Here is a 576716-nt window from a genome sequence, read left to right on the forward strand (position 1 = left end):
CCCGTGAGCATTTAATTCCTACAATCCGAGATTTGGTAGTATTGTTGAGCAGAGTAAAGGGTAATTTACACTCCTTCTATTGGGAGGAATGGATGTATTTCTTCATCCAAGTCACTCTAGACAAAAATCAGTTCATCGACTAGGGAACTATTATCATGGAAAGGTTACACGAGGGTTTGAGTAATTACCCTAGGATGTCAAACTTCTATAGTCTTCATACCTGTTATATATGCTTACTTGGGTAAGGGAATGGTCTATATTGCCTCATGTGAAATAGGTTCAAGGCATAAAAATTTATGAGTATCACCCCAATATGACTTTAAAAGGACATGTTAATGATTATCTCCACTGGAATGATATTTTTGCTAGGAGGTTGACCTTTGAATTACAAGGTAACTTGCATAGGAGGATGTCTACAGAGGCCATTGAACTAGTAAACATCTATGGCAGTTTCTTTACACAGTTTAATCACTTCACTTACCTAAGGGTTGGAGGTTTTAAAGGCGAACCCTTTAGGCTACCTAGGTATACTTCAGACTCCTGTATTTTGATTAAAGTTTCCAAGTAGCTGGCCTATGTCACAAAGGATTATGGCAAGGATTCTGACACAAGTGGAATTTTTCCCATTGATTTAGGCCATTACAGTTGTAGTTCTGTCTCTGATGCACTGAATCTTGAGCTAGAATTTAAGAGATTTCATTCGAAAACCTTTGTGAAAAGGGATAACTTTGATAGTAAAGGGTTTATCGCTCAATATGTGAAGAAGATGGTGCCTGACCAACATGTGCCCTAGTTGGAGGATTATTGGGAGGGGTGCCCAGATGAATTTGAAGTAAGGAGAAGGAGTTGGTTCAAGCTAACCTTGAAACATATTCATGACATGAAATTGCTAATGGATACTTCAGGTGTCACCACTAATAATGAAGATGTACTGGATTCAACGTTTATGAATCGGGTACATAACGAACCTCTCCCAGAGGTGGATTGGAGTAAAAAGATGGAAGATAGCATTTAGACATGCTTTTTCAGCATAATTGATAGGATAGAAAATTGGCTCAGGAGTTGCCGATTTCATCTGACGAGGGCAACCAGCTCAAGAAACAAAAGTGGGAAGAGGAAGATCGCAACAAAAACTTCTATTTTAACTAACATCCCTATTTTTGTTGTAGGAAAAAGACAGGCAAAGATTAAAGAAGAGAAACTTGACACCGAGGCTGAACTTTCTATTGGTGGTTGGGTTATCAAGTCTAGGTCCAAGAAGAGTTTTCAGCTATCGGCTTCCCATTTCATTCTTGATTTGGATGCAGAGGAAGTACTATGCGATATGACATCCCTTGTTTATGATACAGAAAAGGTTTCAACTAGCGCAGATGCTACTTTCCAGAACTTAGGGATGCTTGATATCCGACCTCATGTAGGTAGTGCCACACTGCCGTCTTCAGAAGGATCTCCCCACATGCCATCTAAGGAACTGACTTTGGCACCTAAGTGGTTAAGTGACTCAATTACCAGAAAAAGAAATGTGGTTCCTATTTCAATGTCAATGGAGGATGCTATGAGTAAATGTCTAAGAAAATCCATGAAGCCCAAAAGGCTAAAAATGGAGGCTATGATTGGTTTTGACAAAAACACAAAGCATTGGACTGCAGACATTGCCAAACCCGCATCTGATAAAGACATTGTTACTGCTTTAGAAGAAGATTATTCCATTGAATGAGTTGATTTGGGGATCGGAACTAGAGCCGTAGATGTGAAGCATTTGGAGACTTCAACCAAACGGATTATCTCTCATACTTGGAAGGATGAAAGAGACAAGGCTGACTTGAAGCAAAATTTAATGCAAATGGCTCAGTATATTCATGCTCTGCAGAACAACCCATTACCATTGTCTTAAAGCTCAGTGCCATTTAGTTCAAAATCACCAGGTAATCAGAAATTCTTTGATGAGGTTCAATGAAACAAAATGATCGCAGAGATTTTCTCTGAATGGCTCACCTCAATTATGCATCAAGGGACCAATTACATTTTAGATTTGGTTCAGATTTTGAAGGAAGCTAATGAAGTCACCAAATAATTGGATGCCGACTTAATCTTGTGGTAGAAAGAGAATACTAAATGGGTAGTGATTTCAAAGAAAATGAGCAATATTCAGCATTATGGCCTGATGAATTTTCTTGTCGAAAGGCAAGTGCTAGGGTTAAATGAAGACGCAATGTTTATTTGCAAAGAAAGCATTGAGTGGCACAACTAGATCATTGAACAAGGCCATAGTGAATCACCAGTCTATGTGGTGAATTAATAACCTTAAGGACAACCATGCAGAAGGATTTGCACTGCATGGATGTCCAATTACTTAAAGAAGATAGCCAAACTCTGGAAGATACTGCAAAAATGATTAATCACTTTAGCAACCACATTAAAAAAATCAAAGTGGAGAAATCCTTGGTAGTGGAGGTTTTTACAAGGATTTCCAAAGTGGAATCAATGCTCACAGTTTATCTGGATCACCTGGTCTCACATAGGGACAAAGTGCAGATGGTGAAGAGAAAGAAAGAGCTCTGAAAGCAAAGAGTAATACATATCAACCTGCCGCATGTAGCTGTAATTCAAGAATTTTTGAAGGTGCATCAAGAGTGGAGTGCGGTGAAGGTGGTGATGGTGTCTCTCCAAAACACCAATCTGGGCAATCCAACCAAGACTGAATCAACGCATGACTAGAACTATTGGCAGTTGTTTGCCAGTGAGTCTAGTCATTTTTAATTTTGGTTATGCAGTTAGGGTAGTTTTCTATTAACTCTTACGAGTTAATCTTACTTATGGTTAAAGAGAAACTATTGGTTTGACAACCTATTTATATGTTTTGTAATGACTTTAACTGGGTTCACTAAGTTTTTGAAAAACTACTTCTTGAATTTTTTCTGAAAGACTCTGTGCATGGAAAGTTGATAATCATCTATGAATGAAAATCATATAACAGTTATCTTTGACTTCAAATCTGTGTATTTGATGCTTGAAATTTGATTTCTATGTGGATCTATTTCAAGTAAAGATTTGTTATAGCTTTCATGTGCGCAAAAGATTACTAGCGGGATTCACACCTTATGAGCTTTTCATTTTGTTTTAGTGTACATGTGAAGTCTGATGGCTTTATACAAATTATATATAAATCAATTCTTGCATTCATTTGGTGTTGACTTGTGAATGCAATAACCTTTTCTATGCTTTTCGGTGAAAAGTATAATATTGGTTGTCTGTAATTTGAAGTTGATTGAATATTTGCTAGAGGGAGTTGTACCTTAATTTAGAGGTAAATCAATATAATGATTTTCCAACTGTTTGGTGAAATTTGTCTTTCATTCATTGGTCATAAGGATATCCAAACTAAATAAAGTACGAAAGACAAATCTGTTTACCAACATGATGATAAAAAGAAAATCAAAATCTAGTGACTCGGTCCTAGTTTGCATTCATACTATGTTTTGCATTTAAAGTGATTTCAACATGATAGCAATGTTTCTGGTTAAGTTGAATCTGAATCAATCATCATTTCTCTGTCAAGTGGTCAACTATATCATCATCATCGACATAATTGAGTACCTGTGTATGGACATCACAAATCCTACATGAGATGTTAGTTGCATACATGAGCATATCATATAGATTCATAAGTCTATTGCATATTCATTTGAATTCATACTATTGCATAAAAAATAAAAAAATAAACATTTGCATTCATCAAATCATTTATTTGCATATGAAAAAGAAATAAAAACATCAATATTCATCTGCATTACATACATACATACATATTGAAAAGAAATGCATTCATATAGAACAATGCATCTCATATCAATAAAACAAGTACAAAAAGATCAAATCATGGACTCATATATATATCTCATAAAAAATCTCAATGTCAAAAGGGTACAAATGATCTCAAAATGTCATATATAATGTCTATCAGAGCAAGAAGTACAAAAATGGGGTACAAAATCTGGGAGATATACAAAAATCTAACTCTTTGCCTCTCCCTCATTGTCTAGAGGAGGAGGTGGTGGCTGTTGAACAGGGGTATCATCTTGTCTGGGTGCCCTAGCTCCCTCTGACTAAGCCATATATTATGAATAAGGCACCACCTATTTGTCTGTCAGCACTGCTGTGCTATAAGCTGCTACATAGTATGCTGCTCGGCTAGACTAGTGAAGAACCTCAAGCTGGGAGGTAGCTAAGTCTTCTCTCAATATTAGAACCTCTTGGTCACGCTCTGATCTCAATCTCTGGATCTCCTGGTCACACTTTGTAACCTATTTCTGCATGACTACCAGTTGTGTCTGTAGACCACACACTCTACCCCTCAACATGCAGATGATATCTACATGAGTCTGACCTCCTGCTCCAACCTCCTCACCTCTGCCACCTTGCTCCTCTTGCCTTTGTCATACCTACGTAGGAGCATCTTCACTGCCAGGGCCCATTGCCTCACCCATCTCTACATCTACTGCGGCCTCTCCTCCCCTATCACCACCTGCCTCTCCACCAACTACTCCCAATGACCCTCCCTCTCCCCTCTAGTGTTGTCATCCTGCGACAAGTGCTCTGCTACTGCTAGCACCCAGATCTCCTCCTCCCCTCCTAGGTGCTACCTCTCTTTGACCTCACGTAGGCACATCATCACCCTCATCTATCTGAGGGGCATTCTCTCCAGGATCTGTGAATCGAGGGAATGGATGTCTCTAGAACCAATCCCTAAACTGGGGAATTACCCTCGCATCTGCAACATCCTCTAAATACTCCCACCTTTGTGGCTGTAAACCTGCTAACTCCTACATGGATGGGGCATATGATAGTCTAGGCTCCTATCCTCTCCTCTCCTCATCAGCAAAGTGGGCGTATACTATAAACTCCTGGGAAATATTTTGTGGCCTCTCGTACTGCCTCAAAACCCTACTAACTACAAAACACTCAATAATTATGGGAGATCTACCAATAAGTGGTCACGTCATAAACATATCTCTCCGCTGCCTCCTCCAATCATCCCACAACTCCAGACCCCTATATTCTCTCCACACTACTACAATTATATCATCCAACTGTCTCCTCGAGTAGTCAGTCTTCTCCAAGTGGGGTTGTGTGATATAACATGCATATCTATATACAATAGGCTGGCCCTCCTATTGTGCATCATCTATAATCGGCCTACAATCTAGGATGTGCTCCTAGGCCCAAACTTGCAAAATCAAAACACCTGCCGCCATACTGTTCGCCCCTCTATAGGCGATCTCATCTATCTCATGGTACATGTGTGTGAGTAAACATGATCCCTAACCTAATCTGACAGGATGAGTAAGCAATCTCTCTAGCATCCTACCACATCCACACAAAAATCCCTGATGTCCCCTATCTGGCATCACAAAACAACCTACAATACCAGCCAAAACATAAGAAAAGGGGAACTGTGCTCCATATCTGATCGTCCCATGTGATAGCATGATCCAAGATAGTGTCATCATGAAATATATTTCTGAGTGCCTCAATCCCCTATCGTGGTGCAACATCCACCTTATCTCCAATAAAAGGTATCCTCAAAATCATGTACATATCCTCAGGCATGATAGTCATCTCCCACATTGATAGGTGGAATTTGTTATGCTCACTATGGAATCACCCAACTAAAGCAGTCAACAATCCGTGATTCACACTGATATCATGCATCTCATGCAAGTATCCAAATCCACACATTCCAATGTGTCCCCTCTATGTGTCTGACAAATCTCGAACTAATTTCATAGTCGACAGATATGTGCACCGAAACTGAATGTCTAGCAACTAAACCTGCAAAATTGAACAAAAAAATCATCACTACGCAATCAAATTTGAGCTAAGAATTTGTCAAAAATGCTAAAGAATCCAAATTTACAATAATGAAAATCACAATTTAACGTTTGGACCTTCAAAAATACCCATTGTTTTCCATACAAGTTAACACAAAAAAGCAAAAACTCATACGAGTAAACTTTATGGGTAGTACAAGTAAACTATCCCATACTAGCTACCATGCCATATCAAATGAAAAAATGGTCTATGATGAACAAACTCATACGATTTATGGGTATATACCATATGACAATACATACATGATGATATGAGAAAATAAAAATTTACCAGTTACTCGTACGACAAACCCTAGCTGAGCATACGATAAAATGACTAGGGACGAACTAAAACGAAACTTAGAACAAACAAAAATTCACAAAATGAGAAATTAAAAAGGCTTAAGATTGATCACTTACTATTGTTGGGTAGTTTTGAGGTCGATTATCTCATCCCTGGCACTCAAATAAGTGATCTTGAATGGGAATTGTCATTTTGCTCCAGAGAAGGTTTTTGAAATTTTGAACTTTAAGAGGTAAAAATGAAATGAAAATGACACTTTCAACCTCTTATATAGGCGAAACCCTAATTTTCAAAATTGCTCCGTTTGACACAAAATTTGTACTCTTAGCTACATCAATCGCCTCGAGTCCATTTTTGGGTTCGAAATCGAAATCTGACGTCAATTTTCTAGTCAGATTCTCACAATGTTTACCAGTTGGCACTTTCATCTTCATGTCAATCTTTACATCATTTTGTGCCTAATTATGATCTCAAATTCATTCTCAAATTAATCTTCGTGCTCAACTTATCATCGATAAAACATTTTATTAAACAAAATTGCCTAAAATCACTGCGATCACACTATCTTTTGATTTCGCTTCCGAGGGGGCATACTTATTACATCATCATTATCAGTGATTACATCATCAAAAGTCAAGAATTTTTTTTCAAATCTTCATCAAAAGCTGATCAGAAAATCTTTTCAAATCAAAGCTTAATCGAACTTCAATCAATCTCTAGGGGCATATCAGTTTTATTGCACCAAATCAAGCTGATAATGTCTTCATCTGAATCGGTCTCTTAACGGTAATCAATTTCATCGCATCTCATCAAGATGGTTGTTCATTTAAACCTAATCAAAGGTTTAAAGAGTTTTTTTGACAGTGATCACACACTCAATCCAAATAGGTGTTCAGTTTCATCACATCAAATCAAGGTGGACATTCTGTTTCGCTATTCGGTTCTTGTTCAATCAAGTTAGGAATCGGTTTTATTTTTTTCACTCAACCAATTCTAGTTCAATAAATTTTTAGATCATTACATATTTCTTGATCCATCAAGTTCAAGATCAGTATCTCGCTCTTCATCGGTCCTAGTTCAATCAAGTTCAGGATCGATATCGCTTTAATCAATTTGTTCAGTTTCATTGCTTCAAATCAAGCTGAACATCTAGCTCTTTGTTCGTTTGTGATCCATCAAGTTCAAAATTGATATCTATTTGACATCAACTATTCTTTGAACCAATGCGTTGCTCGCACATCAATTTAAAGAGGGGCAAATGTAATACTCTAAAAATGGTCACCTAAACCATGGGCCCCAAATCTCAACTACATCACTAAAGTCCTAACCAAAGGCAACTAAATCAATCTCGAGCACTTAATTAATTAATTTCTCAATCATCAAATGTCACATGGCAAATAAATCATTCTATATTAATTATTTATTTATTTAAATAATTAATCATTTCAAGTAAATCATTTTAATCAATTATCCTATTTATTTAATTAAATATCCTAGCATATTTAATTAATAAATCAATTTGTCATTAAATCATTAAAAAGGAATTAATTTGCAAAAAGAGATTAATTTGAAAAAAAGGAATTAAATTTGGAAAAATGAATAAAATTGAGATATCTTAAAAAATCTAATAAATGAAAAATCGAGCAAGAAAAGCAATTAAATCAATTAAATCTCAAAATTGAATAAAAATATGGAATAAATTAGTTTTTCTGATTTTATCTTAATTTTAGCTCAATTTCCTTTAAAACTGAGAAATCAGCCAATCACATCAATTCACCTAGATTGTGCTTCCTCTTGGAGAATCTTGACCACTCATCATTAATCGATCTTGAGCGTTGGTCTCTCTCTGGATTTTCTATAAATTCAGGCTCTCATCTCTCAATAAAAGGACCCTGAAGATTTATTGTTATTGTGTTGTTTTTCTCTAGGTTCATTGAGAATATTGTGTATTGAGATTATTGCATCTTAGTTTTTTTTCATATTTAGATTAATCATTCATATCTTAATCTTGCATATCTAGCTTAATCTTGCATCCATTTAGCTCAATTTTGCTCTCATATAGATTAAATCCTTTGTCTTGGTGTAGTCTAGTCACTGGTATTGCTTAGACAAATCTGAGAGCAAGTCTATACTCACATCTTTTAGAAGGCATTACGTCGATTTGTTATGGTTTTTATATTCATAGATTATATTTCTCTAACCATGCATGCAATGACTTATTGAAGTGTTTGTGCCTTACAACTTGCAAATTACCACTTTTTCACACACACAATTAGCTGGGTAAACTATAAATAGTTTCCCTCTAAATTGAGTTACAACTCCCTTTATGATATTCAATAAATGGTTTTAACAAAAAATAAACTTACTAGCATACTTTTTATCAGAAAGTACTAAAGGCAAACTACCATTCATACATAGCCATGATATGAATGTGATTTTTCTTGAAATTAATCTCAATAAATAAAGTACACAGACTCTGTCTAATTTTTTGATAAAATTAATTAAAATGAGCTTATAAACCAACCAACTCCACTAGGATATATGATGAATTTCCAAAGCAATGAACAACTATCACACTAAAAGATAAATCCACACAAAATTTTATTTCCATCAACTCAAACACACAGATAGAAGCCTACAGTGATCATTATTCATTCTACTCATAGATAAAAAGTCTTTCTCAAAATAGCATATATCAAATATAACTAAGTCTATAAGCCCCAAAAATTCTTGGACCTTTTCCAAGTCATTTTAAAACATATATATAGCCAACATAGGCTAATTGTTTTTTAAATGTAGGGTTACCTAACCTTGCCCTAAAGTAAAAATCAGATTTTGCATAACTAAAACTATTCAAAAACATATTCAAAGAAACTAAAATGGAGGTCAAAATCTGCTAGAACGATCAAGGCTAGTGTAGTGATGTGGAACTTCCAGGTTGGTTCTGTGTTGTGGTAGTGACACATTTCCACTCCAGGTGAGTTGCAGAGAAATTTTGAATGACCACAAAGTTATGAAGCCCAATGTGAGCAATCCATTGTTTCCATACTTCCTTATGTCGCCTAACTTACGTCACCTTGTTCGTATGATTATCTAGGTAATTGATGCACAGGATTAACCGAGACTCTATTTTTGCCACCCTGGAGAAATCACCTATTGTCAATATTTTTGCCTCTGTAACATAATAAATCTTTTCTTTGAAAGAATGGATTATGGTATCTCACTAGTACATTTGGGGTTGAATTCTGACGATAATTCATTGGATTTTTTATTACATTTCATCGGACAACCAACCAAAATCATCGTCAAAAACTTGTCATCAGATGTTTTGACATTACTCAAGACTGTTGAAATTCTGACAAAAACTAGGATACATCTGATAGTGAACATGACCGTCATTCCGACAAGCCAATTCTGTCGAGCATATAACACGCCCGTCAGACGTGTTACTCTTTGCCATCGGAATTCTGACAACATCTCTGCCACCCATCCGACGAGCCAATGTTGTTGCACATATAACAGACCCGTCAAACATGTTACTCTTTGACATTGAAATTCTGACGACATCTCTGCCACCCATCCGACAAGCCAATGTCATCATGCATATAGCACACTCGTCAGATATGTCAGTCTTTGCCGTCGGAATTCCGACGACGTTCAAATTATTTAAAAAAAAAAGAAGACTACTAGATTGGCTCCCATTTTTTCATGGATTATCCTAGTGCATATGGGTTTAGTGAGGAGTAGAGCATCAATATCAAGGAGAATCTAGTAGAGGAGAGGCCTAGATTATAACCTAGATTAATAGCACTATCTATATTGGCAAACATGCTAAGCTAGATGGAGAGAGGGGGTGTCGAGCGGTGAAACCATTGTGAGATCCTCTACTCTATCATCTATGACTACCAATGTAGATCTTTTGAGGCCACCTTTTACTCAAGATCCAAACTCTTAGATCAAGGAACTATGTGATATACCATTTATGATGTTTTTGTTTATATACATGGAATGTTTTGAATATAATTTTTTGCATGCATTGTTCTTGTGATACATGATAATATACTGATACAAATATTTATTTACATTTTGTAATGAGGACATGAGAGTGACTCATGTTTATCAATTGACTCATCGCTAATATGGCCACCATTATATAGTTGAAGAGAGCAGTGCAACTTTAATATACATCACAACAAATTGCTAGTCAACACCTACTGATTTTTGAGCCCATCTCACATATTTGAGTGACGTATGTGGAGTCTAGGGTGTGATAGAGTCAAAGGACTATAAAGCTATCTACACTCATTTCTTAAAAAGTTCAAAGAGTATCAAATGTGTAGGCAATGACTACATACAAATATCATCTCATGGTGAAAGTTATTGCACTCAAGGGAGAGTGAGACCAAGTCATGATGAGAGTAGAGATTGTTGAGATGACACATGAAATTCTATAGAGCTAGTTTTGATTATTACTAAGAGGGGGGGTGAATTAGTATACCAAAAAATACTGAACTTAAACTCTTAAACAATTTAGCAGTTAACTGGTATAATAGATTTACTAACAAACCGGTTAAGACAAATGCAAACCAAACAACAAATAAAGCATTCACCCACAAGAGCAAAATCACCATAACACAAGAGGTTCTGACATGGAAACCCAAATGGTAAAAACTATGGTGACCACAAACTCACAAGTAACTATCTATAGAATAGAAACCAGACCGGTTAAGGTCATACAATGTTCTTCACTAGAATAGATCCTATTAGGAATCTAGATCTCAGTTAGGAGATGAGTCCTGTTAAAGACTACCTTTTGAGAGGATTTCAGATTCACAGATGTGAACCACCTTGTTAGAGGATTTACAAAGGCTTTGCTAGGCCTACCCGATTAAGGGTTTCAGACTTGTCGAAGATATGAGTAATCAACAAGTAGATGATCTAGATACTAGCACATTATGCTTGGTTAGATCCTTGATAGCTCATTGTTAATGCACATTTAGCATTACTTCAGTCTTCAATATCTTCACACTCTGTTTCTTCACATAGACCTAATCTTCTCTTCTATTATCACACATGCAAAAACCCTCATGCACTAAAACCCTATCATCATCTAAAACCCTAGACATGATGTCCTTAAAAAGGAATTTGATTTCATGTTGGTCCAATAGGATTACATTACAAGTTCCTAGGTTCAGTGCATCTAGACACATTTGGTAACACAACACAAAATCACCGCCAAAGTATCGGTGGATGATAACTCATCACAGAAATACCGGTTGGTAACTCATCATAGAGTAATACCGGTTCATTACCGATTACCGGTTGTCACAATGAAGACTAGAAAAATGTTAATTACCGCTTTGTTCCTTGGTACCGCTTTGGGATCCTTGAACCGCTTGAGGTCTTCATACTGCTTTGGGTCTTCAGTCAGTTTGTGACTGGTAAACACCTTCTGCAAAACACCGATAGTCTAAAGACTATAATACATAATACCGGTTGGAACAATTGTCGATTGAGCATAACCCATACATAGGGAAGTGATCATAAAACAAGTGTGTGTCCATCAATGACAATCACAACATCATCAAAATGCCAAGAATCTCCCCCTTTGGCATTGATGGCAACACTTAGGAAAATTTTTGACATCTAAGTGTTTTACAAAAAAAATATGCCATAATCAAAATTACTCCCCCTAAGCATATACACTATCCCTTTTTGTATAAAATACAATGTATACTACTCCCTTAAAGTAATAACATGAAAGTATACATGAAATTCACCAAAATTTTGATACTACTCCCCCTTTGCCAACAATGACAAAGTACTACAGAATAACCCATGTTTCTCATTATCATTAAAATAAATAAGTGTTTATGACAATAATGAGTGAAACTTATCAAAAATTGATTTAAAATCTTGCATAAAAGTCTTCATGGACAATGACCATGACTCAAGTAATGAGGTAGCCACATCACTTTCCATCTGCATCTGTGATACCCGTTCTTCCATTGCATCAATTGTACTCATCCCTTGAGTTACCCTTAAAGCGTCGAGATTGAGAAAACACTTCTGAAGAATTTGCAGTCTAGGTAATAAAACCAGTTGAAGTACCTGCAAATCTCTTGTCCTGTTGCTAATCTCCAACTCTATCTTGGAAGACTGAATTTGATATTGGTGAATAGTTTGCCCATATGTGGTGAAAGAATCATACGAGGTATTAAAGTTGCTTATGTATGCTTGCAAATTAGATTGCAGTTTATCCTTTTGTGCAAGCACATCATCACAAAATAGATGGGGTTGTCTTATTTTGCTCAGCAGTAGTTTTCCCTCATCCATAGCATCTCTAATATCCTTCTACTCTTTCTAAAGTTGAAACCTGAGCTCATTTAGTTTCTTTACTAAGGCAGTGTTAAGTGCCTTTTGATGCTTCTTCTGTGAAATAGCTTCAACAACTTCCTCCAGGCATTGTACATGGTCCTCTACTACTGTACATAGAAGTTTCAGTTTGTCCAGAGAGGAATCGGTACCGGGGAGGTTGGTACTTGGGATCAAACTCGTAAGGGTGTCAATCACAGTGTGAATGACATCCTGCTCCTTTTTCCTTCTCAATGCTTCCAGTCTTTCCTATGCTACCTTTATGCCTTGCAGCAGCTCTGATTCATTTGCAGATTGAAGGTCAAGAGGACTGATTATGTCGGTCGGTTTGGCTGGACCACCAGTTGCCTTTGGAGTCTCCGATTGTTTGCTCTTTTTTGCTTCCTTCTTCTCTTTCGCTCTTTTCTTTTCCTCTTCTTTCTCCCTTTGTTCCACTTCAATCTTTTTCTTCTCTTCCTCCTTCTTTCTTTCTTCTTCTTTTCGCTTCTTCTCTTCTTTCTTTTCCTCCTCTGCTTTCCTCCTCTCCTCTTCTTTCTTCTTCTCCTCTTCTTTCCTCTTCTCCTCTTCTTTTCTCTTCTCCTCTTCTTTCCTCTTCTCTTCCTATTGTTTCTTCTTCTCCTCTTATTTCCTCTTCTCCTCTTATTTCCTCTTCTCCTCTTCTTTCCTCTTCTCTTCCTCTTGTTTCTTCGCTTTCTCTTTGTTTGCCTTTTCCTTTTCCAGCTTCTGCTTGTTTGCTTTTTCTTTGTCAACCTTTTCCTTTTCAGTGTCTGGAGTGACATCTTCAACATCCAAAGCATCAACATCAATGGTGTCCACCTATTCTATAGCTGGTTCTCCTTCATCATCAAATACCTCATCCAGTTTTTCGGTTTCCAGTTCCTGTTTGGGCATCTTGTTGGCCTCAGACACTTGATGCAATTGGACAACAACTTTGGCATGCAGATGAGTGTCCTTCTCTACTTCAGAGGTTTTGCCTTCTAGCAGCCCAAGTCTTCTTCTTCTCATGAAGAAGAGACCTTTATGGATCTCCATAACCTGAAATAATTTGGAATTGGAGGCTTCAAGAAAGTACTAAGCAAATAATTTCTCCCTTATTTCCTGTTCTTTTTCTATGGAATGCGCCATTTGTTGTCCAAAGAATTATATAAAGAATTAGGTGCCTTAGATCTAATTTCTGATGGCGACCGATCATTTTTGCACAAATAATCAATGACTTCCCACTCTATTTCCTCTTTCTCACTATCGGTAAAATCATCAAAATACTCCTTCATATCACTAAGCAGTTTCCTTCTTATATTCTTGATAGTCCTTTGACAATGTGTCATTGGCTTATAAGAAGAGACGTCAATATTTACCAGCGCTGATGATGTAGGTGTCTTGCTAGTAGCTTTTTTCTTTTTCCTTGCTTACCTTGTCTTCTTAGGTTGCACATCTAATTTTGTGTCTTCAGACTCCGGTGAGTTACTCTTGGCCTTCCACTTCCTTTCAAATACTTTAGCGGGTGCAACTTCTGGTTTCTTCTTGGCAGGTGATCACTTGGTCACTTTTGGGCTGGTTGAGGTAACCGGTGCCGATGCTGCTGGCACTGCCTTTCCCTTTTTCATAGAAGACTCTTCAATCGGTGTTACCCTTTCCAAGTAGGTGTCGTTTCTCTTTTTCTTTGCATTTAAAGGAGAGGCAATCAAGGTAGAGGCATACCCATCTAACATGTCGTGCATTACCTCATAACCCATAGGTTCTACTTCTTCCTGTATGGGCTCTACCCCTTCCATTACACACTCATCTACTCTAATGGTAAAGCAAATGTCCTCTTCATACTTCTTAACAATATCACCAGATATCCTCATCCTCTGGCTCATCTTCCACTTGAATTCATCAAAGTATTTATTCAAGACTTCAGGATATCCGGTTCCCACTTCTTGGAGACTTTCCCTAATTTGTTTGGTGACTGGTTGGTCAGCAGACCATTAAGTATCACTAACTCCCAGGAAATAGCCTTGAAAATAGAAAAACAGACCCACCAAAAGTTGTCCAAATTTGAATCTAAGGGCACTGTCCTGTTTGATAGACTTCAAGTCCAGTAGAAGTTGCTTCTACAAATAGGTGCATAGATCAAATGAGGAGTCCTCCATGATCATTTTGTAAGCAGCATTAACCGCAGCAGTAGAGATAAATTTTAATCTGCTGGCATAAAATGTCTGGTATCCAATCACCATGCAAGCATACTTGAACAACTCATCTTTGATGGTGTTGATAGTCATTCCTCATTGATCGCTCACAGAACCAGTGAGCTTAGTCATTTTTGTCTTGATGGCCTTCCTTAGGGTTGGTACCTCACCAATGTTGCAGAAACCGGTGATGACATGAATTGCTTTAGGTGTAATGTCATGTGTCCTCTCAAGATACATCTTGTCACCATGCACTCTGCTTAGGATGATGCAGATGTGGTCTTCCATGAACTCTTCAAAGAAGTAAACTATTGAAATGTGGCGACTAATCAGGAAAGTACTGTACACTCAGCACATATCCTTGGTGGGGTCCAGGGCCGAGCCGGGCCCCAGGTAGGGGTTTGAGGCGGCAGCCCCTGAGAAAAGTGGGGGTTCAGGGGTGGGAGCCCACGATAATTTTTTTTTTGGTATTTTTTTGATGAAAATCGACATTGTAATAAAACCCTAAAAAAGATGACTTTGTTTTTGCCCTAAAAACACATGTTATAAGCGGCTAGGACGCTTAAGGCATTGTAAGGTTGATGTACTGGTTTTTGCTGGATAATAAGAAAGATTGGACAACTGTGTATGGTGGACGTAACCCATTCTAGGTGAACCACGTTAAATCTCTATGTTATCTGTGTCTTGTTTTATTTCTTTATCTTTTGTATTTAAATCTGCATATAATTGTTAGTTCATATTTGCTTCGGATCTGCTTGAAACCCTAACATAAACTGTGTTGTGAAGTTTCTTCCTCTCTAGAATGTTGTATTCCAGTTTGATCTTCTTGTCATCCCCACAAAATAGACTTAGCTGGGAATGAATTGCTAAAGATCCTAGGTCTTCTAGTTTGTAGTCAATGTACCCTAAAATATCTCCTTCGACAATGACTCCGACAAGTATTTGGGATAGGGCATTGTATTTCATTTTTCTTTGAATGAATTCAGCTGATTCCATAGGTGCACTAGAACTGGAGTGCGATGCAAAAGCCATGATTTAACTGATAAATAAAATTTCAAAAAATACCTTCACAATTTCAAAATTTAGGGTTTGATAAATGCAGCTCACACCATACCACTTTGATTGCTTGATTACCGCTTGGTGTTCTTCACTTGATTGATTGTAAATATCTCTAGATACTTTTGCAAGATTTCAAATCTCTCTAAATCGCAAGTTGAATCGCCTTTTGTCGCTCTGCTCTTGAAAAATTCTTCGCTCGAAAACTGATAAGTGAAAATGACTTAAAAATTATTTTTAAATGAATTCTTCACCTACCATAATAAATGCTCCACCACTAGGGTACAAACCCTAATTTTACCATCTACCTCTTCACAATCTTCTGCCGATTGACAAGTAATGTATACCGATATAAACTGGGGGCTCAAAACATTTCACCGATTTGTTCCTCCTAAGCTTTTCTGAAGCTCAATTTGCCAGTTTAAAGACTTCCACACTAGGTGCAGAAACCGGTTCATCTTGTGACACTTCTTCAGGTTTCTTTTTCCTTGTTTTATTCATTCCTTCTTGAACAGTTTCAACATCAATCTTCCCTTCTGGAATGACCGGTATGTCATCTCATAGGTTCTTTCTCATTCTATAGGTTCTAGCAGGGTGTCCCGGTTTGTTGCAATGATAGCATACCATTCCAGGTGTTCTCCATGGTCCATTGTTCATTCTACCATTCTTCCTCTTGCATGTTGTAGCAGTGTGACTGCTACCATGGCAAATCAAACAGGTTTCTCTCCAACCAATTTTTTCTTGATAGCCACCACCACCTGACTGATGGTCATAGACATTATACCAGTTTGGATTCCGGTTCACAAATGATTCAGGAAAAACTCCTTGAGTCCTTTGAGGATATCTCCCAGTGTTGTGCATAATAGACCTACATTCAAATACTCTATGCCCAAACTTGTTGCATGCATAACATTTACCATTGAATCTATTGGATCTAGGCTTATTGTTTAGAAAATAAGGAAAATTATTGTAGGCCTTATTTGTACACACATTAGCAGTATGTCCTTCCTTGAGACAATTAAAGCAAACAGGTTTAAAATTTTGCTTACCTTTATCCTTTGATGTCAGTTGCTTCTTTGATGCTCCATCTTTTATTCTAGAGGTCTCACCTTCCTCATAACCGAAAAAACCAAGTCCAGTGGTATTCTTTATCGGTTTTACTGATTCAAGCTTTTGTTCTAGCTTAACAGTACTCTTATTGAATTTGGCAAGTATTTCCTTTGACTCAGTGAGTTCCTTGGAAATAGCAGCATTGGATTCCTTCAAGGTTGCATTCTCAGAAATAGCCATGTTTAGTTCACCTTGCATTTCTTCTTTTTCCACTTTACTCTCTTGGAGATGAGCTGTAAGGGTACTGATTTCTTGCTTCAGCTTTGAGATCTCATGATCCTTGTATTTTACCAGGTCTTCAGCTTTCCTTCGGTTCTCCAGCTCTTGACACATTTTCATAGTCAGTCCTTCCAGTTCCCTTCTTAGGTTGGCATTAGATTCATTCAGTTTTTCAAATTCTTCAACTAGGGCTTCCATGTCTGCTTCATCAAAAGAACTATTTTCAATAAGCTCCATCAGTTTCTCAGCATGCTCTCTTCTTTGTGCCAGTGAGTCCATATATTTGACTTTGAGTTCATCAAAGGCTTTCTTAGTCTGAGTGAGATGATGAGTAAGTTCCCTCACAGTGTATTCCCCCATATCTCCTTCCAAGTAACTAAACTTATAGAAAGGTTGGCTTTGATACCAATTGATGAATACTAAGAGGGGGGGTGAATTAGTATACCAAAAAATACTGAACTTAAACTCTTAAACAGTTTAGCAGTTAACCGGTATAACAGATTTAATAACAACCTGGTTAAGACAAATGTAAACCAAACAACAAATAAAGCATTCACCCATAAGAGCACAATCACCATAACACAAGAGGTTTTAACGTGGAAACCCAAATGGGAAAAACCATGGTGAGCAGAAACTCACAAGTAACTATCTGTAGAATAGAAACCAAAATGGTTAAGGTCATACAATGTTCTTCACCAGAACAGATCCTATTAGGAATCTAGATCTCTGTTAGGAGATGAGTCATGTTAAAAACTACCTTGTGAGAGGATTTCAGATTGACAGATATGAACCACCTTGTTAGAGGATTTATAAAGGCTTTGCTAGGCCTACCCGGTTAAGGGTTTCAGACTTGTCAAAGATATGAGTAATCAACAAGTAGATGATCTAGATACTAGCACAATATGCTTGGTTAGATCCTTGATAGCTCATTATTAATGCACATTTAGCATTACTTCTATCTTCAATATCTTCACACTCTATTTCTTCACACAGACCTAATCTTCTCTTCTATTATCACACATGCAAAAACCATCATGCACTAAAACCCTATCATCATCTAAAACCCTAGACATGATGTCCTTAAAAAGGAATCTGATTTCATGTCGGTCCAATAGGATTACATTACAAGTTCCTAGGTTCAGTGCATCTAGACACATTTGGTAACATGACACAAAATTACCACCAAAGTGTCAGTGGATGATAACTCATCACAGAAATACTAGTTGGTAACTCATCACAGAGTAATACCAGTTCATTACCAATTACTGGTTGTCACAATGAAGATTGGAAAAATGTTAATTACCGCTTTGTTCCTTTGTACTGCTTTGGGATCCTTGAACCACTTGAGGTCTTGATACCGCTTTGGGTCTTCAGTTAGTTTGTGATCGGTAAACACCTTCTGCACATCGATAGTCTAAAGACTATAATACATAATACTGGTTGGAACAATTGCCAGTTGAGCATATCTCATACATAGGGAAGTGATCATAAAAAAAAGTGTGTGTCCATCAATGACAATCACAACATCATCAAAATGCCAATAAGTTTTATTAGATGTGTGGATATTTTTAGAGAGAATAGATTTCTATCCCCACTTACCTCGATCTTCCTAAAGTATAGGAGTTGATAGATCATGTTGCAACTTTTAGAGAGTAGGAGCTAGGCCTTAAATAAAATATCAGATTGCTATCCCCACTTACCTCAATTTTTAGAGATTGCAACCTCTCTACTAATAACTTATAGATTTGTTTGAAGAATAAAGAGTATTTGTTCTTTTAATGAAGTTAGAGCATCTATGTCTTTACAGTAGAGGCAAGACGAAAGTCCTCTAGAGCATTTCCTTCAAGCTCTTATGCTTCCACTCCAATCTCCATGGGGTCCTTTTATTCTTTGTTGCTTCAAAGGACTTGGACTAGGACGCAAGTCCTCTAGAGCCTTTCCTTCAAGCTCCTATGCTTCCGCTCCAACCTCCATGGGGTCCTTTTATTCTTTGTTGCTCCAAAGGACTTGTACTAGGCTACTTGCTTGATAGTTCCCTACATGCATTGCCTCAAAAAGTAATCTCCTATGCACTCTTAAACTTGTTGTCTTCAAGCCTTCGCAACCAATTTGGTCATGCTCTTCAGTGCATCACCTCCTCCAATAGTTTTGTGACCATCTACTTCCACTTTTGCACTCATTCCTTACCTCTACACGATCTCCCCTCCTAGAGATCTCTCTATCCTTTTGCTACACCACCACACAACATCCTCTTCATGAAATTTTACCTTCTTTGTGTTTGTGACCCCTTCTTCAACAAAGCTATGCCCCATTACCAATACCAACTTCATCAAATCCTCAAGTCCTCCCCCTAAGGATGTTAGTGCCTTCACACCATCCTTCTATCCTCTTGTTGTACTGAACCTCTCTTTTTGCATTGGCCTCTTCCATTATCACATCCAACCTATCCACCATCTTTGTGTTCTTGGCCATCAATTGTGTCTCATGATTGCTCTTTTCCCTTTCTCTCCATTGAGCCATATTCTTTGTGTCTTGTCCTCTACCCATCTACTCATGATGGAAATCAAGCCCTTCTTTTCACCTAACCAACAACCATTGTGCTAGAAGATACACCATCAATTGACTTACACTTGACTATCTCAAATCAATTGTTTTACCTAACTATCCCAAATCAGGAATTTTGCCAATCCATCTCAATTCAACAATTCTACCAATCTTCCTCGATTTAGCAATTCTACCAGACTACCTCAACTCAACAATTATGCCAATGCCTTCTCTGCAACCTATCACACATGCCAAATTGCCTCCCATTGATATTTTTGTCAGTGCCTCCTACTCGAGAAAAATAGCATATAAGAGCATTTTTGCGCATACAAATGCACCATGACATAACTATAGACCCATTAGTTCAAGAGATGAATGATAATGGATCAAACAATTTCTTATATAAGCAAGCTAGGAACAATCTTGCATATTTAATTGCTAACTTCCCATGACTATGAATACAAATCAATCATAAACAGTCCTAAAAGATATACACACCATCAAAGTTACTATGAGTTGGTAATAAGAACCGAGTTAGTGAATTTTGTACTCCCAATATGATTTTTAAGGCATCATTTATTTCATAAAGTCAATCTTAAACATTAATATCACCAATTTATTAATGCATATGAGATATTGTTATTATATTTAAAGATGCTAATAAACAAACTGGATTCAATAAAAAGTATAGGACTTCCCACCTATAATCCAAGATATGCTGCTTATTAGGTTCAACGATTAGTGAAATAGATCCCATCCCTAGATAAGCTCTAGAGAACTCAATCAATAACCATTGCAAAACATAGGTACTGTCATATAAATGCAAGCTTATACACCAATGTGTACCGATAAGAATACTATACAATCTCGTAGGCAACACAATCTAACAACTATGCAAGAGGATTTTATAATAACATCATATTAACAAACCACATAGTAACAATCATTTAAGTCCCCTTTTGATGGCTAACATACCATATGATATCTAACCTAATGCTTATTCAATTTATAATCAACCACAAGAATCATTACCTACCAAAGACTTTTCATATTCATAACAATTATCGATCCTTTAAAGATCTCATATCTAATATGAGTCAATCAATATTCAAATCTTTGATTCTTTATTTATGTAATGCACAAATTTACTTAATTTTTCTTAAATCTAATGATCATAATTGCATGCGATTTGCACCAAGGGTTGTCATGAAACATTAAAATAAGTATAGTTTATGGATATTTGGATAATATAAGCATTATCAACAATATGCACCCAAGATTACGCTAATTTGTCTATACAGAAAGTATACTACTGTATTCAACATACTATATGTATCTATAGTTTTTCTTTATGACTATAATTTCATATATAAAAATAACAATTATATAATATACTTTGAATCGCCTCAATACTATGAGAATAAAGCATCGTACTCCATTATTCTTTCCAATATTGATCTTAAAACTCTCTATATATGTATTTATAAAATAATTGCTTTAGTCAATCGATATGTATTAAAAAAATGAAAGTAGATAAGATAGTATCATCTGATAAATAGTGAACTCTATAATAAAGGTTGCAAAAGGATGCCCTTGGTGGTCATACATCTACTTCACCATTATAAGCTATTTATAACTGACATTCATAAGCAATGTGCCAAGGCCAATAAATTCAACTAGGGGATGGAGGAAAAGGTACAAATCCAAATAGTAATTGCAAATGAAATGGTTTCCTAAATAACTAGATTGCATCTAATTTCCCTCTAAGAAATTATGAGAAACAATATGAATATCATTAACACTCATAAAGGGATCCACACACTAGTATGTTGATAACTCAATGATGAACGATTAGTACCAAACCGGTACTAAGAGGGGGGGGGGGTGAATCAGTACAGGCAAAATACTATCCAAAACCAGTTTGTCAGCAAATACTCCAAGTGACTGGCAAGCAGTGACACTGGTTGAAATAGAGTGCAACTAGTAAGACCCAGAACAACTAAAACAATCATAAACTAGTTACTCACTAAGCTTTCCTCTTAGCTCAATACTATAGTACCATTACACCCTCATGCATGAATAGGTAAACTATCATCAGATCTTCACAATAGTTAGTTCAATATGTTTTATAGAAAGACATAAAACACAGAACCATCATATGCTCAATAGGTAATAACAAAGCATCACAAGATAAAAGCATCACACATGACACACATATTTTTCACGTGGAAACCCAACTAGGAAAAACCATGGTGGGGATGAATACCCACAAGTTGCTTTTTGAACTCTTTTCCTTTGATTCTGTAGACTCCATTCTTGAATTCTAGAGTGAGGCCACTATCATTCAGCTAGGCAACACTTAGAAGGTTGTGTCTGAGACCATCAACCCAGTACACATTGTCAGCACTACTCTTTCCATTCAGAGAGATGGACCCTCTTCCTTTGACCATGCATGGTGCATCATTGCCAAAGCAAACCACACCACCACCATACTCCTCCAAGGATAGAAACTTGCTCTAGTCACTTGTCATATGGTGAGAACAACCACTGTTAATGATCCACTCATTGGAATTATCAAACCGGGAGACAAGAGCCTTCTTGTTTGCCACATCTTCCTTTATAGCAACAAACAGAATGTCTTCATTCTCTTCATCTTTTGATTCCTCATCCGTGACACCTTCATCAACTTCCACAAAATAGTTTCTCTGGTTTCCTCCTTTGAATTTCCTGAACCTTTCTGGTTTGTACCTATTATCGCCATTAGGACAGTTTATAGCAATATGTCCTATCCGGTTGCAAGAAAAGCATTTCAAAGGTAGCTTACCTTTGTATTTACTGGTTCCTTTAGGAAGCTTCCTGGCAAGGAGAGCTTCAAATGCTATTAGAATCTCCTCATCATTCATTTCTCTGCTCTGGCTAGGTTCACCACTAGTGCTAGCTTCTTTTCCTTTTTTGGATGGTAAAGCAGAGGCTTTAAATGCTGATTCTATCTTTTGAACACTGCCATCAAAACTATTTAGCTCATAGGTTGTTAGCTTGGCTATGATGGAGTCCAAGGATACCTTATTCTTGTCTATTGATCTCAGCTCTTGAATAGAAGAAACCCTTATTGCATAGACTAGCAACAGGGATCTTAGGACTTTTCTTACCATAGTGGAATCTTCTATTTTACCACCTGCACTCTTGATTTCTCCAACCACTATTTTGATTCTTATTCCATACTGTTGAATGGTCTCACCTTCAACCATCTGCATATCTTCAAACTTCCCTCTTAGGCTTTCTTCCTTAGCCTGTTTTACATGTTCATCACCACCATAGATATTTTCAAGAGCATCCCATACCTCTTTGGGATTTACCTTGTCTTGAACATCAATAAATTCAATGCTAGATAGACTACTAATAAGGGCTTCCATGACTTGCCCATTTTCTTGTATCTCTCTCTTTTGGTCATCAGTGAGAGAACCGGTAGGGAAAACATAGACATTATTAACATAACTCCAGTGTTGAGCACCCATGCTTCTGATGAATATCTTCATCCTATCTTTTCATATACCAAAATTTTCCCTGTTAAACTTTGGACCTTCCCTCTCCATCATTTGACTGGGATCTTTACCTCAAGTGGTTAAGCTTACAACACAGAGGACCTAAAGTGCTTTGATACCAATTGATAACTCAATGATGAATGATTAGTACCAAATTGGTACTGAGAGGGGGGGGTGAATCAGTACAGGCAAAATACTATCCAAAACCGGTTTGTCAGCAAATACTCCAAGTGACTGGCAAGCAGTGACACTAGTTGAAACATAGTGCAACCAGTAAGACCCAGAACAACTAAAACAATCATAAACTAGTTACTCACTAAGCTTTCCTCTTATCTCAATACTATAGTACCATTACACCCTCATGCATGAATAGGTAAACTATCATCAAATATTCACAATAGTTAGTTCAATATGTTTTATAGATAGGCATAAAACATAGAACCATCATATGCTCAACAGGTAATAACAAAGCATCACAAGATAAAAGCATCACACATGACACATATTTTTCATGTGGAAACCCAACTGGGAAAAACCACGGTGGGGATGAATACCCACAAGCTGCTTTTTGAACTCTTTAGAAGTCCACTCTATTAGGAGCCTTGTCCGGTTAAAGACATTACAATAGGTTCTGCTAGGAATCGATCCTGTTAGGGATCACCCAGTTAAGGGATGGCTATAATACCTGGTTAAGGGTTAAACCTGGTTAGGGTTACCTTGTTAGAGGATTTAAAGAACTCAATAGCTAAAGGATCTCCAGAGCTCTATAGCTTCTCAGAACTCAATAACTTCGAGTTACCCTGTTAAGGGATTTGTATCAAGCTAGTTAAGGCTATCCTGTTAAGGGATTTCACAACTGTTGAAGTGGTTAAAGATCAACAGGAATTACAATGATCTAGTAACAACACTCAATGCTAATGAAAATCCGTTTTGGCTCCTCTTCTCTCTTCTCACATATCACATATGCCGGTTCACTTCATATGACATATTGACATCAATGACAACATACAATATCATTATGTCCATATATCGGTTCACATAATGCCAACATATGCATGCAAAATATGATAACAAGGACAACAAGTGTGAACTGTTTGACAATATTCCTCAAGCTAATGTGATCGTTGATCATGCATAAAATGAATTTGTTGAAAAGGCTTTAGAACTTTCAAGAAAATAGATTTTCCAATAACCATAATATAGAACAAAGCATGAGGATTCATAGAAAAGGCATAGATCTAAGTTATAGACTCTTATTAGTTCTAAGAATTATAGTTTAAGATGGGTAATGACCTGTATGAAAGACATGGAAAATAACTAAATTCATGTAGTAGTTTTAACATCATCAAGGATGGCCATACTTATCTCATTCGAACTGAGACCACTCTTTATCTTACTCTGAATCTCTTCTCTCTCCACTCACGTCCTTGCATTCTTATTTACTTCCTTTCTTCCCATGTTAAAGGATCAACTCCACTGATTTGTAGTGTATTCTTCCCATATTGCTGCTAAAACAATAATGAACCCCAAGCCTTCTCCCAAAATCATTGTTGAGGCCTCCTACAATCCTCCCCCCTATTCACATGATATCGTTGCCCTTTTATTTCCTCCCTTCGCTGCTAATATTGGCTTCTTATCTCTCTTATTGTCTTAGAGGGTTCTAAGAGACTCAGCTAGAAAACACCAACACAATGCACCCATACAAACATATTAAAGTTTTTTGAAGTCCATTCAACCATCACTATGTGTTGACTCAATGCATAAGCTCATCCTTTCTACATGAGTCTAAATGCCTTGAAATGAAATATCACAAATATGGTAATTAGATTTGTATCTTTCTTGAATTGGTTAATTCTCAATTCCAATAACTTAATGCTTAAGATCATTCCATTTGACAAATATATTATTTCTATGTCACATCTAGTAGTAAGATTATCAAAGAGACACAAACAACAAAAGTTTGTAGATATAAATAATATGCCTCTTGGCAATTTGAACAAAGGTTTCCTTTATGAAAATATCAACGACTTAAATAATTATGACCATCCTACTTTAAAAATATGTTAATTCAATGTTAAATGTATTTGGTTTTTTATCAATATTACAATCCAATGCATCCATATATGCACATGTAGAACATAAAATAAGAGATTATTTTAAGGTCCACACCCAACCATTGCTATGTATTAACTTAATGCATAAGCTCACCATTTCTACATGAGCCCAAATGCCTTGGAATAGAACATCACAAATATAATAGCTAGATGCTCTTTGTTTGAATTGGTCAATTCTCCTTGCAAAGTGTTCAACTTAGATGCCATGACTAAGGGACCAATGGTATCTCTTATGATCTAAATTACTCAAAACTTGCAATTGGCCTTGTCCTTTAGATTATGTTGCACCCTCATTCAACGTTTTAACATTTGTAGATTCAAATATGTAGCATGCCTTTATGTTTGTTGGAAAAAAATATTTATACGAGCATTGAGTTTCTCTAATTAAAACAAAGCTACACACTATAACCATTTTAGGCTAAAACCAATGGACAATCTTTCTATAATCAGATTTTACAAGAGTTAATCTAATTTACTAGAATTTTGGGTACAAGGAAGGCCTTTATCAATTGTTTAGAATATTTTCACTAAGGTTGTCTTGTTATTTCTAGCACATATTAGTGTCTAATTTTATCTTAAGCTTTTGCACTAAACCATTCAATTTATTTGCCTGAATGTTCTTTCATTCCTTGTGGCCAAAGTAATTTTAGTTTCTCAAGAAATTAACAAAATCCCAGCTTTATTTAAGGGATATAGAACAACTGTTCCATTTGCAGTCATTGAGGAAGACTTGTTTTGGGTCAAAGATAGTAAAGACACAATCACATAATCGTTGCATCAACTTTTTATCTTACCAAAAAATAAACACCGCAAGAAGATCCTTTTAAAAAATAGGACTAATTCACAAATGATGCCTTGCTTGTCTTGGGGGATTGAGTAAAATGGCCTGGTTGATTTACCCTTAATTGCACAAGCCATAGATGATAAGGCTTAAGAGAATTCCAATCTTGGAAAGGATCATAGAGCATGTCAACTTCAAAAGATGAGAAACACGCTCAGATGTATTTATCAATTGTGATATACTTTATAATTCATCAAATATATTAATATGTTGTGTTCTCTAGCATTGTAGATAGATGAGGTTTGCACAAAATGTCTTGGACAATTTACCTCTAACTGCACAATCCATAGATTATATAAATCTTGAGATAACTTCTTGGAAAGGATTGTGGAGCATGTGAGCTTCAAGTACAAGGAACTTTAATGGCACCCATCGTGTTATTACATCTTTCAATGTTAACTTCACCAACAACTTTTTTCATTTATCATTTCATAATTTATTATTATTAATGTTCATTCATCTTTTGAATATTTTAAAAGGGACATGCAATTAGTATTCTAACTTCTAGTTCATACTAATCCCTTTTTTGTAAAAAAATTTATCCTTGCAAACACTATCCATATTAGTATTCATCAAGACATATCATAGTCATGTCTTAAGTCCAATTGGGTGATGTTCCACCAAGCCATTGGAGTTGAGTATTTATGAAATTCATTGGTTCAAGTCAGTCAAGGAGAGTTAGAGGCCTAATCTCACCCTTATTCCTACCTATTTATGTCATGAAAGACACTTGGGGTCATCCCTTACCAAAATTGTCTTATCTTCTTATTATTGAATACTGCCTTGTCATGAAGAGTTGAGTATTACCCCTATCTCTGCATCACTAAGGCATCAAGTTTGGGACCAACCCATCTGGGAACTACATCATGATACCTCAAAAACACAATATGCATACCAAGCCATAGTGGTTAAGGACAAATATAATAAATCTTTGAGCAACTAAGAATTTGTTTGGCCTTCAAAGCTAGAGCAGTCTTCAAGGGAGATAATAAGGTTCATATAATTTGATCACTGTCTTTCACAGTCCCAAATAATGAATAAGAGTACTATTGTATTCAATAAATCATTAGCAAGAAAAGATAAAATGGTGCCATGAGAAGATTTTGATAATGTAAGAAGAAATATTCTGAAACCTTCACAATGACAAGTACAATCACAAGCCTTTCACTAGTGAAGAGCAATCCCACACAAAAACTAAGCCCCTTCACAAGGTATGATTAGGAAATATTGATAGGAACACTTCACATAAAGAGTGGCCAAAGAGAAGACTTGATGATAGCAATAGTGATAGCATAATCCATTCTCCATTTTGAGTACAATGATACAAATATACACAGTGAGAAACATCGAACATAGTAAGCCATAGGAAGATAAAGGTTCATATTCCTAGGTCTAGACATGTTTTACTAGAGGCGGATTTGAAATTATTTGCCAGTATTAGAGTAGAGGTTACAATAATTTAAGGGCATAAACAACTCAAAATGAAATAGTATTAGAGAAACATCAAATGCAAATCTTCAAGGCTTCAAATATAGTGACAAGATCAAAGAAATAAGAGATTGTTATCGACCATCAAAAGACTAGTGATCGACCATCAAAAGATTAGTGATCGGCCATCAAAAGACTATTTTGTGGCTCTAGTACCAAGGAATTTTCTAGTAAAACAATCTTGACAGTGGTTCCTACTATGAAAGTATGGTTTCTTTTAACAACACCAAGCTTGGTGATTGGTGTACAAGCAAAGGAAGGTTAGTGGCTTTTACTAGCAATGATTGATATCATATAGGACAACATCAAGCATTAGATTCAATAGGTAGCAATCAAGCATCACTATTATATACAAGAAAGAAACTTATCAACAAGATCTAGATTCAATAGGTAGTAATCATAAATGGTCATCAACAACGCAATGATGTTTGTCATTGAAGAGAATCATTATAAGGATCATTTATAGAGCTAGAGATCAACAATAACATTGGATGGAAATGAAATGAACCATCAAACACAAGAAATAACTAATGAACACCATTTGTAGACAAACATAAGAGAGTGATTGAGGTTATTTCAACATAAGAGAAAATATAGTTTGCTACAAGCTATTTAGAATAGTAATGAGGTGCCAAAGCCATTTGGAACAATCAATTGAGAGTAGTCCCTCATTGGTATCATTGAAGATTATATTCAAAAGGACAATTAAGGTCATGTGAGTATAGAGAACAAATCAAATACAATGCCATAGAATGCAGTGGTAGAGAAAATGATAAGGAAAATTAAAAAATGCTAAAGAAAATGTCAACTAATAAAAACCCTTACAAGGATGAGGCATATTCACAACTTTTTCACTCACGCCATGGCCGATATCAGCACTAGAAGTAACTTATAGTGTTAGTATACATACAAGACAATATGGGAGTTCATTTTACCCAACAACTTGTGGTGTTGTTGTTTGTATTGGCTCTGTTGGACCCTACAATTAAGATTCAATATACATTTTTCAATAAGATTAACTGTGCAACATAGTGAAATATTAAAAATTGTGTTATCTTATTGAGTTTCACTTTGTTTCGAGAATATTTTAATATTCTGTACTTAACAGGGCCAACCACATGAAGGTGGAAGCTCATTTAGGCCCTGCCCCCCCCCCCCCTAACATCACTCTACATTCCCCATTAACATCTAACATTCATTCATTAATATCACATAATGTTCATTAACACATAACATTGATTAACATTGATTAACACACAACATTCATCAATATTCATTAGCACACATCATTCATAACCATTCATTAGCACATAATTACATTTATTAACACATATAAATTAGTCATTATCAAATAAGGTAGATTACAATCATTTTTTTTTTTTGAAGCTATGTAAAGAATAAGTGGAGCATCGTTTTCTTCATCATTTCCCCCCTCTTTAGTTGTTCCACCCTCTGCTTGTGATCTTGATGTATGCCTAGTCCTATACTGACGACGAGGACACTGAAGCGAAGGGGGGTCCTCTACAATAACAAAGAAATTGGTTAAATTCAAAACATTTTTTATTATTGTTACAAGTATTTCATTAATTTAAAGAACATAATCGTGGTGCTATTTACCTGATGGGGCCACATCATCTTCCACATGGTTTTGTCTACCCTCAACCTCAACATGTTGAACACCTTCTAGATCCTCTGGAGTTGAAATACTAAAGGTTACATTAATGCTGAACACCAATTGCAATTAAATTTGTTTAAAGGAATAATAGTGGCCCTCTTTACCTAATTGGGGAACATTACATTCCTGATGTTGTGTACCCGGATCATGCTCCACTTGGTCACCACCGACTACATGCTCTAAAATATTAACAAAAAAGGTTACATTAATTACTACACTAATTACAATTTGAGATGTTTAATTGTATTAATAATTACATAAATAAATTTGAATAGCAAATGAATACCTCCACTACTGGGATGCACATCCAGACCTTCATGTGTAGGTCGTGTTTCATGATTAATAGGCTGCATTCCAATGTCATGCACATTGTTATCATTGCTTGCTTATTTAAAACAAATATAGTCACTTTATGTTGGAACTCAACATCAATTAGATTATTGGTAAAGTATTCAATTTGAAACAATTTTCATTTAGCTTATTTACCTATGTGACGGATGCACTAGAATCTTGTGTTTGCCCACTCAATTCTCGTAGCCATTCAACCACGACTGTATAGCCTTGCTAGTAAGCAATTCTCTTGTCATCTTCTGTGGGCATTGTATTGAATTTAGAGCCCTACATTTTTTATTGGTATCATGAATTTTGCTTGCATTGTTTGATTAAAAAAAATTGTTTGCAATTTATAAATATTTTGATGCGATATTCCATTTACTAATACTTACAATTCATGTGGCAAGTTTCATATAACCACCAAAGCCAAGTTTGTGTTGCCTGTGTTTTTCTTGTCTTGCCTTGGTTTCCTTTGATGTGTCACTCAGTTTATGAAAAGTTTGAAATATGTTAGATTATATAAATATAAAGAGTAATTAGTACATAATTACATTCTTAATAGCATCCCATACATTCTTTTGGAGTCTGCTGGTGTATTTCCTTTTTTCCTTTGAATTCTCTCCTTGGCATCCAAAATCAGGTCCTTCCACTCCCTCTTTGGAATCATGGGGGGACGCTTGTACTTTATGTTCTTCTCTAAATGTGTCCTGTATTGGTCCCTCACATACTTTATATATGTGCTAGCTTTTTCAAGGAGCTTGGTTTTGTCAAATGTGTCATTTCCAAACAACTCAACCATACGGTTTGTCAATTCATCTTTTAACCTTTTTTCTTGGTCATTCTACCTTTTAAAGAAAAAACAAACCTATTAGATTCAGAAATGAATTGAAGCTGCCTTTATTATAGTTCAAGAAATGGATCAAAGGAAAACTATTCTAGCAATGATATGAAATCAAAATAGTGGATTAGGGTTAGTTCACATATGATTTTCCACCTTTTACGTATGGTGGGCCCAAATATTTGCAATGCAATGTCATTAAGATTTTTATAAAAAATATCATTTCCTACAAAAAATTCATGGGATCGTTAGTCCAAAATGAGTGATTAGTAAGTAAATTACAATTAGACTATATATAATAATAATTTTAAAGTACCTGGAACCTTCTGTATCTTTAAGGGAATCAATTCTTCGTCGCTCACCACCAATGTGGCCTACAATGTTCTCGTACTAGCAATATAGGAAGATCCAAGAAATGATGGTATGTTATCAGCAGTAGTCACATCTAGCGCATCCTTATGTGCATCTCCTACTATAGAAAATGAATCCATTATGAAATGCCCCTAAGAAAGAATGCTTCAAGGGAAATAGACACATAACAAAAGATAGAGCAAAAGATGGATCTACCAATAGTGGGCTGACCAACATGACGTGTAGTAGAGGATGTCTGCATGCTACGTGTTGCCGACATTGTAGTCAGCAATACAGGTGGGGCTAACCTCTGATGAGATGACATTTGCACAAGAACATTGACATCACCTGAAGAATAATACATTAAATATATGAAAACCGCAAGAATTGTAAACAAGGATGAGCCTTTATTATGAACATTGACAATATTAAGTATAATGTGTTTTGGGTACTGAAAGTGATAATCCAAGCAAGTTTCAATCTACTTGTTCGATCATGACAGTCACAATGAATGGTAGTTTGGGTTCCTTTTTTTGCAGTTTTGGAATTTGGGTTCCTTATTGTATGAGTAAGTGCAGATTATGAGTACTTGAGCAATTGGAGCAGACATTAATGAGATGAGGACAGTGAAAGAACACTCTTGGAGGACATGGGTAAGTATATTTTAAGGTATGATGGTTGAAATAATTGGTATTTTCACAATGTTAAGGCTAACATGGAGTTGCTTGAACATGTAACTTGTCTTGTTGGAAGTTGACATTATGAAGAAGGTTGTATATTATTAATGGAGTTTGCATGTGTGAACATGTAAAAGAAGACTGAATTTGTGTCTTAGACTATAAAAATAGTGGAAGGAAGAGTTTGTTGAATTTGTGAGTGATTTTCACAAAAAGGACAATAGACTGAAACCTTTTCATTTTATAGGATCAACCTGATTATTAGGAATGGTGTTGGAGTTGAATGTTAGGGGAATGTTTGGGTGAGTTTATGTCTTTTCCAAGAACAATTGAAGGGTTATAAAATAGTGAATGGATCAATGAAATAAGACTATCACATTGGTGTTTTTTTATCTTTGTGAACAGTGTGAAGACAAAAGAGGGTCAAGATGTTTCTTAGGGTGGATGGGAGGGTTGAGAATTGTGTTTTTTTTTCATGGGAAAGAAGTCCATTTATGTGTCCTTGGGAACCACTAGTTTGGTGTGTGACAAATGAGCATTGGGAGATGCATCTTTAAACTATTAGTGGTCCTAATTAGAATTAGTACCATATCAAATTAAAATTGTGAGAGTTGGAGTGATTCAAAGAGTGAAAGTCCATAAGATGGATTTGGTAAAGATGAGTATGCTAGTATGATCATAGTAGGATAGTTACATTAGGGGCATATAGTGATCTCATTGTTATTGTTGTCTTGGCACATAGTGGAGTCAAATGTCAGAGCAAGTGCAAGTGGCAATTTCCTTTGAGTTAGATAAGTAGCCAGGGTTCTATGATTAAGGGGTTGATCCAAGTCAAGGATATAGAAAAAGGATGTGTTGGAGGTTTGTTGAGAACAAGTGAATGGATGTGTAAAGGGTTTTTTTTCCCTAAGGTATGAATGATCAGTCATGAAGAGCATTAACTAGATCCCTCTGCTTCAACTACATAATAAATATATGAGCAATAACACTAGAATTAAAAAAGAAAGTTCAAAAGTCCAAAGAAGGAGTAGTTTTAATGTATAGAAAATCGTCATCACTTGAACTACCTGCAATATCTTGATCATGGCCACTAGGTTGATAAGGACGCATAAATTTCTGTAAAAACAACACCTACATATTTTAGTTAATGACATAAAAGAGTATAAAATATAAACCATTATTGAACTTTTGTTACAATTAAAGCTTTCATTACTACTTACTTGCAAGTTTTCTATTGTCCGCATCAATTATTTAACCCTCTCTTGTATCTCATCATTCTGAGGCTCCACTGATGCCAAAGCAACAATCTCTCTACTAATTTTTCTAATAGACTTTTTTAATCAATTCTATAGGGTTTGTGGAATTTGTGATGTCATCATTGCTTAATCTTGTTGAGTCCACATCCCTAGAGAGGTGCTCAGGTACTACAGCTCCCTTTCCCCTTCCCCAAACATCCATTCATGACAAGAATATCATTAACACTATCAAAATTACTCCAAAACACTCAAGAAAAGAACATAATAATGTAACAGTTTGCTTCTATCTAATTTGTATAATTACAATGAGGTTTACCTTCTCACTAGAAGTGTCATGACCTACATTCCTGTCTATGCTATGTGATAGTGTAGCGTCCTAAAATTGCAACACTTGCAATTTCGACTGCATTTCGGTCTTCACGATGGCGACGCAACACGCAACCTGAATGGAGACCCCAAAACTTGCTCACGACACTGAAAACTGCATTTTTCAAGCACCATTGGCCTGAACCTCCTTGCACCCCGCTGTCCCGGAGGTGGGACCAGAGCGCCCAGCGCCCTGGTCCCTGGGTCCTATTTTGGGCCCGGTTTCCTAAGTGATATCGGGTCTTTTTTATTGCAATTTGGAAATATACTTCCCTGGTCGGCCTAAGGTCGGGAAAATCAGTCTATCAGCCCTAATTGACAAGTATATAAACTACATTTTTCTCTCTCATTTAAAAAGAAGACATACATGACGGAAAAAGCGTGGAAACTATACTCAAGCATTCAAGCATTCAAGCAATTGATCATTCCAAGTCTCCATTCAAGGCTAAGTGTTGCATTCAAGTCAAGGATTCAACCATTGAAGAGGAGATCACTTATTACATGCTACATACTACAACATACAACATCTAAACCTTTGCACATAAGGATACAAACATCCTTAGAACAAGGTATTAGTACTTGTTTTACATTACAGTCATTGACATTTACAGCACTTGCTCATTTCTTGGTTAATTCCAAAACCGGGGTTTGACCTAAAGGCAAACCCCTAATCCCTAACCCCCCAATCGTCTTTGCTTTTCTGTGTGTAGGTTGCAGGTACGCGGCTGAGATTGAAGATTTGGAATCCTTGTGCAGAGACGAACCGATCCCACTTCGTTTCGCGGATTTTTCGGAGGACCGTGGCGCCGGGCGCCATCGTCCCGACAACTTTTTCTCAAATTCGCAGGACAACGCCGTATCGACATTCTACTGCTAATTCCAGGTCCGCAGCTTCATCCTATAACCTAAACTCAGTTTATAAGCGAATCTTTATGACTTTCTATGCATCCTTAGCTTAATTTCCTTAATCAACATTCTTTACAAAAGAGGGTAGCTTTGCTTTCCAAACCCTTGAAATTCATTTAGCATCCAATCTTGCATTGCGTGGGATTGGATCTTATGAGTTTCAACCCCTCTTTTGAATGTAAAGTCTTCCCCCTAAGTGAAAACCCATCGAATCCTAGCGAACCTCCCTTCTCTCTCCTCGGAGTTAGAAGAGAGGAGACCAACTAGGGTTCGACCGCGATTTTCCGCTTTACAGATAGATCCATGTCGCCCCGTGACAAAGACAAAATATAAAAATGTTAGCGAAATGAAACCAATAGACTTAAAAAAAAAACTTAATAATAAAATGGTATATTGGAGTCATTAATTGGAGGTTGGTTAATTTAAATGGTATATAGTACGTACCACCCCCATGATAGTAACTTTTTTTTGTATCTATACAATTCAAATTGTAATCGATTAGCATCTCTTCCCCTGCACTTATTGATTTTATCGCATATACAAATACATGATTTCCCTCCCGTGCCTTAAATATGCAATTGGGTTGCTTATTAGTTGACCCAGGCTGGGTACTATTTATTAAACCTGCAATATTCCTTGTTGCTTTTGGTCATCTATGAATGTATACAACCAATCATTTAGTTTGATCATTATCTTTCTATTGTATATAATTTGCTGACAGTGCATACCTACGCATACTTTTTTTATATCAAACAATCTGCATCCAATTTTTGTAATTGTAATAAGGTCCGACAAACTCCATCAATTCAGAAACTTTTTTGTAATAGACCTTGATGTCATCCATGGAAAATAGGCCCAAACCATGTAACGACGATGGTGCTATGCGAAATATCCTATCGTTAACACAAAATTCAGTGTTTATTGGAGGAAGTTCCTTGGGTACCCATTGTTTCTGTAGATGTTTGTACCTCAAGGGCACCTTGATGTCACCTTTGGTCTCATCATCATAAGAACATGACCCCCCTTGAGCAAGGAAAAATTCCATGCGTTCATTGAATTTTCTTCTAATCTTTTGACCTCTAGTTGATCTCCCTATTGTAGACCTACTACATGTCTCACTTTCCTTTTCTATTCCTGCATTTCCCTTACTCGAGGAAGACACATCTAACAAATGCCTATTTGGTGATACTTGCAGTCCATCAAATGAGAGAGTTAGTTGGTAATGAGAGAGATATTTTGCAAATGAGGGTAATGTTGATGAAGAAGTCGGCCCTAAATTTGATGTTGAGATTAAAATTTGAATAAGTCTAACTGGAGCCTCTAGTGATGATAACTATATTATATTTGTTGCTAATGTCAAGGTTTGAAAAACTGAGGAAGTTTGTTTTCCAAGTAATTTTTTAAAAATAAACTGTTTCTAAAGGGTGTATTGACTTATACCTATCAATCCATGAGACTATGCAGGATCCTTGTCACAGGGGTTCAGGTTCCTGCACATGTAATTCAATTATCTTATGTTAGCTAAAAATTACATGATACGTATACTAAAAATTACATAGTACACAACATGAACACCATGAACTTTGTAGACAAGAAGAGTATTAAAAAAAATATTGTCATCATAATCATTGTAAATTTTTTAATTCCTTACCTTTACTTTATGTAGACTATGTAGGATCCTCAACTAAAGGGTTGACGATGTCTGTAGTCAATTACCTGTTTCTACCAAGGGTGACAACACCACACAAAATATATACATGAAATTAACACCATCAATTGAGCATCTTAAGCATTACATTTGTAAATTGATAATCAATAAATACATATTTATCATAAGCATCACATATGTATCATCATATATGTAATTGAGCATCATAAGCATCACATATGTGTCATCATATAAATCACCATCCATCACATAGGTAATAAACAATCCACATTCTATAAATAAACACAAAGTTCAAAAAATGTCACATGTATCATCATAAACATGTAATCCATCACATATGTATTTTAAATCAACATCCATCACATAGCTAATAAACAGTCCAAATTCCATAAATAAACACAAAGTTTAAAAAATGTCACATAAATAGTCACTCTCCCTATCTCCATCTCCTTGGGGTGCCATGGTTCTACTATTAGGACCTGCTAGAGGTGGAACATGAATTAAAAACATTAAAAGGTGCATCATGAATTAATTATGTAATGGCATTAGAATTCAAAACATAATGAATTAATTATGTAGCCATACAAGTCAAATAAATTTATATCAAGAAATCAATATTAAATAGATAATATACTAATCACATACCTCATACATTTCATTCATGTCATTGATCTTCTTCTTCATCCAACTCATCATCATCATCATCATCATCATCATCATCATCATCATCATCATCATCATCATCATCATCATCATCATCATCATCATCATCATCATCATCATCATCATCACTGCCACCACTGCCACCATCATCGTCTTCGTCATCATCATCACCATCATCACCATCACCACCATCACTATCACCACCACCATCATCACCATCACCATCACCATCACCATCACCATCACCAACACCACCACCACCACCACCATCACCATCACCATCACCATCATCATCATCAACTTCTTCTTCATCATCATCAAGTAATTGTCAATTGTGATCATCATCTACATCATCTTCTACTTCTTCGGTGTCTTCTTCTTCCATCACATTATACTTTATCGGCCTTTCTCTTGGATCATGTCTAACAACAAATGACCAACCCAGTTTATGTGGAACCTCTGAGTAAAATACCTACTCACATTGGCTTGGAAGAACATAGGGCTCATCCCCAACTGGTTCAAACGACCTTGTATTAACCATTGTAAATCCATTATCATGTTCAATAAAAGTTCTATCAGGATCATTTTTTATTCAGTCGTAGCCTATACCATTTGACGACAAACAAAACTAATTTGAAGGAACTAAAGTCACACTCAAGTATATCATCCAAAATGCCATAGTATTGATTTTGAGACTCTTGAGGATGTATGTCGTTTATCAATGAAATATTTGTCACCTCAAAGACTGTAGTTATTCTTGAATCACAAGTTTTCTTCGTGTCATCCAACTTTTTGATGTGAAATTTATGACCATTGTAGCACATAGTGTTGTGGTGTTTGACCTGCAATATGTCAAACATGTAAAAATTATTGCATCGTGAGTTGATAAAATATGGGTGATTAATAAATTTATATGTACCTGTTTATCTCTTAAACCATATGCTAAATCAATTTCCCTTTGTGTAACATTGGAATCTCCATTACGATGAGCTTCTTTAACCAATGAAGCCACATCTTCCCATGTTAATGTGCGACCAAAATGTTGACAACGTTCAATCCATACCGTCATCCAATCAATATTGTTTGCAATATACAAATGTAGTGCATCCCACTCTCGACCAACTGTACAAAAAATAAATAGATGACTTACAACTGATTTATTTTGAAGATTAAGAATTAATTAACTACAATAACATCTTATAATTACCTCTCACTACCTTTCCCCATCAAGTACTCGCCTTCAAATTTGTTAATAGGGTTGGGACCCCAAATGCGATCCACGTGGATCTTTGCTGCAAACTTAGGAAGATATTCAGAAATGTACACCATAGTTTGGTATACCATATATCCCTCCACCATAAAACCCTCAGGATGTTCTCTTTCTCGAACCAAAGCCTTCAAAAGTTTCAAGTGCCTCTCAACCATCCACATTGACCTAGTGTGTATAGGTCCACACAATTCAATCTCCTCAACTTGGTGTATGAGGTAGTGTTCTTGTGCATTGAAAAAAGCTGAAAGTAGACACTTATGCATTTCACACATTAGATGAGGAATTTTTCTCTTCCAATATATTTATATCTTCTTTATGGATTTCTTTACACAACAACCACCTACAAGATATTCAAGATGCAAAAATATATATTACATAACAAGTAAAACAAATCATAAATATAATATCTATACAATGAATTGAACAAATATCACTACTTGCCTTTGTTGGCATATGTGCAGAGCTTGATGACATGATGATATTGTATGTTGTCATTGATGTCAATATGCTGAAGTATGAATCGGTACTTTGAAGTAAGAAAAATGGCAAGAGAACCGATATATGTGACAAAGTGAAGCAGTATGTTGGAATGAGAACCAGTATATGGGAAGCTTTGTATCGGGGTTTCATTTGGCATGACTATCGGTTGGTAGTATCAACTTCAGGGTTTCCAGTTGATGCATTCCAAGCCTGTGTGATTCAACTGGTGACATCTAGTGATGAGTTATCATTGTAATGAAGATCAGATAGTGTTGCCACATCAGCCTTGTGTGCGTGAAGGATTTCCTTGAGGATCTTGCAAGGAGATTGATCTTATCTACCTCAGGAATGCATGAAGTCTCTGTAAATGGTGGAGAACACGTGATGGGTTATCAACCTCCTGAAGCAACAAAGAATGAATGTTGGAGAACATCTTGAGATCTGTTAAAGACTGTTGTATTCAATGTAGTATGATTAATAGTCATGACTGAATTGATTGAATTGTAAAACCTAAATGTTTAGGGTTTAGGGTTTATGCTATCAACCTATCTGTTTTATATAAGGTCGATGATGTTTTTCATTTTGAAGGTATTGGCAAATGTTATGTGTGTATCCAAGTGAAGAGATACTTGATTCTTGCTAGATCGAAGAAGTGTGTTGATACCTGCAGAGTGTGATTGCAGAAGAAAAGGAGATAAAGAGGATTTTCCTTAGCATTGTGTGCTATTATCAGATCAATGTATTACCTATTGACTTTTAACCATTTCAGCAGTTGGAAAATCCCTTAATCGGGTAGCTTTAACAGGCTTTTGTGTAAATCCTTTAACAAGGTGACTCAATTCAATGAGTTCTTCAAATCCTCTTGCGAGGTAGCCTCTAACAAGGTTCTAACCTTTAACCGGGTATTTAGCCATCCCTTAGCCAGGTGATCGCTAGCAGGATTGGTTCCTAGCAGAACCTATTGTAAAAGTCTTTAACCAGACTAGACTCCTAACAGAGAAAACTTCAGAATAGTTCAAAGAATAGCTTTTGGGTATTCATCCCCACCGTAGTTTTTCCTAGTTGGGTTTCCACATGAAATATCAGTGTGTCATGTGTGATGCTTTAATATTCTTTGTCAAGTGGTAAAGCATGTTGAACTGGCAGTCATTATATTTCTAATGATATATTACTTGTTTATGCATATGGGTGAAGTGGAAATGAGATATTAAATTGTGTAGACATCTAAGTGTTTATCAGTTTATGTCTTTCATACTCTCACTATCTTTTACTGGTAGTGCCCTATTTTAAATTGGTGTTACTATTTACCTATTAAGTATAGTCTTTGTAGTCAAACTGGTTCAGGGAAAGTTTTTGTCTGTATTGATTCACCCCCCCTCTCAGTACCGGTTTGGTACTAACTGATTCATCATTATTCATCAATTGGTATCAGAGCATCTTCCAGGTCCTTTGTATGGTAAGCTTAACTGCTTGAGGAAAAGATCCTACTCTAATGATGAAGAGGGAAGGTCCAAAGTTCAACAGAGATAACTTTAAGATATTGAAGGATAGAATGAAGATCTACACCAGAAGCATGGGTGCTCAACACTGGAGCTATGTTGAGAATTCTTATGTTATTCCTATCGGTACTCTCACCGATGATAAAAAAAGAGAGATTTAGAAGAATGGGCAAGTCATGAAATCCCTAATCAGTAGTCTATCTGACATTGAGTTTATTGATGTTGAGGATAAAGATAATCCCAAAGAAGTATGGGATGCTCTGGAGAATATCTATGGTGGTGATGAGCATGTGAAATAAGCTAAGGAAGGGAGCCTTAGGGGGAAGTTTGAAGACATGCAGATGGTTGAAGGAGAGACCATTCAATAATATGGAATAAGAATCAAAACTATTGTTGGAGACATCAAGAGTGCAAGAGGTAAAATGGATGATTCCACTGTTGTTAGCAAAGTCTTGAGATCCTTATTATTGGTCTATGCAATAAGGGTTGCTGCTATTTAGGAGTTGAGGTCTATAGACAAGACAAAGGTATCCTTAGACTCCATTGCTAAGTTGATTGCATATGAGCTAGATAATTATGATGGAAGTATTCAAAAAACTGAATCAACCTTTAGATCATCTTCTGCACCATCTAGAAAGGGAAAAGAAGCTAGTACTAGTTGTGAACCAAGACAAAGCAGAGAAATGGATGATGAGGAGATCCTGATGAAAGAGAACTGGTAAATACAAAGGTAAGCTCCCTTTGAAATGCTTTTGTTGCAATAGGATAAGACACATTGATGTAAACTGTCCTAATGGTGATAATAAGGATAAACTAGAGAAGTTCAATAAGTTCAAAGGAGGTAACAGGAGAAACTATTTTGTAGTAGTTGATGAAGGTGTCACTAATGAGGAATCAGAAGATGAAGAAATTGAAGATATTATGTTTGTAGCAGTTAAGGGAGATGTGTTAGCCAAGAAGGCTCTTGTCTCCTGCTTTGATAATTCCAATGAGTGGATTATTGACAATGGTTGTTCTCACCACATGACTGGTGACCGAGGTAAGTTTTTGTCTCTGGAAGAGTATGATGGTGGTGTGGTCCGATTTGGTAATGATGCACCATGTATGGTAAAAGGCAGAGGGTCCATCTCTCTAAATAGAAAAAGTAGTGTTGATAATGTGTATTGGGTAGAAGGTCTTAGGCACAACCTTTTGAGTGTTGCCCAGCTGAATGATAATGGACTCACTTTGGAATTTAAAGATGGAGTGTGCAAAATAAAAGGAAAGAGTGGTGAATTGATGGCCATCGGTATGCAGACCAGAGGTAACTTATTTCAGCTGAATGCAAATATAAGCACATGTCTAATGGCTAAGGTTGATGATAGCTGGATATGTCATAGGAGACTCTGCCATGTAAACTTTGATAATATTGTGAAGGCCACTAAGATTAAGGCAGTTAGAGGATTACCTATGCTGAGAAAACTGGAGAATCCTTTGTGCAGAGAGTGTCAACTAGGGAAAATGTCTTCCTCAACCTTCAAAGGTAAATCTTTCACTGCAGATAATTTACTTGATCTTGTGCACACTGATTTGTGTGGTCCTATGAAAACTAGGAGTGTGCAGGGAGATAGGTACTTTATGATTCTCATTGATGACTTCTCAAGAATGATGTGCGTCACATTCTTGAAAGATAAGTCTAAAGCTTTTGGAAAGTTTAAAGCTTTCAGAGCACTAGTCGAAAAGGAAAGTGGAAAGAGGATTAAGTGCCTAAGAACTGATCAAGGAGGAGAATTCACTTCAGGTGAATTCAACAAGTACTGTGATGAGTATGACATCAAGAGGAAACTTTCTGCCCCCCAGACTGCACAACAAAATGGCCTAGTAGAAAGGAACAAGTAGACTGTAGTTGAAGCAGCCAGAATGATGCTGATTCAAGGGAAGGTTGCTCACACCTTCTGGAGAGAAGTGGCGAGCATTGCAGTCTACACTATGAACCGAGTACTCATCAAGAAAGGTAAGGATAAAACACCTTATGAGTATTGGACCGGTAAGACTCCTATAGTAAGCTACTTTAGAGTGTTTGGTAGCAAATGTTATATCAAGAGGAGTGAACATCAGAGAAAGTTTGATACAAAATGTGATGAGGGAATATTCTTAGGATATTCCACAAAATTAAAGCTCTCAAGTGTTTTAACAATAGGACTTAGAGAATTGTTGAAAATATTAATGTCAGATTTGATGAAACCTCAATGAGCACATGGTAGATGAACCGGTTGCAAAAAAACTAGTACCAGTAATAGTGCTCCTACACTGGTAGATGCTAATGCTGATGAAGATGAGGATGAAGAAGAAAAGCAAGAGGAAACAACTAAGATCATTCCTAGGTATGTAAAGTTGAATCATGATCCAAAGCAGATCATAGGAGACAAGGATGCAAGAATTCTTATAAGAAGAAAGGTCAGAGAAAATTCTTGCATGATCTCAGAATTTGAGCCTAAAACATTTAAAGAGGCACATAATGATGAAAACTGGATCAAGGCAATGGAAGAGGAACTTGACTAGATAGAAAAGAATGGTACATGGTCTTTGGTACCCAGACCTGAGCATAAAAATGTCATTGGCACCAAATGGGTTTTCAGAAATAAGTTGAATGAAGATGGCACATTGGTAAGAAACAAAGCCAGATTGGTGTGTAAGGGATATGCTCAAGAAGAAGGAGAAGACTATGGAGAAACCTTTTCACCAGTAGCTAGATTAGAAGGAGTTTGTATGCTTCTTGCATATGCAGCCTTCAAGGGATTCAAAGTATATCAAATGGATATAAAATCTGCATTTCTGAATGGAATAATTGAAGAGGAGGTGTATATAGAGCAACCAGATGGGTTTTCCCTATCAAAAGACAATGACATGGTGTGTAGGCTACATAAAGTCCTGTATGGATTAAAGAAAGCACCTAGAGCATGGTATGAATGCTTACACTCCCATCTTGTGAAGATTGGATTTGAAAGAACAAGTGAAGATAGCAATATCTATCTGAAGTCAGAAGGAGACTAGATTCTGATCTGTGAGGTATTTATTGATTACATAATTTTTGGTGGAGATGACAAGATGAGTCATGATTTTGCAGATGAGATGAAGAAGGAATTTGAGATGTCACTTATAGGGGAGATTAAGTTCTTCATTGGACTACAGATTCAACAAATGAAAGATGGTATCTTTATCACTTAGTCCAAGTATGTCAAAGATGTGTTGAAGACCTTTGGCATGGATCACATCAAACTGGTTGGTACACCAATGGTAACTGATTGTAAATTATCAAAAGAGGATGACTCAGTGTTGGTGAATGAGAAGGAATATTGATCAATGATTGGTAAGTTACACTACATGGCACATAGTAGACCGGACATTGCACATGCAGTAGGCATTACTACATGGTTCCAAAAAATTCCAAGAGAATCCCACTTGGTAGCAGTCAAGTAGATTCTTAGATATCTGAGGGAACTATTGACTATGGATTATGGTATCCATACAATAATGATTTCAACCTGAAAGTGTTTATAGATGTTGATTGGGCAAGTAATGTGGACGACCGAAAGAACACAACTGGCGGTGCATTCTTTCTTGGTGGTAGACTAGTCTCATGGATGAGTAAGAAACAAAGTTGTATCTCTTAGTCTACAACAGAAGCGGAATATGTTGTAGCATTTATGAACTGCACCTAAACAATTTGGATGAAGCATGTATTAAGTGGCTTCAAAGTTCCTATATCTGAACTGGTAAGTATATTCTATGACAACACAAGTGCAATTAATATTTCCTAGAATCTAGTTTTGCATGCTAGAACCAAGCACTTTGAGCTCAAGTATCATTTCTTGAGGGAGAAGGTTTAGAACAAAGAAGTTGTATTGGAACATGTTTCTAGTAAGGAGTAGTTAGCAGACATATTTACCAAGCCTCTATCAAAGGCTACATTTACCTATTTAAGAGGTGAATTAGGGGTGCTTCCCCTTCAAGAGGTGAACTAAAAGTGTGTGCTCCACATTAGTTAGGTATTGCATTGATAAATCTCTTTTAGGATTGGTGTGTTGAAGGATGCTACTCCTTAGGGGGAGCAACATAGCGGAACATAGTTGTTTGTACCTCCACTTTGGCATTATTGTCAAAGGGGGAGAAGATGTGAAGTGGAGAAGATATCTACAGTATTGGGGAGAAGATGTGAAGTAGAGAGATATCTGTGTATATTGCCATCAATTCCAAAGGGGGAGATTGTTGGCATATTGTATGTTGTCATTGATGTCAATATGCTGAAGTATGAACCAGTACTTTGAAGTAAGCAAACTGGCAAGAGAACCGGTATATGTGACAAAGTGAAGTGGTATGTTGGAATGAGAACTGATATATGGGAAGATTTGTATCATGGTTTCATTTGGCACAACTACCGGTTGGTAGTCTCAACTTCAAGGTTTCCGGTTGATGCATTCCAAGCCTGTGTGATTCAACTGATGATATCTTGTGATGAGTTAGCATTGTAATGAAGATCAGATAGTGTTGCCATGTCACCCTTGTATGCATGAAGGATTTCCTTGAGGATCTTGCATGGAGATTGATCTTATCTACCTAAGGAATGCATGAAGTCTCTGTAAATAGTGGAGAACACGTGATGGGTTATCAACCTCCTGAAGCGGCAAAGAATGAATGTTGGAGAACGTCTTGAGATCTATTAAAGACTGTTGTATTCAATGCAATATGATTAATAGTCAGGATTGAATCGATTGAATTGTAAAACCTAAATGTTTAGGGTTTAGGGTTTATGCTACCAACCTATCTATTTTCTATAAGGTCGATGATGTTTTTCATTTTGAAGGTGTTGGCAAATGTTATGTGTGTATCCAAGTGAAGAGATACTTGATTCTTTCCAAACTGGAGAAGTGTGTTGATACCTACAGAGTGTGATTACATAAGCAAAGGAGATAAAGAGGATCTGCCTTAGCATTATGTGTTGTTATCAGATCAGTGTATTACCTGTTGACTTCTAACCATTTCAGCAGTTGGAAAATCCATTAACCGGGTAACTTTAATAGGATTTTGTGTAAATCCTTTGATAGGGTGACTCAATTCAATGAGTTCTTCAAATCCTCTTGCGAGGTAACCTCTAACAGGGTTCTAACCTTTAACTAGGTATTTAGCCATCCCTTCACCGGGTGATCCCTAGCAGGATTGGTTCCTAGCAGAACCTATTGTAAAAGTCTTTAACCGGACTAGGCTTCTAATAGAGTAGACTTCAAAAGAGTTCAAAGAACAACTTGTGGGTATTCATCCCCACCATGGCTTTTCCTAGTTGGGTTTCCACGTGAAATATCAGTGTGTCATGTGTGATGCTTTTCATGTGATGCTTTAATATTCTTTGTCAAGTGGTAAAGCATGTTGAACCAACAATCATTATATTTCTGATGATATATTACTTGTTTATGCATACTGGTGAAGTGGAAATGAGATATTAAATTGTTTAGAGATCTAGGTGTTTACCGGTTTATGCCTTTCATACTCTCACTATGTTTTACTGGTAGTGCCCTGTTTTAAACCGGTGTTACTGTTTACCTGTTAAGTATAGTCTTTGTAGTCAAACTGGTTCAGGGAAAGTTTTTGTTTGTATTGATTCACCCCCCCTCTCAGTACTGGTTTGGTACTAACTGATTCATCATTATTCATCAACCTCATGTAATTTCCTAGATCATATATGACTTACTTGACATTATTGTCGAAGAGATCTGGGAGAGATAGAGGTAGAACGTACTGCAACAATTATAAAATTATATTTTCATTTTTTTCTAACATAATACAATGAAAAGTACATGTGCAGTATACAAATATATAGTAAATACACAAGAACATGAATTAACTTAATGAAGGTATGCCAATCATGCATTTTCATCCCTAGCCCAAATTCACTTTTCTTTGATATGAGATTGTTTATGTTCGCAACAAATCCTGTGGGGAATCAATTTTTTTGTATGACTTCTTTTATAGCATTGCTTTGTTGGTCCATTAATAACCAAGGAAGGTCACATATATTAATCTGATCTCCATGGTTATTTGATTGAATGACATTTTTCATTGCATGATTGGATTCTTGAATGTCACTACAAATTTTGATAATTTTTTCTTTGTCACACCTTCCATCCAACATTTTCCAAAATGTCTTTGTTATATTCTTTCCAATATGCATAGTATCAAACACATGCACAATTTGTAATTGCTCGTAGTAGGGCAACCTACTAAATTGTTGGGGATAACTTTTTAATGCCTTGATGACCTTCACTATCATCAATCACATCATCAATAAACAAAACACGATAGAAAATATGTTTTATGACATAAACCATTAGATGGAATGACATTACCTTGACAATTAATTCTATTATATTCCAACTTCCATAGGTGAGGTGTCATTCTTCATGGCTTTGATGTATTCTCTTCTTTCTCATTGAAAAGATGTTTTTCAGTATTTTGATACTTATGATTTTTGTGGAGAAAGTGCCTATACTCATCAAACACTTGCTTTCCTAAACTTTTTGAATGATGAGATTTCATCTTTGGACCACATACTGGACATGCAAATTTTCCCTTTGTTTGAAGACCTACAAGATAGTGTATAATTGGATTAAATATGTTAATTTTTGTAATTATAATTATCATGCGCAACTTGAACACTATAACATACCACAAAAATGTGTTAGCCCTGGGGCATTGTTTATTGTCCATACAAGCATCGCATGGAATTGAAATTGTCTTTGTCCTATTGGTCTAGAGACGTCATACATAGTGACACCATTCCATAACTCCAACAACTCGTCGATAAGAGGCTCAATATATACATTCATATCTTTAACTTGGTACTTACCTAATCGAATGAACAAAAACATTACATAATTACTATGACCATTTTACTGCAATATTTATAATTAAATGTAGATGACTATTAAATGATAAAATACCTGGAACAATTATTGCCAACATTATGTGCTTCCTCTTTATTGACATCCATGGAGGAATGTTTTTGTTGATAACAAAAACAAGCCACACCGAGTAAATAGATCTCAGCTCTCCAAATGGATTTACACAGTTTGCTACCACTGAAAGCCTAAGATTACGAGGTTCTTCTTTAAAGTGTGGCCACTTTTCCTCTATGTCCATAAATGTTGAACCATCCACAGGCATTCAAATAATTTCATCTTGACTTCTATTGCATGCATGGTAATCCATAAATTGTGCCAAGCTAGTGCACTTGAATAATCATTGCATACGTGGAATAATGGGAATATAATGAAGAACCTTGTGAGGCACCTTTTTTGTTATTTGATCTATTCAATATCTACTGATATGACATTTAGGAAATTCAGTTCAAAATTTATGTTGTTTGTGATATATAATATGATCATTGGGACAAGCATATATTACTTGATACTCCATTCCAATATCTTTCATAATGGAAGATAATTCTCGGTATGAGTGAGGTAGAATATTTGATGGTGGTAACAAAAAATCACCTATCAATCTACAACAAAAAAATATAATTTGTTAATATAAAGAATATTAATGGTACATGATTCACCATTTATTAACTATAATGACATAGATGACATACCTTAACATACGTGAGATTGTTATGTTGGATAAACCATTCATAACCTTCAAGTTCACCAACAAAGATACAATGGAGAAAAGAGTTGTCTGGGAGCCTTCGTAAAGGGCCTCATATGCCTTCTCAAGTAGAGGCAAATCATGAATAACATCAAGGTCATCTTGGTCATCATGATCAGCTACGCCAGTACTAAATGTGTCATGGATCAATATATTTGTTCCATCATCTTCAATTGTGTTTTATGGCTCATGATCGTCATCTTCCATGGGATCATTATCTTCAACTTTGATATTCACACCTCCATGTTCCTCCACTTCGAAAACCATAGTCTAGGTAGTGTTGATCCATATCATGTGCTTTAGGGTGCTCAACCTATATAAAAATGATCAACATATATAAACTATGATCATGATCTCATCATCAAGTGATTTCTTATGTATATAAATTGTTAAAATGATATAATGAAAAACTTACCAAATGATGATAATCATGTCCCGCTTCAATGTGACCATGCAACCTACAATGTTTCTTAGTTGTTTTGATTAGAAGTCTTCTAGTCTTTAACCCCTTCCAAATTTTGTAGGGACAGTAACATTTTTCATCACCTTTTCTTTTCAAGTTAGACCACAATCTAGCAATTGTCTCCTTATTTTTTTGTTCGTTGATATTATCTGACATGGTCTTTCTTCACAGGCAAAAAAATCAAGCTATAGAACTAGTTATATATAAGTTGAAATGTTAGTTATGAAATGACGTTTCAGTATAATATACCAAATTAAATTACTTGAACATAAAAATAATGCAAATTAAACCAAAACCATTTAACTCTTCTTTTTCATCTCAAAACATATCTAATGACTTTGTGGTGATTTAGAGCAGGTGATATGGTAATGGCTTTGTGGTATGCAATCCTTGTATCATATCTTAAGTTGACTAATGTCTAATTGGGGTAATCCATGAGTGTCTAATATGAATTCATTATTAATGTTATGAAGTCATCGAGAGTATGGTGATAGTCATCCTTGTAGGATCCTCTCAATACTATCAAAATCAGTGACAAGTAAGACAAAATTCTTAGTCACACCTTGGGTGCAAGTGAATGATATGACATATACTTTTGGGATGAACACCATTGAGAGTCATAGGCCCAAGTTAGTCTAAAAGGAAACTAACTATCCATTCCCATGCTCATGCATACTTACATGACTTATGCTACCCATTGTTAGGCCCAATATGGAAAGCTAATGTACTGAGAGGGGAGGGGTGAATCAGTACTTCAAAAATTTTCTTCAACAATACCCTTACTATTATGCATAAAGAGAATAGTGCAGTAACATAAAATAAAGTTAAAACAAACAGATAACAATCATACATGATTCACTCCATAACACATATAATTTGGTCACGTAGAAACTCTTGGTTAGAGAGAAAAACTGCGGTGGGGATGGCACCCACAACTTCACTACTGCAATAATAAAGATTGCTCGGTTAGAGCTACATTTAGCCATTTCTAATAGCTTACCCTATTAGGAGTAACAAGATCTATTAGATCTACCTTGCTAAAGGATTTTACAACATTAATCTGAATGTTGCACTTGGTTAGAGGAATTACAATTTATAGACTTGGTTAGAGTCTTTTACCCTGTTAAAGGCATCTCTTTCAACTTCACAATATTACAATAAAATCATTACAAATATTTGTAACTTTACATCTGAAATGTTATAGAAGATTCTATGTGCTCAGAATAAGATTATCTAGCTTATAGCATACCTCGGTAACCCATATTGTAACTTGGTAAACCCTTTTGTTTACTCTGTTCTTCGACTGTTCACTGATAACCTTCTCGGTGACCTCTTTGTGTCTCTATAACAGTCTTCCTTCATACATACTTACTTCTCTCTTCCCATGTTGTATAAATAGATCTCTTAAAGCAGTGATCTAATTCATTTCTTTGATCTTACAAACAAGATTCCTTGAATGAATAACTAAACAAAATATTTCATTGGTTAGATTGACCTTGCAATCATAAACAATCTTCTAGTGCAATTTCCAATGTAATAATGGTTAGATGTACCTCGATCTTGTAACATGTTTTCATGTGCATGTCTAGGTTCAATGTATCTGGTAATACATTTCACTCGGTGAATATCAACTCGGTGAGTTAACTTTACTGCTCGGTAGCCATGAAACAATACTCGGTAAACAGCTCAGTGAATATTGCGTTCTGTGACTGCTTTCCTCTGTAACCGACTAGTCTGTTCATACCGACTACATGATTCGGTAATACTAACTGACTAGAATATATAGTATGACTTTGAATATAAAAACTAATGGCAATTTGATAAGTAGTAACAATCTCCCCTTTTGACATTAGTTGAGATGTTTGACAAAAACTACTTTCAAAGTCATAACTCAAAAACTATATACTTGCAAAATGACTACAATTGACAATATATACAATAGTCAATGAAATAGTATATGCAGATATACTCCCCTTATCATTATTCTGTACATAACTCTGAATTTTGCATGTTTGGTTCTATTCTGTGCTTGTGCTCTGAATGGTTTGTATATTCTGTGCAGTATACTCCCCTTGTATACAATACTCAAAACTATGTTACCAAAACTGTATCGCTCTCCAAATATAGTATTACTCCCCCTTTGTCTGGTATTACTTCCTCTATTTAGTATTATAGTATTACTCCCCCTTTTTGACAAACATCAAAAACTTAATTTCCATCCGGAGGCAGTAACTGATCAAAAATAGACATATACTTGGTCTGGGCGTCAGTGAGGGCGACTGAGAGTGAATCCTTTACACTTTCCATTAATGAATTTTGTGCTTGAATATCAACTAAGAGTGATATTAAGCCATCAAGAGTGCTTCCCTCTTGTGTAGTTGATAGGCATGTAGCTCTATTGATCTATTCCTGTACTGATGAGAGATGAGGAAGGAATAATGTCTGAAGGGTCATTATGTCCATCTTGATTTTATGCTCTTCATTCCTGAGTTCTAACTGATGAGCCATGAGCTGTTGAAGCTTTGTATAAAAATTCTAAACTGAATTAGGCTCGGTGGTCAACTTAGTTGAGAGATCGGTGATCTCTTTCTCAATTGCATCAGTTTTATTCTTGATATCTTTAATGAATGAGGAAAATGTACACAGTTTCTGAAATAAATAAAGAATATGCTTGAGTTGAGGGGACAACTCAGCAATGAATTTGACAAGCTTTACTTTTTCTATAGCGAGAGATTTTTGTACCTTTGCAATCATTTTTGCTGTAAGCTCTTTATCCTTTAGCTTGCTTAAGTACTCAGATGCATCAACTCCAGATGTTTCTATTTGAGTAAGGAGTTCATCCAGTTGAATGTGGATGGCTGCATCGATTGACACTGTTGCTAAAGGTAGCATTTCTGTTAGTAGTGTCTTAACCTTCTAAAGTACTTTATTCTTCTTTTGAATAGCCAATTGATTTTCCTGTTCATCCTTTTCTTTGCATAGTTCACCGAAATCAATAAGTGCTTGCCCTTTTAATTTTGAGATATCAACATTGGGCAACACTATTGGTTTAGTCAAATCAAATTTGAAACTATGCTTTCTCACCTTCCTCTCTTTTCCTTTGGTCAGTTGCACTAAGACAAATGCTTGTGAGGCTTGCTGACCCTCAGTAGGTTGCTCAGTAGATGCAACACTTTGGTCAGTTCCTGTAGCCGTTGTAGTGTCTTTGGGTGTCTCAGTGCTAGGGGTCTCAGCTGTAACATTTTTAGTGCTGGACGGTGCTTGAGACGTCTAATCTTTGGTTGTATCTTCTACTGCTTTAGATTTGTAACCTTTAGTGCCTTGCTCTGTGTCCTTAGGAGCTTCGGTTGAGACAAGTGGCTTCACCGGTGGATAAGGTTGAACTTGTTCTAAAACAAATTCACTAGATACAAGTTTTGCATAGGTAGTGCCTTCAATCATTTCCTACTCCAGTGCTGCTTCATCCATAACATCTTCATCAATTTGAATAGTGTCAGTCGGGTCTGGACCTTGCTCGGTGACATCTGGATCTTGCTCGGTGACATCAACAATTTCAATTTGAGATTGTTCACCGACATCCCTTTGTTTGAAGATCTCATGCCACTTGGCTTTTATCTCATTTTCCACATCTATGTATAGCCCATTCATCAATTTTAAGGCTCTCTGTTTGACAAGAAATTTAGAATTGTATGTGGTCAAATGCTCCTTGATTTCTACTACAGACATATCAGGGAATAGATGGACTAGACTTCTTTCTCTTATTTGTTTCTTTGAGTCCATTGCATATTTCCATTTGTTATCAATATGTAAGTAAAATTCACTTGGAAGTGACTTTACTAGTTCTAATGGAGCTAGACAAAACTTTAGAAGTGTGCAGATGACAGCTTCTTCAATTTGTCGCTTCTCATCATTATTCCTAGTCTCATACTTAACATATCTAAATCTTGCAAATCCATCGTATTCTTTAAGATTGGCACAAAAAATTTCAACACTATGACTATTTACCTTTTTGCTTTTTACAATCTGAAATTTGTTCGCATCATCAAATTCTGTATCACTCGACTCTTTTGCCAAAATGAGCCTCCGAGTAGATTTCTTATAGGTCTTGGTTACCTTGGGTGCAGTAACACTCTTTTGTTTCTTACTCGGTGATGCAACCGATGCTCTAGTGTTGGATCTCTTTGTTGGTGGAGTCGGTAGGGCCTTTGAAATGTCTTGTTTCTTTCTTTTCAAAACTTTACCCTTAGTCAACTCTGTACTTAATGTTATTGCTGCCTCTTGAGCTTCTGATTCCTCTTTGGTAATGGCAAGATTGCCTTTGACAGGTGTAGAGGAGGATTCTTCTCCGAATTTCTCAAATAAAACCTTTATCATTTTTGTAGCTTTTCTTGTAGCCTTAGGTACTACAATACTCATTTTTAATTTTTCCTTCACCTCTTCATATGTTCCATATCTTAGTTCAGTTGCATGCCTTGGCAATGATAAATAGGCATCAATTTGCTGTTGTGTTATATCATAATCAATCTCATAACCCATTGGTGGCAAAGATTGAGTCCTTGGTTCAACAACATTCATATAACAATAATCAGTGTCTACCTCAAAACATATATTATCCTTATATTTTTCTACCAGCTGTGGTGGAATCCTATACCTATTGTGCATCTTCTCTTGAAATTTGCAGAAATAGTCATCCATGATATCATTAAAGTTATCTCCTAATTTCTTGATAAAGTCATTGATTTGATGGGTGATAGGTCGGTGTAGCTCCCATACTACTTTACCAACTGAAGGAATGAACTTCTCAAAGTAGAAAAACATGCATACAAGAAGTGAACCAAACTTTAGTGTATTTTCTGAGTTGTTCTTCTTCATCTTCCTTATTGTGTTCAGGTTCTCAAACAAGTTCTTCAGTAGCACTTCACATAAATCTACTTTCATTCCCTTCTTCACTATTTTGTAGGCCAAGTCAACTGCAACACATGGTACACTGTTTTCCCTTGCAGATTGGAAGAAATAGTAGCCAATTACTCTAATTGCAAACTTGAGTTTTGCATCAGTGACATTATTCAATTTCAGTCATCGGTAATCAGATTCTACTCCAGTTAGACTGATTAGCTCTTTTTGTGATATCATTTTTTGTGCTCATGCATGATCATAGATAGGATACTCAATGATCAGATGAATGATTTCCTTAGTGATCTTGAATGGTTGCTCCTATAGCCACATGAAATCATCATGTACTCTACTCAAGACAAACTTAACCCACTGGGGTTTGAATAGACGGGGATAGACTAGGGCTTCAGTTAATCCCTTGATTTTGATATGCTCAAATTTTCTATCCAGTTTGCCATCAGTGCAAAGTTCATCATATGTGTCACTAATCTTGACATGACTGAGTTCCTCAACATGGCATTTGGTGAAGAATCTAACATCTTCAACTAACAAGACTCGATTCAGGATGAGTGAAAATGTAGTTTTGTCATCCGGTTCAGAGGCAACTTTGGGAGTTAAAGAATATTTCAACAAGGGCTTCTCCACATTTTTGACAACTACTGGATCTTGGATCTTGGGCGCCATTGAAGGTTTCGGGTAAAATTTAGCAGATTATCCTTAGGGTTTACAAAGAACTGATGCTTCCCACTCAGTAGATAATAGCAATTTGACTAGATCAGAAACCAGCTTAACAGTGTGAATAGATTGATGTAAATACCTTGAAATTTGCTCTAAATGAAGTTTGATCACCTTGATTCGCTCTGCTTTGCTTCTCGAAAACTTGGTGAATGAAAATGATCGCAAAAATACTTTTAAGTACTCAAAAATACCTTATCGGGCTCCGTGCAAGTTAGGTCAAAACATTAAATGCACTCAGTTCACCTTTTACCAATTGACTCTTTTTTTTTGTTTTAACCGAGTAACCAAATTCCCTTTATTAACTAACTTGACAAGTTTCTTGTATACATCGACTTGACAGGTTTCCTATAAAGTATTTTTAATAGAATTTCAAACTGACTAATTGCATCTTAACTATGTAGATTTTGAATTTTGTACATAATAGAATAGGAACTATTATGATTTAACCTTTAGAGAATGTAGTCCCTTCATACCTTTTCCTGACTAATTTGAAATAAGTGCACCTAACTCGGTAGGTAAGGTGCTTTCTTCATCTGACATAATTTCCTTCTTTTTCCAAATCATCTTGAATTTTTCTTTTATCTCTTCATTGTCTCTTCTAGGTTGATCTCTGCAATCTCCAGCTAAGTGTCCAACTTTGTGACAATGAAAACATGCCATACCAGGATTTCTCCATGATCTTCAGTTGTTCATTCCAAACCTTATAAAACAGTTGGCACTAATATGTCCATATCTTCCACAACATTCACACCATATCCTTGTATTATAATCCCATGGTATTGCTGCATATTGTCGATAAGGATCTGTGTGAGTTCGGTAACCTCTAGTGTTTGCTCGGTGTGGATACAACATGTAGTTCTTTTGCTTAGACCAGCACTTCTTGGTACCATGTCCATATCTATTACAGTTTCTACAAAACCCTTTGAATTTTGCCTTCTGATAGTTGTTAACAGACTTTGTCCTACATTGATTAGATGTGTGACCATATTTATTGCAATTGTAACAATATCCATTGGACTTGGTGATATTCGGTTGCTTACCTTTTCTGATCTGGCATATGTTGGTAGTATGACCTTGATTTCCATAGTAGTAGAAAATAGGGTTCTTCCTTTTGATGTTATTCCTATTTCCAACTTGCTTTGATGATTCTCCTCTCTCGGTAGTATGAATTCCTTTCTCGGTTGATTCTTTTCCTTTGTAACCGAGTCCTCCTTCTTTATAGGGTTGTCTTTTATTTAGTTGCTCATCCAACATCTTTGATGCTTCATAACTTTTCTCCAATGTTTCTTTGGATTTCTTCTTTGTTTCAAGTTCACCAGTCAACCTTGATACTTCAAGTTTCAATGATTGATTTTCATCATTCTTTAGAATTGCTTCATGATGTGCATAACCTAGTTGATCTGTCATATTTTGTTGAATACTAGTTAGCCTTATAATTCATCATTCTTATCAGATACTAGAGCTTCAAGTTGTTTTTTCTCTCTTTGTAGATTTCTTGCTTTATCCTCAGCTATCCTTAATGCATCTAGATTTTCAGTCATCTGTGTACTGAAATGTTCATGTTCCCTTTTCATTGCTTTTAGTTTATCAGCCAATGCTTTGTTCTTTTCTTTCAACATTCCAATCATTTCTTTAGTCTCTTCAGATATATTGTTCTCAGATGATGTCTCGATTTGTTCCACTAACTCTTCAGAATCCTACAAGTCATTAGATAATCTTCTCCTTACTTTCAAAGATTTTTTATTTGCCTTTGCATGTCTGCAATCACTTGATTTGCATTATCCAGCTCTTCTTGTAGATACACAATCCTCCAAGATTGCTTGTAGCCTTCCATTGATAAGATCTTTCTCTTTAGGTAGTTAAACCCTTTTCCAAGATTCAAGCTCTGATACCAATTGTTAGGCCCAATATGGAAAGCTAATGTACTAAGAGGGGAGGGGTGAATCAGTACTTCAAAACTTTTCTTCAACAATATCCTTACTGTTTTGCATAAATAGAATAGTGCAGTAACATAAAATAAAGTTAAAACAAATAGATAACAATCATACATGATTCACTCCATAACACATATAATTTGGTCACGCGGAAACTCTTGGTTAGAGAGAAAAACTGCAGTGGAGATGGCACCCACAACTTCACTACTGCAATAATAAAGATTGCTCGGTTAGAGCTACATTTAGCTATTTCTGATAGCTTACCCTATTAGGAGTAACAAGATCTGTTAGATATACCTTGCTGAAGGATTTTACAACATTAATCTGAATGCTGCACTTGGTTAGAGGATTTACAATTTATAGACTTGGTTAGAGTCTTTTACCTTGTTAAAGGCATCTCTTTCAACTTCACAATATTACAATAAAATCATTACAAATATCTGCAACTTTACATCTGAAATGTTATAGCAGATTCTATGTGCTCAGAATAAGATTACCTAGCTTATAGCATACCTCGGTAACCCATATTGTAACTCAGTAAACCCTTCTGTTTACTCTATTCTTTGACTATTCACTGATAACCTTCTTGGTGACCTCTCTGTGTCTCTGTAACAGTCTTCCTTCATACATACTTACTTCTCTCTTCCCATGCTGTATAAATAGATCTCTTAAAGCAGTGATCTAATTCATTGCTTCGATCTTACAAACAAGATTCCTCGAATGAATAACTAAACAAAATATTTCATTGGTTAGATTGACCTTGCAATCATACACAATCTTCTACTGCAATTTCCAATGTAATAACGGTTAGATGTACCTTGATCTTGTAACATGTTTTCATGTGCATGTCCAGGTTCAATGTATCTAGTAATACGTTTCACTCAGTGAATATCAACTCGGTGAGTTAACTTTACTACTTGGTAGCCATGAAACAATACTCGGTAAACAACTTGGTGAATACTGCGTTCTGTGACTGCTTTCTTCTGTAACCAACTAGTCTATTCATACCAACTTCTCTGTGTGTACTGACTACATGATTCGATAATACTAACCAACTAGAATATATAGTATGACTTTGAATATAAAAACTAATGGCAATTTGATAAGTAGTAACACCCTTGTGTATCCCAAACATTGGAGAGACCTTATTTGACTTGCCTAATCAATGTGGTTGTTGTCCTAATATGAAATATTGAGTTCTACCCTTGCCTCTGCATCAATCTTCTCACATCATTTTTCTTCACCAAAACACACTATTCCCAGTATTCCTCAATACCCTCAATGGAGGGGCATGTATAATGGTTTCAACACACAAAGTCAATGATGATACACTCCATTCTTCTAGACACCCTTGGATACATTACTTGGGTTCTAGGCTTGGGAAAACTAATATGAATTGAGCCAACACCATGAGGATAGGGTCAAGTATCATGGAAATTGATCATAATTTGTAAAGATAGGGTTCACACCTAAGTGTTGGCTCTCAACAATTCCACACTTCCAAAATTGTCAGTCTCAAGACTTCTCCTATTGGGTCAACACTCATTGATGGCCACAAGGCCAAATCAATGTATCTAGGCTTCAAATTCCTTACTCTAGGCTTGGAGGACCCTACACAAGGTCTATGAATTTTACCATTATAATTTTTTTTTAATGGATGAGGATCTATATTATCATTTCCAAAATAATGTTATGCATATTCACAAAAAGAAAGGTAAGTGGAAAGAGTCACATCCCAAAGTCCAAACAAGACAATATCTCAAAACTAAAAACAATTATAACAAGACAACTAAGAGGAGGAGGTTAGCCCTAGTCATTTGTTTTTCTCTTTATCTAAAATTGCTTGTTTTGCATATGTCACTTGAAACTACACTTCTATGACCCTATTGCAGACAATAGAAATAATTTTGTAAAATTAGCAGTAGCACTATCTTTTCACCCAACTATAGTGAAAGTCCCAAATCATATTTGGTGGTTCCTTAGTGGGAATACAAATGTGTCTCATGTAGCATAGGAGCTCATTTTCTGTGTGAAAATCAAGAACCTACCACCTAACTATGATTTTTTGGTATTTGTCAAAGAATTCAAGATCTCTAATGTTAAGTTAAGGTCATTCTAATGTTTCATTCTTGCAATAACCAAGGGTTGTTATCAAAGCATTGTTGTTGTCTCCCTTTGCCTTGGCACCAACAAAAGGGCCTTTCTTACCTTTTGGGTTGAGTTTATCTTCAACCAATATTTTGATGTTTAAAGATGTCATTTTCATCTAGATGTACTCATGACGGATGGTAGACATTACAATTTGTAAAGAACCAATGCTTCTTAGAGTTCTTGATGCCAAGTTTTGAACACAATGTGTGTTAAGTATTGATGTAGTCAAATACAAATTTTCTATCACAGTTGCCACAAAATTTACTTTTCTTCATTTGTATCTTTTGGAAAAATCTTCCTTGATGACCTCCATGAAACCACCCAAACTTAAATTCACCTCCATCACTAAATCAAGTGGAGTTTCTTCAACTCCTCCTTGGATAGAAATATAGAAATCCAACATTGTTGAACTGGAATTCTAATTTAAGTAGGGTAGACATAATTTTCTCTAATCTAAGACATTACAAAGAAATACATCTCCAATTTAGAAATATAATCATCAACAACATCTACATCAATTTTCACATCAAAATTAGGGATAGCACAACTTACCTAGGCTCTGAAGGGAGTCTAATTGGCAAATGATCTTTCCAATGGGGCCCACTACTTATTTTGGTTACTTCAGAGCATCAGCACAAATCGGTCCATCATCCTTGATCTTTATTTTCCTCAACTCACCTAGATCAACAACTTGAAGGAATTTGAGGAGTTAGTAGCTAGTTATTCAATATCACTGAATCTCATCTTTAATTCAAATATCCAATATCTGGCTGCATTTGATGGTACATGCAAGAGCAACTAGGTTGTGGTAGCACTTATTTAATTTAGGCTAGTAATTTGGGGAATAATACACTAGTTGAGAAATTTATTGTACCACAAGTAAAAATTGAAAAAAATAAAACACAAAATTGATAATTACAATATAGCTGAACAAAATGATTCAAATTCAGCCACTATATAGCTTTCAAAAAAAGGAAAACTTACTAAAAGTAGTATAATAGGGATCTTGGTGGAACCAAATAATCTCTCCAATGTGGTTGATGCTCTTGGAAGTTGAAATGAGCATTCAAATAAGGAAAACTGAAAATTTCTTGTTGGAAAATTATTTATTTGGCACCCCCATTTGTCAAGGCCATAAGTCTTGTCTATAACTACCATTAAGATGACTTGAGATGTTTTCTACATTGCAACACCACTTCCCCTTTAAGTTATCTCTAGAATAGTTCTACTAATGATTGTGGATCGTTTTGGCTAGAAAGAATTAAAAGAAAATCCAAATTAGCATGAAACCAATAAATAATGTCTATAGAATGATCAATAGATTTCTGGTTGAGACAAATGCCTTGGTGAATCCTATGATAAGTAGGGACCCTCTCCATAGAAATATGGATATTCTCAGCAATTGATTGAATCTCTTGAGCTTGGTGAATAAGACACTAGTGGTCCAAAAGCGAGAATAGGGTCAAGTGAATTCCTTCTCCAATGGATAATTTAATTTGAACGTTTGATGGCACATCTAAGAGGGTTGTTAATTACATTTTAAGCTCAATGTCTCAAGGGAAGGAGCACATATGTAACCTAGAATTGCTCCTTTGTCCATTTATTTTACGCATTTGTAACCTTGAATGATGCTTTTGCACTATTTTTCTACACTTTTTGTATAATCTAGTTGTGCTGTTGTTCAATATCATTCTTTTTTAGAAAAATTCCAAATTAGACACACAATCATGACTTTACACCTATAAAATAGGAAACTTTTGGACAAACTAGACTTGAAACGACAATTGGAAAAAAACTTCAAACTTACAAACTTGAAATTTATACTTGACCACACAATTAAAACATAAGAAAAACTTGGAGGTAAGTCAAGAGGAATTTAAGTGTGGAATGCCTTCACATTTACTATCTCTAGAGGAATCTCAAAATATTTTATTTTCATCTTCAAAGGTGCTGATAAAAGATCTTCATCAAGTTGCTATATTGGAAGATATATATGAATTTGTATAATATACGAAAGGGATGCAAATAATTAAAATGGTCCTTGATTCAAATCCTAATTATTATCTTCAGTCTCTACTTACCAAGGGTGACAAGTTACCTCTAGTTTTACTCTCTCTATCTACAAGGAACAAGATCTCATATATTTTAGTACATCTAGCCAAACAAATTTAGTTAGTGTGTCCATCCCAAGCATACCATTGTTTGACATATTGACTCTGCAATATAACACCACATTTCAATGACAATCATATAGAGAAACACATGATTAATTTTATGAGCCTATTTTAATGACTCTTTTATTTGGCTTGATAGAATTTTATACTCTAGTTACTGCAAATTTTTACTATAAAACCATGATACTTTCTAACCAATAAGACTATTTTATAAGTACTAAAGTATGCCATCTTATGAATTATAGATAGTATACATTTGCATAGTTATGTGTACAAATGTGTTGTAATTTTATGTTTATCATTATGAAGAGTGTTTTTGTGTACTAATATGTTATTGTAGAAAAAACTGTTGAAACTCCCTTTTTGGGTTGCTTCTTGTTGTTTGAGTAGAGTCAACAACAATTCCTGTAGTCAACCCAATGATCTCTTGACTATATTTCTTTGTGATCTTCTATGGTTTGTATAGGTAAAGGAATTATCATGTAGGCGGCTTAGAAGTAGGTAGACTCACTCATGTTCTTGGGTGAAGTCCAAGAAATACTTAAAGACATCAAGCTTCTTCTCTAAAACCCTTGCATATTTCTCTTCAAGAGCTCTCTTCGAAGTGGCTCAAATATATTGTGGTTGATTTCCTCCAATGGTGCATGTATATATCTCTTGATATTTTTGTGTAGATCACATCTCCTGAGACCTTCGACAAAGATTCACCTAGGTCTGTTTGTAGGGCTTTGTTAGGAAATTTGAAAATATAAGTTGTGACATTCGATGTTATCTACACACTCAAGATCTCAATCTCTTATACTATTTGATGCAAGCACATAAATATTCCTCTACCCAACTTACAAATTAAATAATAGTTAGCACAAATGTATAGATTCTTTGCACACAAATTAAATTGACATAAAGATTAAAACAAAAAATTTATTCAAATATGCAATTAACAATCTCCATGCACATCAATCCTCTCTACAATACCTCTATCTCTCTTGGCCAATCTTGGCCAATGCCCACACACCTCCACATCCTTGGTTGATACTTCTTATATTGTATCTTCTCTAATTTGATACCCTTTCATGTTTTGAATTACAATAATTCCTCTAGTGGTTCATTTCACCTTCGATGCCTTTTCAGTTGCTTTCTGTCTTCACATTTAATGTCTCTCCCTAGCGTTTCAATTTTTGAGATAGTAATTGATTTGATCAAACACATGGCAATTATATTTATGGTAGAGTTTCAAAAGCCTTTACGCTTTGATGGATATCATACCCTACTTTATGGCTCAAACTTGCATATTTTCTATTCTTGCTTCTTGCATAGCCTATCTCTATATATATTGTGCCACGCACCACCTCTGCAACCTTCCAAAGTAGTGTTATGTTTGTTCATTGCCCCTTTTACTAAACTCTATAAACTACAATCTTGTATTTATTTTTAATTGATGCTTTCCTACATTGTTTGATATGTCATCTTGTTAGAAATATCCTCTCTATTATGCTTTGATGGATGTCGCATCTTGTTACAAACCTCACATTTTGGCACTGGTAGAAAGGATATTAGAAAAGGTTGTGGAATATGGCTTTTACATCTACCAATTGTCATTCCATCTTGTGGATATGGCTTTTACACTTAGTTGGGACACTTGTCAACCTCCTTCATCAAGTGTGCCCTCTTCTCCTCTTCCCTCTTATGGACTCATGATCACCACAGCCCAATCTCCTCTAGCAATATCTCTATCCACTCTTCCCCTCTTTCATTGATTTTAATCCACTATATTGGTGGAGGCATCTATTAAGGTGGGTGTATCAGAGGAAGCCATGGCAGGCGGATGTAGCTAGATTGAGAAAATTGGGCACCAAGGTTTGCATATTCAAGATAGAAAGCTTAAGGCATAAGAAGATTTAATTTAAAATAAAAATTCATATGCAAAATTCATATGAAGTAGAGCCTAACCTTTTAGGAGATCGCACGCAGGGTTGCCAGAGATCAACACCAAGGTTGCATGGGATTCATTGAGCAAATGAATTGCGGTGTTTTTTTTTCTTAAGTAATGCTTATGGTCATCGGAATTTCGATGAACACGAGCACTTTTTTTCAAAAAAATCAAATTTCATTAGTAATGCCTTCTCCGTAGAAACCAAATATGAAATTATCATCGGAATTCCAACGAATTTGGGCATTTTTTCAAAAAAAAATCAAATTTGGTCACAATATACCTTCTCTGTCGGAATTTTAGGCCAAATGTATTAGTGTCTATAGCCTTTATGGTTTTACCATCATATTTTAAACACTTGACATCAATACATTTTAAATCATTCTTTATTGACAAAGTGAGTTCTATTAATTCTTTCAACAACTTAACTGATTCCTTATGCCCCTGTTTTACAATTGAGTTCATCCATTCTATGTTCTTCTTGCATACATATAACACATTATCATCTAAAATAGGCATAACTTTCTCTGCCAAAAATTTAATTACACCATACTTTTGAATTTCATTCATCTGAGAAATCACTACCATCCATTTGGCTTCTTCCTTTTTCCATGTGGTCATTTCTGTTTCCAACTCCTTTATTACCACCATGGTATCTTCATATACTTTTCTCAGATCTCTGATGTATCCTATACTTGCTTGAACCGCTCCCTCTAACCAATCAAGAAAGACCTTAGTTACCATTTTGCTTCTTTGAATCTGAACCAACATCTTTTAATTGATTGGGTATTTGGGGTCAAAAGACGTAGGATACTGAGTTATTGGTTGAGGGTTGGAATTACAAATTGCTTCAATGTATTCATCCATTAACCTCAATGCCTGTTTTAACTCTTGTTTATATTTTTCATCCTTCCAAGTCCTAGTGATTATCTTTTTGGTAGAGGCTTCCAAGTGATGTACATCTGTAGCTCTCGAGGCAGTCCCAAGGTTGATCTTTTCAAACAGTAAAATCTTTAGCTGTGGGGTTTTCTACCTCTTCATTTGTTACTGGATGGGCCACCTCTACATTATCCAATTTCCTATGTCTTGATCAAAATCCAGTCTTGAAGTAGTTTTCAACTTATTGGACTTGGGGATTTTCCCTAAATATTTGCTTACCATATCTTTGATCGACAGAGATATTGGTACCACATTCTTTTTATTGCTATTGAAAGAGGTTTTCAACCATTGAGGGGTACTAGCCGCATCAACCTTATCTGAAGGATCCTGGTTAGGTGTCACATCTATTATCACCATAGTGCTTATAGGATCCGACACTTCATCAAGTGGTTTCTCTGCATCAATATTCTCTACAGCAAGCGTTTCTTGGTTTTGATTAGCCATTGTTTCTTCAACCTCTTAAAGTGCCTCTAAATCAACAACCACCTTATTTTTTGAACTTCTCTTGCTTTTACCCTTAATACTGGATCGATTCACGCAAACAAGTAGCTGGATTACAGAGGATTTCTTTTCTTTCATGGTGGTTGTACCTTCAATCTTAACTTTAACAACACCTACACCACAAGATTGAATAGATTCATTAAATGAAATATTCAGGGTCTATGAAGGGGGATTTTTTATCATCACTTTTCCAATTCTTTGGTCCCTTAACCATTTTTTAGTTTTTGTTATCACAGGGAATGTCCTGAGCCAGATTTGATCTTCTTCATATTTATCCCAGTCAATTTTTGGGATAGGATGACCTTGAACCTTTCAGCATACTGAGGGTCTACCGCATCCTCTCCTTCATCTATGGACTTAAAGACATTCATCTCAAATTTGAGAGTAATAATTTGGTTCACAGTGAACCTATACCACATTCTCCTTCTAACTTCAAATTCATCACAAAAATGCTCCCAAAAATCCTCCAGCTAAGGAATGTGAGAAAAACTTGCCCTAAGGCTCAAATGGGCCTGTGTATAACCTTTACTATCAAAATTTGGGTGAGCCGTATAATACTGCAAATTCAACTTTTTGAACTCCGCTTCCAGATTCAAAGCATCAAAAACTGACTTTCAAATATAATACCCTAGTTCAATAGGGAAGGAAACACCTGAATTTTGCTTTGCTATTGATTTTCTATCAATGCAGGCCAGTTGTCTGCAAATTTCAATTAACACAAAATGGTCTAAGTCATACTGCTGCAATTTGAATGGTTATCCTTCAAAACCTTCCACCTAACATATGTAAGCCTAGAAAATTGGATGAAATAGCTAACATAGGTACTTATTAACTACATAGATTCATCTAAAAGTTTTCTGTTGACATTTACCTACAACTCGTGAACCAATTTTTCTATGAAAACATCATTCACCCTTCTAAAATCTTCATGACATCTCTACAACTGCAACTGAGGGTGATACTCATAAATTTTCATTCCTTCGACCAGTGGTTCATGATACAATCCTTGCTATGGTCTTATGCAATCTAAACAATAGAAAACATAAGAAAACTAGAAATTTTTATTTCTAAGACAATTACTTAGGCCTTCATGAAGTCTTTCAGCAATGAGTTCTGCCCAGTCTAAATAACACTCTCCTTATAAAAGCACTTGGATGAAAAAGTACATCTAATCTTCCTACAAAAATGCCTGTTGGCTAACTTTTACTCTGTGCAATAGAATTACAATATCTCTAACCTCTTGAATAATGTGTTCTCTTCTCAATGGATTGGGTAATCTTGAACCACCTTTTTGGAATTTCAGAAGCTAGTTTCTAACAATTACACTCCTATATTGGGCCTTCTTCTCAAAAAAGAAACCATAGGATGAAGTTATGGTGCAGTCTGCATAAGGTTCTTTTGGAATAATCTTCATTACGACCATTATGGTCTCCTCATTCATATTCAACAGTACACCCCCATCTGTAGACCTAATGCACCTATGCTCTGGATCATACCTGTTCATACATTCAAGAACCAATTATGGGCATTGCACGGCCATGGGAAAAGCAATAGTTTCTATAAGACCACTCTTAACAATTTTCTCCATCATAGGGGAACTTGCAGGATTTCTAGCCCTTTCTAAAAAGTTTTCTAGACTAGCTTGCACTAAGGAAGTATCCCCAAATTCAGGTAAAGAGCAAGCGAGACCAAAGCTCGGCCCTAACTTTTGACAAACTGGCCTCATGGTGATGGTTTAAATAGATACAAAATGAATCAATAAACCCAACTAAAACAAATATATGAAATTCAACTAGCTTCTTTCTGTGGCAAAGAAATAACAGAGATGATGGTAAATTTCAGAACTCACCTTTAATGCAAACTAAATCCTTGCTAACCCCGAAGAACAAAACTAATTACCTCCAACACTGAATTCCCTTCTTCTCAATTTTAGCTTTTTAATGATGGAGAAATTTATTTGAAATGTATAAAAAGCTTAAAATCGGGCTTCATAATTGCCATGCTTCAAATATCAAATCCACTCGTGCTGGGTTAATGTTGAAGTGACACAATTCTGACACTTGCATTATTTACAATTCACTCAACTCAAGGTGCTTACTGTGTAATGATCACTTCCTTTTATGAAAACTTTTTTTTTGAAAATCAAGTTCCCGATATTCCCAAAATATTCCTCCTTACCTTAATAATTTCCCTCCATTGATTACTAGCCTTCATGTTTCCTTGCACCCTGAGCTTTGAACTTGCAAACATTTGAACTGAGATGAAAGGGTTCGATAGTTCAAGTTCACTCACCATTGAGATTCCTCTTGCACATTTAAAATTTACTTTAACAAGGACTCCACACATAGACACACAAGTTGAACTTTGAACCAATGAACTATTGAACTTACACATGGGTTCAAGCAGAAGGTTCAAAGGAACACTTTGACATATAAAGGTCAAAACAAGAGGGATTTTTAATGAAACAACATCGAAATGACATTAATGTACTCTATTTTTTGCTTGAAAAGGAAATTATGGAAAAATTCACATGTGCAAAAATAGGGGTAGCAATTGGCTTTGACTGGGGACTGGGACTGTAATGTACTAGGCGATGAACTTAGAATCTCTATTTACACAAAAACTTAAAAACATAGAGAAAAGGATAGAGTCACATGAAAACTGCACAACCAAAACTGACAACGACAAAATGACTAAACAAGGACTATGTACAAGAACAAGGGACTCTTGTTTTACAATTGATAGAGCTTAAGATCCTGCCCATTGTAAGATAGGGGAAGAAATTAATCCATCTTGTTATTCTAATTTAAAGGAGTTAGGTCTCAATACCTGATGGATTTTTAATGGACCTTTCTAGAGAGAATCAAATTTATCATGATCTCCTTTTGGTTCTCTCCTCCTATCCCACAACAACACTTGATCTACTTGCATGAACTTTCTTGGTCTGGATTTTCGATCAAAAATATTTTTAAAATGAGCTTGATGAGTTGTGATGTGATCTGCTATCTCAATTCTCTCTTCACCTATCTTGGTCAGGTACATTATTCTCTTTTCCAAAGAATCTTGAAAATATTGATCTTCAATCACTTTCTGCAACTTGGGTGCAGATAAATCCAAAGGGAGCGACAACTGAGCTCCTATCCCATAAACTAGTTCAAAAGGTTCCATTCCTATTGCCTTCTTAGGTGATGTTCAGTCGGCCCAAAGTGCTTCATAAATATTTTTATGCCAATCCTTAGAATTGTCACTCATCATCTTCCTCATGATAGCTATCAAATTCTTATTGCTAGACTTTTCTTGTCCATTCCCTTGAGGATAATAATATGATGAATGGGAAAGTGAGAGACCATGGTCATAACATAACATAGCCAACTCTATTGAAGAGAAATTTGAGGCATTATCTGTTACAATCTTCTGAGGAACACCAAAATGAACCAATATGTTTTCTTTGAGGAAATTGCAAATGACCTCAGAAATTGTTTTCTTTACTGGGATCTCTTTCACCCACTTAGTAAAATAATTGATGGTTGTTAGAATATGGGTGTGTCCAGCACTAGAAGGTGGTGTGAGAGGTCCAATAAAATATAAACCCCATTGTTTGAAGGGCTCTTTTTGTAACAACAAGCCTTAGTGGTAATGTTGCTAACTATGGCTTTCTAGAGAACAATTTACCCTTCTCACAATTGGCCACCCATTTGTATTCATCTTTGAAAATACTGGACCAATAATAACAATTTATAAGAATTTTAAAATTTGTGACTGTGGATGAGTAGTGATCACCACAAGCCTCATCATGAAACGTCTTCAAGAGCTTTTCTTGTTGTTCTTTGTCTACACACCTCAAAAAGGTTCTGTCCAGGCCTTTTTTGTACAACACATCATCAAAAATTACATATATTTGTTGCCTTCAATCTCAGGTTCCTTTTTTCTCTTTGAGTTAGATAATCTGTGCATTCTCCATATGTTAGGTAATGAACTACATCCATGAACCACAGATTGTGTAAACTAACTAATAGAACTATTGGTAGTTCACCACCTCCATCTTCTCTATTCTCTGCTATTAATAGACACCTTGACCTCGAACCAACTTTGTTGGCTTAATGTCTAGATAAAACTCCTATATTTTAGAAACCCAAGTAGCTCGGTTATTCATTCCCACATCCTGCTAAGTCAAAATACTTTTAACAGATGGGTTAGGTATGAAAATTATAGAGTGAGAATGAAAGATATCTTAACCACAACAAATGCTTGTTTCTCTATCAATTAATATTTGAGTTCATGATTTTTAAGTGGAACACTCATAAAGGCAATGAGACCTTCCATATTTTGGTCATTCTTTTGTAACAAAATACCTGACATTGTGTTCTCAGAGGCATAGCAATAAATGATGAACTCCTTCTGAAATTCTGGATTTACCAAAGTGGGTACTTATGTGATTGCCTCCTTCACTAATTCAAAGGCTTTCTTTGCCTCTTCATTCCACTTAAATATCTTCTTTTCACTCATCATCCCCACTATATGCTTTGTAATCTCAGTGAAGTCTAGCATGAACCTCCTAAGAAAATTTACCTTCCCAAAGGACTTAACACCACTTCTGTTAGATGGGAGACTTAACTGCTAAATGGCCCTTACACTGTTTGGATCGATTTTGATGTCATCTTTATAAACAATATGCCCAGTAACTTCCCCTTTGTCACACAAAAAACAAACTTTTTTGGATTCAAGGATATTCTGTGATCTCTACACCTCTACAAGACAACCTTCAAATCCCTCGGATGATATTTTCTTCTCTTGGAGAAAAAAATCAAATCATCCAAATAAATAACAATTATTTTATCTATCAAATGACCAAAAGATAGATTCATTGCTCTTTGGAAAGTTGCACCGACATTAATCAGGCCAAATGGCATGCAATTATATGCAAAGGTTCCCCATGGGGTTGTAAAGGTAGTTTTGTGCTGATCTTTTTCAGTTACACTTATTTGGTTGTAACTTGAAAACCCGTCTAACATGGACATCATTTATGGCACAACAACTATCTACAAGATATGATCCATAACTGGCAGAGGGTAATTATCTTTTAAACTTGCCTGATTCAAGTTTCTAAAATCCACACAAATATAGATTTCCCCCTTCTTTTTTTGCACAGGGATAATATTTTCTACCTAGGTTGAATAGTGGATTGGGTATATAATCTTGGCTTTTAACATTTTATCCACCTCTTTAAAGATGGCATCCGCAACCTTAGGGTTATAGTTTCTTAACTGTTTCCTAAAAGGGGTCGCTCCAGGTTTCAAAGAAATATGATGCTCAAATTGACCCTCCCTAAAATTCTTTAAGTCATTGTAGGACTAGGAAAAGACATCCTTATATTTTAGCAAAAGTTCCACAAACCTACACTTCTCTTCAAGCATACAACATTTTCCTAGATTAACAAACTTTGGATTAGCCTCATCCCTGATATTCACCTTTTCATAATCCCCTGAACCATCAGTCTTTGGGGTATCTTTATTTCTAACATATCTATCATGGTGATCAAACAACTATTCAAGGGGTACCAAAACTTTTGAAATTTTTTTCCCTTTTAATTGGATGATGTTTTTCTTTGGATCATCTCTTGGGCCAGGGCAAAAATTCACTAGATTCTAATTCTGAACCTTCAAAGAAGGTTGACATGAACATTTTCGCCTTCTGTAGAAAGTTATTAATATGTTTGTCATTTTCAAATACCTTCCAAAACTTTGAATTGTCTGGAACATTAGGACAATAAACCATCTCAATCCTATATGTCCCTTCTTGAAAATCAGGATGGGGAAGCAGAAGGGTGGCCGATATAGCTAAAGAATCAACCTTGGTATTATGATCTTTAGGAATTGCTTCAATTGAAAATGCATCAAAACTTTCTATCTTAATCCCATACCCTATTTCTATAATGCTTTAATATTTCATTCCACACGGTGAAAACATTTCTTACCTTCTTAACAATTAATTCAGCATCCCCCTTCACTTTGAGCATTTTTATCCCTTTTTTCTTAGCTTCATCCAACCCCAATAACATAGCTTCATACTCTACTATGTTATTAGTGTTCTTAAATTCTAATTTAAAGGAATAAGGGAACTTCTCACCCCTAGGGGAAATCATAACTACCCCAACTCCAAAACCTACTGATGAACAACTGCCATCAAACTCCATAACCTAGAGACTTTAAGAAGAACAATCAGAGTCAATTATTGGTTTTTCTTCCTGATCTCTAGAGAAAATCATGTAATTTCTAAAATCACACTCTTGATACAGTATTTGAGACTTAGGGTCATCAAAAGGAAACACGGTAAACTTAGATTTTGCTTCAGGTTGCAACACCACCTTTTGTTTTCCTACTGGGATAGTTGCTTGTGACCAATCCATTTTAATCTCCCCACCCAAATCTTTGCAAAAGGTTCTACTCAATAACATACCATAACTGGTGGGTATGTCAACCACTAGAATAGTTAACTTCACTCTTTTATTAAGATAGGCTACAAGAGCAACTTGTGCACCTTTAACTTGACCAAGAAAAGGAATTTGTTTTGAGTCCATGGAGTAGCATCTACCGAATGTTTTAGTAAGGGATAGGCCCAAGGATTTATCTATTGAGGAGGGAATGTCATTATCTGATGCCCCAGAGTTTATAACACAATTGTTAAGCTTATGACCATTTATAAACAAGGACACATAAAACAGATCAGGCTTTGGGTCAAAAGACTAAGGGGAATCATTAGATTCATTTGCAGTTATTTCAGGAGTAGGCATAGATGACTCCAATGAAGAAACATAAAATTTAACATTGGAAGACTCAATATTAATGGACTATTGATTGCTAAACTCAACTTGAGGCTCATCACCTTTGACGTACTTTACTAATTTATCTAGTTCCTTAGGGTTAAACCTAAGGTATTTAGCAGGGGATATCTGAATCCTTGAAGATTTACAAAATTCAACAGTATCAAATAAGGCATCAGGGTCAGATCTTTTTAATAATTGAACCTCTGGAACCTTTGAACTACCAACTGGGGTTCAGCTAGAAGTTCCTTACTTTTAACTGATACTTCTAGAGAAGCTACATTTCTTATAGATTTGAGATTGCATTGATTTCTAGTCAATATGACACATGAATGATCTTCTAAGGTAACTGATATATCACCTCCTCTTTTTGAATCTAATTCCTACTTTGAGGAGTGAATTACAGAGTTGCCAGGATGTCCAGGAATCCTTTCATCATCTAAAATATCTTCCACCATTTCCCTTGTGGTAGCCATCTACATATAACACACCATCTCCAAACAAGAGCATCCATCATGATCATCAGTCAAATGAAAGACACACGTGTTGTGTTTCCTAGAAGGAGGTTCAATTGCAAGCCTTTGTTGGGTAGGCGGGAGTTGTAATACCTTGTTGCCAGTGTTTATCAGTTGATTAGGGTTTCTCCTAGAGATATTTTGATAAGGTTGTTGAAATGATGCATTAGCCTTTGGCAATTGTCTTTTCAGTGCAATAACATCATTGACTAACCTTTGGAGCATCAGATCAGAAGAAGATGAGGTCTGAGCATTTGGTATTTGAACCTCTTTCTTCCATTTGCCAGTTGTGATTAGATCATCTTCCAACTCAATAGCTAATGTTTGGGCTGCCGCTAGATCTTCTACCCTTTGTCTTCTAAGATGAAAGCCTATATCAAGGGGCATAGAATTAAGAAAGAAACATTTCCGATCGTCATCAAAAGGCCTTTTGTTTGTTGTGATCTTATTATATTTGGCCACAAAATCCCTCATAGGTTCATGTATTTCTTTTTTTAACTGAATTAGTTGAACAAGAAGTGAGTGCTCATCTGCTGAACTTTTGAACCTAGTTTCAAATTTTGTTTTCATATCATTCCAATTTGTAATTGAACCATTGGGTAAATGATAAAACCATTATGCTATAACATCAGTTAAATATTGTACAAAAAGTCTCACTACTATATGATCGTACTAAACACCCAAGGCACCACATGCTAGGTGGAAGGAACTCAAGTGCTCATCTATTGATGTTTTCCCATCACCATTAAATTTGGGTAAATTGTCCTTTTCTCCTTTAGGTAGGGCATTCAGATTAGCTCCAAGATTCAGGGGTCCTACGACAGCTCCCCATGGCTGGGCCATTGGAAAAGTAAAAGGTGTGAGATTAATGACAATAGGTAGGACAATACCATGGAAAATAAGGGCTTGGTAGGTGGGAGATGCAAAAGGTGTGGGGGAGGGAGAAGGTCTACTTCTTTCCCATTTAGGATGAGTAGGGTTAAATAAAAAAATTAGATTTTGTAATGCTTGAAAAAATAGGATCTACCACTCCTTTTCTCCTCATGGATCTGGTGTACCTTCTAGACTCCAGTCTGTTGAAGCATAAAAGATAACTATATCTTCCTATTCAACTTACAATTCGCGACTAAGTTGCACAACATGGAAGATGGTCACATAGGGCAACACAATTTTTCCCCATGCTCAGGCGACTGATCTTAACAATATGCAAGATAATGTCCCCAACATAGTCACCAAAAATTTGTTGGTTAACACATTTTTTCCCAATGATGATATGTGTATTTAACTCTATAACCTTTTTGAAGGATCAAATCAATAACCATTCAGTTGGGTAAACTATAAACAATTTCCCTCTGAATTGAGGTACAACTCCCTTTATGATATTCAATGAATGATTTTAACAAAAAATAAACTTACTAGCATACTTTTTACCAAAAAGTACTAAAGGCAAACTACCATTCATACATAGCCATGATATGAATGTGATTTTTCATGAAATTAATCTCAATAAATAAAGCACATAAACTATCTAATTTTTGATAAAATTAATTAAAATGAGCTTATAAACCAACCAACTCCACTAGGATATATGATGAATTTCCAAAGCAATGAACAACTATCACACTGAAAGATAAATCCACACAAAAATTTATTTCCATCAACTCAAACACATATATTTAAGCCTGCAATGATCATTCATTCATTCTATTCACAGATAAAAAGTCTTTCTCAAAACATCATATATTAAAATATAACTAAGTCTATAAGCCCCAAAAATTATCAGACCTTTTCAAAATAATTTTAAAACATATATATAGCCAACATAGCCTAACTGTTTTTGAAATGCGGGGTTACTTAACCTTGTCCTAAATTAAAAATCAGTTTTTGCATAACTAAAACTATTTAAAAACATATTCAAAGAAACCGAAATGGAGGCCAAAATCTGCTGGCACGATCAAGGCTGGTATTGTGATGTGGAACTTCTAGGATGTTTCTGTGTTGTGGTAGTGACACATTTCCACTCTAGGTGAGCTATAGAGAAATTTTGAATGACCACAAAGTTAGGAAGCCTAATATGAGCAATTTGTTGCTTCCATACTTCCTTATCCCACCTAACTTGCACCATCTTGTTTGCATGATTGTCTAGGTAATTAATGCAGAGGGTTAACAAAGACTCTATTTTTGCCACCCCAGAGAAATCATCTATTGTCAATATTTTTGCCTCTTTAACATAATCAATCTTTTCTTTGAAACACAGAATTATGGTATCTATAGCCTCTATGGTTTTGCCATCATCTTTAAAACACTTGATATCAATACATTTTAAATCATTCTTCATTGACAGAGTGAGTTCTATTAATTCTTTCAATAGCTTAACTGATTCTTCACGCCCCTGTTTCACAATTGAATTCCTGCATTTTATGCTTTTCTTGCATACATATAGCACATTATCATCTAAACTAGGCACAACTTTTTCTGCCAGAAATTTAATTACACAATACTCTTGAATTTCATTCATTTGAGTGATCACTACCATCCATTTGGCTTCTTCCTTTTTCCATGTGACCATTTCTATTTCCAGCTCCTTTATTACCACCACGGTATCTTCATATACTTTTCTCAGATCTCTAATGTATCCTGTATAGGCTTCAACCACTCCCTCTAAACAATCAAGAAGGACCTCAGTTACTATTTTACTTCTTTGAATCTGACTCAACATCTTTTGATTAATTGGGGATTTGGGGTCAAAAGACATAAGTAGCTGAGTTATTGGTTGAGGGTTGGGATTGTGAATTGCTTCAATGTATTCAACCATTAACCTCAATGCTTGTTTCAAATATTGTTTATCATTTCGGTCCTTCCAAGTCCTTGTGATTATCTTTTTGGTAGAGGCTTCCAAGTGATGTACATCTGTAGCTCTCAAGGTGGTCCCAAGGTTGATCTTTTCAACAGTAAAATATTTAGCTGTGGGGTTTTCTATCTCTTCATCTATTATTGGGCGGGCCACCTCTGCAATCCAATTTCCCATGTCTAGTTCCAAATCCACTCTTGAAGTAGTTTTCAACTTATTGGACTTGGGGGTTTCCCCTAAATATTTTCTTACCATATCTTTGATCTGCAAAGATTTTGGTACCACATTCCTTTTCTTGCTATTCAAAGAGGTTTCCAACCATCGAGGTGTACTAGCTGCATCACCCTTATTTGGAGGAGCCTGGTTAGGTGTCACATCTATTACCACCATAGTGCTTATAGGATTCGACACTTCATCAAGTGGTTTCTTTGCATCAATATTCTCTACAACAGACATTTCTTTGTTCTGATTAGCCATTGTTTATTCAACCACTTGAAGTACCTCTAAATCAACAACCACCTTATTGTCCAGACTTCTCCTACTTTTACTCTTACTCCTGGATTGAGTCGAGTAGACGGGTAGTTGGCTTATAGAGGAATTCTTTGCTTTCTTGGTGGTTTTACCTTGAATCTTAACTTTAACAACACTTGCACCACAAGATTGAACAAATTCATTGGATGAAATATTTAGGGCCTATGAAGGGGGGTTTTTTATCATCACTTTTCCAATTCTTTGGTCCCTTAACCATTTTTCAGTTCTTCTTATCACAACCTAGATTTGATCTTCTTCATATTTATCCCAATCAATTTATTGGATAGGATGACCCTGAACCTTTTTAGCATACTAAGGGTCTACCACATCCTCTCCTTCATCTATAGACTCAGAGACATTCATCTCCAATTTGAGAGTAACAATTTGGTTCACAGTGAACCTAGACCACATTCTCCTTCTAACTTTGAATTCATCACAACAATCCTCCCAAAAATCCTCCAGCTGAGGAATGTGAGAAAAATTTGCCCTAAGGCTCAAATGGGCATGTGCATAACCTTTACTATCAAAATTTGGACAAGCTGTATAATACTACAAATTCAACTTTTTGAACTCCATTTCTAGGTTCAAAGCATCAGAAACTGACTTATAAATAAAATACCCTAGTTCAATAGGGAAGGAAACACCTGAATTTTGCTTTGCTATTGATTTTCTATCAATGTGGGTCAATTATCTGCAAATTTCAATTAACACAAAACAGTCTAAGGCATACCATGGCAATTTGAATGGTTCACCTTCAAAACCTCCCACCCTAACATATGTAAACCTCAGAAATTGGCTGAAATAGCTTCTATAGGTACTTATTAACTACATAGCTTCATCTAACAATCTTCTGTTGACATTTCCCTGCAACTCATGAACCAATTTTCCTATGAAAACATCATTCACCCTTCTAAAATCTTCATGACATCTCTGCAACTGCAACTGCAACTGCAACTGCAATTGAGGGTGATACTCATAAATTTTCATTCCTTTGATTAGTGGTTCTTGGTACAATCATTGCCATGGTCTTATGCAAGCTAAACAATAGAAGATATACGAAGACATGTAGAAATTTTTATTTCCAAGACAAATACTTAGGCCTTCATGAAGTCTTTCAGCAATGAGTTCCACCCAGTCTAAATACTGCTCTCCTTCTAAAAGCACTTGGATGAAAAAGTACATCTAATCTTCCCAAAAAAATGATTGTTGGCTACTTTTCACTTTGTGCAACAAAATTACAATATCTATAACCTCCTTAATAAGGTGTTCTCTTGTCAAGGGCTTGGGTAACCTTGAACCACCTTTTTGGAATTTTAGAAGCCAGTTTCTAACAATTACACTCCTATATTGGGCCTTCTTCTCAGAAAAGAAACCATAGGATGAAGTTATGGTCTAGTTTGCATAAGGTTCTTTTGGAGGAATATTCATTATGGACATTATGGTCTCCCCATTTACATTTAAAAATACACCCCCGTCTGTAGACCTAATTCACCTATGATCCAGATCATAGTTGTTCATACATTCAAGAACCAATTCTGGGTATTGCATGACTATGGGAAAAGCAACGACTTCTATAAGAACACTATTAACAATTTTCTCCATCGTAGGGGAACTTGTAGGATTTCTAGACCTTTCTAAAAAGTCTTCTAGACTAGCTTACACTAAGGAAGTATCCCAAAGTCAGGTAAAGAGAAAGCGAGACTAGAGCTCAAACCTAGTTTTGGACAAACTGGCCTCATGGTGATGGTTTAAATAGATACAAAATGAAGCAATAAACCCAACTAAAAAATTTGCAAGAAATTCAACTAGCTTCCTTTTGTGGCAAAGAAATAACAAAGATGATAGGAAATTTCATAACTCACCTTTCATGCAAAATGAATCCATGCTAAAGCTAAAAAATAAAACTAATTACCTCTAGCATTGAATTCCCTTCTTGCCAATTTTAGCTTTTTAATGACAGAGCACTTTATTTGAAATCTATAAAAATCTTAAAATCCGACTTCATAATTGCCATGGTTCAAATATCAAATCCACTCGTGTTGGGTTAATGTCAAAGTGACATTATTCTGACACTTGCATTAATTACAAGTCACTCGACTCAAGGTTCTTACCATGTAATGATCACTTCCTTTTATGGAAACTTAAAAAAAAAATCAAGTTCCCGAGATTCCTAGAATATTCCTCCTTACCTTAACCATTTCCCTCCATTGATTACCCACCTTCATGTTTCCTTGCACCGTGGGCTTTGAACTTGCGAACATTTGAACTAAGATGAAAGGGTTCAACGGTTCAAGTTCACTCACCACTAAGATTCCTCCTGCACACTTAAAATTTACTTTAACAAGGACTCGAGACATAGATACACAGGATGAACTTTGAACCAATGAACTATTGAACTTACACATAGGTTCAAGCAAAAGGTTCAAAGGAACACTTCAGCACATAAAGGTCAAAACAAGAGGGTTTTATAATGAAACAATATTGGAATGACATTAATGTATTCTATTTTTGCTTGAAAAGGAAATTATGGAAAAAATAACTGTGCAAAAATAGGGGTAACAATTCTTCAAGTAATATAACATCCATTTTTGTTGCCAAAAATTGTAAATGTTTTTTAAGCATCGTTGTACATGTTGCTAATTATTGCATAGAAGATATAGCATCTATGAGATAGTCACTCAAGAATGAAGTTGGAGCATAATAGTAGAGATAAGTAGTTTTATTTTGTATTAAAATCATATTGTTGATAGCTATGTTATGTTAAGCTCATCTTGTAGGATCATTGCAGTGTATGTTGTATACATTATTGCCATCTCTCTTTCTTGTTTCGTTCATCTTATTAAGATTGTAGTTGTGTTGATCTGAAATATTGTATGTGTTGTTAAGTCATTTCTTACAAAATTTGAATGACCATTTCAGTTAAGTTCTCTATTTCAATTTCAATTTGGTAATCATTTGAAGAATAACTTTTTTTTGAATTTTATTGTTAATATCTAGTGAATTCAATATGTGTTTTAGAGTAGTTGTCTTTGATTGTGTTTCAACAATTTATATTATCCATTCTCTTAGAGAAGTAGAATTTCTCGATGCTTTTTAGCTAGCATTTCCTTTCAATGTAAGCATTTTTTATTTTAATTTTGAGTAGTTTAGGATATATGGATACCTCTTGCTAATAGCCTTTTGCACAACCCTAGTTGATATAATAATTAATTGAATAAAGTGTGAGATTTAAGGAATTTACTTTTCACTTTTTGGGGACTTTGAAATTAAAAATACTATATTTTTGCATCAGGTGTCATTTGGAATTCAGATGAGCTTTCATTCACACACACACAAGTCTTATTCTTTTTTGCATGGTCAGGAAGAGATGACCCCATGGAATATTAATTTCCAAAATCCCCCAACCATCAAGAAGCTGAAACAGAATTATTAATTGAGAATACTCCAACAATCAATTTCTCAAGACCCACCTAAGACTCCAAACCAAAATATTGAAGAAAATCAAATAGTGGAAGAAGACCTAGTAAACACCTTGAATGGAAGAGTGGTAAATAAAAAAAATGGAGAGGAACCAAGGAGGGTGGTTCAAAGAAAATTTAACTATGCTATTTCCCTCAACACAAATGAGGATGTGCCTATAAAAAATATACCCCTTGCCAGTCTTCCTAAATTCAGAGTTTTTATTATTAGAAGACCCAAATCGATTCATCTTTGTTTGTTAATATAGAAAATTATCTTACCACAACATTTCCTCTAAATTATTTTGCAAGAAAAGAAAGACGTTAGTCGAAGAAAGATAATTTTTTTAAATGGTTTAATGATTTTCTATTTAAATTTTATTCTAACATGGTTTTATGAAGATGCAAATAGATGAAACTTTTAGTATCATGAGAGCCTATTATCATAACCCCTTTGGAGGACATTATTTTGCAAAAAATAACATCATATAAAATATTTGGTGCTAATTATTATTGGCCCTCAATGCACAAAGATGTCAAAATATTTATTCAACAGTGAGATAAAGGTCAAAGAACTAGAAGGACAACAAAAAGTTGGTGAGATGCCTCTCCAACCCCAAGTAGTCCCATAGCATTTAAAAAATAGAGATTATATTTTATAGGTCCTATTTATTGGATATTAGAGTTGTTGGATTATGTTGTTGTCATTGATGTCAACATATTCTTGTGTTCTTGTGCTTCGATGTTGCAAAGAGTTGGTTTAGTTGGTATATTGTTAATAAGCTGATGTAGTTTAATGGGTTACGAGATAAGTATCTCTAGTTGATTTAGCATGAGTTTCAGTGTTCTAAAAGGTGAATCGATCAAGTTATGAGGTCTGGTGTGTTGGTTAGTTTTTCTATTGACTCTATAATAAAGAATTATGATTTTTAGTTTGTGTTGCTCCAAAATTGATTCATTATGTTGTGCGGATTTTGGAGAATGTTTGGAACGTTCATGTGTGTCCTCAGCTCAAGTGGTTCATGATTTGGAACTTCACAAGTGTATCTTTCATTTTGTTAGCAAGTTATGTTGGTGTTCTTGAGCTCCGAAATGGAGTTGGTGATGATTCTTGTAATCTGAGTTGTTGACGAGGAATTCACATTGCTTGTTGATGTTTTTGGATAGCGCTCTATTCTTGTTCCTAGTCCGCATTGATCGTTGTGCATGTTATTGAATATTTTATAGGTCAGGTGGTATTCTTCATATTATACAACATTCTTGGTTGACTTGATGATTGTAGTGTGTTGCAGATGATCTTGGCGAGTTACTAGTGGTGTTGTGTGCTCGAGGTTTTGGTTTAGGTCCATGATATGTCCTTGCCGACATTGTATTGGTCTGGATATTTATTAATGTATCATGTGATGTAATTTTATAATTAGGTCTTATGAGTTGAGCTGACCTTGAGGATAAGGTTGATAATTTGTATAAATAAGTGCAATATTCATGTAAGTTGTATGTCTACATTGTGCCTGCGTTCTTAGAGAATATTATATGTGCGAACAACAGAATTGATCTTTTGGTAGTGTGAAGTGAAGAGCAGAGAAGTGTGCTTAACTGGAACTATGATCAAGCATTTGGAGATGCTATTCTTTCAGTTCATGTAATCCAGATTGGTGTCCAATCTTTGTAAGAAAGTGAGCCTTCCCTGGGTTGTAGCCCTTTTTGTTGTTTTGAGAAGTGAGCTCTAGGCAGTGTGTCTGAATGCATGTACATTTCCCATTGTAATATTTTCGCATACTATAGTAGAGTATCATCATATTGTAGGTAGGTTCGCACTATGGTTTTTCCCTTGACCAGGTTTTCCACATCAAAATATGTGTGTTATGTGTATTGTTGTTGTGGTGTTCATCTTTGTTCTTTTTGTTGATGATCAGATCTGAAGTTGTGCTTAATTTGTTCAAGTTTGGTGAAATATAATTCACTGCCCCCCCCCCCTCTCAGTTTTCCTTCATTTTTGTTGCCAACAATTGGTATCAGAGCTAGATCCTTTGGAATAATCTTGACTGCTTGAGGAGATTCAGGATGACAACTATTATTTTCAGGAAGAAGAGTCTGAGATTTGATGGAACTAATTACACCATATGGAACAACCGGATGGAGTGTCACTTGAAATGTCTTGGAGAAGATTATTGGAAGATCACAAATAATGTTTACAATGTTCTGCAGAATGGTCATGTTACTGCAAATGAGATCAATGATGATGAACATAACATAAGAGCCAAAAAAGCATTACTGAGTGCCCTGACTGATTCAAAGATGGCTAATGTGATGGGATTGCAAATTGTTCATGAGATTTGGGAAATAGTAGAAACCTTGTATGAAGGAGATAAACATGTAAAAGTTGCTAAATTGCAGAGCTTGAAAGGAAAGTATGAGTTGTTGAGAACGGGAGAAGATGAGAATATTTCATCCTTTATGGCTAAATTGAAAGATCTTGTACTAAACATCAGATGTGCTAGTGGAATCATAGAAGAAGATGAGATTGTGGCTAAAGTGTTGATATTCTTGCCTCCTTACAAACACAAAGTTTCTTCTATTGATGAGATACGAACCGTGACCAGTGTGACAAGATACAAGCTGGTTGGTAAGCTTGTTGCTTTTGAATTAAGTGAACTTGGAGAATCACGTGGCAAAATTGAGACTGCATTTAAAGCTACTATATATGGGAAATGAAAGTATGATCTGGGAGAGAGTTCAACTAGGGTTTCCAAATATGAAAGAGAAATGAGAGAGATGGATGAATAGGAATGAGAATTGGATGAGATTGAATCACTCATTGCTAGAAGATTTCCTAAGGGAGCTGGTAAGTATGAAAGGAAGTTACCTTTGAAACATTTTTCATGCAATAAGATAGGACATTTTGCTTCTAAGTGTCCAGATAGAATGTCAAAGTATGATAACCCTCACAAGCCTAATCAAAAGTATAGATATCAGAAGAAGTGTTATTATGATGCTGATGAAGGTGTGACATATGATGAGTCTGAGAAAGGAAATTCAGAAGATGAATTTGTATTCATTGCTATCAAGGAAGATAATTCAGTACCTACTGATTCTACAAGCTGCATTGTTGAAGAGAAAGCTTTGGCTTCTAAGATTGAAGAGAGAGATGAATGGGTTATTGATAGTGGTTGTTCACATCACATGATAGGTGATAAAGGTAAATTTGGGGATATAGAGAAGTGTGATAGAGATATAGTAAGATTGGAGACAACAAAGCTTGTGTAATCCATGGTAGAGGTTCTATTTCTCTTGATGGTAATAATAATACTGATGATGTTTTGTATGTTGGGGGTTTGAAGCATAATATTTTGAGTGTTGGATAGATGGTTGATAAGGGATATGATTTACAATTCAAGAATGGGAAATGTAAAATTCTGAATAGCTCCGGTATAGAAATTGCATCAGGAACTAAAACTAAAGGTAATATCTTTCATCTAAATGTTGGTGAGAAAAGTTATTTTATTTCTCAGATTGATGAGAGTTGGTTATGACATAGGAGGATGTGTCATGTTAATTTTTACTGCATGGTTAAGATAAGTTCTACTCAAGCTGTTAGAGATCTTCCTAAAATAGTGAATCCTACTAATCGGGTATGTAAGGAATGTCAATTTGGAAAACAAACAAGAAATTCTTTCAAGAGAAAATAGTATACATCTAATGGGATATTAGATCTTGTGCATACTGATTTATGTGATCCTTCTAGGGTGGGAAGCTTGCAGGGTGACAGATACTTTATGTTGTTGATTGATGACTATTCTAGAATGGTGTGGGTCTCTTTTCTAAGGGAGAAATATGAAGCACTTGAGAAATTCAAAATATTCAAAGCTAAGGTGGAGACAAAGACATGATTGAAGTTGAAGTGTCTAAGATCTGACAAAGGAGGATAATTCACTTTTGGTGAGTTTAATTCCTTTTGTGAAGAGCATGGAATTAGGAGACAGTTATCTGCTCCATGAACCCCTTAGTAGAATGGAGTTGTTGAAAGGAAAAACAGAACTATTTTGAATGTTGTTAGGACTATGATGATTGAAGGAAATGTTCTGCATATCTATTTGAGAGAAGTTGTTAGCACTGCTATACAAACATTCAACCAGGTGCATATAAAAGGTGAGTCTAGTAAGACCCCTTATGAGTTATGGCTTGGTCATGTTCCTACAGTTAGATATTTTAGAATCTTTGGAAGTAAATTTTATATCAAAAGAGATGAGGATATAGGAAAATTTGATGCAAGATGTGATGAAGGAATCTTCTTGGGATATTCTACTAAGAGCAAGGCCTACCGGTGTTACAAGAAAAGACTGAGAAAAATAACAGAAAGTGCAAATGTGAAGGCTGATTAGTATCATGAGAAACAAATAATAGCATGTAGATATGATCTGATGATCGAGATGTTAGTTCAAAGCAAGTGCAGAATTAGAGCATAAATAAGAATGATGTGGAAGAGTCAGTAAACCCAAATGTTGTTGGTGGTGAAGAAGTTCAAGAAACTGAAAATCAGAACAATCAGAAGACCCCCAAGTATGTAAGACTAAATCATTCAGAGAATAAAATTATTGGTGATAAAAATAAGGGTGTGATGACTAGGAGAAGAATTGTTGTTGAAGAGATATGTCTAATTTCCAAGATCGAGCCTAAAGATGTTGTTGAAGCTTGTAAAGATGAAAATTGGGTAAAAGCTATGGAAGAAGAGTTAAATCATATTGAGAAGAACAATTCATGGGAACTTGTTTCGAGACCTAAGGAAAAGAATGTAATTGGTACTAAATGGGTATTCAGGAATAAATTGAATGAAGATGGAGAAGTTGTTAGAAACAAAGAAAGACTAGTATACAAAGGATATTCATAGATGGAAGGTGTTGATTTTGAGGAGACTTTTGCTCAGGTAGCTAGAATTGAAGTTGTTAGATTATTTCTTGCATATGTTGCTCATAAGAATTTCAAGGTATATTAGATGGATGTTAAGTCAACCTTTTTGATTGGTGAGTTGGAAGAAGAAGTCTACATTGAACAACTAGATGGATTTTCATTGACAGATGAAGGAGACATGATATGCAGATTGAAGAATGCACTATATGGACTTAAACAATCCCCTAGAGCTTGGTATGCCAGATTGGATAGGTATTTGATGAAGTTGGGATTCTGTAAAGGTACCGTTGATAGTAATTTATACTTCAAGATTGATAATGATAACATTTTGATTGTTGAAGTTTTTGTTGATGACATTATTTTTGGAGGAGATGATGATTTGAGTAAGAAGTTTATTGGTGATATGCAAGAATAATTTGAGATGTCTATGATAGGCTTGATGAAATTCTTTTTGGGATTGCAAATTACATAGACAGATAAAGGCATTTTCATATCTCAATCAAAGTATGATAAGGAATTGCTGAAGAAATTTGCATTAGATGACTCCAAACCTGTTGAAACTCCTATGGTAACTAGATGTAAGATGACAAAAGATGATGAATCTCCAAAGGTAATCAGAATTTGTATAGATCTATGATTGGTCAACTGCTATATTTGACTCAGACTAGACCAAACATTATGAATGTTGTATGTCTTGTTGCAAGATTCTAGGCTGATCCTAAGGAAAGTCATGTTACTGCTATAAAAAGGATATTCAAATATTTGAACGGAACAATTGATTATGGTTTGCGGTATCCAAAAAATGATGATTTCATTTTGAATGCTTACACAAATGTTGATAGGGTAGGTGATGTTGATGACTAGAAGATCATTTCAGGTGGTGCATTCTTTTTGGGAAAGAAGTTGGTTTCTTGGGCAAGTAAGAACCAGAATGCTATTTCTTTATCTACTGCAGAAGTTGAATACATTGCTATTGCTAGCAACTGTACTCAGGTAATTTGGATGAGTCAGATGTTGAAGGATATTAGAGTTATTTATAATGAGCCTACTATTATATATTATAAAAATTCAAGTGCTATCAATATTTCTAAAAATCCGGTATTGCATTCCAAGACAAAATATATATCAATCAAGTTTCATTTCTTGAGAGAGAAAGTAAATGAGAAATAAGTTAGATTGGAGTATGTATCTACAAAGGAATAGATTACAGATATCTTTACAAAGTCTTTGCCTGCAGATATATTTGTATATATGAGAGAGAAGTTAGGGGTAATTGCCCCTCCTGATGTGAACTAGATGCATTGAAACACCTCAATTTGGTGGACTTCATAGTCTTATCTTAATATCCATATTGATGAGTGGGTGCTACTACTGAGAGGTAGTAGTCAGTATGTGGTTCAATTTTTTATTGTGTATTCTATGAAGGAGAGTTATTATGTGTTGAGATCCTTTTGCATTGATGTCAAAGGGGGATAGAAGCATGTGAAAAATTGTCTTATCTATCTAAGGTTGAAAGCCTTGTGTGCATGATCTCAGGGGGAGATTGTTGGTGTTGATTTCTTTCTTTACATTGATTGTTTTTCACATTCATATGTTTCCATCAATTCCAAAGGGGGAGATTATTGGATATTAGATTTGTTGGAATGTGTTGTTGTCATTGATGTCAACATATTCTTGGATTCTTATGCTTCGGTGTTGCAAAGAGTTAGTTTAGTTGGTATATTGTTGATATGTTGATGCAGTTTAATAGGTTATAAGATAAGTATCTCTAGTTGATTCAACATGAGTTTTAGTGTTTTGAAAGGTGATCTGATCAAGTTATGAGGTTTGGTGTGTTGGTTGGTTTTTTTGTTAACTCTGTAATACAAAAATGATTTCTATTTTGTGTTGCTTTGGAATTGATTCATTATGTTGTGTGGGAGTGTTTGGGATGATCATGTGTGTTGTCAGTTCAAGTGGTTAATGTTTTGGAAGTTCACAAGCGTATCTTTCAGTTTGTCAGCAAGTTATGTTGGTGTTCTTGAGGTCCAGAAGGGAGTTGGTGATGATTCTTGTAATTCGAGTTGTTGCGGAGGAATTCATGTTGCTTGTTGATGTTTTTGGATCGTGCTCTATTCTTGTTGCTGGTCTGAATTGATCGTTGTGCGTGTTATTGAAGATTTTATTGGTTTGGTGGTATTCTTCATGTTATACGACCTTCTTGGCTGACCTGATGATTGTAGTGTGTTGTGGATGATCTTGGTGAGTTATTTGGTATTGTTGCATGTTTGAGGTTTTGGTTTAGGTCCATGCTATGTCCTTGTCGATATTGTATTGGTCCAGATATTGATTTATGTATCGTATGATGTAATTTTGTAATTAGATCTTATGAGTTGAGCCAACCTTGAGGATAAGGTTGATGATTTGTATAAATAAGTGCAATATTCATGTAAGTTGGATGTCTACATTGTGCCTGCATTCTTAGAGAGTATTATATGTGAGAACAAGCGAATTGATCTTTCAGTAGTGTGAAGTGAAGAGTAGAGAAATGTTGCAGAGCAGACAAGTGTGCTTAACCAGAACTATGATTATGCATTTGGAGATGCTATTCTTTCAGTTCATGTAATCAAAATTGGTGTCCGATCTTTGTAAGGTAGTGAGCCCTGAGTTGTAGCCCTTTTTGTTGTTTTGAGTAGTGATCTCTAGGCAGTATGCCTAAATGCATGTGCATTCCCCTTTGTAATATTTTCACATACTACTGCAAAGTATCATCATATTGTGGGTAGGTTCCCACCGTGGTTTTTTCCTTGACCGGGTTTTCAACGTCAAAATAAGTGTGTCATGTGTATTATTATTGTGGTGTTCATTTTTGTCCTTCCTGTTGATGATCAGATATGAAGTTGTGCTTAATTTGTTTGAGTTTGGTGAAAATTGATTCACCCCCACCCCTCTCAGTTTTCCTTCATTGTTGTTGCCAACACTATTGACACACCATCTGAAGGAAAATAATGCATACTTGTATGTATAGATTATCTTATAAAATAGGCCAAAGTTCATTTAGAATAACATGTGAAGAGAAAGTGGTAGATTTCCTTTATAATAGAATATTCCTTAAGTTTGGAGCATCTAGAGCCATAATGACAGACCAAGGTCCCCAATTCACATCGAAATTTCTTTTCTCTTTCATTAATTAGTTCAAATAAGTCATAAGAGATAAACAACATACCACACTCAATAAAATGGTCAAGTGGAAGTGATTAATCAAGAGTTAGAAAACATCCTTATAAAAATGATTTCATCTAATCAATTGAATTGGGCTAAAAAACTGCATGAAGTTGTGTGGGCATTTAATAGTACCTGAAAAATCAACCACATACTTTATACCTTATGAACTTGTCTTTATTCATTTAATCAAATCTTAATTTAAGACACTAAGAAAAACCAAGAATTTAGTTTTCAATTTAAGTAAATAACTTGAGTTGAATGAATATTACAACTAAATGAACTAGATGAGCAATGAATGGAAGCTATACAACAAATAGAATTAGTCCAACAATAGAGAAAAATGTGCATGATCATGTCACATCAAAGAAATGAAGTTTCACAAAGGTGATTGGGCACTATTATTTTATTCATGGGGATATAAAAGGGAAACTTCAAACACATTGGTTAGGACTATATGAGGTAGATGACATGTTTGATAATGGGTTTTTTCAATTAAATTCAATTGCTAGTGACACAAAAACACTCTTAGTAAATGGATATAGACTTTATTTGTACCAAAAATATAATACAGAAATTTTATCTTTTGTGTGTTAAAGGACTTTTCCCTCTCTCACCAAATCAAATCTAAGTATTTTGCTAAGTTAAAAGACTATATGTATTATTTTTATTATTAGTTACCAATCAAAGTGTTTCTTGCTATTTATATTTTCCACATCTAACCTTCTTCCATAGTACATTGTAACTCTAGAGAAAGTTTTATGTTTATTTAGTGATTCATACAACTTTCATCGTTTATTATTTCTTTGGAATGCATCCTTTCAACAATGTTCAAAAAATATGATTATTTCTCTAGAAGAATCATTTCAAAAATTCTTTTTTTTGTTTTGTTATTGAAGCATCCTTTTAATGATGTTACAAAAAAATGTTCATGGTTTCTCCAGAAGCATCCAAGTTCAATAATGGCCAATAATTTGTTCATTGCTTCTTCAAAACAATCCTTTCAATGATGCTCTAAAATTTTTTTCGTTGCTTCTCTAGAAGCACCCTTTCAACCATGCTCTAGAATCTTGTCCATGTTTCTCTGAAAGAATCCTTTCAATGATGCTCTAAAAAACTATCAATTGTTTCATTGAAAGTGTCCTTTAAATGATGCTCCAAATTTTTTATCAATGTTCATTTGAAAATATCCTTGCGACATTTCCTTGGAAATTTGGCTATATTTATCCAAGGCCACACGCGTGCTACTTAGAAAATTTCTACTCAATATGCTTTAGAAACTATTTAGGCTTCTTCAATAATAATCTGGACTAGTTTGAATCAAGGTACAATTTTTCTCTCCATCATATACATATAAAACATTAAATTGTTTGGTAGGAGCTCAAAGTTGTAGATAATAAATGACTCCCATTCACACCAATGAAGATGATCAAGAGGAGCTAGTTATACGCCAAATTTTTGTTAGGTGTATCTTATATTTTTTTTATGAAAATGCATAGGTATGCACATTTATATTAACTACATTTATAAATTTTATTAATGTTTTTTTACTTAAGTATGATTTTTACAATACCAAAGTAACCATTTGGGACAAATTACATTGCCATTTTTTTCATCTCATGCAACAAAAGATGGTGCCATAAAATCTCATGTCCATTTTCATTATTCCCTTAATTAAACCAAATACTTCTCACCTTACTCAATTCAATCTCACTTTCAATTCAAAATATTTTCTTAACTTCTTTTGCAATCCTCAAAATTGTGCAAAATTTATATTGCATTCAAATTCTACGAAATGTTTTCATCATAGAAAAGTTTAATTGAATTCTCCAACAAAATTACTTCAAGACTAGTAATTGGCATATATTTTTAGAATGACCAATTAACTAGAATTCTTGTAGAAGTATGAAGGTTATGACTTGAAAGTTGTTGAGAAATTTATTTAGAACTTCATGAAAGAATCCACTAGTATCATAGAATGAAGATTTAAGATAAGAATTTAACTCAACATTAATATACAAAAGGACTCAACCTTTATGGGAAGAAGAACTCATCATACAAGAAAATGTTGTCTCAATTTTCTAAAGAAAATGAAAGTGTGTCCCAATTAGTAACTAGTAAGAAATGAGATAATAAGGGAATTAATAGAGCCAGTCTAAAACCTTATAAAATTATCATCACATGGGTGATGAACTACACCACCTACAAAGGATGATTTGGAGTGGTCATCAGACCAAAATTTAGAATGTTGACCTATCTCCACCATGGAATGGAAAACCCTGCATTTAGAGTCAATTCAACCTCTTTATTTTTTATGAATATATTTAAGAAATATGATATAAAGATATAAGAAAGGTGTAGGTACCTTGAAGCATCATGAGATGATAATAATGCTCTATAAGCACTAGATTTTGAGAAATTATATAAAAAAGAATAAATGACTAAATTTTATACAAACCCTAGAAAATGAGGTTGAAAAATTAGAGATTGGGGAATCTTTTGTGGTAGGTCCTTAATAAAGCCCTTATAAAAATGACTAGCAATATACTAAAATATAACATTCTAACCATGAGAACCTTGAATTACTAGATACTGAAAAATCAGGCTCAAAATTAATTAGCCGTAGAAAACTTAAAATGACAACGAAAAATTGATATGCTATCTTTAAGAGAAGAAACAAAAAGAAAGGGTATAGAAATAAAATAAGGGAAAAAAGAAAATTTGACAAGAGTAGAAGAATTGTCAAAATGAATGATTAAGATGGAAATTTTTGAGGCTTTCTTGCAATTTACCACATGATCTAGATGATAAAAAAAAATTGAAGCTTTGAAAAATGTTTCCTTGAGAAAGATTTATTCACTCATAAAAGGAAAATATCTAGACTTCTCCATTAATCAATGTTTTGTAGAACTAGGTTGCATGGAAAAAAGGCCTAGAGGCAACTAGTGATTCATGATGAGACACCATTTCAAGAAACCAAAAGCTTTTAAATAAAAATTTCAATGGATGTTGAAGTACACAACAATGGAAAAAGAAGGAAAAATACCTAGTTTGAAATTATGCTATGAAGCTTTATCAAATTTCATTCCCCAACTACCAAGGTAAAACTTTATAGTTTGTAAGGAGAGATATAAGACCACAAATGTGCAACTATAAAAGAGAAATCCAATATCTCCTAGAAATATCATAGTGTCTTTGAGGAGGGTGGAAGAAATTAAAAAATGATGAACTAACCATAGGTAAAATTAGATTGGGATGAAATATAGATCTCTAATTCCTTAGTTGGTAGTTCCATTTCATGCTATAGGTGCTTAGTTTAATGAAGAATTCAAATATAGAAAAAAAAAAATTAATCGTTATATAATCAATTTGTAGGAAGTAGATCTCGATGCAAATCTTCCATATAACATAAATTAGTTATTTGAAGAACAATCTAATATAATAGAACCAAGTCAAACACAACATGTTCTTAAACATATGTGTGAGGGAGTGAAAGGTAAAAATAAATACCCCTTAATTAGAGCCAATTTACCATTTTCTTTAACCATTTCATCACCACCATATACCCCTATCATACTCAATTTATTTTAAGATTATGCAATAATTTTGTTACACTTTTATTTAAATATTAAAGTATTTGTACTCACTAATTTTCCTCTTATTATGAAGTATGAAAATATAGAACATATTGTAAACAGTAAAGCATTCTAAGAATCTACTTCTATGAAGCTCTAAATTTTTTTGAGCACCTATAGAACTATCAGACACTAGATCCTTCCTCACTTTTTTTTGCATTTAATACACCAAGAGAATTAAATTGGATAAACACTTATGTATATTAGAATTTATTCATCATAAATGTCTAACCTATCATAGACTTAAGTCTTTCAAGTCCCTTTTCAAATAAATGTGTAGTCTATTGCTTACAAGTGTATCAATAGTTTATTTTCTCCTTTTTCTTTTAGTTTATTTCTACTAAAGAGATACTTTGTTTAGGGATATATTCTTCTGGCTAAGTTATATTGCTATATTTTTTTTTAGTTTTCATTTTTTTTTCAATTTCGGAAGACATATAAATAGTTTCATTTGCAATGTCAAAACTAATGATTGTTATTTCTCTGTGCTCACAATTTTAGTTAAAGAATGTACAACATTAATCAAAGTCTCTATTTTAGCCAACTTCACGCTATCATCTTTGACCATATCTCTACCAAATGATAAGTTGCATATCAATGCAATTTGGTCTTGGCTTGAAATGTCTAGTTCTTAGCTAAGTAGATTGCACTTTGACTATCATAATAAATTTTCACTACACCTTGTTTAAACTGAAAGAGGGGTAAAAATTTATTCAATCACAAAAGAGATACAAATAGAGAGATGATAAGAAAGAACTAGAGAGCCTTATCACTATCCAGTAGCTGATCTAGGATAAGAACCATATCAAGAGGCAATTGCCCCCTATCCACTATATTCCATCCATGCATCTGATCCGACGCCCATTTGGCTAAATAGTCAGCAACACTATTCCACTCCCTAGGAATATAGTCTTTTTAAAGCCAAATGGATTCTTTACAAGCATGCGTAGCTACTATATACTCAACTTTAGTAGTGGACAAAGCACCACAACTTGTTGCTTCCTATACTAATCTTGAGAGGAGGGTAATGCAAAAAAAATTCAAATCTTTAAAACAGTTACAAAATCTTAACACATAAACATGAAAAGCATGTGTATCACAACATAAAGATTAATGTGGGAAAAACCATTTCAAGAGAAAATCCCCATGATCCAAAAGTTGCTTAATATTTTTTCAAAAATAAACAATATATACAATATACTTGCAGAGCAAGTTTGTCATAGGAGTATCACCAACTAGATATTTAGAGGTGACTCAACAACTATTAAACTCAAAATACATCACAATACTTATTCATAGTGCAATGCCCTCATAAACTAGGGTTCCCTTCTAGGGAAAACACAACCAACATAATCTCTATTATCAAATATGTGACATAATGATACACATTCAAGATTTACAAATAATAGATTATACATAAAATATGGATTTTGAGGGTATTACCCCCAAACCCCCACTAAGTTATGCAACCCTTGGACCCCACAGAAGGGGTATGACCCCCCACACCCCCCACACTAACCTATCAATAATAATATTTTTCTATTGCAAGGTTGAGACCATTTTCTTAGCACCTACCTTTGCTTTTTTAGAGAGATATAATCAAAGAAGGTGACAATGGGATTTCAATATTTGTAGGTTGTCCTCAATCATTAGGGGAGTGCTCCTTGTACCATTGGAGAAGTTAAGTCTAATGAGTTTGTACCTAGATTCCTAGCCATTGACTTCTCATCCATGAATTGACATAACTTCAAAACTTCTTCTCACCACCTCAATAAATGAAATTTGTGTTGGGTTTTATACCTGTGATCTTGGAGTTGTTGAAATTGTACATGTAAGGCTTCTATATCTACCAAAGATTAGCCATCCATATCTTGAAGAGCATCATATGCAGTTTCTCTTTGAAGTATCTAAACCTCAAGATGGTTCATGTGAGCCTTAATCTGAGTTATCACTATTGGCCACTGTAAGAAAAATTGGTAGAGGTCATTGATGTCCCCCTCTATATTCTTAAGTGTGCTAATATGTTTCTCCAAAGTGGAATGAACAACAACAAAATTCTTCCTTTCTTTGTCCATCCTTGTTTTTTGTAGCTCAGCCTAAATTTGTTGTCTTATAGTCTTTTTTAATAGTTGAATGTCTTTTATGACTATCAATATCTTTAACTGCACTACTAGTGGTTAAGAGGAAGTCTTGTAATTATTGAAAGTTATTTTGGATTTCCTTTACCATATCCTCCAAGAGATTGGAGCTCTCCACATGTTGTTTTAGAATATCCTCTCTTGTGGTTTGATGCAATATATCCCCTAGTTGAAACTTGTGAAGGGATGAGATTCTCCCAATGTCAACTTGTGAGCCTACCAAGGGATGTTAGAGGGGTGGTATTCCTTCCCTATAGAAAAAACTTATGGGCTGGTGTCAAATGGTGTGAAGGCTTCTATTGTTCCTCTACTATCAAGTTGGCAAGTGTTGATGACACATTTTCATTATTATGAGGATGGCTTAGAGATCTTTGATCCTCCTTCCTATAAGCCATCCCATTAGGTGGTTCTAACTCCCCCACCTCTACCCTCACCACCTAGTGTTATAACTAGTACTTAATGAAAATATGAATTTTATCTTTTTGTAATTTTAATTATAACTTCTAATTTTAAACATTTCCCACTTATATTATAATAAGTCATACATATCTATAACGTCATAAAATGTAAAGACATAAGCTGTGCTAACTTCATTAATAGCCAAAATACTCATTATTCTTAAATAAACTCATAAATCAGTTAATAAATTTATTTCATTCCACTTTTTTATCCATAGCTTCATTTGATCATTCCATTTAAATCGTAATAAACATGAAATTTCTATAAAAGATAAAGATTCTTCATTCAATAAATCGATAAAAGTAGTATCTCAATCATACAATACTTAGGCATTTCAAGTTGTCGTAAGTTAAATAATAAAATAATGCAAAGTAAAGGGTGAGATGTGTTTGTTAATTTGCAACCCAAGCTATCTTCAATGAAATCTTTAGCATGAAGACGAGAACAAGATTCAAGCGCTTTTTCTGCCCAACCTTGAAGCTTAGGCTTCCTCGAAATTCTTATTCAATCAAGAATACCCGACCCTACATGAATTGCTTAGCAAAATAATTCAAAAGACAAGATGGAATCTGGTGTGTGCCTAGATTATACATGCAATTCATTTTTCTATTTCCATTAAGAAACATGCAAGATAAATCAAGGATGTGGTAGAGAGTATAAATAAAAGAACTTCATCTATTTCAATGGTTTATTCAATTTGATTACTCGGCCAAGTATAATGCCATGCATAGCAAAAATAGATAGTTTGGAAAAGCGAAATATTATCTCTATAATCCACATTCGACACCTGTCCTGGAAGGTAACTTTCCACAAACACAAGCCTATCTAGCTTTGTTCACATAAATCTTAGAATAAATATATACAGAAGACAATCTTTCGCCTTTCAATTCTAGCTTCCTATTTCTTGCAAGATAAAAGTATAATGCTAAAGAAGACAATCTTTCTTTGAATAGAAATTGAAAGAATCAATCTTTTATTACAACCAATCCTATTTGATAGGAAGCAATCTTTCATGGATAAACAAATATACATCTGAAGGAAAACAATCTTTTCCTTCTATCTTTCAAGCAATTTAAAGACAAGAATTAAATATTAAGAAGGTATAACACATGCATGTATCTTTACATGGAAATTGAAAAAATGAGCACACATTTGTTTATTCAATTATCAAAACATTTAAATAATGTAATCATTAATGTGCATTCGATTTCTTATGGTTTAGAATTCTAAGTTTATATCATCTAAGCTCTCTATCTTCCCATGTGTCTTGGTTCATTTACCTCTTTTCTTAAAGTATCATATTTAGTTTAATACTAATATGTGACTTTTCATAATTTAAATACTCAACTCACTGATTTTACTAATTTACCAAAATAATAATCTAACATGATGAAAATTCATAAAGTGCCTATCTATATGGCATTTTTTAATGAGACAATTGATAACCATCTTTTCTCTTCATACAAGGATCTAATTTGAAAGTGTAAGTCTTTTCTTTATGATATCAAAATAAACTTCACTATTTAATAAGTCATAATCCTAATATTTCATCTTCTTCGTAGTTCAATTTCAAAGTCTCTCTCTATCCTCTTACTCTGTTCCTAGAGGATTTGGTGGTCTAATTTCTATGAATTTCATTTATGTTTATCAACAATATTTAAGAAAATATTTCAATATTACATCTATATTTGCATGATTTTTATTTAAACAATTAACAATGATTTATATCACGACTCTAACTCTTTCATAGAAAATTGCATAAAGCTAAAACTAGATCATTCTTTATCTCTTAAATCTCTATCTAACAAAATATGCTAGATTTGAGCCTACCTCAAGAAACGCGATCCATGTCTATTATGATCCCTAATAACTTCAAATTTCCTGCAATAGGTCCGGATTCCAATGCTTCCCACCTCGGTGCTCTTCTATCTCACGAGCTCTCTATTCCCAGTTCTTATCCTTTCTATATTTTAAAAATTTCTCAAATAATAATAAAACAACTAACACATGTTCAAGAGCCTATCCCTTAAGTTCGACGCTAAATCGGAGATGATAATCATTGATTTTTTACGACTTTGTCATAAACACGTCTAAACCTTTGTAGTACCCCTCCTCGATCAGTCTCTTTTGTATATTTTTGGTTGACTATTCAGTGGAACATTAGTGTATATCGATTCAGATTTTACACAATGTTATTTCAAGCTTTATCTAGATCTATGGTGTATAATTTTATGTAGTATCTCAGTGCTTATGATTAATGTTATTTTATGGATCATTATCATGGATTGACACTCTTACGTTATATTGCAATGAGTTATTTATATGTTGCGTGTTTGCAAGTGTATTGGGATGCAAGGGGATGATTTTCCTTCACTCACTCCGGTGAGAAAGGGAACGTCATGATTCTCCTTCATCGGTGTGCATGGCATGTCTGTATATTTATATATGAATATTTATCTATATGCATGTATGGATTCTTTTGGTGTAGGACATTGCAAGTACTAGTACTAGGTAGGTACAGGGTATCGACTCCACCTAGTTTCATAGGTCTAAGCATGCCTTATATGTCCAATGGGAGTGGAGGAGATAGTTGTTGGACCCCAACTTGACCTGTAGTTACACTCGTGTGAGTGTTGTCAGTCGGTTGTTTTTTCCGTCTGGCCGGTATGCAAGTCATAGTGCTTTGATTTGGTCATTTGAGAGTCATCATTTGATCATCCTTCATTTTGCATGTTTCCGTTTATTTAAATGGTTATTTAATTGAATGGATGATTTTATCTTACGTTGGTGTAATTAGTTAATTTTTATGCTCTGAGATTATTGATTTAATTAATTAATGAGTTTCTTAATTAAATGGTTAAATGCCTTATTTTATTGTGTAAAGTTGCATTGCTATATTTGTGGAAGGAAATAAATAATTGCCTAGTCATTTAAGTGGTAAATGCTTATGTTGAAAGAAAGTATTTTTGGAAATAGAAATTAATAAAAGCTTTTCTTTTTACTTTTCCATTTGACTTTTGCTTTTTAATTTGTTAGAAAAGAATTGTTTTTGGATAAAAGTAAATCTAATTGCCTTTTTAATTTTAAAATATTTAAATCTGATTGGATGGAAAGACTTTCAACCTAGAAAGTTTAAGTTGGAATATATTTTTCCATATATGCCTGGGAATTCATGGGGAGAGGAGGCAGAAATTTTGGAGAGAAATTTGGTAAATCATTCTGGAAGGAAGAGCTGGAATTCGAATTGGTTTGCAAGGATTGGGATTCTTCCTTCATTGTGCTTGCTAGTTTGCTTCAAGGTTGGATAATCTCTTCTTGTTTTAAATTTAAATTTGAATCTTTCAGTTGCTTCCTATGTGTTCAAAATATGCAAAATTTCCTTGTAAATTCTTGTGGAATGATTGGAATGGAATAAGGAATGTCTGTGGACATTGATTTTGTGAATCTTAAATCATATGTTTGCTTATAGGAAAGAAATGGTTCATTTCTCTATTTTTTGTGTGTTCTTGTTCTTGAAAATCAACTTCTTGATTTACCTCTTCTATTTGGAAAAGAATGAATTAGATTTAGTTTGTTGTGTGCATCCTAGTATCTATTTGCCCAAGTTTTGGTTAGCTATTGCTTCTAGTGTGTTTTATTTTACCATTTACCTTGTTGGTAAATATCCCTTTGAATTTTGGATTTGCCACTATGTGTGTCTGCCCGTGAAATAATCTAGAAATGAATCATTTTCTTGTGTTAAACAATTTTGTGGCTTATTGCTTTCTGAATGCTTTGGAAGCATGTGTTTTGAGTATTACCTGTGGACTTTATCGTTCCTATGGTGGGCTTGTCTCACCATGCGGCTTGGTAGTTTCTGCTACCCGTAGGTATCAAAACTATTGATCGATAGTACCACTATGCAGTAGTAGTACTACTGGTCGGTAGAATTGCTACCGGTTAGTAGCAGTGATAAGTTGATACTTTGTCATGTTTTTACCATCAAAACTCTTAGGTTTTTGACATCTTTTGGGTTTCATTGTGGTAGTAAAGTATTATGAATTGACTAGATGTATTCCATGTGTAAACCTAAACTTATGAAATCATGTTTGAACTTTGTCGGTCTATTCCTGTAGCCATGCCAATGTATTCCTACAGCCAAGTGGTTTGTTCCTATTGTTATGTGGATTATTTGGGATAATATTATATGTGAGTTAATGGATGTATTAATTAAGTAGAATACGTATGCATGTTCTTGTATGTTGTTCTTGTTTAGTGCAGATAATAAATGATGTCGCGATGGATGTTCTCCTTTCACACCTAAGGAATGAAGAATTACGTATGAGATAACTAGAGATCAAACTGAAGAGGAGCCAAGCAAGTGCAAGATATGGCATAACCAGAGCAGCCATACATCACTATGGGAGTTTAACTCTAGTGGGCATTGAATTTACAAAATATCACCACGGCGTGCAAAGACTGTGGTTCAGTTTAGATCCACATTTCCTGCAGCCAAGCTCTAGTTATCTTCTTCATCTGTCAATCATCCGCCTCTTCTTCTGGGTGTGATTTGAGTTGTCTATTGTAGTTGACCTTTGCTTTATAATAAGCTCTTCCTTTTTATTAGAGGTTAGATAGAATAGAAAGGAATAGAGCGGAGAATTTTGACAAGCATTCTGGAGTTTTTCTTTTAGAACATGTAATCATTTTCAGGAAGAAATGAATGAAAAATATGTTGTTCTGATCTGTTAAAAGTATTTTGCTGGAAGCTTGATATCACTCATCCAAGGGGGCCCACTTGGTGAGTGATCTTGTGTTTATGTTCATTGAAATTATTTCTCCTTTAGTTGTAGTAGAAGTTCATGCCTAGATTGTTCATGTAGCCACTGGAAATAAATCCACTAACTGTTCCTGTAGCCAAGCCAGAACAAAGTGATTTCTATTATTTACATTAGATCATTCCGGCATAGTTTTTATAAGTTTTCATGTAGCCTTCTATGATTTCCATTCTTTCTTTTCCTTTCTGCATAATGTTAGTTACTGCAGCGATGCAGAATAGCCATTGAAGGAGCTTAGAGCATATATAGTGCAGACCCATTTCAAGTTTTACGTCCCTAGGTTGATAACTAAATGAACACTAGCCATGAAAATAGTAACTTTACCAGATGAATGTCCAAACTTTGGATTGAGATTTCAATTAGAGTTATTATTATTATAGTTGGAGTAGCCATTTTTAGCGCTATTGTCGGGGATGGTGTCAAACTAAGAACCTTTTATGGTTATTATAGTTTTTTAATTGGTTGAAAATTTCATGAATCTACATGCATAGCAGATGAAGAGACCCCAGGGGTAGATTTCTACCCACTCAACCTAATCATGCAAAAGATAATTTCCCAGATATAAATCCTTTTTTTGAACTTTACCAAGCCCCACAAAATTTGAATCACCATGAATCTGAATTTCCAAAAGGTAGTCTTCAATTCCTTTTTGGTCCATAAGAAGAAGAATTTCCTATAGTAACATCCCCCACAAGTCCAATGCAAGGGAACCCTCCTCCTAGTGGAAATAATCTACCACCACCACCAGGTCCAACATTTGAGTTCCCCATCTTTGATCAGCATGATAATGCTAACCTTAAGAACATTCTAGCATCTTCACTCCCTAAATTCTATGGGTTGGTGACAGAGGATCCGGATACATTTCTGTTTGAGTTTGATGTTCTTTGTAGGAGTTTTGACTATACTATAGATGCCCATAGGCTCAAAATTTTTCCTGCCACTTTAAAGGAGTCATCCTTGAGACAGTTTATGAGCTTGGGTAGTAGCACAATCAATACATGGGATGAGATGAAATAGTTGTTTCTTGCAAAATACAAAGATTATTGTAGAGGCACTGATCGTCATGGGGATGATATCTTTAGAATGACACAAACTGAAGATGAGAGTCTTGAAGATTATTTGGAAAGGTTTATGTTTGGTGTCAAGAAGTCCAAGCATAGTACTCTGAATGAAGATTTCCTCAAATTGATATTTTTGAGGGGTATCAGTGATGAATGCACCGATTCCTTAGATCTTATGGGAGGAGGTGACATTACACAATCTACTTTAGCTGAAATATGACAAATTTGCAAAAAGTATTCTAGATCTACATTTAAGAAGAATAGGAGATTTAAGCCAGGGGCACCATTATCAGCATCTGGTACTGGTGTTTCTAGATTGGAACTTAGTCATCTGTTAAAGGACTTCAAGGAGGACATTATAAACAATATGGCTACCCAGTTGGATACATTGGCAGCTAAGAAGAAGCATGAGGAAGCTGATGCATTCCTTGTAGAATTTTGTCCTCATTGCAAACAATGGAAGAAAGATTGCAGATGTAAGATGGTTGCAAACGTGGAAGTACCTGAATTCAAACTAGTTCAAGGTGAGGACGAGAAAGTCTTCTATGTTGCTCAAAGAAGACGAAATTTTCAAAGACAAGGTATGCCACCCGATCTACTTTATTTTTCTGGTGATAGTGGTAATTCTTATGCACCAAATAAACAATGGCAACCACAATATTCTCAAAATTTTGGTAGCTTTCCATATTGGTATGGATCACAAGGCCAAGGGCAGCAATTTTCTAATCAAGTTCCACAGTGGCAACAGCCATAGGGGAATTGGTATCCACCTTAGGGTCAAGGGAACCAATTTCAAGGGAATTGGAAACCTACCTCTCAATGGAGGGGAAACCAATCATGGCCAGCCCAATCTTCTGGATATCAGCCTCCTGTTCAGCAGCCACAACAACCTGCTTTAATGCCTCCTCCTATAGCTACTGCTGCACCACCTAAACCAACACAATTGCCTAATCAATCATTGCCAAATCCAAATATCAAATCTCAACAACAACAACAAGCTTATTTAGCTGATGTTAATCAATATCCAGCCTATTCTTTATCACTAGATGGCATACACCTCTGGTCTGGAACAACTTTATCTAATCCCTCTCATCCAGTTATCACTAAGGTACAGGAGGAGCAAGAAATTTCTAATTCAATAGATACAATACCCCAGAGTCAAATATTGCCACCATTTCCCCATAGATTGCAAGACAAAGAAGTCCGCATTGAACAACAGCAAAGCTTGGATATTATTGATCAACTGAAGCACATCTATGTTAAAATTTCATTGTCGCAAGCAATAAAGGATGTGCCTATATATGGTAAGGCATTGAGAGAGGCATGCCTAAAGAAACCTAGTAGGAAGAAAAAGGATCCACAAACAATGCATGTTATGGGTCAATTGGATGATATCATGTTAGGTAAAATTGCAATTCCAAAGTATTCTGATCCAGGTAGTCTTGTTGTGAGTATAGTCATTAATGGCAGTCAAATAAAGAATGTTTTGATTGATTTAGGAGTAGCCATTAATGTAATGACAAGGGAAGTAATGAAACATCTAGAGATCAATAGTTTAAGGGCTACACTCACAGTTCTCCAACTTGCTGATGGCTCTACAGTGAGACCTGACGGTATCATAGAGGATGTAGTAGTTATTCTAGATTCCTGAGAATATCCTACAGACTTTATGATTCTATCTCCAAAAGCAACATTGGGAGGATATCCGGTCATTTTAGGTAGACCTTGGCTTGCCACAACTAATGCATATATTGGGTGTAGATCAGGAGACATGACTATTTCATATGGGAGTTCTACAAAAACATTAGCCTTGTATTCTCCAACACAACCGCAGCTTGAGCAGCAATAAGCTGTTTGGCCTATCTTGGGGGAGGAATCTGAAGAAATTGACTCTATTAATCACCTTATGATGATTAATCAAGGACCACTCATGCAGTTATATGATGAGGAATCAATTATTTATAAAATACTGATAAATGAATTTATAGAAGAGCAAAAATTGCAAGAATTGGTTCCAAATATTGCAGGTTTGGACTTTCTTGTAGCCACTAATATTTTGCATACTCTCTTGCTGCAGGAATTGTCTTTTTCTCATTTGTCTTATATAAACCAAATTGATCTTACTATTAAGATAGAGGTGGAATTGAATAAATATTTTAATATCAATAGAGATCTATCAGATATTCAAAAAGAGGGCCTTGTAGACTTGCTGAAACTCCATAAAAATGCTTTTGCATGGGATTACAAGGATATGAGTGGGATTGATCTGGCAATTTATACTCACCGTATTTACATAAAGGATGATTGTTGCCCACTTAGACAACCTCAAAGAAGAGTCAATCCTGCCTTGAAGGAGATAGTTAAAGAATAATTATAGAAATTGTTGAAAGTTGGGTTTATCTATCCTATCTCTGACAGTCAATGGGTATCACCTTTAGTGATAGTGCCTAAAAAAGGAGGCAAATGGAGGGTATGTGTTGATTATAGAGCTCTGAATTTAGCAACAAGAAAAGAACATTTTCCATTGCCATTTGTGGATTAGGTATTACATTCTCTTGTTGGTAAGAGATATTTTTCATTCCTTGATGGATTTAGTGGCTACAATCAAATACAGATAGCCCTAGAGGATCAAGAGAAGACAACATTTACTTGCCCATGGGGCACGCATGCATATTTTGTTCTTCCTTTTGGGTTGTGTAATGCTCCAGCCACTTTTCAAAGAGCAGTGATCAGTATTTTTTCTGATATTTCTCAAGATATTATGGAAATTTACATGGATGACTTCACAACTTATGGTTCTGAATTTGATCAAGCATTGGTTAATTTGAAGAAAGTTTTGCAGCGATGTGAAGACTACAATTTGTCTTTAAACAGTGAGAAGTGTTTTATCATGATGGAAGAAGGAATAGTCCTTGGTCATCATATATCTATACAAGGCATACAGGTGGATCCAACAAAGATTGAGGTCATTCAGCATATTAATGACCCTGTGAAGCAAAAAAATGTTAGAAGTTTTCTTGGTCATGCTGGATACTACAGAAGGTTTATCAAAGATTTCAGTAAAATTGTGAGTCCCTTATATTCACTGCTTACCAAAGATGCAGAATTTAAATGGACCCCAACATGCAATGAAGCTTTCTTAAAGTTTAAGTATGCTTTGAGTCAAGCACTAGTTCTTAAGGGGCCAAATTGGTCTTTACCATTCCAAATCCATATAGATGCATCTGATTATGCAATAGGAGTAGTGCTCGGCCAAAGAATTGACAAATTGGAAAATGCAATATATTATATTAGTAAGAATTTGTAGGGACCTGAATTGAATTAAAAAGTTACTGAAAAGAAAATGCTAGTTGTCATATATGCACTTAACAAATTTAGACACTATATCACAGGGTATCCCATATTTGTGCATACAAATCATACTGTAATTAGATAGCTCATGAATAAGCCATCAATCACTGGTAGATTAGCTCACTAGTTATTGTTGATGCAAGAATTTGATATCACAGTTGTTGATAAGCCAGGGAAGTCTAATGTTGTTGTAGATTATATTTCACGTCTTCAATTGTAGGAAGATTCTACAATAATAGATGACACTTTTCCAGATGAACATTTGTTTCTCATACAGAATCACACTCCTTGGTATGCTGATATTGCCAACTATCTAGCTACAACTAAGATGCCAATTTATTTCTCTCCTAGGGAAAAAAGGTTGCTAGTTGAAAAAAGTTTTAACTTTTCATGGATTGTTGATTGTCTATTTTATAGTGGACCTGACCAAGTCATGTGAAGATATGTCAGAGAAGATGAAACATATGACATCCTGCATGCATGTCATGATGAGCCATGTGGAGGTTATTTTGCTGCCAAAAGAACAACACTAAAAATACTTAATACAGGATACTATTGGCCCACATTACACAAGGATGCAACTCAGTACACAAGGAAATGTGACAGATGTCAGCGAATGGGCAAACCTACAAAATTTGATGAGATGCCACCATATCCTTAAATATCAGTTGCACCATTTGACAAGTGGGGATTAGATTTTGTTGGCCCAATTGATCCCCCTTCTAATGGCAAATATTATATCTTGGTATGTACAGACTATGTAACAAAATGGGTAGAAGGTAGAGCCATGACACATCCAAGAGATAATAAGGTGGCTGAGTTTCTCTATGAGGAGATATTTACAAGATATGGAGTACCAAGGGAAATTGTCTCTGACCAAGGACCTCAATTTACCTTAATATTGATAAAGGCTTTGGTCAATGAATACAATATAAGACACAGGAAATCTACTCCATATCATCCACAGTCTAATGGACAGGTAGAAGTTACAAATAGAGAGCTTGAGGCTATTCTTACAAAAATAGTGTCTGTTCACAGGAAAGATTGGTCTCATTGGCTTTCAGAAGCAATTTGGGCATATAGAACAACTTGGAATACACCAATTGGTTTCACACCTTTTGAGATGGTTTATGGCAAAACAACAATTATGGCTATTGAATTTAAGCATAAAACTTTGAGAACAACTTTGCAATTAAATATGACATTGTTTGAAGCATAGAAAAAATGCATTCAGCAACTAAATGCTCTAGATGAATGGAGAAAGATAGTTGTTCAGTAGATAGAATTAATTAAAAATCAAAGAGCAAAATTGCATGATAAATATATCAGGGAAAAGAAATTCAAGTTGGTGACTAGGCACTACTTTATTTTTCTAGATATAAAGATGCTATGGGAAAGCTTCAAACCAGGTGGTTAAGTCCTTATGAGATAGAAGAAGTTTTCCAAAATGGGGCAGTTCGTTTGTCCATAATTGATCCTATTTGATTTAAACTCTTAGTAAATGGGCACCGACTAAGACTATATCATAAGCCAGCTACTAAAGAAGAGTTCCTGCAGCAGTTTGTTCCACAAAGTGACATAAAGGTTCCTGCAGCCACTAAAAAGGTTCTTGCAGCCACTGAAAAGATTCCTGCAGCAACTGACTTTGATTCTGCAGCAACTCATGAGCTTCCTATTGCAATTAAGCAAGCTAATAAAGGTAATGTTCCTATAGTCTCTGCAGTGAACATATTTTCCAGTTCATAATAAAATATTTTCATTTTATATGGGAATATTCTTCTTCGTACATAAAATCCCATCCACGACATTCCATCCCACACTCTTACCTATCATTTCATTTTATTTCACCTTCATTTTCGTGCAATTGCAGGTATGTGTATATTGTATTTTATTTTAATTATGCATTTATTAGTTCATTATGATTATATCCTGTTTAAATCCGCTCCACTACCCAAAATCTTGTCAGCTTGTGTGGACACGTGCTAGGTTAAGTTGGGGGGGGGGGGGTACTTTATGGTTTGTTTTCCAATATGATTAATTATCAGTCCTTTTTGGTAACCCAAATTGATCTACTCCCCATCATTACTTATTATGTTATTGTTTCACGCAAGTGAATAATAAAGTCTACCGCCAAAATTAAGATATGTAAAGAGATATCATTTTTAGCAATACTGTCAAATATTCTGGTTCAGCTGCAGAGAGAAAAATATCAGAGTAAAAGATGGGTGGTGATCTAATTCGCCATGAGCCAATGGTCCATGAAGGGTTTCTGCAGGATGGTCTTTGTGAGCATTATTTCCAAAACCACAGTTGGTTGGATTACTTCTTGAAAATCAGGGATTACAACGAAGAAATTGTTGTAGAATTCATGCATTCCTTTGATGAAGGAGAAGCTACGGTTAAAGGTTTGAGGGTAATTGCTATAGAGCAGTGAATAGTAGAAGTAACAGGGTTGCTGCAGGAAGGAAAACTCTTTCTTGGATCAAAAGACGCAAGGAGTGCCAGGGCAGAGTTCACAACTCCCACTAACGGACCCTTAATGGTGGATAGACAAGGAACTAGAAAGGTTTCTCTACCAGCACATTGGCCTCAAGTAGCTTTGTATGTTATGAAATACATTACATGTGAAGGGCAGTATTCAAACCTGCATTCACCTCATTTTAAGTTACTTAATCATCTACAACATGGCTAACGAGTTAATGTTCCTAATTTCTTATACCATCTCATTTCTACAAGTGCTAAGGAGACACGAAAGAATGGAAATCACTCCGTTAGCCATCATGGACTGGTAAAACTACTTGTACAGCAGTCCGTGAGAGATGTTTCACAAATGGAATGGGGTGTATTTGAGGATATACAACAATTTATGGTTGATGATGCCCATGTTGCAGATAATTTGCTGGTTGAAGAAGAAAATATTGCAGATAATCTGCCTGTTGAAGATGAGGGTTTGTTTGTTGTTGAAGGAGCCGCAATTATTATGGAAGAAAATATTGAATCGAAACCAATTGAAGAACAACCCTTTACTTCTCTTCAAAGAGATTCGCCAGTTTTGCAAAGGAAGGGAAAAGAGTTGGAAATGGGTGAAACTGAGGAAGAATTTATTACCAGCCACAGGTAACTCAGATTCCTCCTGCAGCCAAGAGGCATAGGACAAAAATAAAAGCTCCTACAGCCATTCCAAAAGTGTATGTGAGAAGAACATGAAGGAGGACACAGAAGACTCAACCTGTGGGTAATCCAGTAGAGGTTATTGCAGTAGAAACTTCAGAAGAAGGAAGTCCTGTGGAGGATGAAATTCAAGAAAATGTTGTTGAGGATAAATTAGAAAATCTTGCTTCTATGGCACTACAATTTGAAGAAAATGTTGAAGATGTTCTATAGCAGCCTGAGGAAAATATGGGAGGTATGCTAGCTCAGAATGAGGAGTTTATTGAAGAAATCCCGTGATCTAAGGTAGTACATATAAGACCTCCTTCATCCCTAAGTATTTTATCTATTGCTTTAACATTTTATAGACAATGGAAAATAGAGAAGGATAGGTTGTAAGGGATTATTGATAAACAACAAAAAGAGATTGAAAAGAGAGATAATAGAATTGAGGAATTAGAGGCTAAGGTAGAAATAATTTATGATATGGTTCCTAAGATGATGCAATGTAGGGCACCTCCAAGAATTTATGCAGTACATTTGAAAGAGCGGTATCTGAACTTCAAATTAAACCGCATTGTTAGGGACCTTAATCCTTCCTTAGAAACACTTGAAGAATTCTTTTCTGCTTATCAAACCTCTCCACCTGGTGTGAAAAATTTGCTATGTGAATTATATTTACATAACTATGTTGTACCTTCAGTCAGGGATTGGAATCCTTTATTGTATATAGGGGATATCCATATCAAATCTTTAGTTTCATGGATCCAAAATGAGATTATCATAGGGCCACAAGCTAGGGAGTATGAAAAATTAGAGCTTGATTGTCCATTGCCATTAAGAAGGGAATCACAAGAACCAAGGGTTCTTTATTATGATTGGAAAAAGTTACTAATAAGAGATGATGTTAGTAAAATAGTGCTTCCAATGAGAGAAGAAGTTTATCAAGCATATGAGCATTTGGTTCAAACTAGCAGGACAACTGCAATGGAAGGGTTAACTCAGTGCTGGAATAATCTACCGGAACATTTAAAACAGGAGAACCTTACTCACTACAAAATTTTCATGCAGCCATGCAAAGAGCCCCCAGATACATACAGTTAGGCAGGGACAAAGCCAACAACTAGCTACCATTGATCTTTCAACCTTTGATCCTTATGTGGCCACTCTTGGCATGCCAGCCAATAGAGAAGAATTATGATATATTCACAGAAGAAACAGCTAGATGGTCCAAGCTAGAAAAAATGAAAGGATTTTATTGGAACTTGGCTTCAGGGGGGACAAGTCAGGGCACTGTTGGTGATTTAAGGGTTATAGTGAGAATCAAAATTTTTTCTTTTGCTATAGGATTAGTGAACTCTTAAAGTTGAGGGGCATGATAAGTTGATACTTTGTCATGTTTTTACCATCAAAACTCTTAGGTTTTTGACATCTTTTAGGTTGCATTATGGTAGTAAAGTATTATGAATTGACTATATGTATTCCATGTGTAAACCTGAACTTATGAAATCATGTTTGAACTTTGCCGGTCTATTCCTGCAGCCATGCCAATGTATTCCTACAGCCAAGTGGTTTGTTCCTATTGTTATGCGGATTATTTGGGATAATGTTATATGTGAGTTAATGAATGTATTAATTAAGTAAAATACATATGCATGTCCTTGTATGTTGTTCTTCTTTAGTGCAGATAATAAATGATGTCACGATGGATGTTCTCCTTTCATGCCTAAGGAGTGAAGAATCACGTATGAGATAACTAGAGATCAAACTGGAGAGGAGCCAAGCGAGTAAAAAAAAAAGGCATAACCGGAGCAGACATACATCACTATGGGAGTTTAATTCTAGTGGGCATTGAATTCACAAATTATTGCTATGGCGTGCAAAGACTGTAGTTCGGTTTAGATCCACGTTTCTTGCAGCCAAGCTCTAGTTATCTTCTTCATCTGTCAATCATCTGCCTCTTCTTCTGGGCATAATTTGAGTTGTCCATTGTAGTTGACCTTTTCTTTATAATAAGCTCTTCCTTTTCCTTAGAGGTTAGACATAATAGAAAGGAATAAAGCAGAGAATTTTGACAAGCATTCTGGAGTTTTTCTTTTAGAACATGTAATCATTTTCAGGAAGAAATGAATGAAAAATATGTTGTTCTAATCTATTAAAAGTATTTTGCTGCAATCTTGATATCACTCATCCAAGGGGGCCCACTTGGTGAGTGATCCTGTGTTTATGTTCATTGAAATTATTTCTCCTTTAGTTGTAGTAGAAGTTCATGAGTGGATTTTTCCTGTAGCCAGTGGAAATAGATCCACTGATTGTTCCTGTAGCCGAGCCAAAACAGAGTGATTTCTGTTATTTACATTAGATCATTCCAGCATAGTTTTTATAAGTTTTCATGTAGCCTTCTATGATTTCCATTCTTGCTTTTCCTTTCTGCATAATGTTAGTTACTGTAGCAATGCAAAATAGCCATTGAAGGAGCTTAGTGCATATATAGTGCAAACCCATTTCAAGTTTTACGTCCTTGGGTTGATAACTAAATGAACACTAGCCATGAAAATAGTAACTTTACCAGATGAATGTCCAAACTTCGGATTGAGATTTCAATTAGAGTTATTATTATTATAGTTGGAGTAGACAAGCAGCACTACCAATCGGTAGGAGTGCTACTAGTTGGTAGTAGTGCTACCGGTCGATAGGGGCTGCTATCAGCGGTAGCGGCACTACCAGTTGGTAGGATCGCTACCACTTGGTAGCAGCACTACCAATCAGTAGGACTGCTACTGGTCAGCAATAGTACTACCAACAGGTAGTGTCTGTTTCTTAGGCAGCAACACTACTACAGGTTGGCTTTAGCCTTTGCTTGACCTTGTGCCTTACCGGTGCAAAGCGGTATGTGCTATAAATTTTATTTTATTTTATTAAGTGAACATTTTAACGTGTTTGTTTTATGTGAAGCATAAATGGTAATTTCCTTATGATTTTTATTATGTGGTTTAATAAATTTATCAATGGAAATCAAGGCATGAATTAGAGATTCAAAATTGGTAAATTTGGATATATTCTGGAAATGAATTAAATGCATGTTAGGAATTCATGTTTAATTTGGTTGAATGTTTAATGTGGATTTCATTCTTGATGGAATATTGATTTGGAAATTAATTAGATGTGACTATTGTAAAAGAGTGTTTCATTTAATTGTCAATCAACGATGTTGCAAGTGTTTTGATGTTGGTTTTCTCAAAGATTGTCTAAGTGCGGACTTAGTGAAATTAGCTTTCCTTGCAAAGTGTTATATTGTGTTATTTTTGGTTTGTGGTTTAGTCATCCTGTGATGATGTATTTGGTACCTTTAACCAAGTGATATATGTTGGCTTCGTTGTCTTAACCATGTAGTGTCTTTGCCTTATGATTAACCAAGAGTCAGTATATCCTTGTTTGACTACTTATTTCTGATAGTGGTGTTATGGCTATCTGCTTCGCCATAGGGTCCTCATGGAGTGACCATGTATGTTTAGTGTCCTTTGAGAGAGTGGATTTTGAATGGGGGTTGCACCAAAAGTGGTAGGCAGGATGACCCAACGAAAGTCTGATAATAACTAGTAATCTAATGAATTGATTAGGTGGGTAGTTTCATAACATTACCAAGATAATTGTACCTCGTGCATAGGTGATTTCTTGTACAGGGCTCATAATGTTGTGAGAAGGCCTAGAATGGCAAACCGACCACATTGTCTTCAGGAAAGGCTAGTAGGGTCCGCATGAGACTTAGTTGGGGTCAGATTCAGGAAAGGTTACCAAGATAATCCCAAGAAGGGTGTCGGGACCTATGGAGGCCGACCATGGTAGCCATCAAGCTATGCGATGACACTCTCTCATTAGGTTCACTTGTGTATTTGTGATGTTGAGTCACCTAGATTTTGTGGAGTCTTATTGTGTTGTCACTGAGTCATATTGTTTTGTCGACCATGTCATTCTTATGCTTGTTTGAGGGTCCTCAGCTATGTCCTAGCACAGTGGGGTGATTCCATTTTGGGAATTACATGGTCGGGTGGTAGTGCCACTTCCCATCAGATGCTCTTATTTGTACCTTTATGTGAGGATTGGCTTCGTAGGTGTTTCTGTGGTTCGTGGCTCATGCTTCATCTCATGTTTGGAGACTATTGTTATTTGGATACCCTTGTGGTCATTGTATCATGATCTTACATAACCTTGTATTTGGTTAAGTTGTATCTTTATATGTATATTGAGAAGCTATGGATTGGAAGAGAAATGTAATCCTATGTATGGGATGTTCGTATCAATTTCCTTTATGATATGTGTAGATGCTTATTGAAGTGGAATTATATTGCATCCTTTCAATCTTTCAATGGTGTATCTGTTATTGCTTATGGCTTCTTGTGATCATTGAGTTAATGATGATTATTTGGATTAATGGTAATTGTGGAATTTATCTTTTAGTTTTTAATTCTTCATTAGTAACCCTTAAGGAATTATGGTGTAAGTCTTCCACTTGTGTTATAGTGCATGTTGTGTAAATGCATTTATTATGTTTATACTTTTAAAAAAAACAATTGTTTTACCCTTATTGTGGGTTTTCCTTTGGGGTTCCTGGCGGGGCATTACATTTGGTATCAGAGCTCATGTTTCAACACTGGGTACTCTAGGTTTGTAGTGAGCCCATTCGCCTTGACCTTTTGTGTAGGTCTTGTGGTGTGACTTCCTTGCTTCTTTCCTTGCCTTTGATCTGAACCTTTTTCTCTTGTGTAGTGTTAGGTCATGGCTAGGAAATCCAAGGGATGTGGCCATGTTGGTGGTTGCACTAGAGGTAGAGGAGGAGGATGGGGTTGAAGTTTCGATCACCATAGTCCTTCGCCACCACCCACTCATGCGAGTGTGGATCGAGATTAGTCGGTTCATCAGGAGGAACCACATTCAGGAGAGTAGGTTCCCGAAAGGGAAGAGCTGTGATAGATGTTTCAGGAGGTACTAGCTAGACTAGGCCTTCGACCCCAGGTGGATCAGCTCATCCATGGCTAGGTAGAGGAGTTGCTTCAGCAGATTCTGGAGAGAGAGAGAGGGAGAGATCTCCTAGAAGGAGAGAGGTCCCAATGGACCAGAATCTAGCTATCATGGGGCACATGAGGGACTTGATGAGGTCCAATCCTCCTTTATTTGATGGTAAAGGTATCGCTCTCGAGGAAGAGACCTAGCTTATCAATTTAGATCAGTGTTTTGCCATGTATCCTTATGGTAGAAACACCAAGGCAAGATGCGTGATCATGCGTCTCGAGATTTTTGTATCTATCTGGTGGAGATTAAAGGAGAAGAGGATTAGTGTGAGCATTAACACTGCATCTTGGGAGATCTTCTTAGACATATTCAGGGCATGATTTCTCTCACCCCAGTGGAGGCAGTCACGAGCATACGAGTTCTATGCTTTGTGCTAGTTTGGGTTGTTAGTATACCAGTTTGAGCATAGGTTCTATGAGCTCAAAAAATATGTTAGGATTGGTAGTGATGAGGCTATGATTGTGCAAAACTTCTTGAGGGGTCTTAATGACTACATCAGTGGAGGAGTGAGAGTTTTTTAGCCTACTTCAGTAGAGGTAGTCGTGGCGAAAGCCAAGTTGGTAGAGAAGAACCTTAGGCGTGCTCATGGCAGCTGGTCTAGAGTTAAGTTTTGGAGTGATCCTTTTAGTGGGTCTAGAGGAAGGGGGAATCAGTCCTAGATTGCTACACCACTTAGGAGTTCTCAAGAACCTGCTAAGGGTGGTCAGTAGCAGCAGCAGCCACCGAGACTGAAGCAATCTCAGGGCTAGTTGGGTGGCAACTATTAGTTTTGAAAGAGCGGGAACTGGCAGAGTGGTAGGTAAACCTTTTTAGGATAGTCCTCTCAGGGTGCATCTGGTGTAGGAGAACCCTTCAAAGGGCTCCCACCATTTGATTTTTTTTTGTTCTTGCTTCTTTAAGAAGCCATTGTAAATATAATAAGAGCCATGTGCTCGTTGGTCTTATTTAGGTCCTAGTTTAGGTCCTAGGTTCATAAGTCTAGGTTAAGTTTTCTTGTGGAGTAGAGGGTATGTGTTCCTTTGGTGTGTTTAGGGTCCTTCTTAGCATGGTGGTGTCCATAGGATATCCCAATGTGGGCCTAGGAGTCAAGAAAAGCAACATTGAGAAAGTTGCTCAAAAGTTGCAAAAGTTGCATGACAACTTTTCAAAGTTGTCAAGCAACTTTTCCACCTAGTGGGTCAAAACCCTTAGCTTAGCGTGGAAAACCCTAATGTGGGCAAAAAAAACCAAGGAAAGGGTACTATATGTAGTTTCAAACCCTAAGATGATGGGTTGGATGTTAGTTTTGTACGGCCCAAGGAAAGTGACTTGACTGTGACTATAATTTTGTTGCCAGTTGGCACTAATGGAGCAATGAAGGATTGATAATGGATTGATCTTCAAACAAAACTATGTTGAGAGTCTGATATGATGTATATACCTTAATTTTGAGCATTTAGATTAGGTTTTGTTTTGCAGGTGTTGTGTGTTTCTAAATATTTTGTAAACTTTCTTCTTACTGTCCAGTTTTGGACTGGTTTGTGTCAATGGGTTGATAACTCCTTTCCCCATTATGGAATCACCATGAAACCATGGGGAATAGGAGTAAAAACCCTATACATTACTTCAAAGCAAGTAGGGCCCTTGAAGATTTAGGGAAGCCATCCAAAGACCCACTCCTAGGTGAGACTAGACAATGCCCGACTAGGAAGGGTTAAAGTTGCAAAGGTCCAAGAGAGCAAGGAAGGTCAGAGGAGGATGCACCCTTTGGAGGAGTTGTAGAGGGGTGTGTGGAGAACCATTGGTGAGGAGGAGGAGCTTCCACCAATTCAGACAAGGTGGTAAAAACATCAAACCAACACTATGACCCTGGCAGGCCTAAAAACCCTCTTTAAAACCCTTAAAAACCTCAAAATTCACCTAGGGCAGTGTACGGACACTTGGAGGCCCAAAACTAGAAAAATCCTTGAGCCCTTGCCAAATGAATAGCAGTTCTTTTGGGAAGTTTCACAAGCATATGCATCATCTGCAAGAGGTAGCCCTAAAATTCCTGATAGGAGGCCTAATTGGGCACATTCCTTGTAGCCCTATTTTGTAGGAAAAGGGCAAAATAGTGAAATTGGTAAGGGATTGGAAGGTTAAAACCTCTTGGGGGCACATGAATGGATGAAAAACCATGTCTAAGACTCGTCCTATCCTTTCTAGGACCTAAGAATATGTGGAACAAGCCAAACCCTTATTAGCCTAAGGGTTCTTTGAATCTCATGAGTAGGTGAGACCTTAGGAGAAATAATTCAAGTTGTTGGTGGGTGGATTGGGCAAGGTCAGGAGATTCCACAAGCAGGGGAAGTCCTAGAGACCCTAGGGTGTGGTTAGAACACCTGGTGATCCAAGGAAAGGATCTAAGAGTATAGACTAGGCTAGTCTATCCCATACCCTATCCCATCAGATTGGTATCAGAGCAAGTTAAAGATTTGGTGGACCATGCATGTCTCTATATTCTGGTGAATCAATAGGGGAGAACAAAATGGTCACTAATGTAGAGCTGGCTAGGGAGGTAGAAGAGAAAAAGTAGAAGAATAGACTCCTTGAAGAAGCTATGAGCGAGATAAGGGACAAGCTGCAAGAAGTGGTGGATCAAAGGACACATGGACCTTGGGGTGAGGACACCAAGGATAAAGGCAAGAAAACTATTGATATAGATGACATTATACCTAAACCAGACCCCTTGATTAATGAAGAACCCTTTGTAAAGGCCATTAAGGCTTTGAATACCAAAGCTTTTGAAGGATTGCCATATTTCAGTGGAAGGATGGACATTGACACCGTCATGGAATGGATTGAGGGTATGGAGAGCCACTTTGAGTGTGAGGGAGTGACAGAAGCTCAAAAGGTTAAGGTTGCCAAATCAAGACTAAGGGGAGCATCCTTGACATGGTGGAAGTACCTAGAAGAAGAGAGAGTTAGCATGGGGAAGCTACCTATTGCAAATTGGAAGGCCATGGTGAGTAAGATCAAGGAGAACTACTTACCAGAGGATTATTAAGTCCAAATTCATAAGAAGAGATAGGGATTGAATCAAAAAGACCTTGATGTGACCTCCTACACTGAAGAGTTTCAAAAGCTTTGTCTTAGATCTAATGTCAAAGAAGAGGAATCTATCAAGGTGGCTAGGTATCTAAGTAGCCTAAAGTGGAACATTCAAGAGGAAATAAGCCTTTGGACTCCCACCACTATCCAAAAATGTCATCATCTTGCTGGCAAGGTGGAAGAGAGGAACAAAAGGAAAGGAGACTCTAATAATAGGGGTAGAGGCAGAGGTAGAGATCAAATGAATCACCGAGGTGGTTACCAAAGCAAGGCAAATGAGAAAAGGAACCAAGGAGAATCCAAGTTGACTGAACATAGCAGTGAAACCAATCTTAGAGGAGGCCATTCTAGAGGAAGAGGGGCACAAGGGGGTCCAAGTAGGGGTAGAGGTACTGGCAGGGGTAACTTCTACTTTGCAACTATGAAATGCTACAACTGTGGTCAATTGAGACACTCAGCCTATAGATGCCCTGACAAGCCTACCTCGTCAAATAGTGGAAAGAGGGTTTCTTATGCTCATGAAGACTCATCAAGCAGCAAGACACCTGAGGTGGACCATATTGAATCAAAAATTGGAGAAAATCTGATGTTCAATAGAGTCTTGATAAGACAGTCGGTTAAGAATGAACCTAAGCATAGGAGAGCATTGTTTAGGGTGAGATGCAAGATCCTTGGAAAGGTTTGCAAGGTGATAGTTGATTCAGGGCCAACTGATAACATAATATAAGATGAGGTAGCCAAGAAGTTGAAACTCACAAGGATACCCCACACTAACCCTTACAAGGTGACATGGTTGAATCAAGAGCAGAGTGTGCTTGTCAATGAACAGACTTGGGTAGAGTTCTCTATTGGAGGATACAAGGATAAGATCCTTTATGATGTGTTACCCATGGATGCATGTCACCTATTGCTAAGTAGACCCTGGCAATTTGATAGGAAGGTGATCTATGATGGAGAGGAGAACTCCATTTCCTTCAAGAAGGATAGAAAAACCTTTAAGATTCAGTCTTTGACAGAGAATGATGAGGGAACCTCAAGAACACCTAGTGTCTTATTGGCTACTGGTAAAGAGTTCTTACACTTGCTACATGAGGAGGAGACAATGAGGTGTGCCATCTTTGTGAAGCCAAAGGAGGAGGAAGACAAGTTGCAGGCAGAGGTCCCCAAGGAGGTGAAGCAAATGTTGCAAGAGTATAAGGACATAGTGAGTGATGGAGCACCTACAACAATCCCACCAAGAAGGTCTATAAGCCACCAAATAGACTTTGTTTCTGGTGCATCCCTACCTAATAAAGCTTCATATAAGCTCACACCTAACCAAAACAAGGAGGTGGCAAGGCAAGTGCAAGAGTTGTTGGAACAAGGACTGATCAAGAAGAGCATCAGCCCATGTGCAGTCCCGATAGTGCTAGCATCAAAGAAGGGAGGAAAGTGGAAACTTTGCACTGATTCAAGGGCAATCAACAGGATCACCATAAGGTACAAATTTCCTATTCCTAGAATAGAGGATCTGATGGACTATTTAGGAGGTGCTATGTATTTTACCAAGTTGGACCTTAAAAGTGCTTATCACCAGATTAGAATTAAGGAGGGTGATGAGTGGAAGACCACTTTTAAGACCATAGAAGGATTGTATAAGTGGCTTGTGATGCCATTTGGATTCACCAATGCCCCAAGAACCTTCATGATGTTGATGAATGAGGTGTTAAAGGACTTCACAGGTAGGTTTGTGGTGGTGTACTTAGATGACATACTCATCTATAGCATAACCAAAGAGGAGAACCTTGAGCATTTGAGGTTAGTCCTAGAGAGGTTGCATGAAGAGAATTTGGCAATTAACCTAGAGAAGTGTGACTTCTTGAAGCAAGAGTTGGTCTACTTGGGATTTTTGGTGTTTAAGGGAATCTTGAAGATGGATCCAAGCAAAGTGGAGGCAATCTTAAATTGGCCTACCCCCAGAACAGGGACTGAAGTTAGGAGTTTCCATGGTTTAGCTCAATTCTATAGGAAGTTTGTGAGGAACTTTAGTGGCATATGTGCACTAGTCCTTGACACCATAAAAGGAGGCCTTAAAACTAAGTTCAAATGGACTGAACCAGCTAATGAAGCATTCCAATTGTTGAAGCAAGAAGTAGCCACAAAACCCATCCTACTCTTACCTACTTTTGACAAGCTATTCACATTAGAGTGTGATGCAAGTGGAATTACAGTAGGGGGTGTATTGAGTCAAGAGGGAAGGCCTGTGGCATTCTTCAGTGAGAAGCTTAATGAGGCCAAGAAGAAGTACTCAGCCTATGACCTAGAGTTGTATGCACTAGTTCAGTCTCTCAAAAAGTGGAGGCATTACCTACTCCCAAAGGAATTTGTGGTGTTCACAGATAACCAGGCTTTGAGTTACATTAACACTCAAGAGAAGCTTAGCAATAGACATTTGAAATGGATGGAATACCTCCAATCCTTCACCTTCACCATTAAGCATAAAAAGGGGCAACTCAACAAGGTGGCAGATGCTTTAAGTAGGAAGTTGTTGACAGTTCAAGAGTTACAGTTGCAGAGCATAGGAATAGAAGGTTTCAAGGACCTCTATGAAGGAGATGAAGACTTCTCATCATTCTACAAGGTTTGCAAGGAGTTGAGAATCATTTTCATGGTGAGTATGCAGATTACACTCTCCAAAATGGTCTCTTGTTCAAAGGTAATCAATTATGTGTGCCTAGAGGATCCATAAGGGAAAACCTCATCCAAGAAAAACACAATGGTAGTCTAAGTGGACACTTTGGAGTCAACAAAAATTTGGATCTAGTACAAAGGTACTACTATTGGCCCAAGTTGCCAAGAGATGTGAAAAGGTATGTGGAGCAATGTGGTGTGTGTCAAAGGGAAAAAGGAGGCTCAAGTAATGTAGGCCTCTATCAACCACTACTGGTCCCAAATAGGCCTTGGGAATGTGTAAGCATGAACTTTGTAGTAGGACTCCCCAAGACAAAGACAGGTGTGGATAGCATCTATGTGGTAGTAGATAGGTTTTCCAAGATGAGCCCTTTCATTCCATGTAGAACTACACATGATGCTATCTATATTGCACATCTCTTCTTTAAGGAGATTGTAAGGATTCATGGACTCCCATTAAGCATTGTTTCAGATAGGGACAACAAGTTCATGGGCCATTTTTGGTAAACTTTGTGGAGGAGACTAGGAACTAATTTATCATTTACCTCAGCTTACCATCCACAAACTGATGGTCAAACTGAATTCATTAATGGGGTGTTAGGCAACTTGTTGAGGTGTCTAACCAAGGAGTATGGGCAGACATGGGATCTAGTCATTCCACAAGCAGAGTATGTCTACAATGAAAGTGTAAATAGGACCACTGGAAGGAGTCCTTTTGAGGTTGTCTATGGTAGACACCCAAGGGGAGTGTGTGAACTCAAGGAACTTGGTTCCATGGAGATGAAGAGTGGTCAAGCAGAGGATTTCACAAAAACTATTAAGGAGATCCAAGAGAAGGTCAAGAAAGCCATCCTAGAATCTACTCAAAAACTGAAGGCCAAAGTGGATGAAAGGAGGGAGGTTTAGTTCAAAGTGGGTGACTATGTGATGATCCATCTGAGCAAAGCTAGGATGCAAAGTGGAAAGCCTACTAAACTGCAAATGAAGAGGGTAGGACCTTGTAGAATTTTGTCAAAATATGGTGAGAACGCCTACAAGGTTGATGTTCCTTCAGATTTAGCCATTTCACCAGTCTTCAATGTTGTTGATCTGATAATGTACAAGGGTGAAATAGCAGGGCAGACTGAGAATCAAGCCAAGGTACTACAAGAATTGGATGTGAATGCCTTACCTCAAGTGAAGCAACCCATAGCAGAGGAGATCTTGGAGTCAAGGGTGAAGAATTCTACTAGACACCAGGTCTACATGGAGCACCTGGTGAAGTGGGCAGGTCAACTTGTGTCTGAAGCTACTTGGGTGGAAGAGAGCAGGTTCAAGAAGCTTGGAATTCATCCGACTCTTCTCACTCCCCTAGTTCCTTAGTTTGTTGCAGAGGGGGAGTATGGTGCAAGAGTACCCTTCAAAGGGTTCCCACCATTTGATTTTGTTGTGTTCTTGCTTCTTTAAGAAGCCATTGTAAATATAATAAGAGCCATGTGCTCATTGGTCTTATTTAGGTCCTAGGTTCATAAGTCTAGGTTGAGTTTTCTTATGGAGTAGAGGGTATGTGTGCCTTTGGTGTGTTTAGGGTCCTTCTTAGCATGGTGGTGTCCATAGGATAGCCCAATGTGGGCCTAGGAGTCAAGAAAAGCAACATTGAGAAAGTTGCTCAAAAGTTGCATGACAACTTTTCATAGTTGTCAAGCAACTTTTCCACCTAGTGGGTCAAAACCCTTAGCTTAGTGTGGAAAACCCTAATGTGGGCACATAGACCAAGGAAAGGGTACTATATGTAGTTGCAAACCCTAAGATGATGGGTTGGATGTTATTTTTGTACAGCCCAAGGAAAGTGACTTGACTGTGACTGTAATTTTGTTGCCAGTCGGCACTAATGGAGCAATGAAGGATTGATAATGGATTGATCTTCAAACAAAACTATGTTGAGAGTCTGATATGATGTATATACCTTAATTTTGAGCATTTAGATTAGGTTTTGTTTTGCAGGTGTTGTGTGTTTCTAAATATTTTGTAAACTTTCTTCTTACTGTCCAGTTTTGGACTGGTTTGTGTCAATGGGTTGATAACTCCTTTCCCCATTATGGAATCACCATGAAACCATGGGGAATAGGAGTAAAAACCCTATACATTACTTCAAAGCAAGTAGGGCCCTTGAAGATTTAGGGAAGCCATCCAAAGACCCACTCCTAGGTGAGACTAGACAATGCCCGACTAGGAAGGGTTAAAGTTGCAAAGGTCCAAGAGAGCAAGGAAGGTCAGAGGAGGATGCACCCTTTGGAGGAGTTGTAGAGGGATGTGTGGAGCACCATTGGTGAGGAGGAGGAGATTACACCAATCTAGACAAGGTGGTAAAAACATCAAACCAACACTGTGACCCTGGCAGGCCTAAAAACCCTCTTTAAAACCCTTAAAAACCTCAAAATTCACCTAGGGCAGTGTACGGACACTTGGAGGCCCAAAACCAGAAAAATCCTTGAGCCCTTTCCAAATGAATAACATTTCTTTTGGGAAGTTTCACAAGAATATGCATCATTTACAAGAGGGAACCCTAAAAGTATGGATAGGAGGCCTAATTGGGCACATTCCTTGTAGCCCTATTTTGTAGGAAAAGGGAAAAATAGTGAAATTGGTAAGGGGTTGGAAGGTTAAAACCTCTTGGGGGCACATGAATGGATGGAAAACCATGTCTAAGACTTGTCCTATCCTTTCTAGGACCTAAGAAGATGTGGGACAAGCCAAACCCTTATTAGCCTAAGTAAGGGTTCTTTGAATCTCATGAATAGGTGAGACCTTAGGATAAGTAATTCAAGTTGTTTGTGGGTGGATTGGGTAAGGTTAGGGGATTCCACAAGTAGGGGAAGTCCTAGAGACCCTAGGGTGTGGTTAGAACACCTGGTGATCCAAGGAAAGGATCTAAGAGCATAGACTAGGCTAGTCTATCCCATACCCTATCCCATCAGCATCTCAGGCCCCTAATGGGGAGAGCTTTCAGCAATCCAGTGGGCCATCTAGGAGTATAGGACTGGTTAGAGGAGATTTCTTCACCTGTGGTTAGTTTGGCCATAAGGCTGCTCAGTGCCCTTAGCATCCTCACCAGATAGGTAGTCAGAGGCCAGCCCCATAAGAGCCGACAGTGGGGGATGTAGGTAGATCCCATAGAGTATTTGCAGCGGTGGATGACCACCAGGCTGAGTATCAGAGTACTATGATTGAGACCACATGTGTGTTGTGTGGTATCCCTATCTCTATACTTTTTGATTTTGATGCTTCAAATTCTTTTATTTCTTCATCCATTGTAGAGCAGTGCGGGCTCGTGTCATCTAAGTAGACAGATAGGTGGCAAGTAGAGTTGGCTATCAGTGCGCAAGTGTTTGTAGATGCCTTCATTCCCAGTTGTGAGTTGGACCTAGGACCCTTTGTCACTTCAGTTGACCTTCGAGTCATTCCTTTGGGGTCCTATGGAGTTGTGTTGGGGATGAATTGGTTATCATCTCATAGCACTCGTGTAGATTGTTGTCTGAAGATAGTAGAGTGTTTAGATGACCATGGCAAGAGAGTGGGGATCGTTGGAGTTCAGCGATTGATATCCTTATGTATGATTTTTGCTATGCAACTTAGAAGGTGCATGCATCAAGGGTGTCAGCTTTTTGCAGTTTCTCTTTGGGATGTGGATGAGGGAGAGAGTAGAGAAATCACTCTTGATGGTCACCCTATTATTTGAGAATATGTTGATGTGTTTCCTTTGGATATTCTCGGTATGCCTCTGAAGCGAGACATAGAATTTTGCATTGACTTGGTTCCTAGTGTGGAACCTATTTCGAGAGCACCTTATCAAATGACTACTCAGGAGTTGAGTGAGTTGAAGTTGCAGGTTGAGGAGTTGTTCGCCAAGGGCTTCATTCATCCTAGTGTTTCTCCTTGGGGTGCGTCAGTTATCTTCGTTAAGAAGGATGGTTTTCTTCGATTATGGATTGATTATCGATAGTTGAATAAGGTAACCATTCGAAATTGATATCCATTGCCTCAGATTGATGATCTTTTTTATCAGGTGAAGGGAGCCAAGGTGTTCTCTAAGATAGTTTTGAAATCTGGGTATCATCAGTTGCGCATTCTTGATGTAGACATTCATAAGATGACATTTTGTACTCTTCACAGTGGTGCCATTTGGGTTGACGGATGTGCCTTCAGTGTTCATGAGCCTTATGAATGGGGTTTTTGGCACCTACCTTGACCACTTTCTCCTTGTGTTCTTGGATGACATATTGATTTATTCTAGATCTATGGAAGAGAATGAGGGTCACTTGCATTAGGTATTGCAGTGCTTGAGGGAGAATTAGCTTTTTGTGAACTTGGAAAAGTGTGATTTCTTCCAATCAGAGGTAAGATATCTTGGTCATATAGTTTCGGGAGAAGGTTTATCTGTGGATCCTTCTAAGATCCAAGCCATTTTTGATTGGCCAGTGTCGACCAATATTTCTGAGGTTTGAAGTTTCATAAGTTTGGGTGGATATTACCATCGCTTTGTTCAGAGCTTCTCTCGGATAGGCCATCCGATTACTTCTCTTCAAAGGAAAGGGAAAAAGTTTGTTTGGTCAGAGTAGTGCAAATTATCTTTTTGTACCTTGAAGGAACTCCTTGTTAGTGCTCCGGTTTTGGCATTTCTTGATCTATCTAGAGATTTCATGGTATGCATAGATGCCTCTTTAGAAGGTATAGGTGCAGTGCTTATGTAGGATGGATGTGTGGTTGCCTATGAGTCTTGCAAGCTCAAGGATCACAAGTTGAACTATCCAGTTCATGACTTGGAGTTGGCAACAGTAGTGCATGTGTTGGTTCGTTGGAGACATTTCCTGTTGGGGCATCGGTTTTAGCTGCATAGTGATCACCGTAGTTTGTAGTATATTTTCATGTAGCTGAACTTGAATGCTCGACAAAAAAGATGGATGGAATTTCTCTGCTAGTATTATTTTGAGGTTTGCTACAATAAGGGGAAAGAGAATGTAGTTGCAGATGCCTTGAGCCATAGGCGGCATGAGGTTACAGTGATGTCCCTTGGTGTGGACTTGACTGAGAGAATTCTTGGAGTTCTTCCTCAAGACACTTGATATCAGGATGTTAGAGCCATGGCAGAGTCTGGAAGACCATTGGAGGGTAGATATTCTAGATGTATTCTTGATCAGATGGTCTTATTCAACATCTTGGATGGATCTAAGCACCTCCTTTGGAGGTTCTTCGCGTTTTGATCATGACCGAGGCCCATCGTGCACCATATTCAGCACACCTTGGTGTCAAGAAGATGCACACAGATCTTAGACATATATACTATTGGGCTGGTATGAAATGTGACATTTTTGATTTTGTGTCCAAGTGCTTGGAATGTCAGCGGGTGAAGGCGGAGCATAAGCACCCTATAGGGCTTTTCCAGCCGAATTTGATACCAGATTGGAAATGGGATATCATTTCCATAGATTTTATTATAGGGTTGCATGTTTCTTTGCATCACCATGTTGCCATTATGGTCATTGTTGATAGATTGACCAAAGTTTCTCATTTTGTTCCTATTCGATCGTCTTATACGGTAGCAGTTATGGCTCGAGTCTGATGGGGTTCACCTAGTTTTCTCAACACTTCACCTAGTTGATGTTGCTCAATTCCACCAACTCACTAGACCTAGTTTCTCTCTAGACCTCCAAGTCCTTCTCAGTATCTTCTAGGGATTGAATCTTGCTCACTCTAAGGTGTTTTCTTTAAGTGTCTTGACTAGGAACCCTACCAATTCTTTGTGCTTCCCATGTGCTCAATTATGGCTTCTTGGCTTCAAGTTATCAATTTGACCTCCAATTATCTTGAGATGATGTAGAGGTGTGGAGGTGTCTACTTTCATGTTTTTGGATGCTTTTTAGGTCCAATAGTGGTTTGCATTCAATAAGTTTCTTACCAATTTCAAGTTTTTGCCTAGAAAAGGGCTACAAGGATTGAGCCCTCAATTAGGCCTCCAAAATCCGATTTTCTAGGGCTTGGGTGAAAATGATTCAAAGGACCCCCAAATAAGTTTTGATTTTATTCAAAGATACACCCATCCCTAAAGGATTTTTGTGGTTTTGGCCCCTAGTTTCACTGTACAATGTATGAAATGAGGGTTTCGAAGGGTTTACTAGGCCTTTAACCGATAGTGAATGAACAAATTGGGGTTTTGGTATCAAAAGGATTTGTCAAATCTTCTCCCTGCATATCCAAATCTGCCCCAACTCCATGGACCCCTCCAAACTCTAAAATGGTGATTTGGCACACACTCCTGCACTTAGCACTTCATTTTCACCTTATTTCCTCTAGCCGGGTTGCTCCTAGACTCGCCTAGATTAAGGTGATAGACATACTTAAAATCCTCTCTAGCACTTGAACTTACATATGTACAATGTATAGGTGGTTTCCTACCACTTTCCAACTATCCATGATGGCAACATGTGTGGAACTCATGGGGCAACCATATTTACAAGAAAATTGCTATATACAAGCCAAAACTGGCTGTTTGCAAACTTGAACAAGAAAACACGAAGGAATAATATTTACAAGACTCTAAATTGAACCAAAAACACAATAATACATAGGAGTATCTCAACCCATTTCTGGATCAATGGATTCAATCCATATTCAATTTCAAAATGAGTAAAATCAAGCCAAAATGCTGCCAACAAGACTAAAAATGAGTAGTTTCAGTTGTTGAACTTACATCACACACTTTTTCCAACCTTTGTATCCATGGAAGAGAGGGTGTATATAGGTTTCCCATGTTTGGAGTCATCCTAGGGCATTGAACAATCCCTAACTCCAACGCTAACCATTTCAGGACAACAGTTGTCATGACAACTTTTTGCAACTTTGTGATTTTAGAACTTTTGGTTTCTCCAACCTATAAGACCTATTTCAAGTAATCACATATGACTTTTCAAACATTTTTAAGACCTATTTAACCCTCTATAATTCCTATACCAATTTTTTCCATTTTTGACCATCAAGAAGGTCATCTAGCTACTCAAACCCACTATTTACATAAAAATGCAAACCTAAGAAGATTGAACTCAACCTAGGCCTACATTGACAAAAAATACTAACTCTTGGACCCTCTTGGACTCCTTATTCATTAGTGACTTGGCTAGGGTCAATACAAGCCAAAATTATGAAAGCTAATCTAGTCTAAGTCCTAGGTGCTCCTGCACCATTCTCCCAAACAAAAGATCATGTCACCTTTTTGGGAATTGGGTTCTCATCAATCCCAAGCTTCTTAAACTCTATCTCAAGCACCCATGTAGCTTAAGCATCATCCATACCCTGCCATTTGATGAGGTTCTCCCAATAGGCTTGATGCTTAGTCTTCTTGGCAATTCTTGAACTCAACACCTTCTCGGCCTTTGGATTTGGTCTGGCTGGTAACTGAAGGTTACTCGCATCATCTGAAACCTCTAAGTGACTACAATCTGAACCTTGCATGGGCATCTTGTAGGAAACTAGGTCTACTATGTTGAAAACCGGTGACAAGCCTATGTCACTAGGTAGATCCACCTTGTATGCATTTTCTCCATACTTGGCTATAATGGCACATGAACCTATCCTTCTTATCTGCAACTTGTTTGGCACTCCTTGATGTAGCCTTTCTTCGTTTAGGTGCACCATGACAAAGTCTCCCACTTGGAAGTGTAGATTCTTCCTTCTTCCATCAACTTTTTGCTTGAACTTGCTTGTATTCTCCATCAAAGCTTTCTTAATTGATTCATGGAACTCCTTTATTGATTGAGAAAAGTCCTCTGCATATCCACTTCTTGTTGTTGCACTGCCTAAATCTCTCAACTCCAAAATACCTCTTGGATGCACACCATAGACTACTTCAAAAGGGCTCTTGCTAGTAGCCCTATTTATGGTGTCATTATATGCATATTCAGCTTGTGAGAGTACTTGATCCCATGTCTGACCATATTCTTTAGTAAGGCATCTTAACAAGTTTCTAAATCTTGTATTCACCACTTCAATCTACCCATCTCTTTGAGGATGGTAGGCTGATCCGAAAGAGAGGTTGGTGCCAAGCATTTTCCATAGTGTCTTCCAAAAAAAACTCATAAACTTGGAGTCCCTCTCTGAAAAAATGCTCATGGGTAAACCATGTATCCTCACTACCTCTTTGAAGAACAACTGAGCTATTCGGCATGCAACATGAGTAGTCTTGCAAGGCATAAAGTGAGCCATTTTGCTAAATCTATCCACAATAACATAAATTTTTTCATATCCCTACTTTTTCCTTGGTAAACCTACCACAAATTCCATACCAATGCATTCCCAAGGTCTATTTGGTATGGGAAGAGGTTGGTATAAACCAACATTTGTAGAAGTACCCTTGGCCTTTTGGCAAACTATGCAAGTCTCCACATACTTCTTCACATCTTCATCCTTGGCCAATAGTAATACCTCTGAACCAATTCTTGAGTGTTATTGACTCCAAAATGTCCACTAAGGTTGCCATTATACTTCTCTTGTATGATATTTTCTCTTATTGAGCCTCTAGGCACACAAAGCTACCCACCTTTGAACAATAGTCCATTTTGGAAAGTAAAATCAGAATTCTCACTATGGAAGTGATTTTGATACTTCTTACACACCTTGTAGGCATTTGAGAAGTCTTCATCCTCTAGGTATAAGCCTTTAAAACTATCAACATGTATGCTCCTCAATTGGATTTCTTGGACTACCAAAAGCCTCCTACCTAGTGCATCAACTACCTAGTTTAGCTGCTCTTTCTTGTGCTTAATGGTGAATGTATAGGCCTGCATATACTCCACCCATTTCATATGTTTATGACTGAGTTTGTCTTGTGAGTTTAGGAAACTCAATGCTTGGTTTTCTGTATAGACTATAAATTCTTTAGGGAGGAGAAAGTGTCTCCACTTCCTCAAAACCTGCACTAAAGTATACAACTCAAGATGATAAGAGGAGTATTTCCTCTTGGCATCACTTAGCTTCTCACTATGGAAGGCTACTGGTCTTTCTTCTTGGCTTAGGACAACACCTACTGCAACATTGCTTGCATCACATTCCATAATGAAAAGTTTTTCAAAACTAGGCAACACTAGCACCAGTTGGGTAGCTATCTTCACCTTCAAGGTTTCAAAACCTTTGTTTGCTGCTTCACCCCATTGAAAATTTTCCTTCATACCACCTCTAATGGTGTCTAACATTGGGGCACATATAGCATTGAATTGCCTAATGAACTTCCTGTAGTACTGAGCTAGTCCATGGAAGCTTCTCACCTCTGTTGCTGACTTAGGAGTAGACCAATTTACAATGCCTTCAACCTTGTTGGGATCCATCTTGAGGTTTCCTTGAGACAACACAAACCCAAGGTAAACCAACTCCTGCTTAACAAATTCACACTTCTCCAAATTCATGGTTAGCTTTTCATCATACAAACTTTATAATACATCTTGCAAATGATTAATGTGATCTGCCCTATTCTTACTGAAAATGAGAATATCATCAAGGTATACCACCACACATTTACCTATGAATTCCTTCAACACCTCATTCATGAGTCTCATGAAGGTTCTTGGAGCATTGGATAAGACAAATGGCATGACAAGCCACTCATAAAGACCCTCAGTAGTCTTAAATGCAGTTTTCCACTCATCACCCTCCTTAATCCTAATTTGATGATATCCACTTTTAAGGTCAATCTTGGTAAAGTACTTGGCTTCCCCTAAACAAAACATTGGGTCTTCTATTTTAGGAATAGGGAACCTATATCTGATGGTGATCCTATTTATGGCTCTAGAATCGATACACAATCTCCAAGTATCACCTTTCTTTGGTGCTAACATGGTAGGGACAACACAAGGGCTAATGCTTTTCCTAATTAGGCCTTGGTCTAAGAGCTCTTGGATTTGCTTGGCAATCTCAACGTTTTATTGGGGAGTCATCTTATAGGCTTCCTTGTTGGGTAAGGATGCTCCAGGAATGAAGTCTATTTGATGGCTTATGGTTCTTTTGGGAGGTAAGGTGGCTGGTTGTCCATCACTTACTATTCCTTTGAATTTCTTCAACAAATCGTGCACCTCTAATGGCAAATTTGGCTACTCTTTCTTGTCTTCCTCTTTGTGCTTCATCACAAGTGAAAACCCTATACCTTCACCTTCCTCAAGTGTCTTCAAGAACTATTTTTCAATTACCAAAAGAACATTAGGACCTACTGCCCTCTTTTCACTTTCCTCAAGGATAGACTGAATCTTGAATGTGACTTCATCTTTCTCGAATGAGTATGCATGCTTGGCTCCATCATGGATAGCTTGTCTATCAAATTTCCATGGTCTTCCCAATAGAAGATGGCATGCATCTATGGGTAGGACATCACATAGCACCTTTTCTTTATACCTTCCAATGGTAAAATCCACCCATGCTTGCTCATTAACTAGGACATGTTGGCCTTTGTTCAACCAAGTGACTTTATAAGGGTTTTTTTGAGGTATCCTTTGCATTTTGAGCTTACTCACTACCTCTTCTGACACAATATTGTTTGTATACCCTGAATCAATGATCACTTTTCACACTTTGTCCATAATCTTGCATTTGATCCTAAATAAGGACCTTCTTTGGCTTGGCTCTTCTTTGACCGGTTCTTTGATCAAAGTTCTCCTTATCATCAAGTTGTCACCTACCTCTGATTCTAAGGCAACCTCTGAAGTCTTGCTGCTTGAAGACTCTTCTTGAAGAAAGTTCGCTCTCCTATCACCACCTTGTGATGATGATCCCTTCTCTGGACACCTATATGTTGGATGACCAAGTTGGTTACAATGGTAACACTTCATTGTTGTAAAATATGAGGAACCTCTACCTTGGCCACTAGATCTTCCTCTAAAACCATTGTTGGATCCCCTTCCTCTATTGAATCCCGCTTTACTGCTACCAATATCTTGTTGCTCTATGAGTTTACACTCTCCTTGTTTTCTTTGTTCATAACTTCTTCCTCCAAATCCTCCTCTATGGCCTCTATTATCTTTTCCTCTACCCCTACCTCTATTGTTGCTTGAGTCATACTTTCTTTTCAATTTCTCTTCCACCTTGAGGGCAAGTTGATAGGTTTGATGGATTGTTTTTGGGCTCAACAAACTGATTTCTTCTTGAATGTTCCAATGTAGACCATTTAGGTACCTAGCAACTTTAAGACTCTCTTCTTCCACCACATGAGATCTAAGGCTAAGTTTTCGGAACTCCTCCATATAGCTACTGACATCAAGGTCTTTTTGTCTCAAGTTTTGTCTCTTCCTATGAATTTGCACTTCATAGTCCTCCGGGAGATAGACTTCTTTGATTTTAACTAACATCCCTTTCCAAGAAGAGATGGGTGCTTTGCCCATTTTCGTCCTCTCATCTTGCACAAATTTCCACCATGTGAGAGAAGCTCCTCTCATCCTTGACTTGGATACCTTGACTCTCTGAGCTTCAGTTATGCCTTCACATTCAAAATGGTTTTCCATTCCTTCTATCCATTCTAGGACTACTTATGTCTCCATCTTACCAGTGAACAATGGCAATCCTTCTAGTGATCTACCACTCAAGGCTTTCAATGCCCTCAAGAAAGGTTCTTGATCCATAACAGGATTAGGCTTAGGTACTTTGTCTTCTTCTGACACCTTTGTTTCCTTCCCTTTTGTTCCTTCAACCTTTATCAATACTTCATTTTCCTTGGTTTCTACCTCACCAAGCTTGCCTTCCAACCTTGCCAATCTTTCCCTCGGGAGCCTATTCTCTTCCTCTTGGTCATCCAATTTCCTTTCCAATTCTACATTGGTCACCATATTGTCTCCAACTAACTCTTCCAATTCTAAGGACATTAATTTTACCCAGCCCAAATCTTTTAGGCTCTGATACCAATTTGATGGGGTACACCTAGTTTGCTCAACATTTCACCAAGTTGATGTTGCTCAATTCCACCAACTCACTAAGCCTAATTTCTCTCTAGACCTCCAAGTCATTCTTATTCTCTTCTAGGGCTTTACTCTTTCTCACTCTAAGGTGTTTGCTTCAAGTGTCTTGACTAGGAACCCTACTAATTCTCTATGCTTCCCATATGCTCAATTATGGCTTATTGGCTTGAAGTTATCAATTTGACCTCCAATTGTCTTGAGATGATGCAGAGGTGTGGAGGTGTATAATTTCATGTTTTTGGATGCTTTTTAGGTCCAATAGTGGTTTGCATTCAATAGGTTTCTTACTGATTTCAATTTTTTGCCTAGAAAAGGGCTACAAGGAATGAGCCCCCAATTAAGCCTCCAAAATCTGGTTTTCTAGGGCTTGGGCGAAAACGATTCAAAGGACCCCCAAATAAGTTTTGATTTTCTTCAAAGATACACCCATCCCTAAAGGATTTTTTTGGTTTTGGCCCTTGGTTTCACCACACAACATATGAACCCCAAAATGAGGGTTTTGAAGGGTTTACTAGGCCTTTAGCTGACAGTGAATGAACAAATTGGTGTTTGGGTATCAAAATGATTTGTCAAAGATTCTCCCTACATAGGAAACTCTTCCCCAACTCCATGGACACCTCCAAACTTTGAAATGGTGATTTGGCACACACCCCTATACTTAGCACTTCATTTTCACCATATTTCCTCTAGTCGGGTTGCTCCTAGACTCACCTAGATTAAGGTGATAGTCATACTTAAACTCCTCTCCAGCACTTGAACCTGCATATGTACAATGTATAGGTGGTTTCCTACCATGTTCCAACTAGTCATGATGGCAGTACATGTGGAACTCATGGGGCGACCATATTTACAAGAAAACTGCTATATACAAGCCAAAATTGGTTGTTTGCAAACTTGAACAAGAAAACACCAAGGAACAATATTTACAAGACTCTAAATTGAACCAAAAACACAATAACACATAGGATTATCTCAATCCATTTCTAGATCAATGGACTCAATCTAGATTCAATTGCAAAATGAGTAAAATCAAGCCAAAACGTTGCCAACAAGACTGAAAATGAGTAGTTTTAGTTGTTGAACTTACATCACACACTTTTTCCAACCTTGGTATCCATGAAAGAGAGGGTCTATATAGGTTTCCAATGTGTGGATTCATCCCAGGGTGTTGAACAATCCCTAACTCCAACACTAACCATTTCAGGACAAAAGTTGTCATGATAACTTTTTGCAACTTTGTGATTTTTGCACTTTTGGTTTCTCCAACCTATAAGACCTATTCCAAGTCATCACATATGAATTTTAAAACATGTCTAAGACCTATTTAACCCTCCCTAATTCCTATACCAATTTTTTCCATTTTTGACCATCAAGAAGTTCATCTACCTACTCAAATCCCACTATTTACACAAAAATGCAAACCTAAGAAGAATGAACTCAACCTAAGCCTACATTGACACAAAATACTAACTCTTGGACCCTCCTAGAGTCCTTATTCATTACTGACTTGGCTAGGGTCAGTACAAACCAAAATTATTAAAGCTAATCTATTCTAAGTCCTAGGTGCTCCTGCACCAGAGTCTTCTTGGAAGATGTGGTGAGGTTGCATGGGATTCCAAGGCGGATCATTTCTGATAGAGACCCTGTCTTTACTTTAGCCTTGTGGACCTCATTTCAGCATGCTTTGGGAACCCAGTTGAACTTCAGTTCATCTTATCACCCAGAGACCAACAGGAAGACTAAGCATGTGAATCAGGTCTTGGAGGACATGCTTCGCATGTATGTTATGGATCAACAATCGCGCTAGGAGGAATATCTTTGCCTTGTGGAGTTTTCTTATAAAAATGAATATCACAACTCTATAGGCATGTCTCCCTTCCCAGAATTGTATGGTCATCCTTGTCATACTCCTTTGAGTTGTGATCGGTTAGAGGATAGGGTGCATTTAGGCTCAGATTTGCTTCGTGAGATGGAGCAACAGGTTGAGTAGATTCGTGGGCATTTGGTTGCTGCTCAAGATAGATAGGAGAAGTATGTCAATGCCCATAGACTCAATCGTTAGTTTTTAGTTAGCGACCATGTTTTCTTGAGAGTGCGTCCGCAGAAGAGTCCGATCCTTTATGGGAAGGGTCCTAAGTTGGCGCCTCATTTTGTAGGCCCTTTTGAGATCCTTGAGAGGATAGGACCTATTGCCTACCATCTTGCCTTGCCGCCAAGTCTATCCCACATCCACGATGTCTTTCATGTTTCTGTTCTTCAACCTTATCATCCTGATGTGACCCATGTTCTTGATTGGAACGCTTTGTAGGTCGAGGATAGGCAACTTTCCATGGAGCCCGTGCGCATTCTTTAGCATCGGGATTTGACCCTTAGGGGTCGTACCATTGAGCAGGTAAGGGTCCTATGGGACCTAAGTGATGAGACCTCAATGACTTGGGAAGATGCAGCGAAGATGAGAGAGATTTATTCTTATTTGTTTTAGGCATCTAGGAGTAAGCCTAGGCTTGGGGGGGAGGATGTAGTACCCCTCCTCGACTAGTCTCTTTTGTATGTTTTTGGTTGACTGTTCAGTGGAACATTAGTGTATATTGATTTAGATTTTACGTGATGTTATTTTAGGCTTTATCTGGATTTGTAGTGTATGATTTTATGCAGTATCTCAGTGCTTATGATTAATGTTATTTTACGGATCATTATCATGGACTGACACTCTTACCTTATATTGTGATGTGTTATTTATATGTTGCGTATTTGCAAGTGTATTGGGATGCGAGGGGATGATTTTCCTTCACCCACTCTAATAAGATAGGGAACATCCTTCATTGGTGTGCATGTCATGTTTGCATATATATATATATATATTTGTCTATATGCACGTATGGATTCTTTTGGTGCAGGACATTGCAGGTACTAGTACTGGGTAGGTACGGGGTATTGACTCCACCTGGTTTTATAGGTCTGAGCATGCCTTATATGTCCGATGGGAGTGGAGGAGATAGTTGTTCAACCCCAACTTGACCCACAGTTACACTCGTGTGAGTGTTGTCAGTCGGTTGTCTTTCCCATCTAGCCGGTATGGGTGTCATAGTGCTTTGGTTTGGTCATTTGAGAGTCTTCATTTGATCATCCTTCATTTTGTGTGTTTCTATTTATTTAAATGGTTATTTAATTGAATGGATGATGCTATCTTATGTTGACGTAATTAGTTAATTTTTATGCTTTGAGATTATTGATTTAATTAATTAATGATTTGCTTGATTAAATGGTTAAATGGCTTATTTTATTGTGTAAAGTTGCATTGCTATATTTGTGGAAGGAAATAAATAATTTCCTATTCATTTAAGTGGTAAATGATTATGTTGAAAGAAAGTATTTTTGGAAATAGAAATTAATAAAAGCTTTTCTTTTTACTTTTCCATTTGACTTTTGCTTTTTAATTTGTTGGAAAGGAATTATTTTTGGATAAAAGTAAATTTGATTGCCTTTTTAATTTTAAAATATTTAAATATGATTGGATGGAAAGACTCTCAACCTAGAAATTTTAGGTTGCAATATACTTTTTCCATATATGCCTGGAAATTCATGGGAAGAGGAGGCCAAAATTTTGGAGAGAAATTTGGTAAATTATTCTGGAAGGAGGAGCTGGAATTCGAATTGGTTTGCAAGGATTGGGATTCTTCCTTCATTGTGCTTGCTAGTTTGCTTCAAGGTTGGATAATCTCTTCTTGTTTTAAATCTGAATTTGAATCTTTCAATTGCTTCCTGTGTGTTGAAAATATGCAAAATTTCTTTGTAAATTCTTGTGGAATGATTGGAATGGAAGAAGGAATGCTTGTGGATGTTGATTTTGTGAATCTTAAATCATATGTTTTCTTATAGGAAAGAAATGGTTCATTTGTCTGTTTGCTATGTGTTTTTGTTCTTGAAAATCAACTTCCTAATTTACCTGTTCTATTTGGAAAAGAATGAATTAGATTTAGTTTGTTGTGTGCATCCTAGTATCTATTTGCCCAAGTTTTGGTTAGCTATTCCTTCCAATGTGTTTTATTTCACCATTTACGTTGCTGGTAAATATCCCTTTGAATTTTGGATTTGGCACTATGTGTGTGTGCCCGTGAAATAATCTGGAAATGAATTGTTTTCTTGTGTTAAACGATTTTGTGGCTTATTGGTTCCTGGATGCTTTGGAAGCATGTGTTTTGAGTATTACCTATGGACTTTACCATTCCCATGGTGGGCTTGTCTCACCATGTGGGTGGGTAGTGTCTGCTACCCGCAGGTAGTAGAACTACCGGTCGGCAGTCCTGCTATGCAGTAGTAGTACTACCAGTTGATAGAACTACTACTGGTTGGTAGCAACACTACCAATCAGTAGGAGTGCTACCAATTGGTAGGAGTGCTACTGGTTGGTAGCAGTGCTATTGGTTAGTAGCAACACTACCGGTCAGTAGGACCACTACCGGTTGGTAGCAGTGATACCAGTCGGTAATGGCTGCTACCAGCGGTAGTAACACTACCAGTCGACAACAGTATTACCAACAGGTAGTGTCTGTTGCTTAGGCAGCAGCACTACTGTGGGTTGGCTTTAGCCTCCACTTGACCTTGTGCCTTATCGGTGCAAACCGGTATGTGCTATAAATTTAATTTAATTTTATTAAGTGAACATTTTAAAGCATTTGCTTTATGTAAACCATAAATGGTAATTTCCTTATGATTTTTATTATGTGGTTTAATAAATTTATCGATGGAAATCAAGGCATGAATTTGAGATTCAAATTGGTAAATTTGGATATATTCTGGAAATGAATTAAATGCCTATGAGGAATTCATGTTTAATTCGGTTGAATGTTTAATGTGGATTTCATTCCTGATGGAAAATTGATTTGGAAATTAATTAGATGTGACTGTTGTAAAAGAGTGTTTCATTTAATTTTCAATCAATGATGTTGCAAATGCTTTGATGCTGATTTTCTCAAAGATTATCTGAGTGCAGACTTAGTGAAATTAACTTTCCTTGCAAAGAGTTATATTGTGTTATTTTTGGTTTGTGGTTCAGTCGTCCTATGGTGGCATATTTGGTACCTTTGACCAAGTGACATATGTTGGCTGCATTGTCTTAACCATGTAGTGTCTTTGCCTTATGGTTAGCCAAGAGTCAGTATGTCCTTGTTTGACCACTTGTTTCTGATAGTGGTTTTATCGTTGTCTGCTTCACCATAGGGTCCTTATGGAGTGACCATGTATGTTTAGTGTCCTTTGAGAGAGTGGCTTTTGAATGGGGGTTGTGCCCAAAGTGGTAGGTAGGATGACCCAGCGAAAGTCAAATAATAATTGGTAATCTAGTGAATTGATTAGGTGGGTAGTTTCATAACATTAATAAGATAATTGTACCTCGCGCATAGGTGAGTGCTTGTACAGGGCTCATAATGTTGTGAGAAGGCCTGGAATGGTAAACCAACCACCTTGTCTTCACGAAAGACTGGTAGGGTCCGCATGAGACGTAATTGGGGCTGAAGGTTCGGGAAAGGTTACCAGGATAATCCTAGGAAGGGTGTCGGGGCCTATGGAGGTTGACCATGGTAGCCATCAAGCTATGCGATGACACTCTCTCATTAGGTTCACTTGTGTATTTGTGATGTTGAGTCACCTAGATTTTATGGAGTCTTATTGTGCTGTCATGGAGTCGTATTGTTTTGTCGACCATGTCATGCTTATGCTTGTTTGAGGGTCCTCAGCTATCTCCTAGCACGGTGGGGTGATTCCATTTTGGGAATTACATGGTCGGGTGGTAGTGCCACTTCCCATCAGATGTTTTGATTTGTACCTTCATGTGAGGATTGGCTTCGTAGGTGTTTCTGTGGTTTGTGGCTCATGCTTCATCTCATATTTGGATATTATTGTTATTTGGACCATTGTGGTCATTGTATCATGATCTTATGTAACCTTGTATTTGGTTAAGTTGTATCTTTATATGTATATTGAGAAGCTATGTATTGGAAGAGCAATGTAATCCTATGTATGGGATGTTCTTATCAGTTTCCTTTATGATATGTGTAAATGCTTATTGAAGTAGAATTATATTGCATCCTTTCAATCTTTCAATGGTGTATCTATTATTGCTTATGGCTTCTTGTGATAATTGAGTTAATGATGAATATTTGGATTAATGGTAATTGTGGAATTTATCTTTTGGTTTTTAATTATTCATTGGTAACCCTTAAGGAATTCTGGTGTAAGTCTTCTGCTTGTGTTATCGTGCATGTTGTGTAAATGCACTTATTATGTTTATACTTGTCAAAAAATAAATTGTTTCACCCTTGTTGTGGGTTTTCCTTTGGGGTTCTTGGTGGAGCATTCCAACCTCCACTACTCATCTCTTCTACATTCCATTCTCTAATTGTTTGTTGCATCTCTCCTTCTATCTCTACTCTAAATTTCTCTCTTCTAACTAGCTGTTACTTCCTATCTTCTTTTCTTTCTTAAGCCCTTGCCTCTATTTAAACTATTTTTCCCTACATAATCTGCTATATCTTTTTCTTAGATATTTCTCTGAGTTTGACACCTTCGCTGCATTATTGACAAATCTATCACTTTACTACCCCACGTCTACTCCTTACTAAGAGATTTCCTAGTCTATCTACCTTTGATTAACTAACTTATCGACATGTGTTGGGGTGGTGGAATGCTAACTATTGTTTCTTGCAATTGAGTCGACCTTGGATAGTGGAGGAGATGGTTGGTTTTCTCTGCTATCACCGTGGAGACTGCAGTCTTCCTACTACCACCATGGGTTATGGAGAAGTCTGCGGTTGCTATAATGCTATGGCACTACATGCCAAGTTGCTTCCTCCCCCATCGGTCGCAAGCCACTATGCAATTGTCAATCTGCAGTTCGGTTGCATTAAAGTTGAACTGTAGTTCGTGGAAGTTGACTTGTCAACTTCTACCAGTCGACCCACCAAGCACCACCGCCACCTCTTGCTAATATAAGCATTAATATATATCTTAAACATAATATATTTTGTTTAATTGAATTGTTGATATTATCTCCTATCTACAAGGTGTTTGGCTATGTGGAATAATCCTCATAGTGCTCATGTTTTGTAGCACAAAGTCCTTATCCCAATTGTACTCAATGAGTTTGATAAGGTGATAAGTCGATACTAATATCGATCTCTCTTCATGCAAGTCATTTCTACGTGTCTTAGTTAATTTTCCAAGTGTTAGTTTATGATTAGAACACTTCAAGTTGACTCTAGTCATGTCGACTTCCTCTAGCATGCATTATAAATCAGCCAATATTTCAATCAGGTCGGTATTTATATATCGACAAAAATATATAACATAAACTAGTTAACATGTTCTTTAATAAACCATTTTCCATAATTATATATATATTGGATTTTCATAAAATAATTTAATTTCGCAAATCTATTTACATATTCGATAATCGCATATGTACTTATAAGTCCATGATCGAATTATTATTAGAACTCATATACATATATACAATACGAATATATATTTATTTAATCTCAAATGATTACGTATAGGTATAAACAAAATTCATGACGTAATTAAATTTCACGATAATTGGATATATAATAACTATATAGATATATATGTATATGATTGAACCAATATCTCATATACATATATATGTTATACTATTATCAAATTACTAAAGTAAATTCATAAGTATGATATTTCATGCATTTATACATATCTGAACAAAAAGAACATATAAACCTAGGGTCAATATTCATTTTTAAATCATTTACACATTTCATCTCTTTTGACAATAAAGCATAATATTTCACAATAACTCATACAACTTAGATTTAATTCAATTACCACTCAAATCACACAATCAATGCACATGTATAAATATTTAAATCAATCTACTACTCATTCCAAATTCATCATTTCAATTCGAACAAACACTGAAATAAGGTCATTTAAATCATCCATCTTTTCAAGATGCAAATTATAAATCCTAATATGGTGTGTGAGAGATTCCATCTATTCTAATGAAATACAAGAACTAAAACAACTCTACCTGAACCATGTTCTCGCCTTCATCGGCGTTCACCTTTTCCTGCATTCACTTGCACTCAATTGCTCATTAGCAATGATGATCGCAATTTTACAATAAAAATTATTACTGATCATTCGATTGTATATAAATCATTTCAATGCTTTTGATCTCCTATCTTATTTCATTGAAAATTCCAATTTCATTTCATTTACAAAAAATAAATATTATTTTCTAATTAAATAACTATGGAAAAATAGGGTTCGTGACATAAAATTGCGACCTTGCAATTTTCAACTGCATTTGGGTCTTCACATTGGCAAAGCGAATCTCTAAGCCTGATTGGAGACCTAAGACATGCTCACACCTCCCGAAACATGCATTTCCTTGCATCCTACACTGAGACATGCTCACACCTCCCGAAACATGCATTTCCTTGCATCCTATAGTTTCCTCCTACACTTCTTGTCTTGGATTAGGTCAGGACAGGGGCGCCCTATTTTGGGCCCCCTCCACTTAGGTCCTACATTGGACTTGTCAATGAGAAGTGGGAAAATATTTTCTATGTCAGCCTAAGATGGAAAATCAGTGACAAACCCTAATTCGCAAGTATATAAGACATTTTTTCCCTCTTATTTGCATAAGCGAAATTGGACAAATAAGTAAAAATTGCAATCCTAAGAGAAATAGCATTCCAGCATCCAAGCATCCTTTCAAGCATTGAGCATCTCAAGTTTCCTTTCAAGGCTAGGTGTTGCATTCAAGTCAAGGATTCAACCATTGAAGAGGAGATCCCTATCAAGATTCAAAGCATTCAATTTTACATATCCTTTCAAACAACTCTATCAACATTCCAATTGCATCCTCTCTTGAGGTTAATTCTACTTCAGTCATTTACTTTCATTTAGTTGCAAGTATTTTTCATCATTTCGTTAATTCCAAAACCGGTGCTTGACCTAAAGTTAAAACCTCAATCCCAACAACATTTCCTCTCTTTTATGTGTGTAAGTTGTATTTGTAGGTTTCAACTTCATTTTCAGAGATAGAAAACCCTTTTCGGCATGCGGATTTTTCGGAGGACCGAGTACACTTTAAACATGGTCTCGACAACTTTCACTCAAATTTGCAAGAGAACTTCATCTCAGCATTTTACTGCTAATTCTAGGTGCACAACTTCATCCTGCATTTCTATCTCAAGTTATAATCATTTCTTTGTTGTCTTTACACAATCTCAATTCACTTAATTCATCCTATCCATTCTAAAAGAGGGGTTACTTTTACTTCCTAAATTCATTGTCAATTCACTTACCATTTAGTCTCTCTCCATTGATATTGGATCTAGTGAATTCAACCCCCCTATTTTAAATGTAATATGTGAAAGAGATTGAAGAAGATCCTTTGTGAAATTTTCACTCCTTTCTTGAGGAGGGTAAAGCTTTCCACTCGATCTCACACCTCTTCCATTTTCACCATTACAATATCTACAACCACTTTTTATTGTAAACCTTCTATTATTTTATAATATATTCAACATCCATTAAACTATTTTTTAATATGATTGCATAGCTTCGACTGAACTTGCTCATTATTTGGTTATTCCACATCACAGCCAATCACTTTTATATTTCTATCATTTTTTACTGTAGTTTATTCTAATTGATTTTCCTACTTTCTTTAAATTGTTCCCGAATTCTACAATTAGAAAAAGTTATCCACCGTATTCACTTTAATATATACATTATTTTGATTGTAATAGGGTGATATTCCTTTTTCTTTTTTCCAAGGTGGCTAATATCTCTTTCCTTGTCATTGAAATGAAATATAACAATAGAAAAACAATGTGTTGGGGAATTTTATAATTACTCTTCTGATGGCTATATTTGAAGTCAAAAGATTGTGTTCTGAGTGGACAAAAGGCATATTTGGCTAATCTCTTTTAAAATCTAAACTACCCACATGGATTTTGGATATGCCATGTGAAAGGAACCAGGAAATCTGACAAAAGAAACTTCACCTTGCATTATTTTTGTTAGAATACACTTCAAAGGTTCTCATCTTCAGACATAGCTGCAATTGCCCCCACTTATTTGATAGCTTCTCAATGTTGAAATGTCTCTTCAGTGTCAAACTTACTTTGTTAAGGTGGAAATCTACCTTCATTGTCAAACTTACTTTGTTAAGGTGGAAATCTACGCATGCTACAAAGGTATCTATGTATTTACATATTCTCTATGTTTGGAATATGTACGACAATGCAGATTGCTTGACAAGTAACTAAAATTCATTGTTTCTTTATCAGTCACAAACAGTATATCATATCTACAAATTTCAACAAAGTTTGTGTGCAACTTGTTGAGTGGATGTCTAGAACATTTAAAGCTATAAGCAATACAATGTCCTTCAACAACATTGTGGGCTGAAAAAAATATAGAAGACATCTTTTTTCTTTCTTTAGCTTTGTCTAAGATTAATCACAGATGCTATCCAGATCATCAAGATTAAGATCTATATCCTCATATATATATATATGTGTGTGTGTGTGTGTGTGTGTGTTTCCTATAACCTTTCATCCATATAGACGCATTTGAGCCACCTGGTTAGAGGATTTACAACAAAGCCTATTAAGGCTACCTGGTTAAGGGATTTTCCTTCTATTGAAATGGTTAGAAGACAATAGGTAACACTCCGATCTGATAACAACACTCCTTGCTAAGGCAGATCCTTTTCAGTTCCTCTCTTCTGCAATCACACTTTGTAGGTTCCTCACTCTAGTTTGGCAAGTATCAAATACGAACTCAAACATAACTTTTGCCAACCCTTACAATAACAAAACTCATCGACCTTATAGACAAAAATTAGGTCGATAGCATAAACCCTAAACCCTAAGTATTTTAGGTTTACAATTTCAAGTGGTCCAATCCTGACCGTCCAAACACATTACATAGAATGAAATGATCTAAATAGATCTCAAGTCACTTGGCATCATCCGATCTTCACCGCATCTGGAAAACGGTAACCCATCACGCGCTCTTCACCCACCGCTTAGAAGATCATGCATTCCCAAGGTAGGCATTCAATGCATTCGATCTCCATGCACAAAATCCTCAAGGAAATCCTTCACATGTACACAGCTGACGTGGCATCCTGATCCTTATCCTTAACATTCACAAAACACCATCGGTTGCACCGCACAAGCCACATTGAAAACCCTAGAGATGAACAAAGACTGCCAACCAGTAGTCACACTTAGTGAACCCCGACACCAGTCCACTCCATCCCAGTTGACCATAACCATTTCCAATCTTCATATCGATGTATATTGGTACTTCTACTTGAGCACTTATTGACATCAATGGAAAAATACATTATCACCACTTCATCATATGCCAACAATCTCCCCCTTTGGCATTGATGGCAATACTCAGTGTATCAATGCTTAGTATCTACACCATTTTGAATAACATATACCAGTTAATCATATACTGGTTCAGTGTGCACTCTACCATATATCTTCTCCCCCATATATCTTCATCATCAGATATCTTCTCTCCCTTTGACAACAAAGCCAAGGTGGAGGCACAAGCTTCCACACTCCACTATGTTGCTCCCCCTATGGAGTAGCATCCTTCAACACATCAATCCTGTAAGATCTGACATGGTAGTACCTGACTGATGTGGAGCACACAACTTTAGTTTACTTCATTAAGGAGTAGAACCCCTAATTCACCTCTCAAATAGGTAAATGTAGTCTTCGGTAAGGGCTTAGTGAATATGTATGCTAGCTGCTCCTTACTAGAAACATGTTCTAATACAACCTCCTTATTCTAAACCATTTCTCTCAAGAAGTGATACTTGAGCTCAATGTGCTTGGTCCTAGCATGCAATACAGGATTTTTGGAAATATTTATTGCACTAGTAGTATCACAGAAAATACTCGCCAGTTTAGATATAGTCACTTTGAAGCCATTTAGTACGTGCTTCATCCAGATTGCCTGAATGCAGTTCATGAATGCTGCCACATACTCCGCTTCAGCTGTAGACTGGGAAATACAGCTCTGCTTCTTGCTCATCCATGAGACTAGTCTTCCACCAAGGAAGAATGATCCACTGGTTGTGCTCTTCCGTTCATCCACATTACCGGCCCAATCTGCATCGGTAAACACTTTGAGATCAAAGTCACTGTTGTATGGATACCACAATCCATAATCAACTGTCCCTTTCAAGTATCTAATAATCCTCTTTACCACTACCAAGTGGGATTCTCTTGGACTCTTCTGAAAATGGGCTACTATGCCCACTACATGAGCAATATCCGGTCTATTTTGCACCACATAGTGCAGCTTACCGATCATCGATCGGTACTCCTTCTCATCCACCAACTCTGTATCATCACCCTTTGTTAGTTTGCAGCCGGTCATCATCAGTGTTCCAACCGGTTTTCTCTCCTCCATGCCAAAGGTCTTCAATACCTCTTTGATGTACTTAGACTGGGTAATGAAGATACCTTCCTTCATTTGCTAAATTTGTAGACCAATAAAGAACTTTATCTCTCCAATCAGAGACATCTCAAACTCTTTCTTCATTTCATCTACAAATGCATGACTCATTTCATCATCTCCTTCAAAGATTATGTCATCTACAAATACTTCACATATCAGTATCTGATCACCTTTAGATTTTAGGTAGATGTTGTTGTCCTCACATGTTCTCTAAAATTCTATCTTCACAAGATGAGAGTGTAACCGTTCATACCATGCCCTTGGTGTCTGTTTCAATCCATACATGGGCTTGTGTAATCTACACACCATGTTACTATCTTCTGACAAAGAAAACCCATCTGGTTGCTCAATATATGCTTCTTCTTCTAGGATTCCATTCAAGAAGGTATACTTCACATCCATCTGGTATACCTTGAATCCCTTGAATACTGCAAATGCAAGTAGCATTTAGACACCTTCTAGTCTAGCCACTGGTGCAAAGGTTTCCCCATAGTCTTCTCCTTCTTCCTGAGCATACCCCTTGCAAACAAGTCTTGCCTTGTTCCTTACCACTGTGCCTTCTTCATTCAGCTTATTCCTGAAGACCCATTTGGTACAAATTACATTCTTGTGTTCCGGTCTAGGTACCAAGGACCATGTGGCATTCTTCTCTATCTTGTCCAACTCCTCCTCCATTGCATTTATCCATATCTTCATTGGTAAGTGCCTCTTTAGTGGTCTTAGCTCAAACTTTGAAATCATGCAAGAGTTTTCTCTCACCTTTCTCCTTGTAAGTATTCCTGCATCTTTGTCCCCTATGATTTGCTTTGGATCATGATGTAGTCTTACATACCGAGGAATGACTGTAGTAGGTTTCGCTTGCTTTTCCTCTTCTCTTTCCGCTTCATCTTCTTCATTGTCTACTGAAGCTTCTACCGATACAGAAACATTGAGGTCTTTACAATGTTTGTCACTAGTTTCTTTCTTCACTGGTTCCCAGAAGGCTAAACCCGGTTCATCTTCCATTTCCTTTTTGTAGGTTTCCTTAGCCTTCTCAGGGGGTTCATCAACCCTGACATTGATACTCTCAATAATTTTCTAGGTCCTTCTATTGTAGCACTTGAGAGCTTTGCTTTTGGTGGAATATCCCAGAAATATTCCTTCATCAAACTTAGCATCAAACTTACTCAGATGCTCACCTCTCTTGATATAGAATTTACTCCCAAATAGTTTGAAGTAACTCACATTGGGAGTTCTACCATTCTAGTACTCATAAGGGTTTTTTTCTTTACCTTTCTTAATGAATACCTGGTTCATGGTATAGACTGCAATACTCACCGCTTCTGTCCAAAATGTGTGAGCAACATTTCCTTGGATCAACATAGTTCTAGCCACTTCCACTACACTCTTGTCATTCCTCTCTGCTATACCATTCTTTTGTGGTGTCCTTGGAGTAGATAGCTGCCTCTTGATGCTATTCTCTTCACAGTACTTGTTGAATTCATCAGAAGTGAATTCACCTCCTTGATTGATTCTAAGGCATTTTATTCTTCTACCACTTTCTTTCTCAACCAATGCTCTAAGGGCTTTGAACTTTCCAAATGCCTCAGACTTGTCTTTCAAGAATGTGACCCACATCATTCTTGAGCAGTCATCGGTAAGAACCATGAAATACCAATCTCCCTGAATACTTCTTTTTTTATCGGACCACACAAATCGGTGTGCACAAGATCAAGTAAGTTCTCTGCTGAAAAAGACTTGCCTTTGAATGTTGAGGAAGACATCTTCCCAAGTTGACATTCTTTGCACACAACATTCTCCGGTTTGTTCAGCAAAGGCAATCCTCTTACTGCCTTGATCTTACTTGCCTTTACAATATTGTCAAAATTCATATGACAAAGTCTCCTATGCCATATCCAACTGTCATCAAATTTTTCCATCAGGCACTGACTAATCTTGGCATTCAGCTGAAACACGTTTCCTCTAGTTTGCTTACCGGTGGCAATAAGTTCACCACTCTTTCCAATTATTCTGTAGATTTCACCTTTAAACTCTAGAATGAGTCATTTGTCGTTCATCTAAGAAACACTCAAAACTTTGTGCTTAAGGCCTTCCACCCAGTAGACATCATCCACGCTACTCTTTCAATTCAGTGAAATGGATCCTTTTCCTTTTACCATGCAAGGTGTATCATTGCCAAACTAGACAACAACTCCAACATATTCTTCCAGAGTCAGAATTTTTCTCTGGTCACCAGTCATGTGGTGAGAACACCCGCTATCAATGATCCACTCATTAGAGTTGTCAATGCGAGAGACAAGGGCTTTTTGGTTAGACACCTCTTCCTTGACAGCTACAAAAACTATGTCCTCACTCTCTTCATCCTCATATTATTCATCCGTAACACCTTCATCCACTGCAATAAGACAATTTCTCCTACCTCCTCCTTTATACTTTCTAAACCTTTCCGGTTTATCCTTATTATCATTGTTAGGACAGTTAATGGCTATATGTCCTATCTTATTGTAGGAAAAAAACTTAAGAGGAAGCTTACCTCTGTATTTACCAGTGCCTTTCAGAAGTCTCCTAGCAAGAAGAGCTTCAAATTCCATCAGAATCTCCTCATCGTCCATATCTCTTCTTGGCTTGGATTCATAGCTGATACTGACCTCTTTTCCTTTCCTGGTCAGTACAGTGGATGTAGACGCTCTAAAGGTAGACTCGGTCTTCTGAACACTACCATCATAGCTATTCAATTCATATGCAGTCAGTTTAGCAATGATAGAGTCTGAGGATACCTTTGTTTTGTCGATAGACCTTAGCTCCTGAATAGTAATAACCCTAATTTCATAGACTCGTAAGAGTGATCTCAGAACTTTACTGACAATAGTGGCATCATCAATTGTTCCACCAGTGCTCTTGACTTCTCCAACCACTATCTTGATTCTTATGCCATACTACTGAATGGTCTCTCCTTCATTCATCCTCATGTCTTCAAACTTTCCTCTAAGGCTTTCTTCCTTAGCCTGCTTGACATGTTCATCACCACCATAGATGGATTCCAGTTTGTCCCATATAGCTTTCAGATTGTCCTTGTCTTGAACATCAATGAATTCTATGTCGGACAAGCTGCTAACAAGGGCTTCCATGACTTGCCCATTTTCTTGTATCTCTCTTTTCTGATCATCGGTTAGAGTGCCAACGGGGATTACATAGGCATTCTCTGCATAGCTCCAATGTTGAGCACCCAAACGTCTGATGTATATCTTCATCTTGTCCTTCCATATTGTAAAATTGTCCCTATTGAACTTAGGACCTTCCCTCCTCATCATCACAACATGATCTTTTTCCTCAAGTGGTTAAGCTTATATCACCGAGGACCTGGATGTGCTCTGATACCAAAGGATGAATAATGATGAGCAACTAAGGTCCTAACCAGTACTGAGAGGGTGGGGTGAATCAATACTCACAAAAACTTCTCAACACATTAACATATTAAAACCCTGTTGACTGGTTGTCTTCACCACTGAACTTAACCATAGCTATATCAGTTAAGAATTTAGACAGCTAAACCAGTTAAACAAAAGAACTTAAGACCGCATTCAATAGATCACAAGTCCTGATGACTACTTCACTGATACAATCATGCATGAGTTGTAACAACAATACCACAACCATTTAACACAACATGCATTTCTAACTTAATCTGAAACACACAATCATCACATGAAAAACTCACAACCCATAACATAGAGATTTTTCATGTGGAAACCCAAATGGGAAAAACCACAGTGGGGATGAATACGGGCACAAGCTTGTTTTGAACTCTTTTGAAGTCTGATCTATTAGGAGCCTAGTCTGATTAAAGACTTTACAATAAGGTTTTGTTAGGGATCACCCGGTTAAGGGATATACCTTGTTAAAGGTTGAAACCCTGTTAAAGGTTACCTTGCTAGAGGATTTAAATAACTTGATGAACTTGAGCCACCTGGTTAGACGATTTACAACAAAGCCTGTTAAAGCTACCCAGTTAAGGGATTTTCCTTCTATTGAAATGGTTAGAAGACAACAGGTAACACTCGGATCTGATAACAACACTCCTTGCTAAGGTAGATCCTTTTCAGTTCCTCTCTTCTGCAATCACACTCTGTAGGTTCCTCACTCTAGTCTGGCAAGTATCAAATGCGGACTCAAACACAACTTTTGCCAACCCTTACAATAATGAAACTCATCGACCTTATAGACAAAAATTAGGTCAGTAGCATAAACCCTAAATCCTAAGTATTTTAGGTTTACAATTTCAAGCAGTCCAATCCTGACTGTCCAAACACATTACATAGAATGAAATGATCTAAACAGATCTCAAGTCACTCTGCATCATCCGATCTTCACCGCATCTGGAAAAAGGTAACCCATCATGTGCTCTTCACCCACCGCTCAGAAGATCACGCATTCCCAAGGTAGGCATTCAATGCATTCGATCTCCATGCACAAAATCCTCAAGGAAATCCTTCACGTGCACACAGCTGATGTGGCATCCTGATCCTTATCCTTAACATTCACAAAACACCATCGGTTGCACTGCACAAGCCACACCGGAAACCCTAGAGATGAATAGAGACTACCAACCGGTAATCACACTTAGTGAACCCCAACACCGGTCCACTCCATCCCGGTTGACCATAACTGCTTCCAATCTTCATACCGGTGCATACCAGTACTTCTGCTTGAGCACTTATTGACATCAATGACAACATACATTGTCACCATTTCATCATATGCCAACAATAGGTTGTCCTCAACCATTAGGGGGGTGCTCCTTGTATAATTGGAAAATTTAAGTCTAATGAGTTTGTACCTAGATATCCCAGCCATTGATTTCTCATTCATGAAGCCATTGACATAACTTCAAAATTGCTTCTCACCACCTCAATAAATGAAATTTGTATTGGGTTTATCCCTGTGATCTTGGAGTTGCTAAAATTGTATATGTAAGGCTTCTATATCTACCCAAGATTAGCCATCCATATCTTGAAAAGAATCATATGTAGTTGCTCTTTGAAGTATCTGCACCTCAAGATGATTCATGTGAGCCTTAATCTGAGTTATCATTGTTGGCCACTGTAAGCAAAATAGGTAGTGGTTGTTGATGCCCCCTTTGTATTCTTAAGTTTGCTTCTCCAAAGTGGAATGAGCAGCAACACACTTCTTCCTATCTTCGTCCATCCTAATTTTATGTAGCTCGGCTTAAATTTGTTGTCTCGTTGTCTTTTTTTGTAGTTGAATGTCTTTTATGGCCCCGTCTATCAATATCTTTATCTACACTACTAGTGGTTGAGAGGAATTCATTTGTAATTATTGAAAATTATTTTGAATTTCCTTTACCATATCCTCCAAGTGATTGAAGCTCTCCACATGTTTTAGAATATCCTCTCTTAGGGTTGGATGCAATATATCCCCTAGTTGAAACTTGTGAAGGGGTGAGATGCTCCCAATATTGACTTGTTAGCCTACCAAGGGATGTTCGAGGGGTGATATTCCTTCCCTATAGGGAAAAACTTATGGGCCAGTGTCAAGTGGTGTCAAGGCTTCTATTGTTCCTCTACTATCAAGTCAAGAAGTGTTGGTGACACATGTTGTTCATTACTCTGAGGATGACTTAGAGGTCTTTTATCCTCCTTCCTATAAGCCATCCCATTAGGTGGTTATGACTCCCCCACCTAGTGTTATAACTAATACTTATTGAAAATATGAATTTTACGTTTTTATAATTTTAATTATAACATTTAATTTTAAATATTTCTCACTTATATTATAATAATCCGTACATATCTACCAACCACTTTTTATTGTAAACCTTCTATTATTTTATAATATATTCAAGATCTAACAAACTATTTTTTAAGTGCATTTTTAAATATGATTGCATAATCTTAAGATGGACATCTTCGGCTTAACTTGCTCATTATTTGGTTATTCCACATCAAAGCCAATCACTTTTATATTTCTATCTTTTTTCACTGTAGTTTATTCTAATTGCTTTTCCTACTTTCTTTTCCTTGTTCCCGATTTCTACAATTAGAAAAAGTTATCCACCGTATTCACTTTAATATATCAATTATTTTGACTGTAACAGGGTGATATTCCTTTTCCTTTTTTCCAAGGTGGCTATTATCTCTTTCCTTGTCATTGAAATGGAATATAAGAATAGAAAAACATTGAGTTGGGGAATGTTATAATTACTCTTCTGATGGGCTATATTTAAAGTCAAAAGATTGTGTTCTGAGTGGGCAAAAGGCATATTTGGCTAATCCATTTCAAAATCTAAACTACCCACATGGATTTTGGATATGCAATGTGAAAGGAACCAAGAAATCTGACAAAAGAAACTTCATTTTGTAGACATAGCCGCAATTGCCCCCACATGCCTGGCATTCTTTGATAGCTTCTCAACGTTGAAATGACTCTTCAATGTCTATCTTACTTTGTTAAGGTGGAAATCTGCACATACTGCAGAGACATCTGTGTATTTACATATTCTGTGTTTGGAATATGTCTCCTTGTGATTAGGATAATGCAGATTGCATGACAAGTAACTAAAATTCATTGTTTCTTTATCAGTCACGTATCTATAAATTACAACAAAGTGTGTGCAACTTGTTGAGTGGATGTCTGGAACATTTAAAGCTATAAGCAATACTATGTCCTTCTACAACATTGTGGGCTGAAAAAAATACAGAAGACATCTTTTTCTTTCTTTAGCTTTGTCTGAGATTAATCAAAGATGCTATCCAGCATATCAAGATTAAGATCTATATGCTAACTATAACCTTTAGTCCATATATATCCATTGCTATAACCTTTAGTCTATATATATGCTTGCCATAACCTGTAGTTCATATATGTGCATTGCAGAACTCACTCATTGATTGTGATATTTCTAGATCGTCAATGTCTCCTTGCAACTCACAAGTTAGCACCATGTCGGCTTTGATTCTCCTCCTGTTTGTGACACCTATCTTAGCTACTAGACCCCCAGCAACCATGCTACCAGGCCAGCAAAAGGTTTGATATATGCTGAGAACATTACAAAATTTGAGCAATATATTGAATTACTTTAGCTGGTGACAAGTCTATTTTTGGGTTGTAGTGTTATGTTAAAATAAAAACTAGAGGTGTGTTGAGAATCAAATGTGGGAACTTGTTAGGCATCCCGTGTACTCACTAGGAGCCAAGCTTTAGGGTACACGTTCTTCATCTTATGTGTTTTAAGTATAGTAACTTTGATCCACTTCCTCCTTGTTCCCATCTTATTGTTGGAAATAAGTCATGTTTATATCGACAATAGATTGATCATAGAGATCAGTAGTTCAGTTGGTAGAGTACTCTAATTAATATGAACACTTATTTCATTGTAGTTTTTTGTGGGCTCTGTCCAGTTTGTAGAACTTCCTCCTTGTTCCCATCTTATTGTTAGAAATAAATCACATTCATATCAACAATAGATTGATCATAGAGAGCTCAGTTGATAGAGCACTCACGGGAACACTTATTTCATTGTGGTTTTTGAGAGCTCAATTGGTAGAGCACTCACAGGAACACTTATTTCATTGTGGTTTTTGTGGGCTCTGTCTAGTTTGTAGAACTTCCTTACTGTTGGGAATAAGTCACATTTATATCGATGATGGATTGATCATAGAAGGATTAGCAATTCAATTGGTAGAACACTCTGATTTATATGAACACTAATTTCATTATGGTTTTTTGTGGGCTCTGTTTAACTTGTAGAACTTCACCCTTGTTTTCATCTTATTGTTGAAAATAAGTCACTCATATCAACAATGGATTGATCATAGAGACCAATAGTTCAGTTAGCAGAACACTCTGATTCATATGAACACTTATTTCATGGTGATTTTTTGTGGGTTCTGTCTAGCTTGCTTGATCCGATCTGTAGGACTTGTTAGAAACTGAAGTTTATGCAATCTGTAGAATTGTATGAAAACATTTCTAGATAACAGACTGTATAGAGAAAAAAGTCTTAAGAACAGATGATTGTTTCTATAGATGTTCGATTTTAGCGTTGTAATCTTATTGTTTTTCGATTTAACATTTTAAGTACTTGGTAGTGATTAAATGGGAGCTCAAATATAGTTTTGATGGTAAGCGAGATAAACTTGTTAACAGTTTTAAGATCTGTAAACATCATTTTAAAGATTTGAATACATGGGTCTTGCTCAAACTACAAATCCAAAAACAAATGTGGTTAACACCATTTATTGTGACTAACATGGTTTCAACCTTATATGTGTTGTTTAAATTTGTTTTTATGCAGGGGAATTGTACATATGCAGTAGAGATCGAAACAACTTGTGCACCCTCTGCAGCAACAGCTGATCATGTGGGTGTGAGGTTTGGAGATTCAGAGGGAAACCATGTTGTTGCCAAGAATTTGAAGCATCCAGAACCCATTTGGAATCCTAGAATGGGCAGGGAAAACAAGGATAAGCAGTGGAACAACTATCAGCCTTTTGATAAATGTGCAATTGATAGGTTTGAGGTAGAAGGGCCATGCATGCAAAGGGGCATCTGCTATCTTTACCTCAAGAGGGTTGGGGCTGATGAATGGAGGCCTGGGTGGGCCAAGGTGCTCCATAAGAAGTCTGATGGCGTTGTTTCCCCAGTCTCTGATACATTCTATTTCAGAATGTTTCTGCCTAGCAATGTGTGGTTTGGCTTTGACTACTGTGACGAGAATCCACCCCACCCTCCTATGAACTAGAAGTAAAATAGCTTGGAACTTTTAAGGATTATAACTATCTAAGGATATGTCTGAAGTGGAAATATGTGTATCATTATCAACTAATGTAAAGACTAGAAACGGTCCAGTGCACATGTAATGTGTACTCTAAGTTATGGAATAAGAAATATACTTGAATGTATATATTATAATAAGTTTTGTTTCTGTTGTATTGAATGCTTTCTTTGTATTTCATTTTATTTTAGGGTTTGATCTAATTATTCTCTTAAAAAGTTCAAATGCAGTTTTGATATATCAATTTATTCATAAGTCATCAAACTTACAAGTTGGAATGGAAAATGCTCTCCAATTCAAAAGATGGTTAGTCTCAAAAGTCTTTTTTCAAATAATAATGAGGTTTATTGAAATTGTCAGCTCTTTTTGGTTGACCTTTCAAAGAGTTTCATAAAGTGATTACAAGTTGGTTTATTCAAAAAGTATTCAATTAATGAAATACATCATTGTCTAATCATGCAAATAGTAAGATCAGAAATTGAATTATGTGAATCTTAAGCGGATCAACCACAAACCCTATGATTTACACTATATTCTAATTTCAGTAGTATTCTAATTTTAGTAGTGAAATTTGTAAGATGAATACAAGAAAACAACAATGATAAAAACGATAATACCTTCATGCATTCATGCATTCACCTTGTTAACCTCTATTGTGCTTCAAAGCTTTCTTGAAATGATGGTGCATTGCTCTCAGATTTGATGTAGCACTATTTTTGCAGCACTGTGTTTGTCCAAATTGATGAATGATGATTGATTTTATTGATTTTCAAATATCGATCAATGGTGGAGATTGAATGAGATAGATTTGAAGACCAAGATGAGAATGAATAAGAAGAACATATTGGGATAATTATAGAGTTAATTAATTGTATGATGAAGTTGAACTGAATTAATTAATCAAGAATTTAGAGTCATGGTAGTTAAGAGAAGAAAGTGGTGATATGATTAGCATTAAATAATAATAATAATAAAAAAAATCATGTGCTTGAAAGAAGTAAAATAAATAAAATATTTTTTTTATTAATTTTTACAAGAAATATATTTAGAATAGTGAATAATTAAATAAATTGAAGAATTCATTTAAGTATAGAAGACTTAGTGGTTTATAGCAAAAATATGTCTCTACGAACGAAAAATCGATGCATTGCATCGACACCCTTTATCGAGCATTCTTACCCGCAGCAAGGAATTTACAGAGGCTTTGTAAATCGGTTTGTTGTTTTGGCTAATATCTTTGGGACTGAGGAACCTGGCAAGGTTATATCACGGACCCGCGATCAAGAAGCCTTCTTTGCAAAAACTAAATATTTTCTGGCTAATACGGTTAGGGATCCCCCTTCCTCTTTGCAAGGGCTAGGATCGGGATTGGCATTTGGTGAGCCGCAAAAACAATGGAGCATTAGGGCAACCAAACTACCTCAAGCAGAATCCCAATCATTGTCGAGAGGAGGGTTTTGTAAAACCTAACCAATCAAAGATTTCCTCTGCTCGTCATATTTTTCCTCCTCGAAGGTCCTCAGGTAAATTATCAAAGAAAATGGTATCCCCGGGCCGTCACTCTTTCATGAATAATCACAATTTAAAGGAGGCTAAGCATCCTAAGTTGAATTCACCTTCAAATCCTCCAGCTAATCCTAATGGGTTGATCATTGAAATTGATACCCATACTAAGATCAAGTATCAAATGCATTGCAACAACCGAATGATCTTTGTTTGGTGGAAAGGCTAGGGGATCTCGTCTGATCAAATTGCTAATTGGGTGTTGGCTTCTCTCAATAACCAGGTAAAAATTGATATCCTTCCTGATAATTTCTTAGCTATTGAATGTGGTAATCAGAGTTTAAGAAATTCTTTGCTAAATGGGGACATATTAACATTCAAAGGTCTAGGGTTTGATTGTCGGGAATGGCAACCCCTCTTTCTTCCATCTCAATTTAATTCCTGCATGGTTAACGGAGCAATTTCACTTGATAAATTCCCTGTAGAATTGCGAAATAATGAGTTCTTAAGAATAATAGGTAACAAAATAGGCAAATTTGTAGAAGTTAAAAAATCAGCCCTAAGCTTCTTTAACCAATTTTTGATTGTTAATATGAATATTAACATTAAATTTTTAGAGCCCATAATAATGAAATGTGACAATTTATGCTTAACCTTAGAACTGCCCTTTTATAATGGTTCTTTCGAAGAGTCTACGCCGAGGAAGATCCCCTCTGAGAAACCTTTCTCCAAATCGGTCCTCAAATATAATGGCACCCCATTTAGATTTGTGGAAGGCGGGGGTTTTACTTTCGAAGGCTATAAGTTTAATATCAACTCTAATCATCTTACCACAGACTTATGTCCTCACAACTCCCCTGTTAAGATATCTCACCCACCTCTTCCTCCATTGCCAACTATTAATCCACCTATAGTTGACTCATTACTTTGGGATCAAGACCTGGAAGAAGGCGAAATCAGTGAGGTGCTCCCTCAGAAAGAGCAACCCAAACTGACTAATTTACCATCATCTAGCTCTCTCATCCCACTAGAGAGGCTAAGTCCTTCGAGGTCTTCCCCTTTAATGGAACTCACCTCCTCCTCTGAGCAATCAAAGAGGGATAGGCCTCCCCTGAATCCAGGAATGGCACCCGTGTGAGGTTAACCAATCTCTCAAGTCTCAAGATTGGAGACCTTTGAGGTGTCAGAGGTCCATCCTCCATCTTTGATGATTGTTTCAGATTCAATTGCAGAATTCGAGAGTGATCGAGTTGCTAGGGAAGTTAACATCATTGCCAAATTTGTAGGGGAAGAAGTAGTAAACGACCTTATAGATCAATTGGTTGATGAAATTTGTAATGATGAGGAACTAGAAAGACAAAGGGATCTCTATGTCAAAAATCTAATGGATGTTGCCAGAGTCGACTTAGAAACAGATGAAATTTTTATAGCATTAGACAACTTAGAAAATGATAACCCAAACACTCTTGGCATTCTCAGCTCTGAAAGAAGTAAAGATTCTCCTGACTGTGCTAAAATCAATAAGAAAAGAGGCAGGAGATCCCTTACTGAACTAAGATCAAAGGATGGAGAAGCAAGGGGTTAGTCTAAAATATCTAATCTTTTTAATGTAGGGGAGGGGAAGTTCCTCCCCACAGAGCCATGAAAATCATAACATGGAATGTTAGGGGTCTGAATGCCCCTAACAAATAGCACATCTTAAAGTGTTGCATCTCTGATTCTAAACCAGATATAATGTTAATCTAAGAAACCAAAATGAACTCCTCTGAGATAGCCCTTATTGAGAAAAAAACTAGGCATTAGACAACTAAAGCACTCCCCTGCTACAGGGGCCTTAGGGGGCTTAGCCATCATTTGGGACTCTAGTTTCATCTCGTTTATACCTTTAGAGATTAAGCAAAATTGTATGGGAGGAGAAGTAGTAAGTTATAAAAATAACCTAAGATTCAAATTGATTAACATTTATGGTCCTATCCAAAATAGGGATAAGGCTAGGGTGTGGGTGGAACTGGAGTCTTTCCTCAAAATTTTCCTAAATGATGTATGCATCATTGGGGGAGATTTCAATGCTATCACTAAGGTAGCTGATAAAAGAGGAGGTTACAACAAACTTCCTCCAGCAGCTGTAGATTTCAATCATTGGATCAATAGGAACTCCCTTTTGGAAATCTAGACGACAGATAATGTCTTCACCTGGAATAACAGAAGGCTTGGTTTCTGTAACGTTGTTGAGAAACTAGATAGGTTCTTTATCCATGTAGGCCTCTCGAAGCTTAACTTTACCTTGAATGCAGAACCCCTCCCTTTAGCAGGATTTGACCATTTCCCACTCTAACTAATCTTATTATCTGACCACTCCCCTAAAAAATGTCCCTTCAAATTTGAGAGCATGTGGTTTAGAGATGATAAATTTTTAAACTTAATTGAGAATTGGTGGAGAAGCTTTGTTTTCTCTGGTTCGGAGATGTTTATTATCACAAGCAAGTTAAAGCTTATCAAAAGGAAGCTCTTAGAATGGAACATGACTAATTTTGGAAATGTTTTTGATAAAAAACTCCTAATAGAAAATGATCTTAAGAATGTTAACATTGAGGTTCTTGAGAAGGGGATGGATGAACATCTCTTCCTCAAAGAAAAGGCTCTACTCTCTGAATATGAAAAGACACTCTCAAATGAAGAGATCTTTTGGAAACAAAAATCAAGGGAGACTTGGTTGAGTGATGGGGACTGAAATACTAAGTTTTTCCACAATAGTAATAAGCAGAGGTGATGGGTCAATCTAATTTCTAAAATTAAGAATTGTCAGGGTTCCATCCTGTCTGAACCGAATGATGTTGCCTCCGAGGCAGCAAGGTTTTTTGATAAAATCTTAAACAATATTGAAGGCTCCAACCTTAGGGGCCAACTCAATATTATCAAGAATCTTCCAAAACTCATTAATGATGACCACAACAAAATCTTGTCAAAGAAATTCTCTAAGGAGAAGGTTGAATCTATCCTTATGAAGATGAATCCCGACAAGGCCCCGGGCTCGGATGACTTCCCCACTAGCTTTTTCCAAAAATGTTGTGGTTTTATGGGGATAGAGATCACAGACGCCTTAGAAGGTATTAGGAACTCTGGTAAGATTCTCAAAGAAATCAACAATACCTTCTTAGCTCTCATCCCCAAAAAAGAGAATCCTAAAAGCTTTAATGACTTCAGACCAATAGCGGGTTTTGCAACACTCTATACAAACTCTTAACCAAAACCCTAGTAGCCAGACTCTAGAATCTTCTCCCCATTATCATTAGTGAAGAACAAACTGGCTTTGTAGTAGAGAGATCAATCTATGATGGGGTTATTATAGCCCAAGAGGCCATTCATTCGGTCCAGCTTAATAGGGCCCCAAGTATGCTAGTCAAATTAGACATAAGAAAAGCTTACAACAAATTTGATTGGTGCTTCCTATGCAAATTCTTGGAGGCTTTTGGATTTTCCAAATCCTGGATCAACCTAATCTTTTAATGTATATCCGCCCCCAAATTCTCGGTCTTGGTTAATGGTTCCCCGGAAGGTTTCTTCAACAGCTTAAGAGGGCTTAGGCAAGGAGATCCTATGTCTACCTTACTCTTCATCATCATGGTTGAAGCCCTAGGTAGATCTATCTCTAAGGCCAAAGAGGAAGGTAGGATCCAAGGAATCCCCATTACCAGTGGCCTCCCTCCCTTTACCCACCAGCAATTTGTCAACAACACGATGCTTTTTGGGCAGGGAAGTGTAAGGGAAGCGAGCGCCTTCAAAGGTATCATTAATTCCTATATGCTAGCCTCAGGTCAAGAGGTGAATCTGGCCAAGTCTGCAGTTTTCATGTTCAACATAGATCCCTCCTTACGAAAAGTGATCAGCAATGTCCTGGAGATTAGTGAAGGAACTCTTCCTTGCAAATACCTAGTCATTCCCCTTGACAAGGGTAGAAGATCCTCAAAATTATGGGACAACTTGGTGGATAAAATAAAGTCTAGGTTAACACTTGGAAAGGAAAATGACTCTCATATATAGGTAGAGCAACCTTGGTTAGATCGTCCTTGTCAGCTATGCCCATATACCAGCTCTCCTATCAACATTTATCTTCTTCTAAACTTGCAGAGCTCAACAAGCATAGATCAGGACTTTCTTTTGGCAAGGTGCTAATGACAATCATAAAACATCACTCATATCCTGGGACAAGATATGCAAACCTAAAGAACAAGGAGGAGTTGGCATTAAAAACCTTCGTGATCAGGGCAAAGCCTTGGGTGCCAAGTTATTCTAGAGGATGTTCAAAACCCCCCACCTGAAATGGGCTCGCTTGTTGCACCACAAATACCTTAATGGAGGGAATCCTATCCAAATCTTTATAGAAACCAACTCTCCCAAAGGGTCCTACCTATGGAATTTTATGTTAGACTGTAGGAGGATTATCTCTGACAGACTTACTTGGAACCTAGGGTCCGGGGATAAAGCTCTTTTCTGGTCAGATTCATGGGGTGGATATAAGGCTATTGATAATATCCATGAGTTTGGTGCCACTCGTATCCTTCTTGAATCTCATAGAGGTCCCTTGTTAAACAACTATATCTCCCCCTCAGAGGATGGGGCTAGTTGGCAATGGATCGAGAAGGAAGATGAAGATATCCCGATAAGGGATAAACAAAAAGTTATGGCAATTCTTAAATCAAGGAACATTGCCTTAAGTCAGAATGAGGACAAGCTCATCTGGGATGGCTCCCTAAGAGGAGAATACAACTCCAAGGATGGGTACTCTCTCATCTCCAAATCATTTTTAAGACCTATGACTGAGTTTCCCTTGAAACTTTGCTGGGATAAATATTGTCTACCTAAGGCAGGTATCTTCTCCTGGCTTGTGGTTTAGAACAAGCTCCTAACTATGGATAAATTCAGAAGAATGGGGTATGAGGGCCCTAGTAGATGTCCTCTTTGCGAGGCAGATGAGGAAGACACCAATCATATCCTCCTTAACTTTCCCTTTGCTCACAAATGTTGGATCTGGTTCACCAAGAAACTTGAATGGTCTACGGCCTTCCCCCACAACATCTTTGGAATGCTCAAGGCTTGGCCTCTCCTCAAGTGTGGTTGTCTCTTTGAAGGTTTATGGACAACTCTTCCTTCTTCCATTATGTGGGAACTATGGAAGGAGAGAAATAGACATCTCTTTAAGAATGAAAAACTAGAGGTTCCTAGAATCATTAACAGGATAGAGTCAGCTATCACTGAGCTCATGAACAACTGACTAGCATTAGGCACATTGAAGAATGCCTCTATCACTTATTGGGATGAAAAAATGATAAAACGTTGGGAAGGCTTATCCTTTCCTCCCTTTGTAGGAGATGGTCCTATTGCAAGTCTTCGATCAAGGGATGCATGCAGATGGCAGCCCCCAGGTGAAGGTTGGGGAAGCTAAACTTTGATGGGGCATCCCATGGCAACCTAGGGCAAGTAAGGATAGGTTGTGTTATTCATAATTGGGAAGGAAAGGAACCAGTAACCCTTGCCTCTTTGGGTGGCATCAACACCAACAATTGGGCGGAACTTATGGCCTTGGTGGAGGGTTGACATTTATGTAGGAAACTTGGAGTTAAGAACTTGGAAATTGAAGGAGATTCGGCTATAATTGTCAATGCTATGAGGAAAGGTAGTATGCCTAATTGGAGACTAAATACTTTTCTATCAAAAGCTCTTGACTTATGCAGAGATTTTGATAGGTTCACAGTCAATCATATTTATAGGGAGGGAAATAAAAGAGCGTATGAGTTGGCCAGCTTGGGAGTCAATGGCATCAATCTCCTATCGGTGCCACCTTAAGGCAACCCCCTCTTTTGTTTTCATGTCCTAAGTGGTTGTTAGCATGTTTCTCCTTTCATCCCCTTATGTTTCTCTTGCCCAGACTATGTTTTAACAACCTTATTTATTCCTCTTCCTCCCCCCTATATTTCCGTATAGATACTCAGACAAACATTCAGTTTAAATATGCCCATATATCTGTTCTCCCAAACTTTAACTCAGGTAGTTAGGCTCAATCCATGGTCGGATTGAGCCTAGCTATGGCTGTTTCCTCACCGATACCTATCTGATATCCATTGGGTTTTTATGTCAAAGAAAATTCAAGCCTCAGTGACCTCCTTTATTTTTCTACCGAAACACTTCTTCCATCAAAATCATCATGCCCTGTCGATGAGTGGATCTATTGTCTCACCGAAGCCTTTCTTTATCCTCCCTTATCATCTTCCATCGATTAAGTCACATCGGTGAAACCATGCATATCAGAGGCATGCCTTTTAGCTTCCTCGAAACCTATTTCCTCATCGATATCTTTTATCGATGTAGCTTCATTTTGTCTAATCAACATTATTCTTTCGATGAAAACATTCCTTTCGGTGACTTATGTTGCACTGATGGTATTATCTCCTCGAAGACCTTTTCCCATTGATGAAAACCATCTCCGCTTTCCTCGATATCTTTTGTCGATGGAATTACTATCTTTGATGAGTCTTTTCTGAAGTTCATCAACGCTTCCTTTCTTCGATGGCCCTTCTATATCGATGAGACATCGTTGGGTCTCATCGATATTATTTTAACTCGGATATCTTAATAGGATGCTTGGTTGTTTCCTCACCGATACCTATCTGATATCCATTGGGTTTTTATGTCAAAGAAACCTCGGGCTTCGATGACCTCCTTTATTTTTCCACCAAAACACTTCTTCCATAAAAAATTCCCTATCGGTGAATGGATCTATTGTCTCACCGAAGCCTTTCTTAATCCTCTTTTATCATCTTCCACCAATAAAGTCGCATCAGTGAAACCATGCGTATCGGAGGCATGCCTTTTAGCTTCCTCAAAACCTATTTCCTCATCAATATCTTTTATCGATGTAGCTTCCTTTTGTTTGATCAACATTATTCCTTCGATGAGAACATTCCTTTTGGTGAGTTATGTTGCACCGATGGTATTATCTCCTCGAAGACCTTTTCTCGTCGATGAAAACCATCTCTGCTTTCCTTGATATCTTTTGTCGATGGAATTACTATCTTCGGTCACTATGGTTGTTTCCTCACCGATACCTATCTGATATCCATTGGGTTTTTATGTCGAAGAAACCTCGGGCTTCAATGACCTCCTTTATTTTTCCACTGAAACACTTCTTCCATCGAAATCATCATGTCTTGTCAGTGAATGGATCTATCATCTCACCGAAGCCTTTCTTTATCCTCCCTTATCATCTTCCATCGATAAAGTCGCATCAGTGAAACCATGCATATCGGTGGCATGCCTTTTAGCTTCCCTAAAGCCTATTTCCTCATCAATATCTTTTATCGATGTAGCTTCCTTTTGTCTGGTTGACATTATTCTTTTGATGAGAACATTCCTTTCAGTGAGTTATGTTGCACCGATGGTATTATCTCCTCGAAGACCTTTTCCCGTCGATGAAAACCATCTCCGCTTTCCTTGATATCTTTTGTTGATGGAATTTTTGTATTCGGTCACTATGGCTATTTCCTGACTGATACCTATATGCTATCCATTGGGTTTTTATGTCGAAGAAACCTCAGGCTTCGGTGACCTCCTTTATTTTTCCACCGAAACACTTCTTCCATCGAAATCATCATGCCCTGTTGGTGAATGGATCTATTGTCTCACCTAAGCCTTTCTTTATCCTCCCTTATCATCTTCCACCGATAAAGTCACATCGGTGAAACCATGTGTATCGAAGGCATGCCTTTTAGCTTCCTCGAAACCTATTTCCTCATCGATATCTTTTATCGATGTAGCTTCCTTTTGTCTAATTGACATTATTCTTTCGATGAGAACATTCCTTTCGATGAGTTATGTTGCACCGGTGGTATTATCTCCTCAAAGACCTTTTCCTGTCGATGAAAACCATCTCCACTTACCTCGATGTCTTTTGTCGATGGAATTACTGTCTTCGATGAGTCTTTTTTGAAGTTAATCGACGTTTCCTTTCTTCGATGGCCCTTCTATACCGATGAGACATCGTTGGGTCTCATCAATATTATTTGAACCTGGATATCTTAATAGGATGCTTGGTTGTTTCCTCACCGATACCTATCTAATATCCATTGGGTTTTTATGTTGAAGAAACCTCGGACTTCGGTGACCTCCTTTATTTTTCCACTGAAACACTTCTTCCATCGAAATCATCATGCCCTGTCGGTGAATGGATCTATTGTCTCATCGAAGCCTTTCTTTATCCTCCCTTATCATCTTCCATCGATAAAATCGCATCGGTGAAACCATGTATATCGGAGGCATGCCCTGTAGCTTCCTCAAAACCTATTTCCTCATCGATATCTTTTATCGATGCAGCTTCCTTTTGTCTGATTGACATTATTCTTTCGATGAGATCATTCCTTTCGATGAGCCCTTTTTATGTTGCATCAATGGTATTATCTCCTTGAAGACCTTTTCCCATCGATGAAAACCATCTTCGCTTTCCTCGATATCTTTTGTCGATGGAATTACTGTCTTCGATGAGTCTTTTCTGAAGTTCATCGGTGCTTCCTTTCTTCAATGGCCCTTCTATATCGATGAGACATTTTTGTGTCTCATTGATATTATCTGAACCTGGATATCTTAATAGGATGCTATTACACCCGTTTGTTGACTTGTGGGCTACCATGGAATTAATGAAAATGATTATTTCTTTTAACAATAGGGGGCTTTTATAATTTAACTCTACAAATAATCATTCAAATTTTATGCTTAGCAGGTGGCATCACTTATCTTCCTTTAAACTCCTAAATTTAGCTTTTTAGTCTTGCCGCTCTGCTAGGATAAGCTTTAAGACTAGAAGGAGGCAATACCTTACATTAATGAGCATAGGTATATAAATGTGTTGGTATATCTCACTCCCGGATATATGTGATCATGGATATATAGGTATTATTATTTATGTAGACATTGCCTTCTTTTAGGACTAACACCTACCTAGCTATCCTCATCTCTATTTTACCTTTTTGGTCCCCTATATTCTTGATGTTTTGTCTCTTGTTTTGTTCTTAAGAAGCTTTTAGGCTTTAATGTCTCTAGGTTGCTTTAACTTAGCTTCGTTATTTTGTTAAGTTGTGTATATGTTGTGCGTCATCCTCTTCCCTGTGTATGATTGGCCCCAACCATCTTCAGGCTTTCTAGGCCCCCCATGGTCGCAATATATATATATATATATATATATATATATATATATATATATATATATATATATATATATATATATATATATATATATATCATTCACATTATATATTAGGATTTTGTTCAGACTCACATCTATATATTCATATTCATATATAGTTTCCTATTTTCCTACGTGTTCTCTTAGTTTTAAGTTAAATCAGTCTCAGATGCATATGTCAATTTTCCTCTTTCTTCCCAGTAATCTCCAACATCATATTATTAGATTAAGGGTTGACCTGATAAATTTTTATCTCACTTAAAGCTTTCCCATGACACTCAATTAGGGCCTGGAAGGCTCTCAAACTATATTCTTTAAGATGGTAGCTCCCCACGATCTCTTTGTGGGAATATTTATGGAATTTGCCTCATTAATATTTATTGAGTTTATGCTCTTCGATGGGTAACCACTCTCGCATTATGTTTCTGGAGATTTTTTGAGACTAATATTTTGAGTTGTGTATCCTAACAGGGTGACCATCCAGGTAGGTATGATATATTGTATAAGTTGACCTATTCGGCTTTCCTTTTCCTAACATTCTGGTGAGAGATTTTCTCAAGATTTTGTGTAGCATAAGGAGCAGAGCAAGCTTAACCCTATGTTTCAGGAATAGCAAGAACTGTCGCCCACAAATAGTAGCATCACCCCAAGAGATGGGCAATCTGCTGCTCAACTTTACACAGAGGATTTCTACATACAATCTTCATTATTTTGGACATGTTCCCTTTCTGATTTTGTATCTCTATTTTGTATTGCATTCTTAATTTTTTTTTCTAATCCTTGAGGGATTTGGGCTAGACCGGATGTTTTCTTCCCTTCATTCTTTCCTACCAATGCCCACACCGAATGGAGGTGTAAATGTAAATCTTTCTATTTTTAAATTAATAAAATTCTTTGGCCTCGGCCTTTTATCGATAAAAAAAAAGTATAGAAGACTTAGCTAATTAAATAAAATAATTATTTAATTATATGAGACTAGAAGAAAAATGATTAATAAATAATTAAATTATTTAGTGAGAAGAGAGAAAAAATAATAGAATAATCAAATAATAAATATTATTTAATAATTATGCAATAATATATTAATTAAATAATAAAAATCATTTAACTAATGTTGAAAGAAATTTAGGATTTAATTATAATGATAGAGGAAAAATTAAATTTTAAATTTAAATTTGAATTAGAAGAATAATATATATATATACACACACATGTACACATGGCTAGAAATTGTACACACACGTGTATGTGTTAATATTTTTACATTGCATTAGAAAAAAATTGAAAATTTTAGTTAGTTTAAAGAGATTAAGTCTCTCACACACACATATATGTGTGTATATATATACATACATATACATATTACATATATATACATATAAACATATATATATATACATATATATACATATATATGTATATATACTGTAAAGGGGGGAATTTGATTTGGCAATTTGCAACCTAGAAGGAGAAATCATCAAATCAATTTCACTTGGAAAACCTTTACATTCAAAAGAGGGAAGGGAATCCATTAGATCCAATCCTAAATGAGACAAGGACTGAATACTGAGTGGATTGGATTGTTTTGGGTTTTCCTCTTTTGTATGCTGAATTGTTAAAATAAGTAGAATGCTGAAAAATGAAGATAAAATATGTAGAATCAATGAGCTACAGGTTCAGGGTTCCATCGTGTACCTGGATCTAAGTAATATGAGCTGATTCGGAATTGCCTTACAAAAACTGCAAAAAATAGTAGGGACTAGAACACCTCCCTCTTGGTTCTCAGAAAATTTCAATTGTCAAAAAGGTTTTTTTTTTGTCTCTCTGACTAAAGCTTATTTCTAGAAGTACAACCGCGCAGTTGTTTTTTACTCATAGAAGGAAAGGGGAATTGTTGGGAATAGGGGTTTGCCTAAGTCAAACCCTAGTTGAGGAATCAACCTTGAATGAAATATTGCAAATACTTAAGTAAATAATGGAAAGGTATACCTTAGATCTGCAATGATTGATAATGATGTTTTTCTTCTTGAATGTAATCACATATGTTGTATGAAATGGCATGAACATGAAAAAATCCTAATACACACACATGCTTGCAAATGAATGATGTATTGTTGCTCCACTAAAGAATATGCATCCTTGAAGAATGCTTGAATGTTTGATGTATCCTCCTTGCCTTCTCCACCTTGCTCGCCTATATGCTCCTTATGCTTGTTATGATGCTCTCTCGATATATTAAAATGAGAGGGGGAGACCTCCTTATATACTTTCCTATCGTCAAACACTAATTTTCTGACATGGGCCAACATGAAGAATTGTTTTCCCATTCAAATTTGAGTTAGGGCCTAGGGGCCAAAATGGATCCCAATTAGGGAGGACGCCTTGGTCTTACCCCAAATTGGGTTAGGAACAAGGGGCGATGCTAGGTGCAAGATGGAAAAATGAAGCTTGGTTGCATGGGGGAGGCACAAATAGGTCCTGATGAAGCATAAGGATGAGACCGCTAACTTGAGGGCCCCAAATGCGGTCAAAATTGCAAGGGGTGCAATTTTAGAATGCTACACATACATACATACATACATACATATATACTATTGGTATTTTGGTATGGTTTTGTCATTGATATCAACACCTACTAAAACACTAGCACTTTGGAGATCTAGTAGCATTCACTGGCAAGCAAGTAACTATTGCACAGTTACTGGTATATGGTTCACCGGTAGGATATAATGATCACCGACACTTGAAATGATATGGAAGACACTTGGTAATATCGAAGACATCATGTGGACATCTTATCTTAATGAATTAATCATTGGTATATTCATATTTGTATATTTTCTTTAACTAGCAAATAGGTCAAGGGTTACCTAGGGTTACACTGGCAGGTTTATCTTTTCCAGATCAGCATGGCATGCGATGGAGATGATTAATTATTGTTGTAAATACATTAAGCCAACACGTTCAATTGGTTATTACATCGGATATTATATTGTTTGTAAAAGGTTTTTATTGTAATATCTTGTAGAGCTGACCTACTAAAATTGGTCTTAGGTTATGTTATAAATGTAAGATCTTATTTGTAAGATCAAGTGTGGAATGCGAAAAAGAATTGTGTGAAGGTATATGCGAGATTAAGCAGTGCAATACATGCAGACATCATTTGAAGGTAATGCTAGGTTTTTGTGAAAGAATATCAGCATTACACCGGTACTGAATCCAGCATATGAAGATGCTATTTTGTGCAGTACATTCTTATTGGATTTAACCATCCAACTGTACTCAGTGTGACTCCCATTTTGTGATTGAGCAGTGAGCTCTAGGTTGTTGGCCTTTCTACATGTGCAGACCCCATTTATGTACACTTACTATCTGCAGTAATATCATCTGATTGTGGGTAAGGTTTCCCACAATGGTTTTTCCCCTTACTGGGTTTCCACATACAAATATTGGTATCATGTGTTGTGGATGACTTTGTGTTTATGTTTCATGTATTAATCTTTACTGGTATAACAATTAAGTATTAAAACTGTCTACCGGCATACTTAACTGGTTTACTGGTATTAAGCATTAAGTTGGTTAAGTTGTTTTTGGTTTGAATTTATTTGACAACTGATTCACCCCCCCCCCCCTCTCAGTTGTCTCTGGGACCTGACAATTGGTATCAGAGCTTAGTCCTCTTTTGCAGAAGTTTAATAGCTTGAGGAGATCCAATGTCTACTAATTATTTCAGGAAGGATAGTCCTAAACTTGATGGAGCCAACTATGGCATATGGAAGATCAGAATGGAGACACATCTAAATTGCATTGGTAAAGACATCTGGGAAGTTACAAAGAAAGGTTATATTACTACTATACCTGGTCAGCCCAGTCCAACTAACTTGGCAAAAGATGAGGAAAATGATTGCAAAGCAAGAGAAGCACTTTTGAGTGCATTATCATATCAACAAATCATGGGATTATCAGATAGTTCTACTGCTGAAGCTATTTGGAATCATTTGGAAACACTGAATGAAGGAGATTCCATAGTCAAAATTGCAAAACTTGAAAGCTTCCGGGTCAGGTATGAACATCTGAAAATGGAAGAAGATGAAAGGAATTCGGCTTTTATGGAAAGAGTAAATGAAATTGTTTTGGTTATTAAATATTGTGGAGGAACCTTAAGTGAGGATGAAATTGTTTCAAAATTTTTAAGAGGATTGCCACCAACATATAAAATGAAGGTTACTGCTATAAATGAGTTAAGAACAATGCCTAATACATCAGTAACTAGGGATACATTGATTGGGAAACTTTCAGCTTTTGAAATTGAAGAATTTGGTCCTATTGCTACTATTAAAACAGATTTAGCCTTGAAAGCATCAACATCATCTGCTCCATCATTTGACAAATCTGATTGGAAAGCCTTTTATGCAAGAGAACTTGAAGAAAGCAGGAAAGAAAATGAAGAACTTGAAGAACTTGAAGCACTATTTGCAAGGAAAATGCCTAAAGGTCCAGTTAGAAGTAAGTATGAAGGTAAAGCACCCTTTAAATGTTTTAACTACAATAAGATTGGTCATATGGCTTTGAGATGCCTTGATAGACATGCTAGACTAAGAGAAGAAGCTAGAAGAATATACAAGCCTAATCTTGAATATCAGAGATATAGATTTAAGAAGAACAAAGACAAATCTTGTTACATTGTTGATGAAGGTGTGACTGATGATTCTGATAAGGATCTGACAGACAATGGATGGGTTTTTGTTGCTATAACAGAAGATCAACCGACACTTACTGCTCAATAGGTAGAACAAGCCCTAGCAGCTAAAGTTGAAGTAAAGGATGAATGGATCATTGACTTGGGATGTTCACATCATATGATAGGAGACAAAGGTAAATTCGTGAACTTTCAGGAATACAATGGAGGTTTAGTAAGATTTGGAGATGACAAAGCCTGTTCAATCAAAGGTAAGGGTACAATATCTCTTGATGGTAATCATAACATTGACAATGTTTACTATGTTGAAGGATTAAAGCATAATCTTTTAAGTGTTGGTCAATTAGTTGAGAAAGGATTTCAGTTACAATTTAAAAATGGAAAATGCAAAATCATGAATAGAAATGGTTTGGAAATTGCAACCGGTAATTAGACTAGGGGTAATATCTTTCATTTGAATAACAGTGAAAAGACATGCTTGATTGCACATATAGATGAAAGTTGGTTATGGCATAAGAGATTCTGTCATGTAAACTTTGATTGCATGGTAAATATCAGTACTACTAAGGCAGTTAGAGGTTTACCCAAAATTGTCAAACCTTAGAATACAATATGTAAGGAATGTCAATTTGGAAAACAAGTTAGAGCTAGTTTCAAAAGTATTCCAGAAAAATCCAATAATGCTCTTGATTTGATTCACACTGATTTATGTGGTCCAACTAGAACTAAAAGCTTACAAGGTGATAGATATTTCATGCTAATTATTGATGATTATTCTAGAATGTGTTGGGTTACTTTTCTTAGAGAAAAATTAGAAGCACTTGGAAAGTTCAAACTATTCAAAGCAATGGTTGACAATGAAACCAATAAGACCCCTCATGAACTATGGTTTGGTAATACTTCTACTTTTAAGTATTTTAGAATTTTTGGAAGTAAATGTTATATCAGAAGAGATGAGTATATTGGCAAGTTTGATCCTAGAAGTGTTGAGGGAATATTTATTGGTTATTCATCTAAGAGCAAGGCATATAGATGTTTTAACAAGAGATTGCAGAAAATTGTTGAAAGTAAAAATGTAAAGATTGATGAACAATTCAGAGGAACATCAAGGTATATAGACTCTGAACTGGTAATAGAAATTGTGACAAATGAACCTACACTAAATCCACCAGTATAGAATGAAGATCCAATTACCCCGGTACCATCTAAGGATTCCACAATAATTGAAGAACAACAACAAACAAAGACACCCCGGTATGTAAGATTGAATCATTCTAAAGATCAGATACTTGGAAACAAGTTTAAAGGAGTTATGACAAGAGGAAGATTGGCAAATGAAGAGGTATGTCTTATTTCTCAAATTGAACCATCATCTGTTAATGAGGCATGTGAAGATAAATTTTGGATTAAAGCTATGGAAGAAGAATTAGAACAAATTGAGAAAAATAACACTTGGACATTAGTTCCCCGGCCTAAAGATAAAAATGTAATTGGAACCAAATGGGTATTCAGAAACAAAATTAATGAAGATGGTACAGTTGTCAGAAATAAAGCAAGACTAGTGTGTAAGGGATATTCTCAGAAAGAAGGAGTTGATTACAATGAAACCTTTGCACCAATAGCTAGAATTGAGGCAGTCAGATTATTCTTGGCTTTTGCAGCACACAAGAACTACAAAGTTTATCAAATGGATATTAAATGTGCATTTTTGAATGGAGATCTTGAAGAGGAAGTATACATTGAACAACCCGATGGATTTTCTTTGACAAATGACAATGATATGGTTTGCGGGTTAAGAAAAGATCTGTATGGATTAAAACAAGCTCCAAGAACTTGGTATGCAAGATTGGATAAGTATCTTTTAAAGATTGGTTTTACTAAAGGAAATGCTGACAGCAATTTATATTACAAAATAACTAATGATGAAATGTTGATTATAGAAGTATTCATTGATGATATAATCTTTGGAGGAGAAGATGGATTATGTAAGGAATTTTCTACTAAAATGCAGCAAGAATTTGAAATGTCTATGATTGGAGAAATAAAATTCTTTTTAGGATTGCAGATTTCACAGACTGATAAAGGTATATTCTTTGGTCAATCCAAATACTTGAAAGAGTTACTAAAGAAATTTGGGATAGAGAACTCTAAACCGGTAAGCACACGTATGACTACAAATGACAAATTATCTCAAAGGGATGAATCTACACCTATTAATCCAAATAGATACAAATATATGATAGGAGGTTTACTATATTTGACACAAACTAGACCTGATATTATGAATGTAGTATGTATTGTTTCAATATTTCAAAGTAATCCTAGAGAAAATCATGAATCAGCAGTAAAAAAGATTTTCTGGTACTTACAAGGCACTATAAATCTTGGATTATGGTATCCTAGAAATGAAAACTTTGAATTATGTGCATACACAGATGCAAATTGGGCAAGAGATGTGGATGATAGAAAAAGCACCACCGACGAAGCATTCTTTCTTGGAAATAGACTAGTTTCTTGGTTGAGTAAGAAACAGAGTTGTACATCTTTATCAACAGCAGAATCAGAATATATTGCAGCAACAACTAACTATACATAGGTATTATGGCTCAAGCAAATGTTGAAAGACATTAAGGTAAAATGCAAGGAACCTATTACTATATATTGTGATAACACAACAGCAATTGATATATCTAAGAATCTAGTACTACATTCTAAAACAAAACATGTTTCTATCAAACTAAATTTTCTAAGGGAAAAAGTTGAAGAAAAAGAGATAAAACTGGTTTATGTGAATACTAAAGAATAGCTTGCAGATATCTTTACAAAACCTTTGCCTAAGGAGAATTTTGAATATCTCAGAGATCAGCTTGGAGTCATACCACCACCGGTAGAGACTTAGATAGTTGATGATTATCATCAACAGGCAGAATTATCAAACAAATCTTTAACTCCGGTCTTTGATGAGGAAGCTACTTCTCAGGGGGAGTAGTTGGTATATTGAATTGATTGGTATTTTGTATATGAACTTGGTTTTATTATAAATTTGACATTTGATGTCAAAGGGGGAGAGATATCTATGGAAAAACACATTATCTTTTGAGGAACTTTGGATAACACATATTGCTCCCTATGGGAGAGATTGTTGTTTGGGAGAGACTATTACTCTCTGTATTCTAGTTATGATCTTTTTGGAGATTGTTGGTTTTTGACATTTATGTTTTGGCACTTTGATGGTTTTTCCATCTTGTGTTGCCATCAATACCAAAGGGGGAGATTGTTGGTATTTTGGTATGGTTTTGTTATTGATGTCAACACCTACTAAAACACTAGCACTTTGGAGATCCAGCAGCATTCACCGACAAGCAAGTAGCTATTGCACAGTTACTGGTATATGGTTCACCGACAGGATATAATGATCACCGGCACTTGAAATGATATGGAAGACACTTGGTAATATCAAAGACATCATGTGGACATCTTATCTTAATGAATTAATCATTGGTATATTCATATTTGCATATTTTCTTTTACCGGCAAATAGGTCAAGGGTTACCTAGGGTTACACCTGCAAGTTTATCTTTTCCAGATCAGCATGGCACGCTATGGAGATGATTAATTATTGTTGTAAATGCATTAAGCCGACATGTTCAATCAGTTATTGCACCAGATATTATATTGTTTGTAAAATGTTTTTATTGTAATATCTTGTAGAGCTAACCTACTAAAATTAATCTTAGGTTATGGTATAAATGTAAGATCTTATTTGTAAGATCAAGTGTGGAATGCAAAAAAGAATTATGTGAAGGTATATGTGAGATTAAGTAGTGCAAACACGCAGACATCATTTGAAGGTGAAGCTAGGTTTTTGTGAAAGAATATCAGCATTACACCGGTATTGAATACAGCATATGAAGATGCTATTTTGTGCAATACATTCTTATTGGATTTAACCATCCAACTGTAGTCAGTGTGACTCCCATTTTGTGATTGAGCAGTGAGCTCTAGGCTGTTGGCCTTTCTGTATGTGAAAACCCCATTTATGTACACTTACTATCTGCAGTAGTATCATTTGATTGTGGGTAAGATTTCCCACCATGGTTTTTCCCCTTACAGAGTTTCCACGTACAAATATTGGTGTCATGTTTTGTGGATGTCTTTGTGTTTATGTTTCATGCATTAATCTTTACCGGTATAGCAATTAACTGTTAAAATTGTCTACCAGCATACTTAACTAGTTTACCGGTATTAAGCATTAAGTTGGTTAAGTTGTTTTTGGTTTGAATTTATTTGACAACTGATTCACCCCCCCTCTCAGTTGTCTTTGGGACCTAACATATACATATACATACATACATACATACATACATACAAACATACATACGTACATACATACATACATATATATAATCAAAAAATGAAATATAGAGTTTACCAATGAAAGTATTACTATAATACCAAACACATCCTTGTTTATGTACCAAACTAAGAGACTAATGAGAAACCACTACCTTGAATCAATAACCAAATTTAAATTTGTAGATCCAATGCCCATCACCAAATCACTCGCCATGTTTGGGGAAGGATCATCCATTTGTTGGCATTCTACACTCTTATAAGAATAGTTGGTGTTGTCATTGATAGAAACCATCTGGCAACCTTCTGGAATTCATTTGGTAAAGCCACCAGCAGCGGCAAAAATGCATACCGACACCACAACTGACAGGGAATAAACTTTTGTTTATTGTATTCATTTATAATTATCTTTTGTAAAGCCGACATGGCATATTGTAAGAGACTCATATATATGTATGAGATGTTATAGGTCATTTTATGTATGAAGGTAGTATACATGGAGAGAATATATGGATGATATTTTTGTATAAGGTGATATAGTTGACAGTGAAGGTTTTGGTTATAGAATGAGCTTAAACCGGTACTGAACCTGACATAGTTGATGCTGATTTGAAGCAGTACATTGTATTGGATTTCACAATCCACTTTTGTAGTCAATGAGACTCTTATTTAGCAGTCAACTCTAAGAAGTTGGCCTTCTTGCATATGCAGACCCCTCATTGTAAGTAATATTTATTCATTGGCCAGTGAGTGAATTTTGTGGGTCACAAATCCCACCAAGGTTTTTCCCACACCGGGTTTCCTCATTAAACATCTTGTGTGATGGTGTGTTTTCTATGTTGTCTTTATTGTTCCCGTTTACTGCATTAATTCTTATTTACCGGTACACTATTTTGGAATGCAAAGTTCTTAATAAGGTTAAATATTTTACTAACTGGTTAGATACTGATTCACCCCCCCTCTCAGTGTCTTTGGGACTATCATTAATCCTAACAATTGGTATCAGAGCCTGGTCCTCTATTTTCAAAAGCCTAACAGCTTGAGGAAGATTCTGACACCAGTACAGATGGAGAGCTTAAGAAAGAAATTGGAAGCAACTCTTGTAGACTATGATGCACAAAAGTTGAAGAATATCAAACTTGAAGATGATCTAAGGACTACACATGAATTCATTCAAGGACTTCAAGAGAATCTTACTATAGCTCAAAATAAAAGAAAATAACTTCATGAGAAGATGCAAAGTGATAATGATGAAAAAAAAAACTCTTAATGAACTTGTGAACCAGTTGAGACAAGAAAACAATACCATGAGGAATGAAATGCAAGATATGACTATGAGATTTTTTAAGGACATTGAAGATAGGAAAAAGAATGAAGATGACTTGACTAGGAGACTTAATGATGCTAGAAATGAAAATATAAGACTCGGTCATGAAAATGATATGTTGAAGACGGGTCTGATTCACATGCAACATGATAAAACTGAACTTATGAGACAAATGGGAATTCTGGAAAATGATTTGGCTACTACAAATCAACACAAAGAGAAATTCAAGAAAATTTCAGAGGAATTTGATAACATGCTGAAAAGTCAAAAACCTAATGGAGATACTAATGGACTTGGATTTGAAGTTGGAGAAAGTTCTAGTACTGCAAACAATCATGATCATAGTAAACCGGTAAGACAACCTAAAGCTTACAAATTTAATTGGAAATGCTTTAACTGTAACAAGTAAGGTCATAGAGAAAATCACTGTAGATCTAGAAACAATCAAAACATTAAGGCACCCACCGGTCAGTGTTCCAAATGCAACAAAGTTGGTCATAATTCTGAAAACTATAGAATGAATGTGAGATGTTATGTTTGTGGAAGATTTGGGCACTTATCTAATCAATGCAGAACACAAACCAGCATAGGATATAGAAAGGCTATTCAGAAGAATAATGTGACTTGTTATGCTTGTAACAAAATTGGACATATTGCAAAATTTTGTAGAAGCAAGACTTCACTAGCAAATAATAAAGGACCCATTTTGAAAGGCAAAGAAAAGGTAGATAAGGTAAAGCAAGAATTTTCAAAACAATGGATTAGGAAGACAGACCAAAATGTTGATGAGACTATTTCTTCATCGATAGAATAGAATATTACTTCACCAGCAAGAAATTCTTCATCCAACTTAGAAGCAACCCTTTGGGGGTATTGCAGCAAGTTGAATATTATGCAGATTACCCTCGGTTGATGGTGAGAAGATAGATTTCTTCTTTACCGGCAGATGTGTTAAGTTTTCACTTAACCGGCGAGCATTTAATGCGATTGTTGAAACAAATTTCATTATAAATCATCGATTTTCCCTCAATTTTGATTCATCAAGCATTCAAATTAGCAAAGAGTGCAAAATCTAAGCAAAGACATTCAAGGCGAAGGTGTGAAGCGATGTCTTTCAAGCATTTAGACATTATTAGGTAGCTAAAGGTATTTTTCAAATGGCTTCTTCTGCTCTCGAATTTATTGCAAACCCTACTATCGTGGAAAATGTAAAATGCCCTAGGCCCATTTTCAAAATTATTCTAGAAGTAGCTAAGCAAGATGATTCCATAGGCGCATTTTCAAAGATTCCTAAAGATGTATCTTATGCTGAAGACCCTAGGACTTATATTCATTGCAACATTGAAGAATTAGGATTTGAGGAATTATTAAAAAAGTTTAAAATAGTAATTTGTGATGAAAATGGCACTATCAAACCCGAGCACAAGATTGTGGAGACTAGGTTTTGTTGAAATTTTTAGCATCCCTGAATTTTCGGAAGAAGTAGTGAGAATTGTCCTAAGTAGGGCACATGGAGAATTTCTTTGGTTAGACTCTGTCTACAAATTCACCCGACAAGCAATTAGGGCAATAATAGGTTTACCCTCAACCGATAGAAGACCAAACAAAACTAAGAAGGTTCCTAACAACAAAGTCATGACCTTAACCAGAGTAACATTTGATAGTAGATCTCTAAGAGTGAATGACATCAAGGACATCAATGTGAGATTCATAAGTATGATACTTGGTTACAAAACTACACTTGCAAATAGACTTAATTCAGTTTCTAGTCTTTGCATTAATAGTGCTTATGAAATGGTAAACAATAATGCAATGATTGATGTGTGTGAATGGCTAAAGGATGAACTCATAGATAACTTGAAAAAGATAAAAGGAGACAAGAAAGGGACATTTCATTTTGGTAATCTTTTAGTATGCTTAATGTTGTATTTCACAAAAGAAATCCCTAACATAGGACGGAAAGACTTTGGATATGACATACCAGTAGGAAAACAATTACAGGAAGCTTTCACTGGCATGAGTACTACTAAGGAAAACAACATCACTCAATACTTTAAAGTTTTTCAAGCTAAAATGAAAACAAGAGAAAGACTACCACAGAGTGTAGTGAATAAATATGATAAAGAAATCTGTTTTGTAATCAAGAAGGATGAAACATGGATGGAAGTGGTACTTCCTAGAACTATATGGGTAACATAAATGGGTTATGAGGTAGATCTCAACATTATTGAGACATATGTAAAAGCTTTGTTAGATGCACCTAGAGAACCAATAGAAGAAGTTTTTGATAGTGCAGAAACAATTGAAAGTAATGTAAAAAAAATGAAGCAAAGTAAGAGAAGAGAAAAATATATAAGAGATGCTTCTAAGAAGGTAAAGGAAATCAAAGAAAATGTTATGAACGTTACTGGTATAAAGGCTAGTGAGCTGGAAGGATTGCAACCAAAGGCACACATTTCATCGGTTGGCACATCTTCTGATAGTGAGATACCAGCTAAATTCAAAAGAGTTGAAAGGAAGAGAAAACCTTCACTGGTACCCTCTCCTCCACCCAAAAGGACAAGAACTTTAAGGAAGAAACAACAGGCAGTAAGGCAACCGACTAAGAAACTAACTCCCAAAAATAAACAGAAACCAATTATACCACCATTGGATAATTTGCTAAATGAAATAACTGATGATGATAATTTGACTAATGTGAGAAAATTATATAACACATTCAAGGATTCAGAAAAGGAAAGCATTGAAAACAGTATAATCTTACATCTAGATATATATAAGAAAGTTTTAATTGAAGTTGTTGATGACTTTTCTAATGAACTGTATAGAAGGTTAGATGCAAAGAGAATTGCAGTAATGGAATTGGACAAGAAACTTAAAGTTGATAAACTTCTAGTTGTACATCCGGTTAACTCAAAAGAAGAGATTGATGACCTAATTTGTGAAGCTAACAAATCAATTTTTGCTAGTGGTCACCGACAAGTAAGTTTGATGGCAGGTAGAGTAAATGAGATTGCAAAGGAAACTGGTGATAAATAAGATATCTTTTTTTGTGGAAAAAGAAAAACAAGAAGAATTGAACAGACTGAAGAAAACATTCAAAATTTATCAGAAGGATAAAGACCTTAAGGTAAAGTTGGTGGAATACCAAACATCAAGATAATTGAGAACTTACCACCACCCTTAGATACTACACCGATACATTCTAATGACCCACCAGTTACTGAAAGTGAAGGTGTCACTAATCTTGATTCTAAAATTTTATTCACCGTGAATGTAGATACTCAGGAAGTGAACATTGTTGTGGATAAGGACAGTACATAGGCTAAGTATGATATTGTTGGCAGTGGAAACATTGTTGAGTAGCCTGCTGAGACTATTGAGGTTGATATTTAAACAGAGAAAACATTACAAAATGAGAAACCATTGGACACTAGAATGAATACTGGAGGTACAAATGCTAACACAGAGAAACCTTCTGAGACAAAGATACTGACAATTGAGCACACAGAGAAACTGACAGAGAAATCAACAAAGGCATATGTACACATTGAAGTAGTGAAACCGATAATCACTGAGATAACTAAACAATCAGAAAAACCATTATAGGTTGAAATGCAAACTTAGACTGATCCACCAAAGGATAATACAAGCAAAATGATTACAAATGTTGGAAGCACAGAGGTAATTAAGGTATTTGGTCAGACATTCGGTACTTCATTAAGTGAATTCAGGCCTATTAATGTGACAGAGGTACTCCTGGACTCTATCAAGAAGATAACAGACTGTAATGCATTGGCTTACAAAGCAATTGATGACACAATACCAATACTTAAGTTGATTTCACCGAAATGTAATATAGATCATGTAAAGGATTCTTTAGGTAAGTTGGACACATTGTCCAAATTCATTACCGACAATGTAATAACGGTTGATAAGGTAAACGAGGACACATTCAAAGAGAAATTTGAAAAGGAAAAGGATAGATTCTTTGAGGATACAATAAAGAAGTGCACAAAACACATAAATACACTTTTACTGACACTGAATACTACAATTTTGGAATATAAAGAGCTGTACAGAGAAACATGCAAGCCACACCTTTTGACAAAGGACATAGAAAAGGAAATAAGAAGAGTACAGAAGGAAATAGATGACATAGCTGATAGTATAATTGGTTCATCCAAACCTATATCTGTTATTGAGCAGGAAATAGCAGGTTTTGAGGAAAAGTTGGAGAAATTCAAGAAAGAGAAAGCAAGGATTGAGGCTAATGCCAGAGAACTTAAATACAAACTTGGTCCTAAGCTGGATAACCTTATCTCTCTAAGAAATGAGATCTCTAAGGCATTACTTCAAGGAGAAAGATCACTGGAAGAGAACATGCATCATCTCACCAGCACGATCCAACAGAATAAGGCAACCCTGAATGATAGCAACAAATTCATGCAAAGTTTAAATTTGGTTATGGTAAACATATTTCAGATTGTAACCAACCAGTTACAAACCTTGAGGTGAAATTTTTTGCAGTCATTTGACACTTTTTCACAACCTTTGTCATTGATGTCAAAGGGGGAGTAGTGGACAGAGAAAAATGATTATTCAGAGGAGATCATCTGCTCAGGGGGAGCACATATTTTTGGTAACTTTTTGGACTTCATATTTTGGAAACAGTTTTTGGATTTTTCTCATGAGTGTTGTCATCAATGCCAAAGGGGGAGATTGTTAGCATTCTACACTCTTATGAGAATAGTTAGTGTTGGAATTGATGGCAAACTTCTGGCATTCATCTTGTAAGCCACTGGCACTAGTATATACATCTACATACACCGGTAGACACTTCACCGATAGCAGCAACAAGGCATACCGACACTGTAGCCGACAAGGAATAAAGTTTTGTTTATTGTATTCAATTGTAATTATCTTTTGTAAAGCCGACATGGCATATTGTAAAAGACTTATATATATGTATGAGATCTTATAGGTCATTTTATGTATGAACGTAATATGCATGGAGAGAATATATGGATGATATTTTGTATAAGGAGATATAGTTGACAACAAAGGTTTTGGTTATAGAATGAGCTTAAACTGGTACTGAACTTGGCATAGTTGATGCTGATTTGAAGCAGTATATTGTATTGGATTTCACAATCCACTTTTCTAGTCAATGAGACTCTTATTGAGCAGTGAGCTCTAGGCAGTTGGCCTTCCTGCATATGCAAGCCCCTCATTGTAAGTTATATTTATTCATTGGCTAGTGAATGAATATTGTGGGTCACAAATCCCACCGAGGTTTTTCCCACACCAGGTTTTTTCGTTAAACATCTTGTGTTATGGTGTGTTTTCTATGTTGTCTTTATTTTTCTTGTTTACTGCATTAATTCTTATTTACTGGTACACTGTTTTGGAATGCAAAGTTCTTAATAAGGTTAAATATTCAGCTAACTGGGTAGATACTGATTCACCCCCCCCCCCTCTCAGTATATTTGGGACTATCATTAATCCTAATACTATTAATATCACCCTTAAGGATCTCTCTCTCCACTTAAGATTCTCACACTGTCTCTCTCTCTAGATCCTTGTATTTGAAATTGATTCATGTTTATGATTAAAATTTATGAAACTGATGCATGTTACATGTGTGTTTATATGATTGATGCATACATTTACATATTGATGCAAGTTATGTTCTCATGTGCACAATGTATTCAATTTTTGTAGATCTACTACTCTATGAAATTGATTGCAATGTTTATGATTGTGAAAGATAATTTTATATTTTATTAAGTTCTCTAGATATAAGAGCACATCTAGAATTTATTAAATGGAATTAAGTACATACATTTAAATAGTATATAATTATTTTGAATATATCTAGTAATTGTCAAGTTCAATTTTAGATAATTTAAATAAAGCAATATAAGGCTTGACATTAAATTATCCTTCAGGTGTACCTATCTATTCTAGACATCATGATAGATAAAGGAATTCCCCCTCGGGAATCGTTTGCACAAACAAACATTTAGATTGAAAAAATGAGAGCCTCAATAAATAGTAGTAGTAATGCAAGTGTTTATAAGAACACTTTTCAGAGTATTCTTGATAGTCTTGTGGATATTAGGAATGACATTCAGGGAACTAGTGCCTATTCTATAGATGCTATAGTGGCTATTCTTTCCAAGAAGCGACAAGAGGTTTATAAGGGTTTGTCCCTTCTGAGGTTCAGGGTTTAGTGTCCAAGGGAACCCTGAAAGAGCATTGATTTCCATCATATTTGAGAAAAAATATTGTGAAGGGATATCAGGTTACTAGATGTGAGGATGCGAGGATGGTTGCTTTGATATACCCACGCTTCCTTGCTACACATGGTCATTATCCAAATAATGACCAAATTCCACTCTATTTTGCATTGCAATTGTATGTCGTGTTTCATTTGGGAAAGAACATCAAGTACATTTATTTTCCACCATATTTGGGTAAGTTTTTTGGCAGGATTGTCGATAGGGATGCTTATCATCGAGCAGGTCAATAGGTTCCAGCATATAGGGCCATTATTGGTCAGAGTGCACCAACTATTGCTCCTTTGATAGGTCTTGTGGTAGATGAGTTTGTTCTTAGCAACTACGACCACTTCGATATCCAGTGATCGAGTGGGCCAACATTTAATGAGTCATCAACATTTTAGATCTTCATTTGTGGCACACCCTAGCAGCAACTCAGATGATTCTTATGGTGTAGTGGAAATCCCTTTGCCCACTAATCTAGAGGGTCTTACAAGAGACATGGATCATGTTACTTTGATTAATTTGGTTGAGGATCTTTTAGATGAAAATGCATTCATTACATCAGAGCATCATATCCCTATAGCAGAGGTGAGAGGTCATCTAGGTTCTATCTTTCATGATCCACATTCAAGATCTGATCATTCTCATCACCCAGGTGGGCTTAGCACTAGTGCACATCATGATCCACTTATAGATCATTCTGTTGATGTGGAGGGAGAGGCATAGGATACAGATCCTTCAGCGAGTGCAGAGTATCATATGTCTAATCCTAGCCTAGAGGATGTCAACTTCAACACGATGATAGGTTATATGGATTTGTTGACATGTTCAGATTCATTGTCAATACCATCTCATTTGCACAATCCCCTACATTCATCAATACTGGGACATGTGATGACCACTCATGTTGTAGATGTATATTTGAGCCTAGATGAGACCAATCAACTTGATATTTTAGTGTACACGATCGTTGCTAAAGAGTTCAAGTACTATTATGTGCCACCTTATACACAAGTGTGTGTATATATATATATTTGTGTGTGTGTGTGTGGAGGTGCCTCTTGTTACTCATACCTTGAGGTTTGATTGTTTACGTCAATGAGACTCAATTGATGATGCGACCACTAGTGGAAATGTGAGTTTTAAATTTGTACACAAGTAAATGTACACACATACATTCTTTTAAATGATTACATTTTATATATAATGTATTTTTTTAACATGTGTATCGCTTTATCTACAGAGATCGATACATCCTTCAGAGCAAGATAGTCAATCAAAGGATTGCTCCACTAGGAGTCATCATGATGACCAACGTGGGCCATCTATCTAGAGATTAGCACATGTTTACATTAGCCATCTATTTTTTTTATGATATACATACATTTGATGATCTACTTTATATGTTTGACATGTTGTTTGATGATATACATACATTTGATGATCTACTTTATATGTTTGACATGTTGCTTATGATATACATACATTTGATGATCTACTTTATATGTTTGACATGTTTGATGATCTATATACAATTTATGAGGTGTATTTGATGGTATATATATGCTAGCAACAATGCATAAAAATGACAAGGGGGGTGAATCAATTTTCTCAAAATCTTAACTTAACTCAATCACAATTTTAGATCTAATAATTAATAATGAAAGCATAAATCAACACCACATCAATAACACACATAACACCAAGATTTTTGACGTGGAAAAATCGGTTAAGGGAAAAACCACGGTGGGAACCTACCCACAATATGATGATGCCCTGTTAGGAGTAAGTGAAATATTACAATGGGGAATGCACATTCATTTAGGCACACTGCCTAGAGTTCACTGCTCAAAACACATAACAAGAAGGGATACAACCCTAGGGAAGACTTAATGTCTTATAGAAACATTTAGATTACATCCCAAAGATTATGAACTCGTAGAATAACATCTCTTCATGCCTGGTTACAGTTTTGGTTAAGCACACAATCTGATCTTCTCTCCAACACTTCTTCACACTTCTGAAAGATCAAAACATTTGTTCGCACACTGATCTGATCACACACATTTGGATACACTTATAGATACATGCAGATACATCTCTCACATGATTATCACACTTATTTATACATATCATCGACCTATCTTTCAAGGTCGTCTCAACACTCATCACCAAATTACAAAATATAATCATACACACTACAATATTGCATGCAAACCAAAACAATGTCAGCTAAGATATAGTATGGACCTAAATAAACATCTTGAATATGAAACACCTCCAAGAAATATGCCACGAACATTCACAACATGCTACAATCATCATGTCGGCCAAGAACATGAAGAAAATCATCCATAATACACTCAATGATCAATGTGGACCATCAACACAAATAGGGCATGACCCAAACATATCCACAAACATCATGAATTACCATAACAACATTTGAACCAACTCAAATTACTAGAATAATTGGATCGTCATACTAGATCTCAAGAACACCAACTATACTAATTGTGAACTTAGAAAAATCACTTGCGGACCTTCAAATCATGAACCATTTGAATTAAGGACACATATGAACATTCCAAATACATTCCACACATCTGCAGATAAATATATTACTATTTTGGATCTCTGTAGATCAAAATATAGAGCACTGATCAACATTGAGCAACCGAAAAACCAACCACAATACCAGATCTCATAACTCAATCAAATCTTCATGCGAACCTCTAAAGCTTTAGTTGATTCAGCTAAAGATACTTATCTCAAAATACTTTAATCTACAAAAACTCATATGCAACACACTAGCCAAACCAACTCACTTAATCTAACTACAACACTGGAACACACAGAGGAATATGTCGACATCAATGACAACACATTACTCAGCAAACTTCTCAACAATATCCAACAATATATACATTGGATGATCTCTACATGTTTGTATATGCTTGTTTATAATCACACACATTTTTACTTATTCATGTGGACAGGTAAATATACATGTATGTACATGCACATTTACATAGATTATGTTAGATGTTCTTGTTACCAATTTTTGCTACAACTAAATTCGGTGGCCTATTATAGGCCTTACACATTGCAATTGAAGAAAGGTACACAATTTTTTTTACAAAAGTTTCTTCATTGTGCACATCATGTTTTAAAAGTTGAATTTCATTTCACATATGCAAGTATTTCAAGCAAATAACACCAAAAGATTGCATAGTATATGCTTGGAATGTGGTATCAACCTACAAGAGAAGAAAAAAATCAAACACACACATGAAAAATTGCATTAGAGGTTAGAAATCCAAACAAAACAAAGTTAAATGAATCTAAACTCTTTAAAATCGTTCCATGTTCCTCTATCTCCAAGGATCTTCAAGATTCAAGGTGGCTCTCAAGTTGAAAGAGCACTTGATTCTTTAATATGACAACCTAAAGAATGAGATTTAAATGATTCTAAGATCTAAATAGAATGCAACCAAGATCCTAGTGATGATTTAGATATGAAACTAGATGATGATAGGATGCAAGATATTGATATGAAGCTTAAACTAGTATGGAAATGATACTAAGATGCAGCTAACATGATATGAGATTAACATGATATATCTAAGATTATAATGTTATCAAAATGATCTAAAATGCTATTCTATCAAAGAGAGATAATATGCTTAATGTTATAAGATTATAAGTTTGATACACAAAGACATGATTTTGAAAATGAAGAATGAAAGCTCTATTTATAGGGAAAATAGGGCAATGGATGGTCAAGATTGGATAATCTTATCAAGGGTCAGGATTGAAATTTAATCAATCCATGTTTACAATTCTCACCATTGAAATGGTGATAATTGTCAATAAGAGACTGCTTGAGAGGAGATGTAAGAAACATTAAATGCTTGAGAAGACATGAAGGTTACCTTAGGAGGTAAGGGTTAAGGTTTGCTTAGGATCATCCATTGGATAAAGCTTTTATCCAAGGGATAAACTCTTGTGCAAGGGTTAAAGGGATAACCAAGGTTAAAGCCATGAATGATTGATGAGACCCTTGGGTTAGATGAGGGTTGAGTTAGAGAGAAAGTCTCTAATAATGCAAGAAGGTTGAGATAACCATTAATGATTAAGTAAGAGCCTTAAATGGTTTGGAAGACTTTAAGGGTTAAATTGTTGAGGACATAAAGCCTTTAATGGATTTCAAAGACTTTGGAGGCTTTCAGAAGTGACTTCCCTTTGCTTAGGAATGTGACAATAATTAGGAGATTAATTAGGCTAAATTGGAAGTGATTAGAAGAATCTAGAAGGGGTTTATGAGGCAAGTGGGAGATGTAGGAAAATGCAAGTGGATGGAGGAGGATTTTAATTAAAATAAAATTACTTTATTTCAATTGTGGTTGCAACTTGCATTTGTAGGATTTTGCAAATGGGGGGATTTAATTAAATGTAAATTTAATTAAATGGGCTAGAAGGGGGATTTAATTAAATGACTTAGATAGAAGAAGGGTATATTAATTGAATCTTAATTTAATTAATAGGCAATTAGAAGAATAGGGATATTAATTAAATATTAAATTAATTAATTGGAAGAATTAAGAATAATTAAATGAATAAAATTCACTTAATTCATTGTGCATCATTTAGGTGTCTACATTTTTCCCCTCTTTGAGTCGATATGTGATCACATGTTGATTCAAAGAAAATTTGCTAGATATGCTGTTAGAATTTGTCGATATGATGTTGTATGTTGAAATGTTGATATGATACCCTAGATTTGATGAATGATATTGGTGATGTCCCAAATATGAAGAATTGATTTGATATGAAAAATTGATATGAGACTGATGTTGATATGAAACTGATATGAAATTGATGTCGAGATTTGATATAATAATGCCCCCTTGGGAGATCATTCGTGCTAAAAAGGCATGAATGATCTCTCAAAAGAAGAAGAATTATATTTGAAAGATAGAAGAGTGGATAGTGATGACATGCATGGTTTTGATAAGATTGATTGGATTGAGATTAATATTGAGATCAAGTCTAGTTTCAGGTATGACACCTCCTATATAAGACAAAGATGATCAAAACGTCTGGTTTCAAGAGCAATATCGCCTATATAAGACAAAGATGATTGAAGCGTCTAGTTTCAGGAACAATACTGCTTGTATAAGACAAAGATGATTGAAGTATCTCGTTTTAGGAATGATATATCCTATATAAGACCTGATCAAAACGTTTGGTTTCAGGAACAATATATCTTGTATAAGAGTTGATCAAAATGTTTGGTTTCAGGAATGATATATCCTGTATAAGAGCTGATCAAAACTTTTGGTTTCAGGAAAGATACATCATGTATAAGACATGATAGATGATAGTTGGAAGAATGATGAAGATGTGAAAGTGAAGAAAGATTCCATGATAATGTGATAGATATGCATGCGAGGGTTTCAATGATGAATGTGACTAGATGATGATGATGAGATGTATCTTGAAAATGAGAAGTATGATATGAGATGTTTATTGAAAATGAGATGTAAGAATGACATGATGATGATAATGATGATGATAATGATACTAATGCAAGATTAAAAATGATATGCAACCTAACGCAAGATTAAGATGATAATGATGTGCAGCTAATGCAAAGCTTAATATGCATTCTCGTTCTCAATGTTGCCATCTGTTGTGATCAAAGTGCTAGTGCTTCCTTTGTTTTCATCATTGAGCCTTATTTTGTTGAAAGTTGATACAAGCTTCATGGTATAATTGAACTATAATGACCTGAGTATAACTTACATGGATTTTGATATTGCAAGAGGACACAAGCATCAAGGTATAATTGAACCAAGACAACCTGAGTGTTGCTTGTGTAAAATAGACAAGAGTAAACCTTTGTCTCATACAAATCTAAAATTTCTTCAGTGATATGTTACCTAATCACGTCATAAGACAAATTTGCATAATAGAAGGCCTCACTCCCAAACAACAGACAAAGAAAATATCACATTCCTTCCTTGCTTCTCTAGTCGTTGATACATCCTTGAGTCACTTAGGAGATATGATAAGCAAAAATTAAGAACCATAAGTAAGCATGCATGCTATTGGAAATGTATTCTTGTCAAGTAAAACATCCTACAAATAGATCTTTTGTTCAGTTGAAATCAATTCAAGTCTATGATGTCTAACCTTCTTGCATTGTCGTTTGTCATTTGTTTGTTATTCTGATCCTTTTTGTCTTGCTACATGTTTTGTCTAATGTTGAAAATCCTGAAGGTGAAATGCCCCCAATGAGGTCAAGATTTTGCCTCTTGTTGTTGATACTACTTCAATATGGATATGTACACCGATCACCAAGATATGGTGGGATACAATTTTGATAAATGATTCAGATAAACCAAGGACAGTGACTACGCTAAGTATGTCCAGGATTGATAAGAATTTGTGAATTTTCTGGTGATATATTAGATGGGTAGATATGATATGTACAATATGATTTGTGAAACATGTGCTTCCATCAATTGATAAAGATAAGTCTAACTAGAACAAAATCCAACAGTCATACTGATCTATGTCATTGTTTTGATTTGTTCAATGATTGATAAGAATGTTTGGTTTCAAAGAGTGAGTACCCCATATAAGACCGATCTGTCTTGTTTTGAGTGTACCTATCCCTATATAAGACATGTTGATGTTGATAGATGGATTGATTAACAAGACTTGATGATTGATGAGAATGTCTAGTTTCAAAGAGTGAGTACCCCGTATAAGACCAATCTGTCTGGTTTCGAGTGTACCTATCCTTGTATAAGACATGTTGATGTTGATAGATTTCAAGTGATGAATTGATTAACAAGACATGTTATCAGTTTGATTGCAGACTTTGAGATTTTTCTCATTGATGATTTGATTTGATGGATGGGTCATGTGTTCATGCTTTGATTTTTCATTTTTTATTTGATTTTGTCGATTTTTAGTTTTTGGATATTTTGATATTTTGATTTTTTTGAATTAGAAGAAAGATGTATTTGGTTGCCCCAATGTATAGAAAGACAAGGAACATTATGAATAGATGACTGAACCATTGAGGTGGAAATGGACTTTTTTTTGTCCATAGTTTTGATCAAGATCAAGGATGGAAAAGGGGATATGGATAGAGATAAGATATGGATAGGAGAAACAAGATCATAGATAGTGATAAATGATGGAAGAAATGAATAGATACGATAAGGGATATGGATTAGAGGATATGGATGAGGTGAAGCAAGATCGTAGATAGCACTGGATGATAGAAGCAATGAATAGATAGGATAGATGGTATGGATAAAGTGAAGCAAGATCGTAGATAACACTGGATGATAGAAGTAACAAATAGGTACAATAAGGGATATGGATTAGAGTGAAGCAAGATCATAGATAGCACTGGATGATAAAAGCAATTAATATATAGGATAAGGGATATGGATTAGAGTGAAGAAAGATTGTAGATAGCATTGGATGATAGAAGAAATGAATAGATAGGATAGATGGTATGGATAAAGTAAAGCAAGATCGTAGATAGCATTGGATGATAGAAGCAATGAATAGATAGGATAAGGGATATGGATTAGAGTGAAGCAAGATCGTAGATAACACTAGATGATAGAAGAAATGAATAGATAGGATAGATAGTATGGATAAAGTGAAGCAAGATCATAGATAGCATTGGATGATAGAAGCAATGAATAGATAGGATAAGGGATATGGATTAGAGTGAAGCAAGATCGTAGATAATGATGAATTTAGATAGGGCAATGGATATTGGGGGAAGGATAATGGGAGATATGGTATGAAGAATAGAGTGGATTAACTTTGCCCCCAAGCATAGAGGTTTCCATTTGCAAAGAGGTGATATGTAAGATTGTCATAGTATTTAGCACCATTTGAATAAGTGAACTTGAACTTTTTAAAGATAGAGACCCAACCCACACTTAGAACCTCTGAAAGATTCAACTGAATATTTATAGCAACTGGGAAGTAGACTCAAAAGGGAAGAAGAATCCTAAAATGGATCAAGGTACTTAGTCTTTGATTACCCATGTGTGTGCAAGTGGGTTCATTCTGGCTAACATGATCATTTTAATCTTCGGAATCTAGCATGGATAGCTACATGAGCTACCTTGACTTCAAAAGCATCCTGGATAGAGTCTTGTTGTCAGCGAGCATCCATAGCCCCAATGAGGTTATCATTGTAATCTCACAAATATTTCTCCATTGCCAGCTAGGTGTCCATAGCCCTGATGAAGTTACTTGCATGTTCCCATAGCCAAGCATTTTGATATTGCATTTTCTTGCATTGATTTTCTTGATATTGAGTTTCTTGCTCATGATTTTGATATTTCTTTTTGCTCTTTATTTTTCTTGTATTGGCTTGTAAGTGATGAAACTTACATGGGTCTAATAATTTTAGTGGCATTGAAGCAAGATTTTAGATTTTTCACTAGCCATGTCTTCGACTAAGAGACCACAATGATTTAGAGCAATTGATTAAGTGTATGAGATATAGTAATCAAAAGATGTCGGGACCAAGATACGATAAGTGGTTCTTTTCTGGATTGAGTGTGTATCCCAACCAAAAGAAAATGTTAAAGAGGAACAACCTTATCTTCTGAAGCATTTCATGAATAGATACCTAGGAAAAGGACCAAACATGAGATTCGAGCATGGGCAAGCATGTCACAAAATGACACAAATGCCTATTTCATAGATGATGAATTTATGCAAAGGATTGAATGATGGGGATTGAAGGATAGAAATGAGGTGTTGGATAATAGATAGAATGTTTGAAGATTTTTGTGAGGATAGATGGAAATGTATTCAAGATGAGTGTTGGTACACAACTTGAGAAGTGATGAAGAGATAGAGGAAAATAAAATTTTTGGGACATAAGGACCCAAAATAGATAAAGGAAGAATAGTTTTAGAAAGTGGGAGATGTTTAGATAGATGGTTGAAAGAAGTTCAAATATGTATTCCTTTGTTGATATTTCTTATGGATTATTTGAGGTGATGGATTAGTGGATGGAGGGAGGTAAGGACCTAAGATGGATGGAAGGGATGGAGAGTTTGATTGTGGAATGAAAGGACCTAAGATAGATTTAGAAGAAGAAGAGTTTGACTTTGGAATGAAAGGACCTAAGATAGATTTGGAGGATGAAAAGTTTGATTTTGGAATGAAAGGACCTAAAATGGATTTGGAGGATGAAGAGATTACTTGATTTTGATCTTGACTTGGAGTAGGATCATTTGAGTTTGTGTTTTTCTCTTGATTTTGAATTATATTAGTGAAGGAGATGGATGGGATATCATGCTCTGACTTAGGAGGTGGATATTGAATGGGACTCTACTCTTGAGATAAAAGGGGATCATCGTGGATGGAATACCAAATCTTAGGGGGCCATCATAAGATTCTTGATAGGCAGGATCTTGATAAAAAATGGGATTAGATTGGAGAGGCATGATATCTTGATCCTGATTTAGGTTAGGGCTCATTTCCTTTGACTAAGTGTCTTTTTTCTCAATTTGATGATGAATGGTCATACAAATGATAAAAGTTGATGTTTTTGATAGGTTGATGTCGATAAATTTACACCTTTTGATAAGGTCCCTAGGACTAGGTTGTCTCTTCTTTAACTTAGTCTTTTGATGAAGACTTCTTCTTCTGAAAATGTGCGGAGTGGTCATACACAAATGATCAATGTTGATATTGATGTTGGATTTGTATACTTCATTTGAATAATCAAGTTTACTTTATCAAGTAGAGGTTTAGTTTGATTCACCTCCACAACAAAGTGTGTCAAATTATATGGATAAAGTCTCCCAATATGGAAACTTGATTTGACAACTTAAGGACCAAACCAGGTATTTGTTTTGATAGAATCTGTTGGATGGTGGAACCTTTGATCATTGTTTTGATATACTCTTTAATTTTGTTGGATGAAGTCTGATCTCAAGCTAGTTGATTTGAAAACTCGCTCAAGAGTGCTTTGTTGAATTTGGGAATTTTCTCACTAATGATCTTTTTCAAAGTTTTGTTGTTGGATTTGCTAAAGGAACCGAAAGTGTATTTGAAACTATTGATAAAAATTTCCCAAAGTGACTGATTTGCTCTCTGTTTTTCACTAATATTGATCGTGCACTAAGGAAAAGATTTTATGTGCTAAAGAAAGTTCTTGAAGTGCTATAGAATGTTCACTATGTGCTATGATGCCTCTCCAATGCACTATTTCAGACTGCTTGATAATAAATTTGCTAGATAGGCTATGCGCTAATATGTCCTGGTTACGCGCTAATGTTTGACCTGAAAGCACTATAATATATCTTGAATGCGCTAGGCTGATGGTTACAATGATGCTGACAAGCACTACTTGAAATTTCACCAGTATGATACTGATTGTGCGCTAAGTTGAGTGATGAAAGCGCTATCTTTTGGTGCAAATGCGCTATTGAATTCTTGTGACGCGCTAGGATGTTGCTCCTATGTACTAACTGTCCTGGTTTTTTTGTTTTGATGTTTTTGTTGTGATGTTGAGAGATGACTTTTATGACTTGATGGATACTTTGTTTGGGATACTCAATCTTACTAAGTTGAATAGAGGGTTTGTTCTATAGGCCCCTATGACAAAGCACATCAAATGATATAGATAAAGTCTCTCGATATGGAAACTTCATTTGAATAACTTGAATACCTAGATAGGTATTGTTGTCATTGAGAAAGTTGGATGATAAACCATTGATCACTTGGTTTGATATTTTCCTAATCTTGTTGGATGAAATTCTTTCCTAAAGATAGTTGAAATTTTGATAACCACCTCAAAAGATACTTTGTTGGATTTGGAAATCTTCTCCAATTTATGATTTTTCCTTGTTTGAATTGAGTTTTGATTTTGATTGTTGGATACTTTGCAAGATATTTTAACATTTGTGACAAGAATACATAGCACACATGAAGATAATGGTTATCCTAATGCTAAACATTGAGTGTATGTTCTTTTGAGGATGTGTTCAAATCCTTGATGTTATCATTGGTTTGATTTACAACAAAAGACACATCAGATAGACTCTTTAGTCAAAGGTCATTGATAATATCATAGCCCACTAGTCTCAATACCCCGTCAACTCAAACAACCTTGTCACCCCTAGGGGGCACCTAGTTTTTGCCTTTTGCCAAAAATTAACTCAAAGTGAATTGTTGATAGGGAGCTTGGTAGGAAAGTGCTCACAAGGCTAACTTTCTCAAAATGATCAATGTATTAGCCAAAACCTTGTAGGATCTAATGTGTATGTTTAATCAACCTATCTTGTCATTGTAATGCCAAGGATTCCATGGTCTACTTGCCTAGCAAACTCCCTTTATGGTGATGGCTTACTCCCATGCTCCAAAACTACTTAAATTGCTTGTTCCTCCCATCTTCAACTGCTTGTGCTTGGTTCTTGAGGCTTCCTTCCTTAGGTTTTTAGAGTGATCTAGGAGTCTTTCACAAGGAAATGCAGGGTTTGCAAGGCACTACTTATCTTTGGGTGCTCAACATTTGGTTTGAGCTCTAAACCCTCTACCTACTCAAGTTCATTAGCAATACTCACCTACCCCCAAAGGAGGTTGCACTCTGTCTAGGAGCCCCAAGGGACACTTGTTGGATTTCTTGGATTTCTCTCCACATGTTTCCTAAGTCCCCATGTTTCATTTTCCCATCGGTTTCATGCATTTGTCAAAAACCAGTCTTTTGTGTGTTATGCAGTCCTAGAGGGATACTAGCCCGTGAAGCCCTAATTGGCCTAGTTTTGCTCCCACCGGTCAGAAATGGACTTTCCCTCCACAAATCTTTATTGGAATGAGGTTTTAGGGATGTAAGCTTGAGGATTTTTGAGGTTTAGCCCACTGTTAGAGTGGTTTTAAGTCAGTCCATCTTTTATGGCATAATTTGAGGGTTTTGTAGGGTTTGGAGCAAGTAATGTTTGAAGGACACTCCAACTCCCATCTTCAAGCCTCCAACAAAGTTTGGAACCTTTTCCATGTCTTTAATAATCTTTCCCTACCTTTTCCCTGCAAGAAATATGTCAAACACTTGGCAAGCAAGTGGTAAAACAACAAACTGTCACTGTCACTGCCCCTTTTCTCTGCCTTTTACCAGTCAACAACATTTGCCCTTTGGACCTTGCAAGTATGAAGAGTTTTGGAAATGAAGTAACTCTATGAGGTCTTTAAACATTTTTCACTTCCCCTATTACATTGCCTTCAAGATACAAGGCATGGTTAATGCTTTTAGAAGCATCCCAACAAGCATGTACAAATTGTCTTTTACAAAAATAGTGAGCACATTGTTTGCTTACAAAAATAGAAATGTTTAACAAAAAAAGCTTAAGAAAACCAACCAAGGTGATTATCAACTCTCTTTCCATACTTCCATTTCACTTCCTCATTGATTTGTTCATTCCAAATTGCTTTTGGATGACAATCTTGAATTTTGAAACATGAACTAGCCTAGTTGCTCCAACTTGCCTAGTTCACACCCAAATGCATCTTCAAACCATTCTTCTAACACAAAAAGAAAGCAATGTACATTATATACAAAAAGATAAACTTGATAGAATCCATTGGAGGGATCCTAGACCTAGATAAACCAAGTTGACACATTTTACAACCCCAAACCCTTGGCAGGGCAGCAGATACCTAGTTTCCAATTTTTTTTGTACAAACACCTTGGAAATGAAAAAACAATGAAATAATTGCATAGGAAGTTTTTTTACATCAAAATCCCAACTTCCAAGAAGGTACAATACTGATTGTATAGCTACAGTATAGACTGCCCCTCAAAAAGGAAGAAAAACAGTCATAAAAGCCAAAAAAACACTTGATTTCTATTAAGTTCCACTTGTAAGTACAATCACCAACCCTTTCCAAGGAAAATGGAGGCCTTATATAGTTTCTCAATTAGGTTTCCATTCCCATGTATGGACAAGAGGCTTCATTAATTACATTTTTCAAGAAAATGACCATTTTGACAACTTTCTTAAGCAAAATGACAACTTTTCTTGCTCACAAAGGCATTTTTGACAACCTAGCCTTATGAACTTGCCTAAACAAATTAGACATGCTTATAAACACTAAACAAACATGTTTCAATTCTCTTGAAGCCATTAGGAGACCTTTTTGGCCATTTTTCACATTTTGGCCAAAAATTGTCAACTCAAGGCCTGAAATGCAAGATTTGATCTCTCAAGCCCAAAATGAGATCAAAAACATTTCAAAGGACTCAAAACAACCTAAACACAAAAACCAACCTAACAGAAGACTTTACAAACATAAAAGCATGAGAAACCCAAAAATGGGAGTTTTTACCCAACTAGGTGCTCCTGCACCATACTCCCCCAAAAACAAAGAAGTCATGTGACTCCTTGAGGCAGCAAGGAAGAAGGAATGCCAACTTTCTGAAAGTCATATTTAGGTATCCAAGTGTTCTCTGAGATGGGTTGATCCTTCTACTTGATGATATGCTCCATGTAGGTGTGGTTCCTTGTCTTCTTGAGAACTCTAGAGTCTAGAACTTGTTCAGCATGGGGAAAAGAAAGAGAAGGGAGAGATAGATCAGAAAGGGAATTGGAAACATCTGAAACTCTTTGAACCTCCTTAGGTGGCTACCCTTTGAAATAAATCAAATCTACAACATTAAAAATGGGGGACAAAGAAACATTAGTAGGCAAATCAACTTTATAAGCATTAGACACCTACTTAGCCAAGATCTTGCAAGGGCCTATCCTCCGCATCTGAAGCTTGCTTGGAACTCCCTTTGGTAGCCATGCCTTATTCAAGTGAACAATCACATAATCACCTATGGCAAACTGAACAGCTCTCTTCATAGCATCCATTCTTGCCTTAACTTTGTGAGAGGTGTCTTGGAGAGCTTGTCTCACTTGCTCATGAACCTCCTTCATGGAGTGAGCCATGTCATCTGCTATCCCACTCTTATGCTGCAAGTTAGTGATATCCCTCAACTCCATTATACACCTTGGATGCATACCATAAACAACTTCAAATGGACTTTTACTTGTAGAGCGGTTAACACTATCATTATAGGCATATTCTGCTTGATGAATGAGTTGATCCCAACTCTGCCCATAGTCCTTTGTCAAGCACCTAAGCATGTTTCCAAGAGACTTGGTCACAAATTCAGTTTGGCCATCAGTTTGTGGGTGATAAGTTGAACCAAAAGAGAGATTAGTACCCAATCTCTTCCACAATGTTTTCCAAAAATGACCAAGAAACTTCACATCCCTATCTGAAACAATGCTAGTAGGCAAACCATGAATTCTAACAACTTCTTTGAAAAACAAATAGGCAATATGACTTGCATCATGTGTTGTTTTGCAAGGAATGAAGTGAGCCATCTTACTGAATCTATCAACTACTACAAAGATACTATCAAATCCTGCTTGAGTTCTAGGTAGTTCTACTACAAAATCCAAGCTAATGTAATACCAAGGCCTATGTGGAATGGGAAGAGGCTGATATAAACCAGCATTAGAGGAATTACATTTTGCTTTCTAGCATACCAAGCACTGCTCAACATACCTCCTGATGTCTTGCTGCATTTTAGGCTAGTAATAGAACCTTTGCACTAGTTCTAAGGTCTTGTTGAGACTGAAATGACCACTTAAGCACCGATTGTGCTTCTCTTGAATGAGGTTCTCTCTCATAGAAGCCTATGGAACACACAACTATCCACCCCTGAATAACAAACCATCCTGCAAAGTAAAATCAGCATAGGCACCATGGAAGTTATTCTCAAAATCTTTACAAACTTTATAAGCTTCTGCAAAATCATTATCAGTAGGATACATATCCCTGAAACTATCAATACCAATACACTGAACTTGAATCTCATGAATAGTTAACAATCTTCTACTCAAAGCATCTGCTACTTGATTCAAATGACCCTTCTTATGCTTAAGAGTAAAAGTGTAAGCTTGTGAATATCTACCCATTTAACATGCCTATGATTCAGTTTATCTTGTGAGTCCAAGAAATTGAGTGCCTGATTATCTATATATACAACAAACTCTTAGGAAAAAGATAGTGTCTCCATTTCCTAAGTGCTTGTACCAATGCATAAAGTTCTAAAAAATAGGATGAGTACTTTTTCTTTGCATCATTTAACTTTTCACTAAAGAATGCTACTGGTCTATTTTATTGATTAAAACAGCTCCTACAGCAATATTACTAGCATCACATTCAATAGTAAAAAGCTTATCAAAACTAGGCAAAATGAGCACTGGCTGAGTAGCTACTTTAGTTTTGAGTAATTCAAACCCCTTATTGGCTGCACTTGTCAATTGAAACTTTACCTTTACACCCCCTTTTATGGTGTCCAGCATTGGAGCACGAATCTCACTGAAACCCCTGATGAATTTCCTGTAAAACTGAGCCAAACCATGGAAGCTTCTAACATCACTGGCTATCTTAGGAGTTGGCCAATTGGTTATTGCTGCAACCTTTGAGTGATCCATTTTCAGATTGCCTCCTGATACAACAAAGCCAAGATAGACCAATTCTTTCTTCATAAAATCACATTTCTCAAGATTAATGGTTAGCTGTTCATCAGATAACTGTTTCAAAACATTAGCTAAATGTTGTAAGTGCTCTTCCTTAGTCTTTCTGAAAATAAGAATACCATCTAAATACACTACAACAAATTTGCCAATGAAATCATGCAAAACCTCGTTCATGAGCCTCATGAATGTGTTGGGAGCATTAGAGAGTCAAAAAGGCATGACTAACCACTCATAGAGACCCTCATTTGTTTTGGAAGATATCTTCCACTCATCCCCCTCTTTGATTCTTATCTGATGGTAACCACTCTTCAAGTCTATCTTACTGAAATACTGTGCACCCCCCAAACAATCCATCAAATCCTCTATCCTGGGTATGGGAAATTTGTATCTGATGGCCCTAGAATCTGTACAAAGTCTCCATGTACCACCCTTCTTAGATGCCAACACTGTAGGTACTGCACAAGGACTAATGCTTTTCCTGATCATCCCTTGGTCTAAGAGTTCTTGAATTTGTCTTGCTACCTCTTTGTTTTGCTCAAGGGTCATTTTGTAGGCTGCCTTATTGGGCAAAGAGGCTCTAGGAATAAAGTCAATTTGATGGCTAATGGCTCTAGGAGGTGGTAAGGCTACAAGTGTACCATCACTGATTATTTGTTTGAAGTTATCAAGGATTTGCTACACTTCATATGGTATCTCAACTTTCTTGTCTACCTTTTCTTCTTTAGGCTTCACTATGACTATGAGTGCAAATCCTACTCATTCACCTTCTTCTAGTGTTTTTATGAACTCTTTCTCATTCACTAACAAGATGTTAGGCACTTCATTGCTGCTCTCTCCTTCTTCAATGAGGGATTGAATCTAATAGTTTACTCCATCTTTCTGAAAAGAATAGGAGTTTATTTCCCCATCATGTTGTGCTTTTCGGTCAAATTGCCAAGGTCTATCCAATAGTAGGTGGCAAGCATCCATTGGAAGGATGTCACACAGGATCCTATCAGTATATCCGCCTATGTAGAAATCTACCCAGGCTTGCTCATTTACCAACACATGTTGCCCCTTGTTTAGCCATGTTACTTTGTATGGTTCTTTATGTTGTATTCTAGGTAGTTTCAACTTGCTTACTGCTTCTTCTGATATGATGTTATCTATGGATCCTGAATCTATGATCACCTTACACACCTTTCCCATGATTTTACACTTAATCCTTAACAATGCTCTTCTTTGTGAGGCCTCTGTACTATGTGGCTTCTTCATTAACACTCTCTTGATCATCAAGCTCTCACCACCTTCTGAAGCTAGGTGATTCAATGCCGAAGTTCTGGAATTGCATCCATCTTCCTGAACATAATTTACCCTCTTTTCACCTCCATAGGATGAACTAGGCTTCTCTGGGCATCTATAGGCAGGGTGGCCCAGTTTTTGGTAGTTATAGCATTTCATGGTTGAGCAGTAGGACCCTCTCCCTTGTCTATTAGATCTACCCCTACTCAGGTTGCTTGCTCCCCTACCCCTATAGTTGGGTTTTCTCTTAGAATCCCCACTTTTCTCAATAAGCTTAGACTCTCCCTGGGACAGTTGATCTATGTTTCTTCCCCCAAAACTACCTCTATGGCCTCTAATATCTCTTCCCCTACCTCGACCTCTATTGTTTTGTTCTTGCTTTCTCCTACCTTTCTCTTCCACCTTAAGCGCCAATTGATAGCACTTGTGTATTGTTTGTGGGCATAACAAGCTTATCTCCTCCTGGATGTTCCATCTTAGCCCATTCAAATACCTTGCCACTTTTATGCTCTCCTCTTCCACTGCTTTGGATCTCATGCACAGTTTTTGGAACTCCTTTGTGTAACTACTGACATCTAGGTCTTTCTGTCTCAAATTTTGTCTTTTCCGGTGAAGTTGTACTTCATAGTCTTCAGGAAGGTAGGTCTCTTTGATTTTGGCTACCATTGCCTTCCAGGTGGCTAGTGGTTGCTTGCCTTCTTTCACCCTTTCCTCTTGGATGAACTTCCACCATGTTAAGGTTGCCCCTCTCAGCCTTGATTTTTCCACCTTGACCTTTTGTGCTTCAGTCACTCCATCACACTCAAAATGGTTATCTAACCCTTCAATCCACTCTATTAGAGCATTTGGATCCATCTTCCCACTAAAAAGAGCCACTCCTTCTAAGGTCTTACCACTCATAGCTCTCAAGGCTTTCAAGAATGCTTCTTGCTCTATGACAAGGTTAGGTATGGGAACCTCATCTTCTATGGCTACCATTTTACCCTTATCTCCCACCTTATCATGGACCTCTTTAGTTTTGAATTCTACTTTAGATAGTTTCATTTCTATTTGGTCTTATCTTTCTCTGACTGCCCTATTTTCCTCTTCTTGATCCTCAACTTTCTTAGCCAATTCTGCATTGGTCACCATGTCTACCTAATGTGTCTTTCCTCCTGAATCTTTTGTTGGCTCTGATACCACTATTATAGGGAGCTTGGTAGGGAAGTGCTCACAAGGCTAACTTGCTCAAAAGGATCAATGTATTAGCCAAAACCTTGTAGGAGCTGATGTGTGTGTTTACTCAACCTATCACGTTATTGTAATGCCAAGGATTCCATGGTCTACTTGCCTAGCAAACTCCCTTTATGGTGATGGCTTACTCCCATGCTCCAAAACTACTCAAATTGCTTGTTCCTCCCATCTTCAACTGCTTGTGCTTGGTTCTTGGGGCTTCCTTCCTTAGGTTTTTAGAGTGAGCTAGGAGTATTTCACAATGAAATGTAGGGGCAGCAAGGTACTGCTCATCTTTGGGTGCTCAACATTTGGTTTGAGGTCTAAACCATCTACCTACTCAAGCTCATTAGCAAGACTCACCTACCCCTAATGGAGGATGCACTCTTTCTAGGAGCCCCAAGGAACACTTGTTGGACTACTTGGATTTCTCTCCACATGTTTCCTAAGTCCCCATGTTTCATTTTCCCATCGGCTTCATGCATTTGTCAAAAACCAGTCTTTTGTGTGTTATGCAGTCCCAGAGGGATACTAGCTCGTGAAGGCCTAATTGGCCTAGTTTTTCTCCCACCGATCATCGATGGACTTTCCCTCAACAAAAATTGATTGGAATGAGGTTTTAGGGATGTAAGCTCAAGGATTTTTGAGGTTTAGCCCACTGTTAGAGTGTTTTTAAGTCTATCCATCTTTTATGGCATAATTTGAGGGTTTTGTAGGGTTTGGAGCAAGTAATGTTTGAAGGACACTCCAACTCCCCTCTTCAAGCCTCCACCAAAGTTTGTAACCTCTGCCACATCTTTAAGAATCTTTCCCTCCCTTTTCTCTAGAAGAAATATGTCAAACACTTGGCAAGCAAGTGGTAAAACAACAAACTGTCACTATCACTACCCCTTTTCTCTGCCTTTTACCAGTCAGCAGCATTTGCCCTTTGGACCCTGCAAGTATGAAGAGTTTTAGAAATGGAAGTACCTATTTGAGGTATTTAAACATTTTTCACTTCTCCTATTACATTGCCTTCAAGATACAAGGCATGGTTAATGCTTTTAGAAGCATTCCAACAAGCATGTACAAATTGTCTTTTAAAAAAACAGTGAGCACACTATTTGCTTCCAAAAATAGAAATATTTAACAAAACAAGCTTAAGACAACCAACCAAGGTGATGATCAACTCTCTTTCCATACTTCCATTTCACTTCCTCATTGATTTGTTCATTCCAAATTGCTTTTGGATGACAATCTTGAATTTTGAAACATGAACTAGCCTAGTTGCTCCAACTTGCCTAGTTCACACCCAAATGCATCTTCAAACCATTCTTCTGACACAAAAATAAATAAATGTACATTATATACACAAGGATAAACTTGGTAGAGTCCATTAGAGGGATCCCAGACTTGGATCAACCAAGTTGACACATTTTACAACCCTAAACCCTTGGCAGGGCAGCAAATACCTAGTTTCCAATTATTTTTGTACAAACACCTTGAAAATGAAAAAACAATGAAATAATTACATAGGAAGCTTTGCTACATCAACATCCTAACTTCCAAGAAGGTACAGTATGGATTGTACAGCTACACTACGGACTACCCCTCAAAAAGGAAGAAAAACAGTCATAAAAGCCAAAAAAACACTTGATTTCTATTAAGTTCCACTTGTAAGTACAATCACCAACCATTTCCAAGGAAAAGGGAGGCATTATATATTTTCTCAAGTAGGTTTCCACACCCATTTACAGACAAGAGGCTTCTTTAATTACATTTTTCAAGAAAATGACCATTTTGACAACTTTCTTAAGCAGAATGACAACTTTTCTTGCTCAAAAAGGCATTTTTGACAACCTAGCCTTATCAACTTTCCTAAACAACTTAGACATAATTAGAAACACTTAAAAAACATGTTTCAATGCTCTTGAAGCCATTAGGAGACCTTTTTGGCCATTTTTCACATTTTGGCCAAAAATTGTCAACTCAAGGCCTAAAATGCAAGATTTGATCTCTCAAGCCCAAAATGAGATCAAAAACATTTCAAAGGAATCAAAACAACCTAAAAAACCAAAACCAACCTAACACAAGACTTTACAAATATAAAATCCTGAGAAATCCAAAAATGGGAGTTTTTACCCAACTAGGTGCTCCTGCACCAATTGCTTTATAATTGAGTAGTTATCTTGGGAGATATATGGTGAGTGATCTTGGGGGAAGATTCTTCCCCACCCTTGTACTATGATGTTGAAAATGTTTGGATACTGACTCGGCTCAAATTTTCTAGTGCTAAGGTTCTTAATCAAGATTTCATTCGGTCTTCAATGATAAACACCCTCGGGAGGCTTCCCAACCTTTAGAACAAAGGCTTTACGTATCTTAAATATACTGGGGGAAGGCTAATCAATAAGAAATAAAGTTTAAGGGGACTTTTGTCAGCCTCCAAATTTGATTAAAGTGGGTTGGAACACTTGGCGATAAATCCATTTCCCACTTAGGTCATTCCCCTCTCACCGGCCATTAATAGCGCTTGAAGAGCAACTCTGGACGGAAGGCCTGCAAAAGGATTTAAATGCTTCAAGTAAAGAAATATTTTAAGAGTGGTTTGGATTTTTGGTCACCCAATTAAGGGGAGAGAATATACCTTCCACTTTTGAGACAAGGCAAACAAGGTTCTTTTTAGCCTTCAAGACAATGATTTGCAAACTTCTATTTGCAGATGCTGCTCCAAAAAGCATGGTGTTCTTTTTAACTCTTTGTAAAATGTTTTCTATCTAAGAAAGTGAAATCCTAGTCAAAAAAATAAATTGTGATGTTGGTCAACAAAAGGAAAATCATGAAATGAAAAAAAAACTCCTTTGCTTTGCACAAAATAATAAGTGAGGTTCTTTTTATCCTTTGCAAAATGAAAATGAGTTCGTTTTATGCACCAAAGGAAAATGTGATTCTTTTTACCCTTTGCAAAATGAAAATAAAGTTTGTTGTTCTTTTTAACTGGCCAAAGGAAGTGAGTTTGTAGTTCTTTTTAACCAGCAAAAAGGAAGTGAGTTTGTAGTTCTTTTTAACCAGGAGGAAAATGAACTATTTTTAAACTAACTTAAAAAAAGTTAAAAACAAAATAATTAAATGTCTAAATAAACTCCTTCAACCTGCAAACAGGGATTAGTAACCTACAAGGAAAGAAGTTAGTGAAAAATTAAAACCTTTGGTGGGCTTCCACAAGTCTAATTTTAAATCTTGGTTACAAATTTTACAATCTTGATCCTGAAATGCCTTAAAATCTGACTAAGTCTAAAATTTAGAGGATCTTCCAAAAATTAGATTTTGTATTATAACTCCTAGAGGTCTGAAACCCATCTCAAACTATTCCTTAAAGTATAAGAAACTTATACTTAAATGTTATATTCCATATATATTGTCCTTCCACAAGCCTAATTTTTTGCTATGTTATAAATTTTTGCCTCTAACAGATCTACGTGCTAAAATATCACATAGATGCGCTAAAGTATGGCTCAAAAGCGCTATGAACAAACACCTATGCACTATTATGTGGCTCGAATGCACTAGAAAGGTGCTCCTATGCGTTTGGTAAGCAAAAAAGGGTATGCACCAGAAAGGTTACTGAATGCGCTAAAGAATGGTCTATAAGCGCTAAACAGTGCCATGGATGCAATAAAGTTTAGCATAGATATGGTACAAAAAGCACCAGATGCGCTATTCTAGTATTTTGGCATGATTGGTGTCTTCTACCTGCATGAAAAATGATGTTATTTTTGGAGACGTGCCCCACGATGGATGCTAATTAATGTATGCCTAGAAAGTGGTATCAGCCTGCAAGAGGAGAAAACAATTCAAACACACACATAAAACATTGCATTAGAGATTAGAAATCCAAACAAAACAAAGTTAAACGAATCTAAACTCTTTAAAGTCGTTCCATGTTACTCTATCTCCAAGGATCTTCAAGATTCAAGGTGGCTCTTAGCTTGGAAGAGCACTTGATTCTTTGAGATGATAACCTAAAGAACGTGATTTAAATTATTCTAAGATCTAAATGGAATGCAACCAAGATCCTAGTGATGATTTAGATATGAAACTAGATGACGATAGGATGCAAGATATTGATATGAAGCTTAACCTAGTATGAAAATTATACTAAGATGAAGCTAACATGATATGAGATTAACATATTATATCTAAGATTATAATGCTATCAAAATGATCTGAAATGCTATTCTATCAAAGAGAGATAATATGCTTAATGTTATGAGACTATAAGTTTGATGCACAAAGACTTGATTTTTAAAATGAAGAATGAGAGCTCTATTTATAGGAAAAATAGGGCAATGGATTGTCAAGATTGGATAATCTTATCAAGGGTCGGGATTGAAAGTTAATCAATCCATGTTTACAATTCTCACCAATGAAATGGTGATAATTGTCAACAAGAGACTACTTGAGAGGAGATGTAAGAAACATTAAATGCTTGAGAAGACATGAAGGTTACCATAGGAGGTAAGGGTTAAGGTTAGGTTAGGATCATCCATTGGATAAAGCTTTTATCCAAGGGATAAACTCTTGTACAAGGGTTAAAAGGATAACCAAGGTTAAAGCCAAGAAATGAATGATGAGACCCTTGGGTTAGATGAGAGTTGAGTTAGAGAGAAAGTATCTAATCATGCATGAAGTTTGAGATAACCATTAATGGTTATGTAAGAGCCTTAAATGGTTTGGAAGACTTTGAGGGTTAACTTGTTGAGGACATAAAGCCTTTAATGGTTTTCAAAGACTTTGGAGGCTTTCAGAAGTGACTTCCCTTTGCTTAGGAATGTGACAATAATTAGGAGATGAATTAGGATAAATTGGAAGTGATTAGAAGAATCTAGAAGGGGTTTACGAGGCAAGTGGGAGATGTAGGAAAATGCAAGAGGATGGAGGAGGATTTTAATTAAAATAAAATTACTTTATTTCAATTGTGGTTGCAACTTGTATTTGTAGGATTTTGCAAGTGGGGGGATTTAATTAAATGACTTAGATAGAAGAAGGGTATACTAGTTAAATGTGAATTTAATTAAATGACTTAGATAAAAGAAGGGTATACTAATTAAATCTTAATTTAATTAATAGGTGATTAGAAGAATAGGGATATTAATTAAATCTTAATTTAATTAATTGGAAGAATTAAGAATAATTAAATGGATAAAATTCACTTAATTCATTATGCAACTTTTAGGTGTCTACACATAGAAATATCTTTGTATTTACAAAATGTGTAAGGTTTCCCACACAAGCCATGGGAATAGCTGACTAGCTACAGACATACACTCTCATACAATTATATAACTAAACTATATAAACAAATGAAAGCATGAATGTAACAATAGGGTGACCTGTCATTGCCTGGAATGATGAGCCTGAGCTTGAAGGAGTGGTTGGATCTTCATCTTTTCATCCATCTTCAAATTCTCTTGCTCTCATTCCATGAGTACCTGAAAGATAATTGAAAAAATATGTTAGAGCAATGAGGATAACCATACTTTCACACTCAAAGTCATCAGAATACATAGTCTACATGTATAAGAATATCAAAATATATGTCTACAACTATCAAGATATCAGATTTAGAAGCAAAGGAATCAACACAAAGAAGGTGCCATGAGATAGCAATAATTATCATGTTTTATCTAATATGTTTGTTCAGTGTGCAGGTACATGTTTATGATTATATTTCATGGATATCAAGTATGTGGAGTAAAATGGGCTCCCACAAGGGTCGAGCTTAGTATATTGAGTAGTGATGCTAGAACAATCAGATAAAGGAAATCAATCATTATATAAGCCATCAAAGAACAAGTACCTACAACTATTAGCACACACACCGACACATAATGGGATCAAATAATTAGATGACAATGGGTGTACTAGTAGGTGAAAATAGAATCCTCATTAAGGAAAACTCATATGACAGTGATTAAAAATGCAAGAAATAGTCAATAGATGTTTTTGATAGCATCAAAGAGGTAAGGCAGTCATCCTCCAAGGCCTCAAAGGCATAAATGCAAGAAAGGACTATATCAAAAAGTCTTTATATCAACTAGATCAAAAGTCTTTATATCATTTATTAATGCAGATCTAAAAAGACAGAATAGGTATGATTCTTAAGAGCACCATGCAGAAGTGTCATTCACAACCCATGAGCCCATACAAATAGTGAGCATGTAATGATCACTATCAAAAAGAAATATCACAGTCAGAATATAGAATAAAGAATGGGCAGTCAAAGGATATCACTATCTTTGATATTTAAAAGAGTAGTGATTATATAGTTTGCAGTCACAGTGCAAATAGTGACAAGAGATAATCAAAAGTTGGTCCCAATGTATAAGCTTGTCATAAAGAATTCGAAGAAACAACCCATACTTAGGAATATAGTCCTTATAAAGGTAGAGTGAGCATCCAGCCTATGAAAGACTCCTGATCAAGAAAGACAAGATTTGAAATAGAGAGAATGACTGAGAAAAATAAAGTAATAAACATTGAGGACTGAGACAAAAGAAAGCAACCATGATAAGTATGACAAAAAAGACTCATAGAAAGGTTTCAAGCATCGTGTCAGTGATCTGGAAAATTGCAATATGATACAAAGAAGCCTCCAAAGCCAAAGGACAGTGACATACTTAGATCAGACCTCCATGAAGATAACTTTAGCATAGGTTACAAATTGAAAGTGTTGGTCACATATAATATGTGTTATTGATAGCTCAAGAAAAGGGGTATTTGATTTGGGATAGTCACCTTCAAAGATAATATTCATAACAATCATCATGAAAGGACAATATATACAAAGATGAGTTAATGCAAGTCAATAATAGAAGAAATGTCACTTTGCTAGGGAATAATAGTTTTTTGCTAAAGAGCCATGACATCTTCAAGTTAGGCAACACATAAAGATTACCACTATCCAAACAGTCTTAGAATAATCACCATGACAAGAAATTATTTTGAGTATTAACAACCTTATAGCAACATAAAAAAATGAGGCATATAGCTTACTAAGATAGAACTCCAAAAAGAAGCTAGTTATGACAACGCACAGACTAAAGTAGCATAGATAATGGTTTTTAAGATCATCTTCATAGAGCCTGAGACAACATTTAAATAATGGTATGACACAACCATCTCGGTATGAAAGAACAACAAATTATGAGTAGCATCAAGTTGTTAAGATCACTCAAAGATACAACCAAGGCATGTGTGAACATGGTCCCAAAAGCAAGAAAGATCACTACAAAAACACAAGAAGATGAATCATAAAAGTTATGCACCAAGAAAGTCATCAAGATTAAATATGAGACTAGAGTGATATATGGAGCAATACATTATGTCAATAATGTGATTAATGCGAGGATGTGTAGCCAAAAGCACCACAAAATCATAAATACTGTTATAAGAAGTCTCAAATCCAATAAGGGATCATTAAAAGAAATTATATATTGAATGCAAGAAATAGTGACTATGTTCAGTGTTGAAGGCAGTGTAATAACCTTTGACTGTTAGGATTCCCAAAGATACTGAGGGGGGGAGTGAATCAATATCTAACCGGTTGAAGAATTTACTTGATTTAAAACATGTAAAGCATATCAATATTGTATATCGGTAAACCAAAAATAATGCAGTAAACAAAGATAACAACCACATGAAAAGCACACCATAACACAATAGTTTAACGAGGAAACCTGGTGTGGGAAAAACCTCTATGAGTTTTGTGACCCACAATATTCACTTATTGGCCAATAAGTGAATATTACTCTTACAATAGGAGCCTGCACATGCAGGAAGGCCAAGTGCCTAGAGCTCACTGCTCAAATACAAAATAAGAAGTCACACTGACTTACAAAATGGATTATAAAAATCCAGTGTCTTGTACTACTTCAAAATAGCATTTTCTATACCAGATCTAGTACCAGTTTTAGCTCTGTTGCATACATAAACCCTTAACCCAAAATTCGCATATTAGGTCTGCATAATTTCACCTATTTTCTTCTGACAAAATATTCTACAATGATCTCATAAATATATGAGTCATATTACAACTCACTATGTCGACTTACAATGATTTTACAATTAATTACAAAATATATTATAAACAAAATTCCTATCGGCCAGGGTGCCAAGATCCTTCCTTTGTCTGTTGGTGTCCTGTGTGCCAGTGTAGAGTCTGTCATTACCAATGTTGTTATATTGTCTTGTCAATATCATATATTGCAAGATTGCCATCAATGACAAAACCTTCAATCACCTACAATTTCTCATTGGAGTGTGCATTTGCCAACATTGATAGTACAATTATGATAATCATAATGAAAAATGAGGTCTTTCTTCACCATACACAAAGGTATAGAGGACCCACTTGACAATTTAAAGCCATGAAAGTTCAGGTCTAAGGATACGAGAAGACATTTATTAATCCATAATAGTGATTTAGAAAGTTGGAGCTATGATATAATGGTGACTTCACACAGTCAAGGTAGGGAGATCCAATTAAGGACATCCTCGCCTTGCAACCCATAACATAAAACACCATGCAAGATACTGGAAACCAGTAACACAACACAAGATCTAACCAGTAAATAGATCTAACTGGTAGAAGTAACACAAGATATAACTGATAACCAGATAAATTGATCATTATAACCATTCAATGAATTACATATGCCTTCAATGGCTACACATACTAGACTGCAGCCCAGGATTACAAAACAATCCATGCAACACAAATCTAAGATCCATAGATCTTCTGCTTGACAAAAAGCCTCTAGTAATAGTCTGTACTAATCCAGACCTTTGTCCCTCTGGACTTCAGTCCTTCTAGACCATAATCTCTCTGGAAAGTACATCTTCACTCGCTCTCTTCTTCCTCTGATATATATCCTCTAAAATGAATCTCAAAACTTTCCCTTTATACCATCCACAAGTAGAAAAACTTGATCAGGTCGGCCAAAGACCAACTGGTTCATGATGAAACGTGTAAACGATAACATGACGACCCAAATCACCAAGAACATCTTCAAATTCATAAAACTTCACGCGGTCCTCCAGAAACATTGGACAAGGCCCAAAACAACATCACTCAACGATATGCAAGTTATGAAAACCACCCCCAACCCGATTCATCTTCACTCCATACTACAAGATCAACCAGTAAGAACATACCAATAGCAGACCAATACTAGGATTGATGTCTCACTGGGAACAAATCCAAGTGCCGGTTTGAGCTACTTTGGTGCTCCTGCATTATGACCAAACAACCAATCATTGATAAAGATAATAGAAAATTGTAGAACATATTTTGTGTGGGATAGCGCTATGACAAGAGTTGAAAGTAAGAAAAGTCTATTATAATGATAATATGACAATTAATCAAAGTCTTGATGGAAAATTCAAATCAATCCACAAATGGAGTAATCATATAGAAAAGTATAGCCCCAAAAATCAATGTATGAAGACAACATATGACTGTTTTGGAGTAGTCTATAACAAGGATCAAATATGGTCCATGATAGAATGGAGGTTGCACATTCCAAGAGAGCAAAAGATAGTCATAAGAGGAAATCATCAATGTGACCAAGAAGATAGTAACACTCCTTATAGAAATCAAAATAGAAGATATACAGTATGACAATCATCAATGCACACATTGTCATAGTCACCATTGACAAATATAGTCATAAAAATCATAAGATCATCATGAAAATGTCTCAAAATAGACCAAAGGTAGATAAAGCCATCCATGAATGTTAAAAGAACAATACAGAGAGATAAAGTGTAACCAAATATCAAAAGACCTCACAATCATGGTTATCATAGAGCAATGAGTAAGCATTATCTTAGCTGTTAGAATCATTGACCAATTGATGACCTATAGAAAGATAGAGTCTCTTAATGACTTTAGAGAGCTTTCAATCGTGAAAAAAAATATCAAGAGAAAGAGGTCACAACCATCACTGAGAACTGGACAAGAGATTTTTAGCAAAATATTTACTGCAATGTCATCACAAAAGATGTTAATGGACTTCCAGAACAGTCATTTGTAAAGAATGATAATTTGAAGATTTGAACAAGGTATAATAATAGAATAACAAAGACAACAACCTTAAAGGAATATCAAGCCTATTGTAGAGACTTTCAGCTTGTTGAAATACAAAACCCTAAGTCCCAGCATGAATTAAAAGATTGTACATCTAATTAACAGAAGGTCGCAATCATAAAGGATATAAAGATAACCAATAATGAATAGTATTTTCAAATCAAAGACAGTCAATAAAATTCCTCAATACAGTCTCAAATCCCAATCAATCAAGATATGTGACAGTTATCAAGGACAACTTCAAAACAACCTTATCAGAACATAGTCACTATCAAAATATAACCACATGAAGACAAATCAAAGCACTGGAGTGATAATACCAAAGAAAAAGAAAAGCATGCTAAATAAGCATACACAAGGAATATTATCCAAAAATCCCTAGGTTCTGGGCATGCAGAAAGGCAAAATTTCTAAAGTAATATCTTTTTCCAAAGATAGTGGCAGAAACAACTCATACCTCTCAGCCAGGGTCCGAGTTCAAAGTCTAGTGAAAGTCCTAACTTCAGCAAGAAATTCAAGCAAACAAAGAGTTCATGCTCAAGCTCTGCATACAAGCGGCTAAAGGCAAAGTTTCTCCTTCAGGCAAAGTAAAGAAATGAAATTCTTTTAGGGTTCAAACCCTTCTTCTAGCATGCCCTAGTCCTCTTAGTTGGGCTTTATCTTTTTCTTTTTATTTGTTCTTAACAAAACAAATAGCATGTAAAATGAGTCGAGGTCTTGACTTCTAAGTCATGCACCTATGTTTATTGTAGATGCCCACATATAATAGGAAATTTTTTATTATTATATTTAATATATTAATAATGGTATTAAAAAAGAAATAACATATAAACCATTATTAATGTAATAATGTTTTTTTATTTTATTGTATTTATTTGAATAGAAGTATGAATAAAAGAGAAATATAAAGATTATTTTAATCTTTATTTTAATACTTCTATTTTTATAAATAAAATAATTGCTATGGTAATTGTGCATAGCAAATTGCTTTTCCATCTTTAGCATGCATTCATGATCAACAAAATTGTATAATAAATATTAAGGTAGATGAGATATAAATCTCCTTAATTTTTATTACATAAGTGCATTTAAAGGAGAGTTTCATGCAACTATATAATAAATGTTAAAGGGAAGTATTTTTGGCTAACCTTAATATTTATTCTAAAATATTCCCTACCATGTACACATGCTAAAGATAGAGATCATCAGTGGACAACAGCTTTAGACGACATATTTGAGTTTGAGGTGGAGTTTTGCATGGATTTTTCTCATGATTTTGGGGATTTGGTGCTTCAGTTTAAGTACCACATGGATCAACTATGAGTTGACCAAGAGATAGAGGTGTGATTCACCCTTGTTTGCATGATTTGAAGCCTCTCTTAGTGGCTTTTCATTTATGCTCGTGGATCAGACTTTGGAAGAGATATTTTCAGTTGGAGTTCACTTCAATTCACTTGGAGTTTTATTTCTTTGCCTCTTTTACGGCCTTTTTGTATAAAGTGGAAATTTTTTATATTTTTTCACTAGTTCTTGATTATCTTCTTATGCACATTGCAGAGAATTGGATTTTATTGTAGCTCATTTTTGCAATTTATGACAAATTTTTGAATAAAGCTTTCAAATTATTGCCTTCAATTTCAGGATTCATTTTATTTTGTGCATGATTGAGAATATTTTATTGTGCTATGCTTTATAGCCTTTCAAATTTTGTCTCATACATAAGATCGCAGGTTATGCTTTGTGTTCATTTAATTCAGTTTAGTTGGTTGTGAAAAGCCTCTTTCTTGTCAATTGATTGAATTAAAGATCCTTTGCATGAGATATTTATGTGTAATGAATCAGGAGTTTCATTGTGCAAATTGGTGGTTTGAAGAAGAATTGTTGTTATTTTAGAAATCGACTTGGTGCGTCGCCTCTTAGAGTAGTTTCAATTTTTAGTTTTTCTAGTCATTTCTTACTCTTTTCCATACTCATCATTAATTTTAGGAGGTATTCAAAGGGAGCCAACCCACAACCTAGAGATTTGTTTCTCATTCTAAGTTCACCCACAACTCGAGATTCATTTCCATGTTGCACAAGATCGCTCAAGTATTGGTATTGATTTGCTTGGCGGAAGTAGGTGCATCCTTTATGACAACAGTTTTAGTCATGTCCTAATGTATATATATACATATACAATATATATATCTATACATATATATATACATATATACATATACATACATATACATATACATACATGTATATATATACATGTATATGTATATGTATATGTATATGTATATACATATACATGTATATGTGTATGTATATGTATACATATACATATACATGTATATATATACATGTACATATACATATACATGTATATGTATATACATATACATATACATATACATATACATGTATATGTATATGTATATGTATATGTGTATGTATATGTATATACATATACATATACATATACATATACATATACATGTATATGTATATGTATATGTATATGTGTATGTATATGTATATATATATAGATATATACATATACATACATACATATATACATACATATATATATATATGTATATGTATATGTATACGTATATGTATATATATATATATGTACATACACATATATATGCATGTATATGTATATATGTATATGTATACATATATATGTATATATATATATACATATGTATGTATGTATAAATATGTGTATGTATATATGTATATGTATGTGTATATGTATATATACATATATACATATATATGTATATATAATGTATATGTATATGTATATATACATATACATATATATACATATACATATGTATATATATGTATATGTATATATACATATACATATACATTATATATACATATATACATATATATGTATATATAATGTATATGTATATGTATATATACATATACATATATATACATATGTATATGTATATATATGTATATGTATATATACATATACATATACATTATATATACATATATATGTATATATGTATATATACATATACACATACATATACATATATACATACATATATTTATACATATATACATACATATATATACATATATACATACATATGTATGTATATATGTATGTATATTTATATGTACATGTACATATATCTACATATATGTACATATATGTACATGCACATATACATATATCTACACACACACACACACACACACATTTACATAGATTATGTTAGATGTTCTAGCCATGTCCTAATGTTGGATCTCTCTCTCTCTCTCTCTATATATATATATAAGATGATCTAGATGTTTGTTTATGATCGTGTATATTTGCTTACTTATTCACATGGACAAGTATATACGTGTATACATGCACATTTACGCATCTATTAAATGTTGATGTATACTTGATAATATTACATAAAATTTAAACAATAACACATGAGAATTTAAATCATCCCCTTAAGTCATGTCATAACTACATCCCCTTAAGACATTTTAAAATCATGTCTTATTTACATCCCCTTAAGGTCCATTTAAAAATAATGTTTTAAACATTAAGATACATGATATAATTTTGAAATAGATGAACAACATATTAATTTATTGCACTATGAAAATTTCATAAAACTTAAACAACATCAAACAAGAATTTAAATCATCCCCTTAAGCCATGTCTTAACTACATCCCCATTAGACATTTAAAAATCATGTCCTAATTACATCCCCTTAAGCTCCATTTAAAAATCACATAGATACAATAATTAAAATATATCGCATAAGAAATTGGAATTGAAATGTGTAAGAAATATCCATTGCAGTTACCCTTAAGACAAAATGAACAATATCAATTAAGAAATAAATCATAAAAAATATCACATTGATTAGATAAGAAATGTCAAATTGTTCAACCTTGACACAAGTTGCAAACATATATATTATTTGTAGGCCACGTCAAGTGGTTCAACCCACTCTTGGAGAACATGTAATATGTTGGCAACAATATAACAAACTGAGAGGGGAGGGGTGAATCAGTTTGCCCCCAAAACTCAAAACCTTACAATAACTTAAACCATGACATAGATCTGATAATGAACAGTTAAAGCATAAAACAACACCACATCAATAACACACATAGAACCAATATTTTTGATGTGGAAAACCCGATTAAGGGAAAAACCATGGTGGGAACCTAACCACAATGAGATAATACCCTGTTAAAAGTAAGTGAAATATTACAATGGGAAATGCACATGCATTTAGGCACACTGCCTAGATCTCACTGCTCAAATTACAAAAACTCGGAAGGCTACAACCCTCAGGGAAGGTTCACTACCTTACAAGAGCATTTGAATTACATCAGGAGAATAATGAACTAATAAAATAACATCTCAACATGCCTGAGTACAGTTTCGGTTAAGCACACTAACAAATCTACTCTGCAACTCTTCTTCTCACAAATTTGCACAACTTTCCCTTTTATTGAATGATTGATACAATATTCGCACATAGCATAATACCTCTCACAATGATCACAACATGTATTTATACAAGACATCAACCTTTGTTTGAAGGTTGACTCACCACACGTTACATATTACAAAAATTATTTACACACGCTACAATAATGCATGCAAACCAAAACAATGTTGGCTAAGACATATTTTGGACCTAAACAACCACCACAAATATGAAACACCTCCAATCATTATGCCACGAACATCCATAACATGCTACATCACCACAAATAATGCATAACATGAAGAACATCACTAGATCAAGAAAATCTTCAATAATAGGCATAAAGATCAATGTGGACCACCGATACACATAACACATGATCTAGAAATATCCACAAGCAATGTGAATCACACTACAACAACTACAACAACTTGCATTACAAGAATCATCATCATATCAAAACACAAGAACACTAACATAACATATTGAAGGATTAGCATATGGATCTCCAAATCAAGAACCACTTGAACTAAGGACACACATCAACATCCAAAGCACATCCCACACATCCACAACCAAAGATATTACAATTCCAGAGCACAACATGTTAGGGTTTCAAGAAGATCTGAAGCAAATATGAAATAACAATTATATGCAGATTTAAATACAAAAGATAAAGAAATAAAATAGGACACAGATAACACAGAGATTTAATGTGGTTCACCCAGAATGGGTTACGTCCACCATACACAATCATCCAATCTTTTTTATTATCTAGCAAAAATAATACATCAACCTTACAATGCCTTCAGCATCTAGCCACTTATAACATGTGTTTTTAGGGAAACCAACATAGTCGGTCATTTTAGGGTTTTATTACAATGTTGGTTTTCATCAATGAAAAATAGCAACAAAAAAAAACTCTTGGGGGCTGCCGCCCCCGAACCCCTGCCCGAGGCCCGGCCCCGGACCCCAATGAGGATATGTGCTGAGTGTATAGTACTTTGTTGATCAGTCGCCACATTTCAACAATCTCCCACTTGGAGACTAATCAGGCTCCACACCAAACAATCTCCCACTTGGAGACTGATACTACATGACACCACTGTACATGAAATATCCGCTGGATAAAACACTAGGACTCGATTGGTATAAATTCCACAATTATCAATCAAGAAGACCAACAGAAACTGATGAAGAAATCAGCTACTCCTATGGAACTGCCTTCATCAACATATCAGTAGGATTCTCACTTGTGTGAATCTTCTCAAGCTGTAACTGACCCTCCTCCAAAACAGTCTGGATGAAGTGGTACATGAGCTGAATGTGCTTTGTCCTTGAATGAAAATCAGAGTTCTTCGTAAGATGAATGACACTCTGGCTATCAGTATACAATGGGCTATCCTCTTGTGTTTGACCCAATTCCTTCAAAAAACATTGCAACCAAATCATCTCCTTGCTGGCTTCTGTAGCAGCAACATACTCAGCTTCAGTGGTTGAAAGTGCAACAACCTTTTGTAGCCTAGAAATCCAACTGACTGTAGTTCCCCCTATAGTAAAAACATACCTTGTAGTACTCCTCTGTGAATCAATATCACCCGCCAAATCAGAGTCAACAAATCCACTCAGAGCAACATTAGATCCTTTGAAACATAATGTCTTCGTAGTAGTTCCTTTCAAATACCGAAGAATCCATTTCACAACATTCCAATGTTCCATACTCGGATTACTCATAAACCTGCTCACAACTCCCACTACATGTGCAATATCTGGCCTTATGCATACCATTGCATACATTAGACTACCAACAGCTAATGAATACGGGATGTTAGACATTTTATTAACCTCTTCTTGTGCCTTTGGGCACATCTCCTTAGTCAATTTGAAATGACTAGCCAAAGGTGTACTAATTGCTTTTGCATCCTGCATGTTAAATCTTTTCAACACCTTCTTTATATACTCACTTTGGGACAAATTCAAGGTTCTATTTTTCCTATCCCGTGTAATCCTCATACCGAGAATTTGCTTAGCTGCACCCAAATCCTTCATAGCAAATGAACTAGCTAATTTCTATTTAAGATCATTTATATGTTGCATGTTAGACCCAACAACAAGCATGTCATCAACATAAAGCAATAGGATAATATAACTTCCATTATGAAATCTCTTAAAATATACACAATGATCAGAATGACATCTACAATAACCGTGTTCAGCCATGAAACTATCAAATTTTAAATACCATTGTCAGGGTGCTTTCTTAGGCCATACAAACTTTTCTTCAACCTGCACACCAAGTTCTCCTTACCTTTGACCTCATATCCCTGTGGTTGCAACATGTAAATTTCCTCCTCCAAATCTCCATGGAGAAAAGCTATTTTGACATCTAATTGTTCAAGATGTAAATCATTTGCAACCACAAGACTAAGTACAGTTCTAATTGAAGTCATTTTTACAACTAGAGAAAATATTTCATCATAATCTATACCCTTTTTTTGTGCAAAACCTTTTACCACAAGTCTGGCCTTATATCTTTTCTGACCTCCTTCCTCCTCCTTCAGCCGATAAACCCATTTGTTAGGCAAGGCTCTTTTTTCTACAAGCAAAGGGACTAAGTCCCAAGTCTTATTTTTCATCAAGGAGTCCATCTCCTCTTTCATGCCTATCTCCCACTGTTGTTTGGCATCTACCTACATTGCTTCTTCATATTCTTCTGGTTCACCAAAATCCGTTAATAAAATAGAATACAAAGAAGGAGAAAATATTTCAGGGGGTCTACTTGTCCTTGTAGAACATCTAACACTTGCAAGAGTTTGTGGGACAATCTGTTGTTGCTAAGCATCAAGTACCCGTGGCATTTCATTTTCAGGAATCTCATCTAACACCACATATTCTTGTTTGTCTTGTTCATGCTTCTTTTCTTGCATATATTCTTTATATATAACCTTCTCATTGAATATAACATCTCTACTTCTAATTATTTTCTTATTTTCAAAATCCCATAACTGATAGCCATATTCATCTATTCCATATCCAATGAAGGTACATTTCTGAGATTTAACATCAAGCTTGGTTATGTTTTCTTTATCAACATGGACAAAAGCTTCACAACCAAAAGTTTTTAGAAAAGAATAATTTACCTTTTTACCAGTCCATGCCTTCTTTGGAATACCACCATCTAAAGGGGTTGAAGGTCCTCTATTTATCAAATAGATAGTAGTATGTATAGCATTTGCCCAAAAATGTAAGGGCAATCTAGCATGCAATCTCATGCTCCTCGCGCGTTCTATGATAGTCCTATTCATTCTCTCTGACACACCATTTTTCTGTGGAGTTCCTGGAACTGTCTTCTGCTTTTGAATCCCATTTAAGGAGCAGTAATATTCAAATGCTTTTCTACAATACTCACCTCCATTATCCGATCTGAGACACTTCAACTTTTTTCCTGTCTCATTCTCAACCAAAGCTTTCCATTTCTTAAAAGTTTCAAAAACATCTGATTTTTGTTTTAGGAAATATACCCATGTTTTTCTGGTTGAGTCATCAATAAAAATAACATAATAACAAGAGCCACCAAGAGATGATACCTGAGCCGGTCCCCATACATATGAATGTACAAACTCTAACTTCTCACTCTTCTTCTCTTTCCCAACCTTGAGAAATCTGACTCTTTTCTATTTACCATAAACACAGTTTTCACAAAACTCTAAATCAATCTTCTTTAGTCCTGGCAGTAGATTTTTGGAGTGAGGGGTTTTCATCCCTTTCTCACTCATGTGCCCAAGCCTATGGTGCCACATTATCGAATCTGTTCTTGCAACATTTATTATTGTTGTCCCTGTAGTAACTGTATCTGTAGCAGCTAAGGTAGAGTAAGTGTTACCAGTACACATATATAATGTGCCTACCTTCACACCTTTATCTACTACTAATGATCCTTTAGTGACCTTCCACATACTATCTGAGAAGGTAACTATGCAACCTTCACTACCTAGTTGCCCTACAGAAATTAAATTTGTTCTTAAATTAGGAACATGTCTTACCTCCTACAGAAACCAGTCATTACCATTCTGCAACTTGATCTTTATCTTTCCTTTTCCAACAATTTGATAGGGCTCATCATCACCCAAATATACCTGTCCAAAATCACCTTGAACATAATCTAGAAAATATTTTCTATGGGGTGTAGCATGAAATGAAGCCCCAGAATCTATTACCCATGAATCATTAACATTATCCAAGCATAAGATTAAAGCATCTTGTAAAGTATTACTTGCAATATTAGCTTCCTTACTGTCATTTTCGTTTTTGTCTCCTTTGTTTTTCCAAGACCAACAGTCTTTCTTTAGATGACCAGGCTTTCCACAGTACCAGCAATCTTTCTTTCCTCTAGATTGAGAGCATCCTTTCTTTTACTTCCCTCGTGACTTCTCATTCCCAGGGCCTTTTCCTCTTTCCTTTGATCTTCCTCTAATCTCCACATTCAAAACACTACCCGATGATGTTAGAGTCTCACCTGTGCTTTTCCTTCACATTTCCTTACTTAGGATAACACCAATAATATCATCAAATACCAAAGTATTTTTACCAGAGACAAAGTTACTTACAGCCATAACCAAGCTATTCCAGCTTTCTGGCAAAGAACATAAAATCAAGAGAGCCCTAACCTCTTCTGCAAAGGTAATTTTTACCGAAGACAATTGACTGGTAATTGTATTAAATTCATTTAAGTGCTCCGCTATAGATCCTCCCTCACTCATTTTCAAATTAAACAAACACTTCATAAGAAATACCTTATTCGAAGTCGAGGGTTTCTCATACAACTTAGCCAATGTTGCCATCAAATCTACAGCCATTTTTGCTTCTGTTATATTGAATGCTATAGATGGCGCAAGGCACAATTGAATGGATCCCAGTGCCTTTCTATCTAAATTGTCTCACTCTTCATCTGACATTGTGGTCGGTTTCTTTTGCTTTCCTTCCAATGGCCGCCACAAATCCTTTTGATACAGGTAATCCTCCATCTACATTTTCCATAACTGATAATTCTGGCCGTTAAAATTTTTAAACTTGAATTTGGAATCCTCCATTGCTCCCACTCAAATCTGAAAGTCCTGCCAATTTACATAAAACCTTGCTCTGATACCAATTGTTAGGGTTTCAAGCAGATCCGAAGCAAATATGAACTAACAATTATATGCAAATTTAAATACAAAAGATAAAGAAATAAAATAGGACACAGATAACACAGAGATTTAACGTGGTTCACCTAGAATGGGTTACGTCCACCATACACAGTCATCCAATCTTTCTTATTATCTAGCAAAAATAGTACATCAACCTTACAATGCCTTAAGCATCCAGCTGCTTATAACATGCATTTTTAGGGCAACCAACAAAGTTGACCTTTTTAGGGTTTTATTACAATGTCGGTTTTCATCAACGAAAAATGGCCAAAAAAAAATTTCTCGAGGGCTCCCGCCCCCGAACCCCCACTTTTCTCGGGGGCTGCCACCCCTGAACCCCTGCCCAGGGCCCAACCCAGCCCCGGACCCCGGCAAGGATACGTGCTGAGTGTACAATACTTTGCTAATTAGTCACCACATTTCAACACAACATACATATTCACCCAAACTATCAATATAGAACCATTGAATAACCAACCTCAATACTAGATCTTATAACTCAATCAAATCAACATGCGGACCTCTGAAACTATAATTAAATCAACTAGAGATAACCATCTTGAAACCCATTAAACTGCATCAGCTCATCTACAATATACAAGATCAACCAACTAAAACAATCTGACTGCAATACAAAAGCACATATTGACTTCACATGTTGACATAAATGACAACATATCAACCAATATCTAAAAATCTCCCCCTTTGGAATTGATGACAATATATAAAATGTGAAAAACAATCAATGCAAAGGATCAACTCCCCCTAAGATAAATAACTCAAATCTCTGCTCAACCCCAAAATGCTTCAGAGTTTTTCACATGTATCTCTCCCCCTTTGACATCAATGACAAAGGCACAAAAATCATAACTCTCTCCCCCAAAGGACTACCAAAACACTTGAACCATCCAACACTGACCACTCCTTTTGAGTAGTAGCCCCCACTCATCAATCTAGATCACAAGATATCTTTGCGAGGCTCACCAGATTGATGCAAATCCATGCATCTTAGTTCTCATTAGGAGGGGAAGTCACCCCTAACTTCTCCCAAAGATACTCAAAGGTATCTTTAGGAAATGGCTTCGTGAAAATATCTGCAATATGTCCAAACCATAACTCACAAGGAGTTTTACCAGTATCACCTTTGATATTTACTCAGTTAAGAGTGTATACTACAATACTCACAACTTCTCTCCAATACATATGCGACACATTTCCCTCAATCATCATGGTTCTAGAAGCTTCTTGAAATGTTCTATTATTCCACTCCACAACTCCATTATGTTGTGGTGTCCTAGGAGCAGATAATTGTCTCCTAACTCCATGCTCTTCATAATATGCATTAAACTCAAGAGAAGTGAATTATCCACCTTTGTCATCTCTCATACATTTCAGCTTCAGACTAGTCTCTATCTCAACTATAGCTTTGAAAATTTTGAACTTCTCTAATACTTCAAATTTATCCCTTAGAAAGGTAACCCACATCATTCTTGAATAGTCATCAATCAAAAACATAAAATATCTATCACCTTGCAAGCTTCTTATTCTATAAGGACCACATAGATTAGTATGCACAAGATCCAATAATCCATTATAATTATACTATTTTTCTTTTATATGCAACTCTTGTTTTCTTCCCTAATTGGAATTCCTTACATACCAGATTAGAGTTCTTTATCAGCTTAGGCAAATCTCTTACTGCTTGAGTGGAGCTTATCCTAACCATGCAATCAAAATTTACATGACACATCCTTCTATGCCAGAACCAACTTTCATCAATCTGAGCAATTAGACAACTTTTACTACCAGCATTCAAGTGAAAGATATTACCTTTAGTCTTTGTACCTGATGCAATATTTTTTCTAGAGCTACTCAAGATCTTACACTTCCCATTCTTGAACTGGAAATCATATCACTTATCAACCATCTGACCAACACTGAAAAGATTATGCTTTAAACCTTCAACATATAGAGCATCATCAATGTTATGCTTACCATCAAGAGAAATAAAACCTCTACCATGGATTACACAAGCTTTGTTATCGCCAAATTTTACTACACCATCATCATCATTTTCCATATTCACAAAATTACTCTTATCACCTATCATATAATGAGAGAAACCACTATCAATAACCCATTCATCTTTCTCCTCAACTTTCGCAGCTAGGGCTTTCTCCTTATTTGTACAACTTGTAAAATATGTACTTACCAGATCATCTTCCTTGATAGCAATAAACACAAATTCATCTCTAGAATTTCCTTTATCAGACCCATCATCTGTCACACCTTCATCAACAACATAATAACACTTCTTTTGATATTTATGTTTATAGGGCTTATATGGCTTCTTAAGGTTCCTATCTCTTTCAGACACCTTGATGCAAAATGTCCTATCTTATTACATGAAAAACATTTAAGAGGTAACTTTCCTTCATACTTATCGACACCTTTAGGTAATCTCCTAGCAACAAGTGCTTCAAGCTCCTTCTCTTCATTTTCCATCTCTTTAATCTCTTTCTCATATCTAGACACTCTTGTAGAACTTTCTCCTAGATCATATCTTTTCTTCCCAGATATAGTAACTTTGAATCTAGACTCAGTCTTAGGAAGAGAGTCACCAAAATCACTCAAATCAAAAGCAACAAGTTTATCGATCAACATTTCTTTTGTCACATTTGTCATAGTCTGAATCTCATCTATAGCAGTGGCCTTATGTTTGTAAGTAGGAGGCAAGGATCTCAACACTTTAGCTACAATCTTAGATTCTTCAAGGACTCCACCGGCACATTTGATTTCACACACAAGCTCATCTACAACATACAGGCTTAACCAACTCAACCAATCTGATTGCAATATAGAAATACATACTGACTTAACATATGTTGACATCGAGGAAGATTTACGAGGGCTTACGGGCAATTGCGTGTTGCTCAACCACTTCTGCCATGTTGAAAAGGTAAGTCTGCCCTATTATTTAGCTTCTTCCATGGATCACACCATTAAAGAAATGCAGAAAGACCCTCAGGGGGACCATGCTCTTCATCAAGGTCTTATGGTTTTAGTTTACAAATTGTTGAAAGGGAAATCCATAGAGAAACTAATTAGAGGTAAAAATACTAAGGATGATGACACAAAAAGTGAGTATAGTGGTTTCAACTTTGACTCAGAAACTGAAGGTGAGTCAGAGGATCTTAGCAAAAAGGGGAGGAATAAGGGGAAAAGAAAGAGGATTGTGGTTGATTCTGATCTCTCGGACTCCGAGGATGAGTCCTTTGAGGAAAAATTCATCAAAAGCAAGAAAGGAAAGGGAATGGGAAAACAAACCCAAAGGAATAAGAATACCAACATGGGAGTTAACAATGCTAAAAACTAGATTTGACAGCTTCTGATGAGGATGCAGATGAGGAAAAAAATGACAATGTGAAGGGTAAGGAGGAGGATGAGATTCTGGATGTGGGTCATGGTGAGGATATGAGTACTCAAGGTTTGTAGAATGAGGGCCAAGAGAATAAAAGGGGAAATCCTAGTGACTGTCATGGGGATAATTATAGTATTAAGGGATTTTGTGATACTATTAGCAACCTGAAAAATGATATTAATGTTATAAAAAATTCTACAATAGGCGAGAAGCCTCTTTCTGAAAATGTTAAAAAATTAGTGGTGGCAATCAATAATGTTGAAGTTATTAAAGCCATGGTTGGTAAATTCTAGAAACAGAAAAGAAGGTTAAGGAAATGGAAGGGAATAGAGAGGCAAATGGACTGGAAACTACCATGAATAACCTAGTCAATAGAGTTGACAAGATGGAATTAACTATGAAGAGGATAGCTAAACAGAATTTCCAAATTCTTAAAGCCTCTGTGGACAATATGAATATTCTTATTAACAGATTTGATAACATTAAAGACAAAGAGGGCGACAAGGACCAGATGGAGAAAAAAGGTCATGAGAAGAGAACTAGGGCCAACACCAAGAATCAAGGTGATATCAAGGGACGAGAGATGGATGATTTGAAGACCTCTGTGGACAACATGAAGCAGATTGTGGTTCATGTAGAAGATATTATGAAAAATATTTAGTTGTCTCAGTCTCTATTTTTGTCTTTATGTTGTCCTTTTTCTATCCTTCTATTGTCTTTGTGCAACTCTATGTGTTTTGATTTCTCTTTTCGGTTTGGATGGGAACTATTTTTGTTTGGGTGATCAGGCACGATTTTTTTTCTGCTTTAATGCTTTATCTTTTTCCTGATATGTAAAAGGTTCGGGTTCCTTTCAAAAACCTATTTTTACTTAATCAAAACATATGTTGACATCTCGTCCTAAGACTAGATGAAGATATAGGGTGCTAGCAATTACTAGGTGCCTATACTGATAGACCTTGTTGTCATGCTGATAATCAATAGAGTGAATCCCATGTTTAACTATTTGATTTGCTTCAAATATGTTCCTTGCACCACAACTGAACTTGCATAGCATACAACATTCCAAACTTGTTAAAGAATTTGTATAAAAGTAAAGATGATACTTTCCTGATCTTGGGTTGACCCTTCTCCAACTCTGCAATTTGCGCTTCTACTTGAGCTTGTTCTTCTTGAGCTCTAGCTACAAACCAAATAAAATTTACAAATGAGAACACTTTAGAATTTTATAAATTTGACTACAAATACTTGAGTGAGAGAGAGAGAGAGGCTTACAATAAAAAACCCAAAATTATATTCTTAAAATATAAGCATCCCTCATCAACATGGAGAAAATTCCATCTATTTCTATTGTATTTTATAATTTCATTAATTCTTTTTGAATAAAAGGGGTAAAACATTTATTTGAAAATCAGAGACAAGAATTACATAGAGACCCAGAGCCCCAAAGCTCCAAGAGAGAACCACCAAACCTTCCCCAGATCATCCAACTTCATACCCAACCATGTCCTCAGTAAAAATCTTCTGCAAGTCCTGATAGTAATCTCTGGGGAGATGCTTCCAACCTTCAACTTTCCAATCACTACCATGTTCCAAGGCCCACTTGGCCAAACAGTCAGCAGCTCTATTCCATTCATGGGGGATGTGGATGAAAGAGACCTGTTCCATTAAAGAACTAATTTGGAGAATCTGCTAAACAATCCCTGCCAACTGCCACTAAATTCCACTCACCTTTTTCTCCATCAACAAGTTAACAACAATCTATGAGTCCAATTCACAAATCACCTTCCTTCAACCCAGTTCCCAAGCACGTTCAAGGGCATAGAGAATCACCAATCCCTCCATAAAGTTATTAGACTACCACCCTTTGTGCACCGAAAAGAGGAAAACAACCTCCCCCATGCTATTCCTGCCAACACCACCAACTCCAGCAGGGTCGGGGTTACCCCTAGATGAGCCATCAATGTTAATCTTGATAAACTCATCCTGAGGGGGTATCCACCTTCCCATCCTTTGCACCTTCTTCATGGACCGTCTACCTCTCCTGACACAAGATAAGGCCAGAGACAACTCCTACAGACCAAGCCTACTCACAATATCAGTCTCATCCCTACCCAAAGGAAAATTGACCTCACATTTTTCTTCCACCGTCTCCCAGATCATTGCAATGATTCTATTCTAAACTTGCTGAACTAACAATCTGACCTCACAAAAGATTCTTCTGTTCCTCTTGAGCCATATCTTCCACAGAATGAAGATGGGCCCAATATACCAGACAGTCTGAAGGAAGGAGCACAGGATAGGAGGTCTACCCAAACTGCTCCAAAACTCCACCAAAGAATCTACATGGATACAAGGATGCTTCCACACCCCCAACCAATAATGCCAAATAAGCCAGGAGAAGGGCCATCTGAAGATTAGGTGTGAGGAATCTTCCTCCCCATTACCACACAAAACACATATAGAGGACCCCAAAAATCCCCGCTTGCGGATATTGTCCTAGGTTAGACATCTATTCAAAGCCAAAGTCCAAGCAAAGCAATTACACTTTAGCCACGACACATTACTCCACACCTATTTCCACCAGTTCACCTCTCTTCCCTCAAGTCTTTGGTACAATAATTCCCAGTATCCACTAGCCACTGTAAACATGCCCATAGGATTGGGAGACCAAGCCAGCCCATCCCTACCCTTGAGGGAGCTACAATGTCTACTCGCCAAAATGCCCTATAGCTCCGTACACTCTTCCTCCATCCCAGCAACTGACCACTCATCAGGAGACTTCCACCTCTCCAACTCCAAACATCCACACCTATAAACCACCTTGAAGTCACTCACCCTTAACCATCCAACCTCCAAAAACCTCTGGCACAGAATCCCAAGGTTAGGGAACTAATCAAGAATGGGAGGGTAGCCATCCCAAGAGTCATTCCAGAAAAGGACCTCTTCCCCCCTCCTACAAATCCAAAAGAGACCTGCCTTAATGAGAGAATCCCCCCCTCTTGAGAGTATATCAGATTGAAGAGCCCTTTCCCTCAAGCGAATATCTGGGGATTTCCTCCATCGGGACCCTCTGCATATATTTGTTGGCCAAAATCCTGGCCCAACCCTGATCCTGCTCCACACACCACCTTAAATACAACTTAGCCACCAACGCCTCCCCAAAAGGAATACACTGCCTTAAACCAAGCCCCCCTTCAGGCTACAAACCAAGTCCCAAATGACAAGACTCCATTTTGAAGAGGAAAGATTGCCTGCCCATAAGAATTGCCTAGCCAAAGAATCCAGACCCTTCAAGAACCACTTAGGAGCCACATGAAGCATACATTGATATATCGGAAGAGCCTGAACCACCAATCGAATCATTTGAACCCTCCCACCAAAGGACAACCATCTATGAGTCCAATGTTCAACTTTCGAATGAAATTTATCCAAAATACCCTGCCAAGACTCCTACGAGGGTTACCAGGAGAGATAGGGATACCCAAATAAATCAATGGTAGGGCACCAACTTGGAATCTCAAGATAAGAGAAATCCTCCATTGAATAGCTTCAGGAGTATTGAAAAAGAGGATAGAAGATTTATCCTCATTGATATGTTGGCTTGACGTCGCAAGATAAACATCCAAGACCATACGCAGGTTATTAGCTTCTCTAATCTGAGCAAGCCCCATAAGAGTCGTGTCATCCACAAACTATAGATGAGACTACGACTGCGAGTCATTACCCCATCTCCAACCCTAAATAATCCCTAGCCCCGCATTATGCTTAATCAGCCTCCCTAAACCCTCAGCCAGAAGAAAGAAAAGATAAGGGGATAGGGGGTCCCCCTGACAGAGACCCCTAGATGCACCAAATAGCTCAGTATGATCTCCATTGATGAGCACAGAGAAAGAAGTAGTCGTAACACAACTCATAACCCACTGAATCCACTCATCAGCAAAACTAAACTCCTTGAGGATCTTCTGAAGGAAGGACCATTGAACTCTGTCGTACGCCTTAGCCATGTCCAGCTTGATAAACATAGCTTTTTCCTTGGAGGTTGCTATAGAATGAATTGTCTCCATGGAAATGACCACCCCATCCAAAATTTGACGCCCTTCCACAAACCCACTTTGCTCCTCAGAGATAAGATTCCCCAAGCACTTCTTCAATCTATCCGCTATCAGCTTAGAGATGATCTTATAAATCACATTGCAAAGAGAGATGGGGCGAAACTAGCCTAACTAGGCAGCCCCCTCACACTTGGGGATAAGAGCAATGAAAGTCACATTCAACACCTGAGGCATCTACTTAATCCACTAGGACTCCCGCACCACCTCTAGTAAATCCAGCTTGACAACATCCCAGAATTCTTGAAAGAATTCTACTAGGAACCCATCCGGTCCAGGAGCTTTTCCTTTCCTCATGTGGAAGACAATCCTCTCAAGCTCTTCCAACAAAATAGGACCCAAAAGCTGCTCATTCATCTCCCCTGTGACAAGAGAAGGAATGCAAGCGAGAACCTGGTTCTCCTCCCCTATTTCCCCCTGTGAGTCCTCCCTGAAAAGGGATCAGAAATACTGAGATGCCTCCCTAGATATCTCCTACAAGGATAAGCACTGTTCGCCTCTATCATTAACCAGAGTTAGGATGGAGTTTCCATGCCTTCTAGCTTTCACTGAGTTGAAGAAGAAAGCAGTGTCCTTGTCCCCCTCCTTCAGCCAATCAATACGAGCTCTTTTCTTCCAAAAAATTTCTTCCCTAAGCTCCCATTCCTCAACCACCTTGACAGCCATGTCTTCCTCTTTGAGCAAGTCCTCAGACAAACCTTACTCTTTGATTACGCTGGTGATCCCATTCAGCACAATTAGAGAAGCTTTTTTGGCATGAAAAATGTTTCCAAAGCCCTGCCAGTTCCACTATTTGAGCTGAAACTTAACAAATTGCAGCTGCTTGGCAAAAGAGTACATGGTAGTGCCATAGGCCGGCCTCCCTTTCCTCCACCACTCCGCAACTAGAGCCTGCAAAGAAGGATCCCGAAGCCACATCAGTTGGAATTCAAATGAAGGTGAGCGAGCAACCCGAGCCGAAGAAGAAACCAACCTAGTGGGCTAGTGATCCAACCCTCTCCAGTCAAGAATCTCCGAACTGGTGGACCATTCCTCGCTTATCCAAAAATTAGAAACCAGGAAACGATCCAGCCTCTCTGCAATCCAATACTCTCCCACCCTCCTATTGTTCCAGGTGAACAAGCCATTACCAGGTTTAAAGTCAATGAGTTGCAACAAGGAAATATTATCCTAAAAAAGGAAAGAAGAGGGTTCCAACCACATCACCCCACCTTCTTCTCACTCAAAGCTAGGATGGCATTGAAGTCTCCTACCATAATCCAAGGATGAAAAGGGGCCAACCTTCTCATATAGGAAATATGAGACCATAATATTTTCTTCCCCTGAAGATCAGCAGGGGCATAGATGTTAGAAAACAAAATGAATTCTCCAGTCTCGAGACTAGAGATAACCCCAGATAACGAAGATCAAGAGGCCACCCACCAGACTGGGCGAAACTTTAATGGGTTCCAAAAATAGGCCACCCCTCCATAGGAACTAGCTGCCCCAACACACTAACACTCTCCTTAAGCCCACAACTTCGGCACTAGACCCATCATACCCTCCACTGTAAGTTTATTTTCTTGCAGAAATAAGACATCAAGCGAATGATTCCTAATCAACTCCCAAACAACTTTTTGTCTAGGGCCACTGTTCAAGCCCCTCACATTCCATGAAAGCACAATCATTTTGAAGGATTGGAAAAGTGAGAATCCAAAGTCTTTACCAACCCTGACTCAACCAAATTCTCCCCCATCAATTTGATCTTGTCCAAATCCTTCTTTCTGCCAACCTTTGAGCTCTTCTCTGACGCACTTTTCTTAATGTCTTTCTGATGCAAACCCAGATGAGTGGGGGTCCTATTACTTTTGTCCCTAGCTGGTTCTAGTTTCAAAGCAAGCGAGGATCCCTCCCCCTCAACCAAATTGACCTCAACCGCAGAAGTGAGTCCCAACTGAACCCCTACTAGTTGATCCATCTCCATTTGTTGGCTTCCAACCACTAGCAAAGCCTGGATAGGGTCCTCAAGTGCTCTTTCCGGATCCCCCCTAACACACCTTGATCCAGTGGGGTTAACCCCAAATTAACTTCCTAATGGCAAAGGTCATCCAAGGTCTCAAATCCGTTAAAGGCATCCCCCTCTTGTCTCTCTTGTAAAGGCCTCTTTTTTCTTCGGTTCCTATTCTTCATCTTAACTGGGACAAAACCATCAGATCCCCCAACCTCCACAGACATAGAAGCTTTCCCTTTTTCAACCCTATCTTGGCTCGGTTCCAACTGTTGAGGTTGTCACACCACCGATTTATATCTAGGACACTTGCATTGTAAATGACCATACTCTTGACACAAACAACAGTGAAAAAGGTAAAGTCTCATAATCTAACTTTTGAACCCAAGAATAAGAGCCTACACACATATCTATAGCATCTGGAAAAGGTTTACTAAGATAAATTTCAACACAAATATGCACAAAGTTCATTACCTTTCTCCCTAGGGTTTGTGTAGAGGATCCCACTGGCTTCCCAAGTAGCGCAACTAGCATCCAAAGCACATGTTCCCGATAGCATTCCATAGGAAAAAGTGGTAGGCGGACCCACATAGGAACCCTAAATGGGAGTTCCTCCGAGGGGTTAAACCCCACATGCCAAGATTTGATGAACAACCCTACCTGGTTGTAAAAATACGGACCACCTTCGAAGACCCTATTGCGATCCTCCATCAGTTAAAGGTAACCATGAAGTAGTTATTTGCCAGTAGCATAATCTCCATTTCCCCCTCCAGAGCCCAAGTCTTCAGTGCCCAGTTTTCCAAGAACTGTAAAGAAACCCTCATTCCCAAAAACTTGCAATATAATGAGTGTTTTGAAAAATATTCAACATCTTCTGCTATCATCTTAGGAGGAATAACCAGTTTTGGCCTCTTGCTGCATCTCTCCAAGCAACCATTAATCTTTGCAATACGAGAGCTACCAACACTACTAGACCCCAAGTCCGAGGAAAAAAGGTTATTATTGAAAGTCTTCATGCTCTGTGATGGGGGTTTTGAGCCCACTGCAGCACAGAAATCCATGACTGGATGAGCCTTCAAGGCCTCCCCGCTAAAACTCATCATAAAGCTTGAGGCGGACGACACCCTATACCCCAAAGGGGCCCGAAAGATTTTTAAAAGCCCCAAAAAGCCACCCCTCCCCAACACACTCGGGATGGAGGTCCACCTATAGCCCCCAGTCCTGTTGGAGCCCACTGCCTGCGTGGAAAGGCGGCCAAGCCGCGCAGCCCGAACCCACCTGCAGCCCACCGCTCGTCTTCCCTTCCCCCTCCGCTGCTCCCCGCACTGCCTTGGCACCCTCGCTCTATGAAAACCCTTCCATGCCCCCTAGAGACTCTGCAACCACCCCCAATCACGAGCTAGGGTGATGCCCTAGCTCGACCCTCTGCACCACATGCCCGCACGCCATCGTCATAATTTCATTAATTTAAGTGGGTTGATGAATTATAAATTGTAAAGATGCATATTTATTTTCTTCCTATGATATCTTGCCAATTTTTTTTCATGGCATCTATGTTGGACCATAGCAGGTGAATACTTTTGTGTAGTCTTATTTACCCTTGTCCTTTTATTTCCCATCTCCTTTCTTTGAAAAAATACCCCTTGAAAATTCCACACCAACAAAATTGACTTCGAAATGTCTTCTCTATGAAAAATGAAAATTATCCTTCAATTTTGATTTCTAAAAAATGAAAAAAATGCATCAGTATTTATATGCAAACATTCATAAAAAAAATTTAGCCAATAGGGGGTTGTATTGAACATCAACTGTTAATATTGGTCATGTTTTATTGAAAATGGTTGTTACAAAAAACATTGTGTCAACCATGTTCGATAGAACAAGGATTAGATCGAAACCTATTATGTTCGATTGAACCCCTTTCAATAGAACATATGTTCTAGCGAACCTATTTGCTAGACGTCTTCCCCCTGATCTTCCCATTTTTTTGTAGATTTTTGGCCTTCGAATCTTTGATTGAAGGATCAAATGGAACATTCTTGACAAACCCAAATGCGTGATAGTATTATTCAAAGCAATCTTTCCAATGAATATATTTTTAATATATATTGAGTTTATTATGATTTTTTTAGTTTAATTAAACATAGTTTTTTCATTAAACATCAACGTCTTTGTTCAATGCTTATGAAAAAATAGTAAAATAATGAAAAAAATTTCTAAAACATATCTACATAATAGGTATTGAAGTCCTCTTCCAACAAAAATAAATAAAAAATCGATATATACACAACAAGTTATGAGTTACCAAATGAACCTATGTCAAAATTATAGTTAACTCGACTTCAAACTTAATAAAATATAAAATATTGATCATAATATTTTTTTAGAAAACAAGTTATGCATTATCAACTAAGTATCACTCTTCAAAAATGTTGTTTAATGTCAAAAACTAGTTTTCAAGGGAGATAGAAAAATGGATACAAATTGATTCCAAAAAAATTCAAAAAATATATTTAGAATCTACATACAAAATGATACAAATCACTAGTTTACATCATCTACAAATTCCTTAATGTTTAGCGCTAATAGGTATTTGAATGTGAAGTCTTTTTTCAAAAATGTTTATTTCAGTGTCAAAGTTGCTTAAAAAGTGTAACCCACTATTGTGGGATCACCCAAGTGATAGAATGTTCATTGTACCAATTCACACTAAGCAAGCATGCCCTAATCTCACTTTCAACCACACACTTGTGGAATACGAAAGAGCCTAGAGGTATCACACAATTGGCTACTTCTTCTTGTGGAAGAGAGAGCCACAGGCTACCTATTAGGATTTCTATTCCTTTGTTGTAATTGAAAGATAAAATGATGCAAGTTCAATCCCTAACCCCAAAGTGCAAGTATGAACTAATAACAAGATTACAGAATTGAACTTAAATGATGGAAAGCTATAAACACAAGGATAAGACAAGAATGAAAATGCGTACCCGGAGTTAAAATCTGACTGAAAATGTTCGGGACGGGGGCGCGGGCGCCACTGTCCTGATTCTGCCCTTGAAACTGCTCCGGAAACTGTTGTTTTGCACTTTGGAAAAAAGCTGTCAAAAATGCTGAAAATGCTGTCTGTCAGGAGGACCAGAGCGCCCAGTGCCCCTGTCCCAGGGACCAGGGCACCTAGCACCCCTGTCCTGGCAGGACCAAGGCGCCCCACGCCCCTGTCCTGGTCTTTTGCTTTGAGATTTGGTGTGTTGTTCGGTCTCCGTCTGCTTCTTCCGGATCTGTAACCTGCGGCGTCGTTCGAATTCCGAAACCTGCACTTATATCTAAAAAGGTGTTTGGGCGGCTATATAGGGTTTTGCCTTAGTCAAACCCCCGCTTCGGTGATTTCCACCTCCACGAATAGCCAAGTTGTATTGTAAAATGTATTGTGTGTGCAGACCTAGTGTGTGTGCAAGGTCCTTAAATGCAAGAAAGCAAACTAGAGCAACCTAGAAAGTAAACCCTAATTGCTTGTAAATGATAATGTAAATGGTCTAAATCAAGATGCAAAGTGATCTAAAGCATGAATAAAGGATATATTGAAGCTTATGCAAAGACATGAAAACAACATGAAATCATACCCAACCCTCAAGGGAGGAGTACAAGCCAATCTTCAGTCGGTAATCTCCTATTGTTCTTCAATGTCTTCCAAGCCCTAAATGGATGAATGAAATTGATAAATGCTTGATAGAAGGATGTTGAATCTTGTTGAAGTCTTCAAAGATCTTCTCTTTCGCTGCATATGAGGTTCCTAGAAAACAAAAACCGGATCCCTTCAAATGAAGAAAGAGAGCTCTTATATATGAAACCCTAGGTCTTAATTCCAACTTTAGGCCGACCTAGAGATTGAATATCCCGCCAATTTCTTGGGGTTAAGCTTTATTTTATGATTGGATCGTGCTCCCAAAATTTCGGGAAAAATGTCCGGGACCATGTGCACCGGGCGCCACGGTCCCGGCAACTTTTCACCGAATTTTCAGGGCCGTCGGATATGATGATTTTAGAGCGAATCCCGAAGTTACAGCTGATTTTGAGATGTTTTGACCCCCGAAATCAAGCCCCCAAGTTCAAAATAGGACCTAATTAGGGTTTTTGATTAAATGATGTATTGGAAGAATAAAATGAAAGGGGCACACTTTAATGAAAAGGGCCCAACTTTATGATATAGGAGATGATAAAATAGAACCTTAGACCTAATTAATTTGATTAATTAAGTGCTAAAGGGGAAATGTAATGCAAAATGCAAAATGTGCCAAGGCGGGTGCTAAACTAGGTGTGAAATTGTACCACCCTAGTAAGTGCGTACAATTTACGATGCTACATTTAGCCCCCACTTTAGCGGTCATATGAACACTACGTGCATATGCAAGCTAAAGTACAGAAAAGTAAACATTATTTGAAAAAGGATATATCCATAAGTCTGTCGAACGAAGCCCCCAGCGGTATCTGCAGTACACAGTTAGGAACCGCACCCTACAAAACACACGTTAGATCACAAAATCACCTAATGCTTACTAAGGAAGGTGATGAAAATTCGAGGGTAGCTATATGCCCCCCCCTGTTTCGGCTTGCTAATTTTAGTGAGTTGAAACAGGGTATCATGTTTACCACTTCGAATTGTTAAAGAATATTGATGACAAATGCTCACAAGAAGATTTGATATGAGATCAAAAACTAATGGAGAATCATTTGGTAAGAAAGAGGACTAAACCTCAATTCCAACACAACAAAGAGTGTGAGGATTTGAGAGTTCTCTAACACAAGATGAAGGATGTAAACATGGACTTCTCGCCCCTAGATCTTGTCTAGGTGATCCATGGGAAAAAGGACATGGAAAACTAACCCCTAGAGTCTGTCTAGGTGATCCATGTAAGGGAGGAGAGTGAGAAAGTCTAGCCTTATGCCACTAGTTCCACTCAACCTCGTGCATGTGTGTGTAAGTGAGGTTAGAAGCATCTCATAGGATTCTATGCCCAAGTATGCTACAACCTGTATATGTATAGTACAAAAGCGTGACATCTCGCTCTAAGAGTCTATGCTCTGGTTCCGAGAATAATCACCTTGCATAAAAGAAAAATGGAGACATCTCACTCTAAGAGTCTGTGCTCTGGTTCCGAGAATGACCCATTGCTCAAAAAGTGTAATGTTTATGTCATAAGCAAAGTAGAACAAGGATACCTACCTTCATCACAAAAGAAGATACCCCAAAAATGCAACAATGTCATAGATCCAAGCAAGAGAGTTCTGCACTCCTTAAGCAAGGATAAGATAGTTGAAAAGGGATATCTTGTAGTATGTGTAAAAGAGATCCTTAGAGGAGAAGAGATCTTTGTACAAAAGACACCTATCCGGGCCGAGAGGAATTGTCTTAGACAAATATAACATCTTCTAGAATAAGACAAAGAAGAGAATAAGAATGCAATACTTCCTTCTTTTGCGAGGTGAAAGTGATTCTTAATGAAGGATGACGCTCCTTTGAACCCAATTGGGAGAGTGAATTCATTATGGATGTATTTTACCAAGTGCAAAAGAGGTTGTAGTCAAGGACTTACACCTCTTGTAAGAGAGAATCCTTGAACAAACAACAACAAATGCATACAAGGAATAACATCAAGTAATAAAGTTCACACCATCCACGAAATAGGAAAAAGTGGATCCTTAGATAAAATAAGGAAAGATCATTGCCTCAATGAGAAGGACTTACACAATCTTCTAGGGAGAGATTTGGACATAAGCAAAAGAAGAGATGTATGAAATCACTCTTGTCCCCATAGGAACAAGAAAATTAGGCTATTATGTTGCTTCAAAAATATGATTGCACTTAAAATTGTACCATCATGAATGACAATGAGCCCCCAGTAAATGAGCTACCAATGTCACATAATGATGAGCAACATAACAGCCATTAATGTTATTTAAAGACATGGTAGATTGAATGAGGTATTTGAATATGACATGCTGAATGCTCAACTATAAGTGAGATCAAAAACATGTATAAAATGATAAAAATTGAAAAAGAAAGGTCACAAGAAATCTTAGAAGAGGGATGAGTGTAATTTATTAGAGCCTTATCCCTAGAGGAAAGGACTTTATGATGAATAGGAGATAAAGATTCATAAGTGGATTTAGAAATTTGAGGGGATTCATAAAGAGATTTGTTCATTGCCAAGATTTCCTTATGAGGGGAATGAGAGTTGATAGAAGTAGAAGATGATTTAGTTGAAGTGAGATCATCATCACTACTAAATATAGCATTCACATTGAGAGATGGTCTTTTAGATGCTTTGGTACATTTGCAGGGATTATAGCCGAGTCCAAAGGCATAATTGTGAAAATTAGTCTCTAGAGGAACTTTTATCCCTTGTTCATGAGCACCACAACCATTTCCATGATACCCATGCTTAGCAAAAATGCGAAAACCACGACCATAACGATCAGCCATTTCAGGAAGAGAAGGTGGTTTTTCATAAGAAAAAGAATCGAATTCTTCAGAATTAAAGGTGTGAGGAGAAGAAGTTTGAGAAGCGGCCACAAAATTATTGCTCATAGGTTCAAGTAAGACTGACTGATCTCTAGTTTCTTCCTTCTTTTTACCTTTAAGATCTCTAGGAGGAACCCTATACTCACCTACAAAGGTGGGATTAAAGTCAAGGGATCCCCAATCGTCTTCTGCGAGAACCTTCTCAGGATCAAAAGCCTTTTCATGTGTAAACTCAAGTCCAGAAGGATCTTCTTCAGGAGCATTAGACTCATCCAAAGAATTTTGATTATTAGAGGGTGATGATTCATCCATAGGTATCTTGTTTAATGAGTCATCACTAGAAGAGGAAGGCTTAGAAGAACTCCCTTTGGAAGTAGATGTTTGCAAACAAGCCTGAAGATTAGTATCACCTATCAAGGTATATGTCTTATTGTTATAAATGAATTTAACTCGTCTATGCAATGTAGAGGGGACAGCTTGCATACTGTGAATCCAAGGCCTCCCTAATAACAAGTTGTATGTTAGATTTCCCGACATAACATGGATAGGAGTAGGCAAAGTAACAGGTCCCACTATGATGGGTAAGGTGATAATACCTAATGAAGACTTAGCCACATTATCAAAGCCTCGAATGGGACGAGAGTCAGGCTCAATAAGGGATGTATCCACATTCATCTTATGCAATAGATTAATGCTACACACATTAAGGCTAGAGCCATTATCTACTAGTGTTCGTCTTATAGCAGTGTCATTTATGATAACCACAATCATCAAGGGATCATATTGTTGTTGAATTTCACTAGTAGGCAACTCATCTTGGGTAAACACAATTTGAGCTTTAGGATTCATTACAGAGTTCACCAAAGACACTATATTACTAGATGTATTCGGTGGAGGAACATTCAAATCTTTCAAGGCATCTTGTAACATTCCATGATGAGCGGAAGAAGTTTGAATCAAATCCCAAAGGGATATCTTAGCAGGGGTAGCTTTAAGTTGTTCTATGAGATCATATTCCTTACCAAGAACTTGTGAAATACGTGGAGCTTGTGGAAGAATTGGTTGAGAAGGAGGAAGTGAAGTTGGGCTAACTGGAGGAGGATTAGGTTGCCTATTGTTTCTTGTGTTATAGGTATGAGCAACCGCATGATAACTCTCTCTAGTCAGTTGCTTAGCATACTCATAAGGGCTCTTAGAAGAATAACCTCCTTGCACAGTAATAATAGGTTTCTTAGGAGTGCAAAAAGAATCATTAGCATAACCACCTTGAACCACTAAGATAGGCTTATTTAAAGGTTGAGGATCTTGAGAAGGACAAGCACCTTGGACAGTGAAGAGAGGTTTGTTAGCTGTCTCATTCACATGTATCAAATTGATTGAGGATGGTTTAGAAGAAAGAACAAAAGTGTTGGAAGAATTATTGATAGTCTTCTCTTGCACTAAAATCTTATCATGGATTAAATCAATTTTAGGAGAGAGACAAGGGGTAGGCATTGATGTTCTAGTAAGAAAAGTAATACTAGGAAAGGTCATATCATCCTCTATCATCAAAGGATCTACATAGGGAATAAACTCTCTAGGAGAAGGATCAACATTACTCTCTAAAGTCTCACTTTGGAGAGGGAGATCTTTGAAAGAGATATTAATCATCTTGCTTTGAACTAGGGTATCCTTATGAGTAGAACCAAGTTGAGGAGAGGGAGATGCTTTATTTTTAGAGGGAGAATAATTGAGATTCAAGGAAGGTGAGAAATTATCAAGGGAGAGAGAATAATCTACACCTTCTTCTAATGGTTCATCCCAAATGGTGAAGTTGTTGAAAGGAATGTTTGAAGTATTGTCAATTTCGGGAGAGGAGATAACATTGTTTATTAATTCCTCATCCTTAGAAGGGAGAGCATCAATAGATGTGTTAAACTCATCCTCTTTCCTCCAAATATGTTCAATATGATCTTTAGGGGAGAGAGAATTAAGGAAATTGCTTATTATTTCATCTTCTTTCTCTAAGGGATGCTTATGTGTAAGACAAACTTTAGGAGAAGGGTAAGCATTTATCATTAATTCATCATCTCTAGTGGGAATCTTGTTGGAAAAGGAAATGCCATCACTAGGAAATGTAGGGATAATGTCATCTTCTTGCACAAAAGGATCCTCATGAAGGGAGTGTTTTTTAGGAGGAACATGAACATATTTCTCCAAAGATTCATGCTTAGGAAGGAGATCTTTGAAAGAAGTGTTCATAACCTCTTGTTGCACTAACATGCCCTCATTGGAAGGATCAACTTTAGGAGAAAATAATTCAATGTCCATCAATACCTTTTCACTTAGAGAGGCATCATGGAGGGAAGGTAAAGTAACATTAAGAAAGGTGTTTATGATATTATTCTCTTCCTCTAGGATAGCTAAATAGGAAGGGCACATTTTAGGAGAGTTGTCAAGATCACTCTTAAAATCTTCATCCTTAGAGCATGGGAGAGTCTCAAAGGGATTGGTAGCAACTCTTTTAGACACTAAAATGTTGTTATAGATGGGGGGAGGTTCTTTAGGAGAAGGAAAAATTGAAACAAGGGAAGCTAACCCATTATCACATCTATGAAATGAATGCATCATGACAACAATTTTCCTCTTTCAAATGATAACACATGCAAAATAGAAGGAAATGTTTAATTAATGCAAGCACTTAGAATGTAGATTTAGAAAATGAAATTTATGATTCAAATGAGTTCCTAAATCAGATTTGAAATTATTGATCCCAATTAAGCTATCCACAAGTTCAACTTTGAATTGAAAAATTAGGGTTTTAGCAAAAATTTCCTCTAAATTTTTGAATCTTGCAAGAAATTGAGACTTGTAAATACAATTTTGAATTTGAAATAGCATAAACACTCAAATTTAAAAACATAAATCATAATTAGAGAAGATTGGAGTTCACGTCGGGTTCACCAAAATGTGTGGGAGAAAAAGTGACACTAAGCAAGCATGCCCTAATCTCACTTTCAACCACACACTTGTGGAATACGAAAGAGCCTAGAGGTATCACACAATTGGCTACTTCTTCTTGTGGAAGAGAGAGCCACAGGCTACCTATTAGGATTTCTATTCCTTTGTTGTAATTGAAAGATAAAATGATGCAAGTTCAATCCCTAACCCCAAAGTGCAAGTATGAACTAATAACAAGATTACAGAATTGAACTTAACTGATGGAAAGCTGTAAACACAAGGATAAGACAAGAATGAAAATGTGTACCCGGAGTTAAAATCTGACTGAAAATGTTCGGGACGGGGGTGCGGGTGCCACTGTCCTGATTCTGCCCTTGAAACTGCTCCGAAAACTGCTGTTTTGCACTTTGGAAAAAAGCTGTCAAAAATGCTGAAAATGTTGTCTATCAGGAGGACCAGGGCGCCCAGCGCCCCTGTCCCAGGGACCAGGGTGCCTAGCGCCCCTGTCCTAGCAGGACCAGGGTGCCCCATGCCCCTGTCCTGGTCTTTTGCTTTGAGATTTGGTGTGTTGTTCGGTCTCCGTCTGCTTCTTCCGGATCTGTAACCTGCGGCGTCGTCCGAATTCCGAAACCTGCACTTATATCTGAAAAGGTGTTTGGGCGGCTATATAGGGTTTTGCCTTAGTCAAACCCCCACTTCGGTGATTTCCACCTCCACGAATAGCCAAGTTGTATTGTAAAATGTATTGTGTGTGCAGACCTAGTGTGTGTGCAAGGTCCTTAAATGCAAGAAAGCAAACTAGAGCAACCTAGAAAGTAAACCCTAATTGCTTGTAAATGATAATGTAAATGGTCTAAATCAAGATGCAAAGTGATCTAAAGCATGAATAAAGGATATATTGAAGCTTATGCAAAGACATGAAAACAACATGAAATCATACCCAACCCTCAAGGGAGGAGTACAAGCCAATCTTCAGTCGGTAATCTCCTATTGTTCTTCAATGTCTTCCAAGCCCTAAATGGATGAATGAAATTGATAAATGCTTGATAGAAGGATGTTGAATGTTGTTGAAGTCTTCAAAGATCTTCTCTTTCGCTGCATATGAGGTTCCTGGAAAACAAAAATCGGATCCCTTCAAATGAAGAAAGAGAGCTCTTATATATGAAACCCTAGGTCTTAATTCCAACTTTAGGCCAACCTAGAGATTGAATATCCCGCCAATTTCTTGGGGTTAAGCTTTATTTTATGATTGGATCGTGCTCCCAAAATTTCGAGAAAAATGTCCAGGACCATGTGCACCGGGCGCCACGGTCCCGACAACTTTTCACCGAATTTTCAGGGCCGTCGGATATGATGATTTTAGAGCGAATCCCGAAGTTACAGCTGATTTCGAGATGTTTTGACCCCTGAAATCAAGCCCCCAAGTTCAAAATAGGACCTAATTAGGGTTTTTGATTAAATGATGTATTGGAAGAATAAAATGAAAGGGGCACACTTTAATGAAAAGGGCCCAACTTTATGATATAGGAGATGATAAAATAGAACCTTAGATCTAATTAATTTGATTAATTAAGTGCTAAAGGGGAAATGTAATGCAAAATGCAAAATGCACCAAGGCGGGTGCTAAACTAGGTGTGAAATTGTACCACCCTAGCAAGTGCATACAATTTACGACGCTACACTGACATTCCTAATGAATGCACTAGAGTATTGCACTATGTGTTGGCAGGATGAAGCATATGGTGGTTGTTTCGAACCAGTTGAGTTATTATTAGGTAATGCATAGCATGTTCCCGAACCTGGTGTAACATGTTGGCTTTTGGACCTAGCCTATTACATGTTTGGTTTAAGGTTTATTTATGTAACATATTTTTGGTTTTAATTTATGTAGAGATGAATATATATTTGTAATTAGATTCATTTAAGAGTCAGTGTGGATGTAAGACTAACAACTATGCCAAAAGTTGTGTAGGTTGTCTAATTAATTTGTGTCAAAGTGTGTGACGTGAAATTCAAATCTTATGAGATTATTTTGAAGTCAATTAGATGAAGGAGATGCTAAAGATTTAGGCTTGAAGGTCTACATGACATATCTTTCATATACTTTTTTGTAATTGAGGTTGGTGCTAGTTCTTAGATTATGTGATTGGTGTCTTATGCAGGCTGGTGCCTACAAAATATTGTAAGCTCTTTATTTACTTTACGAGGCTAGATTTGGGCACCATCCTCACTATATCTATGTCTAACAATAAAATCTCAATTGGAATATAAACATAACATAGTGTATATAAGACCTCAAATTGTGTATTGTTCAAAATGGTTTATTGTTTATGTATATCTTTGTTAAATTTCTTAGAAAACACCACCTTAAACATGTCTAGAACTATGGTTTGCCCATATTTTACCTTGAATCAATTAAAAATATTTTTAGTTAACTAATTCACCCAATTAATCCCCCCATCATTAAGAAATCAATAAGTTTTATCGATTTATTTATTCAAGATAACTCATAATTTTAATCAGCCTAGCTAATTATTCATAGTTAATAATTAAATAAATTTTATTTGGTTCATTATTCAAGCTAATTTTCACCACTAGTTAATTAAATAAATATTATTTATTTAATTTGTCTAGCTTAATATTTCTTCTAATTGACTAATTAAATGAGCCTTATTTATTTAATTAATTAGGCTAATCATTTCCTCTAATATCTCCCAATTTTTAACTAATTAAATTATTTTTTAATCTTCTGATTCTCATTTCTCATTATCCCAACAACATATATACACCCTCCTTCTCACATATGTGTGGGATCTTCCACTTGTCATTTTACACAAATCCACATATTCCAACAAATCTCCCAAGTTTGTCTTTATCATGCAAATCCCCACATTCTCTTGCATATGTGAGATATCCCATTTTCCCTTTTCATAGACATTCCTACATCCTCTCATATGTGTAAGTCTAAATCTTCTTACCCTCACACCCTTATTTTCCTATGCAAGTGTGAATCATCACCATCCATCTTAGATCCTTAATGAAGCTCATACAGGTGTCTATAACATAGATTTGCAAAACTAGGAGGTATTTCCTCCACCCTCAAAATGAGATGGCTTATTTTTGTGAAGCCTAAATGGTCTTACATCTCCCTATCCATTTTGTGGTGGTAGCAACCTCATCAAACCCTCAAACCAAACTGAAGCATTGAATGATCTTTATGAGTAAGATCAAGATTTCCCCAACTTGCTAGTTGTATAACTTGATGCCCTCTGATTCGATGGCACAACACTCTCATAGAGGTCCCTCTAGTACCTAGCCTCATATCCATCTTATAGCTATAAACCAATATTAACCATCAACCCCTACATCATTTGAAGAAAACCAATGGTTTCCTTATCCACTCTTTGAGTGCTAACTACAACAATCTCCCTAGCATTAATGTTTGTGTCTCTCACTACTATCATTTGTGTTAGTTCCACCTGCATAGAGGCCAAGTGTTCTTGGTCTATAGCCAGATCTACCTAAAGTTTATCTCTCTCTTGAATTGAAACATCGCACTCATATAAGGTTGTGGCTAGCTAAACTTGGTGTGCTTCCTCCTAGTCACCACCCTAGCATGCCTTATATCATCTTCCCCTACCCCCACATTAGCATGGGCTCCTCCTCCTACTCCTAACCTCTAATAGGTTGATCCTACACTTGTGCCTCTACTTGTAATAGTCTAACTGGCTATATTAGTAGTTGCTCTCTCCCTTAGCCATTGTCACCTCCATCTTCTTCATTCCCTCCATCATATCCTTGGTCATCTCCTCACCAACTTTCATCTCTTTCTCCACCCCTCCTTCATCCCTAACCTATGATCCCCCTCCTCCCTCCCCTAGGCTTCCTATCAGGATAAATTACCATATGTAGATTTGTATAAGAAGAGTTGGTGTATGGGCCTAAACCCATGTAACATACTTAAGTGTAGTATCTGCATCTGCCACATCTACTCCTACCCCCCACTATATTTTCTCTAGCTACTCAAACTCTATAATCAATTTCCATGAGCTAATCATCAATACCCAAATTGGTAAATCATGCACAAAATGACCAAACATAGGCTCACCCCAATTCTCTTTGAACTAATATATTGCACGCTTTGATAGTTGGTGCTAAATGATGTGGATGTTCTATATTGTCTAAGAAATGAGATATTGTGTTTGTTTGTAGTAAGGTAAATGATCAACATCATCCTCCTATGCCTCACAATATATATATGGCCTCTAGGTGAAATGAACAAGTAAATCTAACTCAAGTGTCTAGTACTTGACGTGTCCTAAGTGCTTCTACATCACAACACTACCATAACAATATACACATAGAAATCCATGCTCTTAGGACCTATCACACATGACCTTCATGATATAGCGATGTTCTTTCACACCTAAACATGAATCATAGTGACCATGAAACCAATGGAATAGGCACCTCAATAAGCCACATCATGTAGTTGAAATTATAACATAACCAACACACAAAATCCCCATGCCAAGATAGTGGCATCAATTATCATAGCCTCAAACACAGACCCCCATCTAATAGGAAACACATGTCTATGCCTATTTGAGAGTTCAATACTCCTACTATATAACTGATGCAACCAACTTCTATTTTTCTATCCACTAAAATTTAGAATCCGATATATCATATGTAATTTTGATTTACTTCCAAATCGGAAGCCATAAATCTCAACTACTACAAAATGCGGGACTAAATGCTTAGATAATGTAACTAGGTGCACATATTGTTTATGAGACACATACCTCATAATTCAATTGTAGACATTTCTAGACAATAAAACATGTGCTAGACAATTAGAAAGTAATGATATCAAAGCATAATGTTAACATCAAGAGAGCTATCAAACATACTTGACTCTATCCTTTAGATGTTTTTCATTTCATGATAGAAGTAAACCTACAACAAACTCCTATAAACCTTAACATTAATGAAAACATTAACTCCACCTTTGACATCAATGACAATACTCCAACAATATCCCTCTTTGTCATTGATGGAAAAAATGATCCCCCTATGATAGATACTCTTCTTTGTCGACAAGCTCTATCCAACAAGAATTTTGTCTTTATTTCTCCCCTTTTTACAACCATGGAAAAGGGACACTTGAATCCTTCTTCTAAGACCTTGTCTTCCCCTATTTAAGATAAATTATGCACTAATACATTTTGTACTTCACCCCAATACCATCGAAAACATTAAAAAGGAGAGAGATAACTCCCTCATATTTTTCATTGAAAAGTTTAAATGTATTATCACACTCCTTTTTGTACCATGGCCAATTTTCATCTTTTTGTCCCCAAAGGCATTCTATTTCCTTGATCTCACTAAGGTCATCACTAAGAAGGGGTGTTGGTGTGAATGTGGTTATATCCTAAGTAGTTCTTAGTTAGAACCTATTCACATTGTTAAGTTTACTTAGGATGGATTAGTTGTCACATGGAGCTCTAATTTAATATTGTTCGTTTTAGTTATCTTAGGTGTCATTCTAGATAGAGATGAGTCATAGCTCATCATTTATTATATTTCATCATGAATTCAATTTTGTGATCTTTATCTTTTTATTTGGAAGATGTTGCAATTGTGATCTTGACTTGGGAGCATCACTCCAACACTATAGTGCATTATCTTCACAAAATTAAAGTTAGATAAACCACTTAAAATAAAATTCATTTCTTTTGCATTGGTTTCACATGCTATCCTTCCTGCTAATCTCTTGGAGGTTTTCATGGAATCTCATAACCATCCATAATAGATTAACATATATCAAATCCTAAAACCACAAAATAGGTTTCCATTATTACTCACTAGAAAACATATTTGGATCCATTAAACATAGGTGCTTTGTTTGAATAAAGACCTTGAATTGTTGCATGTGCCATCCCAGATCTACCTCAAGTTGTTAAGCTTCTCCAAGCAACCTTTCTTTGATACCGTTTGTTAGACATATAGATATACTAAGAAGGGGGTGAATTAGTATATGCCAGATTCACTTTATTTCAACATTAATTACCATTAATAACTTCTCAAGCCATCATAGAAACTACTAAGAAAAAATAAGAACATATCAACACAATAGAACACTAGATTTATGATGCAGGAGCATCCCCAATTCATATCAATCTTGCATCAACCAAAAAAAATTTCCTTTCTATTTTTGTTTTTGTTTGCAGTTTCAGTTTTTCTTTCTGTGTGTCTCGGTTTGTCTCACCGGATCCTATGGATTTGGATTCTTCTTGAAGACTTGATCATCTTTCTTTCTTCCTAACTGCATCGATTTTGGATCATTTTTTGGCAAGATATCACTATTGGTTTCCTTGATAGTTTCCTATTACCAATTGCTTGGACTTATTTTGGTGATCTACTGGAACCCCTTCCGAAGCCTGCGAAGCCTTGGGCATTGATTTTAATGTTCCTTGGCATGTGGATGACCTTTTCTTGCAATCTACATTTCATCCTTTTGATTTTTCGGAGGAATATCTTAGCGAAGGCCAACCTTGTTATTCTACGCATTAGGTCTTGTTCTTCGGGTTTTGATCCTTTTGGGCTAACTGGATCCTTTGGATCGATATATATATATATATATATATATATATATATATATATTTGTAATTGCCCATTGGAATGTAATCAATGAGAGAATAAAGTAGCTAGACTGTGCGTAGAAGATAGATCTCAAGATTCAAGGTCCTAGTTGTGACCTATTTTGTATGTTCTACTAGGCCTGTGAGCCGGTATGTTGTAACCCGGTTGTTATTGGTTGGATGTAATCAATTTTAATGAAATAAAACAAATTATTTTGCATTACCTCCATCATATCTTTGTGTTTCCGTTGTGTTTACTCTTGCTAACCAGTCCAGATTGATCTCTTTGGGGTCCCTCCTCACCGGTGATTGCTTCAATTTATGTGGAAACCTAGAAGGGAAAAACGTTGGTGAGAATAACTACTTGGATCTACTGCCAAAATCCAAACTCATAAAGTAAATGAAGAACTTACATATATTTTAACCACCAACCCACAAGAATTATAATCTATGATGAAGACACCAATCCCCAATCAAATTTATAGACATCAACCTACATGATACACCAATCCTCTAATCCAAGAACTAAGAACCAACTCAAATGATGAGACACAAACCTTAATTACAAAAATTATATGAAAGATATGTCATGTGCACCTTCATGCCTTAATCTTCAACATCCCCCTAATCTAATTAGCTAAAAGTCTCACAATGTGCATAATATTTTCATTTCAAGTCATACACATACACAAATTGAGTAGACAACTTGCACAATTTTTTTCATGGTTATTAGTCTTATTTACATTCACACTAAATTTGGAATTAATCCAATTAAAAATATATATGCATCCTACACGAGTTACAACCACAAGTCAACCTAAAACTTATTACAACCTCTCCAAATCGGCCATATGAATAAACCTTAAGCCAAATGTGTAATAGACCCAATCCAAAAGCCAACATGTTACACCAACAATGGGAACATGGTATGCCATACCCAATAATGACTCAATTAGTTTGAAACAACCACCATATGATTCATCCAACTAGCACACAATGCAATACTCTGGTGCATTCATCATGAACATTAGTACAAACTGTGAACTAGCATAGTGAACATTTTATCACTTGTATCTTTCTATTGGATTAACTTATCCTTTGAAACTTTAGAATCTCATACATCATATGCATCTTTAATTTAGTTCCAAACTACAAGCCATAAATCTATATTGCAATAGAATGGGATACTAAATACTGAGACAATATAGCTAGGTGCACATACTATGTTTGGGCCATAGACCTCATAGACCTACCATATAAATTTCTAGAGACCAAAACACATGCTAGATAGTTAGAAACTACTTCAATAATAGAGAATAATGATAACATTGAGAGATCTATAAAACATGATTGGCTATGTCCTTTAGATGTTTTGCACAAGTTGAATGACAAAAGCAATTAAACCTACAACAAACTCCAAGAACCTTGGCATCAATGACAACATTGATTCAACCTTTGACATTACTGACAACACTCCAAAATTTATGTAATTATGTTTATATAAAGAACATATATTTTTCTAGTAAGCAATTGGTGGCTTTGCAAGTATCTTTTATGCTCTATTGGAACCTAGTCAATAGGACAACCAAACAACATACCTACTAATTTATTTTTCTTTCAACCTACCAATGCAAATACAAGTCCTTTGAGGTTAATACCTTCAATAAGGGGGACATTTTTTGTTCCAACTTGTTGGTGTGTGAGAAAACACACCAACACAAGGGAGACCTATGCTATTATATGAGCACTTGAAACATGAGGAGAGTGTAGGTGTAGGTTTTGACCAATGGGGATATAGTTCAAAGCATGTTTCCAAGGGTTTTTTATAAAAGAATTTATATTTACTAATTTTTCCTCACTTAAAATCCAACTTGAAGCGACCTACCTTGGAGATTCTTTTAAAACCACATTGAGATATTCCAAAAGGAACATGAATCTAATTCAAAACTTGTCCATATCCTTTGCCTCATGAATATGTTATTGGAGAAGAGTATTTCTATGAGGAGAACTCTGCCACATAATTTAATGCAAGTATTATTCCCATATTGATTTCAAACCAAATTTAATACTTTCACCCAATTTGTTGGAGTTGGAAATGGACTTTTGTGACCTATTTAATATAAGTACACAATTAAAAACTCTTTGTGAGGGTTGGAGGCTTACATTTCTATATGTAATTGCTAGAATTTTAACTAATTTTCTCTTAATTTTGAAGTTTCCCAAACAAATGAGCTACAATATTATGATTGGAATTCTAATAATTCAACTACGTATGATGAATTTTAGAATCTACTCATTAAAAGATCATCTAAATTGGAGGCTCTAAAGGATTATGTATATTATTCGTATGTGAGTAGAATATTTTTGTTCATTATTTTTCTTGATCTCATATCCTTAGACATCTACATCTCTTTGTGTTAGTAATTGTGTAAAACATTGATGAAGCAAAGTGAGTTTCTTGGAGTCTTATCTTCTCGATAGGGTTAGAATTAACATCTTATTCACTTATTTTCCTCTCAAACATTTAACCTTTTGCAATTTTTTAATTGTGGTTAAGTTAGGATTATATTTAAGATCTTAGTTGTGATATAAATTTATAATATTATGTTGTTCATGTTTTTAAGTGTGTGGTTTTACATTATGAAAGTGATATATGAATGTAAAAAATTGTCAAATTAGCTAGTTAGGAATGCTATTTAAAAAAAATTCTAACTATCTTATGCAATAAGTGACTTTTTTTTTTCTAAATTCGTTTTGTTACACCATAGGCCCCATGAATTGGAACAAAAAATTACAATGACCAGTGAGATATCTTACATGATCATGACTTGGTGATATACATTTTGGGCTTATCAAGTTTCCTTCAAGAAATTGATTTTGTTTTGAAGAGGTGAAACACACATGTTCACCTAAGTTGGCAAGTATGCCAAACCACCCATCAACAACACCTTCAATTGAAGGACCTTTGATTAGAGGCCCTTCACTAGAACACGACTTTCAATCAAATGCCCTTCATTAGTAGGCCATATTTATATTAAATAGTGTTGAAAGACATAGAGACTTTCAATAAAAGGTGGCACAACATTGAATAGCTAGGACCTTCAAATGAATATAAATAATCCCATGATGATGTCCCAAGTTTTTTATATGTTGTAAAACATCTTATATTTAAAAAAAACCACAAACAAGATAGGGCTTTATGCTTCTAGTTTGAATGGAGGATACCACTACTAATACCAACATAACTTAAATTTTGTTTATCTCTCCCACACCATTGTATAAGTTAACTAGATCATAACCATGATTATGTCACAATTCTACTAGGTTAGGGTGCACAATTGTAGTCTAGCTAACTAGGACACACACACGCACTTACCGTTACAAAACTTTGAGTCATCAAAACATGCATATATAGACTAGAATCGATAACACAATAACAAACTACTTATAAAACCACATAATTATAATAATTGTGGCAAATATTGAATGAATTTATACACATGGATATTTTGCTAACTTTCCATTACACACATCATTGTTAACTTAGTGTTGCATTAATATATTCTAACAATGCATATAACATAATGAGAGTTCTAGAATCAGCCAATCCAAGGGGTCCTTAATTCTGAAAACATCCCTATTGGATCTTTTATTTGGAATAGCATTATTAAATCCATAAAAGTGGCCAAAGCTGGAGCTGGTTGGGTCCTAGGAAAAGGCGACATAATAAGGTTTTGGGAGGACCCTTGGATGAAGAATGAAGCTCTTTATGATCAAGACAATAGTCAAGGTATTGAGGAATGTAAAAGGAGGTTTGGGCTTATGGTGTGTGACTACTGGAAGGAAGACAAATGGGTGAGGCTTGATGTTATTCACTCTGGTTTTGCCTTACTCCAAAAGGAGTTGTTGTCCTTTTCCCCTAACAAAGACTATGATGATGTTTATCTATTGAAGAGTAATCCTAGAGGTGAATTTATGGTTGCCTCTGCTACATAAACACTTTTTCTCAGACCAGTAATCCCATTTGGAGTAAAGTTTGGAATAGCATTCTGATCCCTAAAGTCAATATTTTCTTTTGGCTTGCTACTCATAATAGTACCCTTACTCTTGACAACTTGGTCTGAAGAGGTTTCAAATTACCTAACAGATGCAAGCTATGCCAGAAAGAGGAAGAATCAGTTGATCACCTCTTCTTTCACTGTTCCTTTACCTGGGAAATTTGGTGTAAGATGTGGGAGAAATGGAAAGTTAATTGGGTTATGAATAAGAGTATCAAGGATATTATTTGGCAATGGAACTTCCCCAACAAATGCTAGCTTATCAGGAACCTTTGGTCTTTGACCCTCCCCATGATTTGGTGGGGCATATGGAAAGAAAGAAATAATAGAATATTTAGGGAAGCTAAGTGTAACTCTCAGGTGGTTTTTGAAAAAATCTGTAGGGCTATAAAAGAGAACATCAATATTCCTCACAAGAAGAAGAAGCAATGGTTTGTTATTGATGTGAATGAAATGGAAAAAGAAATCCTCACTGAATGGAATCTAATACGTAAAGTCTACAGATCTAACAATAAGAATAGGAGAGATAATATTGTTTGGCGCTTTCCTGATCATGATTGGATAAAGGTGAATTTCGATGGGGCGGCCAAGGGCAACCCTGGGAAGTCTGGTGGTGGAGGAGCTATTAGAAATGCTCAAGGAATATGCATTGCTTTTTTTGCCTCTCCTTTTGGGGTCCAAAATAATCATGTGGCTGAAGCTTTGGCCATGTTAAAAAGCCTCCAGCTTGCTCAGGGATTCAAATTCAAAAAAATCTAGCTCGAAGGGGACTCCTTAAACATCATCCAAGCCCTCAAAGGTACAAGCTCTATCTCATGGAATATTACTAACTTAGTTAAAAGTGCTAAATATTTGTTAAATAACTATGTTAGCATAAGCATAACTCATACTCTAAGAGAAGGCAACAAGGTTGTGGATCTCTTAGCAAATGAAGGGGTCAATTTAGAGAATGATGTTAAATATATTGGAGAAACTCATTGTAAAAGGGAGGTGAAAGAGCAATTATATTTTGATTGTATCAATGGGTCAAGTTAATATCATGATTATATTGTGGGGAACGAAATCCAAAGATAGATTTTGGGGGTGGATTAATTGCCAGTTAATGAGTGCTTTTTGGTATCATTTCCATGATCATATGCGTGAGGAAGATTATAATCATAATTGCTGGGTTTGTGTGGCCATAAACACAAGTTTCAAAACAACAAAAGAGTCTCTATTTTGTAACTCCAGAATTTACAAGCATTTGGGGTTTCATTTGTGGACTGTGAATTATAGTTGTTGGTTCTTCTACCTGGAGTTCAAAATGGGTGGTAATTTAAATAGGAACGAGCCCCCAGGATGCGAAAATTGGAAGAGTGAACGAAAAGTCTGGAGAAGACTTCACAGACATGGCTTTACTGACTATATGGAAAAGCTTCATGAAAGCAAAAATTCTATTTCTCACAATTTTGCCAGAGGTTGGAGTAACAACAGAGTCACCCTGTTCGGGGAGATATGGCAAATTGATGAGAACTTGGTCATCAAGGTCATAGGTCTCCAGAAGGAAGGCACCAAATTCTACAGGGATAGGAAGCATGCAACTGAAGCGTTCAAAAGCTTCCCGAAATCGGAGGATGAGAAAGGCAAGCTTGTGAAGAAAGATAACATTTCCTATTACATTCCCCAGCAGGTAAAGCCCTTTTGGCAAAAAGTTTTAAGGGTTTTAATGGAGTATTTAACTGTTGACAGTAGATTTACAAAAATATATAATTATCACTTTGCTATTTTGAACCACTTCCATCATGGGGTCAAAATATCCCTGCCTTTCTACTTAGCATCCTCTCTGAATGAGAGTCTTGTTGACCACGCTAAAAAGCCTAACTCTTACCCTATAGCCCACCAGGGTCTTATATTGCTCATTTATGAACATTTGAAGGACAAGGCTAGGGCGACCAAAGATGACCCTTTGATAAAAAATGCTCATATCTCTTAGAGTGGCAAAGATTCGGATGAGGATGAGGATTAGCCTAATGCCTCAACCCACAAAAAAAGGAGAGCGGACACAAATAATGTGCAGATGGAGGTGCACTGTGATGTGGAGGAGGAAAAGGGTAAGGACTTTGAAATTGATATGGAGTATGAAAAGGATGAGAACATTGGTGAAGAGGATGAAGGGGGTAACTCTAAAAACCCTCAATCTAACCCTATGGGCTTGGACAGCAGAAATGTTGCTCTGAATTATAAGGAGGATGACAACCCTAACTCTATGGGCACTGAACAGGGTAGGGATTCTGCGAACACCATCTTGAATACCACCCGTAACTATACTCTGGAGTCTTTCAACTTCCAAAAATGGGTTGTCGACAACATTACTAGCATGCAAAGTAAACAGAGGGAGTTGGAAAACAAGATTAATAAGTTGATTAAGGAATCTGGGAAAAAGAATGATGAGACTGAAACCAGTGAAGCTAAAGAGGAAATCGAGATGGAGGATTGGCTAGAAAAAGATTTGATCAAAGGGGATTTGAAACACCTAGAGGATGTTATAAGAACTTTGAAAGAATAGGCTGAAGAGGATAAAGACAACATCAACACCCGAGTTACCCGTACCAAGAAGGCTCTGAAAAACTTTATAAACCATAGTCTCCAGGTCCTTAAAGTCTCATCACAGAAAATGAATGCTTTGGTGGATCATCTGGAAAGGAAAAATTGGGATAAGAATATGGTTATCATTGATGATATTCCAACTTCCAGCACCACCCACCAGACTCCCAGGTGCAGAACAAGGCAGAACACTACTGGGATGGAGATCAATGCGAAAGATAGCCAGCTGAGAGAGGAAAGCAATGACCTAAGGGAAGTGGCCAAGGTGATGATGCTCTTGGTTCAGAATGCTAAGGAATCTATTAAAGTTTTCAATTAATTTGTAATGTTGGGTTCGGAGCCAACTCCTTGTTGGCTTCTTGCTGTCTTTTTCTTAGCTGCTGGGTTTTGTGCTGGTTTTTTGCAGCTGTTTTGTTTCATCTCTTTCATGATCATCTTTCGAAATGTAATCGGGTTTCGGGTCCCCTAAAACCTGTTTTTACTTAATCAAAAACATAATGAGAGTTCTAAACTTTGAAACATGCCTTGGGTGAGAAGGTAGTATGTAGGTTGTCATGCAAGTTACAAAATTATTGACCATAATGTAATGCACATGATAACAAATCATTACTAAGGATTACCAATATAGACATAGTTGACATGTCCTCCCCGTTTCAACTCCAAAAAAGTATGTCAAGGGTTGATAACAACAAGCTTTAGCTATACAAATGCTAATGAACGATTCTATATATATGAATTCATTTCAGTGCATTAATGTAAGTGTCCCTAAGACAATATGCAAACAATATTTTTTTCATATTTGATAGTGATAAATGAATGCAATTGCATGCCTTTAAATAAATAGACAACAATAATTCATTGCAGCACATGTTTAGTTCGCTGATGATGGCTAGCGCAATGGCCAAGAGTTGGCTCAATTTCAATTTGAATTTTGGAACTTTAAGGGTGAGATCCATAAATGCAGGAACAATCCTATGTCTATGAAATGACTTCTAGGACATGTAAAATATCAAAGTAAGGTACATAATGAATATATGAAGATTAGTACATGAGTGGACATAACTAATGTGTTATTTAAGATAATGTATCAAAATGTGTACATACGAACAAAATGAATTATAAAGATACGAGAATGTGTATTAATAGACAAACAATGAATACACAAATATATAAACTTAAATTAAATAGATACACCAATATATGTATGGTTGGAGATTGAATCATACATTTTAATTGTTGACGAGTTTGATAACATAGAAAACTTACTTAGCTGCCCTACTAAGCATAGTAAAAAGTGGTTGGAGATTTAATCATACATTTTAATTGTTGTCGAGTTTGATAACATAGAAAACTTACTTAGCTGACCTACTAAGCATAGCAAAAAGTAATTAAAACATTGGTTTTTTATACACTTTAGCACGCAATAGCTAATCTCCATACAAAACGACATAATAAGACATGTCTTTACCATCATGCCATATACTGATGGGGAACATAATGATATAATGATGGAGACCAAAACAACAGAAGAACTATTTTGTGACAGAAGAACAGACGAAAACAAGAAAGAAACTATTTTGTATGGAGTATAGCCACATCCCTTTAGCAACCGCCCCCTTTTCCCGGTTGTTTAGATTTTAAGCAGCGACGCTTGTTCTTCTTCTCTGCTTCATCGTCTACTTCATCGTCTTCTTCATCATCATACTTGTACTCTTCTGCCATAGTAGATGCCACTTGTTCATTAATGCTGCACAAATTGGGGCCGTGCCAAGCTTTAGCAGGAAGAGTGCTGCCAAAGTAGAAAGTGTAGGGTACGCTCAGATTTTTACCGCTGACTGTTGCATTCCGAGGTTTCCAACCATTTTCGCCATCGACCATAAAATTGAGGAGACAGACATTACCCTTTAGACAGGGACCATCAAAATTGAAACTATCAGTTTTGCCAGGATTAAAGAATTTTTCTGGGTTTTTCTCATTGAGATGCTTTTTTGTTACGTCTCCTCCATTTCTGTCCTGAAGCTTCACATGCACTGGATCTTTCGTCCCTGGATCATCTAAAAATGGCAATTTCCGCTTCGTTCTCACTTCCAATGTATATGAGCACATTTCCTGTATACCCTTACAGGAATAGCATTAGTAACTATAATTTAACATGCGAAAATTTAAATCAACAATCAGTAATCAAATGCTGAAGGAATTTAGTTTTCTTATGTTAAAATCTCTACCAGGGCACATTGATTTGTATATAATTACTATAATTTTTTGTTGAGATTTTTTCTCAGTTTATATTATATTCCTGTTTCTTGAAAAGCAGTATTTTTAAAATAAAACTATCCTTTTTAAAAAATCTAAAAATCATGAGAAACTTAGTTAAGCCCTCCTTAGGACCAGAGCCTCATCAATTATGCTTTCAAGGCCAAATTACATTCTGTCTAAATTGTGAACTTACATGTACAAGCATTTGGCCCATTTACAAACTAATTTCAACCACAGTCAAAATTGTATAATGTATGATTTGTTTAAGCACTGATAGGCTCAAGCCACAGAAAGTAAGTCATAGTGATTCTAGAATGTTAATGTGTTAGAAATGAATTACAATTGGATAAAGGAAGAATATCAGTTATTGTTCATGTTTCAATTTATGTTCATTGGATGGATTTTGTTAAAAGCTTATTAAAAAATATCTAGTGGGTCAATAACAGCCCATTTTCTGAAAAAAATGTTAGTAATTAGATCAATTGTGCAACTTTATTGATACCAAAAGTGCATGGTTATTGGAGCATTTGCATAAGTATTGAATCAATTGTATAGATTTTTCGGTTGGACAATAGAGAATATGTTTCAGATGGCACTTTGAAATGGCCACTTTAGGACCTGCATGCATGTCGGATTCCACAGCATTTGTCTTTACTACCCAGAAGCCAGAACAATAGCTATAAGCAGTTAAGTCACATATAAAGACAAATAAAAAGCTCGAAATCTGATGTACCATTTAGTATCTTATTGTGCACAAAGTTAGCTATAATGGCTACTGGTGCTCTTTCCTAGAAGATGGACTGATCATCAAGAAGGTTCGTAATTCAATAATAGAGCACTATAGCTGCAAAATAGGAAGTCGTAGATTCAACTCTCATATGATCCATGAAAAGTTTAACATGATAATCGAAATCCAGATCAGCTGAGCCAGGTCAAGTTAGGATCCTTGAGCACCTATGGTGTGACTTAAAGAAGAATATTTATGTTAGAAACTCAGTCACTCCTGAACTGAAGATGAACTGGTCACCTAGTTCAAATGAACTGGTCACCAAAAAGATTAGTAGGAAAAGTTCCACAACAAATGAAAGCTCCTAAGTTTGACTTTTAACTGATCCATGAAAAATTTAACATAATGATTGTTTAAATAACAAAAAGAAATTTTTTTTATCTAATGAATAAAATACATATTAAATATAGTAATACGAATAAACAGGGGTTGGTGTCAGAAAGAACGCTTGAATGGAGAAGGATTGCAGGTTGTTAGAAGACAGATTGAGATGATAGAAAATCCCCAGAGCGGGCTGCAATCAGAAATAATTCAAGCAAAAAATATATAGACAACAGAAACATATGGAGAAAGGACTGATGCTACACAGTCTGGCTAGGATGAGCATAATGTTGATAGAAAGTGGGAATCCTTAACTTGCAAACAGAGAAAATGTGCTCTAATATAAAGATGTACAGGCCTTATATGATGAGGGGTTGTTAGTCTTCTTCATTACAAATAGTCTTCGGAGAGACAGTTCAGTAAATCCTTACAAATAATTTCTCTCAAAAGTCTTACAATTAAGTATCATAGAACCTACAGTCTCGTAAACAGTAAATTTCAGAAGCCATAGTTACTTCAAAGCTCAAAAGACTAGTGAGCAACTAACTTCTCTATATAAACACGTAGAAACTATTTTAGCCTAAAGATTGATGCTCGCCTCATTTCATTACCCAAAATTTAATAAAGTGGTCTTGAAGGATAAAAAGTATAGTAATGTCTAATGGAACCCAAAAAAGTCATAATAAAAGCAGAGAGCATAGAAATTAACACAACCTTTTGGGTAGCAGCGATGGGTTGCAGTGGAACAAAATTCAGAAGAAGAAATACCATGAATTCAAACAAGACCAGCTTCCATGCCACAGGTGTCATTGCCATTGTGCAGACCAAGAATCAGAGATGCAGAGATCGGTTTGATAAAAGCTGTTCATAATCCGCCTAAAAAGATTCTCTGCAGGAATAAGAACAAAATAAAGGTAACTTATCAATGATCATGAAAGAAAGGCAAAGGAAAAAACTAGACATGAAAGTGCTTGTTATGACCCACTTCCTCTGTCAGTGATATGACCCAGTCATTTGTGAGCCATGGCATCTGATTACCTTTTTGATAATGTCAAAATATGACATAAATAACTTAATAAAAATCTATCAAGAAGAATACGGAGCACTTACCTGCACATGGGATCCATTAGCTGTAGAGCAAAGTATTGAAAGCATGATGTACGTACTGGTCTTTAGCAAAATAATATGGTTGAGGAAAAGGATTGTTATCTGCTACAGGGGGCTAATAGTAATACCTCCCATGCGAAACATGCAAGGTGTGAATGGGACTGGTGGGGCACATCATTCACCTTTCCCTGCAACTCAGCTACAAATTTTCTATCACTCACAGTAGTACAAGTCATAGCTTATTAGTCCACTTGATCCCTCCTATAATTTGTAAAGAGCTTATAATTAGTAGTAGCAGGAAGCGTCTACCAGCATTCTATTTAGCATGGGTTAGGAAGGAGATATTTTGAATTTTTTTTAAGGGTCTTTTGTAATCTGTGTTAAATCACAGGTGTAGTAGCAACATCACCTCTTGTACCTTGAATAAAAATATAATCATATATAAAAATTTATGCTAAGAAGTATTATGTATAAAATTGTGTGAGAAATAGATTGTTAGATCTTAATTTTTAAGATATACAATCACTTTAAATTCTGATTTAAATTTAATTAAATGATGAATAATGTAAAAATTACATCTCAATTAATAAAAGCTAATAGTGAAACATCGGAAACGATAAGAGGTGTTTGGTTATTTTACATATAATATTAACTTATTTTTTGTTATTGATTTGATATGTTGTGAGACAATAAAAATCTAAAATTTAGCGATGGAATAGTAGTTAGATGATATGAGGGACTTGATTTGGGTTCAAGTTTTAATGATGCAAATTTTGTCATGCCACATGGCTTGGTTCTTCATGTAAAAATGTTGTGTGATCTTGCCCTAATTGTGTAATTGTTTCTTTTATTGTTTTTGGTTTGGTAGAATTATTACCTTCATTCTCACACCTACATTTTGAATTTGTGTTTGCTAAGAAGCATAATAGGGTTTACTTTATGGTGTGAGGTAAACCTTAACTTATTTCATGTGCAAATCATGCTCCTAGGATATGGCGTAAATTTATAGATGTACCATGCACATGGAGATGATCCACTATGAGTATGTGCACCAAAATAGGAGACAAACGAGCAACAAAATGAGTGATTTTGGCTATAATGTGCTATGTTATTAAAAACTACAAATACCACCATCGTATTATAGCTTGGCAAATACCAAGCCATAACACAATCATGCTCTATGATCTACAAAATGTGATTATCATGATTTACAAAATTTGATTGTGTTTTATGGGCTACAAAATGTGATCATGGTTTATAAACCATAAAATGCAATGTGATAGTATTTTGCTAAAATAAAAAGGAGAAAAAGAAAAAAAAACTCTACTACCCACACATATTTTTGACTAGAAAAAAAGGAAGGCTTGTTTTATAAGAAAAACATGAGCACATGTTTTGTAAAATTCAACCCTATTCCAATATTTTTAGTAATGCCATGTTGAAGGAGAGATAAGACAAATTTTTATGTTTTTTAATTAAATCAAAATTTATATTTATAAATTTGACTATTTTGGGATACATTTCGTATATGTCATTTTTTATACTAGCTCCTCTAAATACTAACCCTAACTAGGTAATATAGATGCACAAATCTTAGAAGAGATCCCCACATCACCTCATCTCCTCCTACACTATTGAAATAACCAAGGAAAGGTAAGAGAAATTATTAAGCCATTTGGAACAAAATAAAAATCAACTTACAAAACTAATTTCATCATTGAAGGCAACAATAGGAACTGACACCGTGTATTACATAACTCATCACATAAAGCTCAAGTTGACTTGGTGATTAACCAAACTAATAAATAAATAACTTGGAGATTCATGTCGCCAATTTTATGTGACAAAGTTATCATACAAGAAGTGAAGTAAAAATATATATCAAAAACCCAAATTTTTATTATCTTTTTACTAGTCTTAAAGCCAATGCACTCCTTTTAGTGACTTTGAAGAGATTTTCAAATCATTGATGCAATCATCTTGATCTAATTTTTTTTGGGATAAGTGGTGGATGCTACATGGGTGTGTCATTGGCTGGACAATATCATATCACGTGCATTCATATTGGGGGGTTTAGTATCCCAAAAATGAGGGTACAATATATTGCTTATCGGTGAAAATAGGGGGGTTTTTAATTCAGGCTATGAAAAGATGCAATATTTGGCAAAAATAAGGGGGCTTTTAATTCAGGCTATGAAAAGACGCAATATTTGGCAAAAATAAGGGGGCTTTTAATTCAAGATGTGTATTGGGAGGGGGTGGATAAAAAGAATTCTAGGGAAATATTTTTTGAAAATAGTGGGATTCTTTAGTATTCTCTGAACACATGTGATATAACCCAGGTTCACTAAGTGAAGCCCTAGTGGGATGCTATTTGACTATTCTTTATGTAAAAACCATGAGATATCACTAGATAATTTTCAAACAAAATTATTGAGTTTTTCCTCCATAAAATTCTTAGTTATTTTGATACCAATGAATTTCAAGATAGAGGTGAAGGTTCTATCAAAAATAGACTAGGAGATCATCAAATACCAAACCTTCAATGAAAACCATTAACCCAACAAACTATATATCATGCGATAGTGCCATCAATCATCAAAGAGGCTATGGAGGTGCAAAATCTCCATGCAATTTCTAGTTTCATGGACACTCTTATACAACATAGCATACATATGTCCTATCCTTGTGGTTTAGTAGATGACTAAGTAGAAAGATCATTGATTTCTAATGCTCCTACCTCCACCTATGCCAAAATTGTTATCATTTTTGTTTAGGATGAGACCATGATCCATAGTGTAGAGGGTGTCATGTCCCACAAGTGAACTCACTATCATTATAGATGTATTAAGAGTATTTGTTGAGATCAAGGTGTCTCAACCTTAGAGCCCTAACATGTTGAATTATTCAATTAATTGTTGCTATATTGATATATCCTAAATTTCTAGCTTCCTAATGTCACGTCATCTTTGGTGAGGTGGCATCCTACATTGGAGGTGAGTGTATAACATGGATTCCTACTTTCTAGGAAGTTGGAACCCACTTTTGGATTGTTGGCAAGAGACACTGCACATGTCATCTAATGTTGTCATTGATAGCAATCAAAGTCAGATATCTGATCTGTAGTGATTGATTTTCCTATACCGGAAGTAACTTTAAAGATTTGGCTGTCTGGTGAGTTAAATCAGAGCATCTGACAAAATGTAGTATTTTGGTTGGAATTTTATTTTGGTTGAATATTTTGTGTTGCTGAGCTAGAGAAAGATAGTTAGATGTCTAGAGTACCTTATTCCAGAATCTTAGCCTCCGGTGATAATTGTTGTGTGAGTTATAAGATTCGGTGTACAGGTTTTTGGGTTGAATGGTGCGGTATGACCAACTTGGATAGTTGATCGTTGTGTGGAATTGATAGAGTAATTTTGGTGATTTTTTTTTTCATTGAGGATGTTTAGCTGACCTTTGGGAAGCGTGTGGACAATTCTTTTTGGTCTACATATGCATTGGAGTTTGGATGGAGCCGACCATGTATGCACGTTTCATTATTTGTATAGTGTTCTTGAAGCCGACATGTAGAAGACCTAATTTCATGTTGCGGATAATAAGACCGATGGATATGATCATTTTTTATATTGGCGGATGGGTGAAAAGTGTTTTGTGATCGATTGTGCATAGTTTCATGTGCACAAGTGAAGGATTTATGCTCCGGAATATTACAAAATAGTGGAACAGAGCAGTATAGCAAAGTAGTGTGATATTAAGTGTTTTGTGCTTAACAGAAACTGTACTTTGGCATTTGTAGATGTTTTTTAGTTCATACATTCCAATTATCTTTTGTAAAAGATATTGTAAGATAGCGAGTCTTCCTAGGGTTGTAGCACTTGATATTTTGAGTAGTGAGCTCTAGGCAATGTGCCTAAATGCAAGTGCATTCCCAATGTAATATTTTTTAACTTCTGTAGAGTATATTTATATTGTGGGTCTCATCCCCATCGTGGTTTTTCCCTTAACTGGCTTTCCACTTATAAAATATTAGTGTTATGGTGTTGTTGCTGATTTCTTTGTGTTTCTGTATCTTTCTTTTGTCCATTTGTATTAAGTGGTTGAAAGAACAAGTTAATAGAGTTAAAAATTGCAGAATACTGATTCATCCCCCCTCTCAGTGTTCCTTGATTCCAACATGGAGTTCCTATTTTTTAGGGGACTAGTGTCATAGGATGCTATGTTAGGACTATGACAAGTTTTTGTTATGACATAGGAGTGTCCTAGAAGATCTCAGGCTGAACCCAATTCTAGAAGCATGCAAACCCTTTTCGAGCCTTGTAGAGCGATGAAACTTATCTGGGTGGTGGATATGGGGCCAAACAACACTCAAATAGGTCCGCACCTATTTGCACTTGGATTTAGGTCCTCTTCAAGAATCTGGATCTTGTGCACAAGTTACACCAAGTATGGGACCAAGGGGCCGATGTAGATCACTTCCATTGATGGGATTGGATATTTAAATACACGAAGATGCATAGGAGAACATCAACAATAGCTAGGGAGTAGTTAGGGAGCAATAGATATGGATAAATTCATCCATAAGACTATTTTTTATTTTCTTTGTAATAAGACCACGACGACTTGTTTGTCTCCACATGGAGCCAATGGATTGAATATAAGGATTATGTGAGGGCCTATGAGCATGTAATCATTGTGTTTTCATCAATAAAAGTTTCCATTATTATTCACATTCAATTCTTTGTTGTGGTTTTTTGTACATGTTTGGGCTGCAAGGTTGTATAGTCCATTTTAAAACCCGCTAAGCTTGATTGTGTCAAGTGGTATTGGAAAAAGATTCGAACTTGAGGAGGTGGGATTTCGAGAAGATCCTTGGTGTGGGTAGATCACTGATTAGAGGTAGGTTGTGTGTCTTGTCAATTGATTGATAAATTGAGGTAGTTACAACTTTGAACCAAATCATTGAATTGAGGCATTCACACCTAGTTTGAAAGGAAAGATGCTTCCAAGAATGATGCCAATAATGCCCAGTGTCACCAAAATAGTGGTGGAAATGATGGACATGATGAGGCCATGATGAGGCCATGAAGAACCAATTGGATCTTGTAGAGGAAGACCAAAGGAAGAGCATAAACCCAAGACTAAAATTGGAGAGTGATGATGAGGCACCAAGGGTGCAAGAGCGAGATGAGGAAATCCAGGAGGAAGATTCGGACTAGATCAAGATGATGAAGGTGATCGCTGGGATTGGAAAGAGGCTGAAAATTGAGATGCCTAGTTATGTCGGGAGTCTAAATTTGGAGCTAATTGATTGGATAAATGAGATGGAGGAGTACTTTGAATTCAAGGATATTGAAGATCTGAAGTGAGTGAGGCTCAACAAATCCAGTTGAAGGGACATGTTACCATCTGGTTGAAGGAAGTATAGTTGGATAGAAACTAGAGATGAAATGAGCAGATCATGAAATTGGATAGGATGGTAATGAAACTAAAGGGCCAATTCATACCCATGGACTATGAGCTAGAATTGTTGAAGAAGCTTCAAAACTTGCGACAAAGAGAGAAGACTATGAAGGAATACACCAAGGAGTTTCACAAGATGATCATCAAGATTGGACATAGTGAAGACAAAAGAGAGAAGTTGGTATGATACATTAATGACCTTAGAATCAACATTCAGGAGGAATTAAGTCTAGTATGGATGACCACCACGGAGGAAGCCTATCAATTTGTACTAAGGGTTGATGAAAAGCTGGCCAGGAAGGTAGAATGGATTATGGGTAGCTAAAATAGGAGGCAATTAGAGATATGGGCACATTGTACTAAGAGGAGACCATACAAAGAGTGAACCAAATGAAGAAGCCCTTTTTGGAGGGAAGAGAGGAGGCCCAGGGAAGATTCATAGCATGATTGAAAGGAAAAGGATAACTACTATTGAGATAATGAATACTAGAGGACTAGAAGGAGATTTGATCAGGGATCATTTCAAGAAACATGTTTCAAGTGTGGAAAGATTGGTCATTGTGCCTTTGAGTGGCATTTAGGAAGTGCCAAAAATTTGAGAGACTTTGGAGCCAAAAATTCCTATGTTGAGGAGGAGAGGGATAGATCATCCGGGTCCATAGGTGATGCAGGAGCACCGGTCTAGTTCTTACCGGTTGGGCAGTTTTCAGTGGAATTGCTTGAGAGCGTGAAATTTCTTCAGGTTTGAGTGTTTAGCATTGTGGTTTTGGGTTTATTCTCTTGTGTTCATGATCTTTTTTCGTGTTTGAGTTTCATGGCATTTGGCTTTGTTCTCAGTGAGTTATCAATTCCGGTATGGCTCGGTTGATATGTTCTTACTGGTTAGTCTAGCAGTGTGTTGAGCGAAGTTGAATCAGGTTGTGGTTGACCTCCGTGACTTGTAGATCGTTGGAGATGTTGCGTTGGGCCTTGGCCGGAATTCCTAGAGGTCCGTGCATCATTTTATGTTTTTGTGTTTGTTCTTAGTGATTTGAGTCCACATGTTACTGTTGCACGTTTCATGAACCAGTTGGTCTTTGGGCCGACTTGATTGAGTTGTAATTATTTGTGGATGGTATATATGGAAGATGGTGAATCATTTGAGAAGATAGAAGTCAGAAGATAGAGACAAAGTTATGAGATCAAGAGAAGATGTAGATTCGATGGGATTCTGATGCAGTTGGGCTGAAGTCGGAAGGCTGAGGTCCACATTAGCATAGAACCGACAGACTGTTTCTGGAAGCTGATAAGATGTGTGGATGATCTGCAGATCTTGTAATTGTGTTGTAAGCATTATTTGTATCTTGGACTGTGATCCAGCATGTGGCATGTGCAACTCTTCAGATTGTAATAAGATTTATTCAAGTTATTTACCGGTTATGTGTTCTGTTATGTTACCGGTTGTGCTTTTTGCTGTTTTTGGCATCTAGTTACCGGCTACCGACATGTTTTGCATGATTTATGTGTTAAATTGCAAGGTTGGGCTGTCCTTCATTGGATCTCCCTACCTTGACTGCGTCAAATGGTATCAGAGCTGGTTTGTGAACCTGTTGTTAGAGGAAGACCCGATTATGCTCCAGTTGGTTGGAGAGAAAGTTGAGGCAACTTGTGGACTTGTTCAGACCACCGAACGTGAGGAAGATCAAGGTTAGTAGGTAGACTGCCGATCCTAGAGCTTGAGCTTGAGGTAGTTAGTGGGTGGAGAGCTTGAGGTAGTTAGTGGGTGGAGACTTGAATAGATTGCCAATTGAGGTAGGCCATAGTTTGGACTGGTAGATCATTGTGGAGAGGCAACCTAAAGCTGTAGTCAGATCGCTGAACCCCGCTAAGGCAATTGCAAGTACCTACTAATAGATCGCCGAACCAGATCAAGTGATGGGACTCACTTTTCAATTAACCTCGAGAGTCTGATGCGGGAGCACCGATCTAGTTCTTACCGGTTGGGCAGTTTTCAGTGGAATTGCTTGAGAGCGTGGCATTTCTTCTGGTTTGAGTGTTTAGCGTTGTGGTTTTGGGTTTATTCCCTTGTGTTCATGATCTTTGTCATGTTCATGTTTCATGGCGTTTGGCTTTGTTCCCGGTGAGTTATCGATTCCGGTATTGGCTCGGTTGATATGTTCTTACCGGTTAGTCTAGCAGTGTGTTGAGCGAAGTTGGATTGGGTTGCGGTTGACCTCTGTGACATATGGATCGTTGGAGATGTTGCTTTGGGCCTTGGCCGGTATTCCCAGAGGTCTGCGCATCATTTTATGTTTTTGTGTTTGTTCTTAGTGATTTGAGTCGACAGGTTACCATTGCACATTTCACGAACCGATTGGTCTTTGGGCCGACTTGATTGAGTTGTAATTATTTGTGGATGGTATATATGGAAGCTGGTGAATCATTTCAGAAGATAGAAGTTAGAAGATAGAGATAGAGTTATGAGATTGAGTGAAGATGTAGATCCGGCGGGATTCTGATCTGGTTGGACTGAAGCCAAAAGGCTAAGGTCCGAATTAGGGTTAGAAATGACAGACTATTTCCAGAAGCCGATAAGATGTGTGGATGATCTGCAGATCTTGTAATTATGTTGTAAGCATTATTTGTATCTTGGAGAGCGATCTAGCATGTGACATGTGTAACTCTTCAGATTGTAATAAGATTTATTCAAGTTATTTACCAGTTATGTGTTTTGTTATGTTACCGATTGTTCTTTCTATTGTTTCTGGCATTTGGTTACCAATTACCAGCATGTTTTGCATGATTGATGTGTTAAGCTGCAAGGTTGGGCTGTCCTTCATTGGATCTCCCCACCTTGATTGCGTCAAATGGTATTAGAGCTAGTTTGTGAACCTATTGTTAGAGGAAGACCCAGTTATGCACCGGTTGGTTGGAGAGAAAGTTGAGGCAACTTGTGGACTTGTTCAGATCACCGAACATGAGGCAGAGCAAGGCTCATAGGTAGACCGCCGATCCTAGAGCTTGAGTTTGAGGCAATTAGTGAGTGGAGACTTGAATAGATCGTCGATTGAGGCAGGTTGCAGTTTGGACCTGTAGATTGTCTATTGAGGCAGGCTGCAGTTTGGACTGGTAGATCGTTGTGGAGAGGCAACCAAAAGATGTAGTCAGATCGCCGAACTCCCCTGAGGCAGTTTTAAGTACCTACTGATAGATCGCCGAACCGAATCAAGTGATGGGACTCACTTTTCAATTAACCCCGAGAGTCTGATGTAGGAGCACCAGTCTAGTTCTTACTGGTTGGGCAGTTTTCAGTGGAATTTCTTGAGAGCATGGCATTTCTTCTGGTTTGAGTGTTTAGTGTTGTGGTTTTGGGTTTATTCCCTTGTGTTCATGATCTTTGTCGTGTTCGAGCTTGATGGCATTTGGCTTTGTTCCTAGTGAGTTATCGATTTTGGTATTGGCTCGGTTGACATGTTCTTACCGGTTAGTTTGGCAGTGTGTTTAGCGAAGTTGGATCGGGTTGCGTTTGACCTCTGTGACTTGCGGATCACTGGAGATGTTTCTTTGGGCCTTGTCGGTATTCTCAGAGGTTTGCACATCATTTTATGTTTTTGTGTTTGTTCTTAGTGATTTGAGCTGACAGGTTATTGTTGCACATTTCATGAACCAGTTGATCTTTGGGCCAACTTGATCGAGTTGTAATTATTTGTGGATGGTATATATGGAAGCTAGTGAATCATTTGAGAAGATAGAAGTTAGAAGATAGAGACAGAGTTCTGAGATAGAGCGAAGATGTAGATCCGGCGCGATTTTGATCTGGTTGGACTGAAGCCGAAAGGCTGAGGTCCGGATTAGGGTAGAACTGGCAGGGTGTTTCCGGAAGCCGATAAGATGTGTGGATGATCTGTGGATTTTGTAATTGTGTTGTAAGCATTATTTGTATCTTGGACTGTGATGCAACATGTGGCATGTGTAACTCTTCATATTATAATAAGATTTATTCAAGTTATTTACCAGTTATGTGTTTTGTTATGTTACTAGTTGTTCTTTTTGTTGTTTCTGGCATCTGGTTACCAGTTACCAACATGTTTTGCATGATTTATGTGTTAAGATGCAAGGTTGGGCTGTCCTTCATTGGATCTCCTTGTCTTGACTGCGTCAATAGGACACCTAAAAAGAGGTAAATCATTGGTCATGAGGAGAGCCCTATTGCATAAGAAAGCCAAATATGAACCAACACATAGGAGAATCCTATTTTGGACCAAGATCATGTTGGGAGGAAAGCGTTGTTAGGTTATCATCGACAATGACAACACAAACAATTTGTTCTTCAAGGAGATGGTACAAAAATTGAACCTGAAGAGGATTAAGCACCCAAACCCATACCAAATTGCCTTGATACAAGATGACCATAAAATTTTGGTAAGTGAGGAGTGCCTAGTCAAATTTCACATTTGTTTGTATAAGGATGAAGTATTGTGTGATATCATGTCAATGGATGCTTGTCACCTGTTGTTGGGGAAGCCTTGGTAGTATGATAGAAGTGCCATACATGATCGACAAAAGAATACTTACACCATAACCAAGGATGGAAAGAAGTGCATATCTTGATTCCTTTGGAAGGAGAACAAAAGAAGGTGGTATGTGGTGGTGCAATGATCTATTTGGTGGATGAAATGAAGTTCCTAGATGGATTGAAGCATGAGAACACCTATTTCACACTCATTCCTTGGAAATGTAGTAATAGGGATTCCAAAATTGCCAATCAAGGGGAACAAAGGCACTATAGATGGAGGTTGCATAGTTGCTTGAAGAATTCCAAGATGTTGTATTAAAGATTGTCCCAGAAGGATTACCACCAATCCAGAGTATTAGCCATCACACAGACCTACTACTAGGGTCGAGTTTGCCTAACAAGGTAGCACACCGAATGACATCGACAAAGAATGTAGAGTTAAGCATACAAGTGCATGAGTTGTTAGAGAAAGAATTGAACAAGGAGAGCCTAAGCCCATGTGTAGTACCTATTGTTTTGACACCAAATATGGATGAAGAGTGGAGGATGTGTACTCACTCAAGAGCCCTCAACAAGATCATAATTAAGCACCGATTTCCTTTGCCAAAAATAAATGACATGATGGGTTGTTTGAGTGGTGTAAGATACTTAACTAAGAGATCTCAAGAGCAAATACAACCAGAGAAAAATCTAGGAAGGTGATGAGTGGAAGACTACATTTAAGACCAATGAAGGATTATATGAGTGGTTGGTCATGCATTTTGAACTCGCTAATGCACCAAGCACATTCATGTAGTTGATGAATGGAGTATTGAAGGAGTTCTTGGGAATTTTTATTATTATTTATTTGGATGACATTTTGATTTTTAGCAAGATGAGGGAAGAGCATATTTGACATATTGGGCAAGTATTCTAGTGGTTGAGGGAAGAGACGTTGTTGATCACTCTTAAGAAATGCAATTTCATGAAGAATGAGCTAGTTTATTTGAGGTTTGTCATCTCTATGGAAGAGTTGAAGATGGATTTGGAGAAGGTGAGAGCAATTGTAGAATGGCCTACATTAGTAGACATTGGAGAGGTAATATATTTTCATGGCTTGGGAATTTTTTTCAAGAAATTCATCCAGAATTTTAGTACTATTTGTGCACCTATGAAGAAGACAATGAGGAGAGACTAGAAAGAGTTCAAGTGGACATTCAAAGCATAAAAAAGTTTTCAATTGTTAAAGCATAAAGTGATGCAACTGTTCTAACCTTGCCAGATTTCAACAAAGTCTTTCAAGTGGACTGTGATGCTAGTGGCAATGCTATTGGAGTGGTCCTAAGCAAAGAGGGGAGACCAATTGCTTATATCAATGATAAATTGAATAATGCCCAAAGAAGATACTCAATATATGATTAGGAGTTATATGTTGTAATCCAAGCATTGAAGAAATTGAGGCACTATTTGCTACCAAAAGAGTTTGTATTGTACACATACCACCAAGCACTCCAGTACCTGAATAGTCAAGGCAAGATGAATCAAAGGCACATGTGGTGGTTAGAGTTCATGCATAGTTACGCTTTTGTCGTCAAACATTGGACCAAAATATCAAACTGGGTTGCAGATGCACTAAGAAAAAGAGGAAACCTAATGATGTAGATGAGGGTAACTGTAATGGGATTTGAGGAACTGAGGCACTTCTATAAAGATGATTTAGACTTTGTAGAGGTATGTGAGGCAAGTGGAGAACCAATAGTAATGGGTAAAAGCAAGTGGCTAGACTATTTCATCCAGGATGGCATGTTGTTTAATGAAAATCAGCTATGTAGTCCCAAGAGCTTAATGTGGGAGAACTTGATCAAGGAGAAGCATTCTAGAGGGTTGGTAGGACACTTTGGTGTTGACAAAATAGTGGTCTTGAAGGAAGGTTTCTTCTGGCCTCAACTCTAAAAAGATGTTAAAAAATATGTTCAAGAGTATAGGACTTACCAAGTAGATAAGGGGGTCAACTAGAATAACCCCTTCTGATTTTGTAAATATCTTGGGAGGATATCAATATGGAATTTGTATTTGGATTGTTGAGGAATCAAAGATGACATTACTCCATATTTTTTTGTGGTGGACTGAATCTCTAAGATGGAATTCTTCATTCCTTATAAGAGGACTTATGGCTTGGTTCATATTATTGACCTATTCTTTTGAGAAGTGGCGAGGCTGCATGAAGTACCAAAGAGCATTGTTTTAGACCAGGGTACCAAGTTTACTAGATACTTTTGGAGGACACTATGGAAGAAGATGCAAACAAACCTAAAGTTCAAATCAACATTTCACCCACAAACCAATGGGTAGATTAAGGAATTAAAAAAGAGCTTGTGAAACTTTCTCAGATGCTTGGTAAGAGATAAAATAAGGAATTTGGACTTGGTCTTGCCACAAGAAGAGTTTGCATACACCAATTTAGTCAACCAGAGCATTGAAAGAACACCATTCAAGATTGTTACCAGATTACATCCTAGAGGGGTGATCAAACTTCGAGACAACAACCCACAAGATAAGAAGTGTGGAGGTAGAGGAGTTAAGAAACATATATGAATACTGTCGACAAGGAGGTTAAACAAAACTTGGAGACCATGAACAACCAGTACAAGGAGCAAGCACACATCAATCAAAGACCTAAGGAATTTGAAGATGGAGATGAAGTCATGGCGTATCTTCAGAAGGAGAGATTTTCAGTAGGCACATATAATAAGTTGAAGATGAAGAAGTTTGGGTCTTGTAAGATCATCTTGAAGTTTACTTTTGAAAGTAGAATTATCGGATGGTTGGACATTTCACCGATCTTCAACATTGCGGATCTCTATTAGTTTTAGGGAGCATGTGAGGATAACACAAAAGCATTCCCACAATAGTAGCTACCACAAATATCACTAGAAAAAATCAAATAGACCATAGATAGGCGAACCATATGCAACACCCGAAACAAGGAGTTCAAGGAATATCTGACTAAATGGAAGAACAAACTAGTGGAAGATGCAACTTGGGTCTCTGAGAATAAACTGAAGTAGTTTAGAGCACACGTGGTAGAGTGCGAGGCACACTTTTCAAATAACCTTGAGGGTCAAACAAAGGAGTGTCTTGGAAGATTTTAGACCAAATCCAATTCTAGAAGCATGCGAACCCTTTTCAAGCCTTACAAAGCTAATGAAACTTGCCAGGTGGTGGATCTAGGGCCAAACAACATTCAGATAGGTTCGCACCTCTTTGCACCTAGATTTAGGTCATCTTCAAGCATCCGGAGCTTGTGCACACATTACACCAACTATGGGACTAGGGAGGCCAACACAAATCACTTCCATTGAAGAGATTTTATATTTAAAAATATTAGGGGGCATAGGATCATCAACAATAGCTAGGGAGAAGTTAGGGAGCATTAGATTGGGAGAAATTGATCTAGAAGAATTCAATTTTGTTATTTTATCTGCAATAAGCCAATGATGATCTATATGTCTAAATGTTGGGCCAATGGACTGAATGCAAGGTGTATGTGAGAGCCTAAAAGCATGTAATCATTTGTCTTTATCAATAAATTTTATGTTATTGTCCACATTCAATTATTTGTTATATTTCCGTGTATGTCTAGGTTGCAAGGTTGGACAGTCCATTTCAAACCCTCTAACCTTGACTACGTCATGATGAGTTATTATTTAGTAGCTGGCATTTATAGCGAAGCTCACTTTTGACAAGTGGTGTGATGTAAGGAAGGTGTCTATTCTTGGTCATAATAATTTCTATGTTGTGTTTACATTGTATTTGGCAAGATGATTGTTGTGGATGAAATAGGTTTTGTTGCTTTGGAAGTTGCTATGTGCAACATATCTTGGGATTAGCTTGTGACACAACTTACCTCTTAGGCATTGAAAATGGTTTAGGAAATCATGATTGCCTATCTCTTTGTGTTGATATATATATATATATATATTTACATGCCTTAGTTGATTTCATAAGATGTTCATTATTCTCTAAGGCGTCGTTACGTTGCCAAAATTTCTCTAGATTTTTTTTATTGTTGTAGCTACTCCTAGAAGAGCATAGACTCTACATTGTATTATAATTATTGTTACTAATAATATGATCGAGCTTTGTGTTTTGGAGTGTGGGTTTTTTCTCAAAAGGGTTTTCCCATGTAAATTTGGTCTTATGTGCTTATTTGTTTAAATCTAAAACTTGCATGTGTATCTAATATGTAATTGTTGAAGGATTTGTAAGAGAGTTTTGCATTAAATAGATCTCATGTTAGATATAGCATTTGGAAGTGTAATTTCACACTTTGTTTCCTTTCAACATTGAGAGCAATTGAGCAATACAAGGTGGTGAAGCAAATATTTTGTTGATCAATGATGACTTATTATAGAAATGATATGTGATTACATATACGTATTTTAATAAGAATTTATAGCATATTTAATATTTTATACTTAGTATTTTAACATGTAAATTAATATGTAATTATAGAAGTGAAGAATGTTGTGCATTTATTATATATTTCAAAGTCTTAATATCATAGGGTGTTATATCATTAACCATTTCACCAACACCATCCAACATACCCATTGATAGTTTCAATTGTGACATTTGTTTCATTAACGTACATTGTAGTATGTTTCAAATTTTATGTGTACTTGAATTTCTTACTTAGATCTATTATTGTTTGTTTACCTTATATATATATATATGTATGTATGTATGTATATATCTATATATTTACATACCTATATATATATATATATACATACATATACACACACACACACACACACACACACTCACACACACACACACACACACACACACACACACACACACACACACACACACACACACACACACACACACACACACACACACACACATATACATACATACATACATATATATACATATACATACACATATATAAACACATATATTACATAATGCTGAAGTTATTTGTTCAACCCCACAAGTCCATGAATCAATTGAAAAAAAAACACCTATCACATCTGAAGAGAAGAAGCCATGATTAATGTTATGCAACCTTGATAGAGATTGATCCAAAGAGGAATTTGATATGTAGTTTAACCTGCAATGAAATTGGATAGATTACAATGAATGAATGAATGACTTGCTTTATAGAAAGCAATAGAAACCTAATCTAAAATTAGGAAACTGTAATTAGCTCAACTAAGTGAACTTGATCCATTATTAGCCTAATCTAATAAAAGATAAAAGGTACCTAAGTTTAGCTTAAGTGAATAAAGTAATTAAAGGACCCAATTAATTAAATAATTAGATAATGTTTTAATTATTCCAACACCCCCTCTTATGATTAACTCAAGGATAAGCTAAAGAGCTAATGAGAATGCAAATATGCAATCATGAATGGATCTCAACAACAAAGACCTAATTAGGTACCCATGTACAAACCAATACAATTCTTACAACTAGAGAAAGTGAAATGAAAAAATAGTTCATGTGACTAAGCATGAAGGAGTCTAAATGTCCCCCCAAGTAGTAAATCAGACGCAAAAGTACAATCAATATCCCCCCACAAGAGAGAGAAAATGAGGATAATCCCCAATGAAGAACAAATTCCTATAAAAATGGTGAGTTTTTGAAGATAAAACATAGTCCAATTCCTACAAACAACATTTCTCCCCTTGGGAAGAAGATAAACCAAATACAAATGCATGAATGCTTCCCATTCTAGATAGGAATTGGTAGGAAGTGGAATCCAAATGTATGATGATGTTTCTGAAAACTTCTCATGTGTCACCAAGTCATTGGATGATAAAGATGCCACACACCAATCGGGTACATCCCGAATCACAACAAAAGGTGACAAACAAGGAACCAATGAAAATTTATTTTGAACAAGATCTAAATAAAAACATGATGTGACAATAGCTGTGAAATGGCTGCCAACAAATAGGAGAGATAAACCCTCATATGTGTTCTCCAAATCTAAAATGTGAGACTATACAAACAATGAAACACTGTTTGTCAAATAGGAATCGTAATCAAGAAGACACATAGATACCTGATGAAATTACTCACTTGTAGGACTCAATGAATTAACAATAAAAGATGAATTATCTTGCTTAACAAGAGTAAGAGGAAGGTACAACAACTGTCTCTGGAGGTGGAGAAGGAGAAACTTGAGATTTTGAAGTGGTATCATTTGATGAACCAAATGCACTCTCAAGCAAGAGCTGAAAAGTATTATGTGAGAAATTAGGACATAATTCATGCCTATGTTGATTACTCCAACGATACTACATCTACAACCCTTATACATGATTCACTCCTCTTGATAATCTCCAAAGTGATATATTTCATAAACCCTCAATACAAATAAAAAACTCAATTTGCTTGTTTTGTAAGAAAGGAACCCAAAAGGACTAGAATTGAGATTTGATTGAAATAAGAAATGTTTGATGAAGATTCTAGATAAAAGGGCCTGAGATCTATGTAGAGGATTGAATCAGCTTTTTGATGCTACGAGAATCACAAAAATGGAGTTCATATATGAAAGTTATAGCCCTCCAAGCATAAACAACTAGATCTAACGTGAAACACCTATTGAATTGACCAGGAGCAAAATTCTGCAGAAAAATCTAGTATCATTGAATTAGGATTTGAACCAATTTTTTTAATTTTTTATGATAGAACATTTTTTAAAAATAGACATCATATGAAAAAGTTGTGGCAAAAAGAACATGCTAAATTTAGCTAGGTGATAACTAGCAACACCGCACTTGCGATTTGAATTTTGTAAAGTGGCTCATTTTAAAATCTAATAGATTTCTAGATAGTGATTTGAGGAGAAGAACCAAAACCAAAAACCTTTTTTTAAAAAAAAAATTTATAAGAAAAAATTATGACCAAATCTTGATTTTTTGTTTTTTTGGTGCTATTTTTAGCTTCTTTTTCCTTTTCTATTTTTCTCACAAAATATGACGAATCTTGAAAAATTAAGCGCAACCCACATGGTTTTAGTAGTTGTAAAGATAACCCCAAAAATGGTTTTTCTTCAAGATGTGACAATTTTTCTTCTTAAGGTTGGATCTCTTAAAAATTGGATAGGAAATTAGTAGATTTGGAGCTCTAATACCATGATGGACTTTTTTGTTCATCCCCACAAGCCCACAAATAACTTGCAAAAAAACACCATCACATCTGAAGATAAGAAGTAATGATTAATTCTATGCAACCTTGAGAGAGATTGATTCAAAGAGGAATTTGATATGTAGATTATGTTGGAATCAAGGAACACCGAAAGAGGGGGGTGAATCAGTGTTCTGAAAATTTTAACATTGTTAATCTGTTCCTTCAACCACTTAATACATTGAACCAAAAGAAATATGTAAGAACACAAAGCAATCAACCACAACACCATAACACAAAGATTTTATACGTGGAAAACCCAGTTAAGGGAAAAACCACGGTGGGGATGAGACCCACAAGATGAGTATACTCAAATATAAAGTTTTACAATGGAATGCATATGCACACTGCCTAGAGATCATTTCTCAAATAAAGAAGGGCTACAACCCTAGGAATAATCATTGTCTTACAAATAAATTACAATAGATCACTGAAGTGAACGAAACAAGTAGCATCTACAAATGCCTGATTATAGTTCCGGTTACAATGGAATGCACACTGCCTAGAGCTCATTGCTCAAATAAAGAAGAGCTACAACCCTAGGAAGACTCACTGTCTTACAAATAAATTACAATAGATCACTGAAGTGAATGAACTAACAAGTAGCATCTACAAATGCCTGATTATAGTTCCAGTTAAGGACATTACAAAACATTTTCATATTATGCCTTATACTGCTCTATTCCACTGTTCTGCTCTAATCTAGAGTATAAATATCTAATCTGCGCATGTGCAAGTATGTATAGTTGGTCACCAACACCTTTCACATTTACAACATACACTAAAGATATCAAATACATCACTTATATATATCCGCAACAAGGTATTAGATCATCCACATGTCAGTTTCAAGAACACTTAGCATATTATGAAACATGTACATACTGTCAGCTAAATCCAAAATCAAAATACCAATGCAGACCAAAATAATTATCCATACACTACGACAACCTTCGGAATTAGCACTTGGACCACAAAAATAATCACCAAAATTGATCCACATAATCCACACAAAAATTATCCACACAAGACTGTTGTACTGCACTGATAGTCTGAGAAACGATATACCAGAGCTTCTAACTCACAAACTGAACATCACCGAAGGCTAAAATTATGGAATAAGGATATCCAAACATCCATCAACTTTTCCTAAAATCCGCAACACAAAATATTAATCTGAAGGAAGTAGTGCTCAAAATACTGAACTTTTCCAGATACTCTGTTCAGGCTTGCTTGACTTAACCAAATTACCAATTTGACTTTTGGTAGGATCACATACAACAATGCAGATGGGATAAATGACTTGGGTTGCCATCAATGACAACACCAGATGACCTATGTAGTGTCTCTTGGCAACAATCTCCCCCATTGGCATTGATGGCAACACTTAGTGAAAAATGACTAAGTGTCGGACCAAATATGAACACACATTGCAAAACTCAAAAAATTCAAAATTACAAAATTCCCAAAATATCCTCCTGAGATGATTAACTATTTTTCACTACTCTACACTCCCCCTTTGACATCAATGCCGAAGAAAGGGTTTTACATATCAAAATTTATACAAAATTCCTATGAACAAACTTTATAGATATATATACATACTGACTCTTCAAACTTATACAAACTTAAATATATCTGCCAAAATATTTTTCAATAGGCTCAAATTGCTATCACAACCTTTCTTGAGATTCTCCAAAATTGATATGTGTCTGCTGAAAAGATAAGTCTACATCTTAGCTATCGGAAAAACTGTTGGATCACTGACTACCAAGGCATCTTATGCTTCATTCAAAGCATAGAGAATTGTCTCCATCTTCGGACCAATCAGACCTTTGAGCTCACCAACTCTTCCTACAATTCCATCCTTGTCATGCATTAAATTCTTAGTCTTGTCAAGCAAGGCAATGACTTGACCTCCTGACTACCCACCGAGACAATCAAAGGGTCAAAGGATTGAGATAAATTTGCTAATTTCTTCTCATGCTCCTTAATATGCTTCTCTATATCCTCAGTAAATTTTGACAATGATAAACATGCTTTGTAGACATTTCCACCTTCAGATAATGCATATTGAATGCTCTTCACACAAGTGTCTAACAAAACTATCACAATCAATCATATTCTTTAATTTACTAAATCTATTGACATCAAATTCCTTTTGGACCTTGACCTCTGTGGACTTCTCGAGTGACTCAAAATGAGTACTTATCGAATTGATAACTCTTCAGTTGGCTAGAGGGAGTATCTGATGTGTCTTTGATGTGTGTAGGCATGATCTTTTCCAAGACACCGGATGCAAGAGTAAGCAACTCATTGTCCTCAATGCGATACTTTAGCATCTCCTCTCTTGCTTTCGCCTAAGCAATTGATGCTAGTTGTAATTTCTGTATAGGGGATAGAGAGGCAAAGTTTATAGGACCTTGGACTAATTTTGGATCAAATAGTTCTTGTTAGTCCTTCTCCAAGAACTCCTTCACTGCCCCTACAATGTCTCTTGCTTCTGAAACAAGTACCTTGACCTCAACCTTCTCCTCTTCCATTGCCTTCTCGGCATCTCCACTAGATGGGACTTCATTCTTCACAAATGTGTTAGTTGTTTCTACTAGAGGATTATGAGTATCTTTCACTAATTCCTCACTACTTTTATTCACATCTCCCTCTTTTGGAATAGAAGGAACATTCACCTCAACTTGTTCATCTTTGGATTGTATACCATGAGTTTCTGAAACAAATGACTCACCACCAACAGGAGCCTCTTTTGAGACAACATCAAAATTGTTCTTTAGCAAAATTGATTTCAAAATTTTCTCTGATTCTCTAATTACTGCCTCAATCTCCCCAATCATTAACTTATTTTTCTTGGTCTTTCTTCTATACCCGCTCTTTGTTTCTTTGAGAATTCTGTTCACCTCTTCTATTGAAATCACAGGACAAAGTTTTATCAAGGCACGCTCTCTAAGTCAGACATCTTCTTCCTTAGCACTCAACCTTCTCATTTCTAATACATCATATAAGCTTTTAGGAATCTCAGACATAATCTCAACAAGAGCCCTATTAAATATGTTAATGTACTTAATAGTGGCTTCTTCTAAAGTTCTCTAACTAGCTTCATCAAATTTGTCATAACATTGAGAGAGTGGCTTGAGATTACTTTGAACAGTGAGAGCTTTCTCCACTTCTCTTACTGACATACCAGATTGATCAGGTTCAGTCTTCATCTTCTTGCTTGGTCTCTCTCCACTGAAGGGCTTGTCTTTGGTGACTTTTGATTCTTTGGTGCCCTTGGATTTTATCTCCTTCTTAGATTCATCTAATTTTGTCTCTTCGTCATCCTTAACAATAACATATACCCTTGTGCCCTTATCTTTCTTTCTCTTTTTTTATTTTTCGGATGATTTGGCTTCTGATATCATAGTATTGGCTGGCTTTTGGGAATCAGAGGAGGGTGCATGGTTCCTGGATTACCTTAGTTTTGCAGAGGAGACTTCTGAATTAGCTTTCTTATTCTTTATTGGTTCCTTTGTAGCTAGAATATTCCTTTTCCTTGCTCTAGGACTACTTCAACAGTAATGCCAATGCTTTCTACATATTGCTCCACCTGCTTTCTTACTTTCCTTACCATTTTTGACTTCTTGAATTGGCTATGCAATTGCAAGTCCTTTTAAGAAAATGTACCAAACCTTTCTTCTAAAGCATCAACTGACTTACTCAACAAATGCTGAGCATACACCTCCAATATCTACTCATCAACTTCATACCCCATGGGCATTATCCATACAATCCTAGGCTCAATTACTTCCATAAGACATTGATCAATCTCCACCATGAAGCATATTGTATCTTTATATTTTTTTATAACATATTTAGGGATCCTTTCCCTAGCTTGCATCATACCTTGGAAATTCTTAAAGTATTCCCAAAGTGTTGTTCTTCGAGCCTTGTTGTCTCCAATGCTATACACAATATCTTTGATCTGGATTGCCACCGGTCTATCACTAGTCCATTGAATGTTATCAATACCTGAAACTTAATTCATAAAGTAGAAGAATATGCATAAGATTAAGGTGCCAAATTTGAAAGTATTCTTCTTATCTTTCTTGATGTTGGTCAGATTTTCTATAAGCTAGCTCTAGAGGAGCTCACACAGATCATACTCCTTGTTTGCCTTCAGCATCTGATATGCAACATATATAGCTATACCGGATACTGCATTTTCCTTGTTGGAGTGATAAACCTTGTATCCAACAATCATGGAAGCAAAATTCATATTTGGTTCAACAATGTCATTGATAGTCATGGCTCTCTTATCAAATTTTGAACCGATTGCATTAGTCACCATCTATTTTTTCACAGATCAGAGCGCAGGCAAACCACTAGATGAGCTTAAACCTATCACAATTATGATTGCATCCTTTGTGATCTTGAACAACTGGTTCAACCACATGAATTCATCATGAATCACTCAAAACATACCAGATCCACTCATTTTCACCAAACACTGGAAACCTAACAACCAGTGTAAATTTATTTTCCTTGAATGTATTGTATTCAGGCTTAATCTTGAAATCCTCTCCTAATATATGATTAGTGTGCAGATTCAACAACTAGGAACCTCCTAATTCTTCAATATTCGCATGAATGTATGCATTGATATGTTCCACGTGAAGAACATCATATGAAACCGATGAAAATGTGCCTTGTGGATCAGCTTCCATCGATTTGTAAGGGTGCTTCTTGAACTTGGGTTGAGATCTCTCAGATATATCAAATACCAAAGGTGTATCCATTGCAAATATATCAAATTTAAAAACTTCATAGAGAAATACCTTACTTCACTGAATTAGGGTTTTGACGCCGAATCACCTTTACTCTTCGATTGCTCAAAAATCTTCTCGTAGAGCTCGCTTCTACTCTCTCTTCAGAATGCAAAGTTAAAAATGAAAGGTAAAGGTTTCCTTTTATCATTCACGCTTATAACTTCTTAATGTAATAAATGCACTTTCCCTAACCCTTCTGGACACCCTGTTATCATAGACTTCTCATAAGAATTCTCCTGTGGATCTCCAATTTTGCTCAAACACTTCTATAAATTCTTCGAGATGATTTGCAATACACCAATGCAACTACTGACAATCTATTGGCAGGGGAGGAAACTATTTTCTTGAAAACCCCCTAGGCCAGAGGTCATAAACTAACTCCCAAAGGAATTTCCAGCACCAAATTCAGTTACATATCCATTTCCTGCATCTGAATCACTCTTCTTTACCCATGTCTTCTTCATTTGATTCTTGATCTCATCCACTTTCACTTTTCATTTATCATTTGTTTGCACATCCTTGTTCTTGTCTGTTAGACCCTTCTTGTCCACATTCTTGCTTCTACAAAATTTTGCAATGTGACTGGATTTGTTTCAATTATAACACATGACATTTCTCTATCTAGGCCTATAATTCACTTGATTTCCCCTTGATATGGATTGATTAGGAATGTGACCAAACCTACCACAAGCATAACATCTAACACTCCTTCTATTGAATGAGTTATTTGTCATACTTCTGCATTCACTTGATCTATGACCATACTTATTGTAATTGAAACACTGACTAGAGAAAGATGGACCATTTTGATTCATTCTATTTTCTGCATTGACTAGCCTTATGAGTAAACTTATTGCAAATAAAATAGTTACCATTGAACTCTTGAGCATTAGGTTGCCTTACTGGAGACCTTTTAGCTTTGTTCTTATGATGTTCTGGCTTGGGATTGCTTTGACTAGATCTGGAGCTTTCTCCTTTCTCATATCCAAGACCTCACTTGTCATCTTCAATCTTCTAACTTTGCAACATCACATCAAGTTTAGCTGAGCTAATCTTGAACTTTTTCTTGTACTCATTTGTAGTAGCAAGTTCATCCCTAAGAATGGCAATATGCATTTCAAGCTCTTCCTCATTGTTTTTGGATTGTTACAATTTAAGCTTCATCTGGTCATTTTCACAATTGATTTTGCAACATTCATCAGATCTTTCCTTGAAGGACTGATTAAGGTTCTCTGCATTCTTCTTTCTTCCCTCAATCTCCTTTGTCAACCTCATTACTATAGATTCCATCTCATTTTTTCGGACTACATTATCTTTAGCAAGCTTCTCATATTCTTCTGGTTTCTCCTTCAAGGCTTGATTCAAGGGACCATCATCTATGCTTTGGATTTATTTCTACTTCAGCTGATCAACAAGTTCATTTCTTGTTTCCTTGGATTTATTCAGTTGCTCCTTCAATGACTGAATGAAATTCTCAATATCCTTAAGATTCAAATTCAACTCCCAGACTTCAATGTTGGACTGATCAAGATCATCTAGTGCAACAAGAAGTTGATGTTGAAGACCACCAAAATCCATTGCACCACCTTCTCGGATCCTCCTCAAGCTATTAGAATTCTTCTGAGGAAGTATACTCTGATACCAATTTTTGGAATCAAGGAACACTAAGAGGGGGGGGTGTGAATCAGTGTTCTGCAAATTTTAACATTGTTAATTTGTTCCTTCAACCACTTAAAACATTGAATCAAAAGAAAGATGCAGGAACACATAGTAATCAACCATAATACCATAACACAAATTTTATATGTGGAAACCCTGGTCAAGGGGAAAACCATAGTGGAGATGAGACCCACAAGATGTATATACTCAAACATAGTTTTACAATGGAATGCACATGCATTCAGGCACACTTCCTAGAGCTCACTGCTCAAACAAAGAAGGGCTACAACCCTAGGAAGAATCACTATCTTAAAAATCAATTACAACATATCACTGAAGTGAATGAACTAACAAGTAGCATCTACAAATGCCTAATTATAGTTTTGGTTAAGCACATTACACAAAATTTTCATATTTTGCCTTATACTGCTCTGTTCCACTATTTTGCTCCGATCCGGAGCATAAATCTCTAATTTGTGCACAATCGGTCACCAACACCTTTTGCATTTACAACACACACTGAAAAGATCAAATGCATTGCTTATATATATCTGCAACAAGATATTAGATCATCCACATGTCAGGTTCAAGAACACTTAGCATATTATGAAATGTGTCCACATTGTCAGCTAAATCTGAAATCAAAATACTGATGCGAACCAAAGCAATTGTCCATATGCTACCAAAACCTTCAGAATAAGCATCTAGACCACAAAAATAATCACCAAAATCAATCCACATAATCCGCATAAGGATTATCAACACAAGACTATTGGATTGCATTGATAGACTAAGAAATGATATACCAGAGCTTCTAACTCACAAACGGAACATCACCAGAGGCTAAAACTCTGGAATAAGGCTATCCAGACATCTATCAACCTTTCGTAAAATCTGCAACACAAAATATTAACCTAAAGGAAGTAGTGCTCATAATATTGAACTCTATCGGATACTCTATTCAGGGTTGTCTGACTTGACCAAATTACCAATTTGACTTCTAGTAGGATCACATACAATAATGCGGATGAGATAAATGACTTGGGTTGCCATAAATGACAACACCAGATGACCTGTGCAATGTCTCTTGCCAACAAATTAACTTGTAATGAAATTGGATAGATTATAATCGACAAATGACATGCTTTATAGAAAGCAAGAGAAACCTAACCTAAAATTGGGAAACTAAAATTAGCTCAAAGAACTAAAGATTAACTCAACTAAATAAACTTAATTAGATTATTATCCTAATCTAATAAAAGATATAAAAGACACCTAAGTTTATCTTAAGGCAACTAATCTTTAGTTCTTTGTTGTCTTAAGCTAAACTTAGGTGCCTTTTATCTTTTATTAGATTAGGCTAATAATCTAATTAAGTTCACTTAGTTGAGCTAATCTTTAGTTTTTTGAGCTAATTTTAGTTTCCTAATTTTAGATTAGGTTTCTCTTTCTTTCTATTCATACATATATACTTATATACATTTTAGATTAGGCTTCTCTTGCTTTACATACATACATACACACACACACACAAATATATATGTATATATACATATGTGTGTGTGTGTGTACACACACTTGTATCAATTGACATAATTAGGTATTGAATGTGTGTGTGTGTGTGTGTACACACACACTTGTATCAATTGAAATAATTAGGTATTGAAAAAATTTCACATATACTACTTTTTTTATGCTATGGATTGATGTAGGCACTCATATTTTAGGACAAACCCCTCTTGATGATGCTTAAATGTCATAGGCAAGAACAACTGGACTGAATTTGTAATAAGTTTGTTTATTATTTTTATCTCATTTTAAAATAGTTTTTTAATTTACAAAGTTTGTTATAATATTTAATTTTATAATTTTTATATACATGTTGAGATGCCAAATAGTGAGGGGTGTTTGAGATCAAAATGTAGTATACACCAACCAATTTAGGGAATCAAGGTTTACATTATAGTTGAGGAAAGAGACAAAATATTTCAATAAGTCTTTGCTACACAAATTCAAAGACATTTCAAGTATATATTTATGACACATTCATAGTTTTTTAACTTTATGTATCGGTGATATTTTAGGGTCTAAGAGATAATATTGGTCTCATGACATTGTATATGATATTTTGATGACATTCTATATGCCTTCATGACCTTATCAAGATCAATATATATACATGTAGTACATATTAATAGATTAAATGTTTTTAACGATATTCATATATCTTATCTCCATATTTCCTTTATCTCCCTTCCTCTATCATTATCTCTATCAATATGCATATGGTGTCCATAAGGGTTGAATGAAATATATGGCATAATATCATATGAGTGTCATGCATTTCATTCAACTTCCATGACTGTATGCATTAAACTTCCATGATTGTGTGCATAATATTTTTATTTGTACATCATGGTTATTGATGTCCAATATTGTGCATAATCATAACTTATATATAAATGGTATAATGAAATATATGTCATTTCATTATATGAGTTTTTTTTATGGTTTTAATAGCATATATGTCATTTTATTGTATGGGTTTTGTTTGAAGGTTGATTTAAATTATTATTATTCCTCTAATATTCATTTTCATGCATTATGGCTGAATAATATTGATTCTTATTCATGATGATTGTGTAGATTTTGCATAAGGGTCTAATGATGATTATGTCATTGAGCTATATGGGTTTTATTTGAAGGTTGCATCATGAATCATAGTTGAATGACATTGATTCTTATAAATGATGTTTGCATAAATTTTTCACATAGGGTCTAATGATATATAAGTCATTAAGATCTATGGAATTTGTTTCAAGTTTCTAATGACATATATTTCATTGAGTTATAATGGACTTTGTTGACACATAGTATTTTATTCACCCAGTTTTGGCTTTTTATAGTGCTCTAGTTACCTATATTAATAACTAATCTAAGAGAATTTAATTAGGGCCCTATCTGATGCCATATAACTGATTCGTGCTTGTGTTTTGTTCTTATTTTTTTATTGAGTTTCTTATTACAAATATAATAACCTTAAGCTCATGTAGTTTCCACGGTCCATGAATATCAATAGTAGTTTTCTGGATTGAGCTGTGTATAAAAATTCTTAATCATTTCGCTTTGCCTACACACTTTTCTTGTATTTTTTATTAACTCACTATTTCCCATTTCATAACCTAATTCATGTTTTTGTAGCTATCTAGTGACTAGTTACTAGCCTTTCTATCTTGGCACACTCATTTTATGTGGTTATGTATATTCTTTAGTTCTATGGCTAAATGACAAAAGGCATAAGCTTGTCTTTGTGTTTCACCATTTAGCCATTCAAATTGATATATGTAGTTCTACCAACTATTTGACACTTGGGCTATTAGTGAAAGTGGTGCAACATTGAATATGGATGAAATTACCACTACTCTCCCTTAAGAGGAAATGAGAATAAAATCCATGAATGCTAGCTCCCAAGATGATTTTCATGTATGGGGTAGGTCCAAAGAAAAATGAGGGCCTAAATGGGATAGAAAGGATAAGTCTAAAGGATGTTATGAGACCTAAGAGAAGAGAAAAGTGTTGGAGCTATGATAAAAGGGGACATGTGAATAAATAATGCAAGAACAAAAAATCACTGTAAATTCCTCCATGAAAAATTCCTCGAAAGATGGTAATAATGATGTTTTATTTATTTTTTCTAATAGTATAATTGATAATGTTTGGCTTATTGATTCATGTTGCTCCTATCATATAACTTCTCATATGAAACTTGATTTTTTACATAATCAACTTATTTTTGAAGAAGGTGTTTTCCTTGGTGATAGCATTACTAAGTGGATTATTGGTAGGAGAAAGGTAAATTTGTGTTTTGGCTGGAAGATTTAAAACCCTTGATGATGTTTTGAATATTCCAAGACTTGTGAGAAACTTATTTTCTGTATCCAATTCAAATGATTCTAGAATGCATGTGACATTTGGCAATCTTGATTGCAAGGCCATAGATGGAGGGATTGACTAGTTCAAAATACTGAATCTTTCTTGATACGATAATGCATCATCAAAAGTCATTTTCCTTATTCACCATTATGGAGACTAGCTCACACCTTCTTTTGCATTTTTGATAAATGCGTTGCACCATAGTTTGTTGATAATAGTAGGTAAACTTCTCTTTAGACATATACTATCACCCTCAACTCTACTATTTGTTGGATATAATTGAGAATTGAATTAATTGGATCTAATATTGGAATTATTTTTTCCATTAAAAGACTTCAATAATCTCCAATTAGGAAGGTAGAGGCATTGAAAGTGTTGGCACCTTTGATCAATGCCTCTAATAATTTGTAGGGAAATGCCAAAGATTTATATAGACACATCGAATCTTCTCTTTAGATGCAAATCGAATCTCAATTCTTTGCCTTGATTTATTTTCCACCTATAATATAATGGGAAAGAGAGGCATTGAAAAGAGATAATGACTAGATTGAATGTGAGTCCACCTGGGTGAAGCCTAGAGAGCTTAAAAATGAACCCTCAAATTAGCAAATCACTAGCAAATATCTAATAAAAACAAATTCTACAGTCAAGAAAAGCAACATCACACTACCCTCTAAGAAAATAGTGGTCAAAAGGAACATATGAGGCCACAAGGTTGGAGGTAGATAGAGCATGAGGATATTTCAAATTTGTGGAGATTGGAGAAGGCCTCTAAATTCTCATTGAATGATCATATAGTCAAACAAGAAACATAACACAAGAAGACTGTTACAAAACCCATCATTGTTGGAATATTATACTCCCACAAAGTATGATAAACCACAGTCCCATGCCAAAATACTTAAAAAAATATAATGAAAACCACCACATGTGTTTCCAAGAGTCAACAATGAATCACCAAAGGATCTAGATGCAAATACAAACAAACAAATAATGATTGCAATGGGCAAAAATTTACCACAAAAATCTCGAAAATAGGTCAAAATGACCAATATTTTCTCATGAACATACATTGTTACGCAAAAGATAAAATGGGCAAGGGGTCATGCAACCCTTTTCTATTTTTGTTTTCTTTTTCACCCAAAAATTTGTACAAAACATAGTTCTGTATAATTTACAAGAGCAATTTTTATTTATTTTTTGCAAAAAATAAAGTTTTTTAGTAGAGATAAAATAGGTTTTGAGGGGAACCAAAATCCTATGCTATAGGTTTTGCAAAAAATGAAGTTACCATTTTTCATCAATTCTAGATTCAATAATGATGACAATTTGACTTCATGACACTCTATGATAGAGCTATGTGTGGAGTCACTTGGATGTAAGATGGATATGTGCAAACAATCGACATGCAAGAAGCCAATAGAGTCTAGCAATCTTTATGCAAAACTTGAACCAACACCTTCAACCAAAGCTATCTTCGATACCATGTTGGAATTATCCCAAATCAGAATGCGTAATGTAACCTTCTACAAGTGAAACCAAATTAGCACAAATAACAATATCTATCATATAAAATGAGAGTGAGTAAAGTACATAGAGACCTTGCATATACACACAAGGTAGAGAAGTATGAAGGTAGGAAATAATGAATGTCCACCCCTCCATATATGGACACTTGTGAGTTCTTAAGAAGTTGTGTGTGTGAAAAGTGGGTCATATTTGTATCTGGAATACACAACACTTCAATAAGTCATTAGATGCATGGTTAGTAAACCAATCAACTATGAATAATAAACCATCACAAAGTGACCTATTGCCTCCTAGTAGATGCGAGTTTAGTCTTGCTCTCAGATTTTTATATGCAATACCAATGACTAAAGAAACACCTAAACGAAGAATTTAATCTATATGAGTATGAAATTGAGCTAAATAAATGCAAGATTAAGCTAGATAAATCCAAGATATACAAGATTACTGAATATTATCCTAACATGATTAAGCTATGAATAAATATTAAGCTAAATGATTTAACAAATATGCAATAACTAATATGCAAATATTCTCAATAAAAAATCTTAATGAACCTAGAGCAAAAATAACATAATAACAATACAGTCTCCAGGATCTTTGATTAGGAGATGAGAGCCTGAATTTATAGAAAATTTAGAAAGAAACCAATAGTCGAGATCAAATGATGATGAGTGGTCAAGATTTTCCAAGAGGAAGCACAATCCAGGTGAATTGATGTGATTGGTTGCTTTTCTCAGTTTTAAAGGAAATTGAACTAAAATTAAGATGGGTGAACTCACAATAAAGGTTCCCACTTTTTTGCCACTTTTGACACTGAGATGAACAATTTTAAAATAATCTTCAACTTCCAACAACTATAACTTTTAAACTATTAAGAATTTGAAGATGATATAAATTAGTGATTTGTAGAATTTTGTCTGTAGGTTCTATATATATTTTTTTCAAATTGTTTTGAAGGATTTTTTAAAAAAATTTCTATCTCCCTCAAAAAGTAGTTTTTTACAACAAACTACATTTTTTAAGAGTGATATGCCTCCCGAAACGTGTAATTTTTTTTCTATAAATGATAAAAACTCAATTTTTTTGAATTTTGGTTTGTAACATCAATATCCAAGGCTTGCAGTTGATTTGATAGTGATATGTTCAATATTTTTCATTTTATTAAGTTTTGAAGTCCGACTAGTCATAATTCAGACATAGGTTTACTTTTGAACACATAACTTATTCTATATATATCGAAATTCAATTTTATTTTTTTTGTTAGAAAGAACACATCAATACCCAGGGCTTAGATATTTTTCAGAATTTTTTTGAATTAGTTTCCTATTTTTCCCAATGCGTTGAACAAAGAAGTTCATGTTTGGTGAAAAACCTATATTTGGTAAAATTAAAAAAACAAGTTCATAATAAAATCAATATGTAATAAAATTATATTCATTGGAAAGCTTGCTTCAAGGACTATAATACTACATTTTGGGTTGTCAAGATTATTCCATTTGAGCCTTCAACCAGAGGTTTCAAGGCCAAAAATCTGCAAAAAAATGTAGAAATCTTCAGAGAAGTGTTAAAAAAGGGGTTTGAACGAAGGGGGGTTCGAGCGAACCCCCCTTTTTTAGGGGGGTTCGAATGAAGGTGGGTTTGATCGAACCCCCGTGCTATAATTGAAAAACAACATAAACGGGCATTAAAGGTGCTTCGCTCAAAAGATGGGGTTCGAGTGAAGTGGGGTCTTCGCTCGAACCCCAAATGGTATTCTGTTCGAACACCCCTACTTCGCTCAAACCCCCCGTAAACAAAATTTTCCACTTTCGCCAATTTCCTTCATTGGCAAAAGTGGGAACCAGCTTTGTGAGTTCACCCAGATAAAATTAAAAAAAACCGATTTATTCTCTATTTTATTCAATTTTGGGATTTACTTATTTTAATTGTTTTTCTGAGATTTTTTCAATTTTGAATTTGATTTTCAAGATTATCTCCATTTGATATCTTTTCTCAATTTTAAATTCTTTTTTCCAATTAATTATTTTTTTCCAATTAATTCCTTTTTTGATGATTTAATGGCAAATTGATTTATTTAATTAAATATGCTAGGATATTTAATAAAATAAATAGGACAATTTTTTAAAAATGATTTACTTGAAATAATCAATTAGTTAAATATTTATTTAATTAATTCAGAGTGATTAATTTGCCATGTGACATTGATGTTTTAAGAAATTAATTGTGTGCTCAAGATTAATTTTAATTGCCTTTGGTTAGGACCTTGGTGATGAAATCGAGACTAGGGGGCCTATGGTTTTAGATGACCATTTTTAGGGTATTACATCTGCCCCTATTTGAATTGATGTGCGAGCAGTGCTTTGATTCAAAGAATAGTTGATGTCAAATAGAGAAATCAATTCTGAATTTGATGGATCACAAACCGATGAAGAGAGAGATGTTCAGCTTGATTGGAAGCGATGAAACTGAATAGAGTTGATGATACCGATCCTGAACTTGATTGAACAAGAATCAACAGAGCGAATTACTGTTCTTGAACTTCATTGATCAAGAAGCAAGCATCGATCTAGAACTTGATTGAACTAGATTGAGTGAGAGATGCAACCGATTCTGAACTTGATTGAACAAGAATCAACTGAGCAAAGCGATAAAAATTGATTCCGAACTTGATTGAACAAGAATTGATTAGCAAGAGAAAATGTCCAACTTGATTTGATGTGATTGAAACTGAACATTGATTTTGAAGATTGATCCAGATAAGGACAAAGATTGATATGCCCCTAGAGATTTCTTTATTTGACATCAAAGAATATCAACTTGATATGACATAATTTAGTTAAGATGCCCCTAGTAACGAGGTTTAATTGATTTTCTTTGTTAGAAAAGTTTTTTGCTCGACTTTAGATGAAGATTTGAAATTTTTTCTGGACTTTTGATGATGATGATGATTGAAAAGGTGTAATGAGTATGCCCCCTCGGGAGTGAAATCAAATGATAGCGGGGGTACTACGATTTTAGGCAATTTTGAGCGATGATAATTTATTTGAGCACGAAGATTGATATTGAAGATTAAAATCAGAGTTGATTTGAGAATTGAATTGAGATTTTAGAATTGAGCGCAAAATTATTCAAAAATTGACTTGAGGAGGAAAGTGCTAAGTGGTCAATGTCGTGAAATTTCGACTAGAGAATTGACGTCAAATTTTGATTTCGATCTTGAAAATTAACTCAGGATAGCCGATTTAGCTTAGGGTACAAGTTTTACATCCATCGGAGCAAGTTTGAAAATTAGGGTTTAGTCTATATAAGGGGTTCATGTGTCATTTTCAATTCATTTTCACCTCTCAAAGTTTGAAATTTGAAAAACCCTCTACGAAGAAAAATGGCCATTTTGATCCAGGAGCATCGATTTGAGCACCAGAGACGACATAATCGACTGTGGAACTATGACCTAGCGGTAAGTGATCAATCTTAAGCCTTTGCATTTCTTAAATTTTGAATTTTTCTTGATTTTTTTGCATTTTATTTTCGTTTGAAGTTGTTTTTCCTCATTTTGTCGTGCGGGTTAACACTGTTTCTCATATGACAAACTGTTCAGCTTCTGTTGTGTCATTTGAGCATATAAATTTTTTCATTTGGTTTGGTCCCATGACTTGTATGAGATTGTTCTTGGTTGACCATTGTATCATGCAATAAGTTATGTTTTATCGTATGGGAATGTTTACTCGTGCAAAGTGTAATCTTTACTCGTACGAGTTTCTTCTTGTTTGTGGAAACTCATATAAAAAATAGAAAGCATTTTTGAGGGTCTAAACATCAATTTTTGATTTTGCATTTTGTGTATTTGGCTTCGTGAGCATGTTTAACAAATTTTTAGAGCAATTTGGATCATGTGCTGACAATTTGTATGTTTGATTTGTAGATTTGGTTGCCGGATATCCTATTTCGGTGTGTATATCCACTGATGATGAGGCTATTCCATGGGTTATCAGATGCAGATAGAGCACATATTGATTTGTGTGGATTTGGATATCTTTACAGATGCTTGATATTCATGTGAATCACAGGATGTTGACTGCATTAGTAGAGCATTTTCATTCATAGCATAACACCTTCCATCTACCAGTTGGAGAGATGCCGATTACACAGGAGGATGTATATAGGATTCTGAGGATTCCATTTGCTGGAGACAAGGTTGATTATGATTCTACTCAGCGATCGGGTGTTTTAACATTGAGACTGATATTCCATGATGAGACTATTCTTGAGCTCGCCATTACTTGGGATGATTTGATGAGAAGATATGGTGAGAGGTACCCTCTGGCATGCATTTTAGTAGGTATTATTGGTTGTTTTGTTATGCCCGATAAAGGACAACAAGGTTTTCTTTGTGGTTGGGCTAGAATGCTTGAGAGGCTGTCGACTCATCCTGAGAGATTAGGGTGGGGATCATGTTTGCTTGCCCATATGTATCATGAGATGCATGAGATTGTGTATTGAGAGGGTAAGAGCATGGAAGCAGGTGTTCTAGTGCTACAGATATGGGCATAGGAGCACATCCCAGTATGCAGACCGATAGTAGATGATTCTAGGGAGGTGCACCAACCTATTATTTATTGTTATTCAGGTTATGTTACTTAGCCCTATTTAAGCAAGAAGGACTATTGGAGGAGGCAGTTGGATGATTTGATCGTGGTAGTATGGAGACCATATAGGGGTCTAGAGCCATGGGACAATTGGAGAGCTCAAAGTAAGGACATGTTCATGACTCAACCTCTTATTGGCAGATTAGTGTCCATCATTGAGTGGTTTGTAGTATCTAGAGTAATGAGGCAGTATGGGAGACCGTAGGGTATATCCCAAGAGTTCACAATCTATGCCCGATATAGAGAGGAGGAGAGATGAGGATGGGCACCGAGACTATCATATGCATTGAGCATGTAGGATTTAGTGGGTTTATAGCGATAGAGGTGAGATTATCTAGAGGATGTTGCAGATGCGAGGGTATTGCCCCAATACAGAGATTGGTTTCAAAGACATCCTTTTCCTTGGTTTACAGATCCTAGAGAGCATGCACCTCTTATAGAGGAGGTTGAGGATAAGGCACCAGCACAAGAACAGGCACCAGGTCAGTTACAGGGACAAAGAGCGGATGTACCTAGGTGGGCAGGAGGTGATCCTGGTGCTAGTAGCAGCAGGGTACCATCAAGAGGTAGACAATGACAGAGAGGGGAGGGTGGATCCTTAGGAGTTGTTGGGGTTGAGGCTAGTGGTGCCAAGGTAGAAGAGGGTGGAGGTGAGGAGGAGAGAGTACCTCCTAGGCAGGTTAGGTAGCAGAGAGATGAGAAGGGAGGTGGAGAGGGAGATGCTGGGAGAGAGTAGGGAGTACCAGACATTGTACGGTCTTTGAGATCGAGGTTGATAGGTTTGCAATCATAGTTGACAGTGGCGCAAACGCAACTTGTAGAATGAGACCGACAACTTGTAGAGGTTAGAGTAGAGCATGATTGACAACTTGCTGAGGTCAGAGAAGAGCATGATCGACAACTTGTCAAGGTGAGAGCAGAGCGTGATGCTCTTCTATGAGAGGTGTTACATCAGACGAGTCGGGCAGCCTATTATGTCGTAGCTTATAGTGTAGCGGTCTTAGTAGCACAACAGGTTGTTCTGTATTCTCAGTATATGGCTCGATTTGAGGGAGCTAGGGCACCCAGACAGGACGTAGGTCAGCAGGCACCACCTCCTCCACTCGATGATGAGGGAGAGACAGAGAGTTAGAGTTGTTATATCTCCTAGATTTTGTTATATACCCCATTTTTTTGTATCCTATACAATTCTTGCTCCAATGAGACATTGTATATGACAGTTGATATCATTTGTACTTTGATACATTGAGATTATGATGAGATATATGAGCTCTTGATTTGATTTCATCGTACTTGTGTTGATTGGTTATAAGATGTCTTTCTATATGCTTTATTCTATATGTATGCATATCTTTTCAGTATGGATGTGTGGATGTATGTAATATGGATGTTTGTTTTTGTTTCTTTTTATGCAAATAAATGATGAGAATGAGTAACTAGTAATGCAAATGTTTAGTTTTTTAATGCTATAATATGAATGCAAATAAATATATGAATTGTATGGATCTATATACGATGATCATGTATGCAGCTAACATCTCAATACACAAGTACTCGATTAGAGAAATGATGATGAAAAAGAGACCACTTAGTTGAGACATGACAATTACTTCAGACTCTTATTCAAAAGATAAAGAGATCATTGTTCTCATGCTGAAATCACTTTAAATGCATAAAATTTAGAATGAATGCAACCTAAACCTAGTCACTGGATTTGGTATGCTTAATTTTCATCACTGAGTATTTTACAAACACAACATGCAAAATAGAGTTACTTTCTTTTCATATGCATCATTAAAGAAATTCCCTCAAATAGACAAAGAAATGATTCCAACCTCCCTATAGCATACAATTAAGTGGAGTCAAGGTATGTGTGGCGATTTCACCTTGATGTGAAGGCACTTATCACAGACACCCTGCTGATTAGATGTTTCCATATTATCGGATTCATTCCTACAAGAAGAAAAAAAAGAAAAGTATTATGCCCCCAATCCTTGCTCCTCTTAGTCAAGATAAACTTCCTCGAGTTACTCGGAGGGAATAATAATCGAAAACCAATTTAAAAGACAACATACAAAGAAAATTTTAATCATATCTCAAATAGTTTAGTGATTGTTTTCAAGTAGTCTTGTTTTGCTTGTGTACTCAGTGATAAAAATCTTCAGTAGTTAGGAGATAGGTGACTAACTCAGAGTGGATGACCTGGTACTACTGAAAGAAAGATGATGGTTGATACTACTTAGGACATGTAAATTGATCAGTTGATTACCCTAAGACTAGGACACTGATCGGTTTCAAGCCATGAGGGTTCCAAATTAACCAAGATGTCACAAAAGCCACTAAAAGATAAAGCAAAGATGCAACACTTCAGTACAAGAGGTAAGACTAACCTGGACAAAATCCAGCAGCCATACTGATCGATGTCATTGTTTTGATTTGATTATTGATAGGAATGCTTGGTTTCAAAGAGTAAGTACCCCATATAAGACCGATTTGTCTGGTTTTGAGTGTAGCCTTCCTTTTATAAGACATGTTGATGTTTGATAGAGTTTGATAGATTGATTAAAAAGACACGCGATAAGTGTGATTGCAGACTTTGAGAGTTTGTTTGTGGTTGATTTGGTTTGAAGGATAGTGTATGCTTTCTTGCTTTGATTTTTAGTGTTTTTTAGTTTTTATTTTGTGAGTTTTTTATTTTTAGGATTTTGTTCAGGACATTTTATGATTTTTTTTCAAGGATTTTGTCAACTATGCCCCCAGTATACAAACCTATATGACATTATGATCTATAGAATGCATGTGGAGACAATGAATTTTTGATATGACCTATGTTAATGCAATATGCATGATGAAGATGCATTTCCTATTCGAACAAGGATGACTGTGTTTGTTTAGAACTTCACAATAAACCAATTGGATTGGAGGTATAAAACATTTCATAGATAAGTGGTCAATCAATCCTTAAAGTCCCCTAGAACATCCAAATTAACACACTTAGTGACTAGGATTTACAAATGGAGATGCATAAAACTTCCTCATTGATTTTTGAAACTTTGATCTTGTTTTGCCCATGTGAGTGCAAATGAGTTAATTCCTGCTCTTGTGTTCGCTAAAGATCCTTAGCATCCTATATGAGTAGCTATTTGGATTATTCTAGCTTCAAAAGCATCCCAAATAGAACCTCACCGCCAACAAGATTTTAGAGCTTTGACGAGGTTATAAACTGTAATTTCTCAAATATTGCTCCATTGCCAGTAGGTGTTCATAGCCCTGATGGAGTTACTCACATGTTCCCATAGTCAAGCTTTTTGTCACACTTATATGCATGATATTGTAGTTATATATCATTGCTCTTTTTCCTTGAGATGAATATTTGGCATAACACTTTTTATTTTTTTTATTTTCTTGCCTTGACTTGTAAGTAATGAAACCTACTTGGGTATGACAATTACAGCAACGCTGAAGTAGAATTTTAGGTTTTTCACTAGTCATATGATCAATTAGGTGTCTAGAATGAATTAGAGATTTTATTAATGTGTTTGAGATATAGCAATTGGTAGATTTTGGGTTAACAAGTCTCAAATAGTGAAATCATTACCCAACCATAAGTAAACCGCTGTCCCAAGGTAATTTTCAAAATGAATGACCATATGATCTCAAAGACTTCATGTCCAAATATATAAGGAAGGAGACGACCCTTGTTTGTCTTGAATGCAAACAATTGATAAACTTCGACAGTTGCCTTGTTTTATTAATGCTGCTATATGCAAATGCATAAATTATATGAATGAGATGCATTTAAAAAAGAAACTATATGTGATGCAGTGCTTTTAAGAAAATGATATGTAGTGCAGAAAGAAAATGCTAAACTAACCCAACCCTTAGATATGATATCATTTAAGGTGCATGTTGTTCATAGGGTTAGGGAGTTTTGTGTAGGTAGTTCATTGGTCCAACATAAATATGTCTTTCCAAGAAGGACTCAACTAAGTGTACATGTGCAACATCTCCAATGTTGATTTCCTTAGTTTTTGGATTTTGCGATGAAACTATTAGGATAACCGGTGAACAACTCAGAGGAGGGGGGTGAATCAGTTGTTAATAGATTATATCAATTAATCCACTTAATAACCTTAAATCGAAGCATATAAACATTAAGTACCAAAATAATAGAAACAGATACCGGTATGCAATGAAACTTAACAATAAAACAAATAATCAACACAATGCAACCATACCACATAACACCATGATTTGTACATGGAAAACCCGAAAAGGGAAAAACCATGGCAGAAAGTATTTGATACAATGAGGGGCCTGCACATGTAGGAAGGCACACTGCCTAGAGCATACTTCTCATTACAAAAGAGTCTCACTGACTATAGAGAGGTGATGACCATCTCAAGATAAATGGACAACAATCCAATAGAGTGATCTGCCAGAGATAGCATCTACCATTCCTGATTACAGTCCCAGTTAAGCTCAATACCAGAGGCCTTTGACCTCTTCCTTAATCCCAATTCGATCACCTATGATTGACCAAATCTCCTTCGCATACGATATTGCATTTCAAGACCACGACACATATTTCCCATAATCTACAATGAGATCTTACATCATTTTATACCAACCCTAAGGCCTAAACCAATTAGGTTGGCCACCTAAAAGATATTACAATAAGATCATTACATAAATCCCTATTACAATGATATGTCATGTCGACTTAAGACCAAAACAACAATAACCAATCCATAGAACATCCTGAAACATCCTGGTAACATGTAGAGTACACATTAACATGATATTGGTCCATAATCTAGATAGGTACCGAACCTATTATGGGTCCACCACACTAAAGCAATGTCTTCGAGTAGTTGAAACATGATCAAAGAACATCTTTAGCATCCTACAATCGATTTGGAAGCTACACCAACACCACTTATGCATCCTGTCAATATTCCTCAGTGAAAGCTCTGCCAATTAAACCTTAAACCAATGCCGATATGGGTTTACAAGAGTGTGTGATACCATTCGATTACCAAGTCAATACCAACTGACCAAAACATGCTCCAAGAACATGTAACACATAAAATCAAACATACTCCATAGATCCAAACATGCCGGAAGTGTCCAACAGATAGTCCTTTCTGTCGATAACACTAAATCTTCTACCGGTAACCAAAACCTGTCTGCTAGTAACCAAAACCTATCTGCTGGTAACCAACCATAACAACTAGTGTTGACATCAATGACAAAACATCAATGCAACACATAATCAATTCATCCATAATGCCAACAATCTCCCCCTTTGGCATTGATGGCAACACTAAATGTGAAAAACATCTAAGTACCAAGAAATGCCAAACAAGTCTCCCCCTATGGAAGACAATGAACAATCTCCTGAATATCAATAACTCTCCCCTATGAATGATATCTCTGTAAGGTTCTGAATTTATTTTTCACATTACTATCTCTCCCCCTTTGACATCAATGCCATAAATCTGACACAAATATCAAAGCAAGAATGTAAGCCTCTGAATCTCAGAGCTTACTACTCCCCTTGAGTAGTAGCATCACTCATCAGTGCTAGAATGAATAATATCTGATAATGCATGCTAGATGGATGACAAACTGCATCAATCAAGTGTCTGTCAAAGGGGTAGAAACCCCTAACCTGTCTCTCAAATACTCAAATGATTCCATAGATAGTGGTTTAGTGAATATATCTGCAATCTATTCTTTAGTGTTTACATAAACCAATTTGACTTCCTTTCCTTCTACCTTGTCCTTCAGAAAGTTATACTTTATTGATATATGCTTAGTCTTAGAGTGAAATACTAGATTCTTAGACATGTCAATAGCTGTAGAGTTATCATAGTAGATAACTACCAGTTCACTAAAATTTACCTTGATATCCTTCAACATTTTCTTCATCCACAAGACTTGAGTGCAATTAGTTGATGCTGCAACATACTCAGCTTCTGCAGTAGATAAAGAAATGCATGATTATTTTTTGTTGATCCATGAAACCAATTTCTTTTCAAGAAAGAAAGCTCCACCAGAAGTGCTCTTCCCGTCATCAGTATCTCTTGCCCAATCTGAGTCAGTATATGCACATAAAGTGAAATCATCATTTCTAGAATACCATAAGCCATATTATGTTGCTCCTTGTAAATACCAGAATATCCTCTTTACTGCACATTCATGATTTTCTTTAGGACTACTTTGATATCTTAAAACAATACTCACCGCATTCATAATATCCAGTCTAGTCTGAGTTAAATATAACATACCACCAATCATAGACTTATACCTTGTTGGATTTACTGGTTCTGAAGTATCCTTGACAGATAATTTCTCACTTGTCACCATAGGAGAAATTACTAGTTTGGAATTATCCATACCAAACTTCTTCAACAATTCCCTCATATACTTAGTTTGACAGATAAAAATGCCTTTGTCAGTTTGAGTAATTTGCAAACCTAAGAAAAATCTCATCTCACCAATCATGGAGATTTCAAATTCATTTTTCATATTATTAGAAAATTCCATGCATAATTTATCTTCTCCTCCAAAAATGATATCATCAACAAATACTTCAATAATCAAAATATCATCATTAGCGATCTTATAATATAAATTACTATCAACACTACCTTTAGTAAAACCAAGCTTCAAAAGGTATTTATCCAATCTTGCATACCAAGCTCTAAGAGCTTGTTTTAATCCATATAAAGATTTCTTCAATCTGCAAACCATATCTTTATCATCTGTCAGTGAAAATCCATCAGGTTGCTCAATGTATACTTCTTCCTCAAGTTCGCCATTCAAAAATGCACATTTAACATCTATTTGATAAACCTTATAGTTCTTATAAGCTAGATAGGCAAGAAATAGTCTAACAACTTCAATTCTAGCTACAGGTGCAAATGTTTTCCCATAATCGATTCCTTCCATTTGAGAATATCCTTTACAAACCAATCTAGCCTTGTTTTTTACAACTTGACCATCTTCATTCAGTTTATTTCTAAAATCCCATTTAGTTCCAATAACATTCTTATTTTTAGGCCGGGGAACTAAACTCCAAGTCTCATTCTTCTCTATCTGATCTAATTCATCTTCAATAGCCTTTAACCAATGTTCATCTTTACAAGCTTCAATAACAGATGCCGGTTCAATATGAGAAATAAGACATACCTCTTCATTTGCGAGTCCTCTTCTTGTCATAACTCCCTCGTTCCTATCTTCAATGATTTGATCTTCAAAATGATTTAATCTTATATACCTTGGTGTCTTCTGAACTTTAGGTTCACTGCTCTGATCATCAGTCATAGTTGAATTTTTTGATTGTGCCAGTGTAACTGTCTCAGTTTCCTATACCAGTTGAGGCATTGTCGGTTCAATTATGATCATTTCCGCTACTGGTTCTCTGTCATATGATATAGATTGATTTTTATATTGCTCATCCACTTTCACATTAGCGCTCTCCACAATTTTTTGCAATCTTTTGTTATAACATCTATATGCTTTGCTTTGAATTGAATAACCAAGAAATATCCCTTCATCACATCTAGGATCAAACTTCCCAATTGAATCATCTCTTTTGATAAAACATTTACTTCCAAAAATTTTGAAATATTTAACAGTAGGTGTATGTCCAAACCATAATTCATAAGGGGTCTTACTGGTTTTACTTTTGATGTGAACTCTGTTGAATGTGTAGACTACTGTACTCACTGCTTCTCTCCACTGGATGTGAGACAATTTGGCTTCCATCATCATAAATCTTGTTGCATCCAAAATGGTTATGGTTTTTCTTTCCACTACTCCATTACGCTGAGGAGTCCGAGGTGCAGATAACTGTCTCCTAATTCCATTTATCTCACAATAATTGTTAAATTCATGAGAAGTGAACTCACCGACTTGATCTGATTTTAGACATTTGATTTTCAATCCAGTTTCTACTTCAACCTTTGCTTTAAAGATCTTGAATTTCTCAAAGGCTTCAGACTTCTCCCTAAGAAAAGTCACCCACATCATCCTAGAATAGTCATCAATAATCAACATGAAATACCTATCACCTTGAACGCTTCTAGTCCTTGTAGGACCACGTAAGTTAGTGTGAATCAAATCAAGTACATCATTAGATTTATCATGTATGCTCTTAAAATAAGTTATAACTTGCTTTCCTAATTGACATTCCTTACATACCGGATTATGATGCTTCATAATCTTAGGTATATCTCTAACTGCCTTAGTTAAATTGATTTTAACAATACAATCAAAATTAACATGACACAACCTCTTATGCCATAACAAACTCTCATCAATATGAGCAATCAAACATGTCTTATTACTAGTGTTCAAGTGAAAGATATTACCTCCAATCCGAATACCGGTTGTAATCTCCAAACCAATCTTGTTATTGATTTTTTCATTTTCTATCTTTAAACTGAAGTTGGAAACCCTTTTCCACCAATTGACCAACACTTAAAAGATTATGCTTTAAACCTTCTATATAATAGACATTATCAGTATTATGCTTGCCACCCAAGGAAATAATACCTCTACCTTTGATCATACATGCTTTTTCATCTCCAAATTTGACTTGACCGCCATTGTATTCTTGCAGGGACATAAATTTTCTTTTATCTCCAGTCATATGATGTGAGCATCCACTATCAATTACCCATTCATCCTTATCTTCAACTTTTTCTGCCAAGGCCTTTTCTTCATTCATGATAGTTGGTTCTGGTTCATCTTCCTTTAAAGCATAGAACACCCATTCCTTTCCATTGTCGGATCCACTAGCAAAGTCTTCTGCCGGTTCATCCCCACAGTCATCACTTACTCCTTCCTCATCCGCTATGTAGCATTATTTATTTTTTTGAATCTATATCTGTTTTGGTTAGGCTTAAAAGATTTCTTAACTCTTTCTTCAAATCTTGCATTCCTTTCAAGACATCTAGATGCAAAATGACCAATCTTATTACATGCAAAACATTTTAAAGGTGCTTTTCCTTCATACTTACTTCTTGTCGGTCCTTTAGGTACTCTTCTAGAAAATAAGGGTTCAAGTTGCTCAAATTCTTCATCTTCTTTCCTCACATCTTCCAATTCTTTTTCATATAAGGCTTTCCAATCACTTTTGCCGGTAGATGATGATGCATGAAAAGCAGGTTCAAATTTTGCAGCTCCAGAAGATCCAAATTCTTCAAGCTCGAAAGAAGATAATTTCTCAATCAGAATGTCTCTGTTAACTGAAGTGTTTTCCATTGTTCTCAACTCATTAATTGCAGTTGCCTTCATCTTGTAAGCCAGTGGAAGGGCTCTCAAGAGTTTGGAAACTATTTCATCTTCACTTAGAGATCCTCCACAACATTGAATTCCCATAACAATCTCATTTACTCTTTCCATAACCACAATAATTCTTTCATTATCTTCCATCTTCAAGTTTCCATACCTTATCCGGTAACCATCAAGTTTAGCAATTTTGATAGTAGGATCACCTTCATTCAGAGTTTGCAATTTATCCCACATAACCTTTGCCGATGATTTATCAGTCAATCCCATGATTTGTTGATCAGTAAGTGCACACAAGAGAACTTCTCTAGCTTTGCAATCATTTTCAATATTCTTATCCAGGTCTGTAAGAATATGATTCTTGGATGTCGGATCATAAGGTGTGTATCCTTTCTTAGTGATCTCCCAAATATCCTTGCCAAGACATCTAAGATGAGTCTCCATTCAAATTTTCCATATCCCATAATTTGCTCCATCAATCTTAGGGATTTCTCTTCTAAAAATAGTTGTTGGTGGATTTGAAGTGTTAGTTGCCATAGGATCTACCTCCAGCAGTTAAGCTACTACAAAAGAGGACCAAAGATCTGATACCAATTGTTAGGATAACCGGTGAACAACTGAGAGGGGGGGGGGTGAATTAGTTGTTAACAGATTATATCAATTAATCCACTTAATAACCTTAAATCGGAGCATATAAACATTAAGTACCAGAATAGCAGAAATAGATACTGGCATGCAATAAAACTTAACAATGAAACAAATAATCAACACAATGCAACCATACCAAATAACACCATGATTCATACATGGAAAACTCGGAAAGGGAAAAACCATGGTGGGAAGCCTACCCACAATTAGATGACACTTCTGCAGAAAGTATGTGATACAATGAGGGGCCTGCACATGTAGGAAGGCACACTGCCTAGAGCGTATTGTTCATTACAAAAGAGTCTCACTGACTACAAAGAGGTAATAACCATCTCAAGATAAATGGACAACAATTCAATAGAGTGATCTGCCAGAGATAGCATCTACCATGCCTGATTACAGTCCTGGTTAAGCTCAATACCAGAGGCCTTTGACCTCTTCCTTAATCCCAATTCGATCACCTATGAGCGACCAAATCTCCTTCACATATGATATTGCAATTCAAGACCATGACACATATTTCCCATAATCTATAATGAGATCTTACATAATTTTATACCAACCCTAAGGCCTAAACCAATTAGGTTGGCCACCTAAAAGATATTACAATAAGATCATTACATAAATCCTTATTACAATGATATGCCATGTCGACTTAAAACCAAAACAACAATAACCAATCCATAGAACATCCTGAAACATCCTGGTAACGTGTAGAGTATACATTAACATGATACTGGTCCATAATCTAGATAGGTACTAGACCTATTCTGGGTCCACCACACTAAAGCAATGTCTTTGAGCAGTTGAAGCATGATCAAAGAACATCTTCAGCCTCCTGAAATCCATCTAGAAGCTGCACCAACACCACTTATGCATCCTTTCAAGATTCCTTAGTGAAAGATCTTTTGGTTAAACCTTAAACCAATACCGGTATGGGTTTACAAGAGTGTGTGATAGTATTAGATTACCAAGTCAATACCAACTGACCAAAACATGCTCCAGGAACATGTAACACATAAAATCAAACATACTCCATAGATCCAAACATGCCGGAAGTGTCCAACAGATAGTGCTTTCTGCCAATAACACTAGATCTTCTACTGGTAAGCAAAACCTATCTGCCAGTAACCAAAACTTGTTTGCCGGTAACCAACCATAACAACTATTGTTGACATCAATGACAAAACATCAATGCAACACATAATAGTTTCATCCATAATGCCAACATAAACTAGGGTAAAGTCTTATGCAAAGGATCGGATAAGGGCTATGGGGAGATGAAAAAGAGGTGTTGGATAATGGATCAGATATTGACAGTTTGGTGCATGAGTGAATGAAAATGTTTGTGGGATCACCATTAGCACACATCTTGAGGGATGGTGGATTGAAAGAGGAAAAGTGGATGTCAGATTTTGAGATTTGGATAGAGGAACAATCTGGGATTTTGGGACATAAAGATCCAAAATGGATGAAGGAGGTGATGGAGAAAAAGATTTGGAAGGTTTGGAAGGAGGAACAACCAAGGATTTTGATTTGTATTTTTTATAGACTGTTGTGCTTCAAGGAGATGCTTAGGAATCCATATGATTTTTGATTTTTTATGCTTTTGCACTTTCTTGGAATGGACTGCTTCTACAAGTGCCTTAGGAACCCATATAAAATTTGATTTTGCTTTCTTTTGCTCAGTGAGCCTTTGTGCCCTTCTAGATGGATGGAAGGTATGTGAAGATGTACGCCTTTGTTGATCCCACTCAAGAGATGGAGGAATATAGGGTCCTAAAATGGATGGAAGAGATGAAGGGGAAGGCATGTATTTGGATTTTGGTTTAATAGGGATACCACCATCTTGAGGAATGTAATTGAGGCCATGACCCTTAATATTGTCTTTAACATGGAGGGGTTCTTGCTTGTGAAGGTCTACCCCTTTACGTTTATAAATATTTTGACTTGTAGGATCATGAGAGGGCTTTGTAGGCATGATGGACCCTTGAGGTTAACATGGAGGATTATGACAAGGAGATGAAGGTTGATACAGGAGCATCCCTGGTTCACAACAATCTTGCATCAACCAAAAAAATTTCCTTTTCTGTTTGCAGTTTCAGTTTTCCTTTCTGTGTGTCCCGATTTTGGCTCATCGGTCCCGTGGAGTTGGATTCTACTTGAAGACTTGATCACCCTGCTTGCTTTCTAACCGCATCTCATTTGGATCACTTTCCAACAAGATATCACTACCAGTTTCCTTGATAGTTTCTTGTTATCAATTGTTCCTTTGTTACCAGTTGCCTGAGACCTATTCTAGTGATCTACCGGAACCCGTTCTGAAGCTTGTAGAGCCTTGAACATTGATCTCAATGTTGCTTGGCCTGTGGCTGATCTTCTGCATTTCATCCTTTGGATTTTCTGGAGGAATCTCTTAGTGGAGGCTGACCTTGTTCATTTTGCATTGATCTTCGGGTTTTGATCCTTTTTGGGCCGACAGGATCCTTTGGATCGATATATATATATATATATATATATATTTGTAATCATGCTTTAGAATGTAATCAATCAACGAAGAGAATCAAGAAGTATTAGATAAATAGACTATGCCTAGAAGATAGATCTAGGTCCCGATGTGACCTATTTTACCAGGCTTGTGTGTTGGTATGTTGTAACCCGGTTGTTATCAGTTGGATGTAATTAACTTTCATGTAATAAACTATCTATTATGCATTTCCTCCATCATATCTGTGTACTTCCATTGCGTTTACTCTCGCTGGCCGGTTTGGATTGATCTCCCCAAGGTCCCTCCTCATCAGTGACTGCTTCAAGTGGTATCAGAGTGAAGTTCGTTCCAGAGGTTGCATGTCCTAAATCTTGTTGTAGGGCGGTAGATTGCAGATCTAACCTATAATTGTAGAGGACTAGTGTGGATCAATGATGTGAAGAGGAACTAGGAATGGTGGAGTGCGTGGGAATACAAACCCTGCTGTAATGGAGATGTTGTGAGGAATAGAAGCCCAATTAGAAGTCATGGAGACAACCCAAAGAAGAGGCCGACATGTTGAGGATGTGAGTGAAGATGAAGGAGAAGAAGCCCCAACAAAACAAGTGAACCTACCGACAGTTGATCCAAAGGAGGAAAAGTTTTTAAGGGTTTTGAGAAGGGTGAACACTAAACCTCATTTTACCCCACTGAAATATGATGGGAAGTTAGATTAAGATGAACTGATGGATTGGATCTCAGAGATGGAGAAGTATTTTGACTTTGAAAACACTGAAGAAGAGAGGAAGGTCAAGTATGCCTGTACCCAGTTGAAGGGTCATGCATCTCTTTGGTGGGAGCACTTGCAAGTTAATAGGGGAAGAAGAGGTAAAGAAAAGATTAAGATGTGGAAAATGATGATTGCTAAGTTAAAATCAAAGTTTGTACCGACAGATTATCAAGTAGATTTGTTCTAAAAGTTGCAGAATCTGAGACATAAGGAATCTATTGTGAAGGAGTACACCCAGGAATTCTACAAGTTGAATTTCAGATCCAGACATGTTGATGATGAAATTGAACAAATTACAAAATTTTTGAATGGATTGCGGATTTCTATACAAGATGAACTCAACATGATCAAATTAGAGAGTGTTGAAGAGGCTTACCAGTATGCAATAAAGGCTGAAGAGAAATTAAATAAAAGGCATGAGCAAAGACAAAGAGGTAGAGGTGGAAGGTTTACTAGAGGAAGTTTTCAAGGGGGAAGAGGATACATTGGAGGAAGAGGAACCAATACAGATCAGAACAAGGACAAGGAAGTAAGCAAGGAAGGTAATTTATACTGGAAGGATGATATAAATTTCTATTGGAGGAGAGAACCGAATGGTTACCAAAATGAGAACTTTGGAAGACAAGACAAAAGGATATTTAAAGGAACCTGTTTTAAATGTGGAGGAGAAGGACACCGTGCATTTGAATGTAAGAAGTCAGAGGCTACCGGAAGAGCGGAAATGGTGGAGGAGAACCCCACCAGATCAAACAATAAACTAGAAGATGGAGAACTGTTGATGTTGAGGAGAGATTTGTGTCATACCGGAGGAGATAAAGAACCCTTGCAGAGGAAGAACCTATTCAAGACCAGATGTAAGGTATCTGGTAAGTGTTGCAAAGTTGTCATTGATAGTGGTATTTTGGATAATCTTGTTTCAGAAGAGATGGTGAATAAGTTGAAATTGGAGAGATTGAAACACCCTAAGCCTTACCAGATAGCATGGATTCAAGATGAACATAAATTGTTAGTAAGTAAACAATGTTTAGTAAAATTAAAAATTGGGAATAATCATGATGAAATTTTGTCTGATATTATGCCTATAGACATTTGTCATGTTTTGTTCGGAAGACCTTGGCAGTTTGATAGACAGGCAGTATATGATGGGAGGAAGAATACATACACTATTTTGGCCAATGGGATGAAGCAAACCTTGTTGCCTTTGGAGGAACCTTTGAAGAATGAAGTATGTAAAAATACCAGAATCTGTCTAGTAGATGGAATGAAATTTATGGATGGAATGAGACATGAGAATGTGTGTTTTGCCTTAATTCCTAAGAAGACTAAGAGACAGGAATTGGAAGGAGAACACTTGGCAGAAATAAGAGATTTGCTGATAGAGTATGGGGGCATCATTTTAGATAATGTACCTGATGGATTGCCACTTGTTATAATTATTAGTCATTGCAAGGACTTAGTTCTTGGATCTAGCTTGCCTAATGAAGATGCACACCGGTTAGCATCGACAGAGAATGAAGAACTGAATAGATAAGTGTAGGAGCTATTGAAGAAAGGTTTGATCGGGGAAAGTCTGAGCCCTTGTGCAGTACTAGTAGTATTAGCACCTAAGAAGAATGGAGAAGGGAGGATGTGTACCAATTCAAGAGCAATAAACAAGATCATAGTGAAATACCGATTTCCCTTGCCTAGGATGGATGACATAATGGACTATTTGAGTGGAGCAAAGTACTTTACAAAGATATATTTGAAGAGTGGATATCATCAGATCAAGATCAGAGAAGGTGATGAATGGACGAGAACATTTAAGACAAATGAAGGATTATATGAATGGTTGGTGATGCCTTTTGGATTGACTAATGCACTGAGTACTTTCATTAGGCTGATGAATGAGGTCTTTAAGAAATTATTGGGTAAGTTTGTTATTGTATACTTGGATGACATTCTGATTTTCAGTAAAACAAAAGAGGAGCATTTGTTGCAATTAAGACAAGTTTTTTAGAGGTTGAGAGAAGAAAAGTTACTGATCAATATCAATAAGTGCACTTTCATGAAGGATGTGATAGTCTATTTGGTCTTTGTGATATCTGAGGATGGTTTGAAGATGGACCCTAAGAAAGTGAAAGCCATTATTGAGTGGCCTACACCAGAAAGCATTGGTAAAGTAAGATCATTTCATGGATTGACTAGTTTTTACTAGAAGTTTATCAGAAATTTCAGTTTAGTTTATAATCCTATGACTGAGACAATGAGGGGAGATAGGAAGGAATTCAAGTGGACCGCCGAAGCGAACAAAAGTTTTGAGTTGTTGAAACAGAAAGTGATTGAGCAACCTGTGTTGACTTTACCAGATTTCAATAAGGTATTTCAAGTGGATTGTGATGCAAGTGGAACAACAATAGGAGCGGTTTTGAGTCAAGAAGGGAGACCAATAGAATATTTCAGTGAGAAATTGAATGATGCCCGAAAGAGATATTCAGTATATGATCAGGAATTTTATGCCATAATTCAAGCCTTGAAGAAATAGAGACATTAATTGCTGCCTAAGGAGTTTGTGTTGTATATAGATCATCAAGATTTACAATATTTGAACAGTTAGAGTAAGTTGAATAAAAAACACATGAGATGGGTAGAGTTCTTGCAGAGTTACACCTTTGTGTTGAAACATAGAAGTGGGAAATCTAACAAAGTTGTTGATGCGTTAAGTAGAAGGAATTTGCTGACAGAGATGAGAGTGACGGTATTAGGTTTTGAAGATTTGAAGACCTTGTATGATGAAGACCCGGATTTTGCAGAACCTTGGAAAGCATGTAGAGAACCGGTTATGGTTGATAGGAGAAAATGGTTGGATTACTTCATTTAGGATGGGATGTTATTTAAGGGAGTTCAGTTGTGCATACCTAAAAGTTCCATGAGAGAGAACCTGATAAAAGAGAAGCATAGTGGAGGTTTAGCTAGACATTTTGGTATTGATAAAACAGTTGCATTAGTGAGTGATCAATACTTTTGGCCCTAGATTCATAAGGATGTTAAGAGATATGTGCAGAGTTGCAGAGTTTGTCAAGTTGCAAAAGGTAGTAGTTAGAATGTGGGATTGTATAAACCTTTGAAAGTACCAGTAAGACCTTGGGAGGATATAAGTATGGATTTTGTACTTGGCTTACCTAAGACACCGAGAGGGAATGATTCTATATTTGTGGTAGTGGATAGATTTTCAAAGATGACTCATTTCATACCTTATAAGAAGACATTAGATGCATTACATATAGCAGAACTATTTTTCAAGGAAGTGGTAAGATTGCATGGATTACCTAAGAGCATAGTTTCAGACAGAGACACTAAGTTTGTTGGCTATTTTTGGAGAACACTTTGGAAGAAGATGAAGACAGATTTGAAGTTCAGTTCTACTTTTCATCCACAGACTGATGGATAGACAAAAGTAGTTAATCAAAGTTTGGGAAGCTTATTGAGATGTTTAGTGGGAGATAAAACTAGAAGTTGGGATTTGATCCTTGCACAAGCAAAGTTTGCCTATAACAATTCAGTGAATAGAAGTATCAGAAAAACACCTTTTGAGATTGTTACCGGAGTGCATCCTAAAGGAATAGAAGAATTGACATACATTAGCAGTGAAGACTAAAAGAGTTTGCAGATCACATGGCAACATTGCATATTCAGGTTAAACAACATTTGGAAGACATGAATAGAAAATACAAGGCGAAGGAAGATGAGAAGAAGAGACATAAGAAATTTGAAGTTGGTGATGAAGTGATTGTCTATTTGAGAAAAGAGACATTCCCAGTTGGAACTTATAACAAGTTGTAGATGAAAAGGCTTGGACCTTGTAAGATCTTGAGAAAGTTCAGTTTTGGAAATGCATATGAAGTGGAGCAACCAAATAGTCTAAGTATTTCACCTATATTCAATATTATAGATCTTCATGAGTACCATGAACCAGAATTCAGTGAGGATAGTATTGCAGACTTGGAGAAACAATTGCAGGGTCAACTGAAATGAGAAAGGTGAAACCTATACCCTAGTCCAATCACAACGTACTCATAGCACCAATATTACTGCTTCTGTGATTCATTCTCATACCGCTTCTTCAATGTTCCCCACGACAACTTTTATCGCTCGCTACTTCCCAAGGATGTTTTAAGCCTCGACAAGAAGCGATATCAACCATTTTCAGAGGAGAATAGCTATCGATATATCACTTGTTTCGATTATTGGTTTGTGGCTCCTTGGGCTTCCCACTGGTTTATCCTCCCTAAACACTTCTAAGTCATCCATGACCAATTTGGTTTCTTTTAACCTTTCCGTTACGGATAGATCCAAGAATTGAAGCTCACCTTTATCCATCATTTGGAAATGTCTAGCGGCGCTTACTCATAAGAATCTTACATACCCTCTAATATACTTTCTGCCTATTCTGATGAGTAATTAGAAAGTAAGCCCAAAGCCACTAACCTGTAACGAGAGCTTATGATAGGGGGGCCTTATTCCTACTTACTGAGGTGAGCTAGGAACCAAATAAAATTGAAGAGATTTTGGATAGTAGGATTGGGCGTAGTACCTAAAGTAGTCAGTACAAAGAATATCTTGTGAAGTGGAAGAACAGACCAGTGGAAGATTCATCTTGGATTTCTCATGCAAAGCTAGACTGCCCTGGTTTCCCTTTGACCCCAGAAAAGTGAGAGGCTCACTTTTTTTTTAACCCTAGATGTCTGACGCAGGAGCATCCTCGGTTCACAACAATCTTGCATCAACCAAAAATATTTCCTTTTCTGTTTGTTTTCTGTTTGCAGTTTCAGTTTTCCTTTGTGTGTCCCAGTTTTGGCTCATTGGTTCCTGTGGAGTTGGATTCTACTTGAAGACTTGATCACCTTGCTTTCTTTCTAACCACATCTCATTTGGATCACTTTCCAGCAAGATATCACTACCAGTTTCCTTGATAGTTTCTTGTTACCGGTTGCTTGAGACCTATTCTAGTGATATACCAGAACCCATTCCGAAGCTTGTGGAGCCTTGGACGTTGATCTTGATGTTGCTTAACATGTGGCCAACCTTTTGCATTTCATCCTTTTGATTTTCTAGAGGAATCTCTTGGTGGAGGCTGACCTTGTTCATTTTGCATTGTTCTTCGGGTTTTGATCCTTTTTGGGTCGACATGATCCTTTAGATCAATATATATATTTGTAATCATGCTTTAGAATGTAATCAATCAAAGAAGATAATCAAGAAGTATCAGACAAATAGAATGTGCCTAGAAGATAGATCTTTCGATTCAAGGTCTCGGTGTGACCTATTTTACCAGGCCTGTGTGATGGTATGTTGTAACCCAGTTGTTACCAGTTGGATGTAATTAACTTTCATGCAATAAAATATTTGTTATGCATTGCCTCCATCATATATGTGTACTTTTATTGTGCTTACTCTTGCTGACCGGTTTGGACTGATCTCCCCGAGGTCCCTCCTCACCAGTGATTGCTTCAAAGGTATACTTTTATCTTGACATGGAAGAGGACCATTGGATAGAGTAGGAAGGGTGTTTGATTCTTCATTTTGAATAGGATCATTTGAAAAGGTGGAAGAGGCATCATGATCTTGCTTAGGAATTATGCTTTGCTCTTGAGGTGGAAGGGGATCATCTTGGAAGAAATGGAAAGGTATAATGGGATCCTCATGGGATTATAGGGAGGTAGAATCTTTTTCAACCATTGGATGGGATGACCCTTGAGATAGCCCTTGAGGGTCAACATGAAAAGTTTCATCATTAGGTTCATTATTTGAGGGATATGATATGGACTGATATTGAGAATCCCTAGGAGATGGAGGCATCATGGAAGAGATGGAGGTGACATGTGAGCCATTGCTAGACACAAGTTCATAATTTGGGTCATGCTTGGTAATGACATCTAGTTTCTCCTTAAGTGAATTTTTATGATCTTGAATTTCAATAACACTATCATCAAGGAGGTCCTGAATTTTATGTTTTAATTCTATACACATTGAAGTCTTATGTTTGTTATGTCTATGGTATGCACAATAATTACTCAAAATTTCACATCCCATGTGGTGTTTGTAGGAAATATGATAAGATTGTGCTTAAGAAGCTCTTCCAAAGATGACTCAATAGATTTCCCCAAAGGTGTAAACTGTCTATCTAGGGATAGATGTCTTTTTGTCTTGGTGAAGATGTCTTGTGATCTTGTATGAGATTTGGCTTTTGATTTTCAATTACTTTCTGTTCCACCTTATGTAATTGTTTTAGCATTTCCTGAAGTCCAGTGTTCTTAATATCATGAATTTTTATCTCAAAAGGGTCATTGAATCTTTTTGTTGAGCTTGAATGCCATATATTTCTCTCTTGAGATCTTGAATTTGTTGGGCCAAGGTAGCCACGGGCTTCTTACTCTTGTCAGAATTTTTAGAAGAGCTTCTGGTTTGAATAGGCATTTACAACCGATAAGACTGAGAGCTAGATGTGATGCATAAGTCAAGATCAAATTGAAGCTAGTTGTTCGTTTGACGCAGCGATTCTAGAGAAGTGACTAAGACTCAGTCTAGTTTCAGGAACGATCTATCATGTATACAACATGATATAAGTAACTTAGTTTGATTTGAGAGAAGTGACTAAGACTCAGTCTAGTTTTAGGAACGATCTATCCTGTATAAGACGTGATCTAAGTAACTTAAGTTTGATAAGTAGTTGATTGAACTAGCTAAAAGATGATCAACAAAATTGTGCAACACAATGACATGGGTACACTATCAAGATTGTTTATGCACAAAATTATGATGACCTGTTTTATGATCACTATAGACTAATTAGGTAAGTATGACTATTCTGGAAAAGTGTGTAGACAAACAATTTTATGGACTGACGAAATCAGGAATTCGTGCTACAGAGTATTAAGACCCAGACAACACAGACAGTTTCTTGTATAAGTTTCTGCCTATATTCACATGACAGTTTAGTGTTCTCTAGATGACAATATGATAAGTATGCTAGTTATTCGTATGATAGTATGCTAAGGGCCAGGCGACAATTCTTTAACAACGGAATGACAATTCTGTATACTTGGACGACAATTCTGACAAGGCTAGACGACAAAGTGATAGGACCAATGAAGACTCGTACGACAATAGGTATGTAGGTAGATGACAATTCAGTAGACTCATACGATAGAGGACTGGATAGAGACAAGATTCTGACATAGACAAAGTTTTGATGACTAACAGAGACCAATTTTTGATGACTGACAGAGACCTGTCTTTGGACACAGATAAAGTTTTGATCATTGAGTTGTTGATGTTGTTGATTTGTTTTCTCCAATTTCAGTTTCAGAGGTGAAAAATACATTAAGCATGCAAGATGTATAATGACTTTCAAGCACAACATGCTAACCCTACGGAAGTTGGTTTAGAGAAGAAAACCTTTGCTTGTAGACTTAGGTGCACACCCAATAGCTAATCAGAATATGGCCACTGAGTCTCACACAATGGATTCTCAATGCTATATTAGCCAACTCCAAATGCTAATGGAGGCATGATATGGCAAGTATCTTGGGAGAGTTACTATCTCTCTTGCACAAAGATTATCCCCCTTTCAGAGGTGAATCATGTAGCCTCTATCTTATAGTTCTTAGCTAGGTATTTTGTTCAAAAATTACCCCTTGAAGCCTTGCATGCATGATTGAGACCTATAGCCCAACAAGGTACCAAAACAAGTTGTAGTCATATAAACGTGATTGAGACCGCGAGGCCCTACAAAATGCTCGATATGAGAGATCTCAAAGAGAAAACTCAAATAATACCGTCCTCTAAGACTTTAATCACTAGAGGCCTATTTATTATAGTGAGTTAGAATGCTCAGGTCCAGCTGTACTCACTTGGGTCGTTCTCACAGGGTGATTAATTTTTCCCACTGTGATAGGCCCGCTAAAGGTACACAAATCTCAAATTTAGAAAAAGCCTCAAGGGTCTAGATTTTTGATTGTCTATAAAAGACAAGAGCATACTCTCCTACCTCTCAGATTTTTCTTCAAACACAAAAGATAGATTTGTTCATTAACCAAATAGAAATTTAAGTGCCTAAGAAAATACCAAATGAATACACAATGTTTAGTCGATTTTCCTTAGGCAACCTACAAGAACAACGCATTAGTAGTCATTTTGCTTTTGATTCTTTGACAGGCGTATGTTTGATTGATAAATTATTTGACAAGCGTTCTTCAAGAAACCGGTTAGGCTGTGAAAATCTCAAGCAAACATAAGACAATTCAGGGTTAGTGTCAGTATCATCACAATTTAATTCAAGAAAAACTCTAAAAAGTAATTTGTTTTTCAAAAAATCCTAATCTAACTCCTCCAACCTGCAAGAAATTGTTGGAAACTTGCAAGAAGAAAAAGTTAGTGAAATATCAAATCTCTTGGTGGAATTACACAAGCCTAATTTCAAATCTCGGTTACAAATTTTTCACTCCTAATGCTGAAATGCCCTGAAATTTGGAAGATCCTCCAAAAACTAGATTTTGTATTATAACTCCTGGAGGTCCGAAACCCCTCTCAAACATCCTGACAATATATATGGAATATAACTTAAAGTATAAGAAAATATTATCTCTTTCTTATACTTAAATGTTATATTCCATATATATTGGCCTTCCTCAAGCCTAATTTCAAGCAAACTCCTAAACAAAACTCTCTGTTTTTCATACGACAGAACAGTAACTTGTATGAGTATTCTCACCTGACCATACGAGAATTCTCACCGAACCGAACGAGAAAACCTAGAAGAAAACAACAAAATCAGTTACTCGTACGATTACTCCCATAGAGCCGAATGACAAATCTCAGAACTCGTCTTGTATGTTGTAGAAACTCATACGACCTTTTGCAGAGACTGTACGGAAAAAATCCATAAAAATAAAATAAAGATCTTGCAAGGCCGAAAATAAAATTCTCGAGCCCCATGGTGGGTGCCAAAAATATGTGTCTGAAAAGTGGATTGTATCTGTATCTAGAATACACAACATTTCAATAAGTCATTAGATGCATGGTTAGTAAATCAATCAACAATGAATAATAAAATATCACAAAGTGACCTATTGTCTCCTAGTAGATGCGAGTTTAGTCTTGCTCTCAGATTTTTATATGCAATACTAGTGACTAGACAAACACCTAAACAAAGGATTTAATCTATATGAGTACGAAATTGAGCTAAATAGATGCAAGATTAAGCTAGATAAATGTAAGATATGCAAGATTACCGAATATCAGGATAACATGATTAAGCTATGAATAAATATTAAGCTAAATGATTTAACAAATATGCAATAACTAATATACAAATATTCTCAGTACAAAATCTTAATGAACCTAGAGCAAAAATACATAATAATAATACAGTCTCTAGGATCCTTGATTAGGAGACGAGAGCCTGAATTTATAGAAAATTCAGAAAGAAACCAACGGTCGAGATCAAATGATGATGAGTGGTCAAGTTTTTCCAGGAGGAAGCACAATCCAGGTGAATTGATGTGATTGGCTGCTTTTCTCAGTTTTAAAGGAAATTGAACTAAAATTAAGATAAAATCAGAAAAAACTGAGTTATTCTCTATTTTATTCAATTTTAAGATTTAATTGTTTTAATTGCTTTTCTGAGATTTTTCCAATTTTTAATTTGATTTTCAAGATTATCTCCATTTGATTTCTTTTCTCAAATTTTAATTATTTTTTCCAATTAATTATTTTTTTGATGATTTAATGGCAAATTAATTTATTTAATTAAATATGTTAGGATATTTAATAAAATAAATAGGATAATTGTTTAAAAATGATTTACTTGAAATTAATTGAAATGGCAAATTGATTTATTTAATTAATTCAAAGTGATTAATTTGCCATGTGACATTGATGATTTAAGAAATTAATCGTGTGCTCAAGATTAATTTTAATTACCTTTGGTTAGGACCTTGGTGATGAAATCAAGACTAGGGGGCCTATAGTTTTAGATGACCATTTTTAGGGTATTATAGAAGTGTTGAATGAGAAAGTGGCAATTGTATATGCACTAGGTGTCTCACAATTGAGTACGCATGTCTCAACCACATGAGGTGAGACAATATTCTAAAAGTCCCTAAGTGGAGACTTAAGCAATGTGAATAGGACTCTCTAGGTATGCTATAAGCTAACTACTTTGATAAGGATACTATTTAAAACAATAGAGGTCATTTAGATTGTTCTACATGCATTTCTAGCATTTTATCCTTTTTGGGAATTTTAAGCATTTTTTCAATACACTTTTCTATTTGTAGATGCTCTAAGATAAAGTGCCACTCTTTTTTTGAGATGATTTTTTTCCCATGAGGTTTTCTCTTTTTCTTCATTTGTGAGATATTTTCATATTTGTACATGGGTACCTCACCAAGCCTTAGTTGTTGGGACCCATCCTTTGCATTTCACACATTCATCATTTAGAAGTTTTAGATACTACCTAAGGTGCACTTAAAGGGGGGTGTTAAGAGTAAAAAAGTATTTTACCATAAGTCCATTTTTACTACAGTGCTTAAGATTACTTTGTTCTTGTCCTTTTTGTGTCTCAAGTTATATGATAAGGATAACATGTGTCATGATCTTTCTCTATTCTCACCTAGGGTTACTTTTTTTATCTTTTCCTTTTATAGAGATTCATTTTTATCATACTCATTAAGTGAATTTTGTATATTCAATATGATTTATATTTTTGGATCAATCAACTCTTGACCTCCCATTGTTTGAATTTTCTCTTTTTGTGTGGTAGGTGTTTGATAGTAGGTGATTCTTAGGATCTGTAAGATTGTGGGATCAAGTTAAACATAGTTAGATGTATCCATATGATTGTATGTTTCCATAATACCTATGTGTTGTGAAGGTCACAAAAATAATCAATCTATAAGATTAGGAATATTCCTACTTATATAGGGCCTATGTTGATAGGTTGTATAAAAAATAAAAAAATAAAGTTGTGGTATGATGCATTAGAAAAGCATAGTTGTAGAGATTGTGGGGGTCAATTTTTGGTAATATGGTAAACTAGCCACCAAGGTTTTTCTACTGGTCATATTGGGGTATCCACTATATACACCTAGATATTGGGGGCTATGGCCTTGCCACTAGTAATGTCACTAGGATCAAAGAAAAATATGACCATAGCCTAAAAATTCCCCAACCTCTACATGTGGACCACCAATATTTCCTTAGGTGGTATGAAAAACCCACCAATTTAAATCCACCTTGCCATTGTCACCAATGCTACCTAGTTAGTGTCACCACCAAATAATTGCTCAAAGACCACTAGTCTTGTATTTTGTTTTCCTAATGGAGAGGATTATTTTTAGAGCCATAAATTTCACCAACGGTATCATATTTTCAACATCTTATAGATGTTTATGATCTCTCTTCAAGAACTATTTATTAGTGTAGGTTTGGTCATTAGATTTTATTTTTGTCTTGTAATTTGGTTCATAAAGATGAAATTGCTATGAAAAGATTAACTAACACATGATATCTTGAATATACAATGCCAAATTTGGATATTGAAAAGGATATGGAGAGTGTTTATACCATAATATAGAGTGGATTAGGTGGTGTTCTGACTAAGATGAGTAGGGAGATTTCTATACTTGTTTGAGAACTTGTAGGAGCTTGAAATTTGAGGTTTGAGTATGTGAACATTTAGATAAATTTGTTAGTGAAAAATTGTACCTAAGTACATATTTTTATGAGACCAATACATTGTAGAAATGTTATCAAATTTGGTGCTTCTTGATACAAGTTTACATTTATTTTTGAATTTTTAACTTTAATAGAGATAGTGGCATAGGCTCTCTTTTGGTTTGAGGACATGGTTGAAACAAATGTGAGACTTGGAGTATCATTTAAATGAGAGTTTATGCAAGTGCAATGATGGTAGTGATCATGGTGTCACAAATATTTATGTACATTTAAGTATTGGCATGACATGATTATACATGCATGATTAATAGGTTATTATATTGATTGATTCATTATTATAGGTGGTGATGTGTTTAGAGGTAGTTTCTTACTTTCTAACTTTGCTTGTTTAGTTTCTTAGCTATGATTAATTATTTCTAGATTTTTTTGAAAAATCAAATTTGGAGTTCAATTGGTGTTTAAGTCATGAGAGGTCTACATGTTATCTTATTTGGTACATTATTTTATAGGTTATTGATGTTATGATAAATATGCGGATTTCAATATTAGGTGGCTACAAGTTGTACAATATACATTTATGTTTTACACCTTTTCTTCTTATGGGTATGGATCTTGAGTTATACTTGTTCTATCTAGACATTTTATTTGAGGAGCGTTTGGCATGTTTATCTCCTTGTGCATATGAGTCGATTTATGATGTCATTTATGAGGATTTTATAAAATGCTATTAGGATTACTCCTAGTTATGGAATAAGTTTATGTTTGATCTTCCTTGGTTTTAGAGAGGTATACATCTATGTTGGTTATATAATATACACATTATTTTTTCTTTGGATTTGTAAGATTGAAAAGGATTTTTAGTTGGGGTTGTGAAGGAGGTCTAGCTTGACACAACTTAGCACTTTGAGATGTTGGGAGAAGGACATGTTATGTGATATAATTTATAGGTTTTCTCTCTTTATTGTATTTACATACTTCATAGAGGTTCATGTTCACATGTTTGGTTGTGGTGAACATGTGTGGTGAACATGAAAGAGTTAGCATGATTTGTTGTTAGAAATTATGCAAAAATGGTTTGTTACATGTGCTTAATTTTTTGCCACACCATGGTATGAGGTTTTTTAGAGTTAGTATGCCTTCATCTATTTTTATATATGAAATTACCTATCAAGTGGAAATTCTTGGATGTGTCTGTTCTTCCTTGATAGGTTTTTAATAGGGATCTTATGATTGTATTTTATGGGTTGAATATGTTAGCAACATTTACACTAATGTTTTGGAAACCTAAGAGGTATAGATGATTGGATTAAATAGCATTGATTGTGGTTTCTATATTTACTCAGTTTTTAATTTGGAAACTACCTGAGCCTATTTGTTATCTTTGAATTTAGAGTTTGTGTTTGAATATTAGTTTTAGGTAATATTAATGATTCTATGAAACATGATAGTTAACATGACATATCTTCAAATTATATTTTATCCTTTATATGTAGTGACGTGATGGAGGGTGAGAGACAACTTGAATGAGATAGTGGTCATCCTAGTTATTGTTGTAGGTATCTTGATGGAGCACATGGAGCACTTGGATGTCTTAATGGTACATGTTGTCATTAAGGATTGTTCCCTTGATGTTTTAGTTTACTTTTGACCCATGAAATTTATACAAGTGTGAGAATATTGGTAAAAGGTATCTTGTATACCTTGCATATTGATTATAATATAAAGATAATATTTATTTGTGGTGCATCTAAGGAATCTAGGCATGCATTGATCATATGGCTTAGATATTATTGGAGTCACCTTTTACTTTATATATATAACTTTTAGATAAATATTTACCGTAGATTGCACTTTGGATAATATTTAATATTAGAAAATCTTAATACCAAAAAGTAAATTATGGGAGCATTATTAAAATGTTCATGATATTAGGTGCATGGTTTATATAATACACTTGGTAGTTTTTTGTAAGCTTATTTCTATAAAAGAAAGCACATTAGTATTTGTTGAGGTTGTTTGTCATTTTTATTGAGCTCTCTTGTAGAGTTTTTATGTAAAATATGGCATGGGGAACATGGTGCATGGTTACTCATTATGTGTGGACATGTATGGAGACTACATTGGATAATCTTGATGTTTTAAAATTTAAATAATAATTATAACATAGATTAAATGAATGAATACATGCACAAAACTTTTGGTAAAATTTTCATTAGACATCTGCCATTGTTTTCTTAGCATTTTATTATTATAATCTAATAATGCGTACATCACAATGATAATTCCTAAACTTTGTAAACATGCCTAGCATTAGAGGGTCCAATATAAAGGGTAGTATGGAAACCATAAAGGTGTTAATCATAGTCTAATACACCCAATAATAAATCATTAATAATGATTATTGGTATATCATTGGTGCACATGTTCTCCTAGATGAAGGCACCCAAAATTGTAAACGATTGATGAAAAAGGCTTTAGTTACAAATATTCTATGGAATGATTTGCACATATATGAATTCATTTTTGTGAAGCAATGCAAGTGTTTCTAAGATAATATGCAAATTATTTTTTCTTCTTGTTTGATAATAATAAATAATAGTATTTAGATGCCTTTAAATACCAATAAATAGTAACATTTCATTGCAAATATGTGTTTAGTTGGCTCAAAATGGATAGTGGAATGGACTAGAATCAACTAAATTTAGATTTTAATTTTAAAAATTCAAGGGTCAAATCTAGAGGTGTGAGATTGACCCAATGTCTAGAGAAATGATATAGGACATGTGGAAGGTAAAATTAAGGTAGATACTAAATATACATGCATTTGTGCATGAGTAAGAATAGTTAATATGTGATTTAAGAGAATATCAAAATCTATTTGCACATAGATAAGACAAGATATAAATATATGAAAATGTGTATTCATAAATAAATAATAGTATGAAGAAGAGGTTCTAATTTCATACAAAAGTACAACATTTATTAGTAGATAATTACTTTTAAAACACTTCTAAAATAAATTCTATAATTTTTTTATAATATATAATTATATTAAATAATTTTTAATATAAATATTACAATAAAATATAAATATACAAATTTCAAGATTACAAACAAACTTATATAAATATATACATATAAACTAATTTCAAACCCATAAATCTCTTTAATTTATAAACTTAAATTGAATAGATACAAAAAAATATATGCATGGAGATTTAACCTTATATAATTATTTAATAAGTTTGATAATATAATAGACATTGTGGAGATTTCACAAACTTATTTCAACGCGAGTCCTCTAGACAGTAAATTTCAGAATCCATTTTAATTACTTTAAAACTTAAAAAACAGTGTTTAAACAATCTAGCAAGCAACTATTAACATTAAATTTCTTATTAATTGTGAAATATTGTAATAGTAATGTTCAAATCAAATTATATGATCTAATAACAGGATAAGATAGTTAGAGAAGCATTGGATCATGTAGTTTGATTCTAATGTTGATGTATTCTCTCTTCTCTGGCTACCTTATCTTGATATTAGATCATGCAATTTGATTTGAAATGTTATCTTGATGTTAGATCATGTAATTTGATTTGAAATGTGAATGTAGTTCCTCTCTTTGCTACCTATCTTATCTTGATATTGAATCATGTAATTTGATCTGAAAAGTTGATATAATTTCTCACTTCTCTAACTATCTTATTCTATATTAAATTGGTAAATTGATTCCGAACATTGATGTTGCAAAATATTACAAATTTAATCCCAAAATTCAGTAATTTTTGTTATATTAGACTGAAAATTTTAATAGTAAGCAACTAACTTCTCTATTTTTTACACGAAACTTTTAAAGTGGTCTTAGAATAGGAAAATCTAAATATTAAGGTCTAAATATAAAAGCAGAGAGCATAGAAACTAACAGAACCTTTTGAGAAGCTTAGTTGCCAGAAACGCGACGGTCTCGTTTCGCGTTTCAACGGGAGAAACGCGTTTCTCGTTTCTAACGGCCGTTTCTGCAGCGAAATTTGTTTGTGATATGTTTTCCATTATTTTGATTTGTCAGTCAAATAATTGTTTTCCATTATAAGTGGGGTAAAGTAATTGTTTTTAACAGTAAAATAAATGTTTTAAATGGTAAAGTAATTGTTTTTAACAGGTTTGATAGTAAAGTAAATGTTTTAAACAGATTTGACAGTAAAGTAATTGTTTTTTATTGATTTAACATTGACATACTGATTTTTTTTGGCATGTGAAAATGCATGTTTCATGGCTTAACTTTGGATTAACTAGTAGATGCAGATTATAGTTTTCTATGTCATGTTTTAAACTTGCATGCGTATATATCTATTGTTTTTTATTTTAGAAACTTTAACTTCATATTTTTTATTTATGTGAAATAAAATTTTTTAATGAAAATATATATAAAACTCCATGTTTTTTCATTTATGTAAAATAATTTTTTATAATTTTATATATATATATATATATATACACGTTTCTTATATGCAACCTTTAAATATTCCGTTTCTCCTCACGTTGCCGTTAGGTTGCGTTTCTCGTTTCTCGTTTCTGGTAACTAAGTTGAGAAGCAGCCATAGGTTGAAGCGGACCAGAACTGAGAAGAAGGAATACCATGAATTCAAAGAAGACCAGCTTCCATGCTGCAGGTCTCATGGCCATTGTGCAGATCCGTAATTAGTGATGCAGAGATGTGCTGTTTATATTCTGCCTAAATAGATTCCCTGTGGAAAATATGAACAAAATAAAGGTAATTTGAGCAATGCACATGGAATAAAGGCATAGGAAAAATTACAGACATGACCCACTCCCTATGTCACTGATATGACCCACTCACTCGTCAGCAGTGACACCTGAAAACCATTTTGACTATACAAAATGTGAAATTAATAACTTATGCACTGAAAATCTAGTAAGAGGAATATGAACCACTTCCCTGCACATAGAAGCCTTTGACTGTAAAGCGAAGTATTCAAAGCATGGTGAACGTACTGCTGTTTAGAAAACTAATTTGATTGAGGAAAAGGGTTATTATCTGCTACAGGGGGCTAATAGTAATACCTACCACGCGAAACATGCAAGGTCTGGATCAGAGTGGTGGGGCACTACCATTCACCTTTCCCTGCAAATAATGATCTTCTAAATGTTTTAGATTATTCATGATTTATTTAAAAACTAGTAATTGCACCTTGGTGTGCAATGGGTACGTCGAATAGGTGCAAAAGGACACTTCAAAAACAAATTGGTCTATTTTTTTCATACATTTGTGCAATGCATGAGAAAAATTGGTAGGTCATTTAACAAAAATCTTAATAAAGAAGTGATAGCTTCAAATCAATTATGCATCCGCTTAAATGGATCCAAACACGATTGAAACAACACATTTGAATCATAAACTCCATTACCAATAGGCTCATGTTATGTTTGCAATAAGGAGAGAGGGAGATAGTAGGAGATATAGAGGGTTAACAAGATAGAGATAGAGGGGAACTGATGTAGGAGCATCCCTAGTTCATAGTAATCTTGCATCAACCAAAAACATTTTCCGTCTGTTTTGCTTTTTGTTTGTAGTTTCAACTTTTCTTTCTGTGTGTACTGGTTTTGTCTTATCAAATCCTATGGAGTTGGATTCTACTTGAAGACTTGATCATCTTTCTTATTTCTAGACCGCATCACATTTGGATCATTTTCCGACAAGTTATCGCTATCGGTTTCCTTGACAATTTCCTGTTACCGGTTGACAGTTCTTGTTACCGGTTGCCTAGACCTATTTTGGTGATCTACCAGAACCCCTTCCGAAGCTTGCAGAGCCTTGGGCGTTGATTCTAATGTTCCTTGGTGTGTGGCCGACCTTTTCCCCCGATCTACACTTCATCTTTTGGATTTCCTGGAGGAATCTCTTGGCGGAGGCCGACCTTGTTGATTTTACACGTTAGGTCTTGTTCTTCGGGTTTTGATCCCTTTTTGGGTCGACCGGATCCCTTGGATCGTATATATAATTTTAAATGTGCATTAGAATGTAATCAATGGAAGAATCAAGTAGCTAGACTGAGCGTAAAAGATAGATCTTAAGATTGAAGGCCCCGGTTGTGACCTATTCTATACTTTGAGCATGTTCTAGTAGGCCTGTGAGCTGGTTATGTTGTAACCCAGTTGTTACCGGTTGGTTGTAATCAATTTTCATGAAATAAAACAATCTATTCTGCATTGCCTCCATCATATGTTTGTGTTTTCGTTGTGTTATTCTTGCTAACCGGTCCGGATTGATCTCTTTGAGGTCCCTCCTAACTAGTGACTGCTTCAAGTGGTATCAGAGTGAAATTTGGTTCTAGAGGTTGCGTGTCTTGATATTTTTGTTGTAGGGTGGCAGATTGTGGATCCGACCTGCAGCTGCAAAGGACCAGCGTGAACGATGGCGCGAAGAGGAGATAGAAATGGTGGAGCGCGTGGGAATGCAAACCCTGCTATGATGGAATTGTTGCGAGGTATAGCAGCCCTGTTGGAAACTGTGGAGACAGCCCAGAGAAGAGGCCGTCATATTGAAGATGTAAGTGAAGAGGAAGGAGAAGAAGCCCCGACAGAACAAGTAAACCCACCGGCAGTTGATCTAGATGAAGAAAGGTTTTTGAGGGTTTTGAGTAGGGCGAATACTAAACCTCATTTTACCCCGCTGACATATGATGGGAAGTTGGATTCAGATGAATTGATTGATTGGATCTCGGAGATGGAGAAGTACTTCGATTTTGAAAACACTGCAGAAGTGAGGAAGGTGAAATATGCCTGTACCCGGTTGAAAATTCATGCATCTATTTGGTGGGAGCATTTGCAAGTTGATAGACAGAGAAGAGGTAAAGAGAAGATTAAAATGTGGGACCGGATGATTGCTAAGTTAAAGTCAAAGTCTATGCGAGCGGATTGTGAAGTGAATCTATTCCGAAAGTTGCAAAATATGAGATAGAAGGAGTCTAGTGTGAAGGAGTACACTGAAGCATTTTACAAGTTGAATATCAGATCCAGACATGTTGATGATGAAGTTGAACAATTTGTAAGATATTTGAATGGATTGTGGATGTCTATACAAGATGAACTTAGTTTTATCAAATTAGAGTGTGTTGAAGAGGCTTACCAATATGCCCTAAAGGCAGAAGAGAAGCTAAACAAAAGACATGAACAGAGGCAGAGAGGCAGAGGTGGAAGGTTTACCGGAGGAAGATTTAAAGGAGAAAGAGGATTTACCGGAGGTAAAGGAACTTGTACATATCAGAACAAGGACAAGGAAGTGAAAAAAAAAAGAAGGTAATTCATACTGGAAAGATGATAGAAATTTCTACCAGTGGAGAGATCCCGATGGCTATCGAAATGAGAATTTTGGAAGACAAGACAAGAGAACATTTAGAGGAACTTTCTATAAGTGTGGAGGAGAAGAACAACGTTCTTCTGAGTGTAAGAGGACAGATAATATCAAAAGAGTAGCAGTGGTGGAAGAAAACCCCACCGGATCAGACAATAAACCGGAAGATGGAGAACTGTTGATGATGAGGAGAGATTTGTATCATACCGGAGGAGATGAAGAGCCCTTGCAGAGGAAGAATTTGTTCAAGACTAGATGTAAGGTATCTGGTAAGTGTTGTAAAGTTGTTATTGATAGTGGTAATTCAAATAATATTGTTTCAGAAGAGATGGTGAATAAGTTGAATTTGGAAAGATTGAAACACCCTAAACCTTATCAGATAGCATGGATTCATGATGAACATAAATCATTAGTAAGTGAGAAATGTTTGGTGAAATTAAAAATTGAGAATTATCATGATGAAGTCTTGTGTGATATTATGCCTATGGATATTTGTCATATTTTGTTGGGTAGACCTTGACAATTTGATAGATAGGTAGTACATGATGGGAGGAAGAATACATACACTATTGTGGCCAATGGGATGAAGCAAACCTTGTTGCCTTTGGAGGAACCTTTGTAGAATGAAGTCTGTACGAATGCTAGAATCTGTTTGGTAGATAGAAGGAAATTCATGGATGGATTGAGACATGAGAATGTATGTTTTTCCTTAATTCCTAGGAAGACTGAGAATCTAGAGCATGAAGAGGAACAATCAGAAGATATAAAAGATTTGCTGATAGAATATGGAGACATCATTTTAGATAATGTACCTAATGGATTGGCACCTGTGGGAAGTATTAGTCATTGCGTGGACTTGGTTCCCGAAGCTAATTTGCCTAACAAAGTTGCAATCGGATGAAACTGACATAGAATGAAGAACTAAATAGACAAGTGCAGGAGCTGTTGAAGAGAGGTTTGATCAGGAAAAGTTTGAGCCCTTCTACAATACCAATGGTATTAGCACCTAAGAAGAATGGGGAGTGGAGAATGTGTACTGATTTGAGAGCAATAAACAAGATGATAGTGAAATACTAGTTTCCATTGCCTATGATGGATGACATAATGGACTATTTGAGTGGAGCAAAATACTTTACAAAGATAGATTTGAAGAATGGATATCATTTGTTGGGATTCTACACTCACATGAGAATGGTTGATGTTGTCATTGATGGCAACCAACCGGTAACAAGATTCTACAAGTTCACCAGCAACGTAGACATCATTCATCGACACCGATAGACACAATAAGGTCATTCATCGACATCTAGTTTACACCGGCAATGAAGCATATTGGCATCCAGGATGACATGAGACAAGTTTTGTTTATGTGAATTATATTGTAATGTAATTAATTATTTGTAAGTCGACATAATGAATTATAAAGACTCATATATGTACGAGATCTTATAGGTCATTTTTGATATAGCATAGAGAAGAAATTATGTAATGGGATTATATAGAAGATAGCGAAAAGATTTTGTAATAAGGCAGAAAGGTCATGTGAGTGAATATGATTCACCGGCAGGTTTTCGGTTAAGGTTTCTGACAGAGCTTAAACCGGTACTGAATCAAGCGTTGCAAATGCTATTTTGAGTAGTACATTGTCTTGGATTTAATTATCCATTTTTTAGTCAGTGAGACTCTTTCATTTAGTAGTGAGCTCTAGGCTATTGGCCTTCCTGCATGTGCAGGCCCCTATTGTAAGTAATATTTATTCATATTGGCTAGCGAGTAAATATTGTGGGTCACAAATCCCACCGAGGTTTTTCCCTTACTGGGTTTCCTCACCAAAATATCTCGTGTTATGGTGTGCATTTATGTTGTCTTTGTTATTTCTCTTTGTTGCATTATTACTTGTTTACTGGTACATTAATTTGGGTTGCAAAGTTATAAATAAGTTCAAATATTCCATTCATCGGTTAGACATTGATTCACCCCCCCTCTTAGTGTCTTTGGGACTGTCATTGCATCTAACAATTGGTATCAAAGCCTGGTCCTCTATCTGGAAAAACCTAACAACTTGAGGAAGATCCTGAAACCAGTAATGATGGAGAGTTTGAGAAAACAGTTGGAAGGAGCTCTAGAAGATTTTGATGCAGAAAAATTGAAGAATATAAAACTTGAATATGATCTGAGGACTGCCCAGGAATTCATTAAAGGACTTCAGGAGAACCTGGTTATAGCACAAAACAAGAGGAAGGAACTTCATGAGCAAATGCAGAAACATGATGCAAAGGAAAATCTTAGAGATATTGCAGAGAAGTTGAGGCAAGAGAACACTAACTTGAGGAATGAAATGCAAGATTTAACCATGAGGCTATGCAAGGATATTGAAGATAGGAAGAAGAATAAAGAAGACTTGACTAGGAGACTTAATGATGGAGCAAATGAAAATCTGAGACTTTGTCATGAGAATGATATGCTAAAGACAAATCTGAATCACATGCAACATGATAAAGATGAGCTTAGGAGACAAATTGGCATTCTGGAAAATGCGTTAATCACTGCAAATGAATACAAAGACAAATTCAAGAAAAGTTCAAAAAGGCTTGATGACATGCTGAAAAGACAAAAACCTGATGGAGATACAATCGGACTTGGATTTGAACATGGAGAAAGTTCTGGGACTGCAAATAATCAAGATCACAACAAACCAGAAAGGCAACCTAATGCTTATAAATTTAATGGGAAATGTTTTAATTGCAACAAATTTGGTCATAGAGCAAATTAGTGCAGATTTAGAAATAATCAGAATACAAATTTACCCACCAGTCAATGTTCCAAATGCAATAAAGTTGGTCATAACTCAGAAAATTGTAGAATGAATGTGAAATGCTATGTTTGTGGTAGATTTGGACATTTATCTAATTAATGCAGAACACAAACCGGTCAAGGATATGGAAAGGCTATTCAAAGGAATAATGTAACTTGTTATGCATGTAACAAGATTGGTTATATTGCAAAATTTTGTAGAAGCAAGACTATATCGGAGAACAATAAAAGATCTAATGAGAAAGGAAAAGAAAAAGTAAATGAAATAATGCAAGAATTTTCAAAACAATGGATTAAGAAGAGAGATCAGAGAGTTGACGAATCTATCTCTGCACTGGTAGAATAGAGTAACCCTCCACCAGTAGGAGATTCTTCATCTAACTAAGGAATAATTCTTAGAGGGATGGCAAAAAATTGAAAATCATGCATTCTACCCTCGGTTGATGGTAAGAAGTTATATTTCTTCTTTACCGGCAGATGTGTTAAGACTTCACTTAACCGGCAAGCATTTAATGTGGTTGTTGGAGAAATTTTTGGTTATAAAGCACCAAAAAACCCTCATTTCAAACCACTAAGCATCCAAGCATTCGAAGAGCACAAAGAGAGAGAAAAGGCATCCTAAGGCGAAGCAACAAGGTGTTTTCAGGCATTCAAGGATTACACAAGTCAAAAGGTATTTATCTTTCAAAATGGCATCTTCATCTTCCACACCTAAATTTATTGCAAACCCTACTATGGTAGAAAACATTAAGCGCCCTAGACCCATGTTTAAAATCATCCCTGAGATTTCTAAGCAAGATGATTCCATCAAAGCCTTTTCTAAGATTCCGAAGGGAGTTGCTTTTGCCGAAGACCTGAGGATTTATATTCACTGCAACACAAAGAACTTAGGGTCAGATGAATTGAAGAACATGTACAAAAATGTTATAATTGATGGGCAAGGTTTAGTCAAGCCAGAGCATAAGATTGTTAAGGATTTAGGATTTGTTGAAATTCTGAACATCCCTAGATTTCTGGATAAGATAGTTCATCTTGTTGTATTGAGAAGAGTTCATGGGGAGTTTATGTGGCTAGACTTTGTTTTTAAAATCACCAAGGAAGCAATTAAGGAAGTTATTGGTTTACCCTCAACTGGTACTAGACCCGACAAAAAGAAGAAGATACCAAACAAGGGTGTTATGGACCTAACTGGAGCTACATTTGACAACAGATCTCTTAGGGTTAATGATATCACTGATGCAAATGTGAAATATGTGAGCATGGTATTTGGATATAGAGTTACACATGCAAATAGGTTAAATTATGTTTCTAGTTTGTGTAATCAGCATATGAGATGGTTAAGAAAAATGCTAAAATTGATATCTGTGAGTGGCTTGAGGATGAACTGCTAGATAACTTAAAGAAGATTAAGGGTGACAAGAAGGGGACATTCCGTTTTGGGAATCTACTTGTGTGTTTAATGCTTTACTTCACAAAGGAGATACCTGACATTGGTCACAAGGACTTTGCATATGACATCCCGGTAGGTAGATAGATCATGGAAGCTATTACCGGCATTGGTGCTAATAGTGATGACATGGTAAAAGCCTATTTTGAAAACTTCCAAACCAAAATGAAGGCCATAGAAAGGATACCGCAGAGCATTGTGGATAAGTATGACAAGCAAATTTGTTTTGTAATCAAAAGAGATGAAACATGGACAGAAGTTGTTACTCCTAGAACTATTTGGATAACAAAGATGGGATATGAAGTTGATCTGAATATTCTTGAGGTTTATGCTAAGACACTTCTTGATGCACCTAGGGAACCTTCAGAAGAAATTTTTGGTAGCGTTGAGACTATTGAGAGTGTTGTTTCAATGCAAAAGTAGAGAAAAAGAAGATAAAAATTCATCATAGATGCATCCAAGATGGCTAAAGAAGTTAAGGAAAATGTGATGAACTTGAGTGATATTTCTGCTAGTGAACTGGAAGGACTGGAACTGGTAGCTCATGTTTCAGTAGTTGTCACTTCTTTTGATACAGACAGTGGTAAGGTAGCAGAGTTCAAGAGAGTTGAAAGGAGGAAGAGGAAACCCTCACCGGTACCTTCTCCTTCTCCTAAAAAGGCAAGAACATTAAGGAAGAAGCAACAAGCTATAAGGGAGCCTAAGAAGAAGTTAACTCCAAAGAAACAACAGCCTAAGACACCAGATACCCTTACACCGGAGGAACTGGTAAAACAGATAACTCAAGATGGTAATCTTTGCAATGTAAATAAAATTTATCATTCATTCAAGGCTTCTGATAGGGACACAATAGAGGAGAGTGTCATTTTGCATCTTGACATCTACAAGAAAGCTTTGATTGAGGTTGTAGATGATCTGCCTAATGACTTGTACATAAGATTAGAGGCTAAAAGAATGCCAGTTATGGAACTAGATAAAAAGTTAAAGGTTGAAGCATTCTTGGTTGTTCACCCTGTTAATTCCAAATAAGAGATTGATGAACTGATTTTTGAAGCCAACTGGTCAGTTTTTATGAGTGGTCACTGGCAGGTTAGCCTAATGGTTGGAAGAGTGAAAGAGATAGCTGATGAAACTGCAAACAAATGGGACATATTTTTTGTAGAAAAAGAAAAGAAAGAGGAAAGGGAGAGACAAAAAATGGATAAATCTTTTGCGAAGGTATATCAAAAGGAAAAAGGTAGAAGCAAAATTGGTAGTGTACCTATTATAAAGGTCATAGATAACCTTTCTCCACCAGCACAGGACACCCCACCAATAACTTCAAGAATACCGGTACATACAGACAATCAACCAGATAAGGAGGCTGAAGAAATAACACATGATGATACTAATCTGGATTCTAAAATTATCTTTACTATGAATGTAGATACACAAGATGTTAATATTGTTATAGATAAAGAGAATGCAGAGGTCAAGACTGCTGATGCTACAAACATTGAGATCTATGAGTCACCGGTTAACACTGCTGACTCTCAGAACATTGAAATACTGACAGATGCTAAGAAACCAGACACTGAGAAACCAATAGATGCGGAGGTTCATACTCAAATTGAGAAACCAGTAGAAGTAGAGGTAATAACATAGAGTGAGAAACCAACAACAACTGTAGATAAAGAGAAAACAAATGATGGTAGCAAGGACTAAATTGTTAAGGTAATTGGTCAAGTATCTGTGGAAAAGAAAGTGTAGTCACATAAATCTGTCCACTTAATTAAATGAATATTTAATATTTATTTGATTATTTAACCATCAATTAATAATTAATTAAATTAATATTTAATTAATTCATCTTAACCCTCTTCTCCTATTAATTAAATAAATTATTCAATTTATTTGATTTAATTCACTTAACCAAATTCATACCATTAATTAAATAAATAAATCATATTTGTTTAATTAAATCTTCTCTCACATTTAAATAAATTAATATTTATTTAAATCCCCCAAAATCCCACCTCTCACATTTAAATAAATTAATATTTATTTAAATCCCCCAAAATCCCACCTCTCACATTTAAATAAATAAATCATTTATTTAAATCACCTTTATCCTCCACCCACTTGTATTTTCCTACAAAAGCAAGTTGCACAATTATTTTAAATAAACAATTTATTTAAATCACCTTTATCCTCCACCCACTTGTATTTTCCTACAAAAGCAAGTTGCACAACTATTTTAAATAAATTATTTATTTAAAATCCTATTTATCCTCACCCACTTGAAACCTTTAATGGTTTCCCTTAAAGTATTCAAACTTGATGGCTTTAAAGTCTTCAAACTTGATGGCTTCCTTCTATAATCTTCTTAAGACTTTAATGGTTTTCCTTAAAGTCTTCAAGCCTTTAATGGTTTCCCTCAAAGTCTTCAAGCATTTTAAATGCTTTATCTTCTTTTTCTCATTTAAATAAATTAATATTTATTTAAATATTTATCCAAATTCAACTTACACCATTTAATTGAAATAAATGATTTTATTTTAATTGAAAATACCAAAATTTCTCCCACTTGCATTTTCCTACAAAATCCACTTGTATGCCTAAACCCCTTCTAGATTCTTCTAAACCCTTCCTAATTAGCCTAATCCATCCCCTAAATATTGTCACATTCCTAAGCAAATTGGAGTCACTTCTCAAAGACTCCAAAGTCTTTGAAAAGCAATTAATGCTTTGTGTGTTCAACAAATTAACCCTCAAAGTCTTGGATAACCTTTGAAAGCTTTCAACCTTCAACCACTTAATCCCCAAAGTCTCCAATAACCATTAATGGTTAATTCAACCCTCCCACATGGTTAAAACATTTGTTTTGACTCAACCTCTACCCAACCCAAAGGTCTCATCAGGCCATTAATGCTTTGACCATGATTATCTCTTAAACATTTGCACAAAGGTTTATCCTTGGATTAACTCTTAATCCAATGGGTAATCTTAATTTAGACTTGACCCTTACCTTCTAGATAACCATGAGGTCTTCTCAGGCCTTTAATGCCTCCAACCTCTTCTCTCAACCCAATCCTATGTTGACACTTGTCACCATTTTATTGGTGCCAATTGTGCACATGGATCCCCAACTTTCAAACTTGGCCCTTGATTAAACCATTCAATCTTAACCCTTCATTTCCCCATTTCTTCTATAAATAGAACCCTTCTCCTCAAGCAAAAGAGAAGCATTTTTAGAGTATTGTTGTTATACTGGCATTAGCATAGAGCTTTTTCATAGCATCACTATCTACTCTTGCATAGTATTTGCTTATCATATTCAACCATCTTGAATCTCCATATGGCATCCATGGCTAGTGCTAAAAGCTGAGAGCTACACTCATTTGGGACTTGGAGAGGAGAGGAACAAGGGAGGAGCAACTATGAGCATCTTGATTAGCTATTTCATTTTATGTTTATATGCTTTCTATTTCATGCTTAATATCTCTCTTGATATGCCTGTTTAGGATAATCTTTTGTTGCTAACACTAACATTTGTTTCTTGTGCTCTTGTGTGTGTTGTCATCAAACAGATTTTCTAATCCTCTTTGCAGAGCATCAGAAAGTAATTGCAAAACCGAGCACATCTACTACAAATTTCTGACCTACAAATATAAAAAATGTTCTTTTGGATTCAATTAAGAGGATCAAAAAGTGCAACACCTTAGCATACAAGGCCATTGATGATGCATTGCCTATTTTGAAAATGATTGCACTGACATGTAAGTTAGATCATATTGATGGCTCTTTGAGTAAATTAGACACATTGTCCAAATTTATTGCTTCAAATGTTCTAACTGTAGACAAGGTTAATGAAGAAACCATTAAGGAAAGGGTAAATAAAGAAAAAGGCAAATTCTTTGAGAAGACTATCAAGGACTATACTAAGCATATTGATTCCTTATTACCGATACTTAATTCCACAATTTTGGAATACAAAGAATTGTATAAGGAAGATTGTAAGCCTCACCACCTGACTGAAGACATTGATGAGAACATTAAGGAAACACAAAAGGAGATAGATAACATAGCAGATAATATGATAGGTTCATCAGAACTTACCTCAGTTCTTGATAAAAAAAAATGGCAGTTTTTGAGGAAAAGATAAAGAAACTGGAGCAGGAAAAAGAAAGGATAAGGTTGAAGGCCCGGAAACTGAAAAACAAACTTAGTCCAAAATTGGATAGTCTTATAACTCACCGGTTTGAGCTATCAAAGGCATTAATTCAATGAGAATGATCACTAGAACAACAGATGCATTAACTGACCGACATGATCCAGCAAACAAAAATCATTATCTCTGACAATAATAAATTCATGCAGAGCCTGAATCTAATATTGGCAGATATCTTTCAAATTGTAAACAACCGGTTACAAGATATGAGGTAGAATTTTTGTATTCTTTGATTATTTTTATATCCTTTGCCATTGATGTCAAAGGGGGAGTAGTATGGAGAAAAATGTATGGAATAAAATGCACAGAAGAAATCACTTTCTTAGGGGGAGCACACTCTTTTTGAGATCAGTTTTTGGACTTCATTTTTGGACAACATTTTTTGGATTTTTCTCATGAGTGTTGCCATCAATGCCAAAAGGGGAGATTGTTGGCATTCTACACTCACATGAGAATGGTTGATTTTGTCATTGATGGCAACCAACCGATAACAGGATTCTACAGGTTCATCGACAACACATACACCATTCACCGACACTGACAGGCACAACAAGGTCATTCATCGACATCTAGTTTACATCGGAAATGAAGCATACCGGAATCTAGGCCGACATGAGACAAGTTTTTTTTTATGTGAATTATATTGTAATGTAATTAATTATTTGTAAGCCGACATAATGAATTGTAAAGACTCATATATGTATGAGATCTTATAGGTCATTTTTGATATAGCATAGATAGGAAATTATGTAATGGGATTATATAGAAGATAGCGAAAAGATTTTCTAATAAGGCATATAGGTTATGTGAGTGAATATCATTCACCGATAGGTTTTTGGTTAAGGTTTCTGACAGAGCTTAAACCGGTACTGAATCAAGCATTGTAAATGCTATTTTGAGAAGTACATTGTCTTGGATTTAATTATCCATTTTGTAGTTAGTGAGACTCTTTCATTGAGAAATGAGCTCTAGGTTGTTGGCCTTCTTGCATGTGCAGGCCCCTATTGTAAGTAATATTTATTCATATTGGCCAGTGAGTAAATATTGTGGGTCACAATCCCACCGAGGTTTTTCCCTTACCGGGTTTCCTCACCAAAATATCTTGTGTTATGGTGTGCATTTATGCTGTATCTGTTATTTCTCTTTGCTGGATTATTACTTGTTTACCGATACATTAATTTGGGTTGCAAAGTTATAAATAAGTTCAAATATTCCATCCACCAGTTAGACACTGATTCACCCCCCCTCTTAGTGTCTTTGGGACTGCCATTGCATCTAACATCATCATATCAGGATCAGAGAAGGAGATGAGTGGAAGACAACATTCAAGACAAATGAAGGACTATATGAATGGTTGGTGATGCATTTTGGATCAACTAATGCACCAAGTACTTTCATGAGGCTGATGAATGATGTATTGAAAAAATTCTTGGGTAAGTTTGTTATTGTATATTTGGATGACATTTTGATTTTCAGTAAGACAAAAGAGGAACATTTGTTGCATTTGAGACAAGTTTTGCAGAGGTTGAGAGAAGAAAAGTTGCTGATAAATATCAAGAAGTATACTTTCATGAAGGATGAGTTAGTCTATTTGGGATTTGTGATATCTGAGGATGGTTTGAAGATGAACCCTTAGAAAGTAAAAGAAACTGTTGAGTGGCCTACATCGGAAAGTATTGGAGAGGTAAGATCATTTCATGGAATGGATAGTTTTTACTGGAAGTTCATCAGAAATTTCAGTTCAGTTTGTAACCCTATGAATGAGACCATGAGAGGAGATCAGAAGAAATTCAAGTGGACCACCGAAGCAAACAAAAGTTTTGAACTGTTGAAACAGAAAGTGACTGAGCATCCTGTGTTAGGTTTACTGGATTTTAATAAAGCATTTCAAGTGGATTGTGATGTAAGTGGAACATCAATAAGAGTAGTCTTTAGTCAGGAAAGGAAAGGAGTAGCCTATTTTAGTTAGAAATTGAATGACGCCAGGAGGAGATATTCAGTGTATGATCAAGAGTTTTATGCCATAGTTCAAGCCTTGAAGAAGTGGAGACATTACTTGTTACCTAAGGAGTTTGTGTTGTATGCAGATCATCAAGCTTTGTAGTATTTGAATAGTCAAAGTAAGTTGAATAAGAGACATATAAGATGGGTGGAATTCTTGCAGAGTTACACCTTTGTGTTGAAGCATAGAAGTGGAAAATTTAACAAATTTGTTGATGCATTGAGTAGGAGAAGGAATTTGCTGACAGAGATAAGAGTGACAGAATTAGGATTTAAGGAATTGAAGACCTTGTATGATGATGACCTGGATTTTGTAGAACCTTGGAGAGCATTTAGAGAACCGATTATGGTAGATAGAAGCAAGTGGTTGGATTACTTCATTCATGATGGGATGTTATTCAGAGGAGTTCAGTTGTGCATACCTAAGAGTTCTATGAGGGAGAATCTAATAAAGGAGAAACAAAGTGGATGATTAGCTGGACATTTTGATATTGACAAAACAATAGCATTGGTGAGTAAGCAGTACTTATGGCCCCAAATTCTTAAGGATGTTAAGAAATATGTGCAAAGTTGTAGAGTTTTTCAAGTTGCAAAGGGTAGTAGTCAGAATGTGGGATTGTATAAACCTTTGACAGTACCAGTGAGGCTTCGGGAGGATATAAGCATGGATTTTGCACTTAGATTGCCTAAAACATCGAGAGGGAATGATTTTATATTTGTGGTAGTGGATAGATTCTCGAAAATGGTTCATTTCATACCTCGTAAGAAGACATCAGATGCATTACATGTAGCAAACCTATTTTTCAAGGAAGTAGTGAGATTGCATGGATTACCTAAGAGCATAGTTTTAGACAAAGACACTAAGTTTGATGGATATTTTTGGAGAACACTTTGGAAGAAGATGAAGACATATTTGAAGTTTAGTTCTACTTTTCATCCACAGACTAATGGACATAAATAAGTAGTTAACCAGAGCTTGGGAAACTTGTTGAGATGTTTATCTGGAGATAAAACCGGAAGTCGTGATTTGATCCTTGCACGAGCAGAATTTGCCTACAACAATTTAGTAAATAGGAGTATTGGAAGAACACCTTTTGAGATTGTTACTGGAGTACATCCTAGAGATATATCAGAATTGAGAGATATTAGCAGTGAATATCAGAGAAGTTCAAAAGCATAAGACTTTGTAGATCACATGGCAGCCTTGCATATTCAGGTTAAGAATCATTTGGAGGACATGAACAACAATTATAAGGATTATCTTGTGAAGTGGAAGGACAAACCAGTTGAAGATTCATCTTGGATTTCTTAGGCAGAGGTAGATCGCCTTGGTTTCCCTTTGACCCCAACAATTTGAGAGGCTCACTTTTTTAATAAACTCAGATGTCTGATGTAGGAGCATCCCCGGTTCGTAACAATCTTGCATCAACCAAAAATATTTTCTTTTTGTTTGCAGTTTCAACTTTTCTTTCTGTGTACCTATTTTGGCTCACTAGATCATGTGGAGTTGGATTCTACTTGAAGACTTGATCATCTTTCTTATTTCTAGACCACATCACATTTGGATAATTTTTCGGTTACTGGTTGACAGTTCTTGTTACTGGTTGCCTGAACCTATTTTGGTGATCTACCAGAACCCCTTTCGAAGCTTGCAGAGATTTGGGAGTTGATTTCGATGTTCCTTGGCGCGTGGCCAACCTTTTCCTGCAATCTACACTTCATCTATTGGATTTTGTAGAGGAATCTCTTGGCGAAGGCTGACCTTGTTGATTTTACATGTTAGGTCTTGTTCTTTGGGTTTTGATCCCTCTTTGGGTCGGCCGGATCCCTTGGATCATATATATAATTGGAATTATGCATTAGAATGTAATCAATGGAAGAATCAAGTAGCTAGATTGAGCGTAGAAGATAGATCTTAAGGTTGAAGGTCCCAGTTGTGACCTATTTTGTACTTTGAGCATGTTCTAGTAGGTCTGTGAGGTGGTTATGCTATAACCCGGTTGTTACTGATTGGTTGTAATCAATTTTCATGAAATAAAATAAACCATTATGCATTTCCTCCATCATATCTTTGTGTTTCCGTTGTGTTACTCTTTCTGACCGGTTCGGATTGATCTCTTTGAGATCCCTCCTAATGGGTGGCTGCTTCAGGAACATAGATATGCAGATTGAGATTGAGATGGAGGAGAGGGATATGGAAAGAAGATGGAGAGAGAAAGAGAGAGAGAGAGGAGAGGGATATATATAGATGGAAGAGATAAATATATAGAGGGAGAGAGGGAGAGAATGAGAGAGGGAGATATAGAAAGGTAAATATAGATATAGAAAGTGATATATATAGAGAAAGGGAGAGATATAGGGGCAAAGAGAGATGGAGAGATATTGAGATAGAGATAGAAGGAGAGATGGAAGAAAGAAATGAAGAGATAGAGCTAGAGTGACAAATAGATATAGTGGGATAGGAGAGACAAAAGAGAGATTATGATGTAGAGTGATAAAGAGTTAGAGATAGAGAGATAGATCATATGAGATAGTGAGGGAGATGGCGAGAGATATAAGGAGAGAGATAGGGAGATAGAGATATGACATTCAAATCTTGCAAGTATATGATAACATAATGACAAGATGCATGGACCAATTTCTAACTAACACATCAATAAAGATGTTGACATAGGTGTTAGGCCCAATATGGAAAGCTAATGTACTGAGAGGGGAGGGGTGAATCAGTACTCCAAAACTTTTCTTGAATAATAACTTTACTGTTATGCATAAACATAATAGTGCAGTAACATAAAATAAAGTTAAAACAAATAGATAACAATCATACATGATTCACTCCATAACACATATATTTTGGTTATGCAGAAACTCTTGGTTAGAGAGAAAAACTGCGGTGGGGATGGCACCCACAACTTCACTACTGCAATAATAAAGAATGCTCGGTTAGAGCTACATTTAGCTATTTCTGATAGCATACCCTGTTAGGAGTAACAAGATCTGTTAGATCTACCTTGCTACAGGATTTTACAACATTTATTCTGAATGTTGCACCTGGTTAGAGGCTTTACAATTTATAGACTTGATTAGAGTCTTTTACCCTGTTAAAGGTTTCTCTTTCAACTTCACAATATTACAATAAAATCATTACAAATATCTGCAACTTTACATCTGAAATGTTATAGCAGATTCTATGTGCTCAGAATAGATTACCTTGCTTATAGCCTACCTCGGTAACCCATATAGTAACTCGGTAAACCCTTTTGTTTACTCTGTTCTTCGACTATTCTCTAAAAACCTTCTCGGTGACATCTGTGTCTCTATAACAGTCTTCATTTATGCATACATACACTTCACTCATGCTGTATAAATAGATCTATTAAAACAGTGATCCAATTCATTGCTTCGATCTTACAAACAAGATTCTTGGAATGAATAACTAAACAAAATATTTCATTGGTTAGATTGTCCTTAAAATCATACACAATCATCTGATGCAATTTCCAATGTAATAACAGTGAGATGTGCCTCGATCTTGTAACACGTTTTCTTATGCATGTCCAAGTTCAATATATTTGGTAACACGTTTCACTTAGTGTATATCAACTCGGTGTGTCATCTTTGCTGCTCGGTAGTCTCAAAAATATACTCGGTAGACAGCTCAGTGTATACTGCGTTCTGTGACTGCTTTCCTCTGTAACCGACTAGACTGTGCATATCAACTTCTCTATGTGTACCGACTGCATGATTCGGTAGTGCTAATCGACTAGAATATATAGTATGACTTTGAATATAAAAACTAATGGCAATTTGATAAGTAGTAACAATCTCCCCTTTTGACATTAGTTGAGATGTTTGACAAAAACTACTTTCAAAGTCATAACTCAAAAATCTATATACTTTGCAAAATGACTATACTTAATAGTAAATACAATAGTCAATGAAATAGTATATTCAGATATACTCCCTTTATCATTATATTGTACATAACACTGATTTTGCATGCTCGGTTCTGTGCTTGTGTGCTCTGCTTACTGTCCTTGGATATTCTACATACTCTGCTCGGTATACTCCCCCTGTATACAATACTCCGAATACTGTATCAAAATTGTATCACAAAACTATATTACCAAAACTGTATCTCCCCCTATATAGTATCACTCCCCCTTTTTGACAAACATCAAAAACTTAATTTCCATCCGGGGGTGGTAACTGATCAAAAATAGATTTATACTTCTTCCGGGCGTCGGTGAGTGCGACAGAGAGTGCATCCTTTACACTTTCCATTAAAGAATTTTGTGCTTGAATATCAGCCAATAGTGATATTAAGCCATCAAGAGTGCTTCCCTCTTGTGTAGTAGATAGGCATGTAGCTCGGTTAATCTGTTCTTGAACTGATGAAAGATGAGGAAGGAATAATGTCTGGAGTGTCATTATATCCATCTGGATCTTATGTTCTTTATTTTTGAGTTCCAGTTGTTGAGCCATAAGCTGTTGAAGATTGGTATAAAAACTTTGAACTGAATTGGGCTTTGTGGTCAACTTATTTGAGAGATCGGTGATCTCTTTCTCAATTACATCAGTTTTATTCTTGATATCTTTAATGAATATGGAAAATGTGCAAAGTTTCTGAAATAAATAAAGAATATACTTGAGTTGAGGGGACAACTCAGCAATGAATTTGACAAGCTTGACTTTACAAATAGCTAGAGCTTTTTGTACCTCTTCAATCATTTTTGCAGTAAGCTCCTTGTCTTTTAGCTTGCTCAAGTACTCAGATGCATCAACTCCAGATGTTTCTATTTGATTAAGGAGTTCATCCAGTTGAATGTGGATGGCTGCATCAGTTGACACTGTAGCTGTAGGTAGCATATCTGTTAGCAGTGTCTTCACCTTTTGAAGTACTTTATTCTTCTTTTGAATGACCATCTATTTTTCTTGTTCAGCCTTTGCTTTGCATAGTTCGCCGAAATCAATGAGTGCTTGCCCCTTTAATTTTGAGATATCCACATTGGGCAACACTATCGGTTTAGTCAAATCAACTTTAAAACTATGCTTTTTCATCTTCTTCTCTTTACCTTTGGTCAGTTGAACTAAGACAATAGCTTGAGAGGCTTGCTAACCCTTGGTAGGTTGCTCAGTGGAGGAAACACTTTGGTCGGTACCTATAGCTGTTGTGGTGCCTTTTTGTGTTTCAGTACTGGGTGTCTCAGCTGCTACATTTTTAGTGCTTGACGGTGCTTGATAGGTCTTGTCTTGAGTAGTCTCTTCTCTTGTTGTATACTTGTGACCTTCGGTGCCTTGTGCTGTATCTTGAGGAGCTTCGGTAGAGACAGGTTGAGTGATCGGCGGATAAGGCTGAACTTGTACTAATACAGATTCACTAGATACAAGTTTTGCATATGTAGTGCCTTCTATCATCTCCTGCTCCTGTTCCTCTTTATCCATGACATCTTCATCAATTTGAATAGTGTCAGCCGGGTCTTGCTTGGTAGCGTCAGGACTATGCTTGGTGACATCAGGATCTTGTTCGGTGACATCAACATTTTCAACTTTAGATTGTTCACCGACATCTTTTATTTTGAATATTTCTTGCCATTTTGCTTTTGTCTCATTTTCTACATCGATGTATAGCCCATTCATAAATTTTAAGGCTCTTTGTTTGACAAGGAATTTTGAATTGTAAGTTGTCAGATGCTCCTTTATTTCTGCTACAGACATATCAGGAAATAGATGGACTAGACTTCTTTCTCTGAGTCCATTGCATATTTCCACCTGTTATCAATATGCAAGTAAAGTTCATTTGGAAGTGACTTTACTAGTTCCAATGGAGCTAGCCGAAACTTTAGGAGTGTACAAATGACAGCTTCTTCAATTTGTCTCTTTTCATCATTGTTTCTTGTTTCATACTTGACATATCTAAAGGAACCAAATCCACCATATTCTTTTAGATTGGCACAAAAGTTTTCAACACTATGTATATTTACCTTCTTGGTACCTTTGATAGGTGTGGAGAAAGATTCTTCTCCGAATTTCTCAGATAATGCCTTAATCATCTTTGTAGCCTTTCTTGTAGCTTTGGGTACTACAATGCTCATTTTTACCTTTTCCTTAACTTCTTCATAAGTTCCATATCTCAGTTCGGTAGTATGTCTTGGCAATGTAAGAAATGCATCAATTTGCTGTTGTGTGATATCATAGTCAATCTCGTAACCCATTGGTGGCAAAGATTGAGTCCTTGGTTCAACAACATTCACATAACAGTAATCGGTGTCTACCTCAAAGCATATATCATCCTTATATTTCTCTACCAGCTGGGGTGGAATCCGGTACCTATTGTGCATCTTCTCTTGAAATTTGTTGAAGTAGTCATCCATGATATCATTGAAATTATCTCCCAATTTCTTAATAAAGTCATTAATTTGATGGGTGATCAGTCGGTGTAGCTCCCAAGCTACTTTACCGACTGTTGGAAAGAATTTCTCAAAGTAGAAAAACATGCATACAAGAAGTGAACCAAACTTCAGTGTATGTGCCGAGTTGTTCTTCTTCGGCTTCCTTATTGTGTTCAGGTTCTCAAACAAGTTTTTCAATAACACTTCACATAAGTCAACTTTCATTCCCTTTTTCACAATTTTATAGGCTAAGTCAACTGCTGCACAGGGTACACTATTTTCCCTTGCTGATTGGAAGAAACAGTAACCAATCACTCTAATGGCAAACTTAAGTTCTGCATCAGTGACGTTGTTCAGTTTCAGTCCTCAGTAATCAGATTCTACTCCAGTTAAACTGATTAACTCCTTCTGTGATATCATCTTCTGTGCTTGTGCATAATCATAGATAGGATAACCAGTGATCACCTGAATGATTTCCTTAGTGATTTTGAATGGTTGCTCCTCTAGCCACATGAAATCATCATGAACTCTACTCAAAACAAACTTAACCCACTGGGGTTTGAACACATGGGGATAGGCTAGGGCTTCAGTTAATCCCTTGATTTTGATATGCTCATACTTGCTATCCATTTTCCCATCAGTACATAGCTCATCATATGTGTCACTTATCTCAACATGACCGAGTTCTTCAACATGGCATTTGGTGAAGAATCTAACATCTTTGACTAACAATACTTGATCCGAGATGAGTGAAAAGGCAGTTTTGTCATCCGGTTCAGAGGTGACTTTAGGAGTCAAAGTGAATTTCAGAGAGGGCTTCTCTACATTCTTGACACCTATGGGATATTGGATCTTGGGTGCCATTTGTAAATTTTAGATAAAACTAGCAAACTATCTTTAGGGTTTGACGGTTTACAAACGGCAGACGCTTCACACTCAATAGATAATAGCAATTTGACAAGATCAGTAAACTAGCTTAACAGTGTGATGAGATTTATGTAAATACCTTGGATTTGCTTTGAATGAGGTTTGATCACCTTGATTTTCTCTGTTCTGCTCTCTTGAAAACTTGGTGAATGAAAATGACCACGAAAATACCTTTAAGTACACAAAATACCTTATCGGGCTCCGTGCGGGTTAGGTCAAAACATTAAATTACTCGGTTCACCTTTAACCGATTTACTCCTTTTTTTTTTTAACTGAGTAACCAAATTTCCTTCATTTACCGACTTGATAGGCTTCTTGTATTCACCGACTTGATAGGTTTCCTATAAAGTACTTTTGATAGAATTTCAAACTTACTAATGCATCTTAACTATGCAGATTTTGAATTTAGTACATAATAGAATAGGAACTGTTATGACTTTAACCTTCAGAGAATGCAGTCCCTTCATACCTTTGCTAATTAATTTGGAATAGGTGCACCTAACTCGGTAGGTAAGGTGCTTTCTTCATTTGACATGATTTCCTTCTTTTTCCAAATCATCTTTAATTTTTCTTTTATTTCTTCAGTGTCTCCTCTAGGTTAATCTCTGCAGTCTCCAGCCAAGTGTCCAACTTTGTGACAATGAAAACATGCCATACTAGGATTTCTCCATGATCTTTGGTTGTTCATTCCAAACCTTATAAAACAATTGGCACTAATATGTCCATATCTTCCACAACATTCGCACCATATCCTTGTATTGTAATCCCATCGTATTGTTGTATATTGTCGGTAAGGATTTGTATGAGTTTGGTAACCTCTAGTGTTTGCTCGGTGTGCATACCACATGTAGTTCTTTTTCTTAAGCCAACACTTCTCGGTACTATGTCCATATCTATTGCAGTTTCTACAAAACCCTTTGAATTTAGCCTTCTAATAATTGTTAACAGACTTTGTCCTACATTGATTAGATGTGTGACCATATTTATCGCAATTGTAACAATAACCATTTGATTTAGTGATATTCGGTTGCTTACCTTTTCTGATTTGGCATATATTGGCAGTATGACCTTGATTTCCATAGTAGTAGCAAATAGGCTTCTTTCTTTTGATGTTATTCCTATTTCCAACTTGCTTTGATGATTCTCCTCTCTTGGTAGTATGAATTCCTTTCTTGGTAGATTCTTTTCCTTTGTAACCGAGTCCTGCATCTTTGTTGGGTCTTCTTGTATTCAGTTGCTCATCCAACATCTTTGATGCTTCATAACTTTTCTTCAATGTTTCTTTAGATTTCTTCTCTGTTTCAAGTTCATTGGTCAACATTGATACTTCAAGTTTCAATGCTTGATTTTCATCATTCTTCAGAATTGCTTCATGATGTGCATAACCTAGTTGATCTGTCATATTTTGTTGAATTCCAGTCAGCCTTGTGATTTCATCATTCTTATCAGATACTAAGACTTCAAGTTGTTGTTTCTCTCTTTGTAGATCTCTTTCTTTATCCTCAGCTGTCCTCAATGCATCTAGATTTTCAATCATCTGTGTACTGAAATGTTCATGTTCTCTTTTCATTTCTTTTAGTTGATCAGCCAATGCTTTATTCTTTTCTTTCAATACTCCAATCATTTCTTCAGTTTCTTCAGATATACTGTTTTCAGATGATGTCTCAATTTGTTCCACTAACTCTTGAGAATCCTGCAAGTCATCAGATAATCTTCTTCTTACTTTCAGAGATTTTTGCATTTGCCTTTGCATGTCTGCAATCACTTGATTAGCATGATCCAGTTCTTCTTCCAGATACACAATCCTCCGAGATTGTTTATAGCCTTCCATTAATAAAATCTTTCTCTTTAGGTAGTTAAACCCTTTTCCAAGATTCAAGCTCAGATACCAATTGTTAGGCCCAATATGGAAAGCTAATGTACTGAGAGGGGAGGGGTGAATCAGTACTCCAAAACTTTTCTTGAATAATAACTTTACTGTTATGCATAAACATAATAGTGCAGTAACATAAAATAAAGTTAAAACAAATAGATAACAATCATACATGATTCACTCCATAACACATATATTTTGGTTACGCAGAAACTCTTGGTTAGAGAGAAAAACTGCGGTGGGGATGGCACCCACAACTTCACTACTGCAATAATAAAGAATGCTCGGTTAGAGCTACATTTAGCTATTTCTGATAGCATACCCTGTTAGGAGTAACAAGATCTATTAGATCTACCTTGCTAAAGGATTTTACAACATTTATTCTGAATGCTGCACCTGGTTAGAGGCTTTACAATTTATAGACTTGATTAGAGTCTTTTACCCTGTTAAAGGTTTCTCTTTCAACTTCACAATATTACAATAAAATCATTACAAATATCTGCAACTTTACATCTAAAATGTTATAGCAGATTCTATGTGCTCAGAATAGATTACCTTGCTTATAGCATACCTTGGTAACCCATATAGTAACTCGATAAACCCTTCTGTTTACTCTGTTCTTCGACTGTTCTCTAAAAACCTTCTCGGTGACATCTATGTCTTTGTAATAGTCTTCTTTTATGCATACATACACTTCACTCATGCTATATAAATAGATCTCTTAAAATAGTGATCCAATTCATTGCTTCGATCTTACAAACAAGATTCCTTGAATGAATAACTAAACAAAATATTTCATTGGTTAGATTGTCCTTAAAATCATACACAATCTTCTGATGCAATTTCCAATGTAATAACAGTGAGATGTGCCTCGATCTTGTAACATGTTTTCTTATGCATGTCCAAGTTCAATGTATCTGGTAACACGTTTCAACTCAGTGTATATCAACTCGGTGTGTCATCTTTGCTGCTCGGTAGTCTCAAAAAGATACTCGGTAGATAGCTCAGTGTATACTGCGTTCTGTGATTGCTTTCTTCCGTAACCGACTAGACTGTGCATACTGACTGCATGATTCAGTAGTGCTAACTGACTAGAATATATAGTATGACTTTGAATATAAAAATTAATGGCAATTTGATAAGTAGTAACAATAGGTTGACACCTAGTATGGTGGGTACACCTTTGATAAATCTTTGGATCAATGGTAATAATTTATTAATAGAATAGTAAACTATTTCTAATCAACATGTATAAGCTCGTTAAATGACAAATCATAAAACATGATCTATATTATTATTAGTTTAAAAATTCTATAAAAAAATTATAAATTGATTAATAAAATAATATATATATCCTTAATTTATTTATTAACCTTTAAATAAATTAATTCAACGAAAAAATTTCTATGATTAAAATAATAAATATAAGTTCAATGTCTCTCTAAAGAAAAGAATTTAAAGAAAAGCCAAAAAATAGTTGAAAAACAAACAACTGTTTTAGAAGGCATGGCATGACTTTTTTAAGTTAATTCCATCACAAGAAAACAAAGAAAAAAAATTGCTAAAATATGCATAAAGGAAAAAAAATTTCAAACAAATTCAAACATACAAGGGAAGTGCATTATACTTTAAATAAATTTCTATTTGAAAAATAGTGAAGTAAAATATCATATTTACAATTGGTGTTTGCTTCGTGCATTCAATGAGAGGAAAATAACACAAGCAAGGAAGGCAAACCACATAAGAGGAAGGAAGAATTATAGAGAAAATGTTGTGGTTTATTAATGCGACTTCGGGTGTGGATTTGTTCAACATGATTCCTATGAGCACTTTTCTGTATGCTATTTTTTAAAATGGCAAAAATAGTTGTTTCATATAATATAATAATAATAATAATAATAATAATAATAATTTATTAATGTATGTTACAAATTAAGGAGAGATGGAAAGATAAAAGGATAAAGACATAGGAAGTGATATAGAGAGAGGCAATTCATATATATTTACTACGTAATAGTGAAATTTTAATGTAATGTAATATATATACATAGGTATATTATAATTATTATTACTAAATTTAATATAGTGAGGAAGAGATATAGTGAATTAATTATTATTAGGTTATAATTAATGTAACTGTAGTATATTATTATTATTATATTGATATAAGAATACTAACATTGATATTTTTTTATTGATTATAGATATATTATGCTATATACAAATGTGATTACAGTATATTATGCTTTTTTTAATTTGTATATACTATTGATTATGTTATATAATTTTATAATATATAGATGGTGAATATATTTATAATATTAATATAATATTATATACTCTAAATTAAATCATATATAAATAGATAGAGTGGGAGAGACAAGGAGGGAGGGAAATACATAGATCAAAAAGAGAGGGCAACAAGGATAGATGAATATATAGGGATAAAAAAGAGAGATAAAGAGATAGTGTTGGCATTATAACAGATAAAGGGAGATTGTTGGCATTCCAATTACAATAAGAGATTGTTGGCATTTCAATAACGATATTGAGAAGATTGATGATGATTATGGATATAACTGATTAAGGATGTTTACTGTCTTAATATTATTATTTTGTCATTGATGTCAAGAAATTGATTTTCTAATCCAGTATGATGTTGCCATATCTTAAGAAGAATGATTTGATGAGCATAAAGAAGTCAGTAAAAGACACAGAAAGAATGTGATGAATAGGGGGAGAAATAAGTTATTCAATGGGCAACTATTACCGAGTTAGACAATGATGAGATCATGACGTTTAGATTGTTTTGATATCTTACATATGTTGTTGTTTGTAAGCTTAATACTATACTATGTTACCGAGCAAAGAACCTAGTCGGTAAACCCCAAAGAACCTAGTCGGTAAACCCTAAGGAACCTAGTCGGTAAACCCTAAGGTTATTGCTATCGGTTAATGAAGGTAGAATGTCTACCGAGTGAAGTTTAGTATTCACCGAGTTGCAACCGAGTAACAACAGAATGCATTGAATAAATAAAAGCGTTATTTAATGATGGAAGCTGATGAGCTGGTTATGATTAAATGATTGGTATGACATGCATGAAGTTTGTTAAAGAACCTATGGCAAAGGAAAATTGACAAGAAGATCTACAGCTCAGATTGAACCACAATACCCTAGCACAAGTTCCAAGAAATGTATACAAGTTCCAAGGTGGGGTAAAACATTTTTTAGATCGAAGGATACATTGAACCTAGTCAAGTTTGAAGATCTGATGGCTATGATTGATCATGGGAAATGTGATCAAGGAGATTAAGCGGTTGGCAAATTGTTTGTAAATAAGGAACTATTGATAAACAATGTATGCAGGCAAATGTAAGCAGAGGGATGCTACATAGTGATTACCGAGCACAGAAGCTTGAAGACATGTTTTGTGAAACAGAGTATAGAGCCCAGTAGAAGGACAAGATAAGTCCTATGACTAGATTATATTGAGAAAATAAGAATCCGCTTTAGCATTTTAGATGTGAAGTTGCAAATAGATTTTTATTATTGTTATTTTGTGAAGTAACAAAAAATCTCTTAACCGAGTGGACTTAACAGTCTTATTTATAAAACCCTCTAGAAAGGTGACATTCTGAGTAAGTGTTTGAAATCCTATAACAAGGTCACTTCTAACAAGGTGAAGATCCTAACAGATCTGAGGGAAATCCCTTAACCGAGTCACATCTAGCAATGTGTTTTGTAATCTTTAACAAGATTTTCTTTTAACTAAGCATACTCTAGAAGAGTATATTTCTTAGTGGGTCCGAAATCCCACAGTGGTTTTTCCCTATTTGGGTTTCCATGTTAAATCTGGTGTTATATGTTTTGTGATCTTATCTATTTATGAGTTTGCATGCTTTACAATTTTTCTGATAAGGTTACCAGGGTTGAATCTGTTGTTTTTATGGAAGATTAAGTTTGTATGATTCACCTCCCCCCTCTCATCTTATTAGCCTGGCATCTGTACTAAACATTTAGTATCAGGACTATCAATTGGTATCAGAGCTTTGGACTTTGGAAGAAAAAGTTTAAAGGCACTTGAGGCAAAGATCCAAAGATGTATAAGAGGGATGCATCGAAGCTGAACAAGTCAAGTTTCTCTACATGGCAGAAAAGGATGAAGCTGCACTTATCAGGAGTTGGAGAATATGTTGTATATTATCTGGAGAATGATTTCATTACACCGAGCACCTATCCATTGACAATGGAAGAGATAAAGGCAAAGCAAGAACATATCCAAGCAATGATTGAAAAAACATCTGAATTGACCGACTTGAGTTTAATGATCTAGAAGGCTGCAATGATGCAAAGGCAATGTGGGATAAGCGCATATTTGTGTATGGTGGTGATGAAAATATTCAAAGAGCAAAAGTGGATAGTCTAAGAGGACAACTTGAATCTATGAAGATGAATGAAGGTGAAAACATAACCCAGTACAATACAAGACTAAAGGAGATTGTCAATCAAATCAAAGGAGCAGGTAGAACTATTGAAGAAAATGATATAACAAGTAAGTTGTTAAGAACCCTTCTACTAGCTTATGCAATCCGAGTCTCTGCAATCAGTGAATTGAGGTCTATACCCAATATGCCAGTTTCTTTAGATGCTACTATTGGTAATCTACATGCATTTGAGTTAAGTAATTTTGATAACAGTGGGTCTTCGATAAATAAAGTTGAATCTGCTTTTAGTTCTTTTCATATTGGTGAATCTGATGATTACAATGATAGAATGAGTAAGTACATTGAAGGAGATCACAGTGGAGCAAGTGAAAGATTTCGCAAGAACATGGAAAAAGTACACAAGCTGTATGAGGAAATCAGGAAACAAGAAGAGTTTGAAGCACTATTAGCCAGAAGGCTACCGAGAGGCAAAGGTAAGTATAAAGGAAAACTACCTTTGAAATGTTTCAATTGTGATAAGATAGGACATATGGCATCAAACTGTCTTGACAAAGAATCTAGTTAAAAGAGAGATTACCGAGATGACAGACAAAAAGATAATCATTATAGAGGACACAGAAATTTCAGAAGAAGAGATAAAAAGACATGCCTAATAGCTGATGAGGAATCAAATGATGATAAATCAGATGGAACTGATACAAAGGAAGTAGTTTATGTGGCTATCAAAGATGGATTAGATGAAGAAAGGTATGAAGAAAAAACCCTACTATCTCAAATAAGTAAAAATGATTCTTGGATCATAGATAGTGGATGCTCACATCACATGACTGGTGATAAACACAAGTTTGTTATATTAGAAGATTATGATGGAGGCTATGTAAGATTTGGTAATGATGCACTATGTACGGTAAGAGGTAAAGGATCTATAACACTTCTTGACAATGCAAAATGCAATGATGTTTATTGGGTTGAAGGTTTGAAATACAATTTGTTGAGTGTAGCACAGCTAAACAACATAGGTTACCGAATAGAATTTCAGAAAGGAATTGTCAAAGCTCATGACAAGAATGGAAAGTTAGCTGCTACCGGGACACAAACAAAAGGTAACACATTTCACCTTGACTCAACTTGGAATAAGTGTCTATATGCAAAAATAGATGATATCTGGTTATGGCATAAAAGGTTTTGTCATGTAAATTTTGATAATTTGATGAAAATAAGTAAGAAGCACCAAGTAAGAGGTCTACCGAGTCTTGAGAAACTTGAGAATGCTATGTGCCAAGGATGCCAGATGGGTAAGATGACAAGATCAAGCTTTACAAGTAAGTCCTACACTTCTAAGGGAATTTTAGATCTTGTGCACACTGATCTTTGTGGTCCTATGAAAGTTCAGAGTTATTATGGTGATAAGTATTTCATATTATTTGTGGATGATTACTCAAGGATGATGTCAGTAATATTTTTAAAAGAAAATTCAGAAGCTTTTCAAATGTTTAAATGGTACAAGGCAAGAGTTGAAAATGAAATAGGAAGACAACTGAAATGTCTTAGATCTGATAGAGGAGGAGAGTTCACCTCTGATGAGTTCAACTTATTCTGCAATGATCATGGTATTAAAAGACAAGTCTCTGCACCGAGAACTCCACAACAAAATGGAATTGCTGAGAGAAGAAACAGGTCTATTGTGGATTGTGCCAGAACCCTGATGATTGAAAAGAAAGTGTCACAAACATTTTGGAGAGAAGCAATAAGCACAACAATTTACACCCTAAACCGAGTACAACTGAAGAAAGGAACTTTGAAGACACCATATGAAATCTGGTATGATAAGAAGTCTAATGTAAGTTATTTTAAAATCTTTGGAAGTAGATGCTATGTTCACAAAGATGATAGAAATGGCAAGTTTGATCAGAAAAGTGAAGAAGGAACATTTCTTGGTTATTCTTCTAGAAGCAAAGCATTTAAATGTCTGATCAAATCATCTAACAAAATAGTAGAAAGTGCAAATGTGAAAATTGATGAATTTGCAGAAAGAAATGATGAAGGAAATTCCAAGGAACCAGAAGATTATGATGAATTTGTCTATGTTCAACCGACAAGTCTTACCGAGAAGACTGTTGAAGGAAATAAAGAGAATATCCAGTTACCGATTGATGAAGAAGATCATACAAAGCCTACTGAGCCTGTATTAGCCAAGTATGTCAGAAGAAATCATGCATCAAGTTAGATTATAGGAGATAAGGATGATCTAGTGATGACAAGGAATAAACTGAGATAGAACACATGTCTGATAACTGATTTTGAACCAAGGATAGTGAAAGAGGCATTTAACAGTGAAGATTGGATAAATGCTATGACAGAAGAGATTGATCAAATCAAGAAGAATGATACATGGACACTAGTCCCAAGACCGAAGGATAAAAATGTAATTGGTACAAAGTGGATTTTTAGAAACAAGCTGAATGAAAAAGGTGAGGTCATTAGAAATAAAGCAAGACTAGTTTGCAAAAGTTATGCTCAAGAAGAAAAAATTGATTATGGTGAAACTTTTGCACCTGTGGCAAGACTTGAAGGAGTAAGAACATTGTTGGCATATGCTGCTTGCAAGAATTTCAAGGTATATCAAATGGATGTCAAATCTACATTTCTGAATGGTATATTAGAAGAAGAAGCTTTTATTGAACAACCTGAAGGATTTGTTGAAGACAAGAATAAAGATTAGGTATGTAAATTGAACAAAGCTTTATATGGTTTGAAACAAGCACCTAGAGCATGGTATGAGAGATTGCACTCTTATTTGATCAAGATTGGTTTTATAAGGACAAGTGAAAATAGCAATATGTACATGAAGAATGATGAAGACAATGGAATACTTATCTCAGCCATATTTGTTGATGACATTATATTTTGTGGGAATGATTCTCTATGCAAGAACTTTGGAAATGAAATGAGAAAAGAATTTTAGATGTCACTAATCGATCAGATAAAGTATTTTATAGGTTTACAAATACTACAAATGAAAAATGAGATTTTCATTACTCAATCCAAGTACATAAAGAAAATCTTGAAGAAATTTGGAATGGAGGATTCAAAACTTGTAAGTACTCCTATGTCTACCAACTGTAAATTATCAAAGAATAATGAATCTACATCTGTTGATGAGACACTTTACCGAACTCTGATTGGAAAGCTGCAATATGTTGTTCACAATAGACCAGATATAGCACATGCAGTAGGTATAGTTGCAAGATTTTCTGCAGATCCCAAGGAAACACACATGACAACAATCAAGAGAATTTTCAGATACTTGAAAGGCATTGAAGATTATGGCTTAGTATATCAGAAAGGAAATGATTTTGATTTAACAGTTTATACTAATGCTGATTGGGCAGGAAACATTGATGACAGGAAAAGCACAAGTGGAGGAGCTTTCTTTTTAGGAGAAAGACTAGTGAGTTGGCTTAGCAAGAAACAAGGATGTGTTTCACAGTCAACAACAGAAGCTGAATATGTTGCTGCAACATTGAATTGTACCAATATAACATGGGTCAAACAACTATTGGAAGGCATAAATGAGCAAGTTATCGAGCCAGTAACTATATTCTATGACAATACTAGTGCCATTAACATTTCAAAGAATCCTATTATGCACTCTAAGACAAAGCACATCTCTATCAAATATCATTATCTTAGAGAAGAAGTTCAAGAGAAGAAAGTGGTGTTGGAGTATGTTAGCACAAAGGAACAAATAGCAGATATCTTCACCAAGCCACTGCCAAGGGACACTTTTGAGTATCTCAGAAGCAAGTTAGGGGTCTTACCCCTATCTTCCATTTGTTAGAATATTTAATCTTTACTTAGCTTAGGTTTATTTGTATTTAGTTTAGGATATTCCTTTGGAATTCCTACATGTAATTTGTCCTCTAGTACATGTGTGAGGACAAGTCATTTCTTTTTATTTCCTTTATTAAGGAATATTAGATTTCCTCCATAAGAGGATGTGGACACATGGCACACACATTTTATGAATCGTGGCATTCATAGATTTGGGAGTTACTTTGTAACTCCTCTCCTCATCTCTATTTAAGAGATGTCTCCTCTCTCATTTCTTCTTAATGACAATATTGTAAAGAGCTTCTCTCTCTCTCTCTCTCTCTCTCTCTCTCTCTCTCTCTCTCTCTCTCATTTTAGGCATTGCCTCATTCATAATATCACAAGGGGTTTTTCTTTGCTTTTCCCCTTTCAAAAGTTTTTGTGCCCCCTTCTTCACATTTGGGTGATTGCTCCAAGGTTTTTGCATTTCTCTTGGTAACATTTACTTCATCAATAAACTTTCTTGGATTTTATTATTCTTTCCTTGCTCTTGTATTTCCATTCATGGTATCAGAGCAGGTTTCTAATCCTTGTTTTAAGTTGAAATTGATGAAGGTTACCATTCTGTGGAGTTCACCTTCTTGGAGGCATTCTTGAGAGGAGAAGAAGTTCTTTTTCTAATATTTTCTATTGTGCAGGTGTTGGCTTCAGATTTTAATTTTTTTTTCAAACTTGTTAACAAGTTTGCCTACGGGTTTAATCTTCTATTCTAGTTTTTTAATTAAAAAAAAAAAAGCTTTGGAAGGCTTGCCGCCAAAGTTTCTTCTTTCTGGTTTAAAATTGTGGCTTTGGAAGGCTTGCCGCCAAAGTTTTTGGTTTTTTAGTGTGACTAGTTTGGAAGGTTTACCGCCAAACTCAGCCTCCTTAATCTGTTTGGTCGGCTTGCCACCAAATCTGATTTATTATTAAATTGCATTCTCTATTTGTTTGCAGGTTCTATCATTTCATTTACTTCTAAGTTTTTTGGATAAAATAATTTTTTATATTGTTTCTTCATTGAATCTTTGTGTATTTACAAAAAAAAATATTAGAGTCTAACATTTTTTGCAGGTTCTACCCTGTAAACGATATAAATCTCTCTGTTTATAGTTCTACATTGTATTTCCTTTCAAATCTGAAATCTAGTTTTTGTTATTACAAAATATAACTCTATTTCTGCAAATATTTCTGTAAATCTTTCACATTTGCAAGCTTCATCATCTCTGCAGATTTGTTAAACAAGGATTTGCAACGCCTCTATTTTTCTTTTTCTTTTTCTTCATCTGTTATTAACGTCTGTTGTCACTTCATTTGTTGTGCTAACATCTCTGTAACTATTTCTGCACATTTTTATTTTTTTTCAACTTCTGCTGTCATAATGTCTCTGTAACTATTTCTGCACATATTATTTTCCAACTTCTGTTGTCATAAGTCTACTGTCATTACGTCTCTGTACTCTTCCCTGAACAATTTTAACACCTCTGCAAAATCCCTTTCTCTGTACATTTGTTGGAACCTCTGCAGTCTTTTATGTAACGTTTTCAGAATAATAGAGCCCTAAATCATTTTCAAATATAAGTAACGTCTCTGTTTATTTTCCTTGTGCATCTTTGCTCAATCTACATTATCATCTTTGTTATTTACCTGTATTTTGCACTTCCTGCGTTCCTGTAACGTTCTCCTCCTACCTCTGTTTGTAATGTATTTCTTTATGCAAATAAAAAGTAATGTATTTCTTTCTCTAATAAGCATTTGACTTAGTTTGGATTTTTCAAAGATTCTTTAAATATTTTACTTTATTTTAAAAAGGTAATTTAATATTATATTAATTTTCATTTCATAAAGTTCTTGATTTATAATCGTTGTTTTTTTAATAAAGTTTCTTTTTATATATAAAGAAGTTTCAAAATTTAAAGAGTTCAAAAGTAAAAAGTTTATGATTTTTAAAAAAAAAGTTTTATTATTATATAAAGTATTTTAATTAAGTGTTTAAATATAAATAGTTTTATTTTTTAATTGTTTAATTTCAAAATAAAGTTTATTAAAAAAAAAAAATTCAAAACTTTAAATTTGTTATTAAAAATTTGAAAATAATATTCTTTCATAAAAGAAATTAATTTTTTTGTTATTGTTAAAAGTTATTATTCAAATTTGGTTAATTTTAATCATAGAATTTATTTTTTCATTTTTTAATCAAAGTGGATAATTTTTACTAATCATTATTTTGCTATCATGTCTACTTTAATTCCTGAAATTAAGTTAAATAGTAGTAATTATCATTCATGGAAAACACATATTTCCTTTATATTTCGTTTCAAACACCTATTGGATGTTGCTACTAATAAAACCTTTGAGTCCGCTACAACTTCTCCTCAAGCCGACCAAGATAGATGGAAGGCTCAAAATCAGGAAGCACTTGGTTTAATTGGTATTTCAATGGTTCCTGATTTGTATGTTTTAATTGGAAATTGTACAAAAGCGTATGAAGCTTGGGAAATTTTAAAAACAACTTATGATAGCTCAAATGAATCCCAAAAAATTCAGCTTCAAGATCAACTTGAAGATCTCAGGTATACAGATTTTAAAACCATGGATGAATTCTTATTAAAATTTGATTGTATTAATAGTTAATTAACTGGTTTAGGAGTTACTCTAGCTGATTTATGTTTAATTCATCTTATTCTAAAAAAATGTCTTCCTCGTCAATTTCAACAATTTATTATGAATATTCATGCTCAACTTGCTATTCCTAGCTTAGCTACTCAATTAACTTATGATATTTTTCGTAATTTATTATGTCAAGAGGAAGCTAAATTAATTCAATTTGGTACTCTTAAAAATAGTGAACATGCTTTTATGTCTAAAAACCAAAATCATAATAATAATTTTAGATCCAATAATAATAATCATAATCATAATAATAATCACAAATCTTCTAATTATCAATCTCATTCTAAATCCTATCATAACACTTCTCATAATAATTGTAGACGTCTAAAAATGGTCAACGCTTGTGGAGTCATACTTTAACATCTGTGCATTGCCTTATTTTTAGGGTTTTTGCGTTGCATTAACATTTCTTCTATGTTGCGCACTTGGTCTTTATCATTTGCGAGCATCGAGTCCTTCTTCTACATTCCTCATTTTTCTCACTTTCGAATTAGGTCTTGTCGATAGCAATCTTCAGTCATGATTTTGGTCGATCTTATCCTGTCGCATCATGGTGCGTGCCCATCTATCATCTTTTTGGACATCATCAATCCTAATCGATGATAGAATTAGGGTTTTTGTCCTCTTGTCAATCTTGTCATCTTGCGATCGATTTATCATCGATCCTCGTCTTTGTCGATCTTCTCATTTTGTGATCGATTCGTCATCGCTCCTTGTCCTCTTGTCAATCTTGTCATTTTGCAATCGATTTGTCATCGATCGTTGTCCTTTTCAATCATGTCAATTTTGATCAATTAGTCATTGTTCCTCGTCAATTGGCACCTATCAATTTGATCTCTTTGTCAATCTTGGTCATTTTTTCAACCAATCTTAATCATTTATCAGCATTGGTCCTTTATCAATCAAAATCATGATCGAATCGACATTAATTTCTTGTTGTCTTGACCTAATTCTTTGTCCTCTTATTTCTAGGGTTTTATGATTTGATCATTTAATCCTTTTCTTCTTCTTGGTGGGTTAAATAAATCTATTTATTTAGTCCTAGGTCTTTTTCATGAATTAATTTAATAAATGAAAACCTATTAAGTAATTCACCTAATTCCTATTTCATCTTTTTCCTCAATTTTCCAATTTACTAATTTCTCCTAATTCCTAATTTCTATTTCTCCTATTTTCTTCAATTTTTCTAATATTTCCCCTAATTTCATGGGAATGGCATTTTAATCTTGTCATAATTTGTCATAATTTTGTCAATCAATCAATCTTGCATGTCAATTTTGTCATAATTTGTCAATCAATCAATCTTGCATGTCAATTTTGTCATAATTTGTCAATCAATCAATCTTGCATGTCAATTTTGTCATAATTTGTCAATCAATCAATCTTGCATGTCAATTTTGTCATAATTTGTCATAATTTTGCCATTCATGATTTGAATTTCCATTCAAATCTCTTAATGCTAATCTTGTCCTCTCTCCAATTTGTCTATAAATTGGATGAATTTCTTCAATCAAAAAAGATCAATCACGCTTCTAGTATCCTTACGCTGCCATTTCATCTTGCTTTCATACTATGCTTTTGCACTTGTAGGTGAGATCCACAAACAAAGTAATTTGAAGGAGAAAGAATATTCGCATTTTTAATGGTTTGCATTTGGTTTGATTATCTTGTCTTCATATCTCTATTGAATGTTTTTAGGATATCTTATCATTGCAATTTAGTTTTTTTGTGGTTGAGCTAGTTTAACATTGCTTTGATGCTTCCCAATTTCCTATCTACATTTTCTGGTGAACCTGATGTGAACTAACCCCTTAACCCTATTTTTGAGTGCTTTTGAGCTAATTTGCAGGTGAAAAACTCAAGAAACAAGGCGACTCAAAGCTTTTTGGACACTTCTGCACCTGTGTCAAAGCATTTTGCACCTATGTCAGGGCATCCTGCGCCTATGTCAAGGCATTCTGCACCTGTGTCAAAGCATTCTGCGCCTATGTTGAGACATTTTGTGCCTGTGTAAGGCTAGAAACAGAGGTGAAACCAGTGTTTTTACTTTACTTGCAAATTAATTTGTTTTCATTCTATTCTTATATTCTAGTTTTTCTTTGGTACTGATTCTCTGTGTAGCACCTTGGCATTATGTGTGGCGAAGACTAAAAATGAAACTACTAACGAATCTTATGCAGGATGTAGTCAAAGACTTTTATTAAAAAATCTTGCATGTGATTTTTAAAGTAGTTGCACATTTAGTTTCTTAAAGGTTAATGAACACCATGCCTGCTTTGTTTGCTTTTAGTTTGATTGCATGTTTTAACCCTTAGAATTGGGCCTACCTCCTGATTTTCCTGGCACTTCACATAGGCATTGGTGAGAGGGAATGACCCAAAGTGGTGATGGGCTAAAGCCAATCTCTTCCGAACCACTCTAAATAACTGTGGATGCAACAAAAGTTGTAGACAACGGGTGCTGAAATGGTATTGCGATGATTTATTCGCCGGATCAATACCCACCCGAACGAATGCCCTTACTAGAATCTCTTATTTTTAGAGGCCAAAATCCTTCTATCTATTGGCTCAAGTGTTGTGATATGCGCATGCTGAAGAGACCTCTCATTTACTCCTTAGTTAGAGATAGCAAGTTCTTGGGAAGTGATGCCCCTTGAACTCGAAGCTTGGTATGCCCGAGAAGTGAGTGTACTATAAGGAGGAGCCAGTGCTACCAAGCGTCTAGCTATCCGGCTGAGTGTTGTATTTCGATTAGAGGATTCAACAGATATTGCCCTTGCCAGCCATAGGATTTGTTGTAAATGTGCTTGATTGTCTTGAGTCAAAGTCAAACAAACATTTTTGTCTTCCGTGATTGTCAAAAGTTAAATAAAAAACAAACTTTCAAAAGTGCTCATAATCAACTTGGATTTTCAAAATCAACAACCTTCAATTCAAAACAAAATCCAAACAAAAGTCCAAATTTGTCCAAGTATTCATCCAACATTTGAACATGGCTTGTCAAAACATTGAATGTCTTTGTTTCAAACTTCATGTCACTTTAGGCTAGGTTTTGCATAGTCCCACTTAGGTCCTAAGGCATATTGTCATCTCCTTTCATTTTAGTCCTTTTCATTGCAAGTGTCCTCATTTTGCACTTAGGTCCAAGACCATTTTCCCTAAGTTTGCATTTCATTGTCATATCCAAGCTAGATTTCCATTTAGGTGACATTCCTGCATTATCCTTGTCATGCTAAAATTAGGTCTTGCCTAGGTTGCATTTTGCATATTCCAAGTCATTGGTCTTCACATATCCTTGTTATTGTATTGTCATCTTGTCTTGGCTTCATCTTGTCATATCACATCCTTAGAAAATTTTTAATGTCCTAAGTCATTGTCATAATCATTGCCTTCCTGCATTTAGTCTCAAAAATTTGATTTGTCAAACTTGGAAAATCAAAACTTTGGATAATACCCTAAGTTGTTGTTAGGGAGTCTTGACCTTGTCTAGAATTTGTCCTCTCATTAATATCATTTTTGTCAAACCTAGCTTAGTATCCAAGCATATAGGTGAGACATTGTCAATTTGTCCTATTGTCATTTGGTGCTTTGTCCTTTAAGGTCTTGGCTTCATTTCAACTTCCTAAGGTTGAGTCTTTAGGTTTGCATTTCAAAAAGTTTGTCTAAATCTTGAAAAACAACAAAAACATAGGTTGCATTATTTCCATAGATTGCATTTTCATCTATTTAGGTTACATTTAGTTGCATATCATACATCATCCTTTTAAAATAAAAAAATCCCAAAAAATATTGCATTTGCATAGTGACATGCCTATTGAAACAAGGTCAAAATCTAAGAAGATGGGTGAACCAACATATCAACCCATTGACAATGTATCAAACTCATAGTTTCAACCTAGTCAATGATTACAAATTGAAGGTTCATCAAACACATCCTTACCACCATATGGAATGGTTCAACTTGGACCACCTCCATTATATGAGCCATTGTTTGTACCCATGAAACCGGGATGTGGGAGTGTTCCACCAACACCAAGAGAAAATGCACCTTTCGACTGGAATCAACTGAACCTGCAACAGGAAATTCAAACATTGCATGAGGAAAAAACTCTTTCACAAGGATTTGGTTCAGATCAAGGCGTTCAACAAGAAATAAATCCAAATGTTTTACCAGATTCTTCATTAGATTCTGATGCTTCTGATGATGTTGATATGTTCCTTAAAGATTTGAAGTTAACAAAAAAGATGGATAAATTCTTGAACAAGGTCTTTAAGATGTTCCCACAAAAATATCTTGACATGATGAGTAATGTGACCTCCTCAAGTGAGCAAATTAATGTGCAAAAACAACAAGGTAGTGAGTTGTTAAGTTTCTCTCCACATCCAAATGAAGAAAATGTGCAACAAGAAACTCAACACACCTTGATGAGTAAACGTGCTTCAAAAACATTGACAGTGGCTATTCCTCAAAAGTCATCATTTGAAACAATAAACAATCTGTTATTTAATACAACACCTTTAACACAAGATCAAATGAGGGCCACAAAAATATTGATAGTTGTCCCTCAACAAGAAATGATTCCTTGAATAATTACAAGTGGATCAAAATCTAAGATGCAAGAAAGCTTTATGACTGGAATGCCTGATCTTACCAATGTCCAAAACAATTCCACAATGCAACAAAGTTCCTATGTCCCATTAAGTTCAATATATTTGCCAAATACTCAAGTACTTGTTATGTAAAATATTGTGACAGATCCTTTGATAATGGCAACACAAAGAGCCACAAATAGTGGTTTTCACCAACAACAAATGTTACAACAATTGAGTAATACACAAAACACACAATCAAATGTGCAAACAAGCAATGCACAACAACAACAATATCACATTCAACAACATGTTGCAGTGTCTTCTGCACCATTACAAGTTAATTCAAACTTGCAACCACCACATTGGATTGGACAAACAACATAGCAAGTAAATGTGAGTGCCATACCCCATCTCAAGGAGAAACAACAAAAACCTCCCAAACAAAGTTTTTTGCAAATGATGGGATTTACATCAAGACAACAACAATTGGCACAAAGTTAGCAAATTCCAATTCATCAACATCAACAACAACATGTGCCTCAATATGTGCCAAGACAAACAAATTATCATACTTCACAACCACAATTGATGTCTGTGCAATATCAACAACACCCTCAATTGCAATATCAACCAAGGCTACCAATCATGATTCCACCACAAGAAGCACAGCAACAGGGTCAATGTCAAGGCACGACACAACCACAACAACAAGAGCTGTATCAAGAACTTTATATGCCAGAGACACCAAAGACAACAATTTCTGAGCATCAATAGCCAATGGAGAGTAGGATGTATCGACAAAGAGTACACCCAAGAGTGAATGATGAACTTCCAAAATCTTTGATACCTGACACATTTGCACAACAGCTTGAGAAGTTGCAATGACAAGTTGACACATTGGAAACCAAAGGAACAAAGAAATTGTACACAGATCAAGATTTATGTCCTAATCCATTTGACAAGAGCTTGTACATGCCTCCCTTCCCTAAGCATTTTGAGGCACCTAATTTTGAGAAATATAAAGGGAATGGCAATCCAAAAGACCATATTCGAGCATTTTTTGTAGCATGTACTGAAGTGAGTTATGAGGAAACATATTTAATGCACTTATTCGCATGAAGTCTCACAGGACAAGCCATGGATTGGTATTCGTATTTGCCAAGGAATATAAAGCCTTGGTCGAAATTGGCTCAAAAGTTTATATCCCACTTCGCATTCAACATTGACAGTGAAGTGACCATGTCAGATTTATGCAACACCAAGCAAAAGCAAGGTGAACCATTAGTGACTTTCTTGCAACGATGGCGAAGCTTGTATAGTCGTTCTTCCCTAGATATACCTGAAGAACAACAAGTGAACTTATTTATTCAAAATTTGGTCCTAGAAATGATGTATGAACTCAAATTGAAAAGTCCTAGTACCATTGAGAAACTCATTAAGAAAGGGATGAACATTGAAACTACTCTTGTAGCTAAGGGAATCATTAAGCTCAACAAAGATAGTGACAACACAAACAATTCAGGGGACATAAATAGATTTTGGTACAAAAACAAGAATGTCACTAATGATGGAGTTGTTGACGCAAGAGAAGTGAATGCAAATCAACCCACGTTCACAATAAAGAAATTGAGTGCTCCTAATATGTCGGCTATGGAACAAAATCAAACACCAGCAAGCAATGTTACTCAACAGCCGCAATACCAACAATATACTCAACAATATAATCAACAACAAGGTTAGCAACAAAACTAGCAACGAAAACCTTTCTGATCAAGGGATGGGCCTCCTCGATAGTTTACACCATTGGGAGAGCCTATTGAGTCAGTAATGAAACAATTAATACAAGCAAAGTTTATCAAGTTACTAGATATCAAGGCAGAACCATTGGTAAAGCTGCATTGGTGGAATGATAATGCATATTGTGAATACCATCAGTCAAAAGGACATAAAATCGCATCGTGTTTTCAATTGAAACATATGATTCAAGACTTGTTAGATCAAGGAGTAATTGAGGTAGACCCACCCAACGCGACCTCTAACACTGATCATACAATTTTTAAAACTCCTTTGCTTGATCATGATAAGGGTAAAGCATCTTCTTCAAACTCTACCCAAACAACAAATCTTAATTATGTAAATACTGGTTATAACAATGTCATCAATTGTTTTTGAGTGTCAAATGAGTATGTTTCCACTATAATAATAAAGGGACAAGATCCTTCTTGCACAGTCACCACTCGTTGATCCAAAATAGTCCTGAAAGGAGCTCCTGCAATTCCTCCCAAATCAACTCCTACGAGTCAGTATAATCTCCTAGATCATCTAGGGAAGACACCTACACAAATATCAATTCTTGAGTTGTTGAAAATGTCCCCTATGCATCGCATAGTCCTAGATAAAGCTTTAATTGAGTCCACTATCCCGACAGACATTGATGTTGACCAGTTTCAAGCCTGAATTGGACATCTAGTTGTTTCCCAACACGTCGCCTTTTCTGATAACGATATTTCTCCTGATAAGCTCCCTCATAATGATCCTTTACATCTTGAAGTCTTTATCCATAATTGCAAGATCCGATGAGTCTTGATAGATGGCAGAGCAGGTCTTAACACCTGTACCTTGAGAGTGGTCATTGGTCTTGGTTATATAGAAAATGACATTGATTCTTCCAAGAGAATAACAATCAAAGCATATGATGATGCTGAGCATCCATCTAAAGGGGTAATTTCAATGCCTATTAGAGTCGGTCCAGTGACAGAAAACACTTTCCTGCAGGTCCTAGACCTTGATCTCCCTTATAATATGATTCTTGGCTATCCGTGGATCCACACAATGAAAGCAGTTCCATCTACTTATCATCAGTGTTTAAAATATCCTTACAATGGGACTGAGATAACAATTCCAGGAGATCGTAGTCCATTTCAATTTTGTGCTAATCTAAAGGATTCCTCGAAGCAACAAGTCCTAGTCAATAGGGAGGCCCACTCACATAATTATGTGGATCCTAATGAATTGTTAGATGCTATCAAAGGAAAATTGAAGATACAGGACCAAGGATGGGGAGAGTATTCAATGGCTCAAACATTCCTCATTGGGAATTTACCAATATCTCCAAAAGCACATGGCAAACCACATTTGTTGCAAAAGGAACCTAAGATAGTCATTCAATATCAACCCCCCACTACATTTACAAGATGGGGTGAACTTGACAAAGAAACTTTGGATTATGATGTCATAGATTGGCTTTATAAGGATCTAACTGAGACACCACCTATCAGGTTGCCGGTGGAGCGGTACGACAAAGGGTTTACTATGCTGCAGAAAAAGGGATATGATGGTTGCAGTGGCTTGGGCCCTGACAAGAAAGGAAGACTAGAACCTATTATACCCAAGATGCGACCTCCAACTTTAGGGTTAGGTTTTGTACCATTGCGAATTGGACCCTCGTCTACCAAAGTGACCACGTGTAGAAAGGGACGTGACTCTGATGATGAAATGACACCTGAGGATACTCGACCTGAAACTGATTCCAATGAATGGGAGTGGAGTTCCTTTTCTTCTAGCTCCTATGCCCTTGACAATGTTTTCCTTGACCTTGATGATTTACCCATGGAAGATAAACATGAAATAACTTGCCCACCTAAGACATGTCCTAATGCTTGGATAGAGTCATTCTGGGACCCAAGCTCTGAATCAGATATGAGCAGTTCAAACAGTGATACCATGGATGTTTACATCTTTACCATCTCAGCCCTCTCTCTCCTTAAAACCGATGATGACATGCCCCTTGTCTATCCTCAGCTTATCCAACATGACCAACAAGCACCACTCACATTGGATTGTTTTCAAAATGACGAAGCAATTGCAGAATTCCTTGGACTACGGGAAGGCATACCACAAGGTGATCATAAGGCAGGGTTTGCTATTGATTTAGATTCTACAACATATTTTGGGGAGTCAACTCCATCTTCTAGTCATAAAAATGAAAAAGAAAAAGTAAAAAATCAAAAGAATAGGTCTTTGAGTGAAAACCGTAAGGCACTCTCTGATCATGAAAAAGTAAAAATAAAAGATGTACCTACAGGTGAAAACCTCTCTGAGGCACCCAAAGGTGGAAGATTAGACATACCCTCGTCAAGTCAGGATAAATCAACATTTCTTGTGGAAATGACCGAAGAGATAAATTTGGGTACACCTGACAACCCTAAGGTCATTCATTTCACTGCTTCTCTATCAAAACAGGAAAAGATGGATTTTGTCAATTTATTTCTTGAGAAGAAGATCAGTTTTGCATGGTCCTATGCAAATATGCCCGGCCTTGATCCAGAATTAGTCCTTCATCACTTTCCTTTAAAATTAGATGCCAAGCCTGTCAAACAGAAACTCAGAAAGATGCATCCCCAGGTGGCTCTCTTGGTCAAGGTAGAACTAAAAAAATTATTAGATGTGGGCTTTATCAGACCAATTGATTATGCAGACTGGATTTCAAATTTGGTACCAGTTAGCAAAGTAACTGGGGGCATCAGAATCTGTATGGATTTTAGGGATCTTAATAAAGCATTCCCTAAAGATGATTTTCCACTGCCGAATATAGACATCATAGTTGACATGACTGCCAGATATGAGATGCTATCATTGATGGATGTTTTTTCTAGATATAATCAAATTCATATTGCTCCTGAAGATCAACAAAAGACTGCATTCACATGTGCTTGGGGTACCTATTGCTAGAATGTGATGCCTTTTGGTCTTAAAAATGCTGGCGCAACATATCAAAGAGCTATGACAACAATTTTCCATGATTTTATGCATACTTTGATGGAAGACTATGTTGATGACCTATTATGCAAATCTGTCACAAGAGATAGTCATCTAGCCATCCTTGGCCCAATCTTTGATCGAATGGAAACCTACAAGCTCAGACTCAACCCAAAGAAATGTGTCTTTGGTGTCATAGCCGACAAATTATTAGGGTACATTGTCTCTCACAGAGGCATCGAAGTAGACCCTGAAAAGGTTAAAGCAATAATGGATATGCCTCCTCCTTCAAATCTCTGTCAACTAAGAAGTCTGCAAGGAAAGTTACCGTCAATCTACTGGTTTATAGCTCAATTGGTAGACAAATGTCATCCCTTCCAGCATTTATTGCATAAAGGTGTCACTTTTAAATGGACCGAGCAATGTCAATCAACATTTCAAACTCTCAAGGATTATCTGCTATCGCCACCTATTCTAATGCCTCCTATAGAAGGGAAGCCATTCATATTGTATATTTCTGCAACTGAAACGGCACTGGGAGTTCTCTTAGCCCAATAGGATGAACGGGCTATTTATTATATCAGTCGGACACTAGTGGGCTATGAACTGAATTATTCAACTATTGAACAGGCATGTTTAGCAGTGGTATTTGCAACACAGAAGCTTCAACACTATATGTTAAATCATCAGACATTGTTAGTTGCAAAAATTGATCCCTTGAAATACTTGCTTAGCAGGGCAGCTTTGACAGGTCACCTAGCAAAGTGGGTTATGATCCTCAGTGAGTTTGATATTGAGTACATTGAGAGAAAGGCAATAAAAGGACAAATCATAGCGGATCAACTTGCAGAGGCATCTATTCATGATGATCATCCAATGTTGATAGATTTTTCAGATGAATCAATCTTTTCTCTCACATCTTCTAATGAATGGAAGTTATATTTTGATGGATCCCATACCAAATTTGGGTCCAGAGTAGGTATATTGTTTGTCACCCCTCAAGGTGATGCTATTCCTAAATCCTATAGAATAACTTTTCATTGCACCAATAATATTGCAGAATACGAAGCTCTGGTCACAGGACTCCGAGTAGCGATCCACTGGAACATCACACATTTGCAAGTCTATGGAGATTCCCAGTTAGTCATCCGTCAAGTGAATGATGACTATGAAATGAAAGATGAAAAGCTTATTCCCTACAAGCATATGGTGGATTTTTTCAAGACAAAATTTATGGCTATCCATTTCAATCAAGTTCCAAGAATTCAAAACAAGTCAACAAATGCTATGGCAACTATTGCTTCCATGTTAAATATGCCCCACAATATGGACAGATGTGAATTTTTGGTTGAATAGTTGCTTATCCCTTCTTTTGAAATTTCAACAGCAGATGTGATGTGTGTTCTTGTTGGTCCTAATTCCCTGTGGTACAATGACATCTATCAATATTTGAAATCCCAAACCTTACTACCTAACCTTTCCTCTAACCAACGTTGAGCCTTCATCCGCCAGACAGTGAAATATGTCATCATCGCAGACACCCTTTACCATCGTTCCTTTGACCACACCCTCCTCAGGTGTTTGGATTCTGACGAGGCACAAACAACTTTACACGAGGTTCATGATGGTATATGTGGGGGTCATTTCAATGGTCTGAGTCTATCTAAAAAGTTGATTTGTGTTGGGTATTATTGGCCCACTATGGAAAAGGATGTTCATGATTTTGTCAAGAAATGCTACAAATGCCAAATCCACAGAAATTACATTCATGCGCCAGCCCAAGAACTTCACTCCGTCATATCTCCGTGGCCCTTTTCTCAATGGGGATTGGATCTTATTGGCAAGATTCACCCGACATCTACAAATGGACACAAATTCATCATCATGGCCACAGAATACTTTACAAAATGGATCGAGGCTATCCCCATGACCTATATCACTAGTGTCCAAATTTCAAAGTTTCTACTGAATTATATCATATGAAGATATGGGGTTCCCCTTGCAATTGTCACAAATAATGGTCGTCCATTTAAAAATAAAGATGTCAAGGAACTCTGTGAAAAGTTTCGCATCCAACACCGTTTCTCTAGTCCTTATTATCCACAAAGTAATGGTCAAGCTGAAGCATCAAATAAAACCATCATTAAGATCCTGAAAAAGGTCGTCAATGACGTTGGTCGAGATTGGCATGTACAATTGAATCCAGCACTATGGGCTTATCGTACTTCCATCCGCACACCTACTAGCGCAACACCTTATTCCTTGGTGTATGGTGCGGAAGCCATTTTACCCTTGGAAGTGGAAATTCCCTCTTTGCGTGTTTCCTTGCAAAATTTGATTGATGATGAGACGCACAAAGTCTCTTGGTTGCATCAGCTTGAGATGTTAGATGAGAAACATTAGACAACCCTGACACATTTGCAGGCATATCAAAATGGTCTCCGTCGCTCTTATAATAAGAAGGTCAAAGGGTGACACTTCGAAGTGGGAGATTTGGTCTTAAAGGCGAACCCGAAGAATGCACAATCTACTGACATCATCAAAGGACAGTTTGAACCTAATTGGGTTGGGCCTTTTATAATTACTGCAGCCTATGGCTTGGGGGCATATCAGCTTGCAACCCCAGAAGGTGAACCTTTGTCAGATCCTATAAATAGCATGCACCTTCACAAGTACTGGGCATAGTTCTTTTGTCAGTAGTTCTTTAATATGATCCTAAAAAAAAGCAAAAAAATTGAAAAGCTCAAAAAATCAAAAAAATCAAAAAAAGTGAAAAATTGAAAAATCAAATAAAAGTGAAAAAAAAATTTGAAAAGAACAAAAGTAAAGAAAAATAATTTGCCCTCTAGTGAAAACCTGGCAAACAGGCACTTTGGGCAAGTACCATGGTGAAAAATTGGCAAACAGGCGCCATGTGTAAAAGATTATTGCTTCGTCATCTATCATGACCCCTAGCTATACTTTCCCCCCACAGGTTTATCATGCTTATCCTTGCCCTGACCCAATGTTCTATTCCAGGCCTGTGATTGGTCAACGTCATTGTCTTGCATACTCAGGTTTCCAGTCCTTGTGCATATGTTTTGGTCCTGGTCACTGTATATGTCTTTCAAAATTTCATTGGGTGCATGCCCCTTGTCATGATCAATTACTGGAGCTTAAAAATCAAATAATGTCCTGAAATAATTAAAAAAAAAATCAAATAATGTCCTGAAAAAATCCCTAAAAATCAAATAATGTCCTGAAAAAATCCCTAAAAATCAAATAAAGTTTTGAAAAAAATCCCTAAAAAGTCAAATAAAGTCCTGAAAAACAAACAAAAAAATTGTAAAAGACTCGAAATTCCTACAAAGTGAAAAGCATCAAAATCCAAAAGCAATTTCTTTGGCATTTTGCATTTTGTCAATAAATGGTACCCTCTATGCATAGACAGATTGTTGAGCATACATCCAATGACAATCGATCAAACATTTGTGTAGACAACAAATAGATAACATGTTACAACACTGCGCTTTACTGAAATCATGCGTTAACAGATGAATTTTTCAATCAAACCAGACATTCAAACTGATCAAAATTGTCATATCAATTAATCAACATCAATATCATTTGTCCTTGTCATTATTATCATACGTCTTATACAGGGTGTGGTATACTCGAAACTAGACTGTGTCCTGTCTTAGATGGGGTACCGCATTCCCTAGAACCAGATAGCATGATCATTTTTGTGTTCCACTTTTGACAATGATGATCAGAATGTTTGTTTGACTTGGTTGAATTTGTGCATCTTATCTTTTTACTAATTTATCTTTGGCTTCGATCATGTTCCTATGTTGCTCGAGGATGTCACTGAGTGATTTAGAGTGACCGGGATGGTTCATGGTCCCTTTTTCTTTTCTTTGTCGTGTTTACTGTTTGAGGAATGTTTGTCACAAACTGGGGCAACTATATCATTGGGTGTCTATGATAAGTACGTTCGCTTTGTGAACGCCGCACATACCTCGACCCTTGATGTATGCACCCTAGGAGGATTCACTCATTCCTTGTGTGCGATGTGTCTATCTTTTGCAAAAGGGGTTGCGTTTCAGCTCTGGCCTTCAATGCCATGATGTTTTGCATCTGCTTTGCTACATTAAATAAAGGTTCTCACCTAATTCTGTGCATTGGTGAAAGCAAGTTTTTCTTCATCTCTAACTGTCCTCTGTCTCATTTCTTCTTACTAACATTTCTTCCGTCAGTTTGGGTAGTCAGTTCGATCTAGTTCTCCGATCTGCACAAAAAAAAAAACATAAGCTGCATCCTGCATTCATTGGTTAGTACATTTGCATTATATCAAGCATTTTATCCGTTTCATATTATAAATGCATCAAAAACACATAAAAAAATATATTCATACATGTTCCATAATGGTACATAAACAGTGCATAAGCCATCCATACATGGAAAGTACAAATCAACCATAACACATTGCATTCCATCATATAGATGCATATCATCTCATATATCAAAACAATATCAGAGTACAAAGTTGGACTGTTTGTCCTACGTATGGCCCACAGGCTAAATACATAATGTCACATTATATATGTCTCTGTCATAAGGAGCACGTGCCTCTGTCACTGGGTGCTCCCTCTATCCTCCTTATCCCTCAAGGATGATGTCCCTCCTACCCCAGGTCCTGGCTATGGTGGTCTCCTAGGTCCACTCACTCCCATGCTGCTCAGTGACCTTCGAGAGCGTGGCCTACTCTCTGTCCTTGATCGTGACTGATATGACGCTACTCTTTGCTTTGGTGGAACTGCACTCTCATATAGTGTCCTCCAATGGTGTATCTCATCTCCGGTCTCTACCAACATCTGTGCCATCTCACGTGCATTGGTATCCCTAATCGACCCAATATACTCGGTCACTCTTTGCTCTGCTTGTTGTGCCTGGGCTATCGCTGTATCTCGAGCTACTGTCAGTCTGGCTATCTTTGCTCTGAACTAATCCTACTCTATCCTCAAGATAGCATTCTGTCTCTCTAATGTGGCAATGTAATCATGCTGACTCACTATGGTGGCCCTACATGTCTGCATCTCCTCTATGCTCACTGTCTCTTTCCCTATGGGTATATCCTGCAATACCTCGTGATCCGTCGGATCTGACTCATCTCACTGCATGCACCTAGGACTCTCCTCATCCCCCTCATCCTCATCACCTCCATCCTCATCATCCTCCTCATCCTCATCACCTCCATCCTCATCATCCTCCTCATCCTCATCATCTCCCTCCTCTTCTCCAGCGAGTGGGAAGTCCTCCTGTCTCCTAGGTACCGGAATATCAGGATCTGTCAATGACACAGGCCATCATCATGCAAACCATCGCTCATACTCCTCTGTCATCCCGGTGTCCACTACATCTGATCTCCAATCCCACTATCTCCATTGTAGTTATGTAAAGTTGGCATATGCTATGTGTGGCTGAATCATCCTCCCCCACTGACTCGTCTCTCTATGAGACCGAGCAAAGTGTGCAGTCCCTCTTGGTACATCCTGCCTCTCTCCAAACTATCATCTGACTCTCTTTGGTAGATACATCTCAATCACTCTCTAGCAATTCACTGGTCGCCCAATCAGGTACCTCTCCTATCTGTAATACGGTAGCTCATCACTATCATCTGACCATCTAGGGCAATCCTGATATGGCCTCCATGTGAACTCTCTCAATTTGTCTAGCTCATGTCACCAATACAGTATGTATCCAAATGGACCCTATCTCAGCGTACCCTTATAATAGTACACATATGGTCGATGTGGTACTACCTATCTCTCTACAATCGGTCGACATATGGCTATGTGCTCAAATGCCCATACCTGTAATAGTGTGACCCCATAGCTCAAAGTCTGTACCCTCTGATATGCTATCTGATGCAACTAAAAATACAACATGGCAAGCACACATGGTCCCCATGCATATACAGTCCCCTCTATCGCCATCTGCTCTAACACTCTTCTCCATCCAATAGGGAATCCATGTCCTCATCTATCCCCTGCTAATAGGCATGCTATAACCACTGCTATCACCACATATCGCTGATCGTACTCTGATGCCATGGTCTGCCAACCAATCTCCCTCTCTATGATATCAAGGTCATCTGCATTGCACTCAAATCATTTACACAAAGCATCTCTCCCTATCGCTGGGTCATATACTATCATCTCCCCATGAATCAGAATGTGGAGGATACACCAAACATCCTCTAGTGTCACAATCGCCTCTCCAGTCGGCAGATGGAAAGAAGAAGTCTCTGAATGCCATCGCTCTGCCAATGTGGTAAGCAGTCCTGTGTTTGCCCTAATCTCAGGCATGAATGTAATATAGTATAATCCAAGTCCTACTAATGTATCTCTATCCGTACTCCTGAGTCTATGTCGCAACATGAAGCAGTCGGGTCTGTTCTCCCGTGTAATCAATGAATACTGTCGACTCTGCATCACAATTGGGGCACACTTTGTTAGTTTTAGGGTTTTCTCCTAAGGGCTGCATTTCCTTGTGTCATGCACAAATCAAGGTTTTTCTTATCTATTTTGACCTATCCTACCCTTATCCCTCTTTTCGGGATCATCCGCGTGCTGTTTTCGGTCAAATTGGTGTTTTCAGTGTACAACTGCGCCTATGTACCCTGTCTTGCACCTGTGCAGCATCAAGCTACGCTTGTGTACCCTACACAGGCGCAGAACATCCTCACACAGGCGTAGAATGTACCCACATAGGCGCAGATGTCCATTTTTCCATTCCCTGTGGGCACCGCAATTTCTCACAATCAAGCAAAATTTATGAAATTGACAATATGGGTTTTTGAGCTACATACCGCTGCTCCTGTGTCATCCAGACATCTGTAGGTGTGTACATGTTCCCCAAGGTGATCTGCCATTGGAATGTTCACCATCTCTCTGCAAGGGTCTTTTTCTTGAGCAACAATTCCTCCACTTCGGCTAGTGCAAATGAGCTCTTTTCCTTCTCCTTGTCTCATTTATAGCTCTTTGTTAGTACCTAGATGGACGTGCATCCTCTCCATCTTATGTTGGTCATGGTCTTTTGTGCCTTCTATTGCTTGTAATTTGTGCATCCGACCTTCAATTCTTGATCTGTTAGAACCTATCATCTTCTGTTATTCTTATCGACTAATTGGCCTCTTTTCTAGATGTTTCCGGCCAATTCCTGGAGGGGGCATGCATATGTCATTGTTATTGTCTGGGGCATTTTCATTATTGTTCTTTGGAACAATGCTTAGAATCGAATTGTCTCAAAGAGGGGCAAAATGTAAACGTCTAAAAATGGTCAACGCTTGTGGAGTCATACTTTAACATCTGCGCATTGCCTTATTTTTAGGGTTTTTGCGTTGCATTAACATTTCTTCTATGTTGCGCACTTGGTCTTTATCATTTGCAAGCATCGAGTCCTTCTACATTCCTCATTTTTCTCACTTTTGAATTAGGTCTTGTCTATAGCAATCTTCAGTCATGATTTTGGTCGATCTTATCCTGTCGCATCATGGTGTGTGCTCATCTATCATCATTTTGGACATCATCAATCCTAATCGATGATAGAATTAGGGTTTTTGTCCTCTTGTCAATCTTGTCATCTTGCAATCGATTTATCATTGATCCTCATCCTTGTCAATCTTGTCATTTTGCGATCGATTCGTCATCGATCCTTGTCCTCTTGTCAATCTTGTCATTTTGCGATCTATTTGTCATCGATCATTGTCCTTTTCAATCATGTCAATTTTGATCAATTAGTCATTGTTCCTCGTCAATTGGCGCCCATCAATTTGATCTCTTTGTCAATCTTGGTCAATTTGTCAACCAATCTTAATCATTTATCAGCATTGGTCCTTTGTCAATCAAAATCATGATCGAATTGACATTAATTTCTTGTTGTCTTGACCTAATTCTTTGTCCTCTTATTTCTAGGGTTTTATGATTTGATCATTTAATCCTTTTCTTCTTCTTGGTGGGTTAAATAAATCTATCTATTTAGTCCTAGGTCTTTTTCATGAATTAATTAATAAATGAAAACCTATTAATTAATTCACCTAATTCCTATTTCATCTTTTTCCTCAATTTTCCAATTTACTAATTTCTCCTAATTCCTAATTTCTATTTTTCCTATTTTCTTCAATTTTTCTAATATTTCCCCTAATTTCATGGGAATGGCATTTTAATCTTGTCATAATTTGTCATAATTTTGTCAATCAATCAATCTTGCATGTCAATTTTGTCATTATTTGTCAATCAATCAATCTTGCATGTCAATTTTGTCATAATTTGTCATAATTTTGCCATTCATGATTTGAATTTCCATTCAAATCTCTTCATGCTAATCTTGTCCTCTCTCCAATTTGTCTATAAATTGGATGAATTTCTTCAATCAAAAAAGATCAATCACGCTTCTAGTATCCTTACGCTACCATTTCATGTTGCTTTCATACTATGCTTTTGCACTTGTAGGTGAGATCCACAAACAAAGTAATTTGAAGGAGAAAGAAGGACAATGGAGAATTATGGAGGAGATATTCGTGTTTGTAATGGTTTGCATTTGGTTTGATTATCTTGTCTTCATATCTCTATTGAATGTTTTTAGGATTTATTATCATTGCAATTTAGTTTTTTTGTGGTTGAGCTAGTTTAACATTGCTTTGATGCTTCCAAATTTCCTATCTACAATAATAATCATAATAATGTGTACAATAATCAAAGGAATAATTCTCAAACAAGACCCCCTTGCACATATTGTGGGAAAGATGGACATATTACTAATAATTGTTTTAAGAAGCAAAATGGTAAAAAGCCCATGAACTAAAATAATCAAAATAATCAACAACATAAACCTCATTATAAGAAAGGTAATAATAATGGTAATTCATCTCGTCATGCATTTACATGTACTTATAATGTTTCTCAACCACTTGAGTGGATTATTGATTCTGGTGCATCTCAGCATGTTACTTCTCATAAAGAATGTTTTGAATCTTTGCATCCTGATACTTCTAATATTCCTGTTCAATTAGTTAACAATCATAGTTGCAAAGTTGAAGCTATTGGTGATGTGAATGTTCCTAATGGGAAATTACATGATGTTCTTTATGTTCCTGAATAAAAAATCAAATTTGATTTTAGTTCCTAAACTTGGTCAAGATTATAAGATTAACTTTTATAGGGGCATATGTTATATCATTGATCCAAATACTAATCATGTTATTGCTACTGCTAAAATGGATAGTGATAACTTATTCAAGTTCTATGAATTTGCTCCTCCAAAGTATTCTTTGCTTACTACTGTTGATTTTACTATATGGCATGAAAGACTTGGCCATCTCAATTTTGATTATATTTCATTGATGCAAAAAGCAAATATGGTTGATGGATTGCCTACTATTGTTCCTTCTCAAATTATTTGCAATGGTTGCATGAGTGGTAAGATGCATCAGGAACCATTTCCTCATGGTCAATCTTGGAGGGCATATACTAAATTGAATTTAGTTCATAGTGATCTCTTGGGTCCCATGGAGAATCCCTCCATCCAAGGTTCAAGGTATGCTCTTACCTTTGTTGATGATTTTTTAAGAAGAACATGGATATATTTCCTTCATAGTAAGGATCAAGTGCTTGATGTGTTTACTGAATTTCATATGTTTGTAGAAAGGCAATTTGGTTCTAAAATTAAGATTCTTCATACTGACAATGGAGGAGAATATGTCAATAATGCATTTAATGCTTATTTGAAATCTTTTGGAATTAAACATGAGCTTACCATTCCTTATACACCACAACAAAATGGTGTGGCGGAATGGAAGCATAAGACCATTGTGGAAAAGGCAAGATGTTTATTGCATGCTAAAAATATGGATTACAAGTTTTGGGCTGAAGCTGTGGCTTGTGCAACTTATTTAATTAATAGAACACCTACCAAAGCCTTAAAGGATAAAATTCCTGAAGAAGCTTGGTCTGGTAGAAAGTCTAATTTGCAGAATTTAAGAATTTTTGGTTCCATAGCTTATGTTCACAAACCTAAGGAGAAAAGAAAAAAATTAGATGCTAAATCTTCTCCTTTTATTTTTGTTGGTTATGATGAAAATACTAAAGGTTATAGAGTTTACAATCCTATTACTAACAAGGTAAAAGTTGCAAGAGATGTTTGTATTGCAGAAAAAGGCATTCATGATTGTTCTAAAGTGGAGGATGATGAACTTGCTCAAAGAAAAGTTGTGCTTGTGGAGGACCAACCTCCTTCTCTTAACCCTACTCCTAATGCATCTCTTTCTATTCCTTCTAGTGATAGTGATGATGATAATAATAACTCTAATCCTCATGACTCTTCTTCTAGTGATGAATCCATTACTTCTAAAAGAAGACCTAAATGGTTTAAATCTTTAATTCAAGATAGTGACGAATACTTAGCTAGAATGGATAGACTTCAAGCTAGAAGAGTTAATTATTGCAATTATGCTTTAATGACTACTATTATGAATTCTAATGATCCTAAAACATTTGATCAAGCTAAAAATCAACCACATTGGCAAAAAGCAATGAAGGAAGAATATGATACTTTAATTTCTAACCAAACTTGGGATTTAGTTCCCTTGCCTCATGGTAAAAATCTTGTTTCTTGCAAGTGGCTTTATAAAACCAAATTGAATGCTAATAATCAAGTTAGTAAATTTAAAGCTAGATTATTTGCTAGAGGTTTTTCTCAAATTGAAGGCTTAGCTTATACTTAAACTTTTGCTCCTGTTGCTAAAATGCCTACAATTAAACTTGTGCTTGCTTTAGCTTCTAGAATGAATTGGCCTATTCACCAAATGGATGTTAAAAGTTCTTTTCTTAATGGTGATTTACATGAGGAAATTTATATGTCTCAACCTCTTGGTTTTATTAAACAAGGTAATGCACACTTTGCTTGTAAATTAAAGAAATCAATTTATGGATTAAAGCAATCTCCTAGGGAGTGGTATTCAAAGATTAATGCATTCTTTCTTTCTCAAGGATTTATTAGAAGTAAAAATGATCCTAACTTGTATATTAAACATAGTGAAGATGATATTATAATTATTATCTTGTATGTAGATGATTTGATTCTTACTTCAAGATCCAATACTTTAATTTCTGATATTAAGTTTCAACTAAATCAAAAATTTCAAATGACTGATTTAGGTCTTTTACATTATTTCTTAGGAATGCAAATTTGGCAAACCTCTAAAGGAATTTTCTTATCTCAAAGTAAATATGCTCAAGATCTCATAGATAAGTTTAAAATGAATGATGCTCACCATGTTTCAATTCCTATTGAATTAGGCACTAAGGTAATGCTTGATATGCAAACTCCTCTTGTTGATCCTACTTTGTATAGACAATTAGTTGGAAGTTTGAATTATTTAACTCTTACTAGGCCAGCTATTGCTTATAGTGTTGGTTTGGTTTCAAGATTCATGTCTAAACCTCAACAAACAGACTTTAAAGTTGCTAAGAGAATTTTAAGATATATTAAAGGAACTATTAATGTAGGTTTGTTTTATGATGCAAATTCTGATTTTACTTTAAAAGGTTTTACCGATTCTGATCTAGGTGGAGATCCCAATGATGGGAAATCTACTTGTGGTTATTGTTTTTTTGTTGGTTCAGGAGAAATTTCTTGGAATAGTAAAAAGCAACAATCTACCTCTCTTGGATCCATTGAAGCTGAGTACAAAGGATGCACTAATGCTTCCAAAGAAGTCTTGTGGCTTAGAAGACGACTTGAAGATTTGGGTCTACCTCAACACGAACCAACTCAATTGTATTGTGACAACCAAAGTGCCATTGCCTTGGCCAAAAATCTAGTTTTCCATGCAAGGACAAAACACATTTCTCTCCAACACCACTTTATTAGAGAACAAATTGAAGACAAGCAAGTTTCACTCCTCTATTGCAAGGGGGAAGACCAAGTTGCTGATATTTTGACCAAGCCACTTTGTAAAGAAAAGTTCCAATTTCAATGTAAAAATCTTGGCTTGCAACCCACTGAAGGGTTTGATGTAAACTCCCCAAGTAAAGCTTAAGGGGGGGTGTTAGAATATTTAATCTTTACTTAGCTTAGGTTTATTTGTATTTAGTTTAGGATATTCCTTTGGAATTCCTACATGTAATTTGTCCTCTAGTACATGTGTGAGGACAAGTCATTTCTTTTTATTTTCCCTTATTAAGGAATATTAGATTTCCTCCATAAGAGGATGTGGACACATGGCACATACATTTTATGAATGGTGGCATTCATAGATTTGGGAGTTACTTTGTAACTCCTCTCCTCATCTCTATTTAAGAGATGTCTCCTCTCTCATTTCTTCTTAATGACAATATTGTAAAGAGCTTCTCTCTCTCTCTCTCTCTCTCTCTCTCTCTCTCTCTCTCTCTCTCTCTCTCTCTCTCTCATTTTAGGCATTGCCTCATTCATAATATCACAAGGGGTTTTTCTTTTCTTTTCCCCTTTCAAAAGTTTTTGTGCCTCCTTCACATTTGGGTGATTGCTCCAAAGTTTTTGCATTTCTCTTGGTAACATTTACTTCATCAATAAACTTTCTTGGATTTTATTATTCTTTCCTTGCTCTTGTATTTCCTTTCACCATTCACTGACTAAGTTTAGTGAAAGCATCAATTCGATGACTCTACAGAATATCTTTCAGGAGTTGATGCTGATTTACACACTTTAGGAGGTTTTCTAAAGGTGTATAGGAAATAATATAGAGAACAGGAATTAAAGACAAAATGCTCTAACCGAGACTGAGTTGACACATAACAACAAGGAATTCACTTCTCAACAAAAGAAATCATGTTTTAGTTCTTTACTTTTTGGCATTATTGTCAAAGGGGGAGAAGACTGAAGAAAGGAGGAGAAGACTAATTTATGGGGGATAAATCTGATGATAGGAGGAGAGCATTTCAACAATTTGAGCAATCAATCACAACAATCCGAATCTGAACCATTAGGTCAAATCAATTTTTTTTTCCATCAATGCCAAAGGGGGAGATTGTTGGCATTATAACAGACAAAGGGAGATTGTGTTGGCATTATGTGAACCAGCATGAGCCTTATGTAAACTGGCATGAAGACATAATGTTATTGTATGTTGTCATTGATGTCAATATGAGACATAGTGTGAACCGGCACATGAGATAAGTGAAGAAAGAGGTACCGGCATATGTGTGAACTGGTATATGCCAAAGTGAAGCGGCACATTTGTTCAAAGTGAACCGGCATGCAGTTATGGGAACCGACACATGGAAGCATTGTATGACTACCGGTTGGTAAGGTAGCTTCCACTTCGGGGTTTCCGGTTGGAGTATCTCAAGTCTGTGTGACTCAATCGGTAATCTTTGTGTGATGAGTTAGTAGTATGATGGAGGACAGATCATGTTGCCATGTAAGCTCTGTGCGTGTGAAGGATCTTGCATGAAGAAGACTATTCCTATCTACCTCGGGAATGTGTGAAGTCTATCAAATGGTGATAATGCGTGATGGGTTATCAGCCGCCATGAAAACGGTGGATAACGGACGATGGAGAATGTCTTGAGATCGACTCAAGACTAGTGCATTTAATGTAGTATGTTTCAATGGTCAGGATCAAACCGTTTGAATTGCTCAACCTAACAGGTTTAGGGTTTAGGGTTTTTGCTACCAACCTGTATGTTCCCTATAAGGTCGATGTTAGGTTTTTGTCTGATGTTGTTGGCAAAAGTTGTGAGTGTGTATCCAACAAAAGTGGTACGAGATTCTTGCCAGACCATAGGAGAGAAGAGATACCTACAAAGTGAATGTGCAAAAGGAAAAGAGGAGCCTAAATGGATCTGCATTAGCTTTAAGTGCTGTTAACAGATCATTGTAATACCTGTTGATCTCTAACCACTTCAACAGTTGTAAAATCCCCTAATAGGGTAGCCTTAACTGGCTTGATTCAAAAGCCCTTAAATCAGGTGGTCTTAACTAGCTTGTTGTAAATCCCTTAACCGGGTAACTCGAAGCTAATGAGTTTCGAGAAGCTAGAGAAGCTTAGGAGATCCTTTTAGCTATTGAGTTCTTAAAATCCTCTAACAAGGTAACCCTACCAGGTTTAACACTTAACCGGGTATTCCCTAACAGGATTGGTTCCTACCAGAACCTATTGTAATGCTCTTAACCGGACAAGGCTCCTAACAGAGCGGACTTCTAAAGAGTTCAAAAAGCAGCTTGTGGGTATTCATCCCCACCGTGGTTTTTCCTAGTTGGGTTTCCACGTGAAAAATATGTGTGTCATGTGAAATGCTTTTGTCTTGTGATGCTTTGTTTTATCTATTATGCACATGAAGGTTCTATATTTTATGCCTGTCTGTAAAACATATTGAACTCACTGTTGTGAAGATTCGATGGTTAAGTCTACTAGTTCATCCATGTGAATATTATGATAATGTGGTATTGAGCTAAGAGAGAAGCTTAGTGAGTGACCGGTTCATGACTGATTGAGCTATACTGGATGTTACCAGTTGCACTTTGTTTTATCGGTATCTCTATTTATTAGTCATTGTGAGTGTTTGCTGTCAAACCGGTTTTGGACTGTATTTGTGTCTGTAATGATTCACCCCCCCCTCTCAGTACCGGTTTGGTACTAGTGGTTCATCATTGAGTTTTCAATTGGTATTAGAGTGCTCCAGGTCCTCTGTGTTGTAAGCTTAACCGTTTGAGGAAAATATCCTAGCCAAATGATGAAGAGGGAAGGTCCAAAGTTCAACAGGGAAAACTTTGGTATATGGAAAGACATGATGAAGATATTCATCAAAAGCATGGGTGTTCAACACTGGAGTTATGTTGAAAATGTATATGTTGTTCCTACCGGTACTCTCATCGATGACCAAAAGAGAGAGATACAAGAAAATGGGCAAGTCATGGAAGCCCTCATCAGTAGTCTATCTGACATTGAGTTTATTGATGTTCAGGACAAGGAAAATCCCAAAGAAGTATGGGATGCTCTTGAAAATATCTATGGTGGTGATGAGCATGTAAAACAGGCTAAGGAAGAGAGCTTGAGAGGAAATTTTGAAGACATGAGGATGGTTGAAGGAGAGACCATTCAACAGTATGGAATAAGAATCAAAATAGTTGTTGGAGAAATAAAGAGTGCAAGTGGCAAAATAGAAGATTCCACTATGGTCAGTAAAGTCCTGAGATCCTTGTTGTTGGTCTATGCAATAAAGGTTGCTACTATTTAGGAGTTGAGATCAATAGACAAGTCTAAGGCGTCCTTGGACTTCATCATAGCCAAGTTGACAGCCTATGAGCTGAATAGTTTTGATGGTAGTGTTCAAAAGTCAGAATCAGCTTTTAAAGCTTCTGCTATACCATCTAGAAAAGGAAAAGAGGCTTGCACTAGTGGGGAACCTAGTCAGAACAAAGAAATGAAGGATGAAGAGTTTCTGATGGAATTTGAAGCTCTTCTAGCCAGGAGATTCCCAAAAGGAACTTGTAAATACAAAGGTAAGCTAGCTTTGAAATGTTTCTCCTGCAACCAGATAGGACATATTGCTATGAACTGTCCTAATATTGACAACAAGGACAAACCAGAAAGATTCAAGAAATTCAAAGGAGGAAACCGGAGAAATTATTTTGTGGCAGTTGATGAAAGTGTCACAGATGAGGAATTAGAAGATGAAGAGAATGAAGACACTATGTTCATTGTTGTAAAGGAAGATGTGGCAGACAAGAAGGCTCTTGTCTTCCAATTTGATGATTCCAATGAGTGGATCATTGATAGTGGTTTCTCTCACCATATGACTGGTGACCAGAGCAAGTTTCTATCATTAGAAGAGCATGATGGTGGTGTGGTTCACTTTGGCAATGATACACCATGCATGGTCAAAGGCAGAGGTGCCATCTCCTTGAATGGAAAGAGTAGTGCTGACAATGTGTATTGGGTTGATGGTCTCAGACACAACCTTCTAAGTGTTGTCCAACTAAATGATAGTGGACTCACTCTGCAATTCAAGAATGGAGTTTGCAAAATCAAAGGTAAAGATGGTAAATTGGTAGCCACCGACATGTAGACTAAAGGTAACCTATTTCATCTAAATGCTAATATAAGTACATTTCTTATGGCTAAGCTTGATGATAACTGGATATGGCATAGGAGATTCTGCCATGTGAACTTTAACAACATTGTGAAGGCTAGTAAGATCAAGGTAGTTAGAGGGTTGCCAGTGCTGAGAAAAATGGACAATACCTTGTGTAGAGAATGTCAATTGGGGAAAATGTCTTCCTCAACTTTTAAAGGTAAATCTTTCACCACTGACAACTTGCTCGATCTTGTGCATATTGATTTATGTGGTCCTATGAAAACTAGAAGTGTGCAGGGTGATAGGTACTTCATGATTCTCACTGATGACTGCTCAAGAATGATGTGGGTCACATTCTTGAAAGACAAGTCTGAAGATTTTGGGAAATTCAAAGCTTTCAGAGCATTAGTGGAGAAGGAAAGCGGTAAAAGGATCAAGTGTCTCACAACTGATCAAGAAGGGGAATTCACTTCCAGTGAATTCAACAAGTACTGTGAAGAATTTGGCATCAAGAGATAGCTGTCTGTCCCCCGGACTCCACAGCAGAATGGCCTAGCAAAGAGGAATAATCGGACTGTGGTTGAAGCAGCTAGAACTATGTTGATCCAAGGAAAGGTTGCTCACACCTTTTGGAGAGAAGTGGTGAGCACTACAGTTTACACTATGAACCGAGTACTCATAAAAAAGGGTAAGGACAAAACTCCTTATGAGTATTGGACCGGTAAGACCCCTGTGGTAAACTACTTTAGGGTATTTGGTAGCAAATGTTACATCAAGAGGAGTGAACATCAGGGCAAATTTGAAGCTAAATGTGATGAAGGCATATTTCTAGGATATTCCACCAAGAGTAAAGCTTTCAAGTGCTACAACAATAGGACTCAGAGAATTATGGAAAGCATCAATGTAAGAGTTGATGAATCCTCTAAGAAGACTGAGAAAACTGGCAGTGAGCAAGTTGTAAATGAACCGGTTGCAACCTTCTGGGAACTAGTTGTCAGTCAACCGAGCACCAGTAACAGTGTTCCTAAACTGGTGAATGTTGATACTGATTAAGAAGAAAAGCAAGAAGAACCAATTAAGACCATTCCTTGGTATGTCAAGTTGAATCATGATCCCAAACATATCATAGGTGATAAGGATGCAGGAATCCTTACCAGAAGAAAGATCAGAGAAAACTTATGTATGATCTCTGAATTTGAGCCTAAATCATTCAAAGAGGCTCATAATGATGAAGACTGGATCAAGGCAATGGAAGAAGAACTTGACCAGATAGAGAAAAATGGTACATGGTCCTTGGTACCTAGACCAAAGCATAAAAATGTCATTGGCACCAAATGGGTGTTTAGAAATAAGTTGAATGAGGATGGCACAGTGATTAGGAATAAAGCCAGACTGGTATGCAAAGGATATGCTCAAGAAGAAGGTGAAGACTATGGGGAAACCTTTGCTCCTGTAGCCAGATTGGAAGGAGTTCGTATGCTTCTTGCATATGCAACTTTTAAGAGATTCAAGGTATATCAAATGGATGTAAAATCTGCGTTCCTAAATGGTGTATTTAAAGAGGAGGTATATATTGAGCAACCAGATGGGTTTACCCTATCTGAAGATAGTGACATGGTATGTAGGCTACACAAAGCATTATATGGCCTTAAGCAAGCACCTAGGACATGGTATGAGTGCCTACATTCCCATCTTGTGAAGATTGGATTTGAGAGAACAAGTGAAGATAGCAATATCTACTTGAAGTCTGAAGAAGATCAGATCCCGATCTGTGAAGTTTTTGTTGATGACATCATCTTTGGTGGAGATGACAAGATGAGTCATGAGTTTGCTGATGAGATGAAGAAAGAGTTTGAAATGTCACTCATAGGGGAGATTAAGTTCTTCATTGGACTATAGATCCAGTAGATGAAAGATGGAATCTTCATCACTCAGTCCAAATATGTCAAAGAGGTGTTGAAGACTTTTGGCATGGAAGATAGCAAACTGGTTGGTACACTGATGGTGACCGGTTGCAAATTGACAAAGGAGGATGATTCCGCATTGGTTGATGAGAAGGAATACTGATCAATGATTGGTATGTTGCATTATGTAGTGCATAGCAGACCAGATATTGCACATGCAGTTGGCATCACTGCAAGGTTCCAGAAGAGTCCAAGAGAATCTCACTTAAGTGCAGTCAAGCATATTCTTAGGTATTTGAAGGGAACAGTTGACTATGGATTTTGGTACCCATACAACAATAAATTCAATCTGAAAGTATTCACAGATGCTGATTGGGTTGGTAATGTGGATGACCGGAAGAGCACAACTGGTGGTGCATTCTTTCTCAGTGGTAGACTGGTCTCATGGATGAGTAAAAAGCAGAGTTGCATCTCTCAGTCTACAGCGGAAGTAGAGTATGTTGCAGCTTTCATGAACTGCACTCAGACAATCTGGATGAAGCATGTACTGGAAGGCTTCAAGATTCCTGTATCTGAACCGGTAAGTATATTCTGTGATAACACAAGTGCTATCAATATATCAAAGAATTCAGTTTTACATTCTAGAACCAAGCATTTTGAGCTTAAGTATCATTTCTTGAGGGAAAAGGTTCAGAATAAAAAGATTGCACTAGAGCATGTGTCCAGTAAGGAGCTGTTAGCAGACATATTCACCAAACCTCTCCCAAAGGAAACATTTGTGCATTTGAGATGTGAATTAGGGGTATTGCCCCTTTAGGAGGTGAACTAAAAGTGATTGTTCCACATCAGTTAGGTACTGGATAGACAAATCTTTGGTTGATTGGTGTGTTTATGGATGCTACTCCTCTAGGGGAGCAGCATGATGAAACAGAGATGGTTGTACCTCCACTTTGGCATTGTTGTCAAAGGGGGAGAAGGAGTGAGAGTGAAGCAAAAAGATATCTGCAGCAAATGGGGAGAAGATGTGAAGTAGAGAAGATATCTTTTGTATATTGTCATCAATGCCAAAGGGGGAGATTGTTGGCATTATGTGAACCGACATGAGCCTTATGTAAACTGGCATGAAGACATAATGATATTGTATGTTGTCATTGATGTCAATATGAGACATAGTGTGAATTGACACATGAGATAAGTGAAGAAAGAGGTACCGGCATATGTGTGAACCGGTATATGCTAAAGTGAAGCCACACATTTGTTGAAAGTGAACTGGCATGCAGTTATCAGAACCAGCACATGGAAGCACTGTATGACTACCGGTTGGTAAGGTAGCTTCCACTTTGGGGTTTTCAGTTGGAGTATCTCAAGTCTGTGTGACTCAATCGGTGATCTTTGTGTGATGAGTTAGTAGTATGATGGAGGATAGATCATGTTGCCATGTAAGCTCTGTGCGCGTGAAGGATCTTGCATGAAGAAGACTATTCCTATCTACCTCGGGAATGTGCGAAGTCTATCAAATGGTGATAACGCGTGATGGGTTATCAGCCACCATGAAAATGGTGGATAATGGATGATGGAGAATGTCTTGAGATCGACTCAAGACTGGTGCATTTAATGCAGTATGTTTCAATGGTCAGGATTGAACCGTTTGAATTGCTCAACCTAACAAGTTTAGGGTTTAGGGTTTTTGCTACTAACCTATATGTTTCCTATAAGGCCGATGTTAGGTTTCTGTCTAATGTTGTTGGCAAAAGTTGTGAGTGTGTATCCAACGAAAGTGATACGAGATTCTTGCCAGACCATAGGAGAGAAGAGATACCTGCAAAGTGAATGTGCAGAAGGAAAAGAGGAGCCTAAACGGATCTGCATTAGCATTAAGTGTTGTTAATAGATCATTGTAATACCTGTTGATCTCTAACCACTTCAACAGTTGTAAAATCCCCTAAAAGGGTAGCCTTAACTGGCTTGATTCAAAATCCCTTAAATCGGGTGGTCTTAATTGGCTTGTTGTAAATCCCTTAACTGGGTAACTCGAAGCTAATGAATTCTGAGAAGCTAGAGAAGCTTAGGAGATCCTTTCAGCTATTGAGTTCTTAAAATCCTCTAACAAGGTAACCCTTCCAGGTTTAACCCTTAACTGGGTATCTCTTAACCAGGTGATCCCTAACAAGATCGGTTCCTACCAAAACCTATTGTAATGTTCTTAATCGGACAAGGCTCCTAACAGAGAGGACTTCTAAAGAGTTTAAAAAGTAGCTTATGGGTATTCATCCCCACTGTGGTTTTACCTAAACCTTCTTTTGCTGGCAAGCGTAGCTTTTCTCTTATGGCCAGATCTACTGCCTAACCAAGGGGGTTCGTCCTCTTCCCTATGCCAAATCTGCCCCTATCGTGGTTTGTGGACAAGATGTGGTGGACAATATTGGGTTCTACCAATGTTGTGCTTTAGTGTGTAGATTCTTTGGGCTTGACCTTCTCTATCAGACCTCCATTGATGGGTGAGTGACTCTTGGAGGCCTTTGGTGGCTCATAATACTGATCTTTTTCCTTGTGCTAAAGGTTTTTTCATTGCTTCTTTTACATATTCAACTGATCGAGATTTAGTCTTAGTCAAGTTGTGGGCTCAGGGAGTGCACCCCCTTTCTGTTAAGCCCTAGATGCGCTAAGAAGTTGCTCTTATGCGCTAAACTGCCCTGATTTTTCCTTTGGTTGGTTTTTTGTAAATTTTGAAATTTTGTTGTGAATTTTTCAAGTTTGATGGATGATTTTCTGAAGTAGTAAATGCAAGCACGGCACAAAAAGTACAACCATTTTGCCTAATCTAACAAAAAGTGTATGTTCTACGAGGATGTGTTCAAATCTCCAATGTTTTAACAGGTTTGGATACGAATAATACACTTTAGAAAGACTCTTTATTCAAAGGTCATAAATAACATCATAGCCCACTAGTCTCGATACTCCGTCAGCTCAAACAGCCGTGTCACCCCCTAGAGGGCACCCATTTTTTTGCCTTTTGCCAGAAATTAACCCAAAGTGAATTGCTTCGCAGTTGAGTAGTTATCTTGGGAGATATATGGTGAGTAATCTTGGGGGCAGATTCTTCCCCACCCTTGCACTATGATGTTATAAATGTCTGGTTACTGACTCGGTTCAAAGCTTCTATTTCTATGGTTCGTAATCAGGCTTCCTGTTCGGCCATCAGTGATAAACTCCCTCAAGAAGCTTCCCAACCTTTAGAACAAAGGCTTTACGTATCTCAAGGATACTGGGGGAAGGCTAATCGCTGCATGCAACCGTTAAAAAGGACTTTTGTCACTTTCCACGTTTGATTATAGTGGGTTGGAATTCTTGGCATCAAAGTCATTCCCCACTTAGGTCGTTCCCTTCACATTGGCCATAAATGACTTTAAGAGTTGATTCCAACTCCTTGGGAAGGCAGGCCTGCTAAAGGTTTTATGCTTGAAATACAGAAAGCTTAAGAGTGGTTTGGCTTTTTGATCACCCAGTTAAGGGGAGAGCATATACCTTCCACTTTCAAGACAAGGCAATCAAAGTTCTTTTTAAGCCTTCAATTTAGTGATTTGCTAATCTCTACTTGGAGATGTTGCTCCAAAAAAGAAATGGTGTTCTTTTTAGTTCCTCAAAGCAATGATTATTTAATCTAGTGAAGGAACCTGGTCGACAAAGCAAAATTTTCGATATGGTCAACAAAAGAAAATCAAAAAAGGGGAATAACTTCCCTCTTTTGAGTGTAACAAAACTTCGTAAGTGAGGTTCTTTCCTTTGAAAAATTTGAAAATGAATCCTTTTATACACCAAAGGATGGTGAGGTTCTTTTTATATCTACTTTTGCAAAAGGAAAGTTTGTTTTGTTCGTTTTTAGAGCCTAAAATAAAGTTTTTCTCCTATAAAAGCAAGAAAATTTCCGATAGTGGTTCTTTTTATAGCCCAAAAGAAATAAGTGAGTTCAATTTTAAGAATAAAAGACGTTTTTAAAAATTTAAACTAACTCAACTAAGTTAGTGAAAATCCTAACCATCTAAATATTCTAAATATTCTAAGATTAAGCTCCTTTCTGCAACAAATTTGTAGAATCCTGCAAGAAAACCAGAAGAAAAATGTTAGATGATTTGGTGGACTTCCACAAGTCTAATTTTTAACTTTCAATTACAAATTATTTTCTATATGCGATGCGCTACAGAACAAACTGTACGTGCTACAATATAACCTTGATGCGCTAAAATAAGGTTTCAACGCGCTACACTGTTTTTTAAATGTGCTACTCTGTGCGTCGAAAGCGCTGCTCTATTTTTCTCCCACGCTAAGACCTATAGGAAAAGATTAGTGGAGGTCATGCACTAATATATGGACTTCACGTGCTAGATGATGGACTCCACACACTAAACAGTGAACCGAATGCGCTAGGCTATTAATCGGATGCGCTAAACAGTTGACTTAACGCGCTAATTCATTTTTCCCACATGCTTGCAAAAGTGGTTAAATTCAAAAACCAATTTGATATATGGGGTTGAGCCCCACGGTGGGGGCCAGAAATGTATGCAGGAAAAGCAGGTCGATAGAACTCAAAATGCGAAAAATGGAGCTCTATGGAGCCTTGCTCACACACCCACAGGACTTCTTGGTGCAAGCTATGGAGTAATGAAGTATCACTCAGCTTCCCAAGGTTGGTCCCATGGTTCCCAACTTATTTCAACCCTCTCACTAAACCACTTAATGTGCGTCCAATTTGGGTTCACCTTCTAAATCTCCCTCTTCATTTGTCGGAGTTGTAGCATCCTAAAATTGTACCCCTTACAAGTTTTGATCATATTTGGGCCTTTGCCTTAATTTTTGTGCCCCTTGGCTTGACTGGAGACCTAATTATGCTCATACATGTCATAAATACCATCTAGCTCAAAGATGCATCTCATTGCCACCTTGATCCTGCCCAAAAATGGGGCAAGACCAAGACGTGCACCTTGGTCCTCCATAATGGGGACCTATTTTGGACCCCCTGACCTATCTCAAATTTGCGTGGAAAAATCCCCTCCATTTTGGCTCATGTCAAAAAATTAAATCATTTTCCCTTCGGGAAAGTATATAAGAGGGATTTCCCCTCTCATTTGAAAATATCAAGCATCCACAAGCACACACATGAGGTCTTCAAGCATCCAAGAGATCAAACATTCAAGAATTCAAGAGCAATTGAGCATTTTAAATCTTCATTCAAGCTTTGGAGTAGCAATAGAGTCAAGATGTCAAGCATTGAAGAGGAGATCATCATCGTAATTCATGAAGTCCTAATTCCATGTGGAGGCAAACAAAACTTGACAAGGAGGTATAAGCATTTCATTTTCAGTCAATTCAACATCCCCTCAAAGAGGAGGATTTCTACTTTCAGTCATTTCAATTACATTATTTCAACCACTTGGTTAATTCCAAAACTAGGGTTTAACCTAAAGGCAAACCCCTATCCCCAACACATTTCCCTTTCCTTCGGTGTGCAGAAAAATAGGTTTGCAACTGTAACTCTTAGGATAAGCTTTAGACACAGAGACAAAAAAACCCTTTTCAACAATCAGAAATCTCAGAGGACCAAGAGGGGGTGTCCTGGTCCCTGCACGGGGTGTCTTGGTCCTTGCACACGGTCCTTGCTATTTTTCACAGTTTTCATAGAGTAGCTCCGAATCATCACATACTTCTCAGATTCAGGTGCATGACAAAATCCTAAATTTACAACTCACCGTTTTCTTAGATTTGTCTTCATTTATTGCACTTAGTCTTAATTCAACTATTGAAATCACAAAAGAGGGTAAAAAATATTCCATCTCAATCAATCTACTTAGTATTTAGTCCTAATCGGGTTAGTGATTGAATCTAGGGGATTTCCCCCCCTCTTTTAAATGTAAAGGCATCTTCCCATCTAAGCGAAAATAGATGATTTGGAGATTTCTCCTTCTATCTTGCAAATTGCCAAGTCACCTAATTTTCCCCTTTACAAGAGCTTTCTTGCTATGATATTACCAGTTACTCTATTAATCATTTGTTAAAGGTCAATGATGCTACATCTTCAATGGACCACACTACCTTTTCCCACTTCTTATTTGATATTGACATCTCCTCACCTCTTTTGAGAGATGTGGTTCTTATGGTTAGGGATCAGCCTTAGAATCAACCATTGGGTAAGTGCACCAAGATGGTGAATAGAAAAGTGGTCACATGCAAAAAAAAAATGAAATTTTTCATAACCCGTGCATGTTCTAAAAATTCAAAAACGCGCTAGGCTTGGTGTTACCAAGCCTAGCCAATAACAATTAAAAAACAAAAATTTCTTCAAAACCCGTACGGGTTTTGAGGAACATATGTTTTATAATAAAAAGTCAAAAGTTCCTCAAAACCCGAATGGGTTTTGAGGAACATTATATTTTTTGGTAACCCAGGGGTTTTGGCCATTTTCAATGCCAAAACCCGTGGAACAGTAGCAAGAGGAAGCCAAAAAACCACATAACCTGCACGAGTTTGGAGTCATTTTGTATTTTTCCAGCATTAAGAGCAATTTTCAACAATGGCACCTCGTGGAACAGGTAAGATTTGATTGGTTTGATTATTTTTGTTTGCATTTTAATAGAAGTAGGGTTTTTTAATTGATTTAAGTTTTGTTTTTATTAATTTGATGTCAGATTCTACAAGCAATGCCCAAAAATAGAATAGACAACAAAGACCTCCTTCTGCAAAGCAACACAAGCAAACCCTGTAAACATTGCACATGAGCAACAAGAAAACCCTCAATACGTTTCTCCACAACCACAAAATCCTCAAAATGTTGCTCCTCAACAACCACCACCACCCTAAAACCCTCCATGTCCTCCATTAGATCGTGTAGATGCCACACAAGAGGATCTCATCAATCGCCTTACACAAAATAGTGCCCAAATTTCTATATTGGTGAATAGGTTGAGGTCCTCTAGTCTTGAGCACCAATCAACCCTCGCCACAACACTAGAAACAATGGCCAATATTGAAAATGAGGTATCTAGGGAGGTTATGAAATGGTGTTCATGTAGGGATAGATGTCAAACATTTTATGCAGATGGGTTGTCATATGATCAAGTGAAAAAAAGGGCATACTTAAAGCTGACATATGTGTTCTTTTCACCTATCCTATTACCAATAACAACCTAGAACTAAATACGACTTGTTTTCCTATACATTGGTGTGTTCATGCTAGGCTGAAAGAAGATTTTAGGGATAGGTGGTATATGGTCTTTGACCAACCACCTTGTAATAATTAGGAGGTGCCTCTATATTTTTTGAGAAAGTTGTATTGTGAGTTTATCCTCGGTAAGAAGTTGAATTACTTTGACATCCGAGAATTTCAAGGTAGAGGGAGAGACTTTGCACAGGATAGACCCAGGGCCCATAGGGTGGTACAACCACAACATAGGAGGCATACAACTCCTAAACCCATGGTTCATGTCACTATCCCTATATCCTTGAAGGAGTCTATGGAATTATAGACTCTTCAGGCAGCTACATCATTGACTGATGTCATTATTTAGCATGGCACAGTCAGAGTAGAGGATGTACTAGCACTCATGGCACCTCCTTCATCAATGACACCTCCTTCATCAATGTCACCTCATGCATCATTTGGCATGGGCCAACCCATTCAGCATATGTGTTCCACTTGCCAAGGTGTATGTTATGGTGTAGACACTAATGCGGATGAGGATGGTTCGACATCTCATTCATGTACATGTTGTGGGAGTAGATGTCATGCTTCCACTACAGAGGAAGTGGCCCTCACCGATAGCTCGATGAGTATGTTGTTCCCTCGCTATCAGACACAGGTGCGTTTAATTTTTTTATGACATGCTATCAATTAAGTGACTAAATCTAATAAAAAGAAATGAATTTTTATTTTTAGAACAATTTAAAGTGACATATAAATAAAATGCATTGCAGGGTGCAACAGGTGGTGGGAGTACAACACATACTTTTCAGTCGACTCCACGGCCACGAGTAGTTTCTCCACGGGAGGTAAAGATTTATAAATTTGTTAAAAATATAATAATACATTTGTTTCAAAATATCTTTTGTTAATATATATGTATCATTAATTGGTGTTTTATAGGGCTTATCAGGGGTTGAAATGTCCCAACTTGATGATATCACGCTTTCAGCCGTTGACTTTGGCCTAGATAGCTATGCAGTATCATTTAGATTTATATATTTTTGACCTAGGTGATATATTAAATACATTCTCTTTTCCCTTATGTTAATTTTTTTCTATTAGTTTACCCCACCTGCCTTGAGGACATCTCATGTGAGAAAGCCATCCTCTAGCACTATGAGGCAGAAAAATATATCCTCCCAGATACCCAAACGACAAAAGATAATTCGGTACAATTTAAATTCATTTGTTGAAATGTATTATGATTAAACATGTATATGTAGATATTGATAAATGCACTTAATTTATTCATTCTATATACATAAACATATGGGGTTTACGAAATTAATGAATGCACCTGATGTCAATGACGTTCAGTAGAGGGAAGAGGTGATATATTCATATTCACTTTGGATTGCATTCTTGCTTGTTCAAAATAACTAAATCCTTTTATGTCTATATCACACGTTATCATTTTTCATACAGGAAATGGTAATAGCTGCATCAGATTCAACTAGGCTTCCTATGGTTATAGGAGAACTATATGAGGCTTCGGTGTGCATTTGTTCTACATATGTTAAAAATATTTGTTTTATCTAGTTTGCCAACAACTTTGGGTTATTAACTTGTATAAATATCTTTAACCTATTACAACCCCCTTCCAAACTTCCTACCGATGTTCTACCATTCCATTTCATTAGAATTCCTACACATATAATATGGGATCCAACACAAGAAAGGGAAAAGGTATGTATGTCTTAGATCAACTCCTTTTCACTAAGTGCACAACGGAGTTGAAACCCTCTTGTTAACTCCTTTTGGATCACTTACCATGGATATAGGAAATGATCCTAACTGATTTATTTGTGACTTTGGCTCCTACGACCATAGCACATCCTTCTGAGGCTCTGGTATGCTTTATTTTTTAAGTCTATTCATTTTTAGTTATTATGTGTTATTTGACATATATGTTATTAACTTGTATTAATGTTGTTTTACTAGTTATAGCCCCCTTCAGGAATTCCCACAAATCCTCAGCCTCACCCAATTACAGAAGACAAAGATGATGTAATCAACATTTCAACTTCAAAAAATTTATATTTCAATATTTAGTTATTTTGATGTTTTTCAATTTGACATTTGAATTGTCCTTGTGCAGCCACATGTAGAACCTGATGGGGTTCACCTAGTTTGCTCAACACTTCACCTAGTTGGTGTTGCTTAGTTCCACCAACTCACCAAGCCTAGTTGATCTCTAGACCTCCAAGTCCTTCTCAGTCTCTTCTAGGGCTTGACTCTTGACCATTCCAAGGTGTTTGCTTCAAGTGTTTTGGCTAGGAACCCTACCAATTCAAAGTGCTTCCCATGTGCTCAATTATGGCTTCTTGGCTTCAACTTGTCAAATTGACCTCCTACTATCATGAGTTGATGTAGAGGTGTGGAGGTATCTTCTAACATGTTTTTAATTCATTTAGGTTCCATTTGAGGTTTGCAACCATTAGTTTTCTTACCGATTTCAATATTTTGCCTAGAAAAGGGCTACAAGGAATTAGCCTTATTAGGCCTCCTCAAACCGGTTTTCTAGGGCTTGAAGGAAAATGGTCCAAAAGACCCCCTAGAAAGTTTGGTTTTTCTTCAATGCTTCACCTAACCTTAAGATATTTTTGTGGTTTTGGTTTCTTGTTTCACCATACAATATGCTAACCGCAAAAGTGAGGGTTTTGAAGGGTTTCTAGGCCTTTTAGCCGGCAGTGACTGGTCAAGTTGGGGTTTGGGCATCAAATGAAGTTGTCAAGGCTTCTCCTTGCATTGTAAACTCTGTCCCAAGTTCATGGACCCATCCAAAAGATTATATGGTGGTTTGGCATTCACCCCTGCACTTAGCACTTTGATTTCACCTTATTTCCTCTAATCGGGTTGCTCTTGGACTCGCCTAGAACAAGGTGACAGTCACATTGAAACTCATCTCCAACACTTGTCCTTATATATGTACAATATATAGGTGGTTTCCCTTAATTTCCCAAAATATTTTGATGGAAGCACATGTGGAATTCATGGGGCAACCATTTTTACATAAACTGCTATATACAAGCCAAAACTAGTTGTTTACAAACCAAAGCAAGAAAACACCAAAGTAAACTATCTAAAAAGATTGAAATGGAACTTACAAAACACATTATCCAACCTTGGTAACCATGAAAGAGAGTGTACTTATATCTTTTCCCATGTGTGGAGTCATCCTAGGGTATTGGACAATCCCTAACTCCATCGCTAACCAATTCAGGACAAAAGTTGTCATGACAACTTTTTGCAATTTTGCACTTTTTCACTTTTTGGTCTTCTTAACCTATGAGACCTATTCTAATTCATCACACATTACTTTTAAAACATTTCTAAGACTAATTTACCCTTCCCTAATTCCTATACCAAGTTTTGACACTTTTGACCATCAAGAAGGTCAACTACCTACTCAAACCCACTATTTACACAAAAATTCAAACGTAAGAAGAATGAACTCAACCTAGGCCTACATTGACTCAAAAAAATAACTCTTGGACCCTCCTAGATTCCTTATTCACTACTGACTTGGCTAGGGTCAGTACAAGCCAAAATTGAGAAAACTAAATAGTCTAAGTCCTAGGTGCTCCTGCACCATTCTCCCAAACAAAAGAAAATCATGTCACCTTTTTGGGAATCAGATTTTGATCAATTCCAAGATTCTTAAACTCTATCTCAAGCACCCATGTAGCTTCAGCATCATCCATATCTTCCATTTGATTAGGTGCTCCCAATAGGCTTGATGCCTTGTCTTCTTGGCGATCCTTGAACTCAACACCTTCTCGGCCTTTGGATTTGGTTTGGCTGGTAACTGAAGGTTGTTCACATCATCTGATACCTTTGAGTGACTGCAATCTGAACCTTGAATTGGTCCCTTGTAGGAAGCTAAGTCTTCTATGTTGAAAACCGATAACAATCCAATGTCACTAGGTAGATCCACCTTGTATGCATTTGCTCCATACTTGGCTAGAATGGCACATGGACCTATCCTTCTCATTTGCAACTTGTTGGGCACTCCTTTCTATAGCTTTTCTTTGTTTAGGTGCACCATGACAAGATCTCCTACTTGAAATTGTAGGTTCTTCCTTCTTTCATCAACTTTTTGTTTGAGTTTTCTTTTATTCTCCATCAATACTTGCTTGACTAATTCATGGACCTCCTTCATTGATTGAGAAAAGTCTTCTACATATCCACTTCTTGCTGCTACACTTCCTAAGTCTCTCAACTCCAAAATACCTCTTGGGTGCACACCATAGACCACTTCAAAAGGGCTCTTTCCAGTAGTCCTATTCATGGTGTCATTATATGCATATTCAACTTGTGAGAGTACTTGATCCCATGTCTGACCATATTCCTTAGTAAGACACCTTAATAAGTTTCCCAAGCTTCTATTCACCACTTCGGTCTACCCATCTATTTGTGGATGGTAGGCTGATCTAAAAGAGAGGTTTGTGCCAAGATTTTACCAAAGTGTCTTCCAAAAATGACTCATGAAATTTGAGTCTCTATCTAAAACAATGCTCATGGGTAAACCATGTATCCTCACTACCTCTTTGAAGAACATTTGAGCTATTTGGCATGCATCATGAGTAGTCTTGCAAGGCACAAAGTGAGCCATTTTGCTAAATCTGTCCACAATGACATAAATGCTTTCATATCCCTGCTTTGTCCTTGGTAAACCTACTACAAAGTCTATACTAATTCATTCCCAAGGTCTTTTTGGTATGGGAAGAGGTTGGTATAAACCGACATATGTAGAAGTACCTTTGGCCTTTTGGCAAACTATGCAAGTCTCCACATACTTCTTCACATCTTGATTCATCCTTGGCCAATAGTAATACCTTTGAACCAACTCTTGAGTCTTATTGACTCCAAAATGTCCACTAAGGATTCCATTATGCTTTTCTTGTATGAGGTTTTCTCTCATTGAGCCTCTAGGCACACAAAGTTGCCCACCTTTAAACCATAGTCCATTTTGCAAAGTAAAATTAGAATAATCACTATGGAAGTGATTTTGATACTCCTTAGACACCTTGTAGGCATTTGAGAAGTCTTCATCCTCTGGGTACATGACTTTAAAATTGTCAACACCTATGCTTCTCAATTGGATTTCTTGGACTGTCAAAAGTCTCCTACTTAATGCATCAGCTACCCAGTTTAACTGCCCTTTCTTGTGCATAGTGGTGAATGTGTAGGCCTGCATGTACTCCACCCATCCCATGTTTTTATGACTAAGTTTATCTTGTGAGTTTAGAAAACTCAATGCTTGGTTGTCCGTATAGACTACAAATTCCTTAGGAAGGAGATAGTGTCTCCACTTCCTCAAAGCTTGCACTAAAGCATATAACTCAAGATCATAAGAGGAGTATTTTGTCTTGGCATCACTTAGCTTCTCACTATGGAAGGCTACTGGTCTTTCTTCTTGGCTTAGGACAACACCTACTACAACATTGCTTGCATCACATTCCACTATGAAAAGTTTCTCAAAACTAGGCAACACTAGCACCGATTGAGTAGCTATCTTCTCCTTCAAGGTTTCAAAACCTTTGTTTTCTTGTTCACCCCATTGAAAATTTTCCTTCATTCCACCTCTAATGGTGTCTAACATTGGTGCACATATAGCACTGAATTGCCTAATGAACTTCTTGTAGTACTGAGCTAATCCATGGAAGCTTCTCACCTCTATTGCTGACTTAGGAGTAGGCCAATTTAGAATGGTTTCAACCTTACTAGGATCCATCTTGAGGTTTCCTTGAGACAACACAAACCCAAGGTAAACCAACTCCTACTTGAAAAACTCACACTTATCCAAGTTCATGGTTATCTTTTCATCATACAATCTTTGTAATACATCTTGCAAATGATTAATATGATCTGCTCTATCCTTACTGAAAATGAGAATATCATTTAGATATACCACCATAAATTTACCTATGAATTCTTTCATCACCTCATTCATGAGTCTCATGAAGATGCTTGGAGCATTGGATAAGCCAAATGGCATCACAAGCCACTTATAAAGACCGTCTGTTTTCTTAAATGTAGTTTTCCATTCATCACCCTCCTTAATCCTAATTTGGTGGTATCCACTTTTAATGTCAATCTTGGTAAAGTACTAGGCTTCTCCCAAACAATCCATTAGGTCTTCTATTCTAGGAATTGGGAGCCTATATCTAGTGGTGATCCTATTTATAGCTCTAGAATCAGTACACAATATCCAAGTACCACCTTTATTTGGGGCTAACATGGTAGGGAACACACAAGGGCTAATGCTTTTCGTAATTAGGCCTTGGTATAAGAGCTCTTGGATTTGCTTGGCAATCTCAACATTTTGTTGGGGATTCATTTTATAAGCTGCCTTATTAGGCAAGGATGCTCTAGGAATGAAGTCTATTTGATGGCTTATGGTTCTCTTAGGAGGTAAGGTGGCTGGCTGCCCTTCACTTACTATGCCTTTGAATTTCTTCAACAAATCTTGCACCTCTATTGGCAAATCTAGTTCTCTTTCTTGTCTTCCTCTTTGGGCTTCATTACTAGTGCAAACCCTATACCTTCACCTTCCTCAAGTGTCTTCAATAATTTCTTTTCACTTACCAAAAAAACATTAGGACCTCCTACCCTCTTTTCACCTTCCTTAAGGATAGACTGAATCTTGAATGTGACTCCATCTTTCTTGAATGAGTATGCATTCTTGGCTCCATCATGGATAGCTTGTCTATCAAATTTCCATGGTCTTCCTAATAGAAGATGACATGCAACCATGGGAAGGACATCACATAACTCCTTGTCCTTATACCTCCCAATGGTAAAATCCACCCATGCTTGCTCATTAACTAGGACATGTTGGCCTTTGTTCAACCAAGTGACTCTATAAGGATTGTTGTAAGGTATCCTTTGCAACTTGATCTTACTCTCTACCTCTTCTGACACAATATTGTCTATAGACCCTGAATCAATGATCACTTTGCACACTTTGTCCATAATCTTGCATTTGATCCTAAATAAGGACCTTCTTTGGCTTGGCTCTTCTCTGACTGGTTCTTTGATCAAAGTTGTCCTTATCATCAAGTTGTCACCTACCTCTGATTCTAAGGCAACCTCTGAAGTATTGCTACTGTAAGACTTTTCTTGAAGATAGTTCACTCTTCTTTCACTACCATGTGATGATGTTCCCTTCTCTGGACACCTATATGCTGGATGACCAAGTTGGTTGCAATGGTAACACTTCATTGTTGCAAAATATGAGGAACCTCTACCTTTGCCACTAGATCTTCCTCTGAAACCACTGTTGGATCCCCTTCCTCTATTGAATCCTCCTCTATTAGTGCCACTCTCTTGCTGCTCAGTGAGTTTAGACTCTCCTTGTGTTCTTTGTTCAAAACTTCTTCCTCCAAAGCCTCCCTTATGGCCTCTATTGTATTTTCCTCTACCCCTGCCCCTATTGCTACTTGAGTCATGTCTTCTTTTCAATTTTTCCTCTACCTTAAGGGAAAGTTGATAGGTTTGATGGACTATTTTTGGGCTCATTAAACTGATTTCTTCTTGGATATTGCATCGTAGACCATTTAGGTACCTAGCAACCTTGAGAATCTCTTCTTCCACCACATGAGATCTAAGGCTAATTTTGTGAAACTCCTCCGTATAGCTACTGACATCAAGGTCTTTTTGTCTTAAGTTTCACCTCTTCCTACGAATTTTCACTTCATTGTCATCAGGGAGATAGACTTCTTTGATTTTGACTAACATCCCTTTCCAAGAAGAGATGGGTGCTTTTCCCATTTTCTTCCTTTCATCTTGCAAAAATTTCCACCATGTGAGAGAAGCTCCTCTCATCCTTGACTTGGCTACCTTGACTTTGTGGGCTTTAGTTATGCCTTCACATTCAAAATGGTTCTCCATGCCTTCTATCCATTCTAGGACCACTTCTGCCTCCATCTTACTAGTGAACAATGGCAATCATTCTAGTGATTTACCACTCAAGGCCTCCAATGCCTTTAGGAAAGGTTATTTCTCTAGGATAGGATCAGGTATTTTGTCTATCTCTGAAACTTCTTTACCCTTCCCTTATGCTCCTTATACCCTAACCAACACTTCATCTGCCTTGGTTTCTACCTTACCAAGCTTACTCTCCAATTCTAGCAACTTCTCCTTCAAGAGTCTATTCTCTTCCTCCTGATCATCCACTTTCTTTGTCAACTTTGCATTGGTCACCATTTTGTTATCTCCTATAGATTCCACTGAGGACATCTACTCACCTAGCCCAAATCTTATAGGCTCTGATACCAATTTGATGGGGTTCACCTAGTTTGCTTAACACTTCACCTAGTTGGTGTTGCTCAATTCCACCAACTCACCAGGCCTAGTTTCTCTCTAGACCTCCAAGTTCTTCTTAGTCTCTTCTAGGGCTTTACTCTTGACCATTCCAATGTGTTTTCTTCAAGTGTTTTGGCTAGGAACCCTACCAATTCACAGTGCTTCCCATGTGCTCAATTATGGCTTCTTGGCTTCAACTTGTCAAATTGACCTCCTACTATCATGAGTTGATGCAAAGGTGTGGAGGTGTCTTATAACATGTTTTTAATTCATTTAGGGTCCATTTGAGGTTTGCAACCATTAGTTTTCTTACCGATTTCAATATTTTGCCTAGAAAAGGGCTCCAAGGAATTAGCCCTATTAGGCCTCCTAAAACCAGTTTTCTAGGGCTTGAATGAAAATGGTCCAAAAGACCGCCTAGAAATTTTGGTTTTTATTCAATTTTTCACCTAACCTCAAGAAATTTTTTTGGTTTTGGTTTCTTGTTTCACCGTACAATATGCTAACCCCAAAAATGAGGGTTTTGAAGGGTTTCTAGGCCTTCTAGCAGGTAGTGATTGGTCAAGTTGGGGTTTGGGCATCATGAATTTTTCAAGGCTTCTCCTTGAATTGGAAACTCTATCCCAACTTCATGAACCCCTCCATAAGCTTAGATGGTGGTTTGGCATTCACCCCTACACTTAGCACTTCAATTTCACCTTATTTCCTCTAATCGGGTTGCTCCTGGACTCGTCTAGAACAAGGTGATAGTCACATTGAAACTCATCTCCAGTATGTGTCCCTACATATGTACACTTTAAATGTAGTTTACCTTCATGTCCCAAAAATCCATGATGGCAGCACATGTGGAATTCATGGGGCAACCATTTTTACATAAACTGCTATATACAAGCCAAAACTGGCTGTTTACAAACCAAAGCAAGAAAACACCAAAGTAAACTATCTAAAAATATTGAAATGGAACCAAAAATACTATAAACAACTAGAGAAACTCAATCCATTTCTGGATCAATGGACTCAATCCATTTTCAATGACAAAATGAGTAAAATCAAGCCAAAATGCTTCCAACTAGTCTAAAAATGAGTAGTTTCAGATTGTTGAACTTACAAAATACATTCTCCAACCTTGGTAACCATGCAAGAGAGGGTACTTATATATTTTCCCACATGTGGAGTTATCCTCGAGTGTTGGACAATCCCTAACTCCATCGCTAACCAATTCAGGACAAAAGTTCTCATGACAACTTTTTGCAATTTTTCACTTTTTCACTTTTTGGTCTTCCCAACCTATGAGACCTATTCTAAGTCATCACACATGACTTTTAAAACATTTCTAAGACTAATTTAACCTTCCCTAATTCCTATACCAATTTTTGACACTTTTGACCATCAAGAAGGTCAACTACCTACTCAAACCCACTATTTACACAAAAATGCAAACCTAAGAAGATTGAACTCAACCTAGGCCTAAATTGACTCAAAAGACTAACTCTTGGACCCTCCTGGAGTCTTTATTCACTATTGACTTGGCTAGGGTTAGTACAAGCCAAAATTGAGAAAACTAAATAGTCTAAGTCTTAGGTGCTCTTGCACCAGAGCCACGTACTATTTCAAAGAGGCTCAATTTTAATGGCCCGCCACAGTCATAGATACCGATAGAGACATATAGTTGTAGTTGTGGTCATTGAAGGACCAATTTTTTTATATATTCAACAATTGTATATGTATATATCAACTTTGATAGACATGGCACATGCCACATTTTTGTAACTATTATTGATTTGGCATCTATTTATGTATATATCAACTGTCATGCTTTGACTTGATCGGGGCAATTAAACCGATTGCACCAGATTGTCCAAACAATTTTGATCAATTGTATAGCATCAATCAAAACCCCACACTACATCTGCTATGTATCTCTTGCATGACCTCAGGGTACTTGCTGGCTTGTTGTTTCTTCATATTCACTCCATTTTCTCCCATTCTTTCATCATTAGTTCTAATTTCTTCTATTCTACCTCCCCTCCACTTTTCATTCTTTTTCGAGAGATCGCCCGATTTTTAAAAAAAAAAAAAAAAAACATTCGGCCCATCTCTCGAGGGGGCATACCACCCATTAAATTTACATTTTATGGGGCATTTCTTCACACCTATTTTTCTTTCTTTGAAACGACGCGATAAATCGCACCGTCTCAAAGAGGGGCAAATGTAGTCACATAAATCTGTCCACTTAATTAAATGAATATTTAATATTTATTTGATTATTTAACCATCAATTAATAATTAATTAAATTAATATTTAATTAATTCATCTTAACCCTCTTCTCCTATTAATTAAATAAATTATTCAATTTATTTGATTTAATTCACTTAACCAAATTCAGACCATTAATTAAATAAATAAATCATATTTATTTAATTAAATCTTCTCTCACATTTAAATAAATTAATATTTATTTAAATCCCCCAAAATCCCACCTCTCACATTTAAATAAATTAATAATTTATTTAAATCACCTTTATCCTCCACCCACTTGTATTTTCCTACAAAAGCAAGTTGCACAACTATTTTAAATAAATTATTTATTTAAAATCCTATTTATCCTCACCCACTTGAAACCTTTAATGGTTTCCCTTAAAGTATTCAAACTTGATGGCTTTAAAGTCTTCAAACTTGATGGCTTCCTTCTATAGTCTTCTTAAGACTTTAATGGTTTTCCTTAAAGTCTTCAAGCCTTTAATGGTTCCCCTCAAAGTCTTCAAGCATTTTAATGCTTTATCTTCCTTTTTCTCATTTAAATAAATTAATATTTATTTGAATATTTATCCAAATGCAACTTACACCATTTAATTGAAATAAATGATTTTATTTTAATTGAAAATACCAAAATTTCTCCCACTTGCATTTTCCTACAAAATCCACTTGTATGCCTAAACCCCTTCTACATTCTTCTAAACCCTTCCTAATTAGCCTAATCCATCCCCTAAATATTGTCACATTCCTAAGCAAATTGGAGTCACTTCTCAAAGACTCCAAAGTCTTTGAAAAGCAATTAATGCTTTGTGTGTTCAACAAATTAACCCTCAAAGTCTTGGATAACCTTTGAAAGCTTCCAACCTTCAACCACTTAATCCCCAAAGTCTCCAATAACCATTAATGGTTAATTCAACCCTCCCACATGGTTAAAACATTTGTTTTGACTCAACCTCTACCCAACCCAAAGGTCTCATCAGGCCTTTAATGCTTTGACCATGATTATCTCTTAATCATTTGCACAAAGGTTTATCCTTGGATTAATTCTTAATCCAGTGGGTAATCTTAATTTAGACTTGACCTTTGCCTTCTAGATAACCATGAGGTCTTCTCAGGCCTTTAATGCCTCCAACCTCTTCTCTCAACCCAATCCTATGTTGACACTTGTCACCATTTTATTGGTGCCAATTGTGCACATGGATCCCCAACTTTCAAACTTGGCCCTTGATTAAACCATTCAATCTTAACCCTTCATTTCCCCATTTCTTCTATAAATAGAACCCTTCTCCTCAAGCAAAGAGGAAGCATTTTAGAGTATTGTTGTTATACTGGCATTAGCATAGAGCTTTTTCATAGCATCACTATCTACTCTTGCATAGTATTTGCTTATCATATTCAACCATCTTGAATCTCCATATGGCATCCATGGCTAGTGCTAAAAGCTGAGAGCTACACTCATTTGGGACTTGGAGAGGAGAGGAACAAGGGAGGAGCAACTATGAGCATTTTGATTAGCTATTTCATTTTATGTTTATATGCTTTCTATTTCATGCTTAATATCTCTCTTGATATGCCTGTTTAGGATAATCTTTTGTTGCTAACACTAACGTTTGTTTCTTGTGCTCTTGTGTGTGTTGCCATCAAATAGATTTTCTAATCCTTTTTGCAGAGCATCATTTGGTGAACCCGACGTGAATCCAAACACCAAAAAGATCAATTTTTTTTTTTAACCAATAACATGTTTGAATGTTGAAAATGTCACACAGGTTGCGATTTTGACACTGTTTTGGAGCGTTTGGCATTATTTTGGCGCTATTCCCCCTGTTTCAGTGTTTTTCCCTTCTCTGTCTTTCCCTTTCTTTTAATACGTTTGTGTTAAATAGTGCCTCTGTTCAAACGCAGACTAGCGCTATTGTAACAAAACGTTGTACAAATCACTTTGTAACCAAAAAAAATAAAAAACCAAAAAAAAAAAAAATTTAGGCTTGTAGAAGCCCACCAAATAGGCGGATTTTACTAACTATTTTTCTCTTTTGTGCAGATTTAAATTAGATTAAAGAGTAGATTTATATTTTTTACTAACTTGTTTTTGAAGTTGGTTTTAAAAATGAATTCACTTTTTATTTTGGTTTAAAATTAACTTCACATTTCAAATTTGGGCTTTTGAAAAAGAATCACACATTTGTTTGGGGCTATTAAAAAGAATTTCATTGTTCCAAGGTAAAAAGAACCACAAACTTATACAAAAACAACTTTATTTTTTTTGCAAGTTAGGAAACAAACTTCGTTTTGGTGCTTAAAATAAACAAGGCAAAATTTATTTCTTGCATCAAAATAAAACTCACAATCCACACTTCCATTTTTGGTGCAAATAAAATTCACAATCAACTTGTCTCATTTTTAAAGCAATTTTACTTCATGCAAACGTGTTTTTCATTAAGTTGACCAGGATTTTCAAATTCTAGTTTACTCCAACAATTGCCTTTGAAAATTAAAAAGAACACCATGATTGTTGGAGCAACATCTCCAAATAGATAGAAAATCATTGCGATGACAAATTAAAAGGAACAAGTGAATTTTGTGTTTGGCACACTTGTGCAAAAGAGTTGGTCGAGTGGTCCTACCTCTAACACACACTATCCTCTCCCTTGGCTCTCGTGGTCCTAGGTGCAAGAGAAAAGTGTTAGTAACGCTCAAATTTTATCTTTTTAAGAGAGGCCTGCCAAGGGATCGATACTCTTGGGAACGACCTCGAGCGGTAAATCCTTCGAGCCGCTATAGAAATCAGGTGAGAGCGAAAGCTGTAGCCTTGGGTATAGCTGTTCCTACAGTGTAACTGGCCGAAAGGACAAATGGGCCCCACCACCAGTTACAAGGCTCTTAAGTGAGTCACTGCAGAATGAACTTATGTCCAAAGCCATCGAACATGACTAAACACCTTTAAGTAGTAGCCCACCTGTTCTATTGATTGAGGATATTTGAGGTATAATTTAGTGCAAGAGCATAGATGGTTTTGCTCCCAAGATACTCACCATACATATTTCCTTGAGTAGAAACATAGCTTTTTGAAAAGTCACTTGTGGCTTGATAAAAGTGGTGACTCCCCCATCATAGGGATCATCTATTTGTTATGCTCGTGCAAGACTTAGTATATCACATCCTTACCTGCCACGGCGGGATTCATAAGGTATGTAGTACCAAAGTCGAAGAAATATCAAGATGTGGGCTAAATTTATCACAACTGGCCATTTGACCTTAGGGATAAAGAGTGTTTGAAGTGTGTTCGTTTTACAGACCTAGTGCAAATTGAGCCGACTTCAGGCTTTGGAATTACACCTTAAAATAAATCTAAAGGAAGGGTCAAAAACAAGTCCAAGGATTGGGTTGATCTAGACCCATACTCATTTGTGCCTTTTGAGGCAACATTCTTGTGTTTGTGTGCTTGCTTTGTTTTCTTGTCAAAGAAAAATCAGAAAATCAATCCCAAAAACAAAGTATTCATCCAACATCTGTCAACACAACCAAAAACATCAAAAACAAGGTACAAACAAACAAAGAATCAAAAATTTATGACCATTCTTCACATCTTGCGAAAGAAGAAGTGTCATCAGAATATCACCTTGAAAAGGAGACCACTAAGCTCAAAGGCTTTGATCAAAAGGAGGAAATTCTTCTATATCAATCGACAAATCTTTGTCTCCCATAGAGTCTTTCTACATCGCATGCGTCTCTATCTTCAAGGTAAAACAAACGAGTTTGATTCCAAATCATTGAACCGCAGAGCTTTTATGCAATATAGAGCTCTGAGTTATCACAAAAATCAAGGAGGAAAGATTAATCCCAAATTCTTCCCAAACATTTGTATCACCTACAACACAGCTCGAGAAGTGCCACCAACACCTGAAAGGGAAGAAGAAGAGTTTGTTCCATTTGTGACACAAAGTTTTTTATTGAAAGATTGAAAGTTGAAAACAAAAACATCCATCATCTCATTCATACATCATTATTCCATCATCAATCCATTCCAAAAATTCTCAAAGCATTAAGAGGTTCTTGTCCCAAATTCTCTTTTTAGATATTGCTTGAAATCAAACACATCACATCACTTTTTAGATTGTTTCTACATCTAGGATAAGCTCATCCTAAGAGACACATCTACGCAGGTTAAAACTAGTTCATGAGTGAATCCTCTCATTACTAGGTAGTTAAATCTGTAACACATCTCAGATTTCTCTACACCTTATCACATCCAAACTCATCAAAACAAACAAGCAATTCAAAGAAAGAATTCTGGTTACATTTACCTTTAGAGTGCTAGAGATCTACAATCCACTAATCATCCATCTTTCATCGAACAACTCATCATCATCTTCAATCAACTTCAACACACACTTGCAAACAAAATGGCTCAAACCCGATCGCGATCAAGGCAACGAGAAATAGAAATTGAGGAAGAAGAGGACAACCTCAATGAATTTCAAGAAGCACTTGGAGGAAATGTAAATGATGAAAACCCAAGTACTCCTACTCCGTCAACAATCGAAAGGGTTCAGCATAACCCTCATTTTAACAGATTATTTGATGAAATACTAAGGAGCAACGCAGATGCTCACTTCTTAAGACTTGCTCAAGAAGGAGCCAAACTCCCCTCAGACTTTGATCTTGCCCAATTAAGACAAGCATCAGAAAGACAAAGTCGCCATGAGGAGGAAGGGCGTAGAGATCCCATCAGATATAACATCCCTCGAGGTAACCCACCACCTCCTCCTCCAAATGAAATGGAGATGTTGCGGAAACAAGTCGAGAATCTCGCCCAACAACTTCATAATGGTGTCAAGATTAACCAATTCTCACTCAATGACATATGTCCCTATCCTTTTGATAGGAATCTTTATATGCCATCCTTTCCACGCGGGTTCGAAACACCCAAATTTGAAAAATATAGAGGAAAGGGGGATCCCCGTGATCATGTCCGAGAATTTCATTCCGCTTGTCTCGAAGTTGCATATGAAGACACATACTTAATGCGCCTTTTTCCCCAAAGCTTGGGAGGAACAACCACATCATGGTTTTCCCGACTTCCAGGAGGCATTAGAACATTTGAGGAACTCATCCAGAAGTTCCTATCTCATTACTCTTATAACATTGAACGTGACATCACCATGGCTGATCTATGCAATACCAAACAAAAACCAGGTGAACTATTCTCAGTATTCCTGCAACGATGGCGCCAAATGTCTAGCAGACGTTCTCTTCAGTTACCTGAACGAGAACTAGTGGAAATTTTCATTTCCAACTTAAACGAAGAAATGGAATTTCACCTGGATGTCAAAGACACAGACTCCTTTAACGATATGATCACCAAAGGTATAAAATGTGAAAGGGCACTCATCAAGAAAGGACTCATCAAAATCTTTAATGAACCAAAAGATGGTCCTCGCCCGCGATTCAATAGTGATAAACCAAACTTCTGGAACAAGAATAAGAATATCGTCAACGATGGGGTTGTGGATGCTCGAACTATCCAAAATGCACAACCTGTGGTTCGGTTTGCAGGACAAAATCCTCCACCTCAAAATAACACAAATGTTCCTCCTAATCAAGGTCGCATCACATCTCAGGATGAACCAAGACCTCGTCCACAAAAACAAAAACGTACATACACTCCCTTAGGGGAACCCATTGAAACAGTGTTGCGACAACTCCTTTCTCAGAATTTGATCACTCTACCTAAGCTATCCAACTATGAGCCTCAGGTCAAACCAGCATGGTGGAGAGATACTGAACATTGTGAGTTCCATCAAGGACGAGGACACAAGACAAGTAATTGTCATCGATTGAAAGATCTCATTCAAGATCTTATTGATCGAGGAGAAATTGAGATTGAAGGACATGATCCAAAAATGACAAATAATGATCATTTAATGTTTAAGAATCCACTTCCATCACAAGATCAAAGGGGTCCTTCCACTTCCCGGCGAGGCACTGATACCACTGATTATACGCAGGCTGCGTATAACTACACTGTAAATCACCTGTATGATGCCAGTGAACAAATTGCAACCATAACCTTCAAAAATCCCACCTCAAATTGCAATGTTGTTACACGTCGTGGCAAGGTCACCATCAAGGCAGCTCCACAAGGCACCACCTCCAATCCAAAGCAGTACAATCTTGTGGAACAATTAGACAAAACGCCTGCGCTCATATCCATTTTAGAACTATTACGCCTATCGCCATCTCATAAAACAATCTTGGATCAAGCACTCCAAGAGGTGTCAGTCCCTGCAAACCTGAACACAGACCAATTTCAAGCCATGGTTGGAAATCTAAAGTCATCACCTTGTCTCACTTTTTCCGAAAGTGACAACTCTTCGTTCCAGCAACCTCATAACGCCTCACTCCACATTGAAGGCTTTGTCAACCAACACAGGATCAAGCGAGTCTTGATAGATAATGGAGCAGGCCTAAACATTTGTACACTACAGTTGGTCACAGCATTGGGATATGCAATAGAATCAGTGGATCCTCGCAAGAAGATCACCATCAAGGCCTATGATGATGCAGAGCGTTCATCCAAAGGAGCGGTGGTGCTACCAATCCGAGTGGGCCCTGTGGTAAAACACATAATTTGTCAGGTTCTGGACCTTCCTCTGCCATATAATCTATTATTAGGAAGACCTTGGATACATGCCATGCAAGCCGTTCCATCTACCTACCATCAATGTATCAAGTTCCCACATAATGGTGCAGAGATCACAATCCTGGGTGATGCAAATCCCTTTGCATTTTGCCATAATATCAGCCATCAACCAGAGATTACTGTTCCTAATAATAGGGAAGCCATTTCCTCCACATCATATGTAAATCCCACCTCTCTTGCCAGTTCGAACACCCCTATACCCAAGCAAGAAAAGCTTAAGATGAAAGTCGCAGAGGAAGGTCCCGGGGAATATAACTTAAGTCAACTCTTTTGTGTGGGACAAATGCCCACTTCTCCTAGAACACATGGTAAACCACAGCAGTTACTCCAGCAACGACTAATCACGCCAGCATGTGCCTTAACGCCTTTCATCCTTGGAAAGAGTCAAGAGGAAGAAACACAAGATGAGGACCTAGCGGACTGGATCTATAAAGATCCCATCACCACTGACAAACCGCAAGTTACACTTCCTACGGAACAATATGGCAAAGGCCTCCTCATTATGCAAAGAATGGGATATGATGGTCAGAGTGCTTTGGGATACTGCAAACAAGGACGACACGAACCTCTACTACCAGAATTCAAGCCCAAAGGTAATACAGGCCTTGGCTTTGAAAAAGAGATCCTTCCTAAACTCAGATTCAAAGGAAAACCCAGCAAACCATTTTGCCCACCTACTGCAAAGAGGATACCTTTCATAATCAAAGCACCATCAAGCACTATCCCCACTGCCCCCTCAAGGCTCACAACTCCACCATCACCAATGTCACTCATCCCATCAAACGAACCAGTAATCCTATCAGCAACACCATTTGTAGCAGCAACTATATTGGAACCCGCAGCAACATCTATGGCACCAGTAATTCCAGCAGAAACCACTAAATCAACACTGCCGATACTTCCAGTGACAAATCCTTTAATCCCCATCACGGTTCCTGCAGCACCGATCACCACAAAGGTACATAAACCAATCACACCTGCAGTATTCAACTCCAGCGACATCCCAGTATGGTATAGCAATCGGATGCTCGAAAGTGATTCAGAGACTGACTCACATGAGTGGGAATTTGATTCTGTACAGCTTAACACTTCAGATGAGGAAGACACGTCACCACCTCCACCTCGCAAAGACATCCCTGTTTACGGAGAAGCACAGATAAAGACCACTTGGGTACCTGAGCTGGAAACATCTTCCACAGACCCTACGTCTCATCCTACGCCTGATTCTGACAGGGAGAGTACCATCAACGACCTTCACCACACTGTCTTAACCCTCACTGATACATCTCCCGCACTTAACTTAATCGATGAAGTAATGCCCATTATCCACCCTGAACTCATCGAATGGAACCAACCAAATCCCCCATGTCTTGACCTCTTCCAAAATGATGAGGCTATCATTGACTTTTTGGAATTAAGGGATAATCTACCAAGCGGGGATCACAAAGCTGGATTCGCCATTGAACTTAATAGCGCAGCATACTTCGGGGCGGATGCCAAACCCTTCAGCTGCAAAAATATAACATTAAAACATGGATCTTCTAGTGAAAACCACACTGTGGCACTGTTTGATCCAACAAAAGTAAAAAGAAAGAGCGTATCCAACGGTGAAAACCTCTCTGAGGCGCCTGAGGATGAAGGGTTTGACATTCTCCCTGCTAATACACAACAGGAACGATCAACGATCCTCATTGAGGAGACCAAAGAATACAATGTGGGGACTCCTGAAAACCCTCATATCATACATCTGGCATCTCTTCTCACTCCAGAGGAACAGCCTCAATTCATAGAGTTCTTCCAGAAGCGTCAGATCAACTTTGCATGGTCATATGCAGACATGCCTGGGCTTGATCCTGATTTAGTCATGCATCATCTCACAGTAGCAAAAGGAGCCAAACCTGTCAAGCAGAAGCTTCGTAAGATGCATCCTCAGATTGCCGTGCTAGTCAAAACAGAACTCAAGAAACTCCTGGATGTTGGTTTCATTAGACCAATTGATTATGCAGAATGGATCTCCAACATTGTACCAGTTGGCAAACCAAAAGGGGGCATCCGCATTTGTACAGACTTCAGAGATCTGAATAAGGCATGTCCTAAGGATGACTTCCCTCTACCAAATATCGACATCATAGTAGATTTGACAGCAGGACATGCCATGCTTTCACTCATGGATGGCTTTTCAGGATACAATCAAATAAAGATCGCACCCGAAAATCAACATAAGACAGCCTTCACATGTCCATGGGACACATACTGCTGGAATGTAATGCCTTTTGGTCTAAAGAATGCAGGAGCGACCTATCAAAGAGAAATGACCACCATCTTCCATGACATGATGCATACTATAATGGAAGATTATGTGGATGATTTACTAGCAAAATCACTTACTAGAGAAGGACATCTTCACATCTTAGATAAAATCTTTGATAGACTGGAACAATACCATGTTCGACTCAACCCAAAGAAATGTGTCTTTGGAGTGACCTCCGGGAAACTTCTAGGATACATTGTCTCAAGCAAAGGCATTGAGGTCGATCCAGCAAAGGTAAAAGCTATCATGGACATGCCACCTCCAAAGAATATCAGTCAGCTAAGAACACTACAAGGACGGCTTCAATCTATCCGCAGATTCATTGCACAATTGGCTGATAAGTGTCACCCATTCACACACCTACTACACAAGAACATCCGCTTTCAATGGGATGACAAATGCCAGCAAGCATTTCAGGAACTTAAAGACTATCTCATGAATCCACCATTGCTGATGCCACCAGATCCAAGTAGACCGTTGTTACTTTATATCTCAGCAACAAGTACAGCATTAGGTGTATTACTAGCACAACATAATGCAGAAGGCAAAGAGTGTGTTGTATACTACATCTCTCGTACACTGGTTGGCTATGAACTCAATTACACACCTATTGAGCGAGCTTGCCTAGCAGTAATCCTGGCAGCCACTAAATTGCGGCACTATCTATTAACACACAAGGTACAACTCATTGCAAAGATTGATCCACTCAAGTATTTACTCAGCAAAGCAGCATTGACAGGTCGCTTGGCCAAATGGGTAATGATTCTAAGTGAATTTGACATTGAGTATGTGGACCGTAAAGCTATCAAAGGTCAAGTTATTGCAGATCAGTTGGCTGATGCACCTCTCATAGGCGATCATCCTCTCATTTCCAATTTTCCAGATGAAGAGATATTCATGATTACAGAAGCACAGTCATGGAAATTATACTTTGATGGTTCATACACTAGGCACGGCTCGGGGGCAGGCATTCTGTTTATCACACCTCAAGGTGATAGCATCCCGAAGTCTTACAGGCTCACATTTCCATGCACAAACAACATAGCAGAGTATGAGGCCTTGATCACAGGACTCAGATTAGCCATACAATGGAAATTAAAAGAACTGCAAGTATATGGCGATTCCCAACTAGTCATTCGACAAGCAACAGATGAGTATCAGACCAAAGATGATAAACTCATGCCATACAAGCAAATGGTGGACAATCTAAAGACATCATTTACTACTATCACTTTTGAGCAAATACCAAGAGATCAGAATCGAGCTGCTGACGCTATGGCTACCATCGCATCTCTACTAGATCTTCCACAGAATTCAACACGCTACGAGTTCTTGGTAGAACAACTTTGGATCCCGGCTTATGATATCCCCGAATCTGAAATGATATGTTGCCTTGTTGGTTCTGAATCCCCATGGTACGGTGAGTTCTACACCTATCTCCGCGATCACACCCTTCCTCCCAACCAATCAAATAACCAACGTACAACCTTCATTCGCCAAACTGCTCGATATACCATTATTGCTGAAACCCTATACCGACGCGGTCTTGATGGTACTCTCCTTCGATGTCTGGAACAAGGTGAGATAACAAAGGCTTTGGAAGAGGTACATGAAGGAATTTGCGGGACTCATTCAAGTGGTCCATCACTCGCCAAGAAACTCTTGCGAGCTGGATATTATTGGCCATCTATGGAAAAGGATTCCTACTACTTTGTCAAAAAATGCAAGAAATGTCAAGTTCATGGCGACCTGATACATGCACCGGCCCAGGAACTACAACCAATCACAACACCATGGCCTTTTTGTCAATGGGGTCTTGATCTTGTGGGTAAAATCCATCCATCTTCATCCAATGGCCATAAATTCATTATTACCGCCACCGAATATTTCACCAAGTGGATCGAAGCTGTTCCACTTACCCAAGTCACCGGCAAGCAGATCGCCTCATTCATCCTCAATTACATCATCTGTCGGTATGGTGTGCCCATGTCCATTGTCACAGATAACGGTCTTCCTTTCAAAAATCAGGATGTCCGTGAGCTTTGTGAGAAATTTCATATCCAACACCGCTTTTCCACTCCCTATTACCCACAAGGCAATGGTCAGGCCGAAGCATCCAATAAAAACATATTGAGGATCCTAAAGAAGACAGTCAATGATGCCGGCCGTGATTGGCATGTTCAATTGAATCCAGCGCTATGGGCATATCGAACTAGCATTCGGACCCCTACAGGTGCAACTCCTTATTCATTGGTCTATGGTGCCGAAGCTATCTTACCTATTGAGGTTGAGATACCATCATTACGAGTTTCCTTGCATAATCTCATTGATGATGAAGCATACAGAGTCTCACGCCTTCAGGACTTGGAGCTACTTGATGAGAAGCGACAAGCTGCATACAACCATCTCAAAGCCTATCAGCAGCGCATGAGTAGAAGCTACAATCACCGAGTTAGACCTCGTACATTTGAGGTAGGTGATCTTGTTCTTCGAGAGAATCCTCGCAACCAACCAAACAGAGAACATCAAGGCAAGTTTGAATCAAATTGGCTAGGCCCATATGTTGTCACTGCTGTATTTGGGTCCGGGGCATATCAGTTGGCTACATCAGACGGAGAACCGCTCGCAGATCCACTCAACAGCATGCACCTCAAACGGTTTTACACATAAGCTGTACAGAGCATCAGGCTCCCCTGCCTATCAGAAAATACCAAAAACATTCAGAAAAATGTCCTGAAGAAAATCCAAAAACATTCAAAACAAAAAAGTAAAGAAAAATCATGCATCCAAACGGTGAACAACCACTCCGGTGGCACCTTGGGTAAGTGCGATGGTGAAAACCTGGCAAATAGGTGCCACTCGTAAGGGCTATGGCTCCATTATCTTTTTAGACTTGTTGCGATCACATTTACTTCATACATACATCCATCCATCCAAAGCCATGGCTTGTTATTCATCTGTCATTAAGAAAGTACTCCATGCGTCTAGCATCCCACCTTTTCATAGTCAGGTCTAAAAACTGGGGGCAATACCCTTAACCTATTGATGGAAGTGGATTCTACATTGTCTTATGTGTCATTACGTTCTTCATTCAAACAATCATCAAAAATACAAAAACATTCAAAAATGTCTCGCAAAATACAAAAACATTCAAAAATGTCTCGCAAAATATCAAAAACATTCAAAAATGACTCACAAAATCCAAAAACATTCAAAAACTATTACACAAAATCCAAAAACATCGTAAAACCCATCGAAAATCACACAAAAACATGGCAACACCTTGTACATATTCATTCAAGCAGATGCAAAACCAACATTAACACAGTACTCACACAATGACCATTTATCAATCGACCACACAATCCACATCCAACAAATCAGAAATTGTCTTTAAAAACAAGGATGCATCCTTCCTTACCAAAACAAAGACAAAAGTGACGTTTTCTTTGACAAGAAAATTATGTTAAGCTATCAAATGCTTGGTTGATTCGTGAGTAATTCATTTGTTTATCTGTATCGGGATCTTTCAGCATTGTTTTGTATCGTTTGCGCATTATTTCCGATGAAGTTCTGGGGTATGTACTAATGGTGTCTACGTGGGAAGTTCACTAAGCTATGTGATCATAGGCAAAAATGCAGTCATAGATCACTACGGCTTGTTGACTACAGCGTATACCTCGACCATATGAGCATGAACCATTACCAAGGATCCATATTCTTTATTCTTTATGTATATATTGTTTGTTTGCAGGTACAATGCTCATTCTTTGGTTCCTCCTCATCCAATTTGGATAAAGGTTTTTATTTCTTATTACGGTATGCACTTGTCTCGGGATATGATCAACCTAAGATCAAGGAGGACGATCCAAGTCATGCATGAAAGGAGATAATCCTTGTCTGTTCCGCAAGCAATACTCAGGTCAACTTGATCCATTATATCAAGTTGCTTGTATTAACTTGCTATATCAAATCCATGTAAGAAATACTCTGGTCATCTTGAATCATTATGTCAAGATGCTTGTATTTTCTTACAACATTTTAAAGCTCAATGATGAAAATAGAGCACTATGGATCGTCATTCCATCTCATCTGTATATACTGCATTCCATTGCATTCCAACCATCCATACATTCATAATAGCTGCATATCATGCATACATAGTCATAATAATGCATACTCTATTTTCCTCTTCTTCCATAGGAATGAGTCATAGGTCCTCCATTTCTTCTAACATCGAACCCCCCCAACCCTCCCCATCTCGATAATCACCATCACATACCCTACATCATGTCCCAATCAACCTAATCAAGCCACGTTCATCACCGTCCATCTCTAAAGAGGAGGGATTGTGTTTCCTATCCTAAGTCATCCAATAAGTCAAGAAAGTTACTCTATTTGCACAGATACATCGACTCCCACACACCTAGACTATCAACAGATACTCTGATCAAGTATCTTCGGGTCTCAACAGGTAATCGGTCATGGTAATCCTAGACTACATCAGGCATTTATCATAATGACCTAGTCTCAACGGGGCTACCATGATTCCCCACAGCCATCCATCACACGCACATACTATCAATTGATTAGCCAATCAAACACAATCCAACGGACAATTACATCAATTGTCTACGTCTCAACGAGTATTTTGCTTCATATACCTTGACTTCATCGGACAATTACATCAATTGTCTAAGTCACCATCAGGTCACTTTGATTCACTTACTCAGACTTTATCATGTCCAAGCGACCAACTGACATCAACTGTCACGCTTTGACTTGACCGGGGCAATTAAACCGATTGCACCAGATTGTCCAAACAATTTTGATCAATTGTATAGCATCAATCAAAACCCCACACTACATCTGCTATGTATCTCTTGCATGACCTCAGGGTACTCGCTGGCTTGTTGTTTCTTCATATTCACTCCATTTTCTCCCATTCTTTCATCATTAGTTCTAATTTCTTCTATTCTACCTCCCCTCCACTTTTCATTCTTTTTCGAGAGATCGCCCGATTTTTTAAAAAAAAAACAAAAAACATTCGGCCCATCTCTCGAGGGGGCATACCACCCATTAAATTTACATTTTATGGGGCATTTCTTCACACCTATTTTTCTTTCTTTGAAACGACGCGATAAATCGCACCGTCTCAAAGAGGGGCAAATGTAGTCACATAAATCTGTCCACTTAATTAAATGAATATTTAATATTTATTTGATTATTTAACCATCAATTAATAATTAATTAAATTAATATTTAATTAATTCATCTTAACCCTCTTCTCCTATTAATTAAATAAATTATTCAATTTATTTGATTTAATTCACTTAACCAAATTCAGACCATTAATTAAATAAATAAATCATATTTATTTAATTAAATCTTCTCTCACATTTAAATAAATTAATATTTATTTAAATCCCCCAAAATCCCACCTCTCACATTTAAATAAATTAATAATTTATTTAAATCACCTTTATCCTCCACCCACTTGTATTTTCCTACAAAAGCAAGTTGCACAACTATTTTAAATAAATTATTTATTTAAAATCCTATTTATCCTCACCCACTTGAAACCTTTAATGGTTTCCCTTAAAGTATTCAAACTTGATGGCTTTAAAGTCTTCAAACTTGATGGCTTCCTTCTATAGTCTTCTTAAGACTTTAATGGTTTTCCTTAAAGTCTTCAAGCCTTTAATGGTTCCCCTCAAAGTCTTCAAGCATTTTAATGCTTTATCTTCCTTTTTCTCATTTAAATAAATTAATATTTATTTGAATATTTATCCAAATGCAACTTACACCATTTAATTGAAATAAATGATTTTATTTTAATTGAAAATACCAAAATTTCTCCCACTTGCATTTTCCTACAAAATCCACTTGTATGCCTAAACCCCTTCTACATTCTTCTAAACCCTTCCTAATTAGCCTAATCCATCCCCTAAATATTGTCACATTCCTAAGCAAATTGGAGTCACTTCTCAAAGACTCCAAAGTCTTTGAAAAGCAATTAATGCTTTGTGTGTTCAACAAATTAACCCTCAAAGTCTTGGATAACCTTTGAAAGCTTCCAACCTTCAACCACTTAATCCCCAAAGTCTCCAATAACCATTAATGGTTAATTCAACCCTCCCACATGGTTAAAACATTTGTTTTGACTCAACCTCTACCCAACCCAAAGGTCTCATCAGGCCTTTAATGCTTTGACCATGATTATCTCTTAATCATTTGCACAAAGGTTTATCCTTGGATTAACTCTTAATCCAGTGGGTAATCTTAATTTAGACTTGACCTTTGCCTTCTAGATAACCATGAGGTCTTCTCAGGCCTTTAATGCCTCCAACCTCTTCTCTCAACCCAATCCTATGTTGACACTTGTCACCATTTTATTGGTGCCAATTGTGCACATGGATCCCCAACTTTCAAACTTGGCCCTTGATTAAACCATTCAATCTTAACCCTTCATTTCCCCATTTCTTCTATAAATAGAACCCTTCTCCTCAAGCAAAGAGGAAGCATTTTAGAGTATTGTTGTTATACTGGCATTAGCATAGAGCTTTTTCATAGCATCACTATCTACTCTTGCATAGTATTTGCTTATCATATTCAACCATCTTGAATCTCCATATGGCATCCATGGCTAGTGCTAAAAGCTGAGAGCTACACTCATTTGGGACTTGGAGAGGAGAGGAACAAGGGAGGAGCAACTATGAGCATTTTGATTAGCTATTTCATTTTATGTTTATATGCTTTCTATTTCATGCTTAATATCTCTCTTGATATGCCTGTTTAGGATAATCTTTTGTTGCTAACACTAACGTTTGTTTCTTGTGCTCTTGTGTGTGTTGCCATCAAATAGATTTTCTAATCCTTTTTGCAGAGCATCAATTTAAATTATAAATTCATGATGTAATTAGGTTTTGTGGCCGACCTAGTTGAGATGGCTATTTAGGATGACACGGTTGATGTTCATTGTGTTGCTTGTCTTAGAGATTGTGTTAAGCCATCCAAGTGAAGTGTGAGATCTACTTGAGAGTTATAGAGTGTTGTGTATAATTGGATCTGATCAAGCAAGCAGAGAAATGCAAGTAATGGATCATTCTTTCACTGTTGTTTCCTAACAGTTGCAACATGTTAAATCCCTTAACCGGGTAAGTCATAACAGGCCTTAAACATTTAAGTCCCCTAATAAGGCAACTCTCAAAAGAGTGTTCAATCCTCTCACGAGGTTGATCGTAATAGATCATCAAGCTCCTAACTGGGTTGGAAGGCAAATCCCCTAACCGAGTGACTCCTAACAGGGTCTTCTCCTAACCGGGCGTATTGCAAGCTCCTAGCAGGGCTAAGCTCCTAATAAGGCATACTTTGGAAGAGTAAAATATTTGTGGGTGCCAACTCCCATTGTGGTTTTTCCCTATTTAGGTTTCCGCATCAAAAACTTATTGTGTTCATGTGTGGAATATTTTTCATGTGATATTCTTGTTTATATTTCATTTCATGCATTATTTATGAGACACCGGTTATGATGTTTTATCAGAAGATTTTCTGAGGTTATCGGTATTGATAAGAAGTTGTTTGAGAAAGTTTTTGAACTAATTGATAAGGTTAATGAGTTTGTAAATGATCAAATTTATATGATTTCTTTGGTGGTTCAAGTATTGATAGTTGGTAAATGATTTGATTAATGTGTTAAGCAAATATGATAAAGAGGTTATTAAATGTGATTACAGAAGTTGGGACATTTGTTAAATGGTTTCAAATCTGAGATAAGTTTGTTTTTGAGTTAAAATTTCAATTGGTCATAGTACCGATTCACCCCCACTCTCAGTACTAACTGGGTCCTCATAGGATTAACAATTGATATCAGAGCGTTAGTCCTCTGTGTGTAGAATTCCTAACCGCCTGAGGAAAAGTTTCTGAGGAATTCAAGATGATGAAGAAAGAGGGTCCCATGCTCAACAAGGATAACTACAATATCTGGAAAGACAGAATGAAGATCTACATCAAAGGTTTTGGTGCACAATATTGGAAGCCCTAGAAGCTATTGTAATTACTTTATCTAATTCAAAATATATTGATGTTCAAGGATTGGAAATTGTAGGTGAGGTTTGGGAAATGTTGGAGACAATCTATGGAGGAGATGAGCATGTTCAAAGAGCCAAAGAGGAAAACTTGAGAGGAAAGTTCGATGACATGAGAATGCTTGAAGGAGAGAATATTGGACAGTATGGTCAGAGAATCAAAGAATTTGTTGGTGGCATAAAGAGTGTTGGAGGAAAAATAGAAGATGATAGGATAGTAAGTAAGATGCTCAAAACTCTTCAACGTCAGTATGCTATAAGAGTATCACCAATCCAAGAACTTAGATCTATTTCAAGGGATAAGGTAACTTTTGATTCTTTGATTGGTAAGCTTACAACTTTTGAGTTAAATAGTTTTGACAATAGTATGACAAAATCTATTGAATCTACCTTTAAAGCTTCTGTTACCAGTTCATCTGCTAGAAAAGGAAAAGATATATTGCAAGACAAGTCATGGAAGTAACCGGGGAAATGAATATAATGAAGATCAAGTGATAGAACTTGAAGCACTACTAGCAAAGAGATTTCAAAGAGGCACTGGTAAGTATAAAGGAAAGCTACCTTTGAAGTGTTTCTCTTGTAGTAAATTAGTCATACTACTACTAACTGCCCTAACACTGATAAGAAAGAGAAGTTTAGAAGATTCAAAGGAAAGGGCAAGAAACATTGTTATGATGCAGTAGATGAAGGTGTGACCAATGAGGAGTCGGAAGAAGAAGATGACAATGAAGAAATTGTATTTGTAGTGTGAAGGAGGAACTGCCTGATGAAAAGGCACTAGTATCTCATATGAAGAATAGTGATGAGTGGATTATAGACAGTGGCTGCTCACACCACATGACTGGAGACAAACGTAAGTTCATAACCCTTAATGTATTTGATGGAGGTGTTGTTAGATTTGGAAACAACTCTCCTTGCATGGTGAAAGGTAAAGGTTCAATTTCTCTAAATGGGAAGAGTAATACTGATGATGTATTTTGGGTTGATAGTCTTAAGCATAATCTTTTAAGTGTTGGTCAGCTCAATGATAAAGGTTATTTGCTTGAATTTAAGAGTGGAGTCTACAAAATACTTGGAGGTAATGGTGAATTGATTGCTACTGGGAAGAAAACTAGTGGTAACTTATTCCATTTCAATATTAATATTAATAATTGTCTAGTTGCAAGAATGGAAGACAATTGGTTATGGCATAAAAGATGCTGTTATGTCAATTTTGATAATCTGGTTAAGATAAGAAAGTCAAGTGTTGTAAGAGGATTAACCCAACTTGTCAAACCAGATAGTGTGATATGCAAAGATTGTCAAATCAGTAAGATGACCTCTATTTCTTTCAAGAGAAAGAATGGTTTTTCTGAGAATGTTTTAGATTTGGTACATATTGATCTCTATGGCCCTATGAGAACAAAGAGTTATTACGGTGATAGTTATTTCATTATCTTCACTGATGACTATTCTAAAATGATGTGGGTAACATTTTTGTGAGAGAAATCAGATGCATTTAATAAATTTAAATCATTTAAAGCTCTGGTTGAGAAGGAAACCAGTAATAATTTGAAGTGTTTAAGATCAGACCAAGGAGTTGAATTCACATATGATGAATTTGTTAAGTATTATGATGAACTGGGTATAAAGAGGCAGATTTATGCTCTGAGGACACCACAATAGAATGACATAGCAAATAGGATGAACAAAACAATAGTTGAAGCTACAAGAACTATGTTATTCTAGGGTAATGTATCCAAAATGTTTTGGAGAGAAGCGACCAGTAGTGTTGTATACACTTTAAACCGGGTACTGGTAAAAAGAGGTAACAACAAGATATCCTATGAGCTATGGTATGAAAAAAGTCCTTGTGTTAGTTATTTTAAAATCTTTGGAAGTCGATGTTCTATTAAGAGAGATAACTACACTGAGAGGTTTGATGCAAAATATGATGAGAGAATTTTTCTTGGTTACTCTTCTAAGAGTAAAGCATATAAATGTTACAATAAGAGAACTAAAAAATTATTGAAAGTGCTAATGTAAAAGTTAATGATCTATCTGATAAGTCTTAAGGTAAAAGCATATCAGAACCTGAAAAGGATGATAAAGAGGAAAAGTTTATGATCATTAAATTGGAAGCAAAGAATAATGAAGAACCGACAAATGTAAAACGAGGTTCTCAACTGGTAAGTGATGACAGTGAGGAAGAAGATGCAGAACTGACACATGCAATACCTAGATATGTCAGATTGAATCATTCACAAGAGAAGATAATTGGTGATAAGAATGCAAGTGTGCAAACTAAGAGAAAGTTCTGAGAGAACTAATGTTTAATATCTACAATATAACCCAAGACAATTAAAGAAGCACTAAAGGACGATGATTGGGTTAAGGCAATGAATGAATAATTAGATAAAATTGAGAAGAATCAGACATGGTCACTTGTTCCTAGACTGGAGGATAAGAAGGTGATTGGAACAAAATGGGTCTTCAGGAATAAATTGGATGAGGAAGGAAGGATTGTAAGAAACAAGGCAAGGTTACTTTGCAAAGGGTATTCTCAAGAGGAAGGTGAGGATTATGGTGAAACATTTGTACCTGTTGCTAGATTAGAAGGAGTACGGATGTTGCTGGAATTTGCTACATATAAGGGATTCAAAGTCTGCCAAGTGGATGTCAAGTCAACCTTTCTAAATGGAAATATAGAAGAAGTATACATTGAACATCCGGATGGATTTTCCTTGACCGATGATAAAGACATGGTGGGTAAATTGCACAAAGAACTATATGGTCTTAAGGAGGAACCAAGAGCATGGTATGAGAGATTACATGCACATTTGATCAAGATTGGATTCCAACGTACCAGTGAGGACAACAATATTGATTTGAATACTGATGGAGACAAGATACTGATAGCTGAAGTGTTTGTAGATGACATAATTTCTGGTGGGAATGATGATATGTGTATGGACTTTGCTGGTATAATGAAAAAGGAATTTAAAATGTCTCTAATTGGTTAAATTAAGCTCTTTATTGGCTTACAGGTCTAGCAACTGGATGGTGGTATCTTTATTTGTCAGACCAAGTATATCAAAGAGGTGTTGAAGACTTTCGACATGGAAGATTGAAAACTGGTAGGAACACCAATGGTGACTGGTTGCAAGTTGTCAAAGGAAGATGATTCCCCTGATGTTAGTGAAAAAGAGTCCAAAGCTATGATTGGCAAGCTACACTATGTTGTTCATAGCAGATCGGACATTGCTCATGCTATTGGATTAGTTGCTAGATTTCAAAGAGACCCTAAAGAGAGTCACATGGTGGCTATAAAGAGAATTTTTTGGTATCTCAAAGGCATAATAGACTATGGTTTATGGCATCCCTATAAAGGAAATTTTACTTTGGATGTCTTTACTGATGCTGATTGGGCAGATAATGTGGATGATCTGAAAAGCACAACCAGAGGAGCTTTTCTACTTGGAGGAAGATTAGTGGCATGGACGAGAAAGAAAAAAACTTGTGTTTCTCAATCTACAACTAAAGTTGAGTATGTAGCTGCATCCATGAATTGCACACAGGCAATATGGATGAGACATGTGCTAGAAGGATTCAAGATAGATATTTCAGAACTGGTGACTATCTATTGTGATAATACAAGTGCAATAAACATTTCTAAGAATCCTATATTTATTTCCAGAACCAAGCACATTGAATTGAAGTATCACTTCCTAAGGGAAAGAGTTCAAGAAAAGGAGGTGAAGATGGAATATGTGAAGAGTAAATATCAGTTAACCAATATCTTTACTAAGCCCTTACCGAAGGCTACCTTTGAGTTTCTTAGAGGTAAACTAGGGGTTAGACTCCTACACCAGAAGAACTAGAATGATGGAGATCCATCAATCCTGTGGATTTCATGTTTATTTTTCACTAAGGATTGATGAAGGTACATGGTACTCCTTTGGGGGAGCAAGTCTGATGTAAGGTTTTGATTTAATGCTCTGTTATAATTTTTTTGATTTGAGTAGCAGAGTTGATGAAAGAGGCAGCTGAAGAATTGAAGACAAGTGATGCATTTAAATCTTTGGCATTATTGTCAAAGGGGGAGAATAAATGAATATAAATCAGATATGGAAATATGTGAGAAGTTGAAGATCAGAAGACTAGATTGAGTGAAGCATTGGTTAAGGGGGGGAAGACCAAAGGAGGAGAACCAATAGATGATGTGATATAGGAAAGCAAGTTGCAAATGATGATGATACTCTAATTGCATATATGATTGGTGTTGCCATCAATGCCAAGGGGAGAGATTGTTGGCATTTGACATAACTGATATAGATAAGGTGATGCAGCTCAAGATGGATGACTGCACCAGTAAAGGATAGAAGTCTATTTGTGATGAAGAGATTGAGATTATATAAATAGATGGCATGATCAGTTATTTGTGTTGTCATTGATGGCAAATGATGTCAAATGATGTTCTTGATGTCTTGTTTTATCATCTTAGTGATTTGGTTTACTAGAAGTCTGGGTTTACCAATAGAGAGATAAAGTATATGAAATAGGACTTTAACCAGTTAAGTAGATTTGTTTTGATTGGATCGGTCGATCGATGATGACTGGTGATTTGCAGTTTGGATGGTGATCTTGTATCATGCAAAAATCTATATGACTAGAACCAAAACTTGTGGAGATTACCAGAAGGTGTGTTTCAAATTTCTAATGATGTTTTACTAAGGTTTTAGTAGGGTTTAAAGACCGATGAAGAAATAATCAAATCGGTAATGATTTATGTTATGACGATGATCGATGGAAAGTCTACATGAAGTTGGTAACATGACACAACCCGCATGAAAGATTTAATTATTGTTTTGGCACGATTCAAGGAAGATTTTCTTGGGAATCAACGAAACGCTTAGTAGAGTGTTTTTGAGGATACATATCAGATTTCCGTGATGGGTTATGATCAACCAATGGTTGATATTGCATTTTAATTTGTTATAACAATCTCTATAAAAATCTACGATGATCTCTTATGATTTGAATTGTAAATTCATGATGTAATTAGGTTTTATGGCCGACCTAGTTGAGATGGCTATTTAGGATGACACAATTGATGCTCATTTTGTCAGTGGTCTTATAGAATGTGTTAAGCCATCCAAGTGAAGTGTGAGATCTATCTGAGAGTTGCAGAGTGTTGTGTATAACTAGATTTGAACAAGCAAGTAGATAAGTGCAAGTAATAGATCATTCTTTCACTGTTGTTCCCTAATAGTGGCAGTAGGTTAAATCCCTTAACTAGGTAGGTTCTAACAAGCCTTAAACATTTAAGTCCCCTAATAGGGAAGCTCTCAAAAGAGTGTTAAATCCTCTAATGAGGTTGATCCTAATAGATCATCAAGCTCCTAACCGGGCTGCAAGGCAAATCCCCTAATCGGGTGACTCCTAACAGGGTCTACTCCTGACTGGGCATATTGTAAGCTCCTAACAAGGTGTACTTTGAAAGAGTACAATATTTGTGGGTGCCAACTCCCACTGTGGTTTTTCCCTATTTGGGTTTCCACGTCAAAAACTTATGGTGTTCATGCATGGAATGTTTTTCATGTGATATTTTTTTATATATTTCATTTCATGCATTATTTGTGAGACACCGGTTATGATGTTTTATCAGAAGATTATTAGAGGTTACCAGTACTGATAAGAAACTGTTTGAGAAAGTTTTGGAACTGATTGATAAGGTTAATGAGTTGGTAAATGATCAAGTTTATATGTTTTCTTTGGTGGTGAAAGTATTGATAGTTGGTAAATGATTTGATTAATGTGTTAAGAAAATCTGATAAAGAGGTTATTAGATATGATTACAGAAGTTGGGACATTTGTTAAATGGTTGCAAATCTAAGATAAGTTTTTTTTTGAGTTAAAGTTTCAGTTTGTCTTAGCACTGATTCACCCCCCTCTCAGTATTAACTGGATCCTCATAGGATTAACAATGTGATCCAATTTGTTCATTACATGTAACTCATATGGCATATACTTTTAAACTAGGTTGCTCATATTGTGTATATGCATGTACCCAAGTACCGACACCGATAATGCTCATATTGTGTATTTTGATTGAGTGAATTTGTTTTGAGTCCTTTTGAGGATTGATGAAAGTAAGCTGCATGAGTTTGAACATTTGAATATGCAATGAAGTAATCTTTAGCTCTTTCATAATTTGCCTCACCTCTAAGTCTGTCTTGGATTTCAAAGTTTTACTTCATGACTTCACCTTTGGAGCAAACTTCAAGTGTGAGAGTTTAGGAGTTAACTTTGGCTTCAAGTAACTAGGAGCAAAATGCATATTTTAGGTATCAAAAGAGTTGAGCGAAGTTTCTTGCTTTATAAATCACTTTTTATGAATGAAGGTGATAACTTTAAGAGTTGCAAGCTTCAAATGAAATTCTTTACTTCATGTTTGACCTAAGAGGAGAGAAATAATTCACTTCAAGGGTTGATTGGGAAAATGAAGAAAAGTTATGCTTCATACATTTGGGAATAGGAGTGAAGGCATCTACTTCATGAGCTGAGTGTGAGGAGCGAATTTTCAACTTCATTTTCAAACACATTAGAGTGAACTTCATCGTCACCTTTGAGCACAATGAGCAAAATTCATGTTGGAGAGGAGATGAGCGAACTTCACCTTCAAGAGGAGATGAGCGAACTTCACCTTCAAGAGGAGATGAGCTAACTTCATGTTCAAGAGGAGATGAGTAAACTTCAACTTCAAGAGGAGATGAGTGAACTTCATCTTCAAGAGGAGATGAGAGAACTTCATGTTGGAAGAGAGATGAATGAAGTTCATAATTTAGTAAGGTAAAGAAATCTTGAGGGTAAAGTTGAATCAAATTAGTGTGCTAAAGGAAAGGAGTGAAGTGCTTACTTCTTGAATTGAAGGGAGTAAGCGAGGTTTTAACTTCGTGTTCAAAGAAGAATGAGCAAACTTAAACTTTAAGAGGATAAGAGAGAACTTCAACTTCGAGGTGATATGAGTGAACTTCGAGTTCAAACAATTAAGAGCGAAATGACAACTTCATGAGTCAAAAGTTTAAAGTAAAATTGCTACTTCACGTATCATGATTTAAAGCGATGTTATTACTTCATGTGTTTGAGATAAGGAGAAAACTGTGTGCATGAAGAGATTGGAGTGAAGTTATTATTTCATAAACTCATGCTTCAAAGTGAAGTTTTCATGTATTGAACAAGGAGAGAAAAGTTTAATTACTTCATGAGTTGAGAGAAAAAAAGATAACTTTGCGAGTTGATATTATGGAGAGAAGTTAATCATTTCAAGAATCAATTAAGACAATATTTGAGCACCCAAAGAAGATTTGAAATTTATCTAAGGATGAGTCGGCTTAGGTAAGCTTTTTATTTTAATTTTATTCCATAAAAAGTTGGCCTTAGGGTAAGAGACACACCTATTCATCTTAGTCGCCTATAAAATTAGAGTTGAAGAAATCATTTTAACATCAAATCAAACCAATTATCTCTTCTTTTGTAAAAAACCATCAAAAACCGTCAGTGAGAGGTGGCAAAATAGTGCATCTTTCGTTCTTATCATCGTAAAAATGAACCATCAAGGTGAGTGCATCCGGGTGGCCAGTTTTATGCTAGGTATTCCCTTATCTCAATCCCCAAGACATCTAATTGTTCTGAGCCACCTCGTAGTGATGCTTTCCCTTGAGCTCTCAAAGTGAAAAAAATGGTCAAAATTTGACATCGCATAACTTGGAGACTGTGGAACTTATGGATGATCCATTTGAACCTATGCAGTTGTATTGTTGCTGCCTAAAAAATCCTCTCATGGTTTCAGACAAATCGATTCCATTTTCTCGTGGTGATATTTTTTCTGTCGCATAAAAAACCGTCAAAAACTGTGAGCGAGAGGTGGCAAAATAGTGCATCTTTCATTCTACTCATCATGGGAACGAACCATCAACACGAGTGTGTCTAAGTGGCTAGGTTTATGCTAGGTGTTCCCTTTTCTCTCTCCCCAAGACGTCCAATCATTTCAAGCCACCTCGTAGTGATGCTTTCCCTTGAGCGCTCAAAGTGGGAAAAAAGGTCAAACTTTAACATCGTGTAACTCAGAGACCATGGAACTTATGGACAAGCCATTCAAACCTACATGGTTGTGTTGTCACTTCCTAAAAAAGCCTCTCTCATTTTTGGACAACTCAATTTCATTTTGTTGTGGTGAGATTTTTTCTATCGCATAAAAAACCGTTAGTGAGAGGTGGCAAAATAGTGCATCTTTTGTTATTCTCATCGTGAGAATAAACCATCAGGGCAAGCGTGTTTGGGTTTACATTATGTGTGCCCTTTTATTTCTCCCCAAGACATTTGATCATTTTGAGCCACCTCGTAGAGACACTTTCCCTTGAATGCTCAAAGTGGGAAAAAATGTCAAACTTGGACGTCGCGTAACTCGCAAACCGTGGCACTTATGGACAAGCCAAATGAAAGAGGAATCGAGAAGATTTAAGACCATGATCAGGCCATTACATGTGAGAATCACAAGAAAAGTGCAGCAAATGATAAGGTTCTTATTGAATATCCTTCAATACATCAAAAATCCTTCAAATGTATTTATAATCAAATGGTACAAATTTATAATTAAATGGTATAAATTTATTACAAATGTTTGTATAATCAAATGGTACAAATTTGGGCTCTCATAATTTGAAAATCAACCCCATGGGCACTTTTATATATAAAATTTGGCATCGAATATAAATGATCAAGCTCATTATTCTTTATATATACAAAATTTTGCATCTAAATATGCAAATTACAACTCGTTGTTGTTTTTTTATACAAACATTAGCATCTAGATATGCACATTACAACTCATTGATGTTTTTTATATACAAAATTTGGCATCTACATATGCACATTATAGCTCATATGCTTATTACAGCTCATATGCATGTAGAGCACACCCAAAAAAGAGAAGTTACAATGTTTCGCAAAATATATATACAAAATTATCAAAATTATTCTAGATGGCCCAAAATCAATCAAGTGAACCTTCTAGATCAGCTCTAACCCTTAGTGTCTCAAGTATTGTCTCGTGGTCAGATTCATGAACTTTCCACAAATCCTTATTAAGAGGTCTACCATGATATTTAATCAAATGAATATTTGTTGCAACAAGAAGGTTTGAGTAATGAAGAATATGTCTATGTCTCAAGGTCCTCAAACAACCATGCATTAGATTTTTTTATAGGGTACTTGCATTTTATAGAAGGATAATTTAATGCCAAAATCAATATGATGATTGATAAATAAATGAGTTTAAGAGGTCTCAATACAAATCGACACAACAACGATACCTTCTAAGCCATGTCTCTATCACAACAACATATCCTATTGGGTACTCAATACCCTCTCCATCAACCACTATAGAAGTCAATTTCTTTTTGGCCTCAATACAACGACATAAAAAGTAGTCTATTCCTTCTTCGTTGTTCTCATCTGCAATAACTGCATATACATGACCTATATTTAATAAAAGGATATAAGATAATACCAAAATTAGCATAAGTTAATACTAATAAATTGAGCTTAAAATTGATTTTACCCAAGTAACAAATTGCAACCCTTTACCTGGTTCAACTATGTCTGATACATGGTCAAAATCCACTGATTCTTCAATTTGGTTCATTTGTAGTGCTCTAGGAAGGTGATATGTATCTAGGGTTTGCAAAGGTCTACAAGACCATTGGTCAACCCACTCTTTTGATTCACATTCGTCCCACACAAAATGCATACACAAAGAGAAAAAGCATACAATCTGTCTAGTATTAACTAACTAGTGATGTTGCATTTGAACTTCTAAATGAATGCATGTCACTTGATCCTATAAGTGTACAACAATCTAGATAGCTTTCAATGTTAGATTCACGTATTAACCAAAAATATCTAGAAACCATAGACTTACCTACATTACCTGGTCCCATCGTAGAGTTACACCATTGCACAATTGTTTATACATCTATTAACATTGCACCACCTTTGTACTTCAATTCCTCTCTAGTAAGAGCTCTTTTCACACATTCTCCCGCATCATCATGCTCTCCCTTTCCATACCCCACCTTAGTGAAATTCCAAAAAAATTGCACACAACTTGTCACATGCATCTTAGCCAAGCAGTAGAACATCCTTGCATTCTTGAATTGTGCTATGCAATTGTCCGACCATATTAAGTGTTGGTTGTATCTTATATCTCTTTCCCTTAAACTATCATAGAAGACTATAAAGAATCCTTGCACAAACTCTGAGGAATGAGTATGATCATCGTTGATATAGAAGTGATATTCTCTTCTAACCTTTCTGTCCTCCTCAGTGCTATCATGTGTATGCATGAATGCTATGTAAAAAAATTGTAACTTGTGTAGAGTGGTAATACATAGATTTTACTTCATTTTACGTCTTTAGTGTATAATTCTTAGTAAAATCAATGACAGAGACAATAGTGCCGAGGGGGAAGTGTCCTTACACAACTTGAATTTCTCATCTAACCACCTAGCTCTATGTGTGTGACCTATGTACTCATACACTAGTTTCTCTTGAAACATCTTCATAAAATCAGCTATGCATATATCCCTTTTCACTAACTCACACCTCTTTAATTCATTTCCATATGTGACTAACTTGTATTTTCCAATATAAAATAGTTCCTTACCAATTTCATGTGTGCTATCCAGATGTACGCATCTATGCAACTGCTGCAAACCATCACATGTAGGAAAAAAACCTTTGAAACACATCATCTTATAGTAAATGCACTGGTCATCTCGTCTACATAGTACACTTGAAATAAATTCTCTCAATGACTTACGAGGTACTTGTAGACCACATTCCTACAAAACATTGTTAGTGTGCAAAGTACAACATATATAGCGACAAATATCATAATGAAAGAAAAATTCAGCATGGACCCTACAACATGTAGTATGTGCATGATTAATCTTAACATAAAATGGTTTTGTCATCTCAAAAAATATTTGACTAATTTTAATCTAAGAAAATCTTTGAAGAAACCTTTCATAAAATTGTATTTGAGTTATATCTAAATAGTGTTTTGGATGTGGCTCACGATTTCTAATTCCAATTCGCCTTCTAACAACATGTCTTTGGTTAGGTAAAACCCTTGTGTTGTCATGCCAATATTTCTCAATTAATGTTCTTAGTGCATCAACAACAACCTTTTCCTTGTGTGGGAGTCTACCCAAGAATGTGCAAAGATAATTATTGTTAGGATCCTCATTTTATCTCGCCTCTCTAAGGCATAGTGTAATGTGGTTCTACTTATCCTTAACGACTTCCTTGTTTTGCTTATTAAACAAGATTTTTTTATTTCCTTTCTCATTATGGTTGATGTGAGGACATAATGATTAACATTAGCATCTTTAGTGCGTGATTTCGAACCAATGGTTTGGTATGCATCAATTTTTTTTCTCACAATGGTTCTTTCAATATTATTTTCGGATGTTCTTAGCCCCAAAATTTTCGCTGTCTCTCTAAATTTCAGATTTTTAATCATCTCAACAACTAATTGGCATCTTCCACTTTGATTTAATTTTTCAAAATTGTTATTCCAAATTCTTCTAACCATTCTTCTACAAGTTCTTTCAAAAATTTTATCATGCATTGGCTTCACAATATTTTCATCAATGTCTATTAGGAAATTTGGTTTTCTAGGAATTATTCTAAGAGGTGTTAAGACTAGTGCATGCTCTTCATTTTCATTAGGTGCATTATGTGCATTGATCACATCAAATTCAAATGGTATATTTTCTTCAATTTCATTAACATGTGCATTCACTGAATCATTTTCAAATGGTGTATGCTCATTGCAATCATTAGGTGCATTCATCATATGCATTTGAATTAGTTTATGTTGATCATTTTGATTTGGTGCATTCATCATATAAATTTCAATTGTTGAATGTTCATCACTTTCATTAGGTGCATTAGATGAGATACCTTCACGTAATCTCCTCATACGCTCCCTTTGTATTTCCTTTGTTGCCTCTCTTTGTTCATTCGTACCTCTCTTGTTCTTTCTCATTGTCCTACACATAACATCATGATGACAATCCACAATCAAATAGAAAAAAAACAACAAATGATCATCATTTTGTTATAATCTAAAGTAAAAATGATAAAATAATTTCAAAAAAAACTAAAATACAAGACAAATCAATCATGATCAAAGCAAAAAAAACAACAAATGATCATCATTTTGTTATAATCTAAAGTAATAATGATAAAATAACTTCAGAAACAATCCAATATACGAGACAAATCAATCATTTCAAAGAAAAATTGACAAAAAAAAATGAAAACTTGACTGATACTATCCCAGAAAATCATGTGCAAAAGCAGTGGGGCCTTCAAACAACTTGCAATGCTGGTTTTTAGGTTGTTGGGACTAAAGTATATTAAAATTTTTCCATAATCCGTAATGTGAACGTTCACAATTTCTCATAACCCGTATGGGTTATGTAGAACTAGAAGTTTTGGACTTAGTTCTGCATAACCCATACGAGTTATACAGAACTAGGAACCAAATTGATAAGATCTGTGAGATTATGGTGGTAATTTTAGAGATACGTACTTGATCATTTGTAAACCTGATGACGATGAAGTTGAGAAATCATGTTGAAAGATGAAAAAATGTGTAAAGGGACAAAAATGGGGGGAAAATGGGCTTGCGAGCCTTAGGGTCATTTTCCAACCCTCTTACCAAGCCAAAACCCACACGGGTTTTGAAAAGCAAAAAGTACTATTCATAGTTCTACATAACCCGCACGGGTTTTGAAAAGCAAAAAGTACTATTCATAGTTCTACATAACCCGTATGGGTTATGTAGAACTATGAATAGTACTTTTTGCTTTTCAAAACCCGCACGGGTTTTGAAAAGCAAAAAGTACTATTCATAGTTCTACATAACCTATATGGGTTATGTAGAACTAAAACCATTATTTTGTGTTTCACAAAACCCCTATGGGTTATGAAGACATAATAATGTATGCTTGTAAACTTAGCATTTACTACACATATGTATAGACATACATATATAATATGTGTTTATGTATGTACATATGCATATCTATAGTTATATATACTGTAGCATCCTAAAATTGCGACACTTGCAATTTTGATTGCATTTCAGTCTTCACGATGGCGACGCAACACACAACCTGAATGGAGACCCCGAAACCTGATTATGACACTAAAAACTGCATTTTCTTGCACCCTGGCCTGAACCTCCTTTGCACCCTGTTGTCCCGGGAGGTGGGACTAGGGCGCCCAGCGCCCTGGTCCCCCAGGACCATGGCGCCCAGCGCCTTGGTCCCTGGGTCCTATTTTGGGCCCGGTCTCTTTTGGACTTCGGGTCTTTATGTTTGCAAATTGGAAAATTATCTTTCCTGGTCGGCCTAAGGTCGGGAAAATCAGTCTATCAGCCCTAATTGACAAGTATATAAACTACATTTTCCTCTTTCATTCGATATGATGGAAAAAGCGTGGAAACTATACTCAAGCATTCAAGCATTCAAGCAATTGATCATTCTAAGTCTCCATTCAAGGCTAAGTGTTGCATTCAAGACAAGGATTCAACCATTGAAGAGGAGATCACATACCACATGCTACATACAACATACAACAATACAACAAACAACAACATCTATACCTTCACACATAAGGATACAAACATCCTTACAACAAGGTATTAGTACTTGTTTTACATTACATACATTGACATTTACAACAATTTCTCATTTCTTGGTTAATTCCAAAACCGGGGTTTGACCTAAAGGCAAACCCCTAATCCCTAACCCCCCAATCATCTTCACTTTTCTGTGTGTAGGTTGCAGGTACACGGCTGAAATTGAAGATCTGGAATCCTTGTGCAGAGACGAACAGATCCCCCTTTGTTTCGCGGATTTTTCGGAGGACCGTGTGCACGCCGGGTGCCATCGTCCCGACAACTTTTGCTCAAATTTGTAGGATAGCGCCGTATCAACATTTTACTGCTAATTCCAGGTCCGCAGCTTCATCCTATATCCCTATCTCAGTTTATAAGCGAATCTTTGTCACTTTCTATGCATTCCTAGCTCAATTCTTCTATCAACATTCTTTACAAAAGAGGGTAGCCTTGCCGTCTCAACCCTTGAAACACATTTAGCATCCAATCTTGCATTGTGTGGGATTGGATCTTGTGGGTTTCAACCCCTCTTTTGAATGTAAAGTCTCTCCCCTAAGTGAAAACCATCAACCCTAGTGAATCTCCCTTCTCTCTCCTTGGAGTTGGAAGAGGGGAGAGCAACTAGGGTTCAATCGCGATTTTCCGCTTTACATTTTGGTGAACCCGACGTGAACATCCTTTCTGATTATTCATAGTTAGATCTGAAAATTGGATTCCTTGATTACATTTCCATGTTTGATCTTTTGCAAAATTTTAGAGGTTAATTGCATAAAAACCCTAAATTTTCTTTTTAAGTAATTAAACTTGTGAAATGTTTAATTGTTAAATGCTTGTTTCAGATCTGCCCTTCTATTACAAATTGTCAATTCATATTTGTGCATTAATTTTGAAAATTAAGTGGTTAAGTGTCAAAACCCTAATTTTTGAAACCCTCTTGATTCAACCTTTGTCCGACAATTTCACTGATCAAAACATCTCCAAATCAGCTGTAACTTTGGATTCTGCAATAAAATCACAATATCTTTCATCCCTGAAAATTTGGAAAAAAGTTGCGAGGACCGTGTGCACTCCGAGCGCCATCGTCCCCGACATTTTTTCTGAAATTTCGGGAGCTAGATCTTACTGTATTTTTCTGCTAAAATCCAGAATTTTGGCTGATTTTATCAATTTTAACACCTTCAAAATTACAGTCAAAGTTGGTCTAGCGATTGCTTGGATTGAGGCTTCTAAACATTCAAAAATTGGTGAAATTGAAATTTTGTGTCAAAATTGTGTTCTTACAGTCCTAAATCTGAAAAGTGTGTTTGCATTCATTCGAAATTTCAGTGCTTTATTCAAATTTTTGCAATTTGTGACTTTTGAAATTAAGTGCTTAATTACAACAACTTTGATTTCCGCTTTCAAAATTGAATTTTGCGTGAAATTGAGTCAACTTTCAAATTTTGAAACTTACATTGCTTTTGGTATTCCCTCTAAAATCATAAAATTCAAAATTTCAGTTTCCCTCTCTTTTTCAAAATTCAAATTTTGCATTTTTCGACAATCTTGGTAGGGTTCAATTTTGAGATTGCAACTTTAATTTGGCCTATCTACAGATCGTAAAATCACTCAATTTTTTTAGGTTAGCTGTAAAATCATCATAACTTCCATCCCTGCAAATTTCGAAAAAAGTTGCGAGGACCGTGTGCACTCCGAGCGCCACGGTCCCGGACATTTTTTTCCAAAATTTCGGGAGATTGTCTTGATTGTATTTAATAGCTTAAATCTGGAAGATTGGCTGGTTTTACTGAAATTTGCTACCTCTAAAATTCAAAATCTTCTCTCTTTCTTTAGTGCATGAGTTTTACAACAATAAGTCCTACTTACACTATTCCCGTTAGACGAAGCCTTAGAATTAAGTCCTTCCAAGGTTTAATTACTGAGGAGATGGAACCTAATTTGAATGGCCTTTTTAACGAGGACATGGGTAATTCCTTTAATCCTCTTAATGATGAAGAAGCTCTCCATGAGGTTTCTGTAGAACAACTTTCAAAATTGGATAACCAATTTGACGATTTTCGATAGTGGATGTCTCAAGAATACCCTGATAGTCAAGCTCTTCCTTTAATTGAGGGTCTAAAACGTATGCTTCAAAGTGATAAGAATGGAATTGATATTTTGTGTGGTATTTCACACATTGTGGATTCAAATGTGATGCCTATGAAAAGTTGTGCCGAAACCTTAGGTTATACACAACCTCCTACTCAAGACAATCATTCTATTCCTTCGACGACTTCTATTGCTAGCATACCTACTTTTACATCAAACATAATGACTACTCAATACAAGACATTCCTCCTATGATCACTAGTCATGGGGGCAATCCCTCTTCTTCAATTAACTGTCTTCCTTCAATCAATCCAACTTCTTCATTCATTCCTTCAATGAGTGTGCCTATTACATCTTCACAAATGAACATGACACAAGGGGGCAATTCATTCAACCATTCCATTCCTCCTTGTAGTGTTCCTCCTTTTCAATCATCTCCTATGACTAACTATCATAGTGTACCACCACCTTACTCTCTACCTTCTTTCAATAACATAACACCTCCATCACAATCTAACATGTCTAATATGAACTCTTCGACTGAAGCGACCATTAACAATCTTGCACAAACTGTCTCTTCTTTACAGCAACAAATTGCCTCTATGAATCAATCTAAGTTTAGTGTGCCCACATTTGACGTTGCGAGCCCACTTTCTCTTGACATTGTTCGAGCTATCCCCCCTAAACATGTTGAAATTCCACATTTGGAGCTTTATAATGGTAAGGGTGATCCTCTAACACATGTTAAGACCTTTCAAACAATATGTACTGATTTTGCTTATGACCAAAGGTTGCTTGCAAAATTGTTTACTAGAACATTAAGAGACAAAGCCCTACAATGGTATTGCTCGTTGCCTTCCTATTCTATTACTTCTTTCGAACAACTTGCAAATGCTTTCATTCAACAATTTCAAAACAATATAAGTCCTAAAGTTACTTTGATTGATTTAATGCATTGCAAACAAGGTGTTAAAGAAAAAGTGACTGATTTCATTGGTAGATATAAGCATTTGTATGCTCAAATTTCTTTTCCAGTGCCTGACAATGATATTTAAAGAATCTTTATTTCTAATTTACAAAAAGACATTAGAGAAAAACTCCTGTTTTCTGAGTTTACTTCTTTCCAACAGTTGTGCGCAACTCTTCATAATTATCAACTGACTGTGAGACAAATGGAACAATCACATCCTATGGCTCTGAGTGATAAGGGTGATAGTAGTCAACAACCATTTGGGAAGTTTAAACCGAATAGAGAGTCCATTAAATTCAATGAAAACATCATCAACAACAATGTGAATGCAGCATCAAGTGTGTCTCCTATTTCTAAGTTTTTCAAGAGAGAAAGAAAGTTTACTCTTTTGAATGAATCATTGCATAGTATTATGAATAAGTTATTGAAACAAAATGTGCTTACTCTTCCTCCTATAAGGCAAATTGATCCTGCAAAGATTAATTCACCCTATTTTGATAACAAATCTTTTTGTCAATTTCATCGTCAACCTGGGCATGATACTGAAAAATGTTTTGCTTTAAAGGGGAAAATTCAAGATTTGATTGATAATAATACTATTTCTGTTTCTGGAGTGAATGATAAAGGCAACACATCTGTAGCTCCTCCTAACCAAAATCTTCATATTTTTATTTGATCCATTGCCTTCTCATACCTCTAATGCGATTGATACTACTGATTCCTCTGTCTCAACTGATGATCTCGTGTCTATGACTCCGAATGTGATTAATTTTGTGGAGCAACAGAAAGAACCTTCCATCACATTTGATTCCAGTGAAACTATCAGGGCACTTGATGGTCCTTTATATATAGTTGCAAAAGTCAAGAACACACCTTGCCGTGGAGTGCTTATTGATCCTTCGTGCATGGTTAATGTCATTTCTGAAGAATTTCTTTTTACTTTGCAATTGAATCAAGTGATCTATGACAAAACAGATGTGGTTGTGAAACTATTTGATGCATTTTCTTCTCCTGCAATTGGTTCTATTACATTACCTATTGAGGTCCATAACAAATCCCTTGATGTGGACTTTGCTATTATTCCATCATCTGAACAATTTCATGTGAAGCTAGGCTATCCTTGGCTATCTTCCATGAAAGCTATTGCTTCTCCTATTCACAAGTGTTTGAAATTTCCCCATAATGGTGAAGTTGTTACTGTCAATCATAGTCTCTTTAAACCAGCTGAAAGAACTTCTAGCATTCCTATTGATTATTTTTGGCCTAAACAATTCCAATCTCTTCCTCCACGAAGTGATCATCTTTTCAAATCTTATCAAAAGTGGAAAACAGATATGATCCTATCTCTAAGTGAACTTGACATTCCTATCATTCTTGAGAAGGAAGTTCTTCCTTTGAAAGATAAAACTAACGTCTTTCCTCAAGAAGATTCCCAACCCATTCCTATGGATGTGACTATGCCTATATCTAATAAACTTCCTAAAAGTAGACCTATCCCTCCTCGTCATGATGGACTTGGTCTCCTTCCTAAACCAAAAATTCCTCCTTTATATGGAGCAGTTCCTCCTCCTTCCTTTTATAGAGAGAAGAGACCTTCCTCTTCTCCTATTGTTCAACCTAAGAGACCACAACCTAAACACCCAAGTGATAAGGATGAGAACATTCCTCCTCCTCAATCTTCTCCACTTCCTACTAAGACTAGACGAAATCGTTTTGCACGTGAACGCCGACGAAAGCGTCGTCTTAGAGCTCAAACTTTGCAATCCCCAAAAACACCTTCAACAAGCATTATTCCATTTTCTCCTCAGCCGATGATTGAGCCAAAATCTCCTAAACATAAGATGCATGATGGTCTTGATCCTGTGCGAGTTAAAGATCCTATTTTTATAAATCTTGATGATGATATAGATGAAAATGTTATTCATGATGCAAATGTTACTCCTATTCATTCTGATAGTGAATATGAACTTGTTGATATTGATAACCATCTATCTAACGAATTTTCTAAAGCACTTATCCTAGCTCCTAGACAAGAACAATGTGGCTCGGAACATGAACATAGCCCTTGTTTGGATCTTGTGATAGCTCCATCTGCTGTGTTGGATGTTCCTCCTCTAGCGTGTTCCCTACCTTCCCGAAACATTGATCAGCAAGATCGGGGGGTAGATGACGTGCTAGACTAGTTTCATTAGCATAGCAGATTCTCTCCTCCTCTCTTTTGTTACTTCTTCTATATGTTATTCTCATTCTTCTATTTGTTGTCCTTAGTGTTGTCTACTTGAGGACGACGCAAAGCATTGAGATCTCTCGATCTCTCTCATGTTGACTCAAAAGACACATGTGTTCCCTTCTTCTAGGTGACCTTCCTTGATTGGGGAATGAAGAACAATTATGCATACATACATATGATATACATGAATTATCATACAGCATACTGACCCCGAGGAAAGCGAAGTCACCTTGTGCTTTGTGTTTTGTGTCTATTATCCTTGGGCTTATCTCACACTTGGGGGCTAAATCCTTGTGATAACGTGCTCCTTTCTCATTTCTTATATGTATCACTACCTTAAAGCAATCACCCCCGGTGAGGCGTGTGCGATCACTTTAACGTAGGGGGGCATACATCCCGTTCATATCTTTTCAAGATACTTAAAAATTTCTTGGCAAATTTAACCTTGCCTTGAAAATTTTTGATATCTTTCTCGCATGACTCATAGTGAGGGAACCTTACTACTAACAGTCATGGTTCTCCCTCGTGATCTTCCCTTTTACTTTGTCAATCGAAGTCGTAAGATCCTTAGTCCACTGGGGGCTTGGTGTATCTTGCCTCCTTGACGTGGTGAAAGTTTTTCAATGTTGTTTCCTTGTACTTTACCGGAAGTATTGGCGTACGCTTATACTCCCGCTAAAGTGGGGGCTAAATGTAGCGTCCTAAAATTGCGACACTTGCAATTTTGACTGCATTTCAGTCTTCACGATGGTGACGCAACACGCAACCTGAATGGAGACCCCGAAACCTGATTATGACACTGAAAACTGCATTTTCTTGCACCCTGGCCTGAACCTCCTTTGCACCCTGCTGTCCCGAGAGGTGGGACCAGAGCGCCCAGCGCCCTGGTCCTTTAGGACTAGGGCGCCCAGCGTCCTGGTCCCCCAGGACCATGGCGCCGAGTGCCCTGGTCCCTGGGTCCTATTTTGGGCCCAGTCTCTTTTGGACTTCGGGTCTTTATGTTTGCAAATTGGAAAATTATCTTTCCTGGTCGGCCTAAGGTCGGGAAAATCAGTCTATCAACCCTAATTGACAAGTATATAAACTACATTTTCCTCTTTCATTTGATATGATGGAAAAAGTGTGGAAACTATACTCAAGCATTCAAGCATTCAAGCATACTTTCAAGCAATTGATCATTCTAAGTCTCCATTCAAGGCTAAGTGTTGCATTCAAGACAAGGATTCAACCATTGAAGAGGAGATCACATACCACATGCTACATACAACATACAACAATACAACAAACAACAACATCTATACCTTCGCACATAAGGATACAAACATCCTTACAACAAGGTATTAGTACTTGTTTTACATTACATACATTGACATTTACAGCAATTTCTCATTTCTTGGTTAATTCCAAAACTGGGGTTTGACCTAAAGGCAAACCCCTAATCCCTAACCCCCCAATCGTCTTCGCTTTTCTATGTGTAGGTTGCAGGTACACAGCTGAAATTGAAGATCTGGAATCCTTGTGTAGAGACGAACAGATCCCCCTTTGTTTCGCGGATTTTTCGGAGGACCGTGTGCACGCCGGGCGCCATCGTCCCGACAAATTTTGCTCAAATTTGCAGGACAGCGCCGTATCGACATTTTACTGCTAATTCCAGCTCCGCAGCTTCATCCTATATCCCTATCTCAGTTTATAAGCGAATCTTTGTCACTTTCTATGCATTCCTAGCTCAATTCTTCTATCAACATTCTTTACAAAAGAGGGTAGCCTTGCCGTCTCAACCCTTGAAACACATTTAGCATCCAATCTTGCATTGTGTGGGATTGGATCTTGTGGGTTTCAACCCCTCTTTTGAATGTAAAGTCTCTCCCCTAAGTGAAAACCATCAACCCTAGTGAATCTCCCTTCTCTCTCCTTGGAGTTGGAAGAGGGGAGAGCAACTAGGGTTCGATCGCGATTTTCCGCTTTACATATACATATATTTATATAGATATATGTATATATATTTATATACATGCATGTCTCTCTTCTTTTCCTATCTCTCGTCTTCCTTCCTCCATCATCTTCTCTGTCTATTCCGAGCCCTAATTATCCTCCTTGAGTTCTATTTCATCTCTCTCCCCCTCACACTTCTCTCTTTGTCAAGTCTCTCACCCTTTTCTCCTTCTCGTTCTCTCTCTACCTCATGTCTCTCACCCTCTCCTCCTACTCCCTCTCTCTCTCTCTCTCTCTCTCTCTCTCTCTCTCTCTCTCTCCCTCCCTCCCTCTCTCTCTCTCTCTCTCTCCCTCCCTCTCTCTCATTATCCTATCCTATACTCACCCTCTCCCACTTCTCTCTCTTTCTCTCCCCCTCCCTCTCCCTCTCCCCCCTCTCCCTCCCCCTCTTGTTATCTTATCCTATTATCTCTATCCCCTCCCCCTCTCTTGACCATATTCTCTCTCTCTCTCTCTATCATATTCTCACCATCTTTTCCCTTCCTCTCCCTCTCCCTCTCTCCCAATCTCCTCTCTCTCTCCCTCTCTCTCTCTCTCTCCCCCTCTCCTTATCCTACTCTCTCCCTCTCTTTATATATCCTATTCTCTCTCTTACCCCCTCTCCCCTACTCTCTCTCTCTCCCTCTCTTTATCATATTCTCCCCATCTATACCCTCCCTCTCCCTCTCTCCCAATATCCTCTCTCTCTCCCCCTCTCTTTCCCTCTCTTCATACCTCCTATTATCTCTCTTACCCCCCTCTCTCTCTCTCAAATCTCCCTCTCTCTCCCTCTCCCCCTCTCCTTTTCCCAATCTCTCTCTCCTTTTCCCAATCTCCCTCCCTCCCTCCCTCCCTCCCCCTCTCCTTATTCTCTCTCTCTCTCTCTCTCTCTCATATTCTCCCCATCTATACCCTCCCTCTCCCTCTCTCCCAATCTTCTCTCTCTCCCCCTCTCTCCCCCTCCCCCTCTCCTTATCCTATTCTCTCCCTCTCTTCATACCTCCTATTCTCTCTTACCCCCTCTCTCTCTCTCTCCCCCCCTCTCTCTCTATGTGTGTGTGTGTGTCTCTCTCTCTATGTCTCTCTCTCTCTTTGTCTCTGTCTCTGTCTCTCTCCATCTCTCTGTCTCTGTCTTTGTTTCTCTCCCCCTCTCCTTTTCCCAATCTCTCTCTCTCTCTCTCTCTCTCTCTCTCTCTCTCTCTCTCTCTCTCTCCCTCTCTTTATCATATTCTCCCCATATATACCCTCCCTCTCCCTCTCTCCCAATCTCATCTCTCTCCCCCTCTCTCTACCTTCCCCTCTCTTTATCCTATTCTCTCCCTCTCTTCATACCTCCTATTCTCTCTCTCTCTCTCTCTCCTTTTCCCAATCTCCCTTTCTCTCCCTCTTCCCCTCTCCTTTTCCTAATCTCACTCTCTCTCCCTCTCCATCCATCCCCCTCTCCTTATCCTACTCTCTCTCTCTCTCTCTCTCTCACTCTCCCTTCTCTTAATCCTATTCTCACCCTCTCTCCCTTCTCTTTATTTTCCTCTTTCTCTCTCTCTCCCTCTATCTCTCTCTGACCATATAATTTTTTCTATTTTTGGACAATATTAGCATAGTAAACTTTAATTTTGTTTACCAGTGCCTTGACAGTCCTAACAGACATATGTATATTTTTTTTAATGACTTTTGATATGCTCGACCAAATTTAAAATAAATTACATATTATTATTCTACACTAGATTCTATACACTTTTGATAGGTTTGTGTTTTGGTAGGTACAAAATTTTTAGGATGTGGTCACTTCAAAAAATCATTACAAAAAAACTCAATGGAAAATTACAAAAAAATACACAGCTTCTAGATCTCACTCTTACCTATTATCCTACCAAAGGGTTTTGCAAAATACTAAATCTAACTATATATTTTGTGCAGCACATGAAAACAACTATGTTATGTATTTCTAAAAGAAATAGGAACAATTCTTCATGCGTGAGAGGTTTGACCCTCTTAATATTATCCATTTTTAAAAAAAATTAGTAGTTTACAAACTAGATTCAGAGTACTAAAATTCTTATTCTTTTCTCAACTCCTAGTTTTGAGTGCATGACCTTCAAATATCTATTTGAAGTTCAAGTTTACTTGTTTTCAGAAATTACAAAAAAAAAAAGAAAAAAGAAAGAAGGGCACGTATACCCCATTTTTGTTCACCATCTTGGTGCACTTGCCCCATTGGACTTTGATGGTCTCCCCTTTCACTATAGAAAATGCTTCTCTACGGGTCACCTTGCTTCAGACTTCTCTATTCCACACCACAAAGGAGCTACTACTTTCTGGAAGGATGCTATTGTTGATCACTTGACCATCCATGCTACTCATTCTAATTTGGATGGATCCTCTCAAGATGTTGAGGTGCCTCTTACTACTGCTAATGTTGTTGATTCCACAGTTATGGCTCCTCCTGCTCTGAAGGTTTCAACTTCAATCTATTCTAACCTAGAGCTACCTATAGGATCTACGCTTGTGGTTACTCCTTCAAAACATCTTTCTCTTGTCCCTATTTAGCTCCTTCTTGTGCTACAACAGCTACCTGCTATCCTACAACAACACTTTGTTGGAACCACTAATGATATCCATGTGGAATCCTTACCATTGGATCATACCCTTGATTATTCTAATGCCAATATTTCCTGGATGGTTGTTTGTCATAGGCAGAAGGGGAAGTCCTCCCCACCTCCCCAAACCCCTCTTTGTCAAGGCTTGGGTGCTTCCTCTCCTTGAGTCAGCTCTTGGTTGTTTGTGTTTTGATAGGTTTTTTCTATTGTCTGACCTTGTTTGATTTAGGACTTGCTCCCTTATTTTTGGTACTTGGGGTTTACCCTTGTTGATTGTGTTTTTTTTTTGGATAGTCTTTGGCTATGTAAAGGGTCGGTGCCTTAGCTAACACTGCTTATTTAATAAAAAACATTATAGATTTTTAATGACTAAATATTATTATATGTCTTTTCAAAAAAGAAACATTAATTTTAATAGTATAAATATTTGCATCCTTTATAAGGGTCTTCATCCTAGCTTGGATGCATGCATTTTTGTTGAAGATATCTCCTTGGTGTTGAAGGTGTTTATTGTTGATATGGATCTCTATATTTCTTAAGATATCAACATAGAAACATGTTTACATCTTAAGCAGGTGCATATGAGACCTCCTCGTTGTTTGTATTCATTCATTGATGTGCCCCTGAATAGATGATTTTGTGTTATATAACCCCCCGAGGCATGGTTATCAATCTATCTCTAGCAACTTGCATTGCATTTAGCCTTTGTTTTGATCAACTATCATAGTGTGGCTAACTAGTTTTATCCCTTGATAAGCATATTTAATCCTCTCTTAGGTGTTGGGAAACTAGCATAGTATGACTTATTAGTTTTATCATTGTTGTCTTGTGCTCCCTGAGCATTTGTCATCCAACCTAGCAGAAATTGTTAGTATGATCATTTTTGTTGATTAGCTAGCATAATAGAGTTTTCTAGTGTAATTTTTTGTTGCACTACATGGACCACACTAATAGTAAAGTACAGATGCCAAGATAACAAGATGAGGGGGGGGGGGGGTGAATCATACAAATTTAAACTTCCATGAAATCAACAGATTCAACCTCGGTAACATATACTTCAACAATGTAACCAAAAACTGCTAAACATGCAAACACATAAACATAATCATAATAACACATTCAACACCAGATTTAACATGGAAAACCAAATAGGGAAAAACCACTATGGGATTTTGGACCCACTAAGAAATATACTCTTCTAGAGTATGCTCGATTAAAAGCGAATCCTGCTAAAGATTACAAACACATTGCTAGATGTGACCCAGTTAAGGGATTTCCCTCAGATCTATTAGGATCTTCACTTTGTTAGAAGTGACATTGTCAAAAGATTTCAAACATTCAACTAGAATGTTACCTTGCTAGAGGGTTTTACAAATAAGACTGTTAAGTCCACTTGGTTAAGAGATTTTCTGTCACTTTAAAAAATAACAATAATAAGAATGTATCTGCAACTTTACATCTAAAATGCTAAAGCAGATTCTTATTTGTTCAATACTTCTTAGTCATAGGACTTATCTTGTCCTTCTACTGGGCTCTATACTCTATTAATCAAGTAGGTCTTCAAGCTTCTGTGCTCGGTAATCACTATGTAGCATCCCTGTGCTTACATTTGCCCGCATACATTGTTTATCAACAATTCCTTATTTATAAACAATTTGCTAACCACTGAATCTTCTTGATCACATTTCCCATGATCAATCATAGCCATCAGATCTTCAAACTTGACCAGGTTCAATGTATCCTTTGATCTGAAAATCTTTTACCTTGCCTTGGAACTTGTGCAAGGGTATTGCGGTTCAATCTGAGCTGTAGATCTTCCTGCCGATCTTTCAATGCCATAGATTCTTAATAGACTTCGTGCATGACATACCAATCATTTAATCAACTTCATCTCATCAGCTTCCTTCATTAAATAATGCTTTTAATCATCCAATGCATTCTGTTACTGCTCGGTTGCAACTTGATAAATACTAAACTTTACTTGGTAGACATTCCTCCTTCATTAACCGATAGCGATAACCTTAGGGTTTACTGACTAGGTTCTTTGCTCGGTGACATAGTATAGTATTAACCTAACATATGTAGGATATCAAAACAATCTAAACATCATGATCTCATCATTGTCTAACTCGGTAATAGTTGCCCATTGAATAACTGATTCCTCCCCTTATTCATCATATTTTTTCTGTGTCTTTTATCGACATCTTAATTCTCTTCAAATCAATCTTCTCAAGATATGGCAACATCATACTGAATTAGAACATCAATGACAAAATAATGTTATTAAGATAGTAAACATCCTTAATCAATTATATCCATAATCATTAACAACCTTCTCAATATCCTCATTGAAATGCCAACAATCTCCCCCTTTGGCATTAATGGAAAAACCAATTGATTTGACCTAATTGATTCGGATTTAGATTGCTATGAGATTTTGAAATGCTCTCCCCCTATTATCAGATTTCTCCCCCATACATTAGTCTTCTCCCCCTTTGACAACAATGCCAAAAAGAAAAAATAAAAGAACTTAAACATGATTTCTTCCTCTGAGAAGTGATTTCCATACTGATATGTATCAACTCAGTCTCGGTCAGAGCATTTGTGTCTTCAATTCATGTTCCCTATATTGTTTTCTACACAACTTTAGAAAACCTCCTAAAGTGTGCAAATCAACATCAACTCATAAAAAGTATTCTGTAGAGTCATCGAATTGATGCTTTCACCGAACTCGGTCAGTGAGTAGAAGATGGGGGTAGGACCCCTAACTTGCTTCTGAGATACTCAAAAGTGTCCCTTGGCAGTGGCTTGGTGAACATATCTGCAATTTGTTCCTTTGTGCTAACATACTCCAACACCACTTTCTTCTCTTGAACTTCTTCTCGAAGATAATGATATTTGGTAGAGATGTGCTTTGTCTTAGAGTGCATTACAGGATTCTTTGAAATGTTAATGGCACTAGTATTATCATAGAATATAGTTACTGGCTTGGTAACTTTCTCATTTATGCCTTCCAATAGTTGTTTGATCAATGCTATATTAGTGCAATTCAATGTTGCAGCAACATATTCAGCTTCTGCTGTTGACTGTGAAACACATCCTTATTTCTTGCTAAGCCAACTTACTAGTCTTTCTCCTAAAAAGAAAGCTCCTCCACTTGTGCTTTTTCTGTCATCAATGTTGCCTGCCCAATCAGCATCAGTATAAACTTTTAAGTCAAAATCATTTATCTTGTCATATACTAAGCCATAATCTTCAGTGCCTCTCAGGTATCTGAAAATTCTTTTGATTGCTGTCATATGTGTTTCTTTGGGATCTGCAGAAAATCTTGCAACTATACCTATTGCATGTGCTATATCCGGTCTGTTGTGAACAACATATTGCAACTTTCAAATCATAGATCAGTAAAGTATCTCATTAACAGATGTAGATTCATCATTCTTTGATAGTTTACAGTTGGTAGTCATAGGAGTGCTTACTAGTTTTGAGTCCTCCATTCCAAAAAATTTCAAAATTTCCTTTATGTACTTGGATTGAGTAATGAAAATCTCATCTTTCATTTGCAGTATCTGTAAACCTATAAAATACTTTATCTCACCGATTAGTGACATCTCAAATTATTTGTACATTTCATTTCCAAAGTTCTTGCATAGAGAATCATTTCCACAAAATATAATGTCATCAACAAATATGGCTGAGATTAGTATTCCATTGTCCTCATCATTCTTCATGTACATATTGCTATTTTCACTTGTTCTTATAAAACCAATCTTGATCAAATAAGAGTGCAATCTTTCATACCATGCTCTAGGTGCTTGTTTCAAACCATATAAAGCTTTGTTCAATTTACATACCTGATCTTTATTCTTGTCTTCAACAAATCTTTCAAGTTGTTCAATATAAACTTCTTCTTCTAATATGCCATTCAAAAATGCAGATTTGACATCCATTTGATATACCTTGAAATTTTTGAAAGCAGCATATGCCAACAATGTTCTTACTCCTTCAAGTCTTACCACAAGTGCAAAGGTCTCACCATAATCTATTCCTTCTTCTTGAGCATATCCTTTTCAAACTAGTCTTGCTTTATTTCAAATGACCTCACCTTTTTCATTTAGCTTGTTTCTGAAAATCCATTTTGTACCGATTACATTTTTGTCCTTTGGTCTTGGGACTAGTGTCCATGTGTCATTCTTCTTGATTTGATCAATCTTTTCTATCATAGCATTTACCCAATCTTCACTATTAAATGCTTCTTTTACTATTATCGGTTCAAATTTAGATATCAGACATGTGTTTTGTCTCAGTTTGTTCCTTGTCATCACTGGATCATCCTTATCTCCTATAATTTGACTTGATGCATGATTCCTTCTAACATACTTGGCTAATACAGGCTTGGTAGGCTCTGTATGATCTTCTTCATCACTCGGTAACTGGATATCCTCTTTATTTTCTTCAGTAATTCTCTCGATAGGACTTGTCGGTTGAACATAGACAAATTCTTCATAATCTTCTGGTTCCTTGGAATTTCCTTCATCATTTCTTTCTGCCAATTCATCAATTTTCACATTTGCACTTTTTACTATTTTGTTAGATGATTTGATCAGACATTTAAATGCTTTGCTTCTAGAAGAATAACCTAAAAATGTTCCTTCTTCACTTTTCTGATCATACTTGCCATTTCTATCATCTTTGTGTACATAGCATCTACTTCCAAAGATTTTAAAATAACTTACATTAGGTTTCTTGTCATACCAAATTTCATATGGTGTCTTCAAAGTTCCTTTCTTTAGTTGTACTCGGGTCAGGGTGTAAACTGTTGTGCTTATTGCTTCTCTCCAAAATGTTTGTGGCACTCTCTTTTCAATCATCAGGGTTCTGGCACAATCCACAATAGATCTGTTTCTTCTCTCAGCTATCCCATTTTGTTGTTGATTTCTCGGTGTAGAGACTTGTCTTTTTATACCATGATCATTGCAGAATAAGTTGAACTCATCAGAGGTGAACTCTCCTCCTCTATCAGATCTAAAACATTTTAGTTGTCTTCCTGTTTCATTTTCAACTCTTGCCTTGTACCATTTAAACATTTGAAAAGCTTCTAATTTTTCTTTTAAAAACACAACTAACATCATCCTTGAATAATCATCCACAAATAATATGAAATATTTATCACCATAATAACATTGAACTTTCATAGGACCACAAAGATCAGTATGCACAAGATCTAAAATTCCCTTGGAAGTGTAAGACTTACTTGTAAAGCTTGATCTTGTCACCTTACCCATCTGGCATCCTCAACACATAACATTCTCAAGTTTTTCCAAACTCGGTAGACCTCTTACTCGGTGCTTCTTACTTATTTTGATTAGATTATCAAAATTTACATGACAAAACCTTTTATGCCATAACCAGGTATCATCTATCTTTGCATAAAGACAATTGTTCCGAGTTGAGTCAAGATGAAATGTGTTACCTTTTGTTTGTGTCCCAGTAGCAGCTAGCTTTCCATGCTTGTCATGAACTTTGACAATTCCTTTCTGAAATTCTATCCAGTAACCTATGTTGTTTAGCTGTGCTACACTTAACAAATTGTATTTCAAACCTTCAACCCAATAGACATCATTACATTTAGCATTGTCAAGAAGTGTTATGGATCCTTTACCTTTTACCGGACATGGTGCATCATTACTAAATCTTACATAACCTCCATCTTAATCTTCTAATTTAACAAACTTGAGTTTGTCACCTGTCATGTGATGTGAACATCCACTATCTATGATCCAAGAATCATTTTTACTTATGTGAGATATTAGGGCTTTTTCTTCATACCTTTCTTCATCTGATCCATCTTTGATAGCCACATAAACTACTTCCTTTGTATCAGTTTCATCAGATTTATCATCATTGGATTCCTCATTGGCTATTAGGCATGACTTTTTATCTCTCCTTCTGAAGTCTCAGTGTCCTATGTATTGATTATCTTTCTGTCTGTCATCTCGGTAATCTCTCTTTTCACTAGAATCTTTGTCAGGACAGTTAGAAGCTATATGTCCTATCTTATCACAATTGAAACATTTCAAAGGTAGTTTTCCTTTATACTTACCTTTGCCTCTCGGTAACCTTCTGGTTAATAATGCTTCAAACTCTTCTTGCTTTCTGATTTCCTCATACAGCTTGTGCACTTTTTCCATGTTCTTACAAAATCTTTCACTTGCTCCACTATGATCCCCTTCAGAATACTTACTCATTCTATCATTGTAATCATTAGATTTACCAAGATGAAAAGAACTGAATGTAGATTCAACTTTATTTACCGAAGACCCACTGTTATCAAATTTACTTAACTCAAATGCATGTAGCTTACCGATAGTATCATCTAAAGAAACTGGCATACTGGGTACATATCTCAATTCATTGATTGCAGAGACTCGGATTGCATAAGCTAGTAGAAGGGTTATCAAGAACTTAATTGTTACATCCATTTCTTCAACAGTTCCACCTGCTCCTTTAATTTGATTGACAATCTCCTTTAGTCTTGTACTGTACTGGATTATGTTCTCACCTTCATTCATCCTCATAGATTCAAGTTGTCCTCTTAGACTAGCTACTTTTTCTCTTTGAACATGTTCATCACCGCCATACACAGATATGAGTTTGTCCCACATTGCTTCTGCATCATTGCAGCCTTCTAGATCATTAAACTCTGAGTTGGTCAAAGCTAATGATATTTCAATCATTGCTTGAGTGTGTTCTTGCTTTGCCTTAATCTCTTCCATTGTCAATGGATAGGTGCTTGGTGTAATGAAATCATTCTCCAGATAATATGTTGCATATTCTCCAACTCTTGATAAGTGCATCTTCATCCTTTTCTGCCATGTAGAGAAACTAGACTTGTTCAGCTTCGATGCATCCCTCTTATACATCTTTGGATCTTTGCCTCAAGTACCTTTAAACTTTTCTTCTGGAGTCCAAAGCTCTGATACCAATTGATAGTTCTGATACTAATAGTAAAGTACAGATGCCAAGCTAACAAGATGAGGTGGGGGGGTGAATCATACAAACTTAAACTTTCATGAAATCAACAGATTCAACCTCGGTAACATATACTTCAGCAATGTAACCAAAAACTACTAAACATGCAAACACATAAACATAATCATCATAACACATTCAACACCAGATTTAACATGGAAACTTAAATAGGGAAAAACCACTATGGGATTTCAGACCCACTAAGAAATATACTCTTCTAGAGTATGATCGGTTAAAAGCAAATCCTGTTAAAGATTACAAACACATTGCGAGATGTGAGCCAGTTAAGGGATTTCCCTCAAATCTTTTAGGATCTTCACTTTGTTAGAAGTGACCTTGTCAAAGGATTTCAAACATTCAACTAGAATGTTACCTTCCTAGAGGGTTTTACAAATAAGACTGTTAATTCCCCTCGGTTAAGAGATTTTCTATCACTATACAAAATAACAGTAATAAGAATGTATCTGCAACTTTACATCTAAAATGCTAAAGCAGATTCTTATTTGCTCAATACTTCTTAGTCATAGGACTTATCTTGTCCTTCTGCTAGGCTCTATACTCTATTAATCAAATAGGTCTTCAAGCTTTTGTGCTCGGTAATTACTATGTAGCATCCCTGTGCTTACATTTGCCCGCATACATTTTTTATCAACAATTCCTTATTTATAAACAATTTGCTAACCGCTGAATCTTCTTGATTACATTTCCCATGATCAATCATAGCCATCAGATCTTCAAACTTGACCAGGTTCAATGTATCCTTTGATATGAAAATGTTTTACCTCACCTTGGAACTTGCATACATTTCTTGGAACTTGTCCAAGGGTATTGTGGTTCAATCTGAGCTGTAGATCTTCCTACCGATCTTTCAATGCCATAGATTCTTAATAGACTTGATGCATGGAATACCAATCATTTAATCAACTCTAGCTCATCATCTTCCTTCATTAAATAACGCTTTTAATCATCCAATGCATTCTATTATTGCTCGGTTGCAACTCGATAAATACTAAACTTTACTTGGTAGACATTCCTCCTTCATTAACCGATAGCGATAACCTTAGGGTTTACCAACTAGGTTCTTTTCTCGGTGACATAGTATAGTATTAACCTAACATATGTAGGATATCAAAACAATCTAAACATCATGATCTCATCATTGTCTAACACAGTAATAGTTGCCCATTGAATAACTTATTCCTCCCCTTATTAATCATATTCTTTCTATGTCTTTTACCGACATCTTAATTCTCTTCAAATCAATCTTCTCAGGATATGGCAACATCATACTAAATCAGAAAATCAATTTCTTGACATCAATGACAAAATAATGTTATTAAGACAGTAAACATCCTTAATCAGTTATATCCATAATCATCAACAACCTTCTCAATATCCTCACTGAAATGCCAACAATCCAACCTAGCACAAATTGTTAGTATGATAAAAAAAATTTATTAGCTAGCATAATAGAGTTTTCTAGTGTAATTTTTTGTTGCACTACATGGACCACACAAAATAACACAAATTGTTGGCTAGTAAAATTTGTGCCTCTTTCCATGGATCACATAGCATAACACAACTTGCTAGCTAGTAGAATCCATGCCTTTAACATGAATCATCCAACATAAAGAAACTTATTGGCTATTAGAATTCATGCCTTCTCCATGGACCCTTGTCTCATCAAATGGTGTGGACTCTACATGTGCTCTTGCAATAACATTATGAAAAAATGATATTAGTGGTTGAGACATTTTTGACATCACGATCTCTTCAACTAGTTGACTTGGAACCGTTTGTATGCTTTAGTACTAAAATTATTTGTGTATATTTGAATGTATTGTGTGGATTGATAGAATCTTATTCTGGGGGGCTTGATCATCCCTCAAACTAGTGTCATCAAATCCATAGTTTGTATTGTTCTTAGCCTCTACCTATCTCTTCATATCTGCATTGTCACGAATATGAGTGTAATTTCATACTCTCACTAAAGTGGGGCTTAAATGTAGTGTCATAAAACTCTATCACCTTAAATTTTCACACTCTTTTTGGGCCCTTTGTTTAGTGTGACTCATCCTAGGTCATTTCAAGCCCATTTGGGTCTTATGCTATCATATTATTGCCATGTCAAGATTGAGACTAGATCCTATGTCCTAGACTTTGGTACTTTGCCATTGCCATTTTTTGTCCCTTTTTAAGTAGACTATGGTGTCTAGTGCCCTATTCTTGGTGCTATTCATAGTGGAATAGGGTTCCTAGTACCCTAGTTCCTCCAAAAGGAGCCCAAATTTAAATGTGTGCAAGTGTAAGATCTTGTCATTTATGATATAATCCTGATATTTTTATTTGACTATTGGAAGTTTGCCTAAATTGAGAAATATCTTGAGAACCCTATACAAGGAAATCATTTATCATTTAAAAATCCTAATATACAATTCACAAGTTACAATTCAAGCATTCCTAATTCCTTCATCAAGAGTAGATCTAAGTACAAGAAGTAACAAGCTACATCAATCTATCTTCAAGTTTGATATCATGAGTGATTATATTATAATTTGTTCATGTTATTTAATCCAAACTTGGACAACTTATCTAAAAAGCATTCAAATAAAACCATTATCAATCCTAAGGTATAATCTTGTTAATTCAACTTTTCATTTATGACTTAGCCTCTACCCTACCAAGGGTAATCTCTCTTTTCATCACCATGGAGGTGGAAAATCCAACATGGGGTTTGACTTCTAAGTCAAATCCCTACAAAGCACAATTTTTCCTTCTTTCATGTGTAGAGGTATAGATCTAACATTAGAGAGTTGTATATTTACATAGAGAAGGCTAAGATGCATAGTCCTAGACTTTAAATAGACAAAAACATTCAACTATGCTAATTAGCTCACTCATCTAACACTTTTAGGATAAATTTTAGAGAGAAAGATCTATAGATCCTCCTAATCTAGAATCTGAAGCCTTAGATAACAAATACATCCTCAAGACTAGGGCACCTATCTCCACACTCTGACACTTTCATCTCTAGATTTTAGCTATATTTTCATCTCCGCATCTCATTTTCAAATCTAAGCTTCTCCACTAATTTATTATTCTATATCTTTATATTATGATGAATACCATCAATTTCGTATCATTTTACCTAATCATTACATATTCACACCAAATCAAATAAAAAAGTAATCAAACAAAGTGTCCAACTCTCCTTTAAGACTAAAGTTGGATCTTGTAATTTATTTCCTCCAATGATTGATGCTGATTTTGGGAAGTAAGATCTTAGTTTATCTCTTTAGGCTAAGACCCCATTTCCCCATCAAACAATTTATACCACACTAATAATTCAACCTCCCATCACAATGCAACATACTAGTGCACAAATAACAAAAAATAAGGCCATATAATAAAATCTACATAAACACTTAATTGATATGTAGGTATAAACAATCCACATTTGAAATGTTGGCATTTGGCATAACTAATACAGATGAGGTTATGCGATTGAAGATGGATGACTGCATCGATAAAGGATAGAAGACTATTTGTGATGAAGAGATTGAGATTTTGTGATTGGATGACTTGATCAGTTATTTGTGTTGCCATTGATGGCAACTGATGTCAAAAGATGATTACTGATGTTCCTAATGTTTTGTTTTGTCATCTAAGTGATTTGGTTTACCGAAAGACAGGGTTTACTGATAGAGAACTGAAGTCTGTGAAATAGGACTTTAACCAGTAAAGCAGAGATGTTTTGATTGAATTGGACGATCGATGATGATTCATGATTTGTGGTTTGGAATGTGAGCTTGTATCATGAAAAGGAGTATCTGACAGGAATCAGAACTTGTGATGTCTACCAGAAGGCATGTTTCAAATTTATGATTAATTTTTGCTAAGGTTTTAGTAGGGTTTAAGACCGGTGAAGAAATCATCAAACCGGTAATGATTTTTGTTATGACTATGATCAACGACGAGTCTACATGAAGGTCGTAAAATGACACAACCTACGTGAAATGTTTCATTGTTGTTTTGGAGCGATTCAAGGAATAATTTATGAAGAAACAATGAAATGCTTAGTAGAGTGTTTTGAGGCTTTCACTTTGGTACAGATCACATTTTCGTGATGGGTTTTGATCAACCAACAATTGATATTGTATTGTAATTTGATGTAATGATTTGTATATTGATCTGAGATGATCTCTTATGATTTGTATTGTAAATTCATGATGTAATTAGGGTTTAGTGGCTGACCTAGTTGAGATGGCTATTTAGATGGCACAATTGATGTTTATTGTGCTGGTGGTCTTAAGAGAATGTGTTGAGTCATCCAAGAGAAGTGTTAGATCTACCTAAGAGTTATAGAGTGTTGAGCATAACTGGATCTGATCTAGCAAGTTGAGAAGTGCAAGTAACAAATCACTTTTTCACTGTTGTTCCCTAATAGTTGCAATAGGTTAAACCCCTTAACCGGGTAGGTCCTAATAGGCCTTAAATATTTAAGTCTGCTAATAGGGAAGCTCTCAAAAGAGTGTTAAATCCTCTCATAAGGTTTATCTTAACAGATCATCAAGCTCCTAAAAGGGCTGCTAGGCAAATCCCTTAACTGAGTGACTCCCTACAGGGTTTTCTCCTAATAGGGCGTATTGTAAGCTCCTAACAGGGTGTACTTCAAAAGAGTACAAATATTTGTGGGTGCCAACTCCCACCATGGTTTTTCCCTATTTGGGTTTCCATGTCAAAAATTACGGTGTTCATGTGTGGAATGTTTTTCATGTGATGTTCTTGTTTATGTCACATTTCATGCACTATTTCTGAGTACACCGATTATGATTTTTTATTAGAGGTTTATCTAAGGTTATCGGTACTGATAAGAGTTGTTAGAGAAAGTGTTTGATTTGATAGATAAGGAAAACAAGCTGGTAAATGATCAAATTTATATGACTGCTCAAGTGGTGAAAGAATTGATAGATGTGGTAAATGCTATGATTAATGTGTTAGCAAATCTGATAAAGAGGTTGTTATATATGTTTAAAGAAGTTGAGATATTTGATAAATGATTTTAGATCTGATATAAGTTTGTTTTTGGTTTAAAGTATCAATTGGTATTAATATTGATTCAACCCCTCTCAGTATTAACCGGATCCTCACAGGATTAACAAATGGTATCGGAGATTTGGTCCTCTGTGTGCAGAAGGCCTAACTTCTCGAGGGAAATATTATGAGGAAGCCAAGATGATGAAGAAAGAGGGTCCTAAGTTTAACAAGGATAACTAAAAGATCTGGAAAGATAGAATGAAGATCTACATCAAAGGTCTTGGTGCACAATATTGGAAGCAAGTTGAAACAACATATGATGCTCCTACTACTACTCCCTTAACACCAGATGAACTCAGAGAGTAGCAAGATAACATGCAAGCCTTAGAAGCTATTGTAAGTAATTTATCTAATTCAGAATATATTGATGTTCAAGGATTGGAAATTGCAGGTGAGGTTTGGGAAAAGTTATATTTAATCTATGGATGAGATGAGCATGTTCAAAGAGCCAAAGAGGAAAGCTTGAGAGGGAAGTTTGATGACATGAGAATGCTTGAAGGAGAAAATATTGCACAGTATGGTCAGGGAATCAAAGAAGTTGTTGGCGGCATAAAGAGTGCAGGAGGTAAAATGGAAGATGATGCAATAGTAAGTAAAATGCTTATAACTCTTCAAATTCAGTATGCTATAAGAGTATCTGAAATCCAAGAACTTAGATCTATTTCAAAGGATAAGGTAATTGTTGATTCATTGATTTGTAAGCTTACAAATTTTGAGTTAAATAGTTTTGACAATAGTGTGACAAAATCTACTGAATCTGCCTTTAAAGCTTATGTTACCGGTTCATCTGCTAGAAAAGGAAAATATATATGTCAAAACCATGAAGTAACCATGAAAATGAAAACAATGCAGATCAAGTGATGGAACTTGAGGCACTATTAGCAAAAATATTTCCAAGAGGCACTGATAAGTATAAAAGAAAGCTACCTTTGAAGTGTTTCTCTTGTAGTAAAATTGGTCATATTGCTGCTAACTACCATAACACTAATAAGAAAGAGAAGTTTAGAATATTCAAAGGAAAGGACAAGAAACATTGTTATGTTGCAGTAGATGAAGGTGTGACTGATGAAGAGTCTAAAGATGAAGATGAAAATAAGGAAATTGTGTTTGTAGCCATGAAGGAGGAACTGCTAGATGAAAAGGCACTAGTATCTCATATGGAGAATAGTAATGACTAGATTATAGACATTGGCTACTCACACCACATGACTGGAGACAAAAGTAAGTTCATAACCCCTAATGAATTTGATGGAGGTTTTGTTATATTTGGAAATAACTCTCTCTGCATGGTGAAAGGTGAAGGTTAGATTTCTCTAAATGGGAATAGTAATGTTGATGATGTGTTTTATGTTGATGGTCTAAAGCTTAATCTTTTAAGTGTTGGTCAGGTCAATGATAAATGTTATTTGCTTGAGTTTAAAAGTGGAGTCTGCAGAGTTCTTAGAGGTAATGGTGAACTGATTGCTACCGGGAAGCAAACTAGAGGTAACTTATTCCATTTAAATAGTAATATTAATAATTCTCTGGTTGCAAGAATGGAAGACAATTGGTTATGAAATAAAAGATGTTGTCATGTTAATTTTGATAATTTGGTTAAGATAAGAAAGTCAAGTGTTGTAAGAGGATTGCCAGAAATTGTCAAACCGGATAGTGTGATATGCAAAGATTGTCAAATTGGTAAGATGACCTCTATTTCTTTCAAGAGAAAGAATTGTATTTCTGAGAATATTGTAGATTTGGTACATACTGATCTATGTGCCCCTACGAGAAGAAAGAGTTATTACAATGATAAGTATTTCATTATTTTCACCGATGACTATTCTAAAATGATGTGGGTGACATTTTTGAAGGAGAAATCAGAAGCATTTAGTAAATTTAAATCATTTAAAGCTCTAGTTGAGAATGAAACCGGTAAGAACCTGAAGTGTTTAAGATCAGACATAGGAGGTGAATTCACATATGATGAATTTGTAAGTATTGTGATGAATAGAGTATCAAGAGACAATGTCTGCTCTGAGGACACCACAACAAAATGGCATAGTATAAAGGATGACCAAAATAATAGATGAAGCTGCAAGAACCATGTTATTACAAGGTGATGTATCCAAAATGTTTTGGAGAGAAGTGGCCAGTACTATTGTATACACTTTTAATTGGGTACTAGTGAAGACAGGTAACAATAAGACACCCTATGAGCTATGGTATGGAAAAACTCCTTGTGTAAGTTATTTTAAAATATTTGAAAGTCAATGTTTTATTAAGAGAGATAACTACACTGAGAAATTTGATGCAAAATCTGATGAGGGAATTTTTCTTGGTTACTCGTCTAAGAGTAAGGCTTATAAATGTTATAATAAGAGAACTAGGAAAATTGTTGAAAGTGCTAATGTAAAAGTTGATGATTTATCTGATAAGTCTGAAGGTACAAGCAAATTAGAACTTAAAAAGGATGATAATAAAGAAAAACTTGTGATCATTGAACTGAAAGCAAATAATAATGAAGAACCGGCAAATGCAGAATTAGATGCTCAACTGGTAAGAAATGACAATGAGGAAGAAAATGAAGAACCTAATGCAGAAGATGCAAAACCAGAATAGGCAATACCTAGATATCTTAGATTGAACCATTCACAAGAGCAGATAATTGGTGATAAGAATGCAAGTGTGCAAACTAGGAGAAAGATCTAAGAGAACTCATGTTTGATATCTACAATAGAACCTAAGACAGTTAAAGAAGCACTAAAAGATGATGATTAGGTGAATAAAATGAATGAAGAATTAGATCAAATTGATAAGAATAAGACATGGTCACTTGTTCCTAGACCAGAGGATAATAATGTAATTGGAACAAAATGGGTCTTTAGGAATAAATTGGATGAAGAAGGAAAAAATTGTAAGTGTATATGGTGAAAATGGATAACAATAATAACGATATTGAAAGGCTAAATGAATTCAACCACAAAACCCTAGCCTAACAACAACAAAGATCCACCATAACATATGAAGATTACCTAAGACAATGCAAATCAAATGAAATCACAAAGATTATACCTTCACATGTCCAATAGGGCTTTGATCTCCATTCTTCCTATCTCCATTGATCTTGTTTGATATATTTGCTCTCAGATTTTATGTGCACAAGAGCTCAACAAAGAACGGAAATGTGCTTGCAAGTAGGATCGTAATGTAGTCAATTGCATAAATTGATTCATTAGAATGATTGATTAGGGTTCGATAATGAAGGAAGCATCCTCTTATATAGAAGACACAATATGAAATGGAGGGATAAGATTGAGAGGTGTAAAAGGAGGTCGGCTATGATTAGAGGGTAGGTAAAAGAAATAATAAAATAATGAAAGGGTAGGTAGTGTATGAATTAAGAGATGAATGACATGTGTCATGGGTAGAAAAAGGTTAATGAATTAATTAAATAAATAAAGATTTATTTAATTAATAGAAGAAGTGGGATCAATTAAATAAATAAGATATTTATTTAATTTAGGAAAAGGATAATTTAAATAAATAAATGTATTTATTTAAATGAGAAATAAGGCTAGAAGAGGATAAATGAATTAATTAAATAAATAAAGATTTATTTAATTAATAGAAGAATTAGGCTTAGATAATTAAATAAATAAAATATTTATTTAATTAGACTGGACAATTTTGGGTGTCTACAGTAAGAAACAAGGTGATGCTAGTCTGCAAAGGGTATGCTCAAGAAGAAGGTGAGGATTATGGTGAAACATTTGCACCGGTTGCTAGATTAGAAGAAGTAAGGGTGCTGCTAGCATTTGTTGCATATAAGGGATTCAAAGTTTATCAAATGGATGTCAAATCAGCCTTTCTTAATGGGATTCTAGAAGAAGAAGTCTACATTGAACAACCAGATGGATTTTGCTTGACTGATGATAAAGACATGGTGTGTAAATTGCATAAAGCACCATATGGTCTAAACCAGCACCAAGAGCATGGTATGAGAGATTACATGCACATTTTATCAAAATTGGATTCCAACGTACCAGTGAGGACAACGAATTTTTTTTGAAGACTGATGGAGACAAGATGTTGTTAGCAGAAGTGTTTGTAGATGAAATAATTTTTGGTGGAAATGATGATATGTGTATGGATTTTGCTGATATAATAAAAAGGGAATTTGAAATGTCTCTATCAGTGAAATAAAGTTCTTTATTAGCTTATATGTCCAACAACTGGATGGTGGTATTTGTATATGTCAGACCAAGTATATCAAAGAGGTGTTGAAGACATTCGCCATGGAAGATTGCAAGCCAGTAGGAACACCAATGGTGATAGGTTGCAAGTTATCAAAGCAAGATTATTCCCCTACTGTTAGTGAAAAAGAGTACAGATCTATGATTGGCAAGCTATACTATGTTGTTCATAGCAGACCGGGTATTACTCAAGCTACTGGATTAGTGGATGGATTTCAAAAAGAGCTTAGGGAGAGTCACATGGTGGCTATGAAGAAATTTTTTTGGTATCTCAAAGGCACAATAGACTATCTGTTATGGTATCACTATAAAGGAGATTTTAATTTGGATGTCTTTACTAATGCTAATTGTGCAGGTAATGTGGATGATCAAAAAATCACAACCGATGGATCTTTTCTACTTGGTGGAAGATTAGTGGCATGGATGAGGAAGAAACAAACATGTGTTTCTCAATCTACAGCTGAAGCAGAGTATGTAGTTGCATCCATGAATTGCATGCGGGCAATATGTATGAGACATGTGCTAGAAGGATTCAAGATAGATCTGTTTGAACCGGTGACTATCTATTGTGATAATACAAGTGCAATAAAAATTTCTAAGAATCCTATACTTCATTCTAGAACCAAGCACAATGAATTGAAGTATCATTTCCTAAGGGAAAGAGTTCAAGAAAAACAAGTGAAAATGGAATATGTGAAGATTAAAGATCGGTTAGCTAATATCTTTACTAAGCCTTTACTGAAGGCTACCTTTGAGTTTCTTAGAGGTAAACTAGGGGTTAGACCCCTACACCGGAAGAACTAGAATGATGGAGATGCATCAATCCTATGGATTTCATGTTTATCTTTCACTAAGGATTGATGAAGGAGCAGGCTACTCCTTTGGGGTAGCAAGTCTTATGTAAAGCTCTGATTTAATCCTTTGATATAATTTTTCTAATTTGATTACTAGAGATGATGGAAGAGGCAACAACAAAATTGAAGACAAGTGATGCATTTATATCTTTGGCATTGTTGTCAAAGGGGGAGAAGAAAAGAAATCAGATATGGGAGAAGAAAAGATATGAGAGAATTTGAGATTAGAAGATCAAATTGAGAGAAGCATTGGTTAAGGGGGAGAAGTCAAAAGGACGAGAACCGACTAGAAAATGTGATACCGGCAAGTAAGTTGCTGATGATTATGTTACTTTAATTGTATATTTGCTTGGTGTTTCCATCAATGCCAAAGGGGAAGAATGTTGGCATTTGGCATAACTAATATAGATGAGGTGATGCGGGTGAAGATGGATGACTGCACCAGTAAAGGATAGAAGACTATTTTTAATGAAGAGATTGTGATTTTGTGATTAGATGACTTGATCAGTTATAAATGTTGTCATTGATGACAACTGATGTCAAATGATGATTACTGATGTTCTTGATGTTTTGTTTTGTCATCTAAATAATTTGGTTTATCGGAAGATAGGGTTTACTGGCAAAGAACTGAAGTTTGCGAAATAGGACTTTAACCGGTAAAGCAGAGATGTTTTGATTGAATTGGATGATCGACAATGATTGGTGATTTGAGGTTTGGAATGTGAGCTTGAATCATGAAAAGGAGTATCTGACAAGAATCAAAACTTGTGATGTCTACCAAAATGCTTTTATTCAAATTTATGATGAAGTCATGCTAAGGTTTTAGTAGGGTTTAAGACTGGTGAAGAAATCAGCAAACCGGTAATGATTTTTTTTATGACGGTGATTGACGGTGAGTCTACATGAAGGTGGTAACACGAAACAACCTGCGTGAAATGTTTGATTGCTATTTTGGTGCGATTCAAGGAAGAATTTCTTGGGAAACAACAAAACGCTTAGTAGAGTGTTTTTGAGGCTTTGACTTTGGTATAGATTGGATTTTCATGATGGGTTTTGATCAACCAACAGTTGATATTACATTTTAATTTGATGTAATGATCTGTATATTGATCTGAGATGATCTCTTATGATTTGTATTGTAAATTCATGATGTAATTAGGGTTTAGTGGCCGACCTAGTTGAGATGGCTATTTAGATGGCACAGTTGATGTTTATTGTGTCAGTGGTCATAAGAGAATGTGTTGAGTGGTCCAAGAGAAGTTTGAGATCTTCCTAAGAGTTGCAGAGTGTTGAACATAACTGGATTTGATTTAGCAAGCTGAGAAGTGCAAGTAACATATCACTTTTTCATTGCTTTTCCCTAACAGTTGCAGTAGGTTAAATCCCTTAATCGGGTAGGTCCTAACATGCCTTAAAAATTTAAGTCCCCTAATAGGGAATAAAAAGAGTGTTAAATCCTCTCACGAGGTTGTTCCTACCAAATCATCAGGCTCCTAACTGGGTTGCTAGGCAAATCCCTTAATTGGATGACTCCTAACAGGGCATATTGTAAGCTCCTAATAAGGATAAGCTCCTAACAAGGCATACTTAAAAAGAGTACACATATTTGCGAGTGCCAAATCCCACCGTGGTTTTTCTGTATTTGGGTTTCCATGTCAAAAATTATGGTTTTCATGTGTGGAATGTTTTTCATGTGATATTCTTGTTTTTGTTACATTTCATGCACTATTTTTGAGTACACCAATTATGATTTTTTATCAGAGGTTTATCTAAGGTTACCAATACTGATAAGAGTTGTTAGAGAAAGTGTTTGATCTAATAGATAAAGATAATAAGTTGCTAAATGATCAAATTTATATGACTGTTGAAGTGGTGAAAGAATTGATAGATGTGGTAAATGATCTGATTAATGTGTTAGAAAATATGATAAAGAGGTTGTTAGATCTAATAAAAGAAGCTGAGATATTTGATAAATGATTTTAGATCTGATATAAGTTTCCTTTTGGTTTAAAGTATCAACTGGTATTTATACTGATTATCCCCCCCCTCTTAGTATTAATCGATTTCTCATAGGATTAACACAATCCACATTTGAGTTATCAATACAACCGATGAGTAAGGACAACCCATTAAATTACATAACCCATAGATCCCAAATTATAAACCATACAAACTCATCATCACATTACTAACCTACTTACTGCTACAACCAACATGATATCTTGATAATGGAAAAGATATGTATCTAGAAACTCTAACTGCATGGGTAATGTCAAATCTAAAAATAGGTCAATACATAGCAATTTTAAATATAGCACACATGTAAAGGATGTGGCTAACTCCAATATCAAATAAATTTCCCAATTCATCTTAATTGATGAAGAAATAGATGGAGGAGTTACCAAACTATCATCGATAACACTTTACAACTTGAATCCACACAAACCTAAAATTTATATCTACATAAGATTTTTCAAAAAGATGATATATTAGGAAAGAGAGAACATAGATGTTATACCATATCCTTGTGTCCACACTTATCATGTGTCAAGCTATGTAAAGTATGACTACCCCAACATTTCCAAACTGAAAGGATATCAACATCTAGACATTCAAATAGAAATGAAAATGTAGCAATAATAGATGTAAACCTCTCAAACTAAAGGTAGATCAAGAAAACCAATATTTCCCACAAAAAATGGATTATGTCCAAAGCCACACTTACCTATCCAAATAAGTCCTCATAATTAGTTTCATAACTCAAGAAAAAAAAACAATTATATTAAAGTCAATAAAACTATGCATCTACTTTTCAACAAGTCCTCATCACTTTAACATTCAAGACTAATTCACATGAGTGTAAAGTTCCAAATAATTTTTTAACATATAGTAATGTATAGAAAATTTGAGCCAACATTTATATTTCAAACCGTTATGAATTTACTTATCTAATCAATTTGAAATTCCCTTAAAGATTTAGCAATGGTTCACCCAAAAAAGCACAATATGAATATTTAACCAATTCACCAAATACACACAACTTTGAGACAAGTAATTCAATAATTTATTTAATGTAAAAGAACTAATTTCTATAGAAAAATAGTTTTTTATGATATTCCTTACAACATAAAATTTATATTTAGAACAAATAATGCTCATCTCACACCTTGACAACACAATACTCTTGAAAATCATAGAAAAATCACCAAACTTCACATTAGAAAATAATAATGTTCCCAACCATTATAAAAAAACCAAAAAAAACTTATATAACAACAAAACAAACATAATTTAACCAAAGCCACAAACTACTGTAATACCCTAAAAATGGTCATCTAAACCATGAGCCCCTAATCTCGACAATGTCAGCAAGGTCCTAACCAAAGGCAATTAAATCAATCCTGAGCACACAATTAATTTCTTTAATCATCAATGTCACATGGCAAAATTAATCAACCAATATTTATTTAATTAATTGATCATTCCAAGTAAATCATTTTAAACAAATAAATCAATTAGCCATTAAATCATCAAAAAGAGGAATTAATTTGAAAAATAAATAAAAATTGCCATAAATCTTCAAAATAGGAAACAAATCAAGAAAGAGGAATGGGAAATTATGAGCACAAATCTTCAAAAATGAAAATAAATCAAAAAAGGAATTAATTGACCAAAAAAGTTAAAAATTTGAGAAAAGAAATCAATTGGAGATAAATCTTGAAAAAAACAAATTAAAATTGATAAATAATCTCAAAGAAAGCAATTAAAATAATTAAATATTAAAATTGAATGAAATAGAGAATAAATCAGTCTTTTCTTGATTTTATCTTAATTTTAGTTCAATTTCCTTTAAAACTGAGAAAAGTATCCAATCACATCAATTCACCTGGATTGTGCTTCCTCTTGAAAAATCTTGACCGCTCATCATCATTTGATCTCAACCATTGGTTTCTTTCTGAAATTTCTATAAATTTAGGCTCTTATCTCTCATTCAAAAATCCTAGATAATATATTGTTATTATGTTGTTTTTTGCTCTAGGTTCATTGAGAATTTGCATTGAGATATTCCATATTAGTTATTTCATATTGCTTAAATCATTTAGCTTAAATATTCATATATTACTCAAATCAAGTTATATTAATCTTGCATATCTAGCTTAAATCTTGCATCCATTTAGCTTAATATCATGCTCATATAGATTAAAAATCCTTCATTTAGGTGTTGTCTAGTCACTGGATATCTTAGCAATCTGAGAGCAATCTAAACTCGCATCTAATAGAAGGCAATGGGTCGCTTTGTAATGGTTTATTATTCATTGATTATTGATTTACTAACCATGCATCTAATGACTTAATTGAAGTGTTGTGTATTTCAGATATAGATACAGGTCCACTTTTCACACACACAACTACAACCAATCATGTTCACCAACTACACTTGCAACTTGACACAACAAAGAAAAAAAATATTAAAGGTTGTACAAATTGTAAATCTTAAATTTTCATGATCCCTATTTGAATGTTCACAATTTATTGGTTTTCATCCACCAACTACAAATCTCGTATGGAAATTTCCTCTACTACAGAATTTTGACAAAATGCGCTCATTAAGATAAATGACATGAGATGAATAAATCCAAAACAATTTTTTTACAAAATATCTGCCCAAAAACCCACACCCCATTTGCGAGGGTAAATGAAATCACATTTTGTAACTCAAGCCACTTTGTAATTGCCAAACAAACACAATATGTCAACCATTACCAAATATGCTCCATAAGATGGTACCAAATGCTTTTGGAAATTTACAACACCCTTCATAGATAGCATTATTATATTGTAAACTATGAATATAAAGACATAAGCATTTTTTAGTTGTAGAATATGAAGCGACATTGTCATGAAACATTGTGATCTCATGCATGCATTGGGTTTTTTCTTTAATAATAATTAGACTACCATTTCCATATTTTCACATGTAAAAGATCTGACAACCACCACCTAATAAGAACTATTTATGCTATATACATTGTCTTGTATCTACATGAAAAAGTGATTGCATATTATTACATTTAGAAGGGTCACAAAGAAAGATGCATTTCACACTTGCAAAATGTATGAATTTTTAAAATAGATTGGGTTTTTATTTTCGTAGCAACTAGACTGTCATTTCCCTATTTTATCAACTAAACAAAATATGGTCACCAACTCCTAAGTTAGAATTGGGAGACTAGGAGATTTTTCTCTTTGTAGTATTAAAAGTTTGATACACTCCTTCAAAAGAAGAACCAAAAATATATAATGTGGTGCAGTCATGGTTAGGAGGGACCTCAATGAGATCTATCTGGACCGTGCATCAAGAGTAAAACACAACAAAAGAAATATAGGATGATGGAGGCAATGCATAACTAATTGATTATATCATACACATTGTTTATAATCTGCCGAAAACATGTGAGCTACAAGATTCGGCTCACTGGCCTAATACAAACATGTTCAATTATAGTCTTGGTCTATACCAAACCTCTGAACATCAAGATCGATCTTCTTGGTTCTAAAAACTTATTACTACAAGCTAAATTACATTGATATATATGGTCTAGAGGGACCCAGGTCGGCCGAAGAAGAATCAAACAATGATGAACAAGATGAAACATGTAAAACCACCTACTCGACCTCTGCCAATGATAATCCTTCAAAAAATTTATAGGATGAAGTGGAGATCAAAGGAAAGGTTGACCATATGCCAAGGAAAATTGGAACAATGAATTGAGGCTCGACAAGCAACAAAAAAGATCTGCAAGGCTCACCAATAGAAGGATAGGTCCAGATGGTTTCAGGTTTCTAAGCTAGAAAAATATCTTGGAATCTGAAATAGATAACTCTCTGGAAAAGATCCAAACGTTCCACGGTTTAGGAATAAGGTAGATGACTATGTCCTTGACCAAAATCCAGCTCCGCAAGATCCAGTGAGAAAATGCAGAAAGAAATGCTGAAACTACAAAGTAGGAAACAAAATGAAAAGAAATATTCTCGGTTGATGCAAGATCACCAAGAACTAGGGATGCTCCTGCATCAGACATTCGGGGCTGATGAAAAAGTGAGTTTGAAGCAATCACTAGTGAGGAGGGACCTCAAAGAGATCAATTCGGACTGGTCAATAAAAGTAAACACAAAGGAAACACAAATATATGATGGAGGCAATGCATAACAGATTGTTTTATTCCATGAAAATTGAATACATCCAACCGATAGCAACCGTATTACATCATACTGATTCACAGGCTTGGTAGAACATACAGAATAAGTCACAATCAAGACCTTGAATGTTAAGATCTATCTTCTATGCACAATATAGCTACTTGATTCTCTATATATTATATTCTAATGCACAATTACAATTATATATATCAATCCAAAGGATCCAATCAGCCCAAAAAGGGATCAAAACCCGAAGAACAAGACCTAACGTGTAAAATAAACAAGGTCGAGCTCCACCAAGAGATTCCTTCAAAAAATCCAAAGGATGAAATGTAGATCATGGGAAAAGGTTGTCCATAGCCAAGGAATATCAAAATCAATGCCCAAGGCTCCGCAAGCTTTGAAAGGGGTTCAGGTAGATCACCAAAATAGGTCCAGGCAACCGGTAACAAGAACTGTCAATTGGTAACGGAAAACTGTCAAGTAAACCGATAGCAATATCTTGCTGGAAAATAATCCAAATGCGATGTGGTTTGCAAGCAAGAAAGATGATCAAGTCTTCAAGTAGAATCCAACTCCATGAGATCCGGTGAGCCAAAAATAGGACACATAAAAGAAAACTAAAACTGCAAACAGAAAGAAAAACAAAAAGGAAAATGTTTTTGGTTAATGCAAGATTGCTATGAACTGGGTGGATTGACTAATGCACCAAGTTCTTTCATTAGGTTGATGAATGAGGTATTGAATAAATTATTGGGTAAGTTGTGCATAACTAAGAGTTCTATGAGGGAGAATTTGATGAAGGAGAAACACAGTGGAGGACTAGTTGGACATTTTGGCATTGACAAAACAATAGCATTGGTGAGTGAGCAGTACTTTTGGCCCCATATTCATAAGGATGTTACGAGATATGTGCAGAGTTGTAGAGTTTGTCAAGTTGAAAAGGGTAGTAATGAGAATATGGGGTTGTATAAACCTTTGAGAGTACCGGTAAGACCTTGGAAAGATATAAGCATGGATTTTGTACTTGGATTGCCTAAGACACTGAGAGGGAATGATTTTATATTTGTGGTAGTGGATAGATTCTTGAAGATGGCTCATTTCATACCTTGTAAGAAGACATCAGATAAATTTCATGTAGTAGACCTATTTTTCAAGGAAGTGGTGAGATTGCATGGATTACCTAAGAGCATAGTTTCAGACATAGACACTAAGTTTGTTGGCTAATTTTGGAGAACACTTTGGAAGAAGATGAAGAAAGATTTGAAGTTTAGTTCTACTTTTCATCCACAAATCGATGAACAGACAATAGTTGTTAACTGAAGTTTCAGAAACTTGTTGAGATGTTTAGTGGGAGATAAAAGCGGAAGTTGGGATTTAATCCTTTCACAAGTAGAGTTTGCCTACAACAATTCAGTGAATAGGAGTACTGGAAGAACACCTTTTGAGATTGTTAATAGAGTTCATCCTAGAGGTATATCAAAATTGAGACACACTGGCAGTAAAGACCAAAGGATTTGAGAAGAAGAAGACTTTGCAGATCACATGGAAGCATTGCATATTCAGGTTAAGCAACATTTGGAAGACATGAACAAGAAATATAAGGAGAAGGAAAATGAGAAGAGGAGACATAAGGAATTTGAATTTGGCGATGAAGTGATGGTATATCTGAGAAAAGACAAATTCTCAATTGGAACTTATAACAAGTTGCAGATGAAGAAGTTTGGACCTTGCAGGATTTTGAGGAAGTTCAGTTTTGGAAATGTGTATGAAGTGAAGTTATCGGATAGTCTAAGTATTTCACCCGTGTTTAACATTACAGATCTTCATGAGTATCATGAACCAAAATTCAGTGAGAATAGTGTTGCAGACTTGGAGAAACTATTGCCCCATAAGGAATTGGATTAGATTGAAGATATTTTGGACAGTAGGATTGGGCATAGTACCTGGAGTAGTCAGTATAAGGAATATCTTGTTAAGTGTAAGGACATACCAGTTGAAGATTCATCTTGGATTTCTCAGGTAGAGGTAGACCACCTTTGTTTCCCTCTTACCCCAACAAAATGAGAGGCTCACTTTTTCAAGAACCCCAAATGTCTGATGTAGGAGCATCCCCGGTTCATAGTAATCGTGCATCAACCAAAAACATTTTCCTTTCTGGTTTCCTTTTTGTTTGTAGTTTCAATTTTCCTTTCTATGTGTCCTGGTTTTGGCTCACCAGATCTTGTGGAGTTGGATTCTACTTGAATACTTGATCATCTTTCTTGCTTCCAGACTACATCGCATTTGGATCATTTTCCGACAAGATATCGCTATCGGTTTCCTTGACAGTTTCCTGTTACCAGCTGGCGGTTCTTGTTACCCATTGCCTAGACTTATTTTGGTGATCTACTCAAACCCCTTCCGAAGCTTGTAGAGCCTTGGGAATTGCTTTCAATGTTCCTTGGCATGTGACTGACCTTTTTTCCATGCTCTTCGTTTCATCCTTTGGATTTTCCGGAGGAATCTCTTGGAAGAGGCCGACCTTGTTATTTTTACACATTAGGTCTTCTTCTTCTGGTTTTGATCCCTTTTGGACTAACTGGATCCTTTGGATCAATATATATAATTGTAATTGTGTATTAGAATGCAATCAATTGGAGAATCAAGTAGCTAGACTGTGCGTAGAAGATAGATCTCAAGATTCAAGGTCTCGATTGTGACCTATTCTATATGTTCAACCAGGCCTGTGAGCTGGTATGCTTTAACCCAGTTGTTATCGGTTGGTTGTAATTAATTTTCATGCAATAAAACAAGCTCTTCTACATTGCCTCCATCATATCTCTATGTTTCCTTTATGTTTACTCTTTCTAACTAGTCCAGATTGATCTCTTTGAGGTCCCTCCTCATCGGTGACTTCTTGAAATATTGTCTCTATTGAATTTTGATTCATGATATTGATATAGATCTACATTACTAAATATAGGTGAAATACCCAAACTATCTAGTAACTCAATTTCATATTACGACTTCTATCTGTCAATCAGTTTGAGGAAGAAAAGTAGAAATGAACTTCAAATCTATCTTCATCTTCTTCCAAAGTGTTCTTGAAAAATATCCAACAAACTTAGTGTCTCTGTCTGAAACTATGCTCTTAGGTACTCCATGCATTCTTACTACCTCCTTGAAAAATAAGTTAGCTACATGCACTGCATCTGATGTCTTCTTATAGGGTATGAAATGAGCCATCTTCGAGAATCTATCCACCACTATAAATATAGAATCATTCCCTCTCCATCTCTTAGGCAATCCAAGTATGAAATCCATGCTTATATCCTCCCAAGGTCTCTCCAGTATTGTCAAAGGCTTATACAATCCCACATTCTGACTACTACCTTTTGCAACCTGACAAACTCTACAACTCTACACAAATTTCCTAACATCCTTATGAATCTGAGGTCAAAAGTAATGCTCACTCACCAATGCTACTATTTTGTCAACGCCAGCTAATCCTCCACTATTCTTTTCCTTTATCAGATTTGCCCTCATGGAACTCTTCAACACACATAATTTAACTCCTTTGAATAAAATCTCATCCTAAATGAAATAATCCAAGCACTGACTTCTATCCACCATAACCAGTTTTCTACATGATTTCCAAGGTTCTACAAAATGTGGGTCATCAACATACAAGGTCTTCAACTCCTCAAATCCTAACACTATCACTATCATCTATGTCAGCAAATTCTTCCTTCTACTCAATGCATCAACAACTTTGTTTGACTTTCCACTTTTATGTTTCAACACAAAGGTGTAACTCTGCAAAAAATCAACCCATCTCATATTTATCTGATTCAACTTACTCGGATTGTTTAAATATTGCAAGGATTAATGATCAGTATACAACACAAACTCCTTCGGCAACAAGTTATGTCTCCACTTCTTCAAGGCTTGAACTATGACATAAAATTCCTGATCATACATTGGATACCTCCTTCTAGCATCATTCAACTTTTCACTGAAATAAGCTACTGCTCTCCCTTCCTAACTTAACATGGCTCCAATTGCATTCTGACTTGCATCACAGTCCACTTGAAATACTTTGTTTAAATCTAGTAAAACTAACATAGGCTGCTCAGTCACCTTTTGCTTCAACAATTCAAAACTCTTATTTTCTTCGGTTGTCCACTTGAACTCTTTCCTATCTCCTCTCATTGCCTCAGTCATAGGGCTACAAACTGAACTAAAATTTCTGATAAGCTTTTGGTAGAAACTAGCCAATCCATGAAATGATCTTACCTCTCCAATGCTTTCCGATGTAGGCCATTCAATGATTTCTCTCACCTTCTCAGTGTCCATCTTCAATCCATCCACAAATATCACAAATCCCAAATAGACTAATTATTCCTTCATGAAACTACATTTCCTAAGATTTATCAGCAACTTCTCTTCTCTCAACCTTTGCCAAACTTGTCTTAAATGCAATAGATGCTCCTCTTTTGTCTTACTGAAAATTAAAATGTCATCCAAATACACAATAAAAAACTTACTCAAGAATTTCTTCAATACCCCATTCATCAATCTCATGAAAGTACTCGATTCATTAGTCAACCCAAAAGGCATCACCAACCATTCATACAATCCTTCATTTGTCTTGAATGTTTTCTTCCACTCATCTCCTTCTCTAATTCTGATCTGATGATATCCACTCTTCAAATCTATCTTTGTGTAGTATTTGGCTCCACATAAACAATCCATTATGTCATCCATCCTAGGCAAAGGAAACTGGTACTTCACTGTGATCTTGTTTATTGCTCTGGAATTAGTACACATCCTCAATTCTCCATTCTTCTTAGGTGCTAATACTACTAGAACTACACAAGGACTTAGACTCTCGTGGATCAAACCTTTCTCAACAACTTTTGTACTTGTCTATTCAACTCTTCATTCTCTACTAGTATCATCCAGTGTGTAGCTTTGTTAGGCAAACTAGCTCCGAGAATCAGGTCCATGCAATGAATGATACTCCTTATAGGTGGTAATCCATCAGGCACATTATTTGAAATGATGTCTTCATACTCTATCAGCAACTCCTTTATCACCTTCAAATGCTCTTCATGTTTTGGGTTCTCAATCTTCTTAGAAACTAAGGCAAAACACACATTCTCATGTCTCATTCCATCCAAGAATTTGATGGTATGATGAAAGAATAAGTATCCAATCAACTACTAAGAGGGGGGGGGGGTGAATCAGTAGATAGAAAAACTAATACTAACTTCACCAATCTCAAAATGAATCTCTCAAAGTAAACTTAGAACTATCAATGCAATACCACTGTCAAGATAAAAAATCATAAGATAAACTGGTTGACTGTTACAACAAATTAACAGTAAACAACTTCAAACTCATAAACATCCAAATGCTTTTTCATATGTCAATAGACTTCATTTCTCAATGCTTCCGGTTATCATGAATTATCAAAGTAGTTAAGTAAATCAACCATAAGAACATAACCACAAGAACATTCACCACTTGACACAAATATTTTTGATGTGGAAACCCAAATGGGAAAAACCACAGTGAGATGAGACTCACAAGATAAGTATCTGAACCCTTCTAAAGTTTACCCTATTAGGAGCCTAGCTTGTTAAATCTTTACAAAAGCCCTATTAAGAATAGATCCTATTAGGGACCACCCGGTTAAGGGATTGACTACAATGCCTTGATAGAAGCAATACCTTGTAAGGAGTAACCTCGGTAGATGATTTGAAAATCCAAGCTAATGGATCACCTTGTTAGAGGATTTGAATAGTACCAATCTTGTTAGAGCTTACCCAGTTAGGGGATTTCAATTCTGTTGTAATTGTTAGAAAACAATAGGAGTTTGCTGATCTGTTTGAATAGCACTACACTTGCTTGATCAGATCCTTTTCATGCTCCTATCTGCCTTTACTCAAACTACAGATACATCATCTAGTTTGGCAACTACACACTCAACTGATCTTTGCCAACACTGAAACTAGACAACTTAATCAACCTTATAAACAAATCAATTAGGTTGGTAACACAACAAAAAACTAATTCTCATAGATATTACAAACAAGCTGGTTCAAGTATGACCATTAGATTACATAGCAATCTCTGCACATCAATCAAGAAAACCTCAATTTCTCCTTGATCATCGCTTCATCAAACTTAGTAACTCATCACACGCTTTTCATTACATGCAATATACTTTCTCATTCCCCAGACAAAAACTGTTACATCAACATGCCAAAATTACTTGAAATTATCTTCATACAATAATCATACGTGTCATAATCATTACCGTTCATAATCAAATCATAAACCAATATAACTAATTCACCAAACTTAATCGATTAGGGTTTATCAAAAACAATAGGTAGGGTTTACCGGTTACCGGTTCAACTCTCCATTATATAGCAATACTGGTTCACTCCACAAATTCTTCCTACTGGTTATAGATTCCTTCACTAGCTCTTCCTACCGGTTACAAAACAATATTACAATAATATCAACAATATCATTAATATCATTACTGGTTGATTGACATCAATGACAACATAACATATCATTAATGCAATCTTCATGCAAATGCCAACAAAATTTCCTTCCATCAACTAAACAGATTCTAGCATTCGTACACACTTCACTATTCAAGGGTTCCTCCAAGGGTAACAAGGTTTGCTTCATCCCATTCACAACAATAGTGTATATGTTCTTTCTCCCATCATGTATTGCCTATCTATAAAACTTCCAAGGTCTACCCAACAAAATATGATAGATATCCATAGGAATAATATCACAAAAAACTTCATCATGATAATTCCCAATTTTCAATTTCACCAAACTTTTCTCACTTACTAACAACTTATGATCATCCTAAATCCATGCTATCTAGTAAGGCTTAGGGTGTTTCAATCTTTCCAACTTCAATTTATTCATCATCTCTTCTAAAACAAGATTATTTGAGCCACCACTATCAATAATGACCTTACAACACTTACTAGATACTTTACATCTAGTCTTGAACAAATTTCTCCTCTCTAAGGGCTCCTCATCCTTTCCGATATGACACAAATCTCTCCTCATCATCAATAGTTCTCCATCTTCCAGTTTGTCAGCCGATCTGGTAGGGTCTTCTTCTACCAATGTTGTTCCCCTAGTGTTTTGTCTTCCTACATTGGAATGCACGATGTCCTTCTCCTCTTCACTTATTGAAAGTTCCTTTAAATACTCTATTTTCTTGTCTTTAGTCATCTTTTCCAAAACCCTCATTCCGGTAACCAGTAGGTTCTCTTCTCCGATATAAATTTTTGTTATCCTTCCGACATGAACTACCATCCTTGTTTACTTGTCTTTGTTTTGATTTGTACAAGTTCCTCTTCCTCTAGAATACCATCTTCCTCCTTGAAATCTTCCTCTGGAAAACATTCCACCTCTACATTTCTATCTCTACTCATGTCTTTTATTCAAGTTCTCTTCTGCTTTCAAGGAATATTGGTAAGCTTCCTCAACGCTCTACAACTTAATCAAGCTAAGTTTGTCTTGTATAGACATCTGCAACCCATACAAATATCTCACAACTTGTTTAACCTCATCATCGACATGTCCAAATTTGATATTCAACTTGTAAAATTCTTCAGTGTACTCCTTCACACACGATTCTTTTTGTTTCAGGTTTTGTAACTTCCAGAACATATTTATTTGATAATTAGCTGGCATAAAATTTGATTTTAACTTGGAAACCATATGCTCCCATTATTTGATCTTCTCTTTACCTCTTCTTTGTCTATCAACCTGCAAATGTTCCCACTAAAGAGACGCGTGACCTTTCAACCTAGTACAAACATATTTCACTTTCCTTTCTTCCGCGGTGTTCTCAAAATCAAAATACTTCTCCATCTCCGAGATACAATCCATTAATTTATCCGAATCCAACTTGCCATTATACTTCAATGAGGTAAAATGTGGTATGGTGTTTGCCCTACTCAAAACCCTCAAGAATATTTCCTCATCTAGATCAATCTCCCGTGGATTTTCTACTTGTTCTACTAGTGCTTCTTCTTCCTCATCTTCACTCACATCTTCAATATGTCGGCCTCTTCTCTGGGTTGTTTCAACAACTTCTAACCGAGCTGCAATTTCTCTCAAAATTTCCATCACAATATGGTTTGCATTCCCACACGCTCCATCATTCTTATTTCCTCTTCGTGCCATCTTCACGCCAGTACTCTGCAGTTGTAGGTCTGATCCACAATCCACCACCCCACAACAAAATTTCTTTAGGACAACACAATCTCCAAAATGAAATCTCACTCTGATACCACTTGGTGCAGTTACGGTTAGGAGGGGCCTCAGTGACATCTATCTGGATTGTGCAGCAAGAGTAAAACATAATGAAAGCAAGACATGGTGATGGAGGAAATGCATAACTCATTGATTATATGATAAAAATTGTTTACAATCTGCCGACAACATGTGGGCTACAAGATTCGGCTCACTGGCCTAATACAAACATGCTCAATTACAGTCTCAAACTATACCAAACCTCTTAACCTCAAGATCGATCTTCCTGGTTCTAAAAAATTATTACTACAAGTTAAATTACATTGATTTATATGGTCTATATGGATCCGGTTCAGCCCAAGAAGAATCAAACAATGATGAACAAGATGAAACGTGCAAAACCACCTAGTCGGATTCTGCCAATGAGAATCCTCTAGAAAATCCATAGGATGAAGTACGGATCAAAGGGAAGGTCGACCAAATGCCAAGAAATGTTGGAACAACAAACTAAGTCTTCACAAGAAATGAAAAGGATCCATAAGGCTCACCAATAGCAGGATAAGTCCAGACGGTTCTGGGGATCTAAGCCAGAAAACTATCCTGGAATCCGGAATCGGTAACTTACCAAAAAAAGATATAAATGTACCATAGTTCAAGAATAAGGTAGATGACTATGTCCTTGACCAAAATCCAACTCCGCAAGATCCGATGAGAAAATGCAAGAAAATGCAAAAATAAATGTTGAAGTTGCAAAGTAGAAAATAAACTGAAAAGAAATATTTTTGGTTGATGCAAGATTGCCAAGAACTAGGGCTGCTCCTATATCATAATGTTTTTCAACTATGCCATGTAACACCTTCCCCATGAGGGATATTTATTTGGCATTCAAAATATATGACCTTAGGCAACCAACATAAAAAAAAAATGCATTCTCTTCTTGTAAGGCTTGACATAGAACAACAATAATAATAAATGAGAATTATTTGAATGTCTACTTATTCACATATATTTATAACACTTAATTGTCTCACAAGGATCTTAGGTTATGAGAGATTTCATTTGTTTGTACATAGGTACCTCATCAGGTCTTGCAGTCAAGACCCATCCATGCATCCATCATTACATTCATCATTAGGTTTTTAGTTTTTTCTTAAGGGAGTGTTTGAGTAATTAGCTAGCCTCCTTAGTAATTAATTAATCAATCACTAATTAATTAGGTCCCATATTACTCTATTCACTTAAACTAAACTTAGGAGTGCTTTTCTATAGTTAGATTGAGCTAATTATAGGTCAAGTTGTCTCATAGAATAGGATGAGAACATTTGTCATGAGCTAACTTAATCTTCTCCTCAAGTTTCATTTAGGGTTTTATCTTTATTATTTTATAAGAATTCATTGTACTTATTATAATATATCCAATGTAATCTATATTTATTCAGATAATTATTACATCCATATCAACCATGCTTTCTTGGATCAATCTCTCCATCAAGATTGCATTGCACATAATCATGACTTTTTCTCTTCAAATGTGATAGATGTTTTGGTTACAAGGTATTTTTGGGAAATATGGGGTTTACTATAGATTCCAAGAACATTAAAAGGCTTGGTGGTAGGCTAAGGAAACTGTAATTTTCCTCAGGCCCTTTTGGACTACTCCTTTTATTATTGGTAGATGACCATCCTTGATCTTGTCAATAGGTCTATTGGCTACTAGTTTGATTGATGGTTCCTTTTATTTGATAGACTTCTTGGACACTATTTTTTTGTTGTTTGGTTTGGGTTGGTGATCTAGATTGGTTACTTGTCACTTTTTTTCTCAATTAATTAATTTATACTTTGTATAAGTTGGTTAAGTTCTTGTGCCAATATCTCATTAGCTCATTCGTTTATTTTGTAATTTTGTAGTCGGTTGTCTTTGGTGCCAACATCTAGAGGATATCCTACTATTTAAAAATTTATTAACAAGAAACATTAAATCTATTTAAAATTGTTATTGATTGTAGATGAACATCAATCATGTGACTCACAAGAAGTCTACAAATATTCAACTTAATTTAAAATTAATAAATATTAATTTGCTTTAAACTTAAAGCATTATATATAAGAAATGAATGTAATCATACAATTCACACCAAGTCTAAAAAATATTAATCTACTTTAAACCTAAAACATAAAATCAAACTTATTTAAAATTTTAAATAAATATAAATAGTAATATTTATAATAAATTTCTTATTAAACTTATTATCAATTATCATGTATCATTAACATTAAATTCTTCTTTATTTAAAATTTATATTTAATTATTGTAAGTTATTGAATAAAATATCACTCCAATATAAGATAATAAATTACATTTTTTTAACTATAATTATTACGGTGAATGAGTATTACACTCACACTTTTAGTTTTTTCTCTACTGCATATTTATCCTAAGCTATTGGAAAGAATGTGTTATATTAAAATATAAACATATAATCATATTGTATGCAAAAATCTACAATGCAAAAATATTTTACATAGTTGAATCCAATTTTTTTTGCATATAATATATCTTTCTTTTGGCATACTTTACCACAACATATAAGTGAGAAAAACATCTATAGGAGGTAAAAAAAAAAACACAAGGATAAGCCTAAAAAATAATTAATTTAAAAAAAAAAAAAAATTATTCTTTTTAAAAAGACAAGAAAAAATGTTAAAAATATAAAAAAATATAAAAATGATTTGATTCTTTTTTAATATTTAACAATGATATGTTCCTTCCTTATTTGAATTGGAATTCGCTTCAACTCTATTGAAAATAGCAAGAAAAGATTGTAGAAAGAAAGTTGTCATAACGAATAATATTAGCATTTGCAACTTGGTGTGCAATGGGTATATCGAATAGTTGTTGAAGGTCAATTAGGGAAAAAAATGGTCTTTTTTAGCAAAAACCTTGAGTAGTACACAAGGTCAAGTAGTAGGCCATGATGTTGTTTGTGCAACAAATGTCTCAATAGAGAAGTAATATCTTGAAATTAACTATGCATCCACTTACAAGGGTCCAATCGTAACTGGAACAAAACCCTAGTAAATTGAGAAGATAATCAAGTTTCATTACCAATAGACTCATGTCATGTTTGAACAAGAGAGAGATGGGTAAAGATGTAGAGATAGAGATAGAGATAGAGAAGAAGATAGAGATATAGATAGAGTTGAAGATAGAGATGGAGAATAAGGAGAGGAAGATGGAGAGGAGAGAGGTATGGAGAGATAAAGAGAGAGGGGAGAGGAAACAATAGAAATAGAAGAGAAAAATAAATAGAGGGAGAGAGATGGAGTGATAGAAATATAAAAGTAGAGATAGGAAGCTATATATAGAGAAAGGGATAGATGAAAGAAGTGACAGGGAAAGACATATAGAGGAAAAGAAATAGATATAGAGATCTGAAAAAGGTAGAAAGAGAAAGGGGGAGAGAGATGGATGGATAGAGGGAGGAATGTCTATATATATAAGGGGAGAGAGAGGAAAACATAGGTAGAGATGAAGATAGTGTTACAAGTGCAGTTGTCGTTGCACCAAAAAATCAACCTGTTAATGCTTGATACAACCACTAGACTTAAAGAATCCATAGGAGGAATTTAATCCATGTCACAAACCCAAGCACTACAATGCACAACACATGGAGAACAAGGGCGTACACCTTGCAACAATCTCCTCCTAGTGAAAGCGAGGGGTTTGAACGTGTGACCAAGCTCTGATACCACTTGTTACAAGTGTGGTTGTCGTTGCACCAAAAGATCGACTTGTTAATGCCTAATACAACCACTAGACTTATAGAATCCATAGGAGGTGGTTAAACCATGTCACAAACCTGAGCACTGCGCTACGCAACACATAGAGACCAAGGGAAAACAACTTGCAACATATAGAGAAAGAGAGAAAGAGGGAGAAAATAGATAGAGAGACAAAGAGAGGTAGAGGGAGAGGAAGAGGAAGAGATTTAGAGATATATAAAGGAAGAGGGAGAGATAGAGAGATATAAATAGATAATGAGATAGAGATATAGATCCAGGGAGAGGGAGAGAGATTAAAAAATGAAATATAAAGAAAACTATAGATAGCCAAATAGAAATGGAGAGTGTCAGAGAAATAGAGAGAGATACATGTATATTGGAAGAGAGAGATATAGAGATATAAAGGAAGATAAAGGGAGATAGATGTAGAGATAAAGAGATAGATATGGGGATAGGGAGGGCGTGAGGGATGGAGAGAGAGAGAGAGAGAGAGAGAGAGAGAGAGAGAGAGAGAGAGATGGAAATAATGATATATAGATACAGAGGAGAAGAGAGATATATGGAGATAGAGATAGAGGGGGGGAAAAGTGAGATAAAGGAGGTGACAAAGACAAGTAGTAGAGATAAATGTTTAGACTTTAGATAGAGGGAGTAGTGTAGGAGCACCGACTTGACTTAGTTTTGATCTAAGTGTGACTTAGGAGTTTAGTGAATTTTGATTTATTTGTTGGTTTGAATAAAGGTCTCCTTGGTGTCCATTTTGTATTTATCTCTTATATGTTTCTTGTAGGGTCAATTTTTTGTCAATTTTGATAAATGAAATATAAAGAATCTTGATCGGTTATAAATGGAACACCAATAGTCATGGTATGACGGTTGGCATCCAGATTTTAAAGTTTTTTATATGCCTCGAAAGCTATGAGGTAGGGGTGGTTGTTGAATGTTACGTTGCTGAAGGAAGACTAAAGGAATAAGGAATAGAATTTTCATTCTCTGCTGCTCAACCTGTAGGGTCTCATTCTGTAGAAGATATTTCAGATTCTGTTAGTGATGATATGATTTAATCTGTTCTTGTATTTATCTAAAGTTTGAATAGTAAGGAAGATAGAAGCTCCTGTCATTTCTATGACGTAAAGTGTTTGAACCCGAGTGGTCTGTGAGGTTGAGAGTCTAAAATATGAATGTCTACCATTCCACCTTGTTTTAAGATATAAGCTCATGGAATGGGTCAAGTTAGAGTTATTTTGATGGTAGAATTAGGTTCCGCATCAGAGGATGGAGAGGGGTTTGTCTCTCTTCAAAGCTGAACCTAGCATCTTCATGTGCTAGGTAAGGATTTCTACTATTGTCTGATGAGTCAGAAGACCCTATGAGAAAGATAGGTGAATGGTGAGAGAAAGATAGTTTCCACCCTCTGTTGCATTAAGTGGTATTAGATCACAACTATAGATCAAGAGGGAGAAGTGAATGAAACTAGGTGCTAGTAAGTTGAAGTCCAAGATGGCTCCGAAAGGTTATTTTGTAGCAAGGGAGATTCGAAAGTTGAAAGATCAGCTGATCTCAAAGGAAAAACTTTTCAAAGAATCTCAAGAAGCAACATTGTCCTAGTTAACAACTTTGGAGAAGAATCAGAGAAGAGGAATGGTCAGTGGTGACCAAAGTGATGAGGAGGAGAAAGGGGGTGACATTAACAACCCTTCTGATGTGGTTCAACAGGTGCCAGAGCCATCAATGGACCTTGAAGAGTTGAGAATGGTAAGGATGCTCAAGGCTGTGAAAGGGGATAGTGTTTCCATGGTGAAGGTTGAAGTGCCCATGTATGGAGGAAAAAGAGATAGTGAAGAGATCCTAGCATGGATAGATGCACTTGACAATTTATTGGAATTTGAGGAGGTAGAGGATAGGGTGAAAGGAGGTAAAACAAAGATAATGTCATGGGACAAAATAGTCTCAAAACTCAAGGCTTAGTTCCTACCAGTTGATTATGTTGTGCAGACATTTAGGAAACTTCAAAATTTGAAGCAGAAGAATAAGGATGTTATGTCCTATACCGAAGAATTCCAAAAATTGACTTTGAGGTCCAGACACCATGAAGATGAGGTGGAAAAGACTGCAAGGTATCTAAATGGGCAGATATTCAACATATAGGATGAATTGAGCTTGGCCACCCCAAGGACTATGGAATAATTCTATCAACTTGCTTGTAAGGCCAAAGAAAAGATTAAGAGAAAGCAAGAACAACAAGGAAGAGGTAGGGGAATAAATTTTAGAGGCAGAGGAAATCATAGTGGAAGAGGAACACAAAAGGACCTTGGTGAGAAGAATACAAACCAAGAGCCTAATGGTGATTCAAGAGGAAGTTTTAGAGGTAGGAGATTGAGAGGCAGAGGAAGATTTAATGGACCAGAAAGGGTTTCTAATACTTTCTCAGGGAAGTGCTATAACTACAATCAAATTGGACATCCAGCATGGAAGTGTCTTGATAAAGATGGTACAAGTTCTTATAATGGAGAGAAGAAGAATCAATTAGTGCGGGAGAAGGATGAAGAGAGTGTGAACTCTCATGTTCATGTCACTCTAGAGATAGGATAATCTTGATGGTATGATGAATCAATAAGGATCTGGTCAACTACTGAGAGGGGGGGTAAATCAATAGATAGAAAATTGACATAAAATTTTCACCAAACAAAAACAACTTCTCAAATCAAACTCAGAACTGACTGGTTCAAACACTGAACTATCAATTTGCAATATCACTGTCAAGCATACCAATTGACCGTCATAACAGAATAATAGTAAAACAACTCTAAAACTCTCAAAACCTTTTAACTAAAACATCCAAATACTTTACTAACAAAAGTAAAATCACATTTCAGATTGTTGTCGATGATCATATCATATCTAAGTGGATTTGGTTGTTAAGCAAATCAACCATAGAAAACATAACCACAAAAACATTCACCACTTGACGTGGAAACCCAAATGGGAAAAACAATGGTGGGGATGAATACCCAAAAGTATTCTGAACTCTTCTAAAGTTCACCCTATTAGGAGCCAAGCCTGTTAAAGCTTTATAATAAGTCCTGCTAAGAACAAATTTTACAATAAGTCTTGCTAAGAACAAATCTTGTTAGGGACCACTCAGTTAAGGGATTGACTATAATGCCCTATTAGAAGAAATACCCTATTAAGAGTAACCTCAGTAGAGGATTTGAAATCCAAGCTAATGTATCATCTGGTTAGAGGATTTAGATAACAATAAGCTTGTTAGAGCTTACCCGGTTAAATAATTTGACTATTGTAATTGTTAGAGAACAACAAGGGTTTGCTGGTGAATAACACTACTATGCTTGATCAAATCCTTTTCATGCTCGTATCTGCCTTTACACATACTATAGATACATCATCTGGTTCGGAAACCAATCACTTACATTCAACCAAAATTGCCAACTCTACAACAAAACAACTCACTAACCTTATAAACAAAACAACAGGTTGGTAACACATCACAAACCTAAGATCTCATAGAGATTACAAACAAACCGGTTTAAGTATGACCGTTGGATTACATAGAAATTGCATGCACATCATTCAAGACAACCTTGACCGCTCCTTGATCACCACTTCATCGAACACTGTAACTCATCATGTGGTTTCCATTACATGCAATGTACTTGCTCATTCCCAAGACAAAACCGTTATCTCTATGCACCAAAAACCATTTGAAACTCTTCCCATACAACATGCATATGTGGCATAATCATTACCGCTCATCATTTGATCATAAACCAATACAACCAATTCACCAAACTCCTTCAGTTAGGGTTTAGCATATCAATAGGTAGGGTTTACCAGTTGATCTCACTTCTTCTCTAGTAATACCAGTTTCCTTCACAAGCTCACTTACCGGTTGTAGTTCCCTTCACTAGCTCTTCCCTCCGATTACAAAACAACATTATTAAAATATCATTACCGGTTATAATTGACATCAATGACTACATAAAATCTTATCAATGCAATATTCATGCAAATGCCAACAATCTCCCCCTTTGGCATTGATGACAATACAAGTATCAATACCCTTGATTGCTATGACTGTGAATAGTAATCATGGTTTACATTTTACCATGTATTCTCCTTCAACTGAGTCTCCATGTCTTTAGCTAGTAACTGGCTATAGATCTTCTCTCTGTCAATCATATAATTCTTCTCCCCAATCATATAGTTCTTCTCCCCCTTTGACAACAATGCCAAAGTGAAAGTAAAACATGCAGTGTCATACTTCACTATTCTGCAACATCAACCTGCAACTTGATGCTCCCCCTATGGAATAACTCCACTCTACACCAATCCTGCCTCAAGATTCTTCAATTAGCTTTGGGACTGATGTATTCCACATAATTCTCAATTGACCTCATGTAGGGGCACAACCCCTAGCTAACCTCTAAGATACTCAAAATTAGTCCTAGGCAGAGGTTTAGTAAAGATATCTGCCAGCCGCTCCTTGGTAGATACATGCTCCAATAACACATCTTTACTCTACACTTTTTCTCTCAAGAAATGATATTTATCTCAATATGCTTGGTTCTAGCATACAACACTGGGTTCTTTGAGATATTAACTGCACTAGTGTTGTCACATAAAATCTTTACTAGATCTGTAATCTTCATCTTGAATCCTTCCAGAATGTGTTTCATCTAGATTGCCTAGTTACAATTCATATACACTACAACATACTCAGATTCAACAACGGACTATGATATAGAGCTTTGCTTCTTGCTTCTCCATGAAAAAATTCTTCCTCTAAGAAAGAATGCACCACCGGTTGTGCTCTTCCTATCATTAATATTACCTGTCTAGTCTGCATCTGTATAAACATTCAAATCAAAGTTACCTGCATATGGATACCATAATCCATAGTCAATAGTACCTTTCAAATATCTGAATATCCTCTTGGTTGCTATCAAATATGTCTCTTTTGGATTCTTCTGAAATCTGGCAACTAAACCAACTGCATGAGCAATATTCGGTCTTCTGTGAACAACATAATGCAATTTCCCTATCATTGACTTGTACTCCTTTTCATCAAAAGATGTGGCTTCATCCTCCTTAGACAGTTTATAACCTGTAACCATTGGTGTCCCAACTAGTTTACAGTCACTCATTCCAAATGTCTTCAATACCTCTTCCACATATTTAGACTGTGTGATAAAAATACCACTCTTCATTTGCTGAATTTGCAAACCTATGAAGAATTTTATCTCACCTACTAGAGTCATTTCAAATTCACTTTTCATCTCATTTGTAAAGTCATCACTCATGTCATCATTGCCTCCAAATATGATATCATCTACAAACACTTCACTAACCATTATCTTATCACCTTCAGATTTGAGATATATATTGTTGTCATCATTGGTTCTCTGAAAACCTATCTTCATCAGGTGTGAATGTATCCTTTCATACCATACTCTTGGTGCTTGCTTCAAACTATATAGCACATTGTATAGTTTGTACACCATATCCTTTTCATCAGTCAAAGCATAACCATCTGGTTGCTCAATGTATACTTCTTCTTCCAGTATTTCATTTAGAAATGCTAACTTCACATCCATCTGATATACTTTGAATCCCTTATATGCCGCAAATGCAAGTAGAGTCCTAACACCTTCCAATCTAGAATCTGAGTCTTCACCTTCTTCCTGTGCATAACCTATACCAATCTAGCTTTGTTTCTGACTACTACTCCATATTCATTTAGTTTATTTATGAATACCCATTTAGTACCTATCACATTTTTATTCACCGGTCTAGGTACTATGGTCCATGTATTGTTCTTCTCAATCTGGTCAAGCTCTTCCTCCATACCTTTAATCTAGTGATCATCTCCAAATGCTTCCTTAGAAGTTTTGGGTTCAATAGTGGAGATCATGCAAGAATTCTCTCTATTTATTCTTTTGGTTAACACTCCAGCATCTTTATCTCCAATAATCTCGCCAGGATTACGATTGAGTCTCACATACCTTGGAATGACATGATCATTATCCTCAGGTTCTTCTTATTCTTCTTCTTCACTTTCATCATCTTCTTTTGAAACTACATGTTCCGGTTGAACTGGTACTACAACATTCACTCCATCAGCTTCTGGTTTCACCGGTTCTGGATCCAAAATCAGAATGCAAGGTTCTTCATCCTTTTTCTCCTTACTGATTTCTCCTAAGACTTCAGGATACTCATCCACTCAAACATCAGCACTCTCAATGATTCTTTGTGTTTGGTTGTTGTAACATTTGTAGGCCTTACTCTTGGTGGAGTAACCAAGAAATATGCCTTCGTCACTTTTAGCCTCAAACTTACTGACATAGTCACCTCTCTTGATAAAACATTTACTGCCAAAAATCTTAAAGTAATTGACATTAGGTGATCTACCATGCCAATATTCATAAGGAGTTTTATCCTTACCTCTTTTTACCAATATCCGGTTCATAGTGTAGATAGTTGTGCTGACAGCTTCTCTCCAGAAATTTTTTGCTACTCCTTGTATAAGCATCATCCTAGCAGCTTCAACAACTGACCGATTGTTCCTCTTTGCAATACCATTTTGATGTGGTGTCCTCAGTGCATAAAGTTGCCTCTTAATTCTATTGTCTTCACAATATCTGGTGAATTCCTCTGAAGTAAATTCACCTCCTTGATTAGTCCTCAGACACTTTATCTTCTTACCACTTTCTTTTTTCAGCTAAGGCCCTGAATGCCTTGAACTTACTAAAGGCTTATGTTTTGTCCTTACAGAATGTGACCCACATCATTCTTGAGAAATCATCAGTGAAGATCATAAAACATCTATCACCTTGAATACTTTTAGTCCTTATTGGTCCACAGAGGTCTGTATGAACCAAATCTAACAGATGTTCTGCTGAAAAAAAATTGCTTAAAAGTTGAGGATGTCATCTTTCCCAACTGACATTCCTTACACAGAGCATTCACTGGTTTGTCCAACTGAGGCAAAAATCTTACCGACTTGGGCTTACTGACCTTAACAATGTTATCAAAATTTATATGAAAAAATCTTTGATACCAAAGCCAACTATAATCTATTTTAGCAATTAAACAATTGTTGACTTTAGGATTCAGGTGAAACGGGTTACCTTTTGTCTTCTTGCCAATTGCAATTAGTTCACCTTTTCTCCCATAGATTTTGTACATTCCATCCTTAAATTCCAATGATAACCTCTGTCATTGAGTTGAGCTACACTTAAAATATTGTGATTTAATCCTTCAACCTAGTAGACATCATATGCACTACTCTTTCTATTAAGATAAATGGTTCCCTTTCCTTTTACCATGCAAGGTGAGTCATTTCCAAATCTCGCAACTCCTCCATCAAATTCCTTCAATGTAAGAAATTTACTCTGATCACCGGTAATGTGGTGTGAACAACCACTATCAATGATCCAATCATCATAACTATCCATGCAAGAAAATAATGCCTTCTGATTAGATGTCTCCTCTTTAATGGCTACAAAGACAATGTCTTCATTAGCATCTCCCTTGGATTCTTCATCAATGATACCACCATCAATTGCAATGAGACAATCTCTTTTTCTTTTTCCCTTGTACTTCTTGTACTTCTCACGCTTATGCTCATTGTCACCATTAGGACATTTAGCTGCAATGTGTCCAATCTTGTTACATGCAAAACATTTCAAAGGTATTTTACCTCATTACTTACTGGTACCTCTGGGCAACCGCTTGGCCAACAATGCTCCAAGCTCAATCAAACTGTCTTCATCATCAACTTCTCTGCTGGATCTAGATTCATAACTGTGACTGACATCTCTACTTTTCCTCATACATGGGTTAGAAATTGAAGCTCTAAATGTAGATTCAAATATCTGAGCACTACCATCATAACCGTTTAATTCAAATGCAGTAAGCTTACCAATGATGGATTCAAGGGTTACCTTAGTTTTATCAATAGACTTTAGCTCCTAAATGGCTGAAACTCAGATAGCGTAGACCGGTAGAAGGGTTATCAACACCTTACTAGCTACTATGACATCTTACACTTTACCACCAACACTCTTGATCTCACCAACTATCTCTTTGATCCTCTAACCATACTGTTGTATATTCTCTCCTTCAACCATCTGCATGTCATCAAATTTACCTCTCAGACTCTCTTCTTTGGTATTCTTCACATGCTCATCACCGCTATAGATTTATTCAAGTTTCTTCCATACCTCATAAGTAGTCTCCAGACCATGGACATCAACATACTCTGAATCTGACAAAGAACTAATAATGGCTTCCAATGCTTGATTATTTTCTTGTTTCTCTTTATTTTAATCATCAATCATAGTCCCACTAGGTGCAACATATTGAGTACCAACATGTTCCTAGTATTGACTTCCTAGACTCTTGATATAGATTTTCATTCTATCACTCCATATTCTATAGTTTTCCCTATTAAACTTCAGACCTTATTTCTTCATCATGTTCTTCAAGATCTTTACCTCAATTTGTTAGGCTTAGACCTTAGAGGATCTTAAATGCTCTGATACCAATTGATGGTATGATGAATCAATAAGGATCCAATCAACTACTGAGAGTGGGGGGGGTGAATCACTAGATAGAAAACTGACATAAACTTTTCACCAAACAAAAATAACCTCTCAAGTCAAACTCAGAACTGACTAGTTCAAACACTGAACTATCAATTTGCAATATCACTGTCAAGCAAATGGGTTGACTATCATAATAGAATAACAGTAAAACAACTCTGAAACTCTCAAAACCTTTTAACCAAAACATCCAAATACTTTACTAACAAAAGTAAAAGCACATTTCAGATTGCTGTCAGTCATCATATCATATCTAAGTGGATTTGGCTATTAAGCATATTAACTGTAGCAAACATAACCACAAAAAACATTCACCACTTGAAACAATGATTTTGACGTGGAAACCCAAATGGGAAAAACCACGGTGGGGATGAATACCCACAAGTATTCTAAACTCTTCTGAAGCTTTCCCTGTTAGGAGCCAAGCCTGTTAAAGCTTTACAATAAGTCTTGTTAAGAAAAAATCCTATTAGGGATCACCTTGTTAAGGGATTGACTATAATGCCCTAGTAGAAGCAATACCTTGTTAGGAGTAACCTCGGTAGAGGATTTGAAATACAAGATAATGGATCACCTAGTTAGAGGATTTAGATAACACTAAGCTTGTTAGAGCTTACCCGGTTAAGGGATTTGACTATTGTAATTGTTAGAAAACAATAGGGGTTTGTTGATCTGGTGAATAGAACTACTCTGCTTGATCAGATCCTTTTCATGCTCCTATTTGCCTTTACACATACTGCCGATACATTATCTGGTTCGACAACCAATCACTCTTACACTCAACCAAAATTGCCAACTCTACAAAAAAATAACTCATCGACCTTATAAACAAAACAATAGGTCGGTAACACATCACAAACCTAATATCTCATAGAGATTACAAACAAATCGGTTCAAGTATGATTGTTGGATTACATAGCAATTACTTGCACATCATTCAAGACAACCTCGACCGCTCCTTAATCACCGATTCATCGAACACTATAACTCATCACGCGGTTTTAACTACATGCAATGTACTTGCTCATTCCCAAGACAAAATTGCTATCTCTACATGCCAAAAACCATTTGAAACTCTTCTCATACAACATGCATACGTGGCATAATCATTACCTCTCATCATTTGATCATAAACCAATACAACCAATTAACCAAACTCCATCGGTTAGCGTTTATCATATCAACGGGTAGGGTTTACCCATTGATCTCACTTATTCTCTAGTAATACCGGTTTCCTTCACAAGCTCACTTACCGGTTGCAATTCCCTTCACTAGATCTTCCCTCCAGTTATAAAACAAGATTATTACAACATCATTACCGGTTATAATTGACATCAATGACAACATAAAATTTCATCAATGCAATCTTCATGCAAATGCCAACAAATCTCTGATGATTAAAAGGACTCTAATAAAAGTACCAACCATCAAGGAGCCTCCTCAAAGGAAGATTTGTTCCGAACAACCTGCAAATCTCAAGGCAAGATATGCAAAGTTATAATTGATTCAAGTTTAACGGATAATATAGTGTCTTTAGAAATGGTAGAAAAACTTAAGCTAAAGAGAATCCCTCATCAAAATCCTTATAAGATATGATGGCTTAATAAGGGGCAACATGTACTTGTGAATGAGCAGAAATGGGTAGATTTTTATGGGTCCCTAAAAGGATAAAGTTCTTTATGATATTGTTCCAATGGATGTGTGCCACCTTCTTCTTGGAAGGCCTTGGTAGTTTGATAGGAGAGCCCAACGTGATGGGCATAAAAACACTTATGTTATTGAGAAGGATGGAGTGTCTTATACCCTTGAACCACTTCAAGAAGATATGGGTGCAACTCACGAGGGACCTAGTGTCATGATGGTGAAGGAGGAGTTTTTAAAGGATCTTGAGGAGGAAGGATGTAGATATGCCATCGTAGCTAAGCCAATCTACAATACTGCAGCTGGTGACAAGGAATAAGTCCCAAATGAAGTGCATAGTCTACTTGATAAGTATGAGAATATTATAGAGGAGGAGTTACCAAAGGCTTTGCCTCTAGCCCAAGATGTAAGTCATCACATAGACTTAATACCTGGTGCAAGTCTACCCAATAAGGCAACATATAAGATGACACCTCAACAAAATGAGGAGATAAAAAATCAGTTGCAAGAGTTGGTGGATAAAGGTTTAGTAAGAAAGAGCCTAAGTCCATGTGTTGTGCCTACTATTTTGGCACCCAAAAAAGATGGGAAGTGGAGACTTTGCACGGACTCTAGGGCTATAAACAAAATCACAATTAGGTACAGATTTCCTATACCTCAGATAGAAGACCTCATGGATAGCCTAGCAGGTGGAAGGTACTTTTCAAAGATAGATTTAAGGAGTAGTTATCATCAGATAAGGGTAAGATAAGGTGACGAATGGAAAACAACATTCAAAACCAATAAAGGCCTCTATGAATGGTTAGTGATGCCCTTTGGGTTATCTAATGCCCCTAGTATATTCATGAGACTCATGAATGATGTCTGAAGGAATTTGATCAATAAGTTTTTAGTAGTATACCTGGATGACATTTTATTCTACAACAAGACAAAAGAAGAACACTTGGAACACTTGAACAGGGTGTTAAGGAGATTGAATGAGGAAACGCTAATGACAACCTCAAGAAGTGTGTGTGGATGAAGGATGGACTTGCCTATTTTGTATGTGTGATCTCTCAAGGAACTTTGAAGATGAATCCCACTAAAATGGAATCAATAATCTGTTGGCTTGCACCTAATACAGTTGTAGAAGTTAGGGGTTTCCATGGTTTGCAAGGTTTTTACCAAAAATTTATTAAAAAATTCAATCATATTGTTGCACCAATGATTAACACCCTTAAGGAGGAGACAAAGATCAGGTTTCAATGGACAAAGGAAGCAAATTAGAGTTTTGAATTCTTGAAGAAAAAGGTATCACAACAGCCAATCCTTACTCTTCCTGATTTTGGTAAAGTATTTACTATTGAGTGTGATGCTAGTGGGTTTGCAAAAGGTGTAGTATTAAGTCAGGAAGGAAAACCAATTGAATTCTTTAGTAAAAAACTAAATGAAGCTAAAAAGAGATATTCATCATATGATTTGGAGCTTTTTGCCATGGTCCAAGCACTTAAAAAATGGAGACATTACCTTCTACCTAAGGAGTTTGTAATATTCATTGATAATCATGCTTGGAGTTTTCTTAAGAGTCAAGAGAAATTAAGTCATCAACGCATGAAATGGGTAGAATATCTTTAGGCTTATACATTCACAATCAAACATAAGAAAGGTCAAGCCAACAAAGTAGCTAATGCATTGAGTAGGAGAGTAGGACTAGTACAAGAAATGCAGCTCCAAAGTGTGGGAATAAACAGTTTTAGAGGTATGTATGCTACTGATACAAATTTCAATGATGCTTTTAAAGTATCCTAGAAATTTCAAGGTTCATTTCATAAAGACTGGGGATTTTGTGATACAAGACATGTTACTCTTCAAGGGGGCCCAATTGTGTGTGCCAAAATGCTTAATGAGGGAGAATTTGGTGAAGGAAAAGCACTGTGATACTTTAGGAGGACAATTTGGCTATGATAATACTTTGGAATAGGTCAAGAGGTTTTACTATTGGTCAAAGATGCACTTGGATGTGAAAAAGATTGTTGATAGTTGTATGATATGTTAAAGAGCTAAGGGTTCAAGTTCCAATGCCGGTTTGTATCAACCTTTACCCATACCAAGCAGACCATGGGAGTCATGAAGTATGGATTTTGTGTTGGGTCTTCCAAGGACTTCAAGGGGGTTTGATAGTGTTTATGTAGTAGTAGACAGATTTAGTAAGATGGCATATTTAATTGCATGTAAGACAACTAATGATGCTTCTCATATTACACATTTGTTCTTTAGAGAAATAGTAAGAATTCATGGTTTGCCATTTTCTATAGTATCAGACAGAGATCCCAATTTCATTGGTCATTTTTGGAGAACCTTGTGAAGGAAACTAGGGACTAATTTAACCTTTAGTTCTTCCTACCATCCTCAAACATATGGGCAAACTGAGGTTGTGAACGGATCTTTGGGCAATTTGTTGAGATGTCTGACAAAATAACATAAGGAAGCTTGGGATTTGATCTTGTCACAGGTTGAATATGCCTATAATGACTCAATCAATCATAGTATTGGTAAAAGTCCATTTGAGGTTGTTTATGGAATGCATCCAAGGGGAGTCTGTGAGTTGAGAGACATAAGTGGATTGAACAAAAGAAGTGCACAAGATGAAGATTTTGTTGTAACCATGAGCATGTAAGAGAAACTTTAAAGAAGAGTGTGGGAAGGTATAAGGAGAGTGCAGATTTGAGAAAGAAAGATGTCCAATACAAGGTTGGGGATATGATGTTTTCTTATCTCAGAAAGGAGAGGCTTCCCAATTGCAAATACAACATGTTGATGATGAAAAAGATTGGTCCTTGCAAAATAGTACACAAGTTCGGTCATAATGCATATGAGATTAAACTCTTACAAGGAGTTGCAATCTCACCCATCTTTAATGTGGCTGATTTACACCCTTTTAAGGGATCTGTTGTTGCAGAACCAGAAGTAGGAGAACTTGAGGATGTTGATGTGGATTAGTTTAAAGATCTTCCACCTAATCAATCTATGCATCTTGAACCTATCTTAGATTCCAAAGTGGTGAAGAGAACAAGAAGGAAGGAGTATAAGGAATACTTGGTCAAATGGATTGGTCTACCGAATGAGGATGCAACCTGGATGTCTGAAGAAGATATTGATCAACATGGAGTCAAAGTTGAAGACCTCATTTCATCAGGAGGATGAAATATTTTCCTCTTTGGGCGTATGGTGCAGGAGCACCAACTTGACTTTATTCTGGTCTAAGTGTGACTTAGGAGTTTAGTGGATTTTGATTTATTTGTTGGTTTGAATAAATGTCCTTCATGTCCATTTTGTATTTATCTCTTATATGTTTCTTGTAGGGTCGATTTTGTGTCAATGTTGATAAATTAAATATAAAGAAGCTTGATCGGTTGTAACTAGAACACCAAAAGTCATGGTATGACTGTTGGTGTCTATATTTTGAAGTTTTTTTATATGCCTCGAAAGCTATGAGGTAGGGGTGGTTGTTGAATGTTACATTACTAAAGGAAGACTAAAGGACGAATGAATAAAGACTTTTCATTCTCTACTGCTCAACTTGATGTTTTCTGAATTTTTTTTTATGTTTTGGTTGCTCGGCCTGTAGGGTCTCATTCTATAGAAGTATTTCAGATACTGTTAGTGATGATATGATTTAATCTGTTCTTTCATTTGTATGAAGTTCGAGTAGTAAGGAAGATAGAAGCTCCTGACATTTCTGCGACAGGAAATGTTCGAATCCTAGTGGTCTGTGAGGTTGAGAGTCTAAAATGTGAATGTCTACCATTCCACCTTGTTGTAAGATATAGCATAGTGGAATGGATCAAGTTGGGGTTAGTTTCATGGTAGAATTAGGTTTTGTAGTAGAGGATAGAGAGGGGTTTGTCTCTCTTCAAAGCTGAACCTAGCATCTTCATGTGCTAGGCAAGGAAGTTTATTGTTGTCTGATGAGTCAGAAGACCCTATGAGAAAGATAGGTGAATGGTGAGAGAAAGATAGTTTCCACCCTCTATTGCATCAGGGAGAGAGATAGAGATAGGGAAGGAGAAACAAGGAGTGTGTGTGTGTGTGTGTGTGTGTGTGTGTGTGTGTGTGTATTAGAGAGAGTAGTTGTAGAGAGATATAAAAAAGGGAGAGATAAGATAGAAAGAGGGAGAGAGTGATATTTAGAGTTAGAAAGAGATAGAGATAGTGATAGAAAGGAGAGAGAGAGTGTAGATATAAATTGTAAAATGTAAATGTGTGAAAGATGAGGAGATAGAAGGAGAGAAAGGGGGAGAAGGAGAAATATAGATAGAAAGATAGTGACAATAAGAGAGGGGGAGATAGAGAGATAGAAATATAAAGATATAGGAAGTGATATATGGAGAGGTAGACAAGGATAGAGAGAGAGTGGGAGAGATGAAGGAAGACGAGTGTATAAGATTTAGAGATAGAGATAGAGATAAGGAGGGAGAAATAGGGAACTTGTGTGTTTGTGTGAGTGAGAGATATATAGAGATAGAAATAAGGAGGGAGAAATAGGAATTGTGTGTGTGAGTGAAAGCTAATTGGAGATAGATATAAAGAACAAGAATGATTTATAAATAGATAGAGGGGGAGAGAGGGAGAGAGGATATAGAAGTAGAAATATATAAAAAGAGGGAGCAAGAGGGAGAGAAGAAGAGAGAGAGAGAGAGAGAGATAGAGAGATAGACATAGTGGGAAGGATGGAGGGGGAAATAGAGAGATATAGGAAGTGGTAAGTAGATATAGATAGGTTAATCTTAAAAGTATTAAAAAATATAAAAATAATTTGATTCATTTTTTATATTTAACAATAATATTTTCCTTCTTTATTTGATTTGGAATTTGCTTAAGCTCTATTGAAAATAGCATGAAAAGATTGATAAAAAGAAAACTGTCATAATGAATAATATAATAATTTTTTAAATAAAATAATTTCTGAACAATGATATCTATAGAAATTAAATATAAGACTACTAGTTGTCTACGAATCTCAGAAAAACAACCATATCTACCCTCTAAAGGTGAACCTTCGATAACTTTACTTAGACCGGGAGTAATAACAACAATTTTTTCAATTTTTGAAAGAATTTTTGTTTTGCATAAATAATTTGCATTTAAAAAAAATATATATTTTTTTAATCAAAACAAAATTTTAGTCTGGACATAATCTTTTTCTATTAACTACTTTTGCAAAATTGAATGAATACTTACTGTTTTGTCGATCTTTAGTGGACTGTGATTACTCGAACACGAGAATTAGGAGACAAGAGATTTGAACGTGCTACACTCTGAATGAGCAACTCTGATCCCGTTATGTCCAATGTCTGCAGATTCTCCATATACTCAATCTCTTCTGGCAAGCGCCATTTGGATGGGCCACTGCCATTTGGGTCCTTAATGGAGGGAAGCCATTTCTTCCATATTGGAACCCAATCTGGCTCTTAAGGAACACATGGAGAAACCAAATTACAATAAATTTTGGAGTCTTGTAATGCATCTCTTTGATGTTCTGTTTAGCCTGTTTGATTCTCCTCGTGTTATTACGTCTGGGCATGCAACACGTGGAGGCCTGGTCGTCGTCACTGCATTCTGCAATGGTGGACTCTGTATCTTCAATCACATCATTCCAACTTTCTAACCATTGTTTGAGGGGCTCTAGAAGGCTCTCTGAGAGTAGTCCAGTTGAACTGTTGAGGCAATCTAATAGTTAGCTAACAAGACTCTTCAGAAGAGACACATCAGAGGACAAAGATCTCAAATCATATTGGTGAGCGTCAAGACTTCTCCACACATTTCAGATATGTTTCAAACATAAACCATAGGTATAATGGTTGTCGCAACCTCCATTGACTAGTATAGAATTGTCCTTTTAATTAGGGCCTTAAATATCACCGAATTTAACATTCAAATATAGATTTGATCAATACTAATAGGAATTAAAATATGTTTTATATTGTATATTATTTATTTATAACTATTCTGTTCATACCTATAAATGGTGAACATACAAATTCTTGTCAGCAGTAGTAGAGATTAATACAAGTCCCCACATATAAAAAATAAAATAGTAATATTAATTGATATAAAAAAAATTCTTTGCTATTAAAACGATATTAAATATTAGTTGATACTAAATATCATTTATAAATATTTTGTTTGTACAAATATTAATATTAGAGTCATACAATTTTTTTTCAGCATTTAGTAGAGACTAATGAGGTGGATTCATTGAGGGGGGCTTCCTAAAAATTTCAGTAGGCGCTGTTGGGATTTTTTAGGAATATTTTAACACTGGTGGTCTCAAGAATTTAGTAGTGCAGTTTAGTTTAAAAGTTTATGCTCCAATTTTTGTGGAAGTTGTTGATCTCATGGACAACAATATTATTAAAATCAAAAGTTAATGTCATTTTCTCTGTCTATTTTTTAGCAGGAATCTAACATTTCATATGATTGATAGCTAGCAGAAAAAATTCTCAAGTGGAACAATTTTTAACCCCGCCCCAATTTCACCAACTCAAATCTATAGTTCTAAGAGGTATGGGCTTCTATTTTCATAAAAAGGTTTGAATTAATCGAGCATTTTTATTTTTATTTTCATTTTTTGGGACCTCACCCTATTACAGGTTCCAAGCTCTTTACAAGAAAATTAACTAGAAAATAGTTGTGGAAGACCAACCGTCACTATTTACAAAGCCACTTTATTGTGAAACCAATTATGCAAGACCTAAGTAGTTATAGAAATTTGAACTTTGATATAAAACATAACATTTTGACTGATTAAACTCAACTCCTTGATCATAATTTTCTTTTGAAACAAATAATATGTAAAGTTATTAATATGCATATAAGTGTGTAACATTAGTTAATCAGATCATTCATACTTCATGATTTATCATCAAGATCAAATTGAACTTGAAAAAAAAAACTATATATATTGATATCATAGACGTGGAAAGTTCATATTGTTAATGTAAAATTATTATTAAGTTTTTAATCATAAAAAAAGTAATATAAAAGCAGATACTTAAATCACAAGATGAATGAAGTGCTGCTAGGAGTAGGACTGACTGTAACATGAATATATTTAGCTGAATTGTCTACTGAGATGTACCTGGTTTGCTTTTTGACCACAGTGATCACTGACAATAGAAACCTGAGCAGACGTTTCATTTACTTATGTTTGTTGATTCTAGGGTTTAACAAGTTGACACATGTGCGAACTGTTTAAATTACACACATTAAACTTCAATTTATAAATTTAAAAGTGTTAAGTACTCAAAGTTGACTGACATCTTTGAGAATTAATATGTTGTTTAAACGGATATGCCAAAGTGTTAAGTCAGTTTGAATTGTTGATAGTGTGTTGGGTTGTGAATGGATAAAAATAGAGACCTCGTGTGTTAACAAAGGGGCTGAGTAGTGTGTAATCATTGTCAAAGAGGGAAGGTGATGCGTGTAGTTGGCAGGAGAGACAAATAGGCGTGAGAAATAACGCAAGAGCTTGCATAAGACCAGTAATAAAGAGAAGGTTTTGGACTGCAAGCAAACAAGCTTATGAAATAGAGTGTGAGAAAAGTGTGGGAGACCAATCAAATGCCCAAATCGTAATAGAGTGTTTGCAGATTCAGTGACAATGCGATAGATTTCTTTATTGCAACCTAGTGGCAGTTTGAAGTGTATGTTTTTTATTTGAGTTAGAAAGAAAGGCCAACGAAGGGCAATGTATGTAATCTTTGTTTGCAGGTTTGATATTAGCATAGTTATGTTTCTTTATGCAATCTACAACACAGAGTCTTTGCAATTGGTTTAATGTTTTCTATTTATGAGTTTGAGTGTTTGAAGGCTACAATTGATTTGCCTTGCATAGAAACACACATTGCACTAGCAAAACATAAACTATTTTTAATACACAAATAAAATTCCTTTTCAATTTGTAAACAACATCACATCTTGTCTAGTTAGGTCTCATCACAAGCTACATTTCAAACGTCAAGAAGATTGTCTTTTTATAGAGCTCAACCCCTAAAATTAGACACTAACTAGATTATTTCTCATTCACTCATTTAGTGTACAAGACTATTTAAACAAATCTAATAATTCATGCAAGCTAAGAGTCCTAAAATTATGAATTACATAGAAGAGTGGTGATGCATGCAAAATTGTGAATTGTAGACTAGCATCACATACCAACATAGTCCCCCTTGATGGTGGGTGGATTCACTAGATTATCTCAAAGTCTTGTAAATTGAATCTTTGCAACTCATTGTGCAACATTACAATCACTTTATTCTTATAGACCCAAATAGTACATTTCTTATATAAGCCAAGTACCCATTTATTCATTCCTCTCCCTCTTAAGAGATCACAAGGTTTTCCCTTTCTTTCTCTAACATAAAGAAGATTCATGACACTTTAATGTGCCAATCATAACAAGCAATCATCAACCGATCAAATCAAACTTTCAAATGTTGTTTTACCACTACTTATTTTTACATCGAAACATTTAGGCTTCTAAAACTTTTTGAGAATATTTGTTAACTCTTTTCAGCTAGATTCATCAATCTATCCATAATCAATTTGCAAACAATCTTTCTATTTTTTGTTAAAATAGAACCGGGCGACACTATAGGACTAAGATCCACTTTTACAACAACATGAAATCATACCATCATTCGGTACAAGTCAATCATCATTCGGTGATTCCTTTATCATCCTCCAATGTCTCTTGAAGCTTCCATGGTTGAAAAGATGTTGATAAAGACTTGATAATTGATGAATTTGTAGATCTAAGACTTTAGCTAAAAGCAACACTTTCACTTCATAAGGATCTCCAACTTGTATACTAGATAGATCTCCAAATGAGGAAAATATTTGCCTTATATATGAAACTCTAAATTTGATAATGTCATGACCCTATTTCGTAAATTATGAAAATATTTATACTTATTTTATTTATTATTATTTTTTTTGGAATTCTAAAAGAAATAAAAGCAATAAAACAGAATTGATTTTTACTTTAATCAAATATATACTAATAGTATTATAAAGACCTTTATTGATTGTTTTATTAAAAAGCTTTTATATATATTAAAAATTATAATTTCAACACTTAATATATATTTATTAAATACATTCTTTATCATAAATAAAATTCCACCATTATATATAATATTTAATTTTATTATAAAAAGAAAAAAGTTTCATTTAATTTTTAAATAAAAAATACTTATTTTTAAAAAGTATTAATGAAATGTTTTATTTTATTAGTAAATATATAAATCATGCATGGTTCTCTTATAAATAAACTAACTAAAAGTACCTATTTAAGGGGATACTTTATAAAGAAAAGAATTAATATTTAAACTGCATACTTTTACACTAAAGTATAAACCAATTTTTTTTTTAAAAATCTAATAAAAATTAAATTTGACTGTCCAAAGCTTATGTTTTGAAAATGAAACTCTAGCTTTGTAGAATTTCTTGCATAACAAAACTACAGATCTAGCTAGAAAGCAAGAAACAAAACTTGCACAGAAAAGAAGAAGAAAAACAGAAAAGTTGAGAATGAAATTCTATTAATTCATTGTCTAATTTACAATTTGTTAAATGCAGATTTATACAAATAATATCTACCACATGAAATATGAAATCAGCGGTGAAAGAGGCAAAGATAACAACTAATTGAATTAGTTAGCTTATGATATGCAGTTTGCATGGAAGACAGATCCATTATTCTCGAAGAGGACAAAGAGCAAACTAAAAGCGATCCATCATTCACGAAGAGAGAGAGAGGATCATGCAAAAGTGACGCTAACACCCCCCCTTAAGTCTAACTAAGGAGATATAAAAGAAGAAAGAAAAGAGGCAAAGTTAAAACTAAAACTCTTCATTGTTAGCTTAGATCTATGCAATGCATGAGCAAGAGTCTCTCAATGAATTACATAATTAACAGACAATGCATGAGCAACAATCTCTCCATGAATTATGGAGATAACAGACTTCAAGTTGTGCTAATACCCCCCCTTAAGCCTAACTAAGGAGAGATTTGGGTCCTAGCAACAAAGCTTTATCAGGTACCCAATAACAAAGAAGGAGAAAATCCAAGTGTGAAAAACTCCTAACCATTATTCAAACTAAAGAAGAAAGCTGCAAACTGCAAATGAATCCACACTACAACAGGATTGTACAGAATCATAGAAACCACTGCATGAGTACCTCTAAGATACTTTGAAAATGCAATTGTACATATTCTGCATTGCTCAAATGGATGAATAGATAGGTAGACAGTCTCTGAATACAAAAATTGATCATCTGAAGAAGATATGAATCGGCAGAAATATGCTCCAAGCTGAAGAACTGCAAAGATGACCTCCGATTGGGATGATGCCATTGTATATCCATTGCTCAATAATCTCCCACTAGAAAGAAACTCTGGAAGCGCTCAAGGATGCGACTCTGGAATCTCATGTAGTCAGGAACCTTGCTAGAAAGAATCTCTAGGAGCAAACAAAGTTGCAACATTGGAATCTCATGTAGACAAGAATTTAGAACAAACGAAAATTTTTGGTTGTCAATTGGAGGAAGAGTGCATAGCAACTTTAATCTTCTATTTTATTAGGAAACTTACTTAAAGAAACCTATACTAGATGCATTAAGCAAAACCCCATAAAACCTTTCTAAAAGTTCAATTTTTACAAAGCCCCAAATTTTCTAGATCTTTATCATGTTGTGCTTGCAAAGCACATACAATTTTAAAGAATCAATATGCGAAAAAAGCAAGGAGCATGCAAAAAATAGGGAAAGAATATGCATGCATCTAGAAACACAGGTCTACATCAGCTTCCATGGTAATGCTAATCTTCATAAATCTGCTTACAAATAATCATGTTTAGCTTCTTCTTCCTAGCAATCTTGCTCTGATACCATGTAGAATTTCTTGCATAACAAAACTACAGAACTAGCTAGAAAGAAAGAAACAAAACTTGCACAGAAAAGAAGAAGAAAAACAAAAAAGCTGAGAATGAAATTCTATTAATTCATTGTCTAATTTACAATCTATTAAATGCAGATTTATACAAATAATATCTACCACATGAAATATGAAATTAGTGGTGAAAGAGGCAAAGATATCAACTAATTAAATTAGTTAGCTTATGATCTGTAGTTTGCATGGAAGACAAATCCATTATTCTTGGAGAGGATAGATAGCAGACTAAAAGAGATCCATTGTTCACGGAGAGAGAGAGATCATGCAAAATTGATGCTAACAAGCTTTATCTAAAAAAAAAGAATCGATGTTTTATTTATTTTATTAGTGGGAGCTTTGCCTTGTATGCATGGAATGAAAAGCACACGGGAGTGCTCGACTAATATAGCCGACCGTTTTGGAATGCTTATTTAAGAAACGATTGAAGGGTAAATGGAAGAGAGGAACTCACTTTTTCTTGTCTTAGTCTGGAAAAGCAAGCATGAGGGTAATAGAAGACATTTTTGGTATGCTTTCAAGACTGCAAGATTATTTTGGTTAATTAATGCTTGCATTTAGATCCTTCTTGAAGCCGCAAGTTTTGTTCATTCCTATTTTTATGCAAGCAATTGTTAAATCACCTTCCAAGTTTTGTTCATTCCTCTTTTTATGCAAGCAATTGTTAAATCACCTTCCAAACCATGTTTGATAGAAAATTCACCTTCTCTCATTGCTTTCCTAAATTGAGTCTTACACTAGATAGTTTCTTATCTTGCTTAAGGGTAAAGTTTAGATCAGTTTTCTTATTTGAACTTTTGTAGTTGTTTTAATCATTCAAGTGTCCAAAATGGTATCATAAATAAGGAAAGGAAAGGATAAGATCTTTTATAGTCCACGATGCCAACAATCTATATATGGGTCACATATTGGTTTGAGAAATATGGGACTACCTCATACTCCTTGCGAGACGCACCTAACTACGCTACAAACGAGGCATACATACCTTACCCCCTAGTGGGATAAGAAACATAGCTTTTGATTTTACTAGCTTCTGCAATAATTTCTCTGTCTGGCCCTTTTTTCCTTCTAAATTATGGTGTCAACACTATGGTAGACTGAGTTGGATTTCATAGTCTCCCACAAATTATGGAGAATCTTTATATTTTTTTCATTTGTTTTGAGGTCCCAAGTGAATGATTATGAAGTTATAGATCTGTAGTATTAAATATCCAGTCTTCTTAATTATTGAGGCACACCTTAAAAATCTCTCTTACCTATAGATCTAAATCATCTTAGTGTACATGTCTTCAAGCAAGTCGACTTTGGAACCTTTCCCTTTCCAAGTACCAAAATGAGCTCCCATCCTGTGTAAACAAAGGAATAAATCTTGGCATTTTATTGCTCAATCTTTTGATCCATTAGTATACTCTTAATAGAAAACTTATTTGATTTCTTTACCTTCTAAAAGATTTCCAAATCTTAGTACAACCTAAGTTGGCCTAGTGGTGGAGAACTTGTGCTCTTAAAAGAGAGGTCATAAGTTCAAATCCCATAAGGGGGTAGAGTATGTACACTTTATCGGCTTCGACCCATTATCAATAGAAATAAAATAAATAAAAAATTCAACTCTCATTCAAACTTGATCAACCCACATGGTTTGTTTCTCCTTAATATTGCAAGGGGAAATATATCTCATTTTCTTAAGGCATTTTATAGAGTAGTACCACCACATGGTTCTTCCATGCCGGATTGTTATCCACTACAATTGGACTTGAGTTTGTAAAAATTGGTAGGTAAGGGTCTTCCTTGAATGATGTGGTCTTAGGGTATGTTAGTTAAGTTTATATTTCTAGGAAGTATGGGCAATTGATCTTCTTATTTCAATATGTACATTAATATTTAAGATATTACCCTTATGAGAGATGAAACAAAAATAGGATAATTTAGTAGTTAATAGTCTAGCATCAATTGTTCACCAAGATTTGGAGAAGTTACTATGATTAGGTAGGTTCAATGTTATATTGTAATATGTGAATATCAGATATGTTTTATATATTTGACATAAATATCATAATCCAACAAAATGTGCCCCAAGGGGTGGTGAAAGCAATTTTGAATTGATCTTGAGGATTCATGAAGATTTGATTATATCTTGAGAAACCATCCATGAAGGATAACAAAGCATGGTCTGTTATAGAATCAACTGTCATATCAAAATTTGGGAGAGGGAAGCCATCCTCCAAAGAAGATTTATTGAGATCTTGAAGATCCGTACACCTCCTAATCTTGTTATCAGATTTAGCCACGACCACAATGTTTGAAATCCACAGGGAAGAATCAAAGGATGGATGAATCCAACATCCAATAACTTTTCAATCTCAACCTTAACAAGCAATGGTATTTTGGGATTCATCTTTTGAATCTTTTGTTTCACAGGTTTAGCATATAGAACTGAGACAATGTTATGAGTGACGATCTTAGGATCAATGCCAAGCATATTGGAATATATCCAAGCAAATAATTCAGGGAATTCATGTAATAATTCAGAATATTTTTTTTGTTCTTCTTCATCCAAGCATTTTCCTATCTTATTGACTTTTTGTTCAACACAAGGATCCATTCTGATATCAATAGTGTCACTTATGAGGAGATTGCTTTCTTGAGGAGTGTCTTTCAACTGAGGAAATTCTTTAACTATCTCATCATTATTTCTTTCTTTCCCAAAGTAAGCTTCTATACTTAAACAATAGGGAAATCCATGATTATGGTGATAACGAGGAAGGTTGTCATAGACTCCTAGGAATTTAGCTAAGGAATCATCAGTAGGAAAAACATCCAAAGCGGAGACACTCGAAGAGTAGCAGTCAATATACTCTAGATATTTTATTGAGAGAGAAGTAGAGATAACATTAACACTCAATGATGGTATCATGGAAGCTTTAGTATGCTCAAAAGGATTAAAGCCAAGTCCGAATTTTGTATCATAGAAGATATTTTCCAAGGGAACTTTTATCCCTTGTCCTTGGGCTCCACAACCATTACCATTGTATCCACACTTATCTAGGATGTGAAAACCAAGACCATAAAGGTTAGCCATTTATGAAAGAGAAGGGGTTATTTCATAAAGTAAGGGATCAAAATCCTCTAAATAAAAAAAAACTTCCCAAATCTCATTCAAACTTGATCAACCCACATGTTTTGTTTCTCCTTAATATTGTAAGGTGAAATATATCTCATTTTCTTAAGGCATTTTATAGAGTAGTACCACCACATAGTTTTTCCTTGCCGGGTTGTTATGCACTACAATTGGAGTTGATTTTGTGAAAATTGGTAGGTAAGGGCCTTCCTTGAATGGTGTGGTCTTAGGGTATGTTAGTTAAGTTTATATTTCTAGGAAGTATGGGCAATTGATCTTCTTATTTGAATATCTACATTAATATTTAAGATAGTACCCTTATGAAAGATGAAATGAAAATAAGATAATTTAGTAGTTAATAGTCTAGCATCAATTGTTCACCAAGATTTGGAGAAGTTACTATGACTAGGTAGGTTCAATGTTATATTGTAATATGTGAATATCAGATATGTTTTATATTTTTGACTTGATTTCAATATTCATTTAATTTTTAGTAAAAATTAAATTAATTTTATATGAGGGGATATTGTCTATGTTGATTCTTTAGAATGCTTATGAGTTCTTGTAAGTTTCTTATGCATCAATTATAATGTGATTGACACACTTTTAAGTGATATTATCTATATGAATTCTATATGCCTTATTTCACCTTGGAATTTATGTGTTTGAACTTATGCTAATGTATGCTTTTATGCAATCTTGTATGCACTTCTATGCTCATGTAATCTATGTACATATGCTTTTATATGCATTCTTGTGTTTTCTACATGTTGAGACAAATTAATGTTATGCTTACCTTTTAGAATACATGTGATTGAGATGGAACCAAGATCTTGAAATTATTTTAGATAGCTAAGATATGATTGTTGCTTTTCTCTTCATATTTATGTGATATGCATCTTGTGTGCCCATGATATCATTACATTAGCATTATAATGTGGATATATCATGCTGCACAAATTCTATTACTAGTCTTCCTTGTGTTGGGTTGGGTATCTTTCATGTCATGAAATATTCTAGGGAAGTGTAACTACTCCATGGTAGTGGGGAAACATGCTTCAACAATATTCTTGCCTGTGCTGTAACAGATGTCGAGAGCGCCTATTAGGGTGGTCTTCATATTTGTTCATTGTAATTGACCTTTTGATCTGTTGTAAAGGTATATGTTTCCTAATGTCTAACCTTATGTCAAAATGTACCTTCTTGTTTCTCATCTTGTATATTTTAACAACATGACAATTCATTATGTTTGATTACATGTAATTTGTGTATTATTTTATTTTGAAATTAGGGAGGTCCTTATTTTTACACTAGGTGGGATTTCAATTAGATAAGACCACCACTTTATCCTCCTGATATTCATGGAAAAAAGTGTGAGACCAGGAGGGTAGGGTGTCCGAGTCATGGAAGCATTTTTATGACTTTCTAGGAATGCAAGATAATGGGATTCTAATGTTGATTCCAGGTTGATGACTCAAGCCATAATGCATAGATATGCAAAATATGCTTTGAAATTTGAAATTGAGGTAAGATTAAGACTAAATTGGGATGAAATAATAAAAAGGGGCACACCTAAAATGAAGAGCCCAATTTATTGAACGTGAATTGATTTTTAAAAAAATTGGTTTAATTAAATACCTAAGGATGTCCTATAATTCATTGTATAATGGGTTGTACTAAGGTGAGTGCTAACTAAGTGTAGAATTGGACAACCTAATTAAGGGTACAAATTTTATGATGCTACAATTAGCCCCCACTTTAGTGCTCATCAAACCCAATGCTTATAGGTATAATGGAAGCAGTATGTTGTAGTCTCCTTAAAATTAGGCATTGGATGAGCGACTGCCATTTGGGTCCTTAATGGAGGGAAGCCATTTCTTGCATCTTTGAACCCAAGCTACCTCTTAAGGAACACATGGAGAAATTAAATTATATTAAATGTTGGAGTCTTGTAATGCATAATTTTGATTTATTTTTAGCCTATTTGATTCCCCTCATTTTATTTTGTTTAGGAATGCACCAAGTGGAGCCTTGATTGTCATCACCGCAATATGCAATGGTGGGCTCTGCATTTTCAATCACATCATTTCATCTTTCTAACCATTATTTAACAAGATCTACAAGGCTCTTTGAGAGTCATCTAGTTGAAGTGTTGAGTAAATCTAATAGCTGGCTAACAAGACTCTTTAGAAGAGACACATTAGAGGATAGAGATCTCAAATCACCTTGGTAGGCATCAATACTTCTCCATATATTCAAGATGTGTTTCAAACATATACTTATTGCTGACTCAAAAGCCATTGGTAGAATTATTGTTACAATCTCCATTAAATAATTACATAGAGCTTTCATTTTAATTAGGGCCTTAAATATCACCTGGTCAAATATAAATTTCATCCATAAAAATAGTAAGTATAATTCTTTAAATATTTAATATCATTTATAAATATTTTGTTCACACAAGCTAAAAGCAACAAAATGAGAGTCATACAAGTTCTTGTCAACATTTAGTATAGGTTAATACAAGAACACTAGAAATTATCCAAGAGGTTGAGCTTTTAAGTGGTTGAAGCATTGAGTTTTCATTGTGGAGATTCAAGTTCAAATTCCAAAAGTGACATCTAATATGAAATTCTAAGTTATGTCTCTTGGTATTCCATAGCTAGCTTCTAGTATGGAGGTGGTTTCTAAATATGTGGATTTCTAAGTTGTGACTCTTGGTCTTCCACTCTTGATCTTCCATAGATGGTTGCTAGTTTGGTTTCTCAAAAGGAGTTTGTATTGTTCTTGTGTTTATACCTTGTATGATAAAAAATAAACACACCAGATATTACTTATGGAAGATCAAGAGTCTACATAGAAATCAATTTTATTTTGAAACCATGTTCCTATTACAAATTAACTATGGAAGATGTATGTCCCAATTTGAGTCTCTATAATAAGAACACAATATTTCAAACAATTAACCTCAATTCCCGAACATAGGATTTTTTAGATCATACTCACTATCCATCATTAGAACAAAATTGAACTAGAGAAGAGAATCATAAAATATGATCCAAAACATTGACCTGGTCACTCTAAGCTTGTGAGTGGAAAGAGATAAATAGTTTGCATATCCTTCAAAGATAGTCCTGTTGTTTCTCTCCACCCTCCTATTGACTTGTTTGATAACTTGAGCTTGCTAAAGATAGTATTAAAACTCCTTATGGGAACGTAGGTCAGCCAAACTAGCGAAGTAATATGTGGATGCTAAAATTACTGAGGAAATAAGAATATTGTTGGTATTATGGATGTGTTGCATTAGTTTTTCCATTAATGTCAACACTTATCCTTCTGGAGATCTTTGGTTATGTTGAACCGACACATTATGTTCACCGGCAAGTTCACTGACTTATGCACAATCACCGATATATTATTCACCAGCATGTTATATTGTTCACTGACACTGAAGATGACTTGCTATCATCTAGAGATCACTTGGTTATGTCAAAGACATGGTTTGGTTACTTGGTTTTGGTATTTTGGTTATTGACCTAATCATATTGACATATGTGTTGTTATCGGCAAATTGGTCTAGGTTATGGACCGACATGCATTATCTATTCCAGATCAACACGACATGTTATGGAGATGATTTAATTGATTGGATATTGTTGTAAATGTATTAAGCCGACATGATGCATCGCATCTTGACTTATTTGTAATTGGTTTAATTGTAATATTCTTAGTAAGCTGACCTACACATTTGGTCCTAGGTTCTAGTATATATGTAAGATCTCATTTGTGAGATAGAGAGAGAAAATTATTGTAAATAAAGTTATGATTTTGTAACATGGTATGTGAGAATATTGAAGATCATATGAGCAGACCATAGAGAAGGTTCAAGTAAGGTTTGAAGGTGATTATCAGAGCTTAATCGGTACTAAATCTAGCATTGGAGATGCTACTTTGAGCAGTACATTATCATTGGATTTAACCATCTAATTGCAGTCAGTGTGACTCCTATTTTGTGATTGAGCAGTGAGCTCTAGGTGGTTGGTCTTTCTGCATGTGCAAACCCCATTTGTATACACATACTATATGCAATAGTATCATCTGATTGTGGGTAAGGTTTCCCACTGTGGTTTTTGCCCTTACAGGGTTTCCATGTACAAATATTTGTGTTATGTGTTGTGGATGTTGTTTCTCTTTCTGTTTTATGCATTGAGTTTCACCAGTATTAATATTAACTACTAATCTGTCAACCAGGATTATGTTTGGTTTACTGGTATTAAGTATCAAGTTTGATTAAGTTATATTTGGGTTGAAATTAATAGACAACTAACTCACCCCCTGTCTTAGTTGCCTCTGGGTCCTAACAATTGGTATCAGAGCTAAGTCCTCTATTTGCATAAGTTTAACAGCTTGAGGAGATTCTATGGCAACAAATGTTTCCAGGAAGAACAATCTGAAACTTGATGGAACTAACTATGGTATATGGAAGACCATAATGGAGACACATATGAATTGCATTGGAAGAGACATATGGGTTGTTACAAATAATGGCTATGTTTGTCCTACAACGAATCAACCTAATCCACCAACATTGGGTAAGGATCAAGAGAATGATTGCAAAGCAAGAGAAGTACTCTTGAGTTCCTTGTCAGATTAGCAAATCATGGGATTATCAGACTGATGTACTACTAAAGCTATTTGAAATAAATTAGAGACATTGAATTAAAGAGATACCACTGTCGAAATTGCAAAACTGGAATGCTTCTGGGTCAGGTATGAAAATCCAAAAATGGAAGAAGATGAAAGAAGTTTTGCTTTTATGGAAAGGGTTAATGAAATTATTTTAGGAATACAATATTGTGGAGGATCCTTAAGTGAAGATGAAATTGTTTCTAAAGTTTTAAGAGAATTTCAATCGACATGCAAAATGAAAGTAACTTCTATTAATGAGTTGAGAACAATGCCTAATACATCAGTATCTAGAGATACCTTATTTGGAAGACTTTCAACATTTGAGCTTGAGAAATTTGGTCTTGTTGCTACAATTAAGACAAATTTAGCCCCTAAAGCATCATCATCTGCAACATCATCATCATCATTTGACAAATCTGATTGGAAAGCACTTTATGCAAGAGAAATTGAAGATATCAGAAAGGAAAATGAAGAATTGGAAGAACTTGAAGCACTATTTGCAAGGAAAATGCCTAAAGGTCCTATTGGAAGTAAGTATGAAGGTAAAGCACCATTTAAATGTTTTAACTGCAATAAAGTTGGTCATATGGCATCTAGGTGTCCTTATAGACATGCAAGATTGAGAGAGGAAGCTAAAAGAACATATAAACCTAACCCTGAATATCAGAGATACAGATTTAAGAAGAATAGAGACAAATCATGGTACTATGTTGATGACGGAGTTACTGATGATTTTGATGAAGAACCAACAGACAATGGATGAGCTTATGTTGCGTTAAAATAAGATCAACCAACACCTACTGTTCCACCAATAGAGAAGGCCCTGGCAGCTAAAATTGAAGAAAAGGATGAATGGATTATAGATTCTAGATGTTCACATCATATGACTGGTGATAAAAGTAAATTCTTATCTTTACAAGAATACAATGGAGGTCTAGTAAGATTTTGGGATGATAAAGCTTGTTTGATCAAAAGGCACTATATCTTTTGATGGTAAGCACAATACTGACAACGTTTATTGTGTTGAAGGTTTGAAGCATAATCTTTTGAGTGTTCATCAATTAGTTGAAAAGGGATTTCGGTTACAGTTCAAGAATGGTAAATGCAAAATCATGATTAAAACTGGTTTGGAGATTGCAACTGGTAATTAGAGTAGAGGTAATATCTTTCATTTGAATAACTGTGAAAAGATATGCTTGATTCCACATATTGATGAAAGTTGGTTATGTCATAAAAGACTTTATCATGTGAATTTTGATTCCATCATAAAGATCAGTTCAACTAAGTTAGTAAGAGATTTGCCTAAGATTGTAAACCTCATAATCTGGTATGTAAGGAATGTCAAATGGGAAAACAAGTTAGAACAACTTTTAAGAGTATTCCTGAGAAATCCAATAATGTTCTTGATTTAATTCATACTGACTTGTGTGGTCCAACAAGAACAAGAAGTCTACAGGGAGATAGATACTTTATGATAATCATTGATGATTATTCTAGAATGTGTTGGTTTACCTTTCTTAGGGAGAAATCAGAAGCTTTTGAGAAATTCAAACTATTCAAGGCAATGGTAGAGAATGAAACTGGTAAGAAAATCAAATGTTTAAGATCAAATCAAGGAGGTGAATTTACATCTAAGGAGTTGAATACATTCTATGAAGTGAATGGAATCAAAAGACAACTATCAGCACCTTAAACACCTCAGCAGAATGGAATTGTGGAAATGAAGAACACAACTATTCTAGATGCAGCTAGAAGCATGATATTGGAAGCAAATCTACCTCATGTGTACTGGAGAGAAGCAGTGAATACAAGGGTTTAAAATTTTAACAGAGTTCACATCAAAGGTGAAACCAGTAAGACCCCTTATAAACTATGGTTTGGTAATACTCCTACTCATAAATATTTTAGAATATTTGGAAGCAAATGTTATATTAGGAGAGATGAGTATGTTGGTAAATTTGATCCTAGAAGTGATGAAGGAATATTTCTTGGTTATTCATCTAAGAGAAAGGCATATAGATGTTTTAAAAAAGATTGCAGAAAATCATATAGAGTGCTAATGTGAAGATAGATGAACAATTTAGAGGAATTTTAAGATCTATGGATTCTGAACTGGCAGTTGAGATAATCATAAATGAAAATATATAGAGTGCACTGATACAAAATGTGGATCCAGTCACACCAGCATCATCAGAGAATTCTACAATGACTGAAGAACAACAGCAAGTGAACAAACCCAAGTATGTAAGACTGAATCACTCTGAAAGTCAGATAATTGGGAATAAGTATCAAGGTGTTATGACAAGTGGGAGACTGGAAAATGAAGAGGTATTTTTAATTTCTCAAATTGAACCGGCATCTATTATTGAGGCATGTGAATATAAACATGTTGGATTAAATCTATGGAAGATGAATTAGAACAAATTGAAAAGAACAATACATGGACATTGGTTTCTCATCCTAAAGACAAAAATGTAATTGGAACTAAATGGGTATCTAGAAATAAACTTAATGAAGATGGAAAGGTAATCAGAAACAAAGCAAGATTAGTATGTAAATGATATTCACAAAAAGCGGGAATTGATTACAATGAAACCTTTGCATCGGTGGCTAGAATTGAGGCAGTCAGATTATTTCTTGCATTTGCAGTTCACAAGAACTATAAAGTATATCAAATGGATGTAAAATGTGCATTTCTGAATGGTGATGTTGAAGAGGAAGTCTACATTGAACAGACTGATGGATTTTCATTAACAAATGATAAAGATATGGTTTGCAGATTAAGGAAAGCCTTGTATGGATTAAAGCAAGCTCCTAGAGCTTGGTATGCTAGATTGGACAAATATCTTTTAAAGCTTGGTTACACTAAAGGTAATGCTGACAATAACTTATATTTCAAAGTGACTAATGAAGACATCTTGGTTATTAAATTTTTTGTTGATGATATCATTTTTGGAGGAGAAGATGGATTGTGTAAAGACTTTGCTAATAAGATGTAGAAAGAATTTGAAATATCTATGAATGGGGAGATAAAATTCTTGTTAGGATTACAGATTTCACAAACTGATAAAGGTATATTTATATGTTAAACAAAGTACTTGAAGGAACTACTAAATAAATTTGGTATGAAAAACTCTAAACCGGTAAGTACTCCTATGACTACAACTGATAAATTGACATTGAAGGATGATTCAACCCCTGTTAATCTGACAAGATATAAATCTATGATTGGAGGTTTACTGTATTTGACACAAACAAGACCTAATATAATGAATGCAGTATGTATTGTTTCAATATTTTAGAGTAATCCTAAAGAAAATCATGGATCAATAGTAAAAAGGATTTTCAGGAATCTACAAGGCACATCAAATCTTGGTTTATGGTATCCTAAAGATCAAAATTTTGATTTATGTGCACACACCGATGCAAATTGGGAAGGAGATGTAGATGACAGAAAGAGCACCATTGGCGGGGCATTATTTCTTGGTAGAAGATTGAATTCATGGTTGAGCAAGAAACAGAGTTGTACATCATTATCAACAGCAGAATCATAATATGTTGTAGTAGCAACTAATTGTACTCAGGTATTATGGATTAAGCAAATGTTGAAGGAAATAAAAGTAAAATGCAAAGAACCTATAATCATTTATTGTGATAATTCAACAACAATCGATATATCAGAGAATCCAGTATTTCACTCTAAAACTAAACATGTTTCTATCAAATATAATTTTCTAAAAGAGAATGTTGAAGCAAAAGAAGTGAGATTGGTTTATGTGAATACTAAAGAGCAGATTGCAGATATCTTTACTAAGCCTTTGCCTAAGGAAACTTATGAATATCTTAGAGAGCAACTTGGGGTAATACCCTCATCGGTAGAGACTTAGACAGTTGATGATTGGCATCAAACCGACAGAATTAATAGAGAAACCTTTTTCTGGCTTCGATGGAGGAGATCTACTTTTTAGGGGGAGTAGTTGGTTATAACAATTGGTTATTGTAATTGGTTCTATGAGTTGGTTGTATGTTCTTGTATTTGTATTTCTTTGGCATTTGATGTCAAAGGGAGAGAGATATCTATGGAAAAACCTTGTATTTAGGAAACATTATCCTATGGGGAGAGATTATTCATTGGGGAGAGATATATACTCTTTGCATTTATTTTGACTTCTGGAGATTGTTGGTTTTTGGTTTTTGGCATTCTGTTTTGGCACTTTGATGTTTTTCCATCTTCTATTGCCATCAATGCCAAAGGGGGAGATTGTTGGTATTATGGATGTGTTGCATTAGTTTTTTCATTGATGTCAACACTTATCCTTCTAGAAATCTATGGTTATGTTGAATCGACACATTATGTTCGCCGACAAGTTCAGTGACTTATGCACAATCACCAGTATATTGTTCACTGACGGGTTATATTGTTCACCAGTAGTGAAGATGAATTGTTACCATCTGGAGATCACTTGGTTATGTCGAAGACATGGTTTGGTTACTTGGTTTTGGTATTTTTGTTATTCACCTAATCGGGTTGACGTATTTGTTGTTACCGGCAAATTGGTCTAAGTTATGGATCGTCATGCATTATCTATTCTAGATCAGTACAACATGTTATGGAGATGATTTAATTGATTGGATATTGTTGTAAATGTATTAAGCCAACATGATGCACCACATCTTGACTTATTTGTAATTGGTTCAATTGTAATATTCTTAGTAAGTTGACCTACACATTTGGTCCTAAGTTTTGGTATATATGTAAGATCTCATTTGTGAGATAGAGAGAGAGAAGATTATTGTAAATAAGGTTATGGTTTTGTAACATGGTATGTGCGAATATTGAAGATCATATGAGTAGACCATAGAGAAGGTTCAAGGAAGGTTTGAAGGTGATTATCAGAGCTTAACCGGTACTAAATCCATCATTGAAGATGCTACTTTGAGCAATACATTATCATTAGATTTAACCATCCAATTGTAGTCAGTGTGACTCCTATTTTGTGATTGAGCAGTGAGCTATAGGCGGTTGGCCTTTTTGCATGTGCAGACCCCATTTGTATACACATGCTATCTGCAGTAGTATCATCTGATTGTAGGTAAGGTTTCCCACCATGGTTTTGCTCCTTACAAGGTTTCCACGTACAAATATCTGTGTTATGTGTTGTGGATGTTGTTTATCTTTCTTTTTTATGCATTGAGTTTCACCAGTATTAATATTAACTGCTAATCTATCAACCGACATTATGTCTAGTTTACCGGTATTAAGTATCAAGTTTGATTAAGTTATATTTGGGTTGAAATTAATAGACAACTGATTCACCCCCCCACCCCCCCTCTCAGTTGCCTCTAGGTCCTAAGAAATGCTCCCCTTGAGGAGAAGAGCGAAGACCAATCTAAGGACTCTGCCTTTGATGAAATTGACTCTAAAAGCAATGAGAAAACTAGAGAGGACCCTATTGATTTGGTTTTAGAAGACTCTCTATCTTATTTTCCTCTGATGGAAAGAGAATCAAATGAAGCTTTGGAAAGATTGAATAGCCTTAAGGATCTAGATGTTGAAGGGAAACTTGAGGACTGATATGATTGGAAAAGGATTTTTGTGGAGATGGAAGACCTAAGAGTGATATTTGAAAACCTGGAGACACCTTAGAATTGTCTTGGTTGTAAAAGAAACATGGTCTGGATAAGGAAGTTGGATGATAACATATAGGACCTGATAAAGGTCAATTGAATTCTCATGTATAAATATATTATTCATGTTGTTGCTATTACAAAGAAGATCAAGAGGAAAAAGAAATAGAAGGGCCTTGGTAGTTGGTATAAAGAATGCTGGAAGGTTGAAGGCACAAAAGAACAACCTACTCCCATTGGAGGAGGATTTAAAAGATATGTTAGATAGTTGGGGTTATCTTGTTTAGTGCCCCTATAGTTTTGTAGGTTGTTTTTGGTTTTTGTTGCTCTACTGCTATTTTTAAGACTGTGTTTCAAGATTGTTTCATTGATTTTTTGTTGTGGTTATTTGGTTAAAACTCTTCATTTATGGGGGCTTTCTCTCCAATCCCCCATTTTGATTATATGTTTTAAGTGTTGAATTGTATGAGTTGGGGCCCTTTCCCACTTATTCAAAGATAAATATTACATAATCAAATATAAATATTTATACATATTTATATTATAAACAACAAAAAATCACACTACTAAAGATAAAATTATTATAAAGTAGTTGAGAGGATTGACTGTAATAGGGATATATTTTAGTGAACTACTTGGTTTTTTTTTTCCCACAATGGATGGTGATAATAGAAGTAGGAGTAGATATTCATCTAATTATACTTATGTTTGTAGTAGAGCCAAAGATTTAATAAGTTGACAATGCATGCTCACTACTATGCCTGCCATACACTACGAATTCCATCTAGATTGACCATTATTTTTGGAAATTGTAGATGCAACAAGATTGATCCTCAAAATTACAATAAATAGGACTATAAAGACAAAAGGCCTAGTAAAACCCTTACAAGTTTTTGGATTGAAAGTGAGAAGGGAGGATCCTCCACCACATTATATATGGAAAAAAAGAGAAATATGTTAGAAACACAGTTACCATTGCATGAAAAGATCAACTTGTTAATGCTCAATACAACTACAAAATTTAATGAATCCATGGAAGGTAGTTAATCCATGTTGAAACCCAAGCACTGTGTTGCATAGCATAGCGAGACCAAGGGCACACACCTTGCAACAATCTCTCCCCAGTGCAAGTGAGGGGTTTTAACTCGTGACCTAGGCTCCAATACAACTTGTTAGAAACATAATTGCCATTGGACCAAAAGATAGACTTGTTAATGCTTGATACAAATTTAAGATTTAATGAATCCACAAGAGGTGGTTAAGCCATGTCAAAAACTTGAGAACTACACTGCACAACACAAGGAGACTAAGGGTGCACACCTTGCAAAAAAATATGCGTGAAAATAAAAGTTGATAAAAGGGATTACATGATCTTTCTTCATCATCATATGCTTTGATAGTGATCTTTTTGTGTGGATCAATAGACTACTCAGAGAAGCCTAATGCACTGATAAGTTTTAAGGTACAGATATTGAGTCCAACTCCTCCATCTATTAATACTCTTTTGACTCGATGTTTGTAGACCAAGACTTCAATGTGGGGTGGATTATTGTGTGGATGGCTCAATGAAATATTATCTTGTTCAGAAAAGGTGAGATTATGAGGCCTTGTCATGTGAGCCACTATGGCTTGGAATTTGTCAGTATCCAGATCCCGAGGTACATTTATTTCCAATAGTATATGTTCCAAAATGTCCTTGTGTTTTGGTGAAAGTTTCAGCAACTCAAGTATAGATATTTGAGCAGGATTTTTGCGCAGTTGATTGACCAGATCATATTGAATTTTGGGGATGATGTTTTTTGTTGATGTATGTCCCTTCAATACATATTTTTGAGCTCTGGTAGTTACATTGATTGATTCATGTTCGCGTTTGTCCTTGATTGTAATGACATTTACTTGATTGTCATCGGTTGATATATGATTGATGGTGTTATTGTATATGTGATTGATACGAGCTCCACTTGTATCATTTGATGTTGAAGCTCCATCCTTGTTGTAGTTTGGAAGAGGATTCTTAAAGGCGCCATGGTCACCATTTGTCTTGAGACCATCGACTATTAAATCACCTTTATTAATCATGTCTTGAACAATGTTTTTCAACCTCATGCAATCATTTGTTTGATGTCCTTTGTTTTGATGAAAATCACAAAAGTGTGAGTTATTCCACCAAGGTGGTTTGACTTGTGGTTCAAAGTTGTTTTGCTGGTAAGGAGATAATTTTATTTGCCAGGATCTCTTTGAATGCGGACTCCAATGATTGTGCTAATGGTGTGTAGATGCATTTTGGAAAGTTGTTGGTGTTACCTCATGAGTTTGTATTAGGTTCTTGATTGGTATTATTGTTTTGGGCATTGTTGGTGTTGTTTGTGTTAAGATGATCTTGATTGGTAGTTGATGTATAAGTGTCAGTACCTTGGTTAGCACCCTTTTGATTCTTGGTAGTCTGAGGATTTCCTGATAAATCTAACACTAGTTGTTTGGACTTCACATCATTAGCTTCGTTTCCTCCTTCATTTCTAGCATTTTGGTTTCTGGTCCAGAACCTGGATTTGTCTAAGTTGTTGTTGTTTTTTTGGTTATTGTAATGAGAGTTGGATGAATTTGTTCCTTCTTTGAATAATTTCAATGTTCCCTTTTTGACACATGCCTCCTCTACTTGGATGCCATTTTCAATCAATTTGGCAAAATATGGTATGCATTGGAGTTTGAGTATGTAACTCATCTCGCTATTTAAATTGTCAATGAAAATTTCCATCTTTTCCTTTTCAGGCACATCTCGAGGATATCTCGTAACCATTTGTCACCAATGTTGAAGGAATACCATGAATGTTTTGTTGTTCTTCTGTTTGGTATTGTAGACATCTAGCATTGTAATGGCATGTTAAATGTTGTAGGACTATTGAGTGATAAATTTGTTGACTACTTCATCAAAGGATTTGATAGGAGGTGTGATTTTGGATAACCATTCCATTGTTTTCCCTCCCAAGCTTCTTGGGAATAATCTCATTAAATAAGTGTCATCGGGGGCAAATTCCAGGCTCATGGTACAAAATTCCCGGACATGATCATGTGGATTTCCTTTCCCATCATATTTGTCGAATTTGGGAATGTTTGAATTTGGGGGAAAAGGTACCATGTTTAACCTTCTATCAAAAGGATAAGGACAAATTTCATTCAAGGAATATGATACTATTGATCCTTGTTGCATGTCTTACATTTGTTTTTGCAGCATTTGCATTTGTTGCATAAGAGAAACCAAGGGTGCATTTGTTTGCTGAGGGAAGACTTCTTCTCTCTCATTGTTTCTAGTTTGGAATGGCGTGTGTAGTGGTATGTTTTTCTCGGGGATGTTTTGCTCGGGTATGTTTTGCTCAGGGTCGCATGTGTCCTCTTCTCATTGTTGTTCTTGATAAGTATAGAGTCAAGACCTTGTTCTGAAAGTGTTGGTATCAAAGTCTTCAGGAATTTTAACTCCTTTGCTGGCAAGCATGAGTAGGTATTTTTCTTTGTTAGCCTCTATGAGTCTTTCCATAAGTCTTTGAAACAAGGAACTTTCTTGACATTCTTGGAGGAGTTCTTCAGTGATCTTCGTGTCTTCTAGATTTGGATAGTCGAAGGGATTTGATAATCTTTGCCCCATACTGGACTCTGGTTGTGTTTCGCTTTGTTTGTTTCATTGAGAGTGAGTGATAGCAGAAACTTTCTATGATGAAGGGAATGAATTCCTCTTCTATGTTTTGTTCAGGAGTTGAGGGCTCTACTTGAGGTATGTTGTAAGTAATGCAAACGTCTGGGAGGAAAGACAAATTGATTTTTCCTATGTGATTCAAGCTTTGGCCGAATGCCGCTTTTTGACAGAATTCTCTACTCCTCAATGATTCCTCGTCAAATTCGTTTGTTTTGTCTTGAAGATACAAGCACATATGATGGAGGAATGTTCGATGAGATTTGAAGAGTTGGCGATTGATGTATAAAAACCCACTCCATTTAGCAAGTTTGTGAGAACTAAGTTGTTGTTTCCTTAACTTGGTGTTGTGATAAATACTCTTTCTTCTCAGAATATGAGGATTAGTCATGCACGGGTGATCAATGGTTTACTTTGATTTGTTTTGGATTCAAGATATCTTATTTGGAAAGTTAAGTCTACTTTTATCAAATGAAGGTTTAGATGCCCCCTCATGACAAAGTGTGTCAAATGTTATGGAATAAGACCTTTCCCGATATAGAAACTTGATTTGACAACTTTGAGTTTGAAACAAGTATGTTTTTGGGATAAAATCTATTTGATTGGAGGACCTTTCGATATGTGTGATGGTGTTACCTGATTCTGATAGGAAAGATGTGTTAATCCTTTGACTAGTTTTTGACTTTTGACAACTTTGTTCTAAGGAAATCTTGCTTTTGGAGTAGTTTCGATACTCTAATTTTGAATTTCTGTCTGATGGAGTCCAAGTGAGGAAAAATGGCTTCCTAAACTATTTTCAGAATTTTCAAAAAAAGTTTTTGTTTTGCTCTCTATTTTCTTAGTTTCGGCTATGCGCTAAGCCAGAAACCCAATGTGCTATCAAATGTCTCCAATGCGCTAGAGAATGATCTCAACGTGCTAAGCTGCCCTTTTTACGCACCAACTCAGATTGTTTTCTTTTGATTTGTTTTTGAAAGCTATGCGCTAATATGTCCTACCAATGCACTATCTTTTGACCTCAACACGCTAATGTTTGATCTCAACGTGCTAAGCTGTTGCTCCAATGCACTAGGCTGTTTTCAGAAAATGCTAAGGTTCAAACTGTTGAATGTTGGGATTGTTTATGCACTGGAATTCAGAACTGATGTGCTATGTTGAAGCTTGTACTTCTAAAAGATGGTTTCAAAGCGCTAAGATGTCTCTCTTACGTGCTAAACTGCCCTGGTTGTTTTGTCTTGGTGGTTTTTCTGTGATTTTTTTGTTTTTTCTCAATTGTGATGGATGATTTTCTGAAGTATAACATGAAAACACAACATAAAAGAGATAACCATTTTTCTTAGTCTAAACAAAGAGTGTATATTCTGTGAGGATGTGTTCAAATCCCTAGTGTTTTAATAGGTTTTGATATAGATAATACAATTCAATCAGATTCTTTATTCAATGGTCATTAACAATACCATAGTCCACTAGTCTCGATACTCTGTCAGCTCAAACAACATTATCAACCCCCTAGGGGGTGCCCATTTTTTCGCCTTTTGCCAGAAATTAACTCAAAGTGAATTGCTTCACAATTGAGTAGTTATCTTGAGAGATATATGGTGAGTAATGTTGGGGGTGGATTCTTCCCCACCCTTGCACTATGATATTGCAAATTTCTGGATATTGACTCGGTTCAAAGTTTCTAATGCTAAGGTTCGAATCAAGCTTACTATTTGGTCGTCAGTGATAAACTCCCTCAGGAGGTTTCCCAACCTTTAGAACAAAGGCTTTATGTATCGTAAAGATACTGGGGGAAGGCTAATCGATGCGTGCAACCGTTGAAAATGACTTTCGTCACCTTCCACTTTTGATTATAGTGGGTTGGAACACTTAGCGTCAAATTTGTTCCCCACTTAGGTTGTTCCCCTCACACTGGCCAAAGAATGGCTTTAAGAGTTTGTTAACTCCTCGGGAGGGCAGGCCTACTAAAGGATTTAAATTCTTTTAAAACATTGAAAGCGTAAGAGTGGTTTGGCTTTTTGATCACCCAGTTAAGGGGAGAGCATATACCTTCCACTTTCAAAGCAAGACACACAAGTGTTCTTTTTACCCTTTTATCTCAATGATTTATTAAAGTCTACATGGAGATATTGCTCCACAAAAGCATGGTGTTTATTTTATTGCCCCAAATTAGTGATTGTCTAATCTAGTGAAAAGAAACCTGGTCAACAAAGCAAAGATTTCAACTTGGTCAACAAAAATAAATCGATAAAGGGGAAGAATTTCCCTCTTTTACTTGGAATAAAATTTGACAAGTGAGGTTCTTTTACTTTGCAAAATTAAAATTGATCCTTGTAAACACCAAAGGATGGTAAGGTTCTTTTTAAAGCTCTTTGCAAAAATAAATTTTTGTTGGTTCTTTTTAGATGCCCAAAATGAAGCTTTTCTCCTAAGAAAGCAAGAAATATTCTTTGTTGTTGTTCTTTTTAGGTATCCAAAGTAAAAGGTGAGTTTAGTTTCAGTTAAACAAGAAATGAAATAAATTTTAATTTTTAACTAACTTAGCAAAGTTAGTAAAAAAAAAATAAACTACTTTAATCCTTAAGTAAAAATAAACCTCCCAACCTGTAATCAAACAGTTAGTCATCTGCAGAAAACCCATTAATCAGTTAGCAAAAAAGATGATTTCGTGGACTTCCACAAGTCTAATTTGAGGTTTCTGTTACAAATTATTTCCTACTTTCTATCTGTGATATGCTACAAAATGCACTAGATGCGCTACAAAAAACCTGCGATGTGCTATCAAAAAGACCCGATGCGCTGGGCTGCTGAATTCAAGCACTGAAAGCTATAGGAAATATTTAAAAATGCTATGCACTAAATATGGGTTCCTACGCACTAAGAGATGAGTCCAATGCGCTAAACAGTAGAATGAATGCATTGAAGTATTAACCGGATGCGCTAAGAGATGTTCCATACACGTCGATTCTCGTTTCCCGTGTACCTGCAAAGTTAGTCTTATTCAAAAACTGATTTGATTAATGGGGTTATGCCCCACGGTGGGCGCCAGAAATGTATGTGGGAAAAGCGATTCAATGAAACTGAAATTTTGAAAATTATTCAAAGACTTGCCCACACACCAATGGGACTCTTGGTGTAAGTTATGGAGCTATGAGGAATAGCTCAACTTCCCAAGGGGTGTTTCATTGTTCTCTATCTCACAAGATCCCTCAAGCCAATGCCTTTGCTCTTAGATCACTGAGCAAAGTGACTTAGGGATGACAAATGTAAGAATGGGGGATATTTTAGATCAAATTTAGTATGAATGCATCCTATCTATGCATGATTCTAACAAATGAACTAAACTAGATGATAAGATGACAATATTAGTAAAAATACTATCCTAACATGATATACTAGTTATATGATTTAACTAAGATGATAGAAATTCTTCTAAAATAATCATTAGATTTATTTCTATTGCAAAGAGAGGGTAGATGCTTGCTAAAATTGAGTATAAGTATAATGCTAATGACTGGGATGATAAAAATGAGGGAATGAGGGCTCTATTTATAGGAAAAACAGGGCAATGGATGGTCAAGATTGGATAATCTTATCAAGGGCCAGGATTGAAAGTTATCAATCTATGTTTACAATTCTCACCAATGAAATGGTGACAATTATCAACATAAGACTTCTTGAGAGGGGATGTAAGAAGTATTAAATGCTTGAGAAGACCTCATGGTTACCTTAGGAGGTAAGAATTAAGGTTAGGTTTAGATTACCCATTGGATAAATCTTTTATCCAAAGGATAAACTCTTGTGCAAGGGTTAAAGGGATAACCATGGTCAAAGCAATGAATACTTGATGAGACCCCTGAGTTAGATGAGGGTTGAGTTAGGCAAAAAGTCTCTAACCATGCCACAAAGGGTTAGTTAACCATTAATGGTTTGGAAGACTTTGGGGACAAATTTGTAAGAGTCCTTTCAAATTTGGGGGTATTCAACAAGTTAGTTTGTTGAAGGCATAAAGGCTTTAATGCCTTTGGAAGACTTTACTCCAAGTTTGAGAAGTGACATCCTCAAATTTAGGGGAAACGGGTAGTTGAAAGGTTTAGGCTAATTGATTAGGATTAGATGGGTTCTAGAAGAATTTGGAAAGGGGTTTAGGAGGCAAGTGAGAGATGTAGGATTTTGCAAGTGGGTGAGGGATAATATGATTTAATTAAAATAAATTTCTTTATTTCAATTATGGTTGCAAGTGGAGGATTAAATAAATTAGATTTATTTATTTGGGGTGAACTATTTAATTAAAAGTAGAGAGAAGGGATTTAATTAAATAAAATGATTTATTCAATTAATTGATGTGAAAGGTTTAAGTGAATTTAAATAAATAAATTGAATAATTTATTTAATCAAATAGAGGAATGTGGATATTTTAATTAAATTAGATTTAACTAAATAGAGGAATGAGAATAAAATGAACATTAAATATTCATTTAGGAATATGGTCATTTTTATACGTCTACAGACCCTATACTCTAAAGACATCTAATAATGTTAATTATTTTCATTAACTATGTACTTGGCACTATAGTTTTCCTAACCATTAAACCCCATACTCTAAAGGTATCTAATTATGTAAATTATTTCCATAGGCTATTCACTTTGTCCTATAATTTTCTTAACCACTAGACCCTATAATCTAAAGGCTTCTAATTAGGTTAATTATTTGCATAACCCTAGAATAAGACCCATCACTAGGCCTTAATTTTTTTATTGTTTTCATTTGATTGTTTTGTTTCTTATATAACATGCCTTCTTTTAGTTAAGGAAAATATGGAACCCTTTTCCTCCTCATTTTTAGTCTTTTGCTATTTTCGTTGCTAGTGGCTTTGGTATTTAGGATTTGAGGACTATTCAATTTTTGTGTCATGTGTTGAGTACATATAATTTATATTTTATTTATTTTTATAGTTTCTTTAGGCCATTTTGTTAAATATTAACATCGCCAAGTCATGGAAGATCAAAAGATTTATTTATTTAGTGCTTAGGAATCATGGTTTTATGCTATATTTGTTTGGGTGCTCCTATATTAGATTTTCATGGAATTTGTGCATGTAGGGTACTTGTGCAATCTATTTGTGTTTTTTTTTATATTTCCCTAGAAACCTAATTTTTCTAAACATAGATAAAGCAACAACCTTTATAAAATAGCAAGATACATGTCCTGAACTTGTTGATAAATATGTACATATTCTAATACCAAATGTTGAGAATTTTAATCTCTATAGAATTAATAAATTTATGACTTCAATGGATAAGATACAAGACTTGGACTACTATAATATAAAAATATGAAACTGATGCACTACAAAAAGGATGTTAGGAACACAAGAGATTCAAACATTAGTGTTAGTTAGTATTAATAAAAAGTGAAAGATGAAAGAAACTACAATCCTAAGCATGCATATCAAGAGAGATATCAAACATATTATAGAAAACACACATAAATGGAGGAAAGACACTAAACCCTCCCAAATTATGTCCAAAATACTCATAGTTGCTCCTCCCTTGTTCCTCTCCTCTCCAAGTTCCACATGAGTGTAGCCCTTAGTTTTTTGCACTACTATGGATGTCTTATGGAGATTCAAGATTTATGATTAATGAAGATAAAAGACTATGCAAATGCAAACAAACTAGATATGAGAAAATACCTAATCAATCTATATTAATTTTAGCCAAAATAACAAACTCGATATGATTTTGCTCCTAAATGCTCTCTAAATTTTAATATAGGTTAGATGCATACAAGATTTTTGGATTTGCATTAAGAAGGAAAGGGCTCTATTTATAGGGAAAATGGAGAAATGGATGGTTGAGATTGAGTAATCTCAACAAGGGTTAGGATTGAAAGTTAATCAATCCATGTGAGGGATTTCAACCCAATCCCAAGATGACAAATGTCAACATGAGATGGCTTGAGAGGAGAGGGAAGAAGCATTAAATGCTTGAGATGACATGAAGGTTATCTTAGGAGGTAAGGTTAGGCTTGAGTTGAATGAATAAAGCTTTTATTCAATGAATAATTCCTTTATCCAATGGGCAAACTCTTGTGCAAGAGTTAGTGGAGATAACCATAGTCAAAGCAATAAATGCTTGAAGAGACCCATGAGTCAAATGAGGGTTGAGTTAGAGGGAAAGTCTCTAACCATGTGGGTGAGTTGAGTTTAACCATTAATGGTTATGTAAGAGCCATTAATGGTTTTGAAGACTTTAGGGGTTAACTTGTTGAAGACGTAAAGCCTTTAATGCTTTTCAAAGACTTTGAGGCTTTGAGAAGTGACTTCAAGTTGCTTAGGAATGTGACAATAATTAGGGGATGTGATTAGGCTAAATAAGAATGATTTAGAAGAATCTAGAATGGGTTTAGGATGCAAGTGGGTTTGGTAGGTGAGAGAAAATAGAATTTTAATTAAAATAAAATTCATTTATTTCAACTAAATAGGTGAAACTTGTATTTGTAGGAGAATGCAAGTGGGGAGGGTATTTTAGGTATTTAAATAAATATTTATTATTTATTTAAGTGAGGAAAGGAGGTTAAATTAAATAAATGTGCTTTATTCATTTAATTGATTTAGAGTGTGGCTTAGTGAATTAATTTAAATAAATTGAATAATTTATTGAATTAATAGGAGAAGAGGTTGAGGATTAATTAATTAAATATTGATGGTTAATTAATCAAATAAATATCAGATATTTATTTAATTAAGTGCACAGATTTATGTGACTATAGAAACTTATAAGGAAATATGAAATTAAATTTCCTTAATATGGAATTACCATGATTAAATCCATCTTCTTTGCGATGCTAAAAACTAGTCATCATATCATGCTTAACAAAAACATAAATGTGAATTTATAACAAAAATCAATAAAGAATAGTTTATCATCGTAAGATAGTATCGATCAACAACATAAAAGCATCACATAACACATGATCTATATGGAGAAACCCTTGTGGGAACAAACTCCTCCAAGAAGAGAGGTCAACTATGCATCATCTTCAAATAAATGATATTACAATACATCATTTCATTCTCTTTTCCTCCAACATGGTAGGACGTGTGCACCTATGAACAACCTATTTATGGGCCTCAATATGTCCTTGTTTCTATAGAGTAACTCTATAGCATAAGTGCACAAAGATGTGACATAGTTAAGATGCCACTTTTTCTTTTTGTCTTGAAACGAGCATTTGGTGAGCACCAAATGGATCAAATTAAATTTTTTGAACTCAAGTAAAATTCAATCCCCCAACAAGAATATAAACATTAAATATGTCCAATTCACATTTCAATATGTATTTTTCCTTTCTTATACTTTAATATATATTTCATGTATATATTGGGAGGATGTTGGAGAGTGGTTTCAGATCTTTAGGATTTATGATGTAGATTCTAGGTTTTAAAAGATCTTAAAAATATGACTTGTCAAATTTCAATAATCAACATCCTTCTAGTAGAACTCTCTCTCTCTCTCTCTCTCTCTCTCTCTCTCTCTCTCTCTCTCTCTCTCCCTTGCACTCTAGACACATTTCTCTCTATCACTCTTTAGGATATGTACACATGGGAGAGAGAGGAACAAGGGAGAGAGATAAGACAATGGGTATGTACACCAATATGATCAACATAAAAGTGGCCACTAGAAAAAAAAAACCTAAAATAGACAAAATATGTATGTGTTTTTGATAAATTCAAAAAACACATGTTCAGGCTCCAAAAATCTAAGCCAAAACATGTACATTTTATTTGTATTAAAAACGTGCATGTGTTATTTAAAGTAAAATCATGTACGTGCTTTTATGAGAGAAAAAAATGCACATGTGTTGTAACATGTATGTGTTATGGTAAAAAATGAAAACACATATGCATTTCATTGACATACAACTAGAAAAGGAAGATAGCCCTAGATGTTAATGCCTTTGGCAATCCCTTAGTATTTTTTCATCAAGATATATACAAAAAATACATTTAAGTTATATTTTCTCTTTGTATTTTATCTTTCTTATGCTTTAGGTTATATTTTATGTATATTGTCCTAGGATGTTTGAGAATGGTTTGAGATCTCTAGGAGTCATAATTGTAAAGTGGAAAATTGGATCCTAGTGACTCCCCACCTAGGAGAGAGAAAAGAAGCCACTAGGAAGATTTTCACCTGGGAGGAACTTTACATGCAAAAGAGGGGTTGAATACACTAGATCTAAATCCAAGGGAAACAAAGGTGTGAATTCTGAGTGGATTGCAAGTGGTTGAAGTGTGACTTGCCCTCTTTTGTAAATGAGAAAGTTGACTTGTTGACTATGTGGAAAGGAGAGAGGAAATGAGTGAAATGAGGTGCTACCAGTTCGGGATCATGTTGTAATTTTGTATCTAAGCTAATTAAACTGACGCGCACCTTCCCTGAAAATTTAGAAAAAAATTGTTGGGATCATGGAGGGAATGTACATGGTCCACCACAAAATCTGCAAAGCGAAAAGGGTTCTTCTGTCTCTACAAATGAAGCCCAAATCTGCAATTACAATTGCGCACTTGCAACCTACACACAGAAAGAGAAGAAAAGGGGGTTGTTGATAGGGGTTTTCCTTAGTCAAACCCCAGTTAAGGAATCAACCAACTAGAAAGAAAGCAATTACAAATACTTGAATGTAAACAATTGAGATGTATACCTTGTAGATCTGAAACTTGTTGATGATGATTTATTTGCTTCTTGAATGTAATCACAAATGTTGTATGATATGGTGTCTAACATGATAAAACCCTAACACACACACATGCTTGCAAATGAATGTTGTATTGTTGCTCCAATAGATTAATGAAGAAGACTTGAATGCTTGATAATGACCTTGAAATCTTGTATCTTCTCCTTATGCCCTCTATCTCTTATCCTCTTTTATCTGTCTATGTGCTATCCATCCATCCTTGAGTGAGGGTATTGAATTCCCTTTTATACATGCTTCAAGGATTAATTTTCAACCACTAAAGGCCAACAAAGAGGAATAACAAACCTTGAAGACAAATAATGCATAGGAGATTGGGCAACCCAAACATAGGACCACCCTAGGAATGGGGACAAGGGTGCCACACTCTTGTCCTACCCTATTTTGGGGCCCGAATAGGGTCTAGAGCAAATACAAGACATAATGGAGGAAAGGAGAAGGGTTAGAAATGTAGTAATAGGTCTTGGTAAGGGAAGGAGATGTCGTCGCCAAGGTGATGAGCCAAAATATGGTTAAAATTGTAGGGGCCACAATTTTATTACACTACAATAATGAAAATTCTAGATTTTAGGAGATCTTATAAATTATGAGACAGTCAAATTTTAGTAATTAGTAGTCTCCTATCATTATTCTCTTGCTATCTCTCTATCTCATGCTTTGTCTCCCCCAAGCTCTAGAACTATAGGTTTCCTTGTCTCTCTCCTCCTCCTTCTCTACCTCTCTCTATCTCATTCTCTCCTCTCTCCCAAAGCTTTATATCTTATAATTACTCATATAGTCAAATTTCAATAATTGCGTACTACCTTTCTTCTCAAGCTAAATCTCTCTCCATCCCTACCTATTTCTCTACCTCTCTCTCTACTTATATCTATCTACCTACCTCTCACTCACTCCCTTTGTACTCTATTTATCCACATAGCTCTCCCTCAATCCTTCCATATTTACTTGTCTCTATATCTCTCTTTGTATCTCACCTCTCTCACTTTCCTTCACTCTCTTTTTATTGATAAAGAAGGACACAAGGAGAGAGGTAGAGAGTTGAGAAACCCCAATAGGAGAGAGAGTGAGTTGAGAGATATATAAGGGGGTGAGAAATATCTGCAATGAGATGGGAAGGAAGAGGTAGAGAGGTAAAGAGTAAGGGAGGGAGATAATTGGAGAGGGGAGAGATAAAGAAGAGGAGGGAAGTGGAGGATTGATAGAGAGGGGTGGAGGGAGAGAGGTAGAGAGATGAGAAACCTAAAAGAGGATAGAGTGATGAGATGCAGAGAGAGAGAGAGAGAGAGAGAGAGAGAGAGAGATGTGTATTGAGACATGGAGGGAGAGCTATAGAGGTAAAGAGGGAGGGAGGGAGAAATAGGGGAGATAGAAGTAGATAGAGTAGGATACCTATAAAAAATCTACTTTAATTGTGAAGGACAATCTAAAAAATATTTTTGTGGGAAGAAATGCATAAATACCAGGATATACTTGATCTATGAAGGGAAATCCAATGACTATTTTTGCATTTACTCCCACAAAAATAATAATTGGATATCCCTTCATAATTAAAGTAGATGTTTTATAGGTGTCCTACTCTATCTACTTCTCTCTCTCTCTCTCTCTCTCTCTCTCTCTCTCTCTCTCTCTCTCTCTCTCTCTCTCTCTCTCTCTCTCTCTCTCTCTCTCTCTCTCTCTCTCTCTCTCTCTCTCTCTCTCTCTCTCTCTCTCTCCATCTAGATCTCCCATCACTCTATCATCCTCTAGGTATCTCACCTATCTACCTCTCTCCCTCCATCCCTATATCGATTCTTTCCTTTCCCCTTTCCTCTCTCTCTTTTCTCTCTCACCTCTCTATCTCTCCCTTCTACAATTCTCTCCCTCACTATCTCACTACAAAAATTTATCACTCCTCTCTATGTATCTCACCTCACTCTCTCTCCCATTAGGTCTCTCACATCTCTACATCTCTCCCTTTGTCCCTCTTTATCAATAAGAAGATAATGAAGGAGAGAGATAAGTGAGATAGAAGAGATAGATAGATACATAAGAATATAGAAGGATGGAGGGAGAGGTATGTAGATAAATGAAGTACAGGGGGAGTGTAGGAGAGGTAAGTAGATATAGATAATTAGAGAGAAAAGGAAAGAGATAGAGGTAGATAAATATGTAAGGAAGGAAAGAAATGTAGGTTGAGAAAGAGGTAGTAGGGAGGGAGAGTGGGGAGAGAGGTGAGATTGATAGAAGTGGGAAGGGAAGGTTAAAGAGATACATGGATGGATAGAAACAAAGGTCTTGCAAGGAGGGAGATATACATAAAGATATATAGAGAGGTGTATAGACTATATTCTCCACATCCTTTGTCAATAATCTTGTCTTTGATCTTAGGTGGATTAGGATTAGAGGTAGATGGATCATTGGAAGGTGTGACAGATGATGTGGAAGTGGGGGAATTAAGTGGGCAATGGTGAATTTGATTCCCCTCTAGGAGGTTACAATACTAAAAGGGTTGTGGATCAGCAAGGATGGTGATTTATCTTCTATTGTATGGAAATTTCAAGCATTGATGATAGGTGGAGGGGAAAATTTGAATGGAATGGATCCATGGATGTCCAAGAAGGATGTTATATGGGAGATCAAGGTTCAAGACTTGGCATGTTGTTCCAACTGTTGTTAGGCCGACTTAGAGAAGAAGTGTAATTGTGCCTTTAGAGACTCTCTTAGCATCATCATATGTCTTGATTGTATTTTTCCCATAGGATCAATGAGGTCTTCAGATGATCCCAACTGTTAAATCAAATTGTATGTACATATAATTAAACCGGATTGACCATCTTAAAGAACTCTTTTTATTTTGTGTTTATGTCAATAGCTTTAATATAAAGTGGTTTGTTATGTAAAGAATCTTCAGATGGAATGTCTTTAAAAGTGAAGAAAAGGTGATGTTATTTGGAAAGGTTACCTATTAAGGCCTAAATTTGAGAGGCATTTGTGTTATTAGGTAGATGTGACTCTAGCGGGGCCTTTTCAAGGATTTCCTTGTGGATGGGTGATGTCTTGAGGAGCTCAAGAATGGATATTTGTCCAAGCATCTTACAAGGTGATCAAGGATATTATAGCAGGTGGCAAATGGTGTGAAACAAGGAGCTGGAGGAGGAGGAGCTCCTTGAATAGTTACCCTTCCTCTTCTTGTCGTTACATTGTAATGACTTGAAGGGGTTAGATTTGAAAGTGAGGCACCTTGGATGACTACCTTTTCTTGGATTGGGTTATTGGATGATGAAGAAGGAGGGATGTCCTGAATGGTTATCCTTCCCTTAAGATGTTGGTGTAGGATCAGCTCCTTGAATGGTTATGGTATTGACATAATTATTTGTGGGCTCAATGCATCCTAAAAGGAACTCAAATCCTATTATAGTATTGGTGTAGGCATAAGGGATTGAATGAGATGATGAACCTCTATCCTTATCGTGTTTAGCAAAAGAGTCTTGATATATTTTAATCTTGTCATTGGAGTTATTAGTTTTAGCAACTGCAACCTCAAAATCACCTTTGTCAATAAGGTGTTTAGTGTAATTCTTAAGCTTCATGCACTTTTGATTATTATGAGCTTGTACATGATGGTAATTGCAATATTCATTTTCATTGTACCATTGAGGTTTGGGTTGATTTGGTTCATAGGCATAGGTCATGGGAAATACCACAACATTGGCTTTAACAAGCTTTTGGAAGACAACCTCTATGGGTTCCACAAGTAGGGTCTACTCTCATTGAGGTTGATTGTTAGGACGAGATGGTTGGCTTAGAATGGAGATGTTGTTATCGGATTTGGTTTGGTTTTGGGTATTGGATTGAGCATGAGATGAGTTATTGTTGGTGGGTGGATTGGTTGATATAGTAACAATTTGGACATACTTAGAAATAGTCACACCATCACTGACAATATTTTTGTTGTTGGACCAATACTTAGGCTTGTCATTGGATTATGACCCTTGGGAATCTTTTTGATATGGCTTAAGGACCCCTTGTTCAAAAAGAACTCTTTCTAGAGATAGACCTTTTTTGGTGACTCCTTCAAATTTCTCAAGATATTGGCAACTCAAGTGATAGGATATCTTATGTATGATATTGAAAAGGAACAACTCAACTTGATATGAATTGGTGATATCCCAAGGGAACTCCCTAATAAGGTGTCACCACCTTTGTAAAAATTTGGTGAGGGTTTCTCCATTTCTCTACTTGGTATTACATAAGTCAACCATGAATTCATCATTCTCAATATTGTACTCATTATGAGCTACAAATTTTTCAAAAAGATTGGGGAATGAAGGGATAGAACCATGTGGTAAGGCAATGAACCAAGCAAGAGTGGGTCCAATTAGAATTTTTGGTAAAATCCTTCTTAGGTAGACATCACTATAGGAGACCTCTTGGAAAGCTATGTAAAATTATCTAACATGATCTCTAGGATCTTCTTTACCTTTATACCTATTAAACTTAGGCATCTAAAAACCCGGTGGATAAGGAAGCACTAAGAGTGTTGGATTGTAAGGACAAAAAAATATCTCTTGAAATGTATAACTCTTCTTGTGAGTCCCTTCCTTTAAGTTTCTGATCATGTTTTTCATGTCTTGGATCTCTTTCGCTAGGTCAGGCACTTGGTGTTGGATATTGTGGAATCCATGGTTTGAATTGGATGTGGATGGAGTATGAGTAGACATATAGGTGTAATTACACCACCAAAGTATTGGTAATAAGATATAGCCACTTGTGAAGTGGTTAGTGGGTGCAAAGCGGGTACAATGTTAATGGGTGAGAAGCTACTATTGATGTAGTTACTTGAATTGTTCAAGGGTATGGAAGTTGTGGGTGATGGAATGTTGGGATTTGAAGCAATTGTAATTATGGAAATTTTTGGTTGAGGATTGAAGATGGTGTCAAGGGTGGAGCTAATCGAGAGGTCACTTTTCGTGGGAGTGTCAAGGATAGACTTATCAAACTCAGGGGGTAGTCTTGCTCCATTTTTAATGAGCCCCTCTAGGAAACTACTAGGACTGGATTTTATCATCTTTTCTATCATCTCTAGATTATACAAATCCCCTAAGAAAGTTTTCAAGTGAGGTGAATTTTCATGTTGATTCACAAGGCTTTCCTCTTCTTGATTTTCATGATCAAAATAGGAATTGGGATCAAGAAGATCATCTCTTTAGGCAGCAATCTTTTGTGTTTGTGTGCATGTGTAGACTATAGAAGGGTAACCTCAAGGTGGAAATGATGGAAGAATGTTAGAATGATATGAATATTGAAATGTTATCAAATGATGAAGGAATATGAGATCAAGAATTTGGGCAATGTGTTGATATGATTATTGAAAAATTTCATCCTTAGAATAGGATTAGGTGAGATTGAATTAGATTGGATAGAACCTTAGTCCATTGATTAGAATTAGGTCGGATTGGATTGGATGAGACCTTAGTCCTTTGATTAGAAATAGGTGAGGTGTAGGGATCAATGATTTGGTTCGAAAGCAAGGTAAAAACCAAGCTAGGTTAAATATAGATCTTATGGTTATGATTGGATTAGGATTAAGTCTTTTCCAACTTAGGTTAGGTTAAGTTCCTAAGAAATATTAGGCGAGGATAAGGGTTTGGGTCAATCCAAATGCTTGATGTCAATTAGGTAGAATACTTGAGATAGATAATTTCTTAAGCACTATACTAATTAGGGATTCTTAAAGGATAAAAAATCTAGATTAAACTTTTGCAAAGTTTAGATCTTAGTTTAGGGATCAATGATTAAAGGGTGTAATTTGGTTGGTTTGGATTAGGAGGTTGATTTTCAAGGAAGGATAATTTTGGAAGAATGGTTGAGGATGGATTGATGGCAAAGGATGGAGGCTACTTGGATGGGAAAAGGCTTTAATAAGCTATTTCAGGTTATGGAATACTAAATGGTGAGATGCAACAATTCACATTTAATCTTTGTGACAAGGCTACTCTTTGTGCAAAGACTTGTGATCTCAAGAATTATTGCACAAATTGTATGGTAAATTCGTTAAGGAATTCTTGGAAATGTTATATGAAGACTCGATGTTTTAGCAAGAGCTTGTGGTTTTTGTATAGAAAGATTCTCCTTTTTAGGATTTCCTTTTGACTAGGCCTCTTCTTTTTGACCCAATGATATTTAAGAGACTTTTGGATATAATGCATTGAAAAATGGGATCACAAATTTACTTAGGAGGATATGGTGAAATTGAGGCAGAGACGTCATTTTATAGTTGGAGATAGTATTTATTAGTAAGGGCTATGCCAGATGGAGACAATTTTTTTTAGGCAGAGATGCTGAAGCAGAAACATAGATGTCAAAATACAGTTTTGAACAAGACTTTTATAGGTTCAGTCAAAGGTGGAATTTTTTCTTCTTGGAAAGAGATGTCAAACAAGAATACACATTGGAAAATTTAATTCTTAAGAAAGCATGAGATAAGAGAGGGCCTAGATTAGCCCAATTTTAGCATTATTTATCAATAATTGAAAACACTCATAAGCATGTACAACCTATGCTAGAAAGTGGATACTACTCATTAAGGCCCTTTGCTATAAATAAAAATACCTCAAATAAAGTGGATATGCAGAGACTTGGTGATATTGGCTCCCCCACAAATGGCACGGGCACACCAGATCTCATTCCTCGAAAGTTCACAAACCTTTTTTAATCAAATAATTTCATACCTCACAATGAAGGGTTAACTTTAAGATATGATTTGGATTCCCTAAATTAGTGAGTATGGATTTTAGGTCAACTACAACAAATGGTGTCTAATCAAGATTGAGGAACAAAATCACATAAATATTCACAAGGCAAGCTACTAAAACCTTTGACAACCCTTATCGAAAGACCCAAATTCAAATAGTACCTCTGCCATTTGGACAAGCTTTCACTTTCTACCCTTCTATATAGTAACTCAAGTCATCACTTTGAGTCATTCTCTCCCACAAGTGTAATGCACCAGGGAGCCAACATCACTACAAAAATAACATGGTTTCTCATGTACCCATCAAAGAGGAGAGGATGCCACCATGATATTTTGGGATCTAATCTAACAACACAAAAAGGTAAGTCAGACTTTTTGATCACCCAAGTTTGCACAAGGGGAAAACATATACCTACTACCTTAAAAACACGACAAACAAGATCTACACTACTCAAATGAAAATGCAACTAACATCTACTTAGTGATAAAAATAAGTCTTTGACTAGTGAACCTAAAAGACCACAAAAATTAGTAGTGTGTTTATTGGTCTTTGATGATCGTTGACAAGCTTAGCACAAAATAGAAAAAATACACAATGCATGTGGAGATGTCAAAATATAGGTGGAGACATTGTTTCACCTTCGTAGATACCAAACCAGGAGCATAGACGTTGAAGCATAGACATCGCAATAGAAGCGCAGACGTCGGTTGAGTTCCCCACAACAAACAATTAGTTCAAAAATCTGAAATATCTAAACCCTACACAAAATCAGAATGTTAGTAAGAATGGAGACATCAATATAGATGCACAGACATTGATTCACAGACCTACAGAAAGCAGTCAACTAACAAAATGATTAAAAATCCTACAAAGACAGTGAAATTGTTAGAGCGGAGACACCATTTTAGAGGCAGAGATACAGATTCAGGGTCATACAATAAACAGTTATTTTAAATTCAAAAAACCTATATAGACCAAAAAGTTGTTAAAATGTAGACAACATTTCAAAGGCGAATACTTTTTTTTAGAGGTTCAAATGATGTTTCATAGTCATACATGCCATTTCGCTATTCTATGCATGTAAACTCACAAAAAACTTTAATTTTTTTTTGTTAGAAATTTAGGGACGTGTGTCCCACTAGGCATGCCAATATGGGTAGTTACGGAGTTGTTAGCCCATGAGTTACCCATACTTGTCAAGCACATTATAAGTAGTCAAAAGTAAGTTTTGAGATAACCCATAACTCACTGTGTTTTGATCCTCAGTTAATTTCTTTTGTTATTTCCTTCCATATTTGTTAACCTGTGCGAAAGATTTCATTTATATAAGGAGGGTATTCTATTTTTTGTTTATCTACTTTCAAGAAGTAAGGGGTTCATGGTTACGATATGGTCTTGAAGGGGGAAAATATCATAACATTCCAAATGGAGGGATTGTAGTGTTTTTTGTGATTAAACTATTGTTCTGAGATTTCTAGAGGGATCATTGTCAGCTCTTGACAATACTCTGGTAGAAACCTTTTATCTTTTCTTTTTCACTATTTCATAAATGATATTGAGTTGCATCAGTCATAAGCACCTATAGTGATAGAAGAGAGATATGAGATATAGACAATTCACAATAATGTACAATGGTTATGATAGCCAATAGTTTTCATTTGATGATCATTTATCAAGAAGTTTTCATCTGTAAGCAACCTATCACATAGTCAAACATTGTTGTAGCTTCACCATGAGACTATTGATGATCACTATCATAAATTTGTAGTATTACAAATTACCCTCTGTCTTTGACTTAAGGCCTTGGCAATGATTGGAAAGTGATAGTAATGGTAGAGAATTCATAAGGTAAATATTTTCTTTTCAAATCACATGTTGAAAAGTGTTTATAGTCCCATGACTATTAAAAGAAGGCAGAGTTCAGTCCATACATATGGAAAGCCTTCAAGAGTAGAAATAATAGAGGTTTATTAAGATTTCTTCAAAAGATAAAGAACATAGAGGTCTTGTAGTTGTGAAAAGCATAAGAGCATGATAAATTCAAAGCACAATACTATAGAAACACAGTGATCAATGTAAATGCCAAGAGTATGTGTAGAGACAGATAGGAAGACTTAAAGACATTACATAGAAGAACAACGACCTTGTCAAAAGAAGGTATGAAGTAAAGTAGAGAGAAAGGATGACTATCAAAGTAAATAAATAGAGAAGATGATCCCATACAACCCTTATATCATGGGCAAAGAAGAGATTGAATCATGAATGATAGGGTGACATGAGGGCATTAAAAATACAATGCTCCTTAGCAGCCTTTATGTCAAAAGACAATCAGTAGCAACAATGGAAATCATAAGTTTAGTCATAGGGGAAAGAAACAGTGAGCCTAAGTTCATAATAGTCTTATTATAGGATTTCATTAAAGCAAAGACAAGGTACAGTCCCATTTGAGAAAGGATAGTTAAAAAAAGTGAAAATAAGTTGTCATAAACTCAGTGAAGAAGATAGATATCATGCAATGAGTAGCATTTTATCATACTCAAATTTGATTTTGTAGACCTTAACTCTTATTTCCATATGAAGACTCATAGAGAAGAACAGAGGTTTTGAGGTAGGTTTAGACTCAAAGGACTGCTTGAGTAGTCACAATAGTCACACACAACCATTGGAAAAGCAATCTCAATTAGTGTTGAAGTGGCTCCATACAAAGAATGTCATTTTTGTAGAGATCATGATGAGATCTAGAGTAGTCAATCACTAAAAATGGCAGTGATAGTGTTATTAATAACAATCCCAAAGCAGTTCTCAGAATAGTGGATCAAAGTAACAATAGCATAGAATCTTTAAATGAATCCAAAGAGATCAAACAAAGAGGTCAAGACAACCTACAAAGTTAAGGTTCATAAATACAATAATGGTGAGAAATGTCCAAAAGATATAGAGTAGTGATAGAGTGGAATGCAGTCACAAGTGCATAGACAAGATTCAATCATGACAGTCGAAGAGTAGCTCATTGTAAGCTCACTACAGTATGAGAAGTCATTATGTTTGTCAAAAGTGTTTAAGGGATTACATATACAATCAGATTAGAAGTCATGATAGAAGGTTGTTCTCAAGCCTGGAATAGTAGCTGTGACATCCAAACCACCAGGATTAAATTTGATGAAAATAGGGTAGACAACTGAGAGAGCAGGGGGGGGGGGTGAATCATTTGTCACCAAAACTTGCAACAACCTACTTCAAACTCAAATTTGATTATTAACAATAAAAGCATGAAACAACAACACAAGATCAATCCACATAACACTAAGATTTTTGACATGGGAAACTCGGTCAAGGGAAAAACAATGGTGGGAACCTACCCACAATATGATGATACCTTATTAGAATTGTATAAAATATTACAATGGGGAATGCACATGCATTCAGGAACACTGCCTAGATCTCACTACTCAAAACACATAACAAGAAGGGCTACAACCCTTGGGAAGGCTCACTTCCTTACAAAACAACATCGATGTCAGCTAAGACATATCATGAACATGGACACAACACACTACAATTACCATGTCACCCAAGAACATGATGAATACCACCAAACCAAGAAAATAATCAATAAAATGCTCACCAATCAATGCGGACCATCAACACGAATATCACACAATCTAGAAACATCCACAAGCAACGTGAATTACTACAACAACAAAGGCACCAACTCAAATTACTAGAATCATCATTATCATTATACCGGACCTCAAGAATGCCAACATAATTGACTGTCAACCTAAAAGATTCACTTGTAGACCTCCAAACCATGAACCACTTGAATTTAAGACACACATCAATGTCCCAAACATATTCCACACATTCACAGATCAAGATATTACAATGTAGAGCAATGCAGATCAAAATATTGAACACTAACATAATAGAAAAATTGACCACAACACCAATACTCAAATCTCACTCAAATCATCATGCAGACCTTTGACACTTGCACTGAATCAACTAGAGATATCACTCTACAAACCCTTTATTTCTCAATAGATGAATATCAATACATAACATAAACCAACCATCTAAATATCACCGCATCACTGCACCAAATAGAGAAATATGTTGACATCAATGACAACACATTCTCGAACATCCTCAACTATCTCAAGCACATATTTGTAGCATCCAACAATCTCACCAAAAATCCAACGATCTCCCCCTTTAGCATTGATGGCAACATATGATGTGAAAAACAATCAATGACAAAGAAAGATCTCTCCCTTGAAAACTTGAAGAATTCAACAACTCCCTCTTTGAATACAATAATTGACAAGAAAGGTTTCTCTCCCCTAATCATGTTTTCACATGATTCTCTCTCTTGCTTTGACATCAATGGAAAAGGCACATATTTGCAAAACACAAAACTCACACATCTGAACATCTAACTACTCCCCTTGAGTAGCAGCCACCTCATCGATCTGGATCACAAGATATGAATGTGAAGTACATCAAACTGATGCATACCAAATGCATCTTAGTTCTGATCAAGAGGGGAATTTACCCCCAACTTCTCTCTAAGATACGAAAAAAGTATTCTTAGGTAAAGGCTTCGTAAAGATATCTGCAATTTGTTCCTTGTGGATACATACTCTAATCTAATCTCTTTCTCATTGACCTTTTCTCTCAAAAAATAAAACTTGATAGATATATGCTTAGTCTTGGAATGCAACACTAGATTCTTTGAAATGTTAATAGCACTTGAATTATCATAATATATAGAAATAGGCTCATCATATATAACTTTGATATCTTTTAACATTTTCTTCATCCATACTACCCATGTGCAATTATTAGTAGCAACAATATACTCTGCACATGAATTCAGACATATTGCCTAGAGCTCACTGCTCAAACAAGAAGGGTTGCAACTCTTAGGAAGGCTCACTACCTTACAAGAAGACTCATTGTCTTACAAAAATATTTGGATTACATCCAGAAGATCATGAACTGATAAAGTAACATCTCCTCATGCTTGGTTACAGTTTCTGTTAAGCACACTATTTGATATGCTCTGCAACACTTCTTCACACTTATTCGATCACACACATCCAGATTCACTCATAGATACCACTCTCACATGATTACAACTTATATTTATACACATCATCAACCTATCTTTCAAGGTCAACTCAACACATATTACAAATTACAAGGATATACCAACACACACTACAATATTTCATGCAAACCAAAACAATGTTGGCTAAGACATAATCTGGACCTAAACAACAACCTTGAACATGAAACACATCGAAGAATTATGCCTTGATCATCTGCAACATGCTACAACCATCATGTCGGCTAAGAACATGAAGAGCACCATCGAACTAATAAAATTATCCATAACGCACTCATTGATGAATGCACACCACCAATACACATAGCACACGATCTAGAAACATCCACAAGAAATGTGAATCACACCACAACAACCACAACAACTCAGAATACTAGAATCACCAGCATCTCTCTACTGGATCACAAGAACATCAACAAAACTGACTGGCAAACTAAAAGATTCACTTGTGGAACTCCAAATCATGAACCATTCAAACTAGGGACACACACCAACATCCAAAACACATATCACACATCCACAATCAAAGATATTACAATACCAGAGCAATCCTCCTCGATTTACTGAATACTGTCATCACTAAATGATTGAAAAACCAACCACAATACTAGATCTTATAACTCGATCAATTATTCATGCGGACCTCTGAAACTTCTACTAAATCAACTAGAGATAAGATCTCAAAACCCATTAATTTGCATCAACACATTTGAAACACACTAGCCAAACCAACTCACTTAATATAACTACAACACTGAAACATACAGAGGAATATGTTGACATCAATGACAACACATCACTCAATCAACCAATATCTAACACTTCAACAATTCCTTCACATACTTGGATTGAGATATAAAAATACCTTTTTCTGACTGTGTAATTTGTAATCCCAGAAAAAAAAATCATTTCACCAATCATAGACATCTCAAATTCATTTTGCATCTCATCGACAAATCTCTTACACAAACTATCATTTCCTCCAAAAATAATATCATCAACAAAATATTCAACAATCGAAATGTTATCTTGATCAATCTTGATATACAAATTACTATCAATAGTACCTTTATTGAATCCTATATTCAACATATACTTATCCAATCGGGCATACCATATCCTTTTCATCAGTCAACTGAAATCCATCTGGCTAGTCAATGTGGACCTCTTCTTCCAACTTACCATTAAGAAATACTGACTTGACATCCATCTAATAAAATTTAAAATCTTTGTAAGCAACATAAGAAAGAAATGATCTCACAGCTTCAATTCTTGCCACCTCCTCAAACTCAATTCCTTCCATCTGAGAATAACCTTTAAAAACAAGTCTTTCCTTATTCTGAACCACTTCGCCTTGGTCATTAAATTTATTCTAAAAGACCCATTTTGCTCCAATTACATTTTTATCCTTAGGTCTAGGAACAAGATCCCATGTGTTCTTCTTCTTAATCCGATTCAAGTCTTCTTCCATAGCTTTTATCCAATGTTCATCTGTACATGCTTCATTCACATCCTTATGTTCAATCTTAGAAATCAAACAATACTCAACTTGATCTTCTACAATTCTTCTCCTAGTTTGAACACCTTTATTCTTATCTCCTATGATTTGATTTTATGAATGATTCAATCTTACATAGCTGGGAGTCTTGGGATTTCTTTGATTTTCAGACTCTTGTCTTATTTCTTTTGAATTTGTACTAGTTCCTTCATCTTGATTCAATGGATTCACCGGAACAATCTGACCTTGATTCTAGTTTTGATTCCTTTATCTGAGCTATCATTCTAATCATTTGGGTCATATCTAGAGCATTTGGACTGATAGTTATTACCTTCATCAACTTTGACATTAGCACTTTGACATTTTATTTCCCCAATACACATTTAACCAATAATGATTAACAGTAGGTAGGGAATATAATAAAACTCATTTACCAAGTATCAAGAGAATGTAATAATAAAAATACTATAAGTATTATTTACCAATGCATCAGTACTAAACATGCCCTATAAATACTATGAGCTATTTCAAATAAAGCCAATTAAACCAATAAATAATTAAATACAAATAACCAAGGTAAGAAATAAATAAATAAAAGCCATCAATAAAATATTAATTAACACTATAGTATAAAAGCAACATTACACAATAAATAAATAAATAATAACAATTAAACAATAAATACCAAATAAACAATAAATTGATAATTAATAGATAAATAATCAAATTAAACCATAATAATCCATCAATTAATTAAATAAATAAACAACTACATACTCACAAACCAACAAGAACCACACTTCACTGACTGACATGGCGAATCACACCAAGACAAATGACAACCCAAGGTAGACATCTTAAGCCTAGAGTATATGACGGGAACTCATGCCATCTCTAACAACTTGCCATTGGGTTTTAAAGACAAACTCAGACCTATGAAGCCAGGTGGAGTCAATGTCTGGTACCTGCAAATCTTGCATCCACAAAACCACGATACAACATATACAAATATATCATAGACAAGCAAGTGATAGAGAATCGCAATGCCACATCATGCTCACAATAAGTGATGTGACCTTGTCCCTATCACGAAGACAGTCATAGGACACACATCCACATCATAATGCCAATCATCACATATATAATCATGAAATAGGGCTAGCATAACCAAAATGTCATCAAATCAATATGCAATATAATCCATCCAACATAGCAAAACATTTAGGATCCATTAACATATGTCTATCATATAGCATGATCATAAATAGAAAATATCATCAACCATATAGATCGTCAAGTAGCATATTTCCATATAGTTCTAGCATTATCATGAACATCTGAAAAATAAAATAGAGTCATAGTCCTAATCCAAAACATCATAAATGAGTCTAGAGAAGTCTATCATGCATGAAACAAAAGACAAGTCAAGGAGAGACACTACATAAACATAGTCCTTTGTTGATGTCTTAAGGAAACTAGAAACAAGGATACACACCTTCAATACCAAGGAGATATCCTTTTAGGAAACAATATGCATAAATCCAAGATAAAGAGGCAATACTCTTACAATCAAGGATAAGATATTTGAAAAAGAGATATCTTGCAACTATTGTAAAGGGGATCCTTGGAGGAGAAGAGATATTTTCTCAAAAGACATTTATGTGCAAGAGGATATCTTAAAAAAACATAACATCTTCTACCCAAAGAAAGGAAGGAGAACAAAAAGTCATATCTTCCCCCTATTGCTAGCTGAAAAGGATTCTTGATGAAGGATGACACACTTTTGACCAAAAGTGAAGGGTTTGTTTATAATAGATATACATGTCCTCGTGTAGAAGAGGCTTTAGTCAAGGATATACACCTCTTGCATAAAAGAGAATACTTGAGCAAACAAAAACTTCACACGAGGAATGCCATCAAATCATATAAGAAAACACCACCCAACAAAAGAAAAGTGGATCCTTAGAAAGGATAGGAATGATCAATGCCCCCCATGTGTAGGGACAATGAGAGTGAATGGAGTGCTAAGGCACTACATCTTCACCAATGAAGAGTGCAAGATTAGTTGTAAGAGTTATGCGAACTCAATCATATTGGTCTTGAACAAATGTTTTAAAGGCTTTGCAATTTCCAAGAGAATGAGAATAACTATTGTAGATGTATAAAAATGACCACTTTCCTAAGTGAATATTTAATATATTAATTTTAACCTCATTCATCTATTTAATTAAATTATTCACATTCATCTATTTGATTAAATAAGTTATTCAATTTATTTAATTAAATTCACCCAAGCCTTTCATAGCCTTTAATTAAATAAATCATTTTATTTAATTAATTCCCCTTTCTCCCCTTTTAATTAAATTTACATTTAATTAAATTATTCATTGCAAATAAATAAATCTAATTTATTTTTTTAAATCCCCCACTTGTATTTATGCAAGTTGCATCTATTTTAGTTAAAATAAAGTAATTTATTTTAATTAAAATTACCCCCCATCCACTTGCATTCTCCTACATCTCCCACTTGCCTCCCTAAACCCCCTTCTAGATTCTTCTAATCCCTTCCAATTCAGCCTAACCCATCCCCTAAATATTGTCACATCTCTAAACAAAGGGAAGTCACTTCTCAAACCCTCAAAGTCTTTGAAAACCATTAAAGGCTTTATGTCTTCAACAAGTTAACCTTTAAAGTCTTCTAAACCATTAATGGTTAACTCAACATTCTTGCATGGTTAGAGACTTTCTCTCTAACTCAACCCTCATCTAACCCAAGTGTCTCATCAAGCATTCATTTCTTTGATCATGGTTATTCCTTTAAATCTTGCACAAGAGTTTATCTTTTGGGTAAAAGCTTTATCCAATGGATAAACTTAACCTAACCTTAATCCTTACCTCCTAAGGTAACCATGAGGTCTTCTCAAGCATTTAATGCTTCTTACATCTCTCAAAAAGTCTTTTTTTGACAATTGCCACCATTTCAATGGTGAGAATTGTGAACATGGATTGATAATTTTCAATCCTGGTCCTTCTTAAGAGTATCCAATCTTGACCCTCCATTGCCCTGTTTTTCCTATAAATAGAGCCCCCATTCCTCCATTTTCATATCCAAGTCTTTAGTATCGAACTTATAGGGATTTTACTAACATCTAATCTAAATAATTTTAATCAAGCATTTAGCCTCTCTTTGAATAGGAATCATCTAAAGAAGCATTTTTAGAAGTATTTCTAATTATCATAGAATTATCATATTAGACTAGCATAGCATGTTAGGATAGTTGTTTTACTAACCATTTCATCTTATCATCATATCCATGCTAGTTTAAATCATGTTAAATTTAGTATCATGCATAACTAGGAATGCATTCATGCTAGATTGATCAATATCCCTCGTTCTCATGGTTGTCATCCCTAAGTCACTTTCCTCAGTGGTCTAAGAGAAAAGGCATTGGCTTGAGGGGTCTTCTGAGATAGAGAATAATGGAACATCCCTTGGGAAGTTGAGTTATTCAATATAACTCCATAACTTGCACCAAGAATCCCATTGGTGTGTGGACTAGTTTTGAAAATACATTTTCCATTTCATCCCCCCACTTTTCCCGCACACATTTCTAGTACCCACCGTGGGGCATGACCCCATTAATAACATCATTTTTTATATAGGGCTAACATTGTAGGTACGCGAAAACCCTAAATTAGCTCGTTAGTACCATTCTTTAGTGCATCTGGGTTGTCTGTTAGCGCATCCTGATTACTGTTTAGCGTGTAAGACCCAAAACTTAGCACATTTCATGGTCATCTTAGCGCATAACATTTCTACTGATTGCTGATAAGCCTCAGTGCATTAAAGCATTAGTTCAGTGCATCCAAGCAATAGTTTAGCGCATCCAGTCCATTTGTTAGCACATCCATTCCTTTGTGTAGCGCACTTAGGCTGAACTTTAGTGCATAGGGTTGACAAAACAAAAGAAAGATTTTGTAATAGAGAAATATCATTTTAGGCTTGTAGAAGCCCACCTTAGATTTCAACTTTTCACTAACTTCCTTTTGTTGCAAGTTTTAACCATTTCTTACAGGTTGAAGGAGTTAGAATTAGAATTTTTAATTTTTTAAGCTTTTTAAAAGTTGGATAAAAAGAACACATCTTTCTTTTGAGCTTAAAATTAATGAAATCTTTATTTTGGGCTTAAAATTAATTAAATCTTTCTTTTGGGCTTAAAATTAATCAAATATTTGTAAGGTAAAAAGAACAACAAAAATATAATTTTCTTGCTTTCTTAGGGAGAAAACATTTTGTTTCGGGAAGCTGTAAAAGGAACAAGGTAGCATTTATTTCTTGCAAAGTTTAAAACGAACCTCACCATCCTTTGGTGTTTAAAAGAATCCATTTTTCTTTGTGAAAGTAAAAGAACCTCATTTTCAAAAGTTTAAGCAAAAAGATGGAAATCTTTCCCCTTGCGAATTTATATTTTGTTGACCCAACATCGCAAATTTTCTTTGTCGACTAGGACTTCTTTACTTAGATAGAAAATCACTGATTTGAAGGTTAAAAGGAACACCATGCTTTTTTGGAGCAACATCTCCAAATTGACTTGAGAAAATCATGAAATTGAAAGGATAAAAAAACCACTTGATTGCTTTGTCTCGAAAGTGGAAGGTATATGCTCTCCCCTTAACTGGGTGACCAAAAAGCCAAACCACTCTTATGTTTTTTTGTATTTCAAGTACTTAAAACTTTTTAGCAGGCCCGTGCTCTCGAGTTGGTCTTAGAGTGCCATTTAAATGGTCGGTGAGAGGAGAACGACATAAGTGGGAAATGACTTTATCGCCAAGTGTTCCAACCCACTATATTTAAAAGTGGAGGATGATGAAAGTCCCTTCAACGGTTTTGCTCAGTGATTAGCCTTCCCATAGTATCTTTACGATACATAAAGCCTTTATTCTAAAGGTTGGGAAGCCTCCCAAGGGATTTTATCACTGAAGACCAAACAAGAAGCTTGATTACGAACCTTAACAATAGAAACCTTGAGATGAGTCAGTATCCAAACATCTTCAATATCATAGTGCAAGGGTGGGGAAGAATCTACCCCCAAGATCACTCACCATATATCTCCCAAGACAACTACCCAATTGTAAAGAAATTCACTTTGGGTTAATTTCTAGAAAAAGGCAAAAAAATGGGCGCCCCCTAGGGGGTGACATGGTTGTTTGAGTTGAGGGAGTATAGAGGCTAGTGGGCTATGATATTGATGACAACCTTTGAATAAAGAGTCTGTCTAATTTGTATTCTTTGTATCCAAACATGTGAAAACATTAGGGATTTGAACACATCCTTGCACAACAGACACTATTTGTTTAGTATGGGCAAAATTAGTTGTCTTTTTCATGTTGTGTTTTCATTTTATATTTTCAGAAAATCATCCATCAAAATCAAACAAGTGTTAAAAATTTCCAAGAAGACCAAAAATAGAGCAATCAGGACAGTGTAGCGCATAAGAGAAACTTCTTGGTGCATCAGAAGCATTTTTTAGCACATACCAACCCAACCTTAGCACTTTTATTCATCAAGCTAGTGCATAACAATCAGAAAGTTGATAAAAAATCTCAGTAGCGCTTGTGGATATCATATTAGCGCTTTCAAGAATCAGTCTAGCGCATTGGGGGAAAACCTTAGCGCATTAAGTATAAACTTTCACGCGTATTCATGACAAAATAGCGCTTAATCATCCTTGTCAAAAAAAAATTCAAATCTCTGAGTTAGCACATAGCACAGGCAACTTAGCGCATAGGTAAAGCCAAGAAAAACAAAGAGTTAACCAAGCAGTTTTGAAATTTGTTATCATCAGTCTTGAATACCCTTTTGGATCCTTAGTCGAACTCACCAATCAAAACTTGAACTAGAACTGTTAGGATTCCCAAAGATACTGAGAGGGGGGAATGAATCAGTATCTAATCAGTTATTGAATTTACTTGATTTAAAACATGTAAAACTAATCAATACAGTATACCGATAAACCAAAAATAATGCAGTAAACAAAGATAACAACACCACATGAAAAGTATACCATAATACAGTAGTTTAACAAGGAAACCCGGTGTGGGAAAAACCTCGGTGGGATTTGTGACCCACAATATTCACTTATTGGCCAATAAGTGAATATTACTCTTACAATAGGGGCCTGCACATGTAGGAAGGCCAAGTGCTTAGAGCTCACTGCTCAATTACAAAATAAGAAGTCACACTAACTTACAAAATGGATTATACAAATCCAATGTCTTGTACTACTTCAAATTAGCATCTGCTATGCAAGATCTAGTACCTGTTTTAGCTCTGCTTCATACATAAATCCTTAATCTATAATTCTCATATTAGGTCTGCCTTATTTCGCCTATCACATTATTCTTCCATTTTTATTTTTTTTATTACATCCAAATGTTTTACAATGATCTCATACATATATGAGTCATATTACAACTCGCCATGTTGGCTTACAATGATTTTACAATTAATTACAAAATACATTATAAACAAAATTCTTATCGCCCAGGGTGTCGGTATCCTTCCTTTCTCTGTCGGTGTTCTGTGTGTCGGTGTAGAGTTTGTCGTTGCCGGTACCAGTATATTATCTTATCGGTATCATAGGATTGCAAGGTTGCCATCAATGACCAAACCTTCAATCACCTGTAATTTCTCATTGGAGTGTGCTTTTGCCAACAATCTCCCCCTTTGGCATTAATGGCAACACTCATGAGAAAAATCCAAAAAGTGTCATCCAAAAATGAATCTGCTAGAATTGTCTTACCAAAAAAAATACGAGCTCCACTTGAGTTGATGAGCCATTTGCTGATCATTTTTCTCATAGCTTCTACTCCCCCTTTGACATCAATGACAAAGGTTGTCATTCGATGTCAGTGGAGTCCTTCCTGGTTTCTTGTAATTGGTGGGTTACACTCTGAAAGATATCTGTCAAAATTGAATTTATGTTGTTGCTGAATGTTTTACTATCTTTTATAGCCTCATGGGTTCTCTGCATAGTACCGGTGAGTATGTGCATTTTCTCTTCTAGTGTCTTTAGTCCAGGAACCAAAGCCTCGGATATTTCTTTTCTCAAAGAAATAAGATACTCTAGTTTTGGACCAAGTCTGCATTTTAAGTCCTTTGCTTTTTCCTTTATTCTTTGTTTTTCATTTTCCAGTTTCCTAATTTTCTCTTCCTGCTTTGCAATTTTCTTTTCTAATTCCAAAAATGAGTCTGATGTTCTAATCAAATTGTCAGCAATATTGTTAATCTTATCCTGTGTCTTTCTGATTTCTTTGTCTAGATCTTCTGTTAATACATCCATTTTGCATGTATCCTTATACAATTTCTTGAAGTAAAAAATGATTTCATTGAGTTCCTATAAAAGAGTGTCCATCTCCTCTTTGTTCTTATTTACAATTTCCATAAAGAATTTCTCTTTCTCTTTTATCATCCTCTCCTTAAAAATATCTTCATTTATTTGATCAACGGTGATTAGGTTACCAGTGATGAATTTAGACAATGTGTCTAATTGTTCTAAAGAATCTTTATTCTCTATTTTACACTTGGGTGCAATCATCTTCAAAATTGGCATGGTGTCATCAATAACCTTATATGCTAGTGCATTACAATATGTTATTTTCTTAATTGAATCTAGCAATACTTATGTCACATTTGTTGGTCTGAACATGGAGGTTCTGGATGTCTGTCCAACTGTCTTCACAATTTGTAATCCACTGGTGGTGATAATAGCATTGCTTTCCTCTTTCACTGGAGGATCAGTTTGTGTCTCCATTTCAGCTACCAAAGGTTTAGGTCTTTCAGTTGTAGCTGGTGGCACTCTCTCTGAATGTACTTGTGAATGAACCTGTTGTTCTTCATGTTTCTTTGTACTCTCTATTGATGGTTTCTCTGATGGTGCCTCTGATGATTTTTTAGTACTATCCACTATCGGTTTTTCTATTTGTGACTCTGTATTTTCTACCGGTTTCTCTATGCTTCCTCCTCAAATATTTTCAGTTGTTATCTCACTAGATTTTTCATTGATATCAGTTGTCGGTTGCTCAATATTATGTACACCAGTGCTATCAGCTTTTCCTGTATCTAATGTCTATCCAGTTTGTTGCTCACTCCTAATTTTAATGTCTCCAATTGTATCTTCAACATTTGTCTCAACTGTTGTGTCTTCTACCGGTGGCTCAATTGCCACATCTCTTTTCTCTCTTGTTTCCTTATCAACCATAATTTTGACTTCCTGTGTGTCGATATTCATTGTGTACAACACCTCAAAATTAGGATTTGTGTCCTCATGTGTTGTCATCATACTCTTTGTTGCCGGTTGATTTTCAGTAGTGTCTACCGGTGGAGTATCTAAAGGTGGTGGGGGTAAGTTGTCTGTTATCTTTATACTAGGAGGTCCACCAACCTTGCCTTTTCCTTTGTCCCTATCCTTTTGATATACCTTGATGGGTTTAGGGCTTCGATACTCTTCCTATTTCTCCTTTTCTACGAGAAATATATCCCATGCATATGTTGTTTCCCCTATTATCTGATTCACTCTTCCTATCATTAGTGCTACATGCTGGTGAGTAGTTGAAAATATTGACCAGTTAGCCTCAGAGATCAATTGACCTATCTCATCAAGTGAGTTAATAGGATGTAGAACAAGTAATTTTTCAATCTTTATTTTCTTAACAAGCTCAATAATAGCTACTCTCCTAGCTTCTAGTCTATTATATAGATCTGTCGGTATTTCATCAACAACTTGCATCAAAAATTTCTTGAAAATATCTAAGTGTAGTATTACAGTGTTCTCTACTCTCTCTTTGTCATCAGCGGATAGTGTGTTATACAGTTTGCTGATATTCTTCAACTTGTCATCCTCAGTAATTTCATTCAGTAATTTATTAATAGGAGCTATAGTTTGTTTTGACTTCTTCTTAGGAGTCAACTTCTTTTTCTTTGGAGTTAGTTTCTTTGTTGGGGACCTTACTGCTTGTTGCTTCTGTCTTTTTGGTGTAGGAGAAGGTGCCAGTGAAGGTTTTCTTTTCCTCTCAACTCACTTGAATACTGCAAGTATGTCACTTTCTAAAGAAGTTCCAATCAGTGAAAGGTGTGTTTCCAGTTGGATTGCTTCTAATTCATCTTCAATTATACCGGTTTGCTTTAGCACATCTTCTTTAATAGCTTTTGCCTACCGAGTTCCTGTTCTGATAGTTGCCTCAACCTTTTTAACTCTTTTCTTTGATTGAATTTGACTTTCTATAGTTTTAGCATTGCCAAATACTTCTTCTTCGGGTTGCTTAGGAGCTTCTAGGAGGGATTTTGCATAGGTTTCTATTATGTTGTCATCAGTCTCATACCCCATTTCAATAACCCAGATGGTTCTAGGAACAACTGTCTCCATCCATATTTCATCTTTCTTTATTACGAAACAAATTTCCTTTTGGTACTTATCCACAATAGCTTGTGATAACCTTACTCTTGTTTTCATTCGAGCTTTCAATGCTTGAAAATACTCATTTAAGTTCTTTTCCCTATTCTCTCCTATGTTGTTCAGTAATTCTGATAGTTGTTTACCTACTGGTATATCATATCCAAAGTCTTTGGTGCCAATGCTGGGTACTTGTTTGGTTATAGATAGCATCAAACAAACGAGTAGGTTTCCAAATCTGAATGTTCCTTTCTTGTCTTTCTTTATCTTTCCCAAGTTATCAATCGGTTCATCTTTAATCCATTCACATATGTCTATCCATGCATTATTATTTATCATATCATACGCACTCTTAATAAATAGGCTAGAAACTGAGTTTAACCTATTTGCATGTGTAGTCTTGTAACATGAGATCATACTAATAAATTTGACATTGATATCCATTATATCATTTACCCTTGGTTATCTCTTATCAAATGTTGCACCGGTTAGTTTTGTCACTAACTCATTTGAGACCTTCTTAGTTTTGTCAGGCCTGTTTCCAATGGAGGGTAACCCTGTCACAACTTTGATATCTTCCTTAGTAATCTTGTGAATAGAGTCAAACCAAAAGAATTCGCCATGAACCCTGCTTAGCACAATTCTTATGATATCATTGGGGAAATTCGGGATACTGAGAATTTCAGTGAAACCTAGGGTTTCTATTATCTTATGTTCATGTTTGACATTTTCGGATTCATCACAAATTATAGATTTATACATGTTTTTGATTTCATCATCACCCAATTCCTCTATATGACAGTGTATATACATTCTAGGGTCTTCAGCATATACTACCCCTTTAGGTATTTGAGAAAATGCACCTAAATTAGCTTGTTAGTACCATTCTTTAGTGCATCTGGGTTGTCTGTCAGTGCATCCTGATTACTGTTTAGCATGTAAGACCCAAAACTTAGCACATTTCATGGTCATCTTAGCGCATAACATTTCTACTAATTCCTGATAAGCCTCAGCGCATTAAAGCGTTAGTTCAGTGCATCCAAGCAATAGTTTAGCACATCCAGTCTATTTGTTAGCACATCCATTCCTTTGTGTAGCGCACTTAGGCCGAACTTTAGTGTATAGGGTTGACAGAAAAAAAGAAAGATTTTGTAATAGAGAAATATCATTTTAGGCTTGTAGAAGCCAACCTTAGATTTCAAATTTTCACTAACTTCTTTTGGTTGTAGGTTTTAACTATTTCTTACAGGTTGAAGGAGTTAGAATTAGAAATTTTGATTTTTTAAGCTTTTTAAAAGTTGGATAAAAAGAACACATCTTTCTTTTGAGCTTAAAATTAATGAAATCTTTATTTTGGGCTTAAAATTAATTAAATCTTTCTTTTGGGCTTAAAATTAATCAAATATTTGTAACGTAAAAAGAACAACAAAAATATCATTTTCTTGCTTTCTTAGGGAGAAAACATTTTGTTTCGGGAAGCTCTAAAAGGAACAAGGCAGCATTTATTTCTTGCAAAGTTTAAAACAAACCTCGCCATCCTTTTGTGTTTAAAAGAATCCATTTTTCTTTGTGCAAGTAAAAGAACCTCATTTTCAAAAGTTTAAGCAAAAAGATGGAAATCTTTCCCCTTGCGAATTTATATTTTGTTGACCCAATATCGCAAATTTTCTTTGTCGACTAGGACTTCTTTACTTAGATAGAAAATAACAGATTTGAAGGTTAAAAGGAACACCATGCTTTTTTGGAGCAACATCTCCAAATAGACTTGAGAAAATCATGAAATTGAAAGGATAAAAAAACCAGTTGATTGCTTTGTCTTGAAAGTGGAAGGTATATGCTCTCCCCTTAACTGGGTGACCAAAAAGCCAAACCACTCTTATGTTTTTTGTATTTCAAGTACTTAAAACCTTTTAGCAGGCCCGTCCTCTCAAGTTTCTCTTAGAGTGCCATTTAAATGGTTGGTGAGAGGGGAATGACCTAAGTGGGAAATGACTTTATCGCCAAGTGTTCCAACCCACTATATTTAAAAGTGGAGGATGACGAAAGTCCCTTCAATGGTTTTGCTCAGTGATTAGTCTTCCCATAGTATCTTTACGATACGTAAAGCCTTTGTTCTAAAGGATGGCAAGCCTCCTAAGGGATTTTATCACTGAAGACCAAACAAGAAGCTTGATTATGAACCTTAGCAATAGAAACCTTGAGCCGAGTCAGTATCCAAACATCTTCAATATCATAGTGCAAGGGTGGGGAAGAATCTGCCTCCAAGATCACTCACCATATATCTCCCAAGACAACTACCCAATTGTAAAGAAATTCACTTTGGGTTAATTTCTGGAAAAAGGCAAAAAAATGGGTGCCCCCTAGGGGGTGACATGGTTGTTTGAGTTGAGCGAGTATAGAGACTAGTGGGCTGTGATATTGATGATGACCTTTGAATAAAGACTCTATCTGATTTGTATTCTTTGTATCCAAACATGTGAAAACATTAGGGATTTGAACACATTCTTGCACAACATACACTATTTGTTTAGTATGGGCAAAATTGGTTCTCTTTTTCATGCTGTGTTTTCATTTTATATTTTTTGAAAATCATCCATCAAAATCAAACAAGTGTTAAAAATTTCCAAGAAGACCAAAAACAGAGCAATCTAGACAATGTAGTGCATAAGAAAAACTTCTTGGTGCATCAGAAGCATTGTTTAGCACATACCAACCTAACCTTAGTGCTTTTATTCATCAAGCTAGTGCATAATAGTTAGAAAGTTGATAAAAAATCTCACTAGCACTTGTGTATATCATATGAGCGCTTTCAAGAATCAGTCTAGCGCATTGGGGGAAAACCTTAGCACATTAAGTATAAACTTTCATGCATATTCATGACATAATAGCACTTAAGCATCCTTGTCAAAAAAAAATTCAAATCTCTGAGTTAGCACATAGCACAGGCAGTTTAGTGCATAGGTAAAGCCTAGAAAAACAAAGAGTTAACAAAGCAGTTTTGAAATTTTTTATCATCAGTCTTGAATACCCTTTTGGATCCTTAGTCAAACTCACCAATGAAAACTTGAACTAGAACTGTTAGGATTCCCAAAGATATTGAGAGGGAGGGATGAATCAGTATCTAACCGGTTATTGAATATACTTGATTTAGAACATGTAAAACTAATCAATACTGTATACCGATAAACCAAAAATAATGCAGTAAACAAAGATAACAACACCACATGAAAAGCACACCATAACACAGTAGTTTAACAAGGAAACCCCATGTGGGAAAAACCTCGGTGGGATTTGTGACCCACAATATTCACTTACTGGCCAATAAGTGAATATTACTCTTACAATAGGGGCCTGCACATGCAGGAAGGCCAAGTGCCTAGAGCTCACTGCTCAATTACAAAATAAGAAGTCACACTGACTTACAAAATGGATTATACAAATCCAATGTCTTGTACTACTTCAAATTAGCATCTGCTATGCAAGATCTAGTACCGGTTTTAGCTCTGCTTCATACATAAACCCTTAAGCTATAATTCGCATATTAGGTCTGCCTTATTTCACCTATCACATTATTCTTCAATTTCTTTTTTTTTATTACATCCAAATGTTTTACAATGATATCATACATATATGACTCACATTACAACTCGCCATGTTGCCTTCCAACGATTTTACAATTAATTACAAAATACATTATAAACAAAATTCTTGTCGACCAGGGTGTCGGTATCCTTCCTTTCTCTGTCGGTGTTCTGTGTGTCAGTGTAGAGTTTGTCGTTGCCAGTACCAGTATATTGTCTTGTCGGTATCATATGATTGCAAGGTTGCCATCAATGACAAAACCTTCAATCACCTGCAATTTCTCATTGTAGTGTGCTTTTGCCAACAATCTCCCCCTTTGGCATTAATGGCAACACATGAGAAAAATCCAAAAAGTGTCATCCAAAAATGAATCTACTAGAATTGTCTTGCCAAAAAAAATACAAGCTCCACTTGAGCTGATGAGCCATTTGCTGATCATTTTTCTCATAGCCTCTACTCCCCCTTTTGACATCAATGACAAAGGTTGTCATTCGATGTCAGTGGAGTCCTTCCTGGTTTCTTGTAATTGGTGGGTTACACTCTAAAAGATATCTGTCAAAATTGAATTTATGTTGTTGCTGAATGTTTTACTATTTTTTATAGCCTCATGGGTTCTTTGCATAGTACCGGTGAGTAGCATTTTCTCTTCTGGTGTCTTTAGTCCAGGAACCAAAGCCTCGGATATTTCTTTTCTCAAAGAAATAAGATACTCTAGTTCTGGACCAAGTCTGCATTTTAAGTCCTTTGCTTTTTCCTTTATTCTTTGTTTTTCATTTTCCAGTTTCCTAATTTTCTCTTCCTGCTTTGCAATTTTCTTTTCTAATTCCAAAAATGAGTCTGATGTTCTAATCAAATTGTCAGCAATATTGTTAATCTTATCCTGTGTCTTTCTAATTTCTTTGTCTAGATCTTCTGTTAATACATCCATTTTGCATGTATCCTTATACAATTTCTTGAAGTAAAAAATGATTTCATTGAGTTCCTATAAAAGAGTGTCCATCTCCTCTTTGTTCTTATTTACAATTTCCATAAAGAATTTCTCTTTCTCTTTTATCATCCTCTCCTTAAAAATATCTTCATTTATTTGATCAACGGTGATTAGGTTACCAGTGATGAATTTAGACAATGTGTCTAATTGTACTAAAGAATCTTTATTCTCTATTTTACACTTGGGTGCAATCATCTTCAAAATTGGCATGGTGTCATCAATAACCTTATATGCTAGTGCATTACAATATGTTATTTTCTTAATTGAATCTAGCAATACTTATGTCACATTTGTTGGTCTGAACATGGAGGTTCTAGATGTCTGTCCAACTGTCTTCACAATTTGTAATCTATCGGTGGTGATAATAGCATTTCTTTCCTCTTTCACTGGAGGATCAATTTATGTCTCCATTTCAGCTACCAATGGTTTAGGTCTTTCAGTTGTAGCCGGTGGCATTGTCTTTGAATGTACTCATGAATGAACCTGTTGTTCTTCCTGTTTCTTTGTACTCTCTACTGATGGTTTCTCTGATGGTGCCTCTGATGATTTTTCAGTGGTATCCACTGCCAGTTTTTCTATTTGTGACTCTATATTTTCTACTAGTTTCTTTGTGCTTGCTCCTCAAATATTTTTAGTTGGTATCTCACCAGATTTTTCATTGATATCAGTTGTCGGTTGCTCAATATTATGTACACCAGTGCTATCAGCTTTTCTTGTATATATTGTGTGTCCAGTTTGTTGCTCACTCCCAATTTTAATGTCTCCAACTGTATCTTCAACATTTGTCTCAGTTGTTGTGTCTTCTACTGGTGGCTCAGTTGCCACATCTCTTTTCTCACTTGTTTCCTTATCAACCATAATGTTGACTTCCTATGTGTCGATATTCATTGTGTACAACACCTCAGAATTAGGATTTGTGTCCTCATGTGTTGTCATCATACTCTTTGTTGCCGGTTGATTTTCAGTAGTGTCTATCGGTGGAGTATCTAAAGGTGGTGGGTGTATGTTGTCTATTATCTTTATACTGGGAGGTCCACCAACCTTGCCTTTTCCTTTGTCCCTATCCTTTTGATATACCTTGATGGGTTTAGGGCTTCGATACTCTTCCTGTTTCTCCTTTTCTACTAGAAATATATCCCATGTATCTATTGTTTCCTCTGTTATCTGATTCACTCTTCTTGTCATTAGTGCTACATGCTGGTGAGCAGTTGAAAATATTGACCAGTTAGCCTCAGAGATCAATTGATCTATCTCATCAGGTCAGTTAACAAGATGTACAACAAGTAATTTTTCAATCTTTATTTTCTTATCAATCTCAATAATAGCTACTCTCCTAGCTTCTAGTCTGTTATATAGATCTGTCAGTATTTCATCAACCACTTGCATCAAAAATTTCTTGAAAATATCTAAGTGTAGTATTACACTGTTCTCTACTCTCTCTTTGTCATCATCGGATAGTGTGTTATACAGTTTGTGTTATTCTTCAACTTGTCATCCTCAGTAATTTCATTCAGTAATTTATCAATAGGAGCTATAGTTTGTTTTGACTTCTTCTTAGGAGTCAACTTCTTTTTCTTTGGAGTTAGTTTCTTTGCTGGGGGCCTTACTACTTGTTGCTTTTGTCTTTTTGGTGTAGGAGAAGGTGCTAGTGAAGGTTTCCTTTTCCTCTCAACTCTCTTGAATATTGCAAGTATGTCACTTTCTAAAGAAGTTCCAATTGGTGAAAGGTGTGTTTCCAGTTGGATTGCTTCTAATTCACCTTCAGTTATACCAGTTTGCTTTAGCACATCTTCTTTAATAGCTTTTGCCTATCGGGTTCCTTTTTTGATAGTTGCCTCAACCTTTTTAACTCTTTTCTTTGATTGAATTTGACTTTCTATAGTTTCAACATTGCCAAATACTTCTTCTTTAGGTTCCTTAGGATCTTCTAGGAGGGATTTTGCATAGGTTTCTATTATGTTATCATCAGTCTCATACCCGATTTTAGTAACCCAGATGGTTCTCGGAAAAACTACCTCCATCCACATTTCATCTTTCTTTATTATGAAGAAAATTTCCTTTTGGTACTTATCCACAATAGCTTTTGATAACCTTACTCTTATTTTCATTTGAGCTTTCAATGCCTGAAAATACTCATTTAAGTTCTTTTCCCTATTCTCTCCCATGTTGTTCAATAATTCTGATAGTTGTTTTCCTATCGGTATATCATATCCAAAGTCTTTGGTGCCAATACTGGGTACTTTTTTGGTTATAGATAGCATCAGGCAGATGAGTAGGTTTCCAAATCTGAATGTTCCTTTCTTGTCTTTCTTTATCTTTCCCAAGTTATCAATCGGTTCATCTTTAATCCATTCACATATGTCTATCCATGCATTATTATTTATCATATCATACGCACTCTTAATAAATAGGCTAGAAACTGAGTTTAACCTATTTGCATGTGTAGTCTTGTAACATGAGATCATACTAATAAATTTGACATTGATATCCATTATATCATTTACCCTTGGTTATCTCTTATCAAATGTTGCACCGGTTAGTTTTGTCACTAACTCATTTGAGACCTTCTTAGTTTTGTCAGGCCTGTTTCCAATGGAGGGTAACCCTGTCACAACTTTGATATCTTCCTTAGTAATCTTGTGAATAGAGTCAAACCAAAAGAATTCGCCATGAACCCTGCTTAGCACAATTCTTATGATATCATTGGGGAAATTCGGGATACTGAGAATTTCAGTGAAACCTAGGGTTTCTATTATCTTATGTTCAAGTTTGACATTTCTGAATTCATCACAAATTATAGATTTATACACGTTTTTGATTTCATCATCACCCAATTCCTCTATATGATAGTGTATATACATTCTAGGGTCTTCAGCATATACTACCCCTTTAGGTATTTGAGAAAATGCACCTAAATTATCATCTTTCTTCACAATTTCAGGAACTAGCTGGAATACGGGTCTAGGGCATTTAATAACTTCAACAACAGTAGGGTTTGCAATGAATTCAGGAGTAGATGAAGATTCCATAGCTATAAATACCTTAATCTGCCTTAGGAATGAAGAATTTGATAGATTTCTTCTCTTCTTTGCTTGGAATGCCTTTGCTCAGGATTTTTGTGCTCTCAAAGATTTGAATGCTCGGTGAAATGAAAATGGAGCCAAAACACTTGTTTTATAATGTTATTTTCTTCACCTGCCACATTTAATGCTTGTCGGTTAAGTCATAACTTAACTTATCTGTCAATAAAAAAGTAATCTCAACTTCTCACCATCAATCGAGGGAATAATAGCATGTTTCTCATTTAGTTGTTGAACCCTCAAAGGATTTTCCTTCAGTTAGATGAAGAGTCTCCTATCGGCAGAGTGTTACTCTGTTATGCCAGTGGAGGAGTATTCCCATCAACATTTTGTTATGATTTTCTGATCCATTGCTTTGAGAATTCTTGCTTTACCTCTTCAACCTTTTCTTTACCTTTCAAACTAGGACCTTTTTTATTTGCCAGTGAGGACTTGCTTCTACAAAATTTAGCAATATGTCCAATCTTGTTACAGGCATAACAAGTCACATTATTTTTCTGAATAACTTTTCCATATCCTATGCTGGTATGTGTTCTGAATTGACTAGATAAATGTCCAAATCTTCTACAAACATAACATCTTACATTCATTCTGCAATTCTCTAAATTATGACCAACTTTATTGTATTTAGAACATTGACCAGTGGGTGTATTGGTGTTCTGATAATTTCTAGATCTACATTGATTTTCTCTATGACCATACTTGTTACAGTTAAAGAATTTGCCATTAAATTTGTAAGCAGTAGGTTGTCTTACCGGTTTACTATGATCATGTGTGTTTGCAGTACCAGAGCTTTCACCAGCTTCAAAGCCAAGGCCATTAGTGTCACCATTAGGTTTCTGATTCTTCAACATGTCACCAAGTTCTTCTAAGCTTTTCTTGACTTTTTCTTTGTGCTGATTTGTAGTAGTCAGTTCTCTTTCCAAGATTCCTTTTTGTCTCATAAGTTCACTTGAGTCATTTTGTGTATGTATCAAATCTGTCTTCAACATATCATTTTCATAACTAAGTCTTGTGTTTTCATTTGCAACATCAATCAGTCTTCTAGTCAGATCTTTTTCATTTTTCTTCCTATCTTCTATTTCTTTGCAAAATCTCATAGTCATATCCTACATCTCATTCTATGTTGTACTGATCTCTTGTCTTAGTTTGTTTACCAGATCATTAAGAGTTTCCTTTTCATCTCCCTCTTTCTGCATCTTCTCACAAAGTTCTCTTCTTTTATTCCTTGCTATAGTGTAATTCTCTTGAAGTGCTTGAATGATATCCGGAGAAGCTTTTAGATCATCTTCAAGTTTGATATTCTTCAATTTTTCTGTATCATAGTCTAAAAGAGTTGTTTCCAATTGTTTCTTCAAGTTATCCATCTCTACTGGTGTCAAGATCTTCCTCAAGTTGTTAGGCTTCTGAAAATAGAGGACTAGGCTCTGATACCAATTGTTAGGATTCCCAAAGATACTAAGAGGGGGGGATGATTCAGTATCTATCAGTTATTCAATTTACTTGATTTAAAACTTGTAAAACTAATCAATACTGTATACTGGTAAACCAAAAATAATGTAGTAAACAAAGATAACAACAACCACATGAAAATCACACCATAACACAGTAGTTTAATGAGGAAACCTGGTGTGGGAAAAACCTCAGTGGGATTTGTGACCCACAATATTCGCTTACTGGCCAATAAGTGAATATTACTCTTACAATAGGGGCCTGCACATGCAGGAAGGCCAAGTGCCTAGAGCTCATTGCTGAATTACAAAATAAGAATTCACACTGACTTACAAAATGGATTATACAAATCCAATGTCTTGTACTGCTTCAAATAAGCATCTGCTATGCCAGATTCAGTACCGGTTTTAGCTCTGCTTCATACATAAACCCTTAACCTATAATTCGCATATTAGGTCTACCTTATTTCACCTATCACATTATTCTTCTATTTCTTTTTTTATTACATCCAAATGTTCTACAATGATCTCATACATATATGAGTCATATTACAACTCGCCATGTTGTCTTACAATGATTTTACAATTAATTACAAAATACATTATAAACAAAATTCTTGTCAGCCAGGGTGCCAGTATCCTTCCTTTCTCTGCCAGTATTCTGTGTGTCGGTGTAGAGTCTGTCATTGCTGGTGCTGGTATATTGTCTTGCCAGTATCATATGATTGCAAGATTGCCATCAATGACAAAACCTTCAATCACCTACAATTTCTCATTGGAGTGTGCTTTTGCCAACAAGAACATGAGTGAAAATATTCCAACAATCAAACATGCATCCTTGGAATAAACAATTGTCGACTCCAAAACTAGCTAGAGATAAAAATTTCTCCAATCAAATTCAGGTAGCACCATCACATTGATTAAAAGGTCCACCATCAACCAATCATACCTAGTTTAAAACTTAAGTTGTCAAATCGAGTTTCCATATCGGGAAACTCTTATCCATATCATTCGATGCACTTTATCATGGAGGCAAATCTAAACCTCCACTCAATAAAAGTAGGCTTAAGTTTTCAAATGAAGTATCCAAATCCAAACAAATCAAAGGAAACCATTGACCACTCATGTATGACCACTCATAATTTGAGAAGAAAAAGTCTTCATCACAAAACTGAGTTGAAGAAGTGACAACCTAGTTCTAAAACACTTGCCAAATGAAACAAATTTCTCTACATAAATCATCAACTCTTCAAATCACATCATTCCTTTCTCCATCATATGTGGTTGTATCTTCAAGGCAAATCAAATGAATTTGATGAAGAACCATTAAAAAGTAGAGCCTTTTGCCAAAAATCAGCATTCAGTCAATGCTTGAATCGTGGGGGAAAGATCAACCCCGCTTTCTTCCCACAAGTTTGCATCACTTATAACGTAGCTCGATTTGAGCCACCAACCTCTGAAAAACAAGAAGAATAGAAGTTTGTCCCCTTTGTCATGGAAATCTTCTACTAGATGCCCGATGTCACTCTCTCTCACTGAAACAAGCAAAGCGAACCACAACCAGAATCAAGTATGGGTCGAATATCATCAAACCCTTTTGATTATACTAATCTGAGAGAAACAAAGATCGCTGAGGAGCTCCTCCAAGAATGTCAAGAAAGCCCCTTATTCCAAAAACTTATGGAAAGACTCATAGAAGCTGACAAAGAAAAATACCTGCTCATGCTAACAAGCAAAGGAGTTAGGCTTCCTAAAAACTTTGATACTAAAATCTTTAGGGGTCTCAAACTTATGCTTACCAAGAGAAACAAAGAGAAGAGGAAACACGTGACCCTAAAAACATACCTGAACAAAAAACATACCCGAACAACATAACATGCCTAAGCACACCCATGCCCGAACTAGGGATAATAAAAGGGGAGAAGCTTTCCCTCGGCAAACAAATGCACCTATGGTCACCCTTACACAACAAATTCAAATTCTGCAAAGACAAATGCAGGACATGCAACAGGGGACCACAATATGATACTCCTTAAATGAAATGTGTCCTTACCCCTTTGACAGGAGATTAAACATGATACCTTTTAAATCGAATTTAGATATACCCAAGTATGATAAATATGGTGGTAAGAGCGATCCCTATGATCATGTTTAGGAATTTTGTACCATGAGCCTTGAGTTTTCTCACGATGACACTTACTTGATGAGGTTGTTCCCAAGAAGTTTGGGAGGGAAAACAATGGAGTGGTTGTCTAAACTTACACCTCGCATCAAATCCTTTGATAAGTTGGTAAAAAAATTTATCACACAATACTCCTATAATATTCAACACATAATCACCATGTTGGATGTATGTAATACCAAATAGAAAAACAATGAAACATTCATGGTGCTTCTTCAATGTTGGAGATGTATGGTTTCAAGATATCCTTGAGATGTGCCTTAAAAGGAAAAGATGGAGATTTTTATCGACAATCTAAATAGTGAGATGATTTATCTACTCAAGCTCCAGTGCATACCACCTTTTGCCAAGTTAATCCAAAATGGAATCCAAGTAGAGGAAGCCTGCATCAAGAAAGGAACATTGAAGTTCTTTAAGGAAGGAACTAACTCATCCAACACTCACTCCTTTAACAACCAAATAACAACAACACTTTAGACAAATCCAGATTCTGGATCAGAAACAAAAACATTATTAATGAGGGAGGAAATGATGCTAATGATAAGAAGTCCAAACAACCAGTATTGGCTTTATCAGGTAATTTGCAAGCTAACAAAAATCAAAAGAGTGTTAACCAAGGCACTAACACTTATCCACCAAATACCAATCAAGGACCTTCGAATTCAAACACCAACAACAATACCCAAGGGAACAACACTAATCGAGGAACTAATCCAAATCCAAGGGTAACACCAACAATTTTTCAAATAGATGCATCTACACACCATTGGTGCAATCCTTAGAATCAGCATTTTGCAAACTCCTGGCAAACAAGATTATCACATTGCCAGCCATAAACAACTTTGAACCCCAAATCAAACCATCTTGGTGGAATGACTTGCATTTCTATCATTTTCATTGAAACAAAGGACATCACACAAACGATTGCATGAGGCTTAAAAAAATTGTTTAAGACATGATCGATAGAGGTGATTTAATTGTTGATGGTCTCAAGATGAATGGTGATCATGACGCCTTTAAAAATCCTCTTCCAAATTACAAGGAAGGAGTTTCATCATCAAATGATACATGGGGAGCTTGCATAAATCATCTGTACAACAACACTATCAATCACATATCAACAGATGATAACCAAATAAATGTCATAAAGATCAAGGACAAGCAAGACCATACATCCATCAATGTGACAACTCGAGCTCAAAAATATGTCTTGAAAGGGCCTACATAAACATCGACCACTATCCCTAAGACTCAATATTTTTGGTAAGTCAATTGCAGACAACTCTTGCTTAGATATCCATACTTGAGTTACTCAAACTTTTGCTGAAACATAAGGACATCTTAGAACAAGCACTCGTTGAAACAAATGTGCCTCAAGATTTGGATATTGATAAATTTCAAGCCATGGTGGTTCATATGACAGGGCCTCATAATCTCACCTTTTCCGAACATGATAATATATCTTTGAGTCATCCACATAATACTCCCCTTCATATTGAAGTTTTGGTCTACAAACATCAAGTTAAAAGAGTATTAATAGATGGAGGAGCTGGTCTCCATACTTGTACCTTAAAATTTATCTGTGCATTAGGCTTCTCTAAACAATCTATTGATCCACACAAAAAGATCACCATCAAGGCATATAATGAGGAAGAAAGATCAATCAAGGGAACAATTATACTACCTATTCAAGTAGGACCAATACAAAGGGACACTATATGCCAAGTCTTAGACATAGACTTAACATACAATATTTTATTGGGTCGTGCTTGGATACATGAAATGCAAGCAATACCATCAACCTACCATCAGTGTGTCAAATTCCCATATAATAGACAGGATATTTCCATCTCTGCTAATAATAATCCCTTTCAATATTGTAATGCTATGGGGGAAGCTCAAGATAGCTTGGTTCCACACAATAGGGAAGCTCTCGCTTCCTCAACACTAGCTCACCATCAAGAAAAACTCAAATCTTTATCCATAGATTTCAAGCAAAAGATGAAAATCAAAGAGCAAGGCATGGGAGAATACTCTTTCGTACCCATGTGCTTATCCAAATTACCAACATCACCAAAATATTATGGACAACCTTTTGCATCGGCACATCAAGCAACACAGCCCACCACCAAGTTTGATGGAAAATTTATCCAATGGGGCACACTAGCACATGAATCAGAAGAGAAAGACATCCTTAGTTGGCTATACAAGGATGAGGAAGAAGTCAGAGCTGCTACTCTAGAGGTAGCCATACCAACACAATAGTATGGAAAAGGATTCCTAATCATGCAACAGATGGGATACAATGGCAAAGGACCTATAGGCAAGCACAAGAAGGCATCACAAAACCACTAGACCTTCCTTCACAATTTTCTCGAGACAAAATAGGATTGGGATATGGACACAACATACCCCCAAAGAAGAAGCATAATAAATATCAAAAACCTCAGTGGAAAGAAAAGAATAAATGCAATGAGAACTCATGGAAAGAAGCATTATACCAAGAAGAAGAAACGATAAGGAAAGAACAAGAACACCAGGAAAAAGAGAATCGACAAGAGGAGCTGACCATTCAAAGAGAAGAAGCATCTTATAAGAAAGTACACCATGTTTAGGAACCTATTCAAAACAAGGCAGAGTCACCACCTGAAGGAATCATGGCTCTCCAAGAAGAGACTTATATATGAACAAATGCAAAGAGTACAAGAAGGTTCTGATTCAGAATAAATAAAAAATACAAAGTTGGTATCAATTATCAGGGATCTCTTTTCACCCTACAACATACCTGTCCACAGCACTGAAAGACTTTGGGACAATACTTTTGAAACTGATTCTAATGACTATGAATGGGGAAACTATTCAAATTTTACTAAAGATGTCCCTGAAGGTGCTATTCATACACCCCTTCCTCAAGAAGGACAAGGCGCAAAGTCTCGATTACTTGAATTCGGTCCACACCATATCTACGAAGCTAAGGAAAATTAGCAATGGCACTATGAGAAATTCTACATGGAAGATGATACCATCAAAGAACTTGACACTATCATTAACTTAACTGACATCCCTGACAACCTTAACAATACCGCTATCATGACACTTACTGCAACCGACCTTGACCCACCAAATGACTCCCTACCAATCATATTTCCTGATCTCATATACTGGGATGAACCTGAACACCATGACATACCTATTTTCCCAGATGATGAATCCATTATCCAATACTTATGTACGGTCAACCCAGAAACAGGCTCTACCATCGAACCAAATAATGATGTCTACAATCAGGAGGGTGCCAAGTCTCTCAATCGCAAAAATGAAAGAAACAAATGATCTCATGCTGAAAACCAGTCAATGGCAACACTAGATCACAAAAAAGTCAAAATAAAGGACGCATCTGAGGGTGAAAACCTTTTTAAGGCACCTAAAGATGAGAGACTTGACACTCTTCCTTAACACTATCAAGAGTGGTCACCCATATTGATTGAGCCCACTCAATCAATCAACATTGGTACAAAAGAAGTAGCTAAAAACATACACCTAGCAGATTCACTGACAGAAGAAGAAAAACCAGAGTTTATCAGATTCTTCAAAGAAAAGAAAATCAATTCTGCCTGGTCCTATGTTGATATGCCCGAAGTAGATCCAAACTTAATCATGAATCACTTATCTATTGCTCTAGGAGCTAAGGCAGTCAAGCAAAAGTTAAGAAAGATTAATCCATAAGTAGCATTAATGGTCAAGGGTGAACTCAAGAAGTTATTAGACATCGGATTCATTCGACCTATAGACTATGCTAAATGGATTTCAAACATTGTACTAGTTTCAAAAAAAGACGGTAGTATCAAAATATGCATAGATTTTAGAGATGTCAACAAAGCCTATCCAAAGGATGACTTTCCTTTGCCCAACATCAACATAATTGTGGACCTCATAGCAGGCCATGCAATGTTCTCATTAATGGGCAATTTCTCTAGCTATAATCAAATCAAGATAGCCCTAGAAGATCAAGATAGAACAACATTCACCTATCCTTGAAGAACGTATTGTTGGAATGTCATGCCTTTTGGCTTAAAGAATGTTGGGGCAGCTTATCAAAGAGAAATGATGAAAATCTTTCATGATATGATGCATACTTTCATGGAGGACTGTGTGGATGATTTACTGGCTAAGTCATTCACCCAAGAATAACATCTAGGCATACTAGATAAAATATTTCAAAGATTGGAGCAATTCCAAGTCAGGCTAAACCCTAAGAAGTGTGTCTTCGGGGTGACATCTGGTAAATTATTAGGCTACATTGTGTCTGAAAAGGGCATTGAAGTAGATCCAGCGAAGGTACAGGACATCATGGAGATGCCACCTCCCAGGAACATTATTCAACTCAAATCTCTACAAGGATGGCTATAGTCAATTAGGTGATTCATAGCACAACTAGTAGATAAAATTCTACCATTCAATCATCTGCTACATAAGAACATACCATTCAAATCAGAAGCCAAGTGTGTAGAATCATTCATCAAATCAAATAATATCTAATAAACCCACCAGTTCTGGTACCACCAACAATAGGAAAGCTGCTCATTCTCTACATATCAACAACGAACATATCATTAGGGGCACAGTTAGCACAAGAAGATCAAGAAGGCGAGGAACAAGCCATATATTACATCAGCAGAACATTAAACGGATATGAGATGAATTACACATTCATTAAGAAGGCTTGTTTAGCTGTGGTATTTGCCTCTCAAAATTTCTGACATTACATGCTAGCTTACACAATCAAGCTAGTAGCAAAAATTGATCCTCTCAAGTATTTACTCAGCAAAGCAACTCTCACAGGAAGATTAGCTAAATGGGTCATGATTCTCAATGAGTTTGATATCCAATACACAGAGCGTCGGTCTATCAAGGGACAAGTAATTGCAGATCAACTAGCTGAAGCACCACTACCAGATAAGCAACCAATGAAAATGGAATTTCTAGACAGGGATGTTCTTAATAATCCACTGAAGCAATGGATCATGTAATTTGACGGTTCCTATACTCAACATGGCTCAGGTGTCGGTTGTCACCCCTGAAGGACACACCATTCCAAGATCATATAGACTCATGTTTCCATGCACCAATAACATCATTGAGGATGAAGTCCTGGTCACAGGAATCAAAATGTTCATAGAATGGAGAATCACGAAACTGAAATTCTATGGATATTCCTAACTGGTTATAAATCAGATCAATAATGAATATCAGACAAAGGATGACAAGTCATTGCCATACAAAAGAATGGTGGATGACTTCAAACAATATTTTGTACACATCACCTTCGATCAAATACCAAGGTTGGACAATAGAGCGGGCGATGCAATCGCTACTATCTCTTTACTGTTACAAATTCCAAAGCAATAGAGTCATTATGAGTTTCTGGTAGAGCAACTATTTTTCCCATCCTATGACAATTCTACATCCCACGTCATCTATTCCTTAACTGGTTCAGACTCTCCTTTATACGGGACAATCTATGAATATCTTAAAACCAATGCCCTACCCATTGACCTATCACATAACCAAAAATTCAACTTTATCCAGCAAGCCCCCCGTTATACCTTAACTGCTGATACACTTTACCGTCGAGGTCTAGATGGTACTCTTCTTCATTGCCTTGATCGTAATAAATTTGACTCTTCTTTATATGATATTCACAAGGGTATCTGTGGCACACATTCAAGTGGTCCTACTCTCACTAAAAAACTTCTGAGAATGGGATATTACTGGTCGACAATGGAAAAAGACTCTTATGAATTTGCAAATAAATATCCTAAGTGCCAAATTCATAGCAATCTTATCCATGCACCAGCACAGAAGTTGCAGCCATTTACAACATCTTGGCCTTTCTATCAGTGGGGACTTGATTTGGTAGGAAAAATGAATCCTTCCTGTTAAAATGGACACAAGTTCATAATCACTACGACAGAGTATTTCACAAAATGGATTAGAGCAGTCCCATTGACAATAGTAACTGGAAAACAGATTGCCTCATTCATTCTAAATTATCTAATTTGCAGATACGACATTCCCAGTTCCATCGTCACAGACAACAGGCGTCCCTTCAAAAATCAGGATGTGCAAGAACTATGTGAACAATTCAAGATTCAACATCGTTTCTCTATACCTTACTACCCATAGGAGAATGGTCAAGCAGAGGCATCAAATAAAACTATTTTGAAAAACCTAAAGAAAACAGTAAATGATGCAGGTAAGGATTGGCATGTGCAACTCACTCCGACACTCTGGGCATATAGGACTAGCATCAGGAAACCTACAGAGGTTATGCCATATTCATTGGTGTATGGATTAGAAGCAATTTTACCTCTTGAGGTCAAAATTCCATCACTTAGAGTATCTTTAAAAGGCCTCATACCAGATGAGGAGTATCGAGTCAACAGATTGCAAGAACTAGAGCTTCTGGATGAAAAATGACAGCATGCCTATGATAAACCCAAAGCATACCATCAATGCATGTGCAGAAGCTACAACCATAGAGTCATTCCTAGGATTTTTAAAGTCAGTGATCTTGTACTCAAAGAAATTCCCAGAAATCAACAGGATCGAGAAAAGAAGGGGAAGTTTGAACCTAACTGGTTAGGTCCCTATGTTATCATATCAGCCTATGGATCATGTGCCTATCAGCTAACAACTTTAGAAGGATATCTGCTCGATGAACCAACCAACAACATCCATCTGAATAAATTCTATACTTGAGTGGTTTAATGTACGAAAAAAGTGAAAAACAAAAAAAAATTAAAAAAATCAGAAAAATATAAAAAAAATAACAAAAAAAATAACAAAAAGGTGCAATAAAAAAAATGGTGAAAACCTGGCAACGTGCTATTTGTGAGGGAACAACTCATCTATCTATCATTACTCATATATTTTGCATCCAAAGTCAAAGCTAATGGCCATCGCCCAACACTTTCTACGCAGCATTATCCTAGACATACTTAGCGTAGTCACTGTCCTTGACTATCTGAAAATTAGTACATCATATCCCACCATGGCTTGGTAATCACTGTGAATATCCACATCGATAGATATCTAGAAATAGGAGCAGCATCATTAGGACTTCAAGCATTCCAACAACAAGCAAACATGAATCACAACACGCTAAGGAAACCCTGTCAACAACAACTCATCAGTTGAGAAAACAAAACACTGATCCAATTAACAACTTCAACACACACATGATGGATGATTTTCTAAATTATAATTTTTTTACATCTCGCATGAAGTTTTGACTATTTTGCACTTCAAAATTTTGAATCATTAGATCTCCTTAAATTTCTCAATGATGCATTGAGCTAGAGAAAGTAGCAGGAGAGTCTGATATTTCTTGGTTTTCTATCTATGAGGCGATCACTTGTACGGTGCAAATTTTGTCTTGAGATGTGATTAGGAAACATATCATTGAAGACATTGTTCCACATTGTGCATACAAATGGTTAAATCTTGTCTATTTCACACAAGCAACACTCAAGTCATCTTGGTTTAATTATACCTTGACGCTTGTGTCGTCTTGCAATATCAAAATCCATGTACATTTTACTTAGGTCATTATGGTTCAATTATGAAGGGAAATCCATAGTGAAACTCTCATCTCTCCTTGGAGGGAAAGGGTAACTTTACTCTTGATCTCTCATTCACACATTTTTCACCCACCATTACATTTTGGTGACATTATAGTAGCAGGGACCGTGTGTTCAAACCATGGCACTCACCCTCTTAGTCCTTCAAACTTTCTGATTGCCGAAAAGGGTTTTTTTGTCTCTGTATCTGAAGCTTATCTCGGGAGTTATAGTTGCACACCTGCTTTCTGCACATAGAAGGAAAGGGAAATGTGTTGGGAATAGGGGTTTTCCTTTAGGTCAAACCCCATTTTTGGAATTAACCAAGTGGTTGAAATAATGTAATTGAAATGACTGAAAGTAGAAATCCTCTTCTTTGAGGGGAAGTTGAATTGAATGAAAATGAAATACTTATTCCTCCTTGTGAATTTTTACTTGCCTCCACATGGAATTAGGACTTCATAAATTAGGATGATGATCTCCACTTCAATGCTTGAAATCTTGACTCTATTGCTACTCCAAAGCTTGAAGGAAGACTAAAAATGCTCAATTTCTCTTGAATGCTTAATCTCTTGGATACTTGATAATGATTGTTGATGGTCAAATGAGAGGGAAAATCCATCTTATATACTTTCCCATAGGTAGAATAAATTAATGTTCTGACATGAGCTAACATGGAGGGACTTTTCCCGCTTCAAATTTGAGATAGGTCAGGGGGTCCAAAATAGGTCCCCTTTAGGGAGGACCATGGCACCACGCCCTGGTCCTACCCTATTTTGGGGCACGATCAAGGTGGTAATGAGGTGCACCTTTGAGATGGTTGTTGTTTTTGACATCTATGAGCATAATCAGGTCTCTGATCAAGCCAAGGGGCACAAAAACTAAGGCGAAGACCCAAATGCGATCAAAAATTGCAAGGGGTGCAATTTTAGTATGCTAAATTTAGCCCCCACTTTAGCGAGAGTATGAGTGTACGCAAATACTCATGGTAAAGTACAAGGAGTTTGGATTGAAAATATTTCACCATGTCAAAGAGGCAAGATACACTAAGCCCTCAGTGGACTTTAGGACCTTACGACTTCAATGATAAGTTAAAAGGGAAGATCATGAGAGACAAAGAGAGAACCATGACTACAACTAGTAAGGTTCTCTTACTATGAGTCATGAAAAGAAAAAAATACCAAAAATTACAAAGCAAAGACAAAGTTTGCTAGGTAACTTTAAGTATCAAGAGAGAGAATCATGAGCACAAAGTGTATGCCCCATGTTAAAGTAATTGTGTATGCCTTGCCATGATAAATTTCTTTAAGGTAGGGTACACCCAAAAATACAAGCACTTTATCACAATAATTTAGCCCCCAAGAGAAAATAAATCAAAGGATAATGAACACAAAGCACAATCACAAGGTGGTTTCACCTAACTTTAGAGTCAATATGCTTTTTTATGATAACTCATGTATGTCATGTATATATATGTACATAGAATTGTCCTCATCCCTAAAAGAAAGGTAATCACCATGGAAGAAGGGAACACGTGTGTCTTTTGAGTCAACATGAAAGAGACCAAAAGAGATCTTGATGCTTTGCATTGTCCTCAAGCAGACAACACTAGGGACAACAAATAGAAGAATAGGGAAAAATATAGAAGACAGATCACAAACAAGCAAGAGAGGAGAGAGAGAAGAGAATCTATGGTGCTAGTGAAGCTAATCAAGCATGTCATCCTCCCCTCAATCTTACTGATCATTGTTTTGGGAAGGTGGACAAAATGCAAGAGGATCCACATCGAGCATAGTAGATGGATCTATCACAAGTTCCAAACAAGGACCATTCTCTAATGATGAGTCACATTGTTCGTTACTAGGAGATAGGATTAATGCTTTTGAAAATTTTGGAAATAAATCATTTTTAACATCAAAATATTCATAGTCATCATCAAAAATATTAGAATCAACATTTTCATTATTAACAACATTTTCAGCTATTTCTTCATCATGATTAATAAGAATAGGATCTCTAATAGGAATAGAACTTGAACCATCATTTTTTTAAGCATTTTGCCTCTTGGAGAATTAAGTTGAACATCTTGTTTAGGAGAAATTGGAATCATGTCAATAGTTGGTGTTTTAGGAGAAGAAATGGTTTGGGAAGAAACTTCATGATCTCTGGCACGACATCTCCATCAGTGTTCTCTCGCACAACGGTTTAGTGTAGTTTTGGCTAAAGGTTTAGGTCCATCAAGTATAGGTTTTGTCGCTTCTTTTAGGGAAGGAAGGATTGGTTGAGGTCTTTTAGGTTGGACAATAGGAGAAGTTGGTCGCTTATCTTTGTAAGATGAAGGAGGAGGAACCACGCCATATAAAGGAGGAATGGGAGGTATAGGAAGGAGACTAGGTCCATCATGAGGAGGAGGGATAGGTCTACCCTTAGGAGGAATAGATTGATGCTTAATAGAAAGAGATTTTCTACCTTTGGGAGGAAGAGTGGATTCATCCATAGGAGAATGATTAGAATCTTCCTTAGGAAAAACAACATCACTTTCCTTAGGAGGAAAGATAATCTTATCCTTAGGAGGAGAATTAATAGATTTCTCCTTGGGAAGAAGATTATTGATTTCCTTAGGAGGAAGAATAATCTTATCCTCAAGAAGAGATATATGGTAATCAAGAGGAAGGCTAAGTGTTGGATTTCTAGGTTTACTCAAGGATAAAATCATCTCATTTTTCTAATTTTGATATGATTTAAAGAGAGCATCACTACTAGGTTGAACAGGATAGGATTGTTCAAACCAAAAGTAATCAAGACAAATGTCTCCATGCCTCACTACATGTTGATACATGCTATGATTAAAAATTATGATTTTACCATTATGAGGAAATTTCAAACACTTATGAATAGTAGAAGTGATCACTTTCATGGAGGAGAGCCAAGGATGTCCCAACTTCACATGAAATTGATCAGATGTAGGAATGATAGAAAATTGAACATCTAGGCATTTAGTGTTGACATCAATAGGAAGTGTGATAGAACCAATAGAATAACAAGAGAAGCCATCAAAGACCCTAACTAGCACATTTGTATCACCATATATCACTTTATGCAATGCCAAAGTATAAATAAATTCTTCAATTATCATATTAACCATGCAAGCAGGATCAATAAGCACTCCTGAAGCAGGTATACCTTTGATTTTTGCACTTATGTATAATGGGCCATCAAGTTCTTTAATGGTCTCACTAGGATCAAATGTGATGCACAAGTCCTTAGGAGGTTATTTTTGATCTACAAGGTTCACCACATTATTAGATTCAAGACCAACATCATCGGGAAAGAAAGCAAGATGATTAGTCTCAATCACATTAGTTGAATGGGATGGTAAAGGATCGGTGAAAATATGAAGATTTTGATTAGGAGGAGTGACAGATTTGTTTCCTTTATCATACACCTACCACAGATATGGTATTGTTATCAATCAAATCTTAAATCTTACTTCTCAATGAAAAACACTTTTCAGTGTCATGACCAGGATAACGATGGTATTGAAAAAAGGATTTAGCATCAAAGTAGGGTGAAGTTGTCTTATATGGATCAATTGGTTTGATTTGGGGAAATTTTAACACATTCCTTTGTATTAACTGAGACATAATGCTACACAAATATTCATTCAAAGGAGTAAATTATTTTTATTTTAAAGTATTTAGACAAAAGAGGCACACCTATAGTGGCTGCTACTTCAATGTTTTTGTTGTTATCATTAAATTTGATGAATCCTTTGTTTGGTTTGAACTTCACAAATGGTTGTTGAGTACTATCACCTTTATCACTCAGAGCCATGGAAGTAGATTGCTCCAATTGACTCACAACCAGTTGATAATTGTGAAGTACCACGCACAACTACGGAAAGGAAGTAACTCAGTTAAGAGAAGTTTATCCCTAATATATTTTTGTAAATTAGCAATAAAAATATTTTGAATATCTTGATCAAGAACAGGAAAATAAATCTAAGAATACAAATGCTTATATCTAACAATAAAATCAATCACTTTTTCTTTAACACCTTGTTTACAATGCATCAAGTCAGTCAAAGTATTTTTAAGACCAATGTTATTTTTAAATTGTTTAATAAAAGCATTAGCCAATTGTTGAAAATAGGTAATAGAATAAGGAGGCAAATAACAATACCATTGCAAAACTTTATCCCTTAATGTTCTAGCAAAAAAAATTGCTAGCAATATTTGATCGTGAGCAAAGTCACTATAAAAAGTTTGGAATGTTTTAAAATGCGCTAAGGGATCACCTTTTCCATTATAAAGTTCCAATTGAGGGACTTCTACATGTTTGGGAGGGACAACTTTAAAAATGTCATTGGATAATGGGGTCGCTACATTAAATACGGGCACAATATACGTAGATTGATTCATAGAAGCTATTTGTTGTTGTAAGAAGGACATTGTTTGGACAATACTATTGATGGTAGCATTGGTAGAAGGATTGAAATTAGACATGTTAGACTGAAAGGGAGGATTAACATTGTTGAATGAAGGAAGGGATTGAGAATAGGGTAGTGGGACACTATGGTAGGTAGGTATTGGAGAAGTTTGGGTAAGAAATGGAAGACTCATAGAAGGAATGAAGGAACTGTGATTGAAGGAGTTGCTCCCTTGACTAACATTTATAGGTGGTGAAGGTGATTGGGTAAAAAGGGGAAAACTCATGGTAGGAGGAATGAAAGAAGAGGTATTGCCCCCATTACTAACACTTGTAGGTATGAAATTTTGTGTAGAGGTAGCCATGATGTTTGACGTGAATGTGGGAACACTAGTCATAGGAGTTACCAAAGGAATGGGATGATTAGTGTAACTAGGAGGTTGTGTATAACCTAGGGCTTCAACACAATTATTTATGAGCATGATATTAGAATCAACAATATGAGAAATACCATGCAAGATATCAACACCATGTTTATCACTTTGAATCATTCATTTTAATCCTTCAATCAATGGGAGAGATTCACTTTCTGGGTATTCTTGACTCATCCATTGTTGAAGATTGTCAAATTGATTGTCCATCTTTGCCAATTCGTCAATGTATACCCTAGTTAGTGATTCCTCCACATCATGAGAATTATCAAGAGAATAAAAAGGGATGTCTGTAGGATTGGAAAAACCACCAATATCCTCAATGAAAAAGATAGCCAAATTAAAATCTCCATCTCCTCAGTAATTAAACCCTAGACAACTTTAATTCTCAATTTATCCTTATGGGAATACTATAGGTAGGACTAATAGTAGTAAAACTCATGCACTAAGGGAGGGAAATTCAAAATTGGAATTTTGAATCTATGTTGCAAAATAATTGAATAATGCTTAAAACTAGGAAAAATGATTACCCCATTAGATGAACAAATTAATTAAAATAATAAAGAGAAATAATGTAATCTCCTAGGAAATTGAGAATTATCAAAAGGTGACTGAATTTAAAATTAGGTGATGGACTTGAAAAGCACTGAGAGGGGGGGGGTGAATCAGTGACACTAAAAAAAATACAACTTCAAACACTAACCGGTAGAAGGACTTAACCAAGAATTTAAACAAAATACATGCTATCTAAAATGAAATAACAACATCCACATAAAGTAGAACATCCATCATAACATTAGTGTTTATACGTGGAAAACCCAAATAGGTAAAAACCACAGTGAGATGGAACTCACAAGTTAACTATCTGCAGTAATAGCTAACTGGCTAGTTAAGGTCTTACAAAGTGCTCTGCTAGGAGCGAATCTTGTTAGAGATCCCAAGCTTCATTAGAAGCTTATACCCTATTAAGAGTACTACCTTGTTAGGAGTAACCTCACTGGAGGATTTGAGAATCCAAACTAATGGATCACCTTGTTAGAGGATTTGTACAATGAAGCTTGTTAGAGCTTACTCGGTTAGGGGATTTGATTCTATTGTAAAGATTAGAAAACAAAAGTAATGGTTTGATCTGTTCTAAGTAGCATAATGTTCGCTTGATCAGATCATTCTAAGTACATTCAATAATGCTCTTCATCTTAACACTTATCACTCTTCAAAAAAAGCTTTCACTCTTTATACATATTAGTATTCGCATATTCTCCTCTTCTATATCAGTTATTAGTTTCAAATGATTCACTAAGATGTATTTAAATAGACATACAAATCTTATGTCAGCCATAGGAAATCAAAACACAATTTCCTAGGTGCAGTGTATCTAGACAAGTAAACATAACTCATCACAAAGATGACTGCCAAGAAAATGGTGTTGGTAACTGATCACAAAATCAGATACCGGTTAGAACAGTCAATATTGGTTGGAACAAAACATGTGAACCGTTGTCTTGGAATCTTCCATTTGATCTCCATCTTCATCTTCATCTTCATCTTCATTTTGATGTCGACTTAATGTAATCATAGGTTATCTCTTATGCACATACCGGTTGACACAGAGTACCGGTTAGAAATGAATCTTAAACATACCAGTTGTCAATGTAAACCAATGAAGTTACAATGGTAGTCAATGTAATCATATGTGTGTGTGAGAGTGTTTCATCAATGACAACAACTGATGAATACATTATAATCATCATCAAGCCAACAATCTCCCCCTTTGGCATTGATGGCAACACTTAGAAAAATTAAGAGTAATACAATACCGCTAAGTGTGCATACACAACATATTTATACATGTGTTCATATTTCCTTTTAATGCAATACAATACTCCCCCTTAATGCATGCATAAACACAAAATTTTCAAAAACAAACATACATATTATTACTTCCCCTTTGACAATAATTCCAAAATGATAAAGTAAAATATATACATATATATAGAAAATCTGTATCAAAGTGTTCAACATATATTACAACTTTAAATTTTTTTCATGCATTGGCTAATCTCATAAAAATATCATTGAAGTTCTTCTTCATCTAGGATAAAGCATTTTCCCATGATTCCAGTATGTTATCAGTATACTCAGATGTAGACATCAATTGGGAATGAAATTCTTCCATTGAGTCTAGCATGCAGGTTTCAGGAGTAGCAAGAATAGCTTCTACATTGGAGTAGGCCCTCTGAAGAATGTCGACCTGTGAGGTGAGCTGACTCTTGAGCTCTCTTAGAGATCATAATCTCTTAGCCTTCTCATTATCATTCTTGTTCAATCTATCATGCAAATCATCTACAGACTGGTTAAAGGCATGAATGGAGTCCTGGAGTGGGACATATACCTTGCATAACCTTTCCATTTCCTGCTCAGTTTCAACTTGACTCTTAGAAATGTTAGAATAAAAGAAAGTAACATTGGAGGTAGAGGAAAGATACTTTCCTCCAGATTCAATAGCTTTCTTCAACGGACTTCCATTATTAGATAAAGCCATTTTGCCACTTTCAATGTTCTTTGCTAGTTTATCTCCATATTTTTTCTTGTGGCTCTTCTCAACAGACATTTGAGTAGCATCTTCAAGCGACTTGATTTGATTAGATGCATCTGCAACTAACTGACCAAGTTTACTGATGGGTGTAGGAAGATGTGCAACAACTGTTTCTGGTAGTAAACTAGACAAAATTTCTACTAAATTCTAGATTGTCTCTGCTTCAATACTTTGCTCTTTCAGTCTCTTCTTGTGTGCTTGAGATTGCATAACATTAGCAATCTTCATCATTTATGATGCACTCAAGGTGTTCATGTCAATGGGTCCTAAAAGACTTAAAGAATGATCATCATCATCTTCAAGTAGTGTCTGCTTTGCCGGTTCAGGGGGTACACTCTTAATGATAGCTCTTTCTATGTTCTTTTCTATTGTTTCTTCAATTAACTAAGTGACAACTTCCTCAGTAGACTCCTTTTGAGTATTTTCAATGACCGGTGGAGATTGGGGTTTCTCCAGTTGTTCTTTTTCCAGTTCATTGTCCACTATTAGTTGAATACCCGGTTGTTCAACTAATGAAACATGTACTTCAGTGATTATAGGAGGATCCATATTTGGTGCAGTGATGTCTCCAGATAGGTCTATTGTATTATGATCATCTTCATCAACAAGAATAATGGAACCATCCTTCTTCTTGATTGGATAGACTACGTCAGCTTGAACAATTTCCTCTTCATCCATTTCCAGTCGAGGAACATCATCTGTAGTATCATCCTTATTGCTAGAGTGGACGAATTCTTCCCTCTTTTTGATTACACAGGCTAGATGATGTGTCTCATTCTCAACAACTGCCCTTTTTTCATTAAGAAGCTTCAATCTTCTAATTTTAAAATCAAAATATACATTGTATTTCTCAATTAAAGCACTAATTCCATCCAATGATAAGTTGGGAAAATATTGTACAAATATTTCATCAATAATCTTCTTCTACAATTGAATTGCTTCCTCCCATTTATCTAACAGAGTATTATACAAAGAGATTGAAATATATTTTTCCAAGTCATGCAGAAATCTATTGTAATGACCCAAATAAGTTATTACTTGTTGGATTACTTGGTTCTGCTCATCTTCAGTGAAAGAATCAAAATATTTTTTGACATTATCAAACCTATTTCTTCCTAATGTCTTCATTGTCCTCTCAAAAACTGTGTCAGGTTTGTAGGTAGCAATATATATAGGTGTAGTTGCCTTCGGCACTACCTTTTCCTTCTTGGGTGTTCTGTTGGTTGCTTTTTCCTTATTTGTTTCTTCTTTCGAATATGTACCCTCAGACTTTGGTTGCAAAATCAATTTCTGAGTTCTCTTCTTTGGTGCACTCTCCTTCTTTACATATACTTTAGGTGTTGGTTCCTTCTTGGTTAGGACACTCCAAGTCACCCTTGTGGTCTTTTTCACAAGAGATTTTTCATTAGACTTCTTTTTCTTTCCTTTCACTTTAGCTACAGGTGCAGTACCGGTTCAGTTGGTGCAGCTTCGACTGCCACAATATCCAATTTTGCCTTCTTTTTATCTTTAGGCAATGCTAATAGGGTATTAGCATAGCCAACCAGTAAATCATGGTTAACCTCGTAGCTCATATCTTCCATCTCTTCCTCTCTAGGTTCAATTGCTTGCATCAAGCAAAAGTAAGTGGTAACAATGAAGACTATGTCTTTTGCAAAGTGTTTTACCACATCTTCAGGTAGCCTCATTATCATGCACATCTTTTTTTTAAATTCATTAAAATACTTGTTCACGGTAGCTGAAAAAGTATTCTTCATAGCCTTAATGATGTTCTTGATCTATGCATTGACTAGTTGTTCTTTAGACCATTCAATGTCTCCTATACCCGGTAGGAAGTTCTGAAAATAGAAAAACAACCCAGCTAATAGCTGACCATATTTGAACTTTTGTTTGTTGTCCTTCTTAATGGATTGCAAATTTTAAAATAATTGCGATCTGATGGCTTAATAGATATCATAATCTGCATTATCAACAATCATTCTATGTGTTGTGTGAATCGCTGCAGATGGACCACTATTAAGTCTACTAGAGTAGAATACCCAGTAGCCTATCACCATTGCTGCAAGTTTTACCATAGGGTCTCTAATATTGTTGATAGAAAAAGCACTCTTATTAGATATAGAACCGGTTAACTTGAAGGCAGTATCCTTTGAAATTCTTCTTAACACAAGAATTTCACCGGTTGAGAAATAACCCATTACAGCCCTAATAGCTTCCTTGGTTATTGTATGAGTCCTTTCCAATTACATATTCTCTCTATGGACTCGAATCAAAATGATTCTTACGTGTTCTTCCTCAGAATCTTCAAGAAAATATGCAGCATTATGAAAACCTTTTTCAAAAACCCTAGCATATTTTGTTTCAATCTTTCCACTCTTATCACAGAGTGATTTCAGCTGAGTATAGATGCATAGAGTTCCTAAATCTTCTATCTTTCAATCTATATAGCCGGACAAGTCACCTTTGACCACAACACCACTTGGGACTTGCAACAATGCATTATAAGACATAATTTCATCTGCCTTTAGAGCTTCATCAGGCTCAGCAGTGATCATCAACCTCTCTATAGACTTAGAAGTAGATGCCATTCTAGTTAAACAAGTTTCAAAGCGGTATACTCAAACAAATACCTTGTATCTTGTGTGTCGCTCCATTTCCCAGTTGAAATTCCCAAATGCACACCCGTTCACCTCTCTACAACTTTCAATTCAACTTGATTTCTCTAAACACAAAACAATTCGCCAATTGACAACCAGACAATCTTTTTCTTCTCTGCAATCGCTTCAAATTTCTTTTTCGAAAGAGTTAGGGTAAAAATGATAAAGTAAAACTTTTTTTATCCCTTTTTACCAACTGTAATAAATGCTCACACTTTAGGTTACAAACCCTAATTTTACCACTTAAGTGAAATACCAATTGATAACATGTCAACAAAAAGTCACCAAAAATTCATAATTCAAAAAATTCTTTTCCGCTCATTTTACAAGGGGTTCGGAGATGTTTTACCGTTAAGCTCCCCTTAGCCATGTTAGATAGGCTTAAGTCACCGGTGTTGGATTCTCTTCACTGGGTGAAGGAACAGTTTCTTGTTCAGGTGATTCACCACCTTTGTTTTTCCAAATCTGATTCATATCTTCTCTGGTTTCCTCAATATCAACTTTTTGCTTGCCTTTCTGATCCTTGAAGGAGTTGATCGGTTTACTATTTCTTGATCTGCAAAACTTTGCTAAGTACCCTGATTTGTTGTAGTGATAAAATACCATACTAGATGATCTCTAGGGTCCTGCATTTCCTCTTCCTATTCTTCTTCTGCAGTTCATAGCCACATGACCAAAGTTGTTACAAAAGGTGCAAACAACATTTGTTACCTTTTCCATTTTGAATGGACTAAACCGGTTGCCATAGGATCCTTGCCAGTTTCGGTTTACCCGATTATAAATATTCCTTATCCAACCTCCATTTGGTCTAGGATGCATGTGTGGTACATGATTGTTTGCTCCATATCTGCACTCAACATGTCTATGCCCATATATTCCACAAGTGTAGCAATGACCTTCAAACTTTCTAGACACATACCTAATATTAGTATTGTAATTTGTATTTCTGTTAGGTTTATCTCTACAGACATTTGTAGTATGACCAAGCTTATGACAAACAAAGCAGACATGTTTAAAAACCTTCTTACCGGTAGTCTTATTGACTTTAGGAGAAATTTTGTTCTTTGTATAGTTGCTCTTTGTACCAGAGGGTTCACCTTTTTCAGTTGTATGAAAACCAAGTCCAGAGATATCACCCTTCATTCTCTGTGATTGAATTGGTTCTTCTAGCATGGTAGAACTTTTGACGAACTTCTCCAATTTCTCATTGTCTTTAGTAAGCTTTTTGACAAGATCTTCATTATGCTTAGATAGGTTCTCTTTCAGAGACGATGCCAACTCAAGGTCAAGCTCTGATACCAATTGATGGACTTGAAAAGCACTGAGAGGGGGGGGGTGAATCAGTGACACCAAAACAAACACATCTTCAAACACTAATTGGTAGATGAAATTAACCAAGCATTTAAACAAAATACATGCTATCCAAAATGAAATAACAACATCCACATAAAGTATAACATCCACCATAACACAAGTGTTTATACGTGGAAAACCCAAATAGGTAAAAACCACAGTGAGATGGAACTCACAAGTTAACTATCTGCAGTAATAGATAACTGACCGGTTAAGGTCTTACAAAGTGCTCTGCTAGGAGCAAATCTTGTTAGAGATCCCAAGCTTTATTAGAAGCTTATACCCTGTTAAGAGTACTACCCTATTAGGAGTAACCTCGCTGGAGGATTTGAAAATCCAAACCAATGGATCGCCTTGTTAGAAGATTTGTACAATGAAGCTTGTTAGAGCTTACCTGGTTAGGCAATTTGAATATGTTGTAATGATTAGAAAACAACAAGAATTGTTTGATCTGTTCTGAGTATCACAATGTTTTCTTGATTAGATCATTCTAAGTACATTCAACACTGCTCTTCATCTTAACACTTATCGCACTTCAACAAAAGCTTTCACTCTTTATGCATATCAGTATTCACATAATCTCCTCTTCTATATCAGTTGTCAATTTCAAATGATTCACTAAGATGTTTTTAAATAGACATACAAATCTTATGTCAGTCATAGGAAATCAAAACATAATTTCCTAGGTGCAGTGTATCTAGACAAGTAAACATAACTCATCACAAAGATAACTGCCAAGAAAACAGTGCTAGTAACTCATCACAAAATCAGATACCGGTTAGAACAGTCAATATCGGTTGGAATAAAACATGTGAACCATTGTCCTAGAATCTTCCACTTGATCTCCATCTTCATCTTCATCTTTATTTTGATGCCGAATTAATGTAACCACAAGTTATCTCTTATGCACATACCGGTTGACACAGAGTACTGGTTAGAGATGAACCTTAAACATACCGGTTGTCAGTGTAAACCAATGAAGTTACACCGGTAGTCAATGTAATCATGTGTGTGTGTGTGAGTGTTTCATAAATGACAACAAGTGATGAATACATTATAATCATCATGAAGCCAACATTAGGGCCTAATGAAAATAACCTCTTAATTTAAAAATTGAAAATTTGAAAGGAGGGAAGATTAAATTTAAAATTAGGGTTGTCCAAAACTAACCTTTTAATTTTTTTAACCAATTTCTTTAAATATTAGGGTGTACGTAATTAACCACTTAATTTTAAAATTTAAATTGAAAATTAAAATGTTGAAATTTAGATTTTCTTTCGACCTTAGGGTGACCTAAAATCAATAAAATTTCACAAATCCCTAGAATTGAACAACAAAATACAGTCAAAACAAGCTCCCAAAATTTGAAGAGAAAAAGTTGGGACCAAGTAGCTAGCTACTTGGTCGGACCAACTTTTTGTCAAATTTTTGGGGAAGCAAGATATTGTGATTTTAATATGAATTCCGGAAGGATATGGAAATTGGAGATGTCTAGATATGCGAAATAAGGCCTTAAAGTTTGAAATAGGACACACTTAGGATGTTCAATAAATTGAAAGAAAGAAATAAAACAGGGCACACTTAAGGTTAAGGGATAACTTTTATGAGCTTTAGATCGAATCAAATTGATTAAATTCTTAAAGGGAAATTGGAAATTGCACAAGATTAATATAAATTTAAAGAATAGGGTTTATTGCATAAACCGCTTAATTTTAAAAGTATATATTCAAAAATTTGAATGTTGTAAGGTGGGAATGTGAATTTTGGAAATTTAAGCAAGGACTCAAATTTGAAAATTAATTCAAGATCCACACAATCCACAAGTTCAATTTTAAAATAAAAAACTAGGGTTTTAATATTCAACCACTTAACTTTTAATTTTATTTTTTTCAAAATTGAACATGTAAATGAAAACTTAAATTGTAAAATTGAATAGTTCTCAGCTAAAAAAATTAATCCTATTTAGAAAAACCACAAGCTTAATTTTGAATCTAAAAATTAGGGTTTTTGTGAATTTAACCTCTAAATTTTTAAAATTTGCAATGAAATCAAACATGCAAATGAAAATTTGAATTTTAAATAGCATATACTCAAATCTGAAAAAAAAAATTCAGAATTAATGGTGTAAGGAGTGGGGTTCACCAAAATGTAAAGGGGAAAATTATGTGACTTGGCAATTTTCAACATGGAAGGAGAAATCACCAAATCACCTATTTTCACTTTGGAGTGGGAGAGATGCCTTTACATTCAAAAGAGGGTGTAAATCCACTAGATTCAGTCACTAATCAAATTAGGACTAAATACTAAGTAGATTAATTCAAATGGAATGTGTTTGACCCTATTTTGTAAGTTGACTAGTGGAATTAAGACTAAGTGCTAGAAATAAAGATAAATCTCAAAAAACTGTGAGTTGTAAATTCAGGATTTCGTCATGCACTTAGATCTGAGAAGTATGAGATGATTTGGATTTGCTCTGCAAAAATTGCCAAAAGTAGCGAGGATTGTGTGTCTGGACTGTGGTGCCCACCCTTTTGCTCCTTTGAACTTTTCGATCGCCAAAAAGGGTTTTTTCGTTTCTGTAACTGAAGCTTATCTTGGGAGTTACAACTGCACACCTACTTTCTACACATAGAAGGAAATGGACATGTGTTGGGAATAGGGGTTTGCCTTTAGGTCAAACCCCAATTTTGGAATTAACCAAGTGGTTGAAATAATGTAATTGAAATGACTGAAAGTAGAAATCCTCCTCTTTGAGGGGATGTTGAATTGAATGAAAATAAAATGCTTATACCTCCTTGTGAAGTTTTGCTTGCCTCCACATGGAATTAGGAGTTCATAAATTAGGGTGATGATCTCCACTTCAATGCTTGAAATATTGACTTTATTGCTGCTCCAAAGCTTGAAGGAAGACTGCAAATTCTCAATTGCTATTGAATGCTTGAATGCTTGATCTCTTGGATGCTTGATAACAATTGTCGATGGTCAAATGAGAGGGGAAATCAATCTTATATACTTGCCCATAGGGAGAATAAATTAATTTTTTTGACATGAGCCAACACGGAGGGATTTTTCTTGCTTCAAATTTGAGATAGGTCAAGGGGTCCAAAATAGGTCCCCATTAGGGAGGACCATGGTGCCACACCCTAGTTTTCCCTATTTCGGTGCAGGATCAAGGTGGAAATGAGGTGCACCTTTGAGCTAGATATTGTTTTTGACATGTATGAGCATAATCAAGTCTTTGATGAGGCTAAGGGGCATAAACACTAAGGCGAAGACCCAAATGCGATCAAAAATTGCAAAGGGTACAATTTTAGGATGCAACAAAAACATAGATTTTTCTAGTCAATGTTTGGTTGTCCAGTGGATATCGGTCTATGAGGGATTGTGACATCGGATGAAATTAGAACTTAGCAACCCCAAAACATAGTTTCAACTAGCTCTGTTTGGGGACAAGGACTAGAGGGACATAATAGGGAATGTAGAATTTCAAACAAGACTAGTGCCTTATTCATTGAGCTACAGAGTTAGACAATGTAGGAAGAAAGGGCGCTACTCTGTAGATGGGTGGAGAGGTGACTGGGCACAAACCCCAGGAAGAACTAGAAATGGATAGGGGAGAAAGGGAAAACAACACACACCAAAAACCACCTAAATATATACATGGCCATAGGGCCCTACCTTGAAGGTGCTCAATTTTATTCTAATGAATCCATTAATAAGGTGGGAAAAGTAGGTACTTGTGCAAAAAAATGAATTGTGGCCATATGATGCAGGTGGAGATAGCTGCCATCTTATAACCATTGCAGTAGAAGACCTTCAATTGATGAATTGTGGGAACCTTCTTAAACATACACAAATTACCGAATAACCATTCTTCATCAAAAATCTCAAAATCAAAATCTGCTTTATTAATGACTTCAAGTGTAATATCCATATGGAAATTATGTTTCACATCATTTGGTTCAAGATTACTATTGAAAACCACCATTTGACCATCTGCAACTATCAATTCATCCATCCTAATATCAACACTTACATCCTCGTCGACTGGAAAATTCTCTTTTGTTGAAAGCACAATCCCTCTTTCACATGAAATATCACATCTAATCTCATTCTTACTTATCTGTTGACTGACTTCCAGGCTTTCAAATTTACCAAGATTGGACCTACCAGTTTCAAAAGAATGAGAGATTTCAAAGAGATGATTATCCCTTATTCTTGAGTCTTCATAAGAATGAGTTGGTATATACAATACATTAAATATGATCCAACCATTTTTGTTTTTAGGCTTCCTCAAATATTCCTACACATTTTTTATTGGTAACACAAAAATCAAAGATTTTTCTTGCAGGTTATGTAATAGATAAGCTTTGGGGTGCATAATTAGTGATCATGACTTTTGGATGTTACTTTCTTCTATCATGGGATCAAATTTAATAGAAACCACATCTTCTCTTATTTCATAAACAAAATCCTCATCAAACGAGCTACTTTTATATGCATGCATTTTCTCTTTCTGATATTTTCTCTTCTTCAGAACTCTTATCAAAAGATTCAAAAAATGACATATTCATACCTCTTTCAGTATCACCGGGATTGCCATTGAGGGTCTCTATTTCCACCTTGATAACACAACCATTTTTATCCTCAGCTCCACACTAAAATTTATCTTGCGAATCTTTTAAAGACCAGCTTGGAACAAAGATAGTCTTATTTTCATCTGGTAGCACTTTTTCTGCAAGAGAAATAAATGATTTTTTCCTTCACTCTATCCGCATGCATGGTGAAAAAGACTTAGATTATTCATCTTTGGCTCGGTGTAAAAATTAATGATGTTTTTGGTTGGGGTCATGTAGTATTGATGGTTCTACTAATGCCTACAATGTATTCTCCTCACCCAGAACAAAGAAATTATAGGATATCAATCCTTCACCTTCTTTTAACAATTTTGATCCTTTCACCGAGGCTTGTGATGGGTGAATCTTTCTTTCGAGATTATTAAGATAGGGGTACCTTTGATGCATGCTTCTCAGTAGTCAAGCGGATTTGAAATCTTTAAATGGACACAATTTTGATCTTTCAGCCTCAGAGATACTTTCTTTAAAGGCATCCCAATAAGAATAGAGAATTTCATCATCTTCAACTAAAATTTCTTCAATATTTTTTGATTTTGATAAATGGGTTTTATATGGACTCGAAACCCCAAAGTCAATGAGAAATACAAAAATAAATAGTTACTAACCAGTCTAGAACCAAATGACAAAAATGCCACAGAAACATAAGCCAAGCCCACATAGCCAAAAAAATAAAATAAAACACGAAAAAACCAAAAATGCACTACACCAAAGATTGCATAAGCTCTGAATTATTGTATATCATACTCTTATTGATGTTCTCGAGCTCATCCATGATGAACTTGGAATTATTATTCTCCTAGTTCATTCTTCTAGTCCTTGTATAGGGGCCTGAAGTGGTCTGAAGTCCCATACCCTGCAAGTTCGACTCCTAGATTTTCTTCTTCTATTTGGTGTTTGAGGATGGAATACTGGTGGTGGACTGAGCTCTTTGATCCACCATCATCACATTTACCTTTTTAAGACCCTAAGCACTGTTATTCATGACTTCCCTGCTAATATCCACTAGATTCTTCATATTGCCCTTAATTTCTTTCAAGCTAATCTCCAACTAACCAATCCTTGATTTATGATATGTTTTCATGGTTTTCACATCTTCTGTGAGTTTTTGTGTCATTCAGAGAAGTTTATCTATTTTTCTTGACATGAGCATCTTAGTAAAAGTATCAATAATGCCCTTAATTTCATCCTTCAACATAATAATCTCCTTACTGACCCATTCTCCTAGCTTTTGATAGAGTTGTTAAGGAGAATACCAAAATTTGAGTCTTTATGGGTATCCCCTCGTTCCCCCTGTTCAACGTTAATGGGGATTTCCAACATAATTTCCTTCTCCTTTCCCTTAGTTTCCCTAGTTTTTCCAATTTTAGAACTTTTCGTGTTCAGAGGACCAAAACCTTGTAAATTGGAGTTGGGGGTTTTATATTTACTAGCAGCCCATCTGGGATGTTTGTTTCTTCTACTGCTACCAGTACCAGGTGTAATATTTTGTTAGGGGGCCTCCTCTTGAGAAGGACAATATTCTGTTTCATCCATCTCCGTGTCAGACACATAATGTACATTAGTGTTGGTCAGAGAGTTGGGGGATTTAATCGTCGGGGAGGGTTTAACCCCATGATCCTTATCATATTCCATGATGAGCATGATTAACCCATCATGCAAAACAAGGTTATCAGTAATTTTGGCATGATTCACAAGGCTATTTTAAAGAGAAGATAATGGATAGAAAGACAGAGAAATTCTTTTGTTGTGCCTTAAATGGTTTATTATCATAAAGTGGTAAGAGAAAATACTGGCATAGTGACCATCAAGAGTAATGTACCTCATAATTACTTTGGTCATCTCTTCCCTGAGTGATTGTGGGTCCTTCCTGTTATAGTCATCGTCCTTCATCTTTCACACCCTTTTTCTCTCGCTTTCTTTGTCAAAGAAAGCTGCAATGGTTTCTTATGCCACCTTCCTCTCTCTATAAAAATTATCACCTTCCATCTGCAAACCATATATCTCCACGATGAAGGTTTCATCAATTCTAAACTCCACTCCAAAAGTCATGAGGATTCCTTTCTCCCAATCATTCACAAAATCCTTAGTCACTTTCGGGTCATTGCCATGAAGCCTCTCAAGATATGAGACAAGGCCTCCATTAGTAATCTTTGTCTATAGCTCTCTATTCTTTTTCCATTTCTCAAAGGAAGTAGGCTCCATTATATTTTTTTCACCTCTCATGGGCAAATTGCCTCTGCAACAATGGATACCGAGCCCAAACCAGGTAGTGAAAAACCAGATATAGAAGAAGGCTCTAGAAACCTTGACTTTGGATTTCGAACACAAATCCCATGAAAGATCAGTATTCATTTGGCAGTCTATCATCATTAATGCGATAAGAATGACCAATGCATTCAGTGTCCTTTCTCATCAGATCACATAATTGTATTGGGAAAGTTTCCTTTCTGGTCCACCACCTTATGTCCACATAATCCACACCAATGTTCACCAAGTGGTCTGCTAGCATGTTACCTTCTCGATAAACATGGGAGATTTTGAAATCATCCAATTTTGTAATCATGATGTGGCACTCTTGAATTAAATGCTTGATGGTCTAGCTAGGTTTGATTTGTTTACTCACACACCTAATGATATTTAGAGAATCACTCTCAAGCAAGACTTTTTAAAACCCTTCTCTAATAGCCATGTGTAACCCAATGTAAGAAGCTTTAGACATGGCGTAGTGGTTTGTCTAGGTGCCCAGTGGGAGTGCCACTGCTAAAAGAAGCTTACCATTGTGGCCACGAGAAACTCCCCCACAGCTAGCCGACCCAAGATTACCTTTAGCTACCCCATCAACATTGATTTTTATCCACCCACTTGGGGGAGGAACCCAAACAACATTATTTATTGTCTGCTTTAACTTGACAGTAGGTTTGGAAATATCCCAACTGATATGCCATCTATTGATAATATCCCAGTCTTGAGTCAAAGTAGGAATAGGGGGGTCAAGCTTGCAAGAAGCACAAGAAGAAACAAAGTTGTCCTTAATGGCATTTGAGACACTCCGAGCAACAAAAAGAGCAAAGGACTCTTTGTCTCTAAAGATCTGGTTGTTTCTTTCTTTCCAGATCCCCCAAGACAGATGAGGTAACATAGGGCACCATATCACTCTGAGACAAGGATTTTCCAAAGGGAAACTCCATTAGAGCCAATAGTTCAAGAGGCTCCTGGCAAGGCACCACAAAATTCTCCCCCCCCAAAAAAAAAATGAGCCCAGACATCTCTAGAGAAGGAAGAATGAAGCAGCAAATGCGAAGCATCTTCAACATAGTCATTTTACAAAAAACATCTATTAGGGATAGCCATACCCCTTTTGCACAAGTTGTCAATGGAGAGAATCTTATTCTGTATAAAGAGCTAGAGGAAGATATTAATTTTAGGAATCAACAACTTATTCCAAATACTAGACCAGAAAGGGGTCAGAACAAAGGATCTCCTCAATAGGTAGAAAAAATGAGAGATGGAAAAAAACTCTTGAGGAAGAACCACTCCACACCAAAGAGTCTTCAACATGAAAAGAGGGAATGTGAATATTAGCTAGCCATAATTGAAGGGGTTTCAGGATGGGATCCACATTGATAAGATTGATCTAGTTACCTTCTCTGATATAATAAGTGACCCAATAGCCAAACCACCCCACACATCTCTCTTTAAGTTCAACCGCCCAATGAAAGTCAATCAAAGGCCCATCACCAGCCCA

General features: G+C 36.0%; 2 protein-coding genes across 4 annotated transcripts; one reads left to right on the top strand and one right to left on the bottom strand.

Annotated features, from left to right (window-relative positions):
• The first annotated feature begins 145959 nt into the window (after positions 1-145959).
• LOC131054726 (embryo-specific protein ATS3A) lies at positions 145960-148152 on the top strand. Its single transcript, XM_057989313.2, has 2 exons — positions 145960-146262; positions 147533-148152. The coding sequence occupies exons 1-2, from the start codon at positions 146149-146151 to the stop codon at positions 147977-147979; spliced, it is 561 nt and encodes a 186-aa protein (XP_057845296.1). The 5' UTR covers positions 145960-146148; the 3' UTR covers positions 147980-148152.
• Positions 148153-246745: 98593 nt separating this feature from the next.
• On the bottom strand, positions 246746-250136 carry LOC131054717 (uncharacterized). 3 transcript variants are annotated; one of them, XM_057989290.2, is made up of 3 exons: positions 250021-250136; positions 249625-249799; positions 246746-247655 (listed from the first exon to the last, which is right to left on the bottom strand). In XM_057989290.2, exons 2-3 carry the CDS (start codon positions 249724-249726, stop codon positions 247149-247151), a joined length of 609 nt encoding a protein of 202 aa, XP_057845273.2. In that variant the 5' UTR covers positions 249727-249799; positions 250021-250136; the 3' UTR covers positions 246746-247148. The 3 variants fall into 3 exon arrangements, with proteins under 3 accessions (XP_057845273.2, XP_057845271.2, XP_057845270.2); XM_057989288.2 differs by having other exon boundaries at positions 249896-250022; XM_057989287.2 differs by lacking the exon at positions 250021-250136 and having other exon boundaries at positions 249625-249882.
• Between the last annotated feature and the right edge of the window lie 326580 nt (positions 250137-576716).

Source organism: Cryptomeria japonica, chromosome 5, assembly GCF_030272615.1.
Source record: "Cryptomeria japonica chromosome 5, Sugi_1.0, whole genome shotgun sequence".
In the NCBI taxonomy this organism is placed as follows: Eukaryota; Viridiplantae; Streptophyta; class Pinopsida; order Cupressales; family Cupressaceae; genus Cryptomeria; species Cryptomeria japonica.

Bases quoted from the DNA above. Each gene is read 5' to 3' on its own strand.
- LOC131054726 (XM_057989313.2), top strand. From the start codon at position 146,149: ATGTCTCCTTGCAACTCACAAGTTAGCACCATGTCGGCTTTGATTCTC. The intron at 146,263-147,532 runs GTTTGATATATG...GTTTTTATGCAG, and splicing joins TGCTACCAGGCCAGCAAAAG to GGGAATTGTACATATGCAGT.
- LOC131054717 (XM_057989290.2), bottom strand. From the start codon at position 249,726: ATGGCAATGACACCTGTGGCATGGAAGCTGGTCTTGTTTGAATTCATG. The intron at 247,656-249,624 runs GTTGTGTTAATT...AAGGGTATACAG, and splicing joins CCATCGCTGCTACCCAAAAG to GAAATGTGCTCATATACATT.